The following is a 491,327-nucleotide window of genomic DNA, read 5'->3' on the forward strand; positions in this document are numbered from 1 at the left end:
GCAGGGAGAGACCTTTCTGATGTCCTGGGCGGAGCAGAGAAAGGGAGCAGCCAGGATGCCAGTGCTGCTTTTCTTATTTTGCAAAAAGCACACACACAAAAGGAGAGTCACTAACCACTGATTTGATTGGGAAGGCAGCCTTCAGCGAATGACATCATTGGGAGAACATAAATCTTGGTTTGTATGATTTATTTATGTTAAGAAATCCACATATGATGCTGAGTTTTCAATGGCTTTGTTTAAGTGATAGTTTTTCCTTTTTAGTGAAAGTTGGAGCGATGATAAACAGCTCCAGCTGTAAAAATTAAAGGCGGAGGTGAAGCCAAGGTGATTATTACACAAAAAATCTGAGTTGGGGGGGCATTTGGCCCTTCTCTCCTCTAAAATGAAAATTACCCTCTGCCACCATGTGCCATGAACAATTACCTGCTGTTTATTAATTAACCTCTTTTAAAAGCACCACATTTCTACTTGAAACTGTTATTTCTCTAATGTGAAAACGGGCTTATTCGTGTTTATTAGAACAGCCCTATCCCATGTGGTCCAGGCTCAGTGCACACTTAACTGACACATATATTTTTTCAAATGACACATTTCATGATTGGAAATTTCTTCCCAGAAGCCCAGATTCTAAGCCTGACTTGCTTGAAATATTGGCTCCAAACCAGGCCCCCAAAGCCACTGGTCTGTGCCCCAGAATGGCCCTGGGATGTCCACACTGAGAGGGGTCCTGACTCTCCAGCAACAGCTAGACTCTGAGGAAATACAAACTCTTGCGGCCAAGCCTTTCTGGACACAGGCAAATAAACATCTCGGTCATCGTCAGGATCTCCCTTTGGAGCTCACAATTCTGGCAGGGCATGAAACCAGGAAAGGTCCCAGATGGAAACCCCTCCCTCTGCAGACATCCTTCATGGGTCACCTGGAGCAGGGCTCTGTGTCAGCCAGGTGACTCCCACTGCCCTCCCTCCCAGGAAAGTCCTTGCTCCTCTGAGCACCAGTGTCTCCTCACTGGGGTTCCACGGTGTGGCATTAGGGCCATAAGCACTGGGACGGAGCACAAGAGTGGGAGTGACTGGGGCAGCTGCCAGCACCCTGCCTGGCTCTGGAGCCCCAGTACCCCCTAGGCTCCATACTCCAGGCCAGGGAACTGAGGGACAGACCACATGTCTCCAGAGGATGCTCTTTCTGCCAGTGTCCGCTGTCCCCAGCACCCGGCTGACACCACCCACTCACTCACCCCTGAGCAAGTGGTCTTCCCTTTTCCAAATCATGTGCTGCACATCAGGGCACTTGGGTGGTTTGCTCACTGCTGCGTCCCTGTCACTTGGCACAGGCTACTGGGTGTAGGGCAGGGAAAGGATGCTCAGCACAGGGTTGTGGCCCCATGGCCACGGCCTGGAAGGTCACCTGGACCTCCCCTCCCCCATTTCTAGGGCTGAGATCAGCCTTCGGGGATCCCAGGGTCACTTTCAACTCACTCAGCCCTCTTCATTCATTCTTTCATTCACTGAGCTCCAAGCACAGTCCCAGGCACTGGGACCCTGGGGGAGCAGGGGGAGGGCAGAGTAAGATGCTCTGGAAGCTGCAGGTGTGCGGCAACAAACAGCCTTCACTTCAGCTCAGCACCGTGTTGCTGTAAGTTCAGGAGCCCCAGCCTTACCACGGCTTCTGGCCATAAGTCAATGACTGAATGAATAAATGCAGTCTGCACATGGTCTGAGAGCCTCGGCCTCTCAGCAGGCACATGGTGACCTGTGAGAGGCGCTGAAGGCAGGGTGGGCCTGACTCTGGGAACCCATGAAGAGCCACAGGGGGAGGGGAACCCAGGCTCCCAGGAGCCCCGTCCTTCGTTCTGGTCTGACTGGCCCTCTGTATCCAGCAAGGGAGAAGGGAACAGTCCTCCATGAATCCAGGTCAGAGCCAGAGGAACAGGCTTTGGTTCGGGGAGAGGAGGGGTAGAGGGTGCAGGGAACCCTGCTGCTAGCTGTCCCAGCTCCAAAAACCTGAGCTCCCAGGAGGCACCAGGCAGCACACTTGCCTGCAGCTATGCCCACAACACCCACTTTTCCACCTCCATATTACACTGTGGGCAACTGGGACGCCTAGGAAGCTGGAGGGGGCTGCCCGGGAGCCCCTGGTAGAATGGGGAAGCCTCTGGCTCTGACTAAGCTAAGTTCCTCTGATCTGCTCCCTCCCCACCAAGGGAAGCAGGGGGCGTCCTGTGTGAGTGGCGGGGGCAATGTTCAGGCAGTCCCTCTGCTGCCCCCTACCCGGCAGGACTCTCATAATAACTTCACTAATACCACAGCGGGGGTGGGGGGACTCCAGTGAGTGAGGGGCTGCTACCCTAGCCCCTCAGTCCTCAGTGAGGTCCCCTGACTTGCCACTCTGGCCACCACTGGTCCTTCCTTCATCAGGGAACCTCCTGCGGATGTGCGAGGGTGGAGGTGGAGGGAGCCCCACTGCCTCAGAGGTGGAGACGTTCCTGGCAGGGGCAGTGGAGCCAAGAACCGCGAGTGCCCGCTCCTTCCCTGCAGCCCCAGGGTTGTGGGCTTTGGGTGCCTGAAGCAGAAGCAGGCGGCCCTGCCCCAGGGGATGGTAATCCTTGACCAATTCCATCAGCTTCGGGTCAGGCAGCACGGGGGGGGGGGGGGGGGGGATTTTTTTACCCTGCCTGGGGCGGTCCTGGGCTCTTCTGTTTTCTTGCTTGTTCACAAGAGCTTCCTGCAATGACTGGTTTAGCAGCAGGTAAAAGGGACCTGGGGAGAGGCTATCCATTTGGTCCCCCCTGGCCACCCGATTCCCCACCCCTTACCCTCCAATGGTCTTGTCCAGAAGCAGTGAGCAGCCTGGACATTTTAAGCAGGCCATGCCCCCCCCCCCCCCCCGAATGAAGGCATTCAGTCCCTCAATTCTCTCCCTTACGGCTCAGCTTCATAGTTCAAGGCTGATAGTTTTTTCTTTAATTTTAATTTTTTGGCCCTGCATCTTGGCATGTGGGATCTTAGCTCGCTGACCAGGGATCGGCTCTGTGCCCCTGCATTGCTAGGCAGACTCTTAACCACTGGACCACCAAGGAAGTCCCCAGGCTGTTCTTTAAACCCAAGGTCATGTGCCCCAGGGCCCCTCCCAGACAAGCTAGCCACCCCCTACGGCGGCAAATGGAGCGGGTAGGGAGGGGTAAATTCCCTTCTAGGAGCTCAGCTGGAATCCTGTCCCCTCCTGGGGCAGTCCCATTACCCACCCTTTGCGAGATCTGGGGTGTCCGGTGGTACCACCCCAAGAGTAGGAGCCTTTTGCCTTAAAAGCTTTCTGCACGCGGGGCCTCAAAGGAACCTGAGAGAAACGCCCAGGGTGAGCAACATCCCGGCCAGAGGCTGAGCGGAGACGCCTAGGCGCCAAGCAGGACCCTCACACCTCCACCGCGCGCCCGCGGAGAGGGGAGTTCCGGGGTGAGGGCGGCGGGGGGAGATGGAGGAGATGGGGGGAGAGCGGCGATCGCTAGGAGCAACCTGGGCCCCTTCTAGTCTGTGCACGACAGCTGAACCCCACCAGCGCAAACCTGGCCCCAAAAGGTGGGCAGAACTGGGCCCCGTCGGGCCTTTTCCAGGTTCTCTCTCCCCGCCAATCCCACATCAACCCCGGGAGGGGCGCAGGAACATATGGCCCCGTTGCACAGGTGGGGAAACTGAGGTTCAGAGAAGCATCTCCCCGCAGCTCCTCCTCCGAGGTCACGTCTGCAGCGGGACCAAAGGCGAAATTTGGTTTCCAAACTAACGGGGTCAGGGTCGGGGTCGGGGCGGGGGTGGGGGTGGCGGGGGGTGGCAGGAACCAAGGTCCGGAGGAGAGGGCTTTGCAAACCTAGGGTGGATTGCTGGCAAGCCGACTGGGAGAGTCTGCTCCTGTACCGGCGGCCCGGCGGTGAGCTCGGCTCTGGGGCATCTAGGGACGCGGAGGACCGGCTCGCACCCAGAGGCTTCCGGGACTCCGACGTCCGGAAAGCAACGCTGCTCGCGGTTTTCGTTGTTTCTAGGGCTCTGCCCGCGCGCAGCCGGAACCGGGAGCAGAAGGCGGCGGCCGCGTCCACGCGGGCAGCGTTCTGGAGCGACCACAGTGCCACCTTTGCCGGGCGGAGCTCTGCCCGAGCCGCGGGGCTAGGGTGCTCAGGGGAACGAAGTTGCTCCCCGCGTGCGCGGGCGGGCGGCCCGGGGATGCGGGCGGCGCGAGGGTCCCCTTTCCAGGCGGCGCGGGGTGAACGCGAGGCTCAGAATCCGCGTAAACTGGACGGCGGAATTCGTGAGCGGCTTTTGAAAGGCCCTGGGATGAAGAGGGAAACCGTGGGAAACCGATTCCGTTTACCGCTCTCCGAGGCCGGAGCCCGAGCCCGCGCGCGGTGACTGCAGCCGCGCGACTCAGCCGCGGAGTTCGGCCCGCTTGGCGCGCCGCGGGGAAGGAGTCGCTGGGCGCCTCCTGCGCTTCCTGGGCCGCCAGTTTGGGCCGGCATTCCGGAGCCATCTCCCACCTGGCTCAAAGGAGGGAGGTCAAGCCCACAGCCTCAATCTCTTTAAAAAAAAGAAAAAAGAAAAAGAAAACGAAAGTCCCGGTAACACTCCTCCCAAAGCCTGGGGCAGACCCCTGCTGCGATTCCCAGGCACCTGTGTTCCTGAGCAGTGGCGCCCAGGCCAGGGCTCCAGGACCAGGTAGAAGAGTCAGCAGGTCCTCCTAGGAGGTTGCCGGTGTACAGAAGACAGCATCCCCCAGCCCCGGTTCCGAACATCTGGGGTTTGTTCAGAATCTGCTGCATGGTTCACATTCCCGGGAAGTCTTGGTTGGAAGCGTCCGGACCCTCTCTGCAACCCACTCCAGAAGCAGGGAGTCGGTGCGGGTGCCCGGCGAGGAGGCGTCTGCTCTGAGCTGCAGACAGAGGGAACGGCTTTGGCACACGGCTTCTGAACTCGCTGGGCCAGAAATCAGGACCTGTGTCCTTCTGTCCTGTAAACTTGCCTGGGTCACAGCGAGTGCCTCTTGGTCTGGGGTAGAAAGAGGGTCAAACAGGGGCCTGAAATATCAGCCCCAGGGTCCAGGGAGGCGCCTGTGGTTCCAGCTGAGGCGCAGTGGCCGGTGTGGAGGTCCGGCTGGGAAAGAAAGGGCTCTGTGGGCTGTCTGTGCCGCCTATCCCCTTGCTGGACCAAACCCTGATCACCCCAGGCTGGAAGGCATTCAGTCCCTGAAGGGTCCCCTGCTAGGCTCCGAGACCATCTCTGTTTTCTTCTCTGTGTAGTTGGGAACCATACTGCTTGTCCCTAAGCGTCTCTCGAGGTCTTCCTCCTGCTGCTGCTCAAATAGGAGCCATTCCCATTCTGGGCAGAATGTGCCCAGAGAGGGAGACCTTGGTCTCAGCCAAATGCCTGGTCCCAAGTTGGGGGTGGGGCAAGGTCTGGACCCCCTCCTGGGGCAGTTCCGGAACTTAGAGAGGAGCCGGCTTATAAACTAATGGAGCCTGCTTTTATTTCCCCAGCTACTGTTTTTCAGAGCAGGAGTCTGAGGATGAACAAAACTTGACCCGGAATACGATGGAGCCGGGGGACTGAGTACCTGAAGCCGGTGGTCAAGTTCAGCAAGCACAGAGGGAAACCCAGCAGGGTCACTGCATCTGGTTCATAGGCTGCCCATTCCCACCTCCCAGCTGCAGTCAGCAGAGGGGCTCTCTGGGCCTGAAGACCTCGACTGGGCATCTGGGCATCTCTGACCCTGCACCTCCAGGCACTCAAACCTCACCATACAGACCTCCTCTCCAGAGACCAGGCCTCCACAAGTGGGCATGGGGCCCCTTCCTGGCCGAGCGAAGGGACATTCTAGCCCCGCAGTGTGGACGCTGGGAGTGCACGACGCCTTGGTCTGGGTTTCTTGGGAGCCCCAGGTCCACAGAGGCTTCTGACAGTCCCGCAGGGCTAACTTCACTTGCTCCCTTCCAAACCCAGCCTTTTCCCAAAGGACTTCAGCTGGTCTTGGGTCTCCAACCACAGTTCCTTTCTTGCTGGGAAGACTGGGAGTGGGCTGAGCTCTGGGTTGAAGCAGGATTCTAGACTGTGGCAGAAGCTGCTGGGAAAAGTCCCCTCTCCGTGCCCTAGACCCCAGGGTTGAAGTCTGTTCCCAAACTTCATAGGGTGTAGAGCACACGGCTGCCCACACCTCATCCACCCTCTGACGATCTGACAGAGTCAGAGTGCCCCTGAGGAGGGCACAGGGACGATGGGGATGGGTGGCACTTCTGCACCCCCAACCCCAGCGCGGGGTCCCCAAGTCCCTGCACCAGCCGTGAGAATCCCCAAAGCTTAGCTCACTTTGAAAAACAGCCTTTCAACCTTTTAGTACCATTGAAATGAAAACTGCCCCTCTTCTGCCTCCCTGGCCCAGCTGGTTTCCCCAAGACTCCTAATGTCAGCAGGGAGGGGGGTAGTTGTGGGGGAAGGGGGACAGGACACGGAGCTGGGTGCCGGGAGGACCTGTCTCTGATTTTCTCTGTTTTACCCAGTCACTCCCCAGTACTCTCCCTGAAGCCTGACCTGCTTTCTCTTGGTCAGGTCTAAGTCTCACCACGCGGGGGCAGGGCCTGGCCAGGCCAGGGCCGTGGCCTTGGGGACAGCCTGCCGGGGCTTCTTTAGTTGACGAGGCTGATTTGAGAGAGTGCCCTGGGGGTGTCAGTACCTCAGCTGCCTTCCTGGCCATCCCTGATCGCTAGCTTACCCCTCCCCAGGCAGGCTCTGAGCTGAGCCCCTCCCCACCCTCCAGGGCCCTGGGGGACCACAGGAAAGAGACAAGGGCACCAACTGGCTCTCTCTGCGGGACACCTGCCCTCCTTCCCCAGGCTGGCGAGGGTGTGATCTCAGAGTCTGAAGGGTGCTCCACAATTTTAACCACCTCCTGAGCTGAGGGAGGGAGCGTGGAGAGGTCCTGAGTGAGCTGGAGCACCCCCAGAAGGAAGCTGGGCCTTCCTGACCTCAGGTCCTGCCGGTGCCTTCCGGGTGGGAGAAACGGTGCAAAGGTGGGGATCAGGGTGGGGAAGGGACCCTCACAGCAGGTGGGGGTGTTTCATAGGAGCCATTGTAGCACCCTTGGCCTAAATGAGATGGGAGAATATGGGGTACGGAGGTATGAGGGTGACCTTGTGTTTTCTCTGGCCAGTGCCCAGCCCTGTTCTGCTCCAGCTAGAGCCTGCGGTGGTTGGGTGGGGCAGACAGTCCCAAATGAAGGACTCCAGCCACCTTTCTTCCTCTCCCAGCGACTCTTCCCCTCACACACCCCAGGCAGAGGGGCAGAGGGGAGGGCTGAGCCCGCTAGGACCTGCGGCCATGCCCTACTCCCCTGCAAGCCCCGGAGGGGCCAGTAGCAAGGCCCAGGAACCCTCTGATCCCAGCGGTTCTTTGCCCAGTCTCCAGGAAAGATGGTCAGGGTTTGGGACAGGACCGGGGGCGGGGGGGGCTGGGGGGAGGGGGGGGTCGGGCAGCCGAAAGGCGGTGGGCCATGAGACTGAGCTGCGGGTGAATTCCGAGCTGCCATCACAGGCAACACTCACCGAGGGCTGGAAACAGTGGAGGTGGCAGCCGGTGGGCACCAGAGCCGGGCAGAGAGTGGCTTCTCCATCCTGGGCGGTGAGAGGGTTCCAGCCCCTCCAGCAGTAGGGGCTCTGTCGGGGTTGGGATCCCGGCAGGGAAGCAATTCGGACTACAGAGAGGCCAAGGCGGAAGGCCCAGCGCGCTGCCACTGGCTTTTGACAAGCGGGGCTTCTTCAGGCTTCTCCGCTGGGGTAGCGTGGGCCATGCACCCCTCGGCATCAGGGTGTCTCTGCTAGGACTCTGGGGTCTCGGGGTAGTTCCTTGGACACTGCCAGTTCACCTCCATTTTGGCAAGGGCACGGGGTTCCGAATGTAGATCCCAGAGGAGGCCCCACTGGTCTCACTGCACAACAAAGGGGAGGGGCGCCGCCCAGACCCCCTCGGAGCAACAGAGACCCCGCACCGCTGCCCAGGACCCCTCTCCGGCTCAGGCTGACTCTGCAGGCAGTTCCAAGTCCCGGAGCCTGGCGGAACCCCGGTACTTGAAAGGGCGCAGGGATGTCAGCTCTTCCGTTTGCTTCCAATTCATTCTTGAATCCCAAACATGCTCGACAGGGCAATTCTCACCGTCCCCACCAGGGCCCTGGGTCCCGACACCCGGCCTGCGCCAGCCTTGCCCCTCCGTTGCCGCACCTCCGAATTTGAGGGCTGCGGGGCAGAAGAAACACTCACCCAGTCGGCTCCCACCCGCACTCCGGCACCTGCTCCTCCACCCGCTCTCCAGCCCGAGACGCACCTGGGCCGCGAGAGGCGAGGGGGACGTGTCCCCAGAGGCTCCGGTCGCTCGAGGTGGCCCAGCTTGGGCGCTCGCGCCGCTGGGTACTCACCTAGGACCGCGGAGGCAGGAGAGCGCGGGCCTGCCCGAGGGAGGCGAGGTGCAGGGCTCCGGGCGTTGGGACGGCTGCCCGGGCGCCACCTCCCCAGTGCCCCGCGCGCTGCTCCCCGCAGCTCCGCGCGAGACCGAGGGCAGCGGGTCCGAGTCCCGCCCGCCGGCCGGGGCAGTGGCTGAGCGCGGAGCTGGCGGCGCTGCCGCTGTTGTTTTTGAGCCGCGAAGCCCGAAGCTAAAGCAGTTGGGTGGGGGCGAAGGGGAGGGGGCGGGGGCCGGGGAGGCCCGAGGGGGGCGGCCGCCCGAAAGAGGCTTCGGAGGAGCCGGGTTCGGGAGATCGCGGGCCAGGGGCAGGGGCGGAGGGGAGAGCCAGGAGGAAAGCGGGTTGGGACGACGGTGAACGCGAAGCTTTTTAATTAGTAATAAAATGCAATAAAACGAAGCAAAACCAGCCAGACCCGCGTCCGAACTGTCGGCGCGTTTGCCCCCAGATCCAAGGAAGTCTCGAGGACAAACGCCGCCGCCACTCCATCTTCGGCCCAGTTGGGGCGGGAGCAGCCGCGCGACGCGACGCAGGGGAGGGGGGGAGTCACCTCGCCTCCGGGGCCACCTGGGTCTTTTTAAAGTGTCCGGGGTGCGGGCCCCGGGCGGGAGCGCCGAGCACGGAATGTTTTCTTAAAGGGCCAGTTCCGAGCTGCGCGGAAAAGGGTGGGGGGGGGGGGAGGGAGGGAGGGGGCGGGGGGGGTGAGAGATAAGTGAGGTGAAGACCGGGAAGGCCGAGGAGAGCCCCCCAATCCCGCGCCGAGGCGGCGGCGGCGGCGGCGGCGCGACGATGAAGACGATGAATACATTGCAAAGTTTTTTTGGCCCCGGCGAGGGGTGTCAGATTGAGTGCTCTGTGCGCATGTGCGAAGGTGTCCAAACTGACAATGCTGGGGAGATGAAGATAGTGTGTAGCTGCTTCTGGACTCAAGGAGGAGGAGAGAGGTTCCGCGAGCCGACACCATGCGATCCAAGGCGAGGGCGAGGAAGCTAGCCAAAAGTAAGTCTCCCGCGCTCGGCCGCGCCGCGCCGCCGGGCCCGGGCCGCGGGCCGGGGCGTCCGGGCCAGGGGTGCGCGTCGGGGCGCGGCCGGCGCGCCTCAGGCTCTCGGCCCCCGGATCGGCCGCGCGGCCCGGGGGCTGCTCCGCCTCCCGCGCTCCAGGGCGGCCGGGCTCGGCGCGGAGGCTCGGGGCGCCCGGGCCGCGCGCTCCCCGAAGGCGCCGGCCCCCTCCTCGCCGAACCCCCTCCCCCCCGCCCCCCCAGTGTCAGGCGCTCGGGCCCGGGAACCCGAGGCGCGCGGTGGGGGCCGGGGAGGGGGGCGGAGGGGGAGGGCTGGGGGTGGAGGGGAGCGAAAAGCGAAAGTTAGTGAAAAGTTGACGAAAGGGGAGAGCAACTTTTTCCTCCTCGCTCGCTCTCTCCCTCTCTCTCCGAGTGGCTCTCAGTCCTGGTCAAATCATATTCCGGGCTTTTGAAATAGTGGGCGCTAGAGCACCGCCTTTGGCGTCCGCCAGCCGGGCGCAGAGGAGGGAGACCCCGAGCCGGGGAGGGGGCGGAGGAGGGGGCGCGGGCCGGCGCCCACCCGGCTCCGCGGGAGGAAAGGCAGGGGTGGTGTCGGCAGGATAGCCACAGCCACTGGGAGAGCAAAATGGAGATGTTTCCCTGGGCTTGGAACTGTGGTCGTGAAGTTTATTCCCAACTGGTGCCCCGTGCGGCGGCGGGCGCTTCTCTGCGACTCCGGCAGCCCGCGCGGCCGCCCCGGCGTCGGTGCCTCCGGCAGGAGGGTCCCCACCGGGCCGCCTTCTCCCCGCCGCCACCCCGACCTCGGCCCCGCTCGGACCCTCCCTCTACCGCTCGCCTGGCACAGTCCCGAGGCCCGGCGGGGACTGAGCTGCCCCCGGCGAGACTGCCCGGTCCCCGGTCTTACTTTCTCTTTCGCTCCGTCTCGGGCCGAGCCCCGGGCTCCGCGCGCACAGCCTGCCGCCGTCCCGGTCCTCGCCGCCGGCCGGGTGCGCTCGCCGCCCGCCCCGCAGCCCGCCGCGGCGCCTGGGGCCGCCCGCGCACCTTCCGCGCCCCGGTCGCTGGCGCCATTCACTGCCAGGCCCACCGGTCCGGGGCTGCGGCCCGAGAGGCGGGCAGGTGGGGGCAGCGGCGCCGCGGCCCGGCGAGCGCGGCTCCCGAAGCCCGGCCGCGGCCCGGCTGCAGCGAAGCGGCGAGCGTCGCTGGGAGCTTTCTCGGCGCCTCCAGCTCTCGCCGCCCCCTCCTCTCCGGCCGTCCGCCCACTCGCTCCCCCTTGGGAAATGCCTGAGGGACCCGCTCCCCTTGGGAATCCCTGCGGGACCACCAGGACTATCAGTCGGCTCCTCCTGGGCCAGACCCTGCCCGGCCGGGCCTCGCAGCGCCTAGGGCCGAGCCCCCAAGCTTGAGCCCAGGGGGCGCGAAACTCACGGCGGTTTTCCGAAGAAGTTCTACCCTCTCGGTTCGGTGGTCGGCCGGCTCGGCCCAACAGTCCCCGCTCCACGCTCAGTCGTAGGCCGCGCGTCGGGCCCGCGGGGGAAAAGCAACTTCCAGCCTCCACAGGACGCCCCTGGACCCGCCCGCGGCCGCTCGGGCCCCTCGCTGAAGCGCGCGTTTCCAGTCTTCTGTGCCCAGGGATCCTGGTCTCGGCCTCCCTGGCCTTCTGTGACCTCTGGCCCCTCTTGGTGCGAACGAGGCCCTGTGTTTAGTGACTGGTGCGGCTGGACTGTGTGTGTGTTACCTGCCCGCCGGCGGACGCGTGGAGTGTGCGTGTTCGTGCGTATATCGGGGTCTGTTTGTGCACCGCGAATCTTCTCAGTGACTCGGCTTCCTGGCGGCAGGCCGCCCGGGTCACACTCCCCGAGGAAGGGCCCGAAGGTGGAATGAGAAAGTGGAAGGCGGCCGAATTCTCGCCCGGCCTTCGCTGCAAGCGAGAGGCCGGCTCCCTGAGCTCTGCGCGGCCGCGGAAAGTTCCGAGCTTCCCCCACCCGCCGGTCTGGCCCACAGTTCTCTGTGCTCCACCCCAGACAGGTGGGGAAGATTCCCGGTCTGGCTCTGCTCGGGGCCTAGAATGGATGCCTGGCATAGACCTGCAGCCTGGCTCAGCGGCGAGAGAACTGAACTCAAGGGGAGGGCAGAGCACAGAGTTCCTTTTCCTGGGAGTCCTTATGGAGAAAAACCGCAGCGCCAAGCAGGTCTGTCAGGCCCAGACCCAGATGGAGCCACACTGGTGCGAGCTCCGGGAATTCCTCCTGCCTGGGACACACACCACCCCAAGAAGGTGGTTCAGGCAGGCACGGGACTTCACTGCCTGCTGGACACAGAACACTGGGTCCACTGGGAAATTTCATTTCTTTGGATGATATTTTTGCCAGATGTGGACATCCTTAGGGACCTGACTCCATTACCTGAATCCCCACCGCAGCCGGGCAGTCCTAGTCCACCAACAGAACCTCCGTCTCCAAGCTACATCCTGCCAGGGTCAGGGGGCTGGGGGAGGGGAAAGAGGTCATGGTTACAGGGCCAGTGTGCTGCACTGGGCTGTGCCTGCAGTCATGTGCCAGGCATGGAGGGACAGCCAGGTTGTGGTGGTGGTGGGATGTTATGATCCCCTGATTCAGAGCTTGGGGACTGCTCCAGAGGGTGTATCTGGGGATCTAACTTCATTTGTGTGTCCCCAGGACCCCTCTCCAGGGGCTCTCTCCTGCTTAGTCTACGTGTTGGATGAGCTGGTAGCATCTTCGGAGTCCGCATGGGGGCTCAGAGTTGCAGGGGCAGAAGCCACTGGGGCTCTCATGCCGGGGCTACGGATCAGCTGCTGGAAGCCCTCTGTCTCAAGCTGCCTGGGAAGGCTGATCTGGGTGAGGACAGGTCTGGCAGGGTCCCCTCACACTCGGTGGGGCTTTGCTGGCCAGTGGGAAATCAGGCGTCCCTGCCCTGCATTTAAAAATGAAATGGCACACAAAAGCTTTGTGTTTCTGGCGCTGTTGAGAGCCAGGTGGGCAGGTCAGCACAGCCATCGTGCCCTCCTGACCTCTTCACAGCACAGCTGGGGCACCCTGTGTGAGGGAGGATGTGCCCCCAAAACTTGTGTCCAGCCCCCATGGGAGCACCCATGAGACCTGATCCCCATGGAGGCAGCAGACCCCAGAGTCGTAGATACGGTGTATTTCAGGCCTGGGAAGTTACCCTTCGAAGCTGCCAGCTACCACTTAGCCTCTGGGATGGGGGTGGGTGTGGGGGTGGGTGGGGGCTGCTACCCCTGCCACCTCCTTGGAAAGGGGTCTGTGCGACAGGGTTGGGGAGACTGGCTGCAGGCTGAGCTCCCAGCTGGTTCCTTCTCCCCAGCAGAAACAGACCAGGCTCCCGACTTGCTGGGCCCAGCCCCTCTCCCACCCTGGGGGAATCCTGCCACTTCCACTAGTCCTCTTCCAGGAGCCGGGACAGCAGCCTCCCATCTGGACGCCTGGTAGGGCAGCAGCGCCAGGAAATGTCCAGCGGGAGTCTGGCGGCTCTCCCCGCTTCGGACGAAAATGAGGAGGCCGCGGTGGAGGGGCGGGGAGCAGGGCTGGCGGCCAAGGCCAGGTGCCCCGCGGCGGTGCGCAATGGCCCTCAGGCTCTGGCTGGCCAGGGGCCCCTCGGATGTGTCAGGGCAACGAGGTCTGCGGGAGGGGAGATGCGGGTTCATGGCGTGACCTCCCCCTGGGGCTACCTGGGGGAAGGGTAGCCGCTGGGCCCAGGGGCTGCTCAGAGCCACTGAGCCCCATCACCTCAGGCTGCTCAGAGCTGCCGGCTTCTCTGCTGGTCTGGAGCAGGTGCGGGCTGAGCCTCCCCCACCCTCCAACGCCCGAGTTCACCAGGCAGCTCCCCTCTGGGCAGAGTGTGGGGCAGGGGACCCAGTCCCTCGATTCTGTTAAGAGGCCTGGTGTGGGTGGTGGGGCCAGTCTGGGGGTCCCATCAAGGAGTGTCTTGGGGGAGGTGCGCCAGCTTGCTGGGCCTCCGTGGGCGCGATTAGTCCCCTGTTTTATTCAATTAGGAGGCAATTAGGGATCCTTGGGGGCTGGGCTAGTAATTAAGGTGCCATATAATTAGAGTTTTAACAAAAATTATCCAGGATTAAAAATCTTGTGAATAATTTCGTTAAAATATTTCAAATAGCGTTAAATACAATTTATCAGATTTTGAATCAAACCCGTGTAACAAGTCTTGGACGCTGCAGCTCACGTAGCCGGTGCGGGAGGACAAGGAACAGCCGGGGCACTGTCCCTGCGCGGCAGAGAAACTTCTGGAGGCCAAGGCAGCCTGCCCGGCCTCGCCGCGGGCGCGAACTGCGGCTGTCCCGGGCTCCAGACGGCGCGGGCCGGGGCGCGGGGCCTCAGGACCCCGGGCTGAGCCGATAGTCACCGCGGCTTGGGGTTCTCCACGCACAAAGTCGCTGCAACTACGGCGGGCGTTGCGGGGCCCGCGTCTACACGCGCCCGAAGTCGGTGGCGGTAGCTCCGTCCGCGCCCCTGGTCTCAGCCCAGCCCACCTCTTCCGCGGCCTCAGTCCGGCCCCAGGGCTCTCCGCCTCCCTCGATTTCCTGGACAGAAAAGGGCAGCCTCCGCAACCCCCGCCCCTCCACCCCGACTGCTGACCCTCGCCCACACTCCGAGGGCTGCAGACCGTGTGCGGTTACAAGTCGCTTCGCGGATCTGGGACCCGAGATACGTGGGAGCGCGCCCGGAAGACTAGGTCTCAGTTGGGCGGGTGCGGGAAAACCGAGGTGAGGGTGGAGGTTCGGCTTTCCAGGGGCGATCTCTGCTTTCCGCGGAACTTGGCGCTGGGCCGTGTGCTCCCGCGCGCACCTGCAGGGAGACCCCCGAGCAGAGTAGGCTGCAGCCTGAGCCGCTGCCCAGATTTCTGTCGCCGCCGCAGCCTCAGGGAGACGGGCCTGTAGAGGTGCTCATGGTCCACTTGGGAGACTTCACTCACCCTCTTTCACTGACCCTGAGAAGGATAAAGTATGGTGAGCTGGCACCACTTTTCTGGGTAAGAAACCCAGGGCACAGAGAGGTCAAATAACCTGACAAGGTCACACAGCAAGTTAATGGTGAAACTGAATGTCATTTCAGTAAAGCCCTCCAGGGTTTTCTGTCTAGTACCCTGCCCCCCACCAGGCCATTGCTGGCTGCAGTTAATTCCAAGGATTTTTTTTTTTTTAATATATCAGGTTTTAAGAATTTTCCCAGGGCCAGTGATCAGCTTGTAACAGGTCTATTTGTAAAAAGCAGAGAAGACATCCGTGTGCATACAGCTTGTGAATGCAGCTGGCTACCTTCAGCCTCCTTCAGACTGGATTCTTTCCCTACCCAGGACTAGACTCTTTCACTTTGCTCTCCCTACTCAGGCTGGGCAGAGGCCTTGTCTGGGTGTCTCTAGCCCTTGGCTCTGGGAGTCCTCTCCCCAGGACAGGTGCAGGAAAGCTGGAACGTTGACCAGGGCTTGTTCTTGTCTGCACCCCAGTTATTGCCTTTTGCCTGGGCCACCTACGGGGTGTTGGACCTGCTGGCTCACCTTCCTACCCCCACTCCCACCTCAAATCTGGACTCACGTAATCCTGCCCCTCCCCCAAGCAGTCAGGAAGAGGAGGAGCTGTGGCCATGGACCTGACTGACCCATAGGGCTGGCGGCTGCAGTTGCAGGTCCAGCCCGGAATCAGCCGCTGTTCCTCAAGTCTGGGCACTTCACAGGCTCCAGCCAGGGCCACGGTGGCCATTCTGGACTGGCCAGTGCTCCGGAGCTCTCGGGGCTCCCATGGCATTCCTGGGTGGCCTCTTCGGCTCTGACCACTCTCCTGTCTCTGGGTTTCCGGAGCCAGTCCTTCTCGGTCTGGAGGTGCTCTGGCCAGGCTGTGGCCTCTCTCTGGACTCCGAGGAACAATGCCCTGGGGCTGCCGATAGGAGTGCGCCGGCCTGAGATACATATTTGTTTAATAGTTAACATTCTGTGAAAAAAAAAAAAAAGGGAAGAAAGTCAGATTCTGGTGAAGGCTTTGCTTATTTTATATCCACTATAACTATTTCTGTCCATGAAAATTGGCTTAATTATATCAATGGAATGTTTCTTTTTCAATTCTGTATGCAATTAGTCCATCTTGCCGGCTGCAATTTATTTTAATAAAAAAATAAACCAGTGGTGTGTTCAGTTCCTCGTCCCCTGGGGACAAATGCGATTGGTGTGTTTAATTTCATTAACTACAATGCGGCCTACTGGAAAAATGTATAAAATCAGCTTTATACAGCTTAAACACTGGCATTTGAAACAAATCATTATTGCATTAGCTGTCACACTGGTAATTCTAGAATCTAAGGAAAAAAATATATTATGGCTGTTTTTATAACCCTTTGCAAATGCACTGTTAAAATAATTTATAATCATTTTAAAACATAGCTAGGTCCTGGTGAATATTTTATCTCCTCCAAATAAGGCTCCGCGTTACCCTGTGCACGTTCTCTGTCTGACGAGTGTGCCATTCCCAACCCTGAACACGCATCTTTCAGGGAGGAGACAGCGGAGGCTGTCTTTAAACAAACCTGATGAGTGCCAGGTCCCTTTTTCATTCTAGCCTGACCCTGCCCTTGAGTTGGAATGGTTGACATAGACTCATCTGAAATTTGTCTCGGGGCAGAGGGCACCCCAAGATGCTGCAGAACCCTTAGCATACCCAGCCTCCCTCTCCAGGCCCCTCAGGTGGGAGGAGGGGGCCCACAAATAAGCTTTGCAAGTGTGGAAGCAAGGCCCCCCATCCCATGTCCAGGGTTCCTGAGCTCCAACCTGGAGAAGTGAGGGCAGCCCTTGCTATGCTCATCTCTGAAAAGAGAACCAGTCTCCCCGAGCACCCACTTTCTGCTTTTGCAAAATGAACTCAGTCAGGAAATTCATCAGATTTGTGCTGTTTCTCAGTGGGTCACACACTTCCAGGATGGCGTGTGCATCCTGTCCAGTGTGGGGCACATAAGGGGGTGAGCCCCAGAGTACGCGTGCATGAGTGTGTGTGTGTGTGTGTGTGTGTGTGTGTTGGGATCCATGTTGCCCTCGGAAGTCCTGGCCTGGCCTGAGCTGCTCTGCGGTTCTGGGGCATGTGGCAGAGCAGGCTTGCTCACAGGCGTGAGGCTGGAGATGCTCAGAGGCATCTGTGGGAGGGAAGTGGGCAAAGTGCAGGGCCCCTCTCACCCGCTGCCTCCTGATTCTGAGATGCTTTTAGGAGACTTGAGTCGGGCCCCAAAGCCCCTGGTTCCCCAGTGTGGGGATGGGGAGGGGCAGGATACAGCGGCTCAACCTCCGCACTCCTGTCATCGTCCACCTGCTGGACCATGTGCTTCCCCTGGGAGAGGGTGGTGTCTCCCTCCCAGTCCCAGGAAGTGCCAACGGGCATTAACAGGAAGAAAATAGCCCAGGAGCCTCTGAGACCAGGGCTGCTGTACTGATGTGGGATGAGAGGGGTTCCCGGAAGGTGCAGGGGTTTCCTAGGAAGGTTCCAGAAACATACTCAGGCCCTTCTGGCCACACTAAGAACTGTCTCCCTTCACTTTTGCCTCTTAACTCCCCTGGATAGATTCAGGTAGATTTGTTTTTTGATATAAGCTTTATATTCTATTATGAATTTTTATGTGTAGGGGGATCTAGCACCTCCTCTCTCGGTCTGAAGCCCCCTCCTGTTTCTCAAGGAGGTGCCTGGAGAGGGTGGGCCAGGAGGACCCAGGCCGGGTCTCCTGAGACCCCTGGCTCTGGAGACCAGGCCATGTCACCGTGACTGCATGAGCCCAGGGTGGTCATCAGGCGTGAGGTCTGCTCTCTTTTCAGGTTCTGCTGTGTTTGTTGAGAAATGAGTGTCTTTGTCCACTTTCTGACTTTAGAAAGAATAGTAGAGCTGCATCCTTGGTGAAAAGAGCAAGGCTGTGCCCGAGGGGCTGCTGGACGCTGCTCCTGAGGCCACATGGGGGCCTCAACCCAGAGTCAGTCCTTGGACGGGCTTGGTGGCACATGGTTCTCAGGCCCTAGAATCTGCACTTCGTCCACGCTGACTCTGAGCTGGCTGTGTCCCCCTCCTGACCCCCGTGCCTGCTGCAGCTCAGGACTACCAGACTCCCACCTTCGAAGCCAGGAAAGGTAGGCCGTCTGGGAAAGTGAAAGTGAGTTGTGACTCAGTGGAGGGACTGTGGGGTGTGGACATGTGGGTATTTGCTTCCTCCCTGGTTGCCTATGAAGAGGATAGCACAGAAGGTTCTGGAAGGGAGCATGGTGTTTGGGGGGATGAGCCTCAGGGGGGCTGGTGGTGCTGAGTCCAGATATCCTCCTCCAGGTAGACAAAACCGAGTGTCAGTTTTACCTCCTGGGCCTGCTTGGAGTGATACTTTGCTCGTCCTCTGCCTCCCTCCTCCGTGGGGGCTGTTTGGGGTCATGACAAAGCGTCCATGTAGGTGCTTTGGTTCTGGCCATCCAGCTCAGCCAGAAAATAAAGCCCACATGATCCTTAGTTCACGATTTTATTTTCAAGCTGAGTAGCACAGGTGCTGAGGTCTATTTTGGCCCTTGATGTCCAACCGGGCCCCTCCCTCCAGCTCCACCCGGCCCCCCAGCCAGGCCAAACCTTTTCCATCCTCACTTCCACCTTTGAAGCTTCAACAGCTGGGGACGTCTGCTGACTCTTTCCTCATCAGAGGCCTACCATGTCCTGCAGGGTCAGGTCTTCTGTCTGTTTTGATGGCACCTCTCCTTCCGTTGGTTCATCCCTGCCTGCTATCCATGGGCCTCCTGTGTGCTGGATGCTGAGACGTGCCCAAGGGCCCTGGGCAGCTGCAGGATGCTTGCCCAGGGTGGACCCTCTTGCCCCAGAGGAAAATGTGGTGATGTCACCATGCTCTGGGCAGAGTGGCGAGGCAGGGGGGTGGGGGGGGTGGGCCACAGATGTCCACCAGACTCTTGGTCCTCACTGGCCCCAGCAAGTCCTTGCCATGGGCACTGGGCCTCTGTGTCTGAACTGTTTGGATGAGAAGTTAGCCCACAGGCCCCCCCCCCACCTCAGCACATTGGGAGACACTCAGCTCTGGGGTCTCCAGGACCTTGGGTCTGTGCTGATGGAGGGTTGCTAGAGCCCCAAACCAACTACTCTGTTTCAAGTTGTAAAGGCCAGAAGGGAGAGGGAGAGAGAGGGACGGAGGGGTGCAGAGAGGATGATTCCGTTTCTGACATTACTTCCCTGAGAGCCTCCCCCGCCCCGGCTTCGAATCCAGTGACTCAGCTGAGATTTGTGCAGCGTTTCTCTTTACCGATGGCAGGCAGGGCACCTCCGGTGTTTGAGTGCAAGTGGGAAGTGCCCAGCTCAGCCAGGGATGATGGGAGCTGAATAGCAATTATTTCCTGGGACACTGTTTAATCCCATGTCTGTGTTCAGGTGCTGCAGGTCAATACCGTGCCCAGATATGGATTCACATAACAGGCTCCCATCTAAGTTGCTCTTTCTTGCTGTGTATCCGAGGGGAAGGAGCAGGCATTTAAAAATGCTTAGACGTTGGTGTCTGCTCAGTGGGCTGTAACGGCTTTTGCAGAGATGCCTGGTCACATTGGTCTTAAAATGCTGAAACAAAGAGCGAGAATCAGGCTCACCGGGAGCTGACCATAGGACAGCCCCGGGGTCCCTCCTTCCTCCTGGGTGCAACCGAGCAGGGGGTCCCTTGTCGCTCGCTGGCACCGTTTTGCCCTCAGATGATGCTTCCTCCGGAAGGTTCAGAGCGAGGCCATGTCCCCAGAATTCGTATTTTCCCCTTGCAGGGTGCTTCCATCCTCCAACCAGGGAAAGCGGGTGAATCAGGTTCTGGCTGTGTTGGAATCAGTGTCTTGGGCCTGTGCCAACCTGACAGCCATTCCCAGTCCCCAAATTCAGACGTGGCTGTGGGTCACGCCTTGCCCCCTGTGATGCCCACTGTCATCAGTGTTGGATCAAGGAGTCCTGGCGCTATTTCTGGGGTATCCGTGAGGAGGGGAAGGCCAGGCTTCCTGGGGGCCCCCATGGAAGGAGCTTGTGATGCAGAGAACATGGGTCACTCTGTGAATATCAAGTCGCTCGGGGCTGCAGGCTATGCCACTTTCCAGCTCGCTGCCACCTGCTTGCCCCATGATACCTCCCTGGGAAGCCCAGTCTTCTTTGCAAACCACCCTCAGCTTATTCCTGGAAAAGCCAGTGCAATCTTGAACTGCCTGAAAGCCAGGGAGCATTTTCCTGGCCAGAGCCGATGCAACTTGAGGGAGACAGGGCCCCTGACCTGCACCCTTCCTCTGGGCAGTGAGCTGAGAGGGTCTCTGGGGAGCGTGCAGACCCAGCCATGTGTGTGCTGCATGTGCACACGGATGTGGGCACCTCTGGGTGAGCCTGGATCTGCCGTCTAAATGAGACGCACCTTCAGACTGTTCTTTCTCATCAGCAGCATGGCACCTCCTGCCCGCTCGTACTTTGCAAGGACCCCCCTCACTTTCGCTGTCCCTTGATGCCTCTGAGCTCCCCAAGGCCTCTGAAATGGGGGTTGCGGCTGCCGGGCCTCCTGGCCCAGAGCCGTTCGCAGCTGTTTGTTGTGTGAGTGGAGACGGGAGAAGTTCAAATGTGAGAAGGGGCGATGTGTGAGCACTTCGCTGCAGTTTATAACCCCCACAAGAAACAAAAAGGAGCGAAGGCTGTTTAGATAATCCCGGGCCCTTGCGCTCACATTTAGAAAAATTAGGCCCTCTTGAAAAATTACAGAATTATGCTGCCAGTGTCAGGTTCCGAGATAATGATGTGTCTGTGTGCGAAAATATTAAATTGCAATAACACGCCCGTGAGTACCTCTCTGAATAGGGTATTCAGTTCCCAGCTTGGGCTGAACATAAAGCTTGTGACTGACAGAATACAAATGGTGTCATAAAACATTGGGGGGTTTACAGCCGGGCTCCGTCTTTCTGATCGGCTTCTCTATCTTGGCCCATCCAGCATCCTTTCCTTTAATGAAACAGCCCGATGATGTGGCTAATTATTTATTTATCACATTAGCAGGAGGAAAAGCTATCAGAGACAGATCAATTTTTCACTGGAAGTGATTTGAAGTGACTTTAAAAATAAGCCCCACGATGGGCTGCTGGGTGCTGTCCTTCAGCCTCTCAAAGTCCACACCATCCGCTCCGCTGATGTTGGTTGGTAAAGCATCCATCGGCTGCTCCTCCAGCTGAACCTATGAAGACTGGAGTGAGCCCAGCACACTTTCCGAGCAGGAGCTTCTCATAGGTTTCCGTCCAGAGAACCGGGGTCCCCAGCTTCTTCCAGGCGAAAGTAATGGGAGCAGCAACAAGTAACCCAGGGGCAATGGGAGGTTTTTCACGGTTTCCCGGGGCCTGCGGAGACTAGCATCTCTGACAATAAGCAGGGTGAGATGGGGAGGCCGGGCCCCGATGCTTGATGCTTGGCGCTCCCATGTGTGTTTACCAAGCTCGTGCTTGTGCAGGAGTGTGTCCCCGGGGGGAGGGGGTAGTTTCGGTGGCCGTGCATTTGGCTGAGTGTCGTTATGAACAAAAGAGCTAAAAAAAACCAGTGGAAAGTAAGATTGCTCAGAAATCCCTGGGCAGATCGCCGGCCCAAGGTGGGGCTCTCGTTTCACGGCTGGGAGTCAGACTTGCAAAGCGAAGGGGCCCCCAGTCTTAACTTTCTCTGCATCGAAGGTGTTAATCTTACCTTCCTAAGGTTAGATAAAGCCGCCCGCTGTTGGTTATCAGATCTCTCGGGGCAGGCCCATCTCAGCCGTGCCACTGGTCCCGGCGGCCAGCAGCCTGGATAGGGAACCCAGGTCTCCATTTACCCGGGGTTTTAGGTTGCCTCCGGATCCTGATAGACTAGCTTCGTTCAAAGAGGAGGGGCCCACGGCCATGGCGAGGTGAGAAGCCCATTACCAAAGCCCAGGGCCTTTCTGCTCCCCTGGGAGATCCCCCTTTGACCCACAGACTCCACGTGGCCGAGTGATGGGAGGGCCAGGCGTAGGGGGACGCCACCTCGAGTTTTCTGACAAAGAGCCCCTGATTCTTTATCCACCAGACAGAGCACAAAGCTTGGCCTCACCTGGAGGGCCTATTGGCTATGGGGAGCAGGGAGAGAAGCCTTGGTTCAGTGAAGTCTGTGGTGGGCGCGGCAGGACATGGGCCTCCCGGGAAACCATGACCACAATGCTGGCTCTTGTCCCCACGTGGTGGTCGCCAGCAGTGGGTGCAGCTTGGCCACAGTGGGCACAGGAAGGGCACTGCTGGGTCGGAGCCACATGACTGTCTTCCTTAAAGCAGCCCCCAACTGACACTGACTGAATCTGCGACAGCAAAATAAGCCGAACCCTCTGCGCCCTGCCTGCCTGGAAACAGAGGCCTCAGGGCCTTGGGCCAGCTGTCAGACCTGGGCCATGAGGCCAGGATGCTGTGGGGATAGGGGAACACCCCAGAAACTGGCACCGGGGGCCCATCTATCCTGCTCCCAGCACTGGGCCTGCAGACAGTCGGTCAGCTCTTGGTGTTTCACTCCCTAAATCCAACAGGGTGAGCAGCTCCATCACTTAGCTGACTGGACCAAACCTAAGGAACCTGGTGGGGCCACTGTGAGCTGTGTGTTGGTACCCAGGGTGGAAGGCTGGCCCTCGGGACTCCGGGCTACCAGGCAAAAGGAAGGGGGTTGGGGTGTCTGGGAAATGATGAAAGCGTGTGGCACCCTGTGGTCTCCAGGAGCCCCTCTAAGCCAGCTGGACCCGTGTCATGGAGATAGTGGCCCATCCTCACCTGGAGACTCTCTTGGCCTTGGCGGAAACGGACAGGAGGGTTGCCCATGTCAGGGGGTCTGGGGGCGACCAGACCCTGACCTGCTGGAGGGGGATGTGAAGACTGGGAGAACATCTGCAGATGCTTGGATAAAGTATTATTATCCTTGTTTTCTCTACAGGATCCAGGCTGTCTTAGTCAGTGGCTACCTTGGGCTTCTGGCATTTTCTTGTACTTGGCAGAGGCAGATTTGTGTGTGAGTAGGTGAGTCGGACACGACTAAAGAACCAAGCACATACGCACACCCATGTGGGATTGAACAGTCTCCCCCAGGGGCCTCCGGATGGGCCTAGTGATTAAAAATCTCATTCAAACCCTGTTGTGATAAGTGGAGAGCAGGTGAATGCAAGATGCCTGGGCAGGTCACCGGGCCCTGGGAGGAGGTGTTTGGCCACCTTCACGAGGAGGTCTGGAGGGGTGTCTGGGGCAGCTCAGGCCGGTGTGCTCTCTGTGGGACCCAGGGGGGATGGTTGTTGGGTTTGGGGGCTCCACCACCTAGTTTCTGGGAGGAGGGGAGGCGGGGCGGTGGAAGCCTCCTGCCTAGGGCCGCCCTTCAGCATCAGCCCCAGGCAGGGGAAAAGCACCCGCTGGGCACTGGAGTTCTGAGCCAACCTTGCCTTTTAGGGTCTCTTGTTTGCTTTAGTTCCAGGGCATTTGGGGTGCTGAGTAGCAGGTCCCAAAGCTGAAAGCGAGCAGTGTCTCCTCTCTGGGCTGACACTCTGACCTTGACATTGTGTCTCTGATGTGGCCCGGGGGACACCCCGAGGATTCATTCAGGTAACCACATGGTACTGGGGCTTCACTGTCATCAGTCTGTGCAAGCGTTGCACATGCGTGTGCAGGCAACATGTGCATACCCACACAGGCACACGTGTGTAGGCACACACATGCTCTGTGTGTACATAGTATGCATACATGTGCACACGTACGTACACATGCACACAGGTACATGCAGCGAACACACACATGCATATACTTGCACAAGTCGCACAATGCAGTGTATGTGTGCAACACGTGGATGCATGTACACAGGTACATGGTCATATAGAGTGCCCATGCATACAGACACGGCTGCATGAACCAGACTCTCTGTCAGTCTTGGATGATACAGGAGGCTGATACAGTGATAGCAGAGGGGAGCATCCTTTGGGCAGGCAGAGGGGACCCTCATTCAGGGCACTGTCCCTGGGTCCCACAGGCCTGTAGACGGAGCAAGAGGAAAGGGAGACTGGGGCAGTGAGTCTGGATGCTGGTTGTGGGCTCCCTGAAGGAGAGGGAGTCTTGGCTTCTGCTAGGCCTGGGGAACCAGTCTTTCCCTCCTCCCCCAGGCCCCGAGGTGTCGGGGGCCCTTCCCTTTGGGGTGGGACAGGCAGTGGTCTCCAAATGCCAGGACAGGCTGGATCTGGTGTCACACAGACCCAGGAGCAGGGGCAAAGGGTCCCCTCTGGCCCTTTCAAAGGGACATTCGATCTGAACCTGGGGGCCCAGTAAGGAGATTCCTGCGAACCCCTTGCTGATGGAGTCAAAAGCACTCAGCGGCTGGAGAAAGCACTTTGCAAGCCGGGCTCTGGCATGAGGCCCTTTGTGGGATTATCTGCCCTCCTGGGAGGCGTGGAATGCTGGGGGCGAGGGGCCACGCTGTATAGAGCTCGCGCGGCCGCAGATAAAGCGGGCTGCTTTCTGCGGCTGTTCTGTCGCCGAAATTTGAGGTGCGGCCCCAGAGTGGATGCCGCTGGCCCAGGACATATGAGCCAGGGAGGCTTGGTCCGCTCTGCCCTGGCTCTGGAGAATTTGAGTCCAGACCGCGTCTGCCGGGGCTGGTACCCAGGGCTCGTTGCAAAAAGCAGTCTGGAGAGACGGGACAGCATCTTACTTTCCAGACAGGGCTGGTTGCAGGCTTCTCTGGGGACCGGCAGTGTGGGCCCGCTGGATGCAGCTGTTGTGGGGAGGGCAGGGGGCCCTCTCTGGGCCGGGAACTCTTGGGTGCCAGTGATGAGCTTCGGTCGGGAAGCCTGTGGGATCCTGGGTGGAGGCGCCAGGTGGACCCATACTCCTGCTGCTGAGGTTGGCGGGGCTTTCAGATGCTTAGTGTCTGTCTCCATCGATCCTCCAGGGCCCCTCTCCTAGTTCATCTCTTCCCAAATTGTTCCCGCACATCCAGCTGCTCCAGGCTGGTGCTCAGGACTCACTCCTGGCTCTAGAACGCAAGTCCACGTGGACCTGGGTGCAACCACACCTGTGCATGTGGCACCGCAGCCTTAGAGACCCAGGAGTGTCTCAGCCAGATGCTGTGTTCAGGACCCGAGTGTGTTCTAAAGCTGAGCAAGTGGGGGTGGGGGGGGGGGTGTCTCTGCCTCACCAGGTGGGATTCATCACTCAGCCCAAGGATGAACGTGTGCTACTGAGTAGGGTGTGGGAAGATCAGTGATGTGTCAGGTTCCATTTGCTGAATGTGGCTCCGAGGAGGGCAGGGAGGAGGGATGGACCCACGCAGGAGCTGGATGGCTCCTTTCTGAGTCTCCATCCAGGTGGGGCTTTGGGACTCACCATCTGGCTGTTAGGAAGCAGGTGGTTTAGCCTTGGGGTTCACAGAGACCCCTCCAAATCCTGTACCCACTTCCCATGAGCTGAGACCCTCCCTGAGCCTAGGGTTCCATTTGGGAAGCTGGTGACTCATAACTTCTGGGGGTGAGATTGAGTCAAAAGCCCACTTGCCTGTCCCTCCTGGAAACCAGGATCCTCCCCTGGGCACATTCGCCTCCTGGAACCCCAGCAGGGACCACAGTGGGTGCCGTGGCAGGTCTTCCCTGGGTGCCTGCGGGAGACCTCAGGCAAGACGCCCCAGGCCTTCAGGACTCCAGGTGGGCACAGGCCTGAGATCTGATGCTGCAGACACATTGGCTGACTGGCGTTGGGCTGTCGCGTCTCTGGAGCTCTGAGGCTTTCCGCACCTGACCACAAACCCGCTGGTCTGGGCACAGTGCCGGCACTTTCCTTTAGCCTGAGTCAGGAGGGCCTCAGAAGTGGCCACAGGTGCCGCTGAAAGTCCTGGTGGCCGGGGGTGGCTGGGCAGCCATCCACCCCCCCTGGCCCCATGTGGTTCAGGAACCCCAGATCCCTTTTTCTTAGGGAGCAGGAAGGTTGGGGAAACCGAGGTGCGCTTGGAACACACAGGAACACGGGAGTCTTTAGAAAAACTGTAGAGTGCTTGCCCTGCGAGGTCTCACTGCCAGGGCAGCCAGATGGACTCCGGGATTGATGCTTCTGTCCCCCAAGCTCAGTGTCCCTTCAGCATGGAGTGGATGCTGCAGATAAATTTCCTTTGAGCCCCTGGTGTGGTGCTATAGGGTCTGCCTCTCCGGGTCAGGAAGGCTCCCCAAAGACCAGGCCTTCCCATGAGACATCTCCCCACTGTCTGCACACCCTCAGAACAGAGGCACCTTGAGTCCAGATCACTGGCCTGGCTCCCACCTGCTGGCCTGCAGCCTGACCCCTCCCCAGGCTACATTTTCATGTGGACATGCTGGTCTGTTTGGAAGCAGGAGGCCGATCCAGCTGAGCCATGGGTGGGACCCCCGGAGTGCTGGGTCACGGAGCCTGACAGAGTGGACCCTGTCCTCCGGGCTGACCCGAGGTGAGCTGCCGCTGTCCTCACCCCACGACCTTTCAGGTGGAGGTTTGCCTGAGTTCTCCCACCATCGAGGCGTCCTCGTGAAGCTAATGGAGGATTCTTGGCGTGATCTGTCAGTGCTTGCCTTATTTATTTATTTCTATGAAGTATGCTGTTAATTAGGCGAAAGATCTGCAGAAATGTGCTCGCGCCTGGAGATTTCTGCGAAAAACGAGAACCCTCCTGAAATTTCCAGTAGTGAAGCAATTAGGGGATGGAATTCCGCAATCTAAACACGATATCATTCTCCTCTAACAAAAGTGGGGAGGGGGTGAAGGGAAGAGGAAGCTGAGGTCCGAGCAACGGCAGCTTGCAGCCCAGCACCACGAGTGTGCAGCTGGGACTGGACCCTGGCCTGTGCGAGTGGGGAGTCCCACACACTGCCCAGTCCTCCGTGGAAGTGTCTGCTCCTTAGCAGGTGAAGGGTAAGGTGAGGTTTGCCTCTTAAAGGACTTTGGCTAACCCACCAGGGTGAGTGGGGGGCTGGAGGGCGGGTGTCTTCCCATGACAGAAGCTGGATGGGGAGGGGTCTTTCTGCCTGTGCAGCCAGTCTGCAGCAGAAAGAGACCCCACGGCAGGACCCTCAAAGCCACGGCGCTGGGAATACCCGCCGTCTGGGTCAGTGTGCCACTCACACGGACGCAGGCGGGAGGGGGGTCCCAACGGAGAAGTCATCCACATCAGGGTCAGGTCAAGCCTCCTTCCTTGCACTTGGCAGGCGACTCAACCCCAAATGAGGAAATTCACATTTCTTGGGTTTGTGGGAGGGAGTTTTTAGATCACAAGAGGAGATTTAAACCAACTTTGCTATTTTCTTTTGCAAACAAATTCTTAGCCAGGGATCCCCTGTTCTCTTGGATGTTACAAACCCCACCTTTCTAGACCCTCCCTAGGTCCAGAGGCCAGCAGCCTCACCATTGTTGGAATCCCTTTTTTCCAAAAAAACAATTCTTGGTCGTGTAAGCTGTTGCCTATGGTTTTCATTGTTACTTTTTTTTTTTTTTAAAAACAACCTTGAGATGCCTTTGGACGAGTTGCTGGCTGTTGACAAATCAATTTTCCGGGGAGGGAGACGCGTTTTTGTCGCTGGCACTGGGGTCCGGCCTCTTGCTTGTGGTCGAGCAAAGATTAGCCTGAATTTCTCAGCGTGCTGTGTTTCCTCGGTCCCCCGTGACTTCCCTGCTCTCTGGCCTTCATGCTACATTCCTTTTCTCCCCTCATCTCGCTTTCTAATGTTGTTTTTCTCACCTTCTGAAGCCAGCCGGCCGCACGGCGGGGATTTATGAGCTTGAAGCTTCTAACAGAACGTCTATTTTATACGTTCTCGTCCGCTGTAGCCGCGACCTCGGTCCCTGCTCTCCGCGCAGTGTGTGCACACGGGTTCTGTTCGGCCGGGAAACCCCCTCTCAGAGTGTCTGTGGCATTAAATCAGGAGCTGGAGCCTGAGTCACTGAGGATGATCCAGAAACTAATGGCAAGCCCCCACCCTCGCCGAACTCCCTGGTGGGTTCTCCGGTGTTGGAGTAAACTTACAACTGCTCCTTGGAGGAGGTGAGAGTGGGAGGGGTGGAAAGCATTTGCGAAAGACTCTTCCCCCGTCACTGCTCCCCATGCCCACCCTCTCCCAGCCCCACTCCTCTGGGTGAGAATGGAGAGGGGAGATTTTCTGGAAAGAAATGAGGCCGAGGCCAGTGGTGACCGAACACCAGCTCTCACGTCCCAGGTAGCTTTCTGTGCTTCCCACTCACACGAGGGCGCCCCTGGGCATCCCCTGCCTTTCCCCAATGCTATGAGATAGATTTTTTGGTTCAGAACCCCAGTCCTGCTCTAGAAGGACTAAGGGACCTTCTCTGCCTATGTGCCTGGGAGAGGCACTTGGCCAGCTTTTGTCACCCCACTCATCCTCCCCTGGCTGAGTGTGTGTGTGTGTGTGTGTGTGTGTGTGTGTGTGTGTGTGCTCGCGCTGTGGTCTGATGGAATTCCACAGGTCCTGCCATGGATGGCAGAGGTGCTGTCCCTGTAGTTTTGCGCAGCCCCCTGCCTGCACCTTGGTAGCCAGCTGAGAGCCCAGCCAAGCCTGGCTCCCCGAAAGGTGTGGTCCCGGGGCCTTCCCTATCCAGCCCTGGGTCCCTGTGCACCTAAGCCGCCTCTGCCTGGGCCTGCGTCCTCACAGGGTCGGCTGGAGAGGAGCCTGTCCACCGGATGCTGGAGGCAGTCTGCCAGTATCACCGACGGGGTGGGAGGTGGCAGGAGACCTCGGGGCACAGCAACTGCCGATGTTCTGTCCAGGAGAAACGAAACGTCCTCAGGCCATAAAGTGCGTACTGGTCAATCAACCCTTTGACATAACAGTTTCCTCCTCGAAGCAGAAGCGCTTGCCAAGTGCGGGCCAGACACCCTTGTCCTGTGCGCTTTGGCAAACTCCCACTTTACCACATCTTCTCCAGGCCCAGCTTAGGCCTGAGATTCACCCCGAGGCCCCAGTCTGCTCCCTGTGGGTGTTCCTTCTGATTTACTGAAGTTAGGAACAGCGAGTGTTGGCTTTCCTGCACAGCCAGTCACCTGGAGAGCATCCGAGTGACCATGATTGGGGCTCAAAGTCCCTCCACTCATCTCCCTGTCCGGCCACTCATTTCTTCAGTGATGGTGACCGGGCCCCCTGCTTCTCCAGATATCCAGGGCACTCTCTCCTGGCTGTCCAGGAGCTCACAGCCTAACCAGGCAGGTGAAGTAAAAGCACCCCCAAGTTACAGCCTGGGGGTCCGAAAGGCAAGGGAACCAGACTGGTACTGATGGTACTCTCAGTGACCCCTGGGCATGGCATCCTCGTCCTATCTTGCCGGGAAATATGGAGGAGCTGTTGGCATTTCTGAAGCAGTTCAGTTCACTGTCCTGGGAGAATGTGGGGGCGGCCCCCCAACAGTGAGATCTCCTTAGGAATCTAGCAGCCAGCTTGCCCCAAGAAGTCAAGCTGGCCCCTTGTGCCCTCTCCAGGCATGTGTCCCCTCAAGAGGTGGGCCAGGGGTGACCCTGCTGGGGCTGCTCATGACCAGTACACTCACCCTGGGATGTGCCTCAGGGCGGTCTTTAGGACCTCCAGCTCAGGGGGACCCCAGGCATGTCCTAGCATCTTCCTGCTCCCTCTGATGCAAATGGTAACCTCTCACTGAAATCCCAAACTTCACCACCTCCAGCCTCTGACTGAGGTACCCGATTTTAAAATGGGTCTCTCCTTGTAGCTGCATCCGTCCCCAGAGACCAGGCCCAGCATCTGATCCCAGGTTCCTGAAGAAGCAGCAGGATCCCCACTTGGGGGGACATGATGTGAAGGAGACCCTCGAGCTGAAAGCAGAACCTTCGGCACCGGCTCCCCAGGCTCGCAGGGTTGGGTTGCCCGTCTCTGCTCCCGAGCCCAGTGTGGAGTCTGTAGGGAGCCAGACAGGGCAGCTTCCCCAGGTTCCTCCCCAGAGCCCCGAGCTCTGGGGCTCTTGGGACAGGCCGAGGCCACCCAGCAGGACAGCCCCTTCTTATCCACCGATGCCTGGTGGAGGAGAAGGAGGCTTGGTCGTGGCCGCAAGAGAAGTCTCACTCCCCAATCAAAGCCTGCCCTGCAGTCAGGGCTCCCGTCAGGATGGAGCTCTTGGCTCTAAAGTCTAAAGACCTGTCAATCACCTGATACCCACTGGGGTGGACAGTGCAGGGGAGCAGAGATGGCTTGGCCGTGGCTGCACTGGACTTCCCATGGTGATGAGACCACGAGGCCAGTTGCTCCATCTTCTGAAGCTCCTCCTCCTGATTTCCTCCAGTTTCAGAAGAGCCCACATCTCTGTGGGAACTGATGGGAAAGGTTGGAGCCATGGCTACGCGTCCTCCTGCTCATCTGCCCACCGAATCGAGTGCCATATCTTCCTGCAAGAGAGCCTGCCAAGTTTCTCCCATCTCCAGGGGCCTGCAAGGGGCTGGGGGCAGGGCCATCCCCCAGGGAGGTGGCCCCAGGAGGGCCCTGGGCTGGGACCACTGTTGATGTCCCTGAGCTGTTACCAGTCCTGGGGTCCTCTGGTCTACTGCCCTGTGACCCCCCCCCGGTGACACACAGGTATGGGGTCCCCCCTGCAGACACACGGGCATGGGGCCCCCCTGCAGACACACAGGAAGCTGTCATCTCTGCTGTAGACACATGGCAGGAGCTCAGGGCCGGGCCACCTGCTTTCCCTGGTCACAGGTCACCATGGAAGCCATTGAATCAGGGCTGAGAGTAAAGCCGGAGAGGAAGGGCGGGTCGTTGGGGTCAGGGCGAGCACACTGGCAAGTGGTCAGAGAGGAGGCCCCTCAGCCATGAGACCTGCCAAGAGACTCAGGGCGAGAGAGAGGAGGAGAGCAGGAAGAGTTGATTTGGTGGGCGGTCTGGGAAGGCCTCCTGGGGAGGGGACAACAGATCCAGCAGCTGACGAGCGCTGATATGCAGGCCCCCCTGAAGGGCTCACATGTAGGCACACCCCAGCCCCGAGGCCGCACTGATGATGGGATCCTCCATCCTGGGCTCTGGAGCTGGGCCTGAGCCCTACAGGGGCCAGGAAAGGGGGCCTAGCAGGGACGGAGTGGTGTGAGGCCCCGGAGTGAACCCTGAGTCACACAGGGTGCTGTGTGACCCCGGGGGCCCAGCTGCCTTTCCCACTGCAGGTCCTAAGCCTTGCCCTGCCCACACACCTGGTGGCCCTGAACTGGCCCCCAGCACCCAGGGCATGCAATGGGTCCTGGGAGAGGGCTTTGTGGGCCTGGCCTAAGGGCAGTCCTTGAGCTTAGTCTGGAGTTCCATTTTCATTTCCAGGGTAAAATATGCCATTTAGTTTTTAAAAACCCAAAGGATGCTCACCGACCATGGTCTGCAAGGGGGAAATGGAACCGAGTCAGCATGACTGGGCCTCGCCTCCCACTGGGGATTCTGCGGACGGTTCTAGATGAGTCCCGAGTTGGGTGCCGCTGGGTGCGGAGCCCTCCCCTCTAGGCCTGGTTAGCCCTTGCCTGGGTGCTGTGTGGTGATGTGTCCAGGGGGCTGATACATTTCAGGGTCCCTAGGCTGCTCTGGGCTGGGAATATGGGCAAGGGTGTGCCCATATTATAAGTGAGATAAATGCTCCACTTATCTCAAGGAGGGTCGTAATGTCTCAGAGCAAAACCTTGAAAACTCAGGGAAGATGGTGAAGGCTTGCACTGTAATCACCTTTGAAACGAGTGATCAGAATGCTGCAGCAGGGCACTGGAAGTTCCGGCCAGGTGGGTCTTTTGGGCTCTGTGGAGTTTTCCGGCCTCTCGAGATGATGGCTTGGCTCTGGGGTGGTCCAGAACCAGCAGGGAGCCCTGGCTGACAGCCTCACTGTGGTTGACTCCCTTGGTGATACTCCTCCTGATCCAGCTGCGGGACAAGCCGGGAGTGGACTCTCACCCACTCATGGTCCTGTCCAGGGCCCAGGCGAGCCTGGTGACAGAGGCACACAGCATTAGGTGCCTGTCGATTCTCGGGGCAAATGTCAGCCCCTGCCTGGTTCATAGCAGGGCAGACGGGCTACAGTGCAAGTGGGCTCCAGTGCACAGGGAAGGGTGGGGGATGCTTGGGGTGGGGTGGTTGGGGAAGCAGGTCTGTGCATCACCCCCCCGGCCCCGCAACCTGCCTAAGCAAGTGAGTCAAGGAGGGAGTTCTCGGTAAATTTCCCTGAGCGCTGAGAATTTTTGAAAGTCGCCCCAGAATGTGGACTTCTGTGATTCTGTGGTCAGGCTGCTGTGTTCCAGGAAGCACCAGACAGAAGTGGTGACTCTGGCCAGTGACCATGGTCTGGGGAAAAGCAGTGGCCACAGCCAATGTGGTCTGTGGCTGCTGGTGACCTAGAAACCAACATCTGAGTGCTCAGGGCAGGAGGAACTCATAGCGCCAGGGCCAGGGGCTCGTGGGCAGGGGCGGGCACCAGGGCACCTGGAACAGCAAGGGGCCCAGAGCCATGCACTTGAGGTTCCCAGCCTGCCTTTCTGCTTTCCCTGGGCTCCTAAGCATCTTGAGAACGGCTGTGGAATTTACGGAATGAACTGACTTGAAAATAAATCCGTGTTAAGTTAAAGTGGATTCTCCAGCCTCCTATCTCAGGACCCGTCTCCCTCAATCATAGGTGTATTTGGGGAAATGAGGGTGACCAGGACCCAGAAGGCAGCGCTCCTCAGCCCCTGGCAGGTCCAGTGCTGGCCCAGACCCTGCTGAGGGCGGCAGCACCCACACTGGGCCCCGGAGAGCAGTGATGGACAGGTGACTCCATGCTGGAGCGTTTTGTGCATGGGTTGTGAGCATGCTGCTTTAGTGGCGAACACTGTCCTACCCAAGCTTGGCCGCACCTTCTGGACACACCCGGCTCATTCATCCCATCCGTTTATTCCCACTCAAGTGGAGCCGGTGGAAATCTGCTATCAGTGCTGTCATTGTGGGGACTCCAGGCCATGCACCCTCTTCCTGGCCTTCCTGGGAGAATCTGTTGGGCCAAGAAAGGAACAGGGCTGCATCTGCCAGGCAGGAGCCTTCCCTCCTTCTCTTGCCTGGGGTGGGGGTACCGCCGAGGCACAGAGCCCTAGGGTCTTACATCAGCCTGGGGAGCTGTCCGCGTTGGGTGAGACAAAGCAGGACCAAAGCGAGACTAGGTGTTGGGGTCTCTGGGACCCCTCTGCCCCTCCAGGTCCCTCCCACACCCCTACCTTGCCTTTCACAGATGGCCAGCCCTGCTCAGCTGCTCCCTCCAACCTGGGGAAGTGAAGACCTGAGGGGTCCCCATGGGTCCTCCTTACTGGGCGCTGGCCAGGGTGCTGGGAGCCCTGCTGGCTAGTGGTCAGGGGTCTCCTGCTGCCCTGTCTGCCTGCTTGTGGTGACAAGGCAGAAACACTCTTATCCTATGCCCAGGAGCCCTGGGGTATCAGTGCAGCCTGAACACCCCATGGCTGCCTACCCGCAAGAGGCCTGGGCTCACCCTCGGGTTCTCAGAGAATTCAGATTACTTGAGAACCAGTAAGCATTCAGTATTTTGGGGTGTGGTAAAGTGTGTGACCAGGCCTCAACCAGCCTGGTCTCAGAGGCCTCACTCCCTCCCAGGGCTGGAGGGCCTTGGCCTCCTGAGAGCAGTCCCACCATCCCCAGAGAGGTGGGACTGAGAGAGGATGAGGACCAGTTAGTTCTGGAGGTGAAGAGACGCTGTGAGGCTGAGCAGTGAGCTGTGGGAAGGGAAGCCGAGTTTTGGTCTCCCCCTGATCCCCCGGCCTCCCTGGGGTCAGCTTCCATCTCTGTGAGAGGACAGGGCTGCACAGATGGTCACTGTGGCCCCAGCTGCAGCTCACAGGCATCAGCCAGCCAGTGCATGGTGTTTGGGGAGTCTCTTTTTGTTTTTGGTTTTGTTTGGGGGAAGCTCTCTTGGGCTTTTGGTTTTAATGTTTATTCTTATTTATTGATTTGGCTGCGCCAGGTCTTAGTTGCAGCATGTGAGATCTTTAGTTGTTGCATGTGGGACCCTGTTTCCTGACCAGGAGTCAAACCCAGGCCCCTGCACTGGGAGCACGGAGTCTTAGCTGCTGGACCAGCAGGGGAGTCTCAGCAGGTATATTTTGGATGAAGCCCAGGCTCCTCCTTGTCCAAGTCTGGGGGACCCTGTGCCCATTCCAGACTGGACTGGCCTGGCAGGTGCCGTGAACAACAGGAGCTGAGTGGGGAGGTGACCTGTAGGGCACCCTCCCTTCCCATCTTTGCTCTATGAGTGCCCAGTGACCTTTGTCCCTGGACCACCTCCCTGTGAAGCCCCAGGGACCTGCTCTCCTATCGCACCTGGGTGAGTGTGGCCTGTGGCCTCTTGGGCCTCTGTGCCCTGGTAACTGTCCACTGTGCGTGTGCAGTGGATCCGGCCCTACCACACCCTGGACCACACGTTTCAGGTCGCCCACCAGAGGGCAGGGCCCGTCTCTGCTCCTCCACCATCACCGAACCTGCCTCTCGGGCCCCACACGGCATCCCCTCCTGCTGCTCCCCGTCAGGCTGTCCCTGTCCCAAACATCAGGTGAGAGGGAATGAGGTCACTGGAGGAGGGGGGATGTGCTGGGGACGGGTGCTTAGGAAGGGGAGGGTCTGGTTTTAGAACCCACACCTCGGCGCTCTTGGGCCCATGCTTCCCCTCAGGTCTGGCCTCTTCCTCTTTCCCGGCCTGGGCACTGTCTCTGCCTTCACACGGTCAGCGCCGAGGGGCCTGGATGGCAGGTCTCCCTTCCCTGCTCCTGAATGAGGAAGGAGGCCCTGTCCCAGAGCTAGTGAGCCTCGGAAGCTTCCCGAGCTGGCAGCTGGGCCTCCGAGCTGGGGCGGACGGTGAGTAGGCTGAGAGGTACGACGCTGGTCCCCCTGGGTTTCCCTTGGTGCTTCCAGGAGGGTGAGCCCAGTGGCTTCCACTGTGGGCCCCCCTGCCCCGCCTCCCAGTGAGGTGGACCAGCGGGGCCGTTTGCTACCACTCCAGTGCTCCTGTGTCCTCTTCCTGCCAGCCACCTCTTCACTCTGTCATCCAGGCTTTCCCTGAGATGTGTCTGCCCATGCGGGTGCCCGGGGTGTGTGTCCTTGGGGACCAGAAGGCTGGGGCTGGGGTGGGGATCAACAGTGCCACTGCCAGATGAGGAGAGCAATTCAGGGAAGCTGCCTGCATTGCCAAGGTCATGAGAAAGGTCAAGGGCAGGGTGTCAGAGGCCTGGGTGAGCGGGAGGGCTTTGCTGGCCCTTCATTGACTGGGTGACCTCGGGCAGCACTCGTGAGCTCTCTGAGTCTTCCCTCATCTACAGTCCAGGGGTGAGGATGCTCCCAAGGCAGGCTCTGGGCAGAGGTGGGTTCTGCCAGGCTCTAGAGCGCCACCCCCTCAGGTGTGATGATGCTGCAGTGGAGAGACAGCCGCCTCTGGATCTCTGGGTCCCCTGAGGTCCCGAGTTGGCGGGGGGCGGGGGGGGTGGGGGAGCCGTCAGATCCTCTTGCCTCCCAGAAGCAGCATTGCCTGAACCACAGTCGAAATGCTCTGGGACACACATCACCCTCCCGCTCACCCTCAAGACTCTTCCCTGAAACCCCCAGCTCCCAGCCGACCTCCCACCTGGTGCTGCAACTCCATCTCTGCTGGGGGTATTTCTGGGGGTCCTGGAGACACAGCCGCTGAGCCATGCGAGGGGCTGGGGAGACTCCTCAATCCGCAGCCAGGGTGCTGGTGGGGAGCGTGGGGCACGTGCCCAGCCCCAGGCAGAAGTGCCCAGGGTGGTCCAGGCACACAGCTCACAGGGCCGGAGGCAGGTGGGGAGGCTGAAGATGGCTTGAACCAAGCCCCAGCTCTGGGTCTGCTGCCACCACCATAGCGGTGCCGGGCTGCCACCACCATGGGTGGGAGTTCTATGGCCCCCACCCCTAGGTCCGCTCTCCTCGTTGCCCATCACTGTGACACCCAGGCAGGGTCCCCATCTGAAAAGGACCATCTGACGGCTCCAGCGTCCAAGCAGCCCCCAGCCAGGACCCTCAGGGAGGGGGCCAGTTCTCAGTCACGGCCCCACCCCGACTCCCACCTGGCCCAACGACTCCTTCACTGCCTGCGCTCACCTCACAGGCAGGGCCTTCAGTGAAGCCAAGGGTCCTTCCCAGTTTGTAAAGGGGCGCCCAGGCCTGAGTCATACCTTGCCCCCTGACCCCGGCCAAGGGCCCTGCAGACTGGTCCCAGCATCCTAGCCCTGCATTTGGTTCCCCAAACAAAGACGATGGCCAGAGGTGGGGAGATCTCAGCCCACCCTGCTCCCCTTCCTCAACCGCAGCCCAGTGGGTTCTTCTGGGCTAGTGTTGCCACAAGCTGGGGCTGGAAGGGTGGGTTCCACCCTCAGGCACCCACAGGTGGGGACCCCCAGGCTGTGTGAGAGGGGCTTGCTGCTGGCCACTTCCCCTGAACATCTGTGTTGGGACTGCTCAGTCCCCATGCCCACCTCTGCTCAGGTGCCTCCCACCAAACCCCACTGCCGGGAATGAGGGATTCGCCAGGACTGGAGAGAAGCAGGGTCTCAGGTCTCAGTGAGCAGGGAGCTTCCCCGTGGGCTAGGGTCACTCACAAGCTCCTCAAAGAGTCCCGACTTCATTTGGGTGGACAGGACTGCCCTCTAAAACCTCTTCCACTTCAGCCCAGGCAGAGGCTGTTTCCTCCGACTCCCATGCATGTGGTCCAGGAGGATCTGGTGAGGGGCACCCAACAGGTGCTTACTGAGGGGAGAGGGGAGGGGACCCACCTGTGCCTGCTGAGCACTCGGTCAGAGCCCCTTGCCCTCCACCTGGGCAAGGAGGGGGCAAGTGGATACCTTAGGCTGGCTTTCCAATTTCATCATCTTTGCAGTGAAATTCCAGGAACTGGTTCAGGCTAGGCTGTCCATAGTAGGACCCATCTGCTGGGGTGGGCAGGGGATCTCTTCCTGCCTCTTGTGGCATTTTGAGGGTGGTCTTTGCCTCCCAAAGTAAGGTAGGGGGCCCAGGTGCAGGAGCTGGGTTGGACAGGGGCAGTTCTTTGGGTGTGGTTGGCCTCCTGCAGGGAGGCTGTGCCCAGGGAAAGGCCAAGTTCCCCCTATTTCAGACACCCCGTTTCCTCCCTTCTTCTGGATAAACCAGAATTCAGCCACTTGGCCGGGATTTGTGGGCACTCACTGTGTGCTGGGCACAAGCCAGGCAGGGGGCCCCCTGGCCTCAGGGTGGGACAGGCTGGTAGGAAAGACAGACAAGGCCCAGCTGTCCCACGAGATAGTCAGGAGGATTTGGGGAGAGTGAGGCCAAGCCAGTCCTACAGGTGGTGGGTGGGCCATGGACAGGTGGCCTCAAGGGCTGCATCGCACCTGGGAATTTGACATGATAGTCATTTTTTAACTGTACTCTCCTTTGTGTGGCAACACTTTTTTTAGTCACAACCTGGTTATTATCATGATCCTGGTTGGTTATTTTTATTTTTTGGCCATGCCGAGTGGCCTGTGGGATCTTAGTTCCCTGTCCAGGGATCGAACCTGTGTCCCTGGCAGTGGAAGCACAGAATCTTAACCACTGAATCACCAGGAAAGTCCCCACATTCATGGTTTTCTTGATTCATTCCTTTACCTTTAAAACAACTACTCCTGAAAAAAAGAAGAAACCCCTGTGTTCATAACATTTACACTTGGGACAGTTTCACAGCTTTAGATTTTAGTCTCAGAGGGCATCCCCAGGTGGCATCCTGCAGGTGGAGGTGGGCAGGGACCCCTGAGGCTCCTCCCACCTCACAGGTGTGGTCAGGGCTGTTTCCCACCTCAGCTCTGTGGATTGGCAGGGCCACGACAGCCCGCCCCAAGTCCCAACCTCAGGAGCGGAGTTTGAGGGGCACTCTCTCTATGCTGAGCACGAACCTGGCAGGGAGGAGGGCACGCACTGGGGTGAAGCTTCCTGGTGCCTTAGTCTAGCTGTGTCACCACAACCTTTGTGGGGAAGCCCCTGACCACCAGTCCATGGGGCGGGCGCTGGACCCCTGACCCTGCCCGGGGTGGCTGCGCATGGCAGTAATACAAGACAGACAATAATCATCTTCCATTACTCTTGTAAGTTCTCTTCCCAGAGCCTCCCTTGCAGGGCCCCACCTGAGCTACCCTCCTCTCTGGCCCTGGGTGGAGGAATGCGTGCCCAGGCATTGGGTGAGGGCTGAGCCGGACTATCCAGGCAGTGGGCTGTTGGACCATGGGGACACTGCATGTTTGTGGTGTGAGGAGGGAGGAAGTGACAGCTTGGACGAGTGGTGATGTGAGAGGCGGGGGTCATCTGGGCAGAGTCAGGCTCTCTGGGGTAGGACAGGTTCCTGGAGACAAGTCCCTCTTCCCTGGAGCGTCTCCCCAGTGGAAGGGGGCCATGGGAAATAAAGGGAAGGGGGGTCCTCCACAGCCCAGTTCTGAAAGACCCCAGGGCTCAGTCCTGTGGGCTGGACTGGCCCCCAGGGGCCCTGGGTCCAATGGCTGAGCAGGGGCAGGGGTCAAGTGATGGGCTAGGGGAGTCAGAGCCTGGCTCATAGTAGCCTCAGGAGGCAGAGATAATATGTCAGTTCTTGTCCCCTGACTCCACCAAGGAAGTAGTTATGGTGATGAGCGGTGATGGGCGGCCACACCCTGCATGGATACCTTGCAGACATCCACCCTCCTTTGGTGGATGGGCCCTTCACAGGGGCCTCCCAGGCGGTGTCCTGGAGACACTAAGGGAGCCAGGTCTTCTGGGGCAGGTGCTCTGAGACCCCCACTGCCCCCTGGAGCCTCCACTCACCTCAGGGGCTCAGGGAACACCCTTGTAACTTTCCTTTGAGGAGGAGAGATGCCCTCTGGGTCAGTGTGAGGCCTCCCTGTTTCTTTCAGGGGGAAGGAGAGGTCTTGTGGGCATGGGAGACAATGGATAAGTGTGGTCCTCACCTTCTGAGGAGAAGGGAGACGTGACAGGTGGTCCTGGGGACTGGGCTGCAGCTCCTCCAAGAGGCAGAGAGTGAGGCAGGGCCATCGGAAGGGGAGGAGCTCAGTTCAAGGTGACCTCTGGCATGGCCACACGCTGCCCTTCTGGCCCGGAGCTTCCATGGGGATAGGGGGAGGCATCGGCCACAGGGTCCCCAGAAGGGGACAGGGCCTGGGCAGGTGTTCAGCTGCACCATCCTTGGGGGTGTGTTCAGAGCAGAGGCAGCCTCCTGCTCAGGTGTGAGCCTACCTGGGCCCACCTGGGGCTGGGAAGGTGGTGGAGGGGAGGTCGTGAAGGGAACCCTCCTGGCGGCCGTGCCCCTCAGGATGGGGGTGCAGAAGTGGTGCCTGGAGGAGCTCAACCTTCCCCTCCTCCCTGCCTGCCGGCACGGAGGTGCAGACGCGCCTCCCGAGAGAGATAGTGCTCCATCCAGGGCACCTCGCTAATCACCAGCATCGTGGGAACAACCCGCACCGAGGGCCGAGCGGCAGCGCATTGTCTGGGGAGATTAAAGCCCCAGCGCGGTATTGTCTGCACAGGGGATAAATCTTCGCGCTGTCACTCAGACCCTGAATTAAATCCCCCTCGTTTCTAAAGGGGTTTATCTGTGTGAATGGCGGCCACACCACAGCGGGAGCGGACGTGTTCAGGAGCGGCTGTCCCGGGCACCTTCGAGCCGGTGCATCGGGCGGTGTCTGTGCAGGACGGCTCCCCGCTCTGGGAAGGGTGGGCTCTGTCTGAGGTCCCCTCTGCACCTTAGGACTCCCTCTGCACCTCCCCTGCCCCCCGAGGAGAGGAGGCTCTGAAGCCTTGGGTCCCTGGCAGAGTCGCCCAGGGCAGAGGCCCAGAGAGGGCGTGAGCTTGGCAGGGTCAGAGGTGAGCCAGCAGTGGGAGAGGAGCTGCAGGAGTCCTCAGGGCAGCTTGGGCTGAGAAGGCGTTGACCTCGGCCACCTGGAACTTTCTAGAGAGGCCCCCCATCCCTAAGCCCCCACGGCCCGGGTGGACCCAGCAGTGGAGCCCCAGGTGGGGACAGGGAGACCCCTGGCTGGGTGCGTGCTCAAAGCAGTGGCACCCCTGCTGCCCCATTGGCCTTGCATCTAAGGCAGAAGGGCAGGATAAAGGGGCTGTCTCCTGACGCTTTTAGTAAGAGGGCTCCTCCTAAACCTGAACTTCATTGGGGAGGGGGCAAATTTATGAAGTGGGTGTTGGGAGGAGGAGTGGGAGCTCCTGGGGTCCCCGGGCCACGGCAATGCCCAGTTTAAGGCTGTTGGGATCCCTGGTGATGCCCATCTTACAGATGCAGAACTCGCATGAGACTGTGTGTTCAGATCATCCAGGCAATCCATGGCGGGGGTGAGATGCCCATACCCCATCTTCCTGCAGGGCCAGGAAGAGGGTCCAGGGAGGGAGGGCTTACAAGTATGTGTCTCCCATGGAGTTGTCCCTGGTTTCTAGGAGTCTCAGTTGGGCCGGCTGTACACAGATCAGTCAACCGAGATGTCGTTGTGGAATGAACTAGTGCAGGAAGCGAAGGCTGTCACTGGCAGGCACCTCTGGGCTCCGTGGGGCTCAGGGTACATGGGGTCTTCGTTTAGAGTGTCTGCCATCAGCCCATGAGGCCCCGTCCCCAGCTCTGACCAGCAGGTTGGGGACCGCCGGCTCTTCTCCTGGAAGGCACTGTTGGATTCAGAATTCTCTGGGTTATTTGGGGAAGTGCTAATCGGGGCTTTCTGTGCTGGGTGTGAAGTTTCCCAGGTCAAGGGGCTTTGATGCTCTGATGTAGACATTTCTAGAACACTGCAGCCAACTTGGAGGGGGTCCCCAGCTGCCGCCTGAATGAGCAGGCTGGTTCCTGTTGCAGTTTCGTGAGGTGACCGCAGAGCTGGAGCATGTGCGGTAGGACCCATGGCCTGCCAAGTCCAACTGCATCTGATGCAGACTTTCTAGGACATTTGTCTCCCCACCCGGCTCTCCCGCTTCTTGCTTCAGATGAGATGTGCCTGGTGGGCTGATAATTCTGGACTTGAGTGACAGCTTTGCATTGGAGCAAGAGTACTGCTGTGTGAAACGAATACACCCCTTCCTCCAGACCAGTACCGCCGCCAGTCCTGTCCACGGTGGTGACATCCACGTGGCTCATCTCAGTCTGGGGCGCAGATGCACCAACACATCCTGCCTCACCCTGCAGGCCTGGCTGCAGCAGGACGGCTGGGCAGCTCTGGCCCCTCCCTGAGCTTGACGTGGACTCTATCCAGGGCGGCCCTTGTAGAGCACCGCACACGGGGCAGCCTGACCCACAAGACGTTTATCTTCTGCCCGTCCTGGAGGATGGACACCTGAGATTCAGGTGTGGGCCCAGCTGGTTTGTCCCGAGGCCTCTCTCCTGGGTGTGTCAACTGTCATGTCCTCCCCATCCTCCCTGGTCATCCCCCTGTGTCTGTTTGTGTTCTCGTCTCTTCTCACAAGAATGCTGGTCCTGTCGGGTCAGCGCCCACCCTGCATGCATGCTCAGTGGCTCAGGCGTGTCCAACTCTTGTGACCCCCATGGACTATAGCCCGCCAGGCTCCTCAGTCCATGGCATTCTCCAGTGGGTTGCCCTGCTCTCCTCCAGGGGATCTTCCTGACCCAAGGATTGAACCCACGTCTCTTATGTCTCCTACACTGGCAAGTGGGTTCTTTACAACTAGCTCCACCTGGGAAGGCAGGGGCCCAGCCACGACCCCATTTTACCTTATTCACCCTGTGAAGGTCTCACCTCCGAATACAGTCACACCCTGAGATCCTGGAATCAGGATTCCAACATCAAGTTTTGGGGTCGTAATTTGACCTGAAGGAATGCCCTGCCCCACAATATATGTTGGTCTGAGGCTGCACTTGGTTTGGCTCTCAGGGCACCATTGTCTGTGATAATATTCCAACACAACCCCAGAAGCCAGATTGCAAATGGGCCCCAGGACGGCCCAGGCCATGAGGGGTGGGGGGTGGGGGATGGGCTGGGGCAGCTTCACTTCACTTGGGGAGAGTCCTGACCTCAGAGCCCGATGAACACGGCGGGGTCTCTGAGTAGCCTGTGAGCAGATGTTCTAGGAGGGGCCAGAAATCTGCAATTAGCACAAATGCTCCTTTTTGAGGCCAAGAGAGCTTAAACGAGAGGCCTTGAACCTGAGAAACGTCCATGGAAATCAGAGCTTGACTGGAGAGCACAATTTTTCTCATTTTTGTGGGGTTGAGCCTTTTCAATAAGATTTCAAGAGAATAAAATCAACAGGCCCCAGGAAATTTGCATACGGCTACTTAACATCAATTCTGTATTTTTTTTTTTTTAAAGAAATAAACACATCCTCAAACCTCCCCATCCGCAGGGCGGGACTGCCCTGGGAGTTAACGGTTCAAACCTTTACAATTTTTTAAACCCAACAGCTTTCCATAACAAAGGGCAAATTTCACAAAGAAATTGCCTTCCTCCCCCCAAGGCTGCTCCTTGGCCGGGTGAAGGCGTGTTGACAACACACAGCTCCTTGGGTCACCGCTGAATGGCGGATCCCACGGAGACAGGCTCCCCTGAGGTCTGCTGAGAACTGCGAGGCTCGGGGGCCGAGCGCACGCTCTCCCCTCCGGTCTTTTCAGAAGACCAGCTAACGAGCGGCTTTGTGGGGACCTGGGAGGCGGCCTCCAGAAGGCAGGCCGGACTGTAGAGGCCGCCCAGGGACAGCATCCTTCCTGGAAGGGAGTGGAGGGCGGGGCCTCAGTGCCCAGGGCTGCCCTTGTGCCTGCTGTGAAGGGGTGGAACTCATCCTAGGATGGGGGGTGGTGGAGAGGGGCTGATGGACAGCTCTGGAGGGGCGGGGACAGTGTGGGCACCTCCAGTGGAAGGAGCCCCTTAACAGGGACCTGGACCACTGTCCTGAGGACAGCCTGGGAGCAAGGAGCAAAGACTTGCCTTCTCTCCTTGTCTGGCCCACCCATCCAGGGCTGTGTGCACCAGTCAGAGGTCCAGTGGGATGGGGTGCCTGAGCTGATCCCCCAGAAACCCTCAGCCCCCTGAGAGAGAGGGATGCGGGAACAAAGAAGCCGATGAGTGCAGGTGAGAGGAGCCCAGAGTGCCCTCAGGTCCTCAGGGCGACCCCTCCCACACATTTGAAAGCGTGACCTCTCCCAGACCTTCCTTCTCGGGTCTGCTCCTCTTCCATGCAGGCCCCTCTCGGAAAGCCTTCCCTGGAGCCCACACTCCCTTCCTCCACCAAGATGGTTTTCTTGTTCCTCCTGGCACCTTGCAGCTGAGTAAATGCTAATGGAAAGCATGATGAGAGATGGGGGTGGGTCTCAGGGCGAGTCCTAGGCTTCCCTGGGAGCTCAGTTGGTGAAGAATCCACCTGCAATGCAGGAGACCCTGGTTTGATTCCTGGGTTGGGAAGATCTTCTGAAGAAGGGATAGGCTACCCACTCTAGTACTCATGGGTTTTCTTGGTGTCTCAGACGGTAAAGAATCTGCCTGCAATGAGGGAGACCTGGTTCGATCCCTGGGTTCGGAAGATCCCCTGGAGAAGGGAATGGCAGCCCACTCCAGTATTCTTGCCTGGGAAACCCCATGGAGAGAGGAGCCTGATGGGCTACAGTCTATGGGATGGCAAGGAGTTGGACACGATTGAGCAACTAATACCACCCTCAGGGTGAGTCCATCAGAAGGAAGGCCCCGGCTATGCAGGGGTGGAACCAGGGGGGCAGGACAGATTGTTCTGGAACGTGGGCTGCAGGCATTGGCTCAGGGGTGCCCAGGTGGGAGGGCAGGCTGGCTCACCACCCCAGATAGCTGGGTCTCCCTGGACTGCATGGTGGGAGCTGGCTTGGGAGCCACAAGCTCTCCAACCAGGAGCGAGGGCAGCATTGGGGAGGCCGCAACCCAGCCACTCTCCTGCTGCCCACTCGCCTCCCCTGGCCCAGCCCTCCAGGCCTGCCCTGCCCCCAGGTATATTGTGTCCATTTTGTCCTGTCCACCTATCCAGGCCATCATGGCTGTTCTGCCTCCTCCATGGCCCGGCCCAGGGCAGGACCCTAGCTGCTAACCTCTGGCCTAAACACCCCTCATTCCTACTGCTCATTCAAAGACAGACAGATGCTTGGGTGGGCAGCACGTCCTGGAAGATTCTGGGTGCTGCTCTGGCCAGTTGCCAGTCAGTGGGCTCTTCTGGCAAGCTTGGTGGTGGGCAGGGTGCTTGGGCCTGCCTCGGCAGGGAGCAGGCCCTCCCACGGTCACTGGTCTGGACTCCAAAGGGTTAAGGCAAGTGTGGGGGCTTTGTTCCACGTCTCTGTGGTGTAACCCGCGGCCTGTCCCCAATCCCTTCCTCATGACCATGATTAGGCCGCACCCGGATGAATAGGCTGGCGATTCCTATGGTAACCTTCAAAATGCATTCCTGGGCAGGCCTGCCTCCTCGGTAATTACATTCCTAGCTCAGCCCACAAACAGCATGCTAATTAGCCCCTCGGAGGGGCTGCAGGTCCCTCCCTGAGAAAGGGGCAGGAGCCACTTCTGTCTCCAGCCCAGCCCCTGCCCCTCCCCTTCCTCAGAAGGGACGGAAGTGGATGAGATGCTCTGAGCGGCTGGGCCAAGCTGGCCACGGAAGGGCCAGGAGGGGAGCCAGGCCACGAGAGGGGCCTGCGCAAGCCTCTCGCCCTCCCCCGCTAGGACTGACCTCCCTGTGTCCCCGGGGCTTCACCTCTGCTCTGGGGCAGCCCCCACCCTCAGGGATGCTCTTCCCAGGTTCCCCGTTGTCAGGGTTGGGGCAGGACCCATCCCAGGGGGAAAAAATCTCAGCCAGCTCCTCGCATGGCACGAGTTGGGGGTGTGGGGAATGCAGGGGGAGCAGCCCCCAGGGAAGGCACCGCCCGTGGGCCGGGGAACCGGCTGCCAATGTGCTCATGCCTGAGGATGACCAGGCCTGGGCTCCCCAGGTGAGGCGGGGGTCTGAAGTGGAGCCTGGAGGAGAGACCCAGGCTGCTGGAAGGAGGAGGCTGCCCCCGGGGATGGAGATGCTTGGCCTGGGCTGTGGAGAGAGTGGTGCCCCGGGTTGCAGGAGAGGTTAGTGGGCAAGGTTTGGCCCGAGGAGACCAGCAGCTTTGCTTGAGGTGTGATGGAAGCCACCCAGAGGTGCTCCCCTTGGGAGCTTGATCTGAGCCTGGTCTTATTTGTCAGAGATCCCCCTGGTTCCAACACAGAGAATAGAGGTGCCCAAGTGGTTGCAAGTAAAGGGCCTCCTCCTGCCTGGGGGAGGGGTGAGGATGGGCCAGGTGGGGCTGGAAGGTGCTAGAGGGCTGGAAGGAGGAGCTGCTGAAGGGCTGTGTGTGGGGTATGGGCAGGGAGGACACCCCCAGGTGTCTGTTCTGACCTGCTGGACCTGTAGGGTCACACCGAGCAGGAGGGCCCGGCCAGCTGCCTTCAGGTCTGCACAGGACACAGGGTCCTGGCTGACCAGGCACCGGTGGGCCATGCAGAGCTGGGGCTGTAGGCCTGATGGGCTGGCAGGTGTGTGTGGCCCTCTGACAACTCATCCCGGTGGCCAGCCCAGCTGATGGGAAGTGGGGAGGTGTACCCCGCATGTCCCTGTCCCTGCCCTGGTCAGAGAGGCAGGATTGCTGAATGGTTAGGAGGCCTGGGGTCAAGTCCAGCAGTGTTGAGTGGGCAGCCCTGACCTCATTAGGGCGGAGACAGTAGGAGCTCTACGGGTGTCCAGGGACACCACTGCTCTGGCCTCAGGGGCCTGGGCCCAGGAAGCAGGGCCGTGGGGAGCGCAGTCAAGTAGGTGTCTTGTGCTCAAAGGCAAAGCTGCATGGTGTTGGGGAGGGAGCCACCCCGCTGTGGGGCTCCTGAAACCCACTGTGGGAAGGGTCCCTGCTCTGCAGGTCTTGGACAGTCTGGTGGACTGCAGACCAGCTTTCCCCTCACCCCAGCCGGGGGCTGAGGCAGAGAGCTGGGAGCTGGCGGAGCCCTGACTCGTGATTCTGTGCCCAGGTGGTTAGACCGCGAGGCTTACGCGGGGATTACCGGCCTGGGGATTTGGAAGCCGGCAATTCCTTGGTGTCAGTCTGCTGGACTAATTCTAATGTAAATAGAGCAATCCTTTAAGTATATATCATTTAATGCTCAACAGGGAGCCTGCAGATCTCCTTAACACCAGAAGGCTCACAATACCTCTGGTCTCAGCCCATTTCCCCGACGGGTTGTGCTGGTGGTAAGCCCTGGTAGGGTGTCACAGTAATTATGGGAAGCGGCCCCGGAGGATTTTCAGTCCCTATTGTCCTCCCCACTGGACTGACACCTCAGAACCACCTTTCCTTGTTAGAGACACACATGATCCCCGGGAGCTCTGTGGGCCCAACCCCACGTACTTCCCCAAGGCAGTCCCCAGAAGAGAAGGTCTCTGCTCTCACCCTCTGCCCCCAGGCTTGGCTGAGCGCCAGCCCCCAACGGCCACACTGCCCTGTAGCCAGCCTGGGGCCCGACTCTGCTGGGAGCTTGTAAGCAACCTGTATGTGGCTCCTTCCCTTGGGGGTGTGGGAGGGACAGAGGCACCTGCCTGTGTAATGGAGTCTTGGCCCTGCCAAGCTCTTGGGAACGCACCCACTGCCCACTGCCCACTGCACACAGGGTTCAAGATCTTTCGCTTGTTGGCTGAAGGGAGCCCCGAGCAATTGGTCTTCTCTTGTGTCCTCCAGCATTTGTGTCTTATGTAACAAATCCTCCCTCTCTCCAGGTCAGATCCTCCCCCCACCCCCACTTTCTTCTGGAAGTTTTGAAGTTTGACTGTCCGTATTTAAATCCCTCAGTTCCTCTTCTGGGACTGTATGTATGGTGTGAGGTCGGGATCTAACTTTATTTTATGCTACATCTGGGTAGCCACCACTGTCTGAGCTGGTCTGGAGAGTGGCGGCGTTAGAGTCTGTGATCTGAGATGTCACCAGGTCACCTGCAGGGTCAGAGGCCGAAGTTCTGAACCTATAAGGGTCAGTTTCCAGATCTCCTGTCCCTTCTCAAGGGTCAGTTGGCCCCTAATGGAGCCGCCACAGTGAGGCACATGGATGGGAATGGACACAGTGCCGGGCACCAAGGTCCACCCTGAGAGGATGGCGAGGCCCAGAGTGGTCTGCACAGCCTCAATCTGCACTCACAGATCTAGAAGCCCTGCAGCCTCCAGGGCTGCGTGCAGCGTGCAGACAGGCTCTAGGCCAGACTGCACTGCCAGGCTCTAGGGGCTGGGCCCCGGGTGCCAGTTCTCTTCTTGAACCCGAGAGGGAACTCTGAAACAGGAAGGTCAAGGGAATAACCCCTTGTCACTCCAGGATCACCATGGATTGTTCCAAAGGGTATCAGAGCATTTTTATCTTTATTTTAAAAATATTTATCTATTTGTCTGTGTTGGTTCTTAGTTGCGGCACATGGGCTCTCTAGCTGTGGCTTGCAGGCGTGGTAATTGTGGTGCTCAGGCTAGGTGCCCTGTGACATGTGGAATCTGTGTCCCTGCATCGGAAGGTGAATTCTTAACCACTGGACCAACAGGGAAGTTCCAGAACATTTTTAAATGGAGTAAAATGAAGTCACATACCTTGAGAACACAGGTGTGTGCTGTTGTGATCCCTAGAAAGGCTGGGGCTTCTGCCCACTCTCTGGGTGTCTCAGGTCATCCTCCTGGTAGGGCCACGTGTGCTTCCTGAGTTCGTCAGTGTTTGCAGCTCCGTGAGCCACCAGCTTCTTGGACTAGACTGAATGTTACCGATACGAACCTGTATACATTATAGTTGTTTTACTGTTAGCCAGAGGACGGCCCCACTGGGAACAGCTATGGCCCTATAGCCCCAGGGAGGCAGGGCTCTTACTACCTGTGTCCGGAGTGCCCACACGTAGCCTGATTCTCTGTTGTAGCTAAGTTGTGTCCTACTCTTTATGACCCCATGGACTGTAGCCCACCAGGATACATGGGATTCTCCAGGCAAGAATGCTGGAGTGGGTGGCCATTTCTTTCCCCAGGGAATCTTTCTGACCCAGGGGTCGAACCTGGGTCTCCCGCATTGCAGGCATATTCTTTACTGCTGAGCTACAGGGGAAGCCCCCTGGCTCTCTAAATGGATGTAAAATGATTCTGCTCCATGGAGATCCCAGAAGTCAGACATCTTTTAGTAACAGTCTCATACATAATATTCCCCGGGGCCTAGTGACGCATCAAGAGACCAGGATCCTCAGCCAAGGATTAATTGAATGGTGATTAGGGAATGGCTCTGTGTTGGGGCAGGAATCTGTAGTCCTTAATGAAGGGTGTGGCATTCACGCTGGGGGAGGGTGTGAGGGAGGGTCTCGGGCCCCATCTAAGGTGCTGAAGTTGGGGTCCCTCCAAAGCCAGGTGTCCCCAGACACCCCAGCGTGGTGTCTGTGAGGAGAGCCAGTGTGCTCTGCAGGGAGCTCATCTTCCCAGACATTGGTTCCAGTTCCTGGGGGGTGGTGTCTCCCCTCCAGACGCAGGGCATCTGCAGTCTTGCTATTTGAGGGGGAAGAGGGGTGGGGGGGTGCCTGAGACTTTCAGTCTTCACTTTCCTTCTAGCATCATCTGCATAGTAACCATGTATGTGGGTGACGGCCCTGTTTTCTTGCTCATCATCACCTCTGCGACCCCCCAACCCCCAACCCCCCTTGCCCACGAGGGTAAAGAAGCAACTGGGGGAGGGCGTGGATGACTGGCTTGTGGGCACATGGCTAGAGTCGGGTCAGGCTGTGAACTTGGTCTGTCCGACTTGAGGCATTTCATGATGCTGGGCTCCAGGCTCTGTCTGGCCTGGAGCCAGCATGCAAGATGTCCCCAACCCTGCCCCACCCCTGCTTCCCCCTCGCCCCTTGCCTTTCCCACCGCACCCAGGTTTCTGCTGGGCAAAGAGTAGCCTGCCTCCCTGGGCCCAGCTGAGAACACCTGGGCCAGCCCCTTGGGATGGAGAAGAGATACCAGCATCCTCTCAGAGGATGCTCTTGTGCTGAGTCTTAGGGCTCCTCAAGGTCCTGGACTCCACCCACTTCAGTGCCTCTTCCAGGGGGCAGGGGGGCAGGGCTGTGTTGACGGAGACTGGGGGGACCTGGGGGCCTCTGCCCAGGGCTCCTCTGCTTGATCTACCTGAGGCTCTTTTCTGTCTCTCTAACATTCAGATTAGCGTATCTTGGTGAACAAGTTTGATCTAAAGTAGGCTATTCCTCACAGCCCTGCAAGCCAATGTCCAAAGAGATGGTTTATTTTTGTTAGGAAGTCACGGTCGGCTTGGTGTGGTTTTCCTTCCCCTCGCATGGTGTGTCTGAATTGTGGGGTCCTGCACTCCTGGACAGAAGGTTCTAAACGCAGTAGGCTTAGCACATTTTACTGGGATCGAGGGCGCCAAGCTAGGCAGGTCCTGGCATAGTCATCTCCAGAGAAGGATGGGGCGGGGAGGGCAGTGCAAGGGGACACAGGCTGAGAATCAGGATGCAGGCTGGTCAGTGGATACGAATGGCTGCCCAGGCCTTGCCCTCCTGAGGCTTCCAGGGGGAGAAGTGTCAAAATCAGGAGAGGCAGACTGATGGTGTCTGGGCAAGATGGTGGTGAGGGGCTGGCCAGGCCAGAACGTCTGCTGCCTGTGTCCCAGCCAAGGAGGACCTGGGTGGGGGAGGACCCTGTGCTGGCTGTACCCTGAAGGGTCCTGGGTTTCCATTCTCCGCCCTGGGCACCCCCCGCCTGCCCCACCGCCACTGGTCCCAGCTGGAAGCCTGCACCCACGCTCACAGCTAGCCCTGCCAGATCCCTAGGGGACTAGCTGACCATGGGGGCGGGTCTGCACAGGGCTCTGTGTGTTCCCTGAGCTGGGGGGGGGGGGGGGGGTGTGGCGGTGCACAAGACAGACAAGATCCTCCCACCGGAGAGGGTGCTGATGGGGAGGAATCTGCACACAGAGGCGGGATTCTTGTCAACAGGGCCAGAGCCAGGCAGTGACCTGAGTGACGACTGGGCTGTAGGGTTTCTTTTGCGGAGGGTGGTGGGAGGGGGGAGAGGGAGGGAGAGAGGAGAGGAGGGAGGGGGAGGGGAGAGGAGGGGAGGAAGGGAGGAAAGAAGAGGGAGAGGAAGAGGAGGAGGGGAGGATTCGGGGGAGGAGGGAGGGGAGGAGTGTGGGAGGAGGGAGAAGGGAAAGAAGGCAGGGGCGAGGTGGGCAGTGGTCAGCGGAGGGAGCTGAGTCCGCCTGACACATGCGGAGGAGGCGGGTCGGCCGCTCACACCCCCCCTCGGGCGGGCTCGGTCCGGCTTTCAGGTACCGGCCTTTTGTCTGCTGCCCGAGCTCGCCTGTCAGCCCCGCCGTCAGAGGCCTAATCTTTTTTTCTTCGCGGGCTGAAAAGGCCCAGCATCACATCAGGCAACATACTGCTGCCTATTCTCCTTCCCCACGGAACCCAATCACCGGACAGCGCGGCTGCAATTCACTCCCCAGCCCGCCCTTTGTCGAGGTGGGCCGCCTCGGCGCTGCTCGCCCAGCAAGATAAATCGTGTTCTCGAAATTAACTTGCATTGAAAGGGAGGGAGGAAGAAAGGCTGATGGCCGGCGCGGGCGGGAGCGGCCCGGCCTCGACAAATGTCAGCGCGATAATTTGGGGGCTGTGATTAAGATCTTATCTAGGTGGGAAGTAAATAGAAAAGACTTCCATAAAACTGCGACCCCCGTCCAGGTTACCCGCTCGGGAAGTCCCTTGATTTCCTTGTCGTTTCTTGGTTTCTTGTTTTTCCTTTACTTTTGCGGGGGACTGGAAGGAAATACCAGAAAGGTCTTAGGTGAAGGCAAAGTGGGACCTGGGGCATCGCTGGAGAGGCTTAAACAGACCTCAGGGAAGCCGGCGTCTCTCTTTGGCACAATGGACACTGGAAGCTGAGAGCAGGGCTGCCTTTGTCTCCGAATTCTACTAGGAGGAAACACGGCTCGAGCAAGCATCAGGCCACTGAGGTGCCCTGCCGCCCAGCCTCTGAGTCCTGCTTTTCTTGAGTCATGAACACTATTTTGCTGTAGTAAAAGTTTTCCCAAATAAAACGAAACCGGAGCCCCGCGTGCAGACGGGCAGGGAGGTGGCGGGCCCATAAACGCTCTGTGCTTGGGAGCCATACCGCCTGCTTTTATGGGCCCGGCCTCTCGCTCGCGGGTGTTTATTTTTGCTACTGATGACTTCAGCTCCCAGCGGCTCGAACCCTGTGCCCACGGCCCCGGCGATGACCATACATGTGCTTCCCCAGCGGCCCCTCCCCGGTGGCCGTCAGGCAGCTGCTCTAGGCTGAGGGAAAGTCACACCTTACAGAAGAGATCTGTCTGAGTCGCAGCGCCCCTAACTGGAGTCTTTCAGGGAGGCAGAGGTCAGGACCACCAGCAGGGTGTCCTGTGGGGAAGGGCCCCAGGGACTATGAGGTCAGGTGTGCAGAGGGCTCAGCCCAGGCCCGCAGCTCACTCCAGGCTCAGCCAACCATTAGGAAGATTGGGACTGTCCCCCACTTGCAGGCGAGTCCCTCACAACTGGGGCAGCACCATCCTTGTCACCCAGTACCGGGAGCCTGCCCGAGGCAGAGCCTCTCCTTGGGGTCCGTCTGGACAGCTGTAGCCATTCCCACTCGAGGTCAGAGGCGTCTGGAGAAGGTCTGGGTGTCTGGACTCCGCAGAGGGGCCAGAATGCTCCACACACATGCTGGCCCAAACTCCACCTTCTGTGGTCCTGCTGTGCGCTGTGGGAAGGAGGCAGGGTTGCTGAGTGGAGGGTGGGTAGAAGGGTGGGAGGAAGAGGGATGTCTGCTCAACAGCCCCCAACCCAGGTCCAAGCCCCAGAGAGACTCAGAGCCCTGAATACAGTAGGTGCTCAATAAGAGTGCAGGAAGGAGGGAAAGAAGGAGGGAGGTGGGTTGGAGCAGACATGTTCTGAGGCAGGGAGGCGGGCCCTGGGCAGGGGAGGAGGGCACTTCTGCAGCAGGGCTTCTCACCCTGTGGGCGGTTTGTTCAGGAAGGTTTCTTGTCCTGGGCATCATGGGCATTGAGCAGCATCTCCTGCCCCCTACCCACTGGACGCCAGCCAGGTACTAATGCCCCCCATGCACCTCCCTGAAACACGGAAGCCCAGGTCCAGGCAGGAAGGGGTCAGTGTTGGTCCCCCGCAACCCCCCGCCCTGCCCCAACCTGCTATCTCTGAGCTCAGGGGCCGCGGCATCTAAGGAGTTACATTGTGACTTGAGAATATTTCCTATTTCTCCTTCTTTTATTTTAAACACTTGGGATGCATGGGGACAAACACTGGAGTAGTTTCCTCCGCCTGCCAATGTTTTGTTTGATTTTGTTTTTAAATCCCAAGTAATGTGTGGAGGAGTCTGAGCAACAAGTTTGCCAGGTTTTTAAACTGTCGACTGGCTTTTAGATGCTCCTTTGAAATGTCACAGTGTCGGTGTCATTTGCAGACAGCAGCATTTACTCCCACATGCGTGCGCATACACACACACATGCATGTGTTCACACACTCGTGCACTAATACACATATGTACACACTGATACATGCACACACTTGTGCTCACACATGCACATACACGCGCACACACTTGTGCTCACATGTGCACACGCTCACCCTCCCCCTGCACACAGTCTCACAGTCACACTCAGGGAAGGCCGGCTGCCCCTTCTGCTGAGCTCCTGGGCCAGGAGGACCTCACACTGTTGTCCCCACTCTGTTCCCTGAACCTCATCAACCAGGCATCGCTCCCACCTCTGAACACCAGACACCCTGGGGACGAGAGGCAGAGCCCAGAAGTCACGGGTGGGGAGAGAGGAGGCTCCTGCCGACGCCCAGATGCTAGGTGCACAGACTGCTCGGAACCCGGGTGAGAGGGGGAGCCCCTTCTGCACAGTGGGCCCGGCCACTCCCTCCTCCAGTCACACCCCTGCTGGTGTGCCCACCCCCCAGCCCCTGCTTGGTGGGTGATAGCAGCTGCCCTGCCTCAGACATAGACTTTGGAGTCTGAGGCCCCTAATTCTCAACCTCAGCCAGGCCCTGCCTTGCTGTGTAACCCTGAGTCAGGAGCTGCCCCTCTCTGCTGTTGCCATGCTGTGTGGAAGACGGTGGGACTGGCTTCGTTCAGTAATTGAGGGGACCCTGGCTGGGGGATGATGCAGCCAAGTGGGTCCACGGTAATGGGACCCTCTCGAGAAAGCTGGGAGCCCTAGACAACCGTCCCTGCAGCAAGGGGGTGGAGGACTCTGAGAACAGAGCAGCCCTGTGAACGCCCGTCAGGGAAGGAGTGGGGGGAGGCTTGGAAAGTGGCAGATAAAGCAAATACCCCAGCTCCTAAACAAACCCAGCAGGACAGGGCAGATGACAAATGATGGGATTGTGTCAGCTTGAGAGCAGATTGGACTAATGGCATGCCGGACTCTGCACTCCGAGGATCAATATTCCATCAGGCAGGCCGTACGAGCTGCGCTCCCGAGGACAAAGGGGCGATGGCGACCGTCCGCACATGCCGCCTGCAGCGCCGTCTTTGCTGAGAGCCCGCGTGAGGGGTGGCGCTGCCCGAGGGTCCAGCCCTGTCCACCTCCCCCGCTGCGGGGCAGTATACTGGAGGGGCTGCCGATGCCCACTCCCGGGCTGGGGCTTCCGAAAGCTCCACCTGCCTCTTCTCTGACCTCCCTGGCGACCTGGCCCTGTGGCCTTTCCACTCTGCATATAGCACTGGGAGCCGCTCTCCAGGCTGCCTTCCCGATGGGCTCTGTGGCAGCTCCTGCCTGCCCTGGGGCTCCCCAGGATCCCGGGTTCAACAGCAGGTATGTGGCCAGGCCCTCAGTGACACCAGGCCAAGTCCTCCTCAGGAGCTGGAAGAAGGATGGTCCCCGGCCCCTAGGCAGCCCTGCGTTCTAGAAGGTCACCCAAGAGAGGCTCTCTCATGCGTCCATCCCCTGGTGTGTTCACTTCACCTGTGTTGAGTGGCTGCTGTATGCAAAACCAAAATCAAAGCCAAGGACAGAAGAGCGTGTGAGAAGTGCAGGCGGCAAAGTGCTGGGGGCACCTGGCGGTGCCAGTCAGTTCATTTCCCTGGTCTCTTCACCCCCAAGATGGCAGCTCGGCCTGGGTGCCATTGACCGCCTTGCCAGGCCACTCTTTCTCCCTGCCTGCAACAGCTGAGGTCCCCAGCCTGGCTCTGATTACAGACACCACATGGGTACATTGACCCCAGGGCATCCCAAGCCGAGGCCAGGTATGATGGGGGTCTCTAGGCCAGGGCCTGACCTGGGGATAGGCGAGAGGTCTGGTTGTCTGGCACTCAGGGCACTCAGGTTGGCTCTGCTCATGGGTCAGGCCCTGGTAGATGCCTGGGCTTAGGACTCCAACCCAAGCGGGCTGCCCCCTTGGCTTCAGCAAAGGTCACCGTGGCTTCTGTGGCTGTCACTCAGCTCAGCACCAGACACTTCAGAACAGACGCAAGGTTGTGAATGTAACAGAGCCCAGCAGCAAGCCGTTCTCTTGGCCACCTTATGGCCACGTCCCGGCAACAGCCAGTCTCCACACCACTCACACCTGGGGGCCACTGGAGATTCTGGGTCCCCAGCTGTGAGAATGGGACCATAAAGAAGGCTGAGTGCCAAAGAATTGATGCTTCTGAACTGTGGTGTTGGAGAAGGCTCTTGAGAGTCCCTTGGACTGCAAGGAGATTAAATAAGTTGATCCTCAAGGAAATCAACCCCAAATATTCATTGGAAGGACTGATGCTGAAGCTGAAGCTCCAATACTTTGGCCACCTGATGCAAATAACTGACTCATTGGTAAAGATCCTGATGCTGGGAAAGACTGAAGGCAGGAGGAGAAGGGGGCAACAGAGGACGAGACGATTGGACGGCATCACCGACTTAATGGACACAAGTTTGAGCAAACTCTGGGATATAGTGAAGGACAGGGAAGACTGGCGTGCTGCAGTCCATGGGGTCAGAGTCGGACTTGACTGAGTGACTAAACAACAGTCGGTCTTAGTGTGGGAAGAGCGAGTTTATGGCTCTAGATGGAAGGGGAAGCCTGCCCTACAGACACCCTTGGGGGTGGTGACAGGCTCCCCAGCACTGCCTGCAGGAAGTGGGCTCCTGTTTGGGGAGCAGTGTGTTCTCGGTGGGGTAGAACCCCCCCTTCATGGTTTTCTGCTCTTAGTTTTTTAGTCATGGCTTTGCGGGCTCACATCCTCTTGGGATAATTCGTTCCTGGTCTTTCCATCCCTATGCCCAGCTTTGTGAGGCAGGCAGGTTTAAGGCCATTTTAAATACAAATATGGCACCAGGGGCCCTGGGGGTAGGCCCCCATGTTCCTGCGGTCGTGGCCACGGCCTTCTTCAGCGGGAGGAAATCAGATTAGACCGTGCAGGGCCAGGGCCGATTGGAACCAGGGGTTTGGAAAGTCCATGTGGAGCGGCTGAGGGCTGAAAAGGGAGGCCACCTCGGAGCCAGGTCCCTGTCGTGCAGTGTCATCGCCAGTCCTCCGGGCTGGAGAGCCTTGGGACAGGTGCAGGAGTGGAGCCCAGGTGTGGGGAGCTCGGAGCCACCTCACAAGGGCTGCCATGCAGGCCCATGGAGTCACCCAGACTGGAAAAGACCTGGCTCTTTCTCGGGCCTCTGCGTGGCCATCTCCAGTGTGGTGAGCCGTGCTGAGGGGACGGCTTGCCCAGAGAGCCAGGCTGCACACGTGTTTGGGCCTCATGCTGACAGGGCAGCTGGAGCCGCAGACCTGGGGTCCTGGGGGGAATCTGAGCTCTCCTTGCCCTGACTCTTCAGTGGAGTCGTGAGCCCGGAGCTCACTGGTCTTCCCAGAACTCTGAGCAGACTCTAGTGCTTTCCTTTGACTGAGAGGAGATCCAGGTGCTGGCTCCTTGGCCTCTGAGTGCTTCACCCTCTTGGGAAAGGAGCGTTCCGGCCGTGCTGGGAGATGGGAGCCTTTCTGTATGGCTTTCCGACCTGTGTCTGGAGGGCATTCTCTGATGGACGGGCAGCAAACTGTCAGGAGGACCCCAGGGCCAATGAGACCTCAGCTTCTAGGCAGGAGGCCTGGGGTGGGGAGGGAGCCACTGAGGGATGTGAGCACCAGGCACACGGTGAGGCTCTGCTGGGACATGCATGGACATGTATCCACACATGTGCAAGCGCACGCTGCACACACACGTGAGCTTGTGAATGGGTGCATGTGTGTGCACATGAGTGAGTGCACATGCATGTTCATGTGTGCACACTGTGCACACACACATGAGCGTGTAGGCACACATGGACACACGTGTATGTGTGCACATGTGAATGCATTTGTGCACACCACACACACATGTAAATATGTGGATGGGCCCACGTGTACATGTGTGAGTGCATGTGTGTGCACATGTTTGGAGTACATATGCAGGCCTGTGGGCGGAGGGCACGGGCAGTGTCTCTGTGGCTGGGTGGCACTGAGGACTCCTATTACAGGAAGAACTGAAGAGTCCCCGCCCGGCTGTCCCCGGTCCCTGGAGGGAGGGATACTGGCCACCGTGTCTGCAAGGTCTCAGCTCTCAGGATTGCTCAGGATTGCTTGATTGCAAGGCAGACAGACCAGGGCCTCAGCCATAGGCATGGTCGACCTGCAAGGTGGAGTCAGCATAGTTGGGGCACCCCTGGGCTGCTCTGGGCTGCCTCCACTCTGCTCACAGTGCCTCTCTCAAGCCAGGAGCCTTTGTGGGCAAACATGCTAGCCTGGTGACTGTCTCGGTGCCCATAGATCCACGAGGCTGGCATGGTCAACCTTGCCTTCATCAGCAGCAGGCCGGCCTCCTCTTGCTTCAGCGGAGCTTCTTTTCGAGGTGTGGGTGGAGGCGAGTGCGCCGCCCCCATCTCGGTGTGTGTGGAGTGTGGCAACCAGACTGGCGCGGCCCAGTGGTGGCTCTTTGTGTAGCCAGGCAGGTGACCTGACCGCAGGCTTGGCCCTCTGAGGTCCAGTTAATTACCTTCCTCTGGACCCCAGCTTGAAAAGTCATTTCTCTGAAAGTAAACAGTGCGGGGAACTCTCCAGCCAACCCCTGCCTCCCCATTGGTCTGGGCTGGGCTGGGGGCAGCAGGGCCGGGTGCAGCTGCAGTAGTCCCAAGGCCTTGGCTCGGGGGCTGTGGCTGCGGCCACCCATTCCCTGGGGCCCCCTGCTCCGTGTCCTCTCTGCAGCCCTGAGTGGGGCTGGTCTGGGCAACATGTTGGGGCCGGGGCTCTAGAAGCCTGGGGCAGTGCACCCGGGCTGGCAGGAGCCCGAGGCCTGGGGCTGGAGAACATGGGGGACAGAGGGTGTGCCAGGTTTTCCTGCCTGCACAATGAGATTTTGATGACTGATCCTTTTCCTTAATGTAAGCCATGGAGTTAAGTGTTTGAAAGTTGTTCCAGAAGCTGAGAAAGGCCTGCCCTCTGGTCACGCTGGATTGTCTCTTACTTAACAGCTGACAGGCCCATCTGCAGGCCTTGGGGGAGGGCGAAGGCTGGGGGACAGCCTGCACCCCAATCCCTGCAGCCCCGAGAGCTGTGGGAGGGAGGACCCCTGCCCAGCCTGGGGGTCTAGGCTGCCATCTCGTCTCTGGGGAGGGGAGCGGGGAGCCCCCCTTCCCGGCTGGCAGCTCTGCCTGTTTGCCCTGAAATCTGAGCCCCACCCGACATGGGCAGGTGCTGGAGGGGGGCCTCTCACAGGTGGGGCCTTCCTTGTGTTTGGTGGGGGCTGAAGCGGTTTGTCGCCCATTCTTGGCCTGGGTCCATGGGTGCTCCTGTCAGCCACTGGGGAAGACAATGAGGGCCAGCCACTACCACCAGGCTCTTATCAGCTTGCAGCTTGAAGTCCAAGCAATTAAGGGGCAGATTGAATCTTCTTCTCGCTGGTCCCACACCACGTGGTTCCACAAGTATCCAGTGGCCTCCATCCCCTCTCACAGCCTGCTGGCCACGCCTCCCCGAGCACTGGAAGGTCAGGGGATGAGGATGATGTGCTCAACTGCATTCAGGGTGCCATTGTCCCCACCCACCCCTGCCTGCCAGGAGATGGACGAAACAAAGACAGGCGAGGAGTGGTGTGAAATCCCGCAGTTGCGAAGGGCCCCCACCCAGCCCGGGGTGTGACTGGAGGACCGACTGCAGGAGCCAAAGGGTGGCTGGGGCTTCATTCATCACCGAGATCACTCCTTTGCTTCCACTGAGTGACCTCAAAGGGTCATCCCCACCCAGATGGGCAGAGTGGAGCTCAGACCTTCTGCTCGTGCCCCGTGTATCCTGGGAAGGACAGGGTGGGCTGGAGCCTCTGATGCCTTCAGTGGGAAGAGCCTGGGGCAGTGCTGGGGGGGCTGTCCAGGACTGGGGGGCCCCTGGGAGTGACCCTGACCAGCAGAGCAGGGGACCCTGGGCGGCCAGCTGAGCCTGGACCAGGAGCATAGGGAGGCTGCGGCCCCGGGGACCGTTAGGGCCGACTTCCCACTTCTGCAGGGGGAACTCGTTCCGTGTTTAGATTAGAAACAGGATATAATAAACTTGTTAACATGTCAGAATCTTGTGTTGGGACAACATAAGTGGGTGTTTTCTCCTCTGTCTTTCTGTTGTGCAGGAAAATGCCGCAATTAGTGCCCGGGCTCTGGAGGCTGGGCTGGGGGAGGCTGTGGAGGCCACGAGCAGAGGGCAGCAGAGGATCCGGGGCCCGGCCTCCCTGCGAAGCCTCGGGCCACAGGGCGGCCTCCACCCTCCCCATGCTGACCCAGCTGGCCTGGGCCCCTGGGGCCTACCCTCTCAGCAGGACCCAGGGGGCAACAGGAGCTCTGGTCCCGGCATCTGCCTGTGAAAACAACCCGGGTGGTGGGGGGGGTGGTGGTGGTCGGTGGTGGGGGACAACATAACTTGTTTTTTAAAAAAGACTTTTATTTTAAAAGCCTTATGTCCTGGAGGAGGGCAATGCGAAGCTATTTTCAGGAATGGGCTCAAAAAAGATCAGCTCTTAATTAAAACAAAACACAGTAAGATCAAGCCTTAGCCAGAGGCCCCCGACCGGAACAAAACCATTCTGTCGAGACCTGCGGGAGTAGTGTGGCCGCTGGCCTGCAGGCCCACTGCCTGGCCTGAGTGTGGCTCCCTGGCCCCAGCCAGAGCCCGGGAGTAGGGGACAAACGATGGCAGGGAAGAATGACCAGGGGATGCCGAGAAGTGTGTTTGACTCTGGACAGGATGGGAGGACCAAGCATAGCCACACAGGCTCAGGGGACTGTAGACCGGCCTAGACAATGGCCTGCAGCCCGGCCTGACCCAGCCAGGCCTGGGGAGATGTCCCTTCAGCAAGGCCCCTGTCCCCAAGGCGCTGGAGACCCCTGGAATGCGAGGGCTGGGTGGAACGTGAAGGGAGGAGGGGCTGTGGCCACGTCAATAACCTCGGTGATGTAGTGAGTGAAACATCGTGAAAAATGAAAGCAAATCCCGCTCTAATCTCCCCGAACAAAGGCCTTTCAGTGGGACCAGAGCTGCGCGGGCGGTGGGTATCGCCAGATCTTTTATATTAAACGCGCACCCGGCGGAATATGGATTCTATTAGGGAGCCCTGCTCACCGCCGCCCCTTCCGTGCACATGCCGAGGAGGTCAGGGCTCCATGGCGGCCAGCAGGGTGGCAGCACAGTCAGGATTGCCCCCCGCCCACCTTGCCCACCATCTCTCCATCCATTGTGGCAGAAAGGCATCACCGGTTGCCGACTATTTCTAGTCCGCTCCTGCTACCTCGGCCCCAAGAGATACACTCCTTGCAGATCATCCTCTTTGTCTGATTTTACAACCTCAAGTCCGACCCCAGATGATCAAATTTGGCCACTGGGGTGAGGGAAGCTCCCAAAGGCACCAATCATGGGAAACCCAGCATTTGCAGGCTTCTTCAGGAAGGTCAGGTGTCCAGCTGGAGGTGTTGACCCTCTTATACCCTCAAGAGGCAAAATCTGCCCCTCAGGGCAAGTGGGCCTCTCAGAAGGGCCGGCCCAGCCCGGGGCTGCTCGACAGCTCTGCACAGCCTTGTGGAGGGGTTACACGTTTGGACAGAATGAGTGTAACTCACGTGCTGGCCAGGGAAAGAAAGGATCATTATATGAGTGAAAAAAATGAACCGTCTCCACTCAGCAAATACCACAATCCCGTCTTCTTCCAGACTCAGACCCCCACCACCAAAACCAGCCTGGGAAAGGAAATCAAATTTAGGGGTTTCCCTTACTGGCCAGAATTTTTAATTTAATAAGGGGTGGAGAGATGCTGTTGTATTTTATTTTATTTCTACTTTGAACAGGTTGAATCTTCCTGTAGGGGCTCTAGGAAGGCGGCTGCCGGCAATGAGAACCAGCCCCAGCCTCACAAATTCAAACCAGGCTCCCTCCTTCCAGTGGCCCAGACGCTGAGCCAAGGGTAGGGGGGACCTTCTGCAAGGAGGGGCGAGGGGAGGCCGAGGCCTGGGAGGGTGTGGAGTGGCCAGGAACTCTGGTGGTGAACCAAGGGAGGGAGCCATCGGCCCTTCCGGGCCACTTGCCTTCTTTGGTGTTGCGGCCGAGCTGTGGAAGAGTGTTCATTCCATGTGCTGTCTGTGGCCGTAGCCTGGACAGAGTCAAGGGATCCCCATCTTTGCTACCTCCTCCTCTGTTGTTCCCAGACCTGTGTCGCTTACCTGGAAGCTGCAGCTGTCAGCTCGGAGCCCCGCCCCCAGTGCTGGGCGCCTCCCCTCCCACGTGGGACCAGGGGGCTGCAGAAGGTCACCTTGCCACCACTTGGAACCTGTCTGCCTCCACAGGGGAAGGGAGGGGGCCTGGAGATGATCAGAGGGGACCGGTGCTGACGGAGGGGCTGAGAGCAGTGTATCTTGAGACATTGCTTGAGTCTGTAAACCCCCAAGTGAGGTGGGAGGCCAATGAAATGCTTTCCTCAGATTGTGGGTGGAGAGTGGCTGGAGCCCACACGGGGTCTTCCTGGAAGAGGTTCCATTCTGTGACTCGAGCTCCCATCCTCCTCTTTATTGCCCTTTGGTTCAGAGAGCAGCTTCCAGCTCCCAGGTGATGTGGGGCAGGCCAGCCCAGGCCCTGGGACACTGGAGGCCATGGGCACAGTTCGGCTGGGGTCTGAGAGGCAAGGGTGGTTGGATGTGGGTTAAGTCACTCCACTTCTCCTCATCTGGGGAGCAAAGAAGAACTCCTGTCCTTATCAGGCTGAACAAAGCAGCGCCTGTGAAACGCTCACCCAGGGTGGACGCCCGGGTCCCGGCCATGGTCCTGGCTGCAAAGCCCCTGCACCCCTGACCCCCGGCCCCCCGCAAGGCAGGTGTGGCTCTGCCTCCTCGGTCCCCTTACGGGGCTTTGCCTCTGCCATTGGCGCCCTGGCAGGTGGCGGTGTCTCAGCACCAGGTGTGAGACCCCAGCCCCGTGGAGCTGGCACAGGGGCCCCAGGGGGAGGCCTGGTTTCTTCTGCACCCCTGCAGGCTTCTCTGTGCTGCTGGTGGCCTAGCTGGGCTGGGCTTGACCTTTACCAGGGGGCTAGCTTCATGAGTGACTGTTGTCCAGTAATGGAGGACCAGGTAGGACAGAGGCAGCGGCCATGCCAGGGCCCTGGGTTCAAGGCCGACCTCCTTGCTGTACCAGCAGCCGCCTGCTGCATTCCAGGCCTGGCCTGGCTTCTAGGCCACTGTACCACCTTGCCAGTCCCCCTGGCAAGGAAGGAGGTGTGAGAGTTTGCGTCGTGGTGTGTCCGCCTGGCACTGCGGTGACCCTCTCAACTTCGGGGGGATGGTAGCAAGATGGGGTGATGGCTTCCTCTCCCTGGCTGATGTGCCAGCCCAGGGATCTGTCGCCCCTCCCCCGGGGCAGACCTGCAGGGAAGAAAGGAGCCCTGGAAGGAGGCAGCGCCTCCCCAGCCTTCCCTGGGGCAGGCAGATCCACCCCTGCACCCCCACCCCGCACTGAGTCTGCCAGCACTGCCTCCCCCAGGCCCTTGGGCCTTGGTGTTCTCTGCTGCTCTTTCTGGGTCTCTGGAAAAACCCTGCTCAGCAGACCCAAACCAAACACAGCCCTACCAGCTTCCCTTCACCTAATGGCTCTGACATTTCAGCCTTGCTCAGGCTTCTCAGTGGCAAAGGCAACAGCACCTGCAGTGGGAGCCCCTCTGGCATTGCACCTTCTTGGGAAGGCCCATCCTCCCCCCACCTGCATGCTTCGGGGGTCTGGAACCACTCGGGCCAAGTCCAGGCTCTCACTACACAGCCCAGGCCTTAGAGGCCCCCAGAACTGATTGGGAGGCTGATTCGGTACCCTCTGACCAGGGTGGAAGGAGAGGGTGTATCTCTGGCTGGAGTCTGCTCAACTCATGACCCTCTGAGGCAGCACCATCAGCACCCGGTCATGCAGGGGAAACAGGTCCCAGAGAGGAGGCCACGTGGTCCAGGCCATTGGCTTCTGCCCTAGGCTCCAAGGGACAGAGTGGCTAGCTGGCACAGCGGGACATGCTCTGAGCTAACTCGGGCCCCACACTGGCCTGGCTGACACTCGAGGAAGTTTCGGGGAGCTGTGAGTTTGCAGGGAGCTGCCATGTAGTGTTGGACCAGGGAGGGTTCTCAAGAGAAGGAAGAGCTGTGGCCCTGGGTGTCTGCTCTGTGCCCTCCATCCTGGCAAGTCCCAGCGTCTGTGCCTCTTTTGGTCAGCATGAGGGGTGCTGACCCCTCCGTGCCAGGCCCCTTGAGGGAGCGCAGTGCCCAGGGGAGGCACAGCCCGTGGTGCGGGGTCCCCACTCTAGCGACTCATTAAGGGCTGGGCTCCTTTGTGGGCCCCGAGCCCCAGGCCCATTGCTGTCAGCGGCTGTTACAGGCACAATGACGGGCATTAGAACCCCAAGAGCAATTAACAGGCTGCTTAATTAGCAGGAGGAATTACAGTCTGAGTGGCTGATCTTCGCTTAAAGCCGAAACGAGCGGGCAGTTATCTGATTATGCATTGATCCCCGGCTCCCTCCTTAGGTCTCCCTCACCCCTCGCTGTAATCTGTGAATGTACAACTGTTTAAATATTCTCAACTCAACTGTCTCAATCAACATAGGGAGAAAGGGGCCCATTGTGGCTTCCCTTCCCGGCCCAGCTCCTCCGGCCGGTGGAGGCAGCGGTTGGTCCCCAGGCCTTGCCTGGCCAGCCCTGCTGTCCTGGGAACAGTGTCAGCCTGGCCCTGGCTGCCCGGGCATGTCCTCCTCTGTGGGCCTCTCCCAGCTCCCAGTGGCTCAGTCCCTCTCTGTGCTGTGGGGAACGGCCTGAGTGGACCCATTGTAGAGATGAACATGGTGAGGCCTGGAGGTCGGATGGAGGTGCACAGTGAGTGACAGGCCTGGTGACCTGTGGGCAGCATCTAGATTCTCTTGACCTTGTGGAGGGGCCTTTAGAAACAAGATGCTCTGGCATCTGGTGTGGCTTTGGAGTCCCTGGGTGGGCTTTGGGAGGCCAGGGGTGCTGACTGAGGCTCTCTGGGAGGTGGAGGGTGGGGGGATAAGCAGACCAGTGCTTGCAGCCCTGGGCTCTCCTGTGAACCCTCCACTGTAGGGAAGATGCTTCCAGAGGGAGGAGAGGAGGAGCCCCAGCTCAGACTGGTCTTGGGAACAGTCTGTGTGAAGGCAACACGGCTGCCCTGCATTCCTGAACACGGGCAAGGAGCATTTCTGAAAGCCTCTTGATTCTGTGTGGCTGGTGCGTGGGGTGGGGGTGGGGCATGGGTCCAGGGTCAGGCCCAGTGCTTGCTCCTGGCTGCCAGATGCCCTCCCTGAGTGTCTGGCAGACTTAGGAGGGCTAGGGGCTTGCTCCATCCAGAAGCGGCTGGGAGGCCCCCGTGGCGCCCTGGAGCCGGGAACGGGCAGTGAGTGGACACTGGACACAGCTGCTGGGCTCCTGTCCTGACACCTTGGCTCAGCTCAGCTGGGCCTGGAGCTAGAGGCCAGCAGTGGGAATGAGGCTGGGACGCTGGTTTTAAAGGAGAAGGGAAAGGTCAGAGAGAAGAGATGGAGGGAGGGAGACAGGCCCTGACGGCCTCTTGTTTTGCAAAACTCAAAATAGATTTCAGCACCGTGCTTTTTAAAGACAAATCTCGGAGCGCCTCTGCAATCCTCGCCTGACCCTCCTGGTTTCTGGCCAGGGGAGCCTGCTACGATCTGGCATCGGCTGGTTTAAAATGCATAACAGCCGTGCACAGACTTGGCCAAAAGCTGATCTGTGCTGCTTTCGTGAACTTTGCTTTTCTAGTTTGCTACATCAGATATCATCTTACCCAGACGATGCCCTTGTGAGATAGATGCCCCCCCTACCCCTCAACTCTGGGGGTGTAGCCAACGCGCTCCATTCTTCTGCTTGCAGGATCTGTGGGTCTGGAGAGAAAGGACACTGGTTACCAGTGCGGCGCAGCCCGGATTCCCGGGCACTTGGGGAGTCTTTATCGAGCTCAAATGATTAGACCTGGTTTCTGGTTTCATTTTGGAAGGCTTGCTGCTAAGCAGATCCATTCCGCCTGTAAAATGATACAGATGCTCCGGGCCACCGCACTCCCTCCGTGCTGAGAGCCGGCCCCATCTCCACTGGCCAGAGGATGGTGGGACCTGGGTCAGAGCTGGCCGGCTCCCTGGGAGGAGGCAAGTTTGCCTCTGTGAGCGGAAGCAGTGGGCAAGTGGCCACCTGACCCCGGGCTGGGGAGGGCTGTCAGCCCTGGCTGCTCACCCAGGAGCCTGGAGAGTGGGATGGGGTGGTTGTAGGGATTCTGTGCCTACGGTCAGGCTCTGGACCTGGCCTTTGTTGGGAGGCTTCCGGCTGATTCCTGAGAAAAGGACCAGTATATTTCCAGCCACTTCAGTTGGTACTTGAATCAAAGCCTCCCGTCCTTCTGGTCAGTCCTACTGCTGAGGGATCAGGTCCGAGAGAGAGTCCCTGAGTGCTTTAACATTGAAAGAAATGTTGGTTTGTCTGCCATGCACACTCAGCCTTTGGTAGAAGAATCATCTTTAGAGAGGGAGAAGCAGTGATCGTAGGCTATGACAGGCAGCTATCTGTTTATTGCTCTTCACCCCAAAGCCTTGTGCAGGAAGCTGGAGGGCCGTGAACTCCACTTTGGGTCCCGCTTTGCCCTGGGTAAAACAGGCCCGAGACTATCATGGGGTCACTTCTTCATTCCTTTATGCTGGTAGTAACCACACCATCAGTCAGTTGGTATTTTCTGGGCAGTGATGTGCCGGGCTGGGCTCTGTGGGAACGAGCTGGACACAGAGATGTCATATTTGTCTGTGGTCCAGCAAGTGCCCTACTGGGAGCTGGGGTTACTTGGCTCCTGCCTGGCACCACGGCTGCCAGCCTGGTGTCCTGTCTGGAAGGCGAGAGGGCCGTGTGAAATGAAAGGAGGGTGGCCGAGGGAGGCTGGTGTGGGCGTCATCACCTGCCCACTTCCTTCTTGGCATGGGGGCCGTCTGCAGGCCCTGATGTGGCCGCCAGTGGGGCATCCTGGGGTGTGTGCATGTGCACACGTGTGCACCCTTGTGCATGTGACCCATGCAGAGTGCAGCAGGTTCAGAGCACCCATGCATTTCAAACCCACATGGACCCGTCCTGAGGCTCACAGGCAGGTCCAGACTGGATGGGAGCTCAGAGACCTCTGTGGCAGATTCCTGTTCTCCTGTCTCCATGGAGAACCTGGGAGAATCTGTGTCTTGGGTGGGTAGGGCGGGGGGGGGGGGGGGGGAGTGTCTGCAGGTACTTGGTCCCAAACCCTGCAGAGCAGAAACTCCTAGAAGAAGAAAGGATTTGGTCTAGACTCGCCCTGCCCCACCCTGACAAATGCTCTTTCCCATGTGTTCCTGTCTGTGTTGTGTGTACACATGGACATATGTATGCACATACAGCATGCAGTAAACATATGTATATGCAGTTTATTCTATTGTATTACACGTAATTTATCTAACATAACACATCACGTCATAGTTATTGGCAGTTTTCTCCAGATGAGATAAGAATCCTTGCTCTATGGAAATGATGAAGGGAGAAAAGGAAAAGCAGGCCTGTGGAAAGAGGGAGCCTGGCCAGGGCTTGAGAAGCCCCCGCTGCTCTTGGGCCTTAGGGCCCGGGAGGGTCACCCCCATTTGACCACCCCACCCAAGGGCCAGCTGGGCTTGCATGCAGAGGACCTACTCTGGCAGAAGTGTTTCCATGATGATTTGAAGAAAGGTGAAAGGTGCTGAGATCCCAGACACACCCTGTCTGCTAAGTGGTCCCCAGAGTGCCAGGCCATGTGCCTTCCCCAGGGTACCCTGTGGCCTGCGAGTGGCCTGGGTCTCCCTGAAGTCATCAAGGGTCAGTTCATTCCCACTTGTGTCCCCATCCCTGTGTGTCCTTGGCAGACCCCAAACAAGTCCCCAAATGCAGCAGCGACCTCTCGGGCTTCAGGAGAAAGGGATCAGGGATCCTGATGTGGTCAGGGGCCAGGCACTTCCTTGAGTTTGGAAACCAAGCCATCTCGTCCCCACAGTATCCCAAATCGTTGTTCAGCAGCCAGCTGTGGATGGAGTACCCCCCCAAGCTGATTTAATGAGTGTTTCTGGGGCTTGACTCCCAGCGTCCCCTCGCCTGCCCACCCCCTGCCAGTCTTTCCCTGGGGACCCTCATCTTCAGCTCCTGAATTTTCAAGAGCTTACAAGGACTGCACCTTCCTTTCTTCAAGTGTGGGGTAGAATTTTTGTATTTTATGTCAACTCATGACTCTAGTGCAGTTGGACACCTCAGTCCCCTTCTACCTCGCGTGAGACAATGCAAATCTCATTTGCTTCTTTCCGGCTGTTTCGTGGGTTCCCAGGCTGTGTTGAGAACTTGGCCCCATGGGTCGCTGCTCTGATGCTTGGCTCATGGTTGTGGAGACCGGGTGGGGTGGGGATCGGGGGAGGGTGGGGGGGTGGGGGGGTGTCTGGACCTCCAGACAGCCCTGACCTCCAGACTGCCTTGGTCGGAGTGTGGTTGGCTCTGCTCTGAGTTTCCTCCCACCTGCTCCTCACCACGAAATTCTCAACTAATTTATTTTTATTTGTATTATTTTTACACCGTACCTCAAATATTCAAATTCATGGACGAGCGTGGTTCTTCTCTGTTAAATATTGACTCTCACTGTCCAGTTTTATATCCACCCCCCCCCCACCCCCGAGAAAAACTTTGGAGTCATTTTTCAAGTTAAACAACAAAGACTTTTTTTGTTTTGTTTTGTCATCTATTCCATTTATAGGTTAATATTCAGGTGATAGAAAACTTTATGATTTCTAAAACTTTTTTAGCCCTTCGCATTTAAGAACGTGATCTATCTCTCCATTTAGTCAAGGTTTATTTTTTGAAAAAGGTTTTCACTAAAATCTTGTCATTTCGCTTGTAGCCATCCCAACCTATTTCTCATTCAGTTTACTTCAAAGGGTTTTTTAGCGTGAAAATAAAATAGTTGAACATGAAATTAATTCAAATTCTTATACCCACCTGCTGTCTCCAGTGCCGAGAGTTAAAGGTGATGAGACAGTTTTAGAAACAATAAGCTAATGTTTGTGTGCAGCGGGCAATGTCAGCTGCCTGCACCCCCCACCCACATGCCCTGTCTGTGCCGACTCCAAGGTGCCAGCTCCCTGTCTGAGAACCCTGGGGCGGTGGCCGCAGGTTGGGGTTGTTCCTAGCTCAGCAAGGGACCACAAGGTGGCCTTGGTCCTGAGCTCTGTCCTGGTGATGGGGCTGCCCTGGGGTTCTAGTCCCCTTCCTCATGGGCGGGTGGCCCTTCTCCTGCTGCTGGGGAGAAAGAGTCTTCCCCCTCCTCTAGGCCTCGCCCCTGTGGCCCACGTCCTAGATTAGCCTGTTAAATTAGCCCCATAATACTTAAAATGCTAGCCCGTTTAATATGTAAACAATGACAATTTTTTTCAAAGGGTTTAGGGTTTAAATTAGTTTTTTTAAAAACCCAATTACTGCCATTTAATTTGGAGGCGAGAGTTCTTTATGTGCTAATTATATAGCTGGGGAATGAGCAATCAGGGGCACAATGGGGCACGAAGAGCACTTTTTAAAGGTTTAAACTTATTTATTTAGTTTGGGGCTGGGTCTCTGCAGCCCCAGCAGCCAGAAGTCTGGGCGCCCAGGAGGGTGAATTTTGGAGCCCACAGAAGGGCAGCGTGGCTGCATGGCGGAGAGAAATGTGTAGTCATTATGGCTGTTATTCAGTCACTAAGTCATGTCCAACTCTTTGTGACCCCATGGACTGCAGCATGCCAGGCTTCCCTGTCCATCACCATCTCCTGAAATTTGCCCAAACTCATGTCCTTTAGTTGGTGATGCCATCCAACCATCTCATCCTCTGTCATTCCCTTCTCCTCCCACCTTCAATCTTTCCCAGCATCAGGGTCTTTTCCAGTGAGTTGGCTCTTCACATCGTGTGGCCAAATTATTGGACGTTCAGTTTCAGCATCAGTCCTTCCAATGACTATTCAGGGTTGATTTCCTATAGGATTGACTGGTTTGATCTCCTTGCAGTCCAAGGGACTTTCAAGAGCCCTCTCCAGCATCACGGCCAAGTCATTATATCATCCTGTTATTGCAATGAGGTTTACAAAGTGTTAGAACCTAGACATGGGGCCTGGTTCCTGCCCAGATGTGTCTCTGGCCAGCAGGCAAAGGAGAAGGGTCTTCTGGCTGGGGGTGGACAGGAAGCTGGGCCTGATCAGAGCAGTGCCTTGGCCCTAAGGGTCCTACCCACACAGACCTTTCTGGAACTTTCCAGAACCTTCCAGAGGAGAGCACATGCCTCAAGAGGCAGAAGGGCTGCGTCCTGCAGAACTCATCACCGCCGACCCAGGATGCTGGGAAAGGGTGGGAGGGGGCTTCTCCACCTGCTCCCATCACCCACACCCCCATCTTTCTGAGGGATCTTGCCTCTCTGGAGCCAGCAGGAGGGCAGAATATTCTAGAGCCATCCTGTCCATACTCTTCCTGCTTCCTAAGAGAGACAGGATGATTCATTTGAAACAGGACTTATCTCTGAAGCAAAATGACCCTCATTTTGTCCCCAAGTTCTCTGAGGAGTTCCCTGCTGGGACAGGCAGGCAGGTTGGCTTAGGAACTTCCTGTTTCCCAAAAGGACACTGGGTGGCTTCGGCAGGGCTACCCAGGGCCCCGGCTTCTTGCAAACACAAATACTGTGCTTCTGCCCCCAATTTACGGAAAAACAGGCCTGTAATTAGCACCGAGCTGTGTTTAACTGCCCCAGGAGGGTGGATGTTTACAGAAGGCACCACAGCAGCACACTCCAGAGAGACTGGCGCGGCCTCGATGGTGGTCGGGGGCCCTCGTGTGTCGCAGGGTGGGTGGGTGGTGGGTGTGAGGTTCGCACACGCGCCCTCCCCGCCCTGGCCAGGGGCACGTCCCGACTGAGTGCTGGAGGAGAGGAAATACCCTGAGCGCTTGGCTTAGCTGGCTCCGGTTGGCTCCAGGTACATGGCCCTTGGGTGGTGGCACCTGGGGCCGCCCCAGAGGAAGGCTGTACTGAAGCTGGCCCTGTAGGGGTATGGTGGGGGTCCTTCCACAAGAGCCTGTGATCACAAGGGTCAGGGCCCTCCCAGTGCTTGCTCCTCCTGGGTGTGGTTCCCTGCCTTACCCTCACCTTACCAAGTTCCCCGGGGTCACCTGGCTATTGCATTCCATCTCGGGTAACTGCTACAGAACCCACAGGGCACTGAGCTGCGGGCTTCACTTTGCAGAGAGGTTAAGGGCTCCCCTGAAACCAGTGATCCGACATCCAGGGAGCCAGGACCCGGGTTCAGTGCCGGGGCGGGAGAGGAGTGGCCCCGGCCTGCCCTTTGGAGCTGATGGCTATTGGGAAGAGAGGCCGGGCCCCAGCCTCTGCCCGAATAATGGGAATTGTGTGGGAAGGACCGGGAGGCCAGCAGCGGGGGAGGAGATTGGCAGCTGAAGGTTCCCTGAAACATGGCACGCATCTTGATTCTTAAAGACGAGGACTTGGCTGGCACAGGAGCTGCTGGCAGAGGGAGGGGACGCCAGGCAGAGGGCACAGCTGAGCAGCAGCCAAGAGCCGGGGGTGGTGCATGGACACAGGGCTGGGAGGATGGCGTGGATGGGTCTTCAGGACAAGACATGGCTGGTGGGGGTTGGGGGGGTCTCATCCACCACTGAGGCCAACGACCTCAGTCTGGGCTGTGCAGCACGCCTGTGACACTGCAGTGGGGAGGGGGCGCAGGAAAAGACCAGTGAGCAGCAGTGCTGGGACCTAATTGGGCCAGGAGAGCCAGCACCGGCACCTAGAGTGTTCAAAACAGTGAAGATTAAACTTAAAGCGATTAGAACCTATTTTCTTTTTCAAGACATTAGCTGGTCAAAAATGACAAAAATGCCCTTAAGCCGCGATGAGGCCGAGGCAGCGAACAGGCAGCCCTTTGTCCGGTGGAGGGGCCCGACCGCGCGGCCTGCGTGGGGCACCAGGGACCCACCTCCCCGAACACTGGTGGAGGGAACCGGCCGCATTAGCTGGGGGATTAGACTGGCTGAGCTGCCAGGAGGCGGGGGTGCTGCTGGCCACCCACAGGCTGTGGCCTGGGGTCCCACATCCGCACACCGGCCTCCTGACGGGTCAAGGGAGGATGGGCGTCTTCCTGGCATTTGCTGGGTCACCCGCTTGTCTGGAAGGCTGCGGGACACCCCGGAAACCAGGGTAGAGCCCCAGGGCTCTGGCCCAGCTCCGTCTGGGGAGGGGGGTGAACCCTGTGGTCCCTGCCCTGGTCTGGGAGACCCTGACCCAGTCAAATGCAACGCTGGGCACAGGTCCCCAGCCTGTCCCCCCAGGCCGGGCTGACAGCAGGTGGGGACCCTGGGGAGGGGCGCTGGGGGAAGGGTGGGCCAGTATAGCCCTTCCCCTGCGCCTGGCTCTTCCTGTCTCGCAGACACCGTCCTTGGGCCCGACATTTTCTCAAGCAAAGAAAACACGAGCCCACATTTCTTATCTGAGGGCAAACAATGAGACTGCGCCTGCCGACAAGGGACCGCTGCAGCATGTCCAGTGCGCCAGGAGCCGGGGCGGCCACAGCCAACCCGCTCCCTCCCCCTCCGCGCGGACAGGTGACACGCCAGCTGTGAGCCCGGTAACCGGAGCCCACCTGACGCAATGTGCCTGGCGTGGCAGTGACAATTGAAGGGTCTCTTCCCCGGCCTCCTTCCGAGCGCCAGCATTGTGGCCCCAGCACCCGCCCCCCGGGGCTCAGCGTAATTACAGGGTTGGGTTACCCCGAGAAACAGGCACTGGCATTGTTCCGCCCTGCACTGGACCCCTGCTGCCCCTTCCCTTCCTTGCCCCTGGCTCCTTGGGCCAAGTCCACTGAGTGCCGTCCCCAGGGACCCTTCTCGGTGTCCTCCGGTGGCCCGGGGACGGTGGGGTCTGGGGAGGGGGCAGGGCCCCTCTTGGGGTGCTGGGTGGAGTGCCTGGAGAGTGAGCACTGGGGCGTCTCCTCTAATTTTCCAGCAGTTGAAATTAAACGTCCAGGTGCAATGAGCTTGTTTTGCTGGTATTGTCCCCGGAGCCACAGGACACCAGCAGGGGCGGAGCTGCCCCCACATCCCGCAAGGGCCGGCAGGGAAGCTGGAGGTGCTGAGTAACACCCCCGGGGGCTCACACATTAACTACTGTCCTCATGGCACATGGGAGCTCAGCTCTGGTGCCCCCTATCTTACTGGTAAAGGTGGAGGCCTGGGGAGGCCAGGGTGTTTCTCCAAGTACCACCATCTCCAAAGTGCTCACTGCTGGAAAGTGAAGCCAACGTGACTGTGCCCAGGCCCTGCCCCCACTGCTTCATTGTCACCGTTTCTCTGGGTTGCAGGGTGGGCAGAGTGGGTTTCTAGTCTGGATCACAACGATTGTCACGTCCCCATGTCCGAAAGCTCTGATGGGCTAGCTCTGAGAACCCCGAGCTGTCTCAGGTCCAGGGTGCTGGTTTCTCTGGGGAGCAGGTCCTCATCCTTGGTGTGGATGGAGGAACCAGGGTGTGGACCAGGCCTACCTGAGCCGCCCACACCCCCACCTCCCACTCCTGGCAAACACCCTGATGTGTAGACCACTGCAGGTTCCTCCTCACCCTACACGGGAGCCCCTCCTTCGGGTATCCCGCAGACTGTACCCTGTCCTGCCTCGTGGCCGGCAGTGCTACAGCTCCGGTGCTTGGGCTGCTGGGAACTCGTTTACAGCCCTCATGCTGGCCCAGGTCACCAAGTGGGGCTCGGGATTGGGGCTTATCCCTGGGGTTGTGTCATCAGGTGATGGGATGGATGGAAGGGCCAGTGGAAGGAGTCCCATCCCATTTCACAGGTGAGGAAATTGAGTCAGAGGGAGGCTGACAGGAAGTGCAGTCAGTAGAGTCCGGCCCTGGCCTGGGATGTGCAGAGCAGACCCGAGATGGTCCCCACTACCAGCCACTTCCAACCCGGGCGTTCAGGGGCCAAGGGCAGACCCCGATCTGCAGTGGCACCCTCGGACAGCCCCTGGGCCCCTTTCCCCTCTCCCTGACCTCACAGACGCCTGGCCCAAGAGCCAGCATGTGAGATGGGTCACACGGTGCAGATTTAGACGTGAGCCTGTCGTCAGGGAGCGAGGAATGCAAAGCTCCCTCCCGCAAAGCCTCATCATGTGTGAAATAAGTTCTGAGGACCATGGTAGCCCCCCAGCCACCCAGGCAGAGTCCTTAGGATGTTTCTCTCAAATGCCCAAGAATCTTCTGGCAGTGATGCTCCTTCCTGGAGTGCCTGCCTGCTAGCCAGGGAGGTGCTGCGAGTCAGAGGATGTGGCTGGGTCCCGACGGGCCATCCTGGAGGGCTCCCTGGAGTAGGTAGCTCTGTGTGGATGCAGGACGGTGGAGATTTCCTGTGATGAACAGACTCGAGAAGGCTTCCTTCTTGGGTACGTGAACCCGAGCTCACTTCTCACCCCCATGTAGCAGCTGGGAATCAGGTTTCCTACAAAGTGGGTTCGTGAGGAACATCTCTGATACAGAAGAAAATCCTACTTCAGAGAAGCCCCTGTAACCTTCCTGTTGGCAGCAGAGTCATCAGCCTGTGAACCACAGCCCCCTGCCTCATCCCCCCAGCCGCTTGACCAGTGTGAGCAGCATCTAGTGGCTTCTGGGCTGAGCCCCCCGCAAGTGCTGAGATGGGGGTGAGGGGCCCTGAGGTGGGTATCAGGGAGGGTGCAGCCTGGTGAGAAGAGGCAGGAAAACCTCTATTCAAATAATTTTGTGTGTCCCCCTAGCCCACCCCATCTTCCACGTCAGGAAACTGTAATCTGGGAACTCTGGGAGGAAGAGGGCGAGGCTGCATCCATCCTGAGCTTTGTGTGAAATAAAGGACCCGCCATAGTTGTGACATTTAAGCTTTCTCACCCCCATCTCTTAGCGAAGGGAAAACCAAACCCACCAAAGCGATTCTTGGAGCCAGCCTTGAGGTGCCGGGTCCTGGGGCGACAGTCGGCCGCCCAGGTGAGGTTGTGTCTGGCGCCGTGCTCATCTCGTCCCGGGGAAGGCTGGCTCAGACCCCATGTCTGTCCCACTTTGTGGCTGCATCCTCAGAGCACGCGTGTTCTGGAGTGTCTGTCCTGTGTCATCCTCAAGGTGCAGCGGCATCCTCAGTGTCTCCTTGAAGATGCCTGGGTCCTTCCAGCCCACAAGCCCACGTGTGCCCGGCCGAGCTGCCCACCGCTCTGTCTCACCCTGGCACTGAGACCCGTGCAGGAGTTGGGGGCAAGGCTGGAAGGCAATCGAGAGGGCCTGACCTCCTGTCACAGCCCCTTCCTTCCGGAAAACAGCACCAGTACCCAGAGTGAAGATGGGAGAGACTCAGCCTAGAAAGTTCTGTAAAGTTCTGGAAGGTCTTCCTGCCCCAGCCAGCAGGTGCCAGGGCCCAGGCCTTCCAGCCACATGTGGGACGGGGTAAGGGGGACATGGCCGTGAGGTTACTCAGCTGGAAAACCTCGGGGATGAGCCAACACCCCGGATTGGGGCTGCCGGGTGGACTTGGCATTTTCTCCTTTTGTTGCTGTTCATGGTTCTTTTGTGAGGAAGATGACGGATGAAGGCCATCCCCTGCATTGCCTCCTTACCTCCCCCTCGGCCAGTTTTCCTGGTGCTGTGGGCGTTCAACTTTGACCTTTGGGATGAGATAATAGTGCTTCTGTCCCCAGGGCCACTCGGAGCCGGTGCCCAGAGATGCAGCGTGCCTCCGTGACTTATCCTTAAACACAGCGTGTTTGGACTTCTCTTTGCTTCTCGTTTCAGAGGGGCGGGATGGCTGAATGACCGGGAAGAGGGATGACCCAGCTCTGGCCCTGCCCGGCACCACTACTGAGTCCTGACCTCCCCCAGGAAACTCAGCACAAAGCACTCCTCCGCCCTCGCGCTGCAGCCCTGCCTGCTGCCCCTGTCTCGCCTCCTCCAGGGCCCATCCGTTTCTGTGAGGACCCTGGAGGCACAGGGCTTGGGCCGCCCTCGGTGACCCTGGGGTGCGGGGACTGGTGTTTCAATAATGAATCACCAGCCCCTTTGCCCAAAGAATGCAGCGGATTGATAGCTGATGGCTCGCTTTGCAAACTCCGGTCACCCTGCCGGGAGAGCAAGGGGACAGAGCAGTTAGCTGTGGGTGTGGAGGGGGGTGTGATGGTCTGACTGGGGCTGCCCCACACCCCTGCGGGGCGCAGTCCCGCAGCACTGTGTTTTGGGGGGCTCGTGGGGGTCGGCTAGCTCATGGTCACTGTTGATACCCCTGCTGGCTGAGGTCGGTGGGGTCAACTATTTCTGCTGTGGTTCACGTTCTCTCTGCCAGGCTGTGATTTTTCTTGTTGATGTGAGTGGAGAGCAGGAACTGCTCTCACAGGAGAGCCCCCCCTCATAGGGGGCAGGGGGTGGACTCAGATGCTCAGGGGCTCAGCAGAAAGCCCACCGGGGGTGGGGGCAGTTCCTTGCACTCCCCATCCCAGCTGTCCCCTCGCAGGTGCCCCTGGGAACCGTGAACCCTGACCTTGAGCTCCTATGGCCCACCTGATGATGCCTGGCAGACACCCCTGGGCGTCGGATCCCTGCAATCGGCCTGCCGACGGGTCTGCTGTGAGGAACACTGTCGGTTCTGGTTTGTGACAAAGCCGTTGGTGAGCCCGGCGTCTGAGCAGCGTGCTGGCGGGAGACTGTGGTGTTGGGAGCACCCAGAGCGTCCCCCTCGGGCGGGCGAGGCTCCGGATGGCGCTCCGGCCTTGTATCTTTGTTTAGGAACCTGGTTTTTATTAAATTTAATTGCTTCCTTTTCTGGCCTTAAATCAAGGGTGGCCTCAAAGCAGGGACAGCATCAATTTAATTTAATTACTCTGCACCGCGGCCTTCCGAGTAGAAACGTGGCTACCGGAGGCTCCCACCAGGCCCCCAATCGGGATGAGCCCGGCGGCCTCGGGAGGGCTCGGACCCCAACCTCCCTGACCCCCACCCGGCCCTGCCAAACACCCGCCCGGATCACCATTTTCACTCACTTATTGGTGTGTTTATTTTTCATTTGCCATTAAAACCACGTCGGCTCTCTAACTCAGGGGCAATTCATTAAGGACCATTTATCTTTTGCAGCGATATTTCACAAGCAGTGCCCAGCTCAGGGCTGTAAACACGAGCCAGTGTGGACACTGGTGGCTCCGAAGCGGCACACGGGACATGCCTGCTGCCCCCACACGCTAGGCTGTGGGTGGGGACCGCAGCCGGGCACCCCCTCCCTGCATCCTGAGCCCCGCAGCCCATCCGGTCCCGCCTCAGTTTCCGGAGCTCGCGGGCGGCTCTGTGCTGGGCTTGGCCTGAGTGAGACTGTGTCCGACATCTATCACCACAGAGAACCCTTGCTGCTGGAAGGCACCCGTCAGGCAGGCAACCCTGGCCGACAACTCCATGCGTGCTGGTACTCTGGGTTTTCACCCCTTTCCTGGACTCGCAAAACCAGTGACAAAGGCAGCCTCAGAGGCCGACTCCGGCACGTTTTATTAACCATCGGGGGTGGCGAGAGAGCACGGCACGATTGGTCCCTGCAGGCTGGGCTCCCCGGAACTCTGAACAAAAACACTGGGAATTATTAAGATGATTTGTTAAATAATAGAAAATGTTTTTCATTTCCCAATTTCCAGCTCTTGCTAAAACCATCCTCCGACTGCCTGCTTCTCATTCCTTAATATTTAGACTTATGGGCCAATTTGAGGGTATTTCCTCTTTCTGCCATGATTAATGCTTCCATGAAACAATGTCATCACAAGTCACCTACCTACCCTGTCAGGCCGGCATCAATCTCGCTGGGCTGGGCGGTAATTTACGACTGGTGCCGGCAATTTGCAAACCTAATGGGGAGGAGGGGACAAGGAGCGGCTCTCAGCTCAGTCTGCAGCCTCCACGCTGCCCCCCCATTAGCAGAACAAATGGTGCAGACACCAGACATCATCTCCAAGGCTCGATAAATATTTTATCAGCCATAATGGAAATTGTCAAATGGATCTAATTGTACAATACGTTATCAGTGAGATATCAAAGCTGGGCCTGGCCTCTCCCCGGACCCTCCTGCTCTCCCCCCCAACCCCTGGCTGCCAAGGATGCCAGTGAGGCAGTGGAGGGTGGATTCCCCACTCGGCGTAAATAATACCCTGGCCACTGCTGCCCTTTAAGGGGATGATAAATTTTGTGGAAATAAATAGCCTTATTTTGCTGTGCTTTGAGAGTCCTGATTTTTGAGCCCGAGGGAAAGAGAGAGAAGCAGAAAGACAGGGACGGTGGGACACAGCAGAACTTTCCTGGGACTTGAGGTCTGTTCCCAGCCTCTAGCTTCTAGGTGGCAACAGTCCTTGACAAGTGGTCATGTAGTGGCCAAGCAAAGACCCGCCTGTCCCTGGGCATCCAGTGATGGGGGTGGGGGGGTGGCATGTGGAAGGGGACTTTTCTCCTGGCCCCCAGAAGCTGGTGGCCCTTGGATCCACGTGGGGCAGCTGCTTCCTTCAACTCAGGGTCACACTGTGCACTGTCCACTGTGGTGACAGACCCCGTGGCTTGAGCTAGACACACAGATCATCAGCCTGCAGAAGGGGAGCACATTATGAGGCAAAGCTCTGGAGAAACCGAAAGTCTTGGCGTCCTGGTCTCCCCTCCCCCTGCCCGGCACATTCACCGGTCTGGTCCTGCAGGAAGGGGTGGGGGAGATTCGGGCGGGTGGCGGTCAGGCGTCTTTCACAGCCAGGCAAGACCTTTTGATTTCTAGAACAAACAGCGATGTCTTAGACCTGGAGCACATTTACAAACCGAGTGAAAACATCTGTGAACAAGCTAGGGACTCGCCGCCTGCCTGAGCGTGGGAGCCCTGCCTGGGCACTGGGGTTGGGACTGGCCTGCTCGGCTCCGGCCACAACTCTGCCCACGCCCTCCCAAGTCCTTTATCTGACTTTCAAAATTGCATCTGGGTCTTGGGGATGCGCAGGAGCAGGGGGTGTTCTCAGCCACTGCAGCAGATGGTGGAAGGCCATGGCTACAACTTGTGCGGCCCTCAGGGAGCCCGGGCATCGGGACAGATAGCTCGTGTGTTGTGGGGGTTCCTGGACCTGGTGGCCCTGAGCCACACGCTCCCTGGAGAGTGGGCATTTACCCTGCTGTGCGCGACACTAGCACGGGGACCGGGAGGTTCACATAATTGTCTGCCCGCTGAGCCGTGGCTAAGGTTTAAGAGCAGAGGAAATTGCTTCGGCCGCTGGGCCCCGGGGCGTCTCCGCAGGCGAGGCTTAACCCAGGGTGCAGCACTGGTGTGGTCGCATTACACACGCCCCCCCCCCCACCCCGCCCCCGCCCCCGCCAGCTCCCGGGCTTCCTTGGCGGCACCCTGATCCATCAGTAGCAGCTTTTCTGTTAGGGAATCCTAAACATTTGCCTGGATGCAGGCTCCGGCTGTGTTTCTCATTAGATCACACGGGGGCTGGTGAACACGGGCACACGCGCTCACACACAGAAGCCTGCACTCTGTCTTTTCGGCTGCCTGTCATTTTAAATAAAAATAAAAAGAGAGCGTGTGTTGGTATAACGGGGCCTCGATGGGTGACGTGGCTGGTTCGAGGCCCTTCCAGGACGGGGCAGAGTCAGCCCCCGCAGCCCAAGTGCCCAGGTTTCACCGGCTGTCAGGGCTAGGCTCACGGTGAGTGCTGGTTCCTCCGGCAGAGGGGACATGGTCTGGGCTTGGGGCTGGGAACTCCCCGCCTGCCATTGGGCGTCAGGACAAGTGGCAGCATCACCGGGCTGCCTCCTCCACAGGCTGTGGAAGTCCAGCTCTCCACCCATCTCTGTCTCCTTTTCTTCTCACAGAAGCAGAGGACAACGGTGTCTGAAACTATTTTTGATTCTTTTTTTTTTTTTTTAACAGCAAGCTTCAGGGCAGGGGGCAGTGTCTGCAGCTTGGAGAGCAGGAAGGGGATGGACTGGTCTTTGTCCCTGGGCTGTCAGCCAAGGGTCCTCACGGCAGACACTCAGCCAGCCTGTTTTAGGGGAGGGATCTCCCGTGCTGGGTCTGTAGACCATGGGCCCCTCCTGGCACATCAGGGCCCCTGCCTTGGTGCTGCAGGCCCCCGTCTTGTAGGAAGGACACCTCCCCGAGCACTGGCCACTACCTGCATGTGACCTGCAGCAAGGGTTGACCACCGCTGCCCACAGAGGATGGTGCTGGGGCTCCAAGATGAGGGCAGAAGAGCCCCCGGGAGGGAGTACGGGGCCCAGCCTTCCCAGATGGGCACTGGCCATCTGTCAGGTCAGTGCCAGAAGGTGGGTCCTCACCAGTGGGTACAGCTCCAGAACAGGCTTCTCCCATCATGCTGGTGCCCCATGATTCTTGTCCACTCGAGATGTTGTCCACTCCCACCCCGTCAGGCCAGACTGCAGCCTCCAGGGGAAGACTGTGGGGGAGCGGGCAGAGGGCTTGGGGGGCAGCAGCCTCAGGTAGGGAGGCTGGAGGAGGTGTCTGGTTCTGCCCTGCCCTGTGGTGACCTCTGCTCACAAACGGGGAGACTGAGGCCGCTTCTCCAGAGCCGCTTGGCAACCTGCACGAGGCCAAGACTTGAGAAAAGGGCACTTGCTTGTCCCCAAATTTTGTGAGTTCCAGGATGCCCTGGGCCAGGAGGTCAAGACTGGACTTGTCAGGAGTCCCCTCTGCTCTCCGCCCAGGTGAAGGCAGATGAATCCTCCATTGTCGGTGGGGACAGCTGGCAGGTAACCCCAAGAATCCTCTCACCCCTTGTCCTGGGGGGACCCAGAGGCCTCTGCATCAGAGATGCTTGTGGAGCTGACCCCTGGGATCTCCGTGCAGCCCGGCCTGCCATCCAGAGACCTTCTCCCCAGTCTCCTCCCCTGAGGTCACCCCAATCCAGCCACATCTACGGCTCCCTTCCTCTTGGCAGCAGAATCAAGCAGTTGAAATTCCTGGGCAAAGTACCAGGCTTACCACCCCCTCCCCAGGTGTTGCTGGTGGTCAGGGCCAGTGCAGGTGGGACTTCACCCCTGCCCCCCGCACATCCTGCCCCTCCTTATCTCCCACCTCCACCCTCCACAAAGAGATCTTACCTGCAGGCAGGGGCCTGGGGCCTTCAGCAGACCAGACCAGGTCTTAGCTACATGGCGGGATCCTTATGACTCACCCAGGGCTCCCAATCACCTTGTTAAGAAAGTGTGCTCTATCTAGCCAGGGTCCAGTTAAGGGTCTAATTTATCTGAATGAGCCCTTGCTCCCTACTGTCTGGCACACAGGCAACCCCATCACCCCAAGATCAGGACCCCCAGGTCAGGAAGAATGTGACACCACCTGGGGGAACTCCCATGACCTCCTCGCTGGGACTGGGCCTCCTGAGCCCTCTAAGAACCAGGGTGGGATGGGGCTGCAGGTTTCTGCAGGACAGGGTTTGTTGGTGGGAAAACATTCTGAAAACTCTCCGCATACACATCACACATTGGGGTGTCCAGATTCTGTGTTGCAGCAAAGTCTTGCTTCCTGTACGCTCGGAGGTATCACCCCCTCGCCATCCTTGTCACCTGCTCAGGCAGAAATAGGGGCTCCACTAACAAGGGGATTAGCACTGACTTTGTACTGTGAGAGCACTCAGCTGGTGCCCTGGGCTCTGAGAAAGGCAAACTGTCTGGGGAGAATCAGATGGTCAGCTCGCGGTATACTCAGCCCCTACATCCACAGAGTCAACCCACCAAGGGTTGAAAATACTTGATAAAAAAGATCCCAGAAAGTTCCAAAGAGCAAAACTTAAATTTGTATGCCTCCACCAACTACTTGCATGGCATTTACATTACATTAAGTATTATAAGTTATTATACATATTAGAAGTAGGATAAGTAAGCTGTGTGTGTGCGCTAAGTCACTCAAGCATGTCCAACTCTTTGTGACCCTATGGAACATAGCCCACCAGGCTCCTCTGTCCATGGGATTATCCAGGCAAGACTACTGGAGTGGGTTGCCGTGTACTTCTCCAGGGGATCTTCCTGACCCAGGGATCGAACCCATGTTTCTTATGTCTCTGCATTGGTAGGTGGGTTCTTTACTGCTAGTGCCACCTGGGAAGGCTAGATATGATGAAAAATGTATGAGAAAATGTACGTAGGTTATGTTTAAATACCGTTGGATCCTGCTGGAAGCGAGTTTTGAAGATCATGCTCTTCAAAGCTAGTGTGAAGCCTGCAGTCAAGGACAGCACGAGTGTGAGGGTGTATGTCGGTATAAATATGTGCTTGTGCATATGTGTATGTGTGTGTGCATGTGACGTGTTCAGGTCTAAGCAGTGTGAGGGTGCTTTCTCATGCTGGATAATCTTGAGCACAGAGAAGTAAAGCAAACACGTTGTCCCCATGGTCCCTCCGGCCCCTCGCATGTCTCTGCTGTCCCTTCTCAGGCAGACTCGGAAATACACAGGGAGACCGGGGCCTCCAAGGAGATGCCTTGGTGGCCCCGCTTTGCACCGTGAGGCTGTCCTGGATGAGGATCTCTGTAAATTGAGGTTGTAGAGGCTGAGGACTGCTCATGCATCGCTTGCTGTCTGGTTTGTGCTATTTCCCTGTCTTCTCTCTGAGCAGTGGGCTCCAGGTGCTGGCATTGGTCTCCACGGTCCTTGCACGTCCTGGTAAAGGGCAACACCCTAGTCTCACCTCTTCGGGGAAGCTCAGTTGCATCTGGTCCACATGGCGGTATTGCTCCCTAGTGAGGTGCCGGGCAGGGCGACTGGCTCTCGGAGGTGGGGGGGTGGGCGGGGTGTGGGTGGAGGGTCCGAGCAGGCACCACCTTGGTTTCCATCCTTGAGCCTGGGTCTCAGGCCAGGAGCAGAAGCCCGAGGCTCCAGGTTCTCCAAGTGAAGGTGGGTCCGACCTGCTCCAGCCAGGCCCAGTGGAGTATGTACTGTTTATTCATCAGGGTCTGATTTCTGTTTCATTTCATAAGATTCTTCCATTCAGATGCCGAGTGCCTGGGCCAGGCTGCATCAATAGCCCCCAGCTGGCCCGAGATTCTCTGATTCCAGTTGACCTGATCCTGTTCTGTGAACTTCATTCTTCTGCTCACCTTTTGAGCTGCTGTTGGAGACCCCGGATGGGCAGCATTTGCTTCCAGCCTTCTAAGGGTGTCCCCTCTCCAGGGCCACACCCCATACCCCTTCCTGCCCCAGTGCTCTCGGGCAGGCCCCGGCACAGCCCTCTCAGCATGTGCACTTGCAGAGTGGCGGGACAGGGCTGGGGGTTGGGCAGGAGCCCCCAGGAAATAAAGGAGTGCTGGGGGTGACATGGCGCCCCTGGGGGCCAGGACAGAGCAGTGTCCCAGAGGGAGGCCCTGTGGGGGTCTTACTCTAGGGGTGACCCTCACCAGGCAGCACACCTGGGGCACCATTGGGCTGATACACTGGAGCTGCCAGTCGCCCTCCCTCAGAGCAGCCGGCCCCCTGTCCTTGAATGTCCCTCCCCTTCCTGAGAGGCAGGGCTCCCGGCAGCAGGTGGCCCTGGCCCTGAGGTAGCATTCTGGATTTTGGAGTCTAGGAGACGCCCAGCTGCCCTCTCATGTACGGGCTCCGTCCTGGCCCCCAAGGCACCCATGGATGTGGGTCTGCAAGTCTCATGTGGGCTGCCGTGTGTCCTGGCTGGGCCAGCCCTAGAGTTCTCTTTCTGACCAGAGTGTCCCCTGCACAGGGCTCAGTGACCAGTGTTTGCTTGGATGTGATGGTGGGACAGCTCCAGGCGTGGTCAGAAGGTGGGCAGAAACAGGCCTGCAAGGCTCTGCAACAAGCCACCATTCAGAAGGGCACCCACCCCATCCTCATCGGTGACGCTGATGGGCGAGCGGCCTCCCTGACACCCCCTATCCTGTCATCCCCACCCAGTGGTGGGATGGGGAGGGGACCATGTTTAGCTGGGGGCCCATGTCTCTGGGACCCCAGAAGTATGCCCCGAGTCCCTGGAGCTTGGGGAGGAAGCAGTCAGGCAAGGAGGGCCAGGGAGGGTTTGCCGTCCATGATGCGCTCTCGGCCCGGTGTGTGGCCATCGGCCAACTGTTCTGCCTGCAGATCTGCTTGGGAGCCTTGGCTGGGCCCGACCCTCGGCCTCTATCAGCACAGGAAACGTGGTACAGGTGTGCCTCACGCTTGCCCACCTGCTGGAGGGCTCCCCCCGGCGTTGGTTCTCCGGCTTGCAACCTGCACTGGTCAGCCCTTCCCCCTACCAGTTTGCTCAGATTTAAACCATTTGATGAAACAGTCTTGTGGGCTTAAAATTCCCCAACAGCTGAAGACATCATTCTAAGCGTCAGGTCCTTTAGGTGGTTTGAGGAGGTACCCTCTACTGATTCGAATTCAAGGAACGTTCTCCCTCTGGTTCCTCACCTGGCAAATCATTCTTGTCAGTTGAGTGTGAGACAGGCAAAGGTGGGGGATTGCCATGATGACCATGGATCAGTTGGAAGGTTCTGGTCAGCATCCTACTGGAGCAGGAACTGTCGTCTGTGGTCTTGGTTGCTGAGTGCAAAGACTTTGAATGACCTTGAGAGGGCCAGGCTTCAGTGGGATGGTCATGCTGGGTCAAAGACATCTCCTATGAGATGGAATTCTCCAGAAGAATCCTGAGGGCATCTTCCCTGGGCAGCAGAGCAGGCCGTGGAGAAGGGGTGGCCAAGGGTTGGGAAGGCTCTCTGCCCGCAGCTGCATGACCCGGCTTCCTGACCTCATCTACCTGGCTTCCTTAGGTCCCTTCCTCCAGGTAGTGCGCTCCACCCCCCCGACTTCTATTCCCAGTGGAATTGGAGCACTTGAGTGGTTTTTAGGAATCCTCAGTTTCACCTCTGTCTGTAGAAGTGAAAATGGGGTGGGGGGAGGGGCAGCATATCTGTGAGTGATTCTAGGTTTTGTAACAGGAGAGAGTCCCCTGAGAAAGGACTCCACCTCATTCCTCTGGGTTTGGAGCCACAAAGGTAAGAAGCCAACAGCGTTGGGATTAGATGTCCTGGAGGGGAGGGTCCATGCTGAGTCTGATCACCAGGATGACACCCGCAGGTCCTCACCCCCACAAGCTGAGTGGCCAATGGGGTGAGGGCCTTCTCTGGGGCTGGGCTGGGGATCCTGGTGGCCCCAGTTCCCATCAGTCCTGTAGTCTGCGTCTCTCGTTTTGCCCTATGTGTCGGTGTATCCAGACGGGAGTCACCTGAGAGCAGGATGTACCTGGACACCAGGTAGGCAAGGCAGGGAGTCTGGGGGTTGGCCCAGGGCAGAGCTGGGATAGACCTCTAGTCACTCTCAGCCCTGCCCAGCCCCTCCTTGCCTGACATTCAGATGGACTCATCCCACCTTGGTACCCAGAGGGGTCTTGGCCTGAGTACCAGCTGCTCACGGTCATCTGTGGACCCTCACTCACGGCTCTGCTTCCCTGAGAAATCGGCGCCCACAGCATCTCCAAGTTCCTCCTCTTTGCTTAGTGCTTGTCCGAAGTCCTCTACAAAGCCAGGCATCAGTGACTGTCTTTTAATCAGTGAGGAGTCACCATCCCTCCCTGCACATTAGCTCTCCCTTGTGGAAAAATGTTGGCTTGGGGACCAGTAGGAAGCTGGGACATCCCTAAACCCTCTCTACCTATGTCACCTTCAGGCTGTTGGGGCATTGGCTGCAGCAGCTCCAGGGTCCTGTCCACCCCGAGGTTCAATGGTCTGGCCCACAGTTCTGAAGCTGTGGCATCACTTGTAGCTGTTGGGGTGTGTCTGTGGATCCCCAGTGCTGGGGCTATGGGGAGTCAGGAACACAGAGCTTGCCCTGAGCTGACATCACAGCTCCTCTGGCCGGGTTCTGTGCCGTCCAGGGTTTGTGCCCATGGCCTCGAAGGCCAGGCTAGCATTTGAGGGGCCCCAAGAGGTCAGCAGCAGCAGCAGCAGCAAGAGGTCAGCAGCCCGCAGGCATGGAACACCATTTTATGCCAAGACTTTGCCAGATTTTATTTCACCAGGAAGAAAAACTGACAGTTCATATTAACTTCTTGTGTAACTGAATTGCTCAGGAGGGAGAGTCCTGCCTGGGGCAGTGACTCCAGGGTGGGGGGGGGGGGGGTAGGCGGGGAACAGGGTCTGAGATGCCCTCAAGCCACTGTCACCTTGGAAGTGGATTCCTATTTCCACTGGGCCTGGGACAGACTCCTGCTGGGGACTGTGACGTTGGTCCTTGGTTTGGATACTCAGTACCCTAGGGGCCAGGAGGCTGGTGCCCACTCTAGATGCCCAGTGCTGGGATCCCCTGGTGTGGATGGGCAGCTCCTAAAAGGCCCAGTCAGCCAGGAGGGGTATGGACATCACTTTCCAGAGCTGCAGAGCCCAGGCCTGACTGCACAGGCAAAGTCTGAGGCCTCGGGTGTCCACTGGTTAGTGGAGGGGTTTTGGGGGAGCTGGGGAACCTCTGAGAACTTGTTTCCTCATCTGATCTGGACAGGAGGCCCCAGGCTGTCTGAGAAGCAGGCGTCTGCTCTCCTGTAAACACATGTGCGTGTACACTTGCCTTCCACCCCCAGGGAATCTGGGTGCCCCTCACTCAACCTGAACTCCAAATTGAAAGAAAAAAGACTTAGGGGGAAGCCAGTTCACAATCAGCGTTGCAGCTGAAGCTGAACTTTGCTCTTTAACCCCCGGGGCGTGTGGGGATGTGGGAGGGGCTGCCTCAGGTGGGGACCTGTGACTGTGGTTGAACCTTGACCTCCTCATCCTGGCGACTTCACCAGAATCTCAGGCCCCTGTGCTGTTATCCGGTCATCTGGCTGCCTTTGTCTCTGGACATAGCCAATAGGGTCACAGTGCATCCCCTCACCAGGCACTGGACTCAGGGCCTTGGGGCACCCTTATCCCCCTGTCTGGTCTGGAGAAAAGATGACCATAGTCTAAAGCTTCCCAGAATCTGGAAAGAAGGGACCGTAGGAGGAGCCTTTTGGGGTGATTCTATTACAGGCATCCAACCATTCACTTGTCTACCCATTCATCCACCCATCCATCTTTCTTTATTCCATCCATCCATCCACCATCCTTCTCTCCATCCATTCATCCCTCCATTCATCTTTCTATCAGTCCATCCATCCATCCAACTGTCCACTATACATTCAGCCACCATCCATCCTTCTCTCCACCTATCCACTCATCTTTCTATTGTTCTATCCATCCATCCATTCACTGAGATGTATTAAGAGTCTTAACTTGGCAGTAACTGTCTCTGCTCTGGCCTGTTAAGCCTATTCAGTCCCCAGCTCTGATAAAGAAGCAGGCTTGATGGAGGTATGGAGCATGTTGGATTCCTTTCCTACTGTGCCGCTTTCTCTGGCCCCAAGTGCACTTATTTATGGAGCCATGCTTCCCCCATGGGGTCTCTGAGAGCACGGGCCAGTAACCTCTAAGACAGCTGTTTGCTGCCCCACCTGCCTCTTAACCCCTGGGCTAGACCCCCTGCAGAAGGCTGTAAAGACACCACCCAGGCAGGTAGGACTTAGCCAGAGCACCGAGGCCATGATCCCAATGAGTGTCCTGGAGGCCCCAAGGACTTTGCCAAGAGGCTGAGGCTGGTCCTCCATGTCTTCTTTCCTGCTGGGTCTTCTCTGTCCCTGCCGAGCCCAGGGCTGAGGACAGGCAAGGGAACTGCCCCCAAGGAGAACACTAACAGAGGCTGTTCCTAAAGGACCTTTAGCTGGGAGATGTCCAGGAAACACCAACCCAGAGGAGCTGACCTGACAGTCTTCAGCTGACAATCAGGCCAGGGCTGCTCCCCAGTGGCATTGCCCCCCTCTCTTCTGAGTGGGAGGAGTGGGTGAGCCCCATCTCTTCCCTGTTCGGGCTGCCGGTTCGCCCTCTCCTTCCACCTCCCCAACCCCCTCAGCCCTCCCCCTCGCCAACACATCTTCATGTTCACAGGAGAGGCAAGCACCAAACGGGGTGCAGGCTGTGGCAGGGCTCAGGCCCATGGTGGCTGGGATGAGGGTGAGGAGCACGACAGAAACAGCATGAGGTCCTGGGCTATGTGTGCACATACGTGTGTCCACACATGTGCATGCACATGTCCACGCGTGTGCACACACGTGTTCTGTGCCGGAACGCAGTCCGAGTTCAGTGGAAGAGCATGCCCAGTGGGCAACTGGCACTCCTGGGTGGGAAGGCTGGGCTCCCTCTCCTGGGGGCAGGCTGAACCAGAGTGGGTCAGGGGGAAGGCACTTGGGGAGAGCACACACAAGAACCTGCCTTGCATCTCTCGGAGGCCGATCCTCAGAGCTGGCAACAGCTTCTCTCGCTGATGTTTGGTCCCAGAGAGCCCGATTCCTCCTCTGGAAGAGGCCGTCCTGTTTGGATCAAAAAATAATTAGCAGAGCTTTAAGTGGGGGTTTCAAGTACACATTTAATTTGCACTGATTAACAGTCATATGCTAAGTAAACACCAGCTGAATATTAAACTGTCACGTTGAGCAGTGCGGCGCGCACGGGTATAGAGGAAACTCCGTGAATATGCCGTTTCTATAACTGGCAATTATATTAATAACATGCAACACTTGTCTTACAAAATTCAAATTAATACGCGCATCCCAGCACGGAGATCCACAGTCGGGCACTGTGGTTTAACATGTTGCTGGGAGCCTTCCTTCCCAAGCTCCACTTTACAGAAAGTCACAGTTTCCGAAGCAGTTAGGCTGATGAACAAAAAATAAAGTAAAATCCACCTTGGATTTCTCGCCCGCTTCCGACCCCATCTCCGTATCCGTGGGCCCTTTGTCTGTATGTTTCTGGTGTTGAGCCGTGTCCCGTGGGCCCTGCCACCTCTTCCCTGCAAGCTGCTGCACTGTCACCTGGCCCCGCGGGGCTTTTCCGTGATGGAGCCATTAGGTTCTGCATGGCTATCCCCTGTCCTGTCCCTAAATGGGCTGATGGGGGCTGTCACCACACGCTGGAGTGTTCCCCCTCAAACGGATGGACACTTTCTGGTGGGGGCTCTTGTCCCAGCCATCAGGCTTACAGGAGGGGCAGGGCCATTGGCATTCTACAGAGGCGGCTTGACCCTTCAGGGACTCAGATGCCAGGTGGGTACTGTCAGAAGGGACCTCGGCTACGCGGCCCGTCCAGGTCAGGGATCTGGCCCTCCTGTGACCCTCTGGCTCCAGGTTCAGCCAGCTCCTGAGGGCTTTCTCCCCTCTTCCCACTTCCTTGTCCCCCCATGGTCCCAGCTGGGCCCCGTGTCCTCAAGTCCCCCAGCACAGGTTGACTACTGGGGCATCCTTTACACCTGCCTGTTGTGACCCAGGTGCAGACCCGAGGCCAGCTGGGGAGGGCCGAGCACAAACACTTATGAGAACTCCTGGAAAATCAGTCTTAGTAAAAGGAAAAGAAACCCAGATTCTGTCATTAAAAAACACACACAAAAAAAATCCACCAACACCAAAACTAAGTCTTTCGTTCATGCGAGTAGATGGAGGTTCTTCATGAATCAACTCCTTTATCACTTGTAGAAATTAACAATGCTCCTTCCCCAACCCCAGAGCCCCACATTGGCTCCACGAGGGTCTGCAACGTGGGGTCCAGAGCTCTGGGGCCAGAATCCTGGCCTGAGCATGGCTGGTGGCCTCCCTGACCCCCGAGATATCCTGACTCTTCTCTAGGGACCCCCAGGTCACGGGGTTCTTGGGAATTTCCCAGGAAGGTCCCTGGGAGAGACTGCTCCTGGGTCTCTGGGCAGCAGTTCAACAGCCAGCCGGGGCAGGTGGTGGGCTGGGGGCCTGCATATTCTTACTTGGAGGGTTTTAAAAGAAAGTAAAATGAGGGAAGAAAACCCAGGCTGCTGGGCTTGGCTGTGGCCTCTGTGCCTGCCACCCTAGGTAGCACCATCTCAGTACTCAGGCTTCGTCTCGCAGCATCCCTGCCTGCTCTCTGGTCATGCCGGGTTTGCCGGCAGTGCTGTGTTGTTGCAAGCTTGCTGTTCCCACCCTGAGGACCCACCTGCTCTCTCCCTTCCTCCATCCAGAAAGGACCAGCATTCCCTGACCCACCCGGCCATCCCCAGCTCCTGAAAAATGAGATCACAACCGCCGTTTCCCACTTTGCAAAATGCACTTGCGTTTGGGGGAAGCAAATGCTTCGTCTTTCACTGAGATGAAACCTCGGTGGTTGAAGGCTTCAGGGATCTGGGTGAGCCCAGCCCAACCTCGGCTTGGGGATGAAGCTGGGTTTCTCCTCTCCTTTCTCTGACCCTCAAGTACTGGGGCCAGTCCTGCCTTACCCTTGTCGTCCTCCTCAGAGCTGTTTGGTATAATGGACTTCCTTAAATTAATAATGCGTAGAAGGAGATTTACAACACATTGCTAAAATATTGTCTCTGCCTTTTATTCATGCATTTGTCACCATGGCCTCTGATCGAGGTGCTCGGAGGAGGGATAAATAATGAAGAGAGAAAACGCTCTGTCATAATCCAGGACCATTTGCAAATTCATCACCGACATTCCTGGAGAAGGAGAGACAGAGGGATGACAAATACCCCGCAGTGCTAATATATCTCGTTGATGTCCCCTCCGTTTATTCAGATAACCTACTTGGGCCGTGATAGAATGAGGGGCTCTGGCTGCCCAGCAACAGATGGGGCCAGGCTCCGGCAGGCTGCGGGGTCCCCGGGGGAGGAACAGTGGTGACGCATTTGATCGGGGCTGGTTTGGATGTTAATTGTGGTCAATTTGATTTGGGATGACTTTGGGGGAAATTGCTTTTGGAGGAGAAACGAGGAAGATGCCTCCTGCCGAGAGTCCTCCCGAGTCTCTATCTCTGTGGAGAAGAAAAGTAGCTGTTGCTTTTATTGACAGTTTAGTGGCTGGGTCCCTTTAGGTCGATGACCGTTATTAGCAAGAAGTACTGGCCCAAACTCAGATCAATACCCCTGAGTGAGTTGCACGGTGTGTTTCTGGTTTGGAGGCTTTTGCTTGCCGGCTTTTCCCTCCTCCCAGCGAGGGTCTGAGCCCTGCACTTGGTTGGGTTTTCACTGATAAGAACTGGAAAGGGGAAAAGATGTCTGTTTGGGGAGACTTTTCTCTACATCAGACAGGGCTAGACTTGTTCAGAGGTTCGTTGCTTCTGTGGTCTGTGGGGCCACCACCCCAGCGCCTCTCAGACCTGCTTCCAGGAATCAGACCAGTCTGTGGGGGTCTCTGCACCATCCATGTGGCCTCCAGGAGCCAGTCGGGGGGGGGGGGTGTCAGTACTGGGGCAGTCTCCAACTGCCTCAGTGGGGCCAGTGGTTCCCAGAATGCCTGGAGGGGGCCTGATGCTGTGGGGTCTGCACATGGCACCTTGTAAGTCTCTGGGTCTCTGGGCAGTGACTGGGGCTGGGGGTGTGCAGAAGGGGCAGCCTAAAGGTCTGAGAGGCAAATGCTTGCCCAGGGCTGGCCACGGTCACCCAATCTCCCAGGCTGAGGTCCCAGGACAGGGTTTCAGCACCTGCTGGGTCAGCCTGTAGGGCTCACAAAGCAAGAAGTACCAAAGGGAGGTCTCTGGGCACTGGCTGAGGGCTGGAGTCAGCAGATGGAGCATCCAGGATGCCCAGTTACATTTGAATTCCAGATAAACAGTGTATAATCTTTCAGTAGACATATACCCCAAGGACTGAAGGCTTTTAATTGTATCTATTGCATTTTAGGTATTGTATTTACTGTATTTTAGCTGGCAGCCCTACCTCCAGGCTCCACACCCTGTGATGACCCACTCGAAATAGAATGGTATGTGTGTGGAGTTGGGGGTGGGTCTCTGATGCCTGCTGACACAGGGCTCAGCCAGGTCCAGTCCAGCTGTTCGCAGGGACCTGGTGCACCTGTGCAGAAAAGCCACGCTGGAGCAGACACAGAAGAGAAGTTGAGACTGCAGAGAAGTTCTGGCTCACAGGTGACAGAAAACTTGGGCCCATTCTGAGGACAGTCATATGCCTGAACAGACTCCTGAAAAGTTTCCAGATCTGACAGGGTGCCCGGTTAGCAGGTGTTTCAGGGAGGCTGTGCGTGGGTGGCTCAGACTTCTCTGGGAACCGAGATGGCCAAGGAGACACCCAGGAGGGCAGTATTCGGGAGGGTGACACAGCAGGTCATCCCCGGGGCGGCCAGGGACCCAGCGGCCGCTCCTGCCCGGTCCCCTGCAGCCATGGGCTACATGGAAAGCTCTGTTCTCTTGCCTGAAGGTTTAACATTTTGTAACACATTGTAAGAAATTGTAACATGTTATAAAAATTGTGAATATAATAAATGCTCATTGTAGAAAATACTGAAGCATATTTTAAAATGAAAAAATCTCACATCCCACCACATAGAGGTAATATTTGGTTACTTTTCAGTCTTGTGTGTTCATCTTTTATATATAAATACATGGATACTATAATATAAATTACTCAATTTATATTTGTGCCTGTATGTTGTATATATGGACAGAGATACAGACAGATAAATTACTTCCTATACTTAACACATGACTTAAGATCGGAGTGCCCCCACATCTTTGGCATCTAAACCTGTCCAGTCCATCTTAGCAACAACCACCAGTAGCCAGGGTCTCAGGATGGGGAAAGGAACCTCTTTTTTGTTGAATGACCCTCATTCTCGATCTTAAGACTCAGTCTCACCCTGAGAGGCACCCTTACCACAGCAAAGATGAAAACACAAGACAACATAAAACTCCAGTCTTGTCCTCAAGGGGTCTACTTTGCAAAAGGGGAAACCAGACCCAATTTGGATCTTAAAACTTGTTTCTGTTTAAAATATACTACGATTATTTAAATGAGAAGTGCTTAAAATTGTTTTAATGTGTGTGTGTGTATTCAACCTTGTACCTAAGTCACTGACAGTTTAGGGTTTTTGTTGAGTCAGTTAAATTTTAAAATTGACATTTTCTTTAAAAACTGAGAAGGCGTCCTCCCCCCACCCATGCCTGGAGAAGTTGATGCAGTGGGCGAGACCAGTTTCTGGGTTGGGGAAGGAGTCTGGGTGTCAGGATTTGTTAAATATTTCTTTTAGAAAAAGCGTAAAGTTAGCCCCCCAGTGTGCCAGGCTGCAGCCCTACATGAACCAGGGGATGGCCCCAGACATGGCCTAGGGAGAGCAGGTAGGAGGGGGTCCCCCAAATGGCATGGGATGCACTTAGACTAAAAATTTGCCCGTTGTTTGTCTGCAGTTCCGGACTGACTGCGTGTTCTGTACTGTCATCTACTGAGACCCTTTCCATCCCCAGGCCGAGGGGATGAATGTCACACCTGGTGTGTCACTCAGGACCTGGCAGGGACAGGAGGCCGCCCCCACCTGTGGCCAAGGGTCTCACCCGGCACATGGAGCTGGGGTCAGGGGGCCTGCTGGGGTCAGCCTCTGGGGGAAACTGTGGCATCTGGATGGGCTCGGGAGGCAGCAAGTAGCTAGTGTGGGACTCTGGTTCCCTCCCCCCAACCCTGCCCGGAGTCCTGGGTCCCTGTGCTCACCCATCTGGAAATCACCCACTGATGGTCAGCCTGAGATGCCGGGTAACACTCTCCTTGCTCACTGACAGATGCGTGAGCTCACCAAGCATCCATGCAGTGCCTACTGTGTGCACAGCCTCCCTGAAGCATCTCAGAGGGTGGGGAGGGACCTGGACCCTCAAGGGAAGCCCTCCACTCCACTCCTGGCTCAGGAGACCTCAAGGAAAGGAGACAGAGAGCCCCCTGGGGCCCAAGGAGCAAACAGGGTCTACCCTCTTCTTGCTCAAGGCACAGGGAGGCCCCAGATAGCCTGGATTGGGATGCCTGTCCTGGTCAGCATCCTCAAGCCACACCCTCTGGGGACTGCGGGTGACGAAATCTCAATAGTGATGATGACCAAGGAGGCCTCTCTGCAGGAATCACCAACCTCCCCTTCCAGATGAAGGAGCAGAACTCAGAAATGTCAAGTGCCTGCCCAAGGCCACACAGCTAGGAAAAGGCTGGATTTGAGCCCTGTGCTGCATCTCTGGCTGACTCTGCTATGGGTTGGGGGCTCCTCTTTCTTTCACTTTTCCTCCCCTGTGACGACATGGTCCCTCTAGTTTATGAGGCCCTGAAAGGGAGAGAAAATGCAATGAAAGCCCCTTTCCCAACCCCCAACAGCCTGAAGGGAGTGATGTACTGGACTTGACCTTCTGGGTCCTTTTCTGTCCCAAGAGAGGGGTTCACGGGGACCAGGTGACAGGTGAGGGAGGCCAGCTGGGGACGTTCCAGCAAAACAGAGCGGTTTGCAGAGTTTCTCAAAAGATGGCAAAGCTAAGCTGCAGATCTACCAGAAAACATGCACAAAAAGCGCCCAGAGCGCCCAAGGAAAAGTTTACTGGAAACTTGGCCGCAGGGCCCGCGAGGCTTTTTGTTTGCTGGTCACAGGCTCACCGAGTGCAGAGCGAGGGGTTTCCCACATCTTGTCAAAGGCCTGCGTTTCCTCTCTCCTTTCTCCTCAGGCTGATTAGCCGCTCGGCGATGGCGTGAGGACATGTCGGGGGTAGGAAAATGGGGGTCATTTTGGAAAACCTCTTTGTGGATGGGTCGGGAATGGGGAGAAAATGAATAGTTATAAGCTCATTTCCATAGAAACTGTCTCATTATCATGCTGGCTGCCCCTGGAGGAGGCAGGGCTTCCTGCCAGCAAACGGGCCCACAATTAAGTGTCCCCTGCCCGCCTGGCTGCCAGAGAAGCCGGTCGCAGAGATGGCTCCCAACCCCAGCCAGCGCAGCCCAGAGGGCTGTCAACGCGCCTGCTTTCTTGAACCGTCAGACATCTGCGTGGGGATTTTTCTCAGCGTCTTAGAAAACAGAAGCTCGCTCCAGCTCACGACTGGGCACTGCCTCTGTTAGGCGATCCCAGACATAGGTCTTCCTGCAGTTTTCACTGGATGCGGTGTGAGCGGTCCCGAAGATGCTGAACAAAAGACGTGGGAACAATTAGGTTTAAAATCACTTCCTGGGCTGTGCCCTTTGTCCCCTCGCTCGGGAGGCACTTTGTCACTGAGCTCTGGGGCTGGCAGGCTACTCCAGAGGCGGGTGGAGGGGCCTCTGTCCTCCACAAGGGACTCAGAGAAGCCATCCTGGGTCTGCAAGCCCTGCCCTGCCTGTACAGTCACCCCACTCGTGTCACTGGGTCTGGGAGAAGGGGAGCGAGTGTGCGACCTGGGTAAGAAGCAGGGTTTCTTCTGAAGGAGCCGGGAAGAGGTGGAGCTAGGGAGGAGGAGGCGGGTGCTGAAGAACCAGCTTGTTTGTTCTTTCCGATTGCGCTGAAATAAACAAGGGATCAGGGCTGTCATCTCGACCATTGGCAAGTGTGTGATTCGTGGCATTAAGTATGTCTCTGCACGCGTGGCTATCTCTGCGCTCTGTTCCAGAACTTTGTCATCAACTCCAACAAAAACTCCTTCCCATTAAACGGTCATCCTGCCCCTCACCCAGCCCCTGGCACCCTCTCTTCCACTTTCTGTCTTATGGATGTGCTGGCTTATGTTTTCAAGATGGAACAGCATATCCCAGGGAAGCAGAGATCCTTTTAACTCCTCCGAGTCCATAGCACTGTGGGGTAGACATCCCCATGCAGATGTCTAATGGCTCAAGAGAGCCATGCCCTTGACTGGGTCATAGTCTCTGTGCATTTTTTTTTTAACTGTTTCTTTTGTATTGGGGTACAGCCGATTAACGATGTTGTGATAGTTTCCTGTGAACGGCAAAGGGACTCAGCCATACATACGCATATATCCATTCTCTCCCAAACTCTGTGCATTTATTCATTGCCTGTTTACCCTGATTTTTGTGAGCGGCCTGTTTGGACAGAAATCACCCTGCCCCTGGGAAGGGAATGATTTAGGACTGACAGCAGTGAACCAGTTGAGCAGGAAGACGCATGCCTGCCGAAGAGGGAGTAAGCCCACGGCATCGCAGGGAAACAAGACCAGTGATGAGGAAAGTGCAGACGTATCCAGCAAGGGTCTGAACTCTGCTGTCCCTTAACCTTCAGGGCTAGCGATGAGGCGGGGGCTAGATTATCTCTGTTGTACCACCTCAGACTTAACAGTGTCAGGAGTCGAGGGTCGAGGCTCAGAGCCATCCCAAGAGGGAGGGCTTGGGGATCTGCAGACACAGCTCCTGGAGGAGGGGGGCCTTGTGAAACCCCTCAGCACCGAGCCTCAGAGGGTATTTCAAAGAAATGCTGGCAGCTCGCTCAGCACAATCTTGAGTGTCCAAACTGCGTGTCCATCCAGACGGCCTGAATTAGCATCGTGCATAGTGGATGCTGAGCTAGAAACTATGAAGTGAAATCCGTCAGTGAGGTTGGTGGGTGTGTTGGTTTCCACAGGAACCCCAGATGAGGGACTCCGATGGCAGGGAGGGGTCTCTCCCAGTCCTTGAGGCAGGAAATCTGAGGTCCAAGTGTCATAGGGCCCCAGCCCCTCCCCTGGACTCCAGGGGTCTGCTGGCAATCCTTGGGTTCTGTGACTTGTGGATGTATCACCCCGTCTCTGTGTCGCCTTCACATGGACTCCCCCTCTTCCTGTCTGCATCCAAACTTCCCCCTTTATAAGGACTAGGTCTGGTGGGACTAGGGCCTCCTCAGACCTCATCTTTACTTCCCTAAATACACTTGCAGTGATCTTATTTCCAAACAAGTCACACCCTGGGATGCTGGGAGATAGGACTCCAACACTGGCTGCCTCTGGACCCAGTCTAGCCTGTAACAACAAATAGTTGCCCAGTTCATCCTGCGTGGAGCCATGTTCCCTAGGAGGCCACTGGGGAGAGGTCTGCCCGCCCAGGCCGGGCTCCCGCCAGTTGGCAGTGCTTCAAGCACCTGGGCACCCCAGCTTCCTGTCCGGCTGGCTCACTGACCCCTCTGACACAATTGTTCCGGCCACCAGCCTCACTCCAGACCCATGTCTTCTACGGACTCCAGGGGCAGCCAGCCCATGAATTCTGTGCCGCTCAGACGGCTGGCCAGTAGCTTAAGTATAATGTGTGATAAACACAGGAGATCATTCTGTTCCGTGGTTTTCTAAGGTTTGAAAAGTGATTTAGAGTAATTTTAGGTTGTCCTGGGCTTGGCAGACAGTGTGATCGGCAATGCGAGAAGACGGGGTTCTTTAAATGCAAGCGTTTTGCTGCTTTGTTTCTAATCTTTAGAAACACGATCAGTGTCAGCAGAGGAGGAGGCCGACAGCGGTTTTCACACACGCAGGCCGCTGGGGCCTCGTGGGTGAGGGCTTCGGAGCCGCAGCTGCTGTGCTGTGTGTGAACGGCTCTCACTCTTCAAATTGGAAACCTGCACTCGGCCTCCCTCTGGCCAGTGTGTAATCCCGCAAGCAATCTGCTGATCGGACAGAAAACTTTTCCTTCGTGTAGTCGGCTGTGTCGGGAGAGGATGGATTTGAAGCGTGAGGAATTGCTGGCTAAGTGCTGGTGGCAGCGGGTGGCCTGGACAGGGCGGGGGTGAGCAAGGTGACCTGCAAGAGAAATGAGGTCATGGCCCTGCGGCAGTGGCATCCGTGCAGACCTGGCCGCATTGATGGGATGAAAAGGGGGACGCAGTTCTAGGGGAGGGGCCGTGCTGGGGGCTCCTGGGAAGTGCACTGTGGGTTGCGTCATCCACCTTCCATGGGCTGCCAGCTCCTGTGGGTCAGTTGGGTGAGCCAGGACACAGGAGACCCTGACGGGCCAGCTCTCTACCTTTGCTATCTTGGGTCACATGCACAGGCCTGCTCCCAGCTGTGCAGGCTGGGGTCTCAGCCTTCCAGTTGACTCACACCAGCCTTCCTGTCTGTGACGCCGTGGAGAAGGGCTTTGCCTCTGCCAGGGGGGCCCAGACCACAAGGAGGTGCTCAGATGGGGCTCGGGCCTGCTGGGTCCTCCTCTACTCAGCCCTCCCCAAGAGGACGTGGTCACAGGCAGGGAATCTCCTGGCATGACCACGCCCTGGGCCCAGAGATAGAGCTCAACCGGACTTAGGAATAGGGGTTCACCTGGCCTCCCTGGACTCAGGGATGGGACTCACCTGGACTCAGGGGTGAGGGGCTCACCTGGACTCAGGGATGGGACTTACCTGGACTCAGGGATGGGAATTCACCTGGACTCAGGGGTGGGATTCATCTGGATTCAGGGGTGTGGGGCTCACCTGGACTCAGGGATGGGATTCATCTGGACTCAGGGATGGGACTTACCTGGACTCAGGGGTGGGACTTTACCTGGACTCAGGAGTGAGGGGCTCACCTGAACTTAGGGATGGGACTCACCTGGACTCAGGGATGGGAATTTACCTGGACTCAGGTTGTGGGGCTCACCTGGACTCAGGGGTGGGATTCATCTGGATTCAGGGGTGTGGGGCTCACCTGGACTCAGGGATGGGGTTCATCTGGACTCAGGGATGGGACTCACCTGGACTCAGGGGTGGAATTCATCTGAACTCAGGAGTGAGGGGCTCTCCTGGACTCAGGGATGGGGCTTACCTGGACTCAGGGTTGAGGGGCTCACCTGGACTAAGGGGTGGGACTCACCTGGGCTCAGGGAGGGAACTCACCTGGACTCAGAGATGGGGCTCACTTGGACTCAGGGATAAGGACTCATCTGGACTCAGGGGGGGACTCACTGGACTCAGGGATAAGGACTTACCTGGACTCAGGGATGGGGCTTCACCTACTCGGGGTTAGAGGCTCACCTGGACTCGGGAATGTGTCCAGCTTCCATTTCCTGTGGCTGCACTACAGGTGTATTGAACACTCTGCAAAATGCAAGTTGAGAAGAGCCTTGGAGAGGGGCTTCCATAGGCTTCTGAGGGGGGCTGGAATGGCCAAACAACGCCCTCTCTTAGCCCCTGGTCCTTCCTGTGTCTGGATCTGAGGCCACAGCAGAGCCTCACCTTGCTTTCCGTTTGGCTGAAATTCATTAACTGCCAGGAAATCATGGATTTCCCAGCCCAGCTTTTTCCACAGACGTCCACTTAGCAGAGAAAATCAAATTGAAGCAAGCAAGTAACAAGAAACAGCTCTGGAGAACTCTCCTGAGAAGTCAGACTGTCTGCCCTCCCGGTGTGGCTAGTGGCCGACGTTACGGGGGTCGTTTTGCAGACACCCTGGGGTCCACTCCAGGTGCAGTGGGCCACTCTGCAGCTTCTACCAGTTCCTCTGGGCAATTCTCAGGAGAGTGAGTCTCCAGGCCCACGGTGGGCCCAGTTCAAATGTACCACCAGGGGCCTGGCTTTGGGCTCAGGCTCCCATTAAAGGGGACCTTTGTGGGGCTGCATCCCCAGGGGAGCATGTCACTAGTGGCTCACGGCTTCTCTTCAAAAGAAAAAGTGCTCATGTCATAGAAACCCGTGTGCACTGCCAGGAACCAGGGGCCTTGCTGGTAGTGGACACTGGACAGACTCCCTAAGGGTCAGCTGGAGGTGGGTAGAAATGGGAGGTCACCCTGAGCCGAGTTCTTGGCCTGAATGACCTGAGGTCTCATCCGTAAAGTGGGACAGTCACCAGGCCAGCCATTCTGGTGGCCAGCGTGCTCAGAAGACCCCCTGCCTGTGTCAGTTCATTTCAGCCTCAGGACAGCCCTGAGAAGCAGGTACTCGGGTTACCCTGCTGTCTAGATGCTGCCACAAGGCCCAGAGACCTGAAGGCCGCTGTTGGAGAACACACAGTGGGACGCGGTAAATAGCGTCAGCCAGTTGTACAGTCTCACAGCTCTGCTATCCCTGCCTCTCCTGCCCCGCCTTGGAAGGAGCTGAGGGGCTGGAGAGGGCCCAGTCGGTGCCGGTCTATACTGCGAGCTACTACTACCAGCAGCGAGCCTGAGGTGTCCCGAGGATGTTATCAAGAGAAAAATAAGGAGGAGACTCCTCGAGAGCCCAGGGCCTCCACTCTGCATGAGCAGCCGCTGCTCACCCTCTACGTGAAAGGAATTTCCAAGACCCACCAGGTCCGGAGCCAGCCTGCTCCAGGGGCTTGAGTCGCACGCTGTGGGGATAAGCAGGCTTAGAGACAGGCCTGGAGACCAGCTGGACGCAGAGGAGCTAGGCCAGGTGTGTGTCATCAAGGGGTCCTCTGGGTGCTGGGGGGCGGCCGGGGGATGCGACGGAGGCATGGAAGGTGCCACCTCTGCGGTCCCTTTGGGCCTCCGTGGACCCCTGCCTGCTCCGCCCCCATGTCTGCTGGGAAACGGCTCCAGCACCCCACAAGTGAGCAAGGGGCAATTTCCCAGCTCGCCAGGCCCACGATGAAAGGAACAGGTGGAAAGATTGTGGAGATGTGTGAATTAGTCGCTAATGAGGAAAATTAGGAAATTTGCTGAAGCATAAAAAATGAGAAGTCCAGAGAAAGAAGACAAATGGGTCGGGAGTTAGTCCCTCCCCCGCCCCCACCCCCACGCCTTCCAACTCCGGTTGAGACCAGACTGAAATACAGATCTGACGGCTGGGCTAATGGGAAGAAATTGGTTTAAAATGTAGAGATGATTAATTGGATTAATGTGCAAAAATGGTTAAAGTGGTGTCGGGGAGTGCGGGGGAGGGGCAGTGTTTCCTGGGCCACCTGCCACCTGCCCGGCCCATGTCCAGGGCTCTGCAGCTGCCCCGTCACTGGTGCCGCCAGGACTCTGACAGGTGGGCCTATGGCTCTCCTCTACAGAAGACGGGCGTCCAGCCCACACAGAGCCCAATTTGCCCTCCCCGCTACCCCCTTCCCCATGGCTGACTTAGGTTCAAGGACCTGGAATGGGACCGTTTCCGGGGAACTCTTTGACTGCTGCCCTGGATCTGCAGTCACAGAGCCGAGCTGTTCTTGTGAGAAATCCCCAGAATCAGGCTGAGATGTCCCCTCTTGGGGTCTCCCAGCCCCAGTTTTACTTCTGAGGGCAACATCTTTCCTGCTCATCCTTTACCAAAACACACACATTTTGGGACCCTCAGGAGCCAACAAACTTCGTGAGCATCAGATTTCTCAGCTTTGTGTGTTTAGCCCCTCCATTCTGAGTACGTGTGATTGGAAAATATGTGTGTAAAGCTCGTTAGGAACCAAAAGAAAGCTCCACTGGCTTCCCTGGAGCCTCAGGGACCTTGGCACAGGGGTCTGAGCCAGAGCGGAGGCCACAGCTCATCAGACCAGGATTGCAGTCCTGATGCATCCCCGTGGGCAGGTCGTGGCTTCTCAGAGCCTCTGTTTCCTGATCCATAAAACGGGGTGATGCTGGGCCTGGGTATGCACTGGGGGCTGTGTTTCAGGGAACAAGTCAGATTACCGTGTGAGCTTCCCGGCAGGCACGTGGATGTTGGTCACTGCCTGGACCAGGAGGGTGATGGTAAAACGACACCCAAGGAAGAAATCCCAGGTTCTTGGCCCTCCCACCCCTGCCATCGTCAGGATCCCAGGGGCAGGAAGGGAGGCGCCGGGTGCCTGCTCCAGCCCCTGGGGCTGCCGGGGGCTGCACGGGCCTGTGCTGGAGCTGTGAGTCCCAGGCCAGCCGCGCTCAGGTCAGCAGCGAGCTAACGCCTTTGTCAGGGTGATTAATAGTGGTGGGATTGTCGTTAATTCACTGCCTAATGACTGCGGCCAGCGTGCTCCGAGTAATCGGGTGATGTATGTGGGGAGCGCCCACCTCATGGCAGAGGTGAAAATCATTTCGACAAGTCAAATATTGTCACAGGGAACAAATGGCTCTCCCTGTTAATAAAAATTAATGAATTTTTTCTCTCTTTCTTTCTTTCTTTTTTTTTCTCGCCACTGGCCTGCTAAATGAAGCTGCAGAGGCGAGGAGCCGGGGGCCGGGCTTGGTGAAGTCAAGCACTTTATTTGATGGTTAAAACTATAAACGTCTTTATTAGAGTAGGAAGCAGCCGGAAGGATAGGGTGAGTGTCGGGCTGCCGACTGAAGCTGGAGGCTGGTCTGGGGTGGGAGTGGGGAGTGGGGTGGGGAAGTGGGCAGTCCCCTGGGGGCAGCAGGGGGCGACACTGCCAGAGGAGGGCTGCAGGTGCTGCTGGCTCTCTGGTCTAGACGACAGGGCGCTCCCAGTGGATCCCTCATCCCTCTGGTCTGCAGCCCATCGCCATTTGGATTAAAGAGGAGAGCAGAGGAGATGGAGAGAAGGTGCCTGGGCAGTGCAGTGACGAGGGGCGGGTCTTCAAGGCCCCCCGAGAGCTGAGGCACAAGAAGGAACCACTTGCCTGGGGGTAGCCGAGAGGCCCTGAGTCCCCTGTCCTGGCCTCAGAGGGGCTCAGCTTAAGCAGTCCCCCAGCCCCTGATTGGGAGAAGGCAGAGCAGGGCAGGGGCCTTAAGGGAGGGGAGCCAGGGTGAAGGACCCTCACCCACCACCAGCCACTCCGTCTCCAGGGCTTGAGGCAGATGCACATGGCCACCCCCTCCTCCAGCCCAGGTCCCATTCTCAGCACCTGAGCTTCTGGGAGTGCCATGCCCTCTCTGATGGCCACTAAGGCCATGGAGCAGAAGCCTAGGAGGAAAGGGCTTTGTTTCCCAGACATCTGACTGATGGCATCTCCCGGCAGGGCCGTGTCCTCCCCTCCCACCCTGCCCGGAGCCCAGCCCCTCTCGCCTGCAACTCCATAGGCACCCCAGTCCCACTGGGACCCCAGGGAGGCAGAGGGAGGCACCCCTGGACCACTCTCTTAGCCGTTTCTGTTTCAGGCGACACTTGTCTGCATGGTGGCCTGTGAATGGAGCCACCGGCAGGGTCGGTGGGAACTCCAGAGATAAATGGATCTATAAATAGTGCGGTGGCCGTTGTCTGGTGTTGGCGCCATGTTAACCCGTTCCTCTTCGGTGGGGCTGCCCAGATGGGGGGAGCACAGAGGAAAATGGACTCCGCCAGGGGCATCCTCTTCACTCCGTCCCCCGTCCTCAGCCTCATCCCCCTCAAACCCTCTGCCCCTAGCCGGCTCACAGCAAACAGAGGTGACTAACCAGGGCCAGGGGACCGTCCCCACCTGGGCCCACCCCTCAATGCTCATGTGTGTCAGGGTCCCTTCCCCCACCCGTCCTGGCCATGTGCTACCCTCCAAATCTTCTGGGCCCCTCCCCACTTCCTCCACCTGCAGAGGCCAGGACTCTGTGGCCCTCAGGCCTCAAGGCCCCAGCGAAGCTGGCTGAGCAAGGGAGGGACCCGAGGACCCTCCAGTGGAGGAGGTGCCCTGTCTCCGCAGCCACCAGGCCCTGGTCCCAGCACGGCCTTCAGAGCCCAGCTTGGATGCGTGTGTGTATATTAGTCGCTCAGTCATGTCCGACTCTGTGACCTTATGGACTGAAGCCCACCAGGCTCCTCTGTCCATGGGATTCTCCAGGCAAGAATACTGGAGTGGGTAGGCATACCTTTCTCCACGGGATCTTTCCAATTCAGGGATCGAACCCCCGTCTCCTACTTTGAAGGCGGATTCTTTACCGTCTGAGGCACCAGGGATGTCCCTGGCACGGATAAGCCTCCTCAGATCACACAGTCACCCCCAGCACCATTGGCTGAGTGGCTTTCAGGGCCATGCCCTCCAGCTCCTGTGGGCTGAGGCGGGTGAGTGTGGGCACCTGTGGGGCACAGAGGGACACTTGATGAGGATGGAGCCCAGCAGTGCTGTGGGCCGTGCTGGCAGCTGGCTTGGCCCCGTTCAGTGTGGGGCCCCTGAGAATCAGCAGTAACGGTGTTGAGGACAGTGTCCACACCTGGGAGCGTGTGGCTGCTTTGAACCTTCGAGCAGGTTAAATGTACCTGTCTTTAATGGGGGTTGGGGCTGAGGTCCAGAGGGCATATTGGAAGGAGAGCCAGTCTGCATTTACAGGACCCGAGAATCAACCAGGACTGTGAGGGAGGGAAGAGTCCAGGATCTGGATGAGGGGCTGACAGCAGGAAGCTGCTTTCATTTTGGGCAAACAGCCTGTAAGAACCTTCTCTTCTGTGGGTTATGATGATGCTCGAGTCACCGTAGACGTAACACAGACCCTCGTGACTCAAGTTCACAGCAGCATCACTCGTGGTCTCCAGAAAGGGGGAAGCAACCGAAGTATCCATTGTCAGATGGGTAAACAAAATGTGGTCCAGCCATACATCTAGCCTGAAACAGGGAGGAGGTCCTGACATCTGTTCCATCATGGATGGACCTTAGGACACGAAGCTGAGTGAAATGAACCAGACATAAGAGGACACATCCTATGTGATCCCAGTTCTGTGAGGTCCCTGGTCAGAGGGACAGAGGGTCAGAGGTCAGAGTCACAGAGACCCAAAGTAGGAGGGTGGGAGCCGGGGGCTGAGGGAGGGATGGGGAGTGAGTGTTTTATGGGGACAGAGCTTCGGTTTGGGAAGATGAGAACATTCTGGAGATGGTGGTGGGGTTGGTCGCACAACAGCGAGAAGGTGTGTGATGCCACTGAGCACTCCAAAATAATTAAGGCTGTAAATTTTACTTTCTATGTCTTTTATCTCAATTTTTAAAAAAGCCACACTGCAGTGTTGCCAGATGTGGGGGTACAGGGTTGGTATATGGCCCTCACTTCCCTTGGTATTGGGGGTGTCTTGGGGCCCAGGGCCCCTCTGATGCATTAACAGTATGGGAGGTGGCGGGTTAGGGGGGACACCCCCTGCTTGGGCCTCTAGCTCACACGGTGCTTAGCACGGGGCCAGGGAGAGTCGGCGGTGATTTAGAAGAAAAACAGTGAGATTTGAGCAATCTGTGGGCTACCTCGCTGCCCCCGGGGCTCGGGGAAGTGGTATATTAACCAAGGAATAAAGGAGAGGAAGAAAAAAGGCCAAATCACATCTCTCTGAAACAAAGAGGCTTTTTACCAGGAACAAGCCTTGATAAAAATTACAGTGGCATCGCAAGTCGTTCAGAGCCTGCCTGGGGCGATGGAGGCAGTGAGGAAATGGGGATGCGGGGCCTGAAATAGGCACGCTGCGTCCCTCGAGCATCACACGGATAAATAATCGTCTTAGAATAATGCACCAGCTCTAAGGAGGGCCAGGTGGTCTGGGCTGCAGGCAGAGCCCCCACAGTCCTGTGTCGGCTCGGCTGGACCATGGGGGTCTGGGGTCTGGTGTCCCTGAGCAGCCCCAGGGCACCGGGACCAGGCTGCAGGCTGGATGCTGAGGAGGGTGCAGGGCCCCAGACGTGGGTGTGAGGCTCACCCAGCCTATCCGCCAGCCTTCCATGCAGGAGGGGAGGGGGCAGAAGTAGCTCCTCTGGTTCCCCATCTGGACTCAGGGTTCTCATAGCTGTAGATTGACCCTGAGAGGTGAATCTGACCTTGAGGTCAGCTGAGCTTGGTGGTAGCCAGCCAGCAGCGGGAGACTCATGCAGTGGACAAGGCGAGGGCCTCACCTGGTCCTTTATCCTCTGGGCATCAGTTTCTTCATCTGCAGAATGGGTAGACCGTGATCTGCTACTCAGTGCTATGGGAAGGCTGAGAAGAGGGGAGCAGACAGGGGCTCTTGGGGGCCTGTGATGGGTGACAGCAGCCTTGGGCCATGCTCCATGGCTGGTTAGACCCTCCAGCCCTACTCTTTGTATCTCTCCTTTGTGAATGTAACAAAGCTCCCCCAACTGAGGGCTTCAAACAGCAGAGGTTTACTGTCTTCCTTCTGGAGGCTCGGTCACCACGTGGCCATCTCCCCTGGGGGGGTCTCTCCGTGTGACTCTCTCCTTTTCTTATCAGGACACCAGCCATTGGATCAGGGCCACACTGATGACCTCATCTTAACGTGATCATGCCCGTAGAGACTTTATTTCCAAATCCAGTCATGGTCACAGGTACCGGGGGTTAGAACATCAACATATTTTGGGGACACAATTCAAGCTGTAACGTCCTTGGAGGATGTTACACCATCCATCCCATTGGCACCGGCCATCCTGATTGTCATCAGGTGACAGGAGGCTGTGGGGCCAACAGGGCAGTCAGTCAGCCTAGTCAGAGGCCTGGATCTGCCACCGCCAGCTCAGGGCTTGAGACAGAATAAGTGTACGCGTGTGACAGCGGCCAGGAAAGTGGTTGCTATCTTGTCGGGACTGAGAGAGGAAGAGGGATGCTGGCATCCTTGTTGGGAAGTTTCCGTACCTCTGGCACTTGCGGGAGAGGCTGTGGCAGAGTGGTGAGGGAGACCCCAGACTCACCAGGCCCTAGTCAGGATGCAGCTCCATCAGCCTGGTAGCTGGGGCTCATTGCCCTGGGTCCCTGCAGGCAGTGTCCCAGGCGTGGCTTTGGGAATATAAACGATGACTGTTATTAATATTTAGCATGTTTGCAGGAACGTCTTTTCTGGGTGCTATTAATCTGCCATGTTAATAACAGCCGCGCTCTGCTCTGGGCTCAGCTCAGTGGTGCTGAGTATGGGGGGAGGGCCAGGAGCCGAGGTGCCCACAGCAGCCACGATCCTGGGCAGCTCGGGCAGCCAGTGGGACCCTGGGTGGCCGTGGTACCAGGCAGGGGCGTTCCTGGGGTCAGGACTCCTAGTTCTTGTCTAAAACCCAAGGTCCAGGGCTGGGGGAGGGGTCTCCGTGGTGGCTGCGGTTGATTAAAAGATCGAGAACAATAGCAAGACTGACCCTGTCAACTGCCAGCTTTCTCTTTCCAGCAAACCGTTTCCGGAAGTGGGGCTGTGGTTGAGGACCCTCCCACCATGGAGGGGCTTCCCCTCGCCTGCTATGCTAGACAGAGAGGTGGCTGCCTGGATTCCTCCCTAGGAATCAAGGCATCTTATTTCACCTCTTTACCCAGTAGCTCCCCTAGACCCAGCTCATCTGAGTGTGCAAGTCCGTCTGTCCTTCCCTCCCGCCCCAGCAGTGGCTAAGATGGCCCTCATGAGAGTCACAGATCACAGGGACTTGCAGGCTCTGGGGCAGGGGGAGGTTTGGGAGTCTCTGAGGGGCGCAGCATACATTCATTCATCCATCCATTCTCTGCTTGGCTCAAGAAGTCAAAAAAGTCAGAAGATGGGAACCAAAGTCCCACCTTGTTTCTCCAAGAAGACTCGTGTGGGAGGTGAGAAGGCTGGGGCGGCCTATGGCTGAGCCCAGCATCACAGACATGCCCCCCACCCGTGGAATGCTGGACCAGGCCGGCTACCCAACATGGGTGGAGGAGGGAAGCCATGAAAGAGCAGGGGAGATACCCGGCTCTCTTCACAGAGTTGGGGCTGGGCCAAGCCAGTCCAGGTATCATCTCAGATTAACCAATCAGATTCAAGCTCCTGTTACTGATAATTCATCTTAGGGAAGAAGAGTCAAGAGTGATGTGTGAGGGTTCCTGCCTTCCAGACTTCCACCTATCTCATTAAAAATTGTCTTCAAGATTCTCCTTACCCCCATCCATTTAGGCATCCATTCATCCACCATCCATCCATCCACTGTCTATCATCCATCCATCCATTCATCCATCTATCCATCCATCCAACCATCCATCCACTATCTATCAATGCATCCATCCATCAACCACCTTTCCATTGATCCACCATTCATCTAAACATCATCCATCACCCATTGACTGCTATTGTACCATCCAGAATCCAACCACCATCATATATCATCCACCATCCGTCTATCCATTTATCCATCTTCTTACTCATCTTTCCATCCACTCTCCCCTGCATTCATCCATGTATCTATTCCTCTATTTATCCATCTATCCATCTGCTTATCTACTCATCTACCCATCCACTAACCCAACCATCCACTCATAAATTTACCTGTTCATTTTATGGACACAAGGGAGGCCATCACTAAAGGCTGGACACTTTTAAAAGTGTTTTCTCATTGCAGTGGGATCACTAGAGCTGTGTGATATGCTCGAGACTCTAATCAGCAATCAGCTCTGCCCTGACTCGCCATGTGGCCTTGAGCAATTCATTGCTTCTTGAGCTTCCCTTCCATGATGTGAGGATGGGTGTCACAGGAATTAGAGCAATCATATTGCTGGTGTGTCTTCCCTGGGGCCCGTCAGCACCCAGCACACACAGGCTGGCAGAACCAAGGAGCAGACAGCATTTGGACCAGGCCCACCTGAGGTTCCCCCATTGCTTTCCCAGCCTCCCAAGACAGTCCTCGAATTGGGCAGCTGACCAGGGATGTGCTTCCCAGAGTCTCAGATCTGTTCTCTGTTCAACTTCACCTCGACCGCCACGTTCCTTTTATAAATTGAGCTGAACAGTAACTTTAGTTAAAAAAAATTTTTTTTGAACAGCAACTTTTAAATACTGCTTTTGATAGGCCTGGTGAAACTGATCGCTATTTGGACATTCAGACCTCGAGCTGGCCTTGGAGAGGGTGAGGTATGATTGTGCCTTAGCCCGCCTGTTCCCGGGAGTGGCTGTGGTCTGGGGTCCTTGCTGTTGGTTGATATGACGGGGACTTCAGACCTGAGCCCATGCAGATCCTGGGGAGGGCTCTTCCTGCGGGTCTGCGGCCCATGTCTGCCATCCTCTGTGTAGGAGGCTTCTGTTGAGAAGACCTGAGAGGCCCGGCCAGGTCTCACTGAAGTACGTCAGAGTGTTTCCTGGACAGCGAATGGGTCCTGTCCCTGCCAGCAATGCCAGGAAAAGGGGGAAGGCTCATGTTTTCTTTTATCCAAAAAACTCGTTAATAAAAGCAAGTGGCCAGGTCTGGGGCTGACCCTCTGGAGGCTACTCTGCAGGCCGGGCAAGGGGAGGTTTTGCTCTGTCCTTGGGAAGCCCTTGGCAACCCCTCACCTTCCTGCCCTGCCTGGCGGGGAGCACGGGGGTGGAACGGACCAGACATGGACTGAGCTCTGCTGGGATGGGCCGTTTTAACAGAATTTTCCTCCTTCAAGTGCTTCTGATGGAAACAGTCAGGTGTAGTCTGGACGGGATGGTGGGGATGATCGTGCTTCTCCTGCTGAGGGGCACAGTTTTGGTTGCTTGCAATGGGAAACTCCAATACTTTGGCCATCTGATGCAAAGAGCCAACTCATTGGAAAAGACCCTGATGCTGGGAAAGATTGAAGGCAGGAGGAAAAGGGGGACGGCAGAGGATGAGATAGTTGGGTGGCATAATCAACTCAATGGACATGAGTTTGAGCAAACTCACCCAGGAGATAGTGTAGGACAGAGGAACAGTCTGAAGGCCATGGGGTTGCAAAGAGTCAGACATGTTTTAACAACTGAACAACAAAATGGGTCAGGGATGAATGAGATGGGGCTGTGTGGGTGTGCGCTGGTCTAGATCTCCAGGGTGAGCTCCTGGAGTGTTTAAGGAGACTGGCTCCCCTGGGGCTGAGTCCTGTCTCGCCAGATGCCCCCTAGTTATTTGGGCACTTCAGACATACTGCCCCCACAGTGGTTCTCGCACTCAGCTGGCCCAGCCCCCCTCAGGTTCAGATCAAGCAGGTCTCGGGGCGGGGGGGGGTGCCCAGGAATTGCAGCTGAAGAAGTGCCTGGGGTGGGATGCCAGTGCCACTGGTCTGGGGACCCTGCTTTGCGACCCCTGAGCTAGAAGGGCAGAAAGCCTCCCAAAAACAGGCTGTGTCCACCTTTCTTCTCACCTTTCCCCTGCCCAGCCCACTCAGCTGGCTCCTGTCAGGACCCTGCAGGTCTGCACCGTGGCTGCCCTGCTCTGCACCCCGGTCTCAATAGGCAGTGTAGATGTTCAGAGGGCATGTCCCCTGCTGCCAGTGACTTGCCTTTCAGATGGACTTGTCCTTTCTGGCAGTGCTCTGGGGGCCATCCGAGCCGGTCTGAGTTCCTTGGGCAGCTCTGGGTGCAGAGCTCCCTGGAACCCTTGTCCTGACCTCTCGCTGGACACCATGGCATATGGTCCTATCTCCAGTGACATTTGGGGTCTGTCACTGTCTCCTAAATGTACCTGGGCTCCTTCACACAAGGGACTACACCTGAGGTTAGTTTCTAGCTCAGTTCAATTTACCTTCAACCTCACTCTGTGTGACACAGGAAATACCCCTCAGCACCCAGTCCCCTGGTGGCTCAGACAGTAAAGAATCTGCCCACAGTGCGGGAGACCAGGGTTCAATCCCCTGGAGAAGGGAATGGCAACCCACTCCAGTTGTCTGGCAAATCCTGTAAACAGAGAAGCCTTGGGGTCACAAAGCCAGACACAACTGAGCGGCTAACACTGTCAACACCCAGTCCCCACATGTCCTTGTATGCAGTACCATGGAACCCGGGTTAGGTCTTTGCCGGTGGGCAGGCTGCTGGGTCTCCCATGGGAACGCCCTATCCTCCGAGAGGAGCTCTGTGGATTTGTCTGGTTCAGAGGTCATGGGGTGCAGCACTGCTGGGAGCTCCCGGCCCAGGGCCTGTGCTATGTCTGGTGGGGCTCCAGGAATGGGGCACCTTGCAAAGTATATAAGTGGGCCTGATCTGACCTGGGCCTGTCCCTGGCTGAGGAAGAAGTCGCTGACAAACTTCAGCCTCAGATGCGTTCTTGGAGAGAGGAGTGGAGTGCCAGGAGCTTTGGGGGACCCACCAGAGCCTGGGCCTGGCCATCACACCACACCCCAGCATGTGTCACCTTGCTGCCCAGGGAAAGTGTGGTTATTCTAATGTACATGCAGAAGGGGTCAGCTCCGTGGACCTGGCCACTTTCAGGGTGGCTGGCTGATGGCAGAGGGGCCAGCCCAGGCCAGGCTACAGGGTCCTCCTCTGAGGATGAACCCAGGAGGCAGCCCTGTTGACTCTGAGGCCTGAGAAGGGGTGGGGCTTCCGGGGCTGGGGTTTTTGGGGTGACCAGGGGCCTCCAGGCCTGGAGTCTGTGGGGTGACCGGCTGGTGGCACAGGGCAGGGAGGACCCCAGGCTGCAAGCAGGAGGCAGGTGGCTGCCTGGCCTGTGTTGTCCCGCTGGGCAGGGCCAAGCAGCCCAGGCCCACAGGGAACAGTGAAGGCTGAGAACTGACAGTGCAATGACCGCATGGGGCCTGGGTGGAGTCTGCCTGCTGCGGACTGACCTCCCCATCAGGGCTCCGTGAGCTGACCAAGCTCCGGGTCCAGCTTGGCCACTAGCACAACAGCGGTGTCCTGAGTCCCCTTTCCAGGTGGCTTGGCTCACGGGGGTCTCAGGGTCTCCTTTCCCCCCTTGTGTAAGGATCTCTTCTGTCCTGTGTGGGGGCAGTGGCACCTCTCGATCCCAGTCAGGATCAAGTTGGCTGAAGACAATTTGCTTTTTACCCACAGACCCCAAGATCATTTCTGGATGGGCCAGCTCTGTGGGGAGCCAGCCAAGCTGCCTCATCCTGCAAGCCAGGCCCTCAGGGCACCCCGCTGGAGCCTCTGCAGCCAGTCTGCCCTCCTATGATGTTCACACACCCACTTCTAAGAGATGAGGGTGAGACACAATTGAACCAGAAAGGAAACCCAGACCTGGATGCATTTTCAGTTTTACCCCAAAGTGTTGCCTGTGCTTACTGTTTACATGGAGGGTGTTTCTCTTTTGGGTGAGGAAAGGAGGGTCTCACAGCATGTGCTGGAAGGGACGAAGCTCTGCGGCATTTGTGGGGTGAGGCCTGGCCAGCGTGGGCAGAGCTCACTGCTGGGCCCAGATGGCTTCCTCTGGGCACACCGTCCCTTGTTCCTGGTACCTCTGTTCTGGTGGCTGTGGGGTGGTGTGAGCATCCCCCAAATGAGAAGGCCCACCTGGACCAGGGCAGTGGTGGGGGGCAGCCTGCCAGGCTGGGAGCTGGGATCTGGGCCCTGGTGCCTGGGTGCAGGGAGCATGTTCCTGGGGTGTGGGTCCCTCTGCTCTGCGCTCCCTGGCTCTGGAGGAGAGCGACGTGACCCTGTGTCCTGGGGGTCAGGAGGATAAGCTAGGCTAGTTTCAAGGCCCTGACCTGTACATGCTATTCAGGACTGGCCTCCCTGCTCCCCCCCACCTCCTGAGAGACCACGTAGACACCTCCATTAGATTTCAGGGTCCAAGGTGACCCGAGGAGCCTCCAGGAAACTCCAGATTGGGGTAGATCGATTGATTGCCTTTAGCCCCCACTCATCTCCAGGAGTCTGCACCCCTCAGTGAACCACTTAAAGGTGGGGTCTTAGCTCACTCCTGCACTGGAGGGAGCCCCCGGGTTTTCAAGAAGCATCTTCTAATAACAGCCACTCTCCTAAGAAACACGTGACAGCTGGCCTTTCAGCAGGCTGTGGCAGGGTGACCCTGGGAACCTCCCAGCCCATGGTGGGGACTGCCTTGTGCTGGAGGGCAACAGGGCCCTCACAGAGGGGGCTTTCTCCTCCCTTCTTCTAAGGGTCTCTGCGCGGAGGCAGCCATTCCCTTCCACCACAGGACCATGCAAAGGCAAGGCGCTGACTGAGGTGGCCTCAGGCCTGCTGCTCAGGACTCATTGCCTCCATTTACACGCTCAATACACACACCTGCTGTTGCACATAGGCACACCCACATGTGCTCACCTGTATGCACACACACTCTCTCACTCCCGGCTCCAGGGGGCGGCCCACAGCCTCCCAGCGCCCTGTGTGGTTCCATGGCTTCTCCTCCAAACCCCGCCCCTCAGTGAAGGAGGAACCGGAACAAAACACCCCCTCATACCGACTCAGAGAAACCCCCCTCATGCTCCCCCTGGCTGCAGGTCAAGGCTTAAATCTGCTGATTCCTGGGTTATGTGCAGCCAGGAGCTATGGAATCAGGGAAGGGCCAGGGGTCTTTTCACCCTAATCACCCCCCACGTAGGATGCTGTTTGTTTGGCCATGGCCGGGCCATCAGCCCCCTAGGGATGGTACAAGAAGGACCCTCTGCCTTGGCCAGTCCTGCCCACTGCTCACTGGGGGCCTCCTCTCTCTCCAGACCCTGAAATCCTGGCCATGGGTTGGTGTTTGGATGGGGCTCCTGGGTGGGGAGGAGTGTCCTCAGGGATCTGGGTGAGAGAGGCAGACAAACTCCAAACTGGGTTTCAGCATAAAGTTTGCCCAGAGCCCGGCGCCCTGGCTGGGACCCGGCCCCACGGCAGGTGCCTTGTGGCTTCACCACTGTGGCCGTGGATCCTCTGTGGCTCTCCTCTTCTTCCTGTTGCTGCCTGCACCTTCTCCTCTCCTCTCCTCTCTGCTTTTATTATTTGGGGTGATCTCCCGGGAGAAATTTTGGGATTGATGGACTCAGTCACGAACCCTGAGCCTAAAACAACCGCAAAACCCCAGTGAAGGACCTCAGTCCCCTGACGAGTGAATAATACGCTGCGGCCCAGCCTAGATGCCGAGGTCATAAAAAGCTCCTGCTCTTGGCACTGCCTCCGGCCCTTCCAGAGAGCGTGGGCTGGGAATGGGCCGGTGGTCAGAGGCCTGGGTAGCAGGGGGCAGGGGCCAGGGGCAATGACACCCCCTCCCTGGAAATACCTGCCAGCCCGGGGCTGAGGGGCTCCTCGACCACCAGGGGCTGCTGGTCCTGAGAGCAGCCTGGCTGAGGCTCTGGGCCTTTCCATCCAGCCTCCCAGCTGCTCAGGGACCTCAGGGGAGGACAGTCTGTGCTCGTCCTACACAGGCTTCAGCAGCGTCCCGGCAGCCTTCTGCTTCCTGAGGGGCCTTGGGGGCTGTTCAGCTCATCTCCTATTCTCCAGGTGTTTTCTCTGCACCCTTAGGCCTCCTCTCAGCCATGTCCAAAAAAAGCCTCCCCACCATCCCCACTGGCTATGGGGCAGCCGAATGAGACCTGGGCTTTCCTGGTGGCTCCAGGCAATCACTTAACCCTGGTGACCGCAGAGGGTGGGAGGCGGGCAATGCACAGCTTTCCTTTAATCAGCAGGAAACACCGCCTTCTCTCCTAAGCTGTTTGCTCGGCCAGTAAATTAAACATGCCCTTCAAGCGTTGATTTTCCTCCAGTAGGTGAGGAGTTTGGGGAAGTAGAATTCAAACAGAAAAAAAGAAAAACCACCCAGAAAAACAAAAAGAGCCCTGAGATGGACATGCATGGATAGGAACAGGTCCTCCTTTCTGCCCAGCGCCTTCACACAAGGGGCTGGGCTCCTCACCAGCTGGACGCAAAGGCATCAGACCCTGGGTGGGGGGTGTCCCACCCAAGTCTGCTGGAGCTCCGTGCAGTCACCGGGTCACCTAATAAGGTGGCACGTTAATTACTCCTCCCAATTCACCTTGGTGTACGCACCCCGGGAAGGGCCGGGGGTGGTCTTTCAATCCTCAGCAGTCTTGGTCCTTGGGATGGGCGCACACCAGCTGCCGTTCTGTTGTTGCATTTTTGAAAGGATCCTACAAGTCAGTTAAAAAGGAACCGTTGGCCACTTAAAACATAATAATTACTTCTGTGAATGCTGCTAAATTAAATAAATGTTATCCCCATCATTTTTTAAGACTTTGGTTTCTTTTGAAAAGAAACATTTTGTGATTTCTCCCGCGGATCAGTTTGAGTCAGCGTGAGGACCCCGAAGTTCCTGTCTCCCTGGATACATCCCTTCCACCCTCCGATGTCAGGGAGCGGGGAGGGGACCGCAAGACGAGAGCCAGAGTGACCACAGTGTTTGGGTCGCTCTCTGAGGTTTTCAAGTCCCAGAAGGAGGGCGGAAGCATCCGGATCAGAGGTCAGCAGGCTCCGAGCGGGGAGCAGCTCTCCTGCCACGCCTCCCACTCCCAGCCCCCTCCTCCTATCTCTCTTCTCTGAGTTCTTTAATCTTACGAGTGAGATCCACCTCACGTGAAAATGGACCATTTTAAAGTGTACCGTTCAGGGGCACGCTGGCCACCTTTGTCTGGTTCCAAAACATTTTTATCTCCCAAAGGAGGCCCTGGGCCCGCCAACCATTCACCCCAACCCCACCATCATGGGTCCTGTCTCTATGGGTCTGCCTTTTGTCCATACATTCAGCATAAATGGAATCTTAGGACTCATGGCCTTTTGCGGCCGGCCTCCTTCACTCGGTGTGACACTCGCGAGGCTCACCCGTGTTGCCCCTGTGAGGTCGATCTTCTTCATCTATGTTAATATGAACAGCCTGTTGTGCGGCTGGACCATGTTTGTTGATCCTCTCATGTGTTGCTCCCCTTGGGATGCCTGGGGGTTCACATTGGTGGGATCCTCACCCCCAAGCCTTCCTGTTTGCCGTGCTAAGGTCGATGCCAGGAGTGAAGCTGGTTTTCCAGCTGTTTGACCAGTTCGTTTGCCCAGCCCACTCTTCATTACCTCTTCTGTGCCTCAGGGCCACCCTCAGGTGAACTTCTAGGCGGCACTGTTTTGGGGACAACTGCCTCCTAGGCTGGACCCCAAAGAAAGCGCCACACCAGACAGACAAGCTGGAGACCCTTTTGCTCAGTCCCATGATCTGCCCCCCAAGGGCTCCCAAGTTCATGACTCAGCAGGCCTCTGTCCTAACCTGCCATTAAGTAGTCAGGGAACTTCTAGGAACCCTCCCCAGCCCCAGCGCACCCCCACCTCACCCTCCTCCCAGAGCAGCCCAAATTTCACATAATTCAATTTCTGAGTCCCCCCAAGATCTTGGGACTTGCCCCATTCCCTGATTTCCAAGGCTGCAGACACAAACTGGTTCCAGAATGAATGCCTCATCACCAGCCCAGTGTGGGGCCCCCCAGTGTGTCTGCGTTCCCTGCTGCCCCCATCGCAGGGAGCGTGGGTGCCCCTCCTTTCCTAATGCAGGACGTCCTCAGTCATTGCCGGGGGCTTTGGGAGCCTGGGGAGAACTCTGCTGACCCAAGGGGTCTGTGTTGTTGCCCGAGTGTTGCTGGAACCTCCCCCTGGGAGCCCCTAGCAGAGGCCGCGCCTCCCAGGCAGTGGGGGTGGCTGGCCCTTGTTTCTCTTCCGTCCCCTGTCCCGGGCAGTCCCCAAACTCGGGCCCCGGGAAGCGGAGCTACACAGGCTGACTCTGTGTTGTCTCCTCCAGGTGACGGCGACATTGTAAATAACATGTACGGGCCGGACCCCGACCTGCTGGCGGGCGAGAGCGCGGAGGACGAGACCGAGGACAGCATCATGTCCCCCATCCCCATGGGGCCGCCGTCCCCCTTCCCCACGCCCAAGGAAGGCTCGCCATACGAGGCCCCGGTCTACATCCCCGAGGACATCCGCATCCCCCCGGGCTTCGAGCTCCGTGAGTCCTCCATCCCCGGCGCTGGCCTGGGCATCTGGGCCAAGAAGAAGATGGAGGTGGGGGAGCGGTTCGGCCCATACATGGTGGCGCCCCGGGCCACGCTGAACGAGGCGGACTTCGGATGGGAGGTGAGCCCTGCCGCGCGCGCGTGATTGATGGCGGCCGTTTGTCTCGCGGTCCATCTATTTATAAAGCCGGGTTGACGGTGCTGCCTGAGGCGGGAGGCTGGGTCGCAGAGAGTGCTGAATTTCCCAGGCTTATTTTATCCCGTGGCTTGTATGACGCGACTCCAAAAACACCAGAGGCCTAGTGGACGCCGGGCGGCCTCCGTCCGCCGCACCCGCTCTCTTCCCGGAAATGTGTCTTTAATGAGCTCATGTCTTAAACCCTTCAAGCTTCGGTCTGGATCTTAGATGCTAAGGCTGCCATCTCAGCAGGACCTTGGGGATCGATGGGAGTCTCCCAGAACAAGGCCTCTGCTCCCGGGAAAGTCCTCAGATGGGGGCCCAACTCTCAGCAGAGCAGCACGTGTCTGGTGGCACACTGCCCCAGATGCCCCAGGCGCATCCATGCCCTGGGCCTCCTGCTGGTCTGCCCAGGTCAGCCAGCTCCCTAAGAGGAGCCTCCGCTTCTCAGATTAGCAGGGGCAGAGAGGAGTCTTGTGGTTTTGATTTCCCTGATGATCCAGGCCTAGCTCAGCAGTCCTGGAGGCTATGTGTGACCTGGAGAGGGAGGCTGATTAGGTAGGGGGTGGAGGGTTGACAGTCATGAAAGGGTCCTTCCTCCAGAAGCATCCTGCTCTGACCATGAGGGACACTGCGCCCCAGTTCAGGGGGCTTTCAAGATGGTCTCCGAAGAACCAGGGCCCCAGGAAAGCACACTCCCCTCTGGTCCTGACCTCTCTGCAGGCCCCACAGAGCCAGCGTGCAGCAGTATTTTGGGCAGGGACCCTGCCTGGATGGAAAACACAAGTGCCAACCCAGATTCCTCCTGGGCGTTTCACCACTTGCAAAAGTGCTTGGATGGTGGTCAGAGCTGGGAAGGGGAGAGCTGTCCAAGGAGGGAAGAGGGCCCTATGGGGCCGGCAGCTGTGCCCCTGCCAGTGGTTCAGGGTGGTGGGGCTCGAGGGGACAGACTTCCCCAACTGCTCGTTGGCTTTGGAAAAGTTCCCATGCTGTGTGGGACAGGTGTGTCTCTCAGGGTCTGTGGACAGAGAGGGGTGAGCTTGGGTCCATCTTTGCCCTCTGACGAGTCTTTACCATCTAGAAGGCTGCTCTTGGGGACATCACTGCTCCCTGAAGACTCAGGGTGCACAGTGCATGACCCTTGAGCAACCCCCAGGGGACCCTTAGCAGCCCTTGAACATCCCCCCCAGTCCGGTCCATCAGCTTTTGAAACCCTCTGAAAGGGTCTCACAGAGTCTGGCTGAGTCATGTGCTTGTGGTAGTACTGCAGACCTGAGACCCCCATTCCCTTCACAAGGGAGGACATGGGGGCACCCCAAGCGCTGGACCCCCTGATTCTCCTGCAGGTGGGTTTGTGGTAGTACATGAGGTATGGATATCAGGGGATGCAGAAGCCCCCTACCAGGTGCCAGCTGACAGCCCAAGCTCTGTGGATGACTTTGAAGGTTTAGGGGGGCAGTGGGTTGACCAGATGGATGAAGGAGCAGGCATGTCAGAATTCACCACAACTGAGTGGTAGGGGCCACAATTACACTGTGTGAACTGGCCTGTCTGTCCCCTGCTGTCCCCAGGTGGCTGACTCTGTGTGTGTGCCTCTCAAGGTCGGGTCACCTGCAAAACAGGTGGGAGGGAGCAAAGTGAGGAGTTGGGAGGTAAGGGCCTCTTGGGGGCAGCTCATGTGCTCTTCAGAGACCCACAAGGTTGCCCTCACTGGGCTGAGAAGAGTGTGTTCACATGATGTGACCAGTAAGTGGCTTGGGCTGTAGGATGGCCTGTCCTATACTTCCCACCTGGCTATTTTCAGGAGGAATTTAGGGGTTTGTGTGATGTGCCTGGAAGGGCCTGGACTATTGAGTTAGAAGACAGCTTCAGATGTTGGAGGGCAAACGAACCCCGCATGTAGCGTGATGGATGACCTTGAGGTGACCTGATTCTCGTCGGCTCAGATGCAGGCCTCTGTTTGCTCTAATTTTAAAGAAACGGCCCGTATCACGGCCGCCCCGGGTGCCGGGCCTGGTACGGGCTGTGCTGTTATCTACCTGGCGCCTGTTGACTTTGTGATATTTGTCCTCCGTGTACGTGTGGGATTGCTCCCCTCCAAGGTGCCTCCTGCCCCACCCCAGGCAGCGCCTTGATTCCGGGACCGAGACCTGACCACCACCTTTCCTGCCGGCCCTGGCAGGTGTTTGCGCTGCATCCACATCCTCACGTCATGTTCCAGATGCACTGTGTGACTTTCCTGGCCTTGTCTCCTGGGTGAGCTCAGGCCTGACCACCTGCTCTGGGGCCGTCTCTGGGCTTCCTGGCCTCCTATCCTGTCCCCTCCAACACAGTCATGAGCAGCCATTGGTGTCGCCGTAGTCATGGTCAAGCCCCAAGAGCAGAATCAGGCGCCCCAAAGCCCAGGGTGAACCTACTTTGGCCTGAAATCAGTCTAGCTCCCTGGACCTCTGGGCAGAGGTCAAGCAGCCTCACTTACGTCCCCAAACAGGAGACCACTGTGTCACTTGGTTCCTATGTCCTCCTCCCGGTGACACTGTCCGTCAGTGGGCCTCACTGCCCTTGAAGGGCAGGCATGGTCCTTGGCTTCACTCTGCTGCAAACAGGGCCCGGACCAGGAGTGGAGAACCCAGGCTCCAGAGTCTAGACCTTTCCATGGCTCCGGACAGCAGAGGGGCCTCCAGAGGAGCCCCAAGTCCCGAGTGAGGCGGCTGACTGTGTCCTTGCACCTTGCAAATGCCCACCCTGGGCCTGTGGTCTGCTCGTCCCCATGAAGGGCTGGGGACAAAGATGATCACTAGCAAAGCGTCAGTGTCTGAGCGTCCTGGCTGGGGACACCAGGCAGACTGAGGCCCATCGAGGCAGAGCCCAGGGACAGCACCTGCAGGCCGACAGTCCAGTCCTGAATAGTGTATGTGTTGTTACTCAGTGTCACCGTGATACTTGAGCCTCGTTAGTCAGTGTGATTTGATGTGACTACAGTTTACATGGCTTTCAATCCTTGAAGATGAACAGACCATCTTCTAGCAGAGATGGCAAAGCAGCTCCGAGAAGGAGCCAGGAAGGTTCTGGATCCCCAAGGGGTGGTGGTTGGCAGCAGGGCTTGTGTCCTAGCCTGGCTCAGAGCGTGGTTGCTCCCATGGGGTCTGGTCTGGGGGTGCAGCAGGAGAGGAGGACCCAGGGACATCCCCTTGCAGACACAGGGCGGGTGTCCCTCGGAGGACAGGCTCAAAATCAAGGTCAAACCGATGATTCTTACTGTTATTTTGGGACTTCACTGAAACAATTTTCTTTCTACTGGGAGAACAGAATTCCTGTTCTGGACCATTCCTCTGAACTGAAATCCAAGGGTCCCACATCATGTTCTCTTTCTGTGGTGAGGTTTCTGGTGACTCAACCCTCTGACAAAAACATTTCTGTCCCTGCTGGAGTGGCGTGGGTGACTTCGCACCTTTCAGGGTCAAGGTAGCAGGAGCATCTTGGCTTGTGCAGGAATTTTACTTGAACGAAACAGGAAGGCATGGGTTAGCCCCGTGGCTGGGTATCCTCCTCCTGCTGTTCACCTGCTTTGTCTTCACAGGGGTGTCAGGAACATTCGATGATTCTAAACATTCCCCCCACCCTGACCCTGGGTGTTCTGGGGGAGGCCGGGAGTGAGTCCCTCATTTTGGAAAAAAAGCACAACTCTGCTCTCCGTGCACCCGGACCTGGCAGCTGTGTCCTTGGACACAGACAGGAGCGTGGGGTGCGTGGAACACAGCTTCCCGGGCTCCATCTCAAAGGGAGGTGTCTGTCCCCTGCCCAGGACTCCCGGCCCCTCCTCCCCCCAGACGCAGCCTGCCTGCTGACACAGCCACCACTCACCCTCCCAGAATAAATCACCTCGTGATTGCATTCTATTGCCCCGGGGTCTGAAAAACAATGATTTTGATCATTTGTTGAGTAAATCATGACATTTATCATCATGCTGTTTATTTTGCTAATTAAGAGATGGCTGCGAGTGGCAGGCCCGAGGGAACTGGCTGTGGAACCGCTCCTCGGAGGTGCCACCTGCCCCGAGGCGGGGCCCCGCAGCTGTGCTCAGGTTGGGGCGGCCACACAGGACCCCAAGGGGAGGCACGGGAGCCATTTGCACATTGAAAGCTCCCGGCTCTGCTCGTCTCCCCCAGAAAGCCGGCTCTCTGCTGCCCAGCGCGCTGCCCAGCCTGTAACCGACACTCAGGCATCATCCGTCAAAAAAAAAAGACCATGTCTGCCTCTGTTTAAGGAGCTGGTGGAAAATGTTAACGTGAATTGATGGGGTTTCAATTATCTGAAGAATTTACTCGAGTGGATTACCTCATCCTTTTGGCCGTGGTTCCTGAATATTAATACACATGTTCATTTGCTCAATCAACAAACATCTGTGTCTGGCCCAGGGACTGTGGGAAGCTCCAGCTTTGCCGGGGAAAGGCTGCCCCTTCTCTCCAGTGCTACAGTCATGCGGTCCCCAAGCCAGCACCTCTGGGGTCTCTGCTCCCTCTGGATGGCTCTGGTGAGGGCAGGACCTTCCGGCCACCCCTGTGGACCACGGGCTGCCAGAACTTCCAGAGATGCCAGGTAGGGATGTTCCAGGCCAGGGCTGGTACCCAGCTCTGCATGCTTAGATTCTGAGACACTGCTGTGAATGTGAGACTGAGTGTTGATCCAGAACCCCTGACCTTGAAGAAGGGCATGGGGTTGAGGAAGTGAGCTCTGCTTGTGCCCACTGGTCCCCCTACATATATATATTTTTAGAAAAAAATAATGCTTCCTCTTCCAAGCTGGGGCCATGTGTCCTTAAATTAAGGAGAAGCTGAAGGTCTATTTTTGGTCCAAAGTGGCAGGAAGACTATGAAGCCCAGTGGGATGTGTATTCCCTGCGACTCAGGGTGTCAACACAGTGGGAGCTTGGCCTCTAACATCTCAAGGACAGGATATGTTGGGGTTTCCCAAGGCTCGTGACACATCCATAAACATGTGGCATGGAGATCTGAGGACCCAGGATGCTTTTCCAGGTCTAAGGGCTGAGATCACATTCACTGAGACAGATAGAGGGGCAGGTGATCTTGGGGGTCTGGCCTCTGGTGTTTGGCCCCTGACAACTGCCCAAGCCTGGCTGGGGGTCAGGTGGGCACCCAAGACTGCAACCAGACTGCAACTGAGCCCCTGATCTCTGTGGGGAACAGGCCCCCTCTTCTTTCTTTTGCACTTACACTCTGGCCTCAAGGACCCTGTCCTCTTTCCTGCTGAACTGGCCACAGATGTCAGGACGGACTCACAAACACCCCAAGGCTCCCTGCCTCTCAGGCCATCAAGTCAATACTCCTGCTACAATGAAGCATCCACCTCCTACTGGGACAGAGTTCCTGAGGCTCCTGGGAATGGGCTTCAAGCCTCTCTAGTTCCTGCTATGTAATGACTGAACAAGAAACCCCGGCCACCTAGAGACAAATGTGCGTTCTTGACTCATCGCCTAGACGAACTGGACACCCCTGGTGGCCCCAGAAGCATGAGCTTCCCAGTGCCACGCACCCTGCATTGACCTCCCAATACTCTGCCCCCTCCTGCCTTCACCTCCTGGTGCTATGGGCTCCTGTCTGGCCCCCAGAGGGACAAGACCACGAGCAGCACCACAGCCAGAACAGCCATTCCCCGGGATTCAGTAAGGAAATGTCCATCCTCCAGAAGAAACACCAGCAGTGGCCAGCGGCGAGTCTGGACTCGCGGATGTTTCATCACCAGCAGCCCCTGTGGAAGCGGAGCTGCTGCTCACCAATGGACACCTCCTCTGCACCCCAGAATCATCAGCAGCCTCAGGATCTGGGCGCTTTCAGCCCTGGCCAGCCCTGTGGATGGATCCACAGCCCCAGAACAGCGGGAGAGGAAAGCTGGGCCCAGCAGCCTCTTCCGGCATTCCAGGTGACTCCGAGAGGAAGTTCACCTAGCCTGGGAGGAGGGGCAAGCCCTGACTCTGAACAACGGCCGGCTGCCAAGTTTGCAGAGAAAAATGTGACAGCTGGTACTTGAAGGTCAGGACTGTCCTTCAGGTGTTTCCAGGGCATCTGAGACCTGAGAGCAGAGATCTCTGTCAGTGGGTCTCATACCAAAACCCTCGGAGCATCAGAAATACAGGTGCCCAGACCCCACCCCAGATTTGCCAGACTTTGGCCAGGTGGAGGGACCAGCTGTGTGTGTCTTTCCAGGATGGTCTTGGTTTTTGAACCAGAAGTTCCAACAACCCTCCCTGGGTTTGTGAAAACTCCCAGGAACTTAGAATGTGCTGTGTGGGTGAGAGCAGCCAGCCTGGAAAGAGAGAGAGGGAGATCCTTTCAGGCCTGCAGCATCTGTGTTAGGGCCCTGGCAGGAGGGGACAGCTAGGAGCACTGACAAAGCAGAGGTTTCCGAAAGGACCACCACCCTTCTCCCGCTGTGCTCCCTCCACTGGGGGGTCCAGGGAGATGAGGGGGATGATTTGCCATGGGTCGCTGAGGGTAACCTGACAGCTTGTCCCAGAGGCACCCTGCAGCCCGAGTACAGGCGGCCACGCTCTGTGATGCACACGCACACTTCCCCACTCTTCCACACACATTCCCTGCAGGGACCACACTCCAGCATTTCTATGCATCCTTCACCCTAAAGCTGTCATGGTGTGTGCTCTTGCTGACATGCCCGGGGTGGGGGTGCACCTTGCTCCTTTTTATTTCACTCTTAGACCATCGTGTTGTGTTTACTCTTGGAATTCCAGCCGTGCAGGAAAGTACTGTGGCCAGGCTGGCACAGGGGGCCAGGACTGGTTTCAGCTCCAAAGACTGGGCCTGTTGCTGGTCTGATGGTCTTACTCGCAGGGCCTGGTATTCTTGGTCCCGGTCCTTGCCTGTCCTTTCTCTCCGCAGCACCAGAATGCACACTGGGACCTTCCTGGGCGCATCCCAACCCCCAGGGACTGGGAGCCCGGAGGCTGTCTGTACTCTGCCCTACTCTGCCTGGCCGGCTAATTCACCCCTGACACTGACTCTGCTTCTGCGCTGTCTGGGGTTTATTTTAGGCCTAGCAACATGGCAGGGCTTTTCTCTTTCCATAGTGATTTTCTGAATGTGTTTAGGAGGCATCATGTATATTCAGAAAGCATCCAAAGTCGTAAGTCACCGCTCAATGAACATTCACACCCATGGAAACAACACCTGGATGGTTAACAGGTCTGGGAACCTCTTCTCGGGCCGTCAGATAGGAACCCAGATTCGACAAGGGGGGCCATCCTGTGGGAACAGGGCCGAGCGGGAGGCGGCCTGGGAGCGCTGGGGCGGAGGGGTGGGGGACACAGAGGCCTGTGCCATCTCGTTTCCCCAGGAACCGCTCCCAGCGCAGCTTCTCTGCCATCTCTCCCAAGCACCATGACATCAGGTCCAGACGTTTTTAGCCCAAGAATGCCATGAAACCCTGCACTATCTTCGGCCCAGCTCTGAGGCGCGGGTATATAAGGAATTTTCGGAAAAAGGACAGAGAATGACTAAGAATACCTCCCTGGTAGTTCTTCTTTATTTCCTTAAGGGGTAATAACTCAGCCACAGTCCAGCAGAGGGTACTTTCTTTAAATAGAGCATTCTGATTCACAAGCGAAAAAGGAAATAAATATTTTCTTTTCATATTCAAGAGACGTCCATGAATACCAACTTCTTAAATGGTATTTTACCATCCTCATTTCTCTCTCACACACACACATACACATACATACACACACACACACACAGATACACACCAGTGACAACAAGCCCATCCTCACCCCAGAATGGCTGCTTGTGAACCAGAGATGTGGACTAGCCTCAGGTTGTCAGAAAGAAGTGAGGGGATGGAAGATGGAGGGGATGATGTTTTCATCCCGGGCTCCGGGCTCACCCTTCCTGCTGGTGCTCTGTCTCCTCTTCTGCCCCTCCTGCTCCTTTCACTTTTATCCTTAAGGGAAGTGGGGTCACACATTCAGGGATCATGACAAAGGCACTCTCCTTGTGCTGGTCGGGGCTGGTGAGGCCGGGGCAGGCTGACCAGGCCAGGAGCGTGGACAATAGGGAAGCCCTGGCATTCATTAGGCGCCTGCTGTATGCACATGCCAGCCATGCCAGACTCTTTCTGAGTCGTGATTCTCATTCTGTCTGTGATTATATCCCATGCCCCAGCCCCGTGGACTGCATTGGAGACTGGCAGGCATTAATGCCTACCCCCTGGATGCCCCACTGTGAAATTCTCCGGATCCCAGAGACAGCCTTCAGCCTTGCTGGAGCCAGGATTCTGAGACGGTCCCAGGGTGCCGGGAGCCTGGTTGGTGGGAGACGTGTTCAGTTCAAGCAGGATCTGTGGGGACCCCGTCCCAGAAGGTCAGTCTGTGAGGCACAAAATCCAGATGCTGCCCCCCATCCGAAAGGAAATCTTTTTCACCTGTTTGCCTCAGGCTTGGATCCCGTGGAGCTATGGTTCTCAAGTGATTGTGTTGAGAATTCTTCAGGTGCCTTCAAAATGCAGGTTCAGGGCCCCACCCTTACCTGTGTGTGTGTGTGTGTGTGTGTGTGTGTGTGTGTGCGAGTCACTCAGTCATGTCTGACTCTTTGCGATCCCATGGACTGTAGCCCATCAGGCTTCTCTCTCCCTGGAATTCTCCAGGTGAGAATACTGGAGTGGGTTGCCATTTCCTTCTCCAGAGGCTCTTCCTGACCCAGGGGTCAAACCCAGGTCTCTTGCACTGCAGGCAGATTCTTTACCATCTGAACTATCAGGGAAGCCCCACTCTTACCTAGTGGATTAGAATTCCTGATGGGGGTCCCCAGGAATCTGCATTCTAATTAGCAGTGGAAGAGGGGGCCCTAGGAGTTCTCCATTTATGGGTGGAAGCCCAGAGAAAGAGGCTCCACTTGTATCTACCTGCACCCCACCCACCCACCCACCCTGTGTGTCCCACCACTGCTGGACCCCAGAGCCAGGAGCAGTCTGGCTCCCCACTGTCCTCCAGAAGGACCTTTGGGCAGCAACAGAGGCTGGGGAAGGGGCTCCAGAAGGATCCCACCCCCACCATATAGTTAGCTGTTAGCATGGCTCTCCGTAGGTGGGTAGCCGCCTGGAAACTGACAAGCGACAAGATCCCCCCCAACCAAGGGCATAGCAGTGATGGTCAAGGTTGGGGGGAGGGCCCAGATACCAACTGTCCATGTCATGCCTGGAGATTACTTGGGACATCATCATTTCTCACCTTCACTGTGCAGGTGGAAGGTCCAAGCCCTGGAGGTGGAAGGGGGTCCTGTAGGATCATAGGGTAGTGTGGCACAGGGGCAAGAGACCAGGCAAGGGGCCCTCAGGCAGCTTCCTTCAGCCCTGCCTCTGCAGACAGCATGTGCTGAGACCAGGGACTGGCAGCCCCCTGACTCCTCCCCAGAAGTTAGAGCAGCCCCCAGCCCACGTGGGCGCTCTACCCCCACCACTCTGTCCAGGCCTCAGCTCCTCCAGGGGAATGGGGACCAGTAAGGCAGGGCGTGGTCTAGACAGAGCCCTTGGCCTCCTCTCTCTGCACCTGCACTGCCGGCCCGGCCAGGGTAGCTCTCAGGCTTTGCCTGGGCCGCCTGTGGCCGCGCCTTCTCCAGGCTGACCCTGCCTTCAGGAAGCGTGTGGTGGGACCCACCTGCCAAGACTGAGGCATCTGCAGCATCGCTCATTTACACGGAAAGATTATGTCAAGTACTTTCCCAGCAGTGGCCTCTCATAGAGTATAACGGGCTGGAGGGCGGCCCCTCTGAGCGCAGGCAGCTACTGGCCAGGCAGCTCCCCCAGGACCCCCAGCATGGCCTTGGCCAGCCTGTCATCCACTCCCTCCCTCCCTGCTGGTCAGATGAACGTCCCAGGCCTCGCAGGCCATAAAAGGTCTCCCTGGGTCATGGGACAGGGTGTGGACCTACCCGCCAGGCCTGCTTATCAGAGTTTCTCTAGAGGTGAGAATTTTTGTGGGCTGGTCACCTCCAGGTTAGGAATGCGCTCTCATCATGTCACAGGCCACTTCGGCTCAGCCAGAAACCAGGGTGACCCAGCCACTCCCCGCCTGTCGAGGGGCAGTGGCCGCCGGAGGTCCCCCGCAGGACGTCCTCTCCTGCTCTGTCCAGGGCTGGCGTGGTGCTTCCTCGCTCTCTTGGGCCCGCGGGACACTGAGATGTGGCTGGGTTTGCTCTGACGGAGGCCAGGTCATGCCAGGACGCCCTTTGCGTGTGAGAGGTCAGCCTGGGCGCATGGCAGGAGGCCCCACAGGAACAGTCGGAGTCAGCATTCTGGTGCATGGTGGCCCCTGCCTGCCTTCACATTGTTTAGAGCACAGAGAGCAAAATGGTCTAAAGGTGATATTTCAAGTCAGCCGATGGGATGCCCGTTGGTGTAGGTGGTGGTGTCTCCTCCTTGGGGTGGGAAGATGCTGAGACAGGATGCCCTGTCATCACTCAGAAGTCAGCGTGCTGGTCCCTGCTCACCTGTGTGCCCAGCTGCCTGCGACACATGATGCTGTGTTTCCAGGCAGTGGCTTGAAGAGAGGCACCGGCCTCCGGGGCAGCGCCCAGGGTGTGCATGTGCCGCATCCTGCCCTTCTGTCCCAGGTGCGCACCCCTCTTCCTGGCCAGGCAGCGCGGGGCTGGGATTACCAGCCTCAAGTGGGAAGTGGGAAGTACCTTGCCTGGCTTTCAGGCTGCATCCCTGCCTCCTGGGCTAATGCCCAGTCTAATTGCACATCCCATTGTGTCGTCCCTGTTCAATCATGTTCAGAAATACCTCCATCCCCTCCTTGCCCATTCAGATCTCTCTCAAGTCCATTCTGGCTTATCAGCACAGCCATTTCAGGAGCGGAGCTAAGATTTCTGCCATTTAGGCCTGAGGCATTGTCTGTCCCTGTGGCGGCGGAGATAAACCCTCACCCAGAACAAAGTCGCAATGACCTTTTACAAGTAGAAGCAGCCTTGTTTCCCTCCAGACTCATTTATCAGCCTTCCTTTCAGCCTGGCGCGCAGCAGAGGCCTGGGAGAGCGCTGCCAGGCGGGGGTGGACAGGGATTAGGACGCCCGGCTGCTTCGTTCTCCGAGGCCCCTTGGGGTCCATGGGGACAGAGCTGTGCGTGGCTCTGGGGAGGGGCGGCACTCACCAAAGAGAGTGGGGCCTGCAGTTGCTGGGCCTGGGCAAGGTGGCCATGTCCCCTGCCCTGGCCTCCTTCGGGGCCAAAGTAAAACCTGTGGACCAAGCCTGAGGCAGGCTGGATATAAGTGGCAATGATGCTGATGAAGTGGCCTGCATCTCTGGAGCCTCCAGGCTGGCATCTGAGCTTTGCAGCGTCTCACAGGTTTGCCCCACAGACCCCAGACAGCCTCCTGGCATTCTGCCAGCTAAGCAGGAAGCTGGAAGGAGAGGTCTCTCCCAGGCCAGATACCACAAGAATCAACATGGGTGGTGCTTTGGGGCAGAGGCCTTTCCCAGGAAAGTGTTTTTAGAAGGTTCTAGTTGCCTTGGCTCCTAGAGCTTGGGTCGCATGGGAACAGCTCGTGTATGGACCATAATGAGCCTCATATGTGTGAAAAACCCCAGGACCCAAGGAGCATGTGTGACCCCAGCCAAGCTGTGCCCCTTCTTTCAGCCAAGTGAGCTGGCTGAGCCCAGAGGCACTGGAAGGCGTGCCACCTCCCCCCACTCACTGCTGGTGGGCACCTCTGCAGGGAGGTCCCTGGGGTGCTGCTGCGGGTGCTAGCCAGAGGGGTGGCTTCTGCAGCATGAGGCTTCTTTCTCCTCTTCCAGTCCTAGACTCCCCTCCCCATGGGCAGGCCCTGGGCCCCTGCAGGCAGGGATGATGGTGACGACAGCAGCAGGACACCCTGGAGGGCAGCAGCCACAGTGACCAGATAGGCGGTCAAGGCCCTGAAGAGGGTGCTGGTGGGAAATTGAGAAGTCGTGAGGGTGCCCAAAGGTGCTGTCGGTGGGGGCTGGTAGGCTCTGGAGAGGGTCCCCACCCTGCACGAGGGCACTGAAGCTCTGACCCAAGAAAGGAGGAGGAGTGGGGAGACGCACTTGCCATCCAGGGCTGCCCACAACTCCTGCCCTGCACCATCTTCTTGGGAAGACCACGGTGGACCCCATCTCAAGTCTGAGCTTTCAGAGGTGACTGGAACCCTCAAGGGTCCAGGCTGCAGCCCCACATCCTCTCTCCCCACCACCCCGAGAGACTGGAGGTTCAGGTCCTCAGGGTCAGTGGGGGCTGAGCTCTGGAACTCCTTGGTACAGGTGGTAGGTCCTGGGGTGTCAGACACCCCCTAAACTAGAGATGGGCCCCCTCAGCTTTCTCTTTTCCCCTGTCTTTGCAGCAGGGACCCCACGGTGATGAATGCCCAGGCTCTGAGGGGTCCCCTTTTGTTGTGTAGCTGTGCAACCAGGGGCCTCTCGGGAGCGCTGGAGCAGGGGCCTCCCAGGAGCAGAGTTACTCTTGGCAGCCCCTGAGCCAAGGCGGAGGGCAGGCCCAGCTCACCTGCCAAAGTCACCCTGGATGTGACTGGAGTCTCTGTGGACCCACTGAAGCCCTCTATCGGAGGCTTGACTCTAGACTCAATATTAAGAAGAGACTGAACTTCCCTGGTAGCTCAGTTGGTAAAGAATCTGCCTGCAATGCAGGAGACTCAGGTTTGATTCCTGGGTCAGAACGATCCCCTGGAGGAAGGCATGGCAACTCACTTCAGTATTCTCACTTGAAAAATTCCATGGGCAGAGGAGCCTGGTGGGCTACAGTCCATGGGTCACAAAGAGTGAGACACGACTGAGTGACAAAGCACAACACTAAGAACAGACCACGAGGTCGCCCCTGGGATCTGAACAAGCTCGGGTCTCCCTGACAGTGTGCTGACTCCCCTGAAGATGCAGTGGAGGTTGGGGTGCTTGTCCTGCCCTGGGCCAGCCTGACCAGTGGCTCGGGGAGGAAAATTCCCCAGGAGATGACGGCCCAGAGGCTCCACCATCTTGTCCTTTAACTGGCCCCAAATACCCTACCAGGAGATGCCGCCTGCAGCCATTTGGCACGGACTTCAGTCCTGACCCTGTAGTGTATGGGAGACACTGAGTGATGGATGAGAGGCTGAGGGGATGGAAGAGGAGGAAGGGCAGGAGGAAGAATAAGAGGAGGACATCAGGGATGAGGGCCTGAGTGAGGACTCTGGGCAGGTGGCTTGGGAAGCATGAATCTTGTTGCCTTTGTTTGAGGAGGGAGATGGAAAAGGGGTCCATTTTGCATTTTGATAAAAAGTCTTCAGAATCCACTGCTGTGGTCACGGGACTGCAGGAGGGGTACTTCCCTCATCCGTAAAGTCTGCTCTGGTGGGGATGACTCATGTGGTCCTGACTTAAAAGCTTGTCCGGGGATGGAGGACATGAGTGCCGGACTGAGAGGGACTGACCTAGACATTCTGGGGGCAGCCCAGCCTGGGACCCGCCTGTCCGAAGATTGCTGGGCCAGCTAGGCTTCCAGAGCCTCTCCTGCCTGCCCCGCACATCCAGTAGCCCTGGGGACCAATCCCTGGTTGGGACACTGGTCATCACGAGCTTCTGAGTCAGCCCTGAGGACAGACGAGGGACGGCCCCTCAGAGCAGCAGGCCCTCAAAGGTCATCGCAGGACCAAGAGCAGTGGAGTTGCTAGTTTCCCTGTGCCACCCTCCCAGGCCTGGGTCCCTGCCGTCACCCACACTTGCTTCACTCAGACAGACATACAGTCCCTGCCAGGCCCCGACCCGACAGGCTCCCTCGGGAACCCATGACCACTGACAGCCCACAGACAGCACCAGAATCCCTGACTTTTGAGGGTCTGTCTAGGATTGACCTCCTTATTAATCCCCCTTGGAATCTAAAATACGTTAAGGATGAGGTCCCCCAGACAGTGGGCCAGTGGGCCCAGGGCAGGCTGTGGACATGGGGCTCCCACTCCCCATCCAGGACTGTGTGGTCCTTGGGCCACTCCCAGCATCCCAGTGGGTCCTCCGAGCCTGGACAGAGGAGGCAGATTCTCTAGCCAGACACCCTGGGATGGGCAGCGTCCTGCTCTGGGTCAGCGCATCCCCCCGCCCTGCCTCCACCTTTACTGAGCCGACAGACCCAGTGGATTCCCTCCTTTACAGGCCTGGGGTCCAGCCCATAGCGCGGATCCAGCACCTCTGGCTTTCTGCTTCAGCTGTCCCTGCCCAGGTCCACAGACATTACACGTCCACCAGGCAGGGCATTGAGGGGCCCACTGCCCCCTGGGGCATGACTGTCCTAAGTCCCCCTGGCCCCTGCCAGTGCCCTACGCCTCTGGATCAAAAGTTGGAGATCGGGAAAGCTTTGCAGCTGCCCCTGCTTCAGGGGCAGAGAGAGAACACTTCCTGGGGCAGCCACCCGGCTACACAAGACCATCACAGTCCTCAGAGGCAGTAGCTTTTAAGGGTCCAGGCTTTGCCCCTCCAGCAGCCCACGCTGGTCTCAGGGTACATGGCCCCTCGAGGTGGCTCCCCTGGGGGTGTTATCTGGCCCTGCACATCACCTCCTGGGGGATGTTCCTCCTATTTTACAGAAGAGAAAACTGAGTCTTGGGAAGAGCGGCTGAGGTCACTGATAGAGCAACTGCCCCCTAGGACATCAGAGTCCTGCTCCCGACCTGGGGTTTGTTTTCAGGAAATGGAGGCGTGTCTCATGCTGAGGGATTCTAGACTTGGGGAGACTTACAGAGATGTGGGACGACCCTGGGAGACACTGGGAGAATTCGGTAGACTTGGGGAGAGGCTGGCAAGGCCTCCCCACCGGTTGCCTGGCACCCCGGGTGTCAGGGCTGTTCTTGGATCCTTTATCTGAAAGCACCTTTGAAACCCCAGAACAGGCAGGACCTGCCATGCCGTTATCAGGGCGGTATCACCCCCATTAACACTGAGCAGGCGAGAGTTAGAATGGCCACTTCCAGCCTTTCTTTGTTTGTTCCTTTTAAACATCAGATAAATTCGTGAGGCTTTCTGAGAGGCAATGCACAGGTTACTAAGATGTTTGTGTCACAGGGGCTGGGGGACCAGAGAGTGGACAGAGACCCAAGTAGCCACCCCTCAGTTTCTTCACTTGTTAAGCAAGTGTTCAAGTGAATTGTCCTGAAGGCAGCTGTCATCTCAACCCTAAGAGGTAGGGAAATGAAATGCTGGGGAGAGATTTCTTTGCTGGATCTGGGGGGAAAGAGTGGATAATTTTTCACTGGACATCCTTCCACCCACAACCTAGTGGTTGAAATTTCCATAGAAACGTTTCTGTCTTTCCACCGTGAGCTGAAGTGCACATGAGTCTTCATGACCTCTCAAATGCCTCTCTGGAGGACACAAATGCCCCTCTCTCTGATGTCCACTTGGAGACTAGAAATGCTTATCTTCAGTAGGGCTTCCCCAGTGTCATAGTAGTAAAGAATCCATCTGCAGTGCAGGAGATGCAGGTTTGATCCCTGGGTCGGGAAGATCCCCTGGAGAAGGAAATGGCAATCCACTCCAGTATTCTTGCCTGGAGAATCCCCTGGACAGGCGAGCCTGGTGGGCTACAGTCCATGGGGTCACAAGAGTTTCACATCACTTAGTGATTAAACCACTATCACCATATTTTCGATACTTTCAAAACAAAGGTCAAGTTGTGTGAGCCCCACATGGCAACCTTCGACTTTACATGTTCCTGTTAAGTCTGCTCCCCACGGCAGTCAAGGCTGCCTCTGAATTGAAGGGTCAACGTGGGGCCCTCAGCAGCTCCTGCCCCAGCACCCGGCCGTGGTCTCTCCTCGCAGGAGGTCTGCCCCTAGACAGCCTTCTCATCTCTGATGAGTTCCCTGTCCTTGAAGCCACAGAGACACATGGGAACAAAGGCAGCCAGACTCCCTGCCTCCCCCCTCCTGAGTGGTACAGAGGGCTGCATCCTGGTTTGTTTCCCGTGTTTCTCCAGGAAGTCACACAGTGGTGAGGGGGCATCCCTCAGACAGTCCCACCTAAATCCTCAGACACGGGATTTAGTGCCCGAAGACTTCGACAATCACAGTGTGCCTGCCAATGTGGCCTTGGTGAATTCTTGCTCAGTGGCGGTTTTCAAATTGGCCAATTTAGAGGAAGACATCGGTCGAATTATTTTCAAACTGTGGTGCTAGAGAAGACTCTTGAGAGTCTCTTGGACAGCAAGGAGATCAAACCAGTCAATTTTAAAGGAAATCAACCCTGGATATTCATTAAAAGGACTGATGCTGAAACTGAAGCTCCAATGCTTTGGCCACCTGATGTGAAGAGCCAACTCACTGGAAAAGACCCTGATGCTTGGAAAGATTGAAGGTAAAAGAAGAAGGGGATGACAGAGGACAAGATGGTGTCACTGATTGGAGATGAGTTTCAGCAAACTCTGGGAGACAGTGAAGAACAGGGAAGCCTGGCGTGTGAGGTCACGCAGGGAGTCGGACACAACTGAGCAACTGAACAACGACAAATTGGTCGAATGGATACTGGAAACTGGAAGAATCTGCTACTGTACCCAGAGTCACCTGCAAAGTATCAGTGATGGGGCAGCTGTGCCCAGATGTTCACTCTCAGAGTCTGGAGGCTGGAGACCTCAAGGATGTAGCCCCTGGGGGGGAGAGGTGGAATCTGTCCCAGGCCTCTCTCCGGACCTTGGCAGTTGGCCGGATATATCTTTGGCTTATCCACATATCATCCCAAGATCTTTGCCCATGTCCACGGGGGCTCTCGCTGTGGGCGTGGGCATGTCTGTGTCCCTTTTTGGAAGGACATCAGTTATATCAGGTTAGAGGCCCACCTGCCCTTGTATGGCCTCATCTTAACTGATTATATCTGTCAGGTGCTATTTCCACCTCAGGTCACATTAGAAGGCGCTAGGGATTAGGGCTCCAGCATAGGAAGAGTGAGGGGCACAGTTCAACCTGTCACAGACTCTCACACACCCAGCTGTGTCATTTGCAGGTGCTGTGGGTGGCAGGAGCCCGTGGGTGGCAGCCAGGTACATACCTGGTCCTGTGTCCCTGTGTGGATGCTGGCGCCTGAGATCTACTGGCCAGGTGTCACAGGACACCAAGAGGAGGCTGCCTCAATTGGGGGGGCATGCAGAGTGGGGATCCGGGAGTGGTTTAGTTGGTGACAACCTTGAGAACCCAAGTCAGAGTCATCAGAGACCTTTCCAGAGTCAGCATTTTTAGCCAGTTCCAATATCTTTCATTCAAAGATAAAACCAGTGACAGAAACATCAGGACTGGGTTGACTGCTCTTCGAAACCCCTCCTTGTCTGCACCCTGGTGTGTGTGTGTGAGTGTATGCATGAGCTTGGTGAACCTGCAACCGAGAAAACCTGAGGGAAGGTGGCTCCCTGCAAGCCCAAGAACGCAGAAGAAACTGGCTCGGGGGTAACAGACGTCATGTGGAGACTTCAGAAGGACGTGGTCATCAGGACCAAAGCTGTTTGAGATCCCAAAAAGCCCTGTAGCCCCGAGACAGCACTGCCGCTGCAAGAGCATCTGGGCCTTGGCCGCCTGGAGTCCCTCGAGTCCCCTGAGGACAGTGTGGGGTGAGCCAGTGCGGTGGGGGCTGCCTGCTTCTGCCCAGTCTTCTGGTTTCAGACGAGTGCGACCCGAGCCCGGGTCGGCCGACCCGTCACTGCACTCTTCCCCAAGGGCCCTCGGGAGTCCAGTTCAAAAGGAAGTGGTTAAAAATGGACGGCCGGCAGGGAGGAGCGGGGAGGGACAGAGGCCCAGCGGTTGGCTAATTGGAGTGCGGCCCCGGCTTGGGGGGAGGCTGCGCCCCAGACAATGTGCTCCCGAGTTGGGAGCTGGGAAGGCCCGGCAGGATTGTTATCGAATTAGTTGAAGTCAGAACCCCCCTGAATGCAGGAAAGAGGAGAGGGGAAATGAAGGCCCGGGTATAATGCGGCCTAAGTGAGGGGCCCCATTCACTGCCCCTGAAAAGGCCGGCTTCCTTTCTCGGGGATAGAGGAGGCCAGCGCACTTTTGTCTGGTTGGGGGCGGGGCTGTGCTCGGAGGGTATACTTACCTACAGCCAGTGACAGGCGGGGGACGGGAAACGGAGGCATTGAAAATAACTCCCAGTGCCAGCGGAGGGGTGACAGCGGACACAATCACTGTGCACTCATCAAGAGGCTCCAGTGAGCCCCCTTCTCGGGGACTTCCTGGGACTATGGGCCTGGTCACCCCGGGGGAGGGGGCCTTGCCCGCCAAGGACGCCTGACCGCCACTCCCCTCCGCCCCCACTGCGAGTTATGTAGCTAGGCCACTAGGTTCTCTGTCTGCACTTAAAATCTGGAGATGTAATACGTGCTTCAGTGGCTGACCACGTGTGCAAGAAGTAGATCTTAATAGTTGAATTAGAGAATAATATTATTGAAAGTGGCAGTTAAACCTGTGAAATACAGAAACGGACCCGCCAAAAACCTGAACAGCCAGAAATGAGGGGGAGGGGATCATGCAGGTTATGTAAAAAATAAATACTCAACAAAATGCTATGCTCAGTAAATATTTGTTGAATTCACACATTAATTAATTTTCCAGATGAGATTTTCCTAATCCATGTTTTAAAGAGATTAGGGATTAGGAAGGAGGCAGGATCTGATTATGCAGTGGGTCCAGAGGAGATGAAAGGAGCATGGTGTGTGTGAGGTTTGGGGCCTGGACACCTCGGGGGGAGCCCAGGACAGGCTGGCCCGGCCCTGGGTAATCCCCCTATCGGAGAGGCTGTCTTGCTATTCACACTCACCCCCACCCCATGGCGAGGGGACGGCTGCCTCAGCCACTCTACCCTTGGAGTGCGGGCAGCATGCCCTGGATTAGCCACCGAATCTCCAGGTCCCGTGCAATTAACCCTCTCATGGGGGAACTGAAAGGCCGGGGGATGCAGAGGGCCCCAATTCCAGACTCCAGGGTTTTGCAGAAAGTGAGGCATCCAGCCGCCACCCCTGCCTGGTGCAGTGTTGCCCTGAAAAGCCGTTGATGGTGCTCGCTTCCCCCAGCGGCTCCTGGAGTCAGGGATGGGTTCATGGTACCTGCCTTGTCCCCGTTGCCAACAACACTAAGTGGCACCGCTGGCCCAGGTTTCTCAGCAAGGGCCTTTGTCGGGGTCACTGAGCTTCTGATGGTGGCCCTTGAGAGCCCATTGACCCCCATGGACCTGGGCCCGGTCATAGCCCTCTCCTGTGTTGACCGCACAGGGCTGTCTGGGGAATACCAGGGGGTCCCAGTGGGTCGCGACTGGGCATTTGGGAGGGAATCGGGTTGTTGACCCTTTGACTTCGTGTTGGGGTGTCATGGGGAGTCTGACTGTTCCGCTACCCAGTGGGGGCCATGCATCCTTCCTGTCCAGGAATGGTGGTGGGCAGGCATGCGAGGTGCCCTGCAGGGACAAAGCCAGTGTGGACAGCAAGTCCTGACCCTGTCGAGGTGCCTCGGGGCTGAGCCTCACCTCCCTGTTCTGGAACCTGCAGGAGCTCTCTGCCCAGCATTGCAGGCAAGCATGTCTTCTAGGGTCTTTGATGTTGACGGGGACCTTGACCTGGACACTGGGGAGCAAACACAGCTGTGCCCAAGTCCTGGGCTCAGCCAGCTGTTTCCAGGAGAGGCCTCTGGGTGGGCTTGGACCTGCACCCTTGGGACAAGCAAACACACGATTATTCATAGCGAGGCACTCGTGGTCCCCACGTGTGTCTGGCCTGGGGAGCAGAGGGTCTCCTGGCAGCCCAAACTGCCCATCTCAGAGCAGACCTGGGGCTTCCAACCCAGGACAGTTTGTCAGGGCCTGTGGGGTGGACACCTGGCCACAGTAGGAAATGACATGTACTGTTTACTTTTCCTGGGGACCAGCAGTCTGTCTCCTTAGTGGCAGCAAGGAAATGGTCCCCAGGGAGGCGAGGTGATGTGAACTGGGGACCAGGTCTGGGGTCAGATGAGAGGAGAGGCCTTTATGAAGGTGTTCAGCAACAGTGTTGCAGCAAGTGAACCTGTGACATGTTCCGGTTTCACTTGAGCCTCACAGAGAAGGGGGGGTGGAGGCATTCTGAGTGCCCTCTGTGGGGAAGCCTCAGGCCTCATGTCTGGTCCAGGAAGGGAGCACCCATGTGAGAAACTGAGCCGCCCACATGGGGTGCATGGAGGAGACCAGGCCACCTGTGCATTCCACCGTGCACCTACTCCCAGGAGGGCTGACATGGCCCACAGAAGGAGCAACTGGCCATGCTGGGACCAAAGTCTGAAGGATGGTCACAGTGGAGGAGGCCTTCAGCCAGGCGGATGTGTCCACACAGGTGCCAGGGCGCCAAGTCCGTCCATTTGCGTCTACAAAAGAACTTCCCAGAAAGAGTTCTCACCCAGAGCCTTTATCCGCTTTTGATGACTTGGAAAGAAATTCGAGATCTCAAAATCCTAGGCCATTTAATTAACTCCACTCCTCCAAGTGCCCCTAGTGTGTGAGCACCCTGAACAGAGGGCCCTGGACTGGCTTCCTTTCCAGCAGCACGTTTGACAACCTTGGTGCCTCTGGCCTACTCTTGAGGCATAGATCCTGAAGGTTTGGCCTCTGGGGAGGCCAGCGCTCATCCCTTGACAGTTCCAAGGAGGAAACAAAGTGCATTTGAAGTTCAGAGTCGCTGGACTGAGCTGATGTAGGAGTGATGCTGCTCTAAGGCAGCTGCCTTCAGACTGACCACCTTCCCTGCTTATGAACAGCAGCCGCCAGAAGCCCCATTGCCTGATTTGCTGGCCTGTGGCAGGGTGGCCCTGAGATCTGTTTCCATAGCCCTGGATTTGAATCCTGGCTGTGCTATTTGTGGGGGCTTCCCTGGTAACTCAGATGGTAAAGCCCCTACCTGAAATGCAGGAGATTGAGGTTTGATCCCTGGGTTGGGAAAATCCCCTGGAGGGGGCGCATGGAAACCCATTCCAGTATTCTTGCCTGGAGAATCCCATGGAAAGAAGAGCCTGGTGGGCTACAGTCCATGGGGTCAAAAAGAGTTGGACACAGCTTTCACTTTCTGCCTTCTGTTAGCTGGGTGGCCTTGAAGACATCATGCTGCCTCAGGGTGCCTGTCTAAAGGCACCTGGCCTCTCTGGCTGTTGCAGTGATGGAGACCACAGGGAAACAGGCAGATCAGCACCTGCCAAGTGTGTCCTGTGTCCAGAGGGCCGGTCCTTCTGCAGCTCATGAGAGTCCCACAGTCACAGTCAGAGTGTCAGCCCTCAGGGCCTCACCTCCAAGGGGTGGCAGGAGGCCAGTGGAGTGACCCCACAGAGGCACTCCTGGCTCTGTTGACCTGTGGGGCTCAGGACTCCCTGTAGCAGGTGGTACAGGATATTCAACTCACCAGATGCCTGGAGCGCCCCACCCTGATAGTTGACAACCAAGTGTCTCCTGGCATTGGCATTGCTGAGGTCTCCAGGGCAGCGGGACCCCCAGTGAGAACCTCAGGACTTGAGTGGGAGCCCGTGACCTCCTTTCCAGCTTCTTCCTTTGAAACAGTTCCCTGTGCTCCTCTCAGCCAGGACCAGGAGTCCCCAGGAACCTGTGGGGCCTGCAGGTCCAGGAAGCCCAGCTCTCTGCCCTAACCTGCATCTCAAGTTCCATCCTGCCCTGGCCCTCTGTGGATCCCCCTGCTCAGTGACCAGCATCAGGAGACAAATGAGTGTGATCAGCCCTTTTGAGGCAGGATTTGGGAGGTGACACAGCCAGTGAGCTCAGGACCGGGCTAAGGGGGGTCCCATCCACATGGCCTCTGGCCTGCACATCACTGGTTCTCTATGTGAAAGGTCTGGTCTGAATGGAAGCCCAGTTTGGGGGCCCCAGGTTTGTCCTGAGGCTGCAGATATCCAAGAGACCACAGCTGAGTCATGGAGAGAGCGGGGAGAGGTCTCTTCCTGCCCCCTTATAGCTTTCTGTCCAGCTCTGAACAGGGACAAACAAGTGACCCAGCCACTGGATGGCTGAGCAGGCGCAGGCCCATCCAGACCCAGGGGTGTGCCAGGCCCTGGCGGGGCGGGGCCTCCGAGGGCACAGGGGATGTAGCTGGCCTGGGTTGCCTGGGCACCACTGTGGCTTCCCTCCAGGACCGCATGTGAAGGCAGAAACTCTTGGTGATGGAAGGAGACCTCACTCTTGGCGTTTTTTCTTTTGCATGATCGGGTGTTCATGCTCTCATACAGGGTGGGAGGTGGCCCCTCTGTGGTCAGGGGAGACTTACTCTAGCCCACCCTGTGCCTGGGGGGTGGGGAGCGGCCATGGACATAACTCTGCAGGATCCACACACACAAGGGTATCTTGGGATTCTGAGTCACTGATAAGGGAGCACTCTGGGCTCTGGGGGTGCTGGGGGAAGGACCAATATTGAGTGGTATCCGGTGGCATTGACTGTCTTAGTCAAAAGGGTGGGACGTTATGGCTCCAGTGACAAGAAAATTGGAGTCGTTGACCTGGGGAGGGTTTATGCTGGAATAGGAAAGAGACAAAGAGATAAGGACATGAATAAACCATAGACTGGGATTCACCAGCATGGTCACTCTCAGAACCTCAGGAGTCCAGGCAACACCCCGCATTCAACAGCAAAAAATGCAGCTCCACTATGGTCCTGACTGGGTTATCCCAACCTCCACACCCCACCCCCCCATCGTGACCTCGGACAGGCTGGAGCCAGCCTGGGCTCCCTTTACCTGAGAAGTTTTGGGGATGTGACCTCCATACAGGGCACTTCTCGGGGGCCTGGCCAGCAGCATTGGGTGTGGAGTGGCTGTGGGGGGACTGTGTTTCCTCTCTATGTTTCAGCTGGAAGCACCCCAGGTGTGGGGGGAGCTAGGCATCCAGGTAGGCTTCCCGAGATCCCAGGTCAGGAGCCTTTGTCAACAATCTACTACTACAAATGCACCTTTTGTTTTGGAGTTTGCCTGCCAACTGACCCAGGAGCCTCAGCCTCACCTCCCCATCCCCTGAATTCTGGGCCATGGAAGTGTCCTGTAGGCTGGAACTGTCTCCAGAATGGTCCAAACTGGATGAATAAGAAGGTCTGGTTAAGGATGATATTCTAGGAAAGTAGCGGCAACTAGTTGCCTTCTAACCCTCCAAAGCTAAGCTGTTGTTTTTCAGTCAGTAAGTCATGTCCAGCTGTTTGTGACCCTGTGGACTGCTGCATGCCAGGCCTCCCTGTCCATCACTAACTCCTAGAGCTTGCTCAAACATTGAGTTGGTGATGCCACCCAACCATCACATCCTCTGCCGCCCCCTTCTCCTTTTGCCTTCAGTCTTTCCTGGCATCAGAGTCTTTCCCAATGAATCAGCTCTTTGCATCAGGTGGCCAAATGTTGGAGCTCCAAAGCTAAGTGACCAGGCCCAAAACTTTCTCTGATATTTATTCTCCTGCTGCTCTGTTAGCAGAATCCCTATTCTGCACAGGAAATAAGGGAGCACTTCCTAGAGACATTTACAAGAAGGACCTCTGACACTTTCAGGCTGCTTTTTTTTTTTCTCAACTACAGAAAACTAGCTGACTTCTAGTTTCATCTTGTTTTAAAAAGTAACCCAGGTGTGAATATCCAGAACATGATTGTATTGAATTGTTCTATCAGGAAAGAGTGTTTTATGTGCTGCATATACTTCTGCAGCTAAACTTGGCTGTTGTGGTCTTGCAGCCGGCTGGACTGCAAGGGTGGTAGGACAGGCTTCCAGGGGTATTGTCTCTATAACCCATCTAGCTCTGAGTTGTTGCCTGGGGAATCTTCTAACAGATGGGGAAACTGAGGTAAGGAAGGTGGTACACTCTGTAGACTCGGAGTCTAGACCCCCAACCAGAGCGCAGACCTGCAGGCAGCCTGAATCAGGCAGCACAGAAGGTTCTCAGAGGTGTGTGAGTGTGTGTTTGTGTTTGACATTCAGGTCCAATTTCAGTAGCTTAAGCCTCATGATAACGCTGATAAAATATTTCCAAGGCATGGTCTAAGGAACAGATACCATATGCTAAGCTGAAGGGATTAAAATCCAAGAGAATTTGAGGTTGACTCTGTGTCCTGGATTCATGGGGCTGGAAAGGGCTATATTTTAAATCTACTTTATTGAAATACAGTTGATTTGCGATGTTGTGTTATAATAATTTCTGCTGTACCACCAAGTTATACAAACATATGCATTCTTTTTCATATTCTTTTCCATTATGGTTTATTACAGACTAAATATGGGCTTCCCCCAGTTGGTAAAGAATCCGCATGCAATACAGGAGACCCCAGTTCGATTCCTGGTCAGAAGATCCACTGCAGAAGGGATAGACTACCTACTCAGGCATTCTTGAGCTTCCCTTGTGGTTCAGCTGGTAAAGAATCTGCCTGCAGTGCAAGAGTCCTGGGTTCAATCCCTGGGTTGGGAAGATCCCCTGGAGAAGAGAAAGGCTGCCCACTCCAGTATTCTGGCCTGGAGAATTCCATGGACTGTGTAGTCCATGGGGTCGCCAAGAGTCATACAGGACTGAGCGACTTTCACTTTCACAGACTGAATATAGTTCACTGTGCTATACAGTAGGGCCTGATATTTATCCTTCTGTATATAAAAGCCTACATCTGCTAACCCCAAACTCCCAGTCTCCCCCTCCCCTACCAGTCTCCCCCTTGGCAATATCAAGTCTGTTTTCTATGTCTGTGAGTCTGTTTCTGTTTTATAGATAAATTCATTTGTATCATATTTTAGATTTCATATATGTGATGTCACATGGCATTTGTTGTTTTCTTTCTGACTTACTTCATTTAGTGTGACAATCTCTAGTCGCATCCATGTTGCGGCAAATGGCATTCTTTCACTCTTTTTTATGGCTGAGTAGTATTCCATTGTGTATATGGACCACGTCTTCTGGAAGGGGCTATTGTTGACCTCTAGGTACATATTTGTTTACTTATTCATTAGATATTTATTCACTCACTAGATGTATATTCCTTTATTCACTTGGATATTTGTTTATTAACTTATTAGTGTTTATTTACTTATCAGACAAGCACTTATTTTATTTGTTATTTGATGTCTGCTTTTGCCTGTTCTGTCTCGCCTTAGTTGTGTGTTGTTTAGAGGCTGCCGCCTGCTGGGTACCGGCCTGGTCACCGTGAGCCTTGTGGATTGCATCTTCAGCACTGATTTCTTTCCAAGTAGTACAATCAGAAGTCAGTGTGAATTGCTCCCTGGAAGCATCCACCTCATCCACGAGAGGAGAAAAATGTTGGCTTGACTATGCGTCTCCTCTCCGGGCATAGGTCACCAGTTTAAGACGCATGGACTTGATCTATTTTAAAGTGAGCAACAGGCAGGCTCCTAAGAAGAGATAGGTTTAGCTTACAATGAAATTTCTTGGTTGAGTTGTGGTCTTCAGTGGATTCCACCTTGAAAACAAGTTTAGTTCTGCTCCTCTGGTCCTTCTGCTCCGTGATAGTGGGACTATATCCCCAAGGGCTGACCTTTTCCTTGTTCTCCCAGGGGCTGCAGGAGGCCATTAGCCAGAGCAGTGGTAAAGAAGGGCAGGCTGTCCTCTGTGCCCACTCCACCCTTGTGGCCCTCTTATGTTGGCATTTCAGCCACCAGCCAGCTTTGGCTCCTGGAGAACAATAAACATGCAGGAAACAGCAGAGAGTTCCTCCGTGGTGTGTGTGCTTGTGCATGCACTTGTGTGCCTGTGCATGTGTGCATGCTTGTGTATGTGTGCATACTTACACATGTGTGAGCATGCATGTATGTGCATGTGTGCTTGTGTGTATGCTGGTGTGTGTGTATACACTTACGTGTGTGCATGTGTGTTGCTTCATGTATGTGTGCTTGCATGTACTTATACATGTGCATGCATGTATGTGCATGTGTGCTTGTATATATGCTTTGCGTGTGTGCATACTCATGTGTGTATGCATGTGGGTTCATGCATGTGTGCATGCTTGTATGTATGCTTGTGTATGTGTTTGCATACTTGTGTGCATGCATGTGTGTGCTTGTGTGCATACTTCTGTGTATGTGTGCCTGAATGCTTGTGGGTGCACATGTGTGTGTACTTATATGTACATGCATGCGTGTGCTTCTATATGTGCTTGTGTGTGCATACATGTTTGTACTGTCCTTATGTATGCATGTGTGTGCATGTGTGTGCCTATATATATGCTTTGTGTACATGTGTGTGCATATATGTGTGTGCTTATGCTTGAATGCATGCTTGTATGTGTGTGTATACATGCATGTGCATGCATGCCTGTGTGCTTATGTCTGTGTGCATGGTTGAATGTGTGCATAGGTGCTTGTGTGTGGATGTGTGCGTGCCATGCCTGGCAGCCAGGGCCTGGGCTTGAGCCTGCAGGCGGGAGGGTATGCAATGCTGCTCTGTCCCCTCGGAGCACCGCGCCGCAGTGGGCAAAATGGACGACACGTGAAGGGAAGACAATAAACAGCTTCCTACCTGCCCCGATAATGGGCGAGCTCTACGAATTGATTAGCCCTCACGTTGGCTCTGGACGTCAGTTTGGGAGTGACAGTAACAAGCCCCCCAAGGGCTCTGCTAATTTGCACCCCATTCACCACCCCGTGAAAGCCCATCAGAGCCGCGGAAGAGCTGCGCGCGCCCGACCTCATTCAATGGGGGCGATCGCTGGGAAAGGGGCCAGTTTTCACAAAGCCCAAAAGAGCAAATTGGCGGAAGCTTTGTTCTTCCTTTTCCCTTTCATGCCGTCTTGCACTAGTTAAGCTCCTCATTTGTCCCCGCCAGGGCTCAGGGCTTGGGTCACCCTCGGGCTGCCTTTTCAGGTGATCTCCCTGCCCCCCACCCAGCCCAGGCCCAAATGGAAGGTGGGGGCAGGGTGGTCTGAGGTGGGGACACTGCAGGAATCTGGGCCTCCAGGCTGAGACGGGGCGAGGCTGGACCCTGATACAAATGCCAGAGGTGCCCGAAGTCCATCCCTCTCTCTGTCCTCGTGGGGTGGCCCCTCATCCCTACACTTCCGGAGTCTTGGAAGGTGGAGTGAAAGACAGCTTGTCCTCTGGCCTGAGTCGCAGCAGCCTTACTTGCGCCATGGAAATTACAATGAACGAGGCAGTGGCCCTTGGCTCCCACCCAGCATGTGCTGTTTGGCTGCCCCTGTGCCTGACCCTGTCCCTGCCCTCTTCCGTCCCCTCCTGATGTTCAGTGTCAAAGGGGCTGCTTTTAGGACTAGGCCCCGTAAGGGATCGTCCCCCTCGATCTTGGGATGGGACTCCTGGGCATTTGCTTTACTGGATTTCATGCCTCCCCCGCCCCCTCCCTCAGCACTGTTCTAAGTTCCAACCAGCAGCACTTCGGGTGGGAGCCTGGAGGGACTTCCTGCGATAAGACAGTGTCACCTAGGAAGGAAGGGGTGGGTGCGCCCCGCACCCAGTTGCCAGCTTCCAGGGAGCCTAGCTTGTGGAAGCTGCTGCCAATCCCATCCTTAGCACTGGCAACACCCTGTTTGCCAGGCAGGGGCCACCAGGCCAATGGCATGAGCAAACACAGATTTTCAGATTCTTCAGATTAGCCAGCGATGAAGTGGGAAAAAAAGAAAAACACCCAAATCTTTATGCATTAAACATGGCAAACCCATCAAGCCATAGATACAACCATTGTTGCTTGGTTTGTGGACACAAATACCACCCCTCTCACTTTGTTGGGGGCTGGGGGTGGGGCTCTCGTTGTAATTGTAAAATTGTGGTGGCTGTAATTTGCCTCTCGGGTTGTCACCGGCTGGGAAGCCACAAGTGGGCTGGTGGTGCCCAGCAGTTCAACTTGGGGAGTGATGGTGTGGAGTCCCCGTAAAGAGTCTGAGTTCACCTCCCAGGGGACCGGGCATCTAAACATCTAAGGGGTGGCCTGCGCAGAGGTGTGGGTTGCCAGCTGGCAGCTTTGTGCACGATCTGCTCTAAGCACCTCATGTTCCAGCCTAAGGTCTCCCCAGGACCGGAGGAGGTGGGGCAACTCGTAAGTGGATCCACTCCGTCCAGGTGGGGAAGTAGGGTTTCTGGAACGCCATGTCCACCCAAGGTCACCCACAAACAAAGTCACAGCCAGGCTGTAGACCAAGGACTCGCAAGGCCGGGCAGGTGCCCTCCCACAAGGCCTTGCTGCCCCTATTAATCCTGCAGTTCTAGATCACTATCAGGGCTGCTCGCCCAGTACATTAATTCAGAAGCACGCAGAGCAGAGGGCGTGGCCGGTTAGCCAAATGGAACAGCCAGGGGAGCTGTGCCCAGACACGTGTCTGAGTCTCGTGGTCACTGGGTCAGATGGGTCTGGAACCCACGGTCATGCCGTCACAGCCCCCTTTTCTTGGCACATGACCAGCCCTGGGGCAGGGGTTCAGCATTACTCAGTGAAAATGTTCTCCAGGGCCCCGTGAGCAAGGGAAGGCAGTTTCCCTACTAGATGGTGTCTTCTTCATCCTGGGCATGTCCGATGAAAACCTGAAACTCCTGGGTCTCAGGTGGGCCCACACCTGGCACCTCCCAGCCCCACTTCTCTCTTTGTCTAAGCAGCAATAATGCTTTTCTCAGTTCAAACTGGACAGGGAACCTAGAGTAACAGGCGGCTTTTAGGAGCTGGTTCCAAAGGTGGGAGCCCCAGTTGGCCTCACTGAGCCCCAAGGTCATAGCGGGAGTCACCCAAAACCCTCCTGGGGGAACCAGAGTGGCAGCCCCTACAATCAGAGCATCTTCAGAGGTGTACGCTGTCTCCAGACTCTTTTCCCACCCACATAGCATGTAGGGCACCGGCAAGAGATAAATAGACAGGGAGAGGGCAGCAACGACATTGACCTTGGCCAAGGGGACCCCATCCCAAGCTCTGCTACAGACTTGCCCTTTCACCTGAGACCCTGGTGTGGTGCCCTGGTGTCTGCCTCTTGGATAGTCCCTTCAGGCCCTCGATCTGGTGCGTCGGCAGCAGTAGAGCTAAGCCCACGGGTCTGCGTAGACAGATTACACAGTCAGTTGTTAAAAGTGTTCGTTTCAGCTGACTGGGTTGTCATCACAAGGTCACTCAAAGACACAGTCCCATCTGCTGACCGTCACTGCCCCTAGTCCTGACAGTCTGTCCTGAGCTCACAGTTGAGGGTCAGGCGCAGCCTAAGGGACATCCCCTGAGGAGTGATTTCCTGTTAGAAAAATAAGTAAGTAGATAAATAGGGCAGGACGCGACGGGCTGGAATGAAATGGGACAGAACAGAATAGGCCACTGGTGTGGGGGGTTGGCAGGTGCTCCTGGACTGTCTCGGGGAGAAAGTACCCATCTCATGGATGCTCAGCAAGGCCCAGCTGAGGCCACAGCCCACTGTGGCCCCTCCAAGGTATGCTCTGGACCAGCCTCCCTTAGATGGGGGACAGCACCCCTCAGACGGGAGACAGCATACTTGGGAAGGCGGGAGCCAGCCAGCACTGCCAGGTGGGCTACACTGCCCATGTCCCCAGCACACTGGTCTCTGCTTGCTGTCGCTCCCTGGTCCCCTCCCGGAGTCCTGTCCTCGGAAGACCCTGCGTGCTGATGGCTCAGGCGCTGCGTTCCCCCTCCGGTCCTTTCCCACTGGGTGTGGAGGGATGGCCGTGGCCTCCTCCTGCCAGCCCTGCCCTCCGCCTCGGGGTGCCCTCGGGCCCTCTGATTTCCCCTCGGCTCTCACAGATTCTGCCCGTGTCCGCACCCTCATTAATCAATGTCAAGCACGGCATCGCCAACAAGGGCGGCATTCTTCCGCGGCCCTTCAGCCTCATACATCCCATTGTCCAGGACCGATTCAGATGGCTAGAAAACAGCCGATGCAGCACATAAAAGAGATGAGACAAAAATGAAAAGAATCGAGGGAGAAAAAAGAGGAGGCATTTTTCCCCCTGAAACACTCGAATAAATACTCGGCAATGATAATTTAAATTATTCATACATTTATGAAAACATCCATTGAAAAGTGAAGTGTATGATGCTCTTTGTCCATTTTGCTTGTCTCTTGTTTGGGATTAATCTTTACTGTAATCCGGGCTGGCCGTGCCCCCCTCACAAAGGCCACACTCTCTTTCCATGGGAAAAATGCGCCTGCCTATCCCAGGGAAAAGTCGGGGGGATATTTGTGCTGATGTGGCAGTTGCCAGGCCCTCACGATGCTGGACGGGTTATGTCCAAATAGTGTCCGACCAACAAAAAGCCCAGAGTAGTTCTCACGTCCGTGCCAGCCCGGCGACGCATCAACGCCACGGCTGAGAGCTGGCCGCCAATGGCCACTCAGAGCGCGCATGCGTGTGGGTCCCTGGGCTTCGGCCCCCTCCACTGAAGGAGCATCAAAGCGCTTCGAGCGACAGCCCACCTAGGGAAAAGGGTTGGGCCATGCATGGCCACACTCCATCTGGGGACCCGTGGGTTTCGGGGGGTTGTGTGACTCAGTGGGACCCTGGGCGGGTCTCCCTGCTGGACCCGGCCTAGGTGGGTGGACCCCGTGTCTATTGCAGACTGTGTAGGTAGGCATCTCTGCGTCTGCCGGGACCTGGAGGAGGAGCCAGGGTACACATTGTCATTAGGGCCACATCTGGTCTCGTAGAATGAAGGCCCTGGCCCCCGCTTAAGGCTAAAGACATTTAAATCATTCTCCATGTCAAGGGGGTGGGATCATGGCCAGCGGGCATCAGCAGCACCCTGGAGCCAATAGATTTCTGACGGTCAGTCCAGGGACGAGCACCCACTGCCCACCCCCACCCCCACCCACTCTGCCTCCTGGCCCCCCAGCCCTTCCCAGGCCACCACTGCCCCTGATGACCCAAACCCACTGTCTCAGATGGTGCTGGGCTCTTCATGTCTTTAAATTCGGTGTCCAGCGCTTGTTCCTGGCTGGAATGCTGCAGAGACAGAGGGAGGAAGAACACCCAGCCTCAGGCCAGGGATGTCGTTTTTATGTAACGCCTCCCCTCCAGGGTTCCCCGATCCAAGTTTTGGTATTTTCGAAACTACTTCCAAAGTGGGACAAGGCCCAAAATGGAATTCACCCCCACGCGGGATTTCGCGAGGAAGCTGTGGTTTTCGGTTGTGTGTGAGTTGTCCGGCAGCGATTTATTTTCCCTGGAAGTGACCCAGAATCTCCTCGGCTTGATGGCCGGCGCGCCAGCTCACCAGTGTGGGGCCTGGCGTTGGGGGTAGGGTGGGTGTGTCAGTGGGGCCGTTCGGAGGCTCCTGGTCCAGGGAACCATGCGGAGGCTGTGAGGCTGCCCCCCACCTCCAGCTTCTCCAGACTTATTTGGTCTGGAATGGGAGCGGGACCCCATGGGAACAGCCCTCCTGGTTGGACTTGGATTTACGGCTCTCTGGTTTGGGCCAGGTCAGAACCCCAGAGGAAACCGCTGCTCTCTGTTCCTTGTTCTGGATGAAACTGGCTGTTGGAGTGGCTGGAACATGGGCAGCCACTTGGGAACTTGGCGAGGATGCAGCTGGTACCCACACCAGTCCAGGGTGTGGATGGGGCGCCAGCCACCGCGGCCAGGCCCGTGGCTTCTGGGAGCAAACTGTTTTCACCCAAGTCACTGCTCCTCTGTCACCGCATCCAGTGCAGCTGTTTTTTTTCCCCTAACGTGGGAATGTTCTTGAGAGACTCAGCACGGCTCCTTCAAGTTCTCTGCAAGCTCTGTTAGGAGCTGGCTGGGTTGCCCTCTCTTCTACCCAGAAGCACCAGCATGCTGCCTCATTCCCCGCTGCCGTCCCCCCAGACAAGGTGTTGGGGGACCCCTCAGCCACACCGCCTTGCCCCCCCCCACCCCTTCTTGTTTTCCTCCCTCCTCCACCACCGACGTTGGGGTCTGGGAAGGTAGCCAAATGCCACCGAGGACACTGGAGCAATAAATCATCCCTCGTCCAACATCTGCAGGCCCCAGGGGCTAGCCCCTTGCGGCCGCAATCCCCCCACCCGGCCCCCTCTGACAAAACACCTATTGTCGTGGCCGAGTGAAGAAGACTCGATTCCACTTACAAAGGGCCTCTGAAGCCAAGTCGCGGGCTGCCAAAGGAGATGCCTGGCTCGCGGCGGGGAGCCCCCCGCACCGTCTTTCTTCCCCCCTGGTTCATGCTTTTCCTCTCTCGTGGGGGTCCCCCAAAGCCTTTCATTCTGGCTTCATATTCACATAAAGACATCAAGAAAAAAAACCAGTAGAAAGAATTATTAGGCATGGCTGTCAAATGCTTTATCAGGAAAGCAGGGAGGGGGAATAGGGTAACCCTTTATGCGCTGGCCCAACAGTCTTATTCTGGAGAGACCCCAGGGACCGTGGGGGAGCCAGGCCACCGTGGATCCCAGGGACTGGACACCAGTCCACAGCACAAGCACACACTCATGTGCAAGTCTGCCCAGAGGCTCACACACGTTCACAGGGACAGGCACACAGGCGCACAGGTGGGAATCTGTTTGTTAGCAGACTTCCAAATCACTGCACTTGGTCAGAGGGTCCTAGGCCACTTTCCTCAGGGAAAGATGCTCTGGGCCTTCCCTGCAGCCCTCTATTCTTTGTTTCGATCTGCCAAGAGGTCTCCTGTCCTGTCCACCCTGGCGGGACCTCATCCTCTTCTACCTAACTGCCTGGGTCTTTTCCACCCTTGGCACTGAGACGTGACTGAAACTCCCGGCGCCCTGGAGGCCAGAGGACGGTGCTTCCCGGGGTGTATGGTGGGACAAGGGCGTGCCATCCTCCACACACGGATTCAGAAATCGGATAACCCAGCTGGCTTTTCCAGAGAGTGTTCTGTGCTTAGGCAAGGTATGGGCTGCCTGGCTCTTAACTCCTGATTTTCTGCTTCCCTCCTCCCAGCAAAGGGCTTCTCACCCAACAGTTTTGCAACCTGCTCAGTTCTAATGGTTTTCTGAAGTGGGGCAGTGGCCACAGGGCCCAGCTTCCCCGAGGGGAGGAGGGCTCCCGGACGGGAGGGGCGCCCAGGTCTGGGGTAAATGGCCAGGAAGGGGGCGTGTCCACACACTGCTGCCGTGGGGCCTGTAGGATTTGCAGTGAGGGGCACCCCAGGGTGGGCAGCTCTCGGGATGCGTTTTCGAGCCCGCCTCCTGGTGCACAGAAACCGAAAACCGCATGCCGACAAACGGCTCCCTCGGCAAACATTTTTATTTCCAATTAGCAAAAGAAAAATTGCTAATTTGCTGCAGTTGGACCAGGCTGATGTCTCAATCTGCAGAGTGTCAGTGCAGTGAAAGGAAGTGTTTCACACTGTGCCGGGGAGAGCGAGCGTCTCTAAAGAGGGTCAGGGCAGCGGGCCCAGAAACCAGATTGACTGGCCACCGCGCTAAATTACTCACACAAGACACACATTGTCTGCCGTGCCAGCCCCCGGAGGACCTGCTTTCCCATTCTCTCCCCTCGGAGCCGGGCGGGGGAAGCGCCCGAGCGTGGGAGGCAGGGCCGGGCTGGCGTGCCTTCGGGAGGGGCACGCTCATCTTCGGGAACCGAGAGAGGCAGGAGCCGGGTTAATGATCAGCCAGGCCTGTCTGCGGAGCTCGGGAACAGGACGATAAAATTCTCCCAGAGCCCGGCCGCAGCGCTGCACCCAGGAGATTCGAGGCCAGATAATGTCCTCCGAGAGTTAATAACTGAATAGGCCCCGGAGAGGGACCGACTGGATACTGCCAGGCAGGGACACATAACCCGCCACTCTGGCCCCTACCCAGCTTTGCCCCCAGCCTCTGAGGTGGGGGTAGGGGGTGGAGGCCCCTCGAATCGCGGGTGCCGTGTCCCCAAAGTGGGCGAGACTCAGGTCCTAGAACAGCCAATCTCCTCTGCAGGATCCATGGTATAGAATAAGGATCCAGACCGGTCAGGGCTCCTTGGGGAACTGGGGAGGCGGCTGTGCTGGCCACAGATGTTTGGCGCGAAGGTAATAATAAACCTCTCCTGAAAACCATTGACCATGTAACCTCGGACAGTGAACGCCTGCGGCAGGGCTCCGCAGAACGGGCTTGCCTGTGTGTGAGACCAGCGCCTCCTCCCACACAGAGGGTCCCTAGTCCCCGCGGGAGCGGAGCGGGGGAGGTGGGGGCTGCAGGCACTTTGTTCTGAGTGCAGCCCGTGCCTGCCGTCCACCTAAGGACCTTCCTCGGTGCCTCCAGATTCCAGATCTGCCTATCACCCCAGCTGGTTCACGTGTATGGAGCCGGGCCTCTGTGCCTTAGCCATCAGCCAGTATAGCTCTCAGGCCTGATCCGGCTCGGAGGCACCTGCAGGGCTGGTCCAGTAGGTGCCTGCAGGCCTCCCCGTGGCCTCTGCCTCTGGTCAGCTCGGTGGGCGTTGGGCCAGCTCACCAGGGCCTGGGAAATCAATCTCCAGACCAGCACCGGCTGACTCAGGCTGAACAAGTCCCACCGTCCTCAGGTCCTACTTCCCACCTAGGGGATTCTCCTCTACCTGAAAGGCCAGGTGATGGTGACCTTCGGAATGATCTGGAAGGGCCCAGCCTTGAAGCCGCTCTGATGGATGGAGTCCTGCTGCCAGACAAACAGGAGCACAGGGATGATGGTGGGCTGGAGGCTTGGAGGCCACTTGCTGACCTCCTGGGAGGCTGACGCTCCTCCCCACCTGGAGGAGGTCCTTGCCAAGACCTCTTAGAGACAGGCTGCCTGGGTGAGAAAGGACCACCCGCTCAGCCTGGCACAGCCCTGGGGAAACCACTATGACCCCAGCAAATCCAGCATCCACCAGCCACTCTACACCCTGCAGTTGGAGCACACACTCTGGAGCAGGGCACTGGATCCCTGCACTCAAGTCATCCAGACTCTGTCTGGGGGGCAGCATCTTACAGCCCAGATGGTGGTCATGGTGGTCATGGTCAGCCAGGGGCCGGCCCTAAAGTGGCCAAGGCATTAGACCTCTGTGTGCAACGCTATTAATAGTAAGGAAGGAGACATTGGAGGCAGTCCGGCAGGGGCCCAGCCTCTGTCTCACTCTGATCCCTAGGGAACAGCCTCTGGACAACAGAAGCCAAGGCCTGGACTTGGTCCCCCGGGTGCTGTTGTATCTGCTGCCGTGTGGCCTCGGACAATTTGCTCAACCTTGCTGAGCTGCCTCACGGCATAAGAGGGACAATCAAACCAGATAATGTTATGTGGGACTTTTTTTTGCAAGATGCAAACGGCTGCTTGGTCTTTGTGCAAATAAAGAAGAATGCCCTTTGTGTCATCCCTCCCCAGTAAGGGATAGGGGCTCTCAGTCCACCGTCCACCGTCCCTCCTTTCTTCTGTGGGGGAGCCTGCTGGGATGTTCTAGACCCCTGCCAAGCAGCCTTGCTCCAGACCCCTTTCGGGGCAGGGCCTGTGCTTGCCCTGGCTGCACGCCAGAGTCACAAGACCTCTCATAAACTGAGACCCCCAGGCCTACACCCTTGACGAGCCTGCATTGTGGGACCCCTTGTCCCGAGTGGGCCTAGTCTGTATGCACTGTATTTTCTTCAGTCAAAATAGTTATTGCCCAGCTGTCAGTCATGGAAGAGTCTGGCCTCAGATGTACAGATACACAGCACTGTTCCCCAGGAGGCAGCATGGCGGTTTTGCATCCGGCCTCTCTGCACTCAGCCCTGAGCCCATGGCATACACACGTGCTCACAGGTGTAGCTAGGACACAAGTGTGTGCACATGTGCACAGAGCACAGCCACACACACACGTGCACATACAAGCATGCCTGCACACGTGAATCCCTCATGGAGAATCACTCTCCCACCATTCTGAGGCCCAGGACCCAGAAGCCCCTCTCCAAGTTTGCCTCATGAGGAGGAATGCGTGCATGCAGGAAAGCCTACCAGGGATGGGGAGGTGGCACAGAAACCTCTTGAACGTGGCTCGTTGCTGTTCTGTTCCCCTGACCCCAGGGTCTGCTCTGGACATCAGGGAACTCATGGCTGCTCAACAGGGGCCCCATGAGGGGAGGGATGGAAGAGGCACCAACAGGGCCAGCCTCAGCAGCAAGCACTGTGACCTGGTGCTCAGGTCCCCGAGGGGCCACCCCCGACAAAGCAGGCAGCCCGGTAGGAGAGCTAAGGGCAGCAGTGGGAGGCAAGCTGCCCCCCAGCCTGCCAGTGGCTGCTTGGGAGCTCAGGCCTGGTTTGCACTCCCCGAGGCTCTTTGCAGGCCCAGTGCTTGGATTCCTCATTTCCCAGGAAGGCCTTGCTCCTTCCCTCCCCAGTAAGGGGTTGGGGCTCTCAGTCTACCGTCCACCGTCCCTCCTTTCTTGGTGAGCTCCCGGTGTGGGAGCCTGCTGGGATGTTCTAGACCCCTGCTGAGCAGCCTTGCTCTAGCCCTCATTCAGGGCAGGGCCTGCCCTCACCCTGGCTGCATGCCAGAGTCATCGGGACCTCTCACAAACTGAGATACCCAGTCTATACCCATGATGTTCATGAGTTAGGGGTGGGTCCAGGCATCAGTGTTTTGCAAAGACTGGGTGTTTCCATCATAGGGCTGGGATCGGGAGCAAGAACCAGAGCTCAGCCCTCAGCACTGTGGCCACGGCAGGTTCTGTGCCTTCGACCTCATCCACCCTTGATGGTTTCCACACCTGATTGGGCATTTTGCATCAAGGGGGACCAGAGAAAGTGTGCAGCTGGCCCACCCTGTCGTGGAAGCCTGGACCTGGCTGCCCTCAGGGGGGCCAGAGAGGCCCAAGGGGCCTTCAGATCAGCCAGGCAGGCCGCAGCTCCAGGGCTCCCAGAGGTGAGACTGGGCCGAGCGTCTGCCGTGGAACCACCTGCCCACAGGTGTGCCACATCCACCGAGGGCCCAGATGAGGCCCACATGACCCCGACCTCCAGCCCCCGTCAGTGCCAAAATGAAGGCCTCTTTCTACCGTTAGGGAATTATCACGTGAACGCAGCCAGGGCTAATCGTAACCAGGGCACGGCTAATCGCAGCGTTGATTATGGAGTCACTATTGATTTTCTCAGAGGCGAACGTTTCTCGCATTTACAACACCTGTTATCTTTTGACTAATAGAAATGACACTGATGAGTCGAAGTTCATCTCTGGACTCAGTTCCTTCCCAGCCCAGAGGGGCGGCACCTCCCCACGCAGGTGTGCGATTGCCACGTCTCCTCCACCACACGTTTTAAAAAGTTGTGACTCAGGGAGAAAGCCATTCTGGCCATCACAGTGTGTGGTGTTGAATCTAGAGTAAAATTGCTTGGATGTTTTGATGTTTTTTTCTTTGGATCCACTTAAACTTATCCCAAACCTGCTTTCCTTCTCGTGGGGTGCAGGGAAGACTCCACGAATTTGAACATTTGGACCACTCACTAATGTCACAGCCTGGGAACACATTTCTCAGTAAATCACAGACTTGATGTGAATGTCATGCGGCCCTGGCGCTCAGCTGTGGGATGGAGGATGTACAGCCAGAATAAGGAAACACTGTGCCCCCTGATCTGCGCTCTGGGTTTTATCTCGTCACTTTCCTCAACTCTAAACGCTGTGAGTGGATGATAGAGAATTCCTGCTCCATCAGAAGCTGTACCTCCTTTTCTAAGTATTAAGATAAAAAAGGTGTACTTTGGAAATTTTTAAATATAATAGAAAATCCATTGCACTGATCAAGAGATTTGTCTTTCAGGGAAGCTCTCATGTGAGGGAAGGAGGCAGTAATCCATCAGCTCGGTCTGCCCCTCAAATAGATAATCAATTTCCCTGAAAGCATCAATAATCAGAGTGGACATTTATTGCCCCTTGGATGGTTTATCTTTGGGGCTGGGGACAGCAGGGCCGTGATGAATACCAAATCTGCCAGGGAACACAATTAAATGCCGTGAGGATAAAGGATTTTATATTGTGCACCAAAAAAAGCAATCAAATTCATAATTGAACTCCATCACAGGAAATCAGCCAGAAATAAATATCACACACCCCCCAAAGCGGGGCACTCAAGCCCCATGTTATAGGTCAGGCGCCAGTGTTGCCAGCACTGTGTTCGTTTATCCGCCTGGAGTGTGTCCGTCTCCCAGTGACCCTGCCAGCGAGTGGGACGCAGTCCCCTCCTCCCAGGCAGGCACTCGGGGTGGTCACAGCCAGCTTCTTCTTCTCTTAGTGGAGAGAAAACATTGTCCTGGACCAAAGCGTACTAAGTGGTATCAGGGTTGTATGCTCACCTGGCTGCCGGCACTGGGCAGTCCTGAGGGGGAAGGGGAGGCAGAGGAGGTGGGCGACAGGTAGGGTCCAAGGCATTTTGGGATCCTTGGGACCAGGGAGCCCCTGCCTGTCCTGGAGAAGCACTTGCCCTCTTATCCTCCAGGCAACTGGGGGCTGCATTCAAGGTGACCTTGAGCTGGTCCAGTGAGAGCTCCAGGCAGGCCTCTCAAACCCTGGACCTGGGGGTTCTTGTCTCTGGGAAATGTGCTCATTTCCCACTGGACACAGTGTCAGGGGACTCCAGTGGAGGGTGGGGCAGTTGGACTCCCTCTTGGGGCAGAGCTGCAAAGCTAAAAGTGGGGAGCAGAGGGTGTTGCCTGTCCTTCTGGTGCTGGATTTCTGGGGGAAGGAGAGGGGTGCTGGTTCCGGTTCAGGTCCGTTTGGACTTCACAAGCTTGATTTTTGAAAGAGCCTTGAACACGTTAGCGTTTAAGGTCATATACACTTGGCAAAATGTGGCTTTCAGTTTGGAAGGGAAAAAAGGCATAAAGGGCATTTTGGACACAAAATAGTTCTTTAAAACAGCATTTTGATGAGTTAAGTATAAATAAATCAGAAACACACGGATTTCATTTCCTTTAAAATACCCGAGGGCTCAAACACTAGCGGGAAAAGTGCCTGGCAACGGCGGTTTGGGATTTTGACAAACCCAAATATTTTGAAGAGGTTTCTGCAGTGTTTGCACCCAGGTCTCCTCGTCTGCCCTGCCTTCGTGTAAGCACCCAGTGGACTAGTGCCCACCTGCCTGTGATGGGCAGGTAGTCCATGTGCGTGTGTGTATGTATGCATGTGTTCATGCATGTGTGTGCACAAGTGCATGAAGACACACAGCAGAGAATAGCAGCAAGGGCAATCAGAAAAGAGATGAGTCTTTGAGACTTAAAGCATTTGAACTTTATTTTGAGATTGAATGGGGAAATAAAAGGCCTGAGAAACTAACTTGATGGAGTTGAGAAACGGCTTCATCCATCTAAAATGGGCCCTGGGATGAAGTCAGGGAGGTCTGCTCGTTGTCTGAACATCTGGGCTGCAAGTGAGAACCCCAGCTCCACCCCCTGAAGTGTTGGATCTGGAGACAGAGCTCCTGGAGCAGCCAGACGTGTGAGCTGGGCGGACACAGCCAGCGGGCCACAGGCACCCCTGGGCACTGCAGGGGGGGCCGTCACCTCTGTGGACCAGTGGGATTTGGTGTGGGCAGTCTGCCTTTATCTGTGCTCCTGGGGTGCAGGAGCAGCCAGTCTGGGTCACTGCTGTGGCTTCACCTGGGACAACTCAGTCCAGGGGGTGTGGGTGGTCCTGGGCAGGTAAGCCGGTTCCAGGGTGCTTTGATGAAGCACCACCTCCTCTTCTTAGGTGACTCAGGGGCCAGGAGGAAAGGCAGAGGCTATCTTCCTTCCCATCCAAGCTGGAGGGTGGTCGGCGGGGAGATGCTCCAGACAATCCCTGGTGATGAGTTTTCTGGTCTCCTCATGAATAAACACAAATTGAGGGAGAGTTTGTGGGGCAGTTACTTATAGTCCCAGACCTTGCTCCGCAGTATTACAAACTACTGAAGTTTGGGGCTCCCGAAGGGGAGCACAGATGCACACCATGGTTGCTTCGTAACACGTGGCCCTCATGGTGAACCCCCAAGCCCAGTTGCTTAGATAGGACGTGAGCTGGTTCTCGAGTCCTGGGTGCCGTGCACACATGCAGTCCGAAGCCTGCAGGTCTTATCTAGAACATCTGGCCCCTTCGCGGCTGTCTCCGAGACTCTGAGACCGGGCTGTTCGCTCAGAGACGTAAACAGAGGAGCTACTCGCCAAGGCTGGCCCTGACACGGCACTCCTCACAGTGTTCCTCTTGGCGTTCGATTAGAAAAAGAAAAAAAAAACTTGCAATCAATACTCAAAGTTGGATTTTGAGCTTTTCTGCAAAACTGGGCTTGGAGTGTTTAATAACAAGGTTCCTCACTGCTTGGCCTCTAGGTTTATAATAAAAATAAATATTTCCCCTTCCTGATGTTGAAGGCCATGCCAACTGCAGGGAGGAGCTTGGAGGCGAGAGGAAGCAATTGGAGATGCTTAAATGCTGCAAACATAAGCCCCCGGGGGTCTTCAGGGGCCGGGTACCTTGACGGGACCCCAGGGATCGAGAATGTTCCCAGCTGAGTTCCGACCTCTTCTCTAATTGTACAGTGTAAACTAATCAGCGTCCAATGCCTTTTCTCTTTATGACCAAGACAGAACAAAGCCTCAAATTACTAATTACACAAATACAGTGTCTTTTGCTAATTGGATTGGTTAATGTTAGTTAATAAAGCACTTTAAAGATAGGCATGTGGTATGAAAGAGGCAATTCATACGTTTAATAATAGGCTAATAACTGTCAGTGATGGCTAATCAGCCCTTGTCGCATGTACCGACCGTCGGACTCTCTTTCCAGGCCTTTGGACGGCTGGTACAAATTAGTGCCTTCACAGGAGCCAGCAGGGCCGGGAGCCCCTGTCCGCCTGCAGCTCGCACCCCTTCCACCCCGTGAGGGCTTGGCAGTGCCTGCTGACCACAACCCCGGTGGCGGTTTGGGGCGTTCATCCTCTAAGGAAAACCGAAGCCTGTTATTTCTATTATTTATGAAAGAGCCTTTGGTTAAACCATTAGGAAGAGGAACCAGAGGCCTGCGTCCTCGTCCCGAGGCCAGAGGCTGAGCCGTGTTACTTGGTGACCCCAGGCAAGCTCTTTGACCTTCACAGGCCTCAGTCAACTCAGCTGGAAAATCGGGTAAAAGGACTGTAGTGTCTCAGGCAGGAGCTGCTGAGTGGAAGTGCTCAGAGAGCAGACTGTGAGCCCCAAGCACAGGGGCCTGACCGTGGAGGGTCTACCGTACCCGCTCAGGGCCAACGTCAAAAGGAAAACAGGCTTTGTGGATCCCCAAATCAGGCCCCAGGACCTGGGACTCCGGGCCCCACTCTGGACTGGCTGTGTGAGATGCAAAGACCAGGTTCCCTTGTTTCCGGCCGTGAAGAGCTTCCTCCATGGGCTCCTGAATCCAGGGCCAGCTGAGGGCAGGTGCTGGTCTGTGGTCGGCTTCGGAGCTGGCACTCTGTCCTGGCTCCCACACCCATAGGCACCCTGTGGGTCAGATTTACACTCATCTGATCCTCTCTTTCAAGATGTGGCCTCCTTGCTGTATCCAAGGTTTTATCGATTCATCCAAGCAAATCTTTTTCTGTTAGAGGAAAACCAGACCAGAACGAATCACCTGCTGCGAGTTGCCCCGTGAGCTGGCATCACCAACTTCATCCACAGGGACCCCCTCTTCTAAAGCATCCCAAGGCAGGGGCTTCTGTCCAAGTCCAGAGGTGCCTCCAGGGAGCATAAGCCTGGAGAAGCCCCGGGTTTCCAGGGAGGAAACTCAAACAATTGAGCATGCGCAGATACTTTTGCTCCCGTAAATGAAATGCCCCAGATGTGGATCCGGGGGAGGAAAGTGGCCCAAAGTTCTGCTTCCATCTGCCGGGCAGCTCTGCTAAGCTGGCAGCCTGCACCGAGTGGAATCTGTCTGTAAGAACATGAATGCGCTATAATCAGGACCGTTAAACCAAACCAAGCACCAAAGTGAGGCTCAGGGGACAGAGGACTCACCTGCCTCCTGGGGGGTCCTGAACAGGGACTGGGGGAGGGACCGTGCTATCCAGGGTAGGCAAAAGGGCCACTGGTACATGGGCCCATCTTGTGCCTCACCCCAAGTGCTGAGAAATGGGACTTGTTTGTATGGACTTGTTTTTTTCTGCATAGAGCTGGCCCAGCTTGAACCACAGGCCAAACTGAGGCCACTTGGGCATCCAGGCTTGAAAGCTCCACCTTGAGGAGCTCGGGCTATCCTGGCCCAGGAGACCCCCATCCCCAAGTGCAGGCCAGCTGAGCTCTGCTGATCAGACCTGAGTCTCTGTCCCTGTGCCCCATCCCACCCCGGGGGCCCTGGCTCCCTAGGGCCCCTGCCAGGTGGATTCTCGGGGGCCTGCTTGCACTGTCTCTGTCTCTCCACTCCCCCAGCCCCGTCTCTGTCTCCTCCATCTCTCTCTCCCGCTGTCTCTGTCTCCCTGTGTCTATCTCTTTCCCATCTCAGTCTCAGTCTTTGTTTCTCTGCCTGTGTCTCCTACATCTCTCTCTGCCTCTGTCTCCTCCATCTCTCTCTGTCTCTATTTCCCAACACGGGTATGGGGCATGCGGGGCACCACCCCAACCCCACCCCCACCCCCGGCACAGGCAGCACTTGCTCAGGCCTTGTGTGGTTCATATCCTGGCTGACCTCAGTTCTCTTCTCAGTCTTTGGAAAAAGCAAATAAATTATGCTGCCGAACAAAATCTCCCAACTCCAAGAATAGAGCTTTAAAAATCCTACCAAGAAAATTTCTGAGGACGTGGTCAATGTTTCCCTGAGGCCATGGTCTCCCAGGCACGGGCTGGGTGGACCTTCCCCGGCAATGCTGATGGCCCGCAGACCAGCTCAGAGCTGTGGGGCAGAACCGGAGAGGTACACGGCCTGCAGGGCCCCCGGGTGCCCTCCTGAGCATGCACCCCCACACAGCTCTGGGGACATGCATGCCCCTGTGCCCGCTCTGCCCCCTGCACTAATGGGGGTCAGTTTTCTGAGACCATCCCACAGGCAGAGGGTGACCTTGTCATGTTAAAGTGACAGGCACGGTGGTAAGCATCAGCGTGACCCCACCACGTGGCTCAAGCCTGTGTCCACTCTTGCTGCAGATCGCATGACTGACGGACGCCGTCCCTCCAGGTCCTCAGACGGGGTTCCAGATGCCCGGGCTTACCTCTGGCCATTTCAGGAAAACCAGAGAAGAGTTGAAGAGGCTCTTGCTTTGCTCTCAGGACTGCAAACAGGAAGGAAGGCAGCAGGTGTGCAGGTGTCCTGAGGTTTTGGATGCTGGACTCAGGCCCCCAGGGGAGCTGTGGGATCCAGACCTCAGGGGTGGGGGGATGCAAGGGGTGATTTGTGCTCTCTGCATGGATGTGACCTCCTGTGCACCAGTGACTCATTAGAAAGTAGAGACATGGTCCACGCAGAGTAAAGTCACAGTTCACACAGAAGTCAGGATGCTCAGCAGGTGCTTCAAGTGCCTACGTGTCACTGGTGACCACGTTGTCCACGCTTCTAGGTATGTCACTGTGGCCTGAGGTGGGACGGGCACGTCCCTGGGTCCCTGCAGTGTCGTGGTAAAGTGAAGTTGACAGAAGACAGTTTCAGGCACCGAGCTCCCCTCCTGAGGTTTTGGGAGCCAGAACTGTCTGTGTGACAGCCTGGATCCATCCCTGACCATCTAGGTAGCTCTCCAAAAGGCGATGGTGGCATGGGTGCAATCGGAATGCCATCCAGGTTCCCCAGCGTCATGAGGACACACCCCCTACCCACCCTTCCCAAGGCCCCCACACTTCCCAAGGCTCCCACCCTGAGAACCTCCATGAGGTCCTCCCTGGTGGCTGCCAGGCCAGACCTCAGGAAGGGTCTCCCCATCTCAGGGGGGGTAAACGTCCCAGGATGCTGAGGGGTTTGAGGTAGAAATCCCAGCAGGGGTTTGGAGATTTCCCTGGTGACAACTCTGAGCACATCTTGTTGGAAAACAGGAAAAAAGAAAGAAGGACAAGGAATGGGGTGGTTTCAAACTGCTTCCAATTTCACACCGTCTCTTCCCGGCGGGAGGCTGCAGCTGAGAATGCCTGCTAGGCGGGGGCCGGGCAGGCTGGGCGGCCCGGCAGCTGTTTGCAGGATCAGGTGTTCTGGGAACCCAGCTCGCTATCTGCCCCGTCTTGGTCACTGAGCAGAGCTGCCTGGAGACAGGGGAACCTCCTCCAAGCTCACACAGCCTTCGGGAAGCATTGTGCCCACATCTCCAAGGACCTGAGACCTCCCACCTCCGTCCTCCGGCCACGGTGTCTGCACTGGGCCGGGGGCCCATGTGCTGCTTCTGCTGAAGACCAGACAGTAACAGGCGGTCCTTTTGTTCCACGAGCCATCCCGTCTCATGTTCTGTATTTTCACCACCCTTTAATCATGTAATGGGCCTCATAGCTCACAGGACATGGGGACACAGGCCACAGGCTAGATTTACCCTGCCAACCCCGCCAGAGGCCAGGGCAGCCCGGGAGGCCCTCTGTTCCCTGCTGTGGTCTCTGAGCCCCCTTCTTGGTGGCTACTCCCTCCCCCCCACCCCAGGAGGGGGTTTCGGTGTCTGAGCCTGGGCAGTCACACGCAACAGAGGAAGTTACTTCCTCAGCAGGGCATCACTGTGCTCCTGGGGAACAGTCTGGTGCAGCACATTCACGTGCCCCCACTTCTCAGATGAGCAAGTTGAGGCTGGTGAGCAGGAACACGTAGGTACCAAGGGCGGAAGAGTCATCTTTGAGCTAGGAATCTCCGTGTTGTCCTGAGGCCTCTCCCACCAGGCCAGGCCCCTGAGGGAGGAGGGTCCAGCTGATGCCCCATGTCAGTCAGGAAGCCCTGAGAGGTGTCCCCAGGACAGGGACAGGCGGCCTGAGCCATGGGCTCGGCTGAGTCTGGGAAATCCTCCCGAATTCCCTCTTGAACCTGAGCTGGAAATGCAGAAGGAGGGGGCCCTGGGGCAGGAGGTTGCTTGGAAATTCGAGGCCGAGTGGGGGTGGGTGGGCTGGCCTTGCTCTGCTGGTTCACCCTGCCCTCCAGAGATCGAGCCAGGGCCCTGGGGGCTCCTGGCTGCATGGCAGTTGCATGGATGCTGCAGGATTCCAGAGGCTGCCCATTTTTCACAGCGGATCAGCATGGAATTCCTCGACACAGCTGCTGCTGTAATTGGGTCCCATTAGGAAAGTGTGCGGTCTTGTTCGGCGGCTCCCCCCACCATCGCCCCCACGCACGGTGGTCTCGAGTTAGCGCGGCAGCTGTGACCGAAGCCCGGCTCTTGGGCTCTGCCACGCTGTCTCCTCCCCCCAGATTGGAAACATCCCTTTGTGGGAGAGAGAGCCCGGCTCCTTTTCTCACCCTCCCTTCTCTTCCTCAGTGCCCCCCACCCACACCCCAAATGGAGCCAGTTCCGTGGAGGCCGCACAACCTCCCAAGGGCTCCTGTACAGCCTGGTTGGAATCCCAGCTGTGTGAGGCTGGATGAAGAAATCAACCTCTCTTAGCTCAGCGGGCACATGGGCATTGCTAGAAGTTATAGTGCCTCTGCAGTTGACAGTTTGGCTCCTATTACTGTCATTGCTACTTTATTACTGTCGGTATTGGAAACGATGTACCTCTGGCTTCACCAGCTTGGAAGGTGGCCATCCTCAAAGTGAGAGGATCCTCAAATATTTGCAGAGTGAAGACCTGGACTAATTAAAGGGTGAGGATTGGATGAGGCCAGAATTGGATGGGGACGGGCCTTCGGCCCTGAGGTCATTGCCCCACAGGCACAGGGGCCACAGGGAGCTGCCTTTTCACATCGTGTCACTTCTTCGTGCCTTTGTGCTGCCTGACATGACTGTGGGGGTTGAAATGTACGCTGAAATGTAGGGTGATCACTTCTAACCTGCTCACCTTTGAGTTATTAAAGGTGACCCCAAACCCCAGTGGGAGGGGTGAGAATTCAGTGCCCAAGAAAAGCCTGAATCCCAAGGGATTCATGGTAGGGGGGGTGGGGTCGTCACATTTCAGCATCAGCCCAGTTCCACCCCCGCCCCAACCTTGGGTCTCAGGACGTCAAACATGCATGTGTCAAGCAGTCATTGCCAGGATCCTTGACCCTTTCTTCCTCACTTATGATTATTAAAGATCATCTAATAAACAAGTTATCGATAAGCAGGGTCAGGCTGTAGTGCATTAATATGATTCTGTCAATACACAGGTTATTTCTATAACTAAAAAGGGTTGAGGATAAAAGACAAATGTACGTGTAGAACCAATAATTGACCTGTGATTTATTTCCCCCTTGGGAGACGCTGAAGTGCGGAGTCACCGGGCTGCAGGGTCCTCCAGGCAGCTTTTCCAGATGGGCCGTCATCCAGGTGTCCAGGCAAAGTTGGGGTATGAGGCCATCAGGAGGCCAGGAAGCAGGTCACACCCATCCCACAGGGGTCCTGGGAGGATGCATTTTCAGACACGAGTGGGCAGAGCCACCTCCAGTTTGCAATGGGCAGAGCCTGGTGGTGTTCAAGTGAATAGGAGTAAGCACAGCTGGGAAGTCGCAGGAGGCAAGTCCTATGCAGGCCTGACACCCGCGATGGATAAACAGTGCTCTGGGGCTGCAGAAGGGTCGGCCACTTGGGGACTCTGGGTTTTTGGAACATGAAAGAACATTCTAGAAAATTCAGGACTCTTCTGCAGGCCTCTGAACCCACACGCTTCTTCCAACTCTTGGCTTCTACCTCTTGAACCCAGACCCTCAGGAGGAGGCTCTGGTCCATGAACCAGGAACTGACAGTTCTGCGGAACCTTCTCCTGGTTTCTGGGGGCACGTGTCCAGGTCCCGGAGCTGGCTATCACAAGGCCCCTGGACACACCAGTGGTTCCCCTTCTAAGGCTGAAAGTTAAAGCTTGTCACGAGTCATTGATCGGACGTGCCGCCCATCGCTCTGCTTTTGTGATTTACGTGCACTTCCTCCGGGGACATCGATCTTCCGGAAGCAGGAGGAGGAAGCTGTCCCCCGAGGACAGGTGCGACACTGGACATGCATCTCCCCAGGACAAGGGCCTGCGGAGCCCCGAGCTGGGCTCGGACCCTGACACAGTGTGGACCCAGCTTCCTCCTGCCAGTCCTGCCTGGTCAGCACCCCCACCCTAGTTCCCTCATGGCTTGGTCTGTCAGCCTGTTCTCTCTGTGTCCAGAGCTCAACTGGACAGGAGCCCCCAGGTAGTACCTCTGGGAAAGAACTCCCGCTGGGGCCAGGACAAGAGGGCAGGGGCTCCTAGGCTGGGTCAGGGCTGGACCCAGCCCACCCGGTTCGGAGAGTGGTGACAGAAAGGGCTGAACAGCATCCAGGGGCTGGGGCTCTGAGACCCTGAGCCGCCCAGTGTATGCGGAGCCCGTTTCGGGCCTGGGGGAGAATTCAGAGCCTTGGTTGGAAGGGTTCTGCCAGAGGTTGGGTGTCCTGAGCTGGGGTAACCTGCACCTCTTCTCTCTTAAAAGGAATAGCTTTGGGGGGCATACCGGGGGAGCAGGAATCCTTGCAAGCAGTCCTCCTACCACCAAAGACAACTGCCACCCCAAAGGAAGGTGGTCAGCTTAAGCCCTGCCCCCAACTTTGCTCATGTTCCCTCATGGCTTCAGACACAGGGCATAAGGCAAGGTCACGGTCGGGGCAGGCTGAGGGGGCCTTGTGTCTCAGCCCTGGGAGCCTGGGGGAAAGGCCTAGGGAGGGTCTGGGCCTCCAGTTGCCGCCTGGGCCAGGAGCTGGTGGGAGTGACAGGCGAGACCCCTACCCAGATGGCTCAGAGGGGCCTGTGTTTCCAAGTTAAGGATCAAGGAATTGCCCTCTGCTGAAAGATGATGCTGTGAAAGTGCTGCACTCAATATGCCAGCAAATTTGGAAAACTCAGCAGTGGCCACAGGACTGGAAACGGTCAGTTTTCATTCCAATCCCAAAGAAAGGCAATCCCAAAGAATGCTCAAACTACTGCCCAATTGCACTCATCTCACATGCTAGTCAAGTGATGCTTAAAATTCTCCAAGCCAGGCTTCAGCAATATGTGAACCGTGAACTTTCAGATGTTCAAGCTGGTTTTAGAAAAGGCAGAGGAACCAGAGATCAAATTGCCATCATCCGCTGGATCATCGAAAAAGCAAGAGAGTTCCAGAAAAACATCTATTTCTGCTTTGTTGACTATGCCAAAGCCTTTGACTTTGTAGATCACTGTAAATTGTGGAAAATTCTGAAAGAGATGGACATACCAGACCACCTGACCTGCTTCTTGAGAAACCTATATGCAGGTCAGGAAGCAACAATTAGAACTGGACATGGAACAACAGACTGGTTCCAAATAGGAAAAGGAGTACGTCAAGGCTGTATATTGTTACCCTGCTTATTTAACTTATATGCAGAGTACATCATGAGAAACGCTGGGCTGGAAGAAGCACAAGCTGGAATAGAGATTGCTGTGAGAAATATCAATTACCTCAGATATGCAGATGACACCACCCTTATGGCAGAAAGTGAAGAGGAACTAAAAAGCCTCTTGATGAAAGTGAAAGAGGAGAGTGAAAAAGTTGGCTTAAAGCTCAACATTCAGAAAACTAAGATCATGGCACCTGGTCCCATCACTTCATGCCAAATAGACGGGGAAACAGTGGAAACAGTGTCAGACTTTATTTTTGGGGACTCCAAAATCACTGCAGACGGTGATTGCAACCATGAAATTAAAAGACGCTTACTCCTTGGAAGGAAAGTTATGACCAACCTAGATAGCATATTAAAAAGCAGAGACATTACTTTGCCAACAAAGGTCCGTCTGGTCAAGGCTATGGTTTTTCCAGTGGTCACGTATGGATGCGAGAGTTGGACTGTGAAGAAAACTGAATGCTGAAGAATTGATGCTTTTGAACTGTGGTGTTGGAGAAGACTCTTTAGAGTCCCTTGGACTGCAAGGAGCTCCAACCAGTCCATCCTAAAGGAGATCAGTCCTGAGTGTTCATTGGGAGTACTGACGCTGAAGCTGAAACTCCAATACTTTGGCCACCTCATGTGAAGAGTTGACTCATTGGAAAAGACCCTGATGCTGGGAGGGATTGGGGGCAGGAGGAGAAGGGGACGACAGGGGATGAGGTGGCTGGATGGCATCACCGACTCGATGGACATGAGTTTGAGTAAACTCCAGGAGTTGGTGATGGACAGGGAGGCCTGGTGAGCTGTGATACATGAGGTCACAAAGAGTCAGACACGACTGAGTGACTGAACTGAACTGAGCTGAACTGAGGGAGCGCTTTCAGTGAGGACAGATCAGGCACTGAGCTGTTAACAAGGTGGCTTGTGGGTGGCAAGGGGTTGGGGCATTGGGGGTGGGGGTCACCGCCCTTATTTCTCTGGGCTCTTTATCAGCAAGCCAGGTGCAGGGGAACCCTGCTCTGTCAGGTGCCTTGGTGACCAGGAACCAGAGGCCAGGCGGTGCACACCTGGGCTGCCTCCAGTCTTTCCTTTAAGAAGATGCTGCACAGTCCCACCCTCTGTCTGTGCCCCTGACCCATCGTCTTGATCCCTGAGGGGCCAACAGCTCCCACCTCTGTCCTCCCTCACCGCTGTGCACATGTGGGAAGGTTAATCTACCTCTCTGAGCACCTTTCTCATCTGTAAAGAGTGTGATGACAGCTCTCCCTCAGGCAGTCTGAATTTAACACCTAGTATGAGCCCAACTGGAGAAGACTCTTGAGAGTGCCTTAGACAGCAAGGTGATCAACCAGTTAATCCTAAAGGAAATCAACCTTGAATATTCATTGGAAGGACTGAAGCTGAAGCTCCGATACTTTGGTCATTTGATGCGAAGAGCTGACTCATTGGAAAAGACCCTGATCTTGGGAAAGATTGAAGGCAGGTGGAGAAGGGGCGAAAGAGGATGGGAGGGTTGAATGGTATCATGGACTCAAAGAACATGAGTTTGAGCAAACTCTAGGAGATAGTGAAGGACACGGAAGTCTGGTGTGGTGCAGTTCATGGGGTTGCAGTCAGACACAACTTAGTGACTGAACCACAACAGTGAGTCCACCATGGCACCCAGCCCTCCCAGTCCTCTGTTCTCTGCTGTTTTCGCTGGTGTTCCTTTGGGCAGCCTCTTACAGGTCCCCAGCTGGTGGTGGGGAATGGGGCCCAGCGCCTGAGCTCTGTCCAGCAACCCCCAGCCCACCACCACCCCACTCCCTCACCACCCCAGAGCCCACTACAGCACATCAGCACAAGTTGAGCAGGGAAGACCCATGAACTGAAACCATGTAGAGTCCAGGCCTTACGCAAGGTGGCCCTCCCTCCCCCGTTGTGCAGATCCTCCTTCCTTCCCTGCTTCCTGCCCCCCATCCAGCTGCCGGCCAACATCCGCATCCATATTCTCCCTCAGAGGCAAATTGAACCTCCACCTGGGACTCAAGGACACCCATGGTGCACCTTAGGTCCTATCTGCACCTGGTGGCCGCTTCCCATCCCCAGGCCAGCTCTTCTGCCCCTGCCTCCCACTCTGCTCCCCTCCAATCCCACATTCTGGGGGTCCTCTGTGTTCTTGCTGCTGTTGTTGGAGGACAGAGTGGGCTTGAACCACTGCCTCGTCCCCAGAGTAGCTGACGCTGGAATCAACGTGGCTTCAAGATTTCTTCGAACGTCTCTGAGGTGCCTTCCAGGGGGCAGTGCAGACAAAAGGCAACCAGTGATGCTTCTGGAAGGAGGCTGTGAGGGGCCCAGGGCAGATTAGACCATAAACCTGGTGTGGGGGGAGAGATTCATTCACTTACTCAGTCGTCCATTGCGGAGAAGGGAAGGTGCGGCGCCCGACAGCGGCGGGCCAGTCAGGGTGTGTGGCAGAGGGGCTTGTGCCCATGGTCCAGGGGGAAGTTGCCAGTGGACAGAGTGTTCTGGGCACATCTGACAGCGGCAAGCCATGCCCAGAGTTCTGGGGCCATGCAGGGCCGTGCGGGCCAGGAGGAGCTGTCCGCCCCAGACTCGTGCTAATGAGGCCCTGCCACTCCACAGAGGTCGAGACAGAGGCCCCCACTCCTGGCCAGCCTGGAGGTGGGGGGTTTGGGGAAACTGGGGTGAGTCTAGCTAAAGCCCTTGCACGGGGCCCGGGTTTTTTGTTGGCCAACAGAGAAAGCAGGCAAGGTGGGACTTGACTATCACTCAAGCTGGGCTGGTTCCTCCTGTCTGATCCGGGAATGGGGGGGCTCCCAGTACCCCGACTTTAGGGTCCTGAGCAGGAGACTTGGGAACTGCCTCCTGGGAGGGGAGGAGAGGGCGGAGATGCAGGGCTGGGAATGTAAACAGCTTATGGAGGAGACCTATATGCGTTTCGGGCCGGGCCCTCTGAAGGAGCCTGGTCCTTTTTCGTGCAGTACTTGACTGTGTAAATATTTTTCTTAGGAGTAAAGAGAGAGTCTCCATTCATTGGGTAGGATCTCACTTGAAAGAACTGAGAAGTATCTGTTTAGCCATAAAAGCGAAAAACAGTGTCCAAGGCGCCTTTCAAAAAAATCATTTCTGTAGCTCAAACACGGCCAAGTGGAGGTTTTTTTTTTTCTCCATTTTTTTTTAATGCAAAAAATAAATAAATATGACCCGCTCCCAGTTGAGAGCTCAAGAGTTTGTGTCAACACCGTTGGAGCCTTTGCTCTGGGAGCCAGAGTGGGCTGGCCGGTGACTAACTGCCCTGACGGTTCCCGGGGGCGCTGCCAGCAGGACACCACCCAGGCCACACCACCGGGCAGGGGGGCGGTGGCAAGGGGCTCCTGCGAGCTTCTGGCTGGGGTTCAGGTGTGACTCTGGTCGGAAGGGTCAGTGTGTGGCTCCCTTCCACCCAACACACCACCCGGCAGCCTCCCAGACTCTTCCTCTGGATTCAGGAGGCCGGATTCAGATGTGGCCGCCAGCACCCCAGCAGCTCTTTGACCTTTGCCCTGTCGCTCTAACTCCCAAGACTTTGTCTCCTATCTCTAAAGCCGGGGTAACCCCAGCTTGCACCCAGATGGGGCTATCGGGAGCAGGACGGGGAAGCCGCCTTGGAGGCGCCTGAGCAGCAACCCCCTCAGAGCCCCCACCCGAGGCTCCCAGAATGACTGCCTGCACCCTTCTCCGGTCACCGCTACAGCCCAGCGCCGGCCACTGTGGCATTTACACCAGGGAATGTTGCTATCATGGTAGGACTTGGACTTGGTCAGAAAACTCAGCCTGAGAATTGTTTTTGAGAAAGCTCATCTTCCCAAGAAGGGAGGATGCACATGTGAGGCCGTGGGCACTCTTTGCAGGAACTAAGATGACCTGGCAACCGGGAGGTTTGATGGATTCTGATCGGCAGTTCATTGGGTCCATTTGAGGGCACTGCTTAGTTGGTCTAAAACCCTCCTATGACGGGAGGCCATGTGTGGTCCAAAGCAGTTCACCATGGGCTGGGGGTGGTGGTCACCAGCTTCAGGCTTGACCTGTCTGCCCGGAATGTGTCCCCCAGTCTTCTGGAGGATGGCAGAATGAGGCTAGGGCTCGGCCAGCATGGGAGGGGGCTCCTTCCATCAACCCCTGGGGCCCCTGCCCTGCCTCCGAGGACAGCCTTGGGCAATGACCTGCACAGATGGCCCTAGCCCAGCCCACAGAGGCCCCTTCAAGGGGAGGGGCCTTGTAATCAACTTTTAGCCACTTCTAGACACAGACACACCTCTTTGGGTAGAAATGTGGCTTTAGCATTGGACAGAGAGGAACAGGGTAGAGAGGCCTGGGCTTCAAAGCCAAGAGGAAGAGGTCAGTAAGTGAGAACACTTGATGACCTCTTGGACCACAGGCCGGACTGGAGGAAGGGGCACTTCATCTGCTTCTCTCTGGTTTTGGAAGCCACGTGTTCGGAGCTCTATCTGGGTTTCCTCCTGTGTGTACGTTTTCAGATCCTTTAATAACAGACTATTTCGAAGGGAGAGAAACCTTCTGGGATTCGTTTGTGACACCGAGCAGAAAGCCTAGCCCCCTCAGGGGACATGCCAGAACTCCAGAGCTGTGAGCATATGGATGTCTGTGTATGTGTGTCTCCTCTGGGCTGACTTTTCGGAGAACAGAGGCTATTTATTTTAAGAGTCAAAAAAAGATGCTTTGAGCAATCCCACTTAGCTCAGTCCTGGCACCAAGACCCTTGAGAGGAGCAAATGCTCCAGGTCAAACCTCACTTTTTTGGCTAAACTACTTAATCAAAACACACCTAATACTTCTGCTGGTGCGGAGACGGGCTTGAGAGCAGAGACCACCACTGCCAACAGCCGGCTGGCCAGCAGTGCCTGTGCCGAGGGCTCGGCAAGCAAAATAAAGAGGGTTTTCAGCAAAGCGGTGGACTTGGCAGCGAGAAGCCTGGGACAGAGGCTCCAGAAGGGGTGCGTGAGGCAGACTTTTACCCGAGGTCAGAGGGTCAGTGAAGAGCAGGGGTGATGGTGGTCACACCTGCCAAGGTGGCCATCACATCAGGGGGAGGGGGAGGCAGAGAGAAGTTGCCGGGACAGGATGGTCCTGGGACCCACTCACATCTCCTGGCAGGAGGCTGACTTCCTCTGTATGGGAGTGTCGGCCAGCTTGGGCTTAACGCCCCCAGCTCTCTCTGTGTCTCACTGTTGGATGGGGCTCCATTCTGAAGCCGAAGCACCCCAAGCTGGGCCTGTCCAAGGGGAGCCCAGGGCCAGGCTCCAAGGAGCAGCAGAGAGACCCTCATCTGCCTGGTCCCACCAGCCTGGCCCTGCACTGAGAGCCTCCTCTGTCCTGTCTCTCTTGCTCCGTGTGTTATACTGGCATCCTGACCTTCAGGGATAGTACCGTTGGAACACCCACTTCTGTACCCCCAGCCTGGAGTTTTGCTACCAGCACAGGCCCTCTAGCTATGCGCAGGAAACGCTCTGAACACTCTTGTCTCCCAAAAGCAGCCTCCAGTTTCCAGCTGCCCCCCAAATCAATAGCGACTGTGGCAGTGCCATGAGCTGGGCCCGGCTGAGAAGCCCAGCTCCTCAGTGTCCCCAGGACAGTGGCCTGGTGGTCAGCGTGCTTGCTGGGCGTCTCTGCAGGAGGTCCCCGAGGCCCCTCCCCTGGGAGGGGTCACAGCAGCAAGGCAACGAGGAGTGACAGTCTTCAGGCTCGGGCTCCTCCATGGCGGGCTTTGGGTGGGGACCTGCTTTGTCTTTCACAAGGGGACAGGATCGGGAAGGGGAGTCGCTCGGGTGGGTGGCCCCTTCCGCAGTTTTGCCCTGGGCCCTGGAGACTGTGAGGCTTAGAAAAATTAACACAGTGTTTCTCCCTCTGATTCAAGCCGTCATAAGGGACAAGTGGGTGAACTGCAGGGCTCGGGGGCCCCTGCTGGAACCTTCAGTTCCGCGTGATGCTGACAAAGGTCTCCAGGCGGGGTGCAGGCCTGAGCAACCTGGAGGAGGAGAGTGGTCCATCTCCTTCCCTGCGGGGCATGGCCTCTTCTTGGACAACACAGGCTCTCCTGGGACCCAGGCAGTCTGCCTCTCTCCTCTTGTCCCAGGGATGACCGGGCTCCAGCCAACCTTCTTGGCTCTGAATTTGGGAGTGAAAAGCAGACAGACAAGAGGACTGTCTCACTGGCCTGTCTGCTGGCAGAGCTAAGCCCCCAGGTCTGAAGCTAGCTCGTCTCCCCCGGGGCCTGCCCACCCGGGTCCAGTAGGGCCTGAGTACCTAGGTACCTGACCTCTCACCGGCCCTCCTGGAGAGACTTTCCTGGTGTGTCCGTGTCTGTCTCTTCTGCCTCATTCTCTGTTTTCACTCCTAGTCGCATTCCAAACCACAATTTCAGAATCTATTAAAAGAAACATAAAATCCCCAATTGGTTAGAATTCTCAACATTTAAAAATATGACTTATTGTTATTACAGCTGAGTCTGGGCAGATCTGCCAGCGTTTGGAACGGAGCGTCTTGGTCCGCTGACCTGACCTGCATGGTCACTGGCAGGCACTCTGCTCCGAGCTTGTCGTTCAAGAAGCAATGGTGTCATTATAAGGGGAGGGGGAACAAAACCCCTGGGTTTGACCCCATTTCTCTTCTTATTCTCCAAATATTGGTTTCCATCTTGGTTTCTATTCTTATGGAAACGACATCACAAATTTATATACGTGTCTGTGCAGCGTACTTGTGATCCAAAAGGGAAAATCCTGTTGATGCTGCTAATTTGTCAGTTTGCATAGCTTAGAAAGGACTCTGGGACCCGTCACTGAAACGTCACCCTCTGGAGTGGAACTGGGTGGTTTTGAGGAGGAGATGCCAGCCAGGCAAAACGCTACAGCTCTTCAGAGCTGAGCCAAGGAAAGCTCCAAGTCGAAGCCATTGGGTGGAAGAAAGACCCAGGGTGGCTTGCACTTTCCTCGATGCCCCAAGGCCATGTCCATGAGTGGGATGGTGGTGGGAGGAGAGAAGACTTCCTGCTGCTGCCACTGCCCACTGCTGGGGTAGAGGCTCACTCCAAGAAACAAGGAAGGAGCCCCTTACTATTTCAAGCACCACAGTGCCCCTAACCACACGTGCAGTCTGTACCGAGTCACCACAGTGAGCTCCACAGTGTGGCTCCTCCCTGTGATCGGGGAGGACCCCAGTTCTCTTATTACGGAGAAGCCACCTGCCTTACCCCTATTATTTCAGAGCTCGCTCTCTCTGCCCGCATGTGTATAGCCCACTGTAGCTCGAGGACCGTGCTCAGTCGGAAACTAACAACCCGTTTCCAAATTGTTTTGCAGCAAATGCTGACGGATGCGGAGGTGTCATCGCAGGAGGGCTGCATCCAAAAGGTAGGCAAGCTGGTTCTGCGCCTTCTCCCCTCCTGTCGAGCCTGCACTCTGGTTGAGCCTGCGCTCCCGAGTGCGAGTGCAAGGCCATCTGTGGTCGGTCGAGCGGGGGATTCCCCAGGGATCAAGACGGATACTGGTTTTCATGATGCAGCAGGTAGCAAGCAGCTCGCTTCACGGAACCAACCTGGTTCCGGAGAACCAAGGCGAGCCCCGTACGTGTGGGAATGCTTTGGGCCAATCAGTTGCACAGAAATGAAATAAATGCAGATTGTGTTTGTTTAAATATCTTCACTGGATACTCACATGAAAAGAATATAGAGAAGAAAAGCACAATTGTCTGCAGATTCACCAAAGCCTTTCACTGTACTCAGTCTCCGAAGATGGCTCAGGCACCCTATTAAGCAAAGTGTCAGTCGACAGAAAAAGTGCCAATGTGGGCATTGTCCCTTGGTGATGGGTAACAGCCGTTTGACAAACATGAGATCCGAAAGGCCCAGAAAGTGGGCCAGGCCCAGAAAAACAGCCCCCCCACCCCCCCAGGGAAGTACACACCCGCAGGCAGGCACATTCCTGCATGAGCAGGCTAAGGCAGACAGCAGAGGGGAGGGGAAAATCACTTCAAACCCTGAAGCCATTTGTCAGCTGGAGTTCAACATCCAGAGAATTTGGGCCTTCCGTGCATGAGTATATACATGTACACACACACATCCACACAGAGAGACACACGCACATACACAAACACATAGGCACACACTTGTAGAGACACAGACATGCACACAATACAGACACACAAACACACAGATATAAACACATGTGGTAGCTGATGCAGTCTTTGGGTTTTTCAGTAAAATAGCATTAAATATAGCCTTTTCTCTCCTGGCATCTTGACTTCAAAGCATCGTACAGACCAAGCTGAGAGAGTCCATCTTCTCAGGGTACCCAGACCACATCAGGCAGCACAGCGCGGACATCTGGGATGATGGGTCAGCACAAGGCTACCCAGCTGCTGTCAGGGGCTGTTTTCTTAGTGTCAGAATCGCCAAGCTATGCTCATGAGGTGCTGTCCCCCCTCCCAGGAGGGTCCAAAAACTGCCTGAGCATACACTGCTGTCATCATGAAAAGTCCTCTTTGGGTCTGGAAGTGGACAAGAAAGCAATTTGCTGGTTCCGCCGATCTCTGTGACTTTCTTCCTGTGTCTGGCTGGCTGGTTAGGGTCGGGGCAACTGGGGGACCTGCCATCCCAGGGGACTGAGTCCTAAGAGCCGAGGCCTTCCCTTTTCACCAGGGTCAACCCCAGAGACATTGATTTCAGAGAAAACCATGTGATGGGGGATGTGGTCTGACCCTGCGGTGACCTCTGGCAGGGGTGACCTCTGGCAGGGGTGACCTTCGGCCTCATTTGTCTCCATAAGCGCGTCTGTGTCTGGCCCGGGGGGAAATTATGTCTGAGCAGAGCTGGGACAGAGTGTCCTCTCCCTGTCCACTGCCCAGGGGCCTCAGGCCTCTCTTCCTGGAAATGCATCCCCAGGCCCCAAAGTGAATCCCTGCCGTGTCCCTCTCCCTCCCCCACCCCCCTCCCTGACCCTGGGAGTGAACTCTGTTTTCTTAAAGGAGGAGGTGGCCAGAGCAACTTGAGCAGCTTCCTTGTGCCTTTCACAGCTTTCAGAGAATTGAAGTGCTTCCACCCCCCACGCAGAGAAACCACAGTCAGCTCATCTCTCAACTACTAAAAGGAACATGGAACCTCCATCTTCCCCGCTAAGAAGAAGCTCACACAGGGCGGGAGGTGAGAGGTGGGTCAGAAAGTCCGTTGTCCGGCCTGGGGACAAGCTTCAAGGCAGAAGGTCAAATGGTAGGGTCTAAGGTTAAGGTCAAGAGGAGGAAGGGATGCATCCTCTATCCCCTGAGGTGGCGCTGCCTCCAACGTGGCCTCTCCTTTTTGCAAACGGTGGAGCCGGCGGGCCTTGGATACTGTGGCCCAGACGTCCTTCTGAGAGCTCCTCATGGGGTGGGCACAAGCACCCTCCAGCCAGGGACCCACTCACAACTGCCCAGCTTGGCACAGCCTCCCTTCAGATGCAGACCTTCGTAAGTCCCGTTGGGAGGGTGCCCACAGAACCAGACCAGACCCCTGTGGCAGCTACAGTAGCTGGGAGAGGCCAGTGCCAGGCAGCAGAGCCAAAGGCACCAGGGCTGTGGTTGCTCTGAGAGCCACTCTCCCGTGCCTGGCCCCTGAGGCCCTAAGGCTTTGTCCACCTCCCCCGATACCCCTGCCCTCACGGAGAAGTGCTCCTCTGAATCCCCGGACTCTCCCATCCTCACACTAAACTTAGTGCAAGGCATTTGGGGCATCAAGTGTGATGGGGTGGGTGCCCTGGGTCATGTTGGTCGATGATCAAAACCTAAACTTGGTGTCTGGAGCCATTTGATTACTTCCCAGAGAGGGAAGGAGGGAAGGAGGTGCTGAGAGAGACTCAGGTGCAAAGGCAGCTGGGGTGCTGTAGTGGGGGCCAGAGGACAGTCAGTGCAGCCTTCTCTTGAGCTTCTTCCCAAATGGAAGGTCGCAGCTGTGTCCCATACAGCTTTGGAGATGCACATGTGCTTGTTACATGAGAGGACAGTATATGCCTCAGCACGCTAAGGACTAATTTAGGGTATTGCTTGGTGATAGGAGATAGATCCCATTTATCAGTCTTGTAGTTTAGGATTTTGGTGTCTGGCTGAACAGGGCCTCTCCTCCTCCAAAGATATACACATCTGGGGACGTTAAGGTCCTCCAGGGAAGCGCTGAGGCTATGTAGCCTGGGGTTGGCCGCTGACACCTCTGAGCATCACTTATTCCAACTTCAGGATTCACTGAATCACACTTTCTGCTCTTTATCAGCGTCATGGGACCCCATGAACTGTAGCCTGCCAGGCTCCTCTGTCCGTGGGATTCTCCAGGCAAGAACACTGGAGTGGGTAGCCATTCCCTTCACCAGGGGATATTCCTGACTCAGGGATCGAACCCAGGTTTCCCACGTTGCAGGCATATTCTTTACTGTCTGAGCCACCAGGGAAACCCTCAGTGAAATGTAACTAAGGCTAATTAATTCAATCAGTGGCTTGAAACAAGAGATGCAGAAAGGGTGATGTTTTGTAGGAAGCGGTTGTTATAAATTCTGGGTATTAAAGAACCAGGATGCTGAAGAGGCTGTGGACTCTACCTGTCAGAGTTTACAGGGGACAAAATCCAGGCCCAGGGAGGCTGGTGGTGCCTATATCCACAGGGGACGCAGGATTCTAAGCCAGGATCTCTGGTGCAGAGCTGGGCTCACATTGGAGAGATAGCGGCTGCAGCCTGGGAGCCGACCCCAGGCTTGGCCCTGCCCTGAGAACCCTCCTGCGCCCCTCCCTCAGGTTGCCTCCATCCCCAACCTGTCCTGGTCTCTTGTGTCCCTCTGTCCCCCAGTCCCCCCTGCTGCCCCCTGTGGTGCCACCAGTCCCTCTCCATTCCTCCCCCACCTCCGCCCTGCCCCCTATCTTCACATTCTTGCATCCTCCTTCCAACGCCCACTGGTTCCCTGCATCCCCTCCTCCTGTGTGCAGCACACCCAAGCGCTCCTGCTCCACCGGGTGCCAGGCTGCCCCACACTCATCCCAGGTGTGCGTTCCAGATGCTCACGCACTTCCCTCCAAAAGTCACTTTGGCTGCAGGTCCAGCAGCATCTCCTTTTCTAGCCTCAGGCCGGGACCTCTGGGACTGCTGGCTGCAGCCGACTCTATTTAGTCTCTGTTTACTTAGAGGGAAAGCCCGGGGCTCCTGGAGAGCAAACATCTGCGGGAGATAATCTAGGAGCTGTCCATCCATCACTGGGGGCGCCTGGCTCCCTGGAGAGCCCGCCAGAGCCTGGAATAAAAAGGCCGGGCGAAGAGGCTTTGGGGACAAATAAAGAGCTGTGTTAAGGGCCCGCTGAAAATGGATGGAAGACATTATTAAGACTCAATGGCCGTCTTATCAAAATCCAATAGGATAGACATTTGGCAAAAGGCTTAAATTTATTCTTTGACTTTCTGGAGGGTTTGAATTTATCCGTTAACAAGAGTGTAGTCCACCCGGGGAGATGGTATCAGCTGAAAGAATTTTGATTCAATCTCTTTGGTGATATGAAAGGGGGAAACACCAGGCCCCCAATGGCTGCCCCATTGTCTCGCTTTATCTTGTTTTCTTTGACCGTCTTGAAAAGGAAGGACATGTTAATACAGTACAACAGGCAGAAAATGCAGAGGGAAATGACCTTTTTCTTTTTTTATGTTTGTGTTTTCTTCTCCCCCGCTTCTCTACCCACACTGCCCCCCTGCCTCTCCAAAATAAATAAATGAATCAGGAATTCGCATCTGTGGGGCTGAGGTCTGAACCAGGACAGGTGCAGCTCCAGAGGCATTGTAGTTTGGAGTCACCTCAGCCAGCAAGCTAGGCCAGGGGTGGGGAACTCGAGGCTTGGAGGGAAAGTCAAAAATAAATTGAGCTAATAAAGCCCTGCTGTTGGAGTGGGACCATGATGAGTCCATAAATCTCTCCCTGTTATTCCGCACAAAATGCTACAGGTCATAAAAGTCATCCGATAGCCCAGCCTGGCGTTCTCCAATAGGGTGATGGATTGATAATTACGATAATTCTCGAAATGATTATTTGGACGTGAGGACCTTGGCCTGTCCCACTGGGCTGTTGTACGTGTGTGTTTTCTACAACCTGGCCCAGGCAAAAAGCCTCTGGTAAGGGGCATCCTGAGGTCTCCTGGGTCCCTCCCTGGGGAACCTGGGGACTAATAAAGATGACCAGGAGCCAGGAAGACCAGGCAGGTGGGAGCAGAGATGGACAGGCAGCTGCCAAGTGTCCTGTGCAGCAATTAGTTGAGAAGGCTGCACACCCCAGGTCTCAGCCAGACTGCCACCAGGCTGTGCCTTGGGGGTTTGAGTCCAGCACAGAAACTATCCAGGTGTTTGTGATCTATGACCCTCTATGTGGTTTATTCCCTTTGCCTTGTTTTTTCCCCTGGAGGAAGCTAAGGTATTTTCCAGGTGGCTGGAGGGCAAGGAAGGCAAGCGGGGAGGGAAGGATTGTGGCTGGAACAAGAGATGGGGAGACCAGTCAGCCCCGAGGCTCCAGGACAAGTGGTCGGGGAGCATGCGTCCCAGTCAGTCGGTCTTACTGGGACCAGAGCAAGTCAGACTGTCCCTGTTAGGCTTTGCCTGTGCCAGCGAGGTTACTTTTAGAAGTCCTTTCTGTTCCCCTTTACCACCCCCCCCATTCCCCCCACCCTCACCCCCCACCCCAGGCTACAACACCTAGGAGCCACCCAGGTGCTAGCATTCAATCGCTGTTTACCTACTATGCAAGTTCTTCCTGAAAAAAATTCCAGCAAAGTCCCAAGCCCTAAGAGGCCTGGGCTCACAATTAATAATTTGCATGTGGGATCGGTTATGTCTTTATGAAATCAAAGTGTGTTTAGCTGCCACGGAGACAGCTCTGAGTTGATTTTGATAATCTCAGGCTGAATAGACTCACTTCGTTCCAGCAAAGCCCCGGACAAAGGCTGGACAGTGGCTGAAAGCCTTTCGGAGACAGGCCTCCTTTTCCTTTGTCGGGGGGCTGCTGATAAAAGGGCCGGGAGTCCATTAATTCAGTGAATGAACATATAGTAAAGTCAGTCCCCTCTTGAGAACAATAATGTTGAGGTCAGCTTCGGTTGCCATGGAAACTAAGTACTCCTAAGAAGTTTGCATCCTTGATTTTGCTGAATCAAAGGCTGCAGAGTGGAGAGGTGTAATGGGGCCAAGACGCAGAAAGTCGGAAAGCCCCGCCCCCACTGGTCCCCTTCCCGCGAAGGCGGCTCCGGGCTGGTGGCCTTGGGGACCCTCAGCCGCTGGGGACCAGCCCTAGGTCTGGCTCTTACCCCTCCCCCAGCCCCTCCTGGAGGCCTCTTTTTTTTCACGACTGTAGAGGCTTATCTGAAGAGGCCCTCAGGCTTGACTCTGGTGCCCAGGGCAGGGCAGAAAATCTAGCCTGAGGGAGGGGCCACAGCCTGAAAGCCTCCACCTCAGTGCCCCCGATGGACTCTGCCCTCTGGCCACCTCACAGCACCTGAACTTGGCCTCTGGCGGGCGGGTGTGGGGGCGGGAATGGCGGTGGTGCTGTGGCCCCTTCCCACCCCAAGCAGATAAGGGTGATTAATGGCCAACAGCAGTAGGGAGGTGGAGGCTGAGTTACAGGCAGGTCTAGGCTGGGTGCCGATGTTATAAATGTGAATTTTTGTATTCTGTCTCCCCAACAGTTGGGCTGATTTTACTTACCCTTCCCCCCAGGGGGTACCTGAAATCAGCTTAAACCATCAGATCAAGCTGGGAAGAGATGCAGGTATTATATTTCCTTTGCAGTAGTTGTGTATCTGAGGAAAGCTTCATCTTAGCTGGACTGGCCCTCAGCTTGGGGGGCAGGGACTCAGAGCAGGCAGAGAGAGGGGAAGTTGTTCAGACAGACCCACTCTACCCTGAGGACCTTGCCTGGGGTGGAGGGAGGAATGAGAGGTGCGTCTTTCTTCTTTTTTGCTGCTGAGAAAGCACGGAACCCGATTTTCTTTCTCCTATTGAAGCAGCCCTTATGAAACCTGCTGAAAGACTTCTGGACTGCAGCTTGGGATGGAGGTCCTGGAGGAGGGAGGTGGGCATGAGTGGCCCAGAGCCCAACAGGCAGAACCCCCTCCTCGGGAGCTGGTGACATCCAGACTCCTCTCTGTGGTCAGGCCCTTTCCTCACCCTGCTGACACTCTGCTCAAACCTCAAAGCAGGACAGATAAAGTGTCACTGATTTCAAAAGACAAATTCAGAACTTGAAAATGGGCTTTACTCGTAAAGTAGACAAAGGCCCCTCTCCTTCTCACTGGAGACCTGGGGAGGCTGGGCTGGATCCGTCACACCTGAACCTGGCTCTGCCTTGGATGCTGTGACCCTGGGCCTTGAACTTCTGCATTTCTGTTTCCTCCTCTGTAACCGCGGAGATGATAGTCACAGTCTCCAGCACCCTGTGTGGCCTGGGTCTTGAGAAGATAGCGAATGGGCAGAGCTCTGGGCAGAGCCAGGCCTGCTGAATGGACAGTGGGGCCTGTGACTACTGTGGCTGGTGTGGGACAAGGGGGCCGTTCGGCCCTGGATGGCCCCGGCTGGAGCACCAGGGGCTGGGCCCCATAGCAGATACCTGCCTCTGAAATGGTGACAACACCACCTGCAGCAGGTCAGAGGTCTCTGCTTGCTGGGAACCACACTGGCATCTTGGGGTGACCTGGAAGCCCGTGCCGGACAGCCTGGGGGAAGGTGGCTGGGAGGGGCAGGCTCTGCTGTTAGCGGGCGATGAAGAGGATTTACTGTCCACATTACCAGCTTTATACGAGGCAGATGGTGGTGTCAATAACTCCATCATGTTCAGGTGGGTGCAATGGTGAGTTAATTAAATCGTGCCGTGCTATTAGGAAAGAAAAATATATCAGCTCGAGGCCTGTTCAGTGTCTTCTGCTTTGAAGGCAGACACATGTGTGTCCATGGCCGTTGCTGGCTCCAGGGCGTGTCCTCTGCCCGCGGCACCGGGAAGCCTCCAGACTCACCTTTGCTCCACAGACCCGCCGGCAGCTCATCAGTGCACTTGTTATCGGTCTGAGTGTAAGGTTGACTTCTGGTTTTACACACACTGTCAAGATGGCCTGTCCCTCTCTAGGGTGAAGGGTGGCAGGGCGGGTGCTGTGAACCCTGGGGCCCCTCCCATGACTGGTCTCCTTGAGCTGTGTGTCACTTCCCCCTGGGGTGCGGACAGAGCATCCAGGCCTCCAGGGAGAGCCAGTTTCCTGAGGTCCCCTTGTGCCTCTGATGGTGTCTCTGTGAAAGTCTTGGGGCCTGTGGGCACGTGGTTTCCAGGCAAGGCCCTGGGCGGCCCCTGGGCCGAAGAGGCTGCCGTTGCTTCTCTTGGCCCAGGACTCAGCTAGGCGAGGAGGGCCTCGTCCTCCCATGGGGGTGGCGTGTGGGGGTCTCTGAGGCTCACCTGGCAGGTGGTAACTCTAGGGAAGGCTCTGTCCTACAACCCTCCGCCCCGCCCTGAGAAGTTGCCTGCTGCCGCAGGCCTGGGGATGTGGCAGGGCCACTGACCACTCAGGTCACCACCACTCATGACTTCTGATAGATGCGATGCTGGCTCCCTGCGTATGGGTGACACAAGTGTGTGAGGCACAGGTGTGTGTGTGAGGCACAGGTGCATGTGAGGCACAGGTGTGTGTGAGGCACAGGTGTGTGTGTGGCACAGGTGTGTGTGAGGCACAGGTATGTGTGTGAGGCACAGGTGTGTGTGTGGCACAGGTGTGTGTGAGGCACAGGTGTGTGTGTGAGGCACAGGTGTGTGTGTGGCACAGGTGTGTGTGATACAGGTGTGTGAGTTTAGGTGTGAGGCACAGGCAGGTGTGGCACAGGTGTGTCTGAGGCACAGGTGTGTGTGCACAGGTGGCTGAGGGACAGGTGGGTGCTCGGGGGGAGGGGCCTGTGGGGCTGGTCAGCACCTGGTCCTGAGCCCACAGGCTCTGCCCCGCTCCCTCGGCAGCTTCTGGGCTCACGTTGCTGTGGGCTGACGGTGCCTTGTGCTGATGTGCTGGGGGTTCGGGACGGGTGTTGGGGAAGAAGGACAGCAGACACGTGAGAGGGAAAGTGGAATTTGAGCCTCGCTTGCCGCCAGCGAGGCTGCCCCTCCCACCACAAGCCCTGGGACTTGGGCACTGCTGGTGTTCTGGCCACTGTCGTGGTCCCTGTTGTCAGCCTGCCAGGCTCTTTACACACGTCCACTCATTTACCCCAGTCTACCCCAGGTACTATTACTCCCACTTCACTGCATAGAAGATTAAGTTGCAGACAGTTTGTCAGTTGCCTAAGGCCACAGAATTCAGTGGAGAAGCCAGGGATTTTCCAGGGTCAGCCACATGACCCCAAAGCAGGTATCCCCGAGAGTCTCACGTTATACTGTGTATTGCCCTCCAGACTTGAAGACACAGCTCATCTAGACACACCTTCAGGAATTGGGTTTGGATAAATATAAGTGAAAGGCTTCCCTCATAGCTCAGTTGGTAAAGAATCTGCCTGCAGTGCAGGAGAGCCAGGTTTAATCCCTCACTTGGGAAGATACCCTGGAGAAGGAAATGGCAACCCATTCCAATATTCTTGCCTGGAGGATCCCATGGACAGAGGAGCCTGGCGGACTAGAGTCCATGGGGTCTCAAGAGTTGGACTCAACTTAGCAACTAAACCACGAAGTATGAATGAACTCAGAGAAAGGCAAGAGTGGGTTGGGCTGGAGTAATTGAAGTTGGTTTATCAGTCAGCTATTACACAATGGCACTGTGTAACAAACCACCCCACACCCTTAACACAACACTCGGTGACCCTCACCCATGTGCAAGTTGGCTGACCCAGGCGGAGCTCGGCTGGGTTTAGTTCCAAGCTGATGGTTGGGTCCAGTTTCCTCCCTGTCCAGTGGGGTTCAGGGGCGTGTTCTGGTGATGATGGCAGGAGAGAAGGAGGAGGTGACACATGTCAACATCATGTCCAGGCTCAGATGGAGTCCATGGCCGTTCTGCTCACACCCGCTGAGGCCAACCACATAGGATGGGAAAGTGCTCTCTGCCTCCCACTGGAGGGGTATAGTCACAGTAGACGGGTGGGGGGATAATGCGTTTATGGCAGCAGGCTTCCTGGAGGAGGTGGCCCTGGGGCTGACACAGGGCCAGTTCCCAGGCTCAGGCTGAAGCCGGGAGAATTACTCGAGGTATGTGGAAACAGAATGGAGCTTGTGGCAAAGCTCAGAAGAAAAACCAAAGCCCCCCCCCCCCCAAAAGAAAGAAAAACCAAAGCCCAGCCCGCTGCCCTTGTGCAGTCTGTCTCATGGGTGCAGCTCTCCCACCCTTTCCACAGATCCCTTGGAGGCTCGTAACCCTTGAGAATGACTCTCTGGTCCTCAGAAGGAGGCTCGGTGCAAGTTGCCAGGGGAAAGCGATGCCGGGCTGGTTGTGGGAGATGTCCCAGGTCGCTTTGTTGGCAGGAATTCCAGAGGCCTGCATCTGGGAAGGAGACTGAAGAACCAGCCAGGCTTCCTCTGGTTGATGTTGACGGATGGGTCATGAGGCTGACGGAGGTAGGCAGGATAAACATATCCCTGAAAGAGGCACTTGGATATCAGCATTAACAAGTGAGCTTTGCTCTTTAGCCACAGAAGGACATGGAGGAACTCTAAATGCATATTATTAAGTGAAGAAGCCACTCTGAAAAGGCTACATGTGGTACCATTCCAACTCCATGAAATTCTGGAAAAGGCAAAACTATGGAAACAGTGAAATATTGGTGGGTTAGTGGGAGAGTGGGGTGAATATAGGAGCACAGAGGGTTTTCAGGGCAGTGGTGCTGTAGGATACCATACTTGTGGATCCATGTTATCATGGATTTATCCAAACCCGCAGCTGCACAACAGCAAGAAGGAACCCTAGTGATAATCAGAGACTTGAACGGATGATGTATCGATATTGGCTAAGTGGCTCCACTAATGCAAGATGATAAAAATAGGAGAAGCGAGTGGCGGGTAATGGGAGGAGATGAGGGAGGAGACTGGGGGTGCATGGAAATTCTGCACATTCCACTCGTTTTCCCATAAACCCAAAACTGCTCTAAAAAAATGAAGGCTATTACTTTTTTAAAAAAGGATTTTCAGAAAGTGGTGTATTATACACACACACATCTTATATAAAATATATACTCACAAATAAGGATATACATAATATGGAAAGGCTGGAAGGAAATATACAAAAATAGTAACATCACTCTTCGTGGTGATATAATGGATGATTTTTTTAAAATAGTATCTGTATGGGATATTTTCGTTATTAAATATGATAAGTTGAGTAAAGTGCTTACATGGTTCCTGGTCTGTGACAACACTCTAAGTGGCAAAGGACCTAATGCTTTGGTGACTGTGGTCATTTCACAGGAAGCATTCCCGATAGTTAGGTTATTACCTCCTTGTGGTCCAGGGTATCCCCCTGCCTTCCTGTGGGCTCCATCAGTGCTGTTCACCCACGTGTGTGACTGTGCCTTCCAGAACCGAGGTAGGTTGGGCCTTCTGCCTGCCCTGTGGTAGGCTGAGCCATCTGGCCAGTGGCAATGAGAGATGCAGGTGACTTCTAGCTCAGCAACCAGTGGCCAGCATGATACCCTGCAGTGGTCTCTGCCCTTAGACACTGCACCCAGAAAGCTCTGGATAACTCCAGATGATTGAGCAGAGCTGCCCTGTTTGTCACACCAGGCGAGCAGCAGGAATGCAGCTTTAGTCAGGCTTCTGCATCTCAGAGGCTATTTGTTTAGGGGGCATAACCTCACTTACCCTGATTGATTTGTTTAGGGAATCACTGGTGCTTTATCCACTTCTGCATCATCTCAAAACCCCCTTCATTCATTCACTCATTCACTCACTCATGCCTTCAACAAATGGTTGTGGTGGTGGTGTTTTAGTTGACAAATTGTGTCCAACTCTTTGCAACCCCATGGATTATAGCCTTCCAGGCTCCTCTCTCTGTGGGATTTGCCAGGCAAGAATACAGGAGTGGGTTGCCATTTCCTTCTTCAGGGGATCTTCCCAACACAGGGATTGAACCTTGTCTCCTGCACTGGCAGGCAGATTCTTAACCATGGAGCTACTGGTTCAACAGATGGTTCCCACGCACCTACTGTGAGCAGGACGCTGTCCCCGGTGCTGGAGACAGCAGACTGTGTTCTAGCAGATCTCCACCCCACGGCTCAGGTTCTGAGAGCTGTCACCCATGCAGAGGGGCTTCCACAGCCTTTGTCCTTTGTCCCCGGTTCCCTGGGGAGGCCCGGTTGCAATGCTCCAGGTCAGACACTCTTCTTGTGGTGGATGAGCTTCCATAAGCCTCTTGTGCTGTTTGCGCTGTGCATTTAGGGCAAAAATGCCCCATCTTGTCACATGGGCTTGTCCTTATCCATAGGTTGGTGCTTCTGTGTGCTCAGTCGCTAAGTTATGTCCAACTTGTTGTGACCTCATGGACTATAGCCCACAAGGCTCCTCTGTCCATAGGATTTTCCAGGCAAGAATACTAGAGTAGGTTTCCATTCCCTTCTACAGGGGATCTTTCCAACCCAGGGCTAAAACTCGCATCTCCGGTGTCTCCTGCATTGGCAGGCAGATTCTTTACCACTGAGCCACCTGGGAAGCCCTTGGTGATGCTAAGGAGTTGCTATTCTGGGCCATTCCTCCTTAGCAGCCCCTGGCATAGATGGGGAGAAATTGTGAAGATAACAAATTGATTTGCACCAAAGGAGTGGGAATCTTAATCTACAAGATTTGGCATGAGGGCATCATTTTCTCACTTAATAACATCTCCTTTGAACAGTCTCACCTTCAGCACCAGCTCTCCATCTGCTGATGGGACGCATCATTCCAGCCAACACAACTCCCGACACCCAGGGCCATACTGGCCAATGGTCCCTTCTCACCAAGTTAACAAGGTGTTTCTCCAGTGCAGTGTTGATACATTAAGTCATAAAAGGCAGGACTTATTATTGTGTGTTGGAACCTCGCCTCTGTTGTCTCTGAGCAATGGCCAAGATTCAGAGTATGAGCCGCAGAAATGTGTGCATTGCAGGGATGGAAAATTATCGCATAAAGGAGTCTGACGTGCTGTTCATCATGGATTAGCTGAGCGTAAGGAGAGATATTCACAGACAAAAAGCAATAATGAAAGTCCACCTCTCCCGACTTGGACCAGGTGCCACGGGGACCAGCCGAGCTCATGGGTCTCAGAGTCACTGAGGATGTCCATGTGCCATGGCCAGGCCGGCGCTTGCTTCTTGCCGCTCGAACACCAGGCTCTGGGTTAGCAAGGCTCCGAAAGGGCAGATAATTATCGGAAGGGAATCTGAAGCGTGGGCACCCTGGAGAGCTACAAAAATAAAACGAGGAGGAGGAATTTTGAATAGATTTCCTCCCTTTGTATTTCTGTTTTGGACGAGAAATGCAGAGGCACAATAAAAGGGAACTGGCAAGGTGGAGAAAAACATCAAATTAGCCCTTGGAAAGGTCTGGACCAGTGGGCACATGGGGGGCTGATGGGCATCTTCGGCCCGTGTCTGTCCACGTGCGGCTTCTGGGAGGCAAGACCGGCCCCTGGGGAGGCTTGTGTCTCGCGAAGTTCACCCAGGAGGAAGGTCCAGGTGGGCACTGACTGGCAAGTCCCAAGATGCAACTTAACACCATGTCCTCATCTGGTGAGGAGGACAGGCCTATGTCCCGGGCAGTGACTGTGTCTCTTGTGAGCAAAGTCAGGCCACCTTGGGGCCGGGGCCCAGACCCGGGGGGACAGAGGCCACATCTGGGCCCTATGGCTGTGTCCCTGAGCCTGGCGACGGTGGCAAACTTTGGTCATGTCTAGCGAATCTGGAGGCCCCATGGTCGCCCTGTGAGACAACTTCTCACCTTCCTGGGGTTCAGACAGGCGAGCTCACCCCCACAAGGCCTTGCAGACAGTACACAACACACTTGCTCCACTAAAAGCCAGCAGGAAGGGGCCCAGCAAGGCACCGCGCAGGACCACGGAATTTCCCTCCAGGCCGTCTGTCCATGGTCCTCAGGGTCTGACGGGAAGCGTGTGTCCCCAGGATGAGGCACCAGCTGTGGGCCCTCGGATGGGCAGGCTCCTGCCACCTCTCTGGTCGGTGTTACTGGTTGTCACATGCCATGTCCCGTCTTCCTGACTGTTAATGCAGAAGATGCTACTCGTGTGTCCCTAACCCCCACTTCCTTATTAAACACCCATGATTTTCTTCCATGATTATCTTTTGGCCCCAGCGTGTCACTGCAGTACTCCTCAAGCCCCCAACCCACTCTAGTTCCCTGGTTTCGCAACACAACATATCATTTGCCTCCTCGGGAGACCCCATGGCATAGGAGGAAGGGAGCTTTGTGTCTCCTGGCCGCCCCCTGCACCCTCACACTTGGGAGTTAGAGTACAACCTTTGCCGTGGTAGCCGGAGCGAGTACCCTGCCCGCCCACGAGAGTGCTTCCTAGACTGCCCCAATTCCTATGCTTCTGGGGCTGGACCCACAAAGAGCATCAGAGGCAGAGAGGGGTTTGCTCAGTCTGACTCCACAGCTGTTTCTCCACTCAGCCTCCCCTGAGCTGCCCCTCAGCACACACAAGGGGCTGTCCACAGCACTTTCTGGGGGATGGGAGGATTTGGTGGTGAAAAGAACTTCCCAGAAGGAAAAAGACTCTGTCAGAGGACTTATTATAGTCTTAGGACCTCGGTTTCCTCACCTTTAAACTAGAGATGCTAATAGTTCCTGCCACAGCATCGTGGTTAGTGATAACGTGAGTTACTCTGTGCAAAGTACACTTAAAATAGTACCTGGCACATGCTTAGGGCCCAGAGTGAGACCAAAGAGACAGTGATGATAATGTGGGTGATGGCGAGGATGATGGTGGTGGTGGTGATGAGAATGGTGGAAATGGTAACCATGGTGATGGAAATGATGAAGATGAGGATGGTGGTGATGGTGATGATTGTGAGGATGGCGAGGATTGTGTCAGTGATGATGATAGTGATGAATGGTGAGGATGGTGGTGATGGTAACCATAGTGATGGAAATGAGGATGGTGGTGACGGTGATCATGACCATAGAGATGGTGATGATAATAATGGTGATGATTATGGTAAGGATAGTGAGGATGGGGAAGGTGACAGTGGTGATGATGATGGTGACGAAGATGAAGATGGTGGTGAGGATGGTAAAGATGATGGTGATGAGTAATGAGGATGATGATGATGGTAACCACAGTGATGGAAATGATGGAGAGGAGGAAGGTGGTGGTGATAGAGATGATAGTGATGACAGTGATGGTGATGAACCCTTGAGGTCCCACCAGACACCGTCATTCCACGAAGGAACCAAAGAGTCAGGAGAGGACGTCCACAGAGGGAACTGGACCGCAGGACCTCCCACACTGGCTCCGCCGTTCTGGGCGTGACCTGGGGCAAATCACTTAACCTCTCAGGGCCTTGGTTTCCGACCTGGCAATGCAGAGCAGACACTCTGTGCCCTGCTCAAGGGCCTGGTCTGGGAGGACCCTGGAGATAAGGCTCAGGGCAGTGTGGTTTCGAGTCCCTTGCAAACAAGAGGCAGCCCGAAAAGAAAAAAACAACAGGAAGCGACGGAAAGAAAGCTCGTAAATGTCCCTCACACACTGGCCCTCCGCGGTGACCTCTCACCCAGAGAAGCAGGCCTCGGGGAGTTAATAAGAAATACAGGACTTCCTGCGAGATAGCAAGTGAATTGTGAGCTGCGAATTACTTTTTTCCTTTGAAAAATGATGTAGTCAGGTCAAAATATTTTTGCGTCTCAAACACTTGAGTTCCTTTGTCCTTGAGGCTGACATGACTCGGTTTCCATGCAGCCTCACAATGCGTGGAAACATCTTTTAACCGCCAGACGGCCCTTCTGATAAGCCGGCCAATTCATAATGTGCATTTGGAAAGCTGGACGGGTGAGAAAGCAGGGGCCTTTGGAAAGTCTGTTTACTCAGCAGTGAGAGGCCCCTCACCCCCTCTGGTAAACAGGGCCTGGAGCGCTGGGTATTGAGTGCCGGCCGGGCGGGGTCGGCACGCAGGACGGCGCCCGCCCACCCTCACTCCCCACCCAGCCGGGCCCTCAGGGGGTGGGGACCAGCTCGGGCGCCCCTGGAGCCAGACTCCCAGATGACTTGCCTGCCCCTGCAGGTAACATGCTGAGACTGGGGCTGTGACATCCTGGTCAGCCTGTTGGATGAGGCAGAGAGTCTGAGGGACCTGGTATTTCCTACATGGCCACTCTGTCCCCAGCTCAGATCTGTCCCCACAGGGCAGGCTTGTTCAGCTCACAGTGGGACTGGACCACGGCCTCCTTGACTTCTTGGTCAGAGGGAACTTGTCGGGGGCCTTCCTGGGCAGTCCAGTGATTAAGACTCTGTCTCCAATGCAGGGGGCATGGGTTCGATCCCTGGTTGGGAAACTAAGATCCCACACACCGCACAACTCAGAAAGTGTAGTCACTCAGTTGTGTCCAACTCTTTGCGACCCCGTGGACTGTAGCCCACCAGGCTCCTCTGTCCATGAGATTCTCCAGGCAAGAATAATGGAGTGGGCTGCCATTCCTTTCTCCAGGGGATCCTCCTGACCAAGGGATCGAACCCAGGTCTCCTGCATTGCAGGCAGATTCTTTACCGTCTGAGCCACAAAGAAAGCCCAAAAGAAATAAAGAAGTAAATAAATAAAATGCAAAGAAAAACATTTTACAAAGGGAGCTTGTTGGGCTGCGGTTCTGGGCCACAGGGCAGCAGGAAGACAAGGGTGTCCACCTCTCCATCCCCTTTCTGCTCCAAGCTGTCTGAAGTTAAACTGAAGACTCCCATGCAGGGGGTTTTACAGGGTAAGGCAGAACCAAGTGAGCCTGGGTGCTTATACCTGCTACAAAAGGCTGGCCGTGGGGCCAACATGTGAGATTGACCAGAGCCCATTCTGTAGGCGAGTAAATGAGGCACAGAGAGGGTCAGTAACCTGCGCAGTGTCACACAGCTGAGAGGCTAGAGCCAGGGCCTGGCCCCAGTTGTCTGGCTCCAGGCTTACAGCAAGAAAACGTGCTGCTCCTTGACAGACAAGGGTCTGTTTGTGCCATCAGTGTGGTGGCTGACTTGGGGGGCTCCCTGGACCCTGAAGACCCAGGACTCCCTCTGTCAGAGCACGGGGGGGTGGGTGGGGGGCGCTGGGGGGGAGGGGCAGTCAGTACCCGTTTATAAGCTGATGGCCCCTCCCAGCAGAGCCAGAAGGAGCCGGTCCGGCAAGGCCCTCACGGAGTGCCTGAGGTGATGCAGACCCAGAAATCTGGGCTGGGGCCTCCCCGATGCCTCCAGGTGCCTGCACTCCCTCAGGGCTGCTCCCAGCCACCCCCTCCCAAAACTGGCTTCCATGCTGAGGGATCATGAGAAGAGCAGAGCTTGCAAAAACCCAGAGACAAGCCCCAAGCCCACACGAGTGCCCTTTGTAGAGGAAGTGGTGTAGGAAAGCCCTAAAGTGAACAGGGTGACACCAGTCATAATAATAATAACCACAACAGACAACAGGAGTGCCCTCCAGCCTGGGTCCTCCGTCCATGGCAGCTCTGAGTTGGTCCACACCCTCCAAGTTGCTGCCAGGCATGGAACAGGCTAGAAGCTGTCCACTCTCTGCACTGTCCCCGGGGGCGCGCCTGCCCGCATGCGGGAAGGTCCGTCTATGGCAGGAGTGCTCCTGGGCCAAGGGCCTGCCCACACGGTGGCTCCTCTGGGCAGGGCCTCCACTCCAATGCAGTAGGCACACACCTGAGCATCCCCTCAGGGCATGGCCCCCCTCTGCCTCCAAGTGTGTTCCCCATGCTTCCCCAGGAGTGCTCCTTGTGCTCCCCCAGGACATATTGCTGGCCCCAGAGTGGCATCTGCCTGGGTTCCAGTTGCACCAAAGGCCCATGGATGCGAAGGCCGTTCTGAGAACATGGTTGGTTGACCGGGACCAGCATGACAGCCTGAGGATCCAATTGCCCTGAGGCCAGGTCTCCCCTCTCCCCCGGCTCTGCTGTGGCCTTACCCCAGGTGTGGGAAAGTGAAGCGCAGCCCGGAATTCCGGGACAATCCCAAATATGTAGGGAACGCTGCTCTCCTGTGGGGCATCCAGGCCAGACGGGACCACCTGTCGGGTGGTGGGAAAGCTGCTCCCACCTCCCTGGGCATCTGCTGGCTGCAGGCTCAGAGCAAGGCCACTGCTGGCCACTGGGCCTCTGTCCCCTGGGCCTGGCCCCTACCAACAGAGCCCCCAGAAAACCCAGACAAAGCGCCTCCCACAGTGGGTCCCTCCCTGTGTCCCATTGTGACTCCCTGAAGACGCGGCTCACGGCTCCTCTAGGCACAGCAGCCTCTCGCTTCACTCTGCAGAGAGCCTGCTTGGGTCAGACAGACACTGAGGGAAACAGCTCCTTAAATAGTGTAAATAAGAAACGCGGAGAAGCCCTTAACACCCTCTGGAAGATTGATCACTGGTCAGAGGCGGAGGCTGGTGGGACAGCAACATTCCTTCCTTCATTCATGGCTCTGGAGACCCACCTGGCAGAGTCTCCTCTGCCTCGGCTCCATCCTGGGGTTGTCCCTGCCCTCAGCTTCACCCACAGGCTGGAAGGCCCCCACTGCAGACCAACATTCCGAGCACAGAGTGGTGAGGACTTTGCCCAAAGCTCCCATGAGGCCACCCATCCCTTGGGCCCTGAGCTGGTTCCTGCTTCACATATTTATTGAGGATACACCACATGCCGGGCCCAAGTTGGGCTCTGAGCCGGCGGCTGTGACTGTCAGGCCCCTTCCCATGGAGGCCCCTCCCGTCTGTCTCGTCCTGCTCAGGACATTTTAACAAAAGAACCACACACTAGGCTAGGGAAACCGGGCTCTGTATGCTCCGAGGGACGGAGGCTGCTGGGAGTCAACAGTGTAGGTGGTTGGAAAAAGGGAGGGAGCAGGGAGGTGATAGAAGTGACATGTTTGCTGCATTTTGGAGGGAGAAGCATCAGTTTATGGACAAGAGGTGCCCAAGGACCCCTGCAGGGGCAGCTGGGTGGGGGTGCCAGTTGCAGAGGGAGCCTGGGGGGCAGGGGAGGCAGGTAGAGGTGGGATGTTGACTTGATACTTGGTGCACCTTACATCTGAGATGCACCAGAGACACCCCAGAGGGTGTCTGAGCACAGGGAACCCTGGGGCTGGGGTGACCCTCTGGGTCATGTACAACAGATGGGGTCTGAGGGAGCCTGGGCTTCTCTGGAGCTCTGAAAGCGAGGGGAGAGGTAGGGAGAGCCCTGGGGCTGAGGGTGACAGGAAGACAGGGACAAGCTGACTCTGGTCTCGGGATGTGACCTCTGGTCTGGACAAGAGCATTGTCCTTGGGTGGGGACATCAGGGACCTGTGGTTTGAGGGACCTGTCTGATGCCCTGGGAAAGGGGTGCTGAGTCACTCTGGACAGAGGTGGTGAGTGAAGTCAACAGGACTGACTTTCTGGTCTGGGGGCCCTGAAATGACTTTGTAGCTCTGTGCTCTGAAGCCTTGCCCAGGGGCAGCCCGGAGAAGGTGGATGATGGAGTCCATCTGGGAGGACGAAGCTGAAAGCTCGGTGGCTTTGAGGAGACGAGGGTGACTCGGGCTGGAAGGACTTTTGATCCAGCCCATGTAGGCACCACGTGCTTGGTGTCCACTGTGGCCCCCAGGACATATTTCTGGTCAAGCCAGGCTCCTCGGCTCTCTGATCACCTCACCCTCAAGTTGAGCCAAGCCCTGGCCTCCTCCTACTGCATCTTCAGCCCGGTGGCTCCAGCCCAGGTCAGGCCACGTGGTCACTTTTTTTACCAGGTCACTGTGGTCTCGAGTCCAGGCGGGGAGGCGCAAGGCCCGCTCGCTGAGTCAGCAGGAATGGCTGTAAGCTCCGGTCGTCATAAATGCACACTTAATAACTATTTTCTTCTTGCCGCTTCAGAAGCTCAGAAATAGGTTCGCCCTTCAGCTGGTAATGAGAAGTTAATAAAAGTGGGATTTTGTGCAAGGCTGGCCCCCTGACATCTTAATCTTTATTAAAGAGACGTAAACTTGCAGGGAACAGGCGGGCTTGCCCGGCACAGCGGGATGCCTGGAGAGGACGCCAACACCATCCCCAGCCCCACCCTGGCTGCATCCATCACAGAGCAAGTGCATGTACCCCTGGTGCCCAGGTCCCTCCACTCACAAGGATCACTCATCCTCCCACCCCGGGAGCTGGGCAGCCCCTATGAATGGAGTGAAAGAGTAGAGAGGTGGGGGCTGCCATCTCCTCTTCTCTACAGCACATACAAATCAATTCTTTTGAAGTGAACAATTTTGTGGCACTGAGTACATGTGTGAAGCTGTGCAGGTATAATCCCTAACTAGTTCCGGGCATTTTAGCCTCAAGAAGACCCTGTCCCCCCAGCAGCCTCTCCTGCACACCCACCCCCACTCCCCCAACACGAGCCTGCCTCTGTCTCCATCTACAGTTTGCTTGCTCCAGATGCTTCGTATAAATGGAGTCACAGCTGTGGCCTTGGTGTCTGAAGGTTTTCACGCAGCACCGTGTTTCTGAGGTTCACCTACGTCATAGCCTGTGTCAGTACTTTGTTCCTTTTTGTGGCTGAGTAAGAGCCCACTGAGTGGATGGACCACCACGTCCTTACCTATTCGTCCATGGCTGGGTGTCTGAGTTGGGCTCCATCTTTGCTCTTGTGATTAGGGCCGCAGTGAACCTGCACACTCCGGGGTCCAGGATTTGAGCTCCTGTTTCCATTCTCTCGGCTAAATACCTGGCCTGGACCTGCTGTCCTGTGGTGACTCTGGGTAACTTTGAGGGGAACCACCAGGTGGTCTCGCCAGCAGCTTTCCCATTTAACATTCCAGCGTCTACCCTCAGAGAAGCTCAAAATGAGAATGGGCCCCTCAGAGTGGCGGAAAGTCTGCTCCACTGACCCCTGAGTAATTGGAGCTCCTCTTCCTCCTTCTGCAGATGGAGCAGAGCAGGATACCAGTCCCTCCATCAGTGAGGAGGGGCCAGAGCAGGGTACCAACCCCTCCATCACTGAGATGAGGCCCAGCCTGGCCCACAGGAAGCCCCACTCACTCATAGGATGAAGGGCCTTGATGCTGGTTTTAAGCAAGTTATACAAGGAGGCCAAGCTGTCGTTTCAGGTCCTGCTTATATCGGGGTCAGGTTCGGCTGCAGCTTACAGACAACATTCATTAGAACAAGCTGACAGGCCCTGACCCTAGGATGCGGCCAGCAGGCACCCACACCCTTGCTAGCCTGGGCCCTCCAACTGTGACGAGCCGTGGATCCCATTCTCACACCCGTGTGAGTGCCTGGTGAGCAGGCCCCAGGTACAAGCCTGACCACCCTGGGGCTTGAGTGGGGCCAACCCGGAGCCCCAGCCCTGCTGTGGGTGCAGGCCCAGTCCCTCAGCGAGTGTCGGGTGGGATGTACTTTTGCCCGTGTGTTTGTCACTCACTAATCCACCGGCGAAGGGGAAGAGGAGAGTCTTTGTCAGTCTCCAAGCAATTAGGATAATTAAAAAAGAAAGCTTATTGGGTAAACATGCTCTCGGATCGTGACCCCTTAATTAATGGACCACGGGGAGAAATTACAGCAGTGGCAAGATAATTAACACGTGCGTTTAAAGGAGAACCATTAGATGGGGCCTCAGAGGACAGGACACCCAGCTGTGCAGGGCGGGCCCTGGAGATGAAGGAGCCCAGCTGGGCATGCATGGCTTGTGGGGGGCAGCCCTGGCCGGCAGGCCGCCCCATGGCCCTGACTACCTGGGGCAGGTCAGAGAAAGTCTGTCCCATTATAAAGAAAAATCCATGGGGCCTCCACAGCTCTCATCCTCCCAGTGATGACGAACAGGGTGGAGAGAGGGCTTGGGCACAGGAGCATCCTCCAAGGTGGGCTTTCCTCCCCGAGCCCAACCCAAGAGTCCTCTGGGATACTCTTTTATTCCCAAATACAGAAGGTACGGGCTGGTCAGTGATGCCCTGGGTCAGGCCCCCAGCCCAGACCCCGCACCCTGGACCTCAGGGAGAGGGGGACACCCACCCTCCACGTCCAATCCCAACTTCTCTGCTTCTGTCTCTGGGGTCAGCCTGGTTCTGAGGCTGGCCTGGTGGGGGGTTTTGCCTCCTGCTAGGAGAAACCACTGGCTACCTGGGCCTCCTCCAGAGGTGCAGAGGCCCTGGGGCTGGAGACCTCCCCGGAGGATGCAGAGACCCCTGTCACCCAGCAAAGGCTCCCATCCCGGCATCCTGGCCCACCGACTCTGCTAGAATCTTTGGAGACAGGCTTTCAGACATGGGGGTCTTGGGTGTGTTTTTCAGTTTTCCAGAGGGAACAGATACACACAGGTACAGCTTTCGGGTGCAGGGGAGTGGATCAGCTGGCCATAGGTAGAGAGCCTGATAGATGGGCTTGGGGGGATGATGGCGTGGCCTGGCTGCCTGCCCAGCCAGCCCCACCAATGCAAGGGAATCCTTCTAATTTTAAGGGGAGTGTCTGGGCAGCCAAGTCCATTTGAGGTCCTGGAAGTCTCAAGGTCAAAATCAAAAGCCTATCCCACCCATGCCAGACACCCGAGAGGGAGGGGCTGAAATACTCCCCAGGTTGTGGAGGCAGCCCCCACAGCTAAGCCCCACCCAGGGGGGGCTCTTCTGCTGTTGCCACAGACCCCATAGGTGCCAGCAGCTGGGACTCCCTGATGGCCACCTGGCCTCAGAGAACAATGACCGGTGGAAATTTGGGGTAAGGAATTCACTCTCAAGTCACTGCCGACCAAATCCAAGAATGACAGACAGTAGCCATGGGGCATCCCGCCCACCGAGAGGCTATGTTCGCCCAGGTCCTGCAGCCAGCCCAGGACAGGGCCAGAATCAGCCCTGCTGCCAGAAAGGCTTGGCCTCAGAGCTGCCTGTGGCCGTAAATCAACTTGCCAGGCATTGAACTGACTGGAGACGAGGCTAGCAGGTGGGACTGGCCACCGGGACCACATGGATCCTGGGCCGCATCTCTCAGCTTTGGTTCTGGGGTGAGGCCCGGGCGTCCATCACGGTCAGTTGGAGGTAGACCCAGGTGGCAGGGAGAGTGTGTTCCTGCCTCGGAGGCCAAGCGACCCTGGCTTCACCTTGGCCTGGGTCTGCACCTCGGACCTGAGGAAGCTGCCCTGCTACCATCCTTGGGAAGCCTGGGGTCTCCTCCTCTCCTCTGCCCTCTAAGCACACACTCCAGCTTTAGCTCCTTGTCCACCGTCTGTACAAGGTGGGACGGGTGGGACGGGCTGGACCAGTTACCTCCTGAGTCCTGCCCTGTTATGAGACCATGTCGCCACGAAGGGGCCCTCCACTTGCCTATTCACTCTTTCAGGGGCAGCCCTCCAACCAGGGATGCCCAGATCAGAACACAGGTCAGGCTACAGAAGGATGGCAGCTTCCGGAAACTTCCAGAGACAGTTGGTGCCCAGGAGGTGCTCCAACCCTGGAGAATCTGGCTCACAGTCTCCTTCAGAGCAGATTCTACTAGGACTATTTTCGTGGATCCCATGGTCAGCTTGTGTCCGCAGGGTCTGGCTGCAGGGAGTCTGAGCCACTGGGGTCTGTGCATCGCAGGTCCCCCCTCCCCGCCATCTCTGACCAGGGACTTGTAGTTCTTAGGATTCAGGAATAAAAACCTCAGCAGGTAAGGTGCAAGGCTCTCCTCTGAGTGCATGTGTAGCTGGCATCATGCAGCCAGAGATGTGGGTCTCCCCTGGGGCCTTGCTGCTCTGTCCATGCGGGGTCTGGACCCCATGGAGACTGTTGGGGGCTGGGTTTACTGAAGGGGCTCAGGACATGCCAGCTCCTGGGGCTAGCCCCGCTGCAGATATTCACCTTTCCCCTTGAACACAGGTGAGAATTTTAGAATAACTGGTGTATTGGCTGCATGTCCTTAGTTTTGCACTAGTGTGTGTGTTCAGTAGCCAAGTCGTGTCCAACTTCTTGCAACCCCATGGACTGCAGCATGCCAAGCCTCCCTGTTCCTCACCATCTCTTGGAGTTTGCTCAAGTTCATGTCCATTGAATCAGTGATGCCATCCAACCATCTCATCCTCTGCCACCCCCTTCTCCTGCCCTCAATCTTTCCCAACATCAGGGTCTTTTCCACTGAATTGGCTCTTTGCATCAGGTGGCTAAAATATTGGATCTTCAGCTTCAGCATCAATCCTTCCAACGAATATTCAGGATTGATTTCCTCTAGGATTGACAGGTTTGATCTTGCTGTCCAAGGAGCTCTCAAAAGTCTTCTCTAGCAGCAGAGTTAGAAAGCATCAGTTCATCGGTGTTCACCCTTCTTCTGTATGGTTCAACTCTCACATCCATACATGACTACTGGAAAGACCACAGTCTTGACTATGCACTAGTTGAAGGAGATTCAAAAGCTCCTGGTGTGATGAGGGGTTTGGGGAGGTGCTAAACTGGGGCTCCAAGGCTTCTGCCTTAATCTAGGGGTGGAGCTAGCATCCCAGGCCTGGAACAGGTGGACAAGGCCATGCTCCCCTGCCCTGTGCCCCCACCCCAAGAGTGAGGAATGGACCCCTCGTCTCTGTGCCCTCCCAACTGTAGCCATGTGAGCTGTGCCAACGAATGGGCACCTTGGCCGGGCCTGGGGGCACGTGGCCTGGGGGCACATGGCCATCCAAAGCCCCAGGTGTCTCACCCACCAAACAGTGGAGACTGTGGTCATGGGTCGTGTCCCATCATCCTCCTGGGCTTGCAGTGAGGCTGGAACAGGGCACACAGCCAGTGCCCTGCAAACATGAGGCTGTGACAGAATGTGACAGCACTGACTTCCCTCTGAGGGTTGGAGCTCCTCCACCCTGCCTTATCCCCCTCACTGGTTCTGTAGGGACAGAGCTATCCCTGCCCTTGACTCAGGGGACCCCACACATGGTGTGAGACAGACGTACAGTCAACCGGGTACCCTCAGCATCAGGAGGCTAGGCCCATGGCGTTCCATCCTCTGGACTGGGTCCAAGGTGGGGTGGTGTTTCCCTGCATCCATCCATCCATCTACTTGTTCACTGATCACAGGTTTGTGCGCATGTGTGGCCTGCGTGGCCCTGCCCTCACAGTCTGGGGTTTACACTGAGTCAGCAGGTGGAGCCAAAGCTCACTTGCTGTGGGCAATGGGACAGCCAGGCAGTTTGAAGACAGGTGTGGGTGGGGCTGCAGAGGCTTCCAGGTGGGCAGGCTTGGGCAGGCCCTGTAGGGTAGAGTGGAGCACCATTGGGACAGGTGTCCCCAGAATGTGGGAAGGCTGTGGGCAAAGGATGCTCTGCCTTGGGAGATGCCTTTGGGGGCAGAAGTGGTGAGTGAAGGGGGACCTCCTTCCACATCTACTGTGCCCTGAGAGCCCTCTGATCCCCGTGTGTTCAAGTGTGAGTGTGTACATGTGTGTGTGTGTGAGTTTGTATGGTGTGTGTGTGTGTATGCATGTTGTGTGTGTGTGCGTGTGTATGTGCGTGCATGTGTGTACATGCATATGGGTGTGTGGGTGTGAGTGTGTGTGGGTGGCGGGTAAGTGTGGGCACCTGCATGCATGTGTGGATTTGGGGCCCTTTGTCCGTGAGTGTTGGGTGGATAGATTATGTGTGTCCACATGCACATGCCCCATGTACACACCCACATATGGGTGTGCATGCATATGCACATGTGTGGGTGGGTGTATCCAGAGTGCAGTGCCCTGACCGTGGACCAAGCATTGGGGAAGGAAGGAAGGAGCAACTAAAAGTGTAGCAATCACATCCATCTCTGACTGATGAATTAGGATCCAAAGTTTTAACTAATTGAGTGCATTAAATACAAAGTCCCCCAAAAAGAAAGGGGGAAAAAAGACTAATGTAAGACACTTTTCAAAGCGTCTTTAATAAAAAGTGTATTTGGGATTTGACCGTAATGGCTAGCCTTGCTTGCCAAAACCTGTCGCCCTGGCAGGTAACTCTCATCAGCGTATCTGAAATGGTACCTAAATGAATTAGCAATAAAATGGACTCAGGCCGAGCAGTGGGGACCTCCATTAATCTCGGGTTAATCACTAAAGAGGTGCCATTCACTTTTCTTAAGAAGTCACATTTTTCTCCCCTTGCTGGCGACCAGATTTCATAAAGTAACATATTTCTAATGAAAGGTCTCTGCTTGAATTAAACCCTGAAGGTTTATGCAGATTTCGTGTTTGATTACTGCTGGCATGGGCTCTTAGCCGGCTGCGGAAGGGAGGCCCTCTCTGAAAGGGCCCCAGCGTGCAGTTCATAATATTCTTTGAAATAAAATAGTGCACTTGTGCTTAGTGGCTTTAATCAGCCCTGACTTTTGATAGTCAAACAATAGCTAATTACAGTAACACCTGCCTTCCAGGGCCTGTCACGGCGGCTCCTGCCGGAGAGCGGCCTTGTCTCCGAGCGGCGCGATTATTACAGACTCTGCACAGAGTAACTCTAACTGACACTCAGCAAGTTTGGTAGCCATTAGGAAGGGTTTATTTTGCTGCCGCGTTGCTGGCTTTTCCATTCCATTCTTCTTCTTTGTGTTTTCGGGGGGCGGCGGTGGCGAGGGCAGGGAGGAGAGGGCCGGGCCTTGGGTGCAGGCCTCGCGCCGACACTGTGCATTTGTTCCTTTGGGCTTGGGTTTGGACATGGGTGTTTCAGATGCTGGAGCCGCTGAGAGCTCACCATGTACAGACAGCAGTGTGAGGACCCGCACCTTTCAGCGAAGGGCCAGGCAGAGCCCACCAGACCGCCCCCCTCTCGGCTTCCTAGGGTGTAGCGTTATTTCCAATGAAATGCACAGCGGCGCATGGGGAGACTGGCCCAGTGGAAGTCATAAATTACTATCTCGTTTAAGTCTTTCTTTTCTCATTAATTTTGTCTGGCAAATGAGCCCAAGTCTCCAGAACCCAGCCAAGTGAGTAACACCAGGCTGTCAGCCACGGGCTTGACGGAGCCTCTAACAAGTTCCTGGAAATGAACAAAGAGATGGGCGTCCTGTCCCCCGGGCCCCCCGGCCCACACCCCTCCTCGCAGCTGCCTGTTGCTGACACCCCGTCCCCCCATGCCCCTTTGGCAGAACCCCTGAAGAAAGACAGACGCAGAGGGAGGAGGAAAGTCCAGCTGGGCCCGTCTGGGATCGGGGGCAGTTACAGACTGGAGGTCATCAGATGTGCCGGTGGTGGGCTTGACCCTGACGATGGCCCATCACCCCGTCTTGCCACCAGGAGGGCTCTTTCAGGGACTTTCAGTTTTGGACGCAGCCAGGGACCAATTGCCAGACCGGCCCTGCCCACTTTCCGAGTCCCTTAGGTAGTCCATCCAGTTCCCTGGAGAAGGGATGCTTCTGGGCTCCTAGGCTTTCCTCCTGCACTCTGGGTGACCTTCATTGGGGAGGACATGAGGACAGGCAGGAGAGCCCTGTGCGCCGGGATTCGCTGTTGCGGCAAAGGCCCGTGGCTTCCTCACTCGAGACCAGAGCCTCCAATGTACACTGAGCCATCTGCACCGCGGCCAAGACAAAGTTGCCTTTCATCTGCGGTCGGGCACCCAGCGAGGGTGTGTGCGCACACGTGAGCACACGCGTGCCCAGGGGGCTGCGTCCTGGGTCCCTCTCAGCTGCAGGGCCATTTCCGTTCCCCTGGCTTCGGTCTCTGGACGCTGCACAGTGTTGACAATTACCCACAGCCAGGACTTGCCAAAACCTGGAGTTGAAAAGGCTTCAAGGAGGAAAAAACAACTGGAAAGCTGTTTTCTGTTAAGGCAGGTTTATTTTTCCTCGCAATTATGTCTGACTAAAACGTCCTTGTGCGGGAGGCACTTCCCCAAGAAAGGTCTGATTCATCCTGGCCTGGACGGTGAGAGCGGCAGCCTCCACCCGCCCTCAGGCCCCGAGCTCCTGGCCAGGGGGCTCCCTCCCTGCAGTCAGCCTGTGATGGGAGCCTTAGGCCCGGAGCAGCCGCCCGGTGATGGCCCAGAAACTGCACTTCAGCGGAGGGAGCGCCCGCTGGCACAGCGCTCTCCGGATCCTGTCCAGGAAGGGGACAGCTGCAGGCATCTGGGATCCCAGCAGCCGGCCCTGTCCCAGGAGCCCACCGTGCACAATCAGCCATAGGAACCAACACCAGCCAGCAGCCCTGACACCTTGGCAGGAAGGATGGCCCCCCGACTCTTTCAGTGGCATTCCACTCAAGGTGTCTAGTCCCTGGCCTGCAGGAAGCTCAGGACTTGGGTCACTGAGAAGCAGCAGGGCCCTCTCAAGGGGTCAGTGACTTGCCCTATCCCCCCTCCACCCCTGCCATCCACCTCTGGCTCCGGGTCTGTGAACAAAACATCGCAGAGAGACACGCCGATTTCTGATTCCTCCCTGGAGAGGGAACTGGCCACCCTGCCCAGACTGTCCCTCCTCTGTGCTGATCTTGCATTTCCATCCCCCTGGCCTGTGCCTGCCAGGGCCACAAAGCCAGCATGGTCGCCAAAGGAGGGCAAGAGAGTCAGCGGGGCCTGATGGCAGTCAAGTTCAACATTCAGTATGCCATCCTCCCCCAGCCGCCCCTTGCCCGCCCCAGCACTGACCCCAGCCTCCAGGCCAGCATCTGCCTCTCGTCTCCCCTGTTTGCCTGCCCTGATCAGCATGATTGATCATCTCTCGGCCACAGGTTGGTAATAAAGCTGCTCTGAGAGCCTCTCGCATTTCCTCGGGGCCCCGTTGGCATGACAGGCCTTGACACTGGCCATTCGTCACCTGCTGCCTGTGGTCACTGTGCTCAATGGCCAGCAGACAGACAGGAACCAGGCTTCAGGAGGGGCTGGCCTGCAGCCGGGGCGGCATGGGGCAGACGGCTGTGTCTGCTGGCCGTCGGGCCCTCCGGAAGTTGAAGACAGTGCTCCACCCAGCCTGTGGGCTAACTGTCCTGGACCAAGTGCCCCTGGGGGCCTCACCCAGCACCATAGGCTCAGACCTCGGGGATGCTGATGTTCGCCCTGCATACCTGGAGGACCCCTGGGAGACCAGCGGGCCATTCGGCCACACAGATACCCAGGAGCCCATGTGGGATCAACCCTCTCCACAGAGCACCCACCTCGGGTTTCTCCTTGGCACGTGGTTCCCCGGGCTAGTCTGCAGAGACAAAGGAACATGGAGGCTGGCCCCACCCCTCCCTGTAGCGGAGGAAGAATGGGTTTATGATGTGAGTCTGCTGCCGCCCTGGGGTGTGGCCTAGGAATGGGGTGGGTGCAGACATCGCAGACACTGGGGCCTGGGCACCTCAGGAGCCACTCAGCACCAAGGGTGAGTCCCTTCACACACACGTGTGCATACACTCACACAGAGTATAGGCCCACACCTTCTTAAGATGGTGAACCCCAGGCTTTGGGAGCTGTAGATGAACCTATGTTGCCGTTGAACCTGGGAGTCCTGTAACCTGAAAGGACAGAAGCCAGAGCAGGGGTTGGGGGCATAGACTATAGGGATGTGGGAGCCGGGTGTCTGGGGACTTTCCATTTCACATCAAGATGCTCCTGTTGGTCATCACAGTATCCCCCCTACCATCCAGGGGCCCTGTGACCCTGTGTAGCTGGCCTCTCCATCCTCAAGTTCCTTGCCTAGTTCTCGACCCATTCCTCTACTTATGGCATAGAAAACCCTTCGAGGTTTCCCGCGGTCTCCTCTGATTCCTCACTCCCTCCCGTGGACCACCCCTCAGGGAGATGTCCTTTCCCAGGGGTGGCCTGATGCTGCCTCCTTGGACCAGTACTGAACACCCTCCCCCCATTTGGATGCCATCCAGGGTAGGGGGCGAAGTAAAGACCTGCCCCAGGCAGGAGCACCCACAGCCTGCAGAGCGCGGGGGGCTGGTGTGATTCCACATCTACACGGGGTATCTCCACAGCAGCACTGAGCTGACTGCTGCAACCCGGGTGGTGTCTGGCGGTCCCCGCCATGTGCAGAGCACTGTGGTCAGCAAGCACGATGCACCAAGAACATCTCGTGCGGGCAGGAGACACTGGCCTGCAGCCAGGAGGTCGTATTGGCCTCCACAGTGAGTCAGGATATTCAGGCAGCCATGGACGGGCCCCTGGCACCAGAGCTGTGGCTGGGGGCACCTCAGTGCAAAACCCATTCTGAAAATCTGCGTCCTCAGGGACCTAAAATCCTGACCCCGGAGCTTCTCCAAATGCAGCAGTCAACCAACAGATGGTACGTTTCAGGAGATGCATCTCAATTCAGGAAACCTCCACTGTCTAAAAACAGAGACACAGAAGGGAGATGGTAACATCCCAAGCACAAACCACCCAGGCTCCCCGAAGCCCTCAGGCAGAACTATTCAAAGGCCCCCATGTCTCTCCAGTCCCCCCAGTACTTCCCGCCCCAGGAGTCAGAGCTTTAATTGGTCCTGGGGAGACGCTGCATGCACAGTGGGCTTTCTGTGTGTTGCCCACAGCCTGTCGCTGCCATCAGGGCCCAGAGAGGCTGGCCTGCTCTGTGTTCTGTCTGTGCCATCTTTGCAAGAAAGCAGGTGTGGAAGAATTTATGAAAGCCAAAGAATTGATGCTTTTGAATTGTGGTGTTGTAGAAGACTCTTGAGAGTCCCTTGGACTGCAAGGAGATCAAACCAGTCAATCCTATAGGAAATCAATCCTGAATATTCATTGGAAAGACTGATGCTGAAGCTGAAGCTCCAATACTTTGGCCACCTGATGCAAAGAACTGACACGTTGGAAAACACCTTGATGCTGGGAAAGATTGAGGGCAGGAAGAGAAGGGGATGACAGAGGATGAGATGATATGATGGCATCATCGACTGGATGGACATGATCTTGAGCAAGCTCTGGGAGATGGTGAAGGACAGAGAAGCCTGGTGTGCTACAGTCCATGGGGTCGCAAGAGTTGGACACAGCTGAGTGACTGAACAGTAACAACAAGGTGTGGAATTTGCACCCATGGTCACCAGAGCAGCTCTGGGTCCCTCAAGCATGGGGTTGGGGAGGCTGCTCTGGGATCCACCCCCTGCCAAAGGGGCACTGAGGCCCCAGAGCCCTGCTCGTGTGCCCAGAAGGACCAGTGGCATCCTCAGCAGAAGAGACAGGGCCTCTCCTGGCTGGCCCGGGCCCGAGGGGCAGGGCAGGGCCCTCTGTTGGGCAGGTGCAAGGTGAACAGTGAGTGAGGTGCAGCCAGAGGCCAGACCTGCACAGTGGAATGGGCATAAATGTGCTCATGCCAGATCCTTAAAGAGAGTGGGAGGGGCAGGGCTCTCGGAGGGCCCGAGCTGGACAGGTCTGGGCCACCTGTCCAAGTGCCATGCAGATGGGCCGGCCGGCAGGAGCTGTCCTGTCAGCAGCCAGGCCCCTCTTCTCTCCCCACCCTAGACCCCCTCCCTGGGCTCGCATCCTTCTGACCTGCCCTGGCTGGAGCTCTGTCTTGGCCAGTGGAGAGAAAAGACAGTGGAAAGTAAGAGCCTCTGAGAAGAAGGCTGCTGGCTAAGGAGATGGGGCGGCAGGAGGAGGAGGCCCCGCAGGGCAGAGTGAAGGAGCCAACAGAAGTGGGGGAGGGGCACAGGGAGGGCAGGACCAAGGCAGGTGGCTTTGTGCCTGTCCCCTGCCCAGATCCCCACAGAGCAGAGCCCACCCAGAGGCCCCTGCATAGCCTGGGGCTGAGGTCAGACAGAGGGACCACCAGGGGAGGTGACACGGAAGCCAGCCTGTGCCCAGAGCGTCCCCTGAGCAGTGTCACCTGGAAGTCCAGCCCAAACAGGACTGCCAGGCTCTCATCACTGAAGGGGTAGATGTTTTCTTCATTATGTCACCGGGAAAGCACGGAACCCCATCAGGACAAAACCATGTGGAATCCCGAGTCTCTTAAGAGGAATATTGACCTATCTCCCAAGCATGATAATACATATGCTTTGTGAGGCAATCGGGGTAAAAAGCAAGATTGTTTAAATGGGAAAATCAAAAGTAATCATGATTCCTCTCTAATCTGTAAAGATAAACACCCAAGTTCTAGGGAGAGACTACTCACAGTTGGTGAGCAGCCACCAACAGTAACTGAATGTGTGTCCATGGTCAGGTGTGCACCGACCTGTGCACATAGGTATTTGCGTGTGCTGGTGTGTGCAAGGGCGGTGTGGGCATGCACACACATGCACTTAACATGTCTGCATGTTCCCATAAATGGGATCAACCTCAGACTGTCACCCTTTCACTTCCCTGTCCCTGGGGTCAGTGTTCTTGCATTTCAGTTCCTGCACTGCTGTTGGGGGCCACGGTGTAGCCTCACTGGACAGACGACCAGACCGATGACCTTCTCAGGGGATGTCACTTACTGCTCAGGGGCCCCTGTCTCACTTGGGCAGGTGGACCTAGGAGGGTGGGAGGTTCTTTGTGTCAGGCTTGACTCTTGTGCACAGAGGAAGTGGTTTTCTCTCTCAGTTGCCCCTCCAGAGCCCCATATCAGGGAGCATCCATGTTAGGACCTCAGGGCTTCTCCCATCACCCCCTCTGTCTTAGGGTGACGGGGTGTAAGTGCAGTGCCCCCCCTCCATCCACCCATCAGCTTCCACCAATGGCTGACCCTTTTGTACACACTTGTTGTTCAGTCACTTACTCATGTCTGACTCTTTGGGATCCCATGGACTAAAGCACGCCAGGCTTCCCTGTCTTCCACTACCTCCTGGAGTTTGTTCAAACTCCTATCCATTGAGTCAGTGATACTATCCAACCAACTCATCCTTTGTCATCCCCCTTTCCTCCTACTCTCAATCTTTCCCAGCATCAGAGTCTTCTTCAGTAAGTCAGCTCTTCCCATTAGGTGGCCAAAGTATTAGCATTTCAGTTTCAGCTTCAGTCCTTCCAATGAATATTCAGGGTCGATTTCCTGTAGGATTGACTGGTTTGATCTCCTTGGAGTCCAAGGGGCTCTCAATATGAACTGGCATCAACTAAAACTATCACTGAGGTCTGAAAACAGGTGCTTACTTTGAAAAAAGATTAATACTAAGAAAAAGGATGCTTGGGCAGGACCAATTCCTGGCACAAGTAGGAAGCAGGGTGGCTGGCCTTCCTGGGGCTCACAGACTCACTCTTAGAGCCAGAAGTCCAGGAGGACCCAGGGCAGGGTTCCCTCAGCACACCGGGAGGGAAGGGAAATTGCTTAGGGATGCAGGCAGAATTTGGGTGAATCAGTGGGAAACAAAGGGGAGGACTTTGAGGTGTGGGAAATCACCATCACCAAGGTGCTTCCTTCCCAAATTCCAGGAGCACAGCAGGGAGGTTGGCTATAGCTGGGGCGGGGACTGGGGCTCAGAGATGCTGCCAAGCACCTTCCCCAGCTCCTCACGTGCTGGCAGCTCTACACCAGGTGAGTCCCCAAACCTCTCCACTTCTGGAGCGGGGACAATGCCATTGGCCTTCTGAGCAGCCAAGGGGTTGCAGGGATGCTGATGTACAACCGTGGGCACAGGATGGGGGAAGGGCTGGATGCAGATCGGCCATGTTTGGCATCTGGTTGCCAGAACGATGCTGCCAGGTACCCAGATGTTCTCTTTAACACCTGTCCTGCTGGCTCCCTCTGTGTCCCCCTGAGGACACACCCGTGGGACCTGCTGGTGTAGACAGAATTGTCTCAGGTTGCGGACAAGTCAGCCGCGAACCCCTGGGTAGGCCCCATGGTGTGTGCAGGGTCCCCCAAGAGCCTGGTGATCTGGACGTGTCAGGGCCAGCTCTAGGCCGGTACATAGTGGGTGTGCAGTGGGTACTTTCTGAATGGATGCTCAGAGCCAGGAGCGGGAAGTGAATACTAATACCCTGGGAACATGATCTCCTGTGGGTTCTCAGGCAGAACACTTTCAGGGGCTCCAAAGCCCTCCAGGATGCAGACTTGAGCCTCCCTTGGGTTCATGCATGTCTTCTGCCGTCTGTGCAGCCAGAGTGCTCGGAAGCGGCCTTCAACAGAGGTCTCCATCTTCAAACACGTGTATTTGATCAACCCTGCATTTGCCCAGGTCCGGCCCCTGGCGTGGAACCACCAGCTCTGTCTTTTACCAAGGAAGCCCCTTTGGACCTGCAAACGGAAAGCATCTGAAACTAGCATCCAACTTGGCTCTCCTCTCCTACCTATAAACAGGCTGATCCGTGTGTTCTCAGAATGTTCTAGACAAGGAATGTGCTTGGGGCTGGCTTCGGCATGCAGACATTTCCATGGAGAGGTTGGTGAGTGCCAAGCTTTGGCCCTTCCCCTAGGGACAGAAGCTGGGGGCTGTCTGTGAGCCAGGCAGAGGCTCTAGCTCCTCGACCCAGAGACCCAGCCCCAGTCCTGGCACCCAGGCTGGTGACTGGCCGCTCCCGCTAGTTGAGATCCTGGGATGCCTTGTGAGACTGGGCCAGTTCTGCCAGGACCTCTGGCTCTGGAGGCCCCTCCCTTGGCCCTGCCTCTCCCAGCAACAACTGAGGCTGTCCACCCAGGAGGAAGAAAGCCTCCTCCTACAACATAGGGGAGGGTCTTAGGAGTAGCTGAGAAGTTCAGTAAAGGTCACTGAGGTCCGCCTGGAGACTTGTATCTGGAAAACACCTGCCGAGATAGTCAGCCGGCCTGTGCCACACAGGGCTGTGAAGTCTGCCAATCGCAAGCTTGGTTATTAAGATGTGAGTTGCTACATATATAATTCTTAGTAAACTTCATTCATTCCCTCCCCAGGTGGACTGACCACCCATGGGGTCCCCCCAAGTCCCGTTTTATTAGTCTGAAGCATAGGAGGGGCTGGGGTGTGCCGAGATGGGGGCACCTTCACCCCAGGGCCTGGCTGAGGGTCCCGGTCCCATCAGAGCTGCTCCTGGAGGTGACCTCCCTTTTTTTTTCCCTCCTGCATTTTCCACTATGTCAGGCACCGCTCAGGGGGCAGAGCCCAGGACTTTGGAACTTTCTCTGCAAGAGTGCAGGTGAAGCCCTGGGGAGCTAGGGGGGAGGGAAGAACCTCATCAACATGTGTGGGTTAGGGCTTCCCTCTGTCTCTCCTGACACCGTTTTTCAGGAATCTGGCCCTGTGGTCTGGGCATGGCTGCCCATGAGCCCTAAGATGCTGCCGCAGGGGGACTTCCCCACCCAGAGGTGCCATGGAACTTCCAACCAGGGGTGGTGGAGGTGGGGCGCACAACTCAAATTCTGGAGGGACACTCAGGTAGGAAACCGTCTTCCTGCCTGGTGGTGCCAGAGCATCTCAAGACCCCAGGCTTGCAGGGCCCGCCTGGTGGGACCGGCTGCTCCATGTGGCAGGCGGCTGGCCGCCTGGGGGAACCCGGGTGGTGGTCTGTTGGCCTCCTGCATTCTCGGCCCGAGCCCGGGTGGGGGCTGTCACAGCCTCCCGGCAGCTGGGGTGACGGCGCCCTCTATCGCTGGCTCAGGGGACGTCTTGCTGCCCAAGCCTTTGCACACCAGCATCCGATGCTCTGGCTTCTCAGATGCGATCTGCCTTTGGGGAACATTTAAATAAAGAGTTGAGTGTTTCCAGCTCCCGTCTGACTTTTCATATAAACCGTGTGGTTCTTGCAGCATAAGTGTTTTTCAGAGCATTTAAATGGCTATTTACCTGGGGACAGAAGGAAGGGAGAGGCATGTGGACCTTCTCCTGTTAAGTCGGTTTTCATAGAAAAGCAATTGAAGATATGGCAAAGTGATGAGCTGGTTTCCCAGTGGCCTGGAATTCCGTCTGGAGCAAAAGCTCCTTCAGCAGCCTCCGGCAAGGGCAGAGACAGAGACACACCCCCCGGGCAGTCTTTCCCCCACATCCCTTGGTGATGCATTTTGTGGGGCTGGCGTCCTGGGGCTCTTCTGTGGTGCACAGTAGCTGACTGGGTACAGAATATGCGGCCCTTACGGTTTTTCTCTGCCGTGCTCCAGCTTGGGGAGAAAGTGTTTCCTCCCCAGGTTCAAAACTGCCTTTGTGTGTTCAGACATCACATTCAATGACCATCTTCAAATGCTTTAGGGAGGGTTTGAAGGGTGGTTTTGTTGGGGGTTTTGTTTATTTGTTTGTTTTTGGTTTCTAAAATGTCAATTTTCCACCTGGAGGCAAGTGTATGATTTTCTTTCCTCTGAAGAAATTTGTTTATCTTCCAGTGATTCACTGTGGGGACAGTCATGCCCTAAAGCATCAGTCTGGTTTTCCTGATCCAATAATGGATGCTGGCCCCACACACAGGCCTTGCCGGGCAGACGAGCCGCGTGGGCTGTGCAGGGACCTGAGGACTCTGGGGGTGGGGGATCATTTGCGAGGGTGGGATTCACAAGGATCCTCCTGAGGGTGGGGGGCACCGAGGACCCCCAGTTGCAGGACAGCGAGGGAGGTGCCGGTTTGGTGGGGATGGAGCGAGAGGTGAGCTTTGCAGCAATGAAGCCACCCGCACTGTGATGACGCTCTCCTGAAATGTTAGATCCGGCTCTAGAGAGACTGTGGGAGGCCTTCCAGCTTCCGGGGATGTCAAGATCTAGTCAGACAAGCTCTGCATTCGTGGGTGTCTCTGAGCAGTTTCCAAACCCGTGCATGTCCTGCTAACCTCCGGGCCATACCAGGATGTGGCCCTGGGGAGACAAAATAGGGCCGCCACAAAACTGGTGGCTCAGATGGTAAAGAATCTGTCTGCAGTGCGGGAGACCCGGGTTGGATCCCTGGGTCAGGAAGATCCCCTGGAGAGGGAATGGCTACCCACTCCAGTATTCTTACCTGGAGAATCCCATGGACAGAGGAACCTGGTGGGCTACAGTCCATGGGGTCACAAAGAGTGGGACACAACTGAGCAACTAACACAAAACCGAACCCATTTAGGTTGAAGCAGCCCAGGAAGCACTGCCAGGGCACTGGGATCAGTGCTGTCAGCTGAGAATCTCTGAGTCCCATGTTTGGGAAACAATTTGTTGAGGATAATCAGAGCCACTGTGATTGGGGGCAGGGGCATGTAACCCAGCCAGAGAAGAACGCCATCCCCCACCTCACCCCCAGGGGCCTAGGAGAGCCTGCTGGGATCACTGTGTCTGTTGGCAGGTGGTTCCCCTCTGATGTCAAGCAGTCAGAACCCTCACCCTGGGAGAGTGGTGAGCAGTCACGACACAGACAATGGACTTTAGACAGGGTCAGTGGCATTATGATGGGAGATGGATGGTCTGCCCTTTCCCAGGATGGGAGGATTCCAGCCCTGGGTATTGGGCCTCTGCGTGGCTCCTCCAAGGATCTTTCTTCTAGAGAACTTCAGAGATTTCATGTCAGCCTTGGAAACAGTGTCCTGCTCAGGGCCCAGGGCAGAGAGAGGAAAGGATCATAGCAGATGTGACGACAGCAGTCCAGTCTGCAGTCGTGAAGCTCAGGGGTCTCAGGTGGTACTCGGTCCCTCCCCACTGGAAACCCCAGAGTGACACAATCCTGGAGGGACCCTGGGCTTTGGGTGGCAGATGCTGGCCCATTCTTATAGCCAGCGCAGTCCTTACAGTCAGCGCAGTCTTTACAGCCAGAGCTCGGAGCCTGGGGCACGGGGTGTGCCTTTGATGACGTCGGAGGGAGGCAAGCTGGCACTCTGGGGACCCCAAGTTCCAACCAGCTCAGAACGTGTCCTGGTGAGGTTTTCGGAGCCCCAGACCTCTGTGTGTGTGTGTGTGTGTGTGTGTGTGTGTGTGTAAACTGCAGTCATCCAGTCAAGTCTGGCTCGGGCCCCCAGTCCCTGGCCCCTGCCCCATGGAGGGCAAGCGCCTCTCCCCTCAGCTGGCCACCTGGATGTTCTGATTACCTATCCAGGTGTCCCTGGGGGAGCCACTCTGCCCTGCTGCCTGCGCCCCATTGTTCCACAGGCTCTCTTTTAGGTCATTTTACATTTTCATCTGATCCCTGTAATTCAGACCAAACATTCCCAGTCCACAAAGCGACCCTCCTGCAGCTGGTGTCTCATCCCCGCTCACAAAGCTCTGGATGGAAATCTCAGCTCTGTCCCCAGACCACGGCCTCGGGCAGGGCTCTAGTCCCCGGGGTGGGACAGGGCTCCATACTCCACTCACCCCACATCGGACTGTCCCCTTGTGTCACAGCCCCATACTCTCTCCCCGGTGCTCCCAGGACAGCGGGCGCATGGGCAGGTGGGCAGAGGAGGTGGGCCAGGCAGATGAGAGCTAAGGCATGGTACCCCCCAGACACGGGGAGGGGAACCTGCCGGCTCTGTGTAAGGCAGGCACACCTCAGCGGCAAGAGCTCAGGCCCAGTGCAGGCAGACATGGTGGCCTCTGCACCCACGCGGAGCCTAATCAAAGATCCGCCGGAAAGGCCCTGCGGCATGACACATCCGAAAAGAAATATCAGAGAACATTTGAAGAGCTCAATAAATTGATCATATTCCAGTGAACCTTTACCCTCATAACGATGGGACCATTTAAATGCTAATGTCGTTTTTTAAAAAGTCAATTACAGGAGTTTGGAAGGAACAGAGTCAGCGTTCTCCCCACGCCTCCCTCTCCTGTCCACGGGCACTGGAGCATTTGCTGCTCGCCGGCAGGAATATCCCTCGCCGCGGTCCCTGTAATTGAATCAAGTGGATACAGACACCAAAAATACCCTCAGTCCTGGGATAATGGGAAGCACATGTTGATAAAGCGGGCAGCGTGTGCGAGTCCAGGGGCAGCGTCTGCAGCTCACCCTGACACGGCTAGACCTCACTCCACCCCACCCTGCAGGCCCACAGTGTCCCTCCACGTAAGAGACCCAGGACGAAGACACACGAGACTTCCGGAACATTCTGGCCAGGGGTGTCCTGCTTCCCAGCAGCCCCTGCTGCTCCCCTTCCGCCTCTCAGCGGGCATCCAGGCCCGTGCAGGGCCAGGAGAGCCCTCTGGGTCCCCAGGGGACCACTGGTTCCCGTGCAGGCAGGAGGGGAGGGAGTGGGGTGTGGGACCAGCCCGAGGGGAAGATACTCAGGGCCCCGGGGCTCCCATCAGAATGTCCTGGGCACTGCATCCACCACAGGGCCTGAGGGTCTCAAGTGTGTACGAGCACCTCTGTGCCCCCAGTTCCCCCCACACCGGTGATGATGCCAGAGACACGGCCTGACCTGGTTCTCGGTTGGCACCATCTGTGCTGGAAGCTCAGTCCCGTGAGACCTCGCTCCAGAGAGGGGAACCAGAGGCTGCCTGGCTCACCCAAGAGCTAGAGCTAGAACTCTTCTAGCAAGAGCTAGAACACAAGGCCATCTGCCCCGGGCTGTGAGGGCCACACAGGCAAATGGACAAAGACTTCACAGCCAGGAGACGGCCCGGCAGGTCCCCAGGGTCCACTCTGGGCCATGATGGCCTGAAGCCTTGGGGAGAACATGATGAACTTTCTGGCATTTCAGGGGCTCAGCTGTCCAGGGCTGACCTGTGACCCTCAGTCCCCTAGCCCAGTGTTGTGAGCAGGGACCTGGGGTCAGCTCCCAGCAGGTCCCCAGGTCATCCTGCTCTGGGGCAGGGCCAAGGGCAGCTTGGACCCCCTGTCTGCTCCCTCTTCTGCTCTTCACCTCACCGGCTTCTGGCAGAAGTCTCCTCCAGGCTCTGCTCCCCCAGTTAGAACGAAAAGCCCACTGTGGGGCCCCCCATCTGCTTCTGATTAACACTTTTCTTCTGGCTGCACCGTGGGGCATGCGAGATTCTAGTTCCCCAACCAGGGTCAAACCTTGATCCCCTACAGTGGAAGCACAGAGTCTTAACCACTGGACCACCAGGGAAGTAACCCTCTCAGCCTACTTTGTGAACCCCACAGTCCTCCCTAGGCAAGTCTGGGTCATGGCCCCACACACCAGGGTTGGAGCTGAGCCTGGAAATGATGAGCAGGTGTCCAGAGCAGCTGTGGTGACTTGGGACTGACCACCTGCCGTCTCTGGGCCCCCTCGACCTCCCAGGACTTCAGAGAGTTTAGTGATTGAGTATCTGTGTGGACAAGGGATCCCAAGCCCTGGCCCCTTGGGAGTGGCCCCCTTGAGGAGCCAGGTCAGCCTTCCCTGGGCACGTGTCCAGGGAAGGGGCAGGGGCTGGGCTGGCAGACAGAGCCCGGGCCACCCCTTCTCAGCTGATACCCAGGAGGAAGACAGGTGTTCTTGTCCTGCATTCAGCCACTGCCCAGCACATTTAGGATTTTGAAGTTCCAAAGTAGGGAGGGCCTGATGGGGAAGACCCTGCAGAAAACCCCTGGGACTACCTCTTTGCAGGGCCTCAAGACAGGGCACTGAGCCGGCCTGTGGACTGGACACCATCACCTATCTAAAGACCCCCATCCCTGCAGAGGAGGGGCCTGATGCTGCATCTGGGGCTCAGGGATTCCCTCTCCCCCGTTCACTGGTCACTGGCTGCAGGGCGCAGGTGGAGAGCCCCCCAAGGGGAGGGGAGGCTGTCTGTGTCGTCATAGGGAGGCAACGGAATTGGGGGCCATGGGTAGGGAGGGGCCGGGCTACTGGGCGTGTGATCTCAGCACCTGGGGTGTACTGCGTCCTACACACTCTGTGTAGGGGGAGGAATTTGTGGGGGACCTGAAGGTCTACAAGGCCCCATGACCTTGGGGTCCAGCCGAGATGATAAGGCCACTGCAAGCAGACAGATCTCGAGGAGACCCAGCCTGGCTACTCAGCCCCAGGCCTGGCTGCAGGAGCCTGGAGGACGGGGCAGATCCCACATGGCTGGTGAATGCCAAGCAGATACTTGCTCAGAAGCTCCTGGAACCCGCCCCTATGTGTTTCTCCATTCAGCACTTCCTAAACCCACCCCATCCTGTCCCGTGAGGCGCCAGGTTGGCCATGAGGGAAGCCTCTCCCAGGACCCACTGTCAGCCTCCTGACGATACTGACTGGAATCACTGGGCCCCTGAGTTTCACCCTGTATCTCCTGTGCAGGGTCCCCAAGAATGCAGGGCCCCTGAATTGTGAGTAGAAAACTGGAGCATGCCCGCCAGCCCGGCAGACTGAGTTCTCTGCATTTACATGTCAGCCCCTTTCTTCCTTGTGATGAGGGAGTATGTCTCAGCATCCCCATTTCTCAGATGAGGAAACTGAGGCACAGAGAGGCTAGAACAGGCCCAGGTTCCCCCAGGGCCAGGATGGAGCACCAACAGCCAGACCCAGTGATCCCGAAGGTGGTTCTACTCATCTGTCCCTCCCTCATTCTCCTCTCACTACTCTGGACCCCAGCCCAACAAGTCACCCTTCTGGTTGGGGAGACTGCCCTGGGGTGACCCCACACCTTTCCCTGAATGCTGGTCCTTCTGATGGCAATTGCTGGCTGGAGTCAGCTCCATGCCAGGGAGTAAATGCTATCCCCACTACCCAGGAGAGAGTCGGGTTCTAGGGGGATGCTCAACAGAGGAAGAAACTCAAGACAGGGCCATGTGCTCAGTAACTCAGTTGTGTCTGACTCTTTGTGAGCCCATGGACTGTAGCCCACCAGGCTCCTCTGTCCATGGGATTTCCCAGGCAAGAATACTAGAGTGGGTTGCAATTTGCTTCTCCAGGGAGACAGAGCCGTGGGTCAAAAAATATTGCTGGATTTCCCTAGGCAGCCCTATTAGATCCCTGAAACGGGATATGGAACGTGAACTTGGCCACATGATACGGCTCTGTCTGGACGGGCCCCTAGCTGTCTTTCAAAGAGCGATAGTTACGGAAATTAGTGGTGCAGAAACTCGTCCCCATCCTTCATCAAGGGCCTTATTAGCTGCCACACGAAGTGACAGAGCAGCCTGGCCTCTTGACTTCAGGGCCTGGAGAGGCAGTCCCGCCCTCAGCCACTTGGAGACACACAGGAGGGATACCCTGAGAGCACAGGATCTCCAGAGCATCATGAGGCAGGCATAAGACAGGTCTGCAGCAGAAGAGGACCCATGTGGCCTTGATTCAGGGTGGTGATAACGTGGAGTCCCACCTGGGGGAGAGAACCGCCCCGAGTCAGGGGTCCCCACTGAAGGCCAGCCAGATGCCACAGGGAGCTCTGGCAAGGCCTGAGTCACGCTTACCCGGACCCGGCGCTGGCTGACCACTGAACCCACCCTCAATCCCCCAAGCTGGGGTCCCCACCTCCTGAGCATCAGTCTCTTCATCTGTACCTGGGGAGCCTACACAGGCTAGAAGAGGTACAGGAACGACCCAGGCCCCCAGGGGGTGTCCAGTCGGTATCATCTACTTTCTTATTCTTCCGCCTGGGGGTCACAGGCCTTCCTAGGTTCCCCACGTCCTCTCATGCTCAGACTGACTACCAGCTAACTTACTGTTGTTGTTCAGTCACTAAGTCGTGTCTGACTCTTTGCTACTCCTTGGGCTGCAGCATACTAGGCTTCCCTGTTCTACACCGTCTCCTGGAGTTTGCTCAAATTCATGTCCTTTGAGTCGGTGGTGCTATCTAACTATATCATCCTCTGTTGTCCCTGTCTCCTTTTGCCTTCAATCTTTCCCAGCATCAGGGTCTTTTCCAATGAGTCGGCTCTTCACATCAGGTGGCCAAAGTATTGGAGCTTTAGTACCAGTCCTTTCGATGAATATTCAGGGTTGATTTCCTTCAGGACTGACTGGCTTGAATACCTTGCTGTCCAAGAGACTCTCAAAAGTCTTCTCCAGCACCACAATTCGAAAGCACCAATTCTTCAGCACTCAGCCTTCTTTATGGTCCAACTCTCATATCTGTACATGACTACTGGAAAAACCATAGCTTTGACTATACGGACCTTTGTTGGCAAAATGATAGCTCTGCTTTTTAATACACTCTCTAGGTTTGTCATAGCTTTCCTTTCAAGGAGCAAGAGTCTTTTAATTTCATGGCTGCAGTCAACATCCGCAGTGATTTTGGAGCCTGAGAGAATAAAATCTGTCACTGTTTCTACTTTTCCCCCTTCTATTCCCCACAGGGAGAACCTGCTGCCAATCAGTCAAATCAGTGTCCATTTAAATAAGTTCCAGAGAAGTGCCACATGTGGTACGTGGAGCCTGCATCTCTCAGCATCGTCTTCAGCCTTGTTAGAAATGCAGGCTCTCAGGTCCAGACCAGACATGCTGAGTGGGATTGCGGGGTGTGGCCAGTGCTATGAGCCAGTCCTGTGGGTGATGCTGGTTCTAGGATGAGACCCCACAAGTGGGACACAGAGGGCAAGCCCATTTCCAAACCCTGATCTCTAAGGTTCGTCCCTGTGGGAAGGTGGGAGAGGTCTCCCGCTGCTAGGCACTCATCCTGAACGTCCCTGACATGCCTCCTGGGCTGCATCCCCCACCCTAAGGCCAGTACAGGGGGTCCCCGGGGGCCTGAAGCTGGACGTGGCAGTGGGGGCCCAATGAGAAGGCACACGATGGTTCCAGAAAGGGCAGTTTGAAGGCCCAAGTCTTTGGGACCAAAGGGGTCTTGACAGGACATTTGCCTTTCAAGGTTGTGCTAATGACCTTCCACACACGATAGATTTATTGAGGGGAAAATGTGGACTTGTTCTGTCCAAGGTCAGTGCCAGAAGGAATCTTCTGTGCCTGAGCCTTGGGTCTGTTAATCAACACCCACATTATTACCAGGAGAGGCCAGACCGAACGGGCAAGGAGGTGATGGGGGTGCGCGGCCCCTCCAAACCTGTACATTTTTAGCCTGTGTGACTCAGAGCTGCGTCCAGTTCCATCCGGGGAGCCTTTGATCGTCCACCCCAGCCTGCAGAGTCTCCACCCTGGGAACCAGAGGACACAAAAAGATAAACAGCACTTGAGCGAGTCGAATCCGCTGGGGCCGCGCCTCTGTCTGCTCCCCCGAGTGTTGAAAGGAGCTCTCTTGGCGAGTAGGACACACGTAACCTTCACCCTTGACCTCGCAGTCTGGTGGGAGATAAGAGGGGGAGTGTCAAGAGGGAAAGAGGAGGGAGACAAGCCGCTCACTCACTCCCCTAAGAGAAGGACTGGGTGGATGGGGTGGGAAGAGCAGTGCTGGGCTTCCTGGGGGGCTGGGGCGACCCCCCCCCCGGAGTCAGGCGTCAGGGTGTTGGTGCAGAGGCAGAGCTGCAGCCCTGCCTGACATCCCCCACCAGCACATTGGCAGGGGTGCAACCCACAGCCTTGACGGGAGGATTGTGACCGCCCCCTCCAACCTGAGTATCTTCAAGCTGCCCCGTGGACCTGGTGACTGAGGGGGTGGTAAGCCCTGCAGGGGAGGGTGGAAAGTTCCGGCTCAGCTCACTTACATCTTCCCAAATGCAAGTGTTCAGCTCCATCCCGTGAACTTGGATTTGGCGCAGCCTGGGTTCAGCCATCCTTCCGCAGTCAGTCACCAGCACCAGGAGACCATCTAATGCCGAGGTTTTCAAAAGACGTGCGGGTCCCATGACGATAAGGGCCAGGCTCCACTGATCGCATATCGCACCTTGGTGCCTGACAAGGGGCCGGTGCCCAGAGGCATTTGCAGAAACCATTTCCCTCCCAGAGTCACAGAGGAGGGAAGGGTCTCGTCCAGGGAGGGAGGGGCCTCAGCTAAGCCTCCAGAAAGCCAGGTGGCCCCGGGCAGCTCCCTCTCCACCTGAAGCCCAAGTCCCACTGCCTGCTTCTGGGACGGCGTTATGGTAATCAGGCCACATTTGCATCTCCATTCCAAGTCCATCCACTGTGTCAGAATGAAACCTTTGAAAATCGCCATGGACACTGGTCTTGATAACAATGCGTGGGGAAAGGTCGTGTTGCTGTCTGAGCCGTAATTCATCCATCTGTGACGCAGGACAAGGCAGTAATGGATGGAGCCGATTGCCGGGGGCAAAGTTGGAACGCAAACTCATCAGAGATGGGGAACTCGGGCGCTGTGCTGTTAAATAGAGTTCCATTATTGTTTCATAAATAGAGAGATTGAAGTGCCCAGGCTAGGAACTGGTGATCATAGGAGACCACGTTCGCACTCAGCTCACGCTAGTATTTGTTTTGAGTAAGTGGTTGTCTCGGCTAATAGGAGGGTGTTTCATTGTGAAGAGCTTGTTGAGCGGGATTTATGGAAGAATCCTGCGTGCTGTTTGTGCGGGGTGCTCCATGGTCGCTGGGAGATGGAGTTAGTGCGGCTGTGCTGCTCTGTCTCTAGTGGGCTTTGCATCCTCTCCGGTGAATGCTGCCCCTGCAGGTGCTGAAGTCTCTGAAGGGCACCGCCCACAGCTCCAAGCAGGTGCTCAGAAAGTGTGTGTGCGTGTGTGCACGTGTTCACACGTGCACCTGTGTGGTTGGGTGTGCTCAGAAAGTGTGTGTGTGCACGTGTGTGGTCAGGTATGGTCAGAAAGTGTGTGCATGTGTGCGCCTGTGTGGTCAGGTGTGCTCAGAAAATGTGTGTGCACTTGCGGGCCTGGGATTAGGTGTGGCTTCTGACTTCCCTGCAAGAACCATGGCTGGACCATTTCCCAGCTTCCTTCTGGACCAGGCATCCCACCTGTGTGCCCACCTGAAGGAGGCAGCATGTGACAATATCCAGGTAAATAGGTAAAGCGTTGCAGGTGGAAAGAGCATCCATGTCAGTCCAGAGCCTGGCTCAGAGGCACCATGATGTGGGGATGACCCAAGGTGGCCCCTCGAGGTCCCCAAGGGGCTGCTGCCATGCAGAGGAAGCAGGGTACAGACAGGACCTTCTGTCCACCTCCATCTCTGCTCTACCTTCAGCAGACACAGAAGCTTGCCCAGAGGTCTCCCCACTACAACTCCTGGCTTTCCTGCCCAGCTTGCCTACAGGGTCACAGCAGACTGAGCCCCCAGAGGCCTCTAGGCTGTCCCCAAATAGCTAAGCTGCTGGGATCAGCACCCAGCCCCTCTGCTCTGACTTCAGCGATGGGTGTCGCTGGGCTTATTTGAGGCTCTTTCCTGCCTGTGTGGCAGGGGCAGGGACTGGACTTCAGGAAGTTGCCTCCCTGGGGACCCCAGCTCTGGCCGATCCCACTGGAAGCTCCGTGCCCAGCCATCTTTGCATCTATGGAGCTTCTGATGCAGGAGGCCTGGAACCCAGCTTGTGGAAGGACAGGCCTGGCTGCTGCGGGTAACACAAGATGGTGCCCAAGATGGACATCAGACAGTGGGGCAGGGAGCCTGACCCCTTCTGGCTTCAGGATCCCCTCTTCTCACGAGGGCAGCTGTGCTGAGAACAGGGAAGATGGTGTCACAGGGACCAGAAAAGGTTGCAGGTTCCCCTGGGACTCCTCCCATCTCCCATCCCTCCAGACTTCCTGTGAGGGGCTCATGGAGGTGACAGTCGAATCCGAGACCCTCGCTGACCCCCTGTGCCCCTTGCTCTGACCCCCGGGAGCGTGGGCGCCATAGGGGGAACTGGGCATCCTTTGATGCAGGTGTGCAGCCCACACTCTCATTAGAGTGGGGCCCTGCACGTGCGCCCGAGGAACAAAGGGCACCTTCACTGTCACCTCCGGGGCCAGGCACCGCCCCCTGGAACCCGCCGATGAGGCCTCCGCACAGCCGCTCCCAGGAGGCCTCCGCACGGCCGCTCCCAGGCCCGCACCGCAGCTCGCCCACTTGGAGGCTTTGTTTAGTCTGGGTCTCTGGGCGTTGGGCTCTTTTTTCTCCAGATTCCTCCAGACCTCTGTAGGCTGAAGACACCACTCATGCAGCCCCCGGGAGAGCAAAGCACCCTCTTCGATGGAGACGTTCCTATGTCTCCCGAGGGCGACAGGGTTGCAGGGACCTGGGTTCACTGGAGTGTGACCCCCACCCCCACAGGAAGGCCTGGTGCAGGAACGTGTCAGGGGCAGCAGTGGGGGAGGGGCTCGGGCAGCTCAACTGTGATCCTCAGCTCTGGGTCTCCCCCAAAGGACAAGGGACATGGGTTCTTCAAACCACACCAAACAACGGGCTGTTTGAACCCCAGCCCCGGTCTCATTCCCTCAAGTTCTGGGTCAGAACAGGCCCACGGAGTGGACGAGAATGCCACCTGTGGGATGGTGCTCAGCCCGAATGACTGGTGCAGGTGGTTTCCAGGTTCCTGCCTGGTGTCCCCCATGAGACCCATCGGGCTCTCAGCAGGGACACGGGAGCCCCAGGAGCCCCTGGAACAGCTGTACCCGAGGTCCTGATGGTCCAAGAGGGGCCTTGGAGGAACCGGATGGGGTGGCCTCCCGCTCAGTGAGGCCCCTACAAATAGAGTGATCCGATCAAGCAGTGGCCTTGCTCCCAGGAGCCTGTGAAGGAGGAAGGGCTGAAAGAGACTCAGAAAGGGTGATCAGGGGCAGAGGTGTGGGCTGGGTGCTCGTGGTGGCCAGCTGGGGGGACTGCAGGCCAACCAGTGGCCTGAGGGGTCAGGGCCAGAGCATTAAAAGCCGAGGGTTGGGAAGAAGGATCAAGTGATTTTTTTAAGAATCCCTTCAGTCTCGCTCGAGCACCATTTTTAAGCCTAAGGGAAGGGAAGACAGATTTGAGTCGGAGGCTCAAGACTGCACTTGAACTCCGCACATCCTGCCCCCTGCACTCTCCGCCCAGCCCAGGGATGGCCTCACCATTCCAGACCCTCTATCCTGCCTCCGTGGGCACCAGGCTCTGTGGGGCCATATCATGCTCCTCTTTTTGGTCCCTCCCAGTGCCTGGCACCATGTCTGGACCCAGGGAGCCCTACTCACATCTGTGGGTGATTTTGAGGGCCAGGATGGTGTGAGGGTAGGCAGAAAGTATCGGAGAGGGGGTCAAGTCTTGCAGCATCAAATCAGAGTCAGCAGGAGGTGAGGGAGGAGGGAAGTCCAGGGTCCAGCACTGCAGGATGGAATGAGAACCAGAGGAGACCACGGCCCCAAGCCTGTCAGCTCCCACATCACCAGCCCGCATGAGGAGAACCTTAGGGGTCAGAGGAGCCAGGAGAGGAAAGATACAGGTGGGGAGCATAAGAAAGGATTCAGGAAGCCAGCCATCCTACGGGGCTTGGGGTGAGTGTGCAGTGATCAGCATCTTCTGTCCTTTAAGCAAGTGGGTTTGAACCTGCCATTGTCCAGCCCCTAGGCTTCAAGAGGCATGTTCCCACATGTCCAAGCCCTGCGTCACTGTCTCCCTTGCATCCTGTCCTCATGGTTCAGAGCATCCAGCCCCCATGTCCTTCCTCCTTAAAGGCATAATCCCAGTGGCAGAGGCTTAGAGCAAAGGGACCATCTGTGATGATGCATGTGGTCTAGAATCTCACTGCTCAAGATGATAGCCACCAACCAAACACAGTCCCTGAGTCATGCCATGTGGCGGGTACAGTGAAACCTCTGGGGTTTTCATTTGATTCCACTTTGTTATGGTCTTCAGTGGTAAAGAATCTGCCTGCCAATGTAAGAGACACAGGAGACATGGGTTTGATCCCTGGATCGGGAAGATCCCCTGGAGGAGAAAATGGCAACCCGCTCCAGTATTCTTGCCTGGGAAATACCATGGACAGAGGAGCCTGGCGGATGACAGTCCACAGGGTCGCAAAGAGTCATACGTGACTGAGCAACTGAGCATACTTTATTATCATCAATGTAAATGGACACCCCACTGGACAGGGCAGGTTTGGAAGACAGGCCTTTGTCTCCCACTGAAGGCTGTCAATGATGGTTGTGGAGTGGCCTGGCCACGGGGCACACTTGTCCCCATTCAGATGAGGCGGCTCTTTCATTGTGAGCTGTAGAGGGAGCCAGGGGATAACGTGGGTTCCCACAGGAGACTCTGGTTTTTCCAGCCATCCTGTCCACTGAGGTCTGAGGATCCTGTCTGGACCCAGTCCCCAGTTCTGGGGACTTGTATAAAATTGGGTGAAGGCATCTTAAAAGACACACCGGTTCTGGAGATTTTAGGGGGCACAGAGGAGAGGCGATACTTTGGCCACCTGATGCAAAGGACTAACTCATTGGAAAAGACCCTGATGCTGGGAAAGATTGAGGGCAAGAGGAGAAGAGGGCGACAGAGAATGAGATGGTTGGATAGCATCACCAACTCAATGGACATGAGTTTGAGCAAGCTCTGGGAGTTGGTGATGGACAGGGAAGCCTCACGTGCTGCAGTCCATGGGGTCACAAAGAGTCGGACACGACTGAGGGACTGAACTGAAGAGAGGCACTCTCAGGCTGTTGTGGCTGCATTTGGGCGAAAAGTCATTCTTATTACTTTCAATTTCCTGGAAGCCTCCCCTGCAGCGTCAAGGTGTGTGTACCCAGGTGTGTGTACCCAGCAGAGTGCTCCTTCTGGCTCTGCTTCCAGTGGTGCCAGGGCCTCCTGGGGATGAAGGACCCCACGCCATCCTCCCGAGGCTCCTGGCCGGACACTCACCACCCCAGAGTGACTAGGGACACAGCGCCTGTGGCTGCTCAGACCTTTCTAGCCCTGAGAACACCTTTCCCCTTCTGGCAATGGCCCGTTCACTGTGTCCGTGGGGTGCCCCGTAGGTGGGGTGCATGCATCATGAGTGAAGTTCTGTCCCTCACATCTGATTCTGCTGTGTCTGGCCCTCGGTGTGTGCTCCAGTTTCCACTGTCACCCTCGTCCTGGGGCCTCTGTTTGCTTTCTGTCCTCATTCCCACCACTAATGGCCTCTCCCTTTCCCCAGCCCCCTTCCACTGAGCAGGTTTCTCAGCGACAAGGCTACAGCACTGACCCCAGAGCCTGACCTCACAGGCTTCAAGGAATACCTGCAAATGAATGGGCACATGGAAAAAACAATGTCATTTCATGGCTGGAGATACATGCTCTAAAGACAGAGGGAAGTTTGGCTTTGGTCACTTTAAGTGGCCCCTTGATCATCAAGGGTTTCCTTACAGCCCTGTTGGTAAAGAATTTGCCTACAATGCAGGAGACCCTGGTTTGATTCCTGGGTTGGGAAGATCCCCTGGAGAAGGGATAGGCTACCCACTCCAGTATTTTGGGGCTTCCCTTGTGGCTCAGCTGGTAAAGAATCCACCTGCAGTGTGGGAGACCTGGGTTCAATCCCTGGGTTGGAAAGATCCCCTGGAGAAGAGAAAATCTACCCACTCTAGTATTCTCGCCTGGAGAATTCCATGGACTATATAGTTCATGGGGTCACAAAGAGTCGGACACAACTGAGCAGCTTTCACTTTCATTTTGCTCATTAAACCCTCCGTGGTCTTTGCATTTTTCAAAGGACCACATCTTGGTGACCTCTGCGTTGCCCGACAGGATGGCTGGACAAAGCCCCCTGCAACAGAGGTTTCTCCAAGGCTCAGCTGTTACTCCACCTGAGGCTTGACTGGTCAGGACAGGCACATTTGCCAGTCAGCAAAGACACACAGGTGCCGGCCAGAGACTGGGCTCCACCAGCCTGCCCCAAACTGGCTCAGCCTGCAGGGTGCTCCCAACATTCATGTCACACCTGAGCCACTCATGCTGCTTGTGTCCCAGCAGCATTCTTAGCTGGCAACCTGAGTATCCTCGTGATGGATTATTCCAACTGCCATCAGCCGCCTCTGGACAGGGCCCTCCTGAGGGTCGGCATCTGGTATGCGCCTGGCTGTTGGGTACACACAGGTGAAGTTCAGGTCACACTGGGGAGCCCTCCAGCCAAGTGAGAATGCAGGTGACGCCCATGTATGTGTACACAGCCAAGTCTCTTTAGTCAAGTAAGTTTCTACCAAGTTGCCACAAATGCTGCCTTCACGATGTTGACCCAGTGCTCCTAGAGGACGCTGGTGGCTAGGTTCCTGCCAGTTCCGGAGGTCACTACATGTTTTTCAACCAATTGGTACATGACTTGCTTTATGTGTTTCTGCTTAAAGACCAGAATTTAATACATAGCATGAACTCACTTTGCACTCACAGCTGGGAGCACTGTCCCTCGTGCCTGAATGAAGCTTGTCCAACACGCGTTTTCTCCATCAGGCGCATCGCAGCCTCCTTGTGCTCAGAAACCCTACTTGCACTTCAGCGTCAGGCTGGGGCCATTTTACACAGATAATCACCAACAAAACCTGCAAAATGTCAAACACAGGATACTAAATCAGCTTTCAAAAGGAAGCTTGATATGTGTCTGAGCAGAAACAAGAAGGCAGACTGTCACCCACACAGCCTCAGTTGGGAATGTGCTTGACACACAACCCATGTGTCCTCCCCTCCACGTGTGTTCAGGGTGAAGGGAAGACTTGCAATAGTCAATCTGGGGTCACAGATGCATTTTAGCCAGTAGATGGATCTGCAAATGCAGAATCTGTGTAATGAGAGTCAGCTGTACAAATGCAAAGATGTATACGTGCATATAGATCAGCTTACAGCATGTATAGATCAATGTTATTGAAATATAGCTCACATACCATAAACTAAACCCCTTTGAAGTGTGCCTTTTGGTGTTTTTTAGTATATTGAGAGGTTTCCCAGTAGCTCAGTGGTAAAGAATCTGCCTGCAATGCAGGAAACATGGGAGATGTATGTTCGATCCCTGGGTTGGGAAGATCCCCTGGAGAAGGAAATGGCAACCCACTCTAACATTTTTGCCTGGAGAATTCCATGGACAGGGGAGCCTGCTGGGCTACAGTCCATGGGGTGGCAAAGAGTTGGACACAACAAAGCAACTGAACACACACACAGTATATTGACAATATAGAGATAGAATCGTCACCACCTTCTAATCTTAGGAAATTTTCATCACCGCAAAAGATGTTCCATACCCCTTAGCAGTCACTGTCCACCCCTAAACCCCCAGCGCCTGGACCACTAATCCACTTTCTGTCTCTATAGGTTTGCCTGTTTGGGACATTCAGATAAATGGGATCTGAGGATATGTGACTTCTTGTGACTGGCTCCTTCCCCTGAGTGTAATGTCCTGAAGTCCATCTACCCTGTAGTGTGTATGGATCAGGACTTCTGGTTTTTTTGGCTGCACTGGGTCTTCACTGTGGCATGTGGGATGTTCGTCATGGCCTTTCTCTTGTTGTGATGCTTGGGGTCAGTAGACACAGCACAACACAGGCTCCTCTAGCTGTGGCTTGCAGGCTCAATTGCGACACAGTGTGTGGGATCTTAGTTCTCCAGGGATTGAACTGGTGTCCCCTGAATTGGAAGGCAGATTCTTAACCACCGGACCACCAGGGGAATCCCTGTACTTCATTCTTGTTATGTTTGAATAACATCCCATGATAGAGACAGGCCAACCTGATATCCATCCCCCCACCAGTGGGCATGTGGTTTTCCACTGTGGGGCGATTGTGAGTAGTGCTGCTATGGGTGTGTGTGTGCTCACATCTATGTGGACTTCCATTTTCATTTTTCTTAGGCACATGCCTACTAGTGGATTTGCAAGGTTACCAAGTAGCTCTATTTTTAAAAATATATTTAACTATTTATTTGGCTGTGCTGGGATTAGTTGTGGCATATAGAATCTAGTACCCTGACGAGGGCTTGAACCCGGGACTCCTGCACTGGAAGCTCAGAGTCTTAGCCACAGGACCACCAGGGAGGTCCTTATATTTAGCTTTTTGAGGAACCGTCATGTTTTCCACAGCCACTGTACCATATTACCTTCCCAAAGGCGGCATACCAAGTGCGACGTCCCTATGCGCTCACTGTCTCTGATGGCAGCATCCCTATGGGTGTGACAGTGTCCTGTGTGTGCTGCTTTGGGGGAGGGGGTGCCTTCTCAAGCTCCAAGGGCCCACATCACACTGGTACCTCATCCCTGCTGAACCCGAGCAGTTGAGGACCTCACCTCTTGGGGCAGGGCTGGGATCCAAGACGAGGGAGAAGACCCTTCTGGGTAAGAAAATGCAACTGCCAGCCCATTTTCCATCTTCCCAGCCATTTATTTATTCATCCGCTGACATGGATGCAGGATGCTTTGGAGAAGTTTTGAAGATTCCACAGAAAAATCGTTGCCTTGTGCAAGGACCGCATTTTTAAAGCAGCTTTACTGAGATACAACTCACATATGAAACAATATCTTTAAAGGCACAGCTCAGGGTCTGTCTGGTGTTGGCCTCACTCGGCCTCATACATGTGTCTTGCTCTGTGTTCTGCTGGGTGACTTTCTCCAAGACAGGAGTCACCTGCAAATCCCACCCCTGGGAGGGGAGGGGAGAGGACCGTGTGGCCTCAGGTACAGTCCTGGGGGCTCCACCCTCCCCTCCCTGAAGTCATGAGGGTCATGTCGTGTGGTCCTGTGCACCCCTCCACTGAGCGCCAGGAAGTGCCACCCCCTCCCTAGCCCTGTAGCATCCTTCCTCCTCCAGCCCAACGCTGTGCTTCAGACATGGACCACATGTGCCCTCAGGAGGCGATCAACCATCCTGTCTGCCCAGGACTCCCTGGGACGCCCCAATTTTAACCCTGAAAGTCCAGGAAACCCTGAACCTCCTGTAAAGCAGGAAGTGAGTCACCCCAAGGCTGGGTGGCCTGCCGGACCTCGTCCCACCCACCAGAAGATCCTAACTGGAGCACTAGTGTCTGCTGGTGGGAAGGAGGCCCATTTCCCACTCTTTCCTGTCCTGGGGGAGGGACCCAGTTCGGGGCACAGATCCCATCAGCCACTGTCTCAGCCTGCAGTGTGTGTCCTGCCACCTGGTTTCCTAAAGAGTAGCTCACCTCTCACTGCCGAGCCCCCAACTCAGGGCGGTGCTTCACCGCATCCTCTTGCTATTCTGGGTGTTAGTTGCTCAGTCATTTCTGACTCTTTGAACCCATGGACTGTAGCCCGCCAGGCTCCTCTGTCCATGGGATTCTCTAAGTAAGAATACTGGAGTGGGTTGCCATGCCCTCCTCCAGAGGATCTTCCTGGCCCAGGGATCGAACCCAGGTCTCCTGTATTGCAGGGAGGTTCTTTACTGTCTGAGCCACCAGGGAAGTCCTGCTACTCTGGGGAAGAAGCTAGCTCAGGCCCAGAAACCCTGCTCATCGACCGGGTCACCTGCAGGGCTGGTTTCCAGCCCAGCCACACAGGCTTGTCTGCTGGCTTTGCCGCCTCCTGGCTGCGTGACGGTGACAGGTGATATGAAACCTGCAGGACTCGGTTTCCTCTCTTAGAAACGGTGGTAAGGGGGCTGGCAAGCTGTGCAGCATGGTTCAGAGTGAGGATCCGGGTGATGTCGGGGTCCACGGTGCCTGGTGGGGAAGATAACGGGAGGTTGGCCCCTCTCTGTGACCTGGGAGGGACCAGTGCCATCTGGCCCAGACATTCTCCAAGAGTTTAATTTTCCAAGGCTCCTCCTTGGGAAATATGATGCCATCTCCACAACACCCAAATTCCCCAGATCCCATCTGTACCGTCTCTAGCCCCAGTCGTCCCCACCCCAGGTTTTACCCCAAAGATGGGGAGAACCCGAGAGACACTGACTTCTGCCCTTCCCTCCTCTCCCCTCCCCCACCTCCTCAGTGCCTGGTTCCCATTCTGAAGGCCTCTTACTTCCTTCCTGCGACGAGAACGCCCCCAAGCGTACCCTCTTCTGTCCACCAAGCGTCTGCCTTCTGCTTCCTTGGAGCAGAGATGGTGGGAGGGTGGAGGAAAGAGCCCCGATGCTGGTCATCACGAACGTCCCCCTGCGCTGATGTGCACCCGGAGCCAGCCAAGCCTGGCTCCTCCCCTCCCAGCTCAGGTCAGGGTGGGGCCTGGACACAGTGTCCCCAGATGCTGGGGAGGGGGCATGTCTTCATGGCTTCTCAGACTCACCTTCCCAGGTCTGTGGAATTGGGCAGTTTTTTTGACTTCTCTGTGTTTCATTTCTCTTCAATATCATGCCACAGAGAATACATGTCACATCATAGAAAATATTTTAGGAAGGAACGAGGGATGAATGTAAAACCAGAACAGCAGTGCTTAGTGTGGCGAAGATGCTTAACAAAGGGAGGCCAAAACTAGTTGCTATTATTAGTATTACAATTCCCTTCCCATATCCCTTGGGACCAAGCGCCCTAAGCCAGTCTACTGTGACTCTGGAGGCCAAGGCATCAGCAGCCCACGGCTCTGGACACTGCCTCAGGGACCACTGCGACTAGGGGCCAGTGGAGACGGGCCCCAGAGAAGCAGGGGTGAGGCTGCGGCAGAGTCACGGAGCCAAGGGGGCCAAGTATGGGCGCCTCTATCCTGAGCCCCTTGGAGGAACAGCAGGGCATACGCAGTACCATGGTCAGACCACAGAGTCCAAGGAGAGTCTGAGAGCAGCCTTGCCCCTGCCAACCACAGGGTCCAAGCCAGGAGGAGGGGTGGGTGAAGCGAGCCTCGCGCCCAGCGAGAGGTCCCTGAGGCCCTGACCTCACTGAGTGTGCGTATGCACATATGTGCATCATGTGCATTTACTGAGTTTTAATCAGTGTCCACATGGAAGGCGAATTTTAAAACACTAAGCCAGGATTCCATCACACATGCTGGCTCTTATTGGCTTGGGACGTTACAGCACAGCTTGGTACCTGGACACTCAGAGGCTCTGCGCCTACCCCTGCCCAGCTGAGATGGTCACACCCTCACCTGTAAAGTGAACATCATGAGGACGATCCCTCCTTGTGGTCCTTGGGGAGGTTGATGGAGGTCCTACAGGCAAAGGCTGCTCAGAGGTGAAGCCAGAGGCAGGAGCCTGCAATAAGCCAGGTCCCAAGACCCATCTCCCCCAGGGAGACCCCAGCCCTCAGCCTGACCCCCACACACTCACCTCACCTAAGGTCAGGGCAGCATGGTGGAGCCCTGGCACCCACCCTCCTCATCCCAGTTCCAGTCATCCTGGAATTACAGCGCTAGGGGCTCTGGATGCTGAGGAGTGCAGCCAAGCCCAGCCGGTGAGGTCAGGCTCCCCAGGGAGAGACCCACAACAAATTGGGTGACTCAGTCCCCAGTGCCCATGGCTGCCCCTCCTCCACAAGCCCAGCCAGCACACTATTCTAACCCTTTGATTATTTTGGCACCTTTTTGCAGAATCTCAAATGAGGTAGCCCCTTGGAGAAGCATCCCAGTGTGTGCACGCAGGCATGTGCATGTGTGTGCATGAAGGCGTGTGCGTGTGTGCAAGCTCCAGTGTGAGCTGTCTTTGGCGGCAGGGTCCTCGGCCGCACCTGTCCTGAGAGCCCCTCTGCAGCCCGCGACGCCTGCTGTGGGAGGGAGGGTGAGGGCAGCAAGGCGGGAAGGGTTAACCTGCACGGCGGGCGCCGCGTCCTGTGCAGGGACCCGGCAGTCGTTCCCGCTAATGAGAACCAGACCTCCTGCAACAGTCCTGCAGTGTTAGCACCGCTCCCCCGGGGGTGCATCTTTGTTGTTTTTCCCAAAAAGTAGGCGCGGTGTGTCTACATTTTCTCTCTTGCTTTCTTTCACTTTTGGAAACAAACAGGAGGAGCCGAGCTCAGAGAGAGAGATTCTTTATTTCTTTCCCAAACTGCCTGGATGCCTGCCCCTCTGATGGTGTCCACTTCACTCTGTCCTGTGCCCATGGATCCAAGGCACGACCCTGGCTCCAGGGAGCCTTCCAATTACTGGGCCCCATGGGTGGATCTCAGGCAAGTCAGAGATGCAGCCGGAGAGAGGCCAGGAATCAGCAAGGACCACTTATGGGTCAAGACCAGGCCTAGCGTGGCACAGGTCAGTCTTCACTTAACCCTCACCTGGACTTCATGGGTAAACTGAGGCACAGAGAGGTTCAGAAACTGCCCCAGGGGGAACAGCCAGGAAGGGTGTGAACAGGAGCCCAGGTCTGCCAGACCCCAAAGGCAACCCCGATGCTGGTCTCATCCCTGGTCTTATTCCACTGCTCACCAGGGAAACTCAGATCCACTATCCTCTCAACACCCCTCCAGGTCTGCCTCATTAGCAGAACCGCATCTGCCCCTGGGTCCAGAGAGGCTGCCAAGCCACCAGTGTTTATCCTGAATGCTCCCTCCCCCAGATTCACAAGTCAGATCCTGGTCAGCAAGGTCCAGGCCTCCAAGGCTGATAGCCTGCCTGTCCCTAGAGAGGTGCCCCGGGCTCTTACCTTGTCTTCTATCTCTCCTTGGGTGAACCAGGCCCACCTGCAGAACCCCTGGTGCTGATGCGACTGGATGAGAAGGTATGTTAGGGGCCTGTGCTCGGCCTGGCCTGTCTGAGGCCCTCAGCAGGTGGCAGCGGTGTCACCAGCATCCTTGCCCCCAGCAGGCTTCTCCCTGCTCGTTCCCACACTCCCTGGTACCCAGGTGAGGGTCAGTGCAGGGGTCCCATCAAGGAAGCCACCGGTGGGGGGCGACTGACAGGTGTGTGACTGGTTAGGCAGTGTGGGTGCAAGACCCTAGGACCCCAAGGGCAAGAGGCTTCTGTCACCCCCTCCTCCAAGGCTGGTCCCTACCCTCACTATCGGCACCCGCAGCCCCGCATCCCCAGCTTCAGTCGGTCTGGTACCGGCATCGTTCCCTCGGTGGAAAGGACCAGGCGCCCAGAACCAGTGGGTCCGGACCAGCAGATAGACCAGCTCAGTACCCGGCTTTCGGAAACGGAGCCTGCATCCTTCTCCCCGAAGCCCACCGACAGCCAAGCTGCTCCCCTCCGAAGGCTGGAATTTCAAACTTACACAAATATTCCAATGCTTTTCAAGCCGGTTCCAAATAGACATTTATGTTGGCTGAGGCAGTATTTTCCTTTTATTGCTGTTATGAGATTCAACATTTTTCCAGAAATAACTTCTGAAAAGTGCGCCTGGATTTTGAACACGTGTGATCCTGACGTCCGGGGAGACAGGCTTTTCAAAACACACGGGCACACACGCGTGGGCACCCAGGCAACCGTGTACCTCGGGGCTGCAGCCTGAGGTCACTGCGTTTGTTTGTCAACCAAAGGGCTTTCGGGAGGCCAGGGGCTTCCTGGACAGGGACCAGCAGACCTCTGCCCTCTGCCTTCTGCCCCAGTGCCGTGGCTGCCTTTCCCAACCAGCTAACGGTGGAGGGCACGTGGCTTCGGATGCCTCATCCTCAGCTTTCTGCCCACAGAGGCTCAGACCCTGAGGCAGGAGCAGTCGTTGGGAAGGAATTTAACTGCTAGCTCCTCTGAAACACTCAGGGAAACCCACTCTGCCCACGGAGCCCCGGAGCTGGACCACAGTCTCCGTGATGACTTGTCGCCACTGAAGCCGTGAGTCAGAAGGCAGAGCAGAGCGTCCAAACGCTCAGCACTGAATTTACGAGAAATGCTTGCGAGGCAAGAGCCTGGCTGCCTGTGACATTTTAAGTCCTCGGGTAGGTCAGGGAAGGAGGAGAATTCCGGTGGATGAGAGCGCAGTCCATCTTCCCTACCCGCCCCCCCCACCCGCTACCAGCATCCAGGTGAGAGGAAGGAAGTGGAGAGAAAATGAAAATGGGATGGAAACTTTTTCTTTCCCCAAATTAGAAATGATTTATTCGGGCCCGCTACTGTGGCAAAGCCCCTCACCCTGGCTCGGGGCTGCGTGGGCCCCTCTATGCCTACCCCCTCGGGGCTGGAATCGCCTCCCAGGGGCTCCAAGCCCACAATCTGCTGACCCCCAGCAAACCCCGGGCTCCCTCCTGCCCCGGCCGGCCTGGGATTTGCGAACGTGTGAAGGTATTAGCTGCCAGTTATAACTGGAACGCAGCCTAGAGGCCTCGCTTCTCCAGCAGGAAAGCTTGTAATGCAGCGAGCCTGGAGCCGGCCCAGCATTCAGAAACAGGAAGAATTAATAGGAGTAAATGTGAGCGCTGTTAGCACTCCCGGCCACGATTTATTGCCGGTGGTGGGGGGAACATTGGTTGGTGGCAGAGTTTCGTCCATTTGAATATCAAATGTAATTAATGAGTCACCGAGTGTGGGACCCCAGAAACAAGGTTCAGAAACCGCCGTTTTCAGAGACACGTGACCCTCTGGCAAGAACACGCCCTCCTTCCACGCAGGGGCTGGGGGCCACGAAACAGGCAGAAACCCTGGGTGCTGGATGGCCAGGGAAGTGGTGGGCGCAGCGACCAGGATGTCCTAGGGGGTGGGAAGGGATGGGTGTCTGGGGACGGGAGGACAGAGTGTATGGGCCGTGGGTGACGACGTACCCAAGATGGTTTCTAAGCTGGCCCTGGAGAGAAGGGGGAGGGGCAAGGGTCAATCCTGTCTCCCCACGGAGGCTGAAAGATGTACTTGCTGCTCAGAGGAGCAGATGACCGAAAGCCTGTGGTCGGAGGTGGCCAGGATGGGGACTGGGGAGCGCGTCTGCCTCCCCCACCCCATGGCTGGTTATCCTGCTCCATCGCGGGAGCAAGCCCCCTCTGCCGGCTCTCCTCCGGTCCCTCTTTGTTAATGACAGAGGGTCGGGATTTGTGTTGTTGTTTCTCCTAATCGCCTTCGCCCCCGGAGCCAATGTGTTCCCAGCAAAGTGCCCCCTCCTCCCCTCCCCCTGAGCTCTTTGATCTTCTGGTTTGGGTTCAGTTGTTTCGTTTTTTTGCAATTACCAGCCTGGAGGGAGGATGGCCCTGACCTGCAGCCGCAGTCTGGCAGACAGATGGGACAGGAAACGGGGAGTTTATTTCAGCCTTCGCCCCTATTCATCTTGGATAGATTACAACAGTAGCAGCTCCAAATGTCTTCATAGCCCATTTGTGATAAAGCGATGGTAACATCACACAAGAAGAGAAATGTGCAGATTAGCGATATCCGGGGAAAGACGGATTGACTGAGTGCATGGGATTGCTCTGAACAAAATCCCCTCCCTCCCTTTCCTCCCCCCTCCCCTGTTCTCAGGAAAGCCTGCTCCCTCGACGGCAACCCCAGTAGGGCAGGCAGGGACCTCGCTATATTCTCTCTCTCTCCACTCTTTCCCTCCCTCCCTCTCCCTGCATTCTTTGCCTTTCCAAGTTTTTGAAAGTCTACAGGGCAACTCTGCAGCAGCCCAAATAAATCAAGCTGCCATGGTTACTTTGCAGAGGCTGGGGGATTTATATTTGAATTTCAGGAAGAGGGGCAAATCCATCACCCTGGAAAGCTGCATCTATAGATTTTAGAGTTTGTTTGAGTTATTATTGGGAGGTGGATTGCGGTGGAAAGGGGAGTTTGGAATAAAACCAAGGAGGACTGGCAAGGAAGAGCTCCTCGCTGAAGGACACGGGCACATTTATAAGCCATCAATAAGAACCATTAAGACCTGCGGCTTTCTCTTTGTTCTTTTTAAGAGGAAACACTTAGCAGTTGTTCTTTGTTGTACTTTTTTAATGAGCCAAGAGAACATTGCCGTTGTCCCCGTGCAGCCCAGGGGGGAGGGGCCACAAGCTTTGTCTTTTGCATTTTTCATCTTTTTCCTTTACATGAGAACTGACAAGAACCCCCCCCCCCCCACCCCCATCCCCACGAAGGAAAGCCGATCTGCCCAGACTGGTTTCAAAGAGCTCCAATTTAGAGCATCCCCAGCGACTTCATTCCTAATCATGTTTTTACTTTCCTGGCTACCAATCGGAGACACTTCCCCCACCCCCGTCACTCTAGTTTCTATTGATTAGAGCCGGGCTCCGAGGTGAGGGTCTGGGAGGCCTTGGGGGGGGGGGCGGCGGTGGTGGGCAGGGGGAGTGATGCGTCGACCGGTGGCGGTGGCCCTGCCTGGAGAAGGTATCCGAGGATTTGAATGACATCTCAGGGGACAGTATCAGGCTTCCAAATTCCTTTCATCCATCAGATGAGAGAACAAGCCGTGGCTTTCAGCCGGACAGGGGCTGGGGCTCTCGTGGAGTAAACGGGCTCAGGCCACACAGATAAAGAGCGTCTCCTGTTCCTTTTAAACCGTTTCAGGCAAGAGTCGTCTGTCACTGACTGAGGGCGGGTGGGGGTGGGAGGGACCTCTCAACTCTGATTAAAGTAGCAAGTTCAGGGCCACAGTGGAGACTTCCAAAGTCTCCCCGGCCAGTCTTTCCCGCTTTACTTACTGGGATTACCCCCACGTGGCGATGTATGGGGGCAGCTAGCCTCTCATTCCGAAGGAAGCCTCCCTTTTCCAAGGCAGGGATCAGGTCCAGCCTGAAAGAGCTCGGATCCCTCAGGTCTCAGCTCCCATCCATCCAGTTTCCAGGGAAGAATAGGTGCTTATTAGATACCACAGATAAACGCCAAGTACTGGGAGGAAACCCGGAGAGCGAGGAACTGGAAAGAGGCAGGGAGCTGATGGGCAAGGAGCAGAGATGCAGTGTGGCAGGAAGCATGATGCGGTGTATGGGAAGCGGGGGTGCAGGAAGCAGGATTATACAGTAGCAAGAGGCAGGGATACGTCATGTAGGAAGGAGGGATGCTGTGTAGCCAGGAAGCAGTGACGTGTGTTGATAGCCCAGACACAGAGGCTCTCCACACAGGAAGCGCTGGATAAACGTTCACCCATGGCCCCGTCTAGTTTGACCATGTGACCGTTGGGCAGACCACCTCTCTGGCCACTTGCCGCACGGGGTGTCTGTCCCTAGGCTGCCTGCTGTTAATGACGTTTCAGGCCCTGACCTGGGAGTGACAGGGATGAGAAGAGGAGAAGGATGCTCCTAGCCAGATCCTAGCTGACCCCTGAGGAGCGGGAATCCCAGCTGACGGGGATGGATGACCAGGCTCATGTTCCTCCGGGGCACCCATTTCTTGGTGCTGGCTCCATTCCTGGGCTGGGTACAGCCCTGGGCGGCGGTGTCCTGGGGTCGAGGTGTGGGACCATGGGAAGTCTCCAGGGCTTGGGTATCCCAGGGCTTGGGTGTCCCTGATCTTCTCTCAGCATCCTGCTTCACTCCAGATCCAAATTTCCCTTCAGGACCAGACTTCCGTGTGACCACTGGGGCAGACCACCTCTCTGGCCACTTCCTATGGCAGAGCCTCCTTGGGGGTGGATCCCCCTTGCTCTCAGCTCCTCCTCCTTGCGACCTCCGCTGGCCTTCACCTCCAGACCCAGCGCTTTGGGGAAGCCCTCTGAGGGCAGGCCTGGCAGGCAAGGACCGCAGAGCAGAGCCCGCCCACTCACTCTTGCTTCCGCCTTTGTACACCTCCAGCGCCGAGAGGGATACACATTGCTTATAGGATTATTTCTTTTTAATAAAGACCCAAAAAAGTTTCCAAAGGCAAAATGACAGGCTGGTTAACTTTGTATCCTAACTCCAAAAAAGATACATTTTCCTCTTTGTAATACACTAGTTAGTGGTTACTGGCACATTACATTAACTAATTTGAGATCGAATTATCAAATTTGCTCATTGCTGCTAGCGCTAATTTGAAACCTTACAATAAAGAACGGTTTGAGAGGCACATGAAAGGACACCACCCACGGCGGCTCCAAGGCCCGTCCCCGGAGCATCACAGCAAGGCTTGCAAAGGCTTGGGGTAATTGCAGTCATGAGCCGGAGTTGATTGAAGAAAATTATACCCCAGTTTTTTACTACAAGTTTTTTTGTGTGTGGCTTTTCTTAAATTATGCGGTGAAATTCAATTACAAGGGAAGACACATATAGGACTTTTAATAACTGCACTAAGAGCGTCTTTGGGGCTCTTTTCTTCTCTGTCTTATTGGGCTGTTCACATACAGCTTTCTCAAACTTTTTTCTGTTCTGGAGGATTTTGGGTGTTGTGTGTACGTGCGTGTTTTAAGATCATTATCTGGCTCAAACTCACTTTTTTCCTGTGTCATTATTCTTATTCTTCTACAATTCTAAACCAGAAAATGTGGTGAAATGTAAAGATAATATGTTTGTATGTGTATGCGTGTGCATGTGTGTGTGGTGTCTGTGTGGGGTGAGGGGCACGTGTATCATTTCTTCCCCAACTTGGGGTTCTTGGCTTCGTCCTCAGCAGGCAAACACTCATGGCCTTGAACTCCCCAGCAGGATAGGGACTCTCCATAACCACATTTCCAAATTGCAAGTAACAAAAGTAAATGTATAAATTCCGAGCATCATCTGGATATTTCAGGCATGCCAGAAAGCAATCCAGGGTGTTTTCCCCCCGCTTATTGAAAAATTTGCAACAATAAAAAGTAATCAAAACGCCGACAGAGTTGCAGCGGCTGCCAGCACTCTCCCCACTTTCCTTGGAAAAATGCAACTGTGAGTGAAAAATAAAGGCCCCGAGCTCTATAATTAATTCATTTACATTTTTAATGCCGTAAATGGCTACAAACATGGCGTGACATTTGAAGTGACGCTGGGAATTCTGACCCGTGAGTCCTGCTTTGATGTCTGTCGGGGAAGCTGGGGGGAGGTTGCTCCTTCAGGAGCAGGGAGCAAAAACGCTTTCGGGTGACATCCCGCCTGCATGGGGACTGCGGTTGTTGGGGGTCTGGCTGCTTCCAAGGTCTTGGCCCCATCCTCCCTGTGCAGGAGTCCGCAAGAAGGCCTGACATTCAAGGGTGAGTCAGAGGAGACCACTGTTTTCTTCTGACAGTCTTGGGCATTAATTCTGGATGGTCCAGCCTCCTCCAGCCTGGGACTGTTGGCCTATGGGGTGGGGGCAGATAACCAGCCTCAGGGTCCTAGCAGAATTAAGAGAGAAGAACCAGGCCAAGGCAGAACTGGGGGGCAGGCAGAGGAGAAGCCCCTCAAGGTGGGTGGGGATGGGTATCTTGCTGGCTGGTCCTTGGCTCCAGGGATGGGAAGAGGGTAGGAAGGGCTCTGAGCACTTGTCTGACCTCCCACCTCAATGGCAATTGGGGAAACTTGAGGCCCAAGGATAATGCTAGCTTCCCCAATGTGGGGGCAGAGCTGGCTACACTTGGGTGAGGGGAGTCTAGGGCCACCCAAGTGGCACTAGAAGCCATTGTCCCTGATGGGAAGCTGTGTCTCCCATAGCTTTTGATGGCTTCTCCACTGAGCTTTGGCATCTCCTGCCCAAACCTGAGGGACAAGGAAGAACTGGCAGGGTTGGACTGATGGGCCTTCTGGTCTCTGGACGGCATAGCTGAGTGCCCTGGCACAGCCGTTACCCCGGTCAGCAATGCACCAGCCACAGGTGATGGGTGGCTAGGAAGGAAAGGAGTAGCAAGGCTGCCCTTAGAGGTAGGTGCTTAACTCTCACTGCCACAACAGCCAGGTATGGTCTCTTGAGAGATCTACTTCCTTTTTCCTGTATGAAGAGCAAGCAAAGTGTATGCTTGTGCCCTCTACTGTCAGTTAGCGGTAAAGCAGTGCCTTAGTAAAATCAACAAGCATGCCGAGTTAAAAGAAACATCAGTTGAGCCAAGACGGGAAAATCCATTGCTGCGGGTAAGGGACGAGACTCTACAGCGCCGTGAGACTCTGAGTACGAGGCTTGGGCTTTGCATGGTCCAGCTCAAAGGTAGATGGGCTTGTGTGTGTGCAGTTGTCCAGCTGGAGCTGCCTCCAGGGAGGCCGCAGGGCCTGTGGCCTGCTGGGCACCCGAGCTCTCAGGGAACAGGCTCAGTTCCTGGGGGCTCAGGACCTGCTATTATTACCTTGGGGGACAAGGTCTGCATCTGACTCTGAGCAGGGCAGGGAGAGCTCAGCAGGGTGGACCTGCCATGCAAAGACCTCACATTGTGAGCGGCCCTCCTTGACTCCACACTCCCCTGGCCATCATGCAGAGGTCTTCCTGAAGTAAGACCAAGTGCTCAATCTCCATCATCCCTCAAGACGCTTCTCCCCAAGGCCAGATGGCTGCCCACCCCAGCCTAGGCCCTGCTGAGACAGGAAGAGCTCTGAGCTGCCAGCCAGGTCCACAGTCCCCCAGGGCACCTCTGTCACAACTCCAAGGGGACAAAGTCAAACACTGGGCTTTGCCCTCGTCACCCAGCACAGGAGCAGCTTGGGGCACATGTACATCACCTCGGGGTTTCACAAAGGAAGACAATGTGGGACATCAGTGAGGGTGTGTGAGAGCAGGAGCCTGTGGAAGACTGTGGAAGTCTGTTTAAGTGTGTGGAAGCCTGTGGAGGTCTGTGGGAACCTGTGGGAGTGTGTGGAAGACTGCGGAAATCTGTGGGAACCTGTGGAAGTATGCATAAGCCTGTAGAAGTGTGTGGAAGACTGCAGAAGCATGTAGAAGCTTGAGGAAGCCTAAGGAAACATGTGGATACCTGTGGAAGTGTGTGGAAGCATCCTCCATGATACCTGGACCAGGTTCGGGGGATTCTGTGTTTGTGCATGTGTGGGTGTGTGCACACATGCACAGTTGCTGGTGGATATGCGTGGAGTGTGTATCAGTGACCCTGGCCATGCGTGTAATGTAGGAGTGAGTGGTGTGTGTGGGGGGGGACATGCATGCACATGTATGTGTGGTGGGGAGTGTGCGTATAGCATGTATCAGTGACCCTTGCCATGGATGTGACACAAGAGTGAGCGGTGTGTGTGTGAGCATGTGTGGTGTGTGGGTCTCTGTAAAGGCCATGTGTTCACAGGAGCATCTCCGGAGCTCAGAGATGAGAGGAAATGGACCCGGAATAAATGGTGTGTTGATTGACTCAAGTTACATCATTTTCTTCCCCTCAAGAGCCTATAAATCTCACGCTCCTTGTAAAAACAGAATTTAAAAACAGTTGTGACTCCTAGGCCAACCAGACTCCAACTCCTGCAGCCTGCAGGCAGGTCCCCTCCTCAGAACTGGGGGGCGGGGATTGCGGGGGCCACCATGCTGGCATCCCAAAGCCCTTGCTGGTCTATGGGTTCCTTCCCACTGTCCAGCATCCTCCCAAGCCTGGGCAGGCCCAGATGTCACAAGCAGACACCCGGCAACCCCCAGCCCCACAGCTGGGTCCTGGGATGGTTCTCCCCCTGAACCCTTCTTTGATGGACGAAGTGTCTTGTTCCCCAGAAATCAGTCCCTTGGCACCATGCCTGCTCATCTGCCTTCTTTCATCAGGGCCATCACCCTGCTGAGGGCCTGCGGAGAAACAAAAGAAAATTCCATTTTATTTTTTTAAGTGGGGACTTCTTATGTTCTGGATTTTGTCCTTTCTGGCTGTGGTTCAGTTCACTAGCAGTGATTCTTGTGCATTTTCAGTTATTCTGAGAAATAAATCATGTTCCAAGCGGCAGTGGGATTGACAGAGGGCAGGGCTGGGCAACCCCCATCTCTCAGGATTCTTGACTGTGATCCGCTGTCGGGTTCCTAGGCACGGCCAGCAGGCAGGGTCTCGTGTGCTGGCTGTGGGGCGTCCCAGCAGCACACAGGGGCTGGTTCACAGCTGGCTGCGAGCTCCTTGCCGGAGCGCTGTGTGCCTTTGGTGAGAAATGTGATCGACCGTCAGCTTTTCAAACCTGGGGTTCTTGAAGGTGCTTGGTGTGACTCAGCCCTCAGGGGTGTGCGGCCCCCTGCACAAGCAGCCCTGTCCCTCACTGGTGTTGGTTGCAGAAAATCGTGAAGTTGGGAATGACAGGACATTGGCCATCTGCACTTTGAAAGTCGGGTCACCTGGACTTTGAAGAACTTGGGAAAATCAGAAAGTTCAGGCGATTTTCTGACCTCCACGCTGTGCGCACAGCCAGAGCCGGAGTATGGCTGGGGCTGTGAAAGGAAGGGAGACGCCCCTGCCCGCCGCCTGGGGATGTCTGCCTCGGGCTGCAGGCAGGGGCTTCTATCTTGGGATCCCCCAGGGGCCCAGGGACAAGGGAACTCGTATGAACCAGGAGGGGCCCCACCTGCCACTCACCACGGGTGCGGCCTCTGAGCCCCAGGCCAGGGAATCCCTGGGCCCCTACTGCCGGGGCTAGAAACCGAACACGCACAGTCATAAAAAGCCCCATCAAGGGCGCAGAGGTTCCCTGGCCATGCACTTTCCAGCAGGCCTGATTGCCCTTAATCCAGAGCAGTAAAAATGCAAGGCCCCACATCCCAGAACTTCATCAACAAAGAGGGCTTTTTCCCCAAGTATTTACAACTTCTGGCGTGGCCGGTAACAATGTGATGGCTTATGTAATGATGTCAAAGAGCCTTTTCAGCTTAGAGAGCTCCTGACGGCCCGGGCCGCGGGCAGCGCTGGGCGAGGGGCTCCAGGACCAGCCCTTTCTCTTCTCAGGAAACGGAAAGGGGGAGCAAGGTGGGGGGTCTCCATCCCCTCTCCCACCCCACCTCGGGGTGGGGCTGCTGGGAGGTCTGTAGCTTAAGGCTGTCTCTTGAATCAGAAGCCCGAAGTGGTGGCCGTGCCCTGACACTGGGCCAGAGGAGCAATGCCTGGTGTGGACTCAGTGCTGACAGGACACGTCATGGCAGCCCCCAGCGCCCCCACAGCCTCTCTGCAAAGCGGGTACCAGGCAGGACTTCCTTAGTGGGACCGGCGAGGGTGGAGGGCTTGGGACCCCAGGGAAGGAGACTTGCTTTGCGGGGCTGCCCCCACCCTGACCTGCTCACTGTCCCCTCTGAGGCCCCTCCATGTCCTCCCACACCCTGCCTGCCCTCCTGGACAGTCGCTGTCCCCTTCTGCCCTCTTACAATGACCTCCGAGCTACTCAAACATGCCCCAAGGAGCCGTTGCGCTAGGGATGGGGTCGTGAGACATAGCCTGACAGGTCACTCCTTCCTTCGTTCATTCCCTGGAGAAAGACTGTAAGGACCACATCACCCCAGACAACAGCCAGACAGCCTCCCCCAGGCCTCCATGTCACTCCTGGGAGTGACCTCTAAGCCAGGCATATAGACTCCACTCGAACATTGAGGCCCCAGCGGGGGAGCAGGCAGGTCTGAACCCAAAGGGCATGTCCTCTTGAATCTGCTGTCCCCCACCCTCTGCTCTAGACCTGATGAGGGATCCTGGGGACATGTGTGACTTCACCCGGCATGACATCAAGTCCAGGCCTGGTGGTCAGCTGTCCCCTGGGCCTGGGCCCCCAAATGCTGAGAAAGTGCCCCTGGAGAAGGATGCATGAAAGTTCTGGGTAGAGCCCACATCCACTTTAAGCCCCTCCCTAGACCCTGGTCTCCTACCACCTCTTCCTGAGATGTAGAGGGGAGCCTCAGCTCTGGAAGGGGTCCCCTGCCCAGCCTGGAGCTGGCTCTCCCGTCCACGTCTGCCCCCTCTTCCTCTGAAGCAGGCGACCCAAGCCTCAGACCCTCCCTGATAGGGAGCATCTCCCAGGAAACCACTCAAGCCTGAGAGCTGCAGATGCCCTAGGGATGGAGGGTGGCCCAGAGGAGGACAAGGAGGTGGAGAGGACCCCGGCCGAGAGGAGGCCCTTGGCTCTCCGGATGGGCTCAGGCTACCCAGCCAGCACAGCTGTAAGCCCGGCTCAGTCCTGCTGGGTCTATGTCCTCCCTAAGGGACAAAGGCTGCCTCTGGGTCTCATCTCAAGCCCTGGGGGGCAGCTATCTGTGGGGGCTGAGCAGTGACCTGGCTGGTCCTAGAGAAGCTTCGGGAAGCCCCTCAACCCGCCCCCACTCCCACAGCTGCTGAGGGACTCTGCTGCTTTGTCAGCGTTTCTCAACCTGCAAACTGTTGACGCTGCACTAAGACCATCTGCCAGGGGCTGTCCTATGCCGGGTCAGGTGTTTGCAGCATCTCTGGCTTCTACCCGCCAGAATGACAGTGACAACCACAACTGTGCCAGACAGTGCCAAGTGTCATGGTGGGGGCAAGGGGGACAAAACCACCCTGGGTGGAAGCCTCCGAGGCCCTCATGTCAGCCCTGCCTTCCCTGGGGGTCCAGTGGCCTGCCCAGGGTTTCCTTTTTATTTATTTATTTATTTTAATTGGAGGCTAATTACTTTACAATATTGTAGTGGTTTTTGCCATACATTGACATGAATCAGCCACAGGCGCACATGTGTTCCGCATCCAGAACCCCCTCCCACCTCCCTCCCCATCCCATCCCTCAGGGTGGGAGGCCCAGTGCGCCAGCCCTGAGCACCCTGTCTCATGCATCGAACCTGGACCGGCGATCGCTTCACATATGATAATATACACGTTTCAACGCCACCCTCTCAAATCATCCCACCCTCATCTTCTCCCACAGAGTCCAAGAGACTGTTCTTTACATCTGTGTCTCTTTTGCTGTCTCAGATATAGGATCATCGTTACCAACTTTCTAAATTACATATATATGCATTAGTATACTGTATTGGTGTTTTTCTTTCTGACTTACTTCACTCTGTATAATAGGCTCCAGTTTCATCCACCTCATTAGAACTGATTCATATGCATTCTTTTTAATGGCTGAGTAATATTCCATTGTGTATATGTACCACAACTTTCTTATCCATTCATCTGCTGATGGACATCTAGGTTGCTTCCATGTCCTGGCTATTGTAAATAGTGCTGTGATGAACATTGGGATACACGTGTCTCTTTCGATTCTGGGTTCCTCGATGTGTATGCCCAGCAGTGGGATTGCTGGGTTGTATCTGCCCTGAGTTTTCATCCCTCCCCTGGCCACAGGGCTCTTGTGAAGGCTGGTAGGAAACATGCAGAGACCCTCTTAGTTCAAAGGGCAGCCGCCCCGGTGTCCTGCCTGGTGCTGATAAGACATTGCGGGCACCTGCGGCACCAGACCCCCCTCCAGAAGTACAGCCCCTCCCTGAGGACAAAGAGAGTCCCAAGAAGAGACACGTTCTCACTGGGAGCAGGTGTTAGGGGACCCTGGAACCAGGCGAGGACTCTAGAGCCCTCGGAACAGGTGGGCTGACTCTGCAGCTGGGCAGGCTCATGGGCTCGTCATCTGAGCTTCTGTGTCTCCGTTCCCCTCCTGGAAAGGGGAAGAAGCACAGATCTTGTCCCCTACCTTCGTGTTCAGACCTGGGGGGGCAGTACAGTGAAGCGTGGAGGGGGCCACCCGTGGGTGGAGACTCCAGTCCCTCCTCTTTCTCCAGCATCTGCTCCCTGCACCCGTTTTCTGGTGGAAAAATAAGGACTGCACCCCACCCCCTACCAGGGGGCTTTCTCACTGGAGGGTCCCAAGCTATTCACCCAGGCATCAAAACGCATTCCCGTAAAGCCAGGTGTGAGTGCAGGTTTGGGCAGAGCCAGAGTAAGGGGGGCCTCCAGGTCAGATGTGGCCGGTCTGCCCAGAGGGGCCCAAGGTGCACATGTGGGTATGGCCCCAGCTTCAGGCTCTGAGGAGCCCGCAGCACAGCCTGGGAGACGGCACCCTGGTTCCTCTTCACCAAGGGGCCCGTCTGGAACCCAATGGATTTATTCCTGGTGGCCTTGTAAGCAGGAGGGACAGGTGGCTTTGAGGCAGGACTCCAGCTTAAGGGAGGCGGGAGCTGTGCTTAAGAGGGAGACACAGTCACATGGATGGGTGTGTCCTGTGAGCTCCTCTGAGCCCTGGGGTGGGAGGCCCCGGGGTGGGAGGCAGATGTGTGGTGGGTCTGAGGGCAGGGGCTTTCCTGCTGCTTCTTCATCTAAAGGGTTAAGCCACAGAGCACGACCCTTCTGACCCACCACCCTCCCTCCCTCTCCCCACTGCGTTGCATCCCCATCTGGATTTGGGAGAGTGGGATTAGTGGTGCCCTGGATGGTGGACTGGGAGGGCGGGCACCTGGCTGGCTTGTCAAGGTTGCACCTTCACCAGGCCTGGCCAGAAGCAGAGAGCTCCCCCTTGACACTTGGGACTTGGTGTGGCCAAGGCACGGAACACAGTCGAGAATGGTCCTGACCTCAACATGTTCTTGGGCTTCCTTGTGGCTCAGCTGGTAAAGAATCCGCCTGCAATGTGGGAGACCTGGGTTCAATCCCTGGGTTGGGAAGATCCCCTGGAAAAGGGAAAGGTTACCCACTCCAATATTCTGGCCTGGAGAATTCCATGGACTGTATAGTCCATGGGGTCACAAAGAGTCGGACACGACTGAGCGACTTTCACTTTTTTTCACAACGTAAAAGTAAAACTGAAGCAAGGAAGGGGCCCTTGCAGAAGTCCGGTTTGGAAGGTGCTGAGACCCCAAGAAGCCGGGGAGACCTCAGGGCAGATGGCCACAGGCAGCCCTGCCGGCTGGGCCAGGCATCTTTGAGAGGCCCCGGAGGACAGAGGCTCAGATGCCCAGGCGGGCCTTCACCCATCCTTCTGCTGGCCCAGTGGGCTGGGTGTTATTCTGGCTGTATGAAAATGAGTATCCACTAGGAAGCACTAATCTGTGTGGGACCCTGGAGAAGGGCCCCAGCCCACCCCGCTGGGTCACGGCAGCCATTCTTCCTGCTCCCACCTGCCCCCCCCTTGCCGGCACTCCCTGAAGCCTGTGCTGGGCTGAGTGGGGTTCTCCCAGCTGAGAAGCAAAGCGCTAGGCGCTGAGCTGGAGACCCACATACGTTCCCATGGGAGGCAGGTTTCGGGCTCACTGTCCCTTTAAGAATGTGAGCCAGCTGGGCTGCCAGCATCTCTGTTCCCGTGACAAGCGAGGATGGGAGGGTCTATCCTGAGAACAACAGCTAGATTTCTCAGCCAAGAGGGGTTAAGGATGCCTTTCAGACTCTGGCCACCCACTTCACCTTGGACTTGTCAAGTCACACTGCAGCGCTTAACCCTTGCCTGGCCAGAGTCGCAGTCCTCAGCACGCTGAACGCCAGTGGTGGTGGCCTTGAGTGGAGGACACACATGCCACCTTGCAGCGCCAGCCTCACCCTCTCTTGGCCCTGTCTCCTCTCATCCCTCACTTTCATTAGCCTCGTGCTCCCGAACAGGCCCTCCAGCCCCCATCTCCTTTGTCTCTGTCCACCCTCGTGGTGGTCGCTGTCCTGACCCTGGGGTCTCAGACACAGCCTTGTCACCAGCCAGCCCCCAGACCCAAACTCCAAGTCAAAGCACCCCCTACCCCAGCCACAAAGCAGTCACTTTTCCCGCCTTCCATAGAGGAGCGGATAAAGCTTCAGCTGCCTGCATGTGGCGCGCATGGCACATAGGTCCAGTCAGAGAAAACCATCAACTGGGAAGATAGGGTGGGGGTGTGGGGAGTGGGGGGTTGAGAAGTTTGTAAGGAAAAGTCAGACCCCTCAAGACCCTTGGATCTTTGGCCAGGGCAGAGGCCCCCTTTGCTGATGGGCTGAAGAGGGAGAGGCTGAGAATGCCCTCTGCCTTCCGGAGATGCTGTCACCTGCGGCTCTGGGCCGAAATGAGAGCTGCTCGCGTGTCCGCCTGGGGTCAGGGGGCGAGGAGATAAGAACCGGCCTTTTGTGCCCAGAGCTTGGCTTTCAGCGCACAGGAAGTGGGGCCTGAATGCCGGAGAATAGCTCCGGGGGTGGAGGGGTAAAGCAGCAGCAGCCGGTTTCATCTGATATGGAGGAGCTGAACCCTCACTGACAGCCCGCCACCCACCACCCACCAAGGAGGAGGAGGACACCTCTGCCCACCAGCCTGGAACGGCCTAGTGCGGGGACCCTTCCCCAGGGAGGGGCTCTCTCCCGACCTGGGTGGGCTTCCTTTGCCCAGTAGCCAGGCAGCCCTCTGGGGTGGGTGTGAAGCTGCTTCTCTCTACCACTCAGAGCAAAGAACCTGTGAGGGTCTTAATACTCCCTTTATCCTCAGAGGATGTGCCTATCGGGGGAATCTCCCAAACTGGAGACGTAGCCCAGAGGTGCGCAGACCACTTTGTTGAATGAACGAGTGAATGAATGAATGAGTCAGTCAATCAATGAACAAGCAAATGCTCCAGGCTTAGTCTCCAGGCTCAGAGACAACTGAAAAGATGACACGAATTGGGGAGGGGTGGGGGAAGGGCTTCTCTGGGCCTCTTCTTTAAGAAGGAAGCCAAATCCTGAAGGAAAAACAGATTTGTCCAAACCCCTTAATTAGTGGCCCAGCGGATCCTGGTGCCCGGACGCTGACGGCCCCTCGGTGGGAACAGGCAGAGTGGGCCTTTCTCTGTTGCTGGGCGCCCTGGGCCGAGGCGCTGGCACAGGCAGGGAGCGTCACCCCTGGGTCCCCTGTCCTGGGCTCCGGAGGCTGTTCTGGGCTAATTGGCCCCTCATTAGCAGTCTCCCCTCCTCAGTGGAGCAGCGGCGAGCTGTCACCCCAGCTTCCCTTCGAAGCGGCTCTGGGACTGCAGTCCCTTCAATTGACACAGATGTCCCCAAGTCTCAAAGGATGAGGGAGGGTGGCCCCCCACAGCCGGGCAGTGACTCAACCACATCGCTGAAAAATAGAGCTTGGTCGTGGGGCTGGGCAGGCACCTCCCGGGCAAGGGACAGGCTGGAGGCCCCCTGGGCGACTAGTCCTGGGGCAGGTCCACCTGCTCTGTCCAGCCTCAACCACTCTGCCCCCACCGACTCAGCAGGGCTCATGCCGAGGTGGCCTCTCCTGCCCGCTTGCTCCTGATTGGGGAGGTGTGTGCACTTGGAAATTGTAATTAGATTCTGCCTCACATTGTGTACTAGTTCCCAAGAAAATCATCTATTAATTGATTCCAATTACTCTTAATTGTTTCTCATACATTTCAATTAGGCGGGCCTGTAGTTACAGGCGGGAGCTCGGGGTTAGACAAGCAATCTTCCTGCCTCTGCTGGCGGCGCTGGGCGGGGGTGGGGGGGGGTGACCGAAGGGCGGGGCTGCGGGATGTGGTGAGCCCAACGCTACAGTGCTCTCGCTCCCTGAGCAAGCTGGCGCCCGTCCGCCTTCTCAGGGCTTCAGAGCCTCCTGCCTCCACCTTGGATGGGGAGGGCGGCGTGGGTCGTCAGGACTCCCTCCACCCCACCACTCCAGGAGGAAAACAGGCTCCTGGGATCCCTGGTCCACCCATACCCAGCCTGGGAGGGTCCAGTGGTGCACAATGTCCAAGAGAAGGGAGGAAGGGGGGCTAAAGTGGATGGGGTCCTGAAAGCTATCATGAGCCTCAATCTGGTGTTTTTTGTTTTTCAAAAATCAATCTTAAGTATGAAGAATTGTTTTGTTGTTGTTGCTGTTGTAGTAAATACACACACACACACACAAAATAACATTAACTTTACCATTTTAACCATTTCTAAGTGTACAATAGCATTTAGTCCATCCACAGGGTTGTGCAACTAGTACCTCTAATTCCAGAACATTCCACCCCCTGAAAGGAGACTCGTCCCCTCTAGAGTCACTTCCCCCACCCCCTGCCCAGCCTCTGGCAACCACGAGTCAACTTCCTGTCTGTGGATTTCCCTGTTTTAGGCGTTTCCTGTGAATGGATTCACACTCCATGCTGTCTTTTGTGGCTGACTCACTTTCTCTCAGCACAGTGTTCTCGAGGTTCATTTCGGTTGCAGCCTGTGTCAGGAACGTGTTCCTTTTTATGGCTGAAAAACCTTCCATTGTCTAATGAATCACGTTTGGATTTTCTATTCATTTTCTGGAGGTATGGATTTTTCTTTGTTGTTGTTGTTCCGTTGCTAAGTTGTGTCCAACCCTTTGCAACCCCATGGACTGCAGCAGTCCAGGCTCCTCTGTCCTCCACTATCTCCTAGAGTTTGCTCACATTCATGTCCACTGAGTCAGTGATGCTATCTAACGACCTCATCTTCCGCTGACCCCTTCTCCATTTGTCTTCCATCTTTCCCAGCATCCGGGTCTTTTCCAATGAGGCGGCTCTTTTCATCAAGTGGCCAAAGTATTGGAGCTTCAGCTTCAGCAATTTTTTTTCCCTACCTTCTGGTTATTGTGAACATCTGTGTTCAAGTTTCAGTTTGATTGCCCATTTTCAGTCCTCTGGGGTGATTGTCTAGGAATGGAAGCACTGGGTCTTATGATCCACCTACTACAGATGGTCCCTAACTTTATGACAGTCTGACTTCCCATTTTTTGACTTTATGATGGTGCAGAGGTGATGGCGTTCAGTAGAAACTGTACTTCAAATTTTGAATTGTGATCTTTTCCTGAGTGTCGATAGGATGTAAATAGTCTCTCTTGTAATGCTCGGAAGACCTGAAGTTCTCAGTTGGCCCCACGATCATGAGGGTAAATACACTTATAGCCATTGTGTATCAGACAGCCATGATGTTTTTCACTGTTGGTACAGCATCCAATAAATTATGAGATATCACTACTTGATTATAAAATAGGCTTTGAGTGAGATGATTTTGCCCAGCTGTAGGCTGGTGTGAGTGTCCTATTAAGGTGGGTGACACTAACCTGTGATGGTCAGTAGGTTAGGTGGATGACAAGCACTTTTGACTTATGAGGGGTTTATCAGGCCTTAACCCCCTCGTACGTTGAGAAGGATCTGTCATCTTATAGTGACAGAGAGTTAAAAGTAAGCTGGCAGCAGAGCTGGTGGCAGAAGGACCAAGATGTCCTGAGGAGGCTAGTGCCTGTCCTTCCGGGGATGCTGGGAGACCCTACAGGAGCATCAGGGGATCCCCGTGGCAGGGGCGCTGTCTGGCCTGGGAAGCCCAGGGCCCTGTGTGCTCAGCAGATGCAGCAGAGGGGCTGGTCCCCACCAGAGGAAGGCTGGCAGGACCAGGGTCAGCAGCGTGGATGGGGAAGAGGGGCTCCCAGGGCTCTATCTGGGCCCACAGACTCCAGGACACAGACTCTGGAGCACTTCCTGGCTTCCCAGAGGTAAAGAATCCACCTGCCAGTGCAGGAGTGAGTTCAGTCCCTGGGTTGAGAAGATCCTCTGGAGAAGGACGTGGCAACCCACTCCAGTATTCTTGCCTGGAGAGTTCCATGGACAGAGGAGCCTGACGGCTCAGTCCTTGGGGTTGCAAAGAATCAGACACGACTGAGCGCTCTTGGCTTCCCCAGCTCACTTTGGGATTACGGGAACAGAGGGCTCAGACCTGAGCCACAGGGTTAGGGAGGAGAGACCTGCCTCTGGAGCACATTTCCCCAAACCTTCTGGAATCTTCTCTGCCGGAAGCTATCGTGGTCCAGGTCTCAGGCGTTGAGTCCAACTGACTTGGTGCTTGTTCTATGAAGAGCTGTGAGACTAGGCCGCCTGCTATGCTGCGTGTCTGCTTCCTCACCTGTCTTATGGACACAGTTCACAGAGCAACCCCACTCCTGAGTCCAGGGGTTCTCTAAGGCTTCGTGTCATGCTGGACGTGGAGCTTCGGACACAGAGATGACAGCTGACCTGTGGGGCATCTCATGTCTTGGAGCTCCCCCGGTGAAGCACTCCAGCCCCTGCTCCCCAGCTCCGGCCCAGGAGCTCCCAGCACAGGCTGAGAGGGTTGCCAAGGGCAGTGGTCTGCCCGAACCTGGCCCAGCCCTTCTCTGAAGGGCACTTAAATGTCATCCCTGAGGTCAATCCTGAAGTCCAGATGGCCAGGCCAGGTCCTCCAGTCCTGGTCATCACAGTGTCCCCAAGTTTCCCAGGTTTACCATCATCCGGCCTCATCCCTCCAGCTGGCTGGAGACTGCCAGCTCCCAGGGTGGGGAAAGACAGATGCAGGACGGGCCCGCCAAGCCCACCAGGCCCACGAGGCTGAGGCCACGAGGCTCCAGAGTGGGAGGAGATGGCCAAGAGCCACCTGGGTACAGTCCCCCAACCCCTGTTCCCCCACCGCCGACCTTGGCTGCCTCCATCTTCACTTGAGGTCTCCACACCCCACTTCCAGCTCTGCCATGGACAGTAATCCAGGAGGGAGTCACAGGGAATCTGACTGCTGCCAGTCACTCATAGCTAGCTCTACCTCTCTACCCACACCCATGCCACAGACGAGGGCGGCCAAGACCTGTGCCCTCCACCCACAGCTTCTGTCCCCAACCCCAGAAGACCACATGGCCACCAGTAGCAAAAGGCCACCCTGTGCACTCCCCATTGTTACCTGAGCATAGGTTGGAGGGGAAGGGGCGGTGGTCACCCAGAGAGGTCCACAGGCTCACTCTGAGGCTGCAGCCTCGAGCAGAAGGAGACGCAGTTTGTGAAGTCCCCAGCGTGCTGTGCAGAGGCTGGAATGGAAGCCAGGTTTCAGGGGCCAAGCATCTTCCTGCAAAGGCAGGTGGTGGGCGAGCGGCCGCTGCACGGGGTGGGTCCCACAGGAGGAAGCTCGCTTCCCAGGCAGCCCATCCTCAGAGCTTCCGCTTTGGAAAGTGGATGAAAGAATGTTATTGAGAGTGAGGAACGACATGGAAATCTCGGAGGACATGGGGAAGCATCCGCCAAGGGCGCGGTCTTCACCCAGTCACAAGCGGTGCGGCGCGTGTCCGAAAGCGCACTTAAGGAGACCCTAAACCGAGCAGGGTTTGTGTGCTCGAGGTCCTGGCTGGCCAATCCAAACAAACAAACAGAACTTCAAAGACACTGAGTGGTCAGAGGACATCTGAAATCTAACCTCTGGCTGAGGCTTAAAAAAAACATGCCCTCGGACATAAATCTGTAAATAAACTTTCCAAAGAAAAACATCTCCTTTCAAAATCCACCGTTATTCTATGTTCTGAGCCACGGTCCTGGTAGAAAGCACCAGCCAGGCATGTGTCTGCCTGCTCTGTTCCAGGCGCCCCTGCAGCCGCTCCAGGTTCACAGGGCTCACAGGGGCTGTGTAGCCCAGGCCGCCAAGTGCTTGGGGTGGGGGCTCTGGTCCGAGTGACCCAGGCCAGCACCAATCTCCCTCAAGCCGTCAGGACCTGCATTACCTGAATGCCGCTCATGGGATTCCAGGTTCATCAATGCTGTTGGGCAGCAGGCAGAGGAGACTATGACACATCTCTTCCCAGCCCAGGGATTGAACCCACGTCTCTTGTGTCTCCTGCACTGGCAGACGCCCCATGGGTAGCATTTATCTATGGACACCTCCATTTATACTTGGGTGCCTCAAGCATTACTAAACCCATTACGCACCAACCCAGTCTCGGCACTGTGCTCTGGAGGACTGGCAGGCACAAGAGGATGGAGTGTCCAGCACGAGACAATGAGCCCATTGCCTGGGGCTTTCCAGACACACCGAGAACATGGGGGGAGGGCTGATATTCCTGTGCGTATACATGTGTACACAGGCATGTACATGAGGGCACAGGTGCTGGGGGGGTGTATGTGTGTGTGTCTGTGAATGTCTGCGTCTCTGAGCCTGTAGCACACGTAGGGTGTGTTTGCATGTGCACATGTAGGGTGTGTTTCTGTGCACACACGTATATGCATCTACACATGTGTGGGTGTGTGTTCTCATGTGCACACCCTGCTGGGAAGTCTAACTTGGGAGGAAGGAGAAACAGGGACTGCAGGGGAAGGGACAAGTGCTTCCCCAGGAGCTCTGAGTGCCCCCAATGCTTTCTGCACTGAAAGTATCCAGTTGCTGCCTCTCTGAGCCAGCAGCTGCCCTTTTTTTCGGGAGGCATGTCCTCATGTGAGTTCCTAGGACTGTGATTTCTGAAGCTGCAGTCTTGGGAGCAGAGCAAACCTTGGACCAACTGGGATCCCAAGACATCGCTGGCAGGGTTCTTGATTCTGATGGAGGGACCTCTTAGGTGGAGACCCTCGCGGTGGAGATGTCCAAGGAGGGCTACATGTCCACCCCAGGCCCACGGCCAGGGCACTGCCAGGCGGGGCAGTGGATGCTGCAGGCACGCACCACACAGCCCTCTCGGCTCAGGGTCATAATTTGGACACTGTTCCACTTGCCCTCTCTGTCTGGGGACGCTAGGTGGCCCAGAAGGCAAATCTTCTCACTGGATGGCATTTCCAGCCCCGTCTCACCCAAGGAGCTAGAGCCTGACACCCTGAGCTTTGGTCCCAGAAAAGAAGGAGGAGGAGAAGAGACAGAACACACTCACAGGCCTATGTACACACACAGGCCCATGTGCACACATCAGACACGTGCACACACATGCACATATGTAAGAATTTATGCACACTTGCACAAATGTGACACATGTGTACACAACCCACACACACAAGACACATGTGCACATGTACATTCACACAATCTCACAAATATGTGTACATGTGTGAACATGAATATACATGTGTGTGTGCGCAGGGGCACACGTGCATGCATGCAAAGGCACACATGTGTGCACACACACAGAAGCATCCAGCTTGGTGAAGGCCTGGCCCTAGTCGTCACTTCAGTTTTTATCCTTCTAAAGAAACCAGCAAACCACCTTCCTTTGTGGGACCACGGGTGAGCAGGCTCACCTGGCATTTCCAAGAGAGATACCACTGGGCAGGGGGATCCAACACAGGGATGAAAGAGATGGTGCCTCCTGACCCTCACCAGATGTCAGGGCTTCCCTGGGCCTCCAGAAATGCTCCATGAGCCTCAGAAGAGATGTGTCATCAGGGACCAGCTACTCCCCTCCCTCCTCCAAGCAGAGTTCAGTTCAGTTCAGTTGCTCACTTGTGTCTGACTCTTTGTGACCCCATGGACTGCAGCATGCCAGCCCTCCCTGTCTATCACCAATTCCCAGAGCTTGCCCAGACTCATGTCCATCAAGTCAGTGATGCCATTCAGCCATCTCACCCTCTGTCATCCCCTTCTCCTCCTGCCTTCCATCTTTCCCAGCATCAGGGTCTTTTCCAATGAGTTCATTCTTTGCATCAGGTGGCCAAAGTATTGGAGCTTCAGTTTCAACATCAGTCCTTCCAATGAATAGTCAGGACTGATTTCCTTTAGGATTGACTTGTTTGATCTCCTTGCCGTCTAAGGGACTCTCAAGAGTCTTCTCCAACACCACAGATCAAAAGCATCAATTCCTTCGATACTCAGCTTTCTTTATGGTCCATTCTCATATCCATACATGACTAGTGGAAAAAAACATAGCTTTAACTAGATGAACGTTTGTTGGCAAAGTAATGTCCCTGCTTTTTAATATGCTGTCTAGGTTGGTCATAGCTTTTCTTCCAAAGAGCAAGCGTCTTTTAATTTCATAACTGCAGTCACCATCTTCAGTGATTTTGGGGCCCAAGAAGAGAAAGTCTGTCACGGTTTCCATTGTTTCCCCATCTGTTTGCTGTGAAGTGATGGGACCAGATGCCATGAATGTTGAATTTCTGAATGTTGAGTTTTAAGCCAGCTTTTTCACTCTCCTCTTTCACTTTCATCAAGAGGCTCTTTAGATCCTCTTCACCTTCTGCCATAAGGGTGGTGTCATCTGCATATCTGAGGTTATTGATATTTCTCCCGGAAATCTTGATTCCAGCGTGTGCTTCATCCAGCCCAGCATTTCACATGATGTACTCCGCATATAAGTTAAATAAGCAGGGTGACAATATACAGCCTTGACATACTCCTTTCCCAATTTGGAACCAGTTCGTTGTTCCATGTCCGGTTCTAACTGTTACTTCTTGACCTGCATACAGATTTCTCAGGAGGCAGGTCAGGTGGTCTGATATTCCCATCTCTTGCAGAATTTTCCACAGTTTGTTGTGATCCACACAGTCAAAGGCTTTAGCATAGTCAATAAAGCAGAAGTAGATGTTTTTCTGGAGCTCTCTTGCTTTTTCTATGATCCAACAGATGTTGGCAATTTGATCTCTGGTTCCTCTGAACTTTTCTAAATCCAGCTTGAACATCTGGAATTTCTTGGTTCATGTACTGTTGAGGCCTAACTTGGAGAATTTTGAGCATTTACTTTGCTAGTGTGTGAGATGAGTGCAATTGTGCTGTAGTTTGAACATTCTTTGGCATTGCCCTTATTTGGGATTGGAATGAAAACAGACCTTTTCCAGTCTTGTGGCCACTGCTGAGTTTTCCAAATTTACTGGCATACTGAGTGCAGCATTTTCACAGCATCATCTTTTAGGACTTGAAATAGCTCAGCTGGAATTTCATCACCTCCACTAGCTTTGTTCATAGGGATGCTTCCTAAGGCCCACCTGACTTCAGACTCCAGGATGTCTGGCTCTAGGTGAATGATCACACCATCATGGTTATCTGGGTCATTAAGATCTTTTTGTATAGTTCTTCTGTGTGTTCTTTCCACCTCTTCTTAATATCTTCTGCTTCTGTTAGGTCCGTACTGTTTCTGTCCTTTATTGTTCCTATCTTTGCATGAAATGTTACCTTGGTATCTCTAATTTTCTTGAAGAGATCTCTAATCCTTCCCATTTCACTGTTTTCCTCTATTTGTTTGCTCTGTTTATTTCCTCTATTTCCAAGCAGAGAGGAGAAGCCAAGTTCAGGCCCCTAGATACATGGCCTTTGGGTTTATCGCAAATGTACTGTCCGCCAGGATTCTCCCCTTGACCCCCTGTTGTCTAAGGAACAAACCAAGGGAAAAGGGTCTAAGAGGCCCTGGAGTCTCCAACTGGACTCCTCGATCCAGAGGCTGCTTTAAAGTCAGGCAGCCAGGAGTGCTGCCTATCCATCTTCCCACGGTGGGTGATTGGTGAGCACCCCCATGGGTCAGGCTCTGGTTCCAGCGCCAAGCAGGGCCACTCAGCTAGCTGGGGAAGTGCCTGGAACCCAGGGAGTGTGGCCACAGTACCCTCCTGGAACCCCAGATGCAAGAAGGACAGAAAGTCTCTGGGTGTGGAAGGGACAAGGGACCTCTCAGGGCAGGACACATCACTGCACCCATGCCCTGCTCTCCTGGCACCCAGCTGGCATCTGGGGCTCATCTGACGAGAGCTGACAGAGCCCGCAGGACACAACAGTGGAGCCCTGTCTGGCGGTAGCCACTCTTGTGAGACGGTTCCATGCTCCCCCAAACCCCAGAGAGCAGGAAGGCCCCAATTCTGAGGGTGATGTGCAGCCTGGGAGCCCCTCTCTCTCAGGGGAGATTTACAGCTTCAAGGCTGTTCAGTTCAGTTCAGTTCAGTCATTCAGTCATGTCCGACTCTTTGCAACCCCATGAACCACAGCACGCCAGGCCTCCCTGTCCATCACCAACTCCCGGAGTCCACCCAAACCCATGTCCATCGAGTTGGTGATGCCATCCAACCATCTCATCCTCTGTCGTCCCCTTCTCCTCCTGCCCTCAATCTTTCCCAGCATCAGGGTCTTTTCAAATGGGTCAGCTCTTCGCATCAGGTGGCCAAAGTATTGGAGTTTCAGCTTCAGCATCAGTCTCTCCAATGAACACCCAGGACTGATCTCCTTTAGGATGGACTAGTTGGATCTCCTTGCAGTCCAAGGGACTCTCAAGAGTCTTCTCCAACACCACAGTTCAAAAGCATCAATTCTTCAGTGCTCAGCCTTCTTTATAGTCCAACTCTCACATCCATACATGACCAGTGGAAAAACCATAGCCTTGACTAGATGGACCTTTGTTGGCAAAGTAATGTCTCTGCTTTTTAATATGCTGTCTAGGTTGCTCATAACTTTCTTCCAAGGAGCAAGCATTTTTAATTTCATGGCTGCAATCACCATCTGCAGTGATTTTGGAGCCCAGAAAAATAAAGTCTGCCACTGTGTCCACTGTTTCCCCATCTATTTACCATGAAGTGATGGGACCAGATGCCATGAGTTAACAGGGGGCATCTGAACTGTTTATCCAGCTCTGCCCTTCTCAGGCCTGCCTTTCCAGGCACTCGGAGGTGTACCCTGACTTTTCTCCTCCCGGAGGACAGTTTCCTGGCCACACTCTCCTCCAGACACTGATCATCAAGTCGTGTTTTGTGGGACACTGCCTCCAGCGAAACAGCCCCCCAGGGACTGTCCCACCCATCTGTAAATCCTTGTCTCCTGCCTGGAGTGAGACATAGCAGGCCTTGGTGCCTCAGTGCCATGGAAACATGAATAGATGGATGGATGGACAAGTGATGACATTTTTGAGAGGTCAGCTGGGCCCTGGAATGGGCTCAGATGGTCTCCAGTTTGCTTCGTGTGGAGATGTGGTTCTTCTGGGCAGCAGACTGAACTTGGAAAAACTGCTCAGCAGGCAGGCTCTTGACTGGGGCCCCTGTGCTCGCAGATACCCCTCCTCTCTGGGATGCTGGACTGTCATACCCCACAGGGATGCACTTGCAGTCTACCTTCTGGAGTCTGCCATTCAGGGTCCTCACAGACGGACTGTGATTCCCCCTTTCTTCCAGTGAAAGGGCCGAGGGGGTTGTTCTGGGCTAGGGCTTCCCTGGGGTACTGGGCAAGCGCAGTGCCGGGTGTGCTCTTGTGGGGGTCTTGCCCACCCTGCCCAAGAGCCCCATGTTCTCCCCTTTCCCCATGCTGCGGACACTCCCTTGAGGCTGCCCTGGCTCCCTTTGTCCCAGAGCATATCCCACACCCCAGACAGACTTGGATAGCCCTAGCTTCCAGGACAAGCTCCCCGATTCTGCTCCTCGGAAGGCCGGCAGAAGAGGGTGCAGGTCCCCAATTCGCCTTCCCTCTGCCTTCCTCCTGAAACAGTTTGGGGATGGATGGTGACGTAATGATCATTTCCCTGATGAACATCTCAGGAGGGGGCAGCAGAATGCCGACAAATACCAGCCTCCTGCGTCTCTAGACCCAGCGTCACGGATCAGTGCATGCGGGGGTATCGGGAACATTCCCAGGGAAAATAAAACAATTATTTTTGACAACCTGCATCAATACCATCTACGTTTTCTCCCCCGCATGGTGCTCCCCTCCCCCACTCCGAGGCCATCCCTCTATGCTCGCCTGTGTCTTCAGGAAACAGCTGGCAAACTCAATAAGCCAATTGTTGGTTCTATCGATCTTATTTGGGGGCCTGAAAATTCAGCAGACAACACAGTGTTAAATTATTAACTAAATGTTTCCACTTGCCGGGGACGTGCTTCTGTAAAGACCATCTAGATGAACAATGGCCTCTTTATGGAATTAGCAGACGAAGGGACCGAAGGGACTGGGGGTAGAAGGATGCAGTGGCCGAAGGACCGTGCCCCTGTGCCCTCTGGATGGGACAGAGGAGCGGAGCCCAGCATGGGGATGTGCCATTGCAGGACAGAGCCCCCTGAGCAAGTGGGCCTGTGCCTGACGAGACCCCACCAGGCCACCCTCATGGCAGGCAGGAGTGGGCCGAAACTACAGTCTGGGGAGGGAGTCACATGCAGTCTCAGGCTCTAGTGAACCAAGCGGCCCCGTCCGAGCCCCACTTTCCCTTTGCTGTATGGAGACGAGCATCCAGGTGGCATGAGGGTGTCGTGAGGCCTGAAGGAGCCGTCAGGTGCAAAGGCTCAAGCCATGGCCAACCCTGGGCAGGGTCCCCCTCATCGCTGGGGTGCATGGTAGCCACAGAGGTAGTGACAGGAACCCGCTCACCCCCCACAAGCCCAGCAGGGATTGTACACCCGGGGGTGGAGCCGGGGCACAGCTGCTCCCTCAGGGTGGATCCAGTCCATCCGGAAGGCGCAGGCAGCCCTGGAGGCTACCTCCCTGGGCGAGTTGCCAGGGAGGCCAGTAGTTCCCATCAGCGTGGGAGGCCAGCCTTACCAGTACAGCCCACCAGGAGGATCAGACAAAAACCCAGGGGCCAGACTGTCAGAAAACACACACACTCTCTTGCAGATCGGAAACATCACAATTCAAAACCAGAACAAGCCCCACTTCCCGTCAAAGTCACCATGATCTTTTGAGGTCTGCTTTGCTCAATGGGGAGGAGGCGGCCAGAGCAATGCACCCAAGGGGCTTGGAGGGTCACTCAGGTCAGCACAGCTCCCCAGGTCCCTGACACTCTCCTCTCTGAACCCCAGAGATACCCTTGGAATCCACGGTGCACACCGTCCTTGGGAATTCATGGGCGCTCCCAAAGAGAATCCTCTCTCGCTCCTGAAGGCGGCTTGCTGGGCAAAGCGTCCACAACCAGCGAACATGCTGAGAATTCTCCAAGTGCTGACTGGGTCTCCAGCCCACCTTACACTAAAGTAGCAGGCTCTAGCAAGAGCATATTCTTCTGTGCTAGTTGTTCCAGTTAACCTGAGTATCTCATTCAACTGTCACACAATCCTCACCGTTGACTCTGTCCCCATTATGCCAGTTGGAGACCTGAAACCCTCAGAGGGTCTAAGACTCACTTGGTCTCCCATGTAATCTGTGGCAGAGCTGAGACTCAAACCTGAGCAGCCCAGCCTCAAAGCCCCCATGTGTGGAGTGTATTAATACAATGATAAATTGCCTGAGTGACGAGTGTACAGTTGGATGACTTGGAAGTAACCACTACTGGGACCAAGGTAGGGGGTATTTCCACCCCTTGTTGCCCTCCTGGTCAATATTCCTCAAGGGCAGGTGGACAAGCACTCTCCTGATTTCTCTCATCTTAAACTAGCTCTACCTCCTTTGAGTTTCACACAGAGAGACTCACACAGTCTGTACTCTTGGGTAGCTTCTTCTGTTCAGCATAATGGTGTTTGAAATTCATCCACGTTGTTGCATTTGTCAGCAGTCCATTCTTTGTTTTCACCAAAGAGTATCCCTTGGCATGGATAGATCACACATAGTATCCATTCTCCTGTGGATGGGCATTTACAGTCGTCTCCAGATTTGGGCTATGAATATCGTTGCTATGAGCGTTCACGTACCTAAGTTTTCATTTCTCTTGTGTAAGTAACCCAGGAGTAAAAATTGTTGGGTCATAGGCTAAATGTGTAAGATGTTGCCAAGCCTTTTTCCAAAGTGATGAGCTATTTTGCATCGCCACCAGCAATAGTGGAGCATTCCAGCTCTTCCAATTCTCACTGATGTTTAGTGTTGTCAATCTTTTAAATTCTAACCACCTTATTAGCAAGTATGAAGTAGCATTTCATTGTGGTTTCAGGAGCCGTTTCCCTGATGACTAGGATGTTGAGCATATTTTCATGTCATGCGCCTATTAGTCAAATGTCACTACTTCAGTGGAACATTTGTTCAAGACTTTTGTCCACTTTTTAATTGCATTGCTTGTCTTTTTATTGATTGGTTTCTAGGAGATCTTTATATATTCCGGATGCAAGTTCTTAGTTATTTATCTGTATTGAAAATATTTTCTCAAGTGTGTGATTTGCCTTTTTGTCTCCTTAATTGAGTTTTTGATTAGTGAATGTTTCATATTTTTGTGCATTTAGTGCTTTTTCTGGCTTTTCTTTCATCATTTGCCTGCTCCATCTCCTATCTCCTTTTTCCTTCTGGGACCCATTACACATATACCAAATATTGTCCCACAGCTCACTGTGGTTCTGTTCGTTAAAATATTTTTTCTTTTTTATTATTTATTTATTCAGCTGGGCTGGGTCTTAGTTGTGGCAGGCAGGATTTTTGATCTTCATATGGCCTGGGGAATTTTTAGTTGTGGCATGTTAACTCTTAGTTGTAGCATGTGGGATCTAGTTCCCTGACTAGGGATCAAACCTGGGAATCTTATCCACTGGACCACAAGGAAAGTCCCCTCAATAGGTTCTTTTTATTTAGATTGGATAATTTTTATGACTCTGTCTTCAAATTCACTTACCTTTTCTTCTGCCATTTCTGACTTACTATCAAAAGCCTACCCAGGGACTTGTGAATTTCATGTATTCTATTTTTCAGTTCTAAAATTTCCATTTGGTTCTTTATTACAGTTTCCATTTGACATTTCCTATCTACTCATTCCTTCTGCTCATATTTTCCTTTAAGTCTTTGGGCAAGCTTACAATAGCAGCTTTGAAGTGTTTTTCTGCTAATTCCAACATCTGGGTCCTATCAGAGATGGTTTGTCTTGACTAAATTTTCCCTTCATTAAGGGTCACATTTTCCTGTTGCTTTCTACATTTAGTATTTTTTTTAATTGCATTTGGCATTGTAGGTGATACATTGCAGAAACTCTAAGTTCTGTGATCTTTCTCCATGAGTGTTGGGTTCTGTTCTAGCAGACCTTTCAGTGACCAGCTGCTCACCTTAAGCTCATCTTGCAGAAGCTTGATGAACACTTGCTTAGGGTGTGTCTATTTCAATTTTGTTCTTAGTTTCGGGGTGTAGGATTTACTCTTAAAGCATAAGAATAGGCTTTTAATGGAAAATCAAAAGTGTTCACCTAGCCCCTCCAAGGTGATGAGCCCCAAATTCTGGATTCTGCTTCCCCTGCTGTGGTGGGCAGCAGCCGAAATCTTTGCTCAGCCTTCCAGCCTTCCAGCTGTTGCCTTTGCCTGGTTTCCCTTGTAGTCTGGGCAATGCAAGAGTAAGCCTAGGATTTGGGGGGTTAGATGCACAGTGGGGATCACCTGTCTGTGGCTTTGTCCTCTCCAGGAATTCCTGTCTCAATGTCCAGCTGCTCATCTCTGACACCCCAATTCAGTAAGACTGCAGCTTTCTGCTGGAGTTCCAACTGCCTGGTGCCAAGTGGACAGGGTGGGATCCTCAAGGGAAAAGCCAGAAAAGTACAGACTTCACCAGAGATCCATCTTTCAGGGCTTTCCCTCCATCTCTAATGCCTGTGAATATTTTTTAAAATAGTGTTTTGTCCATAGTGAGCACTTGTTACCTGCAGGAGGGTGAGCCTAACACCAGTGACTCTGCCGTGCCTGGAACCGGAGGGACACTCCACTCGTGCGTTCCCACATGCACGTCTGGATGCCCTGTTCTGTTACCTTCATCATAGTTGAGGAACACATCCTCCCCATTTTACAGCTGGCAAGGATGAGGTTCAAACTGGTCAAGTACCTCATCTAAGAACGTCTAACCGGTAGTGAGAGCACTCAGGCAATGGACACCAGTGGGCTGCTTGCAAACCACACGTCCTTTCAGCTGTTGGTTCTGAATGAGTCATGTGGTGCAGCGGGACCCCCATCCTGGCCACCTCTCAGCCCCTCCATGCTGCCTGCTATAGCTCAGTTTTTCTTGGCGGCCTTTTCACTCCACCCAGAGCTGCTTGGGGCCCCCACCCCGGGCTCCCGGGAGCTGACAAGAGCCCCACAGAGGCCATGTGGCTGTGGGCCAGGGTCTCCGGCATGCAGGGGCAGCATGAGGGGCTGCCTGTGAGCGTGAATATAAAAGGGGGCATTGAGGGGCGGGCTCCAAGGAGACGTTCTCCACCAGGGCCCACAATGTGGGCTTTGTGAGGCCTGGCAGGGCTGAGCCGCGCAGGAACTTTCCTTTTTCTCCTAGGGAGAGATTATTTAATTTAAAAATAATTGAATGTGGAAAATGTTGGATATGGAAACTGTTTATCAGGTTTCCTTTCTTGTTTCTCCCGTCAGCTCTGCCTCGCGGTGGCAAGAGGCGGAGCCTTCCATGCACGTCAGCAGAGGTGTGTGTGCTTCGAGGTCTGCGTGAGGAGGGCAGGCGCGCGGGCTTTCCTGGCAGGTGGGCCTCAGGCTGCTGACGTGGCTGTTGGGGCGAAGGGGGCCAGGGAGAGTCGGGGGTCTTGGGAGGGACGTTGGGGCCTGCCCAAATGGTGGTGGCGTCTGGCGAAATTACAGTCAAATGTCCAGGAGGGGCTGCTTTTCCTCTGACGTTCCCCCAGCTGGCCCCCCCATCATGCTCCTCCAGGTGCCCTGTGCTCCCCCCAGGGCACCCAAGCGTCCTGCGTGACCCTCTGCCACCTCCATTCTGCCTGGGGTCTCCCTTCTCTCACCTCCACCCACCCCGGCCCCCTGGTGGCCAAGCAGAAACCACCTCCTGCCTGAGAGCCATCCTGACGGCCAGCGTGTCCTCCCCTTCTGTCCTCTGAACACGTTAGAAACGGTGTCTGCTGTCCTTTTCTCATCGCAGCTGCAGAAGACCAGGGATCACTTCTGGTGCCGGCACAGCACCCATTCTGCTTCGAGGTGTGGGTTGGTGGCTCAGACACATGCCCGGTCCTGGTGTCTGGGCAGTGCCTAACACATGTGTGGGGAGCGACCGAAGGGCAGAATATTTGGCCAGTCAGTTGGGTTGGCTCTGGAGCAAGTCCTACCATTCATCTCCGTGTAGCTCTGCCACCTTCTCCCTGAGCATCCATGTTTTCACCTGCGACACCCGTGACATCTGTCTCAGGGGTTTGGGCTGCCGCCGGATCCTCCCCCCTCCCCGAGAAGTCCCCAGCAACAGATGGGCGGGGGGCCTGGTCTCAGGGCGGGGTGGGGGGCTGGAAAACATCTCACAGCCTCACTGTGAGTTCCTCAGAACCTCAGAAGATTCCGCTTCCAAGTCTCATCTCCGGAGTGTGGGGGGGGCCCAGATGGTGCCCCAGGACATAGCAGGGCTGAGGGCAGCTCCTGAGTCACTGGTCCTAGAATTACGATCTCACAGGAGGTTCCACTCAGATGCACGAGCAGGGAGGACCGGGCAGCCAGGAGAGAGACCAGATGCTGGAGGGACCTCAGCCCATGTTCCAAGTGAGGAACCAGGCCGAGGAGGGAAAGACCCTGGAGGGTGCACACGCCTTGCCCTGAGTGTGTGACTGAGGTCCCACTGATCAGTGCTGTTTGCCTGCTTCTCAAAAGCCCATCCTTCCTGCTTCTGTACCCAGGGCAGAGCTCTGCACACAGTGGGTACTCATCGAGTGCCTGTAGTGTGGAGGCAGCCAGGGGCCAGTGGGGGCAGGGCCGTGGGAAAGCAGAGGCCACCCCCACCCCCCGCCTCATGCTGGGCAGGGGTTCAGGCAAGAGCTTGGCTGCTGAGCCTGAGTCACAGCAAGGGGTCACTGACCATTCTGTGGGCAGGTGATCTCTCTCAGACATCTGGGTGTGCCCACTGTGGACAGGCAGTCCTGAGCTGAGGAGCAGGAACCCAACACAAGCAAGCTGCAGCCTGCTCCAACCCTGACCAGGGCCTGGCCCCCACCCCAGAGGCCCCAGCACTTTTGTGGGTGAGCACTGGCCCTAAGGGCCCCTAGCAGGGAGAGCAGCTGCTCCTGGGTCCCTCCCCTGAGGCCGTGGGGTTCTCTGTGCCAGGCCCTGGGTTCCCTGGGCTGTGGAGTTATGGGGCTCATCCCACCTAGACTGGAATCCAGCTGCAGGTGAGACTGCTCAGGGCTCTTGCAGGATAGATGGACAGAAAGGACCCCCCCACCTCATCCCTGCATGGAGAGGGTAGGAGCAGAGCACCAGGGGCCCAGGTGTTTCTGTATTGGTTTTGGCCACTTGGAGTCCCAGCCTCTTCTTCAGACTCTCCTTGCTGCCAGGCCCCCACTGTCCTCAACAGGGGCCAGGCCTGTGCTTTCTGGGGCAAACACTCACTGCCTGGTGGAGCCCCTTTTTAGTATTCAAGTGGAGGCCCCAGGAGAAGCGAAAGGAGAGTGGAGAGAGGCCAGTAGGAGGGCCAGCCATGCCTCAGAACTTGGACCAAGGGCAGGGGACAAAGAGCCTCTTCATCAGTGCCAGGGGCACAGCGGCCCCCACAGCAGAGAGGCGGCCCTAGTGTGTGCAGCGAGGCAGGGTGGGGTGGCGGGGTTCACGAGCCAGCTCCAAAAGCTCTCCTCTCCAGGGTGGCTCCTGCTCTGGAAGTCAGGAAGCCCCTTCTGAGAGGTGACCTTGAATGTCAGAGCCCCTGAGCCCCAGGCAGTCACTGGGCTCTTCCTAGGGACAGTCGCCCTCCCCTCCACTGGGGCCTGGACTACGCGGAGCTGCAGGGTGACGGGAGCCAGCACCCTGTGCAGAACTTCGGAGGAGAAGCCTGGGCTTCACATACATAATCGCAGTAATGATTGTTGAATTTCAGGAGCCGAAGTCGATGCATTTCTGCACGATTCTGTCGCCAGACACTGGGGTCCATTGGCACTGCCCTGCCCCCGCCCATGTCAAGGCCTGAGGGCCAGGCTGTCTGGACGTGGCATTCCCAGACCCGCTCGCTGGCTCCCAGCGAGGGTCCCTCACCGGGGGAGATAAGATAGAGCCGTGTCAGGGAGGAGGTGCCGACGGGGCCGCCCCGGCACGCTGTGAGTGATAAAAGCGGCCTCAGAAAGGTGCTGACGTGGCCGCCGTGCTTAATGAGGTCATCGCCCAGGCTGTGGCCCTGATAACCTGGAGGTCAGGCCCCAGCAAGTGGCAGCCGCGGGAAGCAGGCTGTCTGTCGCCGCCTGTCGGTGCCCAGTACCCACTCATTTCACCCGGTCATCTTGAACCCAGCGTGCATCCCTGTCTGGGAATGGCCAAGGGGAGGCCCTGGCCAGCGTGCTGCTGGGGGAGGGCAGTTGTCGGGGGCAAGGCAGCACCTTCTCCTGCTTCTCAGGTCAAGAGTAGCTCCCCTGTCTTGGGGGGGTCTTTTTGACAAGCTGCAGGATCTGTCCCCAGGCGTCTCTGCTGTTCAGAATGCTTGTGGGACCCAGGCACTGCCAAGCGCTGCATTGAGCATGGGGAGTGAGGGGCCAAAAACCTGGTGGCCCAGCGGCCTTGGTCTGGGTCCACTCAGGTGCCCTGTGCTGTGAATGTACAACTCAGCTTTGTCTAGCCCCGGGCTTGCTCTCTGCCTGGCCCAGCCCCAAGCCCCAGGTGTCCTGGAGAAAACAGAAAGCGGGAGCCTCCCCCCAACTCTGAGATGCTCGTCCTCCAGGGAGGACGACAAGGCACCAGGCTCTGCTGCTCTTGAGCTGGGTGCCTACCTGTCTCCTTATCTGTGTGACCGGGGACTGCAGCCAGGGTCCAGGCTCTGAGAGCATTTCAGGCATTTATGCACAGGTGAAGCACCAGGGACTTGCATGGCAACTTGGGGCCTCTCACCCTGGGCCGTAAATGGGGTGGGCATCTGCCAGGGGAGTGAGAGGACAGAGGAGCTAGGGGAGCCGACCCCTCCCTGGTGGGCCTCAGGCACAGCTGGGCTCCATCCAAGGCCTCGGCATGGCCTTGCCTGGAAGCGCCCGTGGGCAGGGCCCGTGTCCAAGGCCCGGGGGCCCGAGGGCCTCTCCAACACGAAAGCAGTCAGGCAGCCCAGACCTGCCCCTCCGTCCCCGACCAGAGCTCTGTGTGTGGCGTCTCTTCCAGAAGCAGCACCCAGTGCTTTTCTCTGTCCGGGCCCCACTTGTGTTTGTGCCCAGGTGGGTATGCTCAGCCAGTCCCAGCCCCACCAGGGCTGGAGGGCCGGTCCTTGTACAGCCTTCTCTGAAGGAGGTGTCAGGCTCCACTTCAGCTCCTTTTATTCTGAAGCCTGGGAAAAAACAAATCAGAAAAGCATTTCCAAAAATAGCCAGCAGGGAGCGGAACTGTCTGCGCCCTTGTGCGTTTGCATGGCCACGTTCCCCTGGGTGGGGGTACAGGCTGCCTCTGGGGACCGCGGAGTGGGCGTGAGCCATCTCCCAGACCAGATGGGCCAACGGGCACTGCATCCTGGGGTGGTCATCAGTTTGCTGGGCAGATAAGGCATCATGCGGGGCGGTGTCCACTGACTTGGGGGTGTCTGAGCAGAGGCGCCTGTGCCCCCCAGGATCCCCGCCAGCCCTGAAAGACAACTGCCCATCAAACCAGGGGCAGACAGAGGGGACCCCCAAAGGGGCTTGACAGAAGGTGCCCCTCCAACCTTTTGGGTGGAAAAGACCCTGCCCGGGGCAGGTGCTCTGAAGGCCCACCTGGAGATCTGAACTCAGAAAGCACATTCACCTAGTCGGGTTTAGGGAAAAAACTGTCCTGGGGCCACTTGGGGTCCCAGGAGCGCCGTCCCAGGAACTCGAGAGGAAGTGACCTACAGGCTCCAGGCAGGCTTCTCCAAAAGACGGCCCTCCCACCCATGTCCTGCAGCTGGGTGCCTAGGCTGTGCAGGGCCCCAGGGGCTTGATGAGGTCCAGGGCCTCTGGCTGCCTCACCACCTCCCCCCCCCAGCCACCAGCTAGCTAACCGTCCCCAAGAAGCACCTTGACCTCCGACCTCAGATAGGCCAGGGAACCTGTATTTTTTATGACTGTCCTTTATTCATCTTTTCCCACATTGGCCCTAGAGGGTCTGGGCCCATTATCTCCTGTGTAATTGCGGGGGGGGGGGTGGGATGAGGTGTGAGGCCCGCAGGTCCCTGCAGGTGGAGCCCCTCTGGCTCCTGACCTGTCCTTTCCTCCTCCTCTAACAGAGGTTCTCTGCAAACCATCCCGCCAGCTTCATTTTCAGGCAGAACCAAGTCTCCCTCCACGTCAAACCTCACCTTTTCCAATCAGGAATGGTTTCTTCCTAGAGGGGTGACCCATCGGGGCTCCTTGACCCTGGCTGCTGCCTCCAAACCACAGCTCAGCCGTTGTCTGGGAGGACCTGGCTGTCCAGGGTGGGGTCTACAGGGGCTGGGAAGGGGCCTCACCTCTCTCATCACGTGCCCCATCCCCCTCCACACACACACACACACTGCATCCTACTTTGCACTATGGCATCTTGTGTGGACCGCTTGTTCTTTCTGGGTCCGTCTCCCACTCTGTCTCTCTCTCTCACACCATCACTCCCTGCCACCCCCAGGTTTCTTGCCCCTGGTGGGGACTCAAGCATATCCTCTGCCTGACCAGGGGGCCCCCATGGTCCTGCAACCTGGTGTCCAGACTCCCAGGGGTGAGAGGAGCTGCTGATGCCTAAGAGCAGCCCAACTGTACCAACTGCAACCCTGCCCAGGCTCCCTTCCTGATCCCAAGGACCCTTCAATGAACAGGATGACCAGACCCTCCACATCTGAAAGGGACACTTGTGAGAGAATGTGCACCTGGTCATCCTGGGGGGGACTGGTGATTGGGGGGCCACCTCCTCCGACACCTCCTCCCCCTCCGACAGCTCAGGGGCTGCACCTCCCATTCACCAGCTGATTTATTTCTGTCTCCCCCACCCAGCGCCGCCCACCCCTCGCAGACTTCCCATCACAGGGCTGTGGTCTCCGGCAGTGGCTGCAGTTTTTAATTGTTTTTCTCCCCCCTAAATGCCCTCCCAAGCCTCTTTCCCCTTCACTGCCTCCCCCCGCCCCCCTCCCGCTGGCTGCGCGTGGGGGGACGGGATTCCAGTAGCATTTCCGCCCTCTCCCTCTATCATTTCATTTGTTCTCTTTTCCTTTCCCTTTCTTCTCCCTCCGCGGGCCCAGCCTCTGTGATTAAGCCTCAAGGTCTCCTGCTGCTTTTAATAGCCTGCGGGCTCGGCCATCTGATGAGAACGGAGCCGCTCAGCCAGCTCCCGAACACTCGCTCTGGAATCTCCTAATGTACGGTATTAATCATCACTGTCAAGCCATTCAGGCCCTAAATACATCCACCCAGTATAAAATTATACTAAACAGAAAAAAGAGGCCATGATTGGCTGCATATTGAAAACAGACATCAGCCCCCGCCCCCAATTTCAGGGCCCCCACCCGGGCCTCTGCCCAGTTTAATGAACAATGGACAGCTCGGCGTGTAGGTCAGCTGCAGTGGGTCCTCAGAAAAGTTCTGTGTCGTATGCAGAGTGACGATGGGAAAGCGGGGAGGGGGGCGGACAGGACAACAGTGGCGTCAGCGGGGAAATGGGGATGGCAGAGGGCGCGCAGACAGAGGGCGTCCTTTGGGGCACCCAGCCTGCAGGCTGATCCCCGAGAATGGCCGGGGGCTCCTGGGGGTTCCTGAGGAGCCAGGCTCAGAGCTGCTTCTGGGCAGCCCCGGGGGTGGAACCAGAGCTGGGTGGGGAGGGCAGCAGCCACCCTGCGCCCTGAGCGCTTGCACTGGCCACCAGCCAGCCCCTTGCACCTCCACGCTGGACCCGCCTGCCTTCCTCTGCTCCCTGGCTGTCACTCTTCCTCCCAGAGTTTGTCGTAAAAGTTAACCGGGTGTGAAATGCCGCTGAGTGGGCTGTGCTAAAAGTTTACGACGGCGGGTGATCTGCTGTGATCCACTTAGCGCAGCTCTGCTCACCTGCCCGGCAGAGTCCTGGGTCCCAGGGCGGGAGGGGAGGCCCAGGGCACCTCCGCCCACACTTGGAGGTGGCCCTGAGACTGGATGGAGACCTGTTGCGAGGCCATCCAGCGGCCCCTGCACTTGTCCCCCAGGACAAATGCCCCTGAAAACACCATGTTCAAGGATATCCCACTGGTCAGCCACTTATACTCCATGTAAGTCTTGAGGTGACCACAGGCTGAAGTCCTAATCTATGGGTGACCCAGACCCTCTGGGCAGAATATGGTGGGACCAGCTAGGGGGCCAGCTAGAGAACCAGCTAGGGGGCCACAGAGAACCCAGACCTGCAAGTGTGGGAGAAACACACGGAGCTCTGGGGCCAGGGGTCCTGGGTCGGGCTGAGGTTGGAGGGGCCACGGGGAGAGACCAGCAGGAGCAGGTATAGAGGGACAGGGCTGAACCATGGGGGAGACAGTGTGCGGGGCTCTCCTCTGAACCCCGCTCATCTTGGCAGCTCTGCCCAGGTCTCACCCGAAGTCTTCAATCATTATGGAGCCTGCTCACCCCACACCTTCACCTTCACCCACCCCTTCAGCTGGGCAGGAGCAGCGTGGCTTCGTTTCCCTGTCCAGCAAAGGAGGCCTCAATCTCCCCGTCCAGCTGAACTTCCCTGGGGTGTGTGTGAGGCTGCGAGTGTGCCAAGGACTGGGTGCTGGAGCCCTGCTGGGCCCCGAGCAGCCTGCTCCCCACCCTGCAGGCCACACAGAGACCCAGTGCTGGGATGCCGGAGGCCTGGGAGAGAGGATGCCTCGCAGGAAAGAGGTCAGAGGGCTTTTCCGGCAGCAGCTCTTGCATGAAGGGGTGGTGGGGAGGGACTCTGATGGGGAAGGATACATCAACTGCGGTCTAAGTAAGGGTGACAGTTGCTCTACCGTGGATGCTCTGCGCTTGCTCTGTACCCCTGCCACCGAGCAGGGAGCCTCAGCACCTCTTGGATCACACAGAGGGGAGGCTAGAGCAGGAGGAGGCTAAGTCACTGCCCCTGTGGACAGAGCCAGACAGGGTTCCCAGGCTGGCCTCCCAAGCTCCAGGCCACCAGCTGTCTCTGGACATCAGGGCACCTGCTGATCCCAGATTCTCCCCTCCTCCATCACCCCCATCCCTCCGCTGTGAGATCAGAGAGGAATGTGGGCAGAGACACGGAGCACCAGCTCCTCTGGGCACCTCCGGACAAGAACAATTGGCCCGTGGGTGACGAGGTGACAGCTGCCACCTACACTTGAATCTAGTGCAGTTTTCAGGGCCTGAGGCCCCTCCACGTGCTTCTGGAAACAGGGCTCTGTGCTCTTCCCATGACTCCCACGGCGGCATTAGCAAAACCTCCCTAATCTTAAGCAAATAATCTCCTTGCCCACATCAGCATGCCGTGCGCAGATGGATGGCTGCAAGCCTGGCCCCGAGCAGGCCCAACGTGTCTGGTATTTGTGGAATTGTTCCAAAGACCCCCAGCCCCTCTCCACCAAGCCATCATCTCCCAGCAGAGAAGCTGACGGCAAGGAGCCCCCTGCCAGGGGAGCAGCTCCAGGCAGACACGAGTGGCTGTCCGCTGAAGGACGTGCGGCTGCCGTCTGATCAGCCAGAGGGAGGCCCGTGTCAGGGTTCACAGAGGAGGAGGCAGCAGTGTTTGAAGTTCTACAGCAGGGCAGCATTGTGGGCAGAGATCCAGAGGAGGAATACTCAGAAGTAAAAGCACGGCAGCAGAGCCCACCCTCTGAACACGCTGCTCATGCACTGAGCCTTAGATCAGCCCCCGAGGGAGGCACCACCTTATACCCATTTTACAGATGATCAGGGAAAGTGGAGTCACGTGGGCAGACCTGGCAGCTGGAGAGTGTGGAGCCAGAAGCTCTGGAGGAACAGAGTCGGCCACTCTCCCTTGTGCCCAGACTCAGACGCAGGTGTCCTGAAGGCTGGGCCCCTTGCCCCCGGAAGGAATGCTCAGAGAACGGAGGTGGTGCTGCAGCCTTCGGCACTCAGTCCAGGTGGCCAGAATGCTGCATCTCCAAACAGGTGGGGCGACTCCACTTCTCAGCCCTCTACCCTCAGAGCAAACGCAATGCCAGCTCCTGGCCTTCGGGGAGAGCCTGTGTCTCGGCTGCAACTTGCCCACGCAGACCGGAGTGGGGACCCCAGGGGACACTTGCCCTGCCCAGCAAGATCCTCCACGATCCTTAGCCATACACTGGGTGCACAAAAGACTGGCTTATGCTCTGTAAATGGCCCGGGCCCAGGAGGAAGGCCGGACACCTGGCGGACAGGTCTCTTTCCTAACCCTACCCTGGGCCATGGTCCAGCGGGGAGCCACCTTGGAGATAAAGATGGCTGACTTCCTAGAGGTGGCATTCTCTCTGCATCTGGAGCCTGTGCTTTTTGCTTGGACAAGCTGCTCCCTTCCTAGGATTACCTGGGCGCTGCACGCACCGGGTGGAAGGTCATCTCCTACTAAAACACCAGCCCAGGCTGAGCTGGAGAAGCATCCTCAGCCTTCTCCCCTCCTGGGCCAGCATCAGCCATGGGCAATGTGATCCACGAGGTGTGGCTGGACCGAGAAAACCTACCAAGTGCTCACCTGCAGAGGTTTCCAGAGCTGCCACCCCCATCACCCCCCACCCTGCTCCAGCCTCCTTCTTCCTTCTCTGGATCCAGGAAGCAGTGTTCCCCACAGGCCCCAGGCTGGCGCTGTTGGGATGGGTGCAGTTGGCTTTCACAGAACCACTCGGATGATTAACCCACTTCTCTGCCAACTCGCTCATGTGCTCTGGGAGTCCAGCAGCAATGACAGGATCATATCCTGCCCCCAGAGCTCTGACACCCAGCCAGTGGCTATCTGCCATGACCACTCTGCCTTCCGGGGATCCAGGGACAACATCCAGGAACATCTCTGTCTCTCACCACGGGAGCTGGTAGTAGAACCCTGGGACACTGCTCAACACCAATGGTGCCCAGGACACCACCACCCCCCAGCCCCACCCTCCGCAAGTGTCCACAGAAGTCAGGCGGAGAAACCTGCTGAGACTGTGATCTTCATGGAAATGAAAAGTGAAAAGTGTGAGTTCTCAGTCGTGTCTGACTATTGTGACCTCCTGGACTGTAGTCCGCCAGGTTCCTCTGTCCATGAAGTTCTCCAGGCAAGAACGCTGGAGTGAGTTGCCATGCCCTCCTCCAGGGGATCTTCCCGACCCAGGGATTGAATCCAAGTCTCCTCCATTGCAGGCGGATTCTTTACCATCTGAACCACCAGGGAAGCCCCGATCTTCGTGGAACGAAATCGTTAACACGTATTAACACTGCTGCAAATATGCACCAGGTGGGCACATCTTGCTGTGCCCTTCAGGTGATGCCAGGAGTCGAGCAGAGAGAAGCTGCTTCTCCCAGAGGAGGAGGTGACAGCCGAGGCGTTGGTCCCTGTGTCCTGTGTTCGTGCACATGTTTGTCCCCAAGGCCAGGACAGGAATGGGGCCCCTTGCCTGAGTTGGTGTGGATGACGGGAACACAATGCAGTGGACCACTTTCCACTTTGGAGGATGATTTGCCCCAGGTCTCTGAACGAAAGTTAAAGTCACCGTAAAACTCCTGGTCCCGCCTCCCACTGGCTTAACCCTGGAAGGTAGGCAGCTGGGGGTGCAAACGTATCGGACCCTGGTGGCCATTGGAAATCGCCAGCTCTGATTTTCAGACCCCCAGCAGTGGTCTCCAAGGGATGAGGGCAGAGCCATGGGGAGAGGCACGAAGTGGCCCCCCCACCTCCACCTCCAACCTTTGCTGAAAGCCTTCAAGCGTATTTAAAAGCGTCACAACAAGGACAATGGCCTCTCAGGGTCTGCAGACCTACCGGGGTGCCCAGAAATGACAGATGGTTCCAAAGATAACCAGACCCGATGGTAGGACATTATGTTCAATTTCTACCATATTCCGAGTCTCTACACAGTTTCCATGTGAATGCCAAGCAAGAAGCTGAACACACTCCCAACTCAAACCACGTTGAGGGGAATGGACATCCCTCGGCACAAGAAGTGAGTCTTCTGGAGACTAGACTAGGGCCAGTGCCCTGTGAACCACCAGCAGGAAGATGTTTCTTCCAGCCAGTACTGTCATCAGGGTCATCTTTCAGCTACAGACGCAGCCTCTGTTTGCCTGCCGGAGTCTTTACATACACACATATTTTTTTAAACTCAGAGATGTTTCCTAAGCTCAGAGAGTCGGGGCACAAGTCAAACCCTCAATGGTGGAGGGAGAGGACTCCTTTCTCCCAGGTATTACAGTTCATGTACACTGACCATGTATCTCAAGGCTGTGATGACCTCTGTCCACGGCTGGAGATGGGGTCCTGGGAAGAGGCAGAAACAGCCAGCCTCCTGCGGCCCCGTTGGAGAGGCCACCACCGCCTCCCCTGTGTGGGGCTCTCCACGCCATCTGCAAGAAATCTCTCCTTGCAGTTACTCTGGAGTTTGAATTTCACCCTCCCCTCCACCTGTCATCATGGTTTATCCTCACCAGCTTTCACAGCTCCATCTCCCTGGGTCTTCCTTTAAAGGATCTTTAGAAAACTGTTGGCAATCTGAACGTTTTTCCCCCGGAGGGGAAAATAAAAAAAGACCGTGTCCTCTGTGTGACTGAAGGGCACAGCAGCAGCCAGAAGCCTGGAAACCAGCCCCCGTTAGAAGCACTGCCCTCTCAAGAAACGGTGTTTATTTAGAAGTTGGCTAGAGATGGGGGCCTTCCATGTGCAAGGTCTCCCGGAAAACCAAGGCATATGCATGTGCTTTTGTCAAGGCCGCAACCTTGCACAGCCAGGCAGCCCCTGAAGACACAGACAAGACTCAATCAAGCAGGCTGCCAGCTCGCCGGGTGCAATAGGGCCGCTTCGGCATCTCGATGGCCAGCGAGAAGCAACAGGCAAAAGTAATTAACGCCAAGCATTCCTGTTGGCAGGCCCATGGTCCCTTGTCCCTAATTGTCACATATTTGGATCAAACGCATCTTTTATCTCGTCGTCTGGGACACGGCATCATAATGATGACCAGATGTGGGCAGACCTGGGACATGCGTCCAGGGGGATGTTGCTTGATGGACTTGCAGGCACTGGCGGCTGGTTACTTCTGGAAGCAGCAGATCCTTCCAGACCCTGAGCCCCTCTCTCTGTTCAGGGACTGGGTCACTGTGCCCTGTGGTGGGCAGGCCCCTGTCCAGCGGGCACAGGTCCCCAGTGGGAAGCAGAGGCTGAGAACAGCTGAGTGGGGGGCATTTACCTGGGTCGTGGTGGCTCCTATCTCCCTGTCCTTCAGGCTCCTGGACTGCGAATTGGCTCCCAGCAGAGGCTGGTCGGCCCTGAGCTGGAGAGGGCACCCACCACCACATAGCCACCCTGGCTTCAGAAGGGTTCACTTTCTGCACAAGATGTGGCTCGGGCACTCTGGCCACCGGGTTCTGTGGGGATAGAGGGAGGGAGACCTCAGCAGGGCCGCCAGGGCAGGGTCTGCAATGGGAGGAGAGACTGCCCTGGAATGGCAACAGGTGATGGCCTCAGAGCCTCACCCCTCCCAGGTCCTCTGTGGACCAAGCTGCTCCACGTTTACAAAGTGGAGCATCCCTGGGAAGTCACAAAAACGGCACCAGATGTGCAAATGCTGTCCCCCTGTGGGGGTTCTGGTCACGTTCATTTTCTCCAGCAGTCACTTCTGAGTAATCGAGCAAAGACACTGACAACGAGCAGGGTGATGTCTGCAAAACAGGGCGCCTCCAAGCTGCGGTAAAGGTCTCGTACACGTGGGGACGGTTTGCAGAGAGTGTTCCTCATCCCACATTTCAGCTCTGACCTGGTGGGTAGACGGGGCCACGGACACCCTTTCAGAAGCCCCTGCCCTTGAACCATCATCTCTTTTACCCTGCAGGGCCCCTCCCCACAGACTCACTTCAGCCCACACGCCCCACCCGCACCCAGTGCCCGAAGGTTGAGTGGACGGAGGCAGGGACTCTGCGGACGATGGTGCCTTGTGGGACCAGAGCTGGCACGGGGTGTGGTTCCCCAGAACTTCTCCAATGTCGTGGGCGGTTGGGGGGGTACCTCCTTCAGCCACACAGAGCAACCCCGCCGAGGTTGTGTGTCACCCAGGAAAATCATCGTTTGGCTAAGGAAAGAAAAATGTTGAGAGAGAGAACTCGGCAGAGCAGGGTTGCACACTTGTCTATGGGGTGTCCAAAGTTCATCTGAGCAGAACACTTGCTGAACCCCAACTTCCTCAGAGGCAGGAACAAGGACGGAATGTGTCCTGGGCTTTGGGAGATGAGCCCAAGTGGGCTTCTGCCGCTGCCCAGTGAGCCCCAGGACACTGATGGGAAGGCGAAGGAAGGTGCCCCCTGGGGACTCGGTCCCGCCTCCAGGCAGACTGTTCTCAGAGGGTCCGATGTGGCCTCATTTTTCTCTCATGGCCCCACCCTCTCTCTCTCAGCAAAAGCCACTCCCCTCCCAGCCTTTGTTGTGTGGATCTCAATCTTATCTGGAAATTCTGTAACCAAGGGGATGTGGTGATGTAGGGCTCGCCCACCCTATGAAGAGGGCACCCAGGAGTCCCTTCCCTGAGACCGGGGAAGAAGGCACAGGAGTCCTCCAGCGCAATTGTGGTTTCTACCAGAAGGGGGACGCTAATAGAAGACATCACTGTGCAGGTGGTCAGCAGGCTCCCTGGAGAGGAGGAGATGGGGGCTGGCGGGAAGGCAGGGACACAGTACAGGGGCTGGGCGGTCACCAGGACCAGTCCGGGGTCACTTCTGGAAGTGGGACTACAAACACAGCCTCACCTTGGGTTGCAGAGGGCATTGAGAGCATGATTTAAAATAGATGTGATGCTGGGAAAGATTGAGGGTAAGAGGAGAAGGGGATGGCAGAGGACGAAATAGTTGGATGGCATCATCGACTCAATGGACATGAGTTTGAGCAAACTCAGGGTGACAGTGAAGGACAGGGAAGCTTGGCATACTGCAGTTCATGGAGTTGCAAAGAGTGAGACATGACTTAGTGACTAAACAACAAGATAGATGAATGAATCAGTATAAACATAGAGATCTTTCTAAAGAGATATTTCTAAGGAACAGGACTGTGTGTTCAGAACCCTCTGGAAAGCAGGCCCTTGAAGATTCCACAACTTGCAACCTCATTTTTCAGGAACCAGTGAAGGGCCCCCTCGTGGAGCTCCCCTGGGAGGAGACGGGCCCCTAAGCTTTGCTGGGTCAGGCACCAAAGGCGGGTGCCACCAACCTGCCCCTGAGATGCAAGGCCGCCATGCTCTCCTGGCACCATCTGTGTTGGAGGGGCTGCCCACCCTCTGGGCTGGCGTCCGATTAATTGCCGTCTGTTGTTCTCCTTTGACAACTAGTTTAACCACTTACGTGAACTAGACATGCCACGTCGTCCTTAATTAAACGTCCAAGGGGATACTTCATCTGTGGGGAATTCCTCCCGCTGCAGAAGGAACCTCTGGGTTGGCAGCCTGGGACAGCTCAGAGTCGAGGAGTCCAGGCGAGGCTCTGAAACACACCGTAGGCCTCACAGCAGGAAACTTCGCTCCTCGGTGAAGCAATTAGATTTTCCCAGGGCGGGGCCTTAAGTGTCATTCACAGATGTCTTCATTCCTAAGAGTGTGATCCAGCCTGGAGTTCATAAGAATAAAGTCTTTAATAAGCCCCCCTAGCCGACCCCGTAAAAAGCCATCTTCCTACAAGCCGCCGTGTGGCAGGAAGTGATTAGAGACACCCCTAGGAGATGGTCAGGAAGCTTGATTTGGGGAACAAAATCCTTCTGAGGAAGAGAAAGGATGAGGAGAAGGAAGGGGCGGGGTAAGAGTTGGGGTGAAGGAGGAAGAGGAGAAAGAAGGGGAAGAGGAAGAAGTGGGGAATGGAGAAGGGAAAACCCCAACAGAAAACAGATTCCAGACTGGCACCATCCCTGCCCCCAGGAAACACCACTCAGCTGAGAGCACGTGCTGCCAGGTTAGTGACCAGAAGGGTCCGAATCACACCGGCCACTTCAGTCAGCCCTGGAGGTCTTTGGAAATGTGAACAAGTTCCTTGATCTTCTCCCTGGGGCAGGACACATGATTTAGGCTTCAGGTGACTGTGGGCATTCAAGCTCCCAGATGGTGGTCCAGGTGATGCTCTCCAAGCTGGCCACTCCCACCAGCCTGCTCTATGGGAGACCTTCAGGTGGGCTTCTGGAAGGACATAGCGGTCCGACCCACCCCACACCCTCCCTTTTCTCTCTGTGGCGTGGGAGTTCTTAAGCTTTAGTTTTTCTTCCCAGTGTGAGGTCTGGCTGGGGTGCAGGTAGTCTAATGACACGTCAGAGATTCCTGGTTTGTCATTAAGAAGACCCAGAGTAGCCCTGCAGAGCAGCCTCGCAGAGTCAGCTTGACCATGTAAGAGGAACCTGAGCAGGCCTGGCAATGGATGCTGCAGCCTTGAAGGGCCCAGCCCAGGTTAGCACAGTGGGTCAGAGCCCCTCATCCGTCAGCCACGCCCACACAGCCAGCGCTCTCTGGAGAGGTCCCAGGGATGGCCGCTTCTCCATTTCAGCTCAGACCTTAACGAAAATGTCTACATTGAAAATGTCACCGCCTGGGGCCACCATTGCCGCCCCTTCCCCCAGCAACAGCCTAGTAATGACCCTGTGCCCCTGCACGTGGCCCCCTGGTGCCAGGGCAAAATTAAACCAGGCTGATGGCAGCATAGTTATTTGCTGCCTGGGCAATTATTCCCCCCTCCCCCAGCTGCCCGGGGGACGGGTGGGCCTTATAGAAACCAGAGCCAGAGCACACTTTTAATTATCACGGTCAGGGCAAGGGACGCTGACATGTGGGACCAAGCCCCACCTCCAGTCCCCGAGGAAGACACTTTTATTGCCTCTTAGGGAAGCGAGTGTTATCGGGCAGCCGATCCTTTACAAGCCCGGTTCTTCCCACACCTGTGCTGTTGCCGTCTGAACCCTTGGAGAATCCCCAGGGCAGGGCTGCAAGTGGAGATAAAAGGGAGACAGCAGGAAATGTGTAGGGGTCCCCAGAATAAACTGGGTGCCTCTCAGAAAGGGGGCTCCTGGTGGACAGGGCTATGCAGGGAAGGAGGTGTCTTCTGGAAGCAGACGGTGGGTTTGTGTGGTCTGTGAAAGTGCGATTTGCATTGCAAGGTCCCCCGGGCTCGGCAACGAGTTGAGGACATGGGATGGCTGCTGGGGGGGAGCAGAGCTCTGGTCAGGTTCCCAGGAGGGGGATGTAGCTCCTTCCACCCCACGGTCAGCCCCCCAGTACCTACTGTGTGCCGGCGAGAGTCACAAGTGGAGCAGATACAGACCTACCACTGGGCGGGGCCAGTCTTTGCCGAGCTCCACGGGGACACAGACCAGAGCAGCTGACCCCCACCGGGAGGCCAGGGAGAGGAAGCGGGTGCTCTGCTTGGGAAGGAAGGAGGGGGCTCCTGGCAGATACAAGTGTCCCTCCTGCTTCTTCCTCCTTGGCTCCGGGAGAAGGCTGCCCACACTCTGAAGGCCCCTCCCTTCACCATCAGCCTGAAAGGGAGCCGCCACCCCGTGTAGGAGGAGGGGCCCCGGGCTGGGGGCACCCCTGTGCTGGGCAGCCAGCAGCTCCAAATGTCAGCCCTGATGTCAGCCTCGGGCCAGAGGTGTCAGTGCCCGGGCGGCCGCTGCGCTCCCAAGTCGTAAATACTGCCTAAGTGGCTCCTGTCACCTCGCCACAGCCGCGTTTCCATCTGCAGCAGCCCAAGGTGATTAATGAGAATTATCATTAACGCTAATCAGAGCCGTTTGGAGGAGGCTGGGGGAAGGAAGTGCCCCTTGTGGGGCTGCGGAGACCACTCTGAAGGGTGTGCATGCGCATCGGGGTGCACATTGCTTTGTGCACACGCACTCACGTGCCCAAACATACACATGCACTCACATGCACACTCACAGGCACACACATGCACTCACACGTGTGCAGGCATACACATGTGCTGTACGTGCATACTCATGGGCACACAGATGCACTCACACACAAGCACGCACACACAGGATGTGTTCCGAGGCTGCCTAGTGGAAGGGGTCTGGCAGATGGGGAGGAACTGGTCGGTGTTAAGAACAGCCCTTGCCTGTCCTGAAGGCACGCTGCACAGAGGCCCGGGAGCCGACCGCCAGGCGCACAGGCCTGGTCCAGCACGGCTCAGCCCGGCTGGGACGAACTCTCTCCCTCCAGCACCGAGCGCGCTCTCAACTCAACATGCTTGGCAGCCCATCACAGGCTAGACAGGCTTGGCCAAAACCAGAACCAAAGCAGGAGGGCCCGTGGCCACACTTTAGGCTTGGGTGCAGTACAGAGGCCCCGTGTGGGTTCCCTGCTCCTCCGTCGGTTGGCAAACAGCCTGGACCCCTGTTCCCAGCCCACTCCCGCCCCATCACACCGGGGCCGCCTTTTTCCCGTCCGTCTCTGAGGAAGTGGCCGACGGGGCTTCGCAGCGGGCTTCCCTGCCCTCCGCATCCTCGCTCGGGGGGCCGTGCGGCTTAAAGATACAAAGTGTCCTTTTATTGGAAATATCAATTCAGAAAGGGGCTAGTAGTAAGCTGAGAATATTTGGATAAACTTGACAGCCCTTAGGACTAAAAAAGACCTTTTGTTCCCTCCAAGAAAAAGGCTGTCGCACCACCCCGGGCTTGCTGGAGCCAGTCCAGAAAAAACTGAGGTCGGAGCAGAAAAGTGATTAGGGCGTCTCGTGAAAGATCTTTCCTCTGGGTCAAATGTTTATTATTATTTAGTTTTTTTTTTTATTAGAATGTGCGGTTACTGTCCTATTGCATAATACAAAGCTCTGAGCATGTCTTCGAACACCCAGTCGGGTCCAGCCCCGCTTCCTGGGGCACAAAGGGAACTTTGTGGCATGTGGGGGGGGTGGGGGTGGGACCGGCGTGTTTTATTTTGTTCTGCTTTGTTTTCAAGATGTTGACCTGTTTAAGAAGGAGCAGGCATCTTCGGGTGTTTGCCCTCAGATGAACGGAGGGGTTACTCTAGCTTAGAGGTCTAGCTGTCACGGGGAGGGGTCGCCTCGCCTTTTCCAGTGGCGGGAGGTTGTGCGTGTGGATTGCGCGGCAGTTGTGATTCGCGTGGGTCTCCACCAGCAGAGAACCCAGCTGGTGCCCAGAGGGTGGGAACATGGGAGAAGCTCCTTCTAGGCTGACCACCAGCCTGAATTGCAAACAACCATATGGCTTTTCAGAAGGTGGGAACTGACGGGCTGCCAACCCAACACCTCACCAAAAGCCGCACCCACATGTCCGTGGCCCAGAAACACGCGTGCAGCCCAGCGCTACCCTGGTCTCGGGGCTCTGTCTCCACCTGCCAGTCCCCCCAAAGAGACCAGTTACTCTCTGAGGTCCCCGTGAATGGACAGCCCTCCAGAACCCACACAAGATGAAAATCAGACCTAAATGGATCCTCTTCTGCTCAAACACATGAAAAGGAGAAAAACCCATCTGACTCGAGTTGCTGGAGGAAAACGAGCTGACCTCGAATGAGAGGGGCCTTGGCGAAGCGGGAGAGACACACAACCCCAGCCCCCCAAATGAAAGCAGGTTGCTGTCTGCAAGCAGACTGGTCCTGCAAACAGCCTAGGATCTGAGTTCCGTGGGAATCCAGAAATTTCTCCATCACCAGCCTCTGCAGAAAGCCTTCAGTTGGTGGGTTTTCTCCCGGGCCGTGGGTGTGGGCCATGGAGCTGCCTCTATGAGGAGTTATACTCACATGCTGTGGGGACGGGGTGACAGTGGACTCCAGGCAAAGCAAGCTAGAGATTCACTTTCAAATGCACCTTGCTCCTTGTCCTGTACCAGTGAGATGCCAAATCCCACAGGCCTGTATTCCAACTTTATGTGTCAGATGTGGACTGGGCCTCCAATGTGCACCTCAAGATTTTAAGGAGATAGTGTCTTCAGAAAGGATTTCTGCTTCCACCCTAGAAAATACACATAAACATAAAATACTGACAAAAGTGGAAGTTGTCATGCATATTAAAGTAATTACATTTAGGAAATTCCCTGGCAGTCCAGTGGTTAAAACTCTTAGCTTCCAATGCAGGGGATACAGATCTGATCCCTGGTTGAGGAACTAAGATCCCACCTGCCATGTGGTGAGGCTGGAAAAAATATTAAATTTTAAAAGTCACCTTTAAAAAATGAAATAATTACATTTATGGATTTATTTTTCATAATTCATAGTTAATATGACAAAGAATTGTTGGAGCAGAAATGTTTTAATATTTTAAATGTTTCAATTCAGTTTCATTTTTCATTACATTTTTTAAAGATTAAGTATTTAAATAGGGAAAAAAAACCTTTGTCTTTAAAAACAAGGCACTGAGGAGAGAATCAAAGAGATTATTTTTCCTTAAATGATCATTTTAAAATAGTCATCATTTGGAAAGGAAGACTAAACAAAAGGGATTTAAAATAAAAGTAAAGTAATAGATGTTTGGAAAATAAGAGGTGAAGGATAAAGGGATTGAGGGACATTTTCTATCTGACCTCCCCAAAGGTTGAGACTCCCCACAAAGACAAGGAACCGTCTAGAAAAGAGCTTGGGCCCTGGCAGAGGGCAGGAGCTGGTTATACTTAGGAAAACCACCAACTGGGTAAAGATTCCTGCCCTCCCTGACCTCAGCAAGCACTGCCTCTCTGCCCGGAGCAGCCCCAAACATGCCTTGTGGGGTCAGATGCCCACACCAGCCAGAAGTCGCCCTGTGGAGCAGTTCTGCCAGGCTCCAGGATGCAGTTCCCAGCTCAGGAGTCACACCCAATTCCAGGTTCCTGCAACTTCACCTGATGGACATCTGGGGGCGTCTTGGGCCCTGGAGACTAGTGATCAAGCTCTGAGTGCCCAGAGCTGGCTAGGAAGATTTCGGAGCAAACACTTCTCTGCCCACAGCTATACAGAAGCCAGAGATCCAGGAAGCCAAAATGCAGAGGAGACCACAAACCCCCATCTTCCCCAGACACAGAGCACCCAGCTGCTTCCACTCCGGCGTAGGAAGGAACTGTCTCTGCCCGCACGCAGCCCCTTGTCTTAAGAAAGCTCCAGTCCAATCGGAAACCCGGGGGGTGTCCTGACTTAGGACAGCAGCCGGGGGAGCTGCTTCACTTTAATTAATCAGAGCAGCGTGTTCCCTTTCTCCGTGGGTTTTATTCAGGTCCTGACGACGTCAATAGAAACAGATCTGCCAGAATAAGTCATATGCCGCTCACTCAAGGGAAGAGAGAAATGTGCCCTCCCATCCTTGCCTCTCTCCAAAGAGAAAAACACAATAGCGGAATCCACAAGAAAGATTCCGATTAGAATGTTCTGAGGCTCTTAAACACCCCCGTTTAAATTCTGGGTAATCGGCGGCATTGTGCTGCCCCTGAAGAGGCTGTAGGGTTGGTGGGTGCCGTTCAGAACCATTTGTGTCATATGAATGCTGGTGATTAGATTTTTAATAAACCGTTTCAATTCTATTTCCTGGGCTTGAATAGATGTTTGCACTTGGCTGGTGTGGACTTGAAAGGGGTCCAGGTAATATCATTGTGGGGGACATACTCTTAATTCCTTTAATATATTTTGTCAAAGGTGACTGGCTGTAGAAACTGGCTGGAACACGGGGAGAGGGGGAGAGCAATTGAATTTAATTGGCTCCATTTGTCATTCAAGACTGACTTCGCCGCACCTCTGTCTATGAATCATTTCCAAATTTGCTGGTCTGACCCAGTGTGCCCACAGCTTGGGAAGGAAGCTGGTTTTGGGTTCCCAGGGCAACGTCTCGGGCTGGGCTCACACCCGAGGATAGGGCTGGTGTGAGACTCAAGGTCCATCAGGGACCATCTCCACCAGCCTCTTGTTGGGATGACGGTGCATGAGAACCAGAGAATACAGAAGGAGACCACAGGATCCAGAAAACTAGCATCGCGTTCTCAGAGCCTTAACACTCTACGGCCGATGTGCTGGGAGGGTTGAGGGCCAGAGAAAGGAGGAGCCCATTGGGTTACAGTTCCAGGCCCCAGGACCCCTCCCCACCCAGCCAACTAGATGACAGCTGAATCCTAGGAAGTGGAGCCATTACAACAAAGTGTTAAGAGGGAAACGTTCCTCCTCTCTCTGTAAAGCCAAAACCAAGGCTTGGGGTCAGCCAGCACTCTCACCTGTGATACCTGGCTGCTGGGGAGGAAGCCGGAGCTAGCCTCTAACTGGGCATCCAGACACCATCCTCACCAGGAGCTCTTGCCCGTGGCCATTTTTGTCGGTCAATGAGCAGTGAGCAGTGCTTGTGATGGGCTTGGCAAGGTATTTGCTGAGAGCTGGCCTATTGAATTTTGAGCTATTTGCAGGAGCTGATCTCAGAACATGAGGCCTGATTCAGAGGCAATGAGTCATGGAGCTTCTCTAGCTGGTTGAATCCCCTGGAGAAGGAAGAAGGATGGGCCCTGAGAGACTGAGTCAGCAGTGGGGAGCCACTGAGTCACAATATAACCTGGTTCAGTGTGTCCCAGCTGCCGTCAAACCTTCCACATGTGCTTAGAGGGTGCTGAGATGGACAGGTCAGCCTGGCCTCTGCCCTGGGAATTGGATATTGCCAGATTGACCTTGGGGGAAATTGCACTGTGACACTGTACACAGGACAGGCACATTGTAAAGCTGGATCCCGGGAAAAATTGCAACTCTGATTTCCAGAGAGGGAGAGAGGCTGAAAGGAGGGTCTGTGTGTCCTTAAGCAGAACCCATGGAGGAATGAGAAGGTGAAGGGTTCCAAATGTGACAAGGGGACATGAGGAAAGAAAGACCCTTGGGCAAAGGCCTATGGAACATTGGGGGACATTCTCAGTTGTCTTGAGGAACCTAGCCATTCTTTGTCACCCAAACATTTACTGAGCACACACTGTCCCTGGCCATGGGAATCAGCCAGATGAAACCTTCAAAGCCCTCATTGTGCAGGGGAGGAGAAAGAAATCATGTGGGCAAGATGGCCACAGTCTATCATCGTCCTTACTATGATGAGGCAGGTGCTGTGAGAGCCCCTCAGAGAGGTCCACCCTGAATAATCAGGGCATTCTTCTTGCAAGAGGTGTCTGTGTTCTTCCACCTTTAGAACTCTCGGCAGAGTATTTCCTTCTAGCTCACTTTGCGAGTTGGAGAAAGCCAGAAGTGTCTGAGTAGGCTAGGGATACTCTGCACCTCATTCATCCATCCAACCATCCACTCATCCATTCACTCATCCATCCATCCAACCATCCATCCAATCATCCCCTCATCCACCCATCCATTCTCTCTTCCAATCATCCACTCAAACATCCATCTATCCAACCATCTGGTCATCCATCTATCCAACTATCCATCCCTCCACCTATCCATTCATCCAACCATCCATTCATCCAACCATTTGCTAATCCATCCATCCATCCCCATTCATCCAACTACTCCCTCATCTATCCATCCATCCTTTCAACCAGTCATCCACTCATCCATCCTTCTATCCAACCATCTGATCATCCATCTATCCAACCATCCACCCATTCATTCATCCACTCATCCATCCACCATCTATCCTTCCATGGACTTGTTCAGTGAGCCCCATGTGAACACTGGTCCTTGGTGAGTTGGGAAGCTTCAGTCGCTCTTGGCCACCATCCTCTGGTAGAGCAGAGGTGAAAAGGGCAGGACCAGCCAGGATCTATGGTTCCCACAGGTCACAAAAGGGGCAAGACAGGCAGCCAGTATGCAGTGTCCAGCTGGTCTGCTCCTTTCCAGCTGTGCAGCATTAGGCTGGTTACTTCACTCCTCTGTGCTCAGCTTTCTCATCTACAAATGTGGCTACAGCAGAGGCTCCCCAGCAGGGAGGGGAGCTTCTAGTGACCTAGTAGTGAGACTCAGCAGCGACCAGCGGTGGGTGGGGGGTGATGTCAGCAGTCTGCAGTCGCCCCCTCCTGACCAAGGGTTGGTAGAGAGAGCCCTGGAGGAGCCTCTGCACATCACTGACTTCCAGAGATGAGGAGGATGTCTAAGAGGACGGGGGAGAAGCCTGAGCCTTTCTCAGCCCTGAGTGTCTGCTTCTATGAAAGCTGCATCTGGACAGTACACCAGGTACAGCCCATGTCGGCTATTGTCCATGGTGACAGGGTCATCCAAGAGGGGCTGACGTTGTGGGCTGGAGGGAGCAGAGTCCCATCCAAGGGGCAGAGAGTGGAGTGAGGAGGTCCTGGAAACCCCTGGGGGCTCCTCAGCCTGATGCTTGGCTCCCACATTGGGGCTTGTGTCCAGCAAAGAAAAGGTCCAGTCAGCCCCACCCACCCCCAGGCCTCAGGGAGCATGCTGGCTATTTTTGGAAGCCCCCGCCCCTAATGTACAGCAGCTTAGCCATTGTGGGAATTCCTCCTGCACCTGCTCGGGGTGGGCGGGGGAGCCCCGTTCACGAGCTCTGCAGTTTGTCACCATCAGTGTGGCCAGAGAAAGGTTATGAATGTGACACCTCCCGGGGGCCTCGCATCGACTCAACGACAGAGAAACCGCTTCCTGTGGGCAGCCCCTGGGCTCCCGCCTCGCCCCTCGCAAGGATGCTGCCGCAAGCCTTTGGTTTGGGGTGTTTGGGCTTTTTTTTTTTTCCAATCTTTTTTATGATCAAGAATCAAACGCAAGGGTGTCACTTCAGAATGTCACAGCTGAGTCTGTGGTCATGTGCAGACTTCAGGCTCAGAGACTTCTGCTCCGAACGCAGGTTCAAGTCAAATCAGGGTTTGAAAAAGTGTTTGGGTTGTTAGCAATTTAACCACGGCAACCCAGGGAGCCTGCAGCCTGCTGTGGGGCCAGGACAGTGGTGGGCGTGGAACTTACTACTAGCTGGGGTGGGGGTGGGGTTAACAAGCCAGGCCAGGATTTCGAGGGTCTTCTCTGTGCCTGTAGCCATTACCTGTCCAAACCGTCCCAGGTGTTGGCCCCAGGACAGCTGCTCAGGATTCTGCCCCACAGTGAGAACCAAACTCCCTGCTCAGCCCCCAGGTCAGCTGCTGTTGGCTGGACTCAAGGTAAATGTTTTCACTCTGCATGGAGCAGAGCCCTCAGCCTCATGGGGTCTCCCATGAGGCTGGGCCTTGCATGCCAATGTTTGCGCGAGGGCTTCCCTGATGGCTTAGATGGGAAAGTATCTGCCTGCAATGCTAGAGGCCCAGGTTCGATCCCTGAGTCAGGGAGATCCCCTGGAGAAGGGAAAGGCAATCCACTGAAGTATTCTTGCCTGGAGAATCCCATGGACAGGGGAGTCTGGTGGGCTGTTGTCCATGCAGTCGCAAAGACTGAGCAACTAACACCTGCAGGATGACCACGTAGGGGCCGCCATGGGCATTCCTGGGTCCCCAGCTATGGTGCCGGGGCAGGGGGATGGAGGAGGAAGGGGTCACACCTGGGTTATTAGGGCCAGAAACCTCCGCAGGAGCCCATCTGGAGAGAGGGAACTTCCCTCCAGACACCAGACATCTCCTTGGGATGGAGTTAAAGTGAGGCTGGGAGCTGGTCCGAGCTCTGCAGTTGTCTGCCCCATTCGGCCAGTTCAGGCTCAGCCTGAGGTTCTTGCTTTGACCCTGCTGACCACACAGCAGCCAAAATGCCATCTCAGTGCTCGTGGGAAATGCCCCAGAAAGGGGACTTCCCTGGCAGTCCGGTGCTTGGGACTTCGCCTTCAGGTTCAGTCCCTGGTTGAGGAGATAAGATCCCACACATTGTTGTTCAGTTGCTAAGTCGTATCCAACTCTATGTAACTCCATGGACTGTAGCCCACCAGGCTCCTCTGTCCATGGGATTTCCCAGGCATGAATACTGGAGTGGGTTGCCATTGATTTTTTCAAGGGATCCTCCCAACCAAGGGATGGAACCCTCATCTTCTGCATTGGAAGATGATTCTTTCCCACTGAGCCACCAGGGAAGCAAGATCCCACATTCCTTGTGGAAAAAAAAAACAAAATGTAAAATGGAAGCAATATTGTAACAAGTTCAACAAAGACTTTAAAAATAGTCCATATCAAAAAAAAAAAACCTTTAAGAAAGAAGTGCCCTAGAAAGGCCACAGAATTCTCATGACACCATCTGCTGCCAGCATTACACTGAAGATAGAGCCTCTGGGCAAAGGTGCCCTCTCAAGTGACTGCAGCTCCCTGCCACCCCATGAGGGGAAGGGTCCAGGAAGCCTCCCCAACAGGCCCCGGGCTCAACCACTGGCCTGGGTCTATGAGGAGGGTCCCCTCCTGCTGGGAGCCGCAGTCAACCTAGGTCTCCCTGCAATGACCAAGGCTTTCTCTCTGGGGACACCCCAAAACCTCCAGACATTGATGGGAGAGACCCCATACAGGTGGGCAGAGGGACCCTTTTTAAATTAATTTTCATTGGAGTATAGTTGATTGACAATGTTGTGTTAGTTTCTGCAGGACAGCAAGGTGAATCAGTTATGTGTATACATAGATCCACTCTTTCTAGCTCCTTTATATAGGTTATTACAAGATATTGAGTATATTTCCCTTTGCTATACAGTAGGTCCTTATGAGTCATCTATTTTATATATAGTAATGTGTATTTGTTAATCTCAAACTCTTCATTTATCCCTCCCCTGTCTTCCACCCTGGTAACCCTAAGTTTGTTTTCTAAGTCTGTGACTGTTTCTGTTTTATAAATAGGTTCACTTGTACTGTTTTTTTAGATTCCACATATAAGCAATATCATGTGATACTTATCTTTCTCTGTCTGACTTATTTTACTCAGTACAACTCTCTCTAGGTCCATCTCAGTTCAGTCACTCAGTTGTGTCTGACCCTTTGCAACCCCATGAATCGCAGCACACCAGGCCTCCCTGTCAATCACCAACTCCCAGAGTTTACCCAAACTCATGTCCATCGAGTTGGTGATGCCATCCAGCCATCTCATCCTCTGTTGTCCCCTTCTCCTCCCGCCCCCAATCCCACCCAGCATCAGGGTCTTTTCCAATGAGTCAACTCTTCCCATCAGGAGACCAAAGTATTGGGAGTTTCAGCTTCAGCATCAGTCCTTCCAATGAACACCCAAGACTGGTCTCCTTTAGGATGGACAGGTTGGATCTCCTAGCAGTCCAAGGACTCTCAAGAGTCTTCTCCAACACCCATCACTGCAAATGGCATTATTTCGTCCCTTTTGTGGCAGGGTAATGTTCCATTGTGTATATGTACCACATCTTTATCCATTCCTCTTTCAGTGGATGCTGAGGTTGCTTTCGTGTCCTGGCTGTTGTAAATAGTGCGGCAGTGAACATTGTGATCAGAGGGATATTTGAAGGGAGACATCCAAGATGGAGCCTGTTTGCTGAGGGCCCCTCTCCTACCCGCTACCAGGTCTGGTTTTTCACTCGGGAGCCCCAGGCAGCCCACGGAAGACTCCTGACTTCCCCGGAGTCTGGGCTTCTTACCCACCTGGGAGACCTAGGAAGGGGCCCTGCTTCTGACCAGCGCCTTCGTCATCCTATAGTGGGCATGCCCCTACCCTAACCCAGCACATTTCTAAAGAACAGATGAGCAGGTGCCAAGAGCCAAGGAGGCAGCAGATGCCCACTGCCATCCGTGGCCAAAGCTACTTCCCCACAGCACCTGTGCCCTTGAGCGGGGCACAGCTATGGGCATGGAGCTCTGTTCGGGATGAAGGACAAGCCAAGTGTTCATACAGTGTAAGTGCTTGCAAGGAGCCACGGGTCTCCACAGAAGACCAGAAAGAGGCTTTCTAGTTTCAAAGAGGAAACCAAAGCAGGAGCCCAGATAACCCCCATGTTGTCACATTCAGAGTTTATAATGTCTAGCCTGGAAAGATAACTGTGATCAGAGAGTCTGCCTCCCTCTGGAGCACCCTGGGGGGATGACCACTGAGACCTCCTTGAATCCCCACAGTGATGGGGCACTCTTTCCTTCACGAGGTTCCTTGCCCACCCCACGACCTGCCTGTAGGGACATTTCAGCTGCTGGTCTGAGGTTTCAGCGGACCCCTCCAGTTGCCAATCACCCTGAGGTGCTTCTGTGTCTGAGTGAGTCTCTCATTCATTGATTTCCCTGCAGACTTAAGGGCACTGGTTTCAATCCTCAATGTGCCTGTTTATTTCTGATGGGTCAGGACCATGAGCTATGGCCACTGACACAGCCTGCCATGATGGACGGGATGTGCAAGGAGGACGCTAAGCCTCCAAACACCCGACTCAGCTGGAGCCAGGCTGTGCTCTGGGCACACCAAGGCCAGGGACCCTCAGAACAGCCTGCTCAGTCCTGCATTCACCGAAGCCCCTCTTCTTTTCCCCTGGGTTCTGTTGGTGAGACCAGGAGTGTAAGTCCTGCTCTAGGCCAGGCGATGCTCAGAGTCAGACCAGAATCTCTGCTTTGCCTCTGTTTTACCCTCCAGTTTTCTGAGATGCACACAGACACTGCTGGGAGAGTTGTGCAGGCCCCTGCCTGAAGCGGGAAATTTTTTTTAAAAAAAGGAGAAATAAACTAAGAATCAGGTGGAAGGGAAGGAGGAGAGAGGAGAGCCCAGTGTGGTGAGTTCAGTGTTCTGGGCTCCAGGCTAGGCCCCCAGGGGCATGTACCCCAGGAATGTGGCAGCACAGAGTATTGGGGCGTTTTGTGGGAGATGGTCTGTGAACCTGAGGAAGCACTGTGGCACCTGGAGGTCAGGATTTTGAGGGGAGAGGCTCTGAGAATCCTGGGGGGTCACCTAGTATTTGGGTATGTCAGTGATTCCTGGTCTGGTCTTTGCAGGCATCTGTGGACCTCGAATACAGAAAGTGTGGTTTCTGGGGTCTAGCTCTCAGTGGAGAGGCTCTGCCCACCACTAACAGGAGGAATTCCCTAGGCAGGGGCCTGGGGCCGCTGCCTAATGGGTTCTGAGCAGCCAGGAAGGAGCGGGCCTGGGAGTCCGGCCCCTCAGCCCCTGCGACCTGCTGCTGCATCATCATGGTCACCCTCCCAGGCACCGGCTTCCTCTGCAGAACCCCCATCCTGGGCTGTGCTGTTGGGACCTGAGACCAAGGCCCTCTGGCCCTTATCCCCCACCACGCATGCCCCACTGCCCCAGAACTGTCCCACGGAGACTGCAGTCAGCAGCCGTGCCCTAGGAGCCCCATGCTCTCCTTCCAAGCACAAACCCATGGACACTGGCTCTCTCTACCCCACTCCTTTCATGGGCTTAGGAGACAGGCTGGTCTCAGTCTTGGAGGAACAGTGTCCATGGGTTACCTTCTCCCCCTGGAAGCACCCCCTCCCTTCCCCCTCCCTCCTCCTCCTCCCCCGCCCCACCACTACCTTCCTCTCAGCCTGAGCAGGTGGGGCCCAGTGACCCGCCTCCGGGACTCCTGTCTTCTGGGCAGCCGGGTGACCCTGTCCCGCCAGTGCTTGGTCATGTCACCACCGAGCCCATAATGAGAGTCAGGACGGAGGATTTACGAGCTCATCCAGGCTCTGCGTCCGCACCCGGCAGAGGTGTTTTCAGAAAGCCTTTCCCTCACCTCCTTCCATCACAAGAATGGACTTTCTGTTCCAGCTACTCGTGGATGCCATAAATTCTGGCATGTGTGTGCGTGCATGTGTGTGTGTGTGTGTGTGTGTGTGTGTGTGTGTGCACGCGCGCGCACGCGTGCATATGCGGGTGCCTGTGGGCAGGACAGCCCCGCACAGCTTGGTGGCTGGACATGTGGCTCTGAATCAGCTCAAGAAGGTGTCTGGGTGAGAAGGATGAGACCTACCACTGGTGCCAGCACTGGGCTCAGGCCTCTTCTGTGCCGACTTGCAGTAGCAGGACATGGAGCCGAGGGGCCAGACTCCCAGGCCTGCTCCTTCCTGGCTGCTCAGAACCCATTAGGCAGCTGACGACAGACGTGTCCGAATCCCTGGCGGCATGCACACCCCGGACAGGCCCATTAAACGTGAGGGAGCAGGCCTAGCAGCGAGCCCACAGATTCGAAGTGCAGGAAACCTCAAATGATGTGAAAAAAAAATTGTCAAGGTTAAGAATTTTTCCATGCCTTTGCTTCATACTCGGCCTTTCTGGTGGGGGTGATTTATGAGCTGGGGAAGCTGGTGGGGGGATGAGAGCTGGGGAGGCCAGTGGGGGAAAGCGGGCAGGAGGGCAGCTTTCTTTGGAGGCCCTGGGGCCCCCAAGACTCAGCCCCAAGCAGCCCAGAGTCAGGCTTTGAGTGCCATCAGGCAGGGGGCCCAGACCTCAGATCTGCAGAGAGACCCAGCCCGAGGCCGTAGCAGCCTCTAGGCCACTGCCCCCCAATGTCTCCTTAGGAGATTTGGGGATAGGGTTTGGCTGGGCCCTCCCACATTCATGAACCGAGCTTGCAGCCTGGCCCATGGGCACTAATGTCATCCACTCCTTCTCTGTCCACTTCTACCAGTATTGGCCTCCTGAGACAAGGCCCTGATACAGAACAAACCAGGCCTCAGGCCCTGCTGAGCTGGATCTTGACCTGTCTTTATGGGCCCTGGAAGGTCTCATTCCTAAAGAGGCAGGAGAGGGGACCTGTGGCCACTCAGGCCCGCTTGCTGGGTCCCAGAGCAGACAGGGAGACCCCCTCTCTGACTCCAGACAGCATGCAATGAATGTGCGGTCCTGGGCTGGGGGCTGCCCTGCTCCAGGGGTTCTCCACCAGCCTCCACCCAGGAGGTCTGCAGTGGTGAGCAGGGGGCAGTGCTGGCTCAGAAAGAGACCTCAGCCCACTCAGCTGGTGATATGAGCATCCTGGAGGCCACATATATGGCTGTGAAGAGAGAAGGGCAGAGACAGAAGTAAAGGAGGCCAAGGGGAGATGGACATCACCGCCCATTTCTCCCCATCTGGAGTCAGAAACGGCACAGCCCACCCAGGCCCCAAACAAGAAGCCAGGCCTACAGCCTCCTGCCCACCTGGCCTGAGGCCAGAGCTGGGGCCACTCCTAGAACATGTCTCTGGTCTGAAGCAGAAAAGCAGCACCTTCCAGATGAGGCTTCTGTCCCTCCTAGTCCATCATCCAGGTGTGCCCAGGTGTGCCCCACAGAGATGAGACCAAGACATGGTCCTGGCATCAGGGGTAAGTCCTGCACCACCCAACCTGCCCCTGCATTTCCACTTTGGGGACCCAAGACCAGGATTTCTTGTCCCTCCCTGGAGGAAAGGTCAGCCTCCCCTGCTACCTCTCAGGGAGGAAGGGTTTATTCTCTTTGGGAGGAAGGAGTTAACCAAGACCACCTCTGTTACCCCAGAAAACCACCTGGGGTGCTCACGAGGGAGAATGGATCCCCTGGACCTTCAGAGGTCTTCAGGAAGTGACAGCCATCCTGTGGTCGTCCAAGTGGTTGAGCTTGGGAACCAGGGAAGTTTCCCAGGAGGGGCTGCTGACCACACAGGGAAGACACACCAGGAGCCAGGCAGAGGGCCTGGAGGATTTGTTGCCTCTGAGCTCTGGGCCCTGCATCCAGGAAGGATGGAGACAGGCTGGAGGCCCTGGAACAGTGTCCACGTAGGTGAGCCACTGGCTGTGTCTGTGTTCAGACACACTTGAGAGGCCTGTGAATGTTTGGTGAAAGTGGGCCGTCTCATGAAGGAGAGATGCCTGCTCCGGGAGGACTGAGAGGGGCTGAGTAGGAGGGAGGGTCCTGCCATGCCTTCGTGGGGATGCAGGGGATTGTCTGGGCAGCCGCAGGGCTGTGTGCATGCCCACAGGTATGCAGGCAGAGGTGTGGACTTGCTCCCACGCTCAGGCTGGACACAGGTATGGGGCTGGGGGATGAGCCTGGGATTGTCTAGCCATCCTACGTTGGTGCAGAATCTACTAGAACCAAGAATCAACGGGTTGTCCTTGATCCGGCCTTCTGGGCTTCTCTGTCCCACCCCCAACAAGTCCTTTGAGAAATGAAGGGTCAAGCACCATCTCAGGGGTGACAGGAGACACAGGGGTGTGCACATGATGGTTGCAATGGCTCACAGTGTCATTTGCCATCTCTGTCTGCATATCCCAGACTGGACTGTGGGCAGGGTGGTGAGGGATGTGGAGGGAGACTGAGAGAAACAGACAGAAACAGAGAGAGCTGGCCAGCCCCCACCCAGCCACACCCACCTGTGAAGATGCTGGATGAGGGGCACAGGGATGGAGTGGGAAGGAGTGGGGTGGGGGTCCCTGGGCCTTGGCCAGCCGGCCCCTCTTCCTCCCTGTGATGCAGGGAGGTGGCGGGCGCCTCGCCGTGTGAAGGTGCCACTAACCACAGCTTTGCTTGGTGGGTCTCTTGTGGGTTTCCTGCAGTTGGGGTGGGAGGTAAGAGGAGGGGCCGACGAGAGGCGTTAGTGCTGGGGGCGGGGCCTCTCCCCGTGGCCTGGGCTCCCTCCCCCCAGCCCACAGTGGCCTCCTGGTGCGGCCAAGAGCAGGTCATGGCCCTTCACCCCTGCAGCCACACTGTCCCAGGCTCTCTGGGCTCTCGCCTTTCTTTCAGAATGAGGCCCATTCGCTTAAAGTCTCCAAAATGGAGAATCATCAGAGTGGAGGCCTCTGGGCTCACAGCCCCATCCAGGTCAGCTCAGCAGCTGCTTGGAGACTTGTCGTGACTGGGAGGCTGCCGTGGGCTCCAGCAGGTGGGGTGTGGTCACACAGAAGGACTGCAGGCGGGTTCTGGGCCACCCACAGCAAAGCGGCCAACTCCTGAAACCTTGCTGACTCACAGGCTGGGCAGGACCCTTGGCCATTTAGAAAGTGTCCATGGACGTTTGGGAGGCATCTGAGCTGTTTATAAAGTGTCCTGATTCTCTGGCCAGAAGTGAGCTTCTCAGACCTCAGGGGCAGCCTCCCTCCCTTCCTGGGTTCTTACCTGTTCATCAGATGGCACTGGGGAGACCCCAGGGAATAGAGGCCGTGGCACCTGTATTCAGCCTCCTCAGTTTGTCCCCTGCGCTGACTTCGCTGGGTCCTTCTGACACCTGCTCCTATCATACCTGCCCACCTGAATGCACCTGTCCACCCACCTGAATGCACCTGCCCACCTGGACACACCTGCCCACCTGGACATCCTTGCCCACCTGGACACCCGTGCCTGCCTGGACACACGTGCCCACCTGAATAACCCTGCCCACTTGGACACCCTTGTCAACCTGGACACACCTGCTCACCTGGAAACACCTGCCCACCTGAACAGTTCTGCCCACCTGGACACCCTTGCCAACCTGGACACACATGCCCACCTGGACACACCTGCTCACCTGGAAACACCTGTCCACCTAGGCAATCCTGGACATCCCTGCCCACCTGAACAATCCTGCCCACCTAGATAATCCTGCCCAAATGAATTATTCTGCCCATCTGGACACCCCTGCCCACCTGGACAGTCCTCCCCACCTGAACTGTCCTGCCCACCTGGATACCCCTTGCCCAGCTAAATATCCTTGCCCATCAGAACACCTACTTCCGGTCCTCAGTGTAGTGGTGGCCTCAGCCCCACCCTCTCCCCTCCTAGCCTCCCAGCCCAGCTGCCCAGGAAGTCCTCCCACAGTGCCACTAGGCTCCTCGGCTCTGGATTTCTGAGCAGGCACTGATAGAGCAGGTGGGAGGAACTCTGCCTACAGTTCCCACCTCAGGGCCCAGTAGCTTCAGGGAGGCCCCCCTCAGCAGGGCCAGCAGTCAGGTCTTCTGGGAGATGGCCTGCTCGGAGGTGCATGTGCTGGAGAAGCACCCTGCCTCTGCCTGTCAGAAGCATGTTCAGAGAACATAGCAACAACAAAGTACCTAACGCGGGTCAAACCCACGGGGCCTCTGCAGGCTGGGCGTCTGCAAGCCCCCAGTGTCAGATGGAAACTTCCACTTTTAAGAAAACCCAACGGTTCTCCTTCTTGCAGGCTGCTGTGAACACGCACACTTGCACACATGCGCACACGGGCACACACGCGTGCGCACAGGCACACGCACAGAGATGCGCCTGCAGCCACACCCCAACCACACCTTCACCTTCGAGATCGCTCATCCCCAGCCCACACCCCGAGCTCTCAGCAGAGGGCTCTGCTCTCGGACACAGCGGCCTCTGCTTTCTCACATGTGGGGCAGCTCGCTGGGGAGTTTTTGCAGCCCCGGTGGCACTTTTATGGCTCTGGCAGGGCAGTGATCTACTCGGTGAGAAAAGACAGGGCGATCCTCCTACCTCTGCGCCAGGCTCCCTCCCAAAGGCTTTTGGGCATGGGCGGGGGTGGGCCGAGTGCCTTGCCAATGCCCAGAGGGTCAGCTGATGTCCAGCGGCTGAACAGCCTTCCTCCTATGAGCCCCAGTGGTGGCTTCCCTTGCTGGGCAAACACAGAGTGCGTCGGCTCTAGCACACAGGGTGCCTCTGAGCTTTCTTGGTTCTCTCTCTTGCCCGGCAGATCTCTGAGGACCTGGACAGCGGGAAGCTCTGTGTGGATGCTCAGCAAGCCGGGGCCGGCAGCTGGCTCAAGTACATCCGAGTGGCATGCTCCTGTGACGACCAGAACCTCACCATGTGTCAGATCAATGAGCAGGTAGGTCCAGACTCGCACGGAGCCTTGTCCTTGGGGCCTTGGTACTGAGGCGGACAGGAATGGGGGCGCCAGGGTGAAGGGTTAGCCGCACCTCTGCCAAGCCCATTCTGCAGCGGGGGGGCTACTTGACACTTGGCCAGCGCTGAGTTTCCGGGAAATTGGTGACACCCCACAAATGCCTTTGTGCCATGGCCTCACTGGGGGCTAATGGGGTCTGAGAGCCAAAAGATGACAGTTTATAGGAAGAAATGTGGCCAGGAGCAGGCAGGTACCGAAACCACAGGGTCCACATTCCGACAGACGTCACCCATGTGAGAGAAGTGGAGAACCGGACACCTCTGCTTGAGAGTCGTGTCTGAATGGCTGTTCATCCCAGCTGCCTGGAAGGGTTCCGCACTTGCCGTCTGGAAGGCTGAGGTGAGACCCCAGCTGTCCCGAGGTCCCCGAAATCACTGCGACAGCATAGCCAGCCTGCAGAAGTGACCAGCCACATTTTGCACAAATCCTGGCCCTGCTGGAAGCCAATTGATGTTTTTCCTGAGCTGCATGGTCTGGGCTTCTGTGCCTGTCCCGCCAGAGCTAAGGAACTCTTCGGCTTCTGCTGCCGCCCCCAGGAGGTTGAAGACCCTCTTGGCATGCTAGATCCTTACCACTTCATGTCCTTGCTGGTCCTGGGCTGCAGGCATCCAGTCTCAGGAACCAATCAGGACAGAAGATGCCACATGGAGTTTCCACCATGAAGACAATGTGTCCCCAGGGCTGGAAGCACTTAGTCCATGTTTTCATCACAAGTTTGGAGGTGGCCCCCAGAGACCCTGCTCGGAGCCAGGCCCTTCAGACCACGCTTTCACCAAGTCCCCAGCGTAAGTCTTCCTCAGGATGCCTGGGGGCCCATCCCTGTCCATCACAGGGTTTGCTTTTGCCTCTGTTTTGGGGTTACCCATGAGATTTCATTTGCAAAAAAAGGGTTCCATTGCTTTAAGAAATGTCTGTGGAGACCACATAACAGAGGATGCAGCTTCAGGTCATCTGTGCAAACTCTTAAAAGCCATTTGAAGCTCCTGACTTTAGAGGAAAAAAGTTTGCACCAAGAAATGCAGAGACCTCACGCCCAGTAGGCCCCGGGACCCGCATGGATTGCTGGGCAGCTCGCCCTCATCTCCTCAGCCCCTTTCCCGGCCGTGTGAGCTCAGCCTGGACTGAGCGGCTCTCCCTCTCTCCAGTGGACATGATCTGGTGAAGCTCAGATCCACCTCTACCACTGAGATGTCTACAGCTTCCAGTGGGAACCCGACATTCTGAAAATAACTATTTTTTAATTACAAAATATATTGCTGAAAGAAAGCAAAAGAACCATCATAAAAATTAGCACAGTACTTAAAAAAAGAAAGACACTTTTTCTCCTGCTGCTGCTGCTGCTGCTACGTCGCTTCAGTTGTGTCCGACTCTGTGAGACCCCAAAGACGGCAGCTCACCAGGCTCCTCTGTCCCTGGGATTCTCCAGGCAAGAACACTGGAGTGGGTTGCCATTTCCTTCTCCATTCTAGATGAGCATAAAATGTAAGTGAAGGAGAATTAGGTTTAAGGTGCATGGAAAGATGGTCCTTCTTTTGGCCTTTCCTTGCAGAGAGCATGGTTCCTTGGTCGTGTGTCTGGGAGCCGAGGGGCAGTGGGGGATAAAAACACCAGGAGGCCAGGTCCAGGACTGCACTTCTGTGGGATGCAGAATAAAATAGTGAAGGATCCAGATTTTTTATTTAAAAAAAAAAGTTTGTTAGAGTGTCTGAACCAAACTTAAGCCGTGAAGTAAATATCTTTATGTGGCAGGCTTCTGAAAAAGCAAGCAGATGTATTGTCTGTTCTCAAAGAGAAGTCTGTCTTCCGACATCTTTGTTTTATTATTAATATTTTAGGTTAGCTTTTATTTCAGCTCCGTGTAGGGTCCAGATGGAATTCACTGCCTTGCAGCGAACTCTTTCCCTTGTCAGGACCAGCAAACAGGAATACCCTTAACTCAGGGATTCCCTTTCACTTCATCCCACTTTTGTCCCTCAGTGCTTCCCATTTCAAAGCTCCATCCTACAGTCAGAAACACACCTGGTTCTAATACTTCAACCCAATGTGACATCAAAATTTCATCCTCGCCTGTTGGATGTTTCAAACAGCCTAAATGTGGGAGATTCATTATCCCCACTTCAGCTCACAGACTCAGAAAGGATGTGGGTGCACATTTAAGCAAACACAGCAGTGAAATGGCCTGAAGCAGCAAAAATTTCCCTGCCTGGGGCCTTTCAAACCCTCCATCCTCCGAGGGAGAGAGGAGCCCTCCGCCGGGCCTCCTCGGACCACGGTGGGTGGTTCCCGCTATTACTGGGCAACCAATGTCCCCATCCCCAAACCTAACTACATGGCTGTGGCCTCCAGACACCCAGGAAGGCAGTGGCCAAGAGGCACAAGGAGTCGGCCTCATCTCAGATCTCAAAGGAAAATGGGTGATGTGTGGGACATAATTTTCCTGAGAAATAGTACAAATAATTTTAAACTCTCATAATGATAGGAAAAGGCTTCCCTGATGACTCAGATGGTAAAGAATGCAATGCAGGAGACCCGGATTTGATCCTTGGTTTGGGAAGATGCCTTGGAGAAGGGAACAGCAACCCACTCCAGTATTCTTGCCTGGAAAATCCCATGGACAGAGGAGCCTGGCGGGCTATAGTCCACGGGGTCGCAAAGAGTCGGACACAACTTTGTGACTCACACACACGCACACGCACACACACATACATACTAGATTTCAAACTGTTTTGTAGACAGTCTCTTGAAATCCAGCTTCCTCTCCCCTGGGATGGCCACGTGGCCAGCAGAAGGGCTTCCGTCCCCCAGTCCTGGCTGGTGGAAGCTCAGCTCACTGCAAAGGGACCAGCGTAACCCTGCGTGGAGCTGGAGTAAAACCATCCCTGAAATATTAATAATAAAACAAAGAATTTTGAAGACAGGCTTCTCTTTGAGAAGGAAACATTACATGGTATTAATGGGGTTTTTCAGATTGCCCTAATCCCGAGTTTCCACCAGGATTTCCTGGCACTTAGGAAACCCCCTACATATACACACATGCACACACAAACATAAACACACACACACACATACACAGAGACACACCAAAGGGAACAATTTCCCTCTCTCTCCCTCCCTACCCCCTCCCTCCGACCCCACCACACACACCTGCACATAACATCACCTCCCAACACAGCACAGACATGGAAGGGAAGGCACCCAGACTAAAGATCTAAGATCCATGAAAACAGCTTCAGGTTTTCCAGGTGGTATTCGGTAGAGAAATCACTTCAATCAGAAAAGCTCTAACTTGAGTTCATGACCCATGACCTGAACCCCAATGTCCAGAGGTCCAGGGGGACCAGGCAGAAAAGGGTCACTTAAGGAGAACATTCCCAAAGCCGCAGCGGCCACAGAACTTGAGGCAGTTCTGCATGGGCCTCCTGGATGGTCTCCAGTCCTCTGGAGACACCCACACAGGGGCAGTGGGCTGAGGTCAAGGGTCTCAACACCCTCAGTCCAGCAAGGCCTCGGCTGGTATCCAGACGGGCTGTGGAGACAGATGCAGCCTGCATGCCCTGGGTGGTTCTGAGCCGGTAGTGGGCCCTCCAGCCGCTTTGAGAGTGCTGAGGGAGCCCAGACGCCTGGCATGCACCCCCCACTGGACAGACCACTTCTGTCCGTTCAGGCCTTGTTCTTCCCAGACACTCAGGCTACTGACCGCATGCCCCTCACCCAGCTGTGGAGCCGCAGGGGCAGAGCTCAGAGCCCTTCACCGAGTCCTCTTCTGCAATCTTCTTGGAGCCCTGAGGCTCTCAGCGGTCTCTGCCCCATGGGACCTCAAGGAGAGGTGACCAGCCCATCCCTTCCACTCTGTTCCCCGGGCACCACCCTTGGCACCAGCTTCCATGGGGCTCTAGGTGGGGGGAGCCCTGGGCAGCAAAGGCCACAGGGGCCTTGAATTTCTCCCTGCAGCCAGCCTATCACCTAAAGGTGACTTGTAGGTTTGCTGCCTACCGGCAGTCCTGAGGCCACACGAGCTTTGGGGTGGCCCAGCTGCCAGGAGCAAAACATCTACAACAGACAACTTTGGGGGAACAAGTTTCTCTCTGTGATTTTGGGGGGCAATCAGACCACAGCATAGAACCCGGGGTGCCTGGTTCACCTTCCCAGCTTAGCAGGAGCAGAAGGCAAGCACTGGTGCCTTGATTCACTCTGGGAGGCAAGACCCTCGCCCACCCTCCCCAGGGATTTTGTGGCCCTCCCCTGCTCCCAGCATCCTCCAACTCCCACTTTTCTTTTAGGAAAACTTGAGACCTTCAGATCTCCCTTGGGTGGCTCTTTCTCCCACCGTGATAAGCAAACAAGTTGGTTTCAGATGTCTCAGGAGACACGAACAGGATCTGTTCTTGGATTTGTTTTACGTATTTATTTTATTTATTTATTTTGGCTGTGCTGGGTCTTTGTTGCTGTGCACAGGTTTTTCTCTAGTTGCGGTGAGTGGCGGCTTCTCTCTAGTTGTGGTGTGCGGGCTTCTCGTTGTGGTGGCTTCTCTTGTTGTGGAGCATGGCTTATAGGCATGTGGGCTTCGGTATCTGCAGCACGTGGGTTCATAGTTGCGGCTCCAGAGCTTGCGCTCAGTAGTTGTGGTACATGGGCTTAGTTACTCCTCAGTATGTGGAATCTTCCTGGACCAGGGATCAAACCTGTGTCCCCTGCACTGGCAGATGCATTCCCAACCCCTGGACCACCAGGGAAGTCCTGGATTTGTTTTAGTGATAAGAAAGTAAGCAAGTGCTTTGAAATAAAGTGCCCTCCAGAGCAACCGAAGGCCAGAAGAGGCCTGCACACAGCCCGGCTCCTTCTCCCACATCACCTCGACAGGGCAAGGATGTTGGTGGCTGGATGTCAGGTGGCCAATGTGGCTGAAGATGGTGCAACATGATACTGGGGTCACTCACACACATTAGGGAGCACGACTCAGGGGCTGGACCCCCAGCACACCTCAGAAGGGCTGCGAGGTCCGCACAGCACGCCAACCACCGGGGCTGGGCAGCCAGGCATCAGGAAAAGCCACCACCACCAGCACATTCCGGGACAAGTGAAGGGCCGCGTCTCCCCAAAGCAGAAGCAGACAAAGGCTAATCTCCTTCACAGAGCGTGTTAAAACAATGGCATTTTATTAGCAGATGAGCCAACAGATCACCACCCAGCAGCCCATCCTTCAGAGCCAGGAGTTAGAGGACAAGAACCCAGGGTTTCCCGGCAAAGCTCAAAGCATGTTCTTTTGCTTTCGTTTCTACTGCCCCAACTCGGACGAGCCCCTCCCCACTGCCCACCCCCGTGTCAGGGTTAGCGGTCTGCCAGGGCTGGGATTCTAAACGATGGCTATGCCGTGTCCACTGCCCTTCTCTGCCCTGATCGTGGAAGGCCCATCCCTCCCTCCACGGCATTTAAATTAAAAAGCAATCGGCTGTTTCAATGGTAGCTTCCAAACAATTAGATACAATTTTCCCTTCCAAAATGAGAAGGATGAGGAATTCATTTTAGCACTTCTTACCCAATTTGCAAAAGACTTATTTAACAAATAGAGCAAATGTGTTTTGCATTAGAAAACCATCGCATTTTTACTCCCCAGGGCACACGGACAATCTCTGAGGCAAAGGACAAGGTATTGATTCACAGTACCGGTTATCATTTACCAGAACCTATATTTTTTCCCTCTTAATTAAGTGGAAGTAAATACTTTATTAGAAGAAGCCACTTAAGTATGATGAAGACAATTTAATTGTAACCTGTAATTTATATTTATATTTTTTAAAAATCTAGCTAACTGTATATTATATATCTTTATATTATATGAAAATGTGATAATTTATAGATAATAAATATATATGTAACATCCAGGAACAAACTGTACAACTAAGAAAGAAGAGGGTATACAAGATGATTTTTAATGTTGAGCTGCTGGGAAGGTGACAGAATATATATATATATATATATAAAGGCAGAAAGTAAAGATTAAGGCACAGGCTGCTCCAGCCACACATGGGAAGAGAGGGACATGACAAATCTAAGGGTGACAAGCCGCCTCCCCTCTCTCAGCCAGAGGAAGGGATCGTCTGCTCCTTCCTAGAACCTGCGGGTGGTAACAAACCCTGAGCAGCCAGCTCCGGCCCCTTCCTTTTGCCCTGAAACAGCCAGGCAGGCAAAGTGAAATAAAGACCTGCCCACACTCTCAGCAGCTCTAAACACTTGCTTCCCAGTTCCATTCTGGATCATCACCTGGGCTGTTTCTTAAAATCCAAAGCTAACCCCTGTGCCAGCCTCAGGTCTCTGGTGTCCACAACTTTCTCCGAGAGAGAAGGTCGGCGTTTGGGGACAGCAAGCAGTGAGGAAACACGCTGACACCTACCAAGGTCTTGAGGCAATAAGAGTGCTGGCCTCACCACATTGCGGAGCCCCGAAAAATGCCCAGAGATAACCCTCGGTCCAGCATCCTCTCTCCGAAGGCAGACTGGCGACTGCGCGGATTTGCTATTCAGCAAGATCTCAGAGCAATTCAAATTCCCCTTGCTGTGTGCTTCTCTCATGAAAAGCCCCTTGTGTGCCACGCGAAAGCCTTCACAAATTCAAGCACAAGTGAATTCTGAAATCCAGGATGGAGAGAGCTTAATTTTTTTTTTTTTAAGATAAGCACCTATATTACTCAAATACGCCTTTAAAGTTTCTCAAACTGATCAGGGGTGGGGAGTGGGGTGGGGGTGGAAACAAAGGCCAGTTCACTTATCACTTTCATGATTTTCCTTTGCTCCTGGAAGGGGAGAGCTGTGGCCTGTATTCAACATACTGGCTGGTGGTCTTCAGTCTAGTCCTTTCTATCCAGTGTAGGTCAGATGGAGTTTTTCACCTACTTAAATTTTAAAATTCTAAGATTAAGGTGGAATGAAAATTGTGGAACTTAAAGTCTTTATGTTTGAAAATAGTATCTGTTCTTGCGAAACTGACTTGGTATTAAAAACAAAAACAAACTTAAGGAACGCCCAAACTGTCAGCCATTATCAATTTGAAATATTTCTTTGTCTTAAAGAATGTTGTTGGAAGAAAAGAAAACAATGTTCATTTTCTTATGAACGTGGCCCATACTGCATCCAGTTTTTCTCCGGCAATTTCTCGGTCTTTTGTTGAGAACGTGGCCATGTATTTGTCCCAGCTCCGTTCACCTACAAGAAGCCGTCTCTTTGTGTCCAGAGATTGTAAAAGGGTCAGGCTAAACACAGTTAGAATCCCAAGGCCCCCTTGTTGGTGTCGGCCGCCCATGTTCAATCAGGTCTCGCCGTTGCAAAGAGAACTGAGATGCTGAACAAGGTCTTAACTCAGGATCAGTTCTGTTTGGCATTGTTATTTTTTAAAGCCGTTTAGAGCAGACATTTATTGGCGCTAGTAAAGTCAGCTGTTGCTGTGGTTTCCTCCGCTCTCAGGCTCTGAAACCAGACAGAAAATTCCGCCTTGCCACACAATCCAAGGACCGAGACGGTTACATGTTGCTGGGGACGCCACTGTTCGGAGACAGGCCTGGATACACAGATGCCAACCTGTAAACAAAGGCAGGTCTGCTCTGAGCCTGGGAAGGAAAGAGTATCAGAGACCAGGGTTCTTTCTTTCCAGGGGCATAGGCTTCTGTTCCCCTCTTGTGAAAATCCTTAAGACTCAGCCCATCCTTGATGCCCAGTTAGCCCTGGGATTTGAATATGTCCCACCAAGGGGCACACAATGAAAGGCTGGGATAAACCAACTTCAGGACAAACCAACTTAAGTGACTGCAGTAATAATTTGGTTTCCAGGTGGCTCGCTGGTAAAGAATCTGCCTGCCAGTGCAGGGGATGATGGAGATGTGAGTTTGATCCCTGGGTCAGGAAGATCCCCTAGAGGAGGAAATGGCAACCCACTCCGGTATTCTTGCCTGGAAAATCGCATGGACAGAGGAGCCTGGCAGGCTACAGTCCATGGGGTGGAAAAGGAGTCAGACACAACTAAGCACTCACACACAATAATAATTTACCACCGGCGAGAAGGGAAGGGGCGGGTGGTACAATAACTGCACAACTTGTGCCCCAGCAGTCAGGAGACTCAGTCCCACAAAAGCCTGGCCTTTGTCCCAGGAAGTCGCTGGACCCCGCAGACCAGGAAGATAAGGCCTTTGTGCTGCTGCGAACAGGTCGTAAAAGTACCTGTCGCCTTTGTGTGGACCGGGGCGGATCCGCCAGAGCCCCATGCCCTTAGCGAAGGTGGACCGGCTGAGTTTGGAAAAGTTCGTGCGCTTTCCCGTTCGCAGCTGCGCCCATTCCTCCAAGTGGAGGCAGGTCGGGGACACCCGCTGTCCCCAGTCTGGCCGCAGGCTCTTCGATCAGCTCTAATAGCTATTAACTCAGTCTAGCCGCTCAAAGTCCCGGCGGCCCGGGCCGTCTGCTGGCCCGCTGCGAGTCCGGTGCTCGCGCCCCCTCCAGGCGCCGGGGGTCGCCGTCTGTCCCGAGGAGCGGGACTGGGTAGGGGGCGCCCGCCGCACAAGGAACTGCTTTCCTTGCCGGCGCGCTAGACCCACCGGCTGGGAAGGGTCGGTTCCCTCCAAGGGGGGTCCGAGGACTGAGTCCGCAGCTCTCGGAGCTGGGACGGGGTGGGGCTGCGCGGTTGGGTGGGAGGGGGAAGGAAGGGGGCGTCTCAGAAGATCTGGCAGTCCTGGAAGGCGGGCAGGAGGCGAAGGGCGTTGGGGATGAGACTGGAGTAGACTCCCAGTTCAGAGGTGGGAGGGGGATATCTGCAGGTCCCAGGCCCTTGGAGAGGTTCGGGGGAGGAAGGGGAGGGAGTCCGGCGATCCCAGAAGGCGGGTGGGGTCCCGGGAGACCTGGTGGCCCTCCGAGAGGGGGGGATTAGGGATCCTGGAAGAGTGGGTGGCCCTCAGAAGGGGTCGGAGAGGGACGCAGAGCCGGAGGCGTAGGCGGGGCGGTGAGCCGCGTCAGCCCCCGAAGCCCGGCGGGAGCAGAAGTTCTGCATCTCCGGACGCAGGTCAGAGCGCGCCGCCGGCCTCTCACGTTACGGGCCCTCGCGGGGCGCAGGCCTAGCCGGGGAGGATGCTGCGGGCGGGTCCACATTGCCCTCTAACGGGGACCCACGGGAAGCCACCGGCAGTCGGCCGGCGGCAGCATGCGCGCAGGGACACAGCGGCCGGCGGGCGCATTAAGGCTGCACTTGCTGGATGCGCTGGTTCACCGCTGGGATGATAGTGCGATTATGTCTGTGTATTAATAAGCTGTGACTCCCTGCGGTGGGATGGGTCAGGGGCTCATCCCGGCTTTGCTGGAGCGTGAGATGCAGTTTGGGTCTATTCTAAAATACAGTGGCTGGAGTCCGACTTAAAAAAAAAAAAACAACAATTATTTCAGCCACTGTGTAATTTCTTTTAAACTTTATATTTTGTATTGGGGTGTAGCCAGTTAACAATGTTGTGATAGTTTCAGGTGAACAGTGAAGGGATTCAGCCATACATATACATGTATCCATTCTCCCCCAAACTCCCCTCCCATCCAGGCTGCCACATAACAGTTGAGCAGAGTTCCATGTGCTATACAATAGGAACTTGCTGGTTATCCATTTTGAATTTAGCAGTGTGTGCATGTCCATCCCAAGTTCCCTAACTATCCCTTCCCCCCATCCTTCACCTCTGAAAACAGTTAAGTTCATCCCCTAAGTCTGTGAGCACTGTGTAATTTTTTAGATAAAATAATACAAAATTGGGAGTTTAATATCAATTGATTTAACTACAAAAGGTAATATGGTACAGTTTCTGCGCTGTGCTATTGCTCAGTTGTGTCCGACTCTCTGTGGCCCCATGGACTGAAGTCCACCAGGCTCCACTGTCCGTGGGGTTTCCCAAGCAAGAATGCTGGGTTGGTGTGCCACTCCTACTCCACGGGATCTTCCCAACCCAGGGATTGAAGCCACATCTCCTGCGTCTCCTGCACTAGCAGACAGATTCTTTACCACTGCGCCACCTGGGAAGTCTGGTCTTCATTTTAAAAATCTCATACTTATTTTAGCGACATGCCAGAGGATAGTTGCCAGATGAAATTGCTAACAAGTACATATTGATAAGACATCTGTACATGTGTGTACTTCTACTGGGTACAGTTCCACCATCCACATGTTCAGTGGGGAATTTGGGGATGCCATGTGGCTCTGTTGTCTCTTTGAGAGCACATTGGTGTCATTCTGGAATTAGTTGAAATTGGTAATCTGTGAGGGCATCCACAGCTGGACTTGGACGGGGGAGAGGGGAAAGGGGCCTCACAAGAGGGGGAAACTCAGCCTTCCAGATGTTTCCCCGGGGTATGGGGGGAGGTGAGCAGGCAGTGCCCTGGTCAGTCCCTGGGGTGTCTGAACCATGTCCACCTACTGTGGAGAAGCCTGGCCTGACACCCAACCACCAGGTCCTCCATCAGAAGGTGGTGCTGAAGAACCTTGGGTAGGAATGGCCTGGAGAAGCCTCTGTCCCCTGGTTCTCCCCAAGCAGATGGACTGGTCTCAGGTCCTTCCCTGGCCTCCTAGCCAGTCCTGGGACCAAGCCTTAGCACTCCTGGAAGTGCCTTGGTTACTGTGATCTGAAGAGGAACCCAGACATCGCATGCTGGCATGGGAGGCAGTGGACTGGCCTAACAAAAATGCAGCCTGCTATCTGACATTTCCAGATTTAAGATGCAGGGTTCCTGGCGTCAGCCCTGTCCTCGTGAGAGTGGGCGCCCCACCCAGAGGAGCTGGTTCCCTGGACTCCAGGGAGGGCAGGAGCCCTAGGCAGGGGCTGGCAAAGGCAAGGAAGGCCTCGGTCTCTCCCAGAGCCTCCCAGGCTGTTGGAGCCTGGTCCCTGGGCCTCATCCCAGATGACCCTGGTCATGCTGCCCTCTTGAGTAGCTGGAGTTTTCCAGATCATGGCCACCACCCACCTTGCAGATGGTGCTTTTTCAGGGGACACCTTGGCAAGCTACAGGGCTGCTCAGAGCATTGACACTGGACATTCATCCCTCAGAGCTTGCTCCAGGCTACAGGCTCTACCCCGAGCCCCACCTGACCCCTCTCTGTTTTCAGAGTGACCCCTGATCTCAGACACCCACAGCTGCTGATACCGAGCTTGTGGCTGGCGTGGGCTCCCCTCCACCTCCCCCTGTGGGAGACGTGCACACTCATCTGAGACTCACACCTGCCGACCTGGCACACAGGACCGCCGTCTGTCTCCATGGCCACTTTCATAAACATCCAAACCCACGCTCAGGGGTGAAGACCCCATCCTGGCCCCAGACAGCAGAAAGTGTCCTACATACATATTGACAAAAGGAACCAGGCTCCACTTCTGAGGAAAGGAGCCGCTCTCTCTATCTGATATTTCCTGCTAGGAACCACCCTGCTCAGGAACTTCGGGGCTAATCCTCACGCAATTCCTTTTGCATCCCCTTTATCCAAAATCTGGATCAAACTAGCTAAAAATAGACTCTAGTCCTCCTGAGTGTACCCTGCCAAGTTCCAAAGGGGAACCTCTTAGCAGCAATTAGAAGGCAGGTCAAGGGCCCAGCGGGGCAGGCTCCCCAATGAGCAGTGTCAATGGCGTGCGGGCCGGGTGTGCACGATGTGGCTTTTAAAGCAGCCAGGCCGACAATGCTGACCCTTTCTCTCTGGTTTCTCCATCCTAGATTTATTATAAAGTCATTAAGGACATTGAGCCAGGAGAAGAGCTGCTGGTCCATGTGAAAGAAGGCGCCTACTCTCTGGGGGCGGTGCCTCCCAGCCTGGATGGTAAGCCCCCACCCACAGGAGCAGAGGCCTGGTGCTCCATCACTTGGACAGCGTGACAGGAGCCGGGGGTCCCCCAGCTGCTGCCCATGGTCCATCTCCCAGGCCCCAGATGGGCAGAACCAATTCCTTCCAACAACTTCTCAGCCTGAGCACTTTGCTTTCTCCTTCCTTGGGTTACAGGGGCCACAGTCTGAGTTCAGACAGGACTTGAGACAACACAACATGCTGCCTGACATCTCTATAGTGGGAGAGTCCTAGGGGCTCTTTTTAAACTGTATAATTATCATTAACAGCAGCAGTATACTCTCTGCAAGACTTAAACAAACAGACCCATTTCACAGCTTGGAAACATTCGCCCCCTAGAGCTCTGTGCCAAAGGAGAGCCACAGTGTCAGTTAAGAAAGTGCAGTGATGCCATCCATGTGTTTGAAAGCAATGACCACCTGTAGTTAAAAGCAAAAATTCTCAGAGAACAGTTAAGGGAAGTTTATTTGGTGAGAGGGAATATTTAGGGCTTCTGCTGCTGCTACTGCTAAGTCACTTCAGTCGTGTCCGACTCTGTGCGACCCCATAGATGGCAGCCCACCAGGCTCCCCCGTCCCTGGGATTCTCCGGGCAAGAACACTGGAGTGGGTTGCCATTTCCTTCTCCAGCGCATGAAAGTGAAGTCGCTCAGTCGGGTCCGACTCTTAGCAACCTCATGGACTGCAGCCTACCAGGCTCCTCTGTCCATGGGATTTTCCAGGAGTGGGATTTTCCACTGGAGTGGGGTGCCATTGCCTTCTCCATTAGGGCTTCTGAGGGCTCCTCTAAGCAAGCTCTTCCAACAGGACTACAGGAAGCATCCCTAGTATTCTTTCCTCTTGGCTGGTCACATAGTATGTGTCCGGTAGACACACTTCTATTCCTTGTTCATCCATACCCAGGCACATCTCTGATGATGCTTGAGGAAAGCCCAGTCTCATACAGGCTCAGATTTCTGAAATCCAGATTTCTATTCCTCCATCCACATTGTTAAGCAGTGTGCCCATTCACCTTGGGATCCTGGAACCATTTTTAAGTGGCAGAGGAAAAGTCAGTTGGAGGAAGCTGCTTGGCAACGAGGCTGGTCAGTTAACTCCCCACGTGCTGAGGCTGAATAGATGGCATCTCTTCTCTGCGTGAGGCCCCGCAAGTGAGCTGAAGGCAGCCTCTGCTTCTCACCATCTCTGGTGCAAATGATTCCATTCCTGCTAGAGAAAGGGGGGAGGCTGGCTTTTCCCTTCCTGTCCTTCTTCCCCCACACTTCCCCCCCCCCCCCCACACACACACACAAGTACTCCAAGGTTTAATGATTAATGCCACTAACTGCAAGTTTCTCTGAGGAGCCGCTCCGGTGTCACGGCCTGGGAGTACGGTTGACTGGGCCAGGGAGCTAGGCGTCGAAATTAGCAGGAAGCCCCCGGGAGCAGGGTGACCTTCTCGGTCCTCAAGCGTGGCCCACCTTTGTGGGGCAGCACTTTGCGCCCGTGAGTTCTTCCAAAGGCTCTCTCTAGAGAAGTACAGTTCTATAAAATAGACTCGACCCACCCTCTCCTCTAGACTTTGGTTTTAATCAGCCCTTCGAGAAAAGGAAGTAGGTGGCTAAGCTCTGGGTATCAGGGGGATGGTCTCATTTTTCTTAAAATAATTGTTGAAAAGACCTGTGAATCTTAGATAGTGCACTCAGAAAGATAAATTCGGCCACGCTGGGCCATGGGGTTTTGTTTGTATGGTGACCTGTCTTTCTTCCGAAAGGTTAGAGAAACCTTGATTCCTGTCCCTCTTCTAATGCCTGATCTTAAATAACTTGGGTCTGCATTTTCCTAATTTATCAGACATCTGTGGGCTTGCTTTCCACACATAATAGTCCAACGTCAAATATTTGACTTTTCATCCCCTTGGCTGTCAGGATCACTCCTTCACCTCCCAACAGCCACCCCTCCTCAGTTAACTCTGAATCGCACAGAAAGAAAATGTAAAAATGTTCCTCACTAAGATAATTATCATAAAAAATCTTTTATCCCAGCCCCAGTGAATGCAGGGCCCCTTATCACGGCAGGAACTTGGAGTGGGCTCTTGAGGGCTTTTGAGCCTCCAGTCTGTAGATTAGCATGTAGATGCCACATAATTGTGTCCCCCTGGGTTCCCTGAAGCCATTAGGCACTGATTTATTTTTCTGTTACATTCCTGCTTTGCCGCGAAAAGTTGCCGAGGGAACTTCAGACAGACGCAAGGCTCAGACTCGACACACAAGACATCGGGCCAGCGTGGTCTCGGTTTAGTTGGGTTTGGGCGGAAGTCAGAGCTTTTGCCACGGCCCACAGCCCCCCTCCCCGGGTTTAGATGAAGAGAGCTCCGTTCTGAGTCACAATGCTGCCTGCTCTTGTTGGGGGCAGGAGCTTTGGCAGGATGACCTCCAGGTATCACGGAAGAAGGGAGGGCGGGGGTGGGGGGGGGCGGTGGGTGGACCTGCTCTGCCAGTTCACTGCGGGGAGTGGCCCCAGCCCTGTGGACCTGGGACTGGCAGCCTGGCAGCGCTCTTCCAAAGCTGCAGCTTTGTAAAGAAATTCAATTCCAATTTTCCTACAAGTGACTCAGAGCAGAGGGAAGCCACTTTCAGGTTCATTAGTTCCAGGAACTTTTTATTTTGTTTTTACTCTTTTCAGTAGAGAGGGGAAAGATTTCTCTTTCAAGAGAACTTCTAGCTCTTGGGAGAAAATAAAGAAAATCATTTCCATTCAAATATGCCTTTCTTTTGAGAAAGGCTCAAAATTACTAACTTTTCCCCCTCTCCAAAAAAGGTCAAGAGGATGCAGCGTATTTGTATAAAGCATGAGATAGACAGATATAATATAATACAACATAACTATACAACACAATGTCGCATAATGCAATTGGAGTGTGACATACTCTAGTATTTCTTTTAATTGGAGTTGCTTGTGCTGGGAAAGTGAAAACCATGCAGTCCAGGCTCGTCTTTCTTGCCCCATCCAGCTTGCCCCAGGTGTGTATTCGATGCCAACTTTACCTTTATGGAAGATGAGGGACACCTGTCCACACCATGGCATGAGTGGGCAAGGCTTGGATGTGTCCTGTTCCAGCCTCTGTCCTTCGACAGGAACAAACTTGGGTCCCTGGTGGGATGGAGACATGGAAGGGGGGCACCCTCCATCACTGGCTCCATCACCTCCAGGACACCCTCCATGCGTTTGAAGTGAGATGCAGGCTGAATTTTCATTATAAATCCAAATTCCAGATCCAAGCTGGAAAAATAAGTTGGTCAGTGCTATGAAAAGGTGGGGTTGGCCCTTCTTTTCTTTTCAAATTTCAACTTCAGTGACTGTTTTGGGTCCAGAAAAAGTGATGTTAGTGGTAAAGAACCTGCCCATCAATGCAAGAGACATAAGAGACACAAGTTCAGTCCCTGGGTTGGGAAGATCTCCTGGAGGAGGGCATGGCAACTCACTCCAGTGTTCTTGCCTGGAGAATCTCCGTGGACAGAGGAGCCTGGCAGTCCACAGTCCATAAGGATCGCAAAGAGTCGGACACGACTGAAGTGACTTAGCACGCTTTGCACGAAAGAGTAAGATAGGAACTGACATGTCTCACTTCCTCATAATGCTGGTGGGAGGGCCCCTCTCAGCCTCATTCCAGCCCAGGAAGTCAGAGCAAACCCACAACAGCGGTTCTGTGGGGCCTGGGCATCCGGTTGTGTTCTAAGACGGTGCTCTTGGTTCCAGTGGGAAGGAACCCATGTTTCTAAGGACAGGGAAGCCCTATGGGGGATTGTGTGGGGGCGGGACACTGACATCCCATCACCACGCACATGCCACATGGGGTGCCTTTCTTATACCCTCAGCGGGAAACTGGGACTCAGCCACCTGCCCCCAGGCACCCAGCAGAGAGAAGGGTGGGTACCAGCTCTGCCACTTCACCTCTGGATGCCCTGGGCGAGCCAGGTGGCCCCCTCTGGCCTCTGTGTACCAGTGATAAAACCTGCGGCTTGATGCGAGGCTTGGGGGAGGGAACATGATAACGTTCCCAGGCACCAAGCTGGCCACGTGGAGGCGCCCCACCGCAGGTGCTAAGCTCACGGTGGACACTTACCTGAAGCAGCATCCAGGCTCCCTTCTGCTTTATCTTTATTTGTTGTTGTTTTTTTTTTTTAATATTTATTTATTTATTTTTGGCTGTGCTGGGTCTTACTTGCAGCACACAGAATTTTTAGTTGTGGTATGTGGGATCTACTTCCCTGACCAGGAATCAAAGCTAGCCCCTCTGCACTCGGAGCACAGAGTCTTAGCCGCTGGACCACCAGGGAAGCCCCCTCCCTCCTGTTTTAGAGGCAACATCTTACAGACCTGCCAGTGGCTATTTTGCAATGTGTGTCTTTCTTGCCCACCTGACCCCTCCTGGGATCATGAGTGGGGTGCCATTATGGCATCAAGGACCGGCCCAGGGCCTTGATGGGCTTCATCTTAAAATCTTCTCTGACTTAGATCTCCAGATGGCTACAATGCATCCCTTTCCTTCTGGCCAGCAGTGCTGCCCGGTGTCAGGGACACCAGGCTCCTACAGGCCTTGTGTTCGCGGGATGCTGGCTCAAGGGTCACCTGTGCGGCCACCATCCCGCCTCCTCCACCCCAGACTTCTGTGGTTGCTGAGGACCTGCTGGCCCTCTGGCCTCCTCCAGTCCATCCTATGGCTCGGCCTGTGTCTGGGGCAGGTCCAGGGGTCAGGGAAGAGCCTTCTAAGCTCCTAGCTAAGCTCAGGTCACCGCACACAGATCAGGGCTGGGCATCATCCCCAGTCTCCGCAGACTCTGAGCAGGTGCTGCTTCCCTGTCTTGTTCTTGATTTCCCCCGAGCAAGACCATTCCTAACAGCAACCTCACGTTGGAAAGTGGGCTGAGACACCAGGACTTGGTTACATCTGGTCAGCACCGGGCCTGGCTCCCCCAACACGGTCCCGCAGGCTCCCAGGGAAGGTGACAGCTGCCTCCCTGTGTGTCCCAGGATGTTGTCCAAGGCCCGGGGGCTTGACCAGGGGCATCTCAGGGCTGGAACCCACAGGAGTGTCTCCCTTGGGCGTGGGAGCTTGGGCACCCACCTGTGGGGGTGCCGGGTGTGGCCACACCCCACCCTCAGGAGTCTGTGGGAGCAGTGCGTCCACCCTCAGGCCCAGGGAAGATTCCAGTCGCAAGGAGGGCCCCCTGCCTGTAGTCCTCCCCCTTCTTCCCCCCAAACCCTGGCCACAGGCTTAGGTTGCCTAGCCACCCCACCCTCCTCAGCAATCTGGGACATTGATGGTGGCCCTTCTGCCACAAAGAGGGGGCAGGAGACAGTCCCCTGCCTCCCTCCATGTCCCCACCTCCCTGGCTTCTGCATCCCTTAGGGTCAGGCCCTTCCAGTTAGCATCCATCCCAAGGTCAAGGCTCTGCCCACTGCGGGGCCCAGAGATCCTTGTTCTTGTGCACATGCACACTCTCACACCTTCACACATAAATACACACATGCCCACATAGATTCATACCAATACACAAAAACATGCACAAATTGAATCACATAACTCATACACACATTCAGAGGCACACAAAAGTATGTATACAAGTGTGTATTCACCTACAAATGTGCATGCACTCACGAATACACATGCACACCCAACACACTAACTCATGCACACAAATGTGTATGCTTAACATGCATGCATGCATGCACACATAACACATATGCATGCACAGAAACACACCCATTCACATGTGCCAAGTAAGCACACACATGAACACACAAACATGCACAAATGCAGGCGTACAAGTGTGAAGCTATGCAGACATGCAAATTTTCATACTAGCCACAGAGAGAAACACATGCACACATACACAGGAATACACATGACACCAGCACAAACATGAGCACAAATGCACAAAAATGACTGCACACTCGTGCAAAGGTGCCCCAAGAAGGAGGCAGACATGCCGGAGTATTCACCTGTGTTCACACACAGCTGCATACCTGTGCGCAAGGAGCACACACATTCACACAACCACCGACAAGAACACCTTTTGATTCATTTGTGCGGGTTCTCTATCCAGACCTGGGGGACACAGGGTGGTCCTCAGCAGGGAAGAGGGGGCCCCTGCTCTGGGGAGAAGCTGGGTCCAGGCAGCCACGGGCGGAGAATGGCTCTCGGAGGTCGTTCCGCGGGACTCACAGCTCCGAGCTGTCCGGCTTGGCAGGGTCCACAGGATGCTGCCTCATAAACTTCATAGCAGCCGCCTCCTTTTTATTTGTTTGACCTTGACAATCGTTTATGATACGCACCAGAGCCCAGCCGTCTCTCCTCCTAATTCATACACAAAGCACTTAGCCTGGCTTCCTTCTCTGCTCCCGGCCGGCGCGGGGCCCAGCACTCCTCAGGGTTTCTTATGGTGGAGTCTAGAGTCCCGCTGGGTCCCCGGGGCAGCCTCTCTCGGCCCGGGACGAGCAGGAAGGATGCCAGAGCCTGTGGGGCAGGCCCACGGTTTCCCCGCACCCCCTGCAGCCCCCAGGCCTGGGTGGGCCTGGGGTGGGTCCTGGGCGCCTCCCCATGCCAGTCCTCTCTCCCCTGCAGAGGAGCCCACGTTCCGCTGCGACGCGTGTGACGAGCTCTTCCCATCCAAGCTGGACCTGCGGCGCCACAAGAAGTACGCGTGCAGCTCGGTGGGGGCCGCGCTCTACGAGGGCCTGGCCGACGAGCTCAAGCCTGAGGGCCTGGGTGGTGGCGGCGGTGACGGGCAGGCCCACGAGTGCAAGGACTGCGAGCGGATGTTCCCCACCAAGTACAGGTGTGGCCCCTCCCCCGCCCGCCCCACCCCCCAGGAGCATCACGGACAGCGGGGGCAGTTGACCCTGGGAGCACAGGGGGAGCCCTGAGAAGGGCAGAGGTCAGCCTTGGGCCCTCCAGCCTGCCCAGGCTGAGAAACCCAAGGTGCTAAAGGGCATGGAGATACGTCTTGAGGGTAGGAACCCAGCCCACTCATCTGCCCTTGGGGACAATGCAGGCCCACTAGCTGGCAGTTGGAGGTCACAGCTCACACCCTGACCCTAAAGGCCAGGCCCCTGGTCAGAGTCCCCCCACCCACAGAGGATCCTCAAGTCACCCACTGGAGCCACTGCTGCAACCCCCCCATCATGTCACCAGGGCTGAGCTGTGGGGACAGACTTGAAGGAAGTCAGGAACACAGGCCAGGCCCCCAGAAATGCAAGGGTCAAGCCCCAGGACCATTTCCAGGGTGAGGTCCAGGGCCAGGCTGGGGGACACTGCCCCAGGGGTTCTGGAGTGGCCTGACCCTCTGGACACATACAGACTCCTTCCCAGACAGTGGACGTGGGCAGGAAGGGGCCACCCAGGGGTCCCCTCACCCCCCACCCCAGGTACCAGCCTCTGTGTCCCATGGAAGCCCCCACCTGTCCCAGGAGACTTCATGGACGTAGGCACAGATGTCCAGCCAGCCATGTGATGGCTGGACGCAGCCTCCCAAGCCCCAAGGCAAGGCAGGAGTCAGGACCTGGGAGCTGGGGACCCAACAGCGGAGAAACAGACCTTCACAGCCTGTGCCCCTCCTCTGCCTTTGAGGATTTCCTCCGGGGCAGCCCCTGCAAAGTCAGAGTGAAACCCCATCAGGTCACTAACTGGCTGTAGGATGGAGGGGAATTGAATGCCAATCCCGTCACAGCCCCCTGGGGACGGGAAACTCTCCACCCAGAACGGATGACTGAGAAAATAAGAGTTTGGGCAAATCCCGACCGAGGCCCTTGGCGGTAAGCGCTGCTCAAGAGGACCCGTGTTTTCTTTACATAAACACATAAATCACAATTAACAACAGGGGAAAAGATACAATCTGCCGGGTGCTGGAGAACCAGGCATTTCTGATCTAAATGGATGGCTGGGCCCCGTAATTAACGGGCTGTGATGTATTGCTGCTTTGCTCATGAAGATTAACGGTCATACCTGGGACAGGAGGAGAAGTGGGGCGTCCCCCAAGGTGGGGGGGAGCTCCAGGAGGCCTGTTCATCCAAGTTCACCCCTCCCCACAGCTGTGCCCGCCTCCCCATCACATCTCGCTTGGAGACCCCTTGCTCACTCCCCCCACCCCTGTGGTATATGCGTGGTGGGCAGCCTCCCAGTCTGGCTTGGCTGGGGGGCATACTCTGGGCACTCAGAGGGGTGGCTTTGGGTTTCCTGGGCTGTACCCCCACTCCGGGGCTCCTCTGGGGCTCGTAGCAATGTTGGAAGTTTCTAGACCCATTTTTTGTTAGGCCCAAGTTTAGCATCAAGGGGAAGTTTGTTTTGAAATATAGAAGTGTGAACTGAGACCCTGCCTGGCTCTGGATGCCTGGGGGTGGTCTTGAATGAGGGCCTGAACTCCATCCATGCCCTGGCTTCCCCCCACCATCCAACGTGGGAAGGCCGTGTCTGCTGGTCCACCCAGTTGCCCTGTCCAGGCAGGAGGCAGACAGACTGGCTGCCAGGCCCCTCCCTGCTCTCTGAGCAGGAGGTGGCAGGGGCTCCAGGGGTGGGATGAGGCCCTTCCCTCCAGGCCCCTGGTGATCCCGGTCCACTGTGTGCAGCTTGGAGCAGCACATGGTCGTCCACACGGAAGAGCGAGAGTACAAGTGTGACCAGTGTCCCAAGGCCTTCAACTGGAAGTCCAACCTCATCCGTCACCAGATGTCCCATGACAGCGGCAAGCGCTTCGAATGTGAAAACTGCGTGAAGGTAACCGGGCTTGCCCCGCTGGCCCCACCCGTGTTAAGACGCAGAGCACATGTGGGGACCACAGGCCCCCAAGTCATTTGAGAGGAAGACAGGAAGTGTGCGGGGTCACACAACGGGGAAGGAGGCGGGGCCAGACCCAGGTCTTCTTGGGTTCCCACCTACAGGACAGATCAGACCTGTGGCTCAAAGGCCTGGAGCTTAAGAAAGCATCTGAGCTCCTGTCTGGAGCACCCTCAGGGCCACAGTTCTCTCGGGAATTATTATGGAAGAACCAGAGTCCAGGGAGGCCTGACAGTCCCCTAAGGCCACCCTGCGGGTCACTGCCCCAGTAGAGACCCTTCCAGCCAGGCTCAGGGTGGTGGACAGAGCACCCAGTGAGACCCCCATCCTGTGACCTGACCTGGAGTCCACAGGGAGCGACCGACAGGATGTGACATGCCAGTGTCTGTGTCCCCAGGTGTTCACGGACCCCAGCAACCTGCAGCGACACATCCGCTCCCAGCACGTGGGCGCCCGGGCTCACGCCTGCCCAGACTGCGGGAAGACCTTCGCCACCTCCTCGGGCCTCAAGCAACACAAGCACATCCACAGCACCGTCAAACCTTTTATATGTGAGTGAGTGGTCGCTGCCCAGCCCCCGCCTGGCCCCCCACCCAGCCCCCCACCTGGCATGCCCAGGTTGGGGGGTGCTTGGGGGTCAGCCAAGGGGTGAAGTCCTCAGGCTTTTCCCTGCTTGTGGGACCCTGTCTGTCCAGAAAACACTTGTGGCAACTGCCGATCCCTCTGCCCAGGGATGGCTGCCTCCTGGTGCCACTTTATCATCACCCTGCTCCCTCGCACCCTTTCATTCTGGAATCCATCTTTCTCTTGTTCCAGCCTCACTTTCCCCTCCTGCCCTCCTTGGGTCCTCCCTGTGGCTTACTCGTCCAGTGGTTGGAGGTGGGCAGTGGGTGGTAAAGATCCCTGTGGTCCTGCAGAGAAGCCAGCAACTTACCTTTCCCCTCCCCGCCTCCCCTTCCCCACACACACGGGCTGCCCAGAGCTCTAGCAGGTGTGATAATATCAGTGCTTCCCACCCACCTGCAGCCTTTGGGGGCCCCAGGCAGTATGGCCATGCTGACCTGGGTAGCCGGGGCCAGACGTGAATAACTGGACCCCTGTCCACATGCTGTTGACCTGCCAGAGGAGGAGACAGAAGCTAAGCCATCAGGGTGGGGGAGGGCTGCAGGGTCAGGAGGCTCTCCAGGTACCCAAGTAGGTGTCATCTGGCCCATGTGCTGGGAGGTGGGATGGTCTATGGGTGACCCAAGTTCTGGCAGAGAGCTCGAGGAGGTGGGCAGGGGGTGGGGTGAGAGCGACGGGGTGCCTGCTGAGAAGGCTCATGACAGGGTGCAGTGGGCACAGAAGCCTTGAGTTTGTGGTGTGTTTGGGGAGGGAAGCAATAGGAGAGGAGTCAGAGATCACAGGATTAGGTCCTGGGAATCTAGTGGGTCAGTGCAGGAGCATGACCCTACTTCTCAGAGTTTAGGAGATATTGAAGGTTCTTCTGTCTAGCATTGCACCAAGTCATCTCACTTGAGATTGTGCTGAGTCACTGTTCACACCAACACAGAGCTGGCTCATCAGCCAGCTTAACTCACCGGCGTTGTCCTGACTCATGGGTCACACCACCATTCTGCTGAGTCAGCATTCACGTGAGCTTGACCTGATTCATCGTTCACACCAGCATTGCACTGGGAGTCATTCACATAAGATTGTCCTGACTCGTTGTTCACACCAGTATTCTGCTGAGTCAGATACACACGAGATTGTCCTAACTCATCCTTCACATCAGCTTCACACTGTCATTCACATAAGATTGTGCTGAGTCATTGTCCACATGAGGTTATGCTAAGCCATCATTTCACACACATGAGTTCACAGCACCCTTACAAACCTGACAGAGCAGGGACCACACTGTGTCCAACCAAAGGGAAGTGACGGAGAAGGAAACAGGCTTGGCAGCACGGAGTGACCAGGCCTTCGAGGCCCTGCTACAGCTCCAGGGGCCTGGCTGACCCCAGGCTGGGTGGCCTGGGACCTCTCGGGTCCCAGCACATCAGTGTTGGGGGTGGGAGGAGCTAAATTTGGGAGCTTAAGGACTTGGGTCTCAGTGGCTTTACCAATGTGGGGGTCTCACAGGGCTGGACTGCTCCCCCAAAGAGGCCATACTTGTTGGCTGGTCAGGCCTTTGTTGAGTAGCTGGGGCTATGCTCCCCTCCTGCCCACTGCCCCAAGCCTAGGTTTCCAGCTGTCTTGTTAGAGGTGACTGAGCCCCCATCCCACCTGGGTCACCCACTCCCTCAGCCAGGGAAAATGCACTTCTTGAGAGTGAGTATGTGTATCCATGTGCGTGTGCACACACACACAAACCATGTGTATACTGTACAGGAAAAGAAACGCTGACCAGCACAAGCAGTGGCCAGGGTCCCTCTGCATCCCGCAGGGCATGGGTACACTCCCCCAGGTGCTGATCCCACATCCAGTTCATGGTGGATTGCCTGGGCCTTTCCCAGCCCCTGCAGGGAGCCAGCTCCCTTCACCAGCTCTGTCGGCCATTGTAGGACCAGGACCCACCTCTCCAGGGACCTCAGTCTCCCAGAGGCCTCTCTGTAGCCCCAGCATTTCATCAGGACCCCTTTGTTGTGTGACTGGGTGAATGGGAAGCAAGGGTCCCAGGCTCCCTTCGCCCAGGCATTGCCACTGGTCCCCGAGCCACCCCTGCCACACACACCGGGAGTTGCCCTGGGAGGGTGCCATTTCCAGGCTCAGGATGGCAGCAGCCACTGATGAGGTGCCACAGAGCCCCACTGTGGGGGACAGAGGTCATCACAGAGCCTCTTAAAGGGCCGGGGACGTAGCAAGGTGTCACTCATCTGGCCAGGAGCCCTGAGCCAGGGAGTGGCCTCTCTTCCCACGAGGGGCCACAGGCTGCCTGAGGGTATTTATAGACCTTCCCGAGGAGCAGCGGCCCCTCTGCACCAGCCTCCTCCCAAAAAGGGCAGATTTGATTAAATGAGGCAGTGCTCTTCCCCCTCAGCCTTGAAAACGTCCCGCCAAGCCAGACAGCCAGGAAGGCAGAGCCGTTAATATAAATAGATATTGTGATTAAAGAGCACGATCAGCTCGGGGCCAGCGCTCCCAGCAAGATTCGCATGACATCAGGCCGCAAGAGTGTGCGGAGAGCGAGAAACACGCTGAAATCATTGTTTCCACGGGGCTGCATTTAGGAAGCAAATCGTCCTGCAGAGAGAGACAGACAGTGTGTGTGTGTGTGTGTGTGTGTGTGTGTGTGTGTTCCTCCGTGGCTGGTTAGGAAAACAAGAAGAGAAAGAAAAACTGGTGGTTAGCTGACACTCAGCTCACCATTGGGAAAATGGCGAGACTGGGTTGCCAGGGCCTACGAGGCCTGCCGTTCGGCTCTGGCCGCCACCCTCTCCTGTTACGCACAGGGCTGGAGCGGCCTCTCCATCCCAATCTGGGGAGGTCTCACTTTTCTCAGATGTGGAACCAGCCCCCTCGGGGGTTCCCCTCCCATCTCCACCTTCTGGCCACCCCCAGACTCTGATCTCACAGCCAGGAGCTCTGCTCTCAGGCTTGGGGACTAGGAAGCCCCAGAGGCTGGTCACTCCTGAGGCCTCGTTGTCCTGGGAGCAGATCACAGGCCTGGGGGCAGAATGAGAGGAGGAAGCTAAGAGCATTTTAAACCTTAGGAAGTGGGCGGCCTAGCCCAGTGGGTGTTGTTTTACTGGCTTCTACTGGAACAGCGTGGCTGACGTGGCAGGGAGACCCAGTGGGGAGTCTAGGTGGGTGGGTGCAGCTGCACACATGATGGGGTGCCGTGTCTTTGCCCGTCTCTGGGAGCAATTTTGAAGACCTCGGTCCCACCTGACAAACTTATGGGGTCAGGAGAACACAGAGCAGCAGGGCCCATTCTCCAGTGGAGAAGGCTGAAGTGGGTAGAGATCTACCAAGGCCACCCAGAGACCCCAGGGGAGGCAGAGGGGCATCCTTGCCAATCTATTTTGGTCACCAGAGGCCAATCCCAGGAAAGGGTGCATGTGCATAGATGCATATATGTACACATGTGTGTGCAAGTACATGAGATGACACAGTTATGGAGCAACATGTGTTTGTGAACATACACACTCATGTGTGACATACTTGTGTACCTAGGCACACGTGTCCCTAGACCTGTGTGTGTACCTGAATGCATGCGTACACGAATGCATGCGTACACCTGAGGGTACATGCAGGTACTCATACCTACTGACGCATGTGTGCACACACATGTGCACACATGCACTCACACACATACACATCCAGGCGCATGCCGCTCCAGGCACTCAGCCAGACCCCTGGTCCCCCAGCCCCCGGCAGTGCAGGGTCCCCGTCGCCTCCCCTCACACCGCTGTCTTTGCCCTGCTGCCCCCAGGTGAGGTCTGCCACAAGTCATACACGCAGTTCTCGAACCTGTGCCGCCACAAGCGCATGCACGCGGACTGTCGCACGCAGATCAAGTGCAAGGACTGCGGGCAGATGTTCAGCACTACCTCGTCCCTCAACAAGCACCGGCGCTTCTGCGAGGGCAAGAACCATTACCCGCCGGGAGGCATCTTCGCGCCCGGCCTGCCCCTGACCCCCAGCCCCTTGATGGACAAGGCCAAGCCGCCGCCCGGTCTCAACCACGCCGGCCTGGGCTTTGGCGAGTACTTCCCCTCCAGGCCGCACCCCGGGAGCCTGCCCTTCTCCGCGGCACCCCCTAGCTTCCCCACGCTCACGCCCGGCTTCCCGGGCATCTTCCCTCCATCCCTGTACCCCCGGCCGCCTCTGCTACCTCCCACGCCGCTGCTCAAGAGCCCCCTGAACCATACGCAGGACGCTAAGCTCCCCAGCCCCCTGGGGAACCCGGCACTGCCCCTCGTCTCCGCCGTCGGCAACAGTAGCCAGGGTGCCGCAGCGGCCGCGGGGCCCGAGGAGAAGTTGGAGGGCCACCTGGAGGAGGCGTACGCCACCAAACTCAAGCCCCGGGGCAGCGACCTGTCAGATGGCAGCGACTTCGAGGACATCAACACCACAACCGGGACCGACCTGGACACCACCACGGGCACGGGCTCCGACCTAGACAGCGACGTGGACAGTGACCGCGACAAGACCAAGGACAAGGGCAAGGCGGCTGAGGGCAAGCCCGAGTTCGGGGGCAGTGCGGTGCCCCCAGGCGCCCCGAACAGTGTGGGCGAGGTTCCCGTCTTCTACTCCCAACACTTCTTCCCGCCGCCCCAGGAGCAGCTGCTGACAGCGTCGGGTGCGGCGGGAGACTCCATCAAGGCCATCGCGTCCATCGCTGAGAAGTACTTCGGGCCCGGCTTCATGGGCGTGCCGGAGAAGAAGCTGGGCGCGCTGCCCTACCACTCCGTGTTCCCCTTCCAGTTCCTGCCCCACCTCCCTCCCTCCCTGTATCCCTTCACGGACCGTGCCCTCACCCACAACCTGCTGGTCAAGGCCGAGCCAAAGTCGCCCCGGGACGTCCTCAAGGCCGGCGGCCCCAGTGCCGAGTCCCCCTTTGACCTCACCACCAAACCCAAAGAGGCCAAGCCCGTTCTGCCGGCGCCCAAGGTGCCCCCAGCCCCAGTGTCCGGTGAGGAGCAGCCACTGGACCTGAGCATTGGCAGCCGCGTGCGGGCCAGCCAGAACGGAGGGGCACGGGAGCCCCGCAAGAACCACGTGTACGGCGAGCGCAGGCTGGGGCCCAGCGAGGGGCTGCCCAAGGCATGCCCTGCCCAGCTGCCCCAGCAGCCGCCCCTGCACTATGCCAAGCCATCGCCCTTCTTCATGGACCCTATCTACAGGTATTCACACGCCCCGCCCTCACGTACACTCCCCGGGAACCACCTCCCCTGCTCCCCCAAGCTTTGTCCCTCTGTCTCTGCAGCTTCAGGAGGTGCTTCGGCTCTGGGCAGGGAGGGGTCTGTGCTGCTTTGAAGTCCAGGCCCAGCTCGGCCCTTTCCTAGGGTGGGCGCCTGGCAGGGTCTCCTGGGGACACTTGGCTCCCTTTCGCAGATGCCACTGGGAGACCCGATGCCCTCTCTTGAGCCCCGCCCCCAGCCTGCCTCAGACTCCACCCCAGAGGCTCACCTGCTGGTGTCTCCAGCCTCCCTCTCTGGACCCACTCTGCCTCCCAGGACAGTCCTGGCTGTTACTTCTGCCCTAGCGTCTCTGCTTCCCTGTGACTGCCCTGTGGCACCCCTCCCCAGAGGCACAGCTGGGGTTCCTGTTGGCCTAGGGGTGATCAGAGGAGGAGCCACTTGTCCCCAGAGAGAGGAGGAGGAGGCAGAAAGAGGAAAGCTCTGGAAGATTTGCAAAACATCAGTGTTCCATCCCTCTGATAGACTTCTGGAGAGGGGCCAATGGATTCCCCCTCCCCAGTTTTTGAGCAGGCTTTGATCAGGGGGTTTTTGACCCCCATTGCATGTGTCCCAGGGTGCTGGGCAGGCTGAGCCCTAAGGAGGGGGCTGTGCCCCTGGGTGGGCCTGGGAGGGGCCCAGAGGGGCAAGCAGGCGTGGTGGTTCAGCCACTATTACAGGCCCATGGCTCTGTGTGGGAGGGGCCCATGTGCATATAGGTGAGTGTGTCCACACGGGAATTCAGGAAACTGTGGCCATTTTGAGGGCTCGTGTGAGGCACAGGGGCCAGGCAGGGCCTGGGGATGGGCGTGCAGGTGATGTCACCTCTGCAAAGGTGCAGCGGGAGGAATGATGGCAGGGCTGCCAGCGACAGGGAGGAGGGAGGATGGACCAGCCTCCTGCTCTGCCCTCCGCACCACTCAAGTCCCCACCCTCCACACTCACCCAGGGCCCTGGCTGGCCTGTGTCTGCAGTTGGTTCCATTTTCTGCCAGGTCTTGGCATTGTCATCACAGGAAACCTGAAAAATGGTCCCCTGGGTGTTTCTTTAAGAACACACTATTCACAGATAGTTTGAGAAAGTGACCAGAGGCCTGTTACGACTGACGGTGGCTCACAGGCTCTCTGGGGTAAACATGCCCATCAAAGGCCCACAGAGCACCTGCCAGTTTCAATTGAATCTGTAGGACTCAGTGTGGGGGACAGGAGACAGCTGGAGTTCGAGGGAGGAGGCCCCCCCAGGGTAAGCAGTCCTCACGTAGAGGAAGGGGTGGGACTGGAGACCTAGGGAGCAAGGCTCCTGGTCAAGCCCCCCAAGTTGGAGCCAGCAGGCCTGCAAGAGGCTCTGGGTTAACTGTTTCCCTTCAGCCTCCTCGTCCACCCTTTCCCAGCTCCCCTGCCAGCCCCCAGCCCTCCTCTGCCCCTCCTCTCCCCACTGCAGGCATGTTTCGGGGCTTTGGGCCTTTTTATGGAAGTTGGCGGGGCAGCCAGTCAGGCCTAGAAGCAGGAATTGGCCACAGGGCCCCCTGACCCTCCCCTCCTGCCCAAACTTCTCTGAGACCTGGCTTGTGCCAGGCTCTTGCCCTCTGGATTTAGGGTACAGCTGCTGATGGAGGGGCTGCCCGGTCCCCAACTTCATACACAGACACCAGCAAAATGCCTGAGAGTGGGTTAGCCCAAAATGCCTGAGTGTGGGTTAGCCCAAAATGCCTGAGATGTGGGGTAACCTCTCCCCACCACCCCCTGAGCCCAGTCAAGATGAACACTCGTAGCGTCGAGAAGATTCCCTCCAAGTGAAGGTGTGGGTGACAGTCACTGCCTGTGTAAAGGCTGGCTGGGGGCTAGGGAACAGGGTCCTCCCAGCTCCTGGATGGTCCTGGGGTGACTCCAGCAAAACTCCCCAGTGTCCCCACAGGACCCCCAGGTGTGACCATGGACACATACCCATAACCTTCTTCCCCCAGGTTGGAGGAATCCCAACACTGCCAGGCTGATCCCCTCCCCAACCCTCCAGCCCTTCTCACCTCCACGTGCTGCTGGCTCTGTGACAGGGCCAGGGATACTGTGATGATGAAAGCCATGTACCTTGGCAGGGCGCATGTCAGTTGGCAGGGGCTTCTCGGAGCCAGCCTGGTGGGTTGCATGAGACACAGAGGGCGGGAGAAGGCAGAAGACGATCTTCAACACCCCCTCCCCTTCTATGAGACCCCTTCCTCTCAGCCCACACCACCCACCCCGGGGTCTTATTGAAAGACCGACTCAGCCCAGCTTTGATCGGGGCCTCTGCTAAGGCCCTGAGGTCCCCTAGGGACAGAGCTGAGCTTAAGAGGGGTGGGAGTGTGGCCCTGGACAGACGAGGCGGCAGTTCCCGCAGCTGTGTCTGCCTTCAGGGAGGCGGTAGGACTCCTCAAGTCACCTTGTGTAAATCTTGACTCCCATGGGGGACACTGAGGCAGGCATCGTTGGGAAATGGTGAGAGGAGGAGGTCAGGGGAGGAGGGACAGCCACCTCCTCCGCTTGCTGTGACTGGCAGTTGTACTGGCATTTAGGGAACATTCTGGAATTGTTGTCACCAGCAGCCGTCTGGAGGTTTTAGGTAGACACTGCCTGGCTGCTGTGGGGTGGCCCTGATACCTCCCCAGGACAGAAACCTGCTGGTCACTCACACAGCCCTGCCCATTTGGACCCTGGTCGCTCACACACCCACCCAGTCGGACAGAGCACTTGTGCCAAGGGCTTGGCAGGACAGGGAAGTGGGGTGTAGGTGGCAGCCCCTGTGTGCCCCACATTCCTCTGTTGGGGAGCCCAGGGACCCCAGTGAGGCCGAGCCCTCACTGGGCAAACGGGTCAGTGGGCAGAGGCTGCCGCACACGGGACCCTTAGGGAAAGTTCCTAGCTCCGGCATCAGGCGTTCATCACATGCATGGGTGCTGGCAGCTGGGTAGTTAGGGGGACACTGGGGAGACTTGAAGGGGTCCAGACCTGGGTGTGGTGTGGGGAGCGTGTGCTCGGACAGGCAAGTGCACAGCCGGGTCACAGACCGTCCTTACGGCATCAGGTGAGACGTGGTCACAGGGCCTGTGGAAGTTGGGCGCTGAGGTGAGGCCCCCCACCTGGTGACCGATGGGGCACAGGTGGGTGCCAGGAGGGGCAGGGACCACAGCCCCTCCCCACCCAGTGCTGGGCTGCTCAGTGGGGTCCGTAACCCTCTGTGTTGCTGTCCAGCAGGGTGGAGAAGCGGAAGGTGACCGACCCGGTGGGAGCCCTTAAGGAAAAGTACCTGAGGCCATCCCCGTTGCTCTTCCACCCCCAGGTAAGGCCAGCGGGAGCCTGAGGTCCGTCCAGGCCCAGCCACAAGCCCCAGGCAGGTCTCTGCTTCCCATCCCTGCACACCCACCCATCCCTGTGAGGTTGGGGACGATGAGACAGGGCCGGACAGGTGAGGCAGGAGGGTGGTCCTTGGTGGGGGCGCTCTAAGAAGCAGCCAGGGACACTGGCCCACGGGTGCCCCCCTCGACCCACGGCTGGGAGGGGTAGTGAACGTCCCCCCTGCAGCAGTGGGCTGCAGCTCTGATGGAACATATCCAAACATTTGGACCGTAGGGAGAATGAACAGGAGAGAGCCGGGGAGGTGTGGACGCCAGCAGCCTCTCTGGTACGAGGGACATGGGGGCACTTAAGAGGAAAGACCAGCAGAGGAGGGGCAGTGCAGGGGGCAGAGGCAGGGAGCAGAACAGCAGCAGAGGCAATGGCATTGAGCCCAGGGGATCCCAGGGCGTCGTGGGCAGAGGGACTGCCCTTCCCCGGGGATGCAGAGGGTGGTGAGGCCACCTATCAAGACTAGAATCAGGAGCCTGGGAAAAAGAACCCCCAGGTCTGGGCAGTGGCCACAGACTCCACCAAGCCTGCAGGTACTTCTGTGCCCCTGTTCTCACCTCTTGGAGCCCAGCCGCCTCCCCAGACCCACGGGCATCCCCTGCCCCAGCCGGAGGACTCAGGACTGAGTTGTGGGCCAGCCTGGACCCAGACGCCAGAGCTGGGCATTGTTCTCTCCCTCTGTGTTTCCCGCCTGGAACAAACCCATGGTTTGTGGAACCTGCACCCCGCCTGGGTTCACAGCTAAACTTACTGCCTCCCATTGTCTCATGGGGGCCTCGGAGTTTGGTTAAGAACTTCCCCTCGTTTCCTCGGGCCCTGCTGAAAAAAGCAGGCAAACCAGCCAGGCACATCCTGTGTTTGTGTTTGTGCGGTAGCTTGGCCGGGAATATCTGATCAGGCAAACTGGGCTGTGTGGGCCGGACCCTCCCAGGCCTGGGGCAGAGGGGCCTGGCAGGGGGCCGGCTGCCCATTGTCTGTGCTGCCCGCTCCCCCAACCGGCCACCCCTGCTGCCTGCCCCTGAGCCCAGAGTGGGGGGTGGGGGTGGGAGAGGTCTCTAGTAAGTCCCCTGATGAAATGGTCTGAGGTGAGACCATCCCTCGGACAGGGCAGCTTCCAGCCACTATGAAGTCTTGGGGCGGGGGAGGGAGTCACAATGCACAAAGACCCCAACAAGCTCTGGTCAGCTGCCTCTCATTCTGAGGCCTGACATGCAGGTGTGCAGCCCCTAGGGGTGCAGGGAGAGGCAGTCCTGCCAGGACACTGCTCCGCACCACCTCTGGGGTCCTGGAGAGTTTGGGGCACTGGAGAGTCCCAGAACCTCCCAAGGCTGCAGCTAAAATTGAGCCCCCCGGGCAGCTGGGCAGAGCAGTCTGTCATCTAGGATCCCATCAGATCCTATCATCTAGGCCATGGATGGGCCAGTGAGAGGCTGGACAGCATCTGAGGGGCCAGGCAGTGTCCATTTGTCCATCAGTGGAGACAGGAGGGCCATCCACAGCTGCAAGCAGCATGCATCTGACGGGGGAGCATGCCCATCCCACAGGGATGGTGAGACCCAAGGCCTGCAACTATGCAGAGTTGGCCAGGGTCTAGGTGGCAACCCAGGGTCAAGGGAGGCCTCAGCCATAGGATGGACCCCATGTTCTATTTGTGACTCCCTCCCCCTTTCTGGTGTCTTACCGTAACCATTCAGTTGTTCCCCAGCCTAAACCCTGACGGACTCCAGACACAATGAAAACTCTTCCCTTCTCAGTTTCATCCCAGCCTCCCACAGGGCCTGGCTTGCAGCAGGCAGTCTCAGGCAGAGAGGAGAAGTGCTGCTAAGGCCTGTGCAGCCCCCTCCCTGCTTCTGTCCCCCAGCCCCAAGAGAGGCACAGGATTCTAGTCAGAACCCTGCCCACCACGTGGAAATGAGCAACGCCAGGAGAAAGCAGCTCCCTTCTCCTCCCCAGGCAAGCCCTTGGCATCTCCAAGGAGCAGACAGGCAGCCCCTCCAGTCCATGTCACCACATCCTGTGCCACGTCAGTTGGCTTTGGCATTCCATGGGGCAGTCTATTCTTACACTACTGAATTTCTTTTTAGCACTTTGCCTGCAGTTATGGCCTGCTGCCACTAGGTGGTGGTGGTGTTTCAGGTTTATGAATCATCCTTTACTCTGAGATTCAGATAGCTATCTTAATTTTGGGGGTTTCTCTGGTAGCTTGGCTTCCCTGATGGCTCAGATGGTAAAGCGTCTGACTACAATGCAGGAGACCTGGGTTCAATCCCTGGGTCGGGAAGACCCCCTGGAGAAGGAAATAGCAGCCCACTCCAGTACTCTTGCCTGGAAAATCCCATGGACAGAGGAGCCTGGTAGGCTACAATCCATGGGGTCGCAAAGAATCGGACATGACCGAGCAACTCGGACATGACCAAGTGACTTCACTTCACTTCACTAGTAGCTCAGTAAAGAATCTGGTTGTAATGTGGGCTATCTGGGTTCGATCCCGGGTTGGGAAGATTCCCTGGAGAAGGAAATGACAACCCACTCCAGCAGTCTTCCCTGGAAAATCCCATGGACAGAGGAGCCTAGCAGGCTGCAGTCCATGAGGTTGCAGAGTTAGACAAGACTGAATGAGCAACACTAAATTTTTTGACCACTCAAAAAAAAAAATAAAAAAGGGTATAATTCTGTCTTCAGCCCAAATTAGCCTTTAGGAGTACTAGCCAGGGATGAAGCCAGCAGCGCTTGCTGGCTGGTTTCAAAGTAAGGCACTCTGTGACCATAACTGTCAATGACCTGCTTCGCCAGAGGGCTGGCAGGTGATGGTCAGCTGCAGCTCCCCCAGCCTGGACCCTGGACTGTGACGGGGTTCCAAGCAAGGACCAGAGCAGGGCTGGCTGCAGAAAGTGAAAGAATCCAGCCCAGTGGCCAAGAAGAAGGAGGCGACTGGTTCCAATGATAGCCTGCTTGTCCATGACCCATGCTCAGTCATCCAGGATTCCCAGGTGTGAGGGTGGGTCCAGGTGCGTCAAGACGGGGGTGCAAGGGAGCCCCATGGCCTGTCTCTCCTGCCAACAGATGTCAGCCATTGAGACCATGACGGAGAAGCTGGAGAGCTTCGCGGCCATGAAGGTGGACTCCGGCAGCTCCCTACAGCCCCTCCCACACCACCCCTTCAACTTCCGGTCCCCGCCCCCGACGCTCTCAGACCCCATCCTCAGGAAGGGGAAGGAGCGGTACACATGCAGGTGAGATGCGGTGAGCCCCTGGGGCAGCCCCAGGGAGGTGGCCACAGGTGCCACATGGGCCCATGAAGCTGCACTTCCAGGAAAAAAGCTCAGTGTCAACCAGAGTCTGGCATGGTAGCCCACCGGCTACCCACCGGCCATTGTCCCCTTGAGGTCATTCCCTGAAAATATCCACAGGTCCCCCCACCAAGCTGTGCTCCAGTGAACACGAGAAAATGCAGCCTTGGCCAGCAGGTTGGAATTTCCAAGCCGGAAGCTAAGGCTGCTGGTCTGTGTTTAACCCCAGCTTTGGGGATGGTGGGAAGCCCAGCGCTAGGGAGAGACATCTCATCCCTGGCTGCACAAGCCTGTGCAGGCCGGGCTAGGGACCGAGAAACTGCCTGGGGCAGGGTCACGGCCCTAAGCAGGCTGGTGTTGGCCAGCTGCCCAGTGGTGTGTGTTCAGCCTCTCTGTGACACTCAGCTGGGCCCCGAGGCCAAGGAGAGACTGAAATCCAGGGTGTGCAGTGGGTCACCTGCCCCCAGGTGTGGGAGAAACAGCACCAGAAAATACCTGGGTGCCCGCGTCTATGGCAAAGCGCCTGCCTGATGGATCCCTCCCCCAACACCGCCCCCCAGGTACTGTGGCAAGATCTTCCCCCGGTCAGCAAACCTCACGAGACACCTGAGGACGCACACCGGGGAGCAGCCATACAGGTAGGAGCCCGCCCAGTTGGGGTCGGGGAGGCAGACTCATGGTGACCTCCCCTTCCCCTGCCATGGGATGGGTAGCGGGTGGGAGCAATGCTTGACCTTGCTCCAGGTCACTCACTGGGTCACTACATCCTGGCCACTCAGCCCTCATGCACCTGGGGATATTGTAAAGGTCAAGCTTCGGGAAAGTTCCTGCCCACTGACTTTGGAGGGTGTTTGGGAGCAGCCCTCTCTCCTACCACTGGGGTGTCAACTGGAGAGCGAAGCCAGGCCCAGGGGTGGTCTGTATGGAGGGGGAGCCTCAGTGTCACCACCACCCAGCCCGCCTCCACTCACCTCTCCACGACCACTGGCCGTTGCTGACCTCAGCCTGGGCACGGGACCAGGGTGAGCCCCTAAGGCAGGGTGGGCTGGTCTCAGAGAAGGAGCCCCATGCAAACTTGGATCCTACCCAAGCTGGGGGCGTCCTGAGGATTCACCTAGGTGCCCCGACCACCCTGGACGGGAGCCCTGTCTGCCCTCACCTTGCTCCTCTATGCCTCGTCCCCTCCCTGCAGAATGTGGCCGCAAGCATGTGGGGGCTGTGAGAGCCTCTACATTTCATGTTCACAACCGTTTCAAAGCCTTGGAGCCCCGAGCTCAGAGATGCCCCTGACTTGCCAGGGTCCAAGTTCACGGTCATGCTTGCCGACCATTCTGGCCTTTTCCCTTGGTGCCTAGGGCATTTGTCGGGCAAGAAAAGAGCTGAGGATAACATCCTGGCTTTCGGGGCCCCAGGAGTCCCAGGGGATGGAGACCTTGAGACAAATTGGGGAATGCTGGTCCCAATGTCAGGACGATATCCTGGGCTGTCTGGTGGACAGCGGCCTTTGGGAGCAAGGGGTCTGACATTGTTTTAAGTGGGCAGCATCAGGTTTCTGTCCTCTGGGCACACAGCTGGGAGTGACCCATGGATCCAGGAAAGTGAGGGTGTATCCCCATCTCTGGGCAGGGCAGCCCCAGGGGCTCCTGCAGGCGTCACAGCCCCCAGGCCATGTCCCAGCCGGGTAAACGTCAGCTCACGTCACTCACCAGTCATCTGCTCAGTGCCCTCAGCTGGCCCCCAGCACACAGCCCCCAAGCCCGTTCCCCTCCAAAAGTGACTTACAGCTTAACAAAGGCGGGCTTGGCCTGCTTCTGTCCCGGACAACGAGCCGGGTGTGTTTCTGTAAGGAGAACCAACTTCTGGACAGGGTTGCATATAAGAGTCCCTAGGGGTTCAGGTCCATGTTTATAGAAGGATTTAATTATCATTGATTTCTTTTGCTCTTTCAATCTGTGAGTTTCGATGCGAGTAACAATAATTGCTTTGAAAGTTGGCATTGCAAATCCTGACCGTATCTAGCTCAAGGCAGCCCCACAATGAGGAGTTCGGGGTGTGGGCCTGTCTTGTGACGTCACTGGGGCATCTGGCCTCACTTTGGGAATTGGAGGGGCTTCAGTTGGAGGAAGGAAAATGCAAGTCCATCCACAGAAGGCCAGTGCTGGCACAGGCCAGGTCACCCCAGTGATGCCAATGAAAACCATTGCCGCCTGTCTGTACCCCACATGTGTGCACTGCGTGTGTGCCCACAGAGGCCCGGCTGGTGGGTGGGTGCCCCCACAAGCAAGAGAAAGATAGACCCCTTAGTGTGACAAACCTCTGTCTGGCTGGGCCGGTGTCCTAGTTTAGACATCTTTGAGTGGGGCTGGGAAATGAGGGGCAGTTGATGATGTTTTTTCAAGCTCCAGCACATAGGGCTCGTTGAGATGTGGGAAGGAGGGGGGCTGCTTCCTCTGTCCTGGCAGCCTGTCCAGGGGTCCCTCCAGCTGCTGCCCAGAGGTGGGTGGGGGCTCTTGAGTCCCACTCTAGATGCCCATGGGCTGGCCGTGGGCTCCTGGTGGGACCTGGGACTCCAGCTCTAAGGATGCTCACCTCCCCCCATCTGCAGATCGTTTCCGCCATGGCTCCCCGTCCTGCTAACTGTGTTGAGTCCATGCACCCAGCAAGGTCCTGTTACCAGGGTGGCACATATGTGTCTGTTCTTTGTTCATTTTATTGTTAAGCCTGGGTTACAAAGGGCTTCCTTGGTAGCTCAGCTGGTAAAGAATCCGCCTGCAATGCAGGAGACCCCGGTTCAATTGCTGGGTCGGGAAGATCTGCTGGAGGAGGGATAGGCTACCCTCTCCAGTATTCTTGGGCTTCCCTGGTGACTCAGATGGTAATGAATCCACCTGCAATGTGGGAGACCTGGGTTCCATCCCTGGGTTGGGAAGATCCCCTGGAGTGGGGCATGGCAACCCACTCCAGTATTCTTGCCTCAGAATCCCCATGAACAGAGGAGCCTGGCAGGCCACAGTCCATTGGGTTGCAAATAATCGGACAGGACTGAGCAAATAAGCACTTACCTAAAGCCTTTCTCTCTCTGGTGGCTGGTGTGGTTCCACTAGGTCCCAGAGTGGACACAGTCACCTCCCAGGGGCCATTTCACTCTCCCCACTCAGCGCTGTGTCTTCAACACCGCTGGCTTCCCCAGGGCGGGAGCAGATGCGGTCACAGCAAGGTCCCCTGGCTGCCCACTGCCTCGGCTGGCCGGTCTCTCCTCGCCCATTCCTGTTGGAGTGCGATGGTGTGCTATTTTATATGGCACAGCCATAAATTTCACTAGCCACTTGTCAGCTTATTTACAACGCAAATTCCAGCTGCTCCGAGAGCCCTGCTCCCTTGCAGCCCTGGGCTCACCAGTCCCCTAAATTTCAGATGCACTTCTCTGGGCCATTTATTTAGATTAGAACCAGGAGAGGGCCAGATTCAGAACCCTGTGACCAAATTGAACGCGTGGCTGCTCTCCCGGCCCCTCCTGCCAGCCGAGGTTGGGGAGTGACGGTGCTCAGGCCGGTGACCGAGCTCCTCATCCAGTCCTGTTTCTCACTCAGCAGTCCCACTGCTCCGAGATGCTGCACCGCCACTGCTGGGGCTCACAGGGGGTCCCTGCTTTTCCAAAGACACAGGAAAGGAAAGCTGAGTGTGCAGATATCCGTGTAGACCAAGGCAGGCACCCCATGCAGCCTGTGGGAAGGCTGTTGGATGGGCTGGGGCCAGCTTGGCCTTGTACTTGCCCTACAGGCGAGCCTGGCAGCACTGGGGGCTGAGGATTTCTGTGGGTTTGAGGGTGTGTTGGGGGCAGAGTTGAGGAGCGAGATGGTGCAGGCAGAGATATAAAAGTCCTCCTTCCTGGACTATTGAGAGGGGGGTCGCTGGGTCAGAGCACATGTGAACATCTCTGCTCAGTCCAGCAGGGAGAGGGTTTTAAGCCCCGGTCCCATTGCTCCGTCACCCCGGCTGAGAAAGACAAGACAGCCACCTTCCTGGTGCCGGCAACTGGGACGTAGGTCCAAGTCGAGGCTGCTGAACGTTACGTGGCTGTGGGAGGTCTGAGGCCCCACATCCTAGGGGCTCCCAGGGGCCCGGTGGCAGCTCAACTGGCCCAGCAGGCCAGCCCCAGGGCCACAGGGGTGGCTGGAAAGAGCTTGGGGGGCTAGTGCGTGGATCAGGGGCAGCTCTTAGCCCATCTGCTGTGGAGGCAGCCAGCATGAGTCTGGCCTCAGGCAGCGTCTGGAAGCCTCGGGAACTGAGTAAATGAAGTCCCAGAATCACATCAGGGGAGCAGTCTGGGCTCCTCCAAGCGGGCCCGTCCCACAAGTGTTATCCCCTGGGTGAAAGTGTTAGTCACTCAGTGGTGTCCGACTCTTTGTGATCCTGTGGACTATAGCCCACCAAGCTCCTCTGTCCATGGGAATTCTCCAGGCAAGAATATTGGAGTGGGTTACCATTTCCTCCTCCAGGGGATCTCCCCAACCCAGGGATCAAACCTAGGTCTCCTGCATTGCAGGCAGGTTCTTTACAGTCTGAGCCACCACTGAAGCCCTTACAGGTAGGGGGAAGCCACCCACAGGTAGGGATGGGAATTTGGGGGCTCTCACCCTCCCACTACAGAGAGCTGCCACCAGCTTTGAGCAGAAAAAGCTCAGCCCCAGGCCCCAGCGGCCAGCCGAGGGGTGTCAAGCTTCCTGTCTCAGGGACCCAGGGACACTGGGTTTGCCCAGACTCCCTGGGCAGGGCCAGCTTCTGAATGTCAAGTGTCAGGCCAGCGCCTCCTAAGTGGGCGGGCGGTACTGGGGTGAGAGGCCAGGGCCCCGGAGTGTCCTCAAACATGTCCCCGTCCACATGACTGAGTGCTCGTGACCACTGCACTGTGCTGGAGCTCGGCCACCAGCCCCCGCAGGAATGCCAGGCTGTGTCCTCAGGATGGGTCCCCGCACCTCCCAGCCACACCCTCTGAGCGGACTTAGTCTCCCAAGCCCTGCCCCACCACACTGGCCGCATAGAAGGGCCTGCCCGGTCCGAGCTCTGCCATGCTCACCTCTCTGCTTGTCATTCCACGGGAGCCTGTTCCCAAAACAGGGAAATAGCTGAGCTCAGGGATGGATATCTCAGTGCTCCTGTGCCTCTGAGCCTCGGATGGGCATCCCTGGAGAAGTTCTGAGACCAGGAGCACACAAGTGTACCCACCAACACATATGCACACCTACCACACATTCACCTGTAAGCATGCACATATAGCCCCACATGTGTGCATGAGCAAACTGACACAGAAGTGTGACTGGAAACTCAGCTGGAGTCCCCCTGCCGTGGCCCCGCTGTACATGCTGGATGGGTGGGAGTGCCCGGCCAGTGGTGATGGCCTGGAGCCCCGCGACGGGAAGAAGCGGCCCTCTCTGCAGAGTTGTGCCTTGGGTCCTCAGTCCCCCGTGCCCCACCCTCTCTCTGGTTCTTGCTTCTTGGTACTGGTATCGCCCAGGCCCTCACTGTTGGTCCCCTGTGGTAACCTGGGGGACACCCTCCCTCCCTCCTCTGCCCTGGGAGAGGCCCCACACCCACAGGGACCCTACACACACCAGACATCTCAGGTTGCTCCTTGTGGCAACTTCGTGCTTTGCTCTGATAAACTCTGTGTCATGATACTCCGACAACCGAAGCGTCTGAGGAAAGAGTGCCTTTTTTCATTCCCAGGCGTGCCATGCAGCCTGGCAGCAGATGCCCCTGGGAGGGCACTAAGATAAACCAAATGCACAGTGCTGGGGACACCTCCACCAAAGGGGTCCGTGGGCAAGAGGCCACTAAGATAAACCAAATGCACAGTGCTGGGAGCACCTCCACCAAAGGGGTCCATGGGCAAGAGGCCATCTGACGGAGCGAGGCTGGGAGCCCCCATCAACCTGGGGCAGAGGAGGGTCGGTGTGGCCCTGCAGCCTGCTAGTGGATTGGCAAGCTGAGTCCCCAAGGGCGATGGGTCTGCTTGAGGACCTATTAAGAGGAGTTGGGACCAGGCCAGAGTAGGGGTCTGTCTGACAGGGAGGAAAGCTGCAGGCAGCGGGTCTGGGCTCCTTTCCGGAAAAAAAAATCTGCTGGGAGCATCTTTCCTGGTGCTCGGCCGCCCCCTTGAGGCTGCCGGGAGCACGCCACCCTCTGCTGTGGACCCTGCGCTGGGCGGGCAGGACAGCAGAGAGGGGAGAGATGCCAGGAGACACCAGGGAGTCCCGGTGCTGCCCACCCCAGGGCACAAGCTCCAGTGGGTCCCGTCCGCCAGCTCGGGGCACAGTCCCACAGCATCCGCCGCCCAGAGTCAGGGATGCAGGGGACACCTGCTTCCAGGAACACTTGGCAGGGACCACCTCCCAGCTCTCCGCCGTGGTCCAGGGGCCTCAGGGAGGCCGTGTGGGCAGGGGCTCCGCTGAGGCGCCGTGTCTTCCAGGTGTAAGTACTGCGACCGCTCCTTCAGCATCTCCTCCAACCTCCAGCGGCACGTGCGGAACATCCACAACAAGGAGAAGCCCTTCAAGTGCCACCTGTGCAACCGCTGCTTCGGGCAGCAGACCAACCTGGACAGGCACCTGAAGAAACACGAGCACGAGCACGCGCCAGGTGCGGGCGCGAGGGGCGGCCGTGGAGGAGGGCTGCGGGGCCTGGGGGGCCTGGGGGACGGGGTGACGGGCCACAGGTGAGGGGTGCTGGGGGCAGGGAGAGGGGCCTGGAGGACGGGGGTGACGGGCCACGGGTGAGGGATGCTGGGAGCAGGGAGGGGGGCCTGGGGTATGGGGGTGACAGGCCACAGGTGAGGGGTGTGGGGCCTGGGGGACGGGGGTGACGGGCCACGGGTGAGGGGTGCTGGGAGCAGGGAGGGGGGCCTGGGGTACAGGGGTGACGGGCCATGGGTGAGGGGTGCGGGGCCTGGGGGACGGGGGTGACGGGCCATGGGTGAAGGGTGTGGGGCTTGGGGGGCCTGGAGGACGGGGGTGATGGGTCGGGGGGGTGCTGGGAGCAGGGAGGGGGGCCTGGGGTACGGGGGTGATGGGCCATGGGTGAGGAATGCGGGGCCTGGGGTACGGGGGTGATGGGCCACAGGTGAGGGGTGCTGGGAGCAAGGAGGGGGGCCTGGAGGACGGGGGTGACGGGCCACGGGTGAGGGCTGCGGGGCTTGGGGGGCCTGGAGGACGGGGGTGATGGGTCGGGGGGGTGCTGGGAGCAGGGAGAGGGGGACCTGGAAGGATGCGGGTGACAGGTCGCAGAGGTGGGGTGCTGAAGATGGGTCAGGGGGGCCTGGAGGATGGGGGTGATGGGTGGGGGCGGGGAGCAGGGTGGGAAGAGGAGGGCAGAGGAGGGGGCACACAGGCTAGTCCTAGGGGAAAGTTTGCAGAAACCCCTCAAGCCATCTTCACTCAGGGGAACCTTGTACCCTCAGGTTTCCCCAACGGGGTGTTCCCTAAGAGTGCCCTGCGTGTGCACCCCTCCAGCCACCTGTCCCCTCCTGCTGTGCCACAGAGGGTGGGGTGCAGCCAAGGGGTGCCCTCCTCTGATGCTCCCCCCTCCCCGCAGTGAGCCAGCATGCGGGGGTCCTCACCAACCACCTGGGGACCAGCGCCTCCTCCCCCACCTCCGAGTCGGACAACCACGCACTTTTAGATGAGAAGGAAGACTCCTATTTCTCTGAAATCAGAAACTTTATTGCCAACAGTGAGATGAACCAAGCATCAACACGAACGGACAAACGGTAAGAAACACGTCCCAGGGTCCCAGGCAGGTCTGGACTCTGTGTGGTTCCCTGTATGGTCATGCTCACAGCAGGCCCCCACCATAGCACCAGAGACCCCAGGCCCACAGCAGAAGGCGAAGCCTGCAGGCTCTGCAGCTGGCTCCCTTCCCACCCACCACCCCCCCTGCCTCGGCTCTCTGCATCTGCAGAGAACAAGCACCCCGGACAGAGGGCGGGTGTCACACGCTTGGTGCCACCAGCACATGGGCCTCAATGCACGGTTTGGCCTCAGTGTTAACACGTGCAGCGAGACGTGAACCAGCTGAGGGCTCCTTTCGTGAGATCCACCATGCCTCTGAACTCCAGGACAGACTCATTCAATTTGACACACGAACGGTTTCTAGCAAGAGTGCTGGTCCTTTAAACACACACACAGGCAGGAAAATGGAAGAATTGGGATCCTAAGATGTAGAGGCTATAACACATTCCCTTGATCCAAGCCTCAGCGGCTGAGAGACTCAGAGACACTGGACTCCTGGTGCTTAGGGACGTGCTCCCCTGCTTCTGCAGAGGAAATGAGGCCCCGAGGACTGGGCGCCTGGCTCCGACCCTCCTGTCCATGGGTGGGCTGCCAGCCCAGGGCCCAGTGCCCTCCCACCCAGGACACCCGGCTTCCCAGGGGCCTGTCTGCTCCCCGCAGGCAGGCTGCATCTCCTTCACCCCTGGGACTCCTGAGGCAGAGCAGGAGCACTGAGCAGACCTTCAGAATCCACAAGCGGGCACATGGGCTTGGCGCTCGGGCTGTTTCTGGTTCTTCTGAGTTTTAAATCCATGCCCAGGAAGGTGATCCCACCTGGTGCCTGGGTGGGCTCAGAGGAGGGGACATGGGAGAGGCTGGCCGTGGGCTGCATGTACCAGAGCCCCACCCTGCCAGGCACCAAAGACCTTGATATCAGGGGGCGGCCAACCAAGTGCCTCGGTCCATCCCTGGCTCTGGTCACGTGTGATGGTCTAGTGGGAGCCCAGCCCTGCCATCTGCGCCCAGCGTGGCGAGCTTCATTCTGGCAGCACTCTGGGCTCCCTCTGAGAGCCATCCATGGTTCAAGCTCTGAGGTCTCCACCTTCAGAGTAAGTCATGAACCTAAGCATCCAGGAGCCAGGCCGTGAGGCTGATAAAGCCTCCCCTGAGCTGTGGACCCCTGTGCCCAGGGCAGAGCCAGACGGGGAGCTGACAAGGACATGCCAGGGGCGTCCTCCCTGGGGTGGACAGCCCCCCAACGCTGTCCCTGAGGGGCAGGCCCAGCTCTCAGCCATACAGAGGACACCCCAGGGGAGCCACCAGGGAAGACGGGGTGTCCTCAGAAGGAAGAGGGGCTGGCACCACCCTGACCGCACAGAGCAGCATTTCAGCCAGGGCCCCAGAGGTGGGGGCAGTGAGTGAGACTCAGACACCGGCCCCACACCCCTCAGAAAGCCCAGGGCAGAGCCAGCCCACAGACCAGGCCCTCAGATGGCCTCTCCCCACTGGAGGTGCCCCCACATCATTGTCAGAAGTGGGACCATGTTGATGGTTGATGTTTGTCAGCTAATGTGCAGAAAGTTCTAGGATGCTGGCAGTTCTATTGGGGCCCAGTGTTAACACCATCCAGAACCAGTAGTCTTCTCTTGACAGTCCATTATAACTCAGGGCCTGCCAGGCTTCCTGATCCCAGAAACCCCTGGGCCAAACTCTGTTCCCTCCCCAAATTCCTTTGTTGACATCCTAACCTCTAGCCCCTCAGAGTGACCTTATTGGAAATAAGATCTTCTCGGGTGTAATTAGTTACGATACTCTGAAGTCAGGTGGCCCATATCCGATAGGATTGGTGTCCTTTGAAAAGGGAGAGATTTAGGATTTCTCTAGTGGTCCAGTGGCTGGGAATCCACCTGCCAATGCAAGGGACGTGGGTTTGATTCCTGGTCTGGGAAGATCCCAAAGGCCTCAAGGCAACCAAGCCACAACTCCTGAAGCCTGCACACCCTAGTGCCTGGGCTCCACTGAGGAGCCTCCACATTGAGAAGCCCCCACAATGCAAAGCCCGTGCTCTGCAACTAGAGAGTAACCCCAGCTTACAGCAACTAGAGAAAGCCCATGCAGCAGTGAAGACCCAGCATAGCCAAAAATAAATAAATAGACTTTTTTAAAAAAAAGAAAATGGGGACATTTGGACATGGATGCATGGGAGACACCACGTGAAGGTGAAGCAGAGCGGGTGATGCGTCCACAAGCGGAGGAGCCCCAGGGATCACCAGCAAAGCACTAGAGTGCAGGGAAGGGGCTGAGAGGAGGCACTGGCCCTGAGACACCTGCATCTGGGGCATCTATAAGAGGCTGAGCCTGACTTACCTATGTGTGCTTGGGAATCTCTGGCAGAGGCATGGGTCAACAGTGGCCTGCTGCAGAGTCAGGGGCACTGACTACAACAGTCCGGGGAGCCCTGGCATGCTGGCATAGGTCCTTTTGAAGGAGGTTGCCATAGCCACTATTACCCCTACCATAGTTTGGCCTCGGGCCAAACTACAAGGAGGGAACACAGCCCCATCCATCAGCAGAAAATTGGATTAAAGACTTACTGAGCATGGCCTTGCCCACCAGAACAAGACCCAGTTTTCCCCACAGCTAGTCCCTCCCATCAGGAAGCTTCTACAAGCCTCTTATCCTCATCCATCAGAGGGCAGACAGAATGAAAACCACAGTCACAGAAAACTAACCAAATTGATCACATGGACCACAGCTTTGCCTAACTCAATGAAACTATGAGCCATGCTGTTTAGGGCCACCCAAGACAGACGGGTCATGGTGGAGAGTTCTGACAAAACATGGTCACTGGAGAAGGGAATGGCAAACCACTTCAGTATTATTGCCTTAGAATCCCATGAACAGCATGAAAAGGCAAAAAGATATGACACTGAAAGATGAACTCCCCAGGTCGGTAGGTGCCCAATATGCTACTGGAGAAGAATTAAGAAATAATTTCAGAAAGAATGAAGAGACAGAGCCAAAGCAAAAATAATGCCCAGTTGTGGACGTGACTGGTGATGGAAATAAAGTCGGACACAGTAAAGAACAATATTGCATAGGAACCTGGAATGTTAGGTCCATAAATCAAGGTAAATTGGAGTGGTCAAGCAGATGGCAAGAGGGAACACCAACATTTTAGGAATCAGTGAATTAAAATGAACCGAAATGGGTGAATTTAATTCAGATGACCACTATATCTACTACTATGGGCAAGAAGCCCTTAGAAGAAATGAAGTAGCCCTCATAGTCAAAAAAAGAGTCCAGAATGCAGTGCTTGGATGCAATCTCAAAAACGACAGAATGATCTCTGTTCATTTCCAGGGCAAACCATTCAATATCATAGTAATCCAAGGCTGTGCCCCAATCACTAATGCTGAAGAAGCTGGAGTTGAATAGTTCTATGATGACCTACAAGACCTTCTAGAACTAACACCAAGAAAAATATGTCCTTCATCATAGGGGTCTGGAATGCAAAAGTAGGAAGTCAAGAGATACCTGGAATAACAGGCAAGCTTGGCCTTGGAGTACAAAATGAAGCAGGGCAAAGGCTAACAGTTTTGCCAAGAGAACGTACTGGTCATAGCAAACACCCTTTTCCGACACATGACATCACCAGATGGTCAAACCAAAATCAGATTGATTATATTCTTTGTGACCAAAGATGGAGAAGCTCTATACAGTCAGCAAAAACAAGATCAGGAGCTGACTATGCTTCAGATCATGAACTCCTTATTGTCATATTCAGACTTAAATTGAAGTACATAGGGAAAATGACTAGGGTCATTCAAGTATGACCTAAATCAAATCTCTTATGATTATACAGTGGAAGTGACAAATAGATTCAAGGGATTAGATCTGATAGAGTGCCTGAAGAACTATGGATAGAGGTTTGTGACATTGTACAGGAGGCAGTAATCAAAACCATCCCCACGAAAAATAAATGCAAAAAGCCAAAATGGTTGTCTGAGGCCTTACAAATAACTGAGAAAAGAAGAGAAGCTAAAGGCAAAAGAGAAAAGGAAAGATATATCCATCTGAATGCAGAGTTTCAGAATAGCAAGGAGAGATAAAAAAGTGTTTTTAAGTGAATAATGCAAAGAAATAGAGGGAAACAATAGAATGGGAAAGGCTAGAGATCTCTTCAAGAAAATTGGAGATACCAAGGTAACATTTCATGCAAAGATGGGAACAATAAAGGACAGAAACAGTATGGACCTAACAGAAGCAGAAGATAGTAAGAAGAGGTGGCAAGAATACACAGAAGAACAATACAAAAAAAATCTTAGTGACCCAGATAACCAGGATGGTTTGATCATTCACCTAGAGCCAGACATCCTGGAATGTGAAATCAAGTGAGCCTTAGGAAGCATTGCTACAAACAAAGCTAGTGGAGGTGATGAAATTCCAGCTTAGCTATTTCAAGTCCTAAAAGATGATGCTGTTAAAGTGATGCACTCAATATGCCAGCAGATTGGAAAACTCAGTAGTGGCCACAGAACTGTAAAAGGTCAGTTTTCACCCCAATCTCAAAGAAGGGCAATGCCAAAGAATGTTCAAACTACCGCACAATTGCACTCATCTCACATGCTAGCAAAGTAATGTTCAAAATCCTTCAAGTTAGGCTTCAACAGTACGTGAACCAAGAACTTCCAGATGTACAAGCTAGATTTAGAAAAGGTAGAGGAACCAGAGATCAAATTGCCAACATCTGTTGGATCATAGAAAAAGCTAGAGAATTCTAGGAAAACATATACTTCTGCTTCATTGGCTATGCTGAAGCCTTTGACTGTGTGGATCACAGCAAACTGTGGAAAATTCTTCAGGAGTTGAAAATACCAGACCACCTTACCTGCCTCCTGAGAAATCTATATGCATGTTAAGAAGCAACAGTTAGAACTGGACATGGAACAATGAACTGGTTCCAAATTGGGAAGGAAGTATGTCAAGACTATATATTGTCACCCTGCTTATTTAACTTATATGCAGAGTACATCATGAGAAATGCCAGGCTGGATGAAACACAAGCTGGGATTAAGATTGCCGGGAAAAATATCAATAACTTCAGATATGCAGATGAACTACCCTTATGGCAGAGAGAAAAGAGGAATTAAAGAGCCTCTTGATTAAGGTGAAAGAGGAGAGTGAAAAAGCTGGCTTAAAACTCAACATTCAAAAAAATGAAGATCATGGCATCTGGTCCCATCACTTAATGGCAAACAGGTGGGGAAACAATGGAAACAGTGACAGACTTCAGTTTCTTGTGCTCCAAAATCACTGTGGATGGTGACTGCAGCCATGAAATTAAAAGATGCTTAATCCTTGGAAGAAAAGCAATGACAAACCTAAACAGTGTACTCAAAATCAGAGACATCTCTTTGCTGACAAAGGTCTGTCTAGTCAAAACCATGGTTTTTCCAGTAGTCATGTACAGATCTGAGAGTTGGACCATAAAACAGGTGAGCACTGAAGAACTGTGCTCACCTGATGAAGAACTGATGCTTTTGAGCTGTGATGTTGGAGAAGACTCTTGAGACTGTTGGATAGTAAGGAGATCAAAGCAGTCAATCCTAAAGAAAATCAACCATGAATATTCATTGGAAGGACTGTTGCTGAAGCTGAAGCTCCAATACTTTGGCCTCCTGATGCAAAGAGCTGACCCATTGAAAAAGACCCTGATGCTGGGAAAGATTGGAGGCAGGAGAAGGGGACGACAGAGGACAAGATGTTTGGATGGCATTACTGATTCAAAGGACATGAGTTTGAGCAAACTCCGGAAGATGGTGAAAGACAGGGAAGCCTGATGTGCTGCAGTCCACAGGGTCGCAAAGAATCTAACACAACTGAGCAACTGAACAACAACAATTAGACTGGAGTGGAGAGGGACGATCCCTGCTGTTTGAGCCACAGCCATGTGCTGTGTTAGGCTGGCCCCGGGGACACTCTGCACCCAGGCAGCTGTTTGGAGGCCTGGCCACTCGTCCTGGTTTCCTCTCTGTCTGAGGCTGTCTCCAGCCAGACTCCCCACTCTGTCCCCGCTATATCCATCCCCCAACCTCAACGAGCGCTAGTGTTTGACGCAGGCCTCCCACGAATGAGTAGATTTCTGTGCAGGGCGAGGCAGGGTGCAAGGGCAAACTGCTCATTTGTGGTCGCTGCTCCCACAGAGGGGGCTTATATATAAACGCACAGGACTCAGGTTCGATTAAATGACACACAGGGCTTTGCACTGACCCAAGCTCCCCACCCTTGCTGTCCATCAGCACTCAGGGTGGGGGCTACTCTCACATTCCCCGGGAGGGCGTGGGCTCTGAGATGACAAACCCCGCCCAAGGGGACCTGCCAAGACCCAGGGAGGGAGGCAGGACCTGGCTCTGGGGTCCTCACCGCTGGTGGACAGACATGAGCCTGATGCCCAGCATCAAGGGAGACATGTGAAGGTCCTGCCTGTCCTGGAGAATAGGTCAGCTGTCAGCAACTGTACACTCTCCCATGGAAAGACGAGAAGTGAAGATGGGGGTGGCCAAGAACTGAACCACCTGGGGCTTCCCAGCCCGTCCACTCAGCTCTGTATTTGGAGATGGTGACCACTTGGAGAAGACATCGCCTCTTGCCTTAGTACCTCAAGCAGGACCCCGAGTCTCTCCCAACAGCAGGGGATGGACTCCCATGGGCTGTGTGAGGTCCAGAAGGGGTGGAGTCCAGGGGCTCAGAACTCCAATTCATGAAGCGTGTGCCTTGCCCCCCATCCACCTCCACCCATGTGTGGGACACCTGCCCAGGTGGCCTTGGGCCCAGCCCATGTGTGGCCATGGCACCTGGTCATGAACTTGCAGATGAACCGAACAACGCCATTGTCATTTTCTCAAAGGAGTGGGCACGCTCTTCCTCACAGCTCGTTTTCTCTTTTCAATAATGAGGCCCAGAATGGGAAAGGCACCCAGCTGCAGGGACCGTGGGGATGAGGGGAGGGGTCTGGGCTGCAGGAGAGACAGCCCGGTCTCGGAAACACACTCACCTTGGAGGGTTTCCATTGGTGACAACAGCCCACTTCACGCGGCCCAGAGCTCCGGGTCCCAGACACCCCATCTGCGGAGTGCCGCTTGGTCCTTGTGCCCTCGTGGTGGGTGGGGAAGAGTGAGCACTCATCAGGGTGGGGCCGCACACTTCCTGCGCTCTGAGCCTCCCTGGGGGCACCCCTCATGCAGGGCCCTAGTCCAGTGCCAGCTCCCAGCACCCCTTGCCAGCCAGGCCAGCCCCTGAGTGGCCCAGTGTCCACGCCAGCATGACGTGGCAGCATCCTGCTGCCAGCAGTTCCCGCCCAGCTCCAACCTGGTCCTGGGCAGGTGCCCTTCCCTTGTTTAATCACTCGGAACAGTGGCTGAGGGCAGCGATGAGCCGCTCAGAACCCCAGCTCTGAGAGTCTAGTGACCGAGAAAGGCAGGCTACCGTCGGAGGGGGCTGGGGGCATCAAGGATGACGGGGAGCCAGAGCCACTGGAACCAAGTTGCTGCCTCGGGACATCTGTGGTCAGCTCCCTCCGTGTCATTTCAGGCCGGAAGTCCAGGATCTGGATGGTACCTCCCAGTGCCCGGGCCTGGCCATCAGGAAGCCAGAGGACGTGGAGGAGGAGGAGGAGGAGGAGCTGGAGGAGGATGATGACAGCCTGGCAGGGAAGTCCCAGGACGACACCGCATCCCCCACACCCGAGCCTCAGGGCACCTACGAGGACGATGAGGATGAGGAGCCACCCACCTCCCTGGCCGTGGGCTTTGACCACACCCGAAGGTGGGCACCTGCCCTCCGTGGGCCCCGAGTGCTTGGGCCCCAGGCAGGGAGACGGGCAAACACCGAGGGGGCGACCTCACTCCCACACCCTCCACCCTGCCAGCGGGGTTCTCTCTCCCCAGTAGGGGTTTCCACTGCAAGGACTTCTGTGCACAGGTCAGGGTGAGACCAGGCCCCAAACTCACACACACACATGCACACATACCTGCAGACACATACACACAATGCACATGTGCACACATACTTGTGTGAACACTACACTTGCAACTGTGTACACACCCTTGCCCATGTGGGCACACGTATACACATGTATGCCCACGTGCCCACACCCACACGTGTGTCCACACATATGCAGGTGCATGTTTGCACACATGTGTGTATGCATGTGCGCGCACACACATGCTTCACCCAGTCCAGAAGCAGAGCAAGGCAGGCAAAGGCTGAGAAGGAGCTGATCAGGGACCCGTGGGTGGTCTCCAGCCCTGCAGAACCAGGAGCAGTGACATCTGCCTCCAGCAGGCTGTGGGTGGGGATTGAGTACCAATGATTTTGGAAGCTGGCAGAGGAGAGCCTCTCCTGCTGCGTCCCCACTGCTCACCACCTACATTCAGCACCGGTAATACCACCAGCATTCAAGGTCCTCCTGGGGGTGGCTGGCAGATCCTGCGGGCCCTTCAGAGATGGCCCACTTCCTCCCACTCTGGGCCCTGAGAGTGGGCCCCCCAGAACAACCCAGATTTCGGGAACCAAGACCTCTGCCCCGCTCCCAGCCTGTCCTCCATCCCCAGGGACCCGGCGCCCTGCCTGTGCTTGCAGTGTGTGTGCATGCACTGACCTCCTCTGTGTCCTCCATCACTTTCCTGTATTCATGTGGCTTCCGTCCACGTGTCTGTGTGTCCATGCATCTGTCTCCTGTGCATGTGGCTCGTGGAGACGCTGTGGCGTGCATGCAGGCACGGAGCTGGCCGTGGGGCCTCAGAGAGGTGGCCGAGGCCAGACAGGCTGACAGCGGGCCCCTCTCCGGTCGTTGGTGCAGGTGTGTTGAGGAGCCACCAGGCGGTCTCTTAGCTTTGGAGCCGATGCCGACTTTTGGGAAGGGGCTGGATCTCCGCAGAACAGCTGAGGAAACGTTTGAAGTTAAAGATGTGCTTAATTCCACCTTAGATTCTGAGACTTTAAAACAGACCCTGTACAGGCAGGCTAAGAACCAGGTAGGTACCTACCAGAGCCTGCCCCGACCTTCCCCAGGCTGGATGGCAGGCCCCAGCCGTGCCTCCCCCACCAGGGACCGCCTCCCTTCTCTCTGTGGCCATCCCATGTCCGCATGGGGTCACCCAGGACTCCAGCCCTCCCATGCCCATTGCTTTGGCTAGAGAGACCTCCAAATGACTCCATTTCCCTGAAAGCAAGGGTGGGGAGAGGTTGAGGGCAGATGAACGAGAGCCAGCCCCTCACAAGGGTGCTCCCCGAGTCCCGCAGTGCTCCTGGACGTGTGGGTCCTGGCCCTCACATCCCCGGAGGGTGGTTTCCACCAGCAGGGTTCTCGTGGCAGCACTGGCCTCCCTCTGCCTCTGCCCAAGCAGGAGTGATGGCAGCCCAGGGTCCTCTTGAGGGACACTCCCCCGTCAGGGTCACGGGCTCCAAGCTGCAACTATAGTGAGTCAGCAGGGCATAGGCTGGCCGGCATGACTCACCCTCAGCCTAGGGGCTGCAGGACCCTGCTTGTTTTCAGCCTGAGGGACTTGGGTTCCACTCAGCTCTCCGCAGCCCACCCAAATCTGAGCAAAAATCGTCTGCGTGTCTGTCTTCGTCTCTTTGCTAATCCTGTCCGGAGTGTGAACTTGGGTGGACACCCCCCACCCCACCTGCTCTGAGCGGCCCCGGGTCCCATCCACTCTCGCTCTGGGGGCCGAGATGGGCTCTAGGCCAGAGGTATATCTGCTCTTAGCTCAGAAATGCTGCACACCACATCCCTGAAATAGCTCTGTGCCACCACCACGGTCATCCACACCCAACTGGGCCCACCAGGCAGGGCCTGCGCGTCCCTGATGGGGTCTCATCAGTAACCACCAGCACCCTGGTCCCCCTGAAAAGCATGCCTGCCTGTGAATCCATGCTGATCACCAGGGATGTAGGGGCACCTTCGAGGGCGGATGTGCCCCAAAGAGGCTGAGGGTCTTAGTGGCCCTCTGCAAAGATGCCTCATCTGCAGGCCAGCCCCCTACACCTTTTCCCCCTGCCTCACCTCTGGGTCTGAGGTCAGCTGGAGGGGGTGGGAGGCTGGGAAGGGGTGGGCTGGCCTGGGGTCTACAGGACCTACCCCGCACCACTCACCTGCTATCCTGTGTGTACCCTCCCCTCCCTGCAGGCGTATGCAATGATGCTGTCCCTTTCCGAGGATGCTCCCCTCCACGCCTCCTCCCAGGGCCCTCTGGACACTTGGCTGAACATCGCAGGAGCCACGCCAGAGCCTGGAGCCTTTAACCCCATCAACCACCTCTGACCGGCCTGAGAGGGGCTGGGGTCAGAGTCCAAGTGAGGCCACCAGGGTCCCCGACTTCCCAACAGAAATCTCCACGGCAGAAGACGGAGGCAAGGGCCTTGGGAGCCGGTGCGGCCTGGGGCTGAGGAGACCCCCCCACCTTGTCACCTGTGTCTGACCACTCCTCAGCATCTGTTCCCCCCTCCATGGTCCAACTCTGATTTTTGCAATGAAAACTCAGAACCCGGCATCCTTGGAGCCATCGTAGGGTTTCACCGGCTCTAAGCATCAGTCTTGAGAACGGCCTTCAGATGGTACAGCTCACTCTATCCAGGCACAGCACTGCGGGCTGCCTCACAGAGTCAACCCCGTGGGCAAGGATGGGGTTTGAACCCCACACTGAGGCTGGTGGGCCTCTCCCGGGTGCCGTGTGGCATCTGGAGAGGGAACAGACATCTGGGCGTGCTCTAAGGAGGGAATCGCCCTGACAATTTTTATAAAGAAAATGACAAGAATGATCCTTTTGGTAATCTTATTGACGACAGAGTCTATTTAAGCATGTGGTTTTAAAAATAGACAGTATTTTTAAAAAAAAGAATCACAAAGTGACTTGCAAATTGTTTTTTAAAAGTAATTTTGCATTGCTTTGAAATCTCAGCTTCTTTGCAAACCCAAACCTGCCTGGGACCCAGCCCTGTGTTTGGGGGTGTTCTTTATACTGTAGATAATGGAGAGATTTTCTATCCCTGACTGTGTTTGTAAAGCCAAGGTGATTCTGGGCACCCCGGCCCCAGAACTGAGGGGCGGAGCCCACTCCCGGGAGCAGTTTGAGACTGTGCCTGGAATCAGATATGATGTCCTGGGCTGGCCCAAGGCTGGGACTCAGAGATGTGCCTGTCATTGTGTGACATGGGATTCTTGCCAGCGGCCCCCACCCAGGGGAAGGTCAGAGCAGAGACTTGGTCCCCAGCGCAGAAGTGGCCAGGCCCCTCCGGCTCCCCCTCAACCATTCTGCAGAACGCGGGGCCCGCCTGTCATCTTGGGATCTCCAGGATCCACCCACCCCCCCTGCGGATGGACAAGGGGAAGGGAGTGGGCATCCCCCCCATAGGGGCTGCCATGGGGTGCACTCCAAGGCTCCTCTGCTCCAGGCTGCCAAGCTCCATGCTCACCCGAGACCCCAGGACACAACGGCCACTTCGCTCTTTGTGTGGGTTCCTGGTGGGCGGGACCCGGCTCCAGAAGGACGGGAGTCCAGGTGCGACCTCCACAAAGAGCTAAGACAGCACAGCCCTGAGGGGACGGACCGCACCTCCCAGGACCAGGCTGCTCTCCACTCGATGGGCTTTAAATTATTCCCATAGGGGCCAATTTCGAATAATTGTTGTTGTTTTTTTTCCCTGATGGAATTGACCTTAATCTGTATATAACTTGTAATTTTTTCTAATTCATTTCTTTTCTTATTTTATTTCTTCCTTAACAGTATTTTTGGCATTAGACATTCTTATTGTGAAGAAATAATGTTAATATAAGTATCTAGTGAAGGACCAAAACCGTGTAATAAGGTTGTGTGTTGTGTGATCAATAACCAGGGAGTGGGGCGATTTTTAATGTGCCAAATACCCCACGTCCCCCCCCCAATGAATCCTGCTGCCCGTTTTCCAGACAATCATGTGTTTTTGTTAAATTTGAGTTTCAGTTGCATTTAAGACAAGTGCTCTATTTATTTCTTTTATTGTTTGGAAGAAAAATGAAGACTAGCATCCCAAGAAGAAGAGAAAAAATACCCGCCCAAGTTGCCCTAAGAAATGTGTGAAAATACAAACGGTCATGGAGCGGCCCACCGTCCAGCCTCTCCAGGCCAAGACAATCGTCCGCCTGGGCACTGGGGGTTTGGCTTCGCGGTGGAGACCTGTGGATGGGGATCCCCAAGGGTGCACAGACCCGCAGATCCTAGCGAAAGGATTTGGACTTTCCCGGATCCGGTCAAGGTACCAGACTCAGAGCGCCTTCCACGTGGGAACAGGCTGGAACGTGGCCCGCAGGGCAGTCGGAGAAGCTGCTGGCAGAGGAGCTGGCTGCAGCCGCAACCACAAGGATTTACAGACACAGCCGCTCACACCGTCTCAGAAGCATCCTTCACCCCACCCCCCTAGTGGACCCACCTGGTGTGTCGCAATTTCCAACTCTCCCTCAATCGAGATGGGACCCCTTTGAAAAGTCAACCTCGGATACCACCTCCCCATTTCTGTAAACCCAAATTATATGATTTCTTCTGCTAAACAATAAGGTGTGTGCTTTTTTTTGCGATTTGACTCTCTCTGTCCAAAGCAGGATGTTTGGGCAGGTAGAGGCCCAAGTGTCTGTTCCCTGCGGCCCGACCCTTCCATTCACCTCTGGTCTCTCTGTGACAGTCACGTTTAGCTCTCTGCAGCTGATCTCCTTAAACTCTGACTCTTTCCTTCTTTCCTTCCCCATCCCCAAGAACCCTGGCTGCACATTTTAAGTCCTATTTTTTGTCCCCCTTGAAAACAATTAGAGTAAGCCCAGTTTCTCCTCCAGCCTGAGCATTTGGCAGATTCGGTGGTGGGGAGGGTTCTGTCCTTAGACCCTCAGATAAAGAGAGCACTTATTTCCTACACCTGGTGGGTCCATGAAGCCTGGTCTCAAAGTTGGGTGTTGTCCCAACCACAGTCAGCTGCCCCTCCCCGGGTCTTCTCTGCCCCCCAGGCTCCTGCACCAGCCACCTGCTCAGGGGATGCCCTAGAGGGTCTGGGAGCTCAGGCTGGAGAATTCCAAGAGCCCAGCTTCGTGACACGGATGCAACTGGCAGCTGCCTGGCCGACCAGTGCATCTGTGGGCTGGTGGCCAGAGTCAGAGCTGTAAACTAGGAACCCCACTGGGCTAGTGTGCTAGGGCCAGGGCCCTTCACTCCAGCCTTGGCTGCTTCACTCTTTGGACTGCTGACTCTCACCCCCAAGTGGAAATTCGGAAGGAGGTCTCCTCACCCTTCCCTCTTCTGCCCCTTAGACCCCAACCCCCACCTCAGGCCCAACCCTTTCATTCCCGGAACAAGCAGGTAGGACCCCAGGACTGCTGACCTTTGGCCAGCCAGCCCTTCATAAGGGGGACCCAGAAGCCTCTGGTTGGAACCCAGAGGCGTGCATTCCTGCATCCCACCTGGAACTCTGGGGTGGGGATAAGTGACTGGGGTGGGCCTGAGAGACTGCCCAGCCCTAGTGGCCTTCCCATACAATGCCAAGAGTGCAACCAGTCCACCCAGACACTGATTGGCCCTGTAAACCCTGAGGGCCCTTGTCCTTCTGCGTCCTGGCTGCTTCTTCAGTGAACATTCGCAAAGCACTTGCCTGAACACACATCCCTTGTGTTAGCCCTGAAGCCTCAAAGCACTGGATTGTGGCGCCCCAGCCCCCAGCCCCTCCACTACTGCCCAAGTGACTGAAATCTACTGAGCTTATTCACTGTGCTGTCCTGGGAGGGGCAGGGGCAGCACCCCCGGGAGAGCACCCTGCACTGCTACCTGGGGCGCTGGCGGGGAATGGACGGGGAGCCGGGCACCTCGCTCCCCTCCCGGCTGGGGGCGCGGGGACACAGCTGCTCCTGGCCAGTGGAGGTCAGCCGGGTCTCAAAAGCCATGAATGTCTCTGAAGCGATGAGTGATACTGTGACTAAGACGTCCTCACAAGATGCCAAGGAGCGTCCCTCTCCTCCTGCCATTCCAGTGTTTATGTTTTCTTTCTTTTCTGTCACGGATTCATATTACCACTTGTGGGAAAAAAAAAAAAGTAAAAGAAGATAGAATGAAAAGGCAGCTTATGTTTCCAGATGTGCAATTCACTCATGAACAAAGTTATCCTGAAGGTTCTTTTCCGCGCACTTCTCTTCCTCGTTCTCCTCCAAACGAGGGAAGCTGAGCCCCGTGTCCACAAGGAACTGGGGGCATCCGTACGCGTACGCTGGTGACACTCCAAACCTGTGCGTCCATGTCATCCTTCGCCATCGTTACATTATGATTCGGTTTTTTTTTATTCTTTTTTTTCTTTTAGAGCTGTATAATGTTGAAAATAAATCAAGTGTAAATGTCTGGTTTTTCTCCATAATGTTTTAAAAAAAAAAAAAAAAAACCATTGAGAAGGAGGCTGGTGTATGTCCCACGTCCCCCGATTGTAAATTTGCTTCTGTTCTAAGTAAACTGTGCATGGCTCGTGTGTAGTCATTATCGTGTCTGTTCGTGAAATTTTTACGAAAAGGAAAATCCCATAGATGCACTTATTAAATATGTGATTAGAGTCTGCGTCCTCAAGACTAGGAGTCCTGAACTGCCCACATGGAAGACGCAGTTCTTAATATGGAAATCGCTGTGGGAGAAGGAAAGGAAAAGACACCAAGTGTAGGAATCATTCAGAGAGTGACTCTGCAGATTTCATTTTGATGATGCTTGTGATAAAGACAAATGTACTTGTGTAGAGAAATGTCTTTAAGATGAAGCCTAGGAGAAGCTGATTTTGAGGTTGATGCTGTAGACTAGGACTGTATACCAAATGTAATCTTTCCGATGCTACAATGAATTTATACATGAGATTGATATGCAATAAATCTGTGTGCTTTTCTAAGCCTCTGTGCCTGCGTGGTTCACCCAGGGAGAACAGAGGCCTCACAGGGCTGGGGAGGGATGGTGAGAACAGACTCAAGAGTCAGGGCGTGGCCAGTGGGGAGGCTCACCAGCCCTGATGGAGAGCCCCTCGTGCCATCATCCTGTACCACCCCCAGGGCAGGTCCCCTTGCTGTTTCTGTTTTCTAGAAAAGAACAAGCTCAGAAGGGACACCAACTACCCGGGACAGCCTTGCAGTGAGCATGCTGCTCTCCAGATGTGCTGTCCTCCAAGTGTGCCCACCTCAGGAGAAGGTGACCTTTAGGTATGGCCCCCAGGTGTGGCAGTCTCCAGGTGTGGCAGCCTCCAGGTGTTTCTACTCTCAATCATAGTGGCCTTCAGGTGTGTCCATTTCCAGGTCAGCCTACCTCTGGGCATGGCACCCTACTGGTGTGCCCACCTCCAAATGAAACTGCCCCCAGGTATTCTTACCCTCGCATGTCCCTGCCTCCAGTGCCCATGCCCGTGAACTCTCACCAGGGCCTCTTGATGGAGGAGAAGCCCATCCTATATGGCCAGCCCCAAATCTTCCCCCCTCTGAGAGCAGACCTCCCCACCAGCCAGCCCTCCACTTCAGCTGTGCCTGCCCCACACATTGCTCCCAGCCAGGGCCTAAGCCTGACCCACCAGCAATGGCCAGATGGACCAAGGCAGAGCAAAGGCCAAGGCTGCAGGAGGAGCAAACACAGCCCCCCAGGGCGCCTCTCCTTCTGTGTACCCAGGCATTCCTTCTTGGGGCCCATTTGTCAGGTTGCACAAAGAAATGAAGAATAGTTGATAGATGAATAGGTGAATGGATGGATAGATGGATGATGGGTGGATAGATGGATGATGGATGAGTGATGGATGGGTGGATGGATAGTAGATGGACAGATGGATGGGTGGATGGGTGGATAAATGTATGGATAGATGTGTGTATGGATGTATGTGTGGGTGGATGGATGATGGATAGGTGGGTGGATCCACCTATGAATGGATGGATGGAACAATGGATGAATGATAGGTGGGGGAATGGATGGATGGATGGGTAGATAGATGACGGATGGGTGGTTTGCTGTAAGAACTGTCACTCAACATGGATCTTGAGACCTCCAGTGTCTCTGAAGGGGGCTGGACCTGCTCTGAGAGAGGTAACAGAAGGGGGCAAGGCCTGGGTCCCTCTAATTGGTAGCATCTCATAGCCACCAGAGGGAAGAAACTGCAGTTGACCTTGGAACAAGATCTCTGGGCCCAAATCTGGGTACTGAGTCTTTTCACTTTCTTCACACCATCAAGTATGCATGTCTTCAGGGTAGCACTGGTTGGGGGAAGCAGTTAAACATTTTCAGGTGATTTCTCCCCTGTTGTGACTGTCATCCTGAGATCTGAATCTTGTGGTCAGATGTGGGGTTTGCCCCGGAGTTCCAAGCACAGGGATGGCTTGAGAAATAAATTTCCATTCTCAGAGGACAAATGATGCAAATCACAGAACTGGTGAATGGCCACACTTCCAAAAATCATTCACCAAGATGGAGTGATAGTCTCCAGCCCACCCCATTATGCCCTCCCAAGCTCCCCAGGCAGGCTGCCGTCAGGGGCCAGAGCTCCTATCTTTGTTCAGCCCAGTAGTCTTTCTCTATGTCCTCCACCCCAAAGGGAGAGGAGTATCCTGGGACAGGAGCCTGTCTGATAAGAGCCCTATTGTCAGGGGGACCTCAGAGGAAACGAGCAGAGGCACACAGAACAGGCTGACAAGCCAACTCTGTCTCCCTGAAGCCCAGCTCCTGGCAGGGAAGATCGAGGGAAAAAGCTCCATTTTGGAAAAAACGGGGGTGAAAATCAACAGGAGAAAAATGTGTCAATGAGAAATCTGTTTTCTGGGAAAAGAGATGCTTTTGAATTCCCCTTCAGATTCATTTTGGGCCAAGTGAGCCTGTTGGTTATTTGCAGAGAAGCTATTTTGAGAATCGTTAACTTCATTTTTGGGGGCAACAAAAGTCTTCCCCAAAATCAAAAAGTGTCTTAATTCAGGGTAAAATGGCTAGACACAGGCTGGCTTTTGTGGGAACAGATGGACTAGCAAGTGGGGCCCAGGAGAACAAGATGCTCAGAGCAGGGTTCTGGGGTGGGAGGTGGCTGCCAGCCACAGCCTGCACTGTGGTCCTCATGAAGGGAAGAGTACTGCACACAGCACTGCCTGGCCATATCCTCCCCAAAACTTACACCCAGTTCAGGAAAGGGATGTGGAGTTTGCTCCAGAGCTTCAGGGCAGAGAGGATGGAATTCCATGGTTATAAGACAGGGAGGCCTGAGCACTAGTTGAGGCCCAACTGGTGTGAGTGCTGTGAGGCTGTGAGTGTAAGTGAAGGTCGCCCAGTCATGTTTGACTCTGCAACCCCATGGACTATAGCCTGCCAGGCTCCTCTGTTCATGGAATTCTCCAGGCAAGAATCCTGGAGTGGGTTGCCATTCCCTTCTCCAGGGGATCTACCCAAACCAGGGATCAAACCCAGGTCCCCCACATTGCAGGCAGATTCTTTACCATCTGAGCCACCAGGGAAGCCCAACAGAGAGGCTGGGGAACAAAAACCCCAAGGGAGGTAGTTGGCTCTTTCGCCTAAGATCCAGTTGATGCCCCTGGATTCATGAGTCCACCAGGCCTTGGAGCTCTGGATGACTTACGTGGTCCTGTCTTCAAGTTCACTGATCTTTTCTTCTGTAGCATCTAATCTGTTAACTTCATCCAGTATGTTTTTAAATGTTCATATCTTATATATATTTTTTGTCTTTAGAATTTTCATTTGATTCAGCATTCTTTTTCTTTTGATTATATTCATTATACATTATCCTTTCACTTTTATGTTCAAGGCTTCTCTTATATCCTGGGAATAGTTATCATGTGTGCTAAGTCACTTCAGTCATGTCTGACTCTTTGCAACCCAATGGACTATAGCCCACCAGGCTCCTCTGTCCATGGGATTCTCCAAGCAAGAATACTGGAGTGGGTTGCCATTTCCTTCTCCAGAGGATCTTCCCAACCTAGGGACTGAACCCACATTTCTTACATATCCTGCATTGGCAGATGGGTTCTTTACCACTAGCACCACCCTTCATGAAGTGAAGCAAAGTGAAAGTCGCTCAGTCACGTCTGACTCTTTGCAACCCCATGGACTGTTGTCCAAAGAATTCTCCAGGCGAAAATACTGGAGTGGGTATTTCCCACTGCAGTGGGAAGCCTTTCCCTTCTGCAGGGGATCTTCCCAACCTAGAAATCAAACCCAGATCTCACACATTGCAGGCAGATTCTTTACCAGCTGAGCCACAAGGGGAGCTCTGCTAGTTGCATCATCTATGTCGTTTCTGGGTCTCTTTCTATTGGATGCTTTTTCTCTTGGTTAATAGGTCACATGTCTGTTAATGTTTCACTAGGTGCTGGAGGCGGTAAATGCAAAATGGTTGAAACCTTAGAGTTGACCTTCTTTTAAGAAACTTTCATGCTGACAAACAGTTAACTGACTTGGAGGCCAGCCTGGTCTCTGCTTGTTTCAAAACTCTATCAGTCAGATGTAGAGCAGCCTCCACCCCTTCCACCTAAGGTGTAGGCTTACCTCTCCTAAGACATAGCCTTCTTTGATCTCCAGCCAATGCCCTGGGGTCCACGAGGCCTCTTGATCCTGGCAGTTGGCTATCAAGTGTTTCTGAGCTTGTGTGGATGCTGGGAGCTGTTCTCTGCCCAGCTTCCAGGATCTCACTCTGCACACAGAACAGAGCATTTGACCAGACTCAGGCTGGCCCCGGGGGCTTCTCAAGATCCTTTTCTGCACTGCTGCCTTCCCTCTGAGGCTCTGCCTGCAAGTCCCAGTCCCCTCAGCCTCCCTGACACCATCTCTGCCCGCCTCACTAGCTCAGTGAAGCCACTGTGTTCTGCTTTGTCCTGCCTCTCGGAAGAATATTGGGCAGGTGTGGGGCTCACCTCACTGTCTCCTACTCCCACCCCCCTGCTCTCTGCCACATGTTGTATGCTCAGCTGCTTCAGTCATGCCCAGCTCTTTGCAACCCTGTGGGCTTTAGCCCACCAGGCTCCTCTGTCCATGGGATTCTCCAGGGAAGAGTATTGGAGTGGGTTCCCGTGCCCTCCTCCAGGTGATCTTCCCCACCCAGAGATCGAACCAGTGACTCCTTCATCTCCTGCACTGGCAGACAGATTCTTTACCACTGAGCCCTGCTACCTGTTGTCGACAATGACAACAGTTGCTTCTTATTTTTGCCTGGTTTTCTATTGATTACAGTGGGAGCTGCATCATCACAGCTGGAATGTCTGCAATGCTTTGAATTCTCAATTGGAGCAGATAAGTGCATTTTTAAAATGCCTTACCTCTTTGGAAACCTGAAATAGTCCCTAATTATGAGAGGAGGCCTGGGCTTTGCACTCAGATAAGCCTGAGCTCTCCTCTTGGCCGGGTCACTCACTAGCCAGGTGATAAAGTACAGACACTTGACCTCTGGATGAAATGGAGACATTGACACCTTAGGGAGTTTCTGTAAGAATTCCAGAAGGTGATGCAGGAAGCCTGGTACACAGTAGGTGTTTAATAGGAGGTAACAATCATTTGCTACCTTAATAGGAGGCCCAATTGTTAGCTGGGCCACAAGACTGTGTGCTCCCTGAACTGAGCCTCCTGCTCAGCAAGGCCACCCCCATGGGCCAGAGAGGCAGCCAAGCCCTGCCTGCGGCCCCCGCGCCACCACTTTGTCCATCTGTGGACCCCACCCGGCCTGGGCCTCCAGTCACCCAGCACAGAAGAGCCTCTGTCCTCAGGCCCACCCACAGCTGTTGCATCACCCAAGGTCAATGAGACCTTTCCCAGCTGCCCGCAGGCTGGGCCGGGCACCCAAGGGGAGGGACTCTGCAGTCAGTGGTGGGTCAGCTGGATGCCAGGCCCAGAGAAGAAAGGAGACCTGCTGTGCCCTATCCTTCAGCCCCCACCTTCCCTGCGGCGAGGGAGGTAGGGGGAGAGCGGGCACGGCCCTTTTTGCCCTCAGCACCCAGGATGGTCAAACCAAAAGGCCTCCTGGGGGGCTGCTGGCCTCAGGACACTGCCTCTCTGGCCTGCGGCCCTGTAACTGAGCAAAAGTTTGGAAGACTCAAGCAAGACCTCCTGGAGCACAGAACGCCACAGGAAAGGGGCTCCGGCAGACAGCAGGCATCAACTCCTTTGCAGGAAATCCCGAGAGCCATGGGGTTGGTGATCCCAGAGGTTCGGGAAACCCCTCATTTTGTGAGTGCTGGGCAAGCAGGGCATGCAGATGACCCACATCTTACCTTTCAGGGGTGACCACTGGTGTGCAGGTTCTGCCCCCAGGACACTGGCACAAGGAGCTAAGGCCCTGAGCCTGTGACAGCCAGTGGTGCCCCCTCTAAGGTTCTCATGGGGGACAGGGAAGGAGAAGACCCCGGGGCCACACAAGAGCTGCTCTCCCAAGGCATCTTCCTCTCAATTCTCAAGGCTGAAAATGTCCCCGGGCTGGTGAGGCCTGGACATGTGGGGTGAACTCCGTCCAATCCGCGCCGCCCAGTCTCCTCCTGGCCTGCTGAACGGTGCCCTGAGGCCAGACACAGAGGCACCCCGACACATAGGAGGGGGTGCAGGCCACCCCCCACCCCGTGGAGCCTGCATGCCAGCGAGAAGACAGAAACAGGTTAGCCAAGTAGGATGCTCGTCAGAGGCAAAGATGAGATAGGAGAGGTCGGTCATCTTCCTGGGCCACCGCAACAAATGACCACAAAACAACAGAGACACATCCTCTCCCAGCTCTGAGCGGGATGTCTGAGATCAAGGTGAAGGCAGTCTATAGGGCAGGATCCTTCCCGCCTCTTCCAACTTCTCAGCATCCTTTCGACCTGCAGACACATGACTCCAACCTACATCTCCATCCACACCGGGCCCCTCCCTTCTGTCTGAGTGTCCAGCTCTCCTATTCTTACTGGATTCAGGGCCTAATCAGGTAGGCTCCTGTCTCAATCACACCTGCAAAGACCCATTTTTCAAATAGGGGTACATCAATGCAGCATTCAGCTCTCAGGGTGGGGCACAGCCGGCCTGGAAGCCAGGGGCGGGAAGGAAGCATGGGAGCCCCCTAAAGGGCCGTCTGCTCTGGGCTGACCTGGCCCCGCACACCCGGGTCCCAGCCACAAGGTGGGAGAGTTCCAGAGACTCACCCCCACCAGCATATGAGCGGAGGAATAGGGCTGTGTGGTCAGCCCCGGGCCCTTCTCCCCACGCCAGTCACAGGACCCTCAAGCTGTTTCCTTTCAGCCACCGCCCTGGGCATGGGCTCCAGTTTATTTCCTGTGTCATCATCTAATCTCTGTTTTACAGCTGAGACAGCAGAGGCCCAGACAGGCCAAGCCATCTGCTCCTGGTCCCCTGTCCCCAACCACACGCTCAGCCAGCCGGAGGCCAGACTCAGGTGGGAGGATGAACCATGAAGTGACCAAGCCGGGTTCTGAAAGAAGGCTTTAAAGGAAAGCAATCGCATGGGGATCGGGAACCCTCCGGGCCTGGGTCTCCCCACCTGCCAAGACCCTCCAGGACTCCCCCAACCGTTCACTGCTGCCTTCTGGGCCTTGTGGTGTAGTACCCAAAATGGCCTCTGGAGGGCAGCACGTGTCCAACTTTCCCAAGAGCTGCCTGGAAGCAGTCTGTCCGCCCAGGTGGCTGCAGGGAGGACTCCGCCCACAGGGGTCAGCCATTAGCCCTCGCCCACTCCCCCCCCACCCCAACACACACAGATGGGAGGAAGCCACAGGCAATCCCTGAGTGTGCTGAGAGCGGGCTCTGCTATTGCCGCCGTGGGTTGGTGTGAAGCTGGGGTTTTGGGGTGGTGGGTGACACAGGGCAGGTAATGGAGCGGGGGGGGGGGGGGGGGGGGGGGGATGCGGGCCCTGCCTGGTGGACGGGCAGGTCAGTCCAAGCGCTGTCCCAGCACACCTCTCCCAACCCCCCGCACCTCCTGCAGCACCAGGGAGCCGGATTCCTGAAACTCCCTCTAAGGGGCTGTTGCAGCCTCTGCCCAGGGGACCCACCTTGAACAAGGCCTGGAAAGGTTGGGCTTGGAATCCAGACTGAGCTTGGTGCAGGCTAAAAAGGCCTGACTTTCCAGGCTTCGGCGACCTGATCAGTCAGGCGGGGATGATGCAAATGAATGCCGCGAAGGGCAACGGAGTGCTCTGAACACTCCAGGGTCGCCCTCTGACCGCCAAGAATCCAGAAGGCGGGGTCATTTCTGCAGCAGGGGAGGCCTTGGAAACCTTCGATTCCCCAAAGAGCTGGTCAGCTTCCAGGAGGGCTTCCTGGAGGAGTGGGCAGCACAGGCGGGCCAGTAAGAAGAAATTTAGGGTCCCACTGGGGGAAGCCGCGTAGCCCCGGTCTCACCCAGGCAGATGAAGCCCAGCCCGAGGGAGTGGGCGTGGGGGCGCGGCGTTGGGGGCGGTTCCGGAGCGGCGCTGGCCTCTGGCAGGAGACTCCAGACTGGACTCAGAGGCGCGAGCCCGCTCGGCTGCGAGTCACGTGGGCTCCAGCCGGCCAGGTGGGGACAGTGACGCAGGCAGCGTGGCCAGGTACCTGGGGCGCACCCCGCCGGCCCCTCCCACCGCCGGCACTCGGAGCCGGAGCCGCCGGGCGCGCGCCCTGCTCCACCTGGCCACCCACCTGGCGGGGCCGGAGGGCCGCCGCCTCCCGCTGGGCCGCACAGGAAGTGTGGGGGCGGGGACAGGGAGGGACCGAGCGGCCGGACCGAGCGCGGGGCCGGGAACTGCCGCCCGCTGGGGCGCGGAGCCTGGAGGCTGGACAGGCTGACGCGCTCGTAGCTCCGTCCTCCGCCCTGCAGCGCAGGTAAGCCTGGGGGACAGGTGAGAGGGGGAAACAAGTGAGCCTGGGAGTCAGGTGAGCCGGGGAAGGGACGGGTGAGCGAGGTGGAGACGGGCGGTGAGCCTTGGGGAGGGGGCTGACCACTTTCCTCTCCTTCTCTTCTTCGGAAAGCCCCGCCCCAGGGGCCGCGACACTTTGCGGCTCCCTCCCTCCGCAGTGGCTGCCCAGCGAAGGCGGCGGGAGGGGACAAAGCCTGGCTGGACCTAGAGCCCCTGACCCCACTCCCGGGCTTCAAGCGTCCCAGCTGCCCGCTCCCTTTTCTCCTCCAAGCCCTAGGGGACACTCCTCACCGTGGAGGGGAACTCTGCAGCCCACTGGGGCATCAGGGCTGAGAGATCCGTAGGAAGCCCCTGGGACCTTTGAAAGCGGGTGGAGGGAGGGAGAAAACGACCCTCCCAACAACTCTGGAGAATCTGTTGCCCAAACCCACTTTGGTACCAAGTGTAGCAGCCCCAAGAATGAGGACCCCTCCCCACCCTGGTGGGTAGACGGAGGGGACCTGCTCATTCTTGGCTAAGGAGGGTGAGCTTAGGCTCCTGAAGCTGTGGTTGCCACTGATTCCAAGACCCCTGTCCTAGCTGCCCAACCTCTGTTTCTGCATCCCGGAAACAAGGATCTGTTTTGAGATTCAACTGGACCTCAGCTCAGCAGGGACCACGCTGGTGGTGGGGGTAACTCCGCATCCAACCTGGGGCTAAACAGTCTGCACCTCTTGGTGTGGGGGCTCAGGGGGTGCTGGTCAGGCCAACCTGTCTACCCTGCACCCCCAGTGACTAGTGCTTGGACGTGAGGGCCCCGGGTCCAAATACTGGCTCAGTGTGACCTAAGTTACTTAAGTCCTCTGGCCTCAGTTTCCTGTCTGTGAAAGGGAAGCAGTTAGGTGCTGACTCAGCTGAAGCTGGCTCCTCTTTTGGTCGCTGCCCTGATGATGCCCACAGGCTGTAGAAGCCGGCATCACATCTTGAGCACTACCCAGGATTTCCCCGGGTATTCCCTGGCACTTGCAGGGGGGAGTGGTAAGCTGGCAGAGGCCCCTCCCCCACCCTCTCTTACCTGGGCACCTAGGAGGGAGGAACATGTGGGGAATGGAAGCATGCCAGTTCCCCAAGGGCTCTGATTCCCCGGGAGGTTAAGGGGGGGGCGGGAGATTGTCTCTGACCCTACACGGAGATTCTCTTCACCTACACGGGAGGAAACCAGGTGCAGAGGTGAGGTGGCGAGACATGGCTTGCCCCTGAGACGCCTGTCTGTGTGTGACCCATTGGGCATGGCACTCCCCACGCCTGGGTCCTGGAATTTTAGTTTCAGTTTCTGAATGGATCTCAGCTGCTTGTCTCCTTTGCCTGAGCCAGTTGCCTTGCCCAAAGCCTCTGACCACCTGTATCAGCGTCTTTATTTCCAGGGAGAGTCGCTGCTCACCCAGGTGTCCCATTGGGGCAGCGAGGATCTAGGTCACGACGGGGCCTGGCTCCTCGCCCAGCTCTCCGTTGACTGTCAGCCTGACCCCAGCAGGTCACATTCCCTCTGCACCTGGTTTCCTTGCCTGGCAGAGCAGGGAAATATCCACCTTCCAGAAGATCAGTGAGGGGCAAGACACACGGGTCGTGAAAGTGTTTGGAGGATGCCCGAAGTCACCTGTCCAGGCTGTCTGTCCAAGTCAGGGCTCTGATTTCTTATCCGGGGCTCCTCAGGGGAAACAGCATCTGCAAGCCTGGCACAGTGACCAGGTTTTCAGGGTGGCTGTATTGAGAGACAGGATGGGAGCCATTGGCCAGCTGAGCCAGGAGGGTGGTTTCCGTGATAACCTGCAGTGCCCGGAGGTGTCATAGGTGCACGAGGCCCACCAACCCCCTCCGGCTGCCAGGTCAAGTGCGGCCAGGAGGGTCTCCCAACCCCCATGGAGGCGGGTGAATCTCCAGTTAGCTGAGACAAGGTTTCTCCGCCTCATCACTGCAGACAGTTTTTCCAGATGATTCCTTGTCATAGGTGGTCCTGTGCCTTGTAGGGTATTGAGCAGTGTCCCTGGGGCGCTACCTGCAGGAGCCTCCAGCTGTCCCAGCCACCTTGCAGACACAACTGTGTGCTGTGTGATTTATGAAGCCCAGTCCTGCCCCGGATTCTGTGTGACTCCCAGTCTCCAACCTGGCCAGGCAGAATTACCTGAGCACGAGGCCATCATGGTGGGTCAAGTTTACCTGAGCAAAGACAGGGTCATGTGAACGGTGCCAGGGAGGCCAAGCCCCGCCCAGGCAGGGTCTTATCAGCCGGACCTAGAGGAACAGATGCCCCATGGATGGAGGTGCCGTGGTGACCTCACCCGAGGGGTGGCAGGTCCCATAATCGGTGCCGTGTGGATCCTGGTGACTGTGAGAGCTCGGTGATCAGAGCCTCAGGCCAGGCAGGAAGGCTGTGCTTCTTCAGGGCAGCCCACGGGATGGTGCTAAGCCTCCTGGGGTCCAAGAAGCCCATCTTTTGGGAAGAACGTAGGCTCCGGGGGTGCTGGGCTGCAAGGGCCCCTGGGCCAGGCCAGCCTGAAAGGCAGAGTCAGGTCAGGGCCAAGTGCAGCTTAGGACTGGACAGGCTGAGTCGGGTCACCTGAGGCTGCTGGAGATGTCCCCACCTCCACCTTCAGCACCCCAGCAGCCCTCCGACCAACCGAGCCCCATGTGCCCCTTACCCAGCTCTGCATGTGAACTGGGGACACAGGGAGGCTGTGAAGTGAAAGTATTAGTCACTCAGTCGTGTCCAACTCTTTGCAACCCCATGGATTGTAGCCTGCCAGGCTCCTCTGTCCATGGGATTCCCCAGGCAAGAATACTAGAGTGGGTTGCCATTTCCTTCTCCAGGGGATCTTCCCAACCCAGGTTTCGAACCCAGGTCTCCTGCACTGCAGGCAGATTCTTTACGGTCTGAGCCACCAGGGAAGGCCCTTACCCATCCACCCCTGCACATGTGCCGGGGACACTCAGAGGCTGCTAAAGTGGCACAGGGGAAGCTACTGCTATGGTTCCCAGGACCCAGCTGTGGGGGCCTCCCCAACCCCCCTCTGAGTTGAAGCCAGCAGAGCGTCACCCGGGAGGGGGCACAGGTGGGTCTGGAGCCTCTGATGGTGCTGCCCTGGTAGATTCTGCTTGCTTGAAGCAAAGTACCAAGCAGGCTAGTTCTCCGCCCAGCTCACCAGGACCTCTTCAGGGAGACAGGATCCCAGGAGAGAAACAGGACAGGTGCCCAAGATACTAGCATTCACGTGTCAGCTTGGGAATTAAGCCCAGCTGTTTGTGGGGATGTGGACAGGAAGTCATCCCTGCTCTGAAGGATGCACAGACTCCTCAGGGGGACAGAGGGACAGATGGACCACACACAGCCCTTGTCACCATGGACAATGGTTGGGGAGCTTTCCAGGGCTGCCTTTGCTGGGGAGCAGACTTGCCTCTGTGGCTTGAGTGGTCACTGCAGGATGTCTGGCCTCTCTCAGTGATATCATTGCCCAGAGAACATGGCGGGCCTTGAGTCTGTGCTCTGGGCCCTCCCCTGTGCTGGCTGCAGGACACCAGGCAAAGGCCAGTATCCACTGAGATTGATGAAAGAGAGGCTTTTGGAGCCAGTTGATTGGAGAAGTCCCCAGATACAGTCCCAGTATGGAATCCCAAAGAGCCTGCCAGGCAGAAGTGTGTGCTTGTGTATATGTGCTCCTGTGTGTGTGCGCACAGGGCACACAGGTCTCCCACCAGCACATGCCTGACTCCTGAATGGAAGCCAGTGGGGATGTTGAAACAGCATGTGGAATCCTTGAAACAAGAACAGACTTCTCTGCATCAAGAGCAGGAGAGAACTCTTAGTGGGACAAGAGTTCAAAACAAACGTTTGGTGGAAGGCAGGAATCTCCCACAAAGGAGGACGAAAGGCAAAGGAGAGAAGAGGTCTGAAATGAACAGCTATTCCAGAAAGAGACCAAAGCATCAGAGGTGGGAGAAATGATCAAAAAAGTAGCACCAGAAAAGGTGCAGACCTAAAAGGACGCGTGAGCCCGTGGCTCCGGGAATGAATGCGTATCCATGGCTGCGTCCATCCTTTGAGCAGTAAAGCAAGGGCCCCATACCCTCAGTGACCAGGGCTGGGGAGCCTCCGGTCATGGCAAGGAGATGAGGTCAGACCAGCGTCGGTGTCTCATCGGCAGTGGAAGCTGGAAGCCAAGGGAAGAAGGCTTCTCCATTCCTGAATAAAATCATCTCCAGTGGGACTCTCCAGGCACAAAGACGACATTTTCAAAGGTCTCCTCCCATGACCCTGCCTTGGGAAGGTGCCAGCGGGTGGGCCATAGCTCAGTGGGGAGGGAGGGAGGAAAGGGGAGGACCAGGCTGCAGGGTGGGGGCCAGGGTGCCAGCTCCTGCCCTGAAAGCAGGCAAGGGACGGCCTAACAAGGGAGGTCTGATGCCTGGACCCTGTGAGCACACCATCCAGATGCCTGGGGCAGGGGCACTGGAATGCAGAGGAAAATTAACAGGAGGGAAACCAGCCAGTAAACAAGAGGGAATTATTAATGGGAGGGAGGCTGGGCGGGCTGGGCTAAGACAAACACCCACAGGGTATGGCCGAGCTGGGCTGGAGCCTTGTCCGCTGGGCTGGAGACAGTGGGTGATGCCCGCAGGTAGGAGATGGAGTAACCTAGCTGAGCCTTGTCTAAAATCGGGAGAAAGCTGAGAATCTGAGAATGGTGCTTTGTGGCAGGCAGGGTAGGGGTGGGGCATGAGGAGAGGACGCCTGTATAGGAGGATCAGCCTCTGGGTGCTGTTGGACTTTTGAACCTACGCCCAGGTACCTCTGATCAGCTCAACCCGGAGAGGAAGAAGACGGGCCCTGTGACGGCTGCAGCCCCAGGAGCCAGCTCCAGCCGGGCCCAGGCTCTGGGGCTCGTGCAGGGCAGGGATAGCAGCCCACACGCCTGGCACAGTGCCCCCCTCCTTCAGGCCTGAGTTCCGGGCCGGTGGCACCCCAGGCCTGTGGGTGCGGCCACCATGATTGGAACCCAGGTCACACCCAGCAGGGGCTGGCCTGACCGGCTCCATCTGGTACCTTCCAGCTCCAGAAGAGACTTTGTCCTCTCCTGGGAGAGGCCGTGCCACTGGCCAGGTCTGGGCTGGGGCTTCAAGGAGGGGTCAGGCTTGGAGCCCGAGATGGGGAGGAGTCGGGGAAGAAGGAAGAATGAGGGGCAGGGCGGGGAGTCCATGGGCACAGCAGTGTTGGTGCAGGCCTCTCAGTGCCCGCAGCGAGTTTTTATAACAGTGTAGCTGCCCTGCAATAAATACACCATGGCTAGAAAAAAGGACTCAGGGTCTCTCCCGGACACCCACTTGGGTGCATCTGCTTCGTGTGTGTGTGTGTACACATGTTCACATGCGTGTGTGCTCAGTTATGTCCGACTCTGTGATCCCACAGACTGTAGCCTGCCTGGCTCCTCTGTCCATGGAATTTTCTAGGCAAGAATACGGGCGTGTGTTGCCATTTCCTAGTCTAATCTGCTTCATGTGCATAGATGGAAACCTGCCGGAAACCCGTTTCTCAACCCGTCCTGGGTACTGTGCAGCCAGGTTAACAGGGGAGGCGGACGGTGGGAGGTATGGACCCGCCCACGGCTGCCGGGCCTGCGGAGGCCTAGGGTGGCTGCCCTCCTCAGCCTGGTGACTCAGAATGTCCCCAGGAATGCGTGGGCCGTCGCCCTGCTGTGGGGGTGGCCAGGGCTCCAGGGCCAGCCGCTCCCTGCGGGCACGGAAGCCTGAGCCGCACACGCCTTCCTGGGATGGTTTTAGTGGAGAACCTGTGAGCCGGGGCAGAGAGCCGGGTGGAGAGCCAGGCCTCCGAGGGCGGGGGTCCAGTTGTTCCAGCTGCCCCTGTAGGTGAGAGAGGGCAGGACGCGCTCTCCCTCCCTCCCACAGAGATGCTGGGTGAACCCCAGGGTCCTCCCCAGACCTGCAGGGAAAGTGGAATGGGGCACTGTGGTGAAGCCCTGAGCCAAGGCTCCCTGCTAACAGGGCCACCTGGGCCGGTGACCTGGAGCCTTAGTTCTCCATCTGAAACACAGGCTCCCACCCTTGACTGGCCTTTGTAACTTGAACATTCAGAAGTTCTACATACATTAATATGAGAAGTGGATGAATGGTGGCTATCTTTGTTTCCCTTAAAAGTAAACAGGAAAGAATGAAAGGAGCACGTTCCCTCCCTGTTACCTTCTGATCCTGTGAGGTTCTAAACCACCAGCTGATCCTCTTGAGGCTCATAGACGACCTTCTCTTCAGCACTAGTGACCCCCTGCCCCCAGCTGCTTGGTGGCCAGGCCCGTATTCAAGCACTACATGTACAAGCTCCCTGCCCCTCCCAGCAACGTCAGGATTGTGGGGTGGGGGGTGATTACTATTGGGCCCACTTTGTAGATTTTGAAACTGAGGCATAGGGAGCAACAGAAGGAAGTGACTGGCAATGGGAGAGAAGATCCTCAGGGTGGATTGGTCAGCGGCCTGAGGCTGGTGCCCGAGAGGCCCAGGGTGTGGCAGATGGCATGGACCATCCACACTGGCTAAATGATGTGCTCCCAGCCAGGGTGAGCCAGTCTGTGCTGCAGCAGCAAGTAGCTCCATCAAGTGCTTAGAAACACAGTCTGTGGGGCCCTGCTCACCCCAGGCCCATGGGGCTCCATCCCCACGATCATGCCCGCCGTCCTCTCTGCAGGGGAAGGCATGGCGGGATTCTTGTGGCGGTTTCTGAAGTTTCTGCCAGGAGGGACATACATCCTTCTGCTCAGGCCTGGCCATGCTGGGAGGAGGGAAGCGGGTGTACTGGTGGACAGACGGGACAGAGGGCTGCCTGTTGGTGAGGGGCGGTGGCTGCCAGGCCAGCCAAGGGCTGGAGGATGGGGGGGGTGAGGACAGAGAGGATGAAAGGGCCAAGGTGAGGCAGGCTGCTGGGAGGGACAGGCTGGACCATCCGAGGGGATGCGGGCAGAGCCAGCTGTCCTCAGAGACACCCAACACAGGCCACAGCAGTGCCCAGGGAGCAGCAGTGTGTGCTGGGGCTGCGGGCTTGGGGTCAGAGCTCTGCAAATGTCCCCTCCTTTCTGGGTTCCCGTGCACACCGTGACTGCCTGGCAAGACTCTGGAGATGGATTGTCGGCCCTGTTCTAAGTTCAGAAGCCTGGGAAAGGGCGAGTGTGTCTCGAGGCCCAGGGTAACACTGTGTAGACAACGGCCACAGTGGCTTCGCTGTGTGTAGGGCTGAGAGTCGGGGAAAGGCCGTGTAGACGACGGCCATGGTGGTATCGCTGCATGTGGGGCTGAGACAGGGAAAGGCTGTGTAGACAACGGACACAGTGGCTTTGCTGTGCATGGGGCTGAGAGTCAGGGAAAGGCTGTATAGATGGTGGCCACAATGATTTCGCTGTGTATGGGGCTGAGATTTGGGGAAACGCCGTGTAGACAACAAACACGGTGGCTTCTCTGGGTGTGGGGCTGAGAGTCAGGGAAATGCCATGTAGATGACGGCCACGGTGGCTTCACTGTGTGTGAGGTGGAGAGTCAGGGCAGTCAGACAGGCCTGAGTTCAGATCCTGGATCTGTCGCTTCCTGCCCTGTGTCCCGGGTGGGACTGGCCCCGGCCTCTCTGCCCAGTGAGAATGGAGACATGGTGCCCCTCAGGCTGGATGAGACATCACACCTACACCGGCCCCTCAGAGCCTGGCCTCGAGTACCCCAGGGGGTGCAGCCGCGCTGTCTGCTGCAGGCCTTGGAAAAGCCCAGCAGGCAGAACTGTTGATCATTCTCTTGTTGGCTGTGGGAAATGGTGCCAGGAGGCCAAGTGGCTCTTCCAGTCCAGATCTTTGGGGTCCCAGGCCACACACCTGCACTGCTGCAAGCTTACCCCACAGCAGAGGGAGCACAGAGGCATCACCAGGCCAGCCTCTCTGCAGTCTGCGTCTGCCTGGTCCCCAAAGCTCAGACAGCCTGTCGTCCACCTGGGTCCCTGAAGGTCTGTGCTATACCAAGCTCCCCCAAGTGCCTCTGGCCAGCTGTGTGCTGACTTCCCTAGGGACTCCCGGAGACTGTGGGCAATGTAACAGCCAGCTCGGCTTCAGGTGGCAAGACCAGCCTTTGAGCACCGGATCCTGGTTGACTGTACCCCGGGCTCCGGCTGGATCGGGGCTGCCCTCAACTCCATCCTTTCCCCCAGGGTCCCGCGGCCATTCAGCATGTCCCAGCGGTACTCGGACAGCTCCGTGGAGGAGAAGCTCCTGGAATACCGCTTCCACTCGGAGCTGCGGCTAGATGCCAAGGGGAACCCAGCATCTGGGCTCCCAGTGGTCCGCGGCTCCCCGCACAGCAGGAGCAATGCCGCCTTCCAGCCAGACACCCCAGTGCCCCCGGAACTGGCCCCCGAGTCCCAGGAGCCCAGAACCGTCATCCTGAGCACGCAGAGCCCAGCAGCCCTGAAGATGGGCACACAGCAGCTCATACCTCGGAGCCTGGCCGTGTCCAGCAAGGCTAAGACCCCGGCCCGCCACCAGAGCTTCGGGGCAGCCATGCTCAGCAAGGAGGCTGCCCGGCGGAACCCCCAGCTCCTCTCTGCCCCCAGCTTCTCCCTGGATGACATGGACTTGGACATGGGTCCGGGGGGGATGCTGAAACGAAACCTGAGGAACCAGTCCTACCGGGCAGCCATGAAGGGCCTGGGGACTCCAGGCGGCGAAGGGGGCCCTGTCCAGCTCACCCCCAAGCTCCAGGCTCTGGCTGAGGAGCCTAGCCAGCCTCCTGCTCGACCTGCAGCCAAAAATAAGGTAGGAGCCCTGTCTCTCTGGTCAGTGGTTGGGGGGAGGTGGGAGGGGTTCTGACCACATCTTCACATCATCATGCACGTGACCACTTGCACAGGCTCCTGGGGGAGTTCATTCCTGTTAGCCCAATAGCCGCTCTGTGAACAGAGCGTGAATGTCCCCATTTTATAGATGAGGCAGCGGAGGCTTCAGTCAGGAAGTTGAAGGCATCCCGGCTCTCAGCCACAGCGGGGAGCAGTGCGTGAGGCGGGCGCTCTGAGCCCCAGGAGGGAGCCAGCCTGTCTGGAGGACAGGTTTCAGTGGTGGCTTTGCTGCATCAACTGGCCTGGGCTCTGTCTGCCCAGGGCTTCCCATAGGGGACTCAGGGGGGCTGATGACAGGTCCAAAGTTGGACGCTCTGCTGCACGCTGTCCCTTGCTGCCCTGCCTGACAGCCAACTCAGGGCTCTCTGTGCCCAGGGTGCCATCCTGGTCACCTCCTCCACCATGGGCTCCTTCCCAGACCATGAGCGCTGGCCCTGATCTGGGAGAAGCCCAGACCACCTCCTGGTGACGCCACAAGCAGAGGGGAGGGGAGGACCTGAGCCATTGTCCTCAGGCTAGAGACACCCCTGGTGGGAGAGGCACCCCTGTCGTGCCTGCCTGAGAGCCTGGACCACAACTCTCCACACCCGCCCTGGGCCAGGCCTGCGGGGTCCTCATCATTAATGCTGGCTTTGTGCCTCCAGCCGACACTTCTGAGCCCTCAGCCACCGGGTTGACAGGCCCTGGGAAAGCTCCCGGGATGGTGGGGCACAGGGTGTTATGGGGTCACCGTGCGCTGGGCTCAGGCTGCTGAGAGAGCACAGAGGAGGGGGTCCCCAGGAGCTCAGGGCCCTGGGGGGGGGGGGCGCCCAGAAGAAAAAGGATTAAAGCAGAACCGTGGACACGGGGGGAGGGGGTAGGTGGAAGAGGGGTCAAGGCAACAACAGGCACCCATACCTGGAGGCGGAAGGGATAGGGGTGCTGGGCAGGGGTGGATGCTGGGTGGGGGGTGGGGTGAAGGGTAGCAGGGGCAGCAGCCAAGTGTGCTGGGAGCACCATGGCCCTAACCAGCATGGGGACTTTCAGGCCCCAACTTGTTTTAAGAAACCATCTTCTTCTTTCCTGGAACCCATAGACCTGCGAGGTCAGGGGAGAAGGATCCTGGACAAGGAGGCGGGCTCAGAGCAGCAGCTGGAGGGTTCAGGGTGTGGGGCCCCGAGAGCCCTGCCCATCCCCAGTCATCCCTGCAGACCCATACCCCATCAGCTGCAGGGACCCCAGCCTGTGCTGGGACTGGATGCTCACCTGCCAGCCCTGCTCCTCCTGTCTCCCGAGGTCCCAGACCTGGGGGGCATGCATGCAGCCCCAGCTTCCCACCCGGCACCCCTCATGGTCATCTCCCAGCCACAGCTGTACTGCCCAGCCTCCCTCCAGGCCTGGTCGTGACGCCCCACTTTCATGGGCATCCCCCGTGTCTACACGCCTCCACCTCCAGGCAGCCCTCCTGGACCTGCCGAGCCCTCAGTAACCTGCCCTGCCCACTCTGAGCCCCCGTCCCATACTGTCCTACCTGCCCTGGCCTCTGCTTGGTGGCCCCACATCCCTTGTGGAGCCGACATTTATTGCACACCTTCTGCATGCCCAGCAGAGCACCTCCCATTGGGTCTGATGTCATGCTTGGAGCATGCAGTGGTCTCTGGGCTGGGGGAAGGGAAAGCTGTGATCCCTGCCCACCCTGCCTCCCACTGACCACCTGTGTGTCTCTCTGCACAGAAGGCGCTGGGGCGGAAACGTGCCCAGAAGGGCTCCTTCAAAGACGGTGAGTGCGGCCGAGGGGCCCCCTCGGACAGCAGCAGCCAGACTGGGCCAGGGGCTGGTCTCACTGGGGCATCCAGGAGAGGTGGTGAATGTCTTGGGTGGGATCCCTGCAGGGCCTGGTGGTCCATCTGGCCCTGCAGCTCTGATAAGCCTGGAAAGTTCCCTTGGACCCTGCCGTGCCAGTGGTGGGGCAAGGGCAGACAGGCCCCATGCTCACTCGCAGGAGCTGTCTGTCATGCACACTGTGTGCCAGTGAGACCAAGGCCTGGGCAGCAGTCACACCATCCATGGGACCCCAGTGTTGGAGGCTCGGGGCCATGAGTGATGGCTGGGCGTGGCAGGGCCCAGAGCAGGGCATTCACCCTGGGTGGGCTGCCTCCAGGACCCCCTGGGAGTTGGAGGGGTAGGTGCCCTCCCAACCAGGATGGAGCCACTGGGGGGTATGAGAGGCTCCAGCTGGACAGGCCTCTCCTTGAGCCCCAGCCTCTGTGGACAGCACAGGCCCGGGCTTGGGGAGGTGTCAGGATCAGACCCCAGGAGAGCAGCAGCAATGCCGCAGGTCTCGGGGCCGTTTGGAAGGAAGAGGCTTGTCCCAGTTGCCACTAGCTAGGCACCTGCCCAGTGGGGCTGCCGTGTGCGGCCACTGCAGAGCACCCTCGGTCCCCCGCATCCCCCAGGCTATGCAGTTTGGCCCCTGCCACGCTCCAATTTGTCCGCTTAGCCCTGGTCCAAAGGTGCCACATTTGGCATAGGGACACCCTGGGCTCCCAGCACCGCCATGCGAACTAGCCGGCCCAAGAGGAGCCCACTCTGGGGCACCCTGCACCACCTGACGCTCTCAGGGCCTCCTCCGGGGGACTCGACCTGCGGGTCCCTGGGGGGGCCAGACCGTTCAGAGGCCCCAGGCCTACAGATGACACGCCCCCTATCCCCAGACCCCCGGTTGTACCAGGAAATCCGGGAGCGAGGCCTGAACACCAGCCACGAATCTGACGATGACTTACTCGATGAGCCCCCAAGCCCCGAGGGAATCCGGAAAGTGGACGCCCCCATCGTGGTCAAGAGCTACCGGCCCCCCCAGATCACCTGGAGCCAGCTCCCAGAGGTAGGGGCTGCAATGGCGGGGAGAGGCTATGGGTGGTCCTCCCAGTGAGCGGGGAGCCGCCTAGAAGCACCCCGTCTGTGCTCACTTTTCTGGGGCATCTTGCTGATGCCTCAGAGCTGGCCTGCCCCACAGGGCACCTTTGAGGGGTTACTGGGGGAGAGGTTAGAGGCAGCTGTCATCTGTGTGTGTGTGACAGGCATCCCACAGGTGAGTTTTAATGCCCTCTGCTCCCGGCTCATGCTGATCTGTAGGGAGCTGTGGGCATGGGGCACCCCTTCCCAGGGCGCTGACCCTGAAATGTGCCTGGAGGGTCCGAGTGAGGAGGCAGGAAGGGAGGGGAGAGGCCAGACTGAAGCCACGTGCCACTACCAGGCCCGCCGCCACCTTCCACATCTGAAAACAGAGTTGGTCCCCTCCAAGCAGGGCAGTGGGGTCTCGGTGGAGAGTGTAGCTGAGAGAGAGGCCCCCAAGCTCTAAGCGGAGAGGCAACTCTCGCTCCCCAGGAAGGTGCAGCTGGCCCGGGGCACACAGGCTGCTGCCCCATCCCCTGGGAGCCAAGGAACAGCTACAGGGCAGGCTGTGGGCGTGGTGGGCAATGGGGTGAGGGCCCCTGGCTGTCCCTTCTGTCTGTGGTACGAAAAGGCTGCTCATCCACACCCGCGGGGCACGAGGGGGGCTGAGGCACCCCGACCACCTACTGAGCTCCACGACACTGCCTGCTGTGGGGTCACCAGCCAGGGAGGGCCCAGGAGGGGCGGGATGAGGGCAGACAGCTGAAAAGGGCTAGAAATGCACATGTGTTCCCACCTGCCTGGGTCCAGCTGCCTACATGGACATGACCTCCGGGGTCAGAGGTGGGTCAGGATGCTGCCCCTTAGAAGGGCATCTGAGGTTCTGCTCTTGGTAACCTGAGCTTGGGGCGTCTCAACCCAGCCTCTGGACCGAGGAGGGAGCTTGGGACTTACTTTCCCAGCCCAAGCGCTGGTGGCAGCCTCTGTCCAGGCTGGTAGGGAGGGAAGAAGGATCCAGTGGCCCTAGTCTTGTAGTGGGCTCCGCCGATGGTCTGCAGGGATGTGGCCTGATTGAGCAGGCCACACTCTAGCCAGGGCAGCTGGGGGCCAGGGGGCCTGACGGGTAGAGAGGGGGTCAGTGCGCCTTGCTGGAACACTGTTAACCCTACCTCCTGGGCAGGGTGCTGACTCACCTGGCCCAGGTGTGCCTGAGTCACGGCCCTGCAGCCCGCATGCCCCTCAGCTTTCCCGGGGCTCTTTGCCTCTCCACCACCACCACCTCCCACCTGCCACCCCAGGCAGCTCTGTAGGATAGGGCCCCCACCCGCCTCGGGTGCCTACTGGCCTTTCCCTCTGGATACCCATGCTCTCTCTCGGCTGCCCCGGGCACTTCCCAGGGGAGGTTTCCACGGCGAGGAGAGACGTGGATGATGGGACTGAGGCGGGACAAGCCAGCTCAGCGGCCCCACTGTGCTGAGCCATGAGGGGCAGCTCTGCCATCCACGCTGGCTCTAGTCCCACGAGAAGATGAGCATCTGGAAGGTACATCCCGTGATTCAAGCCTTGCTCTCCGCAGGTGGTGGAGTTGGGCATCCTGGAGCAGCTTCCGGCTGAGGAGCGCAAGAGGCAGGAGGTACGGGGTAGGCAGGGGCGCCTGCTTCTGACAACCCAGACAGAGGCAGGGACAGCAGTCATGGTGAAGTCACCCGCTCACTCATTGCCCGCCTCCTGGTACCAATGATAGCTGATGCCCTGGGCATGGTGAGAGTTGGGAGTGACTACCATTACCCACTTCCCACATGAGGGTGGGAGTCCTTGCCAGAGTGCAAACCCAGGAGAGCGGCTCACCACCCGCCTCCACCACAGCTGTGCTGACAGTCCCAGCCAGGTCCTGTCCAGGGTGCCCAAGTCCTGTGCCCCCATCATATCCCCACAGCCTGAGCACTTGTCACCACCACACCCTGAGCCAGGCCCCCTGTGTGGCGGGGTGGCTGCGGGCAGGGCCAGGGGGCACAGCTGCCCCACATCCGCTCTGCTCTCACCCCAGGCCATCTTCGAGATCCTCACGTCCGAGTTCTCGTACCAGCACAGCCTCGGCATCCTGGTGGCCGAGTTCCTGCAGTCCCGGGAGCTGCGGGCAACCATGACCCAGACGGAGCACCACCACCTCTTCTCCAACATCACAGACGTCCTGAGCGCCAGCCGGAGGTGAGGCCCAGCCCGGAACCCCGACAGTGGCCCAGGCTCTCAGGGGGGTGGGAAGGCCAGGGCTCTGAGTGACCCTGGTCTGCAGTGTGGATGGACGGTCTGGAACTACCTTGCGAGGGCAAGAAGCACAAGGACCGCAAGGGCCCTGCGGCCACCAGGAGCTGGCCCCAGGGCACACGGACGCAGAAAGTCAGTGACGAGACGTGAGGTGCCTGCAGAGCGGAGCGGGCGGGGGCAGCCTCGAGTTGCAGGCCCAGGTCATATTCCACAAGGAGGCGTCTGGGGCCCGGCCCAGGGCTCTGGTTGCAGGGCCAGGAGGTGGAGGAGGGGCCGGGTGTGCAGCTGCAGGCCTGGGCCTGTGTGTGTGTGTGTGTGTATGTGTTTACTTCCGTGGAGGGTGAGGTCAAGTCAGCACCCATGTGGTCTGACCCCACGCTGCCCTGCATCCTAGGCAACCCCATCACACCCTCTGCTGAGCTTGGCGTCCTCTCCCTAACCTAAGGGGGAAGTTACTCAGTCTGCCTACCCCCTTGCAGATTGGGGTGAAGTGTGAGAAATGATCAGGTGTTGGACCCCCCTCACTGAGTACCCCCAGTCTGCTGTCCCAGGGCTCCCACGGAACCCAGGGCCATCTGGCTTCTGGGATGGCACTTCCCACAGGACTCCAGTGACTGGCTGTGGGAAGTCTGAAGCCCCTGATTCAGCGGGGGCCTGGGGTGGGCCACCCCCTTCTGCAGCTCTGAACTTTGTCCTGTGTCCCCAAGCGTGGCGGGGCTGAACACATGGACCCTGATCTTTCTGCCTTCCACAGACCCCAGGCTCCATCCCTGCCCCCTAGTGGGGTGTCACGGTCTCCCCGAACCTCTGAGCTGGCCCTGGTAGCTCTTAGCCACTCCCAGCGGCCTCCCCAGGAACTGGCTATTTGGGATCAGCTGCTGAGGGCCAGCTCTCCTAGACCTTTCTCGGTGTCGCCTGTGAGAGGCGCTGACCAATGTGGGCTGCCCGTGCACACACGTGTGTGTGTGGTCCTGCATCCAAGCAACCAGGCCTCCCTATTGGGGCAGGATCTGGGGGGTCCCCATCTGCCCAAAGTGGGAGTTCTCAGAATGCTCCCACTTACAGGAAGGGCAGCCCCATCATGAGTGGAGGGTCAAGCTGGGGCCCAGTGAGTGGGGACCTGAGGACCCCTGCCCACCTCCAAGCCAGGCCTCATTCCCCCTCCCTGAGACCCTCACCAGGCTTACCAAGGATAATAAGAGTCAAGGGCCCCAGGGCAGGGGGCCATAGATTGGTGAGGTTTCCGATCTTCCTCCGGGTGGAGGGACCTGTCACTGGTCCTGGGTGGGGCTGCTGGGGGCTCCTTGGTGTCCTCAGAATTGGAACCTGGGCCCTCCTCCCTCCCCTCCCCCTGCTCCCCCTACTCACCCCGGGAGGATGGTAAGGACCATGCTGGACTGGCTGCCTGGGCCTGGTGGCTCCCCACAGGGGTGAGGGCCAGCTGGCTTCCCCACGTGGGGCAGGTCTTGCTCAGGACTCTGCTGTCTGCCCTCGAAGGTCAGCTGGCTGTCTTATCTCCCAGACACCGCCCCGGCCGGTCCCGCCAGCCCCGCTCAGCAGGCTCTAAGAGTCGGATGTGGGTAGAGACGCTCGCTCGTAGCTTGGTGCCCGGGGTTGGTCTGAGCAGCTGGCATGGGGAGGGGCCTTGAGACAAAGGGCTTTGAACAGGGGCAGACCTCTTGGGGTGGGAGGCCCCTAGCTGCCTTGCCCAGGGCCTGGTCACGTGATGAGGCCTCGGGGTCCACCACCCTCTGGCTGTGCAGGGTGCAGCAGAGGCTCCAGCCAGCAGCTGACACCACCGGTGACCTGACGCGGGTCCAGCCGGGCCCAGCCACAAGGCAGTGGATGCCTGTGGGAGCGGAACCCTAGGCAGCCCTGGGTTAGCACCAGCCAAGCTCACTTATCTTCACCTCCCTCCCCGAGCCCCCAGTTACGGATGAGCCTCAGCAGGGACCCCAGCAGGAATTGAGGGTTTTCAATCACCTGCAAGGAGCAGAACCCCTGCCCCGGCCCTGAACTAGGCAGAAGAGGCCAAGCCTCCAGCCAGATCTGGGCAGTTCTGACCCAAGTCCCAGGGAATCAAGTCAAAGCGACAAATTCTTGGTCCTACCTGTCTGCATCCCATCATGCCAATTAGAATCTGTGCCAGAATCTCGCAGGGAGTGGCCTTGGATTTGGCCATGGGTATATGCCCAGTTATTTCGGGTTTCAGGAGCTGATCTGGGGTTTTCCGAGGAGCGCCTTGGGCAGCCAGCCCACCTGGTGTGCACTGTGGTGGATGTGTGTGTGTGTGTGTGTGTGTGTGCATGCATGGCCGTGGACAGACCAGCAGCTCCTGGCCCCCCACCCCCACCCCCACAGGTTCTTCGAGGACCTGGAGCGGCGACACAAGGCGCAGGTGTGCGTGGAGGACATCAGCGACATCCTGGAGGAGCACGCAGAGCATCACTTCCACCCCTACATCTCCTACTGCTCCAACGAGGTCTACCAGCAGCGTGCCCTGCAGCGGCTGACGTGAGCCGGCCCTGGGCCCGCAGGGTGGGAGGGGGCCTCGGAAGGAGCAGGCCCCTTGCCTCACTGCTCGCAGCCCAGCCTCTGCGGCTTCCCTCCGATTCCCGTTTCTGGACCAGCCACGCCACCCGCCACAGCTGAGACCCCATTCTCTGTTGCAGAAGCAGCAACGCCACCTTCCGGGAGGCCCTGCGGGCAATCGAGCAGCGGCCGGCGTGCGGGGGTCTGCCCATGATTTCCTTCCTGATCCTGCCCATGCAGAGGGTCACCCGGCTGCCCCTCCTGACCGACGTGAGTACCCAGCCCTGGCCCTGGCCTGGCATTGCTCCTCTTGACCTCGCCAAGTGTCTATTACATACGATTATAAAGACAATTATAAGATGACTTTAACCACCACGGTGACCATGGCTGCCCATAGAGCTCTCTTTGCTGGGAGCTGCTCCAGCACTTGGCGGGTTTTGTTCACTTTCTTGGTGGGTCACAGGGTGCATTCACATCCCGAGTCTGATTTGGTGTCACCCAGACCCCTGCCGAGTGTCAGTCCAGGGTTGTGGCTGCCTCCAACCCAGAGCCCTTCAGTCAGTTGTCCTGTGTGGACCTGGGGTGACCCAGACTCTGTCACCGTCCCCAGAGGCTCCCTGGAATGGCTCAAGCTCTGAGATGCCAGTTCATGGGACAGAGGGGTTCATGGGGGTGAAAACTGCACAGGCACACACAAGTACACAAGTGTACACACACGGCAGGCACAGTGCAGGTACACACATGCACACAAGGGCCCAGCTGAGCTCTGAGAGGCAGCCTGTGGCCCATGCTTCCTGGGTCAGCGTCCCAGGCAGACAGGATATCAGACCCTCCGGAGCTCTGGGACGTGGAGAAATAGAGGCTTCAGGCCCTTCCTGCTGGATGAGGACAGCCAAGGACTGAAGGGGTGAGGCCTGGCAGGAGCCCTCTGAGTGTCCCCAAGGTCTGGCACTGGTTGGGGAGCTCCTGCCGCAGGGAGGCCGCTGAGCCAGGGTACAGGAGGCTGCTCGTGGCTTCTCATATGCAGTGTCTTCCTGCAGACACTCTGCCTCAAGACACAAGGCCACCCCGAGAGGTACAAAGCAGCCAGCCGTGCACTCAAGGCCATCAGCAAGGTGAGGAGGACCCAGAGTAGGAGGGGGTGCATATATGAGGTGGGTACCCATCCCAGCATGACTGCAGAGACCCTGAGGGCGGGGCAGGGAGGGTTTCCAGGTGGTCCCTCCCAAGCTCCTTGCGTGCTGGTGGGGAAGCTGAGGCCCAGAGAGAGTGGAGCTCACACAGTCAGTGGGCCTAGGCAGGACGGGGACTAGGGCAGCCATGAGGGCCAGTGCCGTGGGCAGCCAGGCCAGGCCGGATGGGGGGTGGGAGTGGGGAGCCAGGCGTGGCCCAGCCTGCAGCAGCCGCTCTCCTGTGCACGCCCTGCAGCTGGTGAAGCAGTGCAATGAGGGCGCCCACAAGATGGAGCGCACGGAGCAGATGTACACACTGCACACACAGCTGGACTTCAGCAAGGTCAAGGTAGGTGCCCCCCCAGTCCCGCCCCGGCCCTGCTCTGAGGTCAGGGGTCACCGTCCCCAGGCTGCAGGCTGGAGACAGGTTTCTGGGGGTGACCCCCACCCCCACTGTGAGGCGTGGGACTGAGCTCTGCCTCTCCCTCTCCAGCCCCTTCCCCACCTGAGAGTGGCCCCCTTGGCCACAGGGCTCAGCTCCAGCTCTCCTGCCTCCAGCTCTCCTGCAGGGCAGGTGGGCCTCTCTACAGCCTGTGCCCCCACCCCCAGGGCTGCAGGAACAGAGGACAGACCCGGCGGCTGAGTTGGGGGAGTTGGCAGACCCAATCGCAGGGCTCACCCTGGGCTAGGGCTCCTCGTCAGCTGCGCTGGGAGCCAGGGCTTGGTGACCTCAGAGCCACTCAGCTTCCCTGTCCCTGGCGGGTCTGGAGGTCTGGAGGTCTCAGCAGCCTACAGTGCCTCCCAAGCAGGCAGAGCTCAGACCTCTGCCCCCACAGCTCCTCCACCAGCCCACAGACTAGCGCATCCTTGTGTGGTCCAGGGACTGCCCTAACCACTGCCCATGGCAGTGGGAACTGCTGGCTGGAATCAGGACCTGAAGGCAGCCTCTCCCCATGCCCCCTCCCCCGCCTCCCTGCCTTTCTAACCTTGCTACTCCACCCCAGCCTGTTTGCAGCAGAGCCCTGCGGGCAAGGTGGGGTGGGCAGGAGACTCAGAGGAAGCCTGGGGCAGCTCTGTGGGTGGGGCCTCAGTTTTCATCAAGCAGACTGAGCTGCCGATCTCCAGTCTGCAGAGGCAGCTGGGCAGGCCTGAGCCAGATGGGAACCCGCCATGGGCAGGCAGGAGGGGAGGACTGTGGAGCCATGGAAGGGGGACACGGAGGCTCAGACAAGGGCAGCAGGCTCCTTGACGGTGGGTCAGGGTGGGCTTCACAGAGGAGGCATTTGAACCCTTGGCCCAGGTCCTGATCCTCTCCCTGGCCGGGCAGCAGAGTTCATGTTTGGAGTGAAGTATGTCCCTGGCCGTTGCAAAGACCCAGACTCAGGCCAGGCTGACCCCTGAGCGGGGCTCTTAGCCCCTATCCCCATCTCTCAAAACTGGAGGGCTTGGGGGCAGGGGAGCAGTGAGCCCAGGTGGGGGCGAGGGGGCTCAGAGCCCCTATAAAGGGTGGGGCATGGGGTGGGGCATGTCTGGGGAGCAGAGGCTGGTGGGCAGGCCCTCCCAGCTCCCCTCAACCACCCCCCTGCGAAGTCTTCTCTGTCTGCCTCTCCCCATCTCTTGCTAGCTTAGCAGGCCAGGGCGTTGGTGCTGGCCACGGTGACGTGATACCCCTGTGGGCAGGGGTGAGGTGTCCTGCCTGCCTGTGCCTCTCATATGTCCCCCTTAGCCCGGCCTGTTCTCTAGGCCACGGAGGGGGGAGGAACTTCATTTACAGGAAAGGCCCCTGGACACCAGTGTGGCCCTGCACATCAAGGGGCCCCTCGCAGTCTGCACAGGTGTGGCCAAGCCACCTGGTTCAGGGGGCCCTCGGCAGGTGCCCAGTGGGCCCCTAGGCCTGGCTGGAGGCAGGGCAGGCCTGTCCTGGGTTGCTGAGCAGGATCTGGGTCCTGGCCTGGCACAGAGCTGTTGCCCCATGGGGCTTCTGTCCACAGACTGAATGGCCCTTTGTTTGAGGCCTGGATATTAGCTCTCCCTTCCTCGTTCTAGCCCCAGGGAGGCCTGGTCACCCTGTTCTCAGAGGCAGGGCTTTTTCCCCTTGACAGCATATCCCTGCCCCCAGGACTCATCCCAGGAGCCCCTGCGAGACTCACCCCAACTCTGCGTTGCCCCCTAGTCCCTTCCTGCCCCACCCACCCCAGGACTCACTCCATCTCCGCCCTGCCCCCAATCCCTTCTTGCTCCCACCAGGACTCACCCCATCTCTACCCTGCCCCCCAGTCCCTTCCTGCCCCCACCAGGACTCACCCCATCTCTGCTCTGCCCCCCAGTCCCTCCCACTGATCTCTGCCTCCCGATGGTTGCTGAAGCGCGGGGAGCTCTTCGTGGTGGAGGAAACTGGACTGTTCCGGAAACTCGCCAGCCGACCCACGTGCTACCTGTTCCTGTTCAATGACGTCCTGGTGGTCACCAAGAAGAAGAGGTGGGTCCCCGCCCTGGACGCCAGGCTGCATGGCCCTGGGATGAGGAGCGGGCAGCAGCCGTGGCCTTGGAGCCAGGGAGGTGGGCTGGGGCCGGCCCTTGGGAGCACCCTTCCGGCTGCCTAGCCCTCAGGCTGCTCACAGACCCCTGCAGCATCTGGCCAGCCACCTGTCTCCCTACAGCGAGGACAGCTTCATGGTCCAGGACTATGCCCAGGTGGACCACATCCAGGTCCAGAAGATGGAGCCCTCGGAGGCCTCTCTGCCTGGGGGCGGCAACCGCAGCTCCTCTGTTCCGCACCCCTTCCAGCTGACCCTCCTGCACAACAGCGAGGGCCGCCGGGAGAAGATCTTGCTGTCCTCTGACTCCGCGTAAGACGGGAGGGCTTCCTGGAGGCAGGGGCAACCCTGAGAGCTCCGTGGGGATGGGAGGCTGTGCCAGGGCCAGCCCAGTTCTCATGCAGTTCACACTCCTGGGGTTGAGGGAGGACATGCCAGGTGCAAAATGTGCAACTCAACTGTCCTTTGTGTCCAAGGGGGTGAGGACTAAGGGAAAACAGGCAGGAAAAGGGGGGTGCCTGGTGGGGGCCCTGGGCAGGGAGCTCCAGCAGACCCAGGAGGACAGCAGGGCTGGAGCACAGGGTGGGGACCGTGGGGGGCAATGAAGTCAGAACAGTGGGGGACCAGTGCGCAGAGAGGTACTGGCCAGGTTTCCACACCTCCACCAGCAGGGGCCCTTCCCAGGAGGGAAGCCAAGGCTCTATTTCCAACAGCACACTGATGGGGGGCAGGGCGTCCCAGACCATTTCCAGGAAACAGGGCAGCCTGGGTTGTGGGGGTGCAGCCGCTGCCCGAGTCTGTGGCCACAGGCAACTGAGACCTCGGGTCAGCCTGCCTGGGGGAGGCCTGCCTGCCGCTCCTTCCTGAGTCTGACTTCCTGCACCTCGGCCCCACCCCAGCACAGTGGGTCAGGCCGACCAGGGGGGCCACCCACTTACACCTCCCACTCAGGGCCTGCTCACCAAAGGGCGTCCGGGCAGCGTAAACCTTCATCCCACTGCCTTCACACCTCAAAGACTGTGGGGGCTCAGTGATCCCCATCTTCCCACCATGTCACACTGGCTGGGGGGGTGTGAAGCAGAGGTCATCAGCTTGTGGGATCGGCCTCGGGCCTCACTCACGCGCACCCTGCCCCCAGGAGTGACCGCGCACGGTGGATCACGGCACTTACGCACCGGGAGAGGCAGGCGCGGGGCCCCCAGAACAAAGGAGGTGAGAGCCTGCCCTGCACCCAGCAGGGCTCACAGCCCCTTCCCTGCCCGAGGGCGGGGGTCAGCCTGGAGCGAAAAGGTGCTGTCCAGCCCTCAGTCCACCCCGCAGCCTCCCCCAGGGTGACCTGCCCGGGAGGGACCCTACCGCAGGTACGTGTGTGTCCATCTGGGCACACAGACCCAGCACTGGCTCAGGACCTCGTCCTCCCAGCTGCCAAGTGACCGGGGAAACTGAGGCCCAGGAGCTGGAGTGGACTGGCCCGTAGAGCTGTAACCCAGCCAGGGCCCTGCCTAGACCCTGAGAAGCCTGGAGCGCCCTCTGCTGGTGCTGAAAGCGGGAGCAGCAGGTCCCGCAGCCTCGGGAGGGATCCCGACTTTAGCGGAGGAAAGCCGCCTGGTGACCATGCGCTGGGACACCTTGCGGCCCCCGGGCTTCACCGAGACTAGGCCACAGCGGGTGCGTTGGGACAGGAGCCCTGCCCACCCCCTCCCTGAAACAGTCCTGCCGCTGATGCCTGCCCTCCCCAGACCTACTCCAGGTGGAGATCACTAAGGCCTACCTGGCCAAGCAGGTGGACGAGATCACACTGCAGCAGGCAGACGTGGTCTTGATCCTGGAGCAGGAAGATGGTGAGTGCAGGATGATGGGCCTGGGGGGGTGCACGGGTGGGGGGAGATGGGCCTGGGGGGTGCACGAGGGGGGTGTGATGGATCTGGGAGGGGTGTACGGGGGAAGCGATGGGCCTGGGGGGTGCACAGGGAGGGGAGATGGACCTGGGGGTGTGCATGAGGGGGAGATGGGCCTGGCGGGTGCATGGGGGGAGGGATGCCCTGAGGGGGTGCATGGGTGGGGAGAGATGGACCTGGGGGTGTGCATGGGGGGGAGATGGGCCTGGGGGCTGTACACGGGGTGGGGGGGCGATGGGCCTGAGGGGGTGCACAGGGAGGCAATGGGCCTGGGAGGGTGCATGGGGGGCAATGGGCCTGGGGGCTGTTCACGGGGTGGGGAAGTGACAGACCTAAGGGGGTACACAGGCAGGTAACGGGCCTGGGGGATGCATGGGATGGGGGACAATGGGCCTGGGATTTGCATGCAGCGGGCAGAGAGGAGGGGCCGGCAGGCTGGTGCTGAGTGAGAGTCTGAGAACCCTGCCCACAGTCCAGAGCACAGTGGTGTGGGCAGCTACCCCAAGTCCCCTAAAGAAGCAAGCACTGCATAGGCTCACACTGGGCCCAGGGCCCCCTTCAACAGCCTGTCTCAAGGATGTCTTCCCATGAACCAGAGTCTTAGGCTCGAAAGTGGGTTCCTGGTCACTCCATGTCCTAAGCAGGAGATTAGCCCCTGTGAGCAGCTGCTCAGGATGGGCCAGGCTGGTTGGAGTGAGCTCAGCCCCTGAGGCCAGTCAGGGCCAAGCACCTGCTAGAAGACCAGCTGGCCGCGTGACCTTGAGCAAGGCCACTGGTTAAGGCCACTGGTTTGGATGCCTGACCCTGGCATCTTCTGGAGCGGTAACTCCGAGGGCTGAGGACCCGACTTAGGGGCCCCACCCTCACCTGCCCGGTGTCTGGATCCAGGATGGCTCTACGGCGAGAGGCTGCGGGATGGAGAGACAGGCTGGTTCCCTGAGGACATCGCCCAGAGCATCACCAGCCGCGTGGCTGTGGAGGGCAACGTGCGCAGGATGGAACGGCTGCGTGTGGAGACGGACGTGTAGCCGGGTCTGCTGGCACCTCACCAGGCTGGGCTGTGGCCGTGCAGTGTCAGTCCACACTCCAGCACGTGGCCCCACCTGTTCCTGGGGAGCATGGTGGGCTGGCCCTTGGGGCCTGAAAGGTCCAAGGCCCGGTGGGCTGCAGCATAGGCTCTGGACACTTCCAAGGAGGATGGTCACACGCCCTTGGGGGAGCATCCTCCGGGGGAGCATCCTCCAGGCAAGCTCGGGAGCCATGCCAGCCCTGGCCCCAGGCTGTGTCCCCGGAGGAGCCCTGCCTGACCTGCTTGCTGGCCTCACCCTCCCCCAGCTCCTGGCTGCCCTGTCCTGTCCCCTGTGCACCCAGGGGCAGTTAGGCGGTGGGCGTGTGATTGAGGCAGATGGACCTGAGAAGAGCGGGAATCACCTGGAGGGGTCTCCCACGCCTGTCCTGCCCCAGCCTTAGTGCCCACGGCTGCCCCGTGTTCCCAGAGGTGACCCTGCGGTGCCAGCACTGAAGTTGTGACTTTGAGACATTAAAGTATTTCTTTGGCACCGGGATTTGCACATTTGTGAGCCCCAGCAAAGGCTACAACAGTCCCTGCAAAATTCCCAAAGTGCCATGGGCCAGAACTGGGCCCCCCATGTGTGGTCACCTGTGCTGGGCCCCGGGAGCTTGTCTGGGCCCACATTCATGGTCACCCTGTGCCAGTCCTTGGCCCTGCCCATCTGTCCACCTGCAATGTTATATACAGGGTCATTCCCATGAAGCCCCTTGAAGCTGAGCCTGGTCAGTGGGTCTGGGGACTCAGGGATATGGCAGAACCTGTGGCGGAGCCCCACCAGGGTGCCCCCCCCCCCATCCCTCACCTCCCTTAATGGCCCCACTTCCCAGCCAATCTGCTTGCCAAGGACCCCCTGGTACTTGCAGGTGGGTAGAGGTGGGCTGGCCTGGGCTCAGGGCAGGGGGAGAAGTGTCCTGCTCCCCAGGAGAGGGTGATGGCCAGCTGGTGGCAGGGTGTTTCTGGGCTAGGTGCGAGAAGGACAGGTCCACTTTCCCGGGAAGCCCCCTGCCAGTCCTGCCAATTCCCAGCCCATGCCCAGTACCTCTCTCGGCCCTGGCAGCACTGTCCTTGGGGTGGGGGCTCCCAGCGTTCTGACAATCTGCCAGAGCCCTGCTGAGGCCCTGTCGTGCTTATGACAGCTGGGGTGTGGATCCCTGCCACAACCAGGGGAGGGTGACTGGGGGAGACCCACCCTCTTTCCCTTCCACCCATCCCTGGGGCTGGCTACAGGAGGAAGGCTGGCAGGGGCCTGAGCGGGGTGAGGCAGATCCAGGCTCCGCCCACTGAATCTGGTGGGGGGGGCGGGGTTCCACACCGGGAGGGAGGGGCAGCTCCTTCCTTTAACCTCCAAGCTGATCTCCGTGGCCTCTGGCAGCTGGAAGAGCCATCCTGAGCAGAGCGTCTGCAGGATGGTGCGGGGCCAGGCTCAGTGTGAGAGGCATGATCTTGGGGGGAGGGATCACCAGAGATCAGGCCCAGCTCCTCCCCCCTGGACAGGTGGGAATCTAGGGGCTCCATTTTCCTATCTGTGAGCTAACTCCATACTGTTTTCTTGGAGCTGCTGGGGGGCAATCTGGTGACCAGGGTGAAGAGCAAGTGTGTGTGTGTGTGCACAAGCACATGTGTGCACCCTTGGCAGAAGTGGGGGGGACAGCGTCGCTGTGTAAGCCCTGCAGCACCCCTGCCCCTTCTCTTCCCCTGACTCTCAGGTGGGCAGGCCAGCCCTTGCCCATCCTTTTCCAGGCATGTTTTTGGTATGATGGAAAAACTCCAAGGCACATCCTCGGTTACTGACCTGGGGTCTGCAGCCTCAGCTGGTTTCCTTCTGCAAAGTGGACGCAGGTCCTGATGGGACCCCTGTCTGTGCCACACACCTCCACCCACTCCCACAGTTGCCACCCGTCCTCCAGGTCACTGGAACCCAGTGGACTTGAAGGCCGACCCGGAGATCTTCTGAAACTGTGAAGGGCTTCACATCTTTTCACCGGATAAATTCTGGTATTTCTGGGGGCTGTTGCCAAGTCAAGTGGGATCTGATGTTGTATTCTGTTTACTAGTGGCATTGAAGAACTGTATATTTTTACGGGTCTCATGCATTTCCTATCATCTCTATTTCATGGCCCACTTTGCCAAAGTCTTAAATCCTACTCATCTGTCTCCTGCCCTCTCCCTTTCCCCGCAGGCCTGACACCTCTTACTTCTTTGTCTAAGCCAGGGCTGTGACCTGGGGTCTCCCAGGTTCTGCTGGGGTCAGGAGGAGCGAGTGACGATCTGATTCTCCACCTTTGAGGGAGTATGTTCGTTCTTCCCACAAGGGTTACTGGGCCTGACCCAAGTCCTGTCTGAGGGGCCCAGCGTGACTCAAGCCGAGCCTCCGCTCCCAGTCCCAGGAAGGAAACAGGCTGTCACTTCAGGGCTGTGGAGACCAGTAATGGGGGAGGGAAGGCAGGAGCCCAGGGAGGGGACAAGGAGCCCCGGGCGGCCTCCTGGGCTGAGATCCGGAATCCATCGCCTTCCTAGATCAACTCGCAGAAGATTCTTGGCACGCAGCCATCATCGAGAAAGCACCTCTCTATATCTGTTTTCTAGGAACTTTCATCAGAAAGAGGTGCCGAGGGATGGGATGGGGAGGTGGGAGGGGGGTTCAGGATGGGGGACATGTGGCTGATTCATGTCAGTGTATGGCAAAGAGCACCACAATATGGTGAAGTAATTAGCCTCCAATTAAACTAATTAATTTTTTAAAAAATCCTCCAAATGAAAGAGAAAGGGGTGCCGAGCTTTATCAAATGCTCTTTCTGCTTCTATCCAGACCATGGTATCCAGACCATCCCACCCAAACACCTGGGCACATTTTCTGATGCTAAAGTCCTTGTGTGGCTTTTTTCTATTTGTTCTAGATAACATTACTGTATTTATTTTGGCCATGCTCTGCCGCACGTGGGATGTCAGTTCCCTGACCGGGGCCCCCTGCCGTGGGAGCACGGAGTCCTAACCCCTGGACCGCCAGGGAAGTCCCCGCCTTGTGGTTTCATCAAGTCCAAGTCCCTTTGGATCAAGTGGATGTTATTTTTTTGAATATTTTTGAGTAGCTAGTATTTTACTTAGCCTTTCTGCATACACGTCTGTAAATTTCTTTTCTCGTATTGCCATCACCTATTGGAGAAGCCGGTTGGTACTGGCCTCCTGAAATGAGCTGAGTCGAGTTTCCTCTACTTAGTATTTCTGGAACAACTCACATCAAACAAGTTCTTGTCTCAGGGGTCTGGCCCAGCCCCTCCATCAACATATGATCCAGCCCTCCTGGGGTGGTGACAGAGGGGGAGGGGGAGAGGGAGCTGTGACAACTATTTGCATTAAATTATTGGTTTATTCAAGTTTTTCATTTCCACTTACACTGCTTCTGGTAGTTTATATTTTCCTGAAAAGTATCCATTTTTTTTTAAGTTTTCAAAGTTATTGGTACTTAGTTGTTCATAATATTCCCTTTTATATCTTACTCTCTGTGTCTGTAGTTAACTTTCCCACCCTCCGTAATTTTTTCTTGCTTAATGTTTAAAAAAAATCATCAACCTTGTTAAATTTTCTTCTTTATTACTGTTCAAAGAAGAAATTTTTGTTAAATGTTCCATTATTTTCTGTTGGTTGAGTATGAAGTTTATAGACCTAAATATAGATGTGTATATGTATGAATATAAATAAATGAATATAGGCATATATATATATATATAGCATGTGTATAAAGATAATTAAAATGTTATCACTGCTGTCTTGCTTTTGTATTGGCTTCTGTATTAATAAATAGCACGTTGAAAATCACCAGTTTAATTCTTTCCATCTGTTAAACCCACCACGGCTTTATGAGTTTCTGAGCCTCTGTGTTTCATGCATGCATGTGAAGATGTTTACATACAGTCACGTACTATGCTTTGCACACACCGTTTTAAAATATCAAAACTCATCGTCAGGCTTTTGGTTTACTTTGGATGTTTATATTTCTGTCCTTCCAGGTATGTGTTTTATCAATAAAATGTTGAAGAATGTTTAATGCAGTCTAGGGGCCTGATTTTGATCATCTGTAACCATTTCAATCAGGCTTTCACCTATTTTCTTATTCTGCTTGACTCTTCCTCCTTCCCTGCTGCTGCCACTGCTGCTAAGTCACTTCAGTCGTGTCCGACTCTGTGCAACCCCATAGACAGCAACCCATCAGGCTCCCCCGTCCCTGCCTTCCATTAAAGAGATGACATTTCCTCCAGTTTAAAAGTTAAACTTCCTATCAGTACTTCTGTGAAGGTCACAGTACCTTATTGAGTCCAATTTACATGAGGGTTTGGCTGCCTCTGACCAGAGAAAAAGCTGGTTTAAAACTCAACATTCAGAAAACTAAGATCATGGCATCTGGTCCCATCACTTCATGACAAATAGATGGGAAAAAAATGAAAACAGTGGCAGATTTTATTTTCTTGGGTTCCCAAATCACTGTGGATGGTGACTGCAGCCACAAAATCAAAAGACACTTGTTCCTTGGAAGAAAAGCTATGACAAACCTAGAGAGCATATTAAAAAGCAAAGGCATCACTTTCCTAACAAAGCTAGTCAAAGCTATGGTTTTTCCAGTAGTCATATACATATGTGAGAATTGGACTGTAAACAAGCCTGAGTGCCAAAGAATTGATGCTTTCAAGCTGTAATGCTGGAGAAGACTCTTAAGAGTCCCTTGGACAGCAAGATAAACTAGTCATTCCTAAAGGAAATCAACCCCAAATATTCACTGGAAGGACTGATGCTGAAGCTTAAGCTCCAATACTTTGGCCACCCGATGCAAAGAGACAACTCATTGGAAAAGACCCTGATGCTGGAAAAGATTGAAGGCAAAAGAAGTGGGTAGCAGAGGATGAGACAGTTGGATAGCATCACCAACTCAATGGACATGAATTTGAGCAAACTCGTGGAGATAGTGAAGGACAGGGAAGGAAGCCTGGCATGTTACAGTCCATGGGGTCGCAAAGAATCAGACACAACTTAGCGAGTGAACAACAAGACCAGTGTCTTTCACTTTCTCTGCTCCACCTCACCTGGCTTCCTAGTGCCTGTTATCATTCTCTTAATCTCTAGGTCAGGGGTTGGTTAAAAAAGAGTCAGACACAATTTAGCGACTAAACAACAAATCACTAGGTCATATGAGAAACATAATGATTATCTTATGCTTTCCATTCTTACTGGAAAACTTCCTCTGAATGTAATTTCAAGTGTGCCCACTGTGGCTGTGGACACCCAGGAATAATGTCCACTTTTCTTCTCAAGGACAGTTTAGCAGGACACACGATTCAAGGCCATGAAATTCAAGTTTCAACGTCTTTTTTTCAACACTCAGAAACTGACATCACCATCTTCTTGCTTCAGTGTTTCTGCTGGAGCGTCTGCTGTCACTCTGACTCCTGTTCGCTTCTTCTGGGCATTTTAGAATGTCTGTTACTAGTATTCTTTAAATTCCTTAGACAATGGCTTTAAAATGTTTTAAATTTTATTTCCAATATGAGCACTTTGGATCTGAGCTCATCCAACTTAGACCTGAGAGCTTGGTGCTTTGTGTCAACGGTTTTTCCCTTCTTTTTCTAAGGCTTCAGAAGTGTTAACACTTCACTCATCCTATTCCACTAACCTTTCCTCTGTATCTTCTCTCTCTCTGCCTCCCTGATGCCTCCTGGGAGGGTTCTGAGCTGGAAAACCTTGTATTTGGCTAGATTCCTGCCACCACCCCTCACCCCCCACCCCCCAGCAACTCCAGCCTCCACACGCTCCACGCAAAGTCCTGACGATGGTCCTTCTTGACCTGCATCCCATTATCCCTGCACTGTTCCTGATGCTTTCTGGGATATGGATGCTATTTATGTACCTCAAAGTCTTAAAACAGTGGCCTGTCCACTTGCTGTCCGTCTAAGGAGACAGGGTTCACGAGAACCCACCCTGCTTTGCCCCATGAGATTCTTGGCCCCTGGAGCTATCAGCTACCTGGGCTCATGCTGGAGGGGAGGGGGCTCCAGCCCAGACCAAGTGTCTGGTGTGACAATCTGGGTCCAACCAATTCCCCTGGTTCTACCCTGAAGACAGGGCAGGGGGAGGAGTGTGCCACACCCAAGCTGCCCTTAGCTGCACCCTGCCCTCCTCCCCTGGGGACCACACGTCCCGTATACAGGCTGTTGCCAGCACTTGGAGGGTCTCTGGGCCCCATGCCCTCAAGAGCACCGGGAACCGGGATAAACCCTGACTTTGTTTGTGTGGCCCAGGGAGGCCCAGGGGCCTCACGGGCCTCTCTGGTCAGCCCACTCATGCCAGCGGTCCCAGGAGGCCACCACAGGGAGCCTGTACAAAGCAGCAAGCACACAGGCCTCCAAGAAGGAGCTGCTCCATCCTTAACTTACTGGTTTCACAGGGTAGCGAAGCCCCACCCAGAGGCCCGAGTCAAGGCCCCCCAGGTGGGGCAGCAGGCAGGCAGCCCTCCAGTGCCCAGGGGCTGGCTGCCCATAAATACCTTCCATAAATATGGCCCGGCCTAGCACCAGCATCTGTTTCCAGGTAAACAGACTGAACTGCAGCAGACCCAGGCCTAGCACCAGAAGAACTTGCTCCCAGGAAGGGCCCCAGGCCCACGCCTGTCCCCGCACCTGCCCGAAGTCTCACCCCGGGGACACGGCAGGTGTGGTTTCCTCCACACTATGACCCTCAGGGCGGGCCAGGCAGGGCCTCCATCCTCGTGGTCAGAAGATCCTTGCAGAGCTGAAGGCTGCACCACTGTCCACAGGCCTCGGAGACCGGGTGGGGCCGGAGTTCTGGCCCCCGCATGTCCCTCCTCAGTGGTCACCAAAGCCCCCAGGTCCCCTCAGTGGCCCCTGGGAGCCAAGCCTCAGCGGGGGCTGCCCCTGAGCTAGTGCTTCTCTGGGCTGCTGCTGAGCCCGGGTCTGGTGGGAGGTTGGTTGTAGGGCCGCTGCAGGAGCAGGAAAGAAGCAGGTCAGCCCTGGGGTGGGCGGAAACTCTCCAAGGCTTTTGAGTCCTGGGCTCAGGCTTCCTGCCGCCCCTCGTGTCCTTCCAGCTCCAGCCTTGACTCATCTCTAAGGTCCAGGTTTTAGAACCCCCGCCACCCTGGGGGCCCAGATTACATGCAAGTGCTGGATCCCCCTCCCTCCTCTGGGCTTAATCTTCAAGTAAAGGGGCTGTAACACTCGCTAGCAAGTTCCATCCTCCTGGCAACACGGGGATGCCCCCGGCCCGCCTACCTGGGCCCAGGGCTGGAGACGGGCTCTCCAGGAGCTGGGAGGGTCCACCTGCAGGCAGATAGACACACTGGTGCCCCTCCATCGGCTGGGCAGCAGTCACAGGGCAGCGAGGCTGCAGGGACCCCCACTGTCTCCTTCACAGCATCTCCCCGCCAACACACAGGGTGAGGAGGCAGGACTTTGGACTGGATGAAGAGGGGCTTCACTACAGGCCCTGTGGGGTCCACTCCAGGGCAGGTGCAGCGAGGCCCTTCCTGTCCTCCTTCCCAGCAGGGCTCAGGCAGGGGCACCCCCAGTTCCTGACGCCCCCCAGAGTAAACATCAAGGCCACCTAGAATGCTCTGGTGCAGTACCAAACCTGACCACCAGGTGCCACTGTGGGCATCGTTCGTCCCAGGACCAGCCCCCCACCCAGTTTCTGTCTCCACCTGCTCAACCCCCTCCTCTTCGGGAGGTGGGATCCCTCCCCTAAAGGCACTTAGGGACCAGGGCTGCCTTGGGAAGGCTCAACAAGACGCACTCACAATATCAAGACCATGTCTGGGGTCCCCAGGTCAAGGATCCCAGTCTGGAATCACTACTCTCACCCTTGATCCCCCCATCACCCCATCTCAAGGCCTGCTGGGCACAGGCCGCAAGCCAGCCTCTGGTCTCCCCTGGCAGACACGATGCTTCCCAGGAACAGGCTGGGCCTGGGCGAGGTGACCAGGGCACCCCAGAGGGGCACAGGTGGCCAGAAGAACAGGGGCACCCCAAGCTCTGTTTGCAGAAAGCAGGCTCTCCCAGTGCTTTGGGGGGCTGGGGGGACACAGAGCCATCACCACCCCCAGACCTGTCCGTGGGTGTGCACAGGCACACGTGTGCACTTGAACACAGGCAAGCAGTGAAGCGCCCTTGTGCACAGAAGCACACACACACACACACACACACACATACACACACACACACACACACACACACACACACACACACACGCCGCGAGACACAGATGCTCGCATGCAGACTGGAGCACGTGCTGCGTGCTCAATCACTAAATCGTGTCTGACTCTTTGCGACCCCACGGACTTCAGCTCGCCAGGCTCCTCTGTCCATGGTATTCTCCAGGCAAGAATATTGGAGTGTGTTGCCAGGCCCTCCTCCAGGCGATCTTCCCAACCCAGGGACTGAACCCACTTCTTTTATGTCTCCTGCATTGGCAGATGGGTTCTTTCCCACTAATGACAGCTGGGAAGACTGGAGCACACACGCATCCTTGGGTAGGTACACTGTCATGCCCGGGTTCACACATGCAGGGAGAGGAAGGGGTGGTGGTGGGCTGTGTCAGCGCCCACTGAGCCCTGCCCACGGGGTCTCCACCCTCTGCAGTTTGAGCCTACGCCTGCCGCTCTAAGGCTGGCTGTATGCTGAGTCCCACCCATGGTCCAGGGGCTGGAAGGTCCACACTTTGTCCAACAGAGGCCAGACACCATGGGCATCATGCTCGGATGGTGACATTCATGCTGCTTGTCCAACCCCACCAGCACCATGTCCCCCCACCCCCGCCCCCGGGAGCCCGACTCACCCTGCCGGCATGTGGGCCCTGTGTAGCCGTCCACACAGAGGCACTGCCCACTGACAGGGTCGCAGTCGGCCCCGCCCCCGCAGGAGCAGCGCAGGACACAGCCCGGCCCGAAGAAGCCCCTCCTGCAGCCTGTGGGTGGGATGGGGGTGGTGGGAGGGACAGGCCTGAGTGTCACTCCGGTCCACCCAGGGCTGGGACCAGCAGGCCTCAGGACACCCCCAGGGAGCAGGCAGGAGCAAAGACCTCAAGTCTTAGTTTTGCCCTGCATGAGCCCTCACATGGGAAAGCGCTGGGTGCCGGGCACTGGCCCAGAATCTCCTCCCCATGTTTCCACCAGCTCCCAGGCTGGCGAAAGGGAGCTGACGGTCAGGGAGGCTCCCTAGGGGCAAGACGGCCAAGAGCCCTGAGGAGGAGACACGGAGCCCGCCCAGGTTGGCTGGCCCATCTGGGAGGTCTCCTTCCCACCTCACCGGGGGCCCCTCCCCAGGACCAACGCCCCCTGACCCCGGGGAGATGCCCCCCAGGGACTTAGGTGGAGGCTGTGAGGCAGGACAGGCCTCGACAACCCCAAGCAGGAACCCTGGTGCTGGGCCCCCTGTGAGCCACTGTGCTCCAGAAACACAGTCGACTCCACCAACAGAGACCCACACCCCTGCCCCCACCAAGCAGTACCCCTGACTCACCCAGGTCACAGGAGGCCCCCATGCGCCCCGGGGGACACAGGCAGTGGCCGGTGACGGGGTCACAGGGCACCCCAAGCTCGCAGTCACACTGCCGGCTGCAGCCCTCTCCGAACGAGCCCGGCTCACACCCTGGAGGGGGCACTGGGCTCAGCATCCTCTGTCCTGAGCCCAGGGCGGGGGGGGCCAGGTGGGAGTGCGTGGGGGCACGGACACTCACCCTGCTCGCAGAACTGGCCATGGAGGCCGGCAGGGCAGAGGCACCGGCCGCTGACGGGGTCGCAGGGGGCACCGTGCTGACACTGGCATGTCTGCTGGCAGCCAGCCCCATGGAAGCCGGGGGGACAGGCTGAGGGAGACCGGGTCGGAGTCCCTGACTCAGTTTGCCCAGAGAGCAAAGGACGGGGTCGGGGCTGGCACCCCCTTCCTCCCACCCTGGTCCGGTGCCCAAAAGTTGGCTCAGGCCTCATCGCATCAGGCCACCACAAGGAGTGACACGGAAAGCAGAGGAGTGCACTCTGGGGGGTGATGGCCCAACCCTACAACTCACGGTGCTCGCAGGCCTGGCCATAGAAGCCGGGGCCGCAGCGGCAGGCCCCCGATGTGGGCTCACAGGCCCCACGGTTGTGGCAGGAGCACTCGAGGCTGCAGGCGGCACCGTAGCGCCCGGCGGGGCAGGCTGGGGAGGGGCCGGGGGGTCAGCCTCCTGCCACGGGACAGCAGGGGCACTAGCCTCTTCCAGGTGACCCCGGGAGCCTTGCCCGGCCCTCCAGCAGCCTGGTGCCTCCCCACGATCACCCCTAAGCTATGGCCCTCCTCCCCCACCCAACCCCCTGGCACACCCGCTACGGGCGGCAACCCTCCAGCTCACACACGATGCAGCCCCCAGGCTGCCCCAGACTCACCCAGCTCACAGTGTGGCCCTGTCCAGCCCAGGCTGCAGGAGCAGCTGCCATTGGTGGAGTCACACAGGCCCCCGTTCCTGCAGGAGCATGCATGCTCGCAGTTCACACCAAATCGGTTCTGGGGGCAGCCTAGGGACGAAGCGGACCTGCTCAGAGCTCTGGTCCAGAGCCAGACATGCTCCAGGACACTCCCACGTGATCTGACAGTCATTCGACAAACACTTCCTGCCCGCCCGCCTCCCTCAAGCCAGGCACACATGTGCCAGGAAGCAGCACCAATCACGTCCTGCCAGTTCATCCACCCTCAGAGGCCAGAACTGAGCTGGTGCTGAGAGTAACACAGGAGGAAAGGGACCAGGGCCCTCCAGGGAGTGCCTGCCCAGCAGGCAGGAGGGAGTCAGGGAAGTCTTCCTAGAGGAAGAGGTACCCTCCAGGTTCGGAGGAGGCTGGGCAGCCCCACACTCCAGGTGGTGCTTTCAGACTCTGACCCCTAGCTGCCGTTCTCCCCTGGAGGTAAGGAGTGGCCTGGCTGGAGTAAGGACTCAGGACCTGGGGGAGTGTGACTGGCCCCTTGAAGAGGACCAGAGGGGGCAGAGGGCTCAGGCCTACCAGGGTGTGGGGTCAGATCAAGCAGTGTGGGCATGGCCTGAGGACCTTCTTACCATCATGAGCACGAACCCCACAACAGTCCCAGGGGCCACTCCAGTTGCCCCACCATCACCTGTGCTCCGGGCCTCCCTCTCCGTGGGCTCCCAGCTGCTGGGCCCAGGAGGAAGGGACAGCAGGACCCTGTTCCAGGAGGACATCAGCCAAGAGGCTGGCTCCATCCTCAAGACAGAGCAGTCGCCCGATCCCTCCTGTTGGGGGGGTGGGGGCTGGCTCTGGGACAGAAGTTATTCACCCCCTATTGGCCACAGGGAACTGGAGAGGTCAACTGATGGCCTGAGTCCTGGGGTCATGGGTCAAGGCAAGATACGGAGTGCTATCAGATGACCCGAGTGGGCACTGCGGTCAACATGAGCAAGCCCTCACTTATATCCTCAGGGTGCCTCGGGGATTAACAGAAGGGACCCAGCTCTCCTGTGACCCCACGGCTTCACTCTATCACCACCCCCTCATGGCTAATGTAGGGATGTATGCGAAGTGCCCGAGGCGGCAGGCAAGCAGGCTCTCACCGTGCTCACAGTGGACGCCGGTCCTCCCAGGCGGGCAGGAGCAGCTGCCGGTCGCGGGGTCACAGGCCGCCCCCTGCCCACACCCACACACATGGGCACAGCCGGAGCCAAAGTGGCCATGTGGACAGACTGCAGGGAGGAAAGGGGAGGGTGGCCACTCCTGGCTGGATCCCCCTGCCTCTGCTGTGTCAACCCAGAGGGGACGGGACTGGGCCAGGGCGGGCTGGGTGGGGAGACTCCCGCCCTATCTGCCCAGACAAGGCGGGGCCGCCTGCCACTGAGCACCCCCGCCTGCCCTGGTGTCTCCCTCGGCTGCAGGCTCTGCGGGGGGGCCAGGCCCACGCTACAGTGAGTGACCCACGGGGCCCCCACCCACCTCCACCAGCCCCAGCCCCAGACAGTTGGAAAGGCCCCACGTGACTCAGGGAAAGGCCCTTCTCTCGGCAGGACGCTGGCTGGCCTCTGCAGGGCTCCTGGTGGACACAGCCCAGGTCAGGGGTATAGCACACGGCCAGGCAGAGCAGGCCGAGGACACATTTTGGCCACACCGATCCCCCCAACTTAGCCTGGTCTGCAGCCAGTCCCAGCGAGGGACCCAAGGAGTGGCACGGTCAGGGACTGTCTGCCCCGCAGGCCGGATGGCGGGGCCCTGCCTGTCGAGGTGCAGGGAGACACCCCAGCCACTCACCGAGGCTGCAGTCAGTCCCAAGGAACCCGGCGGGGCAGCGGCAGGAACCGGTGGCCGCGTCACAGGAGCCCCCATTGAGACACCCACACAGCAGCTCACAGCCAGGCCCGAACCGCCCAGGCGGGCATCCTGTGGGGGGAGGGGCCAGTTGCCAGGGTCAGGGGCCTCCCAAAGCCCCTCCCCCCTCCCTGGCCATCACTCCTGCGGACCCGGTGGGCGGCCGGGGCAGCACTCACGTTGCTGACAGCTGGCGCCGTGGTACCCGGGGGCGCACACGCAGGCCCCCGAGGCGGGGTGGCAGGCCTGGTTCTCGCCAGGGCAGTGACACTGCTGCTCACAGCGCTCCCCAAAGGTGCCAGGTGGGCAGGCTGGGGGAGGCGGCAGGGGTCAGTCAGTCCTGGCCCGGCCTGGAGAAGGCACCCTCCTTCATCCAGGCCCCCTCTTGCGGGCAGAGCTCTGGGGCCCAGCCTAGGAGCGCATGTGACCTGAAGTGCCCCCAGGCCTGCCCACGTCAGGCACCCACCTTGCTCACAGCTGGGCCCTGTGAAGCCCGGGGGACAGTGACACTCCCCGGTGACGTGGTGGCAGGCGGCACCCGGGTGGCACTGGCAGCGCTGGGCACAGGCCTCTCCAAACCAGCCAGGCGGGCAGGCTGCAGGGAGGCGCGGGCGGAGGTGGTGGGGAGCCCTGGGGTCGGGGGCGGGGGGCCCAAGGGGGTCACCGAGTGAAGGACCCGCCCCACCCTGGGCGCCGGCAGAGCTGGGGGCTCACCGTTCTCACACCGCGGGCCCCTCCACCCCGGAGGGCAGAGGCAGGCCCCGGTGACAGGGTGGCAGGCGGCACCCCACCGGCAGGCGCAGCGCTCCTCACAGCGGACCCCGAAGGCGCCCTCAGGACAGGCTGTGGGGAGAGGGGCAGGCGGGCTGAGTCGGGCTCGGGGTGACTCCCTGGACAGAGGCAGTAGGCCCGGGGAGCTCGGACCGCAGACCTGCCCCCTCCTACCCACTGCCCCCTACCCTGCTGAGGCCCCACACTCTGGCGTGATGGAGGCCATCTGGAGGGGCCCGAGGGGCCTCCTGGCCTCCCCCATGGGTCCCCGAGCCGCCCACTCACGGCTCTGGCACTTGTCCCCGGTCCAGCCAGCTGGGCAGAGGCAGTGGCCGGTGTGCTGGTCACAGAGGCCGCCATTGAGGCACCCGCAGCTGTGCGGGCAGCCGGCTTCAAAGACCCCCGGGAGGCACTCTGCAGAGACGGGGCAGGTGATGTCCAGGGGCCCAGGACACCTGCCCTGTCCACATTTCCTGCACCCAGAGCTTTGGATCCCAGTCCTTGGGAAGGACAGGTGCCCAGAGGTGGTGACACCCCAGGCCACATCCAGGGTCCTGCCCCTCAACACCAGGCAGCCGTCTTGGACCACAGAGGACAGGGACTAGGGCAGTGGCCTTGGGTCCCCCCATACTCCCAGGGTCCCTCTTCCACTGGCCTGACACTCACCCTTCTCACAGGCCAGGCCAGCCCAGCCCTCTGGGCAGGTGCAGTGACCTGAGACCGGGTCACAGGTGCCCCCGTTCCGGCACAAGCAGGAGTGCTGACAGTCCTTGCCATAGAGGCCCTCTGGGCAGGCTGAGGCCAGAGAGAGAAGCAACCTGTGGTTTCCCTGCAAGCCAAGCTGGAGGCCTGGACCCCCGGAGGGATAGCCACCGGACCTGCAGGCCCGTCCCAAAGCCCAGCACCGAACTTTAGGGGCAGGAACTGGGACTGCCTCTAGGATGAGCTGCCCCAGGGCTCCCCAGGCCAGTCTTTGGGGGCTCAGGGCTGAAGGGTAGGGTCCCTTAGGAGTCCTAAGGCCTCCCTCCCTCCCCAGGTGCCCCACAGCAGGGAGATGGACTCCCACCCTCCCTGCCCAGAGAGGTTTAGATCCCCCTCAAGTCCCACGCATGTCACCCTGCATGGCCCAGGGAGGGACAAGCGTGACAGCTGGCTCCAGACTCCTGGTCAAGGCTTACCCTGCAGGCAGGTGGGCCCCATCCAGCCAGGGCCACAGCGGCACTGCCCGTGGACAGGGTCACAGGGGGCCCCATTAAAGCAGGAGCAGGCTTGGCTGCAGTTGTGGCCAAATGTGTGGGCTGGGCAGGCTGCAGGAGAGAAGGGGGTCAGGGGCGGGGGGCATGGACCCCAGGAGGGGCTGCAGCAGACAGTTCCAGGCCGCTGAGGTCTAGCACCCCTCTTTCTGACCTGGGCACCACTCAGGGTGGCCACACACAAGGACGGACCCTAACCCTAACGGGCAGCGCCCAAGGGCAGACGGGAGCCTCACGCACTCTGGGCACAGCGGGGGCCCTGGCGGCCAGCAGGACAGAGGCAGGAGCCGCTCACGGGATCACAGGGGACTCCAGCAATGCAGTCACAGACGTGGCCACAGTCCACTCCGAAGAAGCCGGCCGGGCAGGCTGCAGGCGGGGCGGTGACGGGAGACCGCCGGGGTCACGAGACCTGCCTGCATGCCAGCCACCCCTCCCACGCCCCTCCAGCCCGCACCCTGGCTCACCTCGCTCACAGAAGGTGCCCCTCCAGCCGGCAGGGCAGGTGCAGGCCCCGCTGACGTGGTCACAGGCCGCCCCGTGCTCACACTGGCACTGCCGCCCACAGCCTGGCCCAAAGTAGCCCTGGGGACACCCTGAGACACCGGACTCTCAGCTGCAGGTCCAGTCAGCCTGCCCCAGTCCTGCCCAGGGCCTGGGCCGTGGGGCAGGAGAAGCCCCTCCCTCAACCAAGGCCTCTGCATCCCTCCCAGCTAGGAACCAAGCCCCCAGCTCACCCAGACCTGCCGGCCCGGCCAGGGTGGGCGTCGACACTGCAGGCAGGGCCCCTGGTCCTTAGCAGACACTTTCCTCCCCTCCCACAGGTGGCAGGTGCCCCCTGGTGTGCGACTGACCCCATCTCTCGCTGCCTTTGCTCCTCGTGGGGCTTCTCTTGAGCCCAGGTAGTGGGAGTGTGGCGGATAGCAGTGGGGCCAGATGGGGAAGTTGGGGTAGGCTTAGACAAGCAGACTCCCTGCTTGTCTGTGGACAGGAAGCAGGGTTGGGTCCCCCTGACACTTGTACGTGTGTGTGCACGGAGCGTGTGTGTGTGTGCATGTGAGCATGCATGTGCACATGCGTGTGCAGGCCAGGCCGGGACTCACGCTGCTCACACCGCAGGCCCACATAGCCGGCTTCACACACACACAGGCCACTGACGGCGTCACAGCCCCCGTGGCCCACACTGCAGTTGCAGGCGTAGCTGCAGTCAGGTCCCCAGTGGCCACTGTCACAGGCTGCAACAGAGCAACAGAGGCTGGTCACCCTGCACAGGTGACCGCAGCCAGATCAGGGGTGGGGAGGGATGCCTGGACGCCAGGCCACCTACCTCTCTGGCAGCTGATGCCTGTCCACCCAGGGGCACAGCTGCACCGGCCAGTCACCGGGTGGCAGAGCCCATCGTTGGCACAGGAGCACCGCGTCTGGCAGCCGGGCCCAAACCAGCCGGCGGGGCAGGCTGCAGGTGGAGACAGGCTGAGTGTAGCTGAGGCCTGACATGGGGCTGGCCGGGATTGCGAGCAGGGCTGAGGTGGGGGCAGCAGGCACTCACCGTCCTGGCAGCGGCTGCCCGTGAAGCCGGGGCGGCACAGGCAGGCTCCAGTCTCTGGTGCACAGGTGGCGTCGTGCTCACACAGCGGGCAGATCTCCTGGCAGCCAAGCCCCCAGCGGCCCTCGGGACAATCTAGCACCCCCCCCCCACACACACACAGAGGTAGTCAGTCCCCCCAGGCCTTGCTGGGCCCACTAGGGAGCAGGGACTTCTCTTCCCAACTGAGCCATCCCAGAGGAGGGAGGGGGGCAGGTCATGGGAACCCCTAGTCCACTCACAGGCTGTAGACTTCAGGTCATTCACCCCAGGGGGAGACCCCCTGCCCCAGGATGCTCAACTAGCAAAAGGGGGATCCCCAGAAGAACCAGGAGACCCACATGCAGGGACAGGAGCTTAGAGGACCCGCCACAGACTGGGGAGGGTGGGGGCCACTGGCCAAGCTGTCCCCGTGGCTGACAGTTCCCAGTGTCCCCTCTGCGGGCTCGGCCATGCGGCAGCCACTGACACCCACGTCCAGACCCGAGGCCGGTGGTGTGAGCTCTTGGAGCTGCTGTGGGCAGGCCTGGGGTCTGCAGGGCTCCAGGGCTGGGGTCTGCACAAGCGGCCAGGCATTGTGCGGCACAGGGAGCTAAGGGCGCCCTGGGCCACGGCTGCCACTCACCTGCCCCACAGTCGTCCCCGGTCCTCCCCGGAGGGCACAGACACTGCCCTGTGACCCGGTCGCAGGGGGCGCCCCCGCAGGAGCAGGAGCCTGAGCAGTTCTGGCCGAACGTCCCCGCCGGGCACTCTAGGGACAGGGAGCGGAGAGCCTCAGGGCCCCCACGTGAAATGGCCCTCCTCCCCTGACCTCCACCCCACCCCGCACCTGCCCCCCCACCTGCCTCCCCGGAACCTGCCCCGCCCCTGGCACCTATCCCCCAACCTGTCCCCTCACCTGTCCCCCAGTACCTGCCCTCTGCACCTGTCCCCCCTCACCTGCCCCCCACCTACCACCCTTGGCACCTGCTACACCTTCACCTGCCCCTCACACCTGCCCCCCAACCTGCTTCCCTGGAACCTGTCCCCCCTCACCTGCCCCCTCACCTGCCCCCTCACCTGTCCCCTCACCTGCCCCACAGGGTTGCTGGACACAGCCTGGGTCCCCAGGGTGATGAGGGCAGTCACAGAAGGGGACAGGAGAGGGGGACATGGGGCAGGGAAAGGCCCACATAGGGGAGTAGTAGTGAGGGGCAGCCTGGAGGCTGCAGATGGCAGGGCCTGTGGGGGGTGAGCCACAACCCTGGAGAGTGGTGGCAGGCCCACTCTGCCTTCCTTCCTCCCACTGTGGTCCACCCTGGGAACCCCATGTGGTCACCGCGTGTTCAGGAGTGAGAGAAGCCTGGGAAGGAGGGGCCAGTGGCTCTGGGCCCAAAGCAGGGCTTCAGGAAAGAACACAGGGATCCCGGAGCCTCACCCCACCCATATGAGCTGCAGTGGCGGCTCCAGTGTCCTGGCAGGGGCCCCTGTCCCCCCACACCTGCTTGACTAGGGCGGTAACCCGGATGGTGAGAGGCCCTGCCGGCCCCAGCACCATGTGGCCGCTGCGATGCTGCTGTTAGAGAAGTTCCGGGCCCCGGAAGGCCAGCCGGGCACCTGGAGTGGGCAGGCTGGGGCCCACGCTCTACACCAAAGAATCAGACACCCCCTCTCTCCCACCACAACACTCAGCAGGACTGAGAATTGAGGATGCGCCCTGCCCGGGTAGGGGAAGATGTCAGCAGGAATGGCGTGGGGTCCCAGGCCTGGGGTGTCCCCAGCCCCGGGATGGGCTCTGGGCAAAGGTCACGCCCCTTGAACCCTTGCCCTGAGGGCCCACACCTACGGGCACCTGCTCGCCCACAGGACCGCAGGCAGCACACACGCTGGGCGCACATGCAGGCACCCAGGCAGTGTGGACCGGGGCAGGGAGGCCCAGCAGGGCACATGGAGCTGTCCCGCCATCTGAGGGGTCCCCACTCCACTGACGGGCAGACGTGTCTGGGGCACAGATGCTTTCCAGACCTGACAACAGTGGGGAGCCCATCACTGCCGTAAAGACGCGTCATGTCCCGCCGCCCATCCCTGGGGCTCTGGATGCTTTTGAGGAGAAAAGGGAAAGGAAGACAAAGAAGGCCAGCAGAGAAGGATGGGGGCGAAGGCCCTTCGGGTCTCAGCACTCAGGCCGCCTGGGAGGGTACTGCTGGGGAGTGGCCGCTGGCGGGAGTGGAGGAAGGGGAGGGCGCAGAGAGAAGTCAGGGCAGTCACGGAGCCTGAGCCCCCATCCGGTAGGCAAGGTCCACCAGCTCCCATGCTGGTTCATGGATGGGATGACATGCCTGGCTGTTGAAGGCCCTTAAGATCACAGAGCCCCCGCCCAGAGTGTAGGTTGGGCTTGTGGGGATACTTGGTTTTCAAGCTGGGTTCTGAGCCCTACACACACCCCTCCTGCACCAAGGGACTCTGAGAGCCTAGACCATCCTGGGGGTCTCCAGAACCACCACGGAGAGGGAGGGTCTGCGCCTGGGTATAGGAGGAGACTGACTCCTCAGCTCGGGGTGGACAGTGGCCCCCAGGCCCTCCTTGTCCCTGAGAGGGGACTCGGACCACTGCCTCCAGTGGGAGTCACATCAGTCACACTGTAGGCCCCCTCTCCACTTCCATCTGCCCTGGTTGATGGGTGAGGACAGTGTGCCCTGCGCCAAGGGAGGTTCCGACCTGTCCACCCTCCGCTGGCAGCCACGGCAGTGCCGATGCTCACAGCAAGGGCTCCCCCATAAAAACGAGGACCCCCCACCTCCAGCCTCTCCCTTCTTGGCACCCAATCACACTGTCCCAGCCTCGGCATCCATGTGGAGGGCCTACAGTCATCACCCACACCCCATGCCGGCACCTCCAGCCCAGGCCTCTCGAGACACCTCCCCTGGGGGCAACTGCCTCTGTCCTGCCTGCTCGGACCCACCAGGAAGGAACCCCCGCCGGCTGCCAGCACAAGGTGTGCCCAGTCTGTCCCGTGATAGAAGGAGTGAACAAGCAAGGAAGCGAGAGGATGACCCGGGAGTGGTACCAACCCTTCCAGGCCGCCGTGCACATGCGCACGCACACACACAAAGTGCACACGCGTGTGCACACACACACATGAGTTCCCGCCCACTTGGGTGCACAGGGACAGGCAGACCTGTGGCTGAGTCACCACTGCATGACCAGGGTGGGGACATGGCAGTCAAGGTGCTTGCAGAGCCAGGCTTTAGGGCTGACCCGGTACCCAGCTCCAGCACTTCTGGTGCCTGGCGCCCTGCATGGCCAGATAGTCTGCACCCTACCTGGGCACTGGGGCCACTCACCTTGGCTGCAGTCCTCCCCGCGGTAGCCAGCGGGACACTGCTTCCCACACTCGCCACTGACAGGGTTGCAGGCCACGCCCGGGGGGCAGGTGCACGCCTGTCGGCACCCTGGCCCAAAGAAGCCCGGCTGGCACTCTGCGGGGACAGAGGGGAGAGGCATCTGTAAGGTTCCAAGGGCCCTGGGGCCTGTCCCTCTCTCCTGAGGTCTGTCCCGCTCCCCTGGGGCCTGTCCCCTCCCCTGAGGTCTGTCCCCTCCCCTGGGGTCTCTCCCCCCTCCCCTGGGGCCTGTCCCCTCCCCTGAGGTCTGTCCCCTCCCCTGGGGCCTGTCCCCCCTCCCCTGGGGCCTGTCCCCCCTCCCCTGGGGCGTGTCCCCTCCCCTGGGGCGTGTCCCCCCTCCCCTGGGGCCTGTCCCCTCCCCTGGGGTCTGTCCCCCCTCCTGGGGCCTGTCTCCCCTCCCCCGGAGCCTGTCCCCTCCCCCGGGGCCTGTCCCCGCTCCCCCGGGGCCTGTCCCCTCCCCCGGGGTCTGTCCCCTCCCCCGGGGCCTGTGTCCCCTCCCCTGGGGCCTGTGTCCCCTCCCCTGGGGTCTGTCCCCCCTCCCCTGGGGCCTGTCCCCCCTCCCCTGGGGCCTGTCCCCACCCCTGGGGTCTGTCCCCTCCCCCGGGGCCTGTGTCCCCTCCCCTGGGGCCTGTGTCCCCTCCCCTGGGGCCTGTCCCCCCTCCCCTGGGGCCTGTCCCCACCCCTGGGGTCTGTCCCCTCCCCCGGGGCCTGTCTCCCCTCCCCTGGGGCCTGTGTCCCCTCCCCTGGGGCCTGTCCCCCCTCCCCTGGGGCCTGTCCCCACCCCTGGGGTCTGTCCCCTCCCCTGGGGTCTGTCCCCTCCCCTGGGGTCTGTCCCCCCTCCCCTGGGGCCTGTCCCCCCTCCCCTGGGGTCTGTCCCCACCCCTGGGGTCTTTCCCCCCTCCCCTGGGGTCTTCTCCCTCCCCTGGGGCCTGTCCCCCCTCCCCTGGGGTCTGTGTCCCCTCCCCTGGGGCCTGTCCCCCCTCCCCTGGGGTCTGTCCCCACCCCTGGGGTCTGTCCCCTCCCCTGGGGTCTGTCCCCCCTCCTCTGGGGCCTGTCCCCCCTCCTCTGGGGCCTGTCCCCCCTCCCCTGGGGCCTGCCCCCCTCCCCTGGGGCCTGTCCCCCCTCCCCTGGGGTCTGTCCCCACCCCTGGGGCCTGTCCCCCCTCCCCTGGGGCCTGCCCCCCTCCCCTGGGGCCTGTCCCCCCTCCCCTGGGGTCTGTCCCCTCCCCTGGGGTCTGTCCCCTCCCCTGGGGCCTGTCCCCTCCCCTGGGGCCTGTCCCCCCTCCCCTGGGGTCTGTCCCCTCCCCTGGGGCCTGTCCCCTCCCCTGGGGTCTTTCCCCTCCCCTGGGGCCTGTCCCCCCTCCCCTGGGGTCTGTCCCCTCCCCTGGGGCCTGTCCCCTCCCCTGGGGTCTTTCCCCTCCCCTGGGGCCTGTCCCCCCTCCCCTGGGGTCTGTCCCCCCTCCCCTGAGGCCGGTCCCCTCCCCTGGGGTCTTTCCCCTCCCCTGGGGCCTGTCCCCCCTCCCCTGGGGTCTGTCCCCCCTCCCCTGGGGCCTGTCCCCTCCCCTGGGGTCTTTCCCCACCCCTGGGGCCTGTCCCCCGTCCCCTGGGGCCTGTCCCCCCTCCCCTGGGGTCTGTCCCCCCTCCCCTGGGGCCTGTCCCCTCCCCTGGGGTCTGTCCCCTCCCCTGTGAGCCTGTCCCCTCCCCTGGGGTCTGTCCCCTCCCCTGGGGCCTGTCCCCCCTCCCCTGGGGTCTGTCCCCCCTCCCCTGGGGGCCTGTCCCCTCCCCTGGGGTCTGTCCCCCCTCCCCTGAGGTCTCTCCCCCCTCCCCTGAGGTATCTCCCCTCTCCCTTGGGGCCTGTCCCCCTCCCCTGGGGCCCTCCTCCTCCCCCCAGCCCTGTACTCACCATCCTGGCACCGCTCGCCCCCAAAGCCCGCCTTGCAGGCACAGCTGCCGTCCCTCTTATCGCACGCACGAGTGTTCTGCTGCTCACACTTGCACTCCTCCGAGCAGCCCGGCCCAAAGGCCCACGGTGGGCAGGCTACACCCCAGAACCCACTGTGAGGGGGGCCTGCCCACTGCCAGTGCCCGCCCCAACCCAGATCTCCAGTCCCGTCCACCGAGTCGTATCTGGGACTCCATGCAGAGTCGCTGGTGCCCAGTTTGCAGAGGAGAAACAGGCTCACAGAGAGGCACTTCCCAGGCAGGGAATGCCTGGGACCCCCATTGCCTCCCTCTGAACAATCCTCCTACAAGAGCTGCTGAGGGAAGGCCTGCCGGCCTCTCCCTCCACCCTCCTGGGTGTCTGCAGGCCCAGGGAGTGGGGGCAACCCATTGGGGGCTCAGGACTTGCTCCCAGGAAACTCCAAAAGCCAGGAAGCTCCCCTGAAGCTTCTGGGGGTGGGGGCCTGCCCCTGCCCAGGCCTGCAGGCCACCCACCAGCCTGGATGCCCTGGCATCCAGCACAGTCCAAAGGACTTTGAGTCCGCAAGCCCCTCACCCCAGCCGGGGACCTCGCTGAGCCCCCGTGTCCTCATCTGTGAAGGCTGAGGATCAAACACAAGCTGGACCCAGACAGGAAGAACACAGCCCACTCTGTGGCCCCACACCCACCCCCAGACCCAGGTGCCCAGCGGTCAGCGGGACTCACCCAGGTGGCAGAAGCGGCCGTACAGCCCCGGGTCACAGAGGCAGGCCCCATAGAGGCGGTGGCAGCGGCCCCGGTTGGCACAGTGGCACTTCTTACGGCAGTGCTTGCCATAGAAGCCTTTGGGGCAGCCTGGGGAAAGGGGGGGTCTCTTGACTGCCCACCCAGACATGGCCTCCCACCCATGGAGAGGCTCCGAGGGGGAGGCTTAGCACCCAGTACAGGAGCCTGGAGGGGCCTCGGCCACCAGGGTACAGCCATAGGGCTTCAGGGCCACCAGCAGCCCAAGGACCCTGTACCCTAGACAGAGAGGGTCCCTGGGGGCTGGCAAGGGCATCGGGGGGCAGGGCAGGATGAGGTGAGCCCCATGAATGTGGCCGTCTGCCCTTGCCGGCCTGTGCCCCCAGGGTCTGTGGCCCCGGACGGTGGTCAGACCAGAGGCCATCACATCTTCACCACACGCAGGAGTGACTCCAAGAGCCCACTCTCTCCATCTGACCAGCACCGACAGCATCCTGGTGCCTGTCCCTCTGTGGTCATCGAGCCTGGCCTCCGGACCTCACAGAGGGAAGGACACAGGCCCAAGTTCAAGGGGCCCAGGGCCAAGGCGGGGTTGTGGCCCTCCTACCCCAATGCTTCACTCAGACTCAGCTCTGCCCCTGGCCCGCCTACTGAAGGGCTTCAGGGAGCTGCATGGTGACCCCAAGGAATGTCCACATCCTGATCATCAGGACCTCCAGGCGGGACCATCCTGGACTGTTCCAGCAAGCCTAACCCAACAAGTGTCCTTAGAAGAGAAAGGAAAGGGAGGCTGGACACAAAGAGGCCACGGGGAGACAGAGGCAGAGGCTAGAGGGACAGTCATGAGCCCGGGGCACCTGGAGTCTAGGAAACTCTAGAAGGGTCCCTGAGAGCTGGGAAGAACCTTCTCCAGGTCACCTGCACAGCTGCACTTTACCCACAGGACCCTGACTGAGACCCAGCCTCTGGGAAGCCACACCACGTCACCAGGGGAAGCACTGAGATGCAGGCCCTTTATCTGCCAGGAGTCCCGTGGGTCCATTCAGGACCCATCACATGCACATGAATTTAAAAGACACTTGTTCCTTGGAAGGAAAGGTATGGCCAACCTAGGTGCACATTATTAAAAAGCAGAGACATCACTTTGCTGACAAAGGTCCGTATAGTCAAAACTATGGTTTTTCCAGTAGTCATGTATGGATGTGAGATTTGGACCATACAGCAGGTTGAACACCAAAGAACTGATGCTTTCAAACTGAAGTTGGAGAAGACTCTTGAGAGTCCCTTGGACAGCAAGGAGATCAAACGGGTCAATCCTAAGGGAAATTAACCCTGAATATTCACTGGAAGCACTGATGCTGAAGCTGAAGCTCCAATACTTTGGCTGCCTGGAGCGAGGAGCCAGCTCATTGGAAAAGACTCTGATGATGGGAAAGACTGAGAGCAGGAGAAAGGGTGTAGAGGATGAGATAGTTGGATGGCATTACCGACTCGACAGACATTGGTTTGAGCAAGCTCTGGGAGATAGTAAAGGACAGAGTAGCCTGGTGCACTGCAGCCCACAAGGTCCCAAGTCGGACACAACTCAGCAACTGAACAACAACAACAACAACACACATACAGCTTCCAACAGGCAGTCTGCTTTCAGCTCTCATTCAGAGTAGAGATGGCAGATCACAGGAAAAGAAACAGGGATGCTGACCAAACTGAGAAGGTGACCAGAGAGAGGAAGCAGAAAGACCTCCCCTGCCACCCCACATGGGCCACCTAGGCAGTGGGAACGGTCCACCAATTGTTGCCATTGCTGTTAAGACAGGAAGTCCTTGATATACTAGCTATAGTTGCCAGCAAAAGAAGCAGAAATGTAAAGGTCTGAAGACTTTAAAATGAAGCCTCAGGCACCTGGGAAACTTCTGTGGACTCTAGTCCCTCCAAAAATGTTGCAACTTCAGAGTTATAAAAGATGTTAGTGTCATCCCATGAAGCCACAGCCCAGGTGTGCTCCCTTCTGCAAATCCTACCCAGTCATCATGTAGCTCTCCTTGAATGCTTCCAAGAACAGGGAGCTCACTACTTCTCAGGGGACTCAGTTACAAAAGTGCTATTCTTCCCACAAGTCCTCACCACCTGTGATAGTCAGGCCCTGTGAGAATAGCCAACAATAACAACTCAGTGCTTCTTGCACTAAGGGGCTTCCTCTGTAGCATACCGTCACTTTCCCCACCCCTGCTGAAGAAAGGGGACTGGGAGCCAAGAGGTGGTGCCTGCCCCTCACCTCCACCCCATGGATGAACCCAGAGGTCAAGGAGGGGCTGCACCCACCGTCCTCACAGCGGGCTCCGCTGACCCCTGGGGGGCAGCGGCAGGCCCCCGTCACAGGGTCACAGGTCCCGCCGTTCTGACAGCTGCAGGAGAAGCTGCAGTTCTTCCCGAAGGTGTCCGGAGGACAAGCTGCAAGGGGAACAGAGGAGCTCAGGGTCGTCGGCCTGCAAAATGACCCTACACTCAGAAGCCCCTCCAGAGATACAGACACCCTCCTGGGGGTCAAGCCTCCAGTTCAGAAGCAACTTCCCAGAGCAGCACCCAGCGGCACTTGTGCCCTGGGGCCCCACCCACATGTACGGCAGACATCACTCATCAGTCCTCCATCCTCTCCCTCTGAACTCCAACAGGTCCACCTTCTCGACCAGCACTTTTGGTCACTATGGCCTCTGAGACTAGGGGGTTGCTGGGCGGGGAGTAGACATGCCCTGGATAGAGAGTGGGAGACAGCAGTGTTCAAATGTGCTTCAGCTGCCCACTTGCTGTGTGGCCTGGGGAAGTCACCTGTCCCCATGGAGACTCTAGCAATGACTGGCCTGCCCAACCACTGCTCTTCATCAGACCCCTTTTTGTCTCAGTTAGTTGTTGGCTTGCTTGTGGCTGGACCCTCATCAACAGTGACATCTGTGAGAGACAGACACCAGGCTCTGCGAGCCCCCAGGGTCTCACAGCACCTGGAAGAGAACCTGGCGTGGAGAAGGCAGCCGGGAGACCCTGAAGGAATGAGTGAATGGCAGGGCCGGGGAAGCCCCTGCCCAGGACGGTAGGAGGAGTGGACTATCCGTGCCGTGCAGGTCCTGGGGCTCCTGGGCCCTGTCCCCCACGTGGCCCCACCCCCGCAGCAGCCTCACTCTCATTGCAGATGAGCCCGGTCCAGCCGTCGGGGCAGTCACAGCCGTCCAGGCTGGGGAGGCAGGTTCCCCCATTCCTGCAGTCATCACAGGTAAAGCTGCAGTCTGGGCCAAAGGTATCGTCCAGGCAGACTGGAGGATGGATCGAGAGAGGGGCCTCAGAGCCTGGCCCCTGGCCCTGGACCCCACCCAGAGAAGGGGACACGGGGCATCCTTGGGCCATGCAGGCCCCATGCAGGTGAACGGAGACAAGGGAGCCAAAAGGGGCCAGAAAGGGCCCTAAGTGGGCAGCCAGGCTCAGCGCCGGACGCACTGGGCAGACTGAGGCAGCCTCTTGGCCTCTCTAAGCCTTGGTCAAACGAGGCGCTCACAGGAAGACTTCCTCATGCCCAAGATGGTAGGTTGGGCAGCAGCTGGGCCCGGGGGTGCTGGCACGGAAGCCCGGGGACGGGCCCACCTCTCACCAAACTTTTCCTGCAGTGTGTGTTCGCCCCGCGCCTCGGCCTCTTCCTCCTCAGCCCCAACGTAGTCGTCTTGGAAGAGGTGGGGCAGCGCGTCCTGGAGCACCGCGACGTGCAGTGGGGGCCGCCCCAGGGGCAGGTGGCCGTCCAGGACCAGCTCGGGCAGCTCCAGGGCTGGGCGGGGCACAAAGGCCCCTGAGCCCCTGCCGCCCACCTGTCCTCCTCAGGATTGACTCCCCCGCCCCTCGGTGCCACCCCGGGACCCCCACCTACAGACCCCACCGTGCCCCTCCTCACCCTGGTCACCAGCAGTGAGCCTGCTTCTCAGGACGGAGGAGGCCCCAGGCCCGGAACTGAGGACCTGACTCTGCCACGTCCACCCCAGCTGCCCTGGCTCCCGCACTAGCCCAAGGGACCCTGAGCGTGGAAAGGGCGTGGGGACAGGACAGCCCTCTGCTCCGGACACAGTCCTCAGTCCCTGAAAGACGTCCCTCCTCTCGTCTGGGAGGGGCTGAAGCTGGACCACTGGGACCCCTGAGTAACACCTTGCCTGCGGGCCCCTGTCTGTCCAGCCCATCCCACAGTGGGAGGCTGGTCTAAGGTGAGGTCCATCCAGCTGGGAAGCAGGGAGTGGGGCCTCGGTGCTGCAGGAAGACAGGGTCCCATGGGGCCAGGCGGAGACTCACAGGTGCAACCCCTGCGGTCCTCGTCCAGCCGGTAGCCAGCCTCGCAGGAGCACTGGAAGGAGCCAGGCAGGTTGGCGCAACGGTGCTCGCAGCCGCCGCGGCCAGAGGCGCACTCATCCACATCTGCAGGCAAACCCAGGGCCACTGGCGCCCATCCTCCAGGGGTCGGGGCCTTGGGGAGGTCCTCCCCCACTCCCCCCGCCCATGGGATGGGGGCCTGCTGGGCAACAGCCATGCCACAGCCATCCTCCTGCCCTCCTACTCGAGAAAGGCCAGGCTGGGGCAGCCGGGGGTGCAGGCCCAGCCCAGACAGAAAGACAGTGACCACACGGGGGAGGGAACAGGCGGGCCTCCACAGGCCTGCAGACAGCATGAGCTAAACAAACACCCAGAGACAGAGTGCTGGGCAGGGGCCAGAGCCCACCCCATGTTATCCTTAGGACAGTCCACTCCCCAGCCACCCCAGCCGCCCACCACTCACCCTCACACCCACAGCCATCCGCACTGAGCCGGTAGCCGGCATAGCAGCTGCACTCGTAGCCGCCGGGGCTGTTGGTGCAAACCTGCTGGCAGCAGGGGGAGGCGGCACAGTCGTCGACGTCTGCAGGGCACACACCACAACCTGGCTGGCACCAGTGCCACCCACATGCACGCCTTCCACAGCACGGCAGTGCACACACACCTGCACACAGCCACACGCACACCTCACACCTACACACCACATGCATACCTGTACACAACTACCTGCATACAACCACATGCACAACTACCTGCACACCTGTGCACAACTACCTGCAGGCAACCACATGCACACACACACCTGCACATGACTGTATGCACACCTGCATGTGAGTTGCACGTACTCACCCACAATCACAGAGGCACCCAGGTATGTCCCTGGCCCTGCACACGCAGACAGACCAGGACCCAGGTCGCAACTCAGGGCCATCCCGCCTGCTGTGGGAGCAGGGTGGGGACTGGCAGGTGCTGGGGAGTCCCCACTGACGCAGAGCAAATGCTCAGGTGCCACAGTACGTGGGCGTTGACCCAGTGGCTGAGCAGAGCTGCAGGTGGACATGGGGCGATGGGTGCTCGGCGGGGTCGTGATGCTGCCTCTCACCAGGCCCCCTCGTACCACCCCCACCCCTGCCAAGGGCCAAGGGAACAGGACTGGAGGCAACAGAGGGAGGTTCCCATTCATAGCATCAAACGCGGGCACTGCCCCAGTGCAGCAGCAAGCCTCTGACTTGGGGGACAGCAGTCGGGAAGGAGGCGGCTCGCACCGATACACGTCCTCTGGTCCTCGTCCAGCTCGTAGCCACGGGGGCAGGTGCAGACAGGGCCCGCACTGCTGTGGCTGCAGCCATGGGAGCAGCCGCCGTTGTCCGCCTCACAGCTGTTCACGATCTCCATCTCGATCCCTGCGGCCAGACCCACCAGGGACGTGGGACCAGGGCTGGGGTGACACCCCGAGCTGGCGTGGTCCTCCCACCCTAGCTGCTGCCAGTCTGCTGGGAAACAGGCTGCACGGAGCTCCTGGGCCCGGTGGACCCTGGAACCGTGTCCTCCTGGGGTCCCTCTGTCCTCCCCCATCTCCCAGGACCCACAGTCAGCCCCGAGGCCCAACACTGCCCTCGACTGACAAGGAAGTTCTGCCCCTCGGTCAAAGCAAGCCGACAGTTGTAGCGGGCTGGGGAGCCATGTGGCATCTCCACGCCCGGTGGTGCTGTCGCCCACTGTCCACTCACGGTAGCACTGCCGGCCATCAGCACCCAACTCGTAGCCCGCATTGCACACACACTTGAAGGAGCCATGCGTGTTGAGGCAGCCGTGGGCACACTGGGCCAGGCCTGTGGCACATTCATCCACATCTGATGGGAGAGATCGGGGGTGAGGGGCGCTCTGGGACACTAGCCTGAGAGGCTCAGCCCCCAGGGGTGGTCTCCACCAAGGGGTCAGGACCCAAGCACCCCATGCCAGGAGAGGGCCCCGGTCCCTCTCCTGCTCCCCTCTGAGCATCTTTGCTTTCACCAACACACTCCAGGTGCAGAGCTGTGCTCTGTCCCAGGGTGAGGAGGGCACGGCTAGAAGTCTGGGTTCAGGCTCCACCAGCAGCAGTGGGTGCTCTTCCGCCTCTCTGAGCCCACCGTCCCTGAGCAGCTGTGTATGTCTGCTCTTGCCAAGCCTCCCCCCATCTAGGCCGAGCACAGAAGGGGCCTTTCGCCGCCAGCTTCCAGGGGGCCAGCAGGAGAAAGCGCACTCTGTCATCCAGGGTCAAGCTACAGCTTTCTCCCTGTGGCTGTGTGGCACTGGCCTGGGGATCTGAACCCTAGTGTCCCCGACAACTGCCTTTGTCCCACCACCTGAGAGTCCTTGGAAGGAAGCTGACCCTCAGCCTCATTTCCCACTGGGTTCTCTGAAGCCACTGCATCCAGAACGCCAGGACATGCCCGCGTCACATTGGCAGTGATGCCTAGAACACTTTCCCGATAGTGATGCGGAACAACAAGCTTCTATACCCACAGACTTGTCTCTCTGATGGCCATCAGGCAGGACACCTCAGGAGATGACCACTGCATGCCTGGAGGCACCACACCACTTCAGAGATTCACCCCAAGAGTCAGGGGGGACAGGCACAGACCCCTCCCCTAGGCTGTTCATCCAGAACCACGTCAGGGAGGAGCAGGGACACCCAAGTCCTGAGATGGGGTAACTAACACTGCATGGCGGATGCCCATGCAGCCAGGAGGTCAGAGCACATTCTGGAAAGCTGCGCCCACCATGCTCTGGGGTGATGCCATATGCACCCATTAACCAGCAAGCCTAGAGACAGCCTGGAAACTGGCTCAGGGATGTCACTCAGGTCACAGTGATAACCCTTTCTCTAATAAGCAGGTTGTTGTTTAGTCACTAAGTTATGTCTGACTCTTGTGACCCCATGGACTGTAACCCTCCAGGCTCCTTTGTCCATGGGATACTCCAGGCCAGAACACTGGAATGGATTGCAATTTCCTTCTCCAGGGGATCTTCCCAACCCAGAGATCAAACCTGCATCTCCTTCTTGGCAGGTGAGTTCTTTACCACTGAGCCACCAGGGAAGCCCTAACAAGCAGGTACTGCTTAGCTAACACCTAACAGAAATATTTAAAAGTAACAAGCCACTCTGAGAACTGTCTTCCTGCAGACACGAGACTCTCTTGGGGAGCAGTTCCTTGAGTTCCTCCTCTCCATCTCCCACCCTCCAACCTGCCCCCCTCACCCCAACCCCAGTCCTAGAGATGACCCTGCATCATCCCAGGTCAGCCGAGAGTGACGACACGGGAACTGGCCCTGCACACACAGGCCCCTGAAGGGGGATGTGAGGAGGTGAGCCCGGCACCGCTGACCTGGACTGGCCCTAGCACAGGTGGGGCATCCTACCTTCGCAGGCCTTGCGGTCCGCTGCCAGCTGGTAGCCCACGTGGCACTCGCAGTGGGCAAGGCCCCGGAGCGCCCGGCACCTGTGCATGCAGCCTCCGTTCCTGTCCGCGCACGGGTTTCTCCCTGAAGTCATGGCCAGGAGGAACGGGGACAAAGGGCAGAGGTGGAGGGCCCAGCAGGTTTGGGGTCCCCACTCCAGGGCCTCTGGTGAGCCCCCACCTGGAGCTCTCACCCCTCCTGCTCCATTCTGATGGGCTGGGACGTGGACTAGGAGTCAGGGGAGCCCCAGGGACTCCCAGACAACTCCAGAGAAGACAGAGGGCACCGCCCTGAGTGGGCGCATGGCCAGCTCCCCCACCCCTCTTCTCGTCAGAGCCCTAGCCCGTGAACTCGTGCCACCCTGCCCCACCACTGGCCCACACTCACTCCTGACCCCCTGGGACCTGGAAGGCCAGGCAGGGTGGGAGGGACTCCCTCAGTATCAGCCCTGCTGCCCCCACCCATTCCCACTTCTCAGGGGTCTCCTGGGCCTGCTCCACCTTCTCCATCAGCAGAGCCCCCCTTCCATGACCCACAGCCCTGGGACCCCAGGGCAAGGAGCCAGACAGGGCCTGGCCAGTCTCCTCTGCCCAAGGGCCAGGGCTGGGGCCTGCATGCCCACACCAAGCCCAGGGCAGGCCTCAGAACTGAGACAACACAGGATGCCCTTCCTCCTCATCCCGGTACCCCCATCCTGAGCTTCCTGCCCCCAAAGATGTGAGATCCCAGAGCACAGCTTGACGGGCTTCCTCCCCAGGGCCCAGGGGGGCGGGATGATGCCCCATCACTCTCCACAGCCAAGGAGCTCCCTGTGTGATCAGAGCTCAGCCAAGGGACACGACATGGACCGGACCCCTCAGACCCTCCTGCAGCACCAGTGGCCAAGGGACTTGGGCTGCGGGACCTCCGGGCAGGTCTGAGGGAGTGTGGAGACGGGCGGGGGTCCCAGTGGAAGGCCCAGCCCCAATCCCCTGCCTCCACCCCCGGGACACTCACGGACACAGCGCCTGCCATCCTCCTGGAGCTGGAACTCGGGCCGGCACTGGCAGCGATGCTGGGTCACTGTGAGCTGGATGCAGTTGTGCTGGCAGCCACCATTGCCCACGGCGCAGGAGTTGATGGCTGGGGGCCCGAGAGGAGTCAGGTCACCCCAGGAGGACGGCCTGGCTGAAGGGCCCCACCCCAGGCAGGCTCCGAGCACCTCCTATAGGAAGCTTCCGGCACCTCCAAGCCCCTCCCTCCTTCCTGTCTGCGTCCCAGAAGCAGGGGCTTTGAGAGGACAACACAGCTCCCGTCCAGGTCACAGGCCTGGCATTGCTTCTTGGCCCACACACAGGACACACAGGACCATGGTCCGAATCTGGGTCCTCTGGCCCAGGCTGCCTCAGGACTGGATGTAGGGAGGCACTGCAGAGCACCCCAATGGAAGCCCAGACCCCACCCCCACCCCAGGCACAGAACACAAAACATCAGGCCCTGCTGAGGGTCAGGGCATCCGGAGCTCAGAGTCCAGCAGGCTGTGAGGCTCCCTGGAGGAGCAGGAGGCCAGCAGGGGCTGGGGAAGACCCAGACACTCCACTGTTGGTCATCAGGCCAGGGCAGAGGGGCAGGCGTGGGCCTCCTGGACGGCCACCATGACCTGCGGGCCTAGCCCCCAGCTCCTGTCAGACCACTGCAGCATCTGCCCACTCCAGGTGGGGCCTCACCCCCACCTGACCTCACCCAGACCCGACTCCTCTCAGCAGCTGTGGGGACAGCACTTGGTGAGGCCAGAGGCAGGGACCCCCATCCCAGTCCTAGGATGCCAGGGGTCCAGGCGCTCCTGCTCAGGCCCACCTCGAGCAAGCCTCTTATGGGTCAGGCTAGCCAAGTGGGTGCCTATGTCCTGGGTGGATGTGTTGAGGCTGTGCCCACGAAGGGGGCACTGGGTGAGATTGGGCACCTGGGGAGGACACCTGGTCTCTGGTAGCTCCACCAAGTCGCTGGTAGTGGCCTTGTGGTTAGGGAGGGACAGGTCCCCAGCTCTGCAGTGAAGCTTCAACGATGCACAGCGGGGAGGTGCAGATCACTGCCCAATCGGCCTGGGCCAGAACAAGCCTGAGTGCTGGTATTAAACTCTGCGACTGCTGGGGGGCAGGGATTCACCCCCAGATGCCACCTGTGCTGTTATCACAGACTTCAGGGGGGCCTCAGGGCCCGAGTTTGGAGAGGCCATTCACTGTCAGTGGGTCTGGGGGCCAGGAGCGGCCCACCCCACCACTGAGGCCCATGGAGCCAGGAGCAGCCGCGTCCGCACGCAGAGCAAGCGAACAGCCTCAGGGCTCAGAGTGGCCAGGCCCATACTGTTTGCCAAGAACAAGGCTTCCTTCAAAGCAAGTATGCTCCCCAAAAGCCAAAACACAGCACTTGCCATCCCACTGGTTCTCCTCGTGGAGCATGGCGGGGAGGAACTGGAGCTGAGGGTACCCCCGGGGGCAAGCGAGCCCTGCTCTTGGGGTGGGGTGAACACCTGAGGCGGCAGTGCGGGCTCTGTCTCCTGGCCATACCTGCCTCTGCCACATGTCGAAGGGGAGCAGCAGAGACCCGAGACCCGGGTAGGATGGAGGCAAGCAGGATGGCCACGTCTCTGGCCCCAGTCAGCCTCTAGGCTCCCTCTTCAGCCACCCACCCCCGAGGCCCCGCCTGCCGCCCCCGAGACAGCTCTGCTTAACCCACTGACATCAACTCCAGAGGCTTCCAAGCGTGGCCTGAGCCGGCCCATTCCTGGGGCCCTGTCTGTGTTTACAGCACCAATTGCATCCCGCCCGGAGCTCATAACAGGAACCAGAAGCCCCTCCTGGCAGCGCTGGGCAGGCACATGGAGAGAGGGACTCAGAGCCCAGGCCAGGAGAACGGCTGGGCAGACACTGCGGCTGCAAGGACGTCCCACAGAGCTGTGGCAGGAGACCCGAGACGGACCCAGGGGTGACCTGGCACTGGGCCCACAGGAGCCCACCGGGGAAGAAATCCCAGGCAGGTGGGGGCCATGGAGGTGTCCAGCTCCCTATGCAGCCTCGAGCCTCCCTGACACCAGCCCATGTCTCTCGCTCTGCTGCACAAATCCTAACGTTTCAGATGCTCCCAAGCTGTGCAGCCCATGAAGGAGCTAAGTCCCATATCATCATCTCACACATCCTGTGCCCAGGATTCCCGGAAAGCTGAGCAAGGTAGTTTTTCTCAGGTGCTGGGCCGTGCAGCTCAGGGGAGGGCCAGCCTCTGCATGCCCAGTGCCTAGAGCTGGGGATAAAGCTTCCAGGCCCCAGGCCACTGTGAATCATAGCATGGAGTCCACATTCCATTGCCCCATGCCTGAATGGACCAGGATCAGAGCTGAAGCTGCGAGCTTGTCAGAACGCAGGAGCGAGGGGGTTCCACAGTCCCTAAGGGGGCCAATGTTTGCGTACCCCTGCAATTCACATGCGCACTTCTAAAATTTAACCATCTATGTGACCGTATTTGGAAGTGAAATAACGAACTGTGGTGCTGAAGAAGACTCTTAAAAGTCTTGGACTGCAAGGAGATCAAACCAGTCCATCCTAAAGGAAATCAACTCTGAATATTCATTGGAAGGACTAATGTTGAAGCCGAAGCTCCAATACTTTGACCATCTGATGCGAAGAGACAACTCATTGGAAAAGACCTTGATGCTGGGAAAGACTGAGGGCAGGAGAAGGGGATGGCAGAGGATGAGATGGTTGGATGGCATCACCAACTCAATGGACACAAATTTGAGCAAACTCAGGGAGATAGTGAAGGGCAGGGAAGCCTGGCATGCTGCAGTCCATTGGTCGGACATGACTTGGTGACTGAACAACAGCAATTCAGGTTAAATGAGGTCATAAGGGTGGGGCCCTGATCCAACGATTTCCCTGGTGGTCCAGTGATTAAGGCTCCAGGCATCCAATTCAGGGGACGTGGGTTTGATCCCTGATCAAGGAACTAAGATCCCACATGCCTTGCAGCCAGAAAAAGTAAATTAAACTAAAAATATTTTTTGACTTCCCTGGTGTCTCAGACAGTAAAGAATCTCCCTGCAATGCAGGAGACCTGAGTTTGATCCCAAGATTGGGAAAATCCCCTGGAGTAGGAAATGGCAACCCCCTGCCCCCCGTATTGTTGCAGCCAAAAAAACAAATTAAATTGTTAAATTTTGTTAACAATAAAGACCTCCCTTTCCCTAATATGGGAAGAAGCTTAAAAAAGAAAAAGAAAAGACAGAAAGTCTTTCTCCATCTCTGTCCCCATGGCCACACCAGGAAGAATGTTCTCATCAGGCACTGGATTGGCAGGACCATGAGTGAGAACTGCCAGCCTCCAGAACAGTGAGAAGATAAACTTCCATGTCTAAGCAGCCCAGTCGGTGCATTGGTTAGGGCAGCCTGAGCCGACTACTGCACCTTCACTTCCCAGTTTGCAAGCACCAGAACCAGGGGACTCGCCGGTTCTAACAGAAACTGAAAGTGAAAGCATTAGTCATTCAGTCGCACCTAACTCTGCGACCCACGGACTGTAGCCCGCCAGATTCCTCCACCCATGGGATTCTCCAGGCAAGAATGCCGGAGTAGGTTGCCATTTCCTCTTCCAAGGGCTCAAACCCGTGTCTCCCACATTGCAAGCTGATTCTTTACCATCTGAGCCACCAGGGAAGCCCCGGTTCTAATAGCACAGGCTACAACTCCGTCTTTCGCCAACAGGGGTCGCTCCAGCCCAGAGCCAGGTGTGAGGAAACTGGACCTTCGCGATGTCCTACGGGGAGTAGGGTCTGCTCCATCCATGCTGGTTGGCTCGCCACTGCTGGAGGTACAGGCGGTACCACCTGGAGACCAGCATCAGATGCATGTGAGCGCTGTGGAGGCGCAGGTGGGGCTCTGCACAGCTGACCTGCAAGGCGGCTCGGCTGGCAAGGCCCCGGCCCGGGACACCAGCACGCTGGCCCGCCATAGCTGGCCATTCAAGGGGCTGTGCCTGGCAGGCTGGTGGCATTAGGACAAGCCTGTTGGCTGTGTGCCGAGCCCACCAGCCCACTCTGCTCTGGCCTCCAGCCCCAGCCGGTGGGTCGGAGCAGGCTGGATGGCGGCTTCGCGGGTTCGTAATGACTGCCCTCAGACTGGCTTGGCTTCCAGGTCCCAAGAGCCTCACACCACGTGTGGTCAGCATATATGTACAACCCATCCTTCTAGGAATCCCTCTGTTGGTCACAGGGCCAGGATGGGGGGACCAACAAGGGGTGGCCCGCCGGCTCAGCCAGTGGGGGAGACTCATGTGGGCTTGGCCTGTCCTGTCCCCCTTGGCAGCTCACAGTTTGCCTACAGCCTGGCCTTGTGCGTCCTGCCCCATCCTCGACCCTCTGCTGGGGCCTCCACACCGCCCAGGGGCACTGTTCCCCTGCAGCACAGATTCAGCTGCTCCCACCCACGGGCCACGCTCCCTCCCACCCACCAGCACCCACATCACAGACTGTGCACTGCCCAGCACCCACACTCTCCAGGCCTGGCCAGAGAAAGCAGCAAAGCCTGGACCCAGGCCCTACAGCCGCCCCGCCCAGCCCGCCCACCTCAGGACATGCACTCGCAGGTGAGGACCTGGCTCTGCAGCCCCTGGTGCACATTCCAAGGTCATCCACACTCTCACACCTCTCCCCACTCCCACGCTGTGCTCCCCGCTAGGTTCTGCCCTCATAAACTCTGACTCTAAGCCCCCACCTCCTGAGGCCCCAGTCTGCCCCTGCTTCCCCACAGCATCTCTGCATCCAGCCCAGGGTCTGTGGCCACTGCGTTGGCTTCCCCAGGTCGGGGTGTGACCCTCCCGTCCCCCCAGGGCACTGACAGCCTGCAGATACAGGGCCTGGTTTCAGGCACAGCGGTGACCTCCCAGGGTGGCCTTGGGCAGGGTGGCCCTTCCTGCTCCCCATTCAGACTCAGCGGCCCCTTGGGGCTGGGAAGGCACGCTTCCTTTCAGAAACTGCAGCCCATTTTGGACCTGGAGGTGACTTGAAAACGTGCCCAGAACTGCTTCTGTGGTTTGCAGGGATGAGCTCTGCCGAAGAGCCCAGCAGTCTCCACCCCTCTGCTGCCTGCGGCTTTGCCAACGAAGCCTCCAGGGGCCCTGGCAGCCTCCCTGCCAAGGAGTCGGGGGACAGCAGGCTGTGGGGCCCTGTGTAGACCCTTGCTGTCCCCTCACCGGGGAGACCCAGACCTGGGGAAGCATCTGCCCTGAGGCCACTTGGGGAGAACCCCAAAGGCAGGCGGGGTGCAGGAAGGCCCTCCCCGTTCTGTGGGCACTGTGTGTGCACTCAGTTGCTCAGTCGTGTCTGACTCTTTGCAGCCCCGTGGACTGTAGCCTTTCAGGTCCTCTGTCCACGGGACTCTCCAAACAAGAATGCTGAAGTGGGTTGCCATTTCCTCCTCCAGGGGCTCTTACGGTGGGGCCCATCTGACTCCAGACCACCAGGGGTGCAGGCTGACAGCAGAATCCTCCCCACAGTGTCCATCCAAAAGACTCAACAGGCCTGAGGCTGAGGGGAGAAGGAGGGGACCTGCCTCTCCCCAGGGGCTGGCCCCGGGGTGTCAGAGGGACCCCTCTGCTCATTGAACCAGTGACATCGTGGCCCTCAGACTGGGCATGCTGCTCACCATGGGGGACGTTAAAGGCCAGGGTCCAGGAGGGACCTCTGGGCAGAAGTCACCCTAGCCTAGAGGAGGAGGGTTTCCCAAAGACCCGGAGCGGGTCTCTATGGGTCTACACTGGGCGCAGTGCAGCATGGCACAGAAAAGAACAGGCAACCCCAGGCTCACCGCCCAGCACAGCTCTCTGCAGCTCTGTTTCCCACAGTTTGGGGAAGGACGGAGGCCAGTTCCTCAGCCCTGAGGGTGAGAAGCAGGCTGGACCAGCCTGGGCCTCTCTCTGCCCACCTCTTCCCACCCCAGAGCCTGGTGGGGCGGGGGTGGGGACAAACCCAGGGGGCTCCCTGGAGGTGGAGCACCCAGGACACCAGACTGCTTCTGCTTCTTTCTCTTGGGGTCGGGCTGGACAAGAGCGGCCAAGGTTAGACTTGAGGCACTCAGGGGCTTTGAGGCTGATGGTAAGATCCTTTCTGCAAATCTTCACTTTAAAAATGGAAACTTTTTGTCTGTTATTTGCAAGGAGCCTTTTATAAGGGAGGGGGCGCAGGAAGACTATGTGCTTTCTGACTTCTCCCTGCCTCTAAAGCAACTTGAAAGAGTGTTTCAGGTCTCCCCTTGTCTGTTGCAAGGGCCCCCTTAAGCATAAACACCTTTGAAGACTTCCCAGACCCCTAGGTGCCATGAAGTGGCACCAACCTGAGAGCTCCCAGCACGTAGGGCCTTCTCGCCCTGTATGGAGGAAGAGCTGTCACATCCCCGTGGGCACCTTCTTTACTCTCACCCTCCAGCATTTCCATAGCCCTCATTCCAAGCTGCTGAAGGGAGGGGTGCCCGGACCTGTTCCCTGCCTGCCCTGTCAGTCCCAGGAGAGCTCAGAGCACCCCTCCCTTGCCCAGAGGATCCCAGCAGGCCCCAGGGCGGGGGTCCAGGGCAGCTGTGCTCTAGTTGTGCAGCCTGCCTGCAGCTGGCCTGCGTGGGGGCGGGGACAACTGGGGAGGGGCCCAGTCCTACACTCATCTTCTCATCAATGTCTGCTGAGACCCTAGGCTGGGCTGGGCCCAGAGGGTGCCCCCACTGTGAACCTCAGACAAGGCCACTAGCTCTTCCCCATGCCCTGCGCTCTGGGAGTCCTGGAGGAGAAGCAGGGAGGGCCCACACCTCTCAGCAAAGCAGCAGGGAGCACCAGCAGCCTGGCAGGGCCCAGGCAGTGCCTTTCACTGGGCCCCACCTGGAGCACCTCATCTGGTGTTCGGCCGCCCTACCTACCCCAGGGCCATAGGTCAGGTGCTTTGCTGCCGGGGAGGGTCCCTCTGCAACCCAAAGGGGCCCTTCAGGGAGAAGGGCAGGGTGCCCCTAGAGCAACTGCTTCCTGCTCTGCCTGGGAGAAAGTCCCCAGGAGACCCCTATCTGCTCTGGAAACTTGTCAGCAAAGCCCAGGCCCCCCCACAGGGAAAGCAGCCCCCAACAGACCCGGGCTGACAAACCCACATCACTCCCAGAAGACCTGGTGGTCGGCCTGCCAGTGTCAGCTCCCAGGAATTCCAGATACTTGGAATCTGCCCACAGGTGTGCGTGAGTGTGAGTGAGTGTGTGCAGGGGATGTGGCGTGTATTTCTGCTGAGATTGGAAGTTGCATAATGTGGGTATTTCACCTGCCCCCTTTGGTGGGAGCAGCCAGGAGATGGGTGGCCAGGAGGTGGGCACAAGCATCCAAGAGAGCTGCAGACCTCCTGAGGTCCTGGGGACTGTACAGTCTGGGGGTACAGAGTTGATGGTGGTAGACAGAGGGGGTGGTAAGGTCCCAGCAGCCTCATACCAGGCTGTGCAGACCGTACTGGGGGCCCTGGCATCAGGTCTTTAGAAGACCCTGTGTTGTTCATGTTTTTCAGTCGCTCAATCGTGTCCAACTCTTTGCGACCCCAGGGACTGCAGCACACCAGGCTTCCCCGTCCTTCACCACCTCCCGGAGTTTGTTCAAACTCATGTCCTTTGAGTCGATGATGTAAGCAAATGCCACAGGTGGAGACTTCGGGAGCCCCAAGCCCAGGCGTCTCCCAGGGAGGGGCTCCAGCATGGTGATGGGCTGGGCTGGGCTAGGGGACCAGCAGCAAGGCTTTCCTCCTGGGCTGCCCGAAGGAGGCTATCCCTCTCCAGTAGCGGGGTATTCCTCCTGGGCTGCCCAAAGGAGGCTATCCCCCTCCAGGAGCGGGGTATTCCTCCTGGGCAGCCCGAAGCCAGCAGCTCAAGGCCACTCTTAGAGATCACCACAATCCTCCCAAAACCCTGACAGGCACCCTCCCCTTTGCGTGCTGTTTACCCATTCTGGCAGCTCAGTGAAGACCACCATCGGGTGGACTGGGGGGATCTAGGAAGACAGGAGGGTGTCCCAGCTCAGCCCACCCTGGACCAACCCCCAGGGATGCCCTTCTCTGAGGAGAACCTGCCCCAGAGGAAGGGAGAATACAGGGGGCCCGGGGACCAGCAGCCGGGGCTGCACCCCGTTGCATTTGTCCTGAAGCACATCACAACATTCCTGCATCTGTTTCCACTTTCCAGCTCTGAAACTTTACAGGGCAGCGGCCTCGCTCCCTGAGTGGCGGCCCGGACATGTGAGCATGTCTGCCGGGGAGGGCCCCCCAGGGCTGGCGGACCGCCCTGCCACATAGCAGCGAGGCGTGAAGGAGGGAGGCTGCTCAGAGCACAACCGGTCCCGCTCCAGGTCTCCAGGGTGGAAAGAAGGGGCTCCCTGCCACAGACTGGGAGAGAGCCCTGGCCAGGGAGGGTGACCACCAGCCCAGCCCCCAGAGAACAATCCCCAAGCAGTCTCCTGGACTGAGCGGCCAGCAGGAAGGAGCAGTTTGTGTCTGCAACACCTGTGTCCAGAGCAGCCGGAGTCAGGGGGGACAAGGGCAGTGGACGCCCTCTGCTCCACACCCAGACTTCTGGACTCTACACTCTACCCTCTGCCCAGTGGGCACCCACGCTCCCCTTCTTTCCTTGGAGCCAACCATGCTGGCAGGGGTGGCCATCAGTGGCCTCAGGCACCCCCATCAAGCCCATCCCCACAGCAAAAAGACCCCACAGAGGAAGTGAGGGTTAATACCCTACCTCTCGGTTACCCCTTCCCCGCCTGCTGCAGCCCCACTCCCAGGCTCTCCAAGACTGGGATGGGGGACCTGAGCCCAGGAAACCCAGCTCTGCAGACCAACAGCAACCCTGCACTGCCCCTGCCCCAGGCAGGGCACCCCCACCACCACCCAGCAGGCACCAAGTCTCCCCATTTGGGGCAGCACAGCCGGACCTGCGTCCCTGTAGAAGGATGTCCTCAGCCTCTGCAGCAGAGGGCCCTGGAGGGGATGGCGGCCCAGGGCTCCTCCCCACTGTGGGAGTCCCCTGGGAAGTGGCCTTGGCATCCTGGCCAGACTCAGCTGTGACCGCTGAGGGTGCTCAGCCCAGGTCACAGCACCCAGGGGCCCAGGGTTCGGCCTCAGTGTAGACCCCTGGGCCCAGGACACGTTCTTTCACCACCTGGGTGCCGGTGACCTCATGCAAGTGGTGCTGGCAAGGGCCCACGATGGGTGGCGAGGGCCCCTTGGCATGCCACGCTTGGCAGGATGGAGCCACTGTAACGGTGGCTGCTCTGAGCAGACAGGCCCCAAGGGGCCCATCAGTGCAGGAGTGCAGGGACCCCCTAAACCTGAGCACACCCAGAAGGGTGGGGCGACGGCTGAGGTTAGGAGACTGCTTACCCAGGCAGGTCCTGCCGTCCGCATGGAGACGGAAGCCGGGCTTGCACTCGCAGAAGTAGGAGCCTGGGGTATTCACACACCGGTGCTGGCAGCCGCCGTTGTGCACCTGGCACTCGTCCACATCTGGGGGAGGGGGAGGACATGGGGCCAGGGTTAACGGAACCCACACAGTGGCCTCGCTCTGCTCTGGCCCCTGGGAGCAGGTCCAGCCCCCTTCTCTCAGGACGCCGCCCCTGCCTGGGTGTCAGGACCCTTCCTTCTCAGGCCACGCTGTCCGCCACAGTCCCGAGTCCCTCCCCCACGCTTGCTGGAGCAGAGCAGAGAGAAGGCAGGCCCGTCTCCAACATCTGGGGCCCACCTGGGAGGAAGAGCCACCTCTAATTCTGCTTAATAATCCCCCGGGTCCACACTACATGTTGTGACTGCACCCTCCAGCTCTCACCCATCGTCCCCGTGAAAACACCCACCTTTGAGGTGCCCCTCCTAAAGCCCTAGCCACCCAAGCACACCTCTGCAGGGTCTCAAAGGCACAGGGGCGGGGCTCCTCCTGGGGGGTCCCCAGAGCCTGCCCGCCAGCTCGTGCCTCCCATGGACAGAAACCCTGACTCTATCCATGCGTCTGTCCCTCCAGGAATGACCTGAGATGACCCTAGGAGGCCTGGCCTCTGCTCCATGCACAAACCACAACCATGCCAGGGGGGAACCCCAAGGTGCCCCTCAAGCCTCAAGACTGTTCAGAGAGGAGATGAGACCAAGAGAACTTCTTGGAAACATGGTGACCCGGGGAGTCTTCCTTGGAATGATACCAGAATGATTAGCAGGTGGAAGGTTGAAGGTAAAGTGTTAACAGCCCCCAGTGGAGCCCCAAGGAGTCTCAGGGGCCAGAGGGCCCAGGGCATGGTGGGAGGTCTCAGGACCCAGGGCCCTCCAGTGGGGGAGTCAGCTGAGCGGTGGGGGGGGGGGACCATGGGCTGACCCACACCCGCTGGGCAGGGCAGGGTGCACAGCCGCCACCCAAGGGGCTCAGAAAGGAGACCCCGTCCCCTCTGAGCTCAGATTCCTCTCTGTGACCCCTTCAAGGTCCCTGAAAAGGAAAGCGACTGCATGGAGAACAGCGCTGCGTATACAGTAAGGGCTTAGCAAAGTTAGGGGGAAGAGGCACCCTACGTGCGCTGTCCGAGAGGATGGGTGGACTGACTGGACCCCAGTGTGTCTCAAGTGGCCTCCCCGGGCAGAACAGGACAGAAGGGCTATCATTTCCAGACATGGTCCCAGGGGCAGGTGTGCAGCAGACAGACCAACGGGGACCCTGGCTTCCCAAACCACCTCTCAGCTGGTCACCTCACGGTGACCTTGGGGAGTGGCTGACCACAGCAGCACTGGACCCTCAGGCCCTTGGGCACCTGGCTGGGGGGGAGGGGGAGGGGGAGGTGGGGCCCCGTCCTTGAGCAGACGTGCAGGGAGCCAGCAGCCTGGGGGCCACAGAGACACCAAACTGATGGGCAGTCTGGGACAGCAGGTGGGGGAGGTGTGGCAGGTAAGCCCGTCATCAGCAGGGCTCCTTCATAGGCAGCCTTGACGCCGGGCACCCCCCCACCCACCCACGTGACTATACTCTCAACACCCTCCTGTGGCAAGGACGGGACATTTAGATTCGAGAGGTGTCCCCAGGCTCCTGCCTAAATCACACAAGCCTCGTCTGCCCGGCCAGCCCCTTGGCACCCGGGAGCCCTTCCCGCCTCCAAAGCTGCCCTGCCTGTGACTGTGGCCGTGACCAGCGGCACAGGCAGGGGGCCATGAGGCCCAGCCAGGCTCCCCAGTGCCCACGGTTTGCTGTCAGCCTGTCCAGATTACCTGGGCCCAGCGGCACAGCTCGAGGCCTCCCCCTCCACCTCCCGGCTTATGGGTGGGCGGGCATATGTCCTCCTGCTGCAGTCCCTCCAGCTCTGAGATCAAGGCCCCTTTACTGAAATGACTCATTCAGAAAGCAAGGCAGGACTGAGTGACCGAAACCATGCCGGCCCCACTCCCAGGCGGGCCACTTGGTGAGAGGTCAGAGCTGTTCTCAGCCACCAACCGTGACCTGGAGCTGCTGACGCTGTGATGACCTTGTGACCGTGACTGCGGTCATGCTGTGACCCGAGGAGCCCAGGCTCAGTTCTTAAGGAGGGTGTGGTCAGCTGAATAACGGGCCCCCCACCCCCGCAAAGAGGACGAGATCGTCGTAATCCTGGAGCCTTACACAACGAAAGGGACTTTGCAGGTGAGATGAGAGATTATCCTGGAGCTTCCAGGTGAGTCCAAGGTCATCACACAGGCCTTACAAGTGAGAGAGGGAGGAGGGCTCCATACAGTGGAATCCTACTAAGCCATTAAAAAAATAATAATAAAAATAAATAAATAAAAGGAAACAATGCCATTGGCAGCAACGTGGATGGACCAGGTGATCATACTAAGTGAAGTAAGTCAGACAGAAAGACAAATACCATCTGATATCACTTATACGTGGAATCTGAAAAAAAAAAATCTGAACTTATTTACAAAACAGAAACAGACTCACAAACACAAAAACAAACTCATGGTGACCCAATGGGAAAGGGTGGGAGAGATAAATTAGGAGTTTGGAATTAACATACACATTCCCGTATAAGAAAGCAGATAACAAGGACCCACTGGTATAGCACGGGGAACTATACTCAATATCTTGTAATAACCTATAGGACAAAAGAATCTTTAAAAAAGTATATATGTGTATATGTGTTCAGTAGCTAAATCATGTCCAATTCTTTGTGACCTCATGGACTGCAACCCGTCAGACTCCTCTGTCCATGGGATTTTTCAGGCAAAGAATACTGGAGTGGGGTGCCATGTCCTACTCCAGGGGATTTTCTCCACCCAGGGATTGAACCCACATCTCCTGTGTCTACTGCATTAGCAGGCAGATTCTTTACCACTGAGCCACCTGGGAAGCCCCATATATGTGTGGGTGTGTGTATGTGTAACCAAACCCCTGGTGAAAGGAATGGCAATCCACTCCAGTATTCTAGCCTGGGGAATCCCACGGACAGAAGAGACAGGCAGGCTATAGTCCAGGGGGTCGCAAAGAGTCAGACACGACTGAGCGACTGAGTACACACATAACCAAATTACTTTGCTGAACACCTGAACATTGTAAATCAACTATACTTCCATTAAAAAATAAGTATCTAAAACAACAAAAAGATGCTGCTCTGCTGGCTTTGAAGGTGGAGGAGGGGCCACAGCCAAGGAGTCCAGGTGCCTCTAGAAGCTGGACATGTGGGAAAGCAAATGCTCACCCAAAGCCTCCAGAAGGGACCAGCCCTGCCAGTACCTTCATGTTAGCCTTTCTCGGACCTCCGACCTCAGAACGGTAAGGTACCAGAGACCTGGGTGGTTTTCAGCCATCAGGTTGGGATAACATGTCCCAGAAGCCACAGTAACTGAACACAGAGGGAATAAGCATCTAGTAGCCTCTCCAGTGTCACGGAGGCTCAGACAACCTGACCTGGAAATCCAGGTTCCCAAAAGACCACTCTGGCCAGCCCGGCCACCTGACGGCTGAGGTGAGAGCCGCTGTGGTCTCAGCGGGGGCGGAGGGCGGGAAAGGGGCTGGGGGCACTCCCCTGGGTTCTGCGCTGCAGGCTGCCCTCACCTCCACCCCACACACTGCCTCCACCCGGTGACCCTGGCAGTGGGACTGGTGCCCTGAGACCCCGGCTGAGCACTGGCCCCTTGGACCCTGAAACTACCGCAGATCATCTGCTCTCCTCAGAGACATGGACCTTGCTCAGGCGTCCTCTGGGCCAGTCTCTGCTGCTCTCCACGCCAGAGGGCACACGCACAGCCCTCCCAGACAGCACGGAGAGGGCCCGGTCCCCATGGCAGTGTAGCACCCCCAGCTGAAAGGGGGCTTGGAGGCTTCCTCCTCTGCCATCCTCCCCTCGGAGTGTCAGGAGACGAAGCCTGCTCCTTCTAGACAAGCAGGCAGAGCCGCTCCCACCCATACTAAGGGCTCCAAAGCCTCAGGACAGCCCCAGGCGGCAGCTGTTTGGTTGCTGGGAGCAGGAAGGCCAGGGTTACCAGGACAGTCCCTGGGGTCTCACTGCTCCCCTCACCTGAGATGTGAGTGGGGATGTGGCAGCCTGGGGGTGGGTCACACGCTGGCATTCAGGGACACTTCCCTGTACAGGAGCCGTTCCCCTGGAAGCCTACGGGACTAGCTGGGCAATGGTGCCTCTGAGGGCCCATCGCCACACTGACGGGAACCCAGAAGCACACAGCCCCAGAAGAAACCACCCCAGATGAGCCTGTTCTGAAACCTCAGCCACACTTACAGGAAAACCTGAACCCCCGGGATCCCTCCAGAAAGGTCCGCTCAGCACATCCAACTTTGTTGTCCTGCTTTCCCCAAACATGACGCAGGGTCCTCGCCCCGGACAGCCCATCCCATCATCCACAGGCCCTCTCTTGGCCCCTTCACATGCCCATCAGTTCTCAGAACAGAGCGGGGACACCTGATTCCCTAAGCCCAGTGCTGACCGCCCCTGCTCAGCCCCAGGCCCTTGGATGCTACAGGCCCTCAGCATTTAGTGCCACCCATGGTGGAATGGCAGTGCCGGCCTAGACTGAGTCACCCAGGGGGAGAGCTGCTTACCCTGTGGGGATGGGGTCTGGCCCCAAAGGGCAAGTGACAAAGCCAGGGGAGGCAGCGGACTTTGTCACAGCCCAGCCCTGCTGCTCAGAGATCTGTGTGTCCTCTGGTGGAGAGCAGCACAGACTGGCCCAGAGGACAGCTGAGCAGGGTCCATGTCTCCACAGAGACCAGATGTCCTGCACAGAACCACACTCAGGGGCCTGGAAGGCCGTGGAGGGGAGCCCAATCCTGGCCCTGCTTTAATAGCTCTGCTCTGGACCTGCCTGCTCCTGCCAGACAGACGGCTGCAGCCCAGAGACAGTGCTGCGGGCAGCAACTGCACCAGGGGCTTCAGGGTCCTTGGTGCACGGAGACGCAGCCTTGCCCCACGCCGGGTGTCGAAGCATCGCAGGTGATGACTCACGGCACACCACACCTCTCGTCACATTCCTGAGGTTGCCAGACTCCAAACTCCATGGAACCCACAGACGCTCAGGAGCTTCCTGGAGGAGGCTGGCCCAGCGTGGGTACCAGCGTGGAAGAGGCAGGACGGACTCAGGACAGGGGTTCAGCTGCTTCCCAAGGGCTGCTGGGGTCCTCCCAGCTGACCCTGCCATCCACAAGGCTGACCACACTCCCCAGCCTTGGGGGGCGGGGTGTGGGGAGGGGTGACAGGACAGCACCTGCCACATCCACACACAGCCCCCAAGGGGCCGAGGCTCTGGGGACCCTGGAAAAGGAAACTCTACTCCAAGACCCCAAGGGCCTCTCTCTTCGGCCTACCCTACCCCTCCTGCTTAAACCCCGGAGCTGCTGGTGCCGCGGGGAAGTGCAGCCCTGGTGCCCACGGGCAAACACAGCTGCTGTACGTTTCTCCTCCCTCTGGTCGAGGGGCTGAAATGCTGTCAGCAGCCCACGCAGCCAGGCCAGAGACGGGTCAGGAATGTCCGATGACTCAGGGCACACTGGGCCCGTCCCAGAGGCAGCGGCTGCCTCCCCGTCTGCACCAACCCCGCTCCCTCCAACCACGCCATCAGCCTCCCGGGGTGCAAACTGTGAAGGAGGAAAACAAAGGCAGCACACGCGGGACAGAGCGCATCCCGCCCGCCCCGCGCAGAGCCCGCCGCTCCCACCTGGCCTCCGGTTGCCGGCGCTCACGGGGTAGCCGGCCTGGCCCAGGTGGCATGGGTAGCAGCCTCTCCACAGGTAGCGGTAGTGTGTGCCCGCGACTCGCACCAGGCTCCCCAGCAGCCCGAGGTACCAGATAGCCGCCAGCCCGCTCCGCGGCGCCTCCATGGCCCATCCGCTCCCTCCCGGCTCCGGGCAGCGCGCACTCGGGTCTCCCGGCTTCGCTCCGCTCGGCGCCGCTGGAGCGGCTCTGGTGGGGCGCGCCCCGCCCCTCGCCTTTCTGTTCTCCGCTTTCCCTCCGCCCCCCGCAGGTAAGGGCCAAATCCTCGCTGCAGCCAGGCCCCGCCCCGCCCTGCCCCCGACTCTCAGAAAGAGCGCGGGCCCCCCTGCGCGCCTCCCGCCCACCCGCTCCGCACATTCCTACGCGCGCGCTCACGCATCAGGCACACACCCAGACCCATCCACAGGAGCAAGCACCCCCACACAGACACGTGCACAAGCAGACCCAAGTGTGCAAGACGTACACAAGACACCCAGAGTCCTGCATGGACCTGCACGGGCACATCGATACAAACGGGCGCTCGCACAGGCGGGATCCCTGAGCCAACAAGTTAAAGAAAACGCAATACAGAGGTGGATGGAGGCCACCCTGGCAAAGCCCCCGGGCTCCGCCAAGGCAGCTCGACAGAGGTTGCGGAGAGTAGGGAACCGGCGCACTTTGAGGCCACACCACGGCAGTGGATGTCCTGGGGGTGAAGACTCCCCCAGGTCCCCAGCCCGGTGTCCCTCATCTCTCCACTGGTCCAGGACCAGTACCTGCGGGAGCCTGGTAAGGCACCACTGCACCCGTACAGCAGATGGGGGAGGACCCGAGCCTGCAGGGACAGTGAGCCCCAGGGGTGAGGCTGCAGAATCATGGACACTCCTCCAACCCCAGACCACTGGGCACAGCCAGTGGTCCCAGATGTGTCAGGCAGCCCTCCTCAGGGGTGGTGGGGTCACACTGGCTGTTCACTCGAGAGACCTGTGCATTCAGGCCTGACGAAGGCTGGGCCCCCAGCCCCCCATCTCGTGTAGGCTTGTGCTGATCCCCAGTGGCTCACCCATGGCACCCTGCCTGAGCCAGCCCTATCCAGAGACTGCTGGCTGTCATTCTTCACAGCCCACCTGTGGGCAGGGTTCAAAGGGGCAACCTCAAGCTTGTGGAGAGAGGCACTGTCTCGCCTTGTCCGGTCCTGTCTGCAGCCCAGAAGCCAACTCATCCCACTGTCTGCCCCCACCACCCGCCCGCCAGGTGCCAAGCAGTGCAGAAACAGGCCTGCCTGCCTGTCTGCCCCAGCCTTGGGGGTAAGCCTCTCCCCACCTCCCCCAGGGCAGCACCACAGCCTGTGGATCCCAGCCTGTCAAACTAGGGAGCCCCCACAAATCTCCCAGGTGGACACACTGCCCCGTGGCCATTTGAACAGTGCCTTCCACAATGTGCCAACTCTGTTTATCACTGCAGCATGTATCACATTTGCTCCCAACAACACTAACAAAAACTTGAGGGTCCCTGTGCAGCCACCAGTCAGGCTGCAGGGAGCAGGGGGGTGCTGAACACAGGTGTGGGGCCATAGACACTCTGCTCCAGACACTGCCAAGCATCCCACTGCTCAGCCTGGCAGGGGGTCCGGCATGCAGACCTGGTCACCGAACTTCCTTTTTTAATTATAAAACATTCGTGGTTGGGCTGGGTCTTCATTGTGGTGCGAGGGCGTCTCCCTGCGGTGTCTTCTCTTGTTGCAGAGCACAGGCTCTAATCACGGGCTTCAGTAGCTGCAGCATTCAGGCTAGTTGCTCCACAGCATGCACCGACTCTTGTGACTTCCAGCCGAGCTCTTTCCTCACCGTCTCATGGTCCCCATATGAAGCAGGTCTGTGCCTCCCAGACGCACCTATAATTAAACCCTCATTCTGCCCAGAAGGGAATCCTCCAGCCAGGTGCCCACCTAGACCCTGCCCTTTGCACACAGGGTCCCGGACATTCTCATACAGTCTTCATCCAGGGGATAAATGACAAATGCAGGGTCACAGAGGACAAAGGCGGCCGCCGACGGGGACCAGGTCTGACCTAAATCCTACCTTCATTGGGCGTCCTCCTCCAGGCTTCTGGAAACATGGCCTGCCCAGGCTACCAAAGGGCTCTCCACGTGGACCCTGGGCACAGCACATCCAGGAGGCGCTGGCTCCAGACCCTGGCTCTTCCATCCCTCGTGGGTGGCCTGGCCCTCCCAGCACCCCAGTGTCCACGGCAGCCAAGATGCCCACTCTTCCTCCTACGCACACACAGCAAGCTCCTACACATCTGTTGAGTGCCAATCCCAAGAGGCCTTCTCTGCAAAGTTCCCCAGCCCGCTCCCCCCAGAGCCGCCACTGCCAACTCTGCTTCCCCTGCAGCTGGCCTGTCCCTCCTCCCCGCTTCAGCCCTCACTCCCTCGCTCCTTTCCCTCAGCGAGGACCCTAGTGCCCGCTCTGGGCAGAACCCAGTTCTAGGAAGCAGAGCCGTCTCCCCCGCAGCCCAGCTGAGCCCGAGACAACTCGTGACATGATGAGCTCAGGCGGCACCTCCCTAAAGGACCCGGGGTGGGGGTTCAATGGCTCCAGGCCTCCATCCCCGCGAGGCTGGGCACAGTGTGATGGCGGCCAGCCGCCGCAGCCCAGGCAGGGCCCATCGGCCTCCCCAGTGCCACCAAGTATACGCAGGCGCGCGGCTGTGGTCTGGAAGCGGTTTGGGAAATGCTTTCCCGATGCGGAGACTGGGCTGGTGTCTCTGCCCAGTGGAATGTCTGTGTGTCAGCAGAAGGAGCGGACCACCCCCCACCCACCGCCCCGCCAACCCGCCAGGCCGGCTCCAGCTTTCCTCTCCAAGCTAGGCAGCCACCGAGCTCCTCTGCCAGGACCCAGACTGGGGAGAGGTCCCCATGCTGCCCCTGCAAAGCTACAGCTCCCCTTAGTGCTGGGCCCGTCCCACCCTAGACCCCTGAACTGGGGCTTCAGGGCCAGGACTGCCATGTCCCTGGGGTCAGCAGGAAGCAGAACAAGGCGCATTTCCTCCCCACACTTGTGGTATCTGTCCCTTGGTGCTATGGACACTTCCTCCAGGAAGCCCTCCAGGAGGCCTCTCGAGGTCCCAGGTCACCCTGTGGCATGCTGCCAACCTGCTGAGAGGGAGGTCATCTTGGCCTCTGGCTATAGAGCAGGTACTGGGGGAGCCTGGCTGGGACTCGGAGCACTCGATGCCTGCAAGGGTTGGGGGGGTGGCCTTGCATCTCCCACCCGAGTTCCTAGGGGTCAAGACATGGGACAAAAAGGCCCTCCAGTGGGACACGAAGAGACCAAGCCCCACCCCAGGCCAGGGGGGAATCCCTGACCCTTCCTGTCTGGCTGGGGGATGGGGAGAAAATAAACTTCTCAGGAGGAACTAAATCTTCTGGAGGCAGGTGGGGTTGTGTGTGTAACAGAGAGAAGAGACTCGCAGAGAGGTCCCAGAGGTCCCTGCCCCGACCCCAAGGTGCCCTTCTTGCGAGGGTGACAGTCCATGGGCACAGTGGATGCTGGATGGGGTAGCTGTCACTGGCTACCCACTGATCACCTACATTGCCCTCTGTGTCGGGCACTCCACGGGGTTGGCACTGGACTGTGCCCACTCACAGGTGGACAGACAGACCCAGAATGAAGCCACATGAGCTGGTGGGGCATAGGGGAAATGCAGGCTGGGGCCCTGCCTCCACCAGCACCTCCTGCTGAAGTCAAGTCTCACGTGACTGGCTGCAAGGCTGGGGGTGCTGGGCAGAGGCTGGATTGGAGGACCCTGATGGCCGAGAAAGCAGAATGGGAGCCATCAGGGGGCTCGAGGGGCACTGGGACCACGAGAGGGACTGGCCGGCAAACAGATGGCCCCCGACAGGCCCCCAGCTGCAGGGGAGAGGGCCAGCAAGGTGCTGGAAGGAGGCCTTCCTTTCAGGTTTCTCTTCAATCTGCCTTTGGGGGCTCAAGCCCTCTCAGCCCAAAAGTCCCCCTCCCCACCTCCCAGTCCCCCAAGGGGACAAATGTCCTGCTTCGTTGCTTCCAACCTAGATGGCCAGAGCCCAGCCCAGCCCAGGAGGTCAGTTTTCAGCTGGGGTCCATTGTGGCCCCACACAGGCCCAGGAGAACCGCCCCCGGAATGTCCCTCCCAACCCCCTGTCCCAGGGCCGCCATGCAGTGTTATTTTGGGAGCGGAGGCAGGGCCTGGCCTCCAAGAGTTGTCAGGGCGTCAGCCTCATGGTAAACTCATTACCCACCCTGGGCCCTCACTGAGCCAAAGGAAGGAAAATGGAAACCACGGTTGTTTCCGAGAGCCCAGCTGCCGCTCCTGGCTGCATCTGCCCTGGGCTGAGGCCAGGCCCCCTCTACACACACACACGCACGCACGCAGGCCCTGGGAGAGCCCAGGACAGAGCAGTCACTGCCACACGTACCCTCCTCCAGAGACAAGACGGCTGAGGGGGAGGGCAGACCCTGCCCTGTGCCAGGGAACCAAGGCCTGGCTACCCCACCGAGGCACCCACAGCGGGCCAGACACGAGCCTCGCTGGAGGCCCCCCATACGTGTACATGTGTGTGCACGCATGACAGGGCCCTCTCATGACAAGCTGCCTGCTGCCTCCACTCAGTGGCCTGAGCCATGTGCAGGTCAGGGTAAGGCCAGGTCTGACCCTGGGGGCACCTGAGCCCGCAACACTGACAGCCTCTCCACCGGCACAGCCCCCAAGGCCTGACTCTCATGGGGGACATCAAGCTGCCCAGGAGCAGTGACTCCAGAAGGGGACAGCCCCGGGGCTCAAACTGTACTCAGCGGAGGAGAGTCTGTGAAAGCAGTGACAGGGGAGGCTTCCTGGAGGAGGTGGCCTTCGGACACGTGCAGAGCGGAACGTAAAGATGGCTTGTTGGAGGGCTTTGGGGGCAGATGCAGGGCTGCTGGTGCAGAGGCAGGAGAGGCCCAAGACGGTGAGTGCCAGATAAGGGGTCTGACCCAAGCCATGGTCCTGGGCCTGGCCTACAGCGGGCACCCAGGAGGTCTGAACACACCAACAAATGGACAGCCCACTTCCGGCCCCCACGGTCACTCCTCTGCTGCCCCTGTCCCATCCAAAGGCCAAATCTGTTCACAGAACACCAGGGTCGTGGAGGCAGCAGCCAGGTCCGGCCAGGTACCCAGGTCAGCCAGCACTCGTCACCTCCCAAGGTGCCCAGGCTGCAGCCGACATGGCCACCATGGCTGCTCCTGCCTCTGAGGCCCCGACAGCGCCCCCGGAGTCCTTGGGGCCACTGCTGCACAGACAGGGGTCCAAGCCAGCCGCCATCCACATCAAGTGCAGAGCGCGCTTTCTAACCCACAGGACTGGACCTCCCATCCCCACTCTGAGCACCCACGCCCACGCCCCACACAAAACTTTTACACTGGGGGCGCGCCAGCCCCTCAGGTCTCATCATTACAGGCATTGGATCTTTTTTACTGTTTCCTCACCAGAGAGAAGGAACGCCCTCCTCTCTGCATTCTGGAGCAGGGTCCCCGCCTGGCCCCACCCAGAGCTGCTCTGGCCAGACCCCAGGGAGCAATGGGATTTGATCATGGGATTTGGGGTGTTGGCTGAGGGTTCTGTGGGGTCAGGAGCCCAGCTGCCCAGCGGGGTCTGGAGCAGAGAGATGAGAAGATGGGGGTGGAGGCCCAGCCCAGATCGACCTCGGGATGGGGGTGGGGGAGCTGGAGAAGATAAAGGGTGTATCCAGGAAGGTCCAGCCTCATTACCGCTGGGAGAGACAGAGACAAGAGGCAGCCAGGAGACACAGACAGCAGGAGAATCCAATTAGAAGGCCAGACTCCAAGGGAAGAGGGCCTGTTGGGACCAGCGGTGATGGACGAGACCTTTCCCACCTGCAAGACAGAGGCAGGGCAGAGGCCCGCCCCTCTCTGGGGCCAGGCAGTGAGGGCCTGAACCACCCCTCCCCATTCAACCTGCCTGCCCACCTCCAGCCCAGCCAGGAGGGGCTGCTCCCACTCTCAGGAGTCACAGAGATGGGGAAATACCTGTCCTTCTGAGGCTGCAGGCCCCGTGAGCTCCAAGTCCCCCAGTTGCCCCCATCTCTCAGCTGCAGCCCCCGGACCACTGGGAGCAGAGCTGGGACCCCTGGGATACAGGAAGACAGGGGCTGCTGGAGCCTCCGTTTCCCTAGCCCAGGGGCCCTCCGATCCTGCTAACTCCTCTGCTGGGGCCCCTCCAGCCCATATTCTCTGCTGGTCCTCCTCATGGCAGCCGCCTCAGCCACAGGGTCCTGGGCACTTTGGGGTTCACTGTTAGGATGCATCTGCCTCCTCCCACTGAGCCCCAAGTCTGAGGACTATAGCCTCTGAGGGTCACACCTGTTCTCAGTCACAGCCCAGGGAGAGAATCAGCCTTTCTGCTCCCGCATCTAGTCCTGCAGGAGGCCGTGGGCACCCAGATGGTGACCACGCAGAGGCCTGCAGGCTGCCCGTCCTGGGGCCTCCGCCTGGGCTTTGGGGATCCAGGCAGGCCCAAGGGGGGTGGGCCTCTCCTGTCACCGGCTAGCTCTGAAGGCTGATGTTGAGGGCTGTTGTCTCCTGCCTTGGCCTTAACCAGAAACATACCTGCCAGAATCTGCTCATGAGAGGGATGAGCGAGCCAGAGTTGGGAAAAGAAAACTCTTAACCTCTCAGCGCCTCTGACAGCAGAGGCACTGGGACAGCCGCCTCTTTGGAAATGCTGCCATCCTGCCTGGAGGGACCGCGGCTGGGGCCAGGCTCCTCACTCATGTCCAGAGCACAGCCAGCCAGCGAGCCTGGCCTGGGAAGGACCAGATTCCGGGCCTCACAGGAGTGAGGCCAGCGATTTGCATGCTGAAGGCCCAAGTTCACTCGCGCTGGGCTGCTCGGCCCACAGGAGTGCAATGAGCCCTCCAGCCGGCATCCCCCCTCGGTCTCATCTGGAAGGGGCGGGTCACTCAGTAGGTATTTGCGGATGCCCACTCTGCACTGGACACTGCTAGTGCGGGCCGTGAGGAACGAGCAGGCAGCCCCTCCAGTTCCTCCAGCTCCCGAGAGGCCAGCAGGCCACCCCTAGACAGGGCCTGAGCACTGGCTTCGGTGGGACCTGGGCCCAGGGCGGCTCACGACGTCGCTCTGGGCTTCATCCGCCGCACCCGGCTGTGTGACCTAAATGCACTCCTGCCCCCTCTGGGCTTCTTGCTCCTCTGCATAAAGTGGGGACCACGGGGCGCTGTGAGCGCTGAGCAGACAGGTATGTGGGGCTACAGCCAGAACCTGGCATAGAGTGCAGGCTGGGCAGGCCAGGAGCCTCTTCACACCCCCACAAGAGTCCTGCCACCCTCCCCATTCTCCTGACTCGGGCAGCTGGGTTGCCAGGAAGTGACAAGTCCTCCTAGCACTAAAGGCTCTGAAGCCCCTTCTGAGGAGGCACTGCCACCTAGGGGTGCCACAGCAAGAGATTCAGAGAAACCCCCCACGAAGGGCCACGGGAAGTGCAGATGGACCCCGCCCGGGGCAGGAGGATGAGGGTCCATAGCGGCTCCCTGTGCTCCCACCCCCATGGCCGCAGGACAGCACAGCTGGCTTGGGTCAGCCCACGGCCCTCTCAGCCCAGGCCGGATCCCCAGGGGCTTCCTAATCAGGACACGTCACTTCCCACGTTCCTGACTCTCCCTGGGGACAGACAGGACCTGGCAGCAGTCGGCCGGAGCAAGTGTGAGAGAGGATCCCCGTCGGGTCGGACGAAGCTTGACTGAGTTCCCACCCGGACCCAGGCGGGACGAGCCCCCGGCAACAGCCGAGTCAGACGGGGTGAGGGGCACGGCCCACAGCGTCCTGAGTGCAAGGCCTTGGAGCAGCCCCTCTCCCTCTTGAGAAGGGTCGGTCCCATGGTGGGGGCCATGCAGACGCCAAAGCTGGGGCCGGGGGGCTGGAGTACAGAGCACCTCTACTTTCTCAAAGCCTTGACCCCTCTATGGGCTTCTCACAGACACCCCGTTAAAGACCCTAGCTCTGCACTGGATACCCCCATAGCCAAGGAGTAGTGGGGATTGGGGACGTGCTGAGCCCCCAGGCAGGAGCCAGCCGTTTTCTTTTCTTTTTTTTTTTTTTAATTTAATTTTTTTTATTTATTTATTTATTTTTTCCATTTATTTTTATTAGTTGGAGGCTAATTACTTTACATCATTACAGTAGTTTTTGTTATACATTGAAATGAATTAGCCATGGATTTACATGTATTCCCCATCCCAGTCCCCCTCCCACCTCCCTCTCCACCCGATCCCTCTGGGTCTTCCCAGTGCACCATGCCCGAGCACTTGTCTCATGAACCCAACCTGGGCTGGAGCCAGCCGTTTTCATGTTGGACTGAGGACTCCCGCCAGACTGGCTGCTCCCTGCTCAGGCCCCCCACCCTTACCCACACCCTACCCTGAGAGTCACCTGCTGCCCCGTTTCCCAGCCCTTCCTGATCTCCTGGAGGGAGGGAGCGAGCAGCCGGGGCGGAGGGGGGGCGGGTGGTGGGAACCGTGGAACTAGTTCAGGAAGAATTCCACCCTCAGCACCCAGGGAAGGCTGGCCCTCAGGCCTGGACCCGGGAGGCGCTCCCCAACCCCTGGAGTCTATCCCAGGGAGACACCCTGATTTTCTCCAACCGACAGGATTAATTTCCCCATGGCAAGGTCTCTCAGACCTTCAGGCCACACCACCAGGCCTGATGGAAGGACCCACCTCACTGAGGGACTCAGCATCCACCCAGCCAGCACAGTGGGAGGGAGTGAGGAGGGGGAATGTGCCTTGGCGAGGCAAGGACCTGCCAGGGTCCCTTGGGGGTTCTGATCCCCATCATAGACCTGGATATCTCCAGGCTAGTCCCTGCAGACCTTGGTCAAGAGGAGGCAGTGAGGCTGGGGTGAAGGGCTCAGGGCCTCAGGCTAGGGTTGGGGGGGGTTCAGCTCAGGTTGGGGCTCCCCTTATCTCCATCCCTCGTGCCCCCCAGCCGCCCCTGAGGGGTAGGGAGCCTGCTGCCAGCACTGAGTCCTCTCAGGGGTCCTAAGAGCCAAGGGTGTCATGAGCACCACTTTCCAGAGGAAGAGGCTGAGGTTTAGAGGTCCCCAGGGTGCTGAGCTGAGGCTGATTCCGGAGTCTGGCTCTAGGGGGGCCTCCCCAGAGGGGCCGACATGGAAAGCCAGGCGGTGCTGGACAGGTGCTCAGGGCCCCAGCAGCTGGGATGGGAGCTGGACCGTGGGGTCCACGTTTCTCCCCAGGACCCACCTCCTTCATAAAGCGCAGGTCTGAGCGCACCTGCCCGCGGGTCTCTGGGGAGGGCTGGCACCGGTCAGAGGCCGCACCCTACGAGGACACTGCGGGAGCAGCAGAGGGCTACAGCCTCACCTGGCAACGCGCCCTTCCCCAGCACCTGTGCCCCCCAGGAGGAGGGAGCAGGGCTCCTGCCATAGATGCCCCCCCAGAACATGACAGACACCCTGGCCTGGCGCTGCCCCCTGGGCAAGGGCCAAGGCCCGCTCCAGCCAGGAGCCTGTGCCAGTGCTCAATGTTTTACAGCATCGATTAATCACCGGGGCGGTTTCTGGGCTCACCCCACCGGCAACTCGGCGCGCGGCCGTGTGTGTGAGCGGGCAGGGCTGGCCTGTCCTCCGCAGTAACATCTTGATTTCCTGTCCGCTCTGCTCACATTCGGCCGGCCGGCCGCCCCCAGAGCCCCGCTCACTGGCCGGAGCTGCGATTTCAGGGGCGGCGGGGGCTGGCTGAGGGACAGAGAAAACAGCAGGCGCTTGGCTCTCAGCAGAGCGCTCTCAGCCACGCGGTGACTCGGAGCCTCAGCCATCCCAAACACGCGGAGCCGGTCAGCGAGCTCCCGGGGGGCCGAGGAGGGGCCGGGAGGGAGGAAAGGGTGGGCACGCCAGGGTGAGGGCAGCCCCCTGACTGGCCCCCTCCTGGTCCTCTCAGTACCCCTGCCTTCAGCCAACTGCCCGGTGGCAACCGCCTCGCCCACCTGTCCTTGAGACCTTCTAAATCAAGGAATTCCAGGGAAGGCATCGTGGCAGGGCCTGCTGACCCTGCGCTGGGCTCCAGCCAGTGGCCAAGATGTGCATTTGCGTTCCAGGACCACTTCTGGCCACTGGGCCCCAGGTCAGCATGGGGCGGCCTGAAGCACACATCAGAAGATGCCCAGCCCTGGGGCAGCCCCAACATGCCCCCCTGGCCCTGGCTCGGAGCTTCCTGGGCACTGACAAGGGGCTGGGTTGCACACCCACCGACTCTGGGGACTGAGGACCAGAAGGATCAGGGACGGGAAACCCATGGGCCAGTCCAGCCCTATCTGTAGGCCACTGAGCTGGGGACGCCTCACGGCAGGGACCCCAAGTATAGAGGAAAAGGCTCAGAGAGGCTGCAAGGTCTGCAGTGCGCCAGTGGCAGCGGTGGGCAGGAGCAGGGCCCTCACCCAGGGGCACCTGCAGCGGGTGGAAGGCCAGGGGACCTCCATGCAGGAGCACATGTTGGGGGGCTGCTCTGTCTTGCATGCAGGCACCCCTGGGGCTCATGGAGGCCGAGTGGGTGAAGGAGGAGGCCGAGAGGCTGGGAGTGGGTGAAGGGGGCTGAGGCTCCCGGAGAGACTGCCCCAGGCCTGGCAGGTTTTAGGCCCCTGATTCCTTCCCGACACCAGGCAGCCACTCCCACTTTAGTGGGCACTAGCAGGAGAGTGGACACAGGTCTAGGAAGGGGCACTCCTTCCCACCCCCAACTCCACCTGCACTCAGGGTGCCCTCGGGTGGGACAGCGGGCCGTGGAGGGTCTTGCCAGCCCAGCGGGGCTCAGTGCACAGAAGGGGAAACCTGAACGCAGGTGGGTGATGTGCTCTGGTTCTGTCTGGTTCTGGCTCTGTCTGACAGCTCTGTGCTCCTGTCACCCAACAAGCACAAGGTCCCCGGGCCCTGGGCTGTGAATGACAGGTCACAGCCACCTCTCTGCTGCACTTGACCCCCCACCCAGTTTCCCCTCCAATGAAGACATGCTGGAAATGAGAACGGTTTGCAGAACACCCCAGCCAGGGCAGACTCCCCCCAGCTCCCAGACTCCCAGCCCAGTAGGCTATGATCCCACCACCAGCCCCACCCTGAGGGATGGCTCACAGCTGGTCTCTGGCAGAACCAAAGACAGCGTTCTGGTTGGGAAAGGAAGCTTGGAGAGATGGGAGATGACAATGGCTGTCTGACATGAGTCAGGGGAGGGAATTCAGATGCCCGCCGGCCCCCATTCTGTGTGCTCTGGGGGGCCAAGCTGCCCACCGGTTCCTGGGGTCAGGGACCTGGTGGGGGAGCGCAGGTGTGGGAGTGTGGGGGACAAGGAGGGACGGCACGTCCTCCACCCCATCCCTTGTTTTCTCGCAGACTCAATGCTAAGCTAATCTGTTCTTCTCTCTCTCCCCAAATCCAGGACATTTCCTCTTGTCTGTTCTTGGTTTTGCTGACAGATTGCCAGCGATGGCAGAGAGCTGTGACAGGCCCAGAGCTGGTGACCACTTCCAGACTGGCCTCAGCAAGCCCTTGCAGGGGTAGGGTGCCCCCCAGCGTCCCCGTGCTGCCCAGGCACACAGCCTGCCCTCTGACCCTCGTGGGGGCCATGCAGCTGTACTCAGGCCTGCCAGCTGCCCACTCATCCTCCCCAGCAGCATCCCCAGCCCACGACCTGCCTCTCCCCACCCACCAGCAGAGCAATCTCCCTCCCCAACACAGCACCCAGGGTGCTCTCGACCCACATCAGGCTCTCTGACCCACCGAGGCTCATTTGGGGGGAAACGTGGATTCTCCAAAGATGCGAGGGGCAGTCGGGCAGGGAGGACCCCAGGGAGCTGGGCGCCACCCCCAGGACCCTCCTCAGAGCAGCCCAGGGGTAGGGAGGAGGCAGCCCCAGGGAGCAGTCAGAACAGGGATGCTGGGGCCATGGCTGGGCGGCGGGGGCGGGGGGCCCACCTTGGCAGGTCTTGCCGTCTCCCCGCTGGCGGCCGGGCGGGCAGCTGCAATAGAAGCCCCCCACGGTGTTGCGACACTCACCCTCACAGCCCGCATGGCTGGTGGCACACGCGTTCACATCTGCGAGGGGGAGACGCAGGTGAGCCCGGCACAGGGCCAGGAAGAAGCTCAGGACCCCACGGCACAGGAGGACGAGGCCCGGCAGAGACGGGCAAACCTCACCCCTCCAGACAGGCCTCACGAAGGGGGACCCGCCGAGTCATCCAGCAGCTGGGGGGCCACCCCGCCAACCAGATCCCTCCCCGCGTCCAGCACCCGTGGTCCTGTGGTGTCCCAGTGTGACCTGGCAGGACTGTCCCTCGGGGCCAGCCCGGCACAGGAGCGGGCCCTGCTCCCTAAGGAGCCATCCTCGCTTGCCTGTGTCCCCCCGAGAATGGCCTCTGCCTGTGTTCCATCCAGCTGTGGGTTTGCCAGGGAAACCAGGCCTCCCCCAGCACGGAGGCCAGGAGGAGGCCCCCACTGTCACCCCACAGCTGCCTGAGACCTGGCAGTGGGCTCCATGTGCCCCCGTCCTGACCCAGGTCTCCCCCATTCTGGTGTGCTAGGACCCTGTGGCATGTGAGTCAGGCCTGGGGGGTGGGGGGACGCCACTGGGCTCTAGCGTGGAAGGCAGAGTGGGCAGGAGACCCCACCCATGAGGCCACACTGCCCACAGCTCCCCTGTCCTCTACCAGGCCTTTGTGGGTGCAGGATGGTAGCACTTCTCCTGGCATAGGGCATGTGGCAGGGGGCCCAGGATGCCCACGAGGGGCTGGTGGCACCATGGCCCCACACACCCAGCCGGGGCCCAGGGGACTTGGGTGCCTCGTTTTCCAGAACACCTCTCGGGTATAGGGTGACAAGGGGCCCAGGCCCTTCTGCCCACACCCAGGCCCCTGCTGGGCGGCAAGCCCGAGGTCTGAGGGGGCTCAGCTCTGTCCTCCCAGCACCCCAATGTCAAAAGCGGGGGGTCCCCCAATCTCATGGGGAATGTGACCCAGAGGCAAGCGGAGATCCCCAGGAGCCACAGGCCATGGATGGCCAGGTGCCAGGACAGCCCACCAGGCGCAGTTGCTGGAAATGCTACCCCCCACCTGGAGGCTAAAGGCCCAGACCAGCCCGGGCTGCAGTCCCCAAGCCCAAGCCCCTGATGTCTTCAGCTCTCCTCTCCACTGGCATGTCCCTGGAAGGTCCCTGGGAGACCCCGAGCTGGGCTCAGGCTGCAGGGGCGGCCAAGGTCCCACGAGAAAGGCGGCACTGGAATGTCACCCTGAGCCCCAGCCTGAGGGGTTAACACTGGGAATTTTCTGGGAATTCCTAGAGAGTTACGCAGGGCAAGTCCACGCTCAGCCTAGCCCGGGAGTCAGAGCTTGGGTGCCCAGGGTCTCCCTACCAGACTAGCCTGGGGAGATGGAACGTGGGCCAGGCCCTCCGGCAGGCAGCAGCCAAGTGCGAGCCCCCCTCCCAGGGCCCACCCTGATACTCAGGCTGTGTGGCCGGGCAGCCGGCAGGGCAGGAGCCCAGCCAGGCGGGGCTGCAGATGGAGGGCGGGCGCCCTCTGGCAGCAGCCGACATGCCAGGGCCCCCAGGGCCTGGGCACTGCCGCCAAGGTGGGGTCAGCCTTATAGCTGCCTTCCAGCGCCCTGCCCCAACCCTGTGGATGCTGGTGATGGGGCCAACGTGACCTGGAGCCTCCAGGATTCCCACGTCCATGGAAAGGGCCTTCGTGCTGACGCTCAGGGTCTGTAACTCACAATGGCACATGCTGCGTCCCTCCACCCGCATCTGGATGCCATCTTGCAGGTGCCCAACCACGTCTGCATGGCCCTTACTGCCCCCTGCCCCCAGCATCTCCCTGCCAGGCACCTCAGCTCAGCTGGGCATCCACCTCCATCGCCACACTGAGCTGAGCCCCTTATGTCTCTGCACTGGGGAGGCTGCTCAGCCCCTGAATCTGCTCACAGCTGGACCATGCTGGCCTCATTGTGGGGGCTGAGCCCCCCTAGAGTCGGGGTCCCAGGGCCCAGCCAAGGCTGGCAGGAAGGGGGCCACAGGATGCCTTGTGACTACGGCACAGGCATCACCCCCAGAGCCTCCTGGAGAGAAGCAGAGCAGGCAAGGGGCTGGCCCTCCCTGTGCCCTGTCCCCAGGCAATGGCAGCGCCATTGAGAAGGAGATGACCCTGCCCAGGGCCAGGGAGGGGCTGGGCAGGTTCCGCAGGCTCCCCTCTGCTGGGCACCTGCCCTGTACACGGCTGGAGCTGGGGAGAGGGGGAGATACAGAGGTAAGAGACTCACCAGTCAGGACAGGGGAGGGCTTGGGGAACCACCCAGACTGCACATCAGGCTCAAGTCCCTGCTGGGGTGGTGGGGGTGGGGGAGGGGAACGGGCACTTGTTTGACTTCCCCAGCAGCTACAGGCCATGCTTTTAGTTCACAGCATCCATGGACCAGCACTGCTGTACCCCCAGCCCCTCAGGACCCATGCCTCAAGGGCATGGTGCCTTGACCTTGTTGGCTCCTTGCTATAAATCCAGCATCTAGACCACACAGCAGTGGAATGAACTTGTAAGGATAGGTGCCCCCCACCTCCTGTGCCTCCTGGGTACCTGGGGGGAAGGGGTTCCTGTTGTTCTTCAACCTCTAAGTCATGTCCAACTCTGCTATCCCATGGACTGCAGCATGCCGGGCTTCCCCATCCTTCACTATCTCCTGGAGTTTGCTGAAACTCATGTCCATTGAATCGGTGATGCCATCCAACCATCTCACTCTGTTACTCTCTTCTCCTCCTGCCCTCAATCTTTTCCAGCATTAGAGTCTTTTCCAATGAGTTGGATCCTTGCTTCAGGTGGCCAAAGTACTGGAGCATCAGCTTCAGTATCAGTCCTTCCAATGAATATTCATGGTTGATTTCCTTTAGAATAGACTGGTTTGAACTCCATGCTGTCCAAGGGACTCTCAAGAGTCTTCTCCAGCACCACAGTTTGAAAGCATCGAAAAAGAAAAAAAACAAAGCATTGATTCTTTGGTGCTCAGCCTTCTTTATTGTTCGACTTTCACATTCATACGTGGCTACTAGAAAAATCATAGCTTTGACTAGATGAACCTTTGTCAGCAAAGTGATGTCTCTGCTTTTTAATATGCTGTTTAGGTTTGTCATAGCTTTTCTTCAAGGAGCAAATGTCTTTTAATTTCATGGATGCAGTCACTGTCCACAGTGATTTTGGAGCCCAAGAAAATAAAATCTGTCATTGTTTCTACTTTTTCCCCATCTATTTGCCATGCAATGACGAGTCTGGATGTTGTGATCTTAGTTTTTTGAATGCTGAGGGGTTTTTTTCACTTTTTAAAATTAATTTATTTTTAACTGAAGGATGTTGAGTTTTAAGCCAGCTTTTTCACTCTCCTCTTTCACTCTCAAGAGGCTCTTTAGTTCCTCTTCACTTTCTGCCATTAGAGTGGTATCATCTGCATATCTGAGGTTGCTGATATTTCTCCCGGCAATCTTGATTCCAACCTGTGAGTCGTCCAGCCTGGCATTTCGCATGAGGTACTCTGCATATAAGTTAAATAAGCAGAGTAACAATATATAGTCCTGATGTACTCCTTTCTCCATTTTGAACCAGTCCATTGTTCTATGTCCAGTTCTTTCACTTCTTTACCCACATACAGGTTTCTCAGGAGACAGGTAAGGTGGTCTGGTATTCCCATCTCTTTAAGAATTTTCCATAGTTTGTTGTGATCTGCACAGTCAAAGGCTTTAGCATAGTCAATGAGGCAGAAGTAGATTTTTTTCCTGGAATTCCCTTGCTTTTTCTATGATCCAACAAATGTTGGCAATTTGATCTCTGGTTCCTCTGCCTTTTCTAAATTCAGCTTGTACATCTGGAATTTCTTGATTCACATACTGCTGAAGCCTAGCTTGGAGGATTTTGAGCATTACTTTGCTAGAATGTGAAATGAGCACAATTGTACGGTAGTTTGAACATTCTTTGGGGCTTCCTTGGTGGCTCAGATGGTAAAGAATCTGCCTGCAGTGCAGGAGACCTGGGTTTGATCCCTGGGTTGGGAAGATCCCTTGAAGGAGGGCCTGACAACCCACTCCAGTATTCTTGCCTGGAGAATCCCTGTGGACAGAGGAGCCTGATGAGCTGCAGTCCACGGGGCCAAAAAGAGTCGGACATGACTAACACATTCATACTTTGAATATTCTTTGAGTGAGACTCCCTAAATCCTGTATGAATCAGTATGGCTGATTCAGAAACCAAAATAAATAGCAGATCTTTCAGGTTTGGGGCAGTCCAGGGTTGTGGGGGCAGCTGTGGGTCCTGTGGGTACACCAGGGCAGTCAGCAGCCCTGCCAAGGGAGGGCCAGCAATGACCACTTCCCTGCAGGTCGGGGTGGGGAACTGCAGCAGCCCAGCAGCTGGGCCTCAGCTGAAACCCCAGGGAGGCGAGCAGCAGAGGGGCCGGGAAGGAGAAACAGAGAGGCACTCCACCCCACCTTTCCTTCCTGACCCAAGACTGGGGTGCGTGGAGCTCCAGGCCTTGGTGTGGAGACTGGAGCTGCCTGGGATTTCTGGGAGCTGACCCTGGGGAGTCCTGGCCCAGATCAGCTGCAGCACAATCCTCCTGCTTCCAGAATGATCTGTCAGCATGCAGGGCATTGTTGTTGTTGTTGTTCAGTTTCTAACTCATGTCCGACTCTACGACCCCATGGACTGCAGCACACTACAGTTCCCTGTCCTTAACTATCTTTCAGAGTGTGCTCAAACTCATGTCCATCGAGTCAGTGATGCCATCCAACCACCTCATCCTCTGTCACCCCTTTCTCTTCCTGCCTTCAATCTTTCCCAGCATCAGGGTCTTTTCCAATGAGTTAGTTCTTCGCATCAGGTGGCCAAAGGACTGGAGCTTCAGCTTCAGTATCAGTCCTTCCAATGAATATTCAAGACTGATTTCCTTTAGGATTGAACTGACTTGACCTCCTTGCTGTCCAATGGACTCTCAAGAGTCTTCTCCAATGCCACTGTTGTGAAACAGATTCCAACAGCTACTCCCTGCAGCCCCCACCCTCCCTGAAAGTGACTCAGCTGGCCAGCCCATCCCAGCTCCCAGCTGTCAAACACAGACTGGAATTATACAGGGGTGATGACACAGCCCAGAAAACCACCCAGGGACTGACCACCCTTCTTGCTCACAAAGCCAGTCTGGGGGCAGGGTGTGCCCTGAAAGCCCAGTGGCCTGGTCACCTGATAGGCTGATGCTCCAGCTTGTTGAACGGGTGGCCTGAGCCCAGGCAAGGTCAGGAGGTCAAAGGTCAAGCCCTGGCCTGGAGCTGCAGCCTGGGCCCATCTAATCGCTGGCAGAGGGCGTTCTGCTCCAGGAAGTGTCAGCAATTGCCCAGGAGGCAGGCACCCCGAAACTCTGGCTTCTTAGATGACCAGCCCAGGAGCACCCCCAACCCGAGGGAGGGGGTGTGGGGTGCCTCCGGGGAGACTGAGTTTCCTCCCATTTCTGGAGCGAGGCACCAGCTCAGAGAGGCCTCTGGTCCCCAAACCAGGCCTCTGGTGAGCGTGGGGTGTGGACTCTGACACCCAAGGCTGGCTCTCGATTCTTCTCACCTCCCCATCCACAGGGCAAGGCAGGAGGTGGCAACACAGCACTGTGAGTGTGCTCGATGACACTGACCTGCACGCTGCAAAGGGGTCGATCTTGTGTTACACAGATTACACCCCAAAAACGCTCCTCAAACCGGCCCCCATGCTGCACACACATCTCTAGGGATCTGCTACAGCAGCAAAGAGGTCCCGGGGCCCCAGCCCCTGGACAGCGCTGGCCCCAGTACAGGGCCCTCCCTCCAGTGGCAGCAACTCTACAAAGGCCCTAAGTCATAGCAGCCACCCAGCCTGGACGAGGGCTCGGAAGCTCTGGACCTTCCAGCAGACCTGGTGACCGAGGGATGCAGATTGAGGAGCACGTGTCCCAATCTCCTGGGGGAACAAGAGGGGCCCCCCCGAGAGAGGTGGCCTCCACACCCTCTCTGTCCATCCGCCAGCAACCTGGGTGCAGAGTTAGGGCTCTCCAGGTGGGGCAAATTAAAGATGAGGTGAACTCAAACAGCCACGTGGCAGTCTCTCTCCCAGGAACCAGGAACCCAGGAGGGAATGTGATCTCTTCTGGGACGAACTTGGCCTGGCCTGGGGCCGATGGTGGGCCTGGGAGCCCCTCAGGTCTGAAGCAGGTCATACCACACACATGGTTCCAGGGCAGGGCCCGGCTAAGGGACCCCCCCACCCAACCTGTGAGGATAAGGAAGTTTCACCCTGAGAACAGAGGCCAAGACCACACAAGGGGAGGCCGCCCAGCCCACCAGGCGGGGACCTGGCCGGGCCTCGGCTTACCAGCTGTGTGTGACAGTCGGCCCTCACCCCCACCGCCCACCCAGGAAGCAGGCTACCTGTCGGAGCCAGGATTTACAAGGCCCTGCCTGCTGAGGAGGCCAAGAAAATCCTCCCTGCCTACAGCCAGGTGTCACCCGACAGGCCAGGGCTGCTCCCAAAATCTCAGTTGGGACGAGTGACGAGAACCAGCTGGGCCAGAGTCGGCAAGGTGGGGCTCCAGGAACAGAGACAGAAGGGCCGGAGGTGGGGCTGGGGGCAGCCCTGAGCTCCAAGGAGTCTGAAAGGCAACTCCCCAGGCAGGGCTAGGCGGCTCCTTACCTTCCCGGCCCCCCTGAAGGGATAGGAGTGTTCAGGGCATCCCCAAGACCAGCACAGATGGACTGGCATAAGGAGCCCCCTCCTAGGGCAGGATGCATGGCCAGGACCCACCAAGTCTCTCTCCGCAGGGATGCTACCCCCCACCCCCGTGTCCTGCCGGCTCCTCCCCCCCAGAAGGCAGGGGACAAGTGGGGTTCCCTGAGAGAGCTTTCTCTGAGGCCGACGTGTCTGCTCAGCGCCCCGGTCCACAAAAGGTCTGTGCCTGCCTCAGAACATGTGCACCCCGCCCCACCCCAGAAACCCCCTTCCCGGGCACCTACTGTGTGTCGTGGGTGGGGGTTCCGGTCCCTGAGACGGGTAAGGGAAGACCCCTGTGGGGCTCCGAGCCAGCCTTGGGGGCAGATGCCACAGGGGATACACGGAACAGTGATGAACACGGGACTGGGCTCAGCCCTCGCCACTAGCCCGTAGGGGAGAAGGTGGCTCCCAGCGGTGCCAGGCTGGGAAGGCCAGGAGGGCCGAGGAGGAGGGATCCACGGTGGGCTGGGGGCAGCGCTACAAGCCAGGCCTTCGCTCTGACCCAGGGGAGGGGGAAATTCACCAGGAGCCAGGCCAGAGCTCCAGGGTGTCAGGCCACCATCAGAGGTGCTGGCAGAGTGTCTTGGCTGCCACGACAAAGGACCACAGAGCTGGTGGCTTAAACAACAGACATGTGTCCTCACTTGGCTCTGAGGCCACAAGTCTGACATCAGTGTCACTGGAGTTAAAACAGGTGTCACTGGGCCCACCCTGCCTCATGAGGCCTGAGGGGTGGGTGTCTCCTTGCCTCTTCCACCAGCCATGGTTCTGCAGGTCAGAGATGCATCGCTCCCATCCCCACACCCAGGCCTGGACAGCAGTGCAGGAAGGGGGCCTCCCTCCGCCCTCTGACCCTCTCAGTCAGAAGCTAGGTGGGCAGCACCCAGTACAGGCCAGGGGTCCCCAGGACACGGCGGGGGTCTGGGCTGGCTCGACATCTCAGCCACTGGGTGAACACGACCCACTGCAAAACCCCTCTGGGCCTTGGAGTCCTCGTTCCTAAAACGGGTGAAGGACACAAGGCCAGGGTATCCAGGGGACCCCTCCGAGAGAACTGAGCCTCATCAGCATTTTTAATTCCATTTGAGTCAGAAATGAAAGTTAGAAGTTGCACAGCCTCAGGGCCCGATCTGAGACCCAGGCCAGCGACAACCAAGGCTGGACTCCTGCTCATTCTCATGGCCCCTGGGCCCTTTACAAAAATGCAGAGGTCTCAGAGTACAACACAGAATCCCTTCCACTTCCTCCCGCCTCCCCCAGCTCAGGAGAGCTAGGCCAGGCATCTGCCTCAGCTTGTCCCAGAAGCTCCCTAACCACATTCCCTCCTGGGCTCCTGGCTCCTGGGGGAGAGACTGCCAGGTGGGGTGGGGATCCCAGCCCGCTGCCAAAACCAGACCTGCCCCTGCCCCTGGCTGAGGAAACAGTTACCACAGAAGACCTGCTTGGCACCCTTCTAACACCGTTAATGTGAAAATTGCCTGAAACAAGACCCCACCTCAAAAAGCTGTCCCACCACTGCCCTGGGCCTCCCAGTCAGAAGGACAGAACCCCAGCAGTCCAGGGAACCAGCTGGAGGTGGTCTGTGGCCAGCGGAGCCAGGTTGCCTCAGCCTGTCACGGAGGGAGCAGCCTCCCTTGTCTGGGCACCAGTTTTGGCCATGCGAACGGGCCACCCTATGAGTCCATGTTCAGTCCCCCACCCTACCAGGAGTTCCCAGTATGACGAGCAGGGCCAGATGGCCCACGACCCTGGTCCAAAGAGGACCCCCTTCCCCACCAGGAGCAACCTGAGGCAGAAAATGTCACACATGCTTTGCAAGGTTGCCATGGTAACTGGGAGATCCAAAGCTGTCTGATGGGATTAAACTCACACAGTTACCTCCTCTCAGATCAAGAGCGAGCGGGGTGGGAGAAATTCACGCAAAGACAAGATGCCCGCTGCCTCCATCCGACACACACCAGGCTCCCCAGCACTGCCCTCTCCGCAGCTCAGGGCCCTTCAGGAAGGCAGCACATCATCCCGCCATGGATCAGCCTGCAGCCCCAGAGAGGCCACTCGAGAGGACCACCTACTGCACAGGGAACTTCCCACACCCAGACGGTCCAGAGCGGCGGCCCGTGAGAGCAGGGGAGGCCCCAGTAACAACGACCCGAGGAAAGTCACATAAACCATGCAGATGCTCACAGGTGGGAGAACATTACAGAAGGCCCCCGGCCTGCTGCGGGTGGCTGGCAAGGCTGCCATCGTTCTTTTCTGGTTACCAATCTTTAGTTACCCTAGCCAATAAAATCAGGGCCCCCAAGGTGTCCACACCCCATCTCTGGATCCCCACAGGGCAAAGTGGAATGACGGGTGCCAATCAGCCTATCTTATAGTGGGGGAGTATCTGCAGGACACAGGCGGGTCCAGTGGCATCACAGGGTCAGCATGAGTGGACAAGCAAGGCTGGAGCAAGAATCTGGGGAGAGAGAGGTGAGGCCGTGGGAAGCAGGGGCAGGCGGGTGCCTCGTTGCTGGCTTTGAACATGGAGGAAGGGGCCACAAGCCAAGAAACTCGGGTGCCCTCAGAGCCTCCAGGACGAACCCGCCCTGCCCAGCACTGAACTTTAGTCCAGTGAGACGCATGTCGGACCTGTGAGCTCAGAACAGTGAGATGATACATGTGTGTCTTACTCCCCTAAGGCTGCACAGTTGGTCACTGCAGCAGATGAAAACTAATAGTCATTGGGTACGTATCACCTTTAAAATGGAAAAAAATGAAAACCATTTCGTTAGAGAAAGTGCTTCACCCTGCTCCGGGCTGCAGCTTGCCCTTGGCTGGTTGAGGGGGGGGGGCGCATCTCACCCAGTTGGACCATCCTGGGAGGCTCCCCCAAACTGAGAGAAGCCACTCTGTAAGCAAACCCACCGCCAGGCCAGGGCCCACCTGGCTGGGTGGTTATCTCTCTCGTGTAGCTCGGAAGTCAGCCAGCCGGGGCAGCCAGAACATTCCAGTGCAATTCCCATTGGCCCCTACCCCAGCTCAGCACTCACAGAGGGTGAACGGGCCCCCTCATCACTCACCCCGCTCCCACAAGCATCTGCCGACGGCCAGTCCTACAGGAGGACACACCATCTCTGCTCACGGGGCCCCGCCAGCCAGGCGGAAAGACTGCCAGGAGTCAAGGAGCTGGAACCCAAGCAAGCAAGCAGAAGGGAGCACAGACAGGAAAGCCTGGGAGGCCTCCTGGAAGCAGTGTCCCCAGGGCCAATGCTACTCAGGCTCCGAGGAACCCTTGGGTCTCCCCAAGGGACACTGCTGGGGCAGATGCAGGAAACACAGAGGCCACGCACCCCCTGCTCTGAGGACAATCCCTGAGCACCAAGGCCTGTCTGCCGGCTCATGGAGAGTCTGCCATCTAAGGAGTCCCATGGTCCTCTCCTGCATAGGACAGACGCTCTGCGAGGTGACCGTCCGCCCCCCCCGCCCCCCCCACCACCACCACACGGCTCTGCTGCCTCTGGAGGTTCAGGATTTATTGTCTGGCTTGGCTAAAGTGAGGCTTTCTCATCTGGACCCTGTGCACTGTCTGAAGGACACACAGGTCCTGCCCACCCTCACCTAGACAGCAACCAAGCCGGTCCAGGGCCCCTCCCTGTGGTGGCTCAGCCTTGGAGCAGGAAGCAGTCCCCCTGCAAGCCCTTCTCCTCTTTCTCTGTCTCTCTGGACTTGTTGCAGGGAGAAGCTTGCTTGACTGTAAACTAAAGTGCCTTTGTTCAGCTTGTGGAGAGAGAGTTTGTCCCTGCCCACCTGTGAACAGAAGAGATTAACACACCCCTTTGGAAGGCTGGACATTCCCTTGGAGATGCTTTGCAAGACTGAAGACCCTTTCACTTTACTTCCCCACTGCATCTCCCTCTATTCTGCCTTTTGACTTTAGTTCCTCATTGCTTCTTTCTCTGATCTATAAAAGAACCTGGCATCCAGACCCCAATAAGATGGATATTTTGAGGTGCTAACCTGCCATCTCTCCCCAGTCAAAGTCTCTTCCTTGCCTCAACACTTCATCTCTCGGATTCACTGGCCTATCGTTCAGCGAGCAGGGAAAGCTTGGACTTGGTAACAGACATCTCCACTCTGGCATGACTCACTGGGAAAGACCCTGATGCTGAGAAAGATTGAGGGCAAGAGGAGAAGGGGGCAACAGAGAATGAGATGACTAGATGGCATCACTGACTCAGTGGACATGAGTTTGAGCAAACTCTGGGAGATAGTGAAGGATAGAGGAGCCTGGTGTGCTACAGTCTATGGGGTCACAAAGAGTCAGACATAACTGAGCAAAAATTGGTGATAAACACACACATGAGTCCTCAGTCTCCTTTCTCACTTCCTTCTAAAGCTGAACACCTTAGAAAACCTCTCTCTGCCTCTCACCCCATCACTGCTGCACCTGGAAGGTCTGCAATGAAACCAACTCAATCCAAACCCAGTGAAGTAGGAACTCTGCGGGCTTCAAACATGACCATGATGGGAATGGTCAGCAGGCCCAGCTACTTGCCCCCTAAAAGAACCTCGGTCTTGACCATCACTGTACGGCCACTGCATCCCAGTGGGCAGTTTCTTCTAGTTTGACAGAGAAACTGGCCTTGCGGCAGAAAGGGCCCCTCTTGCTCAGAAGCTTTAAATGGACAGCACTGGGACCCTGGACGCTTGATCCTTCAGTTCAACTTCCAGATGTCTGTAACAGTGACAATTAGTTCACTCTGTATAATGGGCTCCAGTTTCAGCCATCTCATTAGAACTGATTCAAATGGAACACACGCAAATCCATGGCTGATTCATGTCAATGTATGGCAAAAACCTCTACAATATTGTAAAGTAATTAGCCTCCAACTAATAAAAACAAACGGAAGAAAAAAATTCACACAATAGTTCAGGTCCACTAGTATTTGAGGAAGTGAGTCAAGATAATGTATATAAAGTAGATTGTCTGGCACATTGATTGTACCAAATAAACAACAGCTATTATAAAAATAAATAAATAAATAAACCAAGGGGCTCCTGAGGAAAGAGGGGGACCAGACAGGGAAGCAGAAACCATGGAGCCATCCTCAGGGGACAAAGTAAGTGAGGTTTCTGAAGGTGCACTAAGCAATATGCCAAGAAAACCCAAATAAAGCACAGAAAGAAATTGAGGCACCAGCCCGACCCAGCAGAGGGGGGGCATTCTCAGGATGGGGTCAGGCAAGGCCAGTCCCCAAGGCCCAGAAGGCTGGGCTTTTTCTTCATCTTTTGTTTGGAATTAATAGATTTTATTTCTTAGAGCAGTTTCACGTTTTTGGAAAAAGTGAGCAGAAAGCACAGAGAGTTCTCTGTAATCTCGTCTCCCCAGTACACACGACTTTCTCTATTACTAACATCCCACGTTCGTGTCTATGTTTATTGCAGTACATGGACCAGTACCGAGAGTTCATTACTAACTAATGCTGGCAGCTTGCACGAGCAGCACTCTTGCCACTGGACGTCCTGTGGGTCTGACAAATGCATGGGGTCTTGTATCCACTATGACAGCGAAGTATGGAGCAGCTTTACTGTCCTCAACGCCCTCTGTGCTCCACCTGGTCTTCCCCTCCCCCAGGTCCTGGCAACCATCTGTCTTTGTGCTGTCTCCAAGGTTTTGCCTTTTCCAGAATGTCGCTGGCTGGAAGCACACAGCACATATCCTCCTCGAACGCACTTCCTTCGCTTCGGAGCATGCGTTTGAAGGCACTGAGCTGCTCACAAGTTTTTCCCAGGGGAGAGTTCCCCGAGGGTCAAGGATTCCTTCCCAGGGCCAGTCAACCCCCTCCCCTTCTGTGGTTTCCAGGGCAACCATGGAAACCAAGAGTGGGTCGCCCAGAAAGAGTCAGATAGGCCTTACCCGCTCTGGATTTCCAGGGTCACCAGGTGGTCCCCTATGGGAGAAGGTCACAGGGGCAGGTCGAGAGTGGGGTGGTTGGCTTGGGCTGCCCACCACTGGGCTCCCCTCCCTCAGGCCTCACGTGTTCTAGGAATCCAGAGGCTCTGCTCTTGGCTGCTTAGTGAGCCCCAGGTGCAGAGGTGGCCCAGGATTAGGTGAGGCTGCCCGTTCTCACAAAGTGCTTGCCTCAAGTGGGCAGCGGGTGCGGAGCAGACCCCACCCGGCAGGAGAGATGGCCTTCAGAATGGGAGACAGCCTGCCCTGCCACTGGCTCTGTGGAGGACGAAGAGACTTCAGGCTTTGGGGCGTTTGGGGAACCCAGTGAAGGGAGGGGGGCACAAGGGCTAAAGGGGGACTCCCACCACCAGTCCAGCCAGCCCCCCAGGCCCAAGATGGGGTGGAAGGCAGGTATCATGGGAGGTCAGGCAGAAGGTGCCTGAGCAGAACCCCCACAGGCAGTCGGCATGAAGTTATTATCATTAAGGCCCTTAAGGACGTGGAGCAGCCCCGGCAGGACCAGAAGGGCTCCGTCACCTCCTGCCCTCGGCCCAGGACCCAGGGCCCGACTTCGGACAGTTTCTCTGTTTACTCTGAAAGTTATCGGGTCTGGTCTGTTTATACAAATCAGCCTCCAAAAATGTGGGAACAGGGATATTTTTTCCATTTGTTTCCCAGAAAACAAGACAAAATGTAAAAGGCCCAGAAGAGAGCCAAGAACATTCCTCGGTTCCCCAATGTCCAGGTCTCCACTCCCCCTCCACGGCCGAGTTCCTGGGCTATTTCATGCTCTGGTGGAAGGGATGGGGCTGTAGCCAGAGGCCAGCCTCTGCCTCTGCTTCTGAGCTGCCCCACAGCAGGGGGCGAGGCTGGGGAGGGTGGTGTGCACCGAGCCCGGGCACACTCTCAGCACATGCCCTCCACATGTGTGTGTGCACGAGTGGGTGCGTGCGTGTGCACATGTGGGTGTGTGCCTGTGTTCACGTGCTGGGTGCATCTATGTCTCTCTCTCTGTACCAAGAACCCTGATTCCTGAGCTTGTGTGAGGTCCCCCAGAGCCCCTCTAGTCCCAAGCCCAGCGGCCTGCACAGCACAGGCCTGACCATGGAGGGAGGGCCCCAACCCTGGACAATACCTTCTGCTCTGGACGAGAGTGCGGGGCCCTCTCTTTTCCTCTTCCTGTTTCTAAGTCAAGATCAGGAAGAACGGTGGTGGGGGCAGGCATGGGAGGGTGACTGGCATTTCTCTATCATTTCCTGAAGCAGAGCTCAGAACCCTGCCAGGGACCAGGCTGGGGCCCCAGCGGAAGCCCAGTCACCCTGGGGTCAGAGTGCTCGGCCGGGCTCCAAACCCTGGTGTGAAATCCAAGGCCTGGACACTCTTAAGCCTCTGACCAGCCAAGCCCCTGCCCTGCTGGGAGCCCCTCCACCAGACCTGCCCCTGTCCAGACAGGAGGCTGGCTCCTGAGGAGGGAGCTGGCCCCTCCTGGGCCTCATTCTCGGGCGGGCCGCTCACTCTCCCCAAGAACTCCGGGGTCCTGGCCAGGAAGGCTCCCCAGAGGGGCCCCCTGCAGGACCTGGTGTTAAGCCCCACACTTGGTGCCAACAGACCCCAGAGCTACAGGCTCAGACAGATGGACACATGGAGGGCTTGAGGATTCCCTGCAGGGTGGCTGCCCCGCCCCCACCCCAGGCCAGGTCCAGCTTGCACGTCCCCTTCACAGCCTCCATCACACCTCTGGCAGTGGGATTTCTGACTCCCGTGAACTGAAGGTCCCTGAGATCAGGCCATGTCGGCTCAGCAGCCACGGCATGGCCAACCCCCAGCTGTGCCTGGCACATGATAAAAGTCAACAAATAAATTTGGAAGAATGCTTGCTGAGCGAAGGAACATTCAACAGTGATGATTACTTTGTCTGAGATCTGGATTTGAGCGGAAGTTCTGTTTTCTGCAAGGAGCCCTCCTGCAGCTCCCAGACAGCCCCAAGGAGGAGAAATGAGCCAATGCTCTTGAGTGTTAGAATTTACGGGGCCAGAGTGGGGCAGCGAATCCAGCCTCTACCCTGCAGATGGGCAAACAGACCGGAGAGCTGCTGGCGCATCCGGCGGCCCGGGGCCTGCGGGACCCTCCACGTCTGAGAAGGGAAGGCTGTGGCATCTCCCAGGCACACATCCAGATGCCCACCCCTCCCCAGGGCCCGGGGCAAAACCCCTCAGCCAGAGGGCCCCTCCTGGCACAGAGACCTAAGTAGAAGCCCCATGTTCCAACCAACTGCTCCCACCCTGGTCTTCCCGAGTTCAGAAATCGCTGCTTTCCACCCCATCTCCTGGACCAGACCCCAGGAGCCCCCTCTTTCCCTCACAGGGAGCCCCCCCTCATCTGGACACACACGAACCTCCTCTCCCTCTGCACTGGCTTCTCAGTCTCTCTGCCCTGGCCCGGAGTCGCCCTGGCCTGGGGTCAGCCTGGCCACCAGCCTGGCCCCAGCACAAGCCACCGTGGCTGCCTGACTTCCGGCCTCAGCACTCCGGAGCCTGCTCCCCCGTCCCGATGCAAAGTTCTTAGTCAGCATCCTGACAGAAGCGCACGCACCACCAATGTGCAGCAAGCAAGGTCGCTGAGGAATCCCCGGTCATGCCCCGGCAGGCCCTCGGTGACCCAGCCGCAGGGTTGCACTGGCCCCCGTGCACAGCCGAGTCCCTGGCATGGCGCCTGGACACAGCGGGTTCAATGACTGCTGGGGCGGCTGGATGAATGAACCAATGAGTGCATGACTGAACGCAGGCCGTGCACCCAGGCCGCCCCCTCTGCACTCGTGCCCCTGGACTCCTCGCCAAGGTCTCAGCCTCTCCCAGTTGTGTCCCTCGGCAGCCGTCACAGGTGACTCCAACACCCTCCGCGGGGATGGCAAAGGGAATGGAGGACGCACCCACCATTGACCGCAAATTCCAGGCAGCCCCCTGCGCCTGTGCTGGCATGTCACTGCCACCAGGGGGCGCCAGTGCACCACCCCGAGGGGAGAGCAGGTGGGCCCCTCCTCCCTGCACCATCCCCAAGCTGGGGCAGGAGCCCTTCCAGGAGGCTCTGGGGTCCCTCACACCCGAGCTGTTCTTTCTGGGCCTACCTGTAGCCACGGAGGCCTTGGGGGGGGGGCAGGCAGGGCTGGGAGTCCCTGGGGGCAGCTGGCAGCCCCGGGTTGAAAGTCTGGGGGCCCACCGTGGGGGGAGAAGAGGCCTTGTGTGCTTGGGTGCCCAGATTCCCAGGAGCCCCCCAACTCCTCTAGGGGCTCCAAGAGCGGGGACCACCCTCAGAAGCTGGTGCCAGTGGGGGCCAAGGCCGGTGCCCAGCACAGAGGAAAGGCAGGGACACAAGGCCTGGCCCCTGTGCACGACACCTGTCCCGTGTGGGGTAAAGCCCAGGTGGACACTACTCCGTGCACAGGGCCAGCTGCCCACTCTCTCATCCCCCTGGGCATGTGCCCCTTGGCATCTTCCTGGCCAGAGCCTGACCTCACCCACCCACATCAGGTCCTCCCTCACCTTCCAGGTGCCCACCCCAGTGGGTCCACAGGAAGAGAACAAGGTGTCAGCAGGTGCGCAGTGGGCCTAGCCATGGATCCCCCTGTTATTTATCCATCCACCCACCCATCCATCCATACACACATCCACCCATTCATCCATTCATCCAACCACCCATCCATCCATCCATCATCCGTCCACCTACACATCCATCCATCCATCCATCCATCCATCCAAACAGCACAGAGGGCCCAGCAGGGACCACCTGCCCTCACTGAGCACACACACAGAGGGGCCCTGGGCAGAGGCACCTCCTCTCTGTGCCACACCTCAGTCTGTAAAAGGAGGGGCTTGGACTGGGCAGCATCCATTGGCCACTTGTGACCTGGGGCCTAGGTTCTCAGGCTGGAGCAGCCGCCTGGCAGAAGCAGCACCCCACGGCATCAGGGGAAATCAAGTCCCCACCCCCTGAGGAAATGCCCTGCTCAGGAGTCATGCAAGGCAGCTGTCTAAGGCATGGAGCTTAGTTCTTTGTCCCATTCCCAGAGCCCTGGCCTTGGAAATGGCACAAATCAGACTCCTCCACACCTGCTGCAGGGAGCCAGGTGGAATGACTTTGTTTGTGAGGTGTAACCCTTTGGACACTCCCCTCATCCCCACCTGACTGAGGGTCTGAGATGAGGAGCAGTGGGCACCCATGCCGCTCCTGAGGACACTCAGCCCCCACCCCAATGCCATCCATCTGCCCTTTGTCCACCCCCACCAGAAGCAGATGTGTCTATGGCCTCCAGGGCCCGGGCAACAGGGGAGCAGGCGTGCCTGTGACCTCCGGGGCCAGCGGAGGGCCAGCCCCCAGGCTCCCAGGGCACAGGACACAGCACCCAGGACCCTCCAGGCCAGAGCCCAGAGGCTCCCCAGCTGGCAGCAGTGTGTAGGAATGAGCCCTCCTGCTTTCCAGGTGTCACAGCAGGCACTTGGCCACATGATGGCCAGCATTTCCCAGGCCTCCCAGGATGGCCCTCCTAGTCCCTAGGGAAGTCATCACACCCACAGGGACAGAGAGATACAGTGAAGACCACTCACCCTACCGCTCAAGCTCTGCACCCTGCTGGCCACCTGAGCAAGACACACCATCCCACAGCCCACCAGAAAGGCATGTGACGGGCTGGGGCCCGAGTTCAGGTCCTCCAACCTGAAGGCCCAGGCACTCAGGGCTCTTCCTGACAGCCCTGTGTCTGTGGATCCAACAGGTACATCCTGGGGCTGGTGAGCTGGGGTGGGACGTCCCCACCACGAGCCATAGAAACCCCGACACCTTCTCTCTCCTGTGGGAACCCAGACACTCAGCCAACACGGTATGCGCTCCTGGAGGCAGGAGGGCCAGGGGGCTGTGAGCACGGTCTGCAGCCCCACTGTGTCCACACCTGCCTGCCTCCGCAGCTCAGCCAGGCAACAGCCAGGTCGCCCAGCTCAGCCTGAGCTGAGTCCCCCAGAGGCAGGGCGGGGCAGGAGGGCGGGCCCTTGGAAACCCTACCAGCATAGTGGGATGCGAGGGTAGACCAGCTCTGGCTGGGGTGGGGAGCTGGTCAAGTTGGAGTTTAGTTGAGAAAGTGTGAGCGCCCATGGAGCTACATGCACCTGGGCACCCAGTCCTGGAGCTCTCATGGCGTCTAGAGGGTGACAACCATGCATGCAGTTCCCCCACCCGGGGGTCAGGCAGTGTGAGCCCTGAATGCCCAGCCACCCTCCCAGCTGGGGTGCGAGAGGAAGGCCCTGGTACGGGCTGGAGGCCTGCCCTGGGCACTGGCTGCCTCATCAGTGCCACCTCTTCCACAGGCACCTCCACCCCGCCCATGGTCCCTCAGCCCCCAGGGGTCACCCAGAGAGGCCCAGCCACGGGGAGAGCAGCTCAATCACCCTGTGAGGTGGAGGTCTGTCCTGAATCCAGCCCAGAGCTGGCCTGCCCTCGGGTCCAGCCTGCCTGCCCTCGGCCTGGAGGACGGCCCATGGGACGGGGTGATCCAGAGGTGTGGGAACAAGCGCCAAGGCTGTAAGGTGAGGTGGTTCTGAGGGGAGAGCGTGCCCCACGGGAAGGGGCAGGAAGAAGGGGCCATGCAGGGGTGCTGGGGGAGCAGCCAGCTGGGACTGGGAGCCGGGGTTCTGATGCTGAACTTCCCCTATGCCCCTCAACAAACACAGTAACCAACCACACCCAGAGGGAGCCCTGAAGGAGGCCTGAGCTCCCAGACCTGCTGCCCTGACCTCCAGGCGAGCAGATCCACCCAAGGTCCAGGCGCTGGAGCCTGAGTCCCCAGGAATGGCAGAAAGGCCCAGTGGATTCGAGAGTCCCATGGGACACAGGTGGGGCCCCTGAGGCCCAGCCAACACCGACAATAGCATCTGCCCCACACTCTTCCCAGGACGCAGCTGGAGCACAAACATCCAGACGCCGTGTGGCTGCAGCCTTTGTGTGGGATGGCCACTGTCAGGGACGCGGCATGGATGCGCTGGCTGGAGAGGAGCTCAGCCTTTCCCAGTGAGTGGTCCCATTGACCTGGCCAAGTGCGCTGCCAACACACCCTCCCTTTCCCTGAGCAGGAAAGGCACTGCCAACCCTTTGGACGGGAGCCCACAGATGACAAAGGCAAAGCCAGGACATTGGCGAGCCCAGTTCGTGCTGTCAGAGCATTCTGCAATGACCTGTGGGACCGAACTGTCCGGGTCTCCTCACCTCGAGGTTCACATACTGTGGTCTGCACCCGCCAACACGCACTGTGGTTTCCTGGGGCGGATGGAGGGTCCCCAGTCAGAGTTGGGGAGATCACAGCTGTGCATGGGCGTGTGGGCCACCTGCCCCACGTCCTGCTCCGGGAACAGCCAGTGCCCCCTTCTGGCCTCATGGTCCTGCAGGACCTCAACGGCAGCAGGACAGGCAGCAGCCTGGTGTTCAGCAGGGGTGCGACCTCCTCTGTGCTGAGACCCCTGATTCCAGGGCGGGCTCGCCTCTGCGGATGGCTAACCTCGCCCTGACCCTGAATGGTGGGTGACGCCTCCCTCCGCCGCTCCTGGTTCCCAGCACAGCAGATGTTGGCTGGGAGATCGACCTGGACAGCAGCTCCCCCGCACCAGCCGCGGCTGGAGACCAGTCCAGCAGGCTGTCGGCGCCCTTGGCCGCCACCTCCTCCTCCCATGGTTACTGCCCGTAATCAGCTGGCCGGGCTCCGCGCGATGCTGCCCAGGCCTTGGTCCGACCGGGGCGCAGAGGCCAGGCCCTGCTTTGGAATGCAGGGGGCCGCCAGAACCCGAGCCAGATTTCAGGATGCCAGCTCCCGCGCTCGCAGACCCCTCATTAATTATCCTGCCAGGACACGGAGGCAGGCACGGCCCCAGGAATCCTGGAAGTGGGCAGTCGGGGTCTTTCCTGGACTTTGCACCACACAACTCAATGGACGTGAATTTGAGCAAACTCAGGGAGACAGTGAAGGACAGGGGAGCCTGGTGTGCTGCAGTCCGTGGGGTCGCAAAGAGTCAGACACGAATTAGCAACTGAGCAACAACAACTACAACCCTGGCGGCCAGCGCTCGGCAGGCGGGCACCGCAGGTAGAGCGGACACGGGGATGAGACGCCTGGCCAGGGGCCCAGCAAGCATCGGGGGCTCTCAGCTCACCAGGGCCCGCTGCCTCAAAGCCCCCTGCACGAAGTCTCAGGGCACTGTTGGACTGGGGGACAGGGGCGTGGCCACCCGAGCTGAGGGGTCTAACTGCTGGGGGAGGCAGCACCAGCCCCAAAACGGGCTCCTGAGCGCCGGATGGCCCCAGACAGGAACTCTCCAGGAATTGAGACTAACAGCTCTGCTCTGCCACTGCTACGTTTCATTGGCTCCTTTAAGGTGTCAGGGCTCTGGGGTGAGCAGTGAGTGCCAACCACAGATGCTCCCAGTGGGGGGAGGGGCAGCCTTCTGGGGTAATGAGAAGGGGGCCCGACACAGTAGGGGGCTGGGACTGTGGTCCTGGATACCCCAGGGGATCCTCGGAAGGTGGCCCCTTCAGCCAGAGCAGGACAATGTGTCCACACGGGGCTGGAAGGGGGGATCAGGCTTCATGCATGAGTTCCCTTCCACACATGATTCTTGGGGGGCAGGGACCCATGGCCTGCCTCTCTCTAGTGCCCAGGCCAAGAGCCCCCAAGTAGAGGGACCCCCATACACCACACTCCACTCCTGGGGCCCCTCCAGCCCCCTCCACTGCCCCCATGCCCCACCCCCAATGCACGCCGCCCCTGATCCCCAGCCTTCAGCCCCTCCTGGCATGGGTGTGCCTGCCCAGCCCAGCACACAGGGCCATGAGCACTCGGCGGAGGAAGTGGAGGCAGGCCCTGGTCTTATTGAGCCTCCTGCCCCTCAGCTGGGCTCCTCTGCTCCCCTCCCCTGCAGAGAAAGCCTGAGCCAGTGAGGGTGCAGGAGGGCTAGCAAGAGGCATTTGAGAAGAGAGGGGGGTCTCTGGGCCCTGACTCTGACCCACCCAGCACAGCCCAGCCATTCCTGTGTCCAGAATAGAAAGTGCCAAGCCACCCACCGCAGCCAGCCAGTGGCTGGAAAATTGAGCACCGCAGCCCCTTGGCAAGTGGGCAGCTGCCTGGCTTTACCAGCCCAGCAGACTACCAGAAAAGGTCAGCCAGAAGCCCGGGCATGGCCCCTCAGCCCCAAACACACCCAGGGCTCCTGCACCCCGATTCTTGTCAGTCCAAGGTGGCATCAGTCAGGGGACCCACAGTGAGCATGCAGGCTGCACAGATGCCCCATAAACTCCCCAGGCTCCCCCATCCCAGTGGGACCTCCACATGCAACCCGCCCTGCCCTGCTGGGACCGAGAAGCCATCTGCCCACCCTGAGCACATCACTGACCCTGGCAATTCAGGAACTGCCGAGGCTCAGTGGTCTCATCTATAAAATGGGACAAGCCCCCAGCCCACCCCAGGGCACGCCCAGGCAGGCCCTTGCAGCCCAGAGGGCATTTCACTGGGATGGTCCGGGACAGTTCCCAGCGACGTGGACAGACTCTGTGGCCGAGGCCAGGGAAAAGCAGAGGGCAAGTTCCCACGGCCCTTTCAGGAGCCCACCCAGGAGGATGGATGGGGCTCCAGCCTGGGGCAGCCCTGGGCAAGCAAGGCTGGGAGGCTTTGTCCCTCTCTGCAGACCCAGCCTCTATCCTGCCCAGATGGTAGGTCCCACGTGGGCAGGGGCACTTGTGCCATCCACTTACCAAACACCCAGGGGGGAGGCATGGGGGTGGGGGTGGGGCAAGCTCACAGGCCCCCGGGGCCCCCGAAGGCCTGCCTCTTGGTGGATCCTGCTGTAATTATGTCATTAGAAGACCACCCCATCTCAGAGGCCAGCCCTGGGAGAGGCCCACAGCCCCACTGTGTGCAGAGCAGGCCTGGAGAACAGTCATTGGAAAGACAGAGGCGCCTTTGTGGGTGGTTGGGGGGTGAGGCAGGGGACGAACCTGGTAATTAAAGGATTCGCAGAGCGAACACGAAGGCCCTTCCCAGAGTCAGACGCTTTGAAAGGAGTTGGGAGTCTGCCTGCGGGGGTCCCCAGGCTGTCCTGGAGCAGGCAGTCTGTAGACCCGCTGCCCTGCACGGACACGGACCCCCCAGTACAGGGCAGCAGCCACACCTGTCCCAATTGGCAGTCAGGCCAGCAGGGCCAGAGGTCACGGCCACAGCCACCCACCCCCTCCATTTATCCCAACAGGCCCTACCCCAGGCAGTGGAGCCACCAGCAGACGCCTAGCGCCAGCTCCTGCGGGGAATGGAGAAATCTCCCTGGAGATTTCGGGAACTGTCCTCAAAGGAGGGGTTCAGTGTAGCTAAATCGGGCGTGTGTGAGAGCCAAAGGCCACAGTGCCCACCAGGGTGGGGGCGAAGGGAGGACAGAGCAGGGCCAGGGGCCTGGGGGAGCTGGCAGCTCTGCACACCCGGTCAGGCAGAGGAGAGCCAGGTCCCAGGCCTGGTCCCGGCCAGTGGCCAAGAGCGGCCCTCGGCGGTGTCTGGACCTCGGGCCAGGGGTCAGGCTCCCACCCTCGGATACAGTGGGCACCACTGAAGGGCAGCCCGGGGGCGGCTTCCTCTCCATTCATCAATCATCCCAGTTTAGAAACAAAGTCATCCTTGAGCGGAGGCCAGAAGCTCAGGACCCATGGGCCTGCCTCTCACCCCTACGCCCTCGACGGGGAGCCGCCTGCTCCCGCGGCCTCCTGGCAGAGACCAGGGCCTCCCCTCAAGAACCCAAAGCCACTCAGGGCCACTCCCAGGACCCCACCCGCCCACTCCCTGCTCCTGTGGGGATCAGGCTCCTTCCTTCAAAGCGGGAGTCCTGGGCCTGAGGCTCCAGGCAGGACCACGGAAGCCTCTCCCTAGGTCCCCAGGGCTGGCCCCACCACTCCGGGTTCCAGGTTATTCCAGCCCACTCAGAGGGGAACCCTAAGTCTCCTCTGATTCCAGGCTGAACCTTCTCCGTCGTCTGTCCCCACCAGTTCCTCTGGGCCAAACCAACTCCCTCCCTCCACTCTGCTCCTCTGCCCCTGCCTTGCTCTCACCTGGTAAGGCCACCCAGCCCCACCTGCACCTCCAAGTCCTCCTTAGCCCATAGGCCCACCTCCTCCAGGAAGCCCTCCAGACCACTCATCCTGCTGCATGTCAGTACCAGCGCCCTGAGAGCTCCGTGGACCCAGGAGCAAGTCCAAGAGCTGCCTGAGAGACGGACCCAATCTGACCATTTTACAGGTGAAGAAATGGAGGCCCAGAGGGAACCAGGGCCTAAGCTTCTTGAACCAAGAAGTATCTAGAGATTACTGGGGTCTTGGACCTCAGAGTCCGCTCTCCTTCTCTGAGGTCAGCAGAGACCAGGTCACAAGAAATGACCAGCAGCTATTTATGATACTAGAGGAAGATAAATTAAGATAAACCTAGACAGTGTATTAAAAAGCAGAGACATCACTTTGCAAACAAATGTCCATCTAGTCAAAGCTATGGTTTCTCCTGTAGTCTTGTACGGATGTGAGAACTGGACCATAAAGAAGGTCAAGAACATGATGGCCAGTCCTTGTGTCTGAGTGATTCCCTGGGCCCAGCAAAGGGACCAAGTTTCCAGAGCCTTGAAGACAAGGGGTAACACCCCAAAATACGGACTCATTTTCCACTCTACCTTCATTGGCCGAGCAGCTGCCAAGAACAAAGGTCGCATCTCCCGATACCTGGCAAACAAATGCAGTATTGCCTCACGAATCGATTGCTTCTCTGAGGTGCCCACCAGTGTTTTTGGAGAGAAGCTTCGAGAACAAGTTGAGGAGTGGCTGTCCTTCTATGAGACTGGAGAGATTCCCCGAAAGAATCTGGATGTCATGAAGGAGGCAATGGTTCAGGCAGAGGAAGCGGCTGCTGAGATTACTAGGAAGCTCGAGAAACAGGAGAAGAAACGCTTGAAGAAGGGAAAGAAAAGGCTGGCTGCAATTGCCCTGGCTTCTTCAGAAAATAGCAGTGCCCCGGAGGAGTGTGAGGAGACAAGTGAAAGACCCAAAAAGAAGAAAAAGCAAAAGCCCCAGGAGACTCTTCAGGAGAATGGAATGGAAGACCCATCTGTCTCTTTTTCCAAACCCCCAAAAAAGAAATCTTTTTCCAAGGAAGAGCTAGTTAGTAGTGATCTTGAAGAGACAGCTGGTACTGGAAGTCTTCCCAAAAGGAAGAAATCTTTTCCCAAAGAGGAAACAGTTACTGACCCTGATGAGTCAGAAAACAAGAGGGTCCCCAAGAAAAAGCGGAAATTGTCCAAGGAGGAGCCACTCAGTAGTGGACCTGAAGAGGCTGCTGCCAGCAAGAGCAGTGCCTCCAAGAAAAAGAAAAAGCTCCGAAAGCTATCCCAGGAAAGTTAGAATGGACATCTTCCTAGTGGGACATAACTTACAGAGGTATTCCCCATCCCATCCCCTAAAGCCCAATAAAAATAAAAACAAACAAAAAAAAAAGAAGGTCAAGAACAGAAGAATCGATGCATCCGAATCCGAAGAAGACTCTTGAGAGTCCCTTGGACAACAAGGAGATGAAGCCAGTCAATCCTAAAGGAAATCAACCCTGAATATTCATTGGAAGGACTGACACTGAAGCTGAAACTCCAATATTTTAGCCACCTGATTTAAAGAGCCGACTCATTGGAAAAGACCCTGATGCTGGGAAAGATTGAAGGCAGGAGCAGAAGGGGACAAAAGAGGACGAGATGGTTGGATGCCATTGCTGACTCAATGGACATGAGTTTGAGCAAACTCTGGGAGACAGTGAAGGACAGAGGAATCTAGTATGCTGCAGTCCATGGGGGTCACAAAGAGTCAGACACAACTTAGTGACTGAACAACAGTGTTCCAAAGCGTACTATTTTTGCCTGTTTTTCCTGAAAGATTCAAGGCCAGTTGGCTATGACAAGACCATCCCCAGCAGATCTGGGGGATGGGGGGGAGGGGCCTCTGCCATCACTCACTCCAAGCCGCACCCGGCTATACTCTGGGTGCCAAGGGAGGACAAAGCTGTATTTTCAGAGGGTGGAAACCGTTCTTAGTCAGGCTGATAGAACGGATGTTATGATAGGATCCTCGGATCCCACTTAGGATTGGGGTACCCGAAGGTGCCAGTCTTCAGGGCAAGGAGGCCAGTGGTTCTGGGGGGCGTCCTGATGTCAGGCTACCCCAAAAGAGAGGCCACATGGGCACCACTCACCCACAAAAGCTCAGGCATCCTGTGTTCAGAGACCCCAGGACAAGGGGCCATCCCCACCCTTCCCCCACCCCCATCATCCCTTATGTCCCTCAGTGGCCAGACCTCTGGGGAGAAAAGGTCACCACCACCCTGCCAAGGCACTCTGCCCCTCCCCTGCACTGATGACTGGGAGCTGCACAAACATCCCCCCATTCCATCCCCACCAGAGAGGGGAGCTGGAGTCTGGCACGTTACCCTGAGGCCCAAGGCACATCGGGATGACAAAATGCCCAGCCTGGACAGCCAGCCATCCTGGACAGACAGCTGCCCTGGGCCGGACTGCACTGAGGGCCTGTGCTGCCCCAGCCTCCATCCCCCGCTCCAGGCCCCTCCAGCACAAGCTCCCTTTGTGCTCCTGAGGCTCCTGCAGAAAGTCTTCCAGGGAGGGGAGGGGGTGGCGGGCAGAGGTGGGCAGGCAGGCCCAAGGTGAGGGGAGGGGCACCAGGCGGGGGAAGGACTCTTCCTCACCCCTGCTCCCCACCATCAGCAGAGATCCTTTCTCCCTCCCCTACTCTTTTGTTCAAATGAAAGTATTTGGGAAACCAGAAAAAAATATGGCTTTTATTTTTGAAACTGGAATCAATTATATTTGGGGGTGTGAATAACATGCCCAGCAGTGCCAGGTCTCAGGTCAGCCAGCTCCAAACCTAGCGTGGAGGGGCCGGAAGGGGACGGGGTGGCCCTGCAGGGGGGCGCAGGCCTCACAGCAGGTCTGCACACACCCAGCCCTGCACACCAACCCTGCTCAAAGGCCCTGCACTCCAGCCCAGTACACCCAGCCCGGTCCTGCACACCCAGCCCTGCACACTGACCCTGCACACCAGGTCTGCACACCTGCCCTGTACACTCAGCCCAGTCCTGCACACCCAGCTCTGCACACAGACCCGGCACACCAGGTCTGCACACCAGCCTTGAACACCAGCCTTGTACACCAGCCCAGCCCTGTAAACCAGCCCAGCCCTGCACATCCAGCTCTGCACATGGACCCTGCACACCAGCCTTGAACACCAGCCCAGCCCTGTAAACCAGCCCAGTCCTACACACCAGCTCTGCCCACCCAGCCCTGCACACTCAGCCCTTACACCACATCCTGAACACCAGGTCTGCACACCTGCTCTGCACACCAGACATTTCTTCCAGGAGATGGTATCCTAAGAAGAGGCCCAGGGACCACCCTCCAGCTTTGTCTACTACAACTGGCCATTCTCCCAGGAAGGCCCCCGACACTGGAGGGCCATGGGCTGTCACAGGCCAGCCCCCTCACCCCTAGTGATGCTCTGGCCTGGGAGGTGGGCGGTGGGGGGGGGGGCGTCCTGGGGATCCGGCCCTCTCCTCCCAACCAGCTCTCAACAAGGCTCTGCCCCCACCAAGGGCAAGCACCATGACCAGAGATGGCATGGCTGGAAGGTTCAAGGTGCTCACTGGGCTGGACTGGTCTCCAGTCCCAGCTCTGCTGAGCGGCCAGCAGCAGCTGGACCTCCCTGACACCAGATTCCTATTCCACAGAGCAGACGAGGCTAGGGCTCAAGGGAGTGACGTAGGCAGAGTGTAGCAAGGGACGGGAAGGTGCCCCCACCCCGAGAGGCCAAGTGAGCACAGGAGCAGGGCTGCTCTGGAGGCAAAGCCGAGCCTGGAGCCCAGACTCCAAGAGACCAGCAAGCATGTGAGCCTGAGATCATAGCCCCCTCCCCACCAGGAGCCCAGAAGCTGGTACTGCCCTAGGCGCCCCCCGGCTGGCTGCATAGCACCTGCAGGATGACGAGTCGCCCCCACCCACCTCACCCCTGCAAGCCATGCACCCTCTGGTACCCAGGAGGCCAAGGGTCAGGTCTCACAGGAAAGGGGGTGCTGCTCAGGACAAAGGGAGCACCCATCAGTGATGTTTAGGGCTGGGCGTCGGAGAGAGTGCCAGGGCAGGAGTGGTGGGAGGACTGATGGCCCCAGAAAGCATGGCGGAAGGGGTGGGGGCTAGAGAAACGCCGGCCCGGGGCCAGAGGGGCAGGTGTCCTGGCTGCTTCCTGAGGACGGGGCCAAGGACAGGCCACACTGCAAAGCCACCTCCTCACCGCCTTCCCTGGGCAGCAGGGACTCCGGGGCTGCTGACTGTCAAGGCAAAGCCCAGTCCCAGGGACCGCCCCACAGCAGCTCGAGGCCGGATGTCCCTCTCGCCCTGACCACACAGCCCAGCATCTCCACACCCACCCGCAGCTATCAGAAAGACCCTGAGTAGAGGTGACGCATGGCAGCTGGGTCCCTGCACCCCAGCCTGGACCCCAGCCTGCACTGGCGTGGGGTGGAGTCACCTCTGTCCAGCCCACAGAGGTGCTCAGGCTCTAAATCCACGTGGAGGCCTGACTGAGGCTTGGAGCCCTGATGGTCCAGGGTACGTGGCAGGACCCCAGCGCCTGAAGGGGAGACAGTGGTCCTCACGCCATGGCGGGACAGCAGGCCTCCAGCACCCAGAGCCTAGGAAGCAGGACCTTCCGCCTTACAGAGGGCATTCAACGAGCAGTCAGAGCCTCCCGACACTTTCCAACAATGCCAGCACCCCGGGCACCAGTGCCAGGCTCAGAACTCAACCCAGCACCTCCCCAGGACCCCCACTTTCAGCCTCGCTTTGGAGGCACATGCATGTGAATGCACAGGAAACAGCAAGAGCCCGGAGGTCCCCCCTACAAATGGGGGCCCCGATCCCCCACGGTTTCCTGGTTTCCCTCCGGTTGCCTGCTGGCAACCAGAGCCTTATAGAGCGTCACAGGATATACGCCCCAGCATCTATGGGGAAGAGGCCCCCAACTGCTCAGCAGAAGCAAGTTCAAAGCAGCGGAAATAATCTCAAGCATTTCATTTCGATGGCGGCCGCAGCTCCATGCCCTGTTCCTGTTCCAGCAGGACCCGCGAGCTACATGGTTGGGTAAGAACTCAAACAAAGCAGAGGACCACCAAGGAGACTCACGCCAAGAAATTAGGAGGATGTCTGCAGGTTCTTTGGACAACTTTTCATGCACTCTTCTGTACTTCTTTATAAAATTTCTATCTCCCTTGCCCCCCACCCCACTACCTGCTTTAAGCCCATCCACACCCACAGCATCCCCACAGGACATTGTCGGGGGCTGGATTGTCAGTGGGTCAGGCGCCAGTCTGCAGGCGTGAGGGTAGGACCCCATGACCCCCAGCTGTCGACACGAAGGACACAAGAGCCCCTGGAAGATGGGGGTATGGCACAGGGACCCCTGGGACGCACCGCTTCCCAGCTGACCCAAGGACCCTGGTTCATGCCTGTTTGTCTCCACGCCCACTGTCCCCACCCACAGAGGGCGCTATTGGACGGGGAGGACTCTGATGATGGTGCAGAGGCATCCATGAGAAAGGGGGTCGCAGCGTTGCCCCTCCTTCCAACACCCTCGGGGGGCTGCAGGGAGCAGGGTCAGGGCACCGGAGACCCCCCACCCCCAACCATCAGAGACTCCCCCGCATGGAGTACCTAGAGGGGGCGCCACTCACCATGCTGACAGCGAGGACCCTGGAAGCCAGGGGGACAGCGGCACGGCTGGGCTGAGCCGGACACGCAGTGGCCACCGTTAAAGCAGAGGCCGGAGCTGCACACGGCTGTGGAGGGAGGGAGAAGGCATGTGAGGAGGGGCAGGGGCCTGGGGGCACCCCCGGTCCACTGCCAGGATACAAGGTCCCTAAGTCTTCCCACAAGGCGAGGCCTCAGGCCTGGACAGGACCCAGACTCTCAACAGACAGGACAGTTCCCCACACTCCCACTGCAGCCCTGGAACCATGTGGGGGGCCCGGGGGAGGGTCCCACAGCCAGGCGGGTCACTGGCCCTGCTCTGCCATCCTGGGTCACACACCGCCAGGTCTGGGTTCTGTGAAGGCCCTCTGGGTGAAGCAAAAAACCCCACTCACTTCAGTGGCACATGAAGGAGTTCCAGGGCACTTTCTGGGGGAGGCCGAGGGGCAGGGGGTCGTGGGTAGTGAGGGGTGCAGGGAGAGCAGCCCACAGTTGAAGGAGGCTGAGAGCTTGGCTGAGTCCCCCTCCCTGCAAAATCGCATCAGTGGAAATGCCCAGGCTGGTTCCACCCCCGAGGAAGGGCAAAGCTGGCCCAGGCCTTGGGAGAGCAAGAAGAGAGGGTCCAGGCAGAAGGTCAGGGCTGCGAGCAGCCGGCCTCCCCTGCCTTCTCCAGAGGAGACTCCCTGCTCCCAGACTCCCTCCCCTGGACCCAACCGGTCACCCTGGGGGCAGCTGTGTTTACACCTAAACCCACTGCCTGGGGGTAGCCTAGGGTTACCGAGCCGCCCCCTCCAGCACCAGGCCACTGCATGGAGGAGGCGGCGGCCGGCCCAAGAGGCAGGGGCCCTGGATGGAAGATGGAAGGGCCGGTCCAGTCCCAGCCCCATCACAGAAAGGACCCCACCCCAGGCTGGACCGGCTGCCTCCAGGGGCTTCAGCATGAGTTTTCTTGGCTCTGCAGCCACCCCTGGCCCACATCCATCCAGGGGAGGGCAAGACCAGGGCAGGTGGGCTCTGCCCCCATCCCCACAACCCCAACAGCCAGGCCCCGAGTCCTAAGATGTTGGGGTGCTCGCTGGGTGAGTGGACACTCTGAACAGTGGCCTGGACACTCCCCAGGCACCCCAGAGTCCCACCGTGATCCACGGGTCCAGCAGGAAGAGAAGCTGGAGGGTGGGAGACCCCAAGGGAAGGGACGCCAGCCAGACACATGGGTCTGAGCATCCCCCTGGACCAGGCGCTGCCCTTGATGAGGAGACTGGGCTCAGAGACATGCAGCACATGGCCCCAGGTCACACAGTCGCTGAGGATGGACCAGTCCACGAGGGACCAGCCCAGGACAGATGAGCCCAGGGCTTTCTGATGTAGAGTCAGGAGGACTGGCCAAGGGAGACACAGGTCTTTTCAGGGAGCGTCTTCTTCCTCCTCTGTCCCATAACCAGGCTGCTGTCCCAGCCCTGGAGGGATCCCTCCTCTCGGGCCACCCTGCCGGGGTCCCAGCTGGGTCTCCTCACACCTGGCAAACTCCCTGAGATTTCTGAAAGGCGGTGGGAGTGGGGGGGCTGGGGGGCAAGGCAGTACCACAGGGGAGCAGGAGGAAGCACGTGGTGACCCTGGAACCTGCAAAGGTAAGTCCAGGCGCGGGGCTAACCCAGGCCACGTGGCACCACAGTTTCCACTGCTGAGGGCCCCAAACCTATGGACCTGGGTGACTTTGTGGAGGAAGGGAAGCCAGCTGTGTTTACTTTTCACATCTTAAAGAAGTTTTCACCATCCTGAAGACCTTCAGCCCCAAACCACCACGATGGGCCACCCCTCCAGTCGTGGGTGAACCAAGTATCCAGATTGGAGCTACCCCGGGACTCTGCCCACCCCCAGGAGCCTCTGCAGGTTCTGCCAGGTCCATGCCCAGCCTGGGGGCCCCCATGGACAGCACCCTGCCTGTGCCCAGCTCCATGGTCTGTTCCGGAGCTCAGGGGGAGACAGCACCCCACTCTCTGCTCCCACACCCCCTCCCCTGACCTGGTACACAGCGTCACAGCCACCAACGGCTCAGGCCAGAAACAGGGAGCCAGCCTCACTCTCGCCCCAGGTCCAGTCCAAAGCCAGCCCATCGGCTCCACCTCCCATGCACCTGGAGTCCACACTTCTCTTCGTCGTCTGGCTGGACGAAGCCGCCTCTAGTATCCCCTTGGAGTCCTCTCAGCCCCGTCCTTTCCCAACGGTGCAGCCATCGTGTTCCTTCACAGCAAGAATCGGATCATGGGCCCCTGGCTGAAAACCCTTCTGTGGCTTTCCCATCAACCTGGCACAGAGCCCTTCAGCCACCCATCAGATCCCGAGAGCTGTGTGCCTGGACAACAGGTCCCTTCCGCAGGGAGCCTCCCCAAAGAAAGAAAGAAAAGAAAGTGAATTCGCTCAGTCGTGTCCAACTCTTTGTGACCCCACGGATGGTAGCCCGCCAGGCTCCTCTGTCCCTGGAATTTTCCAGGCAAGAATACTGGAGCAGGTTGCCATTTCTTTCTCCAGGGGATCTTCCTGACCCAGGGATCGAACCCGGGTCTCCCGCAATGCAGGCAGATGCTTTAATATCTGAGCCACCAAGCCCTAAGCTTTCCCAAGCCGCCAGGCAAATCAGAGCCCACAGTGCCCCGCAGTTTCCAACACTGCACCTCCCAGTGTACCAGCCCTTCAGACGGGCGACAACTAAGCTCCCACCCAGGCCTGGGCTCCCTGGGAGCAAGGCACAAGCCCGCCTCCAGCACCATCGCCTCCCCTGTTGCCACCGACACACCCTCACTTAGAAGGCGCTCCATAAACTTTGTTGAGTGAAGAGGAAAGAGACAAATAAATGTCAGGCCAAGTGAGACGTGAGAGTTATTTGTGGGGAGGCCCTCAGGGGGAGCGCTCAGGATCCAGAAGGGATGTCTAGGGCAGTGCATCCTAGACAGAAAAAAGAAAAGGCTTCACAACAAAGGCACTCAAAGCTAAAAACAAAGGTGCTCAGAGCACCCAAACTGAGAAGGGTGCTCCTAGTGGCCCCCAGGCTCATAGGATGCTGGAAAGACAGGGTTACCATAGAGAAGCCTGGGACTGGGGGTTCTGGGTGGCATGGGGTAGCACTGGGCACATCCCCGTGGCAGGATGGGCACCCAGAGCAAAGGGACGGGGCAGCATGGTGGAGCACCTGTGGGTCCCCATCCCTCCCCCGGGTGGGTGGTGGTCAGGGATACCTCCAGGAGCCCCCCACTCCTCCTGCTGTCACTCAACCCCCCACAAGAGAATTCCCCCACAGGTGAGGAAGACCACAGGTGACAGTCACAGCACAGCTGTGGAAATGGAGCTCGGGAGCCACAGACTGAGGCTTCCTTTCAGGACGTTTGCTTTCCTCTACAAGAAAGAGGAACCATGTGTAGGAAGAGCAGACATATAGGAAAACAGACCTGTGGGACACGTGGAAAAGGAAAATGTAAAAGCTCCATGCGGTGGCTCACACGTGCTCAGTCGTATCTGACTCCTTGCGACCCCATGGACTGTAGCCCACCAGGCTCCTCTGTCCAGGGGATTCTCCAGGCAAGAATACTGGAGTGGGTTGCCACTTCCTTCTCCAGGGGATCTTCCCAACTCGGGATTGAACCCAGGTCTCCTGTATCAGCAGATGGATTCATTACCTGGGAAGCCCATCAGTGGCTCAGATAGATTCATCTATTTGACTAGTGTTTGCTGAGCACCTACTACACGAAGGAAACTATTAATATTACAGACACATGGGATACGTTAATGAACAATTTGATGACCCTTGCTCTCATCGAGCTCAAACACTAGCAGGCAGGGTGTGTGTGTGTGTGTGTGTGTGTGTGTGTGTGTGTGTGTGTTAAATCACTTCAGTCATGTCCAACTCTTTGCGACCCTGTGGATTATATATAGCCCATTGGGCTCCTCTGTCCATGGGATTCTCCAGGCAAGAATACTGGAGTGGGTTGCCATGCCCTCCTCCAGGGGATCTTCCCGACCCAGGGATCAAATCCACATCTCCTGCTTGGCAGGTGGATTCTTTACCATTGTGCCTGCCACCTGGAAAGCCCATACTTTTTAATGAATTTTAGCAGCACCTACTGAGTGCCAGGGTGACAGCAGGGGGTCGACTTGGGGACCAACCCTCGTCACTGTCAGCATGGCTGAACCCACAGGACCCTCAGGGACCCCAGGAGGAACTGTCAGAACCCACAAGGATGAGAAACTCAACAGCAGGTGGAGGTGAGCCGCGGGTAGGGGAGCACCATGGCCACAGGGTTTGCTACTGCCAGGCAGCCGCATCTTCCAAGGCTGGAGGATCCTATCCTCCCTCCTTGGACACCCGCTGCCTCATCCCACCCCACCCAGATGCCTTCGCAAGGCAAGGCAGCTTAGGTTCTGAAGACCTACACTGAAGTCGCAGCCCTGATACTCAATCTGTCTTTGGAAATGAGGGCTAAGCTCCCTGCCATGTGTCAAATGCAATATCTTCATGGACCCTTCACACTGTCAGAGTGCTGCCCCCACACAATCACCTGGAGCTAAAGATGCACATGGCCCCGCAGCAGCTCAGGTCCAGGGCCACCATCTGAACAGAGAGGAGGAACCACCCCATGAGCTTACAGACGGGGAGCTGAGGCTCAGAGACATTGACCAGACCTTTGCCTTGGGGTGAAGCTGGGTGGATCTGCCCACATTCCTAACACCAAAGGCTGGGAGGATCTTTATGGAGTCCAGTTCCGAGGGGGATCCTGGCCAGGCCTGGGAACGGGAGGACAGATTTGAGGAGCGCAGTCTCCGGGGACAGGCACCACGTTCAGGTATAATCTGTGGCATCCTGATGCCAGCCCCTTCCTCTCATCAAGACAGGCGGGGACACCCGGGCCCAGCCAGACTTCAACTCCACTAGCCGTGGCGGCCCCAGCCTCATTGTCCCAGGACAAGCTGACCCCGGAAATGGGACTTGGCTGTTCTCTGAGGGTTTGATTTCTGCAAGTTCAGTCCCCGGACCACCACCCTGGGCCTAGGCTTGGCTGAGCCTGAGCCTCCTTCCCTCTGTCCCCAGAGGGGCTAGTGGAAACCGGAGTGACCACAGGCAGGACAGGGTGACCCAGGCTGACACCTTTGTCCGGCCTGCCAAGCCACCCGCCCACATGCTGAGGTCACCGAAGGCGGTTCTGGAAGCCAGCCCTGCAAGCAAGGGCTCGCCTGCATCCCAGAGACCCCGCAGGGAGGGCTGGCTCAGCTCAAGGTCACGAGCAGGCAGGGTAGCTCCCGTCTTATCGCCCAGGCTACAGGGTAGCATTTCCTCAGCTTCACCCCTGCCGCTGATTAAGAGCTGCCCGTGTGCAGGCAGGCAGGCGTGGGAACCAACGCCCACCTCAAGTTGGCAGTGGTTCAGGAAGGGAGGCCACTTCCCTGGGAGCCTGGGGGACAGAACCAGCCTGAGCCCTCCTGCCTTGTCCCTCTGACCCTGCTCCTGCCGGCCTTCCACCCGATGCTGGCCGAGGGCTCGGGGTCCAGATCACATGCCCCACCCAACCTCTCCCGCCTGGACCCTTGCTGAAGGGAGGGAGTCACCTCAGCTCTGTGCTGGGCACTCAGGCTCCAAGTGCCCGAGGAAGCAGCATGCCCTCCAGGCCGGCTTCCAAGTGCCCTGTGCCTAGACCAGCTCTCACCACACCAGGGGAGGGGGTCGGGTCCCAAAGCCCAGGGTCGGGCACAGCTCCCAGAGCCCCCACATGACGGCAGGCCTGGCACAAGCCACACTGATTTTAGGACATTGTGTGTGGTCAACAGAAGTGAGAGGCTGAGGTGCCCTGATGACAGCAGAAGCCCACTGCCCCCTCCAGACCCATCCTGGGCTGCAGGAGCCCCAAGAGCGCACCTGGGTGGGGCAGCCTCCTTCCTTGCCCCCACCACGCCCACTTTCCCGAAGGCAGTCGGCAGGGAGGGGCCATGCACCCAGAACCTTCCAGAAGCTGAACTTGGTCCCAGCTGCCCTGGGCGCACGGAGCACTCTGGGTCCCTGGTGATAGGGGCACCTCCGTGTCTCATCGCCCGTGCTCCCCATCATATCATGCTCCCGTGAGAGTACACATGTGGGTGTCTGGGCTCCCATGGGAGTGTGAGTTCATGCACGTGAGTGTGCACACACATGTGTGATCATGAGCATGGGTGCACACCTGAGTGAACAGAAGTGACTGCCCATGTGAGTAGATTGCACGTGTGTGAGTAAACCCAGGCACGTGTGTACATATGTGTGTATGTGAGTCTATGTGGTGAGCTCCTCTTGGTGGGCTTCAGGCCCAAATGTGAGTGTGTGTGTAAACGTGTGCTGGGCACAGGGCCGGGCCAGTCCGGGTGTGATGCATGGTTTGGAGAGACCTGGGGTGCTGGGGACACAGCAGGACAACACGCCCCGCCCCCAGTACCTCAGTCCACACCAGGGACAAGAGAGCCAGCACACCAGCTCTGTAAGTTCCCCCACTGGGTGTGGGGTGGGTGCAGGGCTGCCATGCTGCAGCCAGAGTGGGAAAGGACAAGTGAAGGCCAGAGAGTGGAAGCTGAGCATCCCCCCACCTCGGAGGTGGGGGGGTACTCAGGGCTGCCTTCCTGCAGCTCCTTCCCTCCAGCCCCGACCAGCCAGGGACTACAGAGGAGGTGGGAGGGAAGAGAGGCCTCCCTGGCAGTTCAAGAGCTGGACACAAGGGTGCCAAGCCAGGCCTTGCCCTGTGGCCCCGGCTGTAGGGGCTGAGGCCGTAGGCACAGATCCAGACCCAGGGCTGGGCTCCCGGGGTGGGGACAATGGCTCAGCCCTGCCCAGTTCCCACAGCCTCGAACCTGCCCTTCCCTCTGCAGTGGGGCTCTTCCCTGGGCGCCAGTAAGGCCCAGCACTCACATCACACAGGCCACCACCACCCTGGACACAGAGGCCTCCTGGACGCCCACTAAGTTAGCACCTCCCATCCGTGGGCCCTTTCCCACCTCATTTTTCTCTGGAGCATCCCCACTCGCCGGCATGGAAACTTCCTTTCTTCCTTCCTCTCCCTCCACACAGGATGCAAGTTCCAGGAGAACAGGGCCAGAAGCCGCCTCTGCTCGCGGCCCCTCCCACACCCCAGAGCAGTGCCAGGCACCCTGTCAGCCTCTACAGATGATTGTCGGGAATGGATCACTAACACACTTCCCAGTACGTGCTTTAGGAACACTGTTGTATTACTTTGACTTTCAGCTTCTTTTTTTTCTTCCTTTTTAAAGAAAGAATTCATTCGGAAAACACTACACAGCACGTGTCCGCAAACTGCAGTGTACACTACTGTATTAAAGGCTATGACAAATCCTGCAAAAACAGAACCCACTTAACTGTACTTGACACAGAGCTTCCTGGACCACAGCATCCCTTTCCCAGAGCTCCTGGCATCCACAGAGCTGGTGCAGTCTCTGGCCCCTCCTTGGGCCCTGCTTCTCCATCCTGCAGCCTCTGATGGACTGAGCCCAGCCCACATGGAGAGAGCTCTAGATGGAGCCATGGGTGGTCTTCCTAGCATGGTCTTCTAGGCACCCATTCCATCTCAGGGTCCGCACGCAGGGGTCTGAGGGGTTGAGCTGCTCCAGGCCAGGCACCTCCTCTGGGCACTCAATAAGGGTGGCCAGGACCCAGGGTGATCGTGGTGGAAACATGGGGAGGGTCCAGCAAAATCTGTCATCTGATTGGGATGGAGGTGCAGTTCAGAGGCCACTGAACAAGAGGACGGGCACCCCAATAGCAGAGCCCATCTGCCCCCCCGGGCACACATGCTTGGGGCCCACAGACCCTGGGGAAGCCCCTGGCCATCAGACAGCCCCTGCTGGCACTTTTCAGTCACCTCCAGGTCACACCTGCTGCCATGTGGGTCTTGGAGAAATCCCACCGAACACTAGAAGCTTCCTGCTGTCCTCCGGCATGAACACCATGAGGACCTGAGCTTGTCACACATGTGGCCGAGTTTCCAGGTCATATCCGTGGCTGATGGAGGGGGCGGGGCCAGCAGGAGTCAGCATCACAGGGCCCTGCCCCAACCTGCTCACTTCTCAGGATCCCCCAACTGCAGAGAGCCTAGACTGGATACAAGGGAAAGTGCTGAGGAAGCTAGACTGGGGAGATGGTCAGGAAAGAATGGGACAGATAGAAAGGGAGAAAGGGGGAGGGTGGGGGCAAAGCCGGAGAAGTGGACCCCAGGGGCCCCTCTGCAGGCAGGGAGGGCCCTTTGCCTCATCACTGGCCCCTCCACTCGCAGGAAATCGGAGGTGACACTGACCCATCTATTGGCCTGACGCCTGCTGACGTGTGGCCAAGAGGGGACCAAAGGCAGCCACCCACTCTCACCTGATCCCTGAGGCAGGGCTTCCCCAGGGCTGGGGGCTCCGGCACCTGTAGGGACCCTGGGTCCCCCAACCCCAAGATGGGTGCCTGATTCGATTCTGCACCTGCCCCAGGGCCCCCCATGAGAGCCCCAGGTGTGAAATGCACAAAGGACACGGGGAAGGCTCTGGCCCCATGAAGCTGGGAAACCAGCCTGAGCAGCTACAGGCAGAGGGACCCCAGGGGCTCAGCTACAGCATGGGGCAGCTGAGAAAGGCCCTGGCCACCCACCTCTCCCCCTTCTTCCTCCTCCCCCTCCAACTTCCTCCTGCTCTGGCTCCAGTCACTCCACACAACACCAGTGCCCATCTGGCTGGCCTAGTCTGCCCATCCTCATACATCAGGGTCACTTCAGCATCTGCCAGTAGCAGCTGGCCTCCCCACAGACCTGAGTCCCCCATGGGCCTGAGACCCCCACAGACCTGAGATCCCCATGGGCATGTATTGTCCGTAACCCTAACCTAGTCCCCCTGAACTTTCAGTGCTCCAGATCAGCTGAGCATAAACCGAATGAATGAATGGATGAAAAAAATGAATGAGTGTACCAGTGAGCTGGTGCTGGGGGCAGGATCCCAGCTCTATCCCTGCTCCTTCACGTGCTGGCCACCCAGATGCTGGGGGGACAAGTGAGTGTCCCAAGAGGTCAGATCACAGTGCTCTTCCCGGATAACTAAAGCAAACAGATACAAGCCAGGTATATAAATAAATAAATCTCACCCTAAAACTGAATTTTTAAAAACCAACCAAGAAAGCGAGAGCCTCAAGTTCAAGATAAACGTGGGGACCCTGTCCTGTGTCTTCTGGCTGACGTGACAACCTGGACCTCCCGGGCCTGACCCAGTAACCAAGATGCATCCCACCATCCCACCACCCCAGCCCTGCCCCCAACCAGGCTGCCCTGGGAGGGTCCCCGCTGAGACCACTCCCTGCACTGAAAAGTCCCAAAGGTGGGCCCCTTAGTCCTGGACTGGTTCAGCAACCCCTGATCCTCAAGTGGTGTGACTGCATCCTCCTCTTGCCAGCCAGCCAGCCAGGGCAGGGCCACCTCGAGCATCCTGTGGTATCTGCACAGGCAGAACCACAGGCCAGGCCCCCCAGGCTGGAGCTGAGACGAGCAGCTCCTGGCGCTGTAGATCCAACCCAATGCTGGCGCCCTGTTCCTGAACGGCCAGCACTGGACGGTCTCTGCAGTGGGCCTCCAGGGGTCTGGACGGCCCTTGGGCCTTTCCACTCCCCCCACCCAATCCTGGGATGGTCACTCCAAGACACCGGTGACACTGAGGGTCACTGGGCTCCAGATAAGGGGTGCACAGTGGATGCCAATTGTGGGACACTGCTGTGCAAGCCTTCACCTACCCCTTCCCCTGCCCTACCCTGCCCGGAAGTCTCCACCCCAGGCCAGCCACGTGGGGATGCACCCACGTCCCTCCCCATAAACCCAGGGGACGCAGACCAAGACCCCACTTTCTCTTCCACAGAGGTCACCATTGTGATCAGACAGCCACGGAGAGGAAGGTTGTCAGAGCTGGACACTCCCCACACTCCAAGGACCGCTGGCCAGCACCACCTGCCCCCACGCCATCCCCCCAAGGCACGTCTGGTCCTCTCCCCCCGCCCCTTCCTGGAGAGAATTATTCATTTCCTCTCCTGGACAAACATCACCACATCCTCTACTTTCCCCCTTTCCTGCTGGAGTCCACAGAGCGCATCTGTGGCCCCTGTTTATGGACCACCCCCCAGGGACCAGAGGACAGGTGGGGACACGACCCCGGAAGTCTGGTTTCCACCCCAGTCACAGAGCAGGCCACCCGAGGTTAAACCCCACGCTGTGGGGAGCCACGAACCTGCCACCCTCCATGGTGCAGCCCAACCTCACCCTGTCTGGATGCCCCGGAGCTGTTTCAGGGGCTGCCCAACCTGTGGGCCAAGCTCTCAGGAGGATGGCTGCCTCCACCCACCTTGCCAGCTTCACTGGTGGGCTCACCTATGCCCACACCCATAGACCAGGAACCCTCCCCCAACACCTCCGGCAGCTGGACTCCAGCTCCACCTGCTCCGTTTACAAAACAAAGGTTCACAGCCGCCCACTAGGATCAGAACCCGATTCCTGTCCCACCTCTGGGACCCTCAGTGGGGTCCCGTGGAGGGTTGCAGGCTGCCTGTGGTCCTGTGCAGACACCCAGGGGCTGCCGCTCCCCCCGCATCCATCAGGACCCTTCTCTCTGAGGGAGGCAGGATTGACATTCTATCCAGCAGAGAGGAGACTGAGGACCAGGGTGCCCACGAGGTGGCAGGGGGACAGCACAGAGCTCCTCGCCCAGGCCCTGGGCAGAGCAGCAGAGGGACCCGGAGAGCAGGGCGTGGGCGTGGGCACACGGGCAGGTGAGCAAGGGGTTCACACTATATAACACCAACCCCAAGCCAAGCTCAGGGGCGTCTGAGCCCACTGACACCCAGACATGGCCCTGGGGCCACCCTTGGCCCCCTCCCTGGTGCCGTGCAGACGGCTCCCTGCCCTCCAGCTCTGCACCTCCACGAGCCCCAACTCTCTCCGTCTGCAGCTCCTGCAGCATCGGGCCAGAGAAGCATCGCTGGTCCTCCCCTTCCGTCAGTTCGTGTGAGCAGTCTCTGGGGAGCAGAGTGGCTAAGCCAGTGGCTCTGAAGTCTCCCCCGCAGCCGTGAGATGCTCCATCGTGTGTGGCAGCGGGACCAACCCCCAGAAGACTGACTGAGGACGTAGCCTCCATGGGGGGAGCGGGGGTGGGGGGCACTCACGGGAGAGGCAGCCCTGGCTCCCTGGCTGCTGGCTCCACCCCGGGCAGCACCGGAACACCGTCTGGGCCTCAGTGGAGTACACCTGCCTGTAGCCCGTGTAGTAGATGGTTCTAGAAGAGAAGGGAGAGGGGAGCGTTACTGCCAAGGGACCGGGCTCCAGGCATTTCTACCCGGTACTTCTGGATCCCGCCACAACTCATCTCCCCAACTCCCCCACTGTCCCCGGTTCACAGCCAAGCAGGTCAGGGCACTGAGGTGGGCAGAATGTCTGCATTCCCGTGGCCGTGCCACATAAATGAGGGGCACTGGGTGGGCACAGCCATCCTGGAACCAGCGACATACCACCCTTCGCCCTCACCCCCATGGTGGTCCCAGCTCTAAATGACCTTGGGACGGGCATTGTGCCCCTCACGTGGCTCTCAGCACCAGGCCAGTCTGCGAGGGTCTGAGGGTCAGACTCAGTGCCCAGCCTAGGAGCAAGAGTGGCCCCTGGGATGACCAAGTGGGCCAAGCTGCCCAGTGCTGGCAAGCTGTGCCCCAGGCTCCCAGCCAACCAGTGCACCAAGGAGCCGGGCAGCGGGCTAGTCCTGGGGTGTCCCTGGGGACGAGCCCCTTCCCCACTAAGGGCTGAGCTGGGGAGGCAGGCCGATGAGGGTCAAGCATCTGTGGGCAGCAGCAGGACCCGAGTGTGCTCAGCACACAGCACCGAGGTCAGAAGGGGCAGGTGGGAGGGCTTCCTGAAGGAGGGTGCTCTAGAGGCCGGGGTTCCCTGGGCCCAAGGCTGGTTCCTGCTCCAGTGGGACTGCTACGGCCTCACAAAGGCTGAGCAGAGAGGGGCAGAGTCCTCCTTCCAGGAGCTGGAAGCAGGCAGCCAATCCAGCCAGCCTGGTGCCTGGCACAGCAAGTGGCCACAGGAAGGTGGTGCCCACGTCAGAGAGGAGCCAGCCTCACCCAAGGGGTAAGGGCCTCCTGTCTGTCCCTACCCCAGATCCATAGGCTGCCCCCACCACCTGCGCCTCCAAGTCCCTGGAAGCCCAGCCACTCAGGGCCACCCTCTGCCAGTCCAGCCCAACCTCTGCCCTGTATCGTCAGACCCTACGGCAGGCAGGCTTGGGGGAATAGTCCAAGAGGGTCCGCCTCCCCCAGGCTAGGACTCCCCTGAAACCATGAGCCTGGAGGAGAAGCTGGAGAGTGGGGTGGGGGTGCCCTGGTCCTACTCAGCCCATCAGACTGTCCCCCATCCCCAGCGCTCCTCCTTCCAGCTGCACCCCAACTCCTGCATCCCATCTGGAGACTTCTGTGTTTGCTGCTTGAGAGAGTGGGCTTTAACAACCTGAGCAAGGATCTGCCGCACCCCACCCACCTTCCCGGGGAGCCACCCCAACTTCCCCCTTCAGCCCCCAGCCCAGACGACAGAGTGGAGTAGCAGGAGAGCAAAGGACAACCCCGAGCCCACCCTGAGTGAGTGACCTCCAGGCACAGCACCCCATCCCACTGCCGTCTGCAGGACTGCTGCCCAGGGCCTGGCCTGGGTGGGTCAAGGGCCCTTGGGGCATCAGGAGGCATGCGGGCTTGGGCTGCCAGCTCCAGGTCAGGGAAACAACACCCCCTGCCTGGCTTGCTCTTCCGGGCCCTTGGGAGCAGTGGGAAGCTCCTGGTCGCCAAGGGGACCTGGACCCCTCAAACCAACCAGGGCCGCTTCCCGGAAGTGTGAGCACGTGCACATGACTGTGTACACACATCTCAGGGGAGTCTGCAAAACGCCACTTTGGCAGGACATGAAACCACTTGCCTGGAGAGAGGCCTACCACGAGGCAGACAATGTCTGGCAAAGCAGACAGACCCTTCCGCCGTAAATATTTACCAACTCCCTGGGCTACGTGCTGCTCCACCCAGTGACCGGGCTGGTCAGTCACCCTCCCCGATGGTCCCTAAGGCTAGTGACCCTTGGAGACAGCGGATCAGACTGCAGCCCCTGCTGCAGCTCACATGGGACACCTCGCATGGGACAGTCACATGGGCCCCAGCCACGGCCAGGAGCCAGTTTTTGCAAGGCCAGGGTGGATGAGGGACATAACTACCAGGCTGATATCCACTCCTCACCTTGTGTGGTCCCCGAAAGCCCAGGCTCCAGTGCAGCTGGGTAGGGGAGGGGCCCGGTGGGAGCCCACGTGTGAGCTCCATGCTCAAGCATCCTCTCCCTCCTCACCTGTTCCTTCGTGCCCCTGGGGGGGCGCACAGCCCAAGCTCCTCAACCCTGGGGCAGCCTGTGTTGGGTTTGTTGGGGAAATGCTCACTGGGGGGACACAAGCAAGACCCCTCGTCCAGCCTCTCAGGTGTCATCAGAGCCTCGCCTGCTCTGGACCAGGACGCAGACCCGTGCCACCCCACCCAGCCCCACCAGGGCCATGAAGCAAGCCCACCAGCCCAGGAATCAGACACAGCCATCATTGTGGCTGCAGGAGAAACGGCGGCCACCACAGAGCTGTAACATGTGTGGCCTGGCCCGTGGCTGGTCACGTAAGGGTGGAGCAAGGAGGGCTAGACACTGGTCCAGCGAAGGGGAGGGAGGGCTGGGAGCTCAACACGGTAAAGCCGGAGCTTCTGTGGGATCTTACAGGAGTGGGCCAGCCACGAAAGCCTCCTCAACACTGGCCATAGCCTCCATGGCCACGGGAGGTCCAGCTGGACGATGCATTTGAGAAACCTTCCACAGCTGGCCTGGAGGCCTCGGCCATGAGCATCATGGGAGGGAACAAGACACATTAACAAGGCTGGGAGCCCTCCAGAGTCAAAATGAGGCTGGGATCCCCATATACCCTTGGCACCGACCCCAGGAAACCCTGCAAGCCACTGGCCGCCGTGGGCACCGAGGTGGGGAGGCGACCATGCTCACCTGGAGTGAGACAGCCCAACAGAGGAAGCAGCTGCACCCTGGCTTCAGCCCAGAGCCAGGCAGACGGGACAGCAGCCGCCACAGAGCCAGGGGCCCACACTGCTCCCTCAGAACCCGGAGGTGGCCCTGCTGGGTTTCGGGGAGTAGAGTCCCAGACACCGGGCTGGGCAATGCCAGGAAAGGATCCAGAGCCCCTCCTGAGCCTTCCCAGGAAACCGGGATCCAGAACATGGACCCCCAACATGGGCTGCACACGGCCAGGCAGCACGGCTCCCCAGCAGATGGACATTCCCCAGCAGTGCCCAGGCACCCCTCCAGGAAGCTGAGGCACCAGTCACCTTGAAAACGCTGCACCTGCCCTGCCCAGGCCAGCCTGGAGAAACGTCCAGTCACAGGAGCCTCCCCAGCATGGCCACCCACCCACCCTCCAGCCCAGGGACCACAGGGCTTCTGGCTGCTTCCAAAATAGTGCTCTTTCCTCGCAAGCTGTGTGTGTGTGGGGGGGGGGGGGGGTGCAGCTGATGTGACCTCATTCCTGTTTTACAAACACACCTACACCCACACACATGTGGGGCCAGGACAGACTAAGAGATGCACGTCTCCGGGGAAACAACACGCTAACTTCCCCTTGGCCGGCAGGGCTCAGCCTCGGCACTCCTGACCCCAGGGTGGGACCGTCATGGTAGAGGGGCTGTCCTTTCCTCCACCTGCCCCATCCTCCCAGCTCAGCTTCCACACTCTCCAGACTCCGTGAGGGCCCCAGGAGGGAGACGAAACACCCCCAGCTGAGAACCACAGTGAGAACTGCACAGGTGTGATGGGACAGCAAACACTTAAAACAAAGGTCACGCCCCTGCTTCGCGGGGCAGACCCAGCAGGTTCACGTCCTGAAGACCTAGCCCGAGAGGCTGGATGGCACACCCCCTCGGAGGAGGGAGGGACAGAAGGCCCTCCTCACCCCGCCCCACCCAGCTCTGCAATCGGGCAGATTCCAGAACCTGCCAGAAGAGGAGAGGTAGGCAAAGGCACTCCCTCTGCTTGCTTTTGAAATAAAATCTTGAGTAATAGAGGTTTCACACGGGCTCGGGGGCAGGCAGCAGCCACTTATAGGTGGGACCTCGGCAGGCTGAGCGCCCACTTTCACCCTTCTACATGGATGGCCAGCACCTCTCCCTGCAGGGTCCCTCCTCCTCCTCACAGGCCAGCTCACCACGGGGTCTACCCACACCCACCAGGCCCCAGGTGGCCGCTGAGCAGGGGTGTACAGTCTGGGAATAGCCTCCATGGTGGCCACACCCCAAGAGAAGTGTCGGAGCCTTGACCTCAGATGTGGGGCACTGGTGGGGTGGGGGGGGCCTGTGCCCTGGGACCAGGACAACCCCGCCCCGGCCACACTGCCCCCTCCCTGCACTCCATGCTGCTCTGGGGCTGAGCCAAACCCTGACCCCCACATGGGGCCTCGGGACCCCTGCACGTACCTGCGCTCGTGGCTGACACACCAGGCTTGCCGCCCGCAACCCGGCCTCCACACGGGCACTGTGCGGCTGAAGGCCCGCACGCAGGGCTGGCGGTGGCCCACCAGGGTCAGCTCCTGCTCCGCACACACGTGGGGCCTGGGACAGAGATAGACGGTCAGCAACCCCATCACCAACTCCAAACCCCCTGCAAGCTCACTCTCGGGGGTCCAGCTGTCCAGACCTGAGGCCAGGCCCCAGGTGAGAGCACCCAGCCCGGTGCCCACCCCAGGCCTGCACAGGCCGAGACTCGAGGGCATGGAATATTCAGGAGAAAAAGGATGCACAGGGGTGCCTATGAGCCTCCCCCTCAAACCTCAGCCACATGGGCTGCTGCTGACCAGCGGGATGACCACGACGAGGCGGCACGGCAGGCCTCCAGGCACATCTACTCTGGTCACTCTCCCGTCCACTGCCCCCTGTCCCTGCCCCCCGAGGCCCCTGCGTGACTCTGGTCCCCGAGGCCGGCAGGCAGGCCGCCTGGCTACTGCATGCTGAAAACCATTCAAGGGAGGAGGGGCGAGCCTGGAACGACTTTCTCCTCTGGGAAGTTTCCGGCACCTCAGAAGCACAAGCGGAGCTGGCTTTTCCATTTGGAAAGAGGGAGGAAGTGGGGTGGGGGAGGGAGGGCGGAGGGGGAAACAAAGAAGCAGGTGGGAGGAGGCATAGAAAAGACTCCTGACGTTGCGGAGCAGGGTGGGCAGGAGTCCATGCTCCTGCCCCTCTGCTCCTGAAACAAACCCACCGCCCATCTGGGGGAAGGGAGGTGCTTCCTCAACAGCAAAGTGAGCAGAGCTTGGTAGGGGGCAGTGCTCATCCCAGCCTGGGCCATCTGCTCCCCAGGACAGAGCGGGGCTCCTGGAGCTGCAGGTGAGGGTGGGCGTGAGATACACCCCTCTGGGGTGGGCAGTTCCTGGACCCCAAGAACAAAGCGGCAGGGTGAAGAGGTGAGCATGAAACTGGGACACGGGGCAAGGGAGCCAACCGTGCACTCGCAGCTGGGGAGTCCTGACTGCACACACCCCCAGGTCTAGGAGGGGGCTGGGTTGCTGAGACGTGTCTCTGTCCTGTCTGTTTTTACAGGCTCCATTTTTAGTGGCCTCCTGGCTTGGGTGCAGTATGCACGAGGGCACGCTCGGCGCTCTGAGGTTGGACGAGCCCAGGTCCAGCCTTGAGGTCCCAAGGATGCTGTGACCCGGGCAGACCACCCTCAGACACGTAGGTCCCCCCACCAGACAAATGGACAAAAGATCGCAATGTCAAGCTCACGCCCAGCACCAAACACACAGCCTGGCCTGGCATGGGGCAGCTAGTGCCCCTTTCCTGCCCTTTCCCTCCACCCAGCACGGCCTCTGCCCCCAGGAAAGGCGGACAGGAAGGGCCCAGTGACTGGGAGCTGCTCACAGGCCACTGAAAGTACAGTTCAGCTTTCAAGCTCCCTGACCAGTGAGCAGGGGCCTTCAAATGGCCGGAGGAAGCCTCAGCGAATGGGGGCCATGCAGTGCTCAGGGCCAGTGGGTTCAGGAATCACTTGTAAGTGGGGACTTGAGCTTGGAGGGCCTGTCCCTCTCCAGATGGGAGGGGTCAGTCTAATGAGCTGATTCTGGAATACTGGACATTTTCCTAGCACAGCTGTCCAGAGGACTCCAGCCCCGGGAAAGCAGGGCTGTGAGAAGATGCCTCCTCTGAGCTTTGCAGCCGTGGGCTGAGGTAGGTTAGAGCTCCCCATGCCCAGACACTGCTCCCACAGCCCTGTCTTGACCAGCCCGGCACACTGTCAGCAGTCAGCCCAGGCCCTGGGGAGAAAGACCAGCATCTTTCCGCAGCAGAAGAGGTTCACTTCGGAGATGTAAGTAAATAAATAAGTGTTGGCTGGTTTGGAATCTGGACCCGTCAGCCAGCAAGAGCCAAAGGACCAGCCACATCACCCCTGCAGGTTCCCAGGGTCCTGGAGACACCAGTCAGTGGGAACCCCCCTTAGAGTATCCTCCCGCCTCACCTTCCCACAGGCCCACCACGGGGGTGTTGAGCCAGCCAGGGAGGGTGGAGCTGCCCGTGAAGGGAAGTGACACAGGTGCTAGGACCTTCTGGGGCCCTCACTGCTCTCCAGGCCCCCCTTTTGGGGTGCAGGCAGCAAGGAGCCAATTCTGGGGCCTCCAAGAGCCCACTGGCTCCTGCCTCCTTTCTGGGCAGAATGAGCTGCAGGATGGGCCCATTCACAAGGTTTCTCAGAAGTCTAGCAAAAGAGCACCTCCAATCATTCAGCCAGCCAGCACACCCACTGTGGCCCTACCAAGGGTCTGGGAAGGTGGCAGGTGCTTACAGACACGACTGGGAAGGTCTGCTGCCAGGCAGCAAGGAACTCAACATGACAAGGGGCATCTGACAGTGGAGTGGCTGCACCCCAGGACAAGAAACATGGGCACAGGCCCCCGAGGACAGCCACCCCCCAACACACTGGTGGGACGCTCCCCAGGAGGAGGACTGGTGGGTGGGGCCTTGAAGGGTCTGCAGAGCAGAGGTGAGGGGCGGGGAGGAGGCTTTGGGAAAAGAGGGCCGGAGGAAGTCTGAACATCCCTGCAGTCCCCCGGCCGCTGGGAGAAAGCCCTCCCCAGCCTGGGTGAGCCCTGGCTGAATGGGCACACCTCAAAGGACAGGCTCACTCCCTGGGGCCAGGGAAGGGCGACCTGTGGTCCCCACCAGCCCACTGGGGCAGAAGCCCCTCTTAAGAGCAGAGTCCTCTGTGTTCAGCATCCACCCTGACCAGCACCCAGGGATTCTGTGGAGCCTGGGCCAACCACATGAAGAGCAGGCAGGCTGAGCAGCCGAATGGCCCCGTGTTAATCCCTTCTGAGGCCACCACTTCCCCTGGACAAACTAAACTCCCTGGGGTCACAGCAAAGAGCGATGTCGGGGGAGAAGTCACGTGGAGAGTCGGGGCTCAGGCCCCAGACCTGCTCCTTTAAAAGGCCACAGAGAAATCGTCTTTTCTGGGGTCCTGGGGGCATAGACTTGCCCCCTCCCCAGCTCTGCCTGGAAGCCTGTCCCTTCCGTCTGTACAGCCAGGTGCACCCAGTCCTCGGGGCAGGCGCAGCCCCGCACAGGAAGCCCCTGCCCAGGCCCCTCGCCATCCCCTGCAGCCCCTCAGCAGCCTTTCCAAGCTCCGAGGGCCCCAGGCCCAATACCCTGCGAAGAGCGCAGGGGCGCCAGCAGGCCCTCCCCCCACCCTCCTCCTCCAGATCGGCTCACTTCGCACCAGTTTCCCTCTGAGGCCAACACAAGGATCGATTTGCTGTTTAAAAGAGACCGCTAAACGGCCCGCTGGGGAATCATCTTTCAAAATTAAATTCATCTCGGCTGGCTCCCTGACCCTCTCTTCCTGCCCATTCTGTAACTGAATTCCTTCTCCTCTCTCCCAGCCCCAAAGCCCGCGTATTTAACACAGAAACCAAGCCCAAGCGGCCCCCTGGCTGGGCACAGGACCCCGGCCCCAGGAGACAGGCTCTGGAAGGAAGTGGGCACTGGCTGCTTCCTCTCAGCCTTCTCCAAGCTGCCAGGCCAGACCTGCCCAGACTCCCTCACCTCGAGGGGCGCCGATTCCTCCCAACGTGCAAACTCGCGGTCAGAGTTCAGGCAGACGAGGAAGGGGAAGGGGAGAGGCCGGGTGGCCCTACCACGGAGGCTCCCCCAGACCCAACCCCCGACCCTTGTCTCTTAACCTCCCCCTCCCCAGTTAAGGCAAAGAGCCATTGGTTCTTAAGGGCTCCGGGGAAAAGCCGCCCAAGACGCGGGGTCTCTGGACATCCCGCCAGCCTCCCGCGCCCGCTCAGGCTACTCACATGCCCGGTTGCAGGCGGAGCGGGGCGCCGGCGCCCGTGGACACTGCGGGGAGCAGCAGCACCAGGGCCAGGGCCACCGCGCGCCTCGCCGCCCCCGCCTCCGGAAGGAAAGGCATCGTGCCCGCGGCGCCGCGCCGGGTCCCTCCTACGGTCCCGCGCTCACAGGCGGCCCAGGCGGGCGCTCGGAGCCGCCTCCTCCACGTGCAGCATGACCCGGGGCAGCCACAGGTGCCGCGCCCTGTTCCGCCGAGCGCGAGATCGCCGCAGGTGGGCAGGGCCCCGGTTTCGAGCCCGCGCCGGAGGGCAACGCGGAGTCCTGTGCGCCCGAATGCGTCCAGCCAGACACCCACCCCGGCGCGGGGAGCCCAGGGTACGCGGAGCCCAGCTAGGGAGAGGCCCACCTCCGCCACGCCCCCTGCTCCGACCCCAGCCCCGACTCCGCCCACCGCCGGGACAGACCCGATCCCTCCTACCCCGGCCTCGCCCCGCCCCCGGCACGCCCCCGGGCCCGGACCCCGGCCCACAGTCCGTCCCCGTACAGACGCTCCGCCCCCCGGCCCGCAGCCCCGCCCACAACCCGCCTAGGTCCACGCCCCCAGCCCCGGCTGCCCATTTGAGCTTCCCACTCCTCTCCGGCTGAAAGTCCCAGGTTCCGTGAGATTCGGGAGACCAAGGGCCGGAGCACCAGAGATCTCGCCCCTCACCCCCTGGAAAGGCAGTCCTCCAGGACGCCGGACCCATCTCGCCCCTCACCCCCTGGAAAGGCAGTCCTCCAGGACGCCGGACCCCAGCCCCTGTTATCCTCGAGGCACGGGGTGTGTCTCTGTCGGGCAAGTCCCACTGCCACCCTGATGCACAAATGGGGGAACTAAGGTCAGAGCACAAGCAGCACCCCCCAAGTCGCCCCTAATAAACTGCAGATCCTGGAACTGGACAGGGCGAGCTGTCTCTGGGACCTTCACTATACCTGTGCATCTAAGAAAACCACCGGATCATGGAGAGTAGAGAGAAGTCCGGCCAGTCCAGTGGCCCCTCAGGGTGTCTGGGTCAACACGTCCAGACGGTGGTTTATCTCCTTCTGGACACTGGATGCCCAAGGTCAAGATGTGGACTCTCTGGGTTCCTGGGGAGGCCTTCTTCCTGGCCTGCAGAGACTGCTTCCTGGTGTGAGCTCGCCTGGGGAGCAAAAGGGTGAGAGAGACAGCAGCTTTGGTGTCTGCTTCTTAGAAGAAGCCAGACACGTGGGGCCAGGGCCCCACCTCATAACCTCATTTACCTTTAGTCATCCTCCTTGGGCTTCCCCGGTAGCTCAGCTGATAAAGAATCCTCCCGCAATGCGGGAGACCTGGGTTCCATCCCTGGGTTGGGAAGATCACTGGAGAAGGGAAAGGCTGCCCACTCTAGTATTCTGGCCTGGAGAGTTCCATGGACTGTATAGTCAATGGGGTCTCAAAGTCAGACACAACCGAGGGACTTTCACTTTCACCTCCTTAAACGCTGGTCTCCATATACAGTCACACTGAGGAGTAGGGCTTCAACCTATGGATAAGCAGAGACATTACTTTGCCTAGAGAGGTCCATGTAGTCAAAGCCATGGTTTTTCCAGTAGTCATGTGAAAGCTGGACCATAAAGAGGGAAGAGCGCTAAAGAATTGATGCTTTTGAACTGTGGTGTTAGAGAAGACTCTTGAGAGTCCTTTGGACTGCAAGGAGATCAAACCAGTCAATCAATCATAAAGAAAATCAACCTGAATAATATTCATTGGAAGGACTGACGTTGAGGCTGAAACTGCAATACTTTGGCCCCCTAATGGGAAGAGCTGACTCATTAGGAAAGACCCTGATGCAGGGAAAGATTGAGGGCAGGAGAAGAAGGGGATGACAAAGGATGAGATGGTTGGATGGCATCACCAACCAACTTGATGGACATAAGTTTGAGCAAGCTCCAGGAGATAGTGAAGGACAGAGAAGCCTGGCATACTATAGTCCATGGGGTCAGAAAGAGTTGGACACAACTGAGCGACTGAACAAAAAAACAGTTCAGTCCACAGCAGGGTGATTTCACCATCTTCTGAGACCCCAAACACAAGTCAGTGCCCCTACTCAGTGATGCCCCAGACATGGTCCCGTGTGCCCTCTGCTCAATCTCACCCTCACCCCCACTGGCATCCAGTGGCAGGACTGGTCCACCCCAGGGCCCGTGCTCCTTCTGGGCTCTCTGACACCTGGTATCTTGAGAGCCTGCCCTAAGACAGCCCTCAAGTTCCCGAGTGAATGTGAGGCCCTGCCTGGGGCCCTCTCCACCAGAGAGTTTCCTGGTGGTCCACTTGCTGTCCACCTTCAAAGGCCTGGCCCCCCTCCCCTCCAGAGCTGCACTTGGCACGAAACAGCTGGATAAGTGTGTGCTGAGTGAGTGAGCAGCTTCACGTGTTCACCAGCTCCTCCAGGGACCCCATCCCAGCCCCCTCAACATGGGCTGAGGGGGCTGCATCCTTTCAGAGCATTCTCCGGCTACTCAGAAGAGGGAAGAAAGAATCTGGGTGGGTTAATCTGTGGGTTAAAATGGAGGCTGCTAACAGGGAGGCTCCCCAAGTATGATGGGCCCTAAAACAAATAAGACGGGTCCTTCTTTAAGAAAAGTTTTGGGGCTTCCCTGGTGGTTCAGTGGTAAAGAATCCACCTGTCAATGCAGGAGACACAGGTTCGATCCCTGGTCTGAGAAGATCTCACATACCATGGAGCAACCAAGCCCATGTGCCACAACTGTTGAGCCTGTGCTCTTGAGCCCACGCACTGCAACTACTGAAGCCTGTGTGCCTAGAGCCCGAGCTCTGCAACAAGAGAAGCCACTGCAGTGAGAAGCCCATGCACTGCAACTAGAGAATAGACTCCACTCGTTGCAACTAGAGAAAAAAACCCATGCAGCAACGAAGACCCAGTGCAGCCCAAGAGTAAAATGAATAAAATAAAAAATAATGATAAAAGAAGAAAAGTTATGTGAAAATAAATTATTTTGCTAATTTGATGAAAATATATGACCTATGCTTACATCCCAGCCCCCTTCCTGCCCTTAACTTGGAAGGGCCCCTGAAGCATAAATGTTTGGGGATCATTATAATCCACGTCTACTCACCCCACTGTCGCTGGCACCAAGTTCAGTTGCCAGGCAGGAGGGGAAGGGGCCAACAGAGGATGAGATGGTTGAATGGCATCACTGACTCGATGGACATGAGTTTGAGCAAGCTCTGGGAGTCAGTGATGGACAGGAAAGCCTGGCGTGCTGCAGTCCACGGGGTCACAAAGAGTTGGACACAACTGAGCAACAGAACTGAACTGAATCAAATAGTACGTATGTGTTCGTTGTTATTGCTTAGTTGCTAAGTCATGTTAGACTCCTGTGCCTCATGGACTATAGCCCACCAGGCTCCACTGTCCGTGGGATTCCCCAGGCAAGAATACTGGAGTAGGTTGCCATTTCCTTCTCCAGGGGATCTTCCTGACCCAGGAATCAAACTCATGTCTCCTGCATTGGTAGGCAGATTCTTTACCACTGAAGCCCACATAATGTGTTTAGTACACTTTTGTAAATGGATTTAACTCAAACAACTTTTTTAGTAATTCATCTAAACAGAATGTAATACGTATTCCCTAAGAATTTTCCATCTTTGTCCATTTTCATGATAAAGTGACAGTTTATAGGACATCGCAAACATTTTCCTGGTCTGTAGTTTCAGTCTTGAGGTGGTTGGTGATGCCTCCAGCAATGTAAGTTTCTGAGTGTGTGTCCTCAAGCCTACAGCCTGCCCTATTTCCCTGGTGCCTAGAAATGGGCGCTGAGTTGGGGAAGATCAGGAATACAGTTTTCTTTCTTTATGTCACCTTGGCATACAAGAAGGATTTCTTATCTCTCCTTGCTATTCTCTGGAATTCTGCGTTCAGTTGAGTATATCTCTTCCTTTCTCCTTTGTCTTTCACATCCCTTATTTTCTCAGCTGTTTGTAAGCCCTCCTCAGACAACCACTTTGCCTTCTTGCATTTCTTTTTCTTGGGGATGGTTTTAGTCACCACCTCCTGTACAATGGTATGAACCTCCGTCCATAGTTCTTCAGGCACTCAGCCAACCAGATCTAATCCCTTGAATCTATTTATCACCTCCACTGTATAAGCATAAGGGATTTGATTTATGTCATACCTGAACGGTCTAGTGGTTTTCCCTACTTTCTTCAATTTAAGCCTGAATTTTGCAATAAGGAGCTCATGATCTGAGTCACAATCAGCTCCTGGTCTTGTTTATGCTGACTGTATAGAGCTTCTCCATCTTTGACTACAAGTAAATAATCAGTTTGATTTCATTAGTGGTCAATTGGTGATGGCCATATGTAGAGTGGTCTCTTGTGTTGTCCAAAGAGGGTGTTTGCTGACCCTCTGTTGACCAGCCTGTTCTCTTGACAAAATTCTGTTAGCCTTTGCCCTGCTTCATTTTGTACTCCAAGCCAAAATTTGTATGTTATTCCATGTATCTCTTGACTTCCTACTTTTGCATTCCAGTCCCCTGTGATGAAAAGGACATCTTTTATGGTGTTAGTTCTAGTAGGTCATGTAGGTGTTCATAGAGCCAATCAACTTCTTTGGCATTAGTGATTGGGGCATAGACTTGGAGGCAATCTTGGCTTTCCTTGGAAACAAACCAAGATCATTCTGTCATTTTTGAGGTTGCACCTAAGTACTGCATTTCAGACTCTCTTGTTGATTATAAAGGCTACTCCACTTCTTCTGAAAGATTCTTGCCCACAGTAGTAGATATAATGGTCATCTGAATTAAATTCACCCATTCTCGTTCATGTTGGTTCACTGATTCCTAAGATATCAATGTTCACTCTTGCCATCTCCAGCTTGACCACTCCAATTTACCTTGATTCATGGACCTAACATTCCAGTTCCTGTGCAATATTGTTCTTCATGGCACTGGACTTTACTTTCACCACCAGACACATTCACAACTGAGCATTGTTTCTGCCGTGGTCCAGCCACTTCATTCTTTCTGGAGCTATTAGTAATTGTTCTCCAATCTTCCCCAGCAGTATACTGGACAGTTTCCAACGCGGGAGGTTCATCTTCTAGTGTCATACCTTTTTGCCTTTTCATCCTGTCCATAGGGTTCTCACAGCAAGAATGCTGGAGCAGTTTGCCATACCCTCCTGCAGTGAACACGTCCTACAGGTGGCCCTGCACAGCGTGGCTCAGAGACTCACTTAGGCACACAAGCTGCTTTGCCATGACAAGGGTGTGATCCATGAAGGGACCCGCATCACCCTTATCTATCTGCAAATTTTCACCCATCTTTCTTCTGAATAAACTTTGGAGTCCCTTATCCAGCACCTTCAAAGTTGCTTTGGACTTTTCGTTAGAATTTTGTTATATGTACTCATTAATTCCAGAAGATCTGGCATCTTCACAGTGATCCAACTCCAAGAAAGTCAAGAAGCTCAGAGGGAGATTCACTCTGACGGTGGAGGTGACATGCATGGCCCACTAGTCCACTGAAGCCCTCCAGTCCCCACGCCTCACCCACGTGGCCTCACGCATGTGGCCCCCATAGGCTAAGGCTTCATACATTCTTTGAGCTGGAGCTGGGGTGTGGGGGATGGAATTCTGCTCAGCCCAATTTCCCATCCCTGAGGCCATTAGACCAACTATAGCCAAACCTCCCAACTCCAGCCTGGGATCACTGGCTCAGTTTACAAGGTGCAGATGGGCAGCTGGTAGTCAGGATCCCGAGTGTTTGCAGGGACACAGGCCCAGAAGAAGGCCCCGAACATGAGCTTTTTATGAAGAGCACTTTTAAAAGACACTGCTTGTTGATGTTTTTTCTCTCATTCTCTAATGGAAATGATAAAAATAGCCTTTGGCCCAAGGAAAATAAGGTGGGGAGGAGGAAGAGGCGTGTTCCCAGCCTGGCTGGCCCCTCACACAGCCACCAGCTCCCTCCCCCATGCCCGGAGCTGCAGCCCCTCCTCAGTTGTGCCCAGTCCCAGGGAATTGGCAGACAGAGTCCTGCAGAGATGGCCTAGCACAGCGTCTGCGGCTCCCTGAGCCGGACTTGATTGCAATCCAAGAGAAGAATCCAGTATTCTGTCTGAATTTTTACAGGCGCCTCTCTTTGACAAGAGAGAAAGCAAATTACTTAGTGCCAAAGGCGTTTTCAGGTTCCAGAAGAGAGGGCCTGGTATAGGCAGTGTCCACAGGCGGTTGGGCGCCTGTTATAGTGTGTGTGTATGTGTAAGGGGAAGCCCACCATTTCCTACTGGGAAGGGACCTCAAATCCATTATCACTCCTCGCTGGACCAGATGACGACTTAAGCAGAGCATCCAAAACCCTACACCAAATGCCTCTCCAGCCAGATGGACGCTCTCAGGCTCTGCTTCCAGAACCCAGTTCTAAACCTCCTCTTTCACCCCAAAGAGAGACTGACACCAAAGAGGCCACCCACACAGTCAGGCTGTGCGATGGGGCTGGAGAGGGGTGGGTGGACCAGGATTCTGGAGCAGACGCCAGGGTCAGGGCCCCTCTACTGTGCAGCCCTGGGTGAGGCCCAGTGCCTCTATGTGCCTCCATCCACGTGGTGGGCCAGGAACGGCAGAGTATTGGCCTGGAATCTGGTTCCTGCTCGGCCGCTGATCTGATGGCCTATTGGCTGGCCAGCAAGTTGACTACTGCTCAATGGACAGACAGGCTTGGCCCGCCCACTTCACCCTTCCCTCCCTTTACCTGGGGTGAGGGAAGGAGCATCAGGAAGGGGGTTACAGACCCCTGCCAACCTTGAGAGCAGAAAACCACCCACTCACGCACCAATGCCAGACTGAGCTGTATCCCCTGAAAAGTCATCTTTCTAAGCCCTGGCCCCCAGGACCTGCAAACGTGACCAGACATGAGAAAAGGGTCTCTGTAGATATAAGTTAAGGATGTCAGGAAGAAATTGCCCTGGACTTACCCTCAGCCCAACGACAGGTGTCCTTGTAAGAGAAAGTGGGAACTTCCCTGGTGGTCCAGTGGAAAAACTCTGCGCTTCCAAGGCAGGGGGCACAGGTTTGACCCCAGGTCAGGGAATCCAGATTCCACACACCGCACAGCCAGAAATAAATAAATAACAAATAAATAGAAGTCCAATCTGAGGTTCCTTAAGGAAACTTCCAGAAAGAAGATACTTAGACAGAAAGAAGGAGGAGACCTGAGACCCAGGGAGACCCAGGGGAGGCGTCGTGGCCACATGCAGGCTGGGTGGGAGGGGCACACCCACAAGCCCAGGGACGCAGGAGACTGCAGCCACCACCAGAAGCTGGGAGAGGA

At 57.4% G+C, this 491,327-nt stretch overlaps 3 protein-coding genes and 1 long non-coding RNA gene across 9 annotated transcripts; 2 read left to right on the forward strand and 2 right to left on the reverse strand.

Moving 5' to 3' along the window:
- Positions 1–9,404: 9,404 nt before the first annotated feature.
- PRDM16 (PR/SET domain 16) lies at positions 9,405–346,676 on the forward strand. 3 transcript variants are annotated; one of them, XM_070474169.1, is made up of 17 exons: positions 9,405–9,487; positions 114,024–114,358; positions 170,060–170,110; positions 290,554–290,688; positions 302,478–302,580; positions 309,211–309,424; positions 311,211–311,358; positions 311,816–311,969; positions 315,833–317,246; positions 320,525–320,612; positions 323,741–323,910; positions 324,528–324,605; positions 330,437–330,606; positions 331,558–331,732; positions 339,327–339,560; positions 340,597–340,771; positions 341,929–346,676. In XM_070474169.1, exons 1-17 carry the CDS (start codon positions 9,451–9,453, stop codon positions 342,061–342,063), a joined length of 3,816 nt encoding a protein of 1,271 aa, XP_070330270.1. In that variant the 5' UTR covers positions 9,405–9,450; the 3' UTR covers positions 342,064–346,676. The 3 variants fall into 3 exon arrangements, with proteins under 3 accessions (XP_070330270.1, XP_070330271.1, XP_070330272.1); XM_070474170.1 differs by having other exon boundaries at positions 320,528–320,612; XM_070474171.1 differs by lacking the exon at positions 340,597–340,771 and having other exon boundaries at positions 341,929–342,022.
- LOC139037472 (uncharacterized) lies at positions 268,806–272,224 on the reverse strand. The gene is made up of 2 exons (XR_011490320.1): positions 269,838–272,224; positions 268,806–269,560 (listed from the first exon to the last, which is right to left on the reverse strand). It is a non-coding gene; the product is annotated as an uncharacterized lncRNA (long non-coding RNA).
- A 7,805-nt stretch (positions 346,677–354,481) lies between the features above and the next one.
- ARHGEF16 (Rho guanine nucleotide exchange factor 16) lies at positions 354,482–381,925 on the forward strand. Its single transcript, XM_020874830.2, has 15 exons — positions 354,482–354,589; positions 362,843–363,446; positions 365,240–365,285; positions 366,220–366,389; positions 367,977–368,033; positions 368,448–368,608; positions 371,027–371,179; positions 371,338–371,467; positions 372,238–372,312; positions 372,626–372,718; positions 374,697–374,848; positions 375,030–375,218; positions 376,045–376,118; positions 376,646–376,747; positions 377,693–381,925. The coding sequence occupies exons 2-15, from the start codon at positions 362,862–362,864 to the stop codon at positions 377,830–377,832; spliced, it is 2,127 nt and encodes a 708-aa protein (XP_020730489.2). The 5' UTR covers positions 354,482–354,589; positions 362,843–362,861; the 3' UTR covers positions 377,833–381,925.
- Positions 381,926–383,382: 1,457 nt separating this feature from the next.
- On the reverse strand, positions 383,383–484,157 carry MEGF6 (multiple EGF like domains 6). Of its 4 annotated transcripts, XM_070474175.1 has the most exons (38): positions 483,980–484,157; positions 480,105–480,239; positions 475,731–475,840; positions 464,521–464,625; positions 418,060–418,182; positions 408,645–408,770; positions 407,610–407,732; positions 405,938–406,060; positions 405,473–405,610; positions 404,671–404,790; positions 404,190–404,312; positions 403,507–403,677; positions 403,043–403,174; positions 402,192–402,320; positions 399,852–399,980; positions 399,108–399,242; positions 397,149–397,283; positions 394,451–394,576; positions 393,790–393,921; positions 393,568–393,696; positions 393,344–393,475; positions 392,708–392,836; positions 392,481–392,609; positions 392,166–392,294; positions 391,654–391,782; positions 391,273–391,401; positions 390,931–391,059; positions 390,683–390,811; positions 390,396–390,527; positions 390,160–390,288; positions 389,472–389,600; positions 388,297–388,425; positions 387,942–388,070; positions 387,612–387,740; positions 387,395–387,523; positions 386,712–386,840; positions 385,151–385,198; positions 383,383–384,861 (listed from the first exon to the last, which is right to left on the reverse strand). In XM_070474175.1, exons 1-38 carry the CDS (start codon positions 484,093–484,095, stop codon positions 384,728–384,730), a joined length of 4,812 nt encoding a protein of 1,603 aa, XP_070330276.1. In that variant the 5' UTR covers positions 484,096–484,157; the 3' UTR covers positions 383,383–384,727. The 4 variants fall into 4 exon arrangements, with proteins under 4 accessions (XP_070330276.1, XP_070330273.1, XP_070330274.1 ...); XM_070474172.1 differs by lacking the exons at positions 464,521–464,625; positions 475,731–475,840; positions 480,105–480,239; positions 483,980–484,157 and adding an exon at positions 423,847–424,136; XM_070474173.1 differs by lacking the exons at positions 391,273–391,401; positions 464,521–464,625; positions 475,731–475,840; positions 480,105–480,239; positions 483,980–484,157 and adding an exon at positions 423,847–424,136.
- Positions 484,158–491,327: the final 7,170 nt, after the last annotated feature.

This window comes from Odocoileus virginianus, chromosome 11 (genome assembly GCF_023699985.2).
Source record: "Odocoileus virginianus isolate 20LAN1187 ecotype Illinois chromosome 11, Ovbor_1.2, whole genome shotgun sequence".
NCBI lineage: Eukaryota > Metazoa > Chordata > Mammalia > Artiodactyla > Cervidae > Odocoileus > Odocoileus virginianus.

Bases quoted from the DNA above. Each gene is read 5' to 3' on its own strand.
- PRDM16 (XM_070474169.1), top strand. From the start codon at position 9,451: ATGCGATCCAAGGCGAGGGCGAGGAAGCTAGCCAAAA. The intron at 311,970-315,832 runs GTGAGTGAGTGG...TGCTGCCCCCAG, and splicing joins CACCGTCAAACCTTTTATAT to GTGAGGTCTGCCACAAGTCA. The intron at 317,247-320,524 runs GTATTCACACGC...GTTGCTGTCCAG, and splicing joins TTCATGGACCCTATCTACAG to CAGGGTGGAGAAGCGGAAGG.
- ARHGEF16 (XM_020874830.2), top strand. From the start codon at position 362,862: ATGTCCCAGCGGTACTCGGACAGCTCCGTGGAGGAGAAGCTCCTGGAA. The intron at 371,180-371,337 runs GTGAGCCGGCCC...TCTCTGTTGCAG, and splicing joins CGTGCCCTGCAGCGGCTGAC to AAGCAGCAACGCCACCTTCC. The intron at 372,313-372,625 runs GTGAGGAGGACC...CACGCCCTGCAG, and splicing joins CACTCAAGGCCATCAGCAAG to CTGGTGAAGCAGTGCAATGA.
- MEGF6 (XM_070474175.1), bottom strand. From the start codon at position 484,095: ATGCCTTTCCTTCCGGAGGCGGGGGCGGCGAGGCGCGCGGTGGCCCTG. The intron at 408,771-418,059 runs GTAAGCAGTCTC...TCGGGCCCCCAG, and splicing joins GGACGGCAGGACCTGCCTGG to CCATCAACTCCTGCGCCGTG. The intron at 393,697-393,789 runs GTGAGTGCCTGC...CTCCACCTGCAG, and splicing joins GGGCAGCCGCTGCCAGGACG to CCTGCCCCGCCGGCTGGTTT.